At 37.0% G+C, this 576716-nt stretch overlaps 22 protein-coding genes and 2 non-coding genes across 39 annotated transcripts; 11 read left to right on the top strand and 13 right to left on the bottom strand.

Annotated features, from left to right (window-relative positions):
- Window positions 1–171645: 171645 nt before the first annotated feature.
- On the top strand, window positions 171646–254853 carry tnmd (tenomodulin). Its single transcript, XM_023328196.1, has 7 exons — window positions 171646–171791; window positions 180213–180347; window positions 222837–222977; window positions 232185–232292; window positions 243278–243431; window positions 247332–247426; window positions 254280–254853. The coding sequence occupies exons 1-7, from the start codon at window positions 171744–171746 to the stop codon at window positions 254487–254489; spliced, it is 891 nt and encodes a 296-aa protein (XP_023183964.1). The 5' UTR covers window positions 171646–171743; the 3' UTR covers window positions 254490–254853.
- Window positions 254854–263597: 8744 nt separating this feature from the next.
- On the bottom strand, window positions 263598–327370 carry elf4 (E74 like ETS transcription factor 4). Of its 2 annotated transcripts, none has more exons than XM_023328730.1 (9): window positions 326771–327370; window positions 283050–283383; window positions 274358–274532; window positions 273358–273462; window positions 271582–271743; window positions 271378–271461; window positions 268959–269151; window positions 268401–268742; window positions 263598–266167 (listed from the first exon to the last, which is right to left on the bottom strand). In XM_023328730.1, exons 2-9 carry the CDS (start codon window positions 283116–283118, stop codon window positions 265357–265359), a joined length of 1941 nt encoding a protein of 646 aa, XP_023184498.1. In that variant the 5' UTR covers window positions 283119–283383; window positions 326771–327370; the 3' UTR covers window positions 263598–265356. The 2 variants fall into 2 exon arrangements, with proteins under 2 accessions (XP_023184498.1, XP_014324428.2); XM_014468942.2 differs by lacking the exon at window positions 326771–327370 and adding an exon at window positions 309786–310065.
- A 213-nt stretch (window positions 327371–327583) lies between these two features.
- trnae-uuc lies at window positions 327584–327655 on the bottom strand. The gene has a single exon. It is a non-coding gene; the product is annotated as a tRNA-Glu (tRNA).
- A 984-nt stretch (window positions 327656–328639) lies between these two features.
- On the top strand, window positions 328640–335994 carry ube2a (ubiquitin conjugating enzyme E2 A). The gene is made up of 6 exons (XM_005799539.3): window positions 328640–328824; window positions 331964–332044; window positions 333424–333449; window positions 333651–333740; window positions 333843–333931; window positions 334994–335994. Exons 1-6 carry the CDS (start codon window positions 328781–328783, stop codon window positions 335120–335122), a joined length of 459 nt encoding a protein of 152 aa, XP_005799596.1. The 5' UTR covers window positions 328640–328780; the 3' UTR covers window positions 335123–335994.
- A 4609-nt stretch (window positions 335995–340603) lies between these two features.
- Window positions 340604–344564, bottom strand: nkrf (NFKB repressing factor). Of its 2 annotated transcripts, none has more exons than XM_014468926.2 (3): window positions 344491–344564; window positions 343785–343918; window positions 340604–343016 (listed from the first exon to the last, which is right to left on the bottom strand). In XM_014468926.2, exons 1-3 carry the CDS (start codon window positions 344526–344528, stop codon window positions 340822–340824), a joined length of 2367 nt encoding a protein of 788 aa, XP_014324412.1. In that variant the 5' UTR covers window positions 344529–344564; the 3' UTR covers window positions 340604–340821. The 2 variants fall into 2 exon arrangements, with proteins under 2 accessions (XP_014324412.1, XP_005799595.1); XM_005799538.2 differs by having other exon boundaries at window positions 344221–344562.
- Window positions 344565–345346: 782 nt separating this feature from the next.
- Window positions 345347–369462, bottom strand: sept6 (septin 6). 5 transcript variants are annotated; one of them, XM_023328606.1, is made up of 11 exons: window positions 369360–369462; window positions 366638–366752; window positions 363726–363921; window positions 361467–361653; window positions 359191–359352; window positions 357688–357784; window positions 355440–355608; window positions 355231–355363; window positions 354954–355144; window positions 353410–353457; window positions 349363–350235 (listed from the first exon to the last, which is right to left on the bottom strand). In XM_023328606.1, exons 1-10 carry the CDS (start codon window positions 369387–369389, stop codon window positions 353454–353456), a joined length of 1284 nt encoding a protein of 427 aa, XP_023184374.1. In that variant the 5' UTR covers window positions 369390–369462; the 3' UTR covers window positions 349363–350235; window positions 353410–353453. The 5 variants fall into 5 exon arrangements, with proteins under 5 accessions (XP_005799593.1, XP_023184373.1, XP_023184372.1 ...); XM_005799536.2 differs by lacking the exons at window positions 349363–350235; window positions 353410–353457 and adding an exon at window positions 345347–346429; XM_023328605.1 differs by lacking the exons at window positions 349363–350235; window positions 353410–353457; window positions 369360–369462 and adding exons at window positions 347244–347778; window positions 366847–366908.
- Window positions 369463–370760: 1298 nt separating this feature from the next.
- Window positions 370761–374294, top strand: LOC102217509 (securin-like). Its single transcript, XM_005799535.3, has 6 exons — window positions 370761–370900; window positions 372227–372319; window positions 372393–372529; window positions 372600–372681; window positions 372859–373014; window positions 374164–374294. The coding sequence occupies exons 2-6, from the start codon at window positions 372232–372234 to the stop codon at window positions 374238–374240; spliced, it is 540 nt and encodes a 179-aa protein (XP_005799592.1). The 5' UTR covers window positions 370761–370900; window positions 372227–372231; the 3' UTR covers window positions 374241–374294.
- Window positions 374295–374357: 63 nt separating this feature from the next.
- On the top strand, window positions 374358–376549 carry sowahd (sosondowah ankyrin repeat domain family member D). 2 transcript variants are annotated; one of them, XM_023329036.1, is made up of 3 exons: window positions 374358–374600; window positions 374737–375074; window positions 375578–376549. In XM_023329036.1, exons 2-3 carry the CDS (start codon window positions 374830–374832, stop codon window positions 376239–376241), a joined length of 909 nt encoding a protein of 302 aa, XP_023184804.1. In that variant the 5' UTR covers window positions 374358–374600; window positions 374737–374829; the 3' UTR covers window positions 376242–376549. The 2 variants fall into 2 exon arrangements, with proteins under 2 accessions (XP_023184804.1, XP_005799637.1); XM_005799580.2 differs by having other exon boundaries at window positions 375575–376549.
- Window positions 376550–378360: 1811 nt separating this feature from the next.
- Window positions 378361–381241, bottom strand: rpl39 (ribosomal protein L39). Its single transcript, XM_005799534.2, has 3 exons — window positions 381151–381241; window positions 380773–380876; window positions 378361–378537 (listed from the first exon to the last, which is right to left on the bottom strand). Exons 1-3 carry the CDS (start codon window positions 381151–381153, stop codon window positions 378489–378491), a joined length of 156 nt encoding a protein of 51 aa, XP_005799591.1. The 5' UTR covers window positions 381154–381241; the 3' UTR covers window positions 378361–378488.
- Window positions 378643–378779, bottom strand: LOC111607186. The gene has a single exon (XR_002752329.1). It is a non-coding gene; the product is annotated as a small nucleolar RNA SNORA69 (small nucleolar RNA).
- A 696-nt stretch (window positions 381242–381937) lies between the features above and the next one.
- On the bottom strand, window positions 381938–390217 carry upf3b (UPF3B, regulator of nonsense mediated mRNA decay). The gene is made up of 10 exons (XM_005799579.2): window positions 390000–390217; window positions 389679–389785; window positions 389489–389595; window positions 389307–389405; window positions 387588–387698; window positions 387458–387501; window positions 385783–385974; window positions 385545–385702; window positions 384538–384832; window positions 381938–384131 (listed from the first exon to the last, which is right to left on the bottom strand). The coding sequence occupies exons 1-10, from the start codon at window positions 390108–390110 to the stop codon at window positions 383994–383996; spliced, it is 1362 nt and encodes a 453-aa protein (XP_005799636.1). The 5' UTR covers window positions 390111–390217; the 3' UTR covers window positions 381938–383993.
- Window positions 390218–390684: 467 nt separating this feature from the next.
- On the top strand, window positions 390685–391991 carry ndufa1 (NADH:ubiquinone oxidoreductase subunit A1). Its single transcript, XM_005799533.3, has 3 exons — window positions 390685–390948; window positions 391036–391125; window positions 391876–391991. Exons 1-3 carry the CDS (start codon window positions 390847–390849, stop codon window positions 391894–391896), a joined length of 213 nt encoding a protein of 70 aa, XP_005799590.1. The 5' UTR covers window positions 390685–390846; the 3' UTR covers window positions 391897–391991.
- A 290-nt stretch (window positions 391992–392281) lies between these two features.
- On the bottom strand, window positions 392282–396752 carry nkap (NFKB activating protein). Its single transcript, XM_005799532.3, has 8 exons — window positions 396177–396752; window positions 395022–395102; window positions 394871–394935; window positions 394320–394415; window positions 394196–394238; window positions 393925–394116; window positions 393654–393803; window positions 392282–392734 (listed from the first exon to the last, which is right to left on the bottom strand). The coding sequence occupies exons 1-8, from the start codon at window positions 396596–396598 to the stop codon at window positions 392560–392562; spliced, it is 1224 nt and encodes a 407-aa protein (XP_005799589.1). The 5' UTR covers window positions 396599–396752; the 3' UTR covers window positions 392282–392559.
- A 959-nt stretch (window positions 396753–397711) lies between these two features.
- On the top strand, window positions 397712–403805 carry zbtb33 (zinc finger and BTB domain containing 33). 2 transcript variants are annotated; one of them, XM_005799578.3, is made up of 2 exons: window positions 397712–397775; window positions 400171–403805. In XM_005799578.3, exon 2 carries the CDS (start codon window positions 400173–400175, stop codon window positions 401922–401924), a length of 1752 nt encoding a protein of 583 aa, XP_005799635.1. In that variant the 5' UTR covers window positions 397712–397775; window positions 400171–400172; the 3' UTR covers window positions 401925–403805. The 2 variants fall into 2 exon arrangements, with proteins under 2 accessions (XP_005799635.1, XP_023184795.1); XM_023329027.1 differs by having other exon boundaries at window positions 397758–397845.
- A 900-nt stretch (window positions 403806–404705) lies between these two features.
- On the bottom strand, window positions 404706–424147 carry tmem255a (transmembrane protein 255A). Of its 2 annotated transcripts, XM_005799530.2 has the most exons (10): window positions 423529–424147; window positions 419027–419169; window positions 417722–417784; window positions 414796–414885; window positions 412464–412529; window positions 412249–412334; window positions 411723–411791; window positions 411242–411404; window positions 408572–408715; window positions 404706–407721 (listed from the first exon to the last, which is right to left on the bottom strand). In XM_005799530.2, exons 1-10 carry the CDS (start codon window positions 423587–423589, stop codon window positions 407578–407580), a joined length of 1029 nt encoding a protein of 342 aa, XP_005799587.1. In that variant the 5' UTR covers window positions 423590–424147; the 3' UTR covers window positions 404706–407577. The 2 variants fall into 2 exon arrangements, with proteins under 2 accessions (XP_005799587.1, XP_005799588.1); XM_005799531.2 differs by lacking the exon at window positions 411723–411791 and having other exon boundaries at window positions 423529–424143.
- A 1813-nt stretch (window positions 424148–425960) lies between these two features.
- Window positions 425961–436731, top strand: atp1b4 (ATPase Na+/K+ transporting family member beta 4). Its single transcript, XM_005799529.2, has 9 exons — window positions 425961–426153; window positions 426299–426355; window positions 426842–427058; window positions 431215–431343; window positions 431427–431531; window positions 433189–433388; window positions 434578–434634; window positions 435790–435882; window positions 435959–436731. Exons 2-9 carry the CDS (start codon window positions 426302–426304, stop codon window positions 436118–436120), a joined length of 1017 nt encoding a protein of 338 aa, XP_005799586.1. The 5' UTR covers window positions 425961–426153; window positions 426299–426301; the 3' UTR covers window positions 436121–436731.
- A 2310-nt stretch (window positions 436732–439041) lies between these two features.
- On the bottom strand, window positions 439042–458670 carry lamp2 (lysosomal associated membrane protein 2). 3 transcript variants are annotated; one of them, XM_005799527.2, is made up of 9 exons: window positions 458511–458670; window positions 454578–454690; window positions 451737–451947; window positions 450532–450696; window positions 450219–450451; window positions 449153–449269; window positions 448200–448254; window positions 447951–448118; window positions 439042–442451 (listed from the first exon to the last, which is right to left on the bottom strand). In XM_005799527.2, exons 1-9 carry the CDS (start codon window positions 458554–458556, stop codon window positions 442309–442311), a joined length of 1251 nt encoding a protein of 416 aa, XP_005799584.1. In that variant the 5' UTR covers window positions 458557–458670; the 3' UTR covers window positions 439042–442308. The 3 variants fall into 3 exon arrangements, with proteins under 3 accessions (XP_005799584.1, XP_005799583.1, XP_005799585.1); XM_005799526.3 differs by having other exon boundaries at window positions 439042–440415; XM_005799528.3 differs by lacking the exon at window positions 439042–442451 and adding an exon at window positions 446534–446764.
- A 3392-nt stretch (window positions 458671–462062) lies between these two features.
- On the bottom strand, window positions 462063–481072 carry cul4b (cullin 4B). The gene is made up of 20 exons (XM_005799525.2): window positions 480140–481072; window positions 477340–477455; window positions 477159–477262; window positions 476370–476439; window positions 473764–473837; window positions 473526–473688; window positions 471656–471745; window positions 470308–470390; window positions 470157–470224; window positions 468945–469063; window positions 467679–467871; window positions 467486–467590; window positions 466701–466811; window positions 466529–466614; window positions 465265–465372; window positions 465048–465161; window positions 464107–464212; window positions 463848–464020; window positions 463621–463773; window positions 462063–462924 (listed from the first exon to the last, which is right to left on the bottom strand). Exons 1-20 carry the CDS (start codon window positions 480609–480611, stop codon window positions 462829–462831), a joined length of 2604 nt encoding a protein of 867 aa, XP_005799582.1. The 5' UTR covers window positions 480612–481072; the 3' UTR covers window positions 462063–462828.
- A 1011-nt stretch (window positions 481073–482083) lies between these two features.
- mcts1 (MCTS1, re-initiation and release factor) lies at window positions 482084–485357 on the top strand. Its single transcript, XM_005799524.3, has 6 exons — window positions 482084–482280; window positions 483841–483993; window positions 484084–484181; window positions 484726–484859; window positions 484991–485058; window positions 485146–485357. Exons 1-6 carry the CDS (start codon window positions 482270–482272, stop codon window positions 485225–485227), a joined length of 546 nt encoding a protein of 181 aa, XP_005799581.1. The 5' UTR covers window positions 482084–482269; the 3' UTR covers window positions 485228–485357.
- Window positions 485358–486758: 1401 nt separating this feature from the next.
- Window positions 486759–491185, bottom strand: c1galt1c1 (C1GALT1 specific chaperone 1). The gene is made up of 2 exons (XM_005799523.2): window positions 491088–491185; window positions 486759–488068 (listed from the first exon to the last, which is right to left on the bottom strand). Exon 2 carries the CDS (start codon window positions 488052–488054, stop codon window positions 487095–487097), a length of 960 nt encoding a protein of 319 aa, XP_005799580.1. The 5' UTR covers window positions 488055–488068; window positions 491088–491185; the 3' UTR covers window positions 486759–487094.
- Window positions 491186–497638: 6453 nt separating this feature from the next.
- Window positions 497639–504505, bottom strand: clic2 (chloride intracellular channel 2). The gene is made up of 6 exons (XM_005799520.3): window positions 504212–504505; window positions 502128–502237; window positions 500263–500388; window positions 500047–500147; window positions 499309–499490; window positions 497639–498125 (listed from the first exon to the last, which is right to left on the bottom strand). Exons 1-6 carry the CDS (start codon window positions 504263–504265, stop codon window positions 497967–497969), a joined length of 732 nt encoding a protein of 243 aa, XP_005799577.1. The 5' UTR covers window positions 504266–504505; the 3' UTR covers window positions 497639–497966.
- A 5823-nt stretch (window positions 504506–510328) lies between these two features.
- LOC102235892 (protein eva-1 homolog C-like) lies at window positions 510329–518679 on the top strand. Of its 2 annotated transcripts, XM_023328313.1 has the most exons (8): window positions 510329–510482; window positions 512612–512820; window positions 514388–514511; window positions 515116–515268; window positions 515359–515502; window positions 516109–516180; window positions 516268–516348; window positions 518028–518679. In XM_023328313.1, the coding sequence occupies exons 1-8, from the start codon at window positions 510386–510388 to the stop codon at window positions 518411–518413; spliced, it is 1266 nt and encodes a 421-aa protein (XP_023184081.1). In that variant the 5' UTR covers window positions 510329–510385; the 3' UTR covers window positions 518414–518679. The 2 variants fall into 2 exon arrangements, with proteins under 2 accessions (XP_023184081.1, XP_005799576.1); XM_005799519.3 differs by lacking the exon at window positions 516268–516348.
- A 566-nt stretch (window positions 518680–519245) lies between these two features.
- ocrl (OCRL, inositol polyphosphate-5-phosphatase) lies at window positions 519246–544811 on the top strand. 4 transcript variants are annotated; one of them, XM_023328709.1, is made up of 24 exons: window positions 519246–519676; window positions 520082–520161; window positions 523566–523657; window positions 524867–524905; window positions 525170–525283; window positions 527942–528127; window positions 528537–528762; window positions 528856–529023; window positions 529724–529825; window positions 529933–530047; window positions 530938–531054; window positions 531166–531347; window positions 532437–532548; window positions 532845–532954; window positions 533833–533968; window positions 535073–535183; window positions 535326–535491; window positions 536398–536627; window positions 539206–539229; window positions 540432–540551; window positions 541646–541730; window positions 543003–543130; window positions 543212–543323; window positions 544195–544811. In XM_023328709.1, the coding sequence occupies exons 1-24, from the start codon at window positions 519635–519637 to the stop codon at window positions 544317–544319; spliced, it is 2922 nt and encodes a 973-aa protein (XP_023184477.1). In that variant the 5' UTR covers window positions 519246–519634; the 3' UTR covers window positions 544320–544811. The 4 variants fall into 4 exon arrangements, with proteins under 4 accessions (XP_023184477.1, XP_023184476.1, XP_023184479.1 ...); XM_023328708.1 differs by having other exon boundaries at window positions 528853–529023; XM_023328711.1 differs by lacking the exon at window positions 520082–520161 and having other exon boundaries at window positions 519246–519628; window positions 528853–529023.
- A 3267-nt stretch (window positions 544812–548078) lies between these two features.
- Window positions 548079–574240, top strand: LOC102228932 (low molecular weight neuronal intermediate filament-like). The gene is made up of 10 exons (XM_023328272.1): window positions 548079–548871; window positions 549830–549974; window positions 550798–550956; window positions 551061–551180; window positions 554254–554349; window positions 558883–559011; window positions 562462–562584; window positions 569027–569137; window positions 569223–569347; window positions 573096–574240. Exons 1-10 carry the CDS (start codon window positions 548777–548779, stop codon window positions 573136–573138), a joined length of 1146 nt encoding a protein of 381 aa, XP_023184040.1. The 5' UTR covers window positions 548079–548776; the 3' UTR covers window positions 573139–574240.
- The last annotated feature ends 2476 nt before the right edge of the window (window positions 574241–576716 follow it).

Genomic DNA, 576716 nt, shown 5'->3' with positions numbered 1-576716 from the left:
ATGAAATGTTATAATTAAATAAAGAACTACATTACATAGACTGTCATTTCAGCCATGCTAACTCTCTTGATGTTGGTTTGAAATTATATGCCTCTACATTTCATTGTCATAGTTAAGAAAAGAAAATATCCTCAATGCTTTTCTTCCTACATTAAAGCTATTTTTAAAAATTGGTATCGGCTAACATCGGTATCAGCAGGTCTGAGGTTTTACAAAACAGCCAACAGATTCTGATGGATGTGTCTCTCACCAAAATACAAACTTATTTGAGCATTCTGGTCTCAGTTTGTGTTTGTTAATCAGGAAACAGTTATTATGACTTGTTAAATCTGATTAATTAACCTGCAGCTGCAGCCGTTACAACCGCATTGTAACAGCTGTAATATTCACGATACGCTGAATGTTTTGAAAAAGAAACCTTGAGAACATTTCCCTAAAGACTTATTGATGCATTGCTTTGTGGAACAATTGGCCTCTTAATACAACAGAAACACGGAACCGCTCTCATCTTTCTTTTGTATTTATTTTAAATCAAGTACTTCACTAGAGCAGCGTTGCTGTGAGGGGAAGAAATACAGCCCTGTTGTTCTGTATCAGAACAGGTAATAAATGTGTCATGATAATTATGTGCAGGTTGGACTGTGAACAATTAACATTATGTTCAATGCCAACACTCTAATTGCAAGTAGGTTTCCAATGGTGAAGCTAAATGGAGCGTAGGAGGATGGAGGTCAGGGCCGTGACTTTCATTCAGAGAAAGCAGAGAATGTTTCCAAACCCAGACCTTCAATAAATGGGTTTTCTTTTTATATTAGACATTTCAGTCATTTCCTAACCTCAATCAAGAGTTTTACAATCCTACCCTTGCAGACTAATTGCTTAGGATAAATATTTTTAAAAGCTCTTTCTTTTTCCCATCTTAATACCGACATCTTAATTACAAACAAAACATTATAAATTATGAAAATGCGAGAGATTTTTCATCTTTTCTGCGCGACAAAGGATAAAAAAAATACTATGAAAACAAATTAACAAAACGTCCATAAGTCTAACACATGGAGTATTCAATTTAAAATGCATTAATGTTTGAAAGAACAGGACATTTTATAGAGCCTAATTTCAACTTTTTCAAAGCACATTAGAGAAAATCATGGATCCGCAGAGGAAAAATATCATGTGCTCATAACATTTATCTGTGAAATAAAACAGGAAATAGTAGCTGTCTTAGCTGATGCAATAAAACCCGAGTGTCCTCTTATTTGCTATTCAGCACATTTTGTAACTTTAATGCAAATCCTGTTTCAAAGCAGCTCTATTATTACAGCGAAGATGCATAGATACGCTGCAGGAGCTGAGGAGCATCAGCATCGCTCCATCACCTTCAGCCCATGTTCTGTTGTAGTCAGATGAGGAACCCGATGACAGTCGGCTCCGCAGGTTAAGAATAAGGGTTAGGTTTCCGAAACGTTGGGCTCTTTAAAGCTTAGAGGTATATGTCTGCCCAAGCATGCCAAATTGGCTGTGAGTTCAAAGAGAATCGGTAAGAGCAGAGAGTTAAGGTAAAACCCGGTTATCTCTCTGCAGCTCTAAAGCCTGTGTAATGATGGCTCCATCAGCCTCCCTTTGGAAAGCGGCGGACCACAGCCCCCAGGATCCGCACGGCTCATTTTCAGCATCACAACTCATGCTTTCCTTAAGACATCACATCGGCTCTCATTTAACTCTTTAGCCTTGAACACGCAAAGTGGAAAAATTTAAGGAGAGTAAGAAACTGAAGGAAAAATATTCATTCTCATCTTATCGTTATAAAACCTCTTTGCAGCTTTTAAATTAATGTCAGAAACTTTGACCATCCCTGAAGGACAAATCTATGAAACAGGAGTCTGAGTTGATCTTTTATCTTTTCATATTTTGTCACTTTATAACCAAAGTCTAGTCTATTTTATCCAAATGATTTGACACACCAACACAAGGCAGCATCCCATTTGAAAACTGGACCATTCTGTGTAATATACTTTCATCTAAACCACTCCATTGTTCCTCCAGCTGTGTGTTTGGAGTCATTTTAAGTCTTTTTAACCTTTTACAGTCTTTCTTCAAAGAGTGTCTGTGTTTAATTCCCTCTGTCATACCTAAAGCTCTGACTAGCTTCTTGGTTAACTGCTGAAGCAAAGCTTCCCTGCAGCATAATACTACCGCCATCATGTTTTACCTCAGGAAGAGTCTCTTCACAGTCATATGTGGTGAACATAATGGGTGACATTGGATGACTTTGAGAAACGTTAGATGGGATTCTTATGAAATTCTTCATCTTTAATGGTAAAATCCACAAAAAACAGTTGTTGCATCAACACATTACCCTACCAGTTCTCATCCAGAGCTACCTATGACCTCCCGGCTGCTTTGTCCCTGACCTATCTGCTGTTTGTTGGTGATCATGATACTTTTTGTTCACTAGTAAACCTCTGAAGTGTTCTCAGTTCAGCTGGACTTATACTGAAGCAAACAGCTCGCATCTTTTACTGGGTGATGACTGAAGTAGGTTGGCTGCATTTTTTATTTTTATGTGTTGGTCTAGCATGTAAAGAACCTAAAACCCATTAAAAATATTAGGTTTTCCATTAATAAAATGTGTGAAAGTTCAAGGATTACAGTCAATATTTTTTACAAGGCATTGAGTTTGTAATAAATAAGAGAAAATTGACTAAACGTCTGATCTGGTGCATCTTCTTACAAGTTAGAAAATGTGCTATTTGCTGTAGGTCACAATTCAGGATCTAAAATTCTCTGAAAAACATAAATGATGGGGGTATTTTTTATCTACCTGCCAGCTTCATCAAAGCTTTGTAGCATGCAGGCTCCGTCTTGATGCCCCAATCAGCCAACACGAGGCACTGTGGTGAAAACAGGGATGAGAGCCCTTGTTGCTTTCCACCTCCAGTGCTTGTTTGAACACATGAGTAGGTCACAGTCTCCACCTGCAGTCAGCCTCAACCTTAATGACAGGAAAGCAAAACGGGCGACCCGGCAGTCAAATAAAAATTAGAGTATTTTATTTATAGTGTGTGAATTTTTCTTTTTTAAAAATAAAAACAAAACACTGTCCATCTTTGTTATGGCTTATCTGTCCTTGTCTTTACTTTTGTATTTACTGTCCATCATTTGGGCTGACAAGGTAAAAAAATTCAGTCATTTGACCTGTTTATTTAATACAGTAATAATAATAACATATTGAATTGGAATTAATCTTCATTCAGTTTAATTTATATTCAGTCTGTTATCAAGCAGATTAATACATGTAACTTTGTCTTTGCAGTGACAGAAAACACTAACTGTGAACCCAGTAACTACATGTAACTACATGTAACTACATGTTCAGTTCAAGCTAATTTATCTGTGAAGTAGTGCAGCTAGTTGGGTTCATAGACAGCAGGAGTTACAGAAGTTGAAAACAGTTAGCTTATAAATTGACCCAAACCTTCTCCTTCCTGACGTGTTTGTTGATTTGATCAAATTGCAGACTTTGTCTGAATCTGCATCATATTATTTATTTCACTATGTCATAAACTTCATTTCCCCCGACCAGAGCAGACCTTGCCAGGCGGCCAGGAACCTCTATATGTTTTGCCCTTTTTTTGTACCTCATGCGAGGCTATGAAGGTTACTAATGGTTAGATGCATGCCTTCTCCATAATGTAATATTTAATTGCATTTTACTAATCTTACTTATGAAGTATATGAACACGAATGGCCTTGCCTTATAAAAACTGCTATGATTGACGGCGCTGTCGCCTTTCTTTAAAGATTCACAGTAAAATGCATCCTTTGTGTTTGAGCAGTCTAATACTGACAAATACTCTGAAACTTACTTGTGATGATAAAAAAGGACTGAAGAGACTTTTAAGTTGGCAACACCTTTTCATAATAGTGTGGGTGGCCTTAAAGTGGACTGGACAACAAAACTCCCACAATCACCTTAGAAACTCTGCAAGAGTCATGTCAGGGCCAACACTTCGCAGAACAAAACCCTCACTGTACCTCCTTTCTATTGCCTTTTCTCCTTTCTGAAGAAAACTGCAAGACTGACAAGTGTGATCCATTAATTGTTAAGACATTTTCCCTTTGGACAAATCTCAAATAAATCTCGTCCACTCCTGTTTCAGACTCAACCGATCAGTTGGTGACCTCCACTCAGGTCAGTGGTCCATCTTCTGAAAAGTTGCAGACGTTCTGATTTCAGACATTACTTGACTTGGACCAGTAATTAAAACTAAATTCAGATATTATTTCATTTACTTTAATTGGAGGGGACAAGGCTGTAGACTGCAGAGGCACCATGCCTGCAGCCACTGTAATAAGCTGCGTCTTCATCCAAAGCCAACTGCTAAATGTTACTTGCAACAAATTAAAACCGAGCCTAATTGAAACAGTTTCTGGCTATTGTTAGCCGTGTCCTTTTATACCACCACTTCCAAACTCATCAAAACAAAAACTGTAATTTGTGGACCTGCTTTTAGGGAAAACTGTTTCAGTTCAGGTTACAAATGTGATTTGATTCTGTCTGACAGTCAAACAAATGTCACAGGAAAGCTCTTTAATGGGTACTAACCACAATTAATTGGATGTTTGTGTTAAAGAGTGGGAAAAAAGACCTTTTGGTAGCACAGGAGGATGTGTGTTTTTGTGCCCATGTTCCATTTTTAGCAAAGAAATGCTGGAAACCATTACTAACTTTATTTGCAAAATGCTTGTGGGTCTGAGTTTAATTGGAAACCAATTAAAATCACAGCATGAAAACTCTTATAATAGTCAAGAGCTTGTCTACAAGAATTCAAGTTTATAGAAAATGCCTCATTTCACTAACACTTCCCATTTAGTCTACGCTGAGGTTTTAATAGGGGCCGTGTGACATGAAAGGCGGCGGAGGACACAGCAACTTGGTAATGTGCAGCTCAGACCATCGCAAACTGCAAAACCAAGGATGCCCCGATTCATCCGATGACCTTGCCAGGCGGCCAGGCATTTATGAGTAGCAGGATCCTAGCTGTGATATGTCAACCCTACAAGAAAAAGTACTTGTGTGCTCACTTCCACCGTGACCGCAGCTTTTTTGGTTCAGCAAACAACAGCTCTTTCAAAGGTTGCACTCATTTAAGGGCTCCCAATTGGGCGCTGACCTGCCAGCCTGGCAAAGTGTGCGCTCATTTCATTCGAAGCCCTTGACTTCTTTTTTTCTATTACAGGGGAAAATGGCCAACAACAAAAACTGGAACGCTACATGGTAAAAAGCAAACACTCCCTGATTCAATTGCCACAGCGGAAAGATTTTAATTATATTCACTTGGACTGATCTGAGTGAATAAATAATTTAATCACTTTTTCATGTAATGGAGCCAACATGGATGGGTTGATATTTTCAACGTTAATCCTAGAATATGACTCAAATGTCAATATTTTTGGTTGTAACTGTTGAACAGATTGGAAATAATATAATCCTATCCAAATTTGGAGATTATAAGAAAACAAATTCACATCTGACAGATAAAGAAATTTTGGTTGTTATAAAAAAAAAAAAAAAGTATTTTTAACTTCAGCTGAAGCAAACTTTCTGGTTGTTGAATGCACTGGAGGCGGCATTAGGGTCTTTTAAGATTAGTTTTGTCTCCTGAATAAAAAAGTCTTAATGTTTTAAGTCCTTTTGACAGCATCATCGTGTCCCAACCTGCCGTCTCACTGCTCCCTGTTCTGCTGGGACACTAATGTGTTACAAAGGTCTAAACATGAGGAACTTCATGTTTTGTTTTTGATGCACTTCCATTTTAAATTATGTCTGTGTATTGGGATTAAGGGTGTGGAAGTTATTTTTTGGCTATATTTAGATATGAACGTCACCTTATGTAAAGAAACGTGGCTGCAGTGAGTGGAGGATCTGCAATCAGTCCAGTATGATGGTACAAGAACTTTCTCCTTCGCCATGTTTAGCAATAAGCTACTCATTTTTTATTTAACACACTCCTTAAGATGCTATAAATTCCAAATACTACGGAAACAAAATTATGTTTCCATGCAGTCAGAGAATAGCTCAACAGGGCGAGTTAAACCCTGATGCAGCAGAGGCAGGACGAACAGAAACAGGATTCTAGTCCCCTGGAGTTTTTATCCTTTCATTTATAGATGCATTCCTTCCCACAAATAATGACAGCAGAACTAAATGACACAGTGATGAGGGAATTCAGGTTTGTGGGAGACGGGACGTCGCCTATTTATAGTAATATTTCCAAGACCGTATCTCTACGGTACTGAACCGGGTAACTTCAAGTGGTGGACACACATAAGCACTTACTACGCAGCTAAAGTTTTGGCGTTGTGGTTTAACGCTTGGCTTAGAATGTTTTACACACTTTGCTTCTCATAAATTAATTTTTTTCCAGATAAATTTTAAAGCACTTTAATTTGGCCTAGATTTCTCTTTGTTTCGGTTCTGGTTCTGGAAGGAATCTGTGGACCAGCAGCTTAATTAAAACCGTTTTATGCATAACTGCAGTGGACAGCAACATACAAGCCATTTTCTTGTGTTTCTTGTGGATTTTTATATTACAAATACACACAGACCACTGATGTGGACACTAGTGGATCATGCAATACACTGCAGTGGTCATCCACTGAAAGTGCAAGACAATTTTTGTTAAATCCAATATGGCTGACAGAGAAAGAAGCATGCCAACCCACCCTGTCCCTCCTTCTGCTGTAGAGGACTTTTGAAGGTAAAAAAATATCGTGACTTGAAGTAACCCCTAAAAACCAGTAATACTGATGAAAATACCAGGGTATTTTCCAAATAATAACTTTATATTTGGAGAAAAAAACAACTGATCACCTAGAAAGAAATCCTAGAACATTTTTTAAAACAATTTTTCCCCCACCTTTTTATGCCTTAAGAAAATCAAAAACACTTTGGAAAAAAATCCTGACATAAAATATCATAATTCATGCAAGAAAGCGTTAAGGACTTATTGACTAAGCTGACTTGGGTTCATCTGAGCATTTAGTTAAAGTAAAACTGATTTTTCTTTCAGATTTTTGCCAGCTGGTTTTGTCATTTTACTTTGCAGGTTTACTCCGTCCTGTTGTTGCCATCTGTTCCCATCCGCTTGGCTTTTCTTGTGTTGGTTTTTGTGTAAACTCTACAATACGTGGCGGCAGCACTAATTAGAATTTACTTATTAGGTTTCGGTGTTGGGAAGGAAAGTCGGAATGGTTTTCCACTGGCTTAACGTATCAAAGTGAAACTCTACTTTATGAAAAAAACGATTGTTTATACAGAAAACTAGAGCTGTTTGCATATCTACAATCATGTTTATATTTCTTTGATTATTTCTCTTTACATCAGCGGTCCTCGTGACAAAGCAACAGTGACTCTATTTTAAAATTGTGCTCGATTACAGCGTCCAATAATTGAATCATCTCTCCGTCCTGCTGTTATAAAACTCAATTCTCACGTCCTAAATGTGAAGATAATACAACAGTTCTTTTTAGAATGCATGTGGTGTTTAATGTATTAAAATGAATATTTAAAAATATTACACCTCCAGGCAGCATGAAGCATTGTAGATGATTGTATGTGTTGGTGTTTGATGGCAAAGGCCAGAAAATTACATTTCTATAAATTGTGAAATGGCCTGAGGGCGACGTTTTTCAGGATACCCTGTAGTTCGCTTCCAGCCTGGTACTAAACATTTTCTGGGTTAATGTAAAACATATGTGTCCTTTGCTTCGAGCTTTGGCTCCAGTCACCTCGCGGCTCTCGCCCATGTCTCCAGAAGTGGCCACTCTTTGCTAAACTTTTAACTTATGAAGGTTTTATGTGGCACACCATTACCATGAGAGAGCAGGAAACAGCTTTACTGCTGCATATACAATAGCCTGGGTGGGGTGAATCCAGGGTGTTGCAGTGAGTTTGTAGGTTGAGATGGCTGCCATCCGCGTTTCTGAGGCAACATGTGAAAATGAGGCCTGGTGCCAGATTGAGGAGAGCGGATGTTTGGCTTTGAAGCGGAGCAGCATAGCTGTCAGAATCAGTCATGGATGGGATGTTCCTATCCACAGCCTATTAGAGAGCTGTTTATCAATGCAGCTGCCAATCAGAGCAGCTCTTGGTTTGCCTGTTTTTATCTGGACTCTATAACTCCTACATATAGTGCAAGTCCTGTTCATTATGTGTGGCTTGTACTGCCAGATCCCGCTTCTAATGCAATGCTGGAGAAGCAGTGGGGAGGCTGTGAATGCTATACAACTGCAATGCTCTTGTCTGAGCAGATGGCTGCAAGTGTAAGTGTTAGGAGAAGCGAGTATGACAAAACATTAAGTTCCAGCGGAGAACAGAAATGTTCGTCTTGCTGAAAGTGTACTAACTTGTATTTTTTATTTCCCATTTGGTTTGCAGACCGGCTCAGCCGCTCCCTAAAAGACAATCCAATCATATTTTTTACCCTTAAAGGAAGAGATATTCTTAAAATAAGAGCAAAAGTGTGGGGGACATTTTTTTCATAAAGGTTTCGAAGCTCTAATATCGACATCAGAAGAATAATAAATGCTTTTCTCCTGAATATAACGCTGAATTTATGCTTGTTAAATATGTCACCATTTATTCAGAATACAGGGGAAATTACATGAAATGAGTCCTGTCAAACAAACAGGCCACAGATTATACCTAAAAAATATTCTATAATGTGTATTATATGCATCACATCTAAGCGATCTAATTTTCATTTCCTGTTTACTTTGGCTCGTAGAAAAACCTGCATACAAGAGGATCTTTATTTTAAGCATAAAGTCTATCAGATGTATGGATTTCATATTGATATTAGGCTTTTGATTTATTTTTTCATGGGGGAATTACATTACATCAGCTTTGATGGCCATTAAATAAAACAAAACAATTATTATGATACTTCTTATGTCAAAAATCAAACATAAAGGCTCAAATATATGCATTAATCACGTTGTGAAGCCGACAACAAAGTCCAATTCTGGGCTGGTTTTGACGGCTCTTCCTGGCAAAATTGATCATTTGTAATTGTTTGGCTGGTTTTCTAGCTTTTAAACAATCAGCAACCAAAATAGTTTGTCTAAAATTCAAAGCTGAGCAGGTCAAATGACTTCTGGAGAAATATCTCATGGTCAGACAAGACAAGACGAGTAGTACGTCTGAGAAACTCGAGGTAAAACTTTGCAGGTGTGCAAACAGAGTAAACCTAAATATTGACTTTTTTCCAAAATAAAAGACATAGAAAAAATATTTAACATGAGAAAGAGATTTACAGAGACAAAACACAACCAAACCCATTCAACATAATCAAACCAAACCATACGCAAGAAAAAGTCATACATATAAATAACTTGGTGCAGATAAAAAACACAAGTTCATCCTCATTCAATATAGTTAAGCAATCAAAATGCTCTGAAAAGATTTTACTCTTACCGGCATATTTCCCTTTTAAAGTATACACTGAAATGGACACACATTGATTTAAATATTAAATGTACGTATGTATACGAGCTGATATATTTAATTAACTGGAAGATATTACATATTTATATGTACAATCCTAAAAGATACAATTGACCCCTTCTGTATTCCTGCTGTTTCTGATTTTTTTTTCTCCCACTTAAATATTTTACATCTTTAAAAGCGAAACATCAAAGACAACCAGATTAAATACTAAATTAAGTTTTTAAAAGATGATTTTATTCATCAAAGGAGAAAGTTAACCAAACCAACCTGCTCCTTTGTAGAAAATGTAAAACATAACTGGTATATAAATAATTCTGGGATGAAAAACGTTTTGAGCTGTAAAACGGTGTTGTAGAAAACTTAAGAAAATAAAATATATTGTGACTAAAAAACTGTCATAAAGACCCAATTAACATTATTTGTATTCCCATTTAAGTAAATAATTCATTTTCAGTTCAGTTTATTTTGCAGTAATTTATGAAACCACCACCAGTCACTTTACAAAAATAAACAAGCCAATATAAAATTAGTTTTCTAAATCTAAGTCTCTGCTTCACTTACTGAGCTGCAGCCTCTTCAAATTTAACATTTCATAAACATGTTGAAAAATAAATATTTGTTTTGATTGGTGCAGTTTCAGAATCAGCTTACAATAAGAATAATGAATTATGTTTAATAATGCATACACACATATCTATTACCCAATGATTGAATTACAAATAAGAATAATGTATCGCAAAGCCAAACGCCAGTTAGCCTACAAACTACTACTGACGGGGAAATGGGAATTTTCTTTGACTTCGAATTAAAAGCTCAAAATATTATTTGATCAAAAGCAATAACTTAACAAGATTTTTGCAATATTTCAGAATCCTAAAGAAAGAGATTTTGCGGTCTAATTCTGACTTCTAAAGCCTACCTTCATGTAAGATTAGGAAGTAAAAAGTGGGATGAAACGAGCTTTGATCCGCCTGCTTTTGGTAGGAGAGTTACCAGAACAGAACGGGAGCCGTCTGCGTTTCATGAATCCAGTATGTTTCTGGTTAGGAAGTGCTGGTCTCTACAGGCGCTGGGCCTTTGGATGTTTTGTTCCCAGTTTTAAATCACTTAACAAGTCAGAGCATTTATACAAATTGTGTAGCATTCAGCTACTGCTGCGATGATTCAGTGTAAACATTAGATACTTAATCTTCTGCAGGACTATGGCAAATTTCTGCCTGTTCTGATGTTGGAAACTAAATTTTCAAAAATATTAATTAAAATTAAAACTGGTGGTATGGCACATTTCGGATTATTTCTTCTTGGTAAACATCCCTAAATGTAATTTTCAAGAAGTCTATTGATCCTGAAATATAGAAAGAAAAGCAGTGGGGATAGTAGCATCAGGAGAAAATGAAAATACCAGTTATAGTAGACCCCCGAGTCCAATCAGAAGTTTTGACAGGACTTGCTGCTCCACAAAATGTATTTAATTTCCTCAGGTTGAGGCCGGTGTAACACATCTTTCTTCAAAGCACCAACACTCACTCACACGCCGATACGAAGCTGTGTGACAGCAGTGTAGGTTCGGTCTGCGGCTCCAGCTGCAAAGCGGTGCCTCTGGGGAGGAGTAATCATGAGGGACTAATTAACCAATCAGAATCAGACTTGAGATACAATGGAAGCTACTGTATGTAATGTTATTGTCACATACTAAAGGGGCAGTGTTATGGATATTCCAGGCACATATTGCCATTTTATAATACAATCAGCTGTTATAAAAATCAAACATGACTTAAATTTTACTTTTCAATTTAACACCTTGAAATCGGGCCTCTGTCTCTTTAAGAAACTTCCACCTCAACGACATCATCACTGCATCCATCCTCTATCAAGTATTTAACAACATTTTTTAATAAATTTTTTTTACCAGCTTTTCACTGAGAAGTTGTTCACATGATGATCTCAGCAGATTCTCAGTTCAACTTGTTGTTTGCTAATTGCTGCTGGCTAGTCTAAAGGAGCTGAGTGAAAAATACAGGTTAACATTCCAGGTTTGACACGTTAGGAATCAATAGCAACATTACAAGTAATCAAGGATTATTTGAAAACTTTTGGAACATCTACATTGTCAAAATGAGATTGTTAGCTTAAATGAAACTACTTTTCATTTCCATTTATGGGTATCTTAACAGGCGTTGCCTGGCATTCAGATAAACAGCTTGTACCAACACCCGTGGGAACAACAAGTGGTTTAACTTAACCTATCGTTGTTGGTGAGCTGGAGAAAAGTAAAAGTATCACATCTGAGGAAAGTTGCTCTTCATTCTTTACGATTTTTACAGCGGCCACACATTGAGACGCTTCGATGGAAGCCTGTATTTGCAGCAAATAGGTAGGATTCTTTGTGCAAGTGCGTGACTGGAAAAATAAATCACAGCGTAGAACTTGCATGGTGGTTAGAGGGCTCAGACACACCTGTAGCTTTAGCTTCCAGTCTTTTGTGGAAGAGATTAGCAGAGCTTTATAATTCAGTTTCATTACTGTTTGAAATAAGAAGCGGCTTTTCCGGGGCCACCTCTCAGCTCCAGTATTTTTGTGTCATTACATTAATTCCCTGCAGTTACAACTTAGCTCCCCTTTTCCTCTATAATGGGTAGTTTGCTCAACAAAGTCTTTGAAAGTTAATTATATAAACTTCTCGCTTGTGTGTGAGAAACATAGCATCCATGTTTGGGCAGACAATGCAATACGTAAAGTAAAGAGCTAAGGTCCCACATGGTAATTCCCTCAGGAGTTACGTTAGCTTGCATCAGTTCGAAGGTGATTATCGAAGGTGGTCAAAGAACAAAAACAATGGATTTAAAGACATGAGCAGTCTTAGATGACTAGACGAGGAAGGAAGAAGAAGAAAGGCCACGCTGGAATGAGAAAAGAAGCCACGTGAATGTAAAAGCTAAGCTGAGAAAACACAGAGAACCTTTACAAATTCTAATATTTTAACAACTTAAATCAAAAGTCATTATTCTAAAGCATGTGAGTAACCTCCACTGTATATCTCTCAAAGAACAGAGCACAAAATGAAGGAGGGCGTGAAAGTTACACTGCCCACATTCACCAAATGGCAGAAATTACACCATGAACAGAGTGTGCAAGCAAACAGCCATGTTTCCCAAGTCCTATGAAAATCTGCCATGTTTTACAGTGAAACATACATTCAGGGTTGATGGCACAGGCCCGGTTCCGCTTCCTGTTAGCAGCTTTTACACAGCTGTACTCAGATACATTAGTTCACCTCTACATTTTGTCCAGTAATTTAGTTTGGAAAGTGAAACCCATTATGTTATATAGATTCATTACACCTAGAGTGATATAACTTAAGGCTTTATTTCTGTAAGTGTCTGTAATTATTGCCTCAAGCAATAATAAAGGCGACTAAGTTGTTTCTCAGAAATAACTTCTTTCTTCTTCTTTTCTCCTAAGAAAGTCAGAATATCACGAGGCAAATGAAAAAGTTATTTTCTTTTAAAACAGAAATGTTTTAAAAGAAATGTTTTTTCTTTAAAAAAAAAAAAACATTAAACATCTCTATGGCCAAGATTTTGCCTCCAGAAAGGTGGGGAAGACGGTCATTCTCATCATCCACAAGAAAGCTGAAAAACGATAAGCATTTCATATCAGTCTATAGATAATTATTGATTAGTTTTGTTGTTTTAAATTCCTGTTTTATCCAGTTTTCACTCAATGTCACTGTTTTTTATTTTTAAGCAGTTATGAGACAAATTGACAGAACCTTAAACTGCTGCTGTGGCAGTTACTCAAAAGGGTGTTGCTAGGTAACCAAAGAGTGAGTGAGTTGCTAGGCAACCAAAGAGTGAGTGGGTGAGTTGTTTCCACCAACCTTGCTTAGCTAGGTTGGTTGAGCAGCTAAAACTTTTGTTCTGCCTACATCTCCCAGAATGCTGTGCGGTTCAGGATCAGTTCAGTGAATATCCTGCATATTGAAAATTCTATCAGATATTGATCACGTTTGTCACAATATATATTATTGATTTATTGTCCAGCCCTATCAGTGAGCCACAAAAGGAGGCTCTGCCATGTATTAACTGCATAATACTGTACATATTTTTCAGGAAGCTAACATTTCTGTGTTAAAATATTTTTTTATTAATTTTTAACGATAGTCTAGTTATGAAGAAAACCAATTCATTAGCTGATCATCAAAATTAACAAAAATAAATTGTCCTATCACTCTGTGAAGAACCTATAAACTGCAGGGAGACGTTTATTAGTTTGAGTTCAGCTGTGTTCATTAAGCAAGGCACTAAACCACAAGTTGCCTATTGAACTAAATAAACTTTTGATGATATTTTAATTTATTGAGGTGCACTCTATAAACGTGACTGTAATAACTGGAGAAGAGGAGGTGATCTCTTTTGAAAGCTGGATATTTTTTATTCAAACTAGACAAATATTAGAAGCCACAGAAAGCTGTTTTAATGCTTTGCCCTTAAGGGAGGCTCAGTGTTTCATTTCCACGTTGCGCCAAAGGGAAGATTTTCACCTTGTAAAGGTGAAGGTTGGGGTCCTCTTTCAGCTGACAGGTATAATCCCACTCCTACAAAATGGTTGTGTCCACACACTAATCACAGCAGCAACTATAATTGACTGATCCGACTTGGGCTCAGGCTAATTTATGTGCACAACCCCAAGAAAGCTTAAAGACAATCCTGGGGCGTCATCTTCGTGATAGATATCTCCCCCAATGTCCTTGTTCCTCCCGGCCTCCTACGTCTGCATTTCTAAATTTGACAGCTTTTTCTTTAAATTGAAGCTCCTTTTTTCATAAAGCTGCTGTATCTGCACTGCAGATCGCAGGGTCAAACAAATGGTTTTGGTTTTGTGGGTAAAATTCAGCTTTAGGCTTCTGCATTTTGAGTCTGCATCTTCAGATATGTAAAGATGTGTCTTTTACAGACCAAATATTTCATTATTATTGAATTTTTGAAGAAAAAAATACATCTTTAATGAAATTATAACAGATAAGAATTATTTATAACTAGTATGTGTTTGATTCTCTACCTCTGCTGCATTTTTTTCTCATGTAAAATTACCTTGATCCATAAGGAAATTTCAGTGAATTGCTGCCATGTTTTATTTGGCAGACGTGCAAAAAACCAACTCAACCAAACATCAAAATTCATTTTGAAAAGTAATAGCTAGACGTTTGCATGGGGGTATTTGCTTAGTGCAAAATATTTTTGTAAAATTGCAAAACAAAACACACAGTATTCAAAAAATAAAAAGTGCATTGTCAGTCAGAAACCAAAAGAGGAATTCAGTCGACCAACAGCTACGACCGTTTATGAATCAAAAAATACACTTTCATTTCCTTCCAGTAAAGTTGAACAGAAATGAACTTACTTTGAGTCACCATGTTCACTTCAGTTATTGCAGCCAGAAACTAATGATCATCTCAGACCTGAACATTCAGAGACACATAAAGACAATTACAAAGTCGACCTTCTATCACCTGAATACCAAAATACATTAACGACCTCCCAGGTCTTCCATGAAGACGCAACGCTGAGTTTTTATGCTCCTCTAATCTGGAACAAACTTCCAGAAAACTGCAAAACAGCCAAAACAGTGAGCTCCTTTAAATCAAGGCTAATAAAAACCCTGACTTTGAATTGCCTTAGATGGAAAAACAGCCGGGACATTGATTGATATATTTAATGTGTGTTTAATTATGATTATTCTTGATGGTTCTGATGAGGGCATTTGACAAAATACAATGTTTAATGTGTTATACAACTAACTTAATTTTTAGATGTTTTTCTGACCTAAAAACATCTTAAAGTTAAGTTGCAGACATAAAGCTGCAACTTAAAAACACAAAACTTAAACGTATGCACTCCATTTGACTTTCTGTTTTGCTGTTTGGGCTCTCACTCTTTCTCTCTCTTTAGCTAGTTATAGATAAATTTAATACTTTTACTGATTGCTGCTAGGAAGTTATGCCTTTTGGCATTTGGATATGAATCACTGTACAGTGACCCCCTGCCTGTTCATTGTTCTGAGATTTTTTCATATCTGAAGTATTTGAAACAAAATGCGGCTTGAGAAGATGAAGCACCTAGACACAATGACTGATTTTGCAAAGCAGGCAATCCAGGAGGGCTTTTCTTTTTTACATGGTGCTGATTAGTTGAACCCCTGAGAGCAGAGATAACTATTAAAACTATTAAATAAGCAGCTATAAGTGTTTTCAGCGGGTTGTTGTGGTACCTAATCCCTGCAGATGTCAGGCACTTACAGTATATACTGTATGTTCTTTGATTATTCATTTTCCAGTGGTATTAGTGGACTTGAATTCCAGTCCACCACCTCTACTGCCCATTTTAAACAGAATATTAATTCAGTAAGTGTCCAACTATGGGCTATTGTATAGAACAGTGATTATTACGATAGATAATTCAAAACAAATCGTGCTGACTCTAGACAGGTTATGGTAATAGACAAGAAGCTATAAAAAGAAAATTTAAAAGTCTGAACTATTCTTTTCCTTTGGACTCCAGCTCACAACTGCATTAGATGAATTAAGCTGGAATATTCTATATTACTTTCTATTGTCAGCATGTTTGATAAAAAGCCACAGCGCTGGCCCATCTGTTAATGCTTTCTGGCTGCTTCAACTTGTCGCAGCACCAAGGCTTGTATCCTTTTTTATTTATTTAAAACAACAACAACACAGTAATTCATTAAAGCAGGTAGACCTACACACCGTAGTCTCTTTTTTTTAAAAAACAATACTCAAACTGTAGCATGCAGTGCTTTTTCCAAGCATGAAATTGAAATATTTGAAGCTATAGGAAAAAACAGAAAAGCTTATTTAAGTTGCAATAAAATGTCAAAGAAGCTCAGCAATTCCAGGAGCCACAGGAATTTATTACCATTCCCTCAACCTTTAATTTCTGATCTGAAAAATATTTACAATCACACACGGTCCAGTCCACTCACTGAAGATGCATCTACAGAAATACTTTATAACAACAGCTTTGTTTGTTTGAGTTTTTATTTTTTTGGTGTTTGAAGCAGCTTTTAGTTTTTATGCTCCAGCGCTCTGGAATACGTTCACTGCTCATTGTAAGACTGGCCCTACCTTTAGTTTATTTAAAACAAGGTTACAAACCGTTTTATTTGAAGTTGCCTATTCTTAACATTTTAATTCTATTCATTCACTATATATATATATTTTTTTTAATATTTACTTTGTGTATTTTTAATCTGCTTGATTTTATTTATTTTATTTTTGGATGGTAATTATTATTACTATCTTCTTGTTGTATGTTTTTAACTTTTTTTGTACAAGCACTTTGAATTGTCTTTGTCTGAAAGGTGCTATATAAATAAAGTTGCCTTGATTTCCTTGTTTTTGTCAGTGTGTGTTCATTTTCAAAGGTTTTATCTGAAATACACATTATTTCTGGCTATTTTTCCTAATATCTAAAAAAAATGTCCCTTCATTTTGTTTTTCCACCCTAAACAATCTGCACATAATCACATTTCAGCTTTAACCTTACCAGGTGATCGTGGCCAAATTGCCATCTGTGGGAGCTGCGAACAAGATGGACTTCAAGCTGTGAGGTCAGTAGGAGTTGGCTTGGGAATGAAGTCTGAATATGTTGGAAGTTATGTATTCATATGGTCAACCTCGTTTCTGGAAGGTCATAATTAAATAAAACCCAGAAACTGGGACTCTGGGTGTGTTTGGATATTCACATCTGCCTTGATTTACTTGTGAAGAAGTAGTTTTGTAGTTTTCTGAAACAGAGCCATGTTTTCTTGTAATTTATTTAAAAAAATGTCCCAAGGAAATACGTATTAGTTGATTATAATCATCTAATTTACTTGCTAAGTTCTGCTCCTTTAGAAATTGTAACACACAGGAAGGAAAGACAAATTTTCCTTGTCTCGTAGTCATTACTACCACAGGGATTATATTTATGTTACTTTACAACAGTTCAGAAATGAACATATTCCAAGATGGCAACCAAAAATTAATTTGTTTCTGACTCAACTTTCCTTCAGTTTCTTCCAGTTACTAATAACTCAGGCTTTAGTGATGGTTTTAAGAAAGAAAAAATAAAAACAGAAAAAGAAACAATTTCACCAGCTACAGCTCTGAAAAGATTCAAACTCCGAGAAGAACAAAGACCTGCCAGAAAAATTGTTGTTCGGAGAATCAAATGAATTATGAAAGAGAAGAAAAACAATTTAGTCTTACATATCCAGCTGCCTTCCTAATAAATCACTGCCACCCAAAAAGAACTAATTTGTGTTGTTGTGTTGTGAGCTTGATTGATGAGCTCGCTCTGCGTTGCAGTAAAGGAGACACAGTTCAACAATGCTCCACAATATCTTTAAAAGTCTCAGAGAGAGAAAAAAATCTTTAATCTCCTCCAGTCGTATCCATTATAGATATTGATAACAATATTTTTTCAGAAGAAACAGTCAAAATATACGTTTTTTTTTTTTACTATTGTGAGGTTTGTTGTGGGTTTGATGGTAAAACATAAAAAAAAAACAACTTCCAAGTTAACATTTGGTACAGTAGCTGCATTTTGTTATTATGAATCTTAACTTGTAAACTTAACTGTGCTCAAAGAAAACGAAACAAGATGTTTTTAGTTCTAAAATTAATTTGAAATTAGTGGAGCTTGAGAGTTTTTACATACCTTTAATATTCAAAATGCTACACTTAAACGCTTAAATTACCAATCCAGTTTTAGTATTCACTCTGAAATGTGCAAAACCCCCGAAAACCACACGATGGATAAAGATGTTGGGGAAAAACAACCTCGGACTCCAGCTAGTCTCATTACATCACATTATGTTTTGATATCAGGCTGCTGTAAACGAATATTTTAGTAATCAAGTATTCTGTGAATTATTCTTACAATTAATTGGATAGAAAAAATTGGATTTGAGACCGGGATGACATGAAATTTATTTTCGGATTCATCCGTAAAACTATGCTTTCGTTAAGCATCAACTGCAGGTAGTGTTCAGTCCAATCGCTCACCTGTATAAATACACCTGCTGCGCTCTTCACCGCCACCAGGCAGCAGCTCCGGGAAGAGAAAAGCTGCCGAACTCCAGGCATGTGGCAGTCAATTTAAGGTTAATAAAAACCTGGACATTATCATGAATCAATTAAATTCTCCCAGAACCAACTGGAAAATTGGATATTATGCTGCTAGCACTTAGCAACAACTCATAGGCGGAAGTGAGAGCGTTGCGCAACATGAATACTAACCCGGTAAACCAGGGGTCTCAAACTCCAGACCTCGAGGGCCGCAGTCCTGCAACTTTTAGATGTGCCTCTGCTGCAAAACACCTGAACAGAATAATTAGGTCATTAAGGCTCTGGAAAACTGATCTACACAAGGAGGAGGTAATTAAGCCATTTCATTCCAGTGTTTTGTACCAGTGGCACATCTAAAAACTGCAGGACTGCGGCCCTCGAGGCCTGGAGTTTGAGACCCCTGCGCTAAATAATAACACATAATTTAACGAAGCTTTGAGGCAGATAATTTCCCTCGAGGAATTTTAATAATCAAGGAATCGTTACAGCCCAAATGGTATGTTCATGTGAAGCACATTTTTTCATTGAGCTGAACAGACAGAAAAACATGAACTCTGTGCTGTCCTGGCAACAGAACATAAACATGTGAATTTTAATGTTCTGGATGCAGCAACCACATGCGAGCAAGTCGGAGAGACAAAAACAAGATTAGTAGCTCAGTGCTGTTGTTGGGCAGGGGCTGATTTGACACCACAGACATCAAATTGATATTAATATCTATGAGACGCCTTTACCTTTTGAATTATCGCTGTAGCGGTCAAATGCCTTCCAGGAGTCGGGCGAGCTGAAACATGAATGTTTAACAAGACTGCTGCATCGTTCTTCTCGATGCAAGCCTCAAGCTCATGAGCTGAATTATTAACCGCTGCGAGCCCCTCCAAAGTCCTGCTGAAATTACATTTATAGGCCTTCTCTTGGCAAAGAGTTAAGAAACAGGAGAATTTAACATAAAGAAATGCACACTGACACGCTTAACCATCAGACCTGAGCTGCAGATTTCCAGGGAACACAAAACTGAATGGCACAAGATTGAAAGGGTCTTGCTCTCTATTTGATATACATAATTTATTTGGGTTGATTAAAGCGATAAATAAGGCCAGGCAAAATAGAATCAGACAATAAAAATAATATATCTGCACTTGAAGTGTTTACACCCAGTGCAACAAGGAGAGGAAGACAGATTTTTCAATTTAAATAAAAACTGACAGGCAAACGGCTCCAGAGTCAGGTAATGTAAAATGACACCTCAGTCACTTGTTGAATAGATAAAATTAATCTGAGTTTAACTTTGTAAAGACTACAGCAATATTGGGCAATAGCTGTGAAAGGCGGTGGCTCGTCTGTTTTACTTTAGTGTCAGTAACATTGGATACGTTTTAAAATATTAGGAAACATTATTCTTTCCCTCAGGCATACAAGTTTATCAGTAAGGTGGCAAACACTATCACTAAAAATGTCACAAAATATGATACAAATGGATTTTCAATATATTTCATATTTAATAGTATCGGACTCTGATTATTTCACCTAGCAACAAGTGATTGAACTGTTCACTCAAACTGCTTCACTCCACACAGCGATGAACCATGACATGTGAAAAGCAGCCTTTTGTACGCAACATATACGCGTATATGAATCTTTGTGGGGAGTGAGCCGCACACTGCATGATTCTCTAAATTTGGTTCAAGGCAACAGCTGTCAAGGGGGTAAGATCACAACTGTCAGAGGCTGTGAAAAGGAAGTGGAAAGGGAGAGCGGAGCACACACCAACCTGCAGATGCTGCTCACATTATTCAGTATGGAGGAGCCCCTCAGCATGTTTATACTCATTCAGTGAGACAGCTGTGGGCATCTCCAGCCTGCCTATGCATGTGTTTCTCTGAGGCTCTCGGAGCCAGCCCCATTCATCATCCTCCAACAGCCCTGCTCTAATTGGGCCGCATCCCCACCTGCTGTCACTCACCGCCTCCTCCACATTGCGCCGGAAGAGATACAGATGTACCTGGTCCGACACAGCCCTGTCGCAGCACACCTGTCCCTGCATTCGAATCTCATATGTGGGCAGCTGAACCCGGCAGCTTCGCCGCGCAGACTCGAGGTGCGGCTCTTTGCTTCTCGCCCGCTACACACCTGCCTTCGCCTTTCTCCCTCAGCGGTGCGGAAGCCCGGTAATGATGTGGCCTATCATTTAAAGTGGAGACAGGGTAACAACCCTTCAGGGCTGGAGCCACCATCAGGGGTAACTCTGACCTACAGTTTGGCAAGGACATTAAATATTTCTCCTTCATTGGGTGGAATGTATTTTAAAGTTTGGCAAGAACAAGTTTCATAATAGCTCCTGTCTTGTTTGAGTGGATCCTGCCTTTTCAGATAAGAAATGCAGATACCCTCTTGCTACCAAGAACAGCCAGAGGACATCTAATGAGCCTTTGAGATTTCCTTGCTAAACCTACCATAAAATGTCCCAGTGCATGGAGACCCAGCTTCAATTTGTTTAAAAAGAAATTCCCCAGTTTCAGATTCAGCCATAATAGACAAGACCGCGACAAAAAGTCTCGTTTGCTCAATTTGATTTTATTAATAAATAAATAAAGGATTACCACTTGTTTGCAACGGTAGATTGGTCTGAGATTTGAAACGGCTTGAATTTGTCTACTTGGGCTAACCAAGAGAGAGATTTGCATTTGTTCAGGGTGTTTCTTTCTTTATTCTGCGTTCTTTGCACTTAAACCCCCTGTCAAACATTTCAGACTTCTTTGTCCTTCCCCATTAGTTACTGACAAAAGCAAAGAGGTTTAGTTTTATGTAAGAGCAACACAGATTGTCAGCGACACCAATTGCTTGGCCATCCTCATGCATCATTTAAAGATATATGTCCCATGCCACGTCTCTCCACGTGTCCTTTGGGTTTATGCCCCACGGTCGCTGGTGTCCGACTATCCTGGAAAATAAAATTACAACACTTTTCACACCAAACGCTGGTGTTACAAAGAATGTTGAAGCTGCGCTTTTAAAGAACAGTATTAGGGCAAATAAATGGAAAAGAGAAAAAAGTAATAATTCTTTATATCCTAATTATGGATGCCATAAATCTTCAGAGCATCAAGCTTCACGCAGTCATTTAGTTTTCTGTTTGACCAGACTTTTTTTTTTGTCTCTTTTCAGAATATTGCAGTTATTTGAATTTATCTGTTAGTTATACTTTGCATTCATTTATAAAACAAATCATTATTTTACTCCAGTGCAAAATAAACTATATATTTAGAAAGATTTTTAAAAAGTAATTAACTGTAAATGCCGAAGTTAAAATAGCTTTTTGTCTTTGATCAACCTCAGCTGGTCGTCTTGGACAAATTCAGTTCAAGGTTCTCCATCAAATCCATTATAGTAGAGCCAGCAGAGGTCAACCTGACTCACACGGTCCTGTAATCAACTGTACAACTTTTGGATCAAAATATTCCAGAACCTATCTGGCGTTTTGGATAAAGACAACAACCCGGTTCTGAAATGGCTCTACTTAGAGTCCCAGGGGAGAGTAAACCAGTAAAAAAGTTTTTCCTTATCAACTCTTCTTGACTGGAAAAGAATCTTGTTTATGTGGAAATCAGCACATTCACCCAAAGCTGGCTAAAGACCTGACCCTATTCCTTAAAGTGGACCCATTATGCAAAATCCACATTTTGCACTTTTTTTTTTTACTTGGGTTTCCAAATAGTGCTTCAAAAACAAACAAAAAAGAACAACCTGCCGTTTTATGGCAACCTCTCGATTGTTAAGTCACAATCAAAGGGCACTGTGCCGTTACCTAGCAACCCGAACTGAGCCCAGCATGTTTGGTCAGCAGGGTTTACCGCTGTACAATGGCTGCTGGAAAAGATATCCAGAATAGTTGTATAATTGCACTTACTGTAGCCATTTGCCAGCAGCAACTTGTTTAGATTTAAAGTGACAAGAGGCCCTAAAACAGCTCATTCTGAAAGAAGCTCAAAATACAGGAGAACAAACTAAAATATCATCATCTAAAAATTACTTTGTGCAAAAATGTAATAAACATGTTTTGTAACTTCCTCACTCATTCAAGGAAGCATAATAGGTCAGCTTTAGGCAAGAGAAGAAAAAAATGCATCAAAAGATTAAATAATTTCGCAAAACATGAACGTAGTACTGCCTTATTTTGAGAAACTTAACTTCCTGTCTCAGAACTGAAAAATCAGAAAAATTAATCCTATGCCTACATAGTGGGCCATTAGTAAATTCTTGAAGCTGTAACTTCTGACTGTGATAATATGTTTTAAAAAATTCATTTTCTGTTTTAATATTTCCATATATGCACTTTTCTGTGCTTAATTGTATGTTATCCACTTATTTTCTTTATAGAGGTCTTGAGCTGGGAACGTTCAGCTCATTCAGAGTGATAGTTTATGCGCTTTTCATTTAGATTTTAATTTTTTTTTCCTTTGGTAGCAAGGAGGGGACAGATGGGAAAGAAAACAAGAAAAGTTATGTTTCTGTTTTTTTTTTCTGTAATCAATGTTCTATTCTTGGTGGATGAAGAAAAGCATAAAAACAAAACAGCTAGTGTAGCAGCAAAACAGCAAATGAGACAGGAACAAACTGCTTCATAGATTTTTGAGTCTTTAATTTCAAAGTGGAAAGACTAACGAGGTACAACAGGGATTTGACAGTCGTACCCTGACAGCTGAATATGTGCAAAGATAAAGAATGTTTTAGAGTCACCATCAATTATCAATCTTCTCCAAATAAAAAGTCCCTCACAGCCACACACCGTCTGTCTCTCTGCAGCAGTCAGTATGTGAGAGGACTAGTTTACCAGGGTTGCCGATCCACTGTAAAGTAAAAAGGACATGAACTTAATTTAAAATCTACCCAAGAATTAATTACTCTGACATTAAAGCTAAAATTAGGAGCTATGTTAGCTGGTCTCACTCGGGCCTAATGAGGACTCTTCCAGCTACTCACTGATGAGGCAATGTCCACTGGGCTCTGCAGCTATAAGGAAAAGACAGAATGAAAATAATAATGGATCAAAATCTGATTTTGGAAACAACAGGTCCTTGAGGCCGGTATTCAAGCCCCCATTAGAAACTTCAGGATGTAGAAAAGACTATCAGCTCTGCAGCAACTAAAGCAAAGCTAAAGGTTCCAGTGATTGAAGTATTCAGAGTATTGCACTGAGAGCAGATTATAGCCATCCCATGAAAGGGCATCGGCTGTTAAAGAAGTACTCTGACTAGAGGAATCTCAGGAAAACTGAACCAAAGGGGAGGAGGTTGAAAGAATGAAATTATCTTGAAAAGAGTCATAGGGGACAAATTAACCTTCTGTTGAGAACCACATAGAAACTTCTCCCCACTTCTAAAATTTAATTAAATGTTTTAAAAAAAGTGCCCACTCTCTTCAACTTCATAATTTCTACAATATCGGGGACTAATATATCGGTGCCCGACCTCATAAACCACCCAGTTCTTTATCTGCCATAGGATACCTCTATGAAGGTCATGGAGCAAATGCCCAGCCGCCATTAATCAGTCCTTGGCAAGCTGTCAGCGGCGCATGGTTTGAAGCTAATAGACATCAATCAGACACTCAAGCTTTCCAGCTAAGATTGCTGTGACTTATCCCAGACTAGAAATGGTTCTCTGGTCCTCCTATCTTGATGCAGCTTACATCATAAAGCTTACTTTGCCCGGGGAGGATTCAGCAGAGGAGACGAGTCAATGTAAAAGCCTGGTGCAGACAGGAACACCAAGGTCTGCTTTCTATTTTTAGCTGCAGAAGTTTCGCAGGTTAAGCACCAACTAAACTGCTTGAGGACACGGGGACACAGTCTGAGACATTACGGTTTTATCCAGTAGTTGTGAGCCATTAAGATGGTTGCTCTGGTTTGAGAACAGAGACAATAGGATATATGACATGACAGGCTTAGGAGAGTCAAATGCAGAGAGTGGTTCAGAAGATGCTGATGAGGTACGGGGATAAAACTGTGACAACACGTTATGACAACATGACATCTTCAATCACATTTCCATCGTGAACAAAATGCATTTTTTTGTATCTTGTATATTGAGTTCAGAATTGTACTTGTAAGAAAACCAAAATAAGACCACAGCTTTTGTACAATGTCACTGTCCTATAACAATCCAAACACAGTCATTTGTTTGACTGCCTTCACCCTTTGATTACGCCGTGCATTTGCCATGTCATCATTCCAATAAGCTCCTACAGTGTCACGTTTACTTTTCTCCAAGATCTTATAGAGATGATGGATAAAAAGCAGCTGCCCAACGTCTTCTCAATTTAATCCACATGAATCCTGGCATTGTCATCTTCGACTGTACCCGTGTCATGAGAGAAGAAATTCGGCGATGGAATAACCTGATCATTTAGGACATTCATATAGTCAGCTGAGCTCATTCTTTAGGATCATATGTTTTAAATACAGACTTCACCAACTAGGATAGTGGGTGTGATGGGTGCATCACTTCATCTCCCTTCCTACTCATCCTGATGCGGCCATCAATCTGGAAAACCGTAAATCTGGACTCATGACTTTCTGCCATTGCTCTAAAGTCCTATCTTTATGCTTCTTTGCAAACTGAAGTCCTTTTTCACATTGTATGTGTGGAAATGCCCTCATTCTTAAACATGGCAACGTATTCTGCTGTGTTTTTTATTTCTGATTTTATTTTACAAAACCAAAAGCTCACCTAAAGCCATCTCCGGTCTTGATTATTCAAGATTTTATCAGACTACATTTCTGTTCCAAACTTTTCTTCCAGTTTTTACTAATGCAATGGACATTTCTTAACCCAAATTTTTTGCAGTTTTCCTTTGCATGATACATGCCTGCAGCTTGACCCTTCTGAGAAAGATTTACATTTTTAAATAACTATTTGATGTGTCTTTAAGAAATTATAGCCTACTTACTGCAGCAATTACAGAATCTTGTTGAAAGGTGAAACACAATCATTCATGCAGTAATTATCCACTGGAAGACTCTTACTTGTCTGTTTTGGTAAATCCAGGTGGCGAGTCTCTCTCTCTTTTTCTTTTTTGCTTGGTGCTTAACTTTAGAGAAAATACCACCACCCACAGAGACGCAGAGGGAAGCAGGTCAGGTGCGAGGCAAACCTTAATTTGAGGCAGAATTGGTGTTAAAGTTACTGCAAACAGCAACTTGCAGTTACTGGTTAAAATCAATTTAACTAGATTTGATTCATTGATTCATAAGGCAATTTAAAAGCGATCATTAGACTTTAAAAGAACTACAGTTGTACAAGGCCCAAATACCTTTCAAGCATTAAATTGCACAAAGACTTTTAATGTGACCATATGGTTCTGCCACACCCTGTCTTCTAACTTTCCAGACAGTGAAGTTTGAAATGTCAATTTTTATGTTTTAGGCTACATAAACATAAAAACTCGACTGCTTCCTGGAGACAACATTACAGATTAAGTGATCTAACCATAATGAGGCGTCAGCTGCACAGACAAAACACAGGATGTTGACTTTGATGTTAAAAACATAGAGCAGTCGTTTCAAGTTGCTTTGATGCAGAGTGCTCTGTCGGTAGTGAGTGTTTGCTGAGTCATGTAGTAAACTGAGAGTCTCCGCATCTGTGAGATGCACCACATTTGCTATCCTCGCTTTCCCCGTGTGTAAACTGTCAGCTTGTGTGGCATATGTTAACTGAGCGTAAATGTCAGTAAAGACTGCGAGGATTCTTAACAGATTAATGAGGTCACTGTAGAGACACATTGTTAGAGAAGCAAAGTTTTCTGATTTTAGCAATCACATAAATCAGCCAGTGATGAACAGCAGCAGGTATGACTGGATGGCAGGAAACACACACACAAACGATAATCATGTTTGTGTCACGCTGCTTGTGTTTTCATGTCTCACGTCAAAAATCGTCCATACACCTCAGAATATTTCATATTTTGTCTTGGTCCAAGCATAAACTTCAACATATTTTGGTGGTGAGTTCATGTAAGTAGGCGGGACTTTGTGAGTTCAGACGTTTAGGCACTACAGGAGATTCAAAGGCTCTCCTGTAGATCCTCTCAAACATGCTGGGAAGAATTAAAGCAACACTCCAGAAATGCTTTTGATGAAGGAATTACATGTAAAGTAAATACAAAAGTGGATTTTACATAACACATCCGTTTGGTTTAGATTCGTCCTCTAAAGACTTGAGTCTTGCCTCAAACTCGACATTCATTAAAAATCTTTAACTTAATCGTAAGCAACTTGAGTAAATGATTAGTGTTTCTGTTGTCTTTGGGAAATAACCTGTTGCCACGGTAACGTTACACACAATTTATGAACTCTTTGTAATGTTTCTCCACAGAATCGACAGCAAAAGAAGTGAAGGTTGACTTGTTTTTAATGCGACAGTCAGGCAGGCGTTCACAGTGAGTAAGACCACAGCGCCTGTTAAAGTTGAGCATTTTGTTTATTAGTTTTGGATATTTTTGCAGACTTTGACTGATTAATGGTTCACAACAGCCTGTTTATAGTGGCTGAAGCATCGTAGGGACGACCTGATGGATGGTTTTCACGCTGAGCTTCTTCAAGGCTTTCAAACAAAATAAAAATCTTACCTCCAACCTCTTAATCCCAAGCTGTTAAACTAGCAACACATGCGGTTTTTCAAAGTAAAAGCACTCCATATTTGATTCATTAAGAATGTCAAACTTTTATCTTATTTCTACTGGTGTTTTAAAAACATAAATGCATATTTACATTTCTTGCTGAGAAAGATTATACCTCAATTTTTTATTTTTTAGGGCCTCAACTGATATAAATAGTTGATGTTTTAAATACTCTTAGAGATAATGATTTTAGATTAATATGTGGGAGTTCTGCGTTTCCTGCAGAGATTTTCACAAGCTGGTTTTCCAAATTAAGAGTCGAGTTTCAAGCCTTCCACCACAAAAATAAACATTTTCTCATTAAATCTCCAACACCTGTACACAGTTTGCCCTGAGGCAAAATTCACTCGTGAACATTTGATAGTTATCCGTTTATCTTAATAATTACCAACAGTTATCATTTAATCATTTAGTACATAATTTATGAGCCAAAAATCTGCCAACGGATGTTTTATGTCGTCAGGATTGTTCAGGCATAATATTTACCATGTTAGGAACATCAAAAGGCATAAAAGTTCAGGTCAAAGTTTTTTACATTTGTGCAATGAGAGCGACTTTATAGCGACTTAGATGAGAAATAAAGCTTGAAATATTTTATTCTAGTGATATTAATCTATAAGCTGTTAAAGTTTTACTTTCTAAAATGTTTTTTTAAAAAAGTGAAGTTTTTCCTCTCTTTGGATTTTAGGTTAACCTGTTTGAGGTTTTCCCCAGAAAACTTGCCCCACCCCGTGGTTTTGTGCCAGGGCGGTGATTCATCCAGCGGCCGGTCGTGTTTTTGAGTTAATAAATGTTTCAAATTTGAAAATATTACTTGACTATGCATTATTGAAAGATTGGAAGCTTAACACCTGAACACCAACTATAAAGTCTTAAAAAAGCCTGGTGACCCGCCAGGCTTATGATACACTGGGAGAAATCCTGCTGTTTGTCAGTTTCTTGGAGGGACTTGATTTCATCTCACAGACGTGACTTGATATTTGAAAAACTCTGATATAAACACAGATTTAAAATGTTCTATGGGAGCTGCAGGAATTAAGTTTTGAAAGCGCAACATTTACCCATTTGAACTATTTCTCTTTCCTTTTCAAATGTGTTTTCTCTAACGTTCAGTTTGGCTTTTTCAAACCCCACAAACGGGCAGCATCATTTAAACCAAGCCGGTCCCATTATAGCAGTTCTCATCACTTGGAAATCTGTAATCCAATAATAGCAGGTTTGGCTCTTTGATTTTTTTTGCATCTTTGACTTTTTGTCTGAACCCCAAAGCGCTCCTAATTATACGGTGCCACACACATGCTTGCTGTGTGCACTGGGAGAAAGAATTACAGTGAATATAACACATCATGAAACTAATTCATGTTTTTATCTCCCAAGTTGGTTTATTATTATTGCTGGTTGCTGCATCCATATTGGAAAATATTGCAAGATACAGTAGCAGAACCTCAAGTAAGCTTTGCATTAATTGCGATGTACTTTGCCATTATTCGGCTTTGCAGAGGGTGGCATTTAATTACGTATATAAATATCAAGTCATAAAGTGAGCAGACTGCATGTTTAGCTCCTTAGATGCCACACCGAACCAAGTATTCATGTTTTTAGATGGATCAAATGCTGCAAGGGTATTTTCTTTGGCTCATTTACATTAATTAGCATTTAATTAAAGCTTTCAGTCAATCTGCTGGTAAGTGTCAGAAAGAAGCAGAAGAAACACATTTTTAAACTGCAGATACAGTTTATACATCTCGAGTTTCAACACAGAATACCAACATATTAGCCTGACGTATGAATTTACATGCAGAAAAGAGAAAGTCCAAAAACTACAAGCGAGACGGTGTGGAGATAATCCCAAGATGATGCATTCCCATCATCTGCTTTCTCCCCACCCTGAGCACACAAACAGAAGCTAACAGGAAAGAAAAACAGCTGTGCTAGTCCACCCCCTGCCTACATCACATTCAGAAAGATAGAGCAAATATTGCAAATTTAAATAATCAAAATGAAAACTGCATTACATGACAACAAAACATATGAGAAAGTAATCCAAAATACCAACACCACACATGGTGCAGATTTATTGGCAGCTGTTTGATATCATGGAGGAATGAAGAGGGTGTAAACATTATTGTGGGGAACTGAATCAGGTCTGATCAAACCACATGCTGCTACCTTCAAGCTTCCTGTTAATTTCTCCCAAATGAAATCCTTTTTCAGGTTTTTCTTGTTGAGGTATTTCTTATTATTCTCTAATTTATTCATGAGTGATCTTTACAATGAGCTTATCTAATCAATTCCCCTCTCCTTTCAGATCTCTTAGCTTTAGAAATACATATTTCCCCATGTCAGTGGAGACTTATTATTCCATGCAGAAGTGAACAGAGGTCACTCATCACTGGAAATTGGACCCTAGAAGAAACTCTTGTGTTTTAAGAGCGGCTCACTCTGGAGGCTAGTGTTGCATGTGCGAAGATATGCTAATGAGGACATGCTTTGATTGGGCCACCCACGTCAGTGACTCCGGCTGACAAAGGTGCACAAGACTGCATCCGCCAGCCTCATTAAAGCCCTGTCCAATTATAGAATAGTAATTGATCGTCTGCTTTGTGTGTTTCTGCCCTCTCTCCTTGTCTCCAAAGTATGCTTGAGGTCAATTTGAAATGCATCAAAGCTATAACATGGTTAAATCCCCTTGGACAGTTGCTGGCCTTCCTTGGCTTTTAGCTCGTGTAACCACCTGCGTGCAAAGTGTTGTCCCCTTTTTTCTGCTTTATCCGTCCCCTCCCTCACATCACCAGCTGGAATCGTGACTCAACGCCACTTCTGAGGGAAAACTTTTATGCTGCTTCTAAAAATCCCTTAACTCTATAAATACACACCAACATTTTACTGTCTACTTAAAAATAATGTCTAAACATGATGTCTAACCTTTTAAACTTTTACCTTGAACTGCCATTCAGCTTGTTAGCATGAGCCCAAGATATGCTTATAAGATTTAACTTTCAAATGTCTGCCTGGATATTTTTGCTTATTTTAATTGTACGCAGTTCCTTAAATGTCCTGTGAGTAAATATATTTGCCAATTTATCCAAAACAATTGGAACTTTCAATATCTAGCAAGTTATTTTCGCAATTTACCACCTATTGAAAGAGTTCCCCTCAGATTAATTTCACTCCCTGCTACAGTGGGGATGAAATTACCGTAATAACACAATATTGGCTGGAAAGAGCAACGTCTTCCTTTTCAGAAACCATTGGAATTTTTCAGATAGCGCAACATGTGGCGAAATTACGGTACTGCAAATTTGTCTGGATCATCGCCGCTACGTTCGGTCTGGAAGGGTTAATGGCATTTTCTTTTATTCAAAATGGCAATGAACTGATCTTACGTTTCTCTGTACTCAAGACCAAGACTAAAGATGCTTGATATTAGATCAATCCACATTTTCTCACATTGTTTCCATCAGTACATTTTCCTCTCTCCTCTCTCCTGAGCTTTAGCTTCAATGATCCTCATTTATATCAGGGTTGGACACAAGTCTCAGTAAGTCCATCTATGTCATGAGATACTGCATGTGCTTTCTGCAAAAGTTATTGTTGAAGATTAAAATGTGTCTCAAATCTGATAAATTAGAGGTTAAAATAAAATAAATGTAAGCACGGAAATGTTTTCCATTTGGACCTAAAATAAAGAATCCCATCCTGAAAGGTTTATTACTAAACAGAAAAATAGTTGTTTGCAAAAATCAAAAATAATTTTAATTAATATCAAAGGGTTTTTGCTGTATAAAACATAATGTGTCACTTTCAATGACTACTGCAGTCTCAAAATCATCCAACCTCTTCATGACGAGCATTTCGTAGGCCTGCTTAGTAAAGAAACCTGATTCATAAGCAAACAGCTTCTGCAGTCCTGAAGAGTCTCAGTCTGATAATAGGCAAAGGTTTCCAGTTTGTTGACAATGTTGGGCTTTAGTGCCGCAAACCTTCACTGTTGGCTTTCCATTTTCAGTTCATTCTTTGTGCTTTTGGTTCTGTACTTTAGTATTTTGTATGCTTTAACATTCTTTGTTTCCCTACTGTTGTATTTTATTAATTACATTTAACTTTCACAAGTTTTAGGTATTTGGTTTGCATTCTGCTTCTGTTATGTTTGGTTTGTGATAGTTTTACGTGTTTCCTGATCTACTCTGTACCTTCCCTCATTATCTCAGCCATATTAGATATTGCTAAAGCTTGTAACACATTTTAAAAAATCTAGTGATTAAAGGTGCAGAAAAAACTGACAGTTTTGTTTCAGGTGTGTTAGAGAAAGGATCTAATAGTTGCATCCAGCGGTTGCTCTTGAGGATTGAACATGGACATTTCTGCTTTAGAGCTTCAGTAGACAGAGATGTACCTGTACTGTGCAGAGCTGCCTTCCCATCTGCAAACAGAAACTCGGTTATTACAGATTATCTCTGTATAGTTTGCATACTGCTCTCCAGAAGTAAATGTGAATATATACAAGAGATCTGTAGTTTAAAAAAAAGCTAAAGAGTGAATTAACGTAATATAGTGGTTCTCTGATTGTATATTTGTGAAAGTGACATGAAGTCGGTCAAACATGCTGAAATCCTGCTTTGAACAAATATTTCCCACCTCCACCACTCTGCCATTTCAAACTGGGAGAAATGATTTGTTGTTTTCTCTTAGATGAGATGAGACAAGGTGGCATGGGATCCTGAACTCTCCGGCACAAACAGACAGGAATAAACAACGAAGCGGGCTTGTCATAGCCCCAGACAACCATCAGGATGTCGAAGCAGTGCTGGCACAAACACAGCAGCACCTTCAGATCTCCATATTTAGCTACGTGTGGTGTGTGACGGCACGGGAGGCAGCAGCCTTAACAGAATCGCAGAGCCTCGGCTCTCACACTGACAGGGGGACTTAAGTTCACCTGATTCTTGAGTCAATCAGCAGCAGAAGTCTAATTTACCTCTCAATTAGATTTCTCCTGCTGTATTTCCTCAGTCCTTCAAGATCTGTTATGCCAACCAAGATGACTCTGCTGCCGTCCCATTATGAATAGAGACATTGCCTTCTGTGGTCTCATTATTAAATAAGTAAGAGGATGGAGGAGGCAGACGGGTGTTTTTAAGCCCTGGTGGAGCAGACGCCATGGCCATTAGAGCCAGAGCATTAACAAAGGCAAGAAACAACACAGACCATGCAGAAGGGGGGTTGACTGGCAGAGGAGAGGAAATCAGCTGCATGGACCAAAGAGGAGGCAGAGTCATTATTGAAATATCGTCACCTTGTTATTACAGCCATTTCATGGAGCCATGGATGTGAAAATAGCTCAAAGACATGAGAATGAATCGTGAAGTCACTTTATTCTGTTTGTTGCTTACCTGGCTTTTTATTGTGTTTGAGATTGTTATTGTACTGAACAAGAGAGAGGGGAACAGGTTCTGAAAGTGTCTTGGTAAATACATTTCAAATGCTGCTACTGAAATTAAATTAAGCCCATATATTGGTAACAACTCAAATAATCCACATAACTCAAAATAAATTGGTCCATAAATTACACAGGGAATAATATTATACAAACATACATTAATTTAATAAAAACCTGAACTAAAAATACCTATTTGGACATGAAAAACTCCAGGACATCTAGTTGCATTCACAACTCAGAGGTGATTTTAACTAATTCTTCCAAAAACTATTTTCAAATCTTCTCTTCTGTGATCATCAGTTCTTCTACATTTCCAATTGGACTCACACAAACGTTGCAGGACACGGGCACTGCAGGACTTGAATTTAAGACATGTTTAGATGTTTGTATCACTCTAGAAGTGTCACTTCGTTCGAAAAGAATCCGACCTGTGTTGTTCAGACTGTCATGAAAAGATCAAATACAGGTCACAGTAGTTCAGAAAATATATCAGAATTGGGTCACTTCATGCTGCAGTGTGAACGCAGTCCAAGTTTCAATAAGAAATACAAAGCAATGACCAGAAACAGGGAGGAACACAGAAAGAGTAGACAGAGTCCAGGGAAGTTGGAAACACGAGAAAAACAGAAGGAACTAATGAGAAGAGAATGAAGGAGAGGTGGGTAAATACTGGGACCAGGACTGATTACTAACAGGGTACAGGTGTGAAGGTAGAGGAGCAGGCAGACAGAGAGAGACAAAGTGTAACAGTGGCTAAACTTTGGAGTAGCAGTGGAGATGAAGTCGTCATAAATCTAACCGTTACAAAGAATAATTAAACATAACAGCAGATCTGACCTAGATAAATAAACTATGAGAGACTAATCAAAAGTACAACTGGAAACTAAGGCTATTATGAATAAGCAAAAAAGCAGGAAGGCAAAAAAAGAAAACACCCTGAGGATATTGATACATTGTCTCGCTGTCAAAAATCCACCTTATTCTTCAGATTCTTCTGAAAAATGTCCCAGTGCATTTCTTCATTCTCATATGTGAAGTCTGCCAGTTCCAGTTGCAGAAAGACAGCCCCAGTAGGATTTCCCACCTCCTAACTTGACTGGTGGTGGATTGTTTTTGGAGTGATTTGAAACAACATAGAGTTTGCAATGATACCCACAGAGTTCAGTTTTGAACCTGTCACACAAGTATTCAGTATTTTACTGGCTTATTTTGTGGAAATGCTGTATTTTTTCCTTCACCGGTAGAGTCTTGTGCAGTGAGTGTGAATTGTAATTGTATGCATTTCTTATTTTAGCAGAAAAACTGTACTTGCTAATAAGCTAGCTTAATCTCCATGCCATCGCTCAGTTAAACAACCATTTTTATTTTTTTAACTCCTGTCAGAAATCTTCGAAGAAGCACCTGGTTGTGGATGCTTTATAGGTGAAATTAAGTTCCCAGATGGGTTATCAGGAACATTTACAAGCTTGGATAAACATCTGGAGCCATTCTCATGAGTATGTTTTACAGATTTTTAGAGATCTCTGCACCTTTTATGTGCGAGATGCCCTTCTGAAAGGACACGTTTTAATAGACAGGATTTAAACTGTTCGTATTAATTTGCGATGCAAAGCACTTTGAATTGCCATGTTGCTGAAATATGCTATACAAAAAAAACTTCAAATTTCAAGTTTATTTAGCATAAAGTTGAAATTTGAAGTTTTTTGTGAAAACAGAAAACATCAAAAACGCATCACATGGTCAACAATTGTGAAAACCAATAACAGACATAAATTTTTCTCAAGTGCCGTTGTTAAAATTATCAATGTACATCTAATATGTTGGTCAATGTTAAATTTGTTGTGGTTCAACATCTTTATGTGTTCACCGTCTTTCACTTTGCTACAATGTACTGACTATGTTTTGATTTTCTTTTCTTTTGCATATGGGGCTACTTGGTTTGCTGCCACCATAATGCACTTTATGTCAAAAGCCTCATTAAAAATATTTATAGCGAGAAAAATGGTAATGTGTTTGGTACTTATTTCCTTCATTGTATCTGCTGAATCTGCTGCGGTGAAACAAAAGGAGTGATATACGGGAGATAGAGAGGATCTTTGAGCTTGATGGCAACCCATGCAATCCTCAGTGGCGGCCCCGAATGCATTGAATGCTACATGAGTTGTCCCTTTATTGTACTCATTCATTACAGTGATGAAGGCTCTTTGTAATTATCAGTTCTGTTTAAGCACATCTCAGAGCTTTGTGTGGCACACTAATGGATGCCACCGGTGAAGCCAGTCATTCAGATTTGTGTCAACGAGTCATTAAGCTGCCTTTGAGGGAAGTCAGCAATCTGATCCATCATGACAATAATGAGATGAACTCATCAATTTCAGTCTCCTAAGCACTGTGCATTGGGCATGGGTGGCAGCCACAGCCTATTCTTTTGTGTCTCTCTACTTATTTTTTACCCTCTTTTCAACTTATTCACCTCCTCTCTGCCACCTTTCTTAAACTCTGATTTTATCATCTGAGCCAGTTCGTGACTCTGGACCTCTTTATTCTTGGATCTTTTCGGCCCTCTCATTAGCACAGCAGAGATGGAGACAGGCTTGTGAGTCACAGTGGAAAGGAAGGGGCGTTGGGTAAGGAAGAAAATAAATGTGCACATAACTGACAAATATTGTCTGTCATGTTGTCTTGAGGCAATTTTTGATTTTTATTGAACAAATATGCAACTTGTAACTGCTCTGTGTTTGCTCTGCATGAATGCAGGAACACTGCGAAGGCATGACACTAAAGTAAATAGTGAGGTTTGACAAACCTAATTTGTTTTTCTGTGTCCCGGGAGATTTTCTTCATTTAAAATGCAATAAACTGACTTAAATTGCTTTGTTTTGATATGAATTTTCTGTACGGTTAAATAGTTCCTTATTCTTCATTTTAAAGACTACCTTAATGTGCATTTGTTCATTTAGCCTTTGAGAATATTATATCTACCTATGACCTCAAGCAGCTGCGGCAGTTTCCATTTCCTCAATCTGCAGTTCATCATGAAGCCGGCTGATCATAGCCGGCACTTAATGATTCATGAACAGAGAGACTAATGGAGTACTTTACACATTGTAATCGAATAAGGCCATTATGGGGAAACTAGCTGCTTACTGGGGACTTTGATCAACGAGACACTCACTACATGATCATGAGACGCATCAGATGTACTGACATCCGTCTCAAGGTTTCACATTTGCATCACTTTAATAAGCAGAAGAGCGTGCTCCTCAATGTGCCATGCCAGCAGGGAACGGCGGCGGTGAGGACGCATCGGCTGAGACTTTCAGCTCAAAAACAGCCATGTTTGATTCGCCAGAATACATCTTAGGAAACCATAACTATTGCAGCCGTTTGCCTTCACTTATATTACAGCAACATTTCTTAACCTGCATAAGCTGATCACACACAACTTTATATTTCTTACGGCCAGTAAGTAAGTAAGTAAGTGTGTCTATAATGATTAAAAGAGGAATAAGTCAAGTTTTCTCAAGTTTAATCGCCAACTCGCAGAACGGACTGCTTTTGTTGTATTATTTCTTGACTTCGCTACAAAAAAAAGGAAATTAAAAAGCAGCAGCAGCAGCATTTAGTTTTTATGCCCCTCAGCTCTGGAACAAAGTTCCTCATAATTTCAGACGTGCAAAACCATCAGAATACGTTTATTTTTTTTCATATATTTAGCTTTTAATATTTATGTTGCATTTTAAGTTTTTCTATGTGATGTCTGAATGTCATTTTCTTCTTTTTAATGTATTATTTTTAATTTAGGGCTTAATCAATTTAATAGATTTTAAAGTAAAAATTTTTAATAATTATTATTGTTTCTTTTATGCAAAAGTCTGAAGTCGGCATCTTTGTATTCGCATGTTTCTGATACAACTCTAAAATTTATTCACGAGCAAAATCTGCAAATAGCAACGACGACCTGCAGGTGATTTCTTGGCCCACCAGGAGTTATAAGTTTTGCTTCAGAAACAACCTGATGAGACTCTGGAAAAGATTGTTGTTGTGTTCAAGTTGTGATTTCCCATCAGCAAAGCAATTCAAGCCTAAAATACCATCTCAATTTCAAACATGTTGTAGGCGTCCAACTCTCATGTCCGCATTCACGGTTCATAGTCTGGAGTATTTTTTAAAAGAAGTTGCATAAATGATCAAGAGTTGAATAACCCAACAGATTAAAAACAATCTTTGTTGTTGAGTTCATACGTCTATTTAATAATTCAGCAGCAGAAAATGGTTTTGTTTTCAACAAAAATGCAGTTAATTACAGATCCTGCAATTAACTCAATGATTTTTTTAAATTCCCACCACTTCTTTAATTCTTTGTTTTCATTATGAAACACTTTAACATACCCAGTGAGTGAATGGAGCTGGATACATAAACCTGCCTGGCCTTATTTGGTGACTTTAAATTCTACCTGGGTGTAAAGGCGTGTGTGTGTGTTTCTCTTTGTTTTGAGTGTCTCAGTCGCTATATGATAAACCGGCTCTCTAACCAAGGTGTGCCCTGCCTCTCAAGCTCTGACTGCTCAGACAGGTTTCCAGGCCCCATAACTCAGAACAAGGAGAAAAAAGCAGATATGGAAAATAGCTGTGTGAATAAATAAAAAAAAATAAAAGAAATTAAAGTGCTTTGAACTGAAATGATGGGAAATAATCCTACGTGTTTCTTGTCAAAGATAAGATCACAACAACTGTTGTTTTGTCACTTTGTCTGTATGCAAATATTTTGCTACAACCAGCAAGTAAAAACATTTCAAGAACAGCTGAAACAGGCACAGAAATATCAAATAGGTCTTCGACTAAAGAGAGAGTTTAATGCAAAATGTAATTTAAATGCTGGGATTTTCTTTGGACTTATTTACATTTTAATGCACTATATTATTTTATGGCATATTTTATTGCTTATCCATGCGATATCTAAAAAAAAAGTCATTAGCATTCGTAAATCTGTATGAAGAGTCAAAGGAAAAACTAAACTGGACAAAGCGTGATAAAATGCTTTCTTCATTTGCTACAATTGCTGTAGCCACTATAATCAAAACTTTGATTAAAAATAATTTCTAAGTTGTTGATTATGCATTAGTCTGTTTCACATATGATCTTTGTTTAGAAGAAAACAGCAATTCCTCTCCAATATGTGAAGAGCGAGTGAAAAGCGAACATATGGAGCTACCATAAATTTTAGATTTTTATGAAATTGTTGTTTGTGAAATGGTCACAAACAACAAACTGAACACAAAACGTCCAGTAAAGATATCTGAGCCTCCGTTGTGATTGAAGAAACTTTCACTACGTAATATTTTGGGTGCCAGTCTTTCAACGTCTTATTAATTAATGTTCCTGTTAAATTATCAGCAGCTCACAGTGGTTGCATGCTTGCTTAAACTTGTTTGGTCTGGCAACATAACCAACATAAAACAAGGAAGTAAATTCAATTTTCTTAAAAATGACATCACTAGGTGTGAATTTTAGTCTCAGGATTCTTTAAGAAAGCAGGTTCTAGACTAGTGCTGCGATTCATTGTCCAGAAAAGAATGAGTGTCTGTCCAGGTAATTTAAGCAGGTGAGCTGATGAGGTAATGACTCTCAGGTGTGAGGCAGCAGCCAACACAGACAACAGCCCAGCCCTGTTACAGGCTGATGGTTTGGAAAGACAATAGAACACGGGGGCCCAAAGTGGGTCCTGGAGGGCCGGCATCCTGCATGTTTTAGTTCTCTCCCTGGTGGTAGTAAGAACCTTTTCAGCATGTCAGAGTTCTTCTTAGGCCATCTAACGAGCCATCATTGGATCCAGGTGCGTTAAACCAGGGAGAGAACTAAAACATGCAGGATGCCGGCCCTAAAGGACCGACTTTGGGCAGTACTGTGATAGAAGAACATGCACGCTGCAAAAACACGAAAACCTTACAAATAACTTAGTAAACATAACTTCTGCAAGATAAATGAGCTTTTAGGTCAACAATTCCTTAATATTGATTGAAAGAAAAGTATAGCTCCACTGGCAGATTATTTCACTTATAACATGGCAAATTGTAATATACCTGTGGAACTAGTTCTTTTTAATGATTAACAAATCCTTTATCTTGCTGTAAAATTACTTGCAAGCTAGTTTTGTGTTATTTCAAGCATACTTGGTAAGGTTTTATGTTTTTACAGTGCAATTATTTTTCTATGTGCTGATTTCTTATTCCAAACTCATCAAGTGTTTATAATCAAACTCATTACTTTTCCAGGCTGCCTGGGAATCCTGCCTCAAAAATGTATTCAAGAATGATCTATTAAAGATTTTGCATTCTTGATGCCACCAGACAGGCATGTTTTTAAACTGTGAGAGGAAATGCCTGTAAACACAGCAAGCTTCACACACAATCCACAGCAAATATTATCATACCAGCCTCTTATATTTATCTTTCAAAGACACTCACCGGCTCTTACCTTAATATTCACGTCTGCACACACTCCGCCGCACCGTTCTTCAGACACTCAGCCCTCTCCCCCTCTCTCCTCTGTCTCCTGCTTAGCTTTGCGCCCACATCTTGGGTGCCAGCAGTCGTTGGGAGAGAAGAAGTGTTGACAATTGTCTTCTCCTGCCTTGTCACCAAACAACATTGTCACACTTCACTGCCAGATTAATTCTCAGACTTTCCTGTCAAGAAATGACATTTAATTTTCACACCTCTTCTCTCTGCTATTCTCCTTTTCATGAATTTTATTTTCAAGCGCACCCCTGGTGCATTGCCGTCTGGCAGTATCGATATCCGTGACAGTATGAAAGTCTTTAATTCAACTCCGGCACTCACACTATCTTTGTCTTTCTTCCAGTAACAATGTATTATGACAAAGGGAAGTTGTCACTTCAACATTTGATTTACTACAGCACATCCTGTATACTGTAAACATGTACACATGTGTATTGTTTGCTTCCAGTACTATACTCAGAGAGCTAGTTATACAGCAATCCATTTGTTTAATTATGCAGTTTTAGAGCAAAATGAGCAACTCGCATAAAAATATTTTGTTTGCCATTGACATTTTTCTCATTTTATCGTGTTGCATAAACAAACGTCAATGTATTTTGTTTGGATTTGATGCGGTAGACCAACACAAAGTACAGCAGAAATATAAAGAGGAAGGAAAATGAAATATGGTCTCTAAATGTCTTACAAATACATATCTGAAAAGTGTGGTGGGAATTTGTGTGGCTGCTAAGCTACAACTATGGTTCACCACACAGGAGTTTGTTCAGGCTTGTTAGCATGGTCACCAATGGCCTGTAATAGAAAGTTGTTATCACATTGAGCAGCGTGTACACAAGGATGATTGATAGCGTTAAGAATTAACTCCTGGCTCTGATTGGTTGACTGGGAGAAGGCGGAGCAGCTTGATTTTTTCTCATTTGTCTGATGTTATACTGTGATGACGTTGTGACAGTTTTAACAAATAAGTAAAAAAAATAACATATTTTTTTATAAAAATTACGTACTGCAGCTTTAATGGAGGACATTGTAACTAAAGTTACAATATGTGAAAATCTTCTATTGGTATTGGTACTCTTGCGAATCCCTAAATCTACTTATTCAAAGCCTTTCTTTTAAATCTTGGTTTACTTTATTTAATATTCAATTCTTTCTCAGTAACATGTTAGTAAGATTAATTTACAGTTTGTGTATCCCTCTTCAGTTTTAGAGTTGTCCTGTGAAGGATCGAACATTTTTATCTCGGCTCTTCAAATCAAAACGTTGCTCCACTTCTTAGTTTTCATAAGATTAGAGAGCATGACCCAGTCTGCTGTTTTATCCCCACATTACAAGCAGAGCAAGAGCTTAACTTCCTAAGAGTTTCTTTTTCAGCTGGAAGTGAAAGTCTCGCAGGTCAGAGTGACTTCGGTTTGTGTCCACGTCAACAGAGACTAAGAAGAAGCGTTTGCATCTCCTTCCACTCCATTTCCCCTGCAGAAGGTCCATCCTGCCACGACAGGCCGTTTTCATGCTTTTAAGTAGGTGGCTGGAGGAAGGCGAGCCAAATGGCCAAAACAGCCACTGGTTCATTATCAAGAGGCCTAGAATTTGAGATTATAGGTGATTACACTCATCCATCCCCTTTTCTGAAAAAAAGGAGAAATCTGTTTAATCCCCCTCTCTGGTGCAGCTTCGCAAGGCTCCCAGGGACGGCTGGCATCCATCACAGGCCTAAAAAAACCCCACATAACATATGGAACCAGGAGGAGCGCTGGCCCCAGCTTGCAGGGATGAAGGCCAGTTGGCCAGTGAACAAGAAGAGCAGGGTCTGATCGGGCAGAGGGAAACGCTACTTGGCCACAGATCACAGCGGTCAGTGGGGACACGGTTGGCCTGTAGGCTTGCATGGGGAGCTCTCATGGAAAATGGGAGGCGGGGGCATGGAGTTGAGTGTTGACCTTAGACTCGGAGCTGCAGACATCGCTCAGCGACCTTCTCCTTCCAACTACATCCCTGCTGTCACTCTCGGCTCTGGCTGACAGCTCTCAGAGCTCGCATTTCCCAACAACTTCTGTCACATTCACTCTGCTGACTCGTTTAGAATAAGACTCTCAAAAAATAATATCCGGTGTTTTTAAGCAAACATCGTTTCCCACTGATTTTATTTTAGCAAGGCTTATTAACACTAGAAATAAACTCATATTGCAGTTTTATGATCACACTGCATCTTGTTTGAAAGCCCTGCATGTGTGGATTTATGGAGCGGGAGCCTGGTGTGCACCCTCCATTTAAAGTTTGAATTGATATACCGTATTGATCACCTACAGAGTTTTGTTCTCATTAAATGCTGCTTCTTTGGACAACTTCACATTGAGGCTCCCTCTTCAGTGGCTGCATTTCAACAGGATATTGAGCCATTCACAAGTCATTTTGTGAGCTGTGAAACATGCATAACAAGGTTTTGCTTTCTCCCCTTTTTCCTGTTTACCATTCGTTTCTTTTGTCTGAATTTATGGAGGTTTTGGGGGAGTGGAAATAGGGAGCAGGCTCCGTTTTTATTTGTTTGGCTGTAAAAAACAAAGGAACAAATATGGATGAAGACACTGAGGATTCTTTAGTTGCTGCCCCTGTATAACCAGTTGATGTTCATGGACGCTCCCAATGTAATTTGACTGAGTTGGAGTTATTTTGCAAACCGGATTGAGCAAAATCCGGTTTGCAAAATATTTGTGGGAGTTAGGGTCCACAGATACTTGAGACACCCCCTCTAAATATGCTTGTACCTGTCCAAAATTACCTTACTACACATTAATATGCACATGAGTAACTTTCTTAGCACCACCACAGAAGCTGATATCTACAGGTTTCCTTATGTCTGCTCTTGGGGGTACAGACAATCAGTGCCAAGGAAAAATAATTGTTCTCCTGAATTGGCTGCTTTGCTAATACCAGCCAATGTTTTAAGTAACATCAGGCCTAGATATTTTAGCTTTCCAAGCTGCATTTTCTTTTAAATATTTTAGCTGTGCTCCAAGAAAGAAACTGTGAATAGGTGGATTTTCCACAAATAAAGTCATGATCCTTAGAAAACTATGAATACTGAACTGTAAATAGGGTTGAAGCTGTAATTACAGCAGAATGTGGTTCTACAGAAAGTTTAGCCTGGATAATGCATACCAGGCTAAAGTTTCTGTAGAACCACATTCTGCTGTAATTACAGCAAATAAAATTATAAAAATTCTTGATACTGGATAAACTACTTTGTGTTGCTCTTTTACAGAAAATTCCAATAAAACATGCTAAATAGTTTTTGCAATGTGGCAATATTTGAAAATTAAAGGTATATGAATGATTTAGATTTTTTCTGACATCTTGAAACCATTGAACATTATTTAAAATAAAGTCAATGCCAAACAAAACATTTAAAATCCGGCTTGGTGAATGCAAAAGCGCTCAGTCTCGAGTCAAATAATGTGACAAAAAATATTTTAAAGCCCTGGAAAAAGGCGCAGAGTTCTTGTTCGTAAATAAAATGGGAAACACGGACATCTTGTGTTAGCAAACAGAAAACCTGAAACTCATTGTTTTCAACATGAGATTGTCTGTAAATCCATGAAGCACCACCTACTGCTCTTCAGACAGAACTTGACAATAGTTTCTGCTCTCACCCTCCATGGATGGGAGGAGAAACATGTCAGGAGAGATCAATGCAACCAGATAGATTCCTGCAGCAGCTTTCTTTGCTCTGTCTTTGAGTAGATATAAAATAGTAAACAGACAGCAGTTTTCTTTGTTGAATTTCAGAGCTTTCAGCTATTTAGGTGTTATTTCTGGTATGCAAACAGCAACTACTGTTTTCACATGATATAAATGAACATGTCGACTTCTTAAACTTGCATCTCTACAGGATTCAGAGTGGAGATCCTTTCTGTTGTGTTCTGTCATGTCCTGACGTTAATAATTTCAACCCGGTCTCGGTATGAAAGAAGAAATAAGATTGATGATAGTGTTTTCATGCTTTACAGTGGGTGGTCAGCTGTCTGTGTCATGCTTATGTCTCACATACTGAGATACATTTAATATCCCGACCAAGACATGTCCTGCAGTCTGGGGAGCTTAATGAAGACAAAGATTAATACGCCATTTGTCTCTGATTAATTGACTTGTTATTCTGACATGACAGCAAATGATCAAGAAACAGAGGTGACCGACAAAAGTTTCTTTCTGAGCTACCAACCCACTTTTCGGTGACAGTTAAAAAGTCTGCTGCAAGAAAAACCAAACATCTGACCAACACCAGAGATATTCATGGTTATCTTATACTTTGACATGAAATCAGACCAAACTTTTCCTGTTTTACATTAGTCAGAATTGAGAAGATGATTACCTAAATAATTTTTACTAAATGTCAGATTGTTTGCAAACAAACACGCAGAACTCCTGTCATGTGAGTTGAAATAAACAGAAAATATGAAATGCAGAAGAATATGAACTGGAAGATGACTGAAACAATATACTGGGTAAATATTTAGCATCACCCCTCCCGACCCCACTAGGGACGAGGGTGTACAGAAAATGGATGGATATTTAGCATCCTCCCTTCGTAAAACTTCACTTCCACCTCAGGTGAGTCCAAGATGCATTTCTACCTGTTGTAAACGGTACGTACCTCTTACCTACATCTTCAGGCTCTGATTCCTGCTGTGAAAATGCAGGAATCAGAAAACCTCTCTTGTCTCTGAACAGTTTGCTGCAGTAAAAACAGCATTCTTTGTGAAAAAGGGACTCAGGTGTCAGATGATTAGGGGTGGAGTCCTGTAATGGAGGATTGTGGAGTTCTCTCATTATTCGACTCGTGATTCTGTTCATCTGTTTGACTCTTTTAGATCATGCAAGTAAACGGAAGCATTTCTATGTCTTTTAAACAGAAAGTGCCTTCTTAGAATAACACTGAAATCCAGGAAGAACTTCTTCATGAATTTTATTCTGACATAAAAGATGCTACACCTCAGAATATGTAAACAAAAATGACAGGTAGACGTGCAACAGTGGAGCATGGGTCCAACACATAAGTGGTCTTTTATTTTTCCCTCTTTTTAAAATGGTTAACATGAGCCATTCTTGTAATTCAGGGGTTCAAATGTTGGTTAAAATGGATTAGAAATGAGAAGATGGGGAGCACCCAGAAAGATGTGGCCATTTCTGCCTCAGTCAGTATTCAACAACAGTTTGTCTCCCATTGTGTCAGATTGCTGTTGTAGACTGCCAATTATGGTGCTGTATTTTAGAGGTAATATCATGCCAAACTTTAGATTTTAGGTTTTCTATTGCATCGTGAAGTTAACTCATACATAAAAAATATTTACACAATTATTTCTAAAAGCCTTTGATCAGTGCCCTACCTTTGATGCATTCTGTTGTCTTCATCCAATTTTGACTTTGCTCTGATCCCGCGCAGCAGAAAGCTGTGGAGCAGAACAAAGAGAACTGATGTTTTGCTACCAAACTATAAAGGACAATTAGGCTTTGTCCGCCCACAAAATACAAGACAGCATCTGCCATTTCCTTAAATGCTGAAAATGGAGGCATATTTACACAACCGACAGCGCAAAACATCTGTAAGAAATATTATCTACGGGGATCTGTAGAATAAATTTAAAACAAACATCCTTAGATAGATGAACCTATATGAAAATGGATACACCTACCCATCTTTAGCATAGCTGTCTGCAGATAATGAACACCCTTGTTAATATTTCATACATTGTTTTATAATTTCTGCTTTATCCCTTTTCCAACATATTGATATGTAAACAAACATGTATGCGCCAGTATAGTTACAGCTGTATTTAAGCATAGATGTGTTTCTGTTTTTGGAACTTTGCATTGGCACAATAGGAGGATGTTTCATTTGTCAAAACGCAAAAGCGATGTGTTCAGTTCAAAAATATTATAACTAGTTTGATTTTCTCTATATGTCTGGTTGCAGAAAGTCGGAGCTTAGAAGCAGCACCATTTTGTGACCTCTTGTCACCTCTTGTGACATGAGCAATGTTGTTAACTCTTGTACCAGGAGGGTGAGGGCTAGGATGAGGTAGATTAGCAGTGTTTGTTGACAACTGTTGGTGTAATTTAAGTTGTTACTTTAAAATATTGTCTCTGCTAGAAACTGACCTGTTATGTTGCGTTCACACCAAACGGGTCACACGCGTCAAAAACACGTCCGACTCTTCAAGTTTGACTTTGAATGCAGACACTTGACCTTTTGCTCTACATCTGGCGTTCCGCGCATCTGGTTTACATTCAAAGTCTATGTGGAGGTGCATCGAGGACGCGTCAGCTCTAGCCGTTGTTTTCTGTTGGACGTTTTTGATGCATCAAAACGGTTCAAATCACGCCGCGCTAGACACTCCAAATGCACCGCAATAGCCCACTATGCGCCTCCACATAGTCTTTGAATGCAAATCAGACGCGCCTGATGCTGATTTGGTGTGAACGCACCACTAGCCTGTCATTAGGCAGTGATACAGCAACAGTCTTCAGTCAGAGGCCTCTTCTGATTTGTTGGGAGACTGACAGCTACTGGAGATGCCTCTGCTCACAGCATCACCATCAATAATGACTCTTTGAAGATACTTGGTGATTTCCCTTTGGGATTAATAAGGTATTTTGACTTTGAATTAAATAGTATCATCAGTAGAGTCTTCAGTCTGTGCAAAACGACCACAAACACCAAAACCACATTAATCAACATTTAACTTACAACTAAATGTTTCTGCATATCCAGACAGACAGAAGCATTCAGAATAAGTCTTAATGTTTGCCGATATAAATTAGGCTGACAGAGTTACAGAATCAAGAAAAAAGCCTTTATATATGACAATAGTAACATGTAGTAATATGTACATGTGACAAATGATCTTGTTTTCAACAACAAAAACATGAACTGACTCATATTCCCAAATGTTGTTTTTCATTTAGGGAATAGAAGATTGCCATTCAGTCAAAGCCCACCCTGCTTAAAATCCGTCACATCAAGAAAATCTGTTAAAACAGTGCAATTCATTTTAACTCTTCCCTGGATAACAGTGATATAATCCACAGCCCTATTCACTGGATGATTAAAAGCATCCAAAAGCAGTGGTAACAATTCCCCACAGTAAGGATAATCCCTTGCTCATTTCAAGCTTATGTGCTCAGACGGGGACTTTAAACACAGGCATATGGTGACGGCTTTATATTATACTCAGTGTTTCCAGCAGCGGAGGGTCTGATCAATAATACTCTTAAGGTGTACATTTTGTATACATATACAAATGAAGCCAGTATAGAGTGCATTAAATCCAGCATTTCAGGCTAAAGAAAGACAACCATTCCTCCATATTCCTTCCAGATATTCTCCACTTTGTGTAGTTGAGTCCAGCTGAAGGTAGGGCCTGATTCAGAGCGGGAAATAAGCTCTGCTCTTCATAACTGGGCCATTTAGTCCCTTGTGACCCAGCCTCTCTGCCTTTGGCAAACACATCATTTTATTGTGACCCCAGACGACAGCCAAACAGCCCGCCTATAAGCCACTGGTAATGAAAAGCAGTAATTCCAGCCTAGTGAACACAAATGGAGAATGCCAATTCATATTCATTTGCTGACCCTCTTCCTTGAACTTTGTGTCAACCCTTTCATCCATTCATTGCAGTCAGATCACCCCGGGTATATAGCATCCTCGTTTTCCACGACCGTTTTCCAGGAGCCTCTCGAGGTTTGAGATGAGTCACAATAAACAGGTTGAAATCCACAGCAGATTTAATTTCTACTTTAAATTATTTAATTCACATAAATACAATCAACACTCAAATCTGTTAGAAATCTACAAAAATCCTTGGTGAAGAATATATCTTTTGCCCAACCCTGGAAATGATTCATACGTTTAACGAAGCAGGATACTCAAAGGATTAGAAAGTAAAATATATTTCTCTAGCATAAAGCATTTTAATAAATACAAGTACATCTCAGTAAGTTTGAATATACATTCTCATGAGGCTTGTTTTTAAGATTCAAAGTACCTTTCAAAAATAACCTTTAGGCTGAAATTCATCTTTTCATTAAGCACACATATCTGTATCAAAATGTTTTTTATTAGTCTTATGTAATATTGTAATCTTAAATGTTTCTATTTTTCTGCTTACAGAAAATGAAATCATAATTAGCACAAACAAAGGCATGGAAATACTCAGTATTTGTAATTAACCTATGTAATGTTTTTCACTTAATAAATTGATTAACTGAAGTAAAATTTTAATATTCTTACATATTGAGATACACCTTTGTTAATCACACAAATGACAAAATAAAATTACAACCACTAACTCTACAATCTATTACAAAATGATGAACTTTATAAATAAGAAATAAAAAATATCCAAACTGATTGAAAGTCTCTCGCTAGACTTTAAAGAAATGGCTTGTGGCCTATTTTTGATATATAATATTTAACAAAGATTCATGGGGAAAACTTTGTAAGAAACCTAAAAAAAAAAAAACAAATAAAATAAATAAATCTAAAATGTGAAAAAACTTGGAGACATAAGTACTAAGCTGAGGTCCAGATCTCATCCTGTCGACTTTCAGTGACCCGGACTTGCTCTCTTGACCTGCGGCTGTTAGCTTAGCTGACATGGGAATCTCAGCACAACAGCTGAGTGAACGGCCTGAGGGTAGCCCTGTGGCACGGGGTTGTTGATCTGCCCAGCCGTTGGATGTTGAAGTGTTTAGGTGGTTGCACAATATGTCAAATCCAAATCACCGTCAGACGGTTCAGATCTGATACAGATCTTAGCGACTGAGCTGCTGAAGCTCGGCAAGACGTTTGGGGATGAAACAATGGAAAAGAGAGAGTAAATAGTGAACACAATGTTTACCAAAGTGTTGGAGAAAGAAAACTTTTAAAAGGTTAAACAAGAATTAGACAAAACTCCTGCAAAATATTTATCACAATTGATATAAACGGATGAGGCTCTTTTTTCATTTTGATTAAACTTGCTTCTTCCTAGTTCTGTGTTTTGCTTGGATTGAAGGTATTCCCTGGGTCAACACACCTAAACTAAATGATGGTTCATTAGCTTAGCATCCCTCTGCAGATCTCTGACATGTTTTTGAGGTAGTTGGACCAGTTGAATCAGCTGTGTTGGAGAAGAGACGTTGGACACACATTGATAGTTTGGTCAGTTAAGTGGCATCTTTCTTCTCCTGAGCTCCAGTTGGCCAACTTTCAAGGATTTTGAAACAGCTCATTTTCCAGACACCAAAAAACATTACCTTATTGCCAAAAAATGCCTGGGTGGATTGCGCTTGGGCTCTTTTTATAAGTAGTTGAGACCCAAATGAAGTATAAAAACTATGCAAAATGTGAAGTTTGCATGAAACATCCCCTTTAAAGTGAAAGAGTTGAATGCTACTCAACAAGTAGGTGTTTCATTAGAAACATGGCGTGGTTGTGATAAGGTAAATAATTGAAATTGAACAGAGGAAGATAAGATAAAAACTTTAAAGTCCACCAATATGAAAATGTTTGTTAGGAGAAACAGGAGAAATGGCTGGTAGAATATACTGAGAACGTGGAAAACAAGGAAGAAGAAATGAGGAATCTGCACAAACCAGAGACACAACACAATATAAGGAAGGATCAATATTCAATCCAAGACAACACAGAAGCAGCAGGAAAACAAGTAAATAGAAAAAACAATCTTCAGGAACTATGTTATACAGAGAGCCGTATCTACAGCCAGCCACTAAGAGGTGAAAATTAATATATACAAAAAAACAAAAGTTAAGAACAAGGAATCTTCAAACTAAGAAACAAAAAGAAAAAATTACTTTTTTGAGCTGGACATGTTTAATCACTAATTAATTAACTTATTATGGACTACTGTCATAAATTTCCTAAACCGTAAAGTAAAATCATTTATATAAGGTATATTTTGAAACATCTAGTAGCATGCTGAATGACTGAAGGCAGGGAATTTTATTTTTTTATTTCTTTTCCGTTTGATTCAGACACTTATTTAGAGCACTACCCTAAACCTGGGAGATCAATCACAGCAACTATAAAAAAAAAAAATAAAATTAATTAAATAGTGATGTCATGGCACAAAGTAGGTGGCTCTGTGTTTATGGGTAACAGGGTTTTATTTTACAATATTATAGATGTGAAGTTTGCCAAAATGTATTAATTCCTTGAATTTATTTTCTTTAGTGAAGAAGTTGTTTCTTCAGACATTTATTGGTGTTTTAAGTTCTTTGACGTTGCTCTTGGCAGTTGGTGGTTACCATAGTAACCGGTAACTGACAACTCCTCCCCCTTTTTCTGTTGCCGTCTGTAACTGTGGTTTGTATTAGAATCAGCTCTGTGTTTTCTTTTAACATATATTTATTTAAGTATATTTTAATATTTAAGTATTTTAACGTATAATTTAGACACATTTAATAATATACAGTGTTTCATGAGTAATTTTATATGTTTTGTTTTTAACTGTTATTATTAATGTTGTCCATTTTAGTTATGTTTAATTTCCCAAATATTAACTGCTGCTAACTGCTATCAACTGCTCATTGGGAGCTATTTCTTTGTCGTTTGCTTGGGGTTATTTATTATATTTTTATTTAATGTATAGGGGGAAAAGAAGCTGAACTGAAGTTAACCACCATCTTTATTCACTTTTTTGTTAGAATAAATACAGTGAATCTGAATGTGTCTGTCATGAAGTCAACCAAATGGACCTGAGATGAACGTAGAAGGGTTACATAATATGTAGCAATCAAAGCAGCATTAACCACAGATCCACATAAAGACATTGATCATTTAAATATCTGTGGATGCCATCAGAGATTGTTTGGCTAAAATAAATGGTCCGTGAAAGATGCTGTGAAGGTAAGTAATTAAAACTTATTTGTGTTTAAAAGTCAGAATTAAGGTGTTTAATTTGCTTTTCTTTGAAAGCAAAGTATAATCATGCAAGGCTGCATTTTTAATTTCATATGATTCCTCAGCCGTTTTTAAATGAATTAAAAAAAACACACAGCATGTGATAATTTGCAGCAGCTTGATTAATTGCTCTGCTTCTCAAACAACTAATACCATGTTGTAGCCCAAAGGTGGAGATTCAGGGATCATGCATTTAAAGGTTTCATGCATCGACGGGAGATCTTGCATGTAATGAAGTGTGTGTTCCCAGCTGGGTGCGTTTGTGCAGGCGACACATGCCAGCAGGGCTTTACAGCTCGTGTCTGGGTGATTCCAGCAGCTGTTTCGACAAGCCTGAGGACAGAGTGTGTCAAGTAGGATGCCTTCTGCTGTCACGAGCTCCTAAAGGTGTTTATTAAAAAATGTTAATGCCCTTACCATAACACACACATCAAGACTTGGCCCTTGTGACAAGGATCTGGCAGTGCCCAACTGTTTCCACTCGTGCGATGGTCTGGAAGTGTGCGCCAGTTTATCACACCCACACGGCAGGAGGTGTTAGCGGGCAGCACACTTCAGTCAAGTCCCCAAGGCCGCAGGGATTCACTTTAGACGCCTCGGTCTCTCAAGTGTTGGAGGATATTGATTTGGCATCCTAAATTAAAGCAAGGACAAATCAAAATATTCACTTTGTGAAGAGTGGACACAAACATGCTGACCACAAATATGAAATCTCTCTTTTCACTGTCCCAGACTTTTTTTCCCCTAGATTCAATCATGTAATGTTTAATTTATTTCAAGTTTTTCTGCTTTAATTCATGCTGACTGTGGGAGGAAAATAAAGAATCAGTTAATGATATTTTAGCCGTCTGAACCCACAGACCTACACTGATTCAGCCGTGTCTCCTGGATGGCTGACTTAAAGGGGATTTAAGTAATTTATGACTTTTATTGATCTCGATCAGCGGCTCAGGAGTTGCATCAGTAGTGCACGTCTTTCTTCCAGACCACAACGTTAGTAGGATGGGGGTGAAAAAAAATGAAGCTCACATTTTCATTATAGAAAGATAGCTCACCTGGAGAAATGTCAAGCAGGAGGTAATACATCACATACAGTAATAATCAATAATTTTTAGCATAGGAAATTTGTCAAAGAGGACAGGGGGATGCCTTGTTGCTCCGATAAGACTCTTCTTTTATTTTTTATAAATGCTTGTTCAGGAAATTAAATCAAAGGAAGTCACTGAAAGTAATGTGTTTCACAACACGAAGTCACTGCTGCGTTTTGTCTGGAAAGGTCACAAAATCCTTGCACTTGCTATTTTTGTTTAAATCAGTCAGAGGAGAAAGATGACTGCTTAGGAAGAGGTTTTAAAAAGTCTGAAGGTAGATATTGCATAAAAATGCACAATTTCAATCAAGAAAATACTTTTTTAGATAATCCTAACCCCAAAGACAATCATTTTGGACACTTTCATACTTCTCTCTGTAGATCAAAAGCAATATTATTTGTTCCTGCTCCTGTTCTGTGTCTCGACTCTTTGTCTGGTGTCTTGGTACGGAAAGCTTGCATTGGTCTAATAGTAACATTGTTTAATCTCATGCTACTCTATGCAGACACTCTGTCTGCAGTGATACTAATCTCCCTGATATTCTCATTATTTCAAGTCTGACCCTAGATTCTGATAAATGCAGCTAATAATTATGTCACTCATGTGTAGAACATTGAACATTCAGAACTTACTTAAATACTGTTCATCCCAATATTTACAGAGTATACAAATGGAGGCGCACACCTGCTTCACAGATGTGACAGAACTTGACGTTTTGCACATTGTGCTTCATTTCCCAACTATCTATAATATGCCTCGTGGCTTTTTTTGACAAAAATAAAAACAATGTGACATCAGTTTTATAGCAACCAATATCATCTCCAAATGAAGATTTACTGAATCCCATTACTTTAAAACACACAAGTATTTGGAATCATCGTGCTTTTGGCATTTTGTTTCCTACCAGTTTGAAGAAAAGTGATGAATTTTGAGCCCCCGCCAGTAGCTCCTGGGGGCTACGCTCATGGGAAAGCTACGTTTAATTGTTTCTTGGCTTAAAGTGTTGCTTTGTGTTTTTACTTGTGAAACTTATTTACCCCAATTAGAGAATGAAATTGGAAAGTATTAATGTTCTAACATGAAACAAAAGCCAGCAAAGATTTCTTAAGCAATCTAAAGCATCCACTACAAAATATATACGCATTCATACATAAAATGATAAATGTGCAAAAGTATAGCAACCCAAGGAATGAAATTTATTTATGTGATTATTTGTATAAAATTGGAAATAAATACATTTATTATTTTAATATAGTCCCATTATGATGAGTCAAATAAGCCTTAACATCTCATTGCTTGACTTTTATAAAACTTCAGACCAAGCATCTTAATTATAGCAGTGTCTGGGATTGGTAATCATTCAGGTCAAATAAATGCAAAATGTGTATTGTTATACATATTATGTATAACAAAGATTCATGTGTTAAGCAAACGTTGCTTTTGTTATAGATGATTGATTTAAAGTTGACTTTCTGTACAGGGTAACCAATCAGGTCACCAAGCAACACAGACACTTTATTTAATCAAAAACACTAGGAAAAGAAAACATGGAATATTGAAATATTTAAATACTGAAATATTGAATAATTTCTTTACATTTATTTTGTGTGTGTTAATAATTAAAACACTAAGTAAAGTAATAGGTTGTTTACCTATTTATTTAAGAGATACATTCTAATCTTACAAAATGAGCACATTTACATTTTTATTTACATGTATTTTGACTTAGTCTACCTTTCATGAAATGGGTAATCTACACAAATAACACTTGAAATATTTTAAGTCTCATTTAATTCCTCTATTTTTATTTACATCTTTGCATATAAATTCAGACTTAGCCAAGAGCAAAGTCGTATCCTCTAAATTTAAGGTCTGGTATACAGGGATCCGGTCCCTAAGGCATCCAAATCGGCTCATTTTAGGGTAAAAAGTCTGGTTAAATCTATTACCAGCATACTAAATTAAACTATCTCTGTAAAATGAGTACTGCTGCTGGTATGATTTCATTATGAAGGGCCTACAAAGCCCCATGGTGACAATACGTCAGGGATATAATTTTCTTACATTTCATCACTAAGGAAAATCTTTGCTTTTAATGAATATAAATTGGTGTTACGAATGTGACATTTCCCCACAGTCCATATGTTTATTGTGATAGTGTGAACATAAAAAAGAGAGATGTAGCTGCTTTTCAACTCCCAATGAAAGGAGCGTATCATGCACCCTAATGACAAGGTGCTTTCTGAGTTAATACAACTCTATTGAGGGAAAGAACAAAAGAGCAACACCCACACAAAACATCGGCAGCAGACAAAACTCTGCACCGCTCACCACAAACTCAAGGCCATTACCTGCTTTAAAAGTATAATTGCTGCGACATGTGTACATAGAAAGTATTACTGCTGATGAGGAGAGCATAGGTTTCAGTGTAGTCATTCTCATTATGAGAGCCTGATGAGCTTGATACTGTGTGACATGCTCACAAAGGAGCAGACGCTAAGCCACAGGTAACATGGGCAGTTCATTCAGCGCCGCCTGAGTATCAGCGCTCAGCCGAGAGCTACATTCATCAGGCTGGCGTTAATTAATGCCAACGTGATTGAATGCAGAAGGGACACATGGGAGAGATAATGCACACCTACAGGTAGCACAAAGACTCACTCAAAGATATGATGATTAATTCCTTCTTGTCTTTCTCTGAAAATTAAAACATGATGCTCCGTCCGTTTAATACGAGGTTCTCGAATACAAAACGAAGTTCATTTGATCGTGTGAAATTATGGAACAGGTTCAAATTAAATGCAATTCAAAAGGAAATAATAACACAAGATAGAGAAATATGGGTGAGAGAAAGCACCAATATGTAAACTCAAGTAAATGCATATGAGCATGTGTGGGTATAGGAGGATATAAATTAAGAGACCACTTAAAATGATCAGCTTCTTTCATTTTACTTTGCAAAGATACAGTATAATCTGAGGAAAATGAACATTGTTCTTTTACTCTATGAACTACTGAGAACGTGTCTCCAAAATTCCAATCAGAAATTTTGTATTTATTTGCAGAAAATAAGAAATGGCCAAGTAAAAAGATGCAGTGCTTTCAGAGCTCAAACAATGCAAAGAAAACAAGTTGAAATTAATTTAAAAACAACAACACTAATGTTTTAAAGTTTTAAGAGTTCAGAAATCAATATTTGGTGGAATAACCAGGTTTACAATGGGGTTCAGTGCAATGGGCTCTTAAGTTTTTCCAGAGCTGAATTTAGCAATATGTGTGTTTAAAAAAAAACAACTGATAAAATGGGAAATGAATTAAACTATGTCAAAATTTATCCATTTGATTTAATAATGAGGGTCCGTCTGAAAACAGAATTTTTTTACTTATTCCAACTCCTTTTCAAACATGTTAAGATTATTGTGGCACAAAAATATGTACCTCTTGCATTCCTTGTTTATGTCTGTTGTTTTGTACTTATTTTTTATACTGTTCTTTTTTTTTGACGATCAGTCTGTGTTACAGGTGAACTTGAGAAACACAAATATGCACGTTCCTTTGGGTTCTTCGATTGGAACAGATTGGCGACGAAGGGGGCTGTTTGAAAGTGGGTCTCAGAAACACCTGCTTTGAGTTTAGGGTTAAATGGGATTGCTCCCTTTGAATCATTTTGATGACCCACCACAGCTGAGTCTGCAGGTTGTCCTGCTTGCTTTAAAGAGTATTATGTGCCTGAGATTGAGCAGGACTGGGGGGCTTAGCAGGCACGCACACACACTGAAGCCTTGAAACGAGCTGGATGGAGGGCAGGCGGCTCACAGGGGAAAAATAACCGCTTTGACCAAATTAAGTTCTTGAAGGGTGGATGTTAGTGGAAAACAACCGTGACATTGTTATTTAAAGGATAAAAACAGATGGAAGCCAGTAAGTATGATAACTTTCATTTGAAATAATAAAACCTCATTGGTTGTCTGACTTTTGAAATAACTAAGCTAGCAGTTTAACTCTTTACCAGATTGCAGACCGGTATCTTTGTTCATGATTTGCAGCTACAAATGAAGCTGTAAACGTCCTTAAAACTATCATCATTAGCTGCGTTTCATTATAAATGTGCGCTAAACTTTGTTGATATCCCACTGTTAAAAAAAACAAAACACAATCTTGCAACTGTGATGTTTCCCTTATTTAAGAAAACACGATTAACTTTGCATTACTTTTTGCTAACTGTATTTAAAACTTGATGAAACTGGATTGGTGTTGATGTGTTTGGGGGGTTTCCCATTTCAAATCGACACCCATGTTTTCCCTTATATGCCGACTACTAGTAGATAATCAATAAGAAATTGACATATTTTTGTTTTAGACTGTAAAGGGCCAGACTATTTGGTCAATTACCAAGCCAAAGATTCATTTGCTCTTTGCATTGTAGCTCAGCTGGTTTAGGAGAAATCTGATCAGGAACCTTAAAATTATGGTTTCAGGAAAAATCCATGTCACTGTAAACTGAGTGGACAGATGGATGGAGAATCCATCCATGGTTTATAATCTTATAGGACAAATCCCAAGCACAAGTGTGTTTACTCAGCGCGCCCCCACAGTCAGCAGGGGATATTTTGCATGTCAGACTTAAACTACCACATCATGAGTGTGTGGTCTGTTGCCTGAATGCAAATTATATAAATGTTTCCAGTTCACTACAAAATGGTGACCATAAACATGTAAAAACATCAATATGGAGTGTTAAAAAAGGATAAAGGTATTTCCAACAGCCTTGACAGGATGGAATGAAGATGCCAATAAACTCAAATGTCCAGAATATTATGAAAATACAGGAAAAAAACAACAAAATTTTGATTCTATAAAAGTGAATTTCATAATGAACATCTAATTTTATGAATCCTAATAAGTTCATTCGTGATGCTCTAAAGTTCAGTTTAAATTAAAATTAGTATATCTTACAAATACTTACATTTGTAATGTATTGAACATTTTCAGGTACATTTTTCAAAGATTTTTGATTAATTTGGGCTGCATTGATATTTAATTACATGTTATTGCCACTCTTGTTTATGTTGCACCTTTTTTGTTTACTCATTCCTTAGATTTAGCCATCAATCAGCAACTAGAAACTAACGAAACTTTGCAAGATTTATAAAGGCAGGAATGATTTATAAAACCCAGTTTGGATTTAGACTGTGCATCACATCAAATTGGAGTTTGTTGTGCTAAAACTTTAACAGTAGGTGTTTTCACGTAGAAGATTTAGTTTATTTTTCCTTAGATACATCCTTGGGGATAATGCTGCAGGCATCAGAATCAATCATGCGGTCCATGAACACCACATGCCATCCATCAAGGTATTTTTTTTTTTTTAAGAACAGAGTCTACTGCTGACAAATCCCAGCCACTTTTTATTGATATACTCTTTTAAACCTTTAAATTCTTCAGTCTTGTCAACCACTTTGTATCCTCCACAAGCCAAAAAGTTTAGACGTGAGCAGCCCTCAGAAATGCAGATGGAGGCCCTATCGCCACCTCCAGATTTAGATGTTTAGCACCACATGAACTCCAGCTGTCGTCAAAGCCTTCACTGGCGACTTGTGGCCTTTCCATTATTGCTCTATTAAAAGCAGTGTGTGCGTGTCAATGGGGCTCATGCTGCTCTGTAGCAAATGGGCTTTATGTATTCTGGCAGAGAGATTAACCGCATCAAATACAGTGTTTTTCTAATTTCCGCCACCCTATGATACCAAGATTTCAGCGTGTGTCAAAAGTGATCCTATTTAGGATCAGTGTAAGATTGGTTTGTATGTAAGTGAGTGTGAGGTAACGATGCAGTCAGAATGTAAGACAACACAGTGGACCCCAGCCTATTTAAGGTTGTATTATATGCAACCTTAAATTTTTTCATGGAGCAAATCTAAAATATTCAAAATAAGAAAATGCACCTTGGCTGGACATTCCCATTGTGTTTAGACTTAAATTAATGTATCACCTTCAGACATCTAAAAATTGCTCCCAAAAGTGAACCAGACTTGTTGAGGTCTACATTTCATACTCACTTTTTTGAGAACTTTGTGCTGTTTTTGTGCACATCTCATCCTGACATTATTTGACGGCGCTCTATCCGGGAGAGAAAACAAGATGTGGCATCTGTTCTTCAGGGACAAACCTTGATACTCCATGTGGAAAACAGCCAACAACAATATCAGGCAGCACCGGCACAGTTCGGTTGTTTAGTACATAGTCTTTGCAGTTTTTTAGAAGTGTCTAAAATTGCAAACCCAACATTGGCCCTTCATAACTGACTCCATTAACAGAGGACAAATCAATATGCATTTCCTGTTTTACTTCAAAATAAAGGTCCTAAGCGTTTAGACCGAGTGCCAAGGTAATCATAATAATAGCTCAGACTTCACTGGTCAAGGTCACCGAATTATGCTTTTGATAATTAATAATGCAAAATCTTGAGTTTATTACATAAGTTTTCTAAATGTGCCACATATTTGCTTTAAAATCTTCATTTTCTATTTTCTTTAACTTTCCCCAAAGCCTCCTTGCATTTGTCTTTTCCTTCTCATTTTCAGCTGTGACCTACCTGTTGTACTGTCTAATAAATTCGCCTATAAGCTTTCATGTGAGGATTCAAAACCCAGAGACTGACAAATCTCTCGTCACAAAGGCAAACAGACGTGCAGAACATTTTCTCTCCTGTCTCGTGTCCCCTGGTGAGGCCGTCAGCCTATTTTTGCTTTAGCCTGCTGCTACCTGAGGAGCAACAGAAAGGTGGTAATGGAGGGCTGACTGAGGCCTGTCACTTCATGCACTTTCACCCCCAGGGACTCTGAGTGGGAAAGTAATGGCCGGGCCTGCCAGATGTAGCAGTCACTTTTAATCAAGTGCATCGCTGTCACTCCGCCTGTATTGATCCCTGCAAAGTCCCCAGGTGGCTGGCAATTGGGCTGGTTTCTACTCCACAACAACCTCCCTCTCGCCTTTCAAACAACTCCCCATGTGGTGGCATCTTGGCCGAGTTAATCATAATCCAGCTTTTTTGTGGAAAAAAACACTAACCACAGCAAACAAGCTCAGACAGGGCCACTGCCCTCGCCACTTACTGTGGGAGTCGCACACACGCTGCCTCTCATAAGCTGCTGTGATTTAACCTGGGATAAATATAGAAATCTGTCTCTGGGTCATTGTTTAAATAACACACCCAGGTCATGTTTTTGTATTTTCTTGTATTACCACTCTTATTTAATATCTATATACTCCCACTAGCTCAGGTTATATAATGTATATAATGTCTATGATAGGAAATAAGATTAGCTACCATAACTACGCAGATGATACTCGGCTCTACATTACGATATCCAAAGGTTCGGATCAGATCTGAACTTTCAGAGCCATATAAAGACGGTTACAAAGTCGGCCTTTTACCACCTGAAGAAAATTTCCAGGATTAGAGGACTAATGCCTCAGCAAGACCTAGAGAAACTCATCCATGCATTTATCTTTATTCGCATCGATTACTGCGACAGTGTCTTAACAGGTCTGCCTAAAAAAAATGTATCCTCCAGCTGCAGCTGATCCAGAAAGCTGCTGCCGGCGTTCTGACTAAAACCAGGAAGATAGAGCACATCAGCCCAGTAATAATGTCCCTCCACTGGCTCCTGTAGATCAGAGAAAAGACTTTAAGATACCGCTGTTAGTTTATAAATCACTGAACGGTTTAGCGCCACAATACATTAAAGATCTGCTGTTGTTGTATCAACCTTCCAGACCTCTCAGCTCTTCTGGTTCTGGTTCTGCTCTGCATCCCCAGAACCAGAACCAAACATAGAGTAGCAGTATTCAGCTTCTATGCACCACAAATCTGGAACAAACATCCAGAAAACTGCAAAACAGCCAAAACACTGAGTTCCTTTAAATCTAACCTAAAGACCCGTACGTTTAGTTTCTTTAGAAAGACAATAAATGACACATTAATAAAGATTATGATGTGTAATGATGGAACTTGACCAAATATAATGTTTCAATTGTTGACTGTGTGTTCTATGACTTTGTATTTTTGTGTATTTATGATGTAAGCTCTTTGGAACTGTGTTGTTGTTGAAAAGTGTTAAACAATAAACTTGACTTGACTCAATAATGCAAAAACAGTGGAGGCTAAAGCCCAGATTGCTGCGCCATATCATGCATAAAAGGGGCAGTGATATGTAAAGTCGACTTTTTTGAGCTGTACTTCAAGTTATTCCCTCATAAAAAAAAACCTGGAGTGTTGCCTTGATTCTTTCATATTTAAGAAATGCTTTAGTCTCTATGGCAAAACTCCAGGGTGAACGTGGCCCCGCCTTCGAGACGCAGCTCCTCCCCCGTGAACTCCCCACTCAGCTCCTTCAGACTAGCCAGCAGTAATCAGCGAACACCTCATGGAACTACTCAGTGCAACACTGGTAAAAACATTGTTTAAAGATTAATAGAGATTATAACTTCCTGAAGGCAGAGATTAAGAAAGAGCAGGAGTTTTAAAGGAGCTGGAGGTGTTAAATCAGGAAGTAACATTTCTTTTAAGCCATATTTGATATTTACAACATTTTGTATAACAACTTAAGTTAACACTTACTTGATTATGCTATAAAATGGCACTGTGTGGCTAGAAAACACATGATAGCGCTCCTTTAAAACAAACGCTGTGCACCAACAGTGCAGAAAATTTACTGAATTAGACTCAAAACTAAATGTTATTTAGATGTGATATTTTCTCTAAAACCCACAAAGGTTAAGTAGCCCCTGCATGGCCATATCTGCCATGTATTTACTGCACTTGACAGGAATTTGTGGCATTACGAGTGGATAGCAGTCAGGATTTGGCACCTGGCTCCCTCTTTTTTTTTTTGCACAGGTCTGTTGCAAGGCTGTGGCTTTATTGTTCATTTGCAGAGGCCACAGGGGCTGACTATTACTGGGTCATAACTCGACAGGATGATGAGGGATGAATTCTAATGTGGATCCGTCACCGATAGGGACAGGAGCTGGGTGGCAGGAATGAGAGATGGAGGATTCATAGGGGAGATGGGAATAAAGTGTGTCAGGAACAGGCACAGACAGATCTCAAATGTACACAAACACATATGTATGCTGCTGCATATTCTCTTGTTTTTACCAACAATGTTGGAAGTATACAGCCAAAGTGTTTTTTGCTTTGTTTTTTTCAGTTTATGTGCAGCTTTATTGTATATTTGTAGTTATATGGTTGAAGTCATTTTTTTTTCCAGATCATTCGAAATGTAACAAAAGTAAACCGGGTCTCACAGGCTGCAAAATGAAGGTCAGTATACTTCGATGAGCAACACTTTGTTGTTTTTCACTTGTCAGAAAAAAAAAGGCTGCAGTTTGTAAGAAAAGGAACACAGCTGGGTGGAAAAAGAGAAATGGCAGAAGAGGTTCGGAATAATCAGTTCCACCATTCAGACACATGGCTACCTCCATGTGGTAAACCTCGCTGACAGATGCTTAGAGTAAGAGTAAAAGGAAAGGTATTAGGCAATGACATGTGAAATAGAGGGCAGACTGTCGAGCCCCCCTGCATTGCAGATGTACTCCACTGCGCCATAGTGGACAGACAACACTGAGCAAAGCAGTGTGAGGACACACTGTTTCAGAGTATTTGGCAAAGCAGCAATTCTCCCAGACCTTTCACACTTTGAGGGATTGCATCTTAAAAGGCCAAATATCTTCAAATTTTGGAGTCAGAAAGTCTAGAAATTGAAGCTAAAATACAAAGAAATCCCTCTTTGCCTTTTAATTTTGTTTTCAAAGCACCTAAATGAGATTGACATTATGAGTCACACTCTGAAGACAAGATGTGAACATGCAAATACGGATGATGACATAATGTAACAGCATATGCCTGGAGTCCCACCACTGTAAATGGAGAACAGATTGTTTTCTCGGATAAAAAAAGCTCCTTTATTAAAGGAAATATGTCGAATGGACAAGTGGCCACCATTAGTGACGTAAAAACTGATGTAGAGCCCTTTTGCTGCAAATCATCTCTGCAGTAAACAGTGTGTTTAGTGTTTCATCCACAAAAACAGTTTCTCACTTTAGGCTCATGATTATAAAGCTATTTGTCATAATCCTGCATTGTTTAGTTTTCTTCTGTATTTGCTTTCTTGATTATTCTCTTGCTTATTCATGCTCAGCGTAGATCTCGCTTATTAGTTCATTCTGTTGTTTTCAGCTTAGTTTATCTTTGTTTTTCCTTAAACTAGTGTTTCACCTTGGTTAATTGTGCATGTTCTCCTCAGCTTCCTCTCATGTTCACAAGTTTTCTTCACTTTGCACCTTGTTCCCAATCAACCGCCTGTTACTTGTCTAGTAATCAAGCGCCTCCATATTTAAGCTTCTCGCTTTCTATTACTCTCAGCTGGATGTTCCTGTCTCTCTGCCATCGCCTCCTTCTTAACTGCCTGCAAGTTTTTGAATTTATTTTCATTAAAGTCTGTTATTCATATCTCTGCCTCCAACTTGGGTTTCACTACAGTGCAGCATTATGTCTCTGTTGGGATTTTAGATTTAACGAAAAGAGAAATCTAAGGCTGAAAAATACGCAGGGAGTCAGCAGTCAGACCACTGACTTTGTTGTCTCTTGGTGCAACAAATCCACTTTTCTCTTTGGAGTCTGTGAAATAATTGACCACCCTCTTCAAACCTTATTGAAACAGAATTCAGCTTCTATGCACCTCAAATCTGTAACACATTTCCATAAAACTGCAAAACAGCTGAAACACTGAGTTCCTTCAAATCAAGGCTATAAAACCCACATGGTTAGAGTTGCCTTTGATAAGTAGAAAAGGGAACATTGAATAATATATTTGATGATTCTGACGATTTGACAAAATGTAATATTTATTTGTTGTTTCACAATTGATGACTGTGTGATGTTTTTATGATGTAAAGCATTTTGAATTGTCTTTTTTCTGAAATGTGCCATACAAATTGCCTTGACCTTTTCCTGAATGTTTATCTGTAGCTGCGTTTCCATTGACAATATAATTGCCCAAATTGGAATTACAAAAATAAATGTGCTTAATGGAAATGCAAAAATTTCGAAAAAGCTTATATTTTTTGATCATTTTTATTTTTGATTTTTTTTTGCGATAGGATGAGGTGGTTATTCAGCTTTATCAAAATTAACACATTTCACAAAACTGCAGTGGAAACAGTTTCTTTGTATCACACGAGTCACGTGAGCAACAACCGGATGTTACTACTGCAGGAAAAGACGAAGAAAACAACAGGAAGTGGTAAGAGGATGATGTTTTTTTAAAGACATATTGCGTGAACAAACTTATTTTCGTTTCATATTTTAATTGCTTTTTTTATAGAATTGCAATATTTCATTTTTTAGACATTAAGAAAAGAGAGACAAAGTTTTGTGCCCATTTGTAATCCAAATACAGGTAATGATAGATAGGTAAGTCTATGACCAGAGTCTGCATATGAGATTTTAACTTCTCTTTTACTGGCCATATACTGAATGTAGCATTAGCTTATATTTACCTTCTGGCAACAAACCTATGAGAAAAATGTATGTCAGCCTTAAACAGTTTGAGTGGCACAACAGGCAGAAACATCTTTTACAGATAATTTTTTTGATAAAACATGGAGGGATTAACATGGAGAACTCTGAGTTTTAGACAATTTAACATCAATTTGCATCAAAATAACAATGTTGGTCAGATCCGTATCAAAACCAAAGATTGCTTTAAGTTTGAGTTCCTTTTTTTAGGTTTTCAGGCTACTGCTTTCAAACTGCATTTCTCCTCCTGTCTAAAAGCCATATAACGTCTTTATTACTTCTTGTTGGAGCAGGAGACTATCTTTACTGCTTTCCTCCGGGTCATTGTAGTATACATAAATGTCCAATTTGGATGTTCCAAACTTCACTTTTCAGTAACTTCTGGCAGCATTATCGACTGACATGTTGTCTTTGTTTTTTCTTCCTTTTTTACATGTGTACATACTTCTTGTTTTCAGACATGAAAATGAATCTAGCTCTTGTGAGTTACAAGCTTGAACACAGCTAAAAAAAAAAAGGAAAAGTTGTAAAAAATTAAGATATATGCCCCTTAAAGTTTGCAACGCTTACATGAATTTCAGAAGAGAAAACACAGTGGAATATACTGAAGTTTATAAATCTGACAATTAGTGAGTGTAAGAAATACCTCATGCAGAATATATTTATATTTTATGTGGTAAAGGGGCTCTGGTTATTTTATTTCTGTAGAAATATAGGTTGGTCCAACAGAGAGTTATAACTACTTGGGCAGAATAATTTCAAGTTGTAGATTTTTTTTTATTCAGTGTAGATTAAACTTTAATGGTCCCTGAGGGAAAAATGCATTGTTTCAGTTTTCAGCTGAGGAGAAAAGGATATGGCTAATAATAATAATGCAACCAAGAGAACTGGGAATAATTCAACAAGTCGCCACCAGCTGAATGTGCAGAATGTAATTGTGGGAATGAATAAAAATCCTAGATGTTCTGCGGTGACAGATTTAAGCTTGCAGTAGATTTTCAGCTCACATCACTATTTATTCCCATTGCAGGAGAACTCCAGACACAAGCTCTCCAAGAAAAAGGAGAAGAAAAGGAAAGCAATGCATGCATATGCAAATACAGGTTGCCATCATCACAATGAGATATGGAGATGCAAAGAAACTTCATCATTCAAGTCTGTACCATAGACCCCTATATAGAGAGCGAATCTTTTTTTCTGCCTTTATCAGATCATCTCGTTCTCTGAAGCACATCACCAGAAACTTGCATATTCTGTTCAGCTCTGTCATATTGCCAGCAGGCAGAACACAGCAGAAGGTGGGGGTGGGGGGGTACCAGGTTCTGTTTTTGGGATTTGCAACTAAAGCATCAACCCCTTGCCTTCTCACAGCACAATGTTCAGAATGCCTTGCAATCCCCCACATGGTGGGACAAAGGCTTTGTGCTGCAGCTCACATTGAGTCAGCAGGAAGAAACAACAAAAAGACAAGGCTCCTCCAGCGCCTTCTGTCTTTTCTGCGGGAAACAGACCAATGGCTCTATTAAAGCAGCAGCAGGAGCGGCACCATACACCCTGGGTAAAATGGCTGTCAGATTTGTCACTTTCAAATGACATACCTATTAGAAGCTAATAAAGCCCCTGAGCTAAGTTGAGCCAGCCGGCACAAATCAAGGCTACAATTCAGCAGAAGGATGGGATGTTGAGGAGAAACAGATATTTCTTTGTTTTTGTGTAAGCTTTTGTTTGCTTGTTCGGCTCCTGTCAAGTTAGACAATGCAGTTCCTCCCTCAGAGCCTAATCGATGCTGCAATTGTCAAAGACTGGCCATGGTTGCATAAGGCGAAAACATGACTCTTAGCATGATTTTGTCATCTGCTGGACAAAGTCTTTGACAGCTGATCCCGATTCCTGAATCACACAGCTTTGTCTTATACAGTAAATTCTCCTTATCCACTCAATGCCAATGATCCAGCCTAATCTCAAAGCTGTTGATTATCAGCTAAATCTCCTCCTCCCAGCAGCGTCTCTGTGTGAGGCATACAGTAAGACCTAAATGTTTGTCAACAAGTGGCAGGTACAGTATGTCCACACGTCTTGGATTTAAAGTTTTAGGCCTCTGTAATTACTCTTCAAAGACAACTGCTTTTAATTCGAAGGTAATTATGTTTGCTTTTTGATTTTCACTCCCGACGATTTGTTTGAAAGTTGAAATGAATGCACACACAAGCAGACACGAAGCTATTGTAATTCAGGGAGCATCTACTGGAGATTACATCGTCGTGTTATTAAGACAGCCCCCCTCCAGGGTACTATTATTGTACAGATGCACAGTAAAATACTCATCCTCCCACCCACCCACGCACAACACACAGTCAGGATATCTTAATTGGCTTTGCACTCACAACAGAGTTGTATTTTTACAGCACACTCTATTGAAGACCAAAACTAAACTCCTAAACCTTCTCTGTTGTGACGTGGCTTTCAATATATAATGGCAGATTTTATCACCGCAATAAAAGCAGATTGGTCACACTACGGTGTCTTTCTAAAAGCAAATAAAATTTCTGTAGTGTTGAAATTGTAATGGGACTATATAAATTTTATCAATCAATACATTGATTAGCAATTATACGGTGGCGACAGACCCGAGCATAAAACCTGCTAAAGAATGAGGACATGGCTAAACTGACCATGACTACAGCGGACATCTGAAGCTTAACTGGCTTTCACACACGATTATTTCCTTGTTTCATGCATCATTTCGATTGTCTCCACGTATCTTTTGTAGAGCAGATTTCAAGTGAACTTTTGAAATGCAGCTTCATAAAATGTTTGCAGTGGATACTTTTCAGCCAAGTGGTTTTAATATGAATAAGCTGCAGAAGGATTTCTGGTTTCATCAGCAGCTTGTGACGGGCCGATTTCTGTAGAAAAGCAGAAATCTTCTCTACACGCAAAATATATTTTAAGGAGGAATAGACACAGAAAAGTTGTGCATATCCATTCATCCATCCATTCATCCATTTTCTATGCAGGGTTGTGAAATCTGAGTGGGACTATGTCCAGTGGTCAGCAGGCAAGAGATAGGCTACAGCCTGGAAAGTTAGGCTGTCCAAAATTAAAACTTTATCAAATTAATCTGTATTCTTCATTTTGGATGATTGTAGTAGTAGTACTTGGTGGAAAATCATGCATGTATGGGTGAAATCCACAAGGACAGGAATTTAAACCAAAGGTTGTCTTGCTGCAAGGCAGTACTGCTAATATCAATGCCATCATGCATCCGGATAAGTAATGTACAATTGCAGTCTAAAGTTTTGACACCAAATGTTTTTGTTGAACATTACTTATTTGGTGGTGTTAGATTTTTATTTAAGTAAAAGAAGTTAAATGAAGTTATTGAAACATTTAATAAGTTTCAAATACTTTTTTTCATAAATACACCAAGTTTATGCAGTGCATCACTGGGTTATAAGTTTCTACTGCAGGCAATCCTTTCTTAGACGTCTAACATCCTGGTCTTCCTTCCTTGGCCACATTGATGCTTCCTTTCAAAAACTGAACATCTTTCCTCAGAGCTCTTCATCATCTTACAGCTGATGGGGACGCTGCAACAATATCTTTTAGTGGGAAGCCATTATCCTACACATCAATGACAATTTCTTTCTGGTTTAGTCTTTTTAGTGAAGTACAGAGGTGGAAGTGTGATGATGTTGGGCTACATGCCTGAGAAAGGAGTTGACATTTATGAGCAGCAAAATAAACGCCTCTAATTTCCACTGGCTCTGTCCCCTGAGTAATTGATAAAATTATTGAATTGAATCTAACTGATGATCTGGAGGCAGAGATAAAACACTGCAAATAAGTTTTTTTATTAGGTTAATTTTGATCTACTTTAACTTCACAAATATCTGCTCACTCTTAATTGCTGTGTAGACTCAAAGCAAATTTCCACCATAAAAACTGAAGGAATAAGTAGAAATCTGTGGCCATAACTTTACAATAGTAAAACAAAAAAGTGCCAGATAAATGTAAACATTTTAACAGCTAGTTGTAGCTTAGCATTCCTTCTATTAGTGAGCAATGGCTTACACATAAGGCTTTCTTTCAAATCCTTGGCCACATTGACGCTTCCTTAGTAGTTGTTTCTGTGTGCACCAAACATTTTTAAGTTTCCCAGAGTCTGGTGTTGGCTTCATGTTACTGTTTGTATCTCTGCAGTGGTTTTGGGAGGAGATTCTTCCCATTTCATTTGAAACTGGGTTGTTAGTTTTCAGTGCTGGCCCCTCAGTAAAGCTGTGGAGACAGCAGACACAAACCTGCTGTGTTGTTTTAACCTGCCTGCAGAGTTTCTCTGTGAGCCTGTAGCATCAGGTCAGTACTGGTGTGCTGACCGACTCTTCATCAGAAGTTATCTGCAGAGTTGCAAAAATCCAAGTGAATTTCATCCACAAATAGATAATAACATTTCCTAAAAACACTATCAATCCTCTTCTTAATGTATTGATTCATAGCTGACCTGTTTTTTTTCTAGAGTGGATTTCTTCATCTTACTATTGCACCATTATTCATAAAAACACATTTTCTGCAGAAACAATATAAAATGTTAAGAAATAGTCAGAAATATCACATTTATTGTGCCTTTGAAGCCACATATTTTGTACCATAGAATCAAACAGTAGTAAATATTTGAAGAATGGGAGGAAACTTATGTATGGTTTTCAGAAATGTGCAAATTTATATCCATCCCACTGATTTAACATAGAACCACCTTTTGAGGAATAACAACTGTGATTTTTTTTTTTCAGTTCTGCTCCAACAGCTTTGCACACCAAGAGACTGAAAGCTGTGCTCATTAGTGTTCAGGTCATTCTCAGTAGATTTAGGGTTGGGTGATGTTGGCTCTATGATGCTTTGACCTGATTATTGTAGTTCTGTTTGTATCCAGCAGTAAATTATATCTATCAGGCACTTGTCCTACCTGAGCCACTGGTTTTAACCCAATAAGGATAAAACAAGATCCATAGAAAATAGATAATGAATCCCAAGTTAGTACAGCTTCCACTTATACATTAATGCAATTTACTTTGACATTTTGGTATGGTTTAAATGCAGACTTGGGTACTGACTTGTCACATTTACGTGGGTAACTTTTTTGAAAAAAAAATTTACTTTTAGGAGTATTTTTACTACGTTGTAATTTTTACGTTTACTTGAGTAATTTTGTTTTGACGTATTTCTACTCTTACTTGAGTAAAATTTCTGAATTTTCTACCTACTGAACAAAAAACAAACAAGTTTAAACCAAAAATTCCCCAGACAGAGACACACACTTGCAGTTTTTGTTAAAGTTTCATACGTTTTTTATTGAAAGAAACTGATATGGAAAGATTTTATTTTGCCTGATTTTATTTTTTATTATTTATATCAATTATTGTAATTTTAATCCTTAAAATACCAAAATGTCCATTTAACTTTAGAATTTGGTCCCTCTGATATTGCAATTTTTAATACTAAATGAATAATAATTTGATCAGTTACTGGGTACTTGAGTAAATATTTATACCAAATACTTTTTTACTCTTACTTGAGTAATTTCTTGGATGACAACGTTTTACTTTTACATGAGCAAAAATAAGCTGAAGTAGTGCTACTTTCACTCAAGTATTTTTGGTTACTCTGTGTTTTTAAATGGGACTTTCAACATAATTTGCTGTCAGTAATTACTCTTACGAAATGTAAGTTTCTGACCAGTTTTTCTGTTCCTGCTGAATGGAAACGTGCCCACAGCATGATCCTGCCACCACCACAACCATCATGTGTTTTCTGCTTTCCTCTTTATTGTCACCAACAAAAATGACTGTCTCTGGCTGCAGCATGAAAGAATGACGTAAGCTTCAATTGGTTTTTATGCAGTTGGGAGACAAAGTGAGGTAGATTTAAAAAGTTAAATGTTTTAAGAGTTTTTCTTACAATACGGTAAAGTGCCACCGCCACAAAATCCTCTCAGCATGGGCCAAATCAGCTGTGATGACACACAGACACAGTTCAATAAGCAGCACTGCATTGATTCGGGAAGCCCTTTTTAACAAATGACTAACAAATAGAAGATGGAGGAGTATGGAGTGGTTATTGAATTGAATGGTTTTTAACAGGCTTCTAGTACAGCAGGGTTAAAAAAAATCTTTTGGGAATGATTATAATGACTAAGAGCTACCAAGCTCAACTCTGGACAGCAGAGGAGAATAGATGGCTTTGTGGAGCCACACTTGAGTTTTAATCAACCTGTTGATTATTGTCATGCACACAAGTGAGATTTTCACAATTAAAGTTGTAAATATTGTGCGAAGTTTTCAAGTTGGTTTTTAAAAAACAAGGAAACATGTTGGTAAATCCATGTTGTTTTTCCCATAATTGATGATTCAAGCCAATGAGAAGTTTGCAGTGGTGAGATAATCTCAGACTGATTCACAAAAACATTTACCAATAAAAATAGTATCCATTAGGTGCTACATGCAGTGGAAAAATAAACCGTACAGAGCTGGTTGATCTGTACTGAACATGTTGAACAACTTGGACAAGAATAATTAGTGCAAAAGTCAAGAAGTAAAACCCAGTGTAACCCAGTGTTTAAAAACACAAGAAAAAAATAATAGATGTTGATTCAATGTCTTATTCTACCAAAATAGCTAAAAGGTAATTACGTAAATCTTCAAAAAATGTGAAATATGCTTTTAGTGTTAGCTTCTATTGACAGATTAGGCAGCCAATGGCTGGCGCGGTCTGGTTTCGTGTCGGCCAATGGGGTTGATCGTCCCGCCCCTTTTTAACAGCTGGCGGTTGTTTCGTTCGGAGCGCGGCAGACAGGCTTGAAAGCTAACAGCTGACGGTTGCTTCGCTCAGAACGCTTGAGAACAGCTGACGGTTGTTTCGCTGCGAACGCTTGAGAGCTAACAGCTGACGGTCGTTTCCGTAAAGAGGTAGAAAGAAATTGACGAATCTGGAAATTGGTAAGGAAAACAATATTAATATAAATTCACTAAATATATAATTCAAAATACTACATTCGATCTCGGAGGGTTTCCCCCGTGAACAGCTGAAGCCCGAAAAATAGCCGTTGACAGCTCGGAGCATCGGTGAGTCATTGCACGCGCTCGGCAGTTGGTTAAGTAAATTTGGTGAAAATTGGCTAAAATACCTATTAAATTATAAAATTTAATATAAAATAAAATTGATTGTAAGATTTTGTATTGTTATTGTTGTGTATGTTGTATTTGTTTTATGTAATTGCATTTATTTTAAGATTGAATGTATATTATATTCTTTTTTTTACCACATATAAGCTAATCTATTTAGCTTTACTAATATGTTGGAAAAATTGTGTTCTGTTAACTTGTTGTTATACAACATGAAAGAAAAAAATAAGAAGAACTTGAGAAATGATTAAATAGCATCTTATGTGCTAAAATGTTTTACTTTGGCCTTGTTATAGGTCAGGTTTTTTTTTTTGGAGTTTGTACAGTACACTTTTGGCTTGGAGGGCCAAAGATTCCAAGACCCTCTTCACCTGAAACTTGATGGCGAGCCCCAGCCCAGAGGACCAGGCGCACGGGTAGATAGTGACCCGACTGGTCACCAGCTGAGAGACTTTGAGACTGAAGAATTAATTCATTGGAGACTGAAGTATTCAATTTATTTTTTTTTTTTTTTTTAAAAGCGCGCAGTATTTGTTTGTCTGTTTTAAATGTGGATCCACAATTGTTTATTATATTAAATATTTGCTCTTTTCTTGTAGACACTGTGTGTTCTGTTGTTGCTCACACCTGGGTTCCCTAGAATTTAATATCTTCTGATTAGGCCCAACTTCCTATATATATATATATAGTATAAATTAATTAACCTGTTTTTGTGAGTTGCAGGTTACACCAGCATCAGCATTACTTGGTTGCTATTTTAAACTTGTTAGTACATTAAAGTAAGAATATACAATTTTGTACTAAAATATCTCTTAATTAAATATATTGCAACACATAGCAATTTTTCAAGAAATTGAAACATAAAAGCTAAACCTCTAACTAAATACCAGATGAACAAGTTTATTTTTCAAATCATAGTAACCCAGTGGTTAAAAATATTTGTTGATCTTTGTTATATTTTCTTATATCTAATGACTTATTTATGTAAAGGTGCTTACAATAGATTGAAAACTTTGCTTACATTTGAATTCAGCTGCTATATATTTTGCTACATATGTTGGTGCAACATTGCACTAGATTAGCTTGTTAGCAAAAAGTGGCTTAGTGTCAAGTTTGTTTTTTAAATTTAAAAAATAATTTTGTTTTCACTCTGTTTTTGCTGTCAGATTCTCAATTAGGTGGATATTGAATAGCACATACATTTAGTTATTTGATATTTATTATTGTAAATCCAGCATAATTTTGACCACCAGGTGGAAAAGTCCTTTCAACAACAGGAATTAGTGGTATACATCTCCTGATATGACAATAGTCTACAGGAGCTTTAGCTCTCGAGTAAGAGTATTACTACTTCAACATAATTTTACTCGAGTAAAATCCAAGAAATTACTCTAGTAAGAGTAGAAAAGTATTAGGTAAAAAGTCTACTCAAGTACTGAGTAACTGATCAAATTACAAGTGATTTAATATTTTCCAAAAATTACATGATCAGACAAAGCGAAACATAGCTATGTGGAAAATTTGGTATTTTAAGAACAAAAATTACAAACAAAATCATACAAAAGTTGCTTTTTTTCCAAATCGGCTTCTTTCGATAAAAATATTATAAAACTTTAACAAAAACTGCAGGTTTGTGTCTGGTGAACTTTTGGTTAACCCTCTATGGCATGGCGTTGCCCTCAGGCAACAAACCACATAGCTGTACCTCACATTGCTCCTTTATTTTATTTTTTGGGGGGCATGATTTTTGACATATTTTTGTCCAAAAAATAGTTCTTTTATGAATATAGTTTTTGTTTGATTTGTATTTCATTTCTCATAATCAGTGTAGACAATCTTGGTGTTCTAGACCAATGTTACCCTGAGGCAACAAACCCAAATCTGGTTCCAGGAGGTGTCAGAGTCCGATTTTATGATTGACATGTAATTAGGGACCACCAAGCTCCCAAAGAATGCAGGAAAATATTTCTTCCCCACAAAAATAAAAAGTCATGCCATAGAGGGTTAAAACATGTTTGTTTTTCATTCAGTGGTGAGAAAATTCTGAAATTCTCCTCAAGTAAGAGTAGCGACATTATATAATAAAATAACTCAAAAGTAAAAAGTACAGTTTAGTAAAAATACTCCTAAAATACTCCTAAAAGTAATTTTTTTCAAAAAAAAGTTACTCAAGTCAATGTCATTGAGTAAATGTAACTATCCAACTCTGGGGTTAAGTCACAAAATACAAAAACTAAGATGATTCAAATTCAGTTCAATGTTTTAAAATTCCAAAACAGAGAAAGACTCTACCAGCAGAAAAAATTAAAGTTTGGAACAATAGTTATTAAAAAGTGAACAATATTAAACAGTTCTTGCAAAACTCAAGTCATTTGTGTCTAAAAAGCCAAAGAAATCTGGCAGGGCAGTTGATTTATGCTCCAGAATCAGATAGATATGTAGAAAAGTGATGCAGAGATTATACTCGTTAATTTGGTTTGATTAATTATCTCTGGCCATTTGCTGCAGAAACATGTCTTCCCCTATTTTCTCCATACTCAGTGTTTAACAAGGGCCATCAGTGAAAACTAACAAAAAAGGAATGATGGAATATGTTTCTCTGAAACACCCCATTGCGATAAAGCAATGAAAAATAAGGCAGATAAAAAATGTCTTTATTGTTTGCTATTTTTGTTCCCTGCTACATTTCTGTATGACAAACAGAAATTTTGCTGTTATTTATGTCGACCTTTACTAGAGGGGCTATATCTGATACATTCAACCATTTCCAAAGCCCACTGGCAAGACACCAAACACATAATGTTTGTGAATTGCTGCTTTAAAAGTGTATATTGTTCAGATCATGATGCCGTGTTCAGTTTTTGATGCCAGATTCAATCACTAGAGTGCTCCATTATCATCCGTCACTGCTTCCTCCAGACTTCAGGCACAACCCATCATCCTGCGACTCCTTGCCAAAAACAATGGAATTTATCCAGATTTCTGCCGGGTCCAAGACCGCATGGATAACAATGACCCTACTTACTGATTTAACAAATGTTTGCCTCTTCTGGCCAACAAATGGTCTGACACATAACCCCATTCAGCAAAGTGCATCATCTTTCTTATGCTCCCCTCTTATAGATTAGGCTAACAGGACAACATATTAACATGTAAGAGTTTGAGGTTGTAGTACAGAAATGTTATTATGTTTGGATGGACCAAAGCTTGTGGTTTTAAATTCACATCATGCTGGAGCAATGAATATGAGAGTGGTATTGATTTTATAATCTGACCCTTGGAAAGAGATCAAAACAATTCCTCAAACTATGGAAATATTTGTTTAAACGAGGAGGAATAAAGATGAGGAGAAAAAGGCTTTAAAGGAAAAAGATTCTCTCTAGGGTTTGATAACTTTGACTTTGTATGGGTTACATTTCTAAAAGCTTTTCCTCCATGTTACTTTCTTTCTTATCTATCCAGTGCACCTGTAACTGAGACTTTAAGCAGCAGCTGAAGTTTTTGCATGCTCAGCCACCCACAACTTTTCACACAAGTGTGTCTGGATGCACTAAATCGACCCAACATCTGTCTGATGTCTTAGTGAAGAGGCCGACTTTTCCCTTGTCCATCATGCATCAACCTCTCAAGAGGACCTCTAGCCACCTGCGACATCTCCTTTCAACCAGACAGACAGACTCAGCCCCGCCCTTCCCACCACATGAATAATGCATCCTCAGCCAGTCAGCAGTGAGCTAATGAGTCAATTTCTTAGAGAGCCAGGAGAGACCGATACCCATGTGCTATGATGGTTATAACAAACCGTCACATCGCTCAGGTCGTACTCGGCAGCAGATGGCCAAAGGCGGGAGGTGATGCATTATGGGTCATACCGCTCAACCCTCCAGAGCAGTCTCACAGTGACAGGAGGAGGGTAGAGCCCACAGTTTGGCACGTTTGGTCAGATGAAGGTGTGTCCATCACAGTTCAAGGATGAACAACACTTTAAATTATGCTATGGTACGATTAGAGGCATATTAGTTTTATTCCACTGGTCAGTGGTGTCCAAACGTTTTGCACCAAGGTCCAAAATAGTCCATGTGGGGGGTCAAAATGAGCAGTTTCTCTCTAATCAAAAACACAAAACTAATGTTATTGTGAATTATTTGTCCACAACAATAAATTTAACAAACAATATTTTTGATGAAACCAACATTAGTATAACATTTGCCTTCATGTTTAAGGTTATTTACCTTTTTAGCACAGTTCTTTTAGATTTTGTTGGTCTATAAAATATCTTAGTTCATTTCCAGCAACAAAAAGGAAAATTTTCTTTTGAAAACTTTGCAGCGTTCAGGTAAGTATAATGAATGCGTGTGTTTCTGAGTAAAAAGTCGCTGGATGTTTGTGGCATAACTTTATATATATTTAGAGGTGCACCGATCGCAGTTTGTTGGGGATCGCTGAACTTTAAAAAACATGATCTGTCGATTCCAATTTTGGCCGATGCCAATTTTTTTGTCTGAAATGTAGCAAGAAAGTTGCTGAGTTGGCAGCAAATTTGGCCCACTGAAATACTCTTTTCACTTGTTTAGCTAAGATCTGCCACAAAGAACAGAAGAGACATTGGGGTCCAACCTCATACTAACAAAGATATACCTAACAAACTGACCTGTGTATATAATATGGCAATAAATGACTTGCTAGTTAGCAAAGACACTTTACTAATCAGATTTAAATGATTAATTACGCATGGCGGAGTATATAATCACTTGAATGCCCTATTTTAGTGAACCACAGCTTTTGTTTGATTAGTCCCTGTTTTCTCAGAGTTATTCAAATCATGACCATGCCTGAAGCACATTGCTTGACCTTTTTAATTTCTTAATGGTTATATAAGACTTCGTTTCCACAGCCAGGATTTGAAGAGCAACGGAGTTCAGCTTTGATTTCATGTGATATGCTTGCCAAAAAATCCAAGTGCATGTCTCAACCAAACACACAATAATCCCAGAGGATTTAAAGTGTGACCGAGGCAGTTTAAGATGACTCCTAAAGCTGGAAAGCTCTTGTGACAATTACACTCTCTCCCAGTCCACTCAGCTGCTCTAACAGTCACTTGGAGGGAGAGAGAACTTCTTCCAGTGTCAGAGTGAAACACTGTGTAAAGACCAAGATTTCATTAATAATCCTTTCAAAGTGAAATGTCTGCCGCTGCAGTTTCGGTGTGATCGCACTGACAATCACTGCAGTCTGTGAGGCCGAGCTAAAACAAGGAGCTTGAGCCAGAGTACATGATGCAAAAAACCATAAAACAGGCAATTACAATTTTTATTTCATAGAACACTCTATGAAATAAAGATTCATAGAACAATACATTCCCTTCGGTTCTTGACTGCATTTTAACAGAAGGTTGTGCTTTTTGGAAGTGAATCAGATGCTTTATAACTCGGATGACATCTTGATAATGTATGATAGCTGCATCCGCATTACAGTCTGAAAAATCACTCGCAGATAGCACCAATATGGCTTTAACACAAACCGCACGCACAATAAGTCTAATTGCAAAACCACATCAACAATTAGTGGAGAATCCCCTCCTAAACACAGGCTCTGCGCCACACTGTCTGGCTCCTGCTGACAGATCTTTATTAGCTTTAGGTGCCAGGAAGATGTGCATATTGATTACCACCTGCTTCATCTATCTCCCTCCAAACATTCATGATCTGCTAATTCATATTTCAAAAGCATCCATTTAGATGAGCCCTTGCAAACTGTTAATAATTAATGATATTTTTTAGTCGTATATTTTATGATATTGCTACCAAAATATCATCCGCTGTCTGGCCTTCATCAACATTGAATAAAAAAAGAAGACAAAACAGAAAAGCAGTTTGTGTTCACCACGCTTTTCAGCTATAATCTGAAAAATGTGGGACAAATATTTAAATACTCCCAGGGTTGTTTTATTATGCTCACATAATGCAGAAGGTAAATAGGCACAAGGATAAACAGCTACTGAAAACAAGTGGATTGATGGATGATTATGTGAATACATGGAAAGATTTACATTTGCTTAGGATTTCATTATGCATGCATCAGTCATTCAAAACTCACACAATCAACCTGGCCTTTATGTGCCTATTTACTTTCATTTTTATAAATGAGCGTTTGATGCTTCACCATGCTTCACCCTGAGCCTCATCAATGGCAGCTAACATGATGTGATTCATAGCTCCTCTGTACATCTTTATCACAGAGATGCTTAATTACGTAGAAGTTCCCACTCACAGGACAAGTCATCACAGGAGATTTGTCAATTGTCTCACAAACAGACAGTATCACTAATTAAGTTTAATTTAATTACTTGGCTGCCTGTAATAAAAATAATCTACAAGTAGACGGTCTTTAGGTGGCACTGACAAGCGTGCATGGCATTTGATATCATACTGTATGTTCATTTTAGGCTTACTGAGACAAAAAAACAAAATTTAAATAATACGTACCACATTCCCCACATTTCCAGTCAAAATTTGCCCGCATGGCCCCAATGGACTGAAAAGAAGACAAGAACACATTCTCGAGGATCAATGAACTTTAAATTCTAATGAACATTTAAACACTGGAGCTGGAAGACATTTGAAATATCAAGAATAAATAAATAAAACAACAGAAACAACAAATAAAATGAATTATGAAGTCTGTGTAAACAAAATTATCTTTCAAAAAAAGGGATAGTTGAGACCAAAACACCAGACTGAAGACTTATCATTCAGTTTTTCATAAAAAGAGAAAACAATAAATCAAGCAAATGAAAATTATTGAGTTTCTTTTAATTTATCATGTGATTAACTGATTTATTGTTTATTGTGACAGGACTATGGTCAGGCTAAATGACACCCAGTGGATGGAAAAGGTGGGGCCCAAATCATCCCTAGATGTGTTGATTTTCCTAATACACATTTGAGACCCAGCTAAAAGTGACACTGGGTACCCAACTGGTTTGGATACCCAATAAAATGGGTTGTATTTAGTCAACCTTAAGTATGAGCCATAGCAAGCCTTGACCCACTTCCTATCCATCCACCCTGATGGAAAGTGCATGAGGTCCTCCATGGACACGGAGGAGCCGTCACGACCTGGGACGTAATCCTACAGAAAAGTACGCACACCTGACAAAACGTAGCATTCAGTCAACTCTGAGAGGGCCGGAACTGACGGTAAAATGATTTATTAAAGTCATCCTTGTGCTTCATTAACCACCGTAAGAGCTAAACAAACCAAAAAAAAATAAATTACAATCGTCTTCATCGTTCATGAAGCATAGCTCGTTACATTTATACAATTCCTTTCATTAATCATTAATTAAACAATCACAGAATTAAAATACTTAAACTTAAATCGCCATTACCTTGTTCCCTTACTGACTGAAGCTAAATTTAAGTTGCGTTTTTCTGCCTTGCTGTTAACCTTTTCCTTCGTTGCGGTTAAGCTGTTACCATGGATACCTTGTATGGAACGCTGCCAAAATAAAAGCACAGAACTTTAACGGCAGTTGCAATAAACAAAAAAATCTACATTCATTTGGCCTTTACGTACTTTTTGGTTTCAGCACAAACTGGCGCGGTTCGTCTTCGTGCACACGCGGTGTTTCTGCCTCTGCTGTCACATCCATCCTAGCTTGTGGGTTTTAGTGTCAAACATTTCCCCGGTTCTGATAGTCAAACAACGCTATTTCCGGATTAAAGCGCGCCGGGAGGAAGTCACGTGTTGACGTCATCAAGACGTTGTATTCATTTTTTTAAGTTAAACTGAGAAACAGCTATTGAGAATGTGATCATTTTGAATTATTTTCTGCTTAGATGTTTATCAAACACATTTATCTTTAAAATAAATCCTTAACGTGTAGACTTTCTGACCTTTGAACTTGTTATGTCTGTCTCTTCAAAAAAAAAAAAATTATTTATCAAATACAAAATTCAAAGACTTTAGAAACTCAAATTAATTCTTCTCTATGGAGCCTCAAAAGGGTCAAAATATTTGTGTATCTAAGAAAAAAATTCTAACTGAATGTCAAATTTAGATCTCGAATTCCAAAAAATATCAATGTGAATTTTTTACTTGAAGTGAAAATAAATGAAATTTCAACCAGGTAAAAATAATGACTGACATTTTTTAGGTTAAAAAGAATTTTGAATATATTTTAGCACTGAAAAAGTAAGCACAAATATGCAACATTAAAATTTCTGGGACATTTTTAAGTCAAATCCTGGTGACACATAACCTTTGACCTTATATTTCTAGATGTAGTCTGGTTTCCAAATAATGTGCCGTTTCATGATCTATCTAAAAAATACACTTAGCAGCACAGTCGTATGTTGAAACCAAGTTCAAAGTTAGTCTATAAATTGTTAATCAGTTCACATTTGCAAACCCTTTAATTGTCCCTAATCCTTTCTGCATACTACAAAAGGCAGTCCTACTGCATTATGCTTCAGACCATTCTGCTGCTATAAAGAGTTCATTTATTTTTAGCCTTTTTCACATCTTCACCATGGTGCTAATAAGTGTGTGAAGGTGCCTGTGTAATAATTGATGCCTGGGTCTCTCTCTGAACTACAGCAGTCTGCATCAAACTGTCATGGTGTTTTGACATTTTACTTTTATTCAGATTTTGACCAGGCTTAGGCAACAAGAATGCAATATTTGAGAAATACTAACATCCAAGAGACTGGCTGTTATTTGTGTAACTTAGATGGTTTTTTTCCCCTCCTTTTTGAGTTACAAATACAGCTACGTATTAGTTAGGTTTGGTCAGTAAAAGTCCTCCGAACTTCTGGTTTCCTTTCTTCCCCCTGATTGTTTTTATATCGGTGTAAAATCACGAGGAGCAAGTTATTCAAATCATTGGTCTCAATTAAATGTTCTGTTCTCACATAAAATATTTCAAAACGATATAAATTGCTAAAAAATAAATGGTATTCAAGTGATACATACTAATTGTCAAACAAATCTGTTCAACTTCTTCCATTTGAGTTTTTCCAAATGATTCTGCCAGCGCGTTTACAACAAGCAGCAGATTTCTCTCTCTATTTTTTCCAGATTTAATGACTTTTGGAAACTATTTTTTAACTAAATTTGAGCTCAGACTCCCAAAATCCCTGCAAATGTTTCTTTGATTTGACCACATGCTGTGGGAACAGGCTGAATTATTCATAGACACATATACTGGAACAAAAAACTACTGGAGTTATTTTTATCAGTTCATCAGTCTCCATCGATATTTCCAGACCTTAAAGGAAAACCATTATTGCTGAAAATGTTTCCTAAATGTGAAGAAGATTTCATCTGAAGTGACTTCCCTCATTTGCCAACGAAGGAGCAAAATCTGATTTTTAGTTTACGGCTAGAAGAGGGGGAAAAATTATAAATAATGACAGCATAAAATTTGCAGGGGAAGAGTTACAACATGTCTACAAATATGATGCGATCAACACCATGGATGTTGTTTTTTTGTCGAATTTTTTTGTTTTAATGATGTACTAACCGTTTGGCATCATTACCCATTTCTGGCCATAGACACAAACAGAGACAAACAAAAATGAAACTGGAGCTGACCAACAAATTCAGCTAAACTGGCTCAAAACGAAGCTACTGTAATGTCAAAGGATGCTTGTTGTTTTTGGATGCAAGACAGACGGTTGTCGCTGATGTTGTTACTTTTGTTTTTATTTAACCTACTTTGTAAAAATGTAAAACTATTAAACTGACGTTTTTCTTCTTTTGTTTCAAATCAACAGGCTGTGCTTCACTGTTAAAGCAATTTAAGTATATCATTTTACCTCCAAATTGCAGTTTAAACTCATGCCCAGAGCAACAATTTAATAAACTCTTTATTTTGGGAAAAGAGGTCAACCTTATTTTCCAACCACCAACAGAATTAGCTTTCACCACTTTCGTCTGTGTCCTTTTGATCGGGTTGTCAGCTGCCACAGCCGTCATGCTAAGACCTAAAGGTGGTGTTGATGATGAAGACCAGTGCAAAATAAGGAAATGGAGAGAGTCAAGTACTTCAAAGCTGCTTTTCTCACATATTTTATTTACTCTATTGTCAGAAAAAAAATGATATATATAAAAAATCACCCTCCTTGTTGCATTTCAGTTTATGCAGTTTGACACTGCAAGAGTAATATCCAGGTAATTATTACATTTCCCCATCACATTTCTGTATTATTGTACATTAATATTTAAGAGGATTCTGTTTTTGAAGTTAATCAGGATTTTCTGGCTGGTGGAATAAATATTTTTCTAATTAGGAAAACAGAAGGAAAAACTAAAATAGGCTAAATAAATTTGCTTGTAGAAGTGGAAAATTTGTAAACATAAACTTGTTAGCTGCCCCCATACAGAGCACTGTTCAATTAGAAATTACAGTCTGAAAAGTTAAAAATTTCACAAAAAAGCATAGAAAAAAACTCACAATTTGTCTGACTGGTAATGTGAGGATATTTTATGTTTAAATACAATGAGTGCACACAGACAGACGGCATGCTGGAAATAAAACCAAACTGCACTGGTTGAAAGATTACATAATTGTTCCTCACAATTTATACAATAAATATCCCCTCAACAGAAGTTTAACTTTTTCAGTTTGTTGTTTTGTTTTTGTAAAAAAAAAGAAAAAGAAAATAAAAAAGAAAACTCTCTTATTCACTGCATGATTGTCATTGAAAGTAAGCATTTAGCATTTTCTCTTTCCTGAACATCCAATCTGGCTACTGTGCAAATAAAATCCGTCAATAGGTGCAGTTACTGACGTAAAAACATAATATCTCATTAAATATATTAAAACACTTTCTTTTTAAACAAGTAGCTGTAGGATTTTAAAGTGGAAATCAAAGAGAAATTTGTAGTTGTTAGCTTGTATTGCTAATAGCGGTTAGCCTGGTTAGCTTGTATTCAAGTTAACAAGGCAGACTGGTTTTTAGATTGAAATAGTATTTAATGTAAACCTGTAGTATTTAGGAAAAACATACAACTGATACCATCCTTGGTTATTATGATGGAAACATAAATTGTGATAATCCAATATTTTCCAGAATCCTCTCCTCCTTTTACTCACCATACCTGATCTCTGTGCTTTGCTATCTTGGTCACTGTGATTTATATCAGTTGGGTGCAAACATGACAGTGAAAGTTGGTTCAAGGGTTCAAATGTGTTTTTGGGAAACCAGATTTTGTTTTATTTTTTTATCTAAAAGTTGCAGGATGGTAGATCTCCAGGACTGGACCAGGTAAGGGCTAGACAGTAAACGGAGCAGTAAGTCAGTAGTTTTACCGTTTGGTTCAGCTCATTCTTCACCAGACTGGAGCAGCTTCCTCTTTCTGGCAGTTTGTCAGTCTTTCACTCCATCATATCATCTCTTATAAACAAAACATACAGATACTTGAACATCTCCACAGAAAGCAGGTCTTGACCTCCGACCTGGAGGTCACAATTCACCTTTTCCCGATAGAGATCAGCTTCCTCAAACATCCCAGGTATTTGTGAAGCCTTTGCTTTACTTCCAGAATTATAGATCCTTCCAATTTTCATACTAATAACTGAACATTTTTTCAGCTCTTCTTTTTAGGTGCAAAACTTCTTTTGGCCTTGTATTTTTTTTTTCAAAATTCAGTATTTTATAATGCCTCTCTCACCTTTTTAAGTTCTACAACCTTTTGTTCAGTACCTGGTCTGCTTCGGTCCAAGGCTGTTGATGAAAAGATGCACACTGCCCACATTTCACTTTGCTTATATTTTATTAATCCCTGAAAATAATCAAAAGTGACACAGGCTAGTTTTCAAACTCTCATCCACACCTGCGAATCAAATCTGCTTCATACTTCCTGACACCTGCAGGAGTGACTGTTGTTAACAAGGTCAGGAGAAAAGAGGCATCTGTTTCTGCAAAAATAATTAAAAGTTGTTGACAGTAATACATATATATTCATGTCGACATGTCAAAATTTCCAAATGCCTATATCATATCTAGCCATCATTTGGAAGAGGAAGATCGAGCGGAGCCCAGGTAAGCAGTAAATCAGGTATTTTATTTCAAGCCTCCACACGCACTGGTGCAGACATGCAACACAGAGGATCCAACGAAAAACCAGAGACACATGTGAACTTAAACAGGGAAACGATCAAGAAAACAAAAACCGCTGCATCAATTAACGCCCAGGCGGAGGGAATTAAAGAGAAAACTCAGCACTAAAACCCAGATCATGACAGCCTGCCTTGCTGAAAATGCTTCATGCTCCTGTGTGAGTCACAGCAGAGGTTGTAGAAATGCCCTCAGCCTTTCCTGGCCTCGCTTTGCACCTTTTTTCTGTCTGGGGTTCATCGCCGCCATTACTGTGAAGGGCCTCGATTTGAACAGGGCATGATCCATGATCCAAAAAGACACGGTTTCAAACTGACAACTATTTGTGGAGCCAGGTCACAGTGGGTGAAGCTTCTTGTGTCTCATCCTCCTTACATTGTTGGTAAGGTCATACGCTGCCAACTCACTGGCCTGATTGGCATGGAAGGCAGACGGTCTACTGGGGGGAGAATGAGGACTTCCTGCACATGCACACTTGGCACAGAAACAAGGTGTGGAGCTTACCCACTTTCTTTCCTGAGGTTTTAGCGAGAAGAAAGACCGTTTTGGCAGACGGCCTCTTTGACTCAGGCTTTCCCTCGGGTTCAGAAGGGAGCAGACAAAGGGCTCCTTGCATTCAAAACTTGGCTTCAGTACAAATCCTTCTGAGAAACTCATAAGGCTTCTGCTCTGAGTCTCCTCCAGAAAACTGAAAAGAAGCCGGCGAGACCCTTCCGTTTGGTTTCACTGTCTGAAATATGGGCACTGATGGTGGCCACGTGCCCCTTGGAGGTGGGGGCGAGTCGCCTGGGATCCAGGAGGCGGTGCGGAAACTGCAGTGTGATTATAAAGCACAGAGGTCCAGCTACTGAGCGGGCAAAGCAGCAAAACATTGGGAGATGCACAGAAGGCTGACAAATTTGTTTGTGAGCGTTTTCTCTTACTTGCAGAGGTACAACAGATGTGTTGAAAACCACACCTGGCTGGCAGACAAATGTCATTTTGTGTAAACATCTGAAATTACTGTGAACTCTGACCTTCTATTGCGTAGATAGGAACTCCTTAAACTAGCAGGCCAGCTAGAAACTAGAAATAAACTATTTTAAAATATATTTTCAGTTGAGAAACTGGTCAGTTTATATTTGTAAACAGATTCAAACTAATTTGGAAAATTTAAAAAGTGAGTAAATTGGTGGAGATGAAGTGTATAAAGAGCCAAATGTGCTATTAACCCAAAAATTATATTTTAATTGTTAAATAAACATTATTATTGGTACAAAATAAAAAGTGTGATTATTTAAATAAAACTGGAAGTAATTAATTTCAAAATAAATGCATCATTTTTCCTTTAAACGTAAATAATTTTGTAAATTATTTAATAATAACAGCAGTTTAAATTATTAAACAATTTAATATATTTATTTTAATATAAGCACAATGTAAGTGTTTGCATCGCCATCTGATGTTCACTGGTAAGGCTACCGTAAAATTTACCCAATAAAAAAATTGACACATTTATACTTATTTTACATTTTAACATAATGTATAATAAGTATAAACTTTAACTACTGGTTTCATTAAACCTTTACTACACCAGGCAAAATGTTAATAACAATATCTTATTTACACTGTCTGCCTGAAAGTCCTAAAACACTTAAAGGACGGGTATCGTCTAAAATTGATTCTTCTGAGTTTATATCATTTATTTATTTAATACAAATAGGTTTTAAAAAACAAGAGAACAAGCAATCAGCAGGACAGAGAAAAACAAGTGGGCACTTAGCCAAGAACAAAATCATTTGTTTTCCACTTTTCTGTTTTAAAAAGTTGTAGGAAGAGGTGAACACTTACTAAATATTACCCCTTATCTCAATTTAATGAAACACATTACCTACTGACTCAATAATTATCAGGAAATTGTAAATAAAACCATGTTATAACATCCTGTTATAATGTTATACCTTCCCCTGAACCTTTGCCACTTTGCTCCTCCAGACTAGCGGCAGCAGTAATTACCAAACACCTGGTGGAGTTACGAGTCTGCTGAGATCCTCATTCAAACTGCTTCTCAGTCCCATGTATCTGAAATAATGGTTGTAGACGGCATAATGGAGAAGCAATGCTGTGATGAAGGCGGCATATCAGAGTACAAGCTTCTTAAAGAGACAGAGGCTAATTTTAAGGCATTAAGCTTGTATTAAGTTATGCTTGATATTTATGACTGAAGGTAACATAATTACTTGATTGTGTTATAAAATGTCCCTATGTGCCTGGAATATATATAATACTGCCACTTTAATGGACAGAAATATGGCTTCACTAGGATTCAAAACATTTTACCTGAGTTTCCAGGTTGCAGTTTGGACTCTTCAGTCCAGTAGAGAGAAGCTTCACTCCTGAATCCTGCAGGTTGTTGTTACTCAGGTCCAGTTCTCTGAGACTGGAGGACTGGGAGCTGAGAACTGAGGACAGAGCTTCACAGCTTCTCTCTGAGAGGTTACAGCCACTCAGTCTGAGGAGAGAGTGAAAAAACTCTGTTACTAGGCAATTCTTCAAAATTGTTTTCCGAACAACAAATATTTTGTTTACAAATATTTTTGTTTAGTAATCTATCAATTATTCTTATGATTAATCGAGTAATTGGATAAAAAAATTATAAAATAAATTAATGCTGCAAGCGGCGTCGTGCAGCCCTCGCAGCTCAGCACCGCTCCGGCCTATTGGCCACCGCGGGGTGCCGGCACTGCCACCCGCCAGCCACTGTAGACCCTCTGGCACAGTTCCCGCACCCGTCCACCAGGCTATATGCACCTACGCATTCGGCAGTGCTCTCCGACGACGCACAAAAAATCTGGCAAATTGGGTGATGATAAATAGCTGTTGCTATAAAAATTGAGCCCAGTGTTGCTGCGGCGCTAAAGCAGCGAAGGAAAAAGGGCTAACGTACGGCTAATCCAATTAATTTTAAAGTTTAACAATAAAGCTGCACATGTGTTTGGGGTTTCTTCAAATCTTTGGGGGCAATTTGCAGTGACCAACTGACCTGACCGACATGTTTTAGGAGATGTGGGGGGAACCGGAGCACCCGGAGAAAACCCACGCAAACACGGGGAGAACATGCAAACTCCACACAGATGGTGTCTGTGAAGACGCAGCACTAACCGCTGCACCACCGTGCTGCCCACGTTTTTTCCAATTGGGTTGGGAAGGGATCTATTTTCTAGTTTGTCAATGGGGGGAAAAACTTTTTAAATTTGGTCTTGACGGAGCGTGGCATGGCGCCCCGTTCACAGAGGCTACAACCTCCATGCGTTTGATTCCAGTCCTCGGTTCGTCTCCTGCACGTCTTTCTCCTTCTCTAAATATCAAAATCAAGAACTTTAGACATGATCTTGATTGTCTTTACTCGTTTGTTTCTTTTTTGGCTTCTTCCATTGCAGAGTGTTTCGTACCTTCTTCCAAAATGAAATTTTAGACTTTTTCTTTTTACCATCTGGATTGTCCAAATCCTGCAGGATGGTTTCTCCAGCGACCTCGGTCTCTTCTGAGGATTCTGGATCCGTGGAAGAATCTGATAGAGGTTCTCCTGCGAGATCCTCCTCTGAAGAAACCTCTTGATTTAAGACTTTAACTCGGTTCTGTGAGTTTTCTTCCTTCTCTTGGGAAACTGTGATGGGTTGTTGTTGGAAACCTTCTTCCTCGGCTCTCAGAGTGTCGGCCAGCAGCAGATCGTCTCTTGCTCTTTGTAAATCATTTTTCACACAAATGAGCTCCTCCTGGTGTTTTTCTGCCTGCTGTTTAAATGCAGTTACTTCGGTTTCAAACCGACTGTTTAGCTCCATGTACAAAAAGTTAACATTCTCCAGCTCAGCCTTGGCACTCCTTTCCTTGTCTTGCAGGATTTTCTTCTCCGTTGTTGTGATTTCTTGGAGGATGGCATATTCAGCTCTCAGCTTCTCTAGAAGCTTCTTGTCCTCCTCTGTTTGCTCCAGGTGAGCTTTTCTCTCCTGCTCTACCTGATGCTGGTATGTCTTGATTTCTCCTGACATTTTGTGGAGGAGCTCCTCCTTCTCAGCTCTCATATGGTCTAGAAGCTTCTTGTCCTCCTCTGTTTGCTCCAGGTGAGCTTTTCTCTCCTGCTCTACCTGCTGCTTGTATGTCTCAACCTCCTGCTGTAAATCCATAATGTCTCTTTCAAACGTACGTTTTATCTCCTCGTGCGAAATGTGAACCTGATCCAGTTCGTTCAGCATCTGCTTCTCTCTCTTTCTCAGAATTATAATCTCTCTACCCATTTTTCGAAAGAGCTCCTCCTTCTCAGCTCTCAGCTTGTTCACTAGCTCCAGACTCTCTTTCTGTCTTTCTATGTTTGCATCTTTCTCACGTTTCACCTCCTGTCTTACCAGAGAAATATCTGCTTCATACTTACATCGCAGCTCCTTGTAGGAGGTCTGGAGTTGGTCCAGTTCTTCTTGGACAGCCTCAGTTTTCTTTCTCTCAGCCTGTATTCCAGCTACAAATGCTTCCTGGCTGAGGAGGTGGGCCACCTTTAAATCCTCAAACTCTTGCTGCAAAGTCTTCTCCTTCATGTTTTTCACATCGTTGTGAACCTTGGAAGCAGTGACATCAGAGTTAAGGTCTCCTGGATCACTGGACATCTCTTCCCTCTCTTCTCTTTCTAGTCTCTCTAGTTCTCTCTCTGCCTCTTTGAGCTCATTAATAAATCTCTCTCTGAGGGCTTCCTGCTGTTTTAGCCGGAGTTCCATCTCTTCCACCTCCGCCTCCAGGTCGGCCATGTTTTCGTTGTCTTCTATCCTGGCGCTCTCCATTTCCAGACTGGAGTCCAGTCTGTGGGTTTCCTCATCTAAGATATCCAGATGTGCAGGAGCGAAGCTGCCTAGGGGGTCTTGCTGGACTCCCGTTCTCGCCTGGGGTCCCATCATTTTGTTGCAGTATTGCTGAAATAAGTGAAACATTTCTCCTCAATACAATCACTAAAGTTGTCGATTGGTAAACTATCTGAAAGAGCTTTGCGCACGTCTGAACTGGTCAGTGATATTGCAAGCAATGAAAAATATGCAGAATTGTGTCACATACAATTCTGAGTTGATGACATCACAGACTGCATCGCCAGTGACATCACAGAATCTTCCTTTGCTGGCGGTGTGACATCATTCCACCACCAAATATCTCACTATTTATTCTTGTTTACATTCAAAATAGTCCATGATTCACTGGTTTTTATCCAAACTCATTTCTGTTTTGGGCCAGATCAAAAACCTGAATGTTCATAAAGGGCCTGTTGTGCCAGAACATATTGATGAAAACCAATTAAATTGTTAAAATATCAATAAATAGGTGTTTCAGCATCAATAAGTGTTTCTTAAAATAACATAATATTGAACATCTTTTCACACTAATCACTTCATCCAGGATTGTTTTTGTGCTTTTCTGCAATCAACATCACAGATTTTGTGGCGCTAATTTAGAAATATCTGTAAGGAATTTTTTACAATATTTGCGCTAACATATGATGTTAAATGTGATCTTTTATTAATCGGTCATGGACTATAACTTGACATCAGGTCAGGCTGAGACAGCAGGTACTTGATCCAAAATGTTTATGGTCAATTTTGAGAAAACATGTTGATAAACTCAGAAAACATGTTGATAAACTCAGAAAACATGAGGGGATCTGTTGATTTTTGTGTGAATTTTGCGGTTATTTGTAAAAACTGGAGGGGCCCAATGCTATGATTTGGAGTCTAGAGGGCCACATAAAAAGCTATGGCGGGCCAGATTTGGCCCTCGGACCTTGAGTTTGACACACGTGCCATATATGATAATCTATAGAACTTTTTTCAATATCTATACATTTTGATGTTAATTTTACTTGTTTAGTCAAACATTTATTTTCTTTTGTATTGTGGGAAAAGAGAGTGGGAAAGAAAATTTATAATAAATCGATGTAAACAACATGAAAAAGTAAAAGATAAAAACTAAAACTATTGATTTATAAATCTTGTTGGTATTACCAGGATTTTCGACCTCTCCCCTGACGTCCCGAAAGAGGGTCAAAAGACCCTGAGTCCAAACTGACGACTCTGATGGCTCAAATTAGCATCCCTTCTTCAATTGTAAATGTGGTCGTTGACCGTCAGGCCAGAAGGTAGGGATGTGAATAGTCCATGTTGGGGGTGGGTATCTATGATACCTACAACTAGTCAGTTTAGTTTTGAAGCATACATGAAGTGTTTTTGGAGAGATGTGACCTTTTGCAGCTGATGTTGTGCTGCATTATCCAGGTCATTTTGCCAAATGTACATAGAGTTTGCAAAACATACAATCTGTTTCAAAAAATATGCAAAGGTTTTTCTAAAAGAAATTAGTAATGTTTTTCTTTTAAATAAAGCTAAGTGGGTTTAAAATGACAGTTTAGAAATAAACTAACCAAATTGATTGTGTTGATCCACCTCAAAAAAATCATGCAAAAAGTGTAAGCAAAAGAGATCTTGGAGACTTTGCACATGCAAATTTACATGCAGCCTTTTGTGCTGTGGAGGATAAATAGGTGACTGCTTCACCTATTTAGTTCACAAGAACTAATGGCATTTATTTCAGTCATAATCTTGCGGGGGGTGACCAAGGTTCCATCACTATGTGACAGCTGGTCAGCAAACCTGGCAAACATGATTGACATGGCAGCACTGAATGCACATGTGCTTTATCAGGCATGCATTGGGGTGCAGGAGAGACGGGTGGACTTCCTGGTTGAGCTTGCAAAAGAGTTCGGTAACTCTCATGTGAGTGAGAAGAAGGCGCACAAGGAGAAACTGCTTCGGCAACAACCTTCCACACCCAGCTCAGGCAAAAGGGCGAAGTGTCAGGTCAACCATCGATGCAGGATGCGTGTCCTGAGGCCGAAACATCATCAGTGACCCCTCACACCCCCACCATGGACTGTTCTCCCTGCTGCCCTCTGGAAAGAGGTTCTGCAGCATCCGGTGCAGGTCCACCTGGTTCCGAAACAGCTTTTTCCAACTTGCCATCAGACTGCTGAACTCTTAACTGGACTGCACTCAAAAACTGGTCTCCACTTTATACCTTGCACATGTACAGAGCTAAATAACTTATATTTTACTGTCAGTCCTGCACTTTATATTTTATATTTAGATTTATATTCATATTTTATACTGTATTTTATTTTATTCTGGAGTAACCTCACAACATTGGAACCTCAAACACTGTCCTGAGCCGTATGCAACGAAATTTCGTTCTGTATACACCCTGTGCATTGAAAATGACAACAAAGTCTAAGTCTAAGTCTAAGTCTAAGGAACAATTGTGCAACTGTGAGATGCGTTGAGGCCATTACCCTGGTAATTACCAGGGTAATTACCAGGGTAATGGCCTTATTTACAGAACAAAAGCGCCTGCTAGCTAAAATCCTTCAGGTCAGTCGACCCGTCTCTGGACTCCAAAGGTAGAAATGTTAAATGACCTTTCTCTGGTATTGCGTGTGTTAAGAGAAGAAATAGAAGTAGAAGACATTTATATACATACAATGAGCAAATTGTTCATACAAAACAATGCCATGACCTCTAAAACACTTTTTAATCTGTGTGTAAAAGCAGAAAATAAAACCAGTGTTGAGATGTAATATGCTAAAAGTTTGAATCATTTGCAGCAGGAAAACAGAAAGACATGAGGCCAGAATTACTTTTTATAGGGACTTTTAATGTATTAACATGGGAGGATCAAATATTGTATCTTGAGGGATTCTTGTCGTTGTAACGGATTTAAATAAGGAGGCAATAGACCTGTTAGCGTTTTATAAACAAACAAGGGGCAGTGGATGTCACAATGAGACGGCAGAGAAGACCAATTAACCTGAAAGTACAACAGACAATGACGCACTTTATATGAGAATTGGTAATAAATCAACTGGCGGAATAATTTACTTATTATTTCTATACTTTTATTTAAATAAATACTCATTCTCCTCACAATATTTCATTTGCACATTATTCAGTTCTTTAATAACTGTTCCCAGATAAATGGTCTGTATTTGTGTGAAAGAAACATCATCTCCACTGCATGTTTTTCTGTTTTCAGAGGAAAATAAAGATTTGCTGGGGTGACGGTAGGCTGCTGTCGGACTGCTATCAGGTGATTCAAAGTAAAGTCTAATCATCTTCTCACCGTTTATGTAATAAGACAGAATGCGGACAAATTAGAGTTTATGTCTGAGTCGCAATGCTGTGAAGTGTAAATTTTCTACCAACAGAAAAGGAAATCAGCAAATATTTTGTGGTTCTTAGGCTACTGCCATTACAGGATGGAAGTGAAAAGCAATTACGCGTTTGGAAATCAACTCTGATGATGCTTCGGTCTGAGCCTGCAATCATTTTCTGGATGCTCTGAGGAATATTTCAAGAAAAAGTAACATAAATTAACTTTTGAAATTTAGGCTCATTTTGCTGTTGTAATAAGACGTAACAAACTGACAGGTTTACATTGTCCTACAAAATAAGAATACAGCTGCAGCTTCTGTTTAAAAACATGTTCACAGTGTTTACAAAGGTACAAATTGATTTAATCATCTGCTGGGAATGTTGGTTTCATTCTCATGTTATCTGAGTCATCTGTTTTTGGAAAGGACTTTCTGTTTTTTTCTTATGTGCAATTAAATAATCAATTTTAACCAAATTATTGTGTGTGCACTCCACTCGTAGGCTAATAACTATTTGCATAAATAGGGATACCACAACTTGAAATCAGTAGTCGTATCTCATTAGTTTTATTTCAGCTTGTCATGCAGGACAATCTGAATTATTTACTGTAAAGTGATATAAATCACAAAACTGGTATTATTTTAACACATATGGAAAATGGAGATAACTCATTTATAAATAACTGTTGGACTCATGGTGAAGATTTGTGTCGAGGCCCAGATTAAATTAATGCTACATTTAAAAAACATAGTCCAACGTTGAAAAGCACATATCATTTTTGCAACTTTTCCATTTTTAAATTTTGCTCAAGCTGGAAGCTTGTAACAGCTGTATGCATTTCTACAACAAAAATGTAACAATATGTAGGCCTACAGAAAAAAAGGAGCTAAAATAAATGCTAAAATCAGGATAAAACACAGTAAACATCCATAAAGTGAATATTTGTGTCTTACTTTAAGTAAAGAGAAAGATGTCAGAAGAAATGCAACCAGAAAAAGTTACTTGTAGAGGTAAAACAAAAAAACCGGCTACATATGGAGGTATTTAAAAGTCTGTCTTTAATCTGTCTTCAATCCGCCATAGAAAAAATAATGACAATTGTCATTTTTTATTTGAAACACAAGAATGTTGATGACATTCAGATAAACTTTTACTGCTCCAGTTCTGACCAGCATTGTTCCTCTGATGCCCACGGCGGTCAACGCTAATATTTCTCCAACAATAGAATAGATTTCAACTTTATTGTTATGTCACAAGTACAAAGAAACAAAATGCTGTTTGCATCCATCCAGAGAATAAAAATATATATTACAAATATACATTTAAGTTTTCAAAATATACTAAAACTGCAAGCATATAGATTATGAGTGTACAACCGGAGTAGATTATCTATACAGTATATACAGTAATGACTAATAGCTAAAAGTGCAGGTAAATAAATAGAATATCAGGTAATGTCACCACAATATTTCATATTAGAAAGTCTCAGTTTTCACTTCTCAGTGTTTAACGGAGGTCATGTAGATCTAAAAACGTTTATCCAAGGACTTCACCTGTTGAATCATCAAAGTTCACCTGCTGCATCAAAGATTAAAACTATTTACTGGTTGGCAGGAAACCCACTCTCCTCATTTGGCCCAGACACTGAGAACAAAAACAACAACAAAGTTGGAGCTAATTATCTGTAAAATAATAATAAAAGTTTGTTTTACTTGATGAACTTTATGACCTGTAGTGTCCTTGGTTCTCAAGCTTATTGTCCAAGTGGTTTAATAAACTATCTTCTTCTCGTCCCCATCATTATTTTGTTCATTCCCTTAAATCTGAGGCTTTATTTTGGAAAAGTCTTCCAATCAACATGATGTTTTTCTAGCATAGTCCTGTTAAATTAATATTTTGTTTTATAAAAAAGCTTGTTCTGTTAAATGCTCTTTTATTCAGAAAAATGCTTTTTAAAACTACTAATCCACTTTTAAAACCAAGGTTTCTATCTTTATGATGCACACTTTCATTTAAAAACCGCATTTTGTGTTTATTTGTGTTGCCTTTGATTAATATTTAACTTTGTTTGATGTTCTGAAACACTGAAGCATGACAAACATGCAAGAAAAAGGAAATTGTGAAATCTCAGTACTTTATTTTATACATTTATTTCCCCAGTAAAGAAGTTCACTTAAATTAAAGGCAAGATTTTTCTAAATTTTCAAAGTGTGGTACTGCAATAACAGTGATTTATTTTAAGGCCATCAGCATTTTTACCAGGAAAGCCAATTAGATTTTAGACAAGGAGGAAAGTTATGAAATCTAGGAGCCTTTGTTGGATCTGCTTTAGTGACTCAAAACCTATTTAGCTGATTTTTAATGTGTTTTAACAAAAGTATTCCCACATGACCTCACTTTTTGCGCCCAAATTATTCTTTTTTATGATGTTTCACCCCCAGTACTAAAACCTTTTGACTGGGTTTTATTTTTTACTCGCCTAACTTCATCTTTAAAGTAGTTTTTTTTTTTTTTCCATGCATGTGAAAGCTGTGTGACGTGTTGAGGCAAAACCCTTTATAAAAAGCAGCAGACGTGACATGTTCTCGGAGCAGAGAGAAAGATTTCTCGACTCGGCTGTAAGCGTTCGCCACATTATAACGCTATAATATATGTAAAGCCGTGTCTTTATGAGGGCAGTATTAATGGGTGGGGTCGGTGTTACTGCCTTAAACAAGGGATTAGCCTGTCGCTGATGAGTGGGGACTCTGTGATGGGATTATTTACGTTGCTCTGGTAGCAGGGTGCAGGTGTCATTAGAAATACAAATCCCTTAATAAATTTCTGAAATGGGGGCAGTTTTTGAAGTCGGGGTGGATTGCAGAGAGCACCGCCTGGAACAATGTTCATGTCATCTGGCATCCCGCTAAATATGCATCACTAATCTGGCCGTGTTATTAAGTTAAGGAGTAAAAAGTTTTGCTTCACTTTGTCACCAGAATGTCTCACCATCAGCTGAAGGAGTGAAGTGACAATGCAGCAATCAGAGGAAATAATAGCTTAGACTTCAGACGGTGGGGCACCTGAGTCATAAACACTTAGATACTGTAATCCGATCAAAGGACCTTCAATTCTTTCTCTAATTCCCCTGTTCAGCCAGGCGGTGGCTTAGCATCAGCTTCCCTTGCAGACGCATAGCATTAAACTTCCTTTAATCTCACACAGACTGTTGGTGACGGACACATTACTGAGAGCACTCGTCTTTACCCAAGATTAAGCATCGTAGCCCTGACTAATTATATGTTGTATACCCTGTAATAAAATATAATTAGGCAACTTTTGATGAGAGAAGATATTAATTGGTTGCATCATCAGCCCAACAATTCATCTGCTGTTGTAGCTTCAAGCAAAAGGCAGCTCTTGTTTCATTACTGTGATAAATGGACCTTCAGATTCCCCTCTAGTCAAACGTGCTGCTATAAATATTAAAATAAACATTGCAAACACACTGACCTGAAGGGACTTTTTGTGGTTTTTATATCCAACATTGAACATTTTAGAGAACATGTTTTTGATCTGATCAAATTGAAAAACAATATGCCATCTAAAAAAAACTGCAAAAGGTTTATTTGTTTCAATAATTTAATAAAAAAGCCAGGTTTTTATTTTTTTTACTATTATGGCTCGCAGCCTTTGAAAATTCTATACTTACATGTTCTGATATGTTTTGGAAAAAAATCTGCACCTAGGTGAATATTTTGCAAATAATTTGGAGTTACGTTTTACAGAAAAATCTCCGAATTCTGCATTGCAAATAGACGAGGTTTATTGTTCAATCAAGATTTAAAAAAAAACAGAGTGACACCACATTATATAATTTTTGTATTATTAAATACGTATTTTCTTGCAACAGAGTTTCGTGAATTATTGCATAATTTAATAATTAACATATCTCAGGACTTTTTCTTGCACATGTGCACCATATGGACGCAGAGTAACTTCTTCATATTTCACTTTGCAGAAATAATTTTGCTATTCCAGGACGCTACATAAATAATATCATGACTACCTTTTCATTTCTTACACAACAACCTTTCTGGATTACGTAAAAAAAAACCTCTAAACTCATTATACAAATACAATTTAAAGAACTTAAAGTTTTCACACAAGAACGGGTCATCACCTACTCCACAAAACACTTTATCTCTGTTTTATCTAACAGGAAGTTAGATAAAACATGATTGGTTCTCCAGTCGTTTAAAGCTCTTTAAAAATCCTTAAATTAACAGACTTCCAACCTCAACCATCGCTGCTTGAAGGGAACAGATGTTGCTACGATGCCAATTAAACCAGGGCAAATTAACAAAACCAAGCTGCCTCATCAGCCACGATGCCATTTCTCTTTATCAATTTGTGAACACAAGGAAGTCACACTTGCTGCAGTTTTCTTCCAAAGCAGTCTCTGAAAACACAGTAAATCACAAATATAACTTTAATTTCAGCTTACTGTATTGAAAAGTTGAAAGTTTTCACATTTTTGCCATGTTGCAACCACAAACTTTAACGCTATTGGTCATTTATGTGATAGACAAAGTATTGTGTAGTTTTGAGTTTATTTCACTCTACAGAAAATAGTGACACTAATTTTCATAGTTTTTCAGAAAGTTTAGGAACTCCAGAGAAAAGTTTGTTTGTTATAGGAATAAGTTTTCTAGGTGTAAATACAGTCTCTAGCTCTCCAAATAGTTCCCATATTTCCACTCGTTCAGTCAGAAAGTTATTAAATAAAAAATTATAATATCCTGTAATGTATAAAGGTTGCACTTTAAGCTGCTAAAATGTAGCTTTGTGTGTTTATCATTAAGACATCAGGAAATCAAAAACCGGATTGTAATCGATCTTTTGTCAGATTGCAAGAGGAAATCTTCTTCCTCATGGAGTCCAAACTGGTAAATTTGCCTCTTGGATAAAAACTTTTTTGTTTTGTGATGACATTAAATGCTTTAGAAAATATCACCTTGTTGAACTTTACAAAAATAAATAGCTGTGGCATACTGGAAATAAAAGAAGACAAAGAGTATCCTCTAAAACATGCCAGAGTGCAGCTCAGCGCTCGCTCTGTTCAAGGTTTTGCTGAAATTCTTCCCTGCTCTCTGTGCACACCGGGGTTCATAGCACAGACAGACACTGAGTGGGAAAATAAACCCACTTCACAGGTGTGAATTGTACCCCATGCATTGCAGGAAATAGAAGGTGGGATATCTGGGTGTTTGGCAGGTAATTTAGCACTTTGTACACAGTGTCAAACTTAACTGTGAGAGAGCTCAGATGTCAGAGTTGAGAGTGTGCTTTTCCTCCCCTGCAGTTTGTGTTTTAACTTCAGTTTTGCAGCTTTGGGACAAACCCGGTTGATTTAGGCGACGCTCTCACTAATCAGAGCAACTAAAATAACTGATTGAAGCCTAAATGAACAGACTGTGCTGATTCAACCTAATGATCATTCAGAAACTCAGATTTATGATTCAGAGAACAAATGTATTTTCTGCTTCTGGTGGTACATATTATCCAAATTATCCATAAAGGCCTGTATTAATCAAACGTCCATTGAGCACAAATGCAAATGGGGAGTTTAATTAGGCTCTACTGTGATAAGTGGGACAACCTGATAATTAATTAAAAAGCGACAGAAGCTCTTTTATGACCAAGGGAAAAAAGGGTGGTGCAAGTTAACATGAATTTTTGGGTTCTTGATTGGTGCATCTTGTCTTCTGGTTAGGCATGATTAGTTTCACCTGGCTCACATTATACAAATCATTCGCTACAGAAAAAAAAAAATCATTGAAAAGTCAAGAAAAAGATGTTTCCTGGATTGTGTGGTTGCAAAAGTAAAGTAATTTAAAAGAATGCAGCTAAAAATTAGCTTCAGATCATTCACAGCATGATCTTTCTTTTTTCTAAATGAGCCCAGAGATCAATTCTGACAGAACTTTCCATGCAGTTACACATATTTACATCATCTGAAACCAACAAGTCACATTTCTCCCTAATGGATTTTTGATAAGATTTAAATCACCGCTTTCAGACACAGACAGAATCATTTTCACATTTCTGTAGTCATTCAAGCAGAAGAATATAAAGTAGTTTTATATTCAGACGTTCGTAGGGATCGGTTGGTATTTATGTGAATACACTCAGACATAAAAATAGAAATGTGCAGAAATGAGAAATGTGTTGTTCTTTCGTCAAATGCTCCATGTGTACATTAAGCAGCAGCGGCAAACAAGCTGTAAAATTACAACTTTTTAAGTAGCGGAGGAAACCTGTAGCATTTCACTGATCAGGTGCTGATCAACCGTTGTCTGCAGGAACTAAACACATAAACCAATTGAAGTTATTCTTTAATAACATTTTCTTCTAATAAGACGAAGCTGACAGCAGCTTCTTCTGGTTCTGGTTTTTATTTTTTGCAGCTGCATGGTTAATTTCAATGATTGAAACACAGGGAAATACTGAATATGCATATGAAGAACATTCCTTTCAAAATCACAAATGAAAGAGAACCGGCTGGTTTGTTAACCTGTGAACGACGTAGCAGAAGGAGAAACCCACTGCTGTTGTCTCAATGAAGATATTTGTTAAATACACGACTCAATCTCTGGAAAGCCTCGATTCCAAAGAGCTCTTCTGATGTCTCAGGCAGTGAATAAAAGCAGACAAGATGAACTAAGCAAACAGAATAAGAAATTCTGCTGGCTTCAACAATAAATACACAAAAACTCAAGTAACGCTCAAGTATTAGGAGTTCAAAAGTTCGACAAACACTTTGGAAGACAACTTTTTCAATACCAAAATCTCACCACCTGTCAGCCTGAAAGATGTTAATAAAAAAAAGGGTTTTCATTTCTGAAGGCTGCACACTGCTTATGTTCACAACAGAAACGGTTGATTCTGACAGCAGACCAGAGTCAAGGTGAAAAACTGCTTATAAATACGTACCCCTAAAATCCTGCAGTTTTCTTCTCTTCTTTATTTATTCTAAGATAAAATCTAAAAAACAAAGAAAAGGCATAAGAGCAGTATGCAATAAAACAAAATGTTTTAAAGATTTATAGGCATATTAACTGAAATGGGTTGCACTACCATGTAAACTACCAAGATTTGATTTAAAAGTCTGTTTCACACATTTTTATGACGAAACCAGAAATTAAATGTATCAGATATGTCAACACTGAAATCATGGCACAAATCTAATCTTTTTATGAATGTACACTGCCTTTCACTTTGTGGTTCAATAATTGAAAACTATCAGTTCATTATACAAATTGTCTTCTGTTGGCAGGAAGTTCGACTCAACTATTCTATTTTTGAATTAATGCACAGTAATTAGACCTTTTTGAATTAATGCACAGTAATTAGACCTTTCTGATATCCTAATTTCTTACTTTTCCCATCATTCTGCTGTAAAAGTAATGCTGTGTTCAGCTTCCTTCCAGATGAACTGGTGACTGATTTGTAGTTGGTCTGTGTAATCAGCTGTTTTATTTTTATTTTAAACCCACTACGTTTAGCTTAGCTCGCTAAATTAATATTTATTGTGCAATATGCTAAGCACAGGTTGTATTTTGTATTAGCTTTGCCTTTTGTCTCTGCTGGTATGTCTCACTTTTGTCATGCCTGTAAGTCATAAATGGCATTAGTGTTCAGCAGAATTTAAATTTGCAATTACTCAGCATGTGGTAGTAAAAAGAAAAGACCAGAAGGAAGGCAGGTAGAGTCATTTTCATAAATTTGTCTTTTTCCTCTTTTGCTTCTCACCCTGGATATTGTATCTGTGCAGGCTTGTTGCCATGGAAACCCAAAGTTTTACTCCAACTACCTTTCACCACTTTGTGAGAAATATAAACGTCTGTTTGCGATCTAATTATTTTAGAACAAAGATGTTCAGGGTAACTTTAAGATTTGACACTGAAGTAGTGCCTGGTTGGTTTAGAAGAAAAAAAAAGGGTAACAGCTAATAAAAATATTGTTTTGCATCATTTAATTAGAACGTGAAAATAAAGAGTTTTACTCTTTGATCCACTTCCTTTTGTTGTACTGCTTCTGGTTTGACTAGGAATTCAATAACAGTAGCAACAAATACTTAAATGTGAGTAACAAGCATAAAAGTTACTCCTGGAAAATTACAAGATTTCTTATGAGGTTAATTTGTCTTCATCATATGTCCAAAATAAAGAGAAGGAAAGAAACTGCAGCACAAATTGGGTTTTAATACTGATTGTTCCTACTTTATTTAGTGAAGAAGTTGTTTCTGTTACTCTGCTCTTGGCAGTTGGTGGTTACCATAACAACCGGTAACTGACAGCTCCTCCCCCTTTTGGTAACTGTGGTCTGTATTAGAATCACCTCTTCGTTTTCTTTACAAATATTACAATTTAACATACATTTTAGACACATCTAATAACATACAGTATTTCATGAGTAAATTTGCTTTTTTTTGTGTATTTTCTTAACTGTAGTTATTAATGTTTTAATTTTACAAACAATAACTGTTACTGACTGCTGCTAGCTGCTATTAACTGTTGCTAACTGCTATAACTTTGTAGTTTGTTTAGGGTTATTTAGCTTATTTTATTTAATGTACAAAAGCTGCTGGGCTGATGTTAATCACTGTCTTGATTTCCTCTTTTGTTAGAATAAATACAGTGAACCTGAAAGTGTCTGTCATGAAATCAACTATTGGACCTGAAACATAGAAGGGTTACTACTCATCTATGCTTAAAACTATCTGTTAAAGAAACTGTTTATACTTCTAGGGTAAAAACTTATATAAAAAGATAATAGATGCCAAAATACAATAAATAACAGTGCCAGAAGTGTGACTAGTAGCAATACATTTTCATTAAAATTTTTTTTCAAATTTTGTCACATTTCATTCCAAACTTCAGGTTATTCCACATGCCTGTCGTTTGATGAAACATAGCACAACGATAGCTGGGTTTTCACAATTTAACAAACAAAATGTAGCATTGCAAAACAATAATGAAGAACTCAGATCACCTCTAGTTTTTTTCAACGTAAAGCTGGAGTAACTTTTATAAACGTGTCATATCTTTGAGAGCCTGGGTTCACCTAAATGTTTATAGTGCAACCGTTTACCTGCCCTGTTAAATGTTAGCTAGTGATCTGCCATTAGCAGACTTTGCTTAAAGGTTTGCATCATATTGGTATATATCCAGAAAATGATCTGGATTTACAGTTTGGTGCTAGACTTGGTTTTATCTCCTCTCTCAAACTCTGGTTTTGCTTAGACATGATCTTACAGAGTCTTGCACATTTTTAACTATTTTGATAGTGTCACCACCTCATTACAATGCTGGCTGTGCTACATCTCATCTGTTACATCTACTAAATATTTATCAAATTTAAATGGACATACAAGAAGTGTACTGAAAATACACCCCCTCTTAGGATTATAGCACAAAACTGAAACAAAGTACTGCTCAATCTGGAACTGTGGGGGAGGAAGGAGTGACCCTAATTTGACATTTAGCTGCGAAGAAAATTTGTTCCAGTCCTTTATGGACACCAAGAAGAAACTAAGCCCAGGGCAGAACAGTTAAATTTGCACAGATATCCAAAGAAGTTATGAAAATACTGCAGCACCTACTACTTACTTTATAAAAATCGCAGGAAATCTCTGTATGTTGCCGATGTGGACATGATAACAAGCAGAAATTTAATGCAGCTTCACCTCGGAGTGCTGTGGAAGGGAAGCTTTGTAACTCATGCATGGCAGGTGTGTGCTAAAGTCCAAATACTTTCACTGGAAACTGATGGCTCAGCGAGTGACAGCCAAGTTTCTGATCAAAGCGCAGTAGCTGACATCTCAACATATGCTGGATGAATTATTAAAAATACAAGTGACCCCTTGTGAAGAAATAAATTGCTGCTCCTCCTGCATCCGCATATGCAATATGTCAGTTCTGCAGGCGAAGTAGAGGTTATTTTTTATTAGGTTAATTCAGAATGGCAACCTGTCACTCCAAACGGATGTGCCAGGGAAGACTCTACATCTGCAGACACGCTCGCCATTTCTGGAGCATCAACATCTGTGCTAAACTCTACTCAGTGGATTCATTTCATGTTGTAAACTTTATACCAACTGACCAAAACATATAAACATGGGGATTATATATGACAAAATCTCTAAGAATTGGTCAAATTCATCTCCTGCGTGATAAAGAACTGAAAGTTTGACATCTAAGATATTTGGAGAACAGACACTTTTCCAACACTTTTGGTAGAAAATAGTTACATTTGCTCAATTATATTTACTTCAGTAACTTTTTTACTGAAAAAAACTTTAGGAGTATTTTTATTATGCTGTACTTGTTACTTTTACTGAAATAATTCTATTATGAATTATTGTTAATTTAATAATAATAATAATTACTATTATTATATACTAATAAAAATATAATTATAATAATTATAATATTCTATTATTATTGTTATAGCATTATTACTATATACTATAAGACTATTTTATTATATTGCCATTGTTATTAGCATTTTTATTATTACTACTAATAATATTTTTACTATTAATTTATAATTTTATTATTAATTTTATTATTTACTCTTTCTTTAGAATTTTTTCTGAATTTTCTTCCCACTGAACCAAAACAAACACATTTTGTCTTGAAAGAAACTGATTTGGAAAAAAAAATTCTTTTGCCTGATTTTGTTATTTTTTGTTGCTTATATGAATTATTGTCATTTTGGTCCTTAAAATACCAAAATTTCCACTCAACTTTACATTTTGGTCCATCTGATGATGTAATTTTTAAACATTAAATGATTGATAATTCAGACATTTTACCAAATACTGTTTTATTCTTACTTGAATAAAGTTGAAGTAGTGCTACTCTTACTTGAGTAAAATGTTTTGGGGTGTTTTACCCATTTGTAGGTAAAACGAACAGGATCTAGATCTGTTCTTCTAAGTGTAATAAGAGTGAAACATTTCTCTGACTGACTGTAAAACAGATAAAATACAGCAGAAATGTTCTTGTACTATTCAGATAGCCGCATGCAGCTGCAGTGAGCCCTCGGCTGTTTGTTTCTGCAAACCAGATGTGAAAAAGTATCCCAACTATTTTCAAACCAAATCTGGCTATAAAATCTTCAAACAGACCTATGAATTCAGCACATTGGCAAAACATAAAAAAAGAAGTTTTTACTGCGACTTGAAGTGGGAATTTGCTCCCCAAATTTACAACAATCTAATGCACAAAGTGAACAAGATATGATTTCATAGGGATTTCTCTTCAAAAGATCAAATGTGCCCAACATTTATTGTTTCCCAGATTTTTACTTGTGAACAAACATCAGGTATTCATATTGGAGCAAAAGCAGATTTTTACATGTGTGTGTGAGAGGAAGAGCAAATGCTGTCAAACCTTTGACTATTCCTCCTTTTGTAATAACTTCCACACTGAAGAGTGTTATTCTTCACCTGTTACGGAATACTTATAGAAAAAAGCCTCTATTTCCAGATTGACTAGTCATGTTTTAGTCATATAGGCTGACGATTGGGACAATCACCAGGTCATTTTTTTTGCATTTGTGATAATTTTCCAGGAGGAAACACAACAAATAAACTCTGTTCAGAAACTTTATGACGATTAAGAAGAGTCTCTTGTGTCCTTATTTAATTCATAGTTTTACCAATTAGGATTTGGAAAAAGATTGAGCTTTGGTTTGAAATATGAGCTTCACCCACTGAGAAATACGTCATTTACACGTTGTTTTCGTGCTAAAGTTAAAAACCGCCACAACCGCCCCTCTCTTATCAATGCGTAACACTGAGGGCTACAGAAAGAAAAGAAGAAACAGGCGCATGAGTGAGACACCATCTGAGAGAGAGCTCCATATGGCAACGAGAGAACGATCCGACCGAAAGGAGTTGGTTGCAGATGTAAAAACACATAACTATCATCTAAATCTGCTTTGCACTCAACGTTTAAACCATCCAATGCAGCGATTTTTGTGTCTTGAATCTTGGTCACAGTATTTCATCTTTTTGAGTGAGATAGCGGCTCGTTTGAGTGAAAAGGTTCTGAGAGCCAGCACCGGCACAGAGTCAAAAAGAAAGCAAACACACAGAGTTTGGCTGGAGATAATGAAGAGTTGAATATTCTTCAGGAACATTTTCCCCCTTTAAAGTGAACCGTCTCAGCAGTCCACCCAAGACTTCAGCTGAAATGTTCAAAGGAAATAATTGCCCTCCGATATCAACAATCATATTGTGTCACTTTTAAAGAACTACACAAGTAAAACAAAGACTAATGGAACTGTGAGTCAGGCGCTGACTTTACAGACAAGCACTGAAAAGAGGCTCATAATTGGACCCACACAGACTTTTCTTCTGCTGACTTTAGAGACAAAGGCAGGATTTAGATTTGGTATTATCAACCTCCAGAAAATATTTAATCATTGGTTGACAGTTATGCAGGTAAATGGATCTATGGATGGCAGTAGGTGTAGCAGACCCCCCAAACGAAGGATTGTAGCTTTACTGACGAAAAGCCAGGTTTATTGGAAATAAACCCAGAGTTTCACCTTAAGAGCTGTATGTACAAACACAAAAACCGTCAGTGCAAGCTATAAAACACGCTCTTATGACCGTAACGTTTGAACCAAAAAATAACGTTCACTACTAAAATATCAACTCTTATTCCAAAACGATACTCTAGTATTCATAAAACAAATTCACAATTTCAATCGATCAACATTACAAATATCCTTATTTACCTTGTGCCTCTGTCAAGGGGCCACTAATAACAAGACACATTTTAACACTTTGTTGCTTTCTGTCGTTGAGCTGCCGATCGATAACATACTGTATATACAGCGGAAGTTGTCTTATCAAAATAAAAGCATCAAATCAAAATCCGGAAGTCAACCATATGTTACACAAATAAACCAAAGTAAAGGCAATAAGCGCTAGAGAGATGATGCAACAAATAAGGAGCCTAAAATGGGGTTATTTACAGTTGGTCTGTCACAATAACAACTTTTGCTGGGCGATAAATTATTATTGCAATAAACAATAATATTGTTGCTTTGAGACCATTTTCAATAAATATAATGCGTAATAATGCAAGAACACATTTTTAAAGATAAAGAAACTTTAAAAATTCCAATGAATATTTAATACTGGAGCTACAAGACATTTTAAAAATCCAAACATGAGCTTGATTTACAGCGATAAGACCCGCCTCCTGGCTCTGATTGGTTGTTTTTCACCAGGAGGGGTGTATTTTTGTCGACGACAATAATAGCACTGGAAGGAGCTTGATTTTATATTTTTTATTTATTTATTTTTTACCCCTCCAGGGGGTCTTTTGTGGGCTCTAGTGTCCCTTATATGAAAGTAGGCTGACAGGAAAGGGGGAAAGAGAGGAGTGAAGACATGCAGCAAATATCGTCGGGTCCGGGAGTCGAACCCTCGACGGACTCAAGGCCTCCAAATGTGGGCCGCGCTATCCCCTATGCCACCACGGCACACCCGATTTTATATTTTTTTATTTCTGTCAGACGACACGGTGACAGTTTTAACAAATATGTAAAAAATATATTTTTCATAAAAGTGATATACACCTCCCTTCTACTGGTACATATTGTTGTGATTTATTCTTAACTCCTCTCATCTCATCATCATCATCATTTTGGTCATAATGGTATTCAAGGTAAGATACTGACTTCTTATACGGATCCCACATAACCCCATTGGTAAAATGTTGCTTGTACCCTTTAAAAAATATCAGATTTTGTACTTTAATGCATTATGACACAACTAAGAAATCCTAAAAATAGACCCCACAGATTGGATTTCTTATTGAAAACTAAACCTTAAAATCCTAACCTTGACCTCATCTCTTACTGGCCCTCTGTTGTTTGTGTCAAAAAGCTCAGGTCCCAGTAAAAATGACAACTCCGTCCCGGAGAATCTTACAAACGAATCAAAGCAAGCAGCGAGTTCGGGAGACGCAGGCCCACCTACCCGCTGTCACTGAGGTGAAACTGCTAAAAGATGCCTGACAATACCTGAGAGGGAGCTGCCAGAAGCACACCTGTCTCAGTGGAGTCAGACAGAGTGCTCTCAGACAGCCTCAGACTGTGGCTTTGCCACGAAACGGGTGTAAGTGGGTGCAATTTGTAGCCTTGACTGCCATTAGTCTGGAATGCATCTGAAGCCTCCATCACAAACGTTCCAGCTCAACTCACCAAATCAGCCGCACAGGTTGTGAAACCAGTGTGAGAATCGTTCACCTCTGCAGCTTCTCTGGTGAATCTCTGTGGGAGGGAAGGCACCTCAACAAATAGACGAGCTATAAATTGTGAGGAGAAAAGGCCTGACAGATGAACAGATGGGTTCAGTATATTACTCTTTCTGCCCGTCCACCCTCTGCTGACGAAGAAGGAAGAGGAGCAAGAGAAGAAGAAGTTAGGGGAAATTATCCGTGTCAATGCATTGGACCGAACCGCTCCTTCACCTGAGCGTACAAATGAGATTCACCGGCGTGAGCGTCGTCACAGCAATTAAAAAGCTTTGAGGAAGGATCTCCGTTTGCCTCTGATCTACTCTGAGCGCACACACAAGGCTGTCATAATTTATATCAGAAGCCCTAATAAACCAAAAGCCTGAAAACAAATATTCATCTTTTTCCGTGGCACAAAATGCAAATATTGTTTGTGATTAAATGCTTTTCAACACTCTTTCTTGGAGCACATTTTAGCAGATGTTCGGAAACTATTAAAAAAACTGAAGCAAATACAGACAAGACTCTTTAAACAAAAGCTTTGTTTAAGTTTATAAAGTTTATGTTTTATTGTATTCTACCTTCCTGGGTGCAGCAAGATCGCACCAACACATTCACGTAATTTCTAAAATGGTTCTATTTCTCCTTTAAAGGTGACCAATTAACCCTCCTTAATAGTTCATGTTTGTTACATTTAAAAAAAAAAATCCCAGATATTGAGGTTCTGATCAGTTCTACCTATTCTGAGCTCCTTTCAGACTGAGCTCTTTTAGGATCTCTGTCACTTTAAATCCAAATAAGTATTTTTATTGTGAAGTTTTGTAGCTGTTAGCCAAGTAACATTTCTGGATTTTCTCCCCACTGAATGAAAAACAAACCAAAAATTCACCAGACACACACACACACACACACACACACACACACACACACACACACACACACACACACACACACACACACACACACACACACACACACACACACACCTGCAGTTCTTGTTAAAGGTTCAAAAGTTTTTTATTGAAATAAACTGATTTGGATTTGCCTGGTTTTGATATTTTTGCTTCTTATATAAATTACTGTCATTTTCATCATTAAAACACCAAAGTTTCCACTTAAATGTATCTTTTGGTCCATCTTATGATGTACATTTTAAGTGTTAAATAATTGATAATTTGATCAGTTACTCGGTATTTTTTACCAAACACTTTTTTACTTTGGCGTGAGTAAAAAATATGTTAAAGTAGTTCTATACTTAGTTAAGTTAAATTTTTTTATGCTTCTCTCACCTCTGTTCCCAAGTAAGGAAGGGAAAATCTGAAAGTTATAAATCCATATTTGATTAGTTTTAAGTTAAGAATCCGTCACATTCTCCTGCATCTGACCAATATTTAGGAATATCTTGCATCATCTTCAAAACATGTGATAATCTGAGTAAATTCATAATGTGTAGCTTGTGTGAATCGCCTACTGAGTCTGGAGCTCATAGAGGAGTTAATTGCTTTGCTCAAGGGCACCTCAGCATTAACCACTTGGTCATGCTCCCCTTTAAGATGCTGTTGTGCTCATGGAGCATTTTCTTCATGCTAGAGGCTACAACAGAAATCTCTCTGCAATTATTGGGTCATGAAGATGTGTCTGACTGAATTTTAAAAATATGTTTCATTTCTTTATTTTGTCAGATAATTTAAGAAGGAAATCAGGCAGTAAACGCAATCTGCTTGTCAGGAAGAAGAGTTGATGGCTTTAGATGGTGGGGATTTTAAAAGTGTTTTATTTTATAACAAGGTGGTGAAAGAGTGGATTCACTTTCCAGCAGGTGAAACATATTTACTTGTTTTTGAGTGTCGTTGGTCATATTTTTAAACACAGATAAATAAAACTGAGAAACCAGAAATGAATACATGTTTCATTATGTCCTGAAACTTTTTACATGCATAGAATCACATTTTAAACTCTTCAGTATTTATATTATTTCCACATAATCTTCTTTTTTTATTATGTTATCTTTTCCTCCTTCAGCAAAACTTTATTTCTGTAACTCATTTTCAAGGTGCTAAACTTACTTTGAACTTTGAACTTTGAACAAGTGGCCAGACTTTAAGAACTGCAAGTTTATCTTCCTGATATCCTGTCTGATTTATTTGGATTTTTTCTTTATATCACACAAGAAATTGTTGGGTTTGAGGTAAAATGTACCAGTAGGTGTGCCTCCATTTTACCTAAATCTCATTACCTCTGCTTTCCCAGATTGTAATAAATGCTTAATAATCTTAGAGTAAAATACGCCTTTCATGCATGAATTATGATCCTTTATGACAAGATTTTTTTACAAAGTGTTTTTGATTTTCTTAAGCTGTAAAATGAGCATTGTTCTTTAATTCTATAAACTTCTGACAACATGTCTCTGAAATTCCAAGCAAAAAGTTTGTATTTATTTGTAGAAAATGGGAAATGGAGAAAGATGTAGCGCTTTCAGATCTCAAATAATGCAAAGAAAACAAGTTCAAATTCATTCAGAAACAACAATACTAATGTTTTAACTCAGGAAGAGTTCAGATTTGGTGGGATAACCAGGAGGTTTTCAATGGGGTTCAGTGCAGTGTGCTTTTAATTTTTTCCAGAGCTGTATATGCCGCCTTTTAAGATAGTAATGTAAAATAAATTTAAATCTGTTCACACTTTCGGCAGTAGCTATATGATGTATGTTTTTAGCAAAACTCCATCTTCTCTCAAGGATAAAAATGTGTCTTTCAGCAATGCATGTGGTTAAGGGACAATACAGCTGTTATCATTAATGTCAAGTGTAAACATAGAAAAGGAAATATATGATCATGTCCAGAACCGCCGTGTCTGTCGTAGCTCTGCAGCTGGTTAGGACTGATTTACGGCAGACTGATGAGATCAATCAGGAGTGGCAGAGCAAAATTCCTCTCAAAGCATGCTGGGTTTTTTCCACTCCATCAGCAAACATGTCATCTCTGCCCTGCACTTATCAGAGCATCTCAGCGCTGAATTAGAAGCTTGTTTGTAGAATTTAGCTTTCAATAGAGAGACGGAGGAGAAAACCTATAATTTATACACCGAGCTGTCACTCCCACTAAGAAAGGTGGACAGCGATAATAACGTCCCGTATTTGAAAGCCAGACAAAGACGATTCTGTGGGCTGGTGTAACAACTACATTTCATGTAGTCAGCAGAGAATATTTAATTTGATTAATCTATGTCATGAGTGTGATTATACCATAAGAATTTGTAGAGCATTGGCTATACGCTGGATGTTCAACACAAGCTTGGAATCACTTTTCCCTTATTACCATTGCAGATTGATATAATCACATCAGCTTCTTAATATTCAGTTTACTGCTGCATATAAACCCACGTCATGGGGTAATGTAATAAGACTCCTTGGGATTCACTTAGCCGAGACAATAACTCAATTTTGAAACTTAATATTGTCATGCACAACAGGGTCTCATAACAATCCCTTTTCTTTTTCAATATTAAGAGCGTACAGTTTCCAAAAGCATAATGAAGGCGTTATTAAATTTGTTGCTTTAATGGTTCAAATAAGCAGTGACTTGGATGATTTTCAGATTCAGACGTGGTAAATGTAATGGGTATTATTAAATCACATACTGTATTGCCATCATTTAATACAAAAATAATTTTGCCAAAGATCATTTATTGACATTTATTTCTGTCTTTATTAAGTTAAAATATATTAATTGTTCTAATTGCAGTGTATGTCAGTCAGCACTAATGGGTAATGGTCTCATGGGAGACAAAACTATGACTGTTTACTCTTTAGGGTGACATTTAACAAATGCCACGTCTCCAGCCTGCCTAGTCTCTACACAGTATGTAAATTAAATTTCTGTATCCATCTACACTTTCTCATTTATTTCTGCTGCCATCTTGAAATTTACCATATACTCAAACTGTAACAGCACTATTCTATAATCTGTTTAAATTGATTTATTTATCAATTGAAAGACTTCTCTGATTTATAGTTGTAGAGATGTGTTTACGAGGGAGCTCTAACTTAAATTTTAGATCTTAAATTTAGATATAATTAGAAAAAAAAGCATTTCCTGCAAAAATGCGATGTGAATGCTGTAAACTGAATATTTTTAGTGAAACTTGCATTAGAATTTGAAGTCAACTGCAGAAGACTTGCAGAAATGCAAATTTCTTACAATAAATAAAAAGGATGCAAAATGCAAATAAAAAAACTGTTGAAGAGGAGTGAAAATTTCCATTCCCACACAAAGAGTATTAGAACTTCATGTAGAACATGGCTTAAAAAGCTAAATTCTGAGGTCACAACAGTCTGCAAGCTAATTAGAGCTAAAAAGCTAAAGCTGACTGAAATACTAGCTTCAGTATTTCAGCTGAAATACTGAAGCTAGTAGTTCAGCTAAAGCTTGCTAAATACTAGCTTTAGTAAAGCTTGCTAAACACTAGCTTTAGCTGAAATACTAGATCCAGTATTTCAGCTAAAACTAGCAATTAGCTAGTTTTAGCTGAAATACTACCTTTAATATTTCAGCTCAAGCTAGTATTTATCTAGCTTTAGCTAGCGTCTATCTTAGTGCATGCTTACATACGGTAACATATGTCATGCAGTGTGAAAAAAACATGTAAAAGATAAAATTAGCTAAAAAGCTGAAAGAAGCTCAAGTAAAAATGATAGCATGTAGGCTAGTATTAGCATATTTACATACAGTAACATACTCCATGCAGTGTGAAAAAACCTAGAAATGTAATAAGCAGAAACATTAAAAACGTAACTGTCTGCAATCGTCTTTCAAAGCAAAACTTTCTGGTTATATGTTAAAGAATACAAACAGTAAGAAAAGTTATTTTTAGTACATCTAGTGCAGAGCAATGTAACTGAAATTAGCTAAAGCATATTACAGATTATACTAATGGTTGTGTGTCACTGCCATGTTTCATAACATTAAGTCGTTCCATCTAGTGCAGTCTTTCTCAAACCGTCAACTGCAGTCGTCCTACTGGTGGTCCTGAACGTAAACGACTGTCTATTTGCCGTGACTTCGGCTCAAAGTGCGACACATGCAGTTAGCTTACCAAACGACTATAGTCTAAAATGGTTATACAAGTGGCTTAAAATTAGGTCACTCAATAGAAAATCCAAGTAGGGTTGAGAATTATGTTAGGGTGGAAGGTTTGAATTACAATTGGCATTAGGGTTCACGGTTCTGATTCCTTTGTTTCCCATTTTAAATCACCTTTTTTATTGTTATTATTATTATTAAAGATCTACTCAAATAATGTTTCCTACATATGGGTTCGCACAAATTTGATTTGACAACATTCTAGCGCATGAATGCAAGAGTCAGTGTTAGCATATAATAAATGCTACTGTAGGACAAGCGGAGCAACAGGGGGCATGTTGCTACTCCAAACTTTGCTCCCCATTTTTAAATGTAATCAGAGAGCCTTGGATGCATAATACAAAAACATTATCTGGTAAACCATTCATGTTAATATAATTGTTTTGACTTGTTTTTTTATTTCATTTTATGTCTCTTATATTTCTTCAGTACAGTACAAGTTTAAAAATGTATCTACTTGTTTGTTAAATTGTTTTTATTGTTTGGAGACAACAACAGATCAGTCCCCATTAGACAAAACAAAAATCAGCAATAAACTTTGAGATTATCTTGTTCACTTTACATCTTTTTAAAGATGCTTTTATACATTCTTACTTCCTTCGTTTTAGAAAAACAGAGCCAGTTTTTGCCACATAAACAACCCAAAGACCCAGCTGATGTGCTGCACTTTTCTGCCCAAAAGTGTAATAAATTTTTATTTTCCTCCAACCCCCATCCAGCCGAATAATGCGTGGTTAAATGAAGTAATCATTTTTACTCGAGACATCACTCATGGGAAGATAGCAGGTGGGTATATCATTTCCCACCATATGGTCATGGCTGTCAAGAGCTGTCCAATCAGAAGGCAACAATTTGCTTCAGTGTTCAATGTTGTGATTAAATAGTTCCAAGGACGGCTCCGGCACACAGGAAGGCTTTCTGACCAGACTGATACTCATCTCCGGCTACAGATTGAAAGTGGCGCTGGCACATCTATGTGGCTCTGTCTTCTTTCCCATTTCCCCGCACAGGCTCAATGCGACACATACTGAATATACCATTTTATATATATATATATATATATATATATATATATATATATATATATATATATATATATATATATATTTGGGGGGTTTTCATATTATGAATATAGAAAATTTCAACTCGGCTCTCAACTCTGTTCAAAAACAGAACAGAAAGAAGAAAATCATAAACATAAATCCCAGGTGACACGTCACAGAAAGTTGGCTGTGACAGGTGATCTTTGATTTATTAAAAACGCTGTTTGATTTCCTCCTCTAATATAGAAATAATTTTTATCGGTATTGCATGTGTAATAGGGTTTTATTTTAACGATACTGTAGATGTGAAGCTTGTCAAAATTAGCTTATTAATTCTTTGAATTTACTTTGTTTAGTGAGGAAGTTGTTTCTTCAGACATTTATTGGTGCTTTAAGTTCTTTGACGCTGCTCCTGGCAGTTGGTGGTTACCATAGCAACCTGACAGCTCCTCCCCCTTTTTGTTGCCGTGGTTTGTACTAGAATCAGCTCTGCGTTTTCTTTACAAGTATTATATTTTAACATACATTTTAGACAAACTTAAAAATATACAGTGTTTCATGAGTAAATTTGCTATTTTAGTTATTTTAGTTATGTTTTTAAATGTTTTTCATTATTAATGTTGTCCATTTCAGCTATGTTTAATTTTACAAATGCTTAGTGCTGCTAACTGCTCATTGGGAGCTATTTCTAGTTTGTTTAGGGTTATTTATTGTATTTTATTTAATGTATAGGGACAGAAGCTGCTTGACTGATGTTAACCACCAACTTTATTTACTCTTTTGTTAGAATAAATAGAATGAACCTGAATGTGTCTGTACTGAAGTCAAACAAATGGACGAACATAGAAGGGTTATACATATGTAGTTTTGTTTTTATTGAACTTTACTACATTTGGAAGCTTTACATTTTAGGCAGTATAGTTTGTTTCCAATGAGTAGACACAATTTCATCAGTGGAAACACGAGACTTTTGAATGTTCAGGCATAAAAAATAGTCATTATTTTTAAAATGACAGATAAAAATCTTTTTTGACAACACTTATTATTCCTAAAAACTTTCTCCCAATTTGAAAACTGAACTTCTGTAATTCCTACGTTTTCAGCTTATTGTTTCACTAATATTTTGGTTGTTGATGTTGTTAATGACTGGAAATACACTAGCTAAGGACCTATTTCTAAATATTTTTTTACAGTGTTACTTTTATCTGCCAACTATTTGTATGTAGTTTTAAAAGCCGACTGACATCCTTAAAACTCCGCATAAAAGGCCTTGAGATGATCATGTAAGCTTATTAATATCTTCAGTGACACAGTAATAAACCTTGTTCTTGATCTATGAACTACTTTCACTGTTTATCTTCAGGAAGGACATTTTGACATTAGTGTTCAAATTTAAAAATATTGTTCAGAAATGCAGAATTGCTATTTCGCTCGTGAAAATGATGGATTTCTTACATTACTGCAACCCTACTTCTGATTGGTTAATCAATCAGAAATGGAGTAGTTATTCCTCTTCCAGACAAGAAGGGAGCTGAATATAGGATTATAGTCAGATTATTTTCTGACAGTATAATACAGGGGTGTCAAACTCCAGTCTTCAAGGGCCGCTGTCCTGCAGTTTTTATAAGTGCCACAGGTACAAAACACTGGAATGAAATGGCTTAATTACCTCCTCCTTGTGTAGATCAGTTCTCCAGAGCCTTGCTAATGACCTAATTATTCTGTTCAGGTGTGGTGCAGCAAAGGCACAACTAAAAGTTGCAGGACACCGGCCCTTGAGGACTGGAGTTTGAGACCTGTGGTATAATATGAGACAGATTTGTAAAAGAATTGAGCTCCTTTGCCTCCTCTCCAGGGTTTTTCCAGGTGTGGGTTTGGCCCCCCCTGGCCACCACTTGGAGACGCCACTGACAACAGAAAACAGCAAGTAACAGAAGAAGAAGGACACCCCGTCACAGAGTGACTGATACAGAGTGGATATGCATAAGTTTTCTCTGAGAGATTTTAATTATTCAAATATTCACTCATATCTTCTCCTCGTTTATACAAAAAAATACCACGTCTTCTTGAAAGATAACTCAAACTCAATGAGATTGGATGATGCGTGTCTTGCAACAGATTTTGGATTTACACTACTTCTGAAAAGTTTAGGGTCACTTTGAAATATCCCAATTTTTTTGATGAAAATTTCCATTTTCTTCAATTAAAATAACATTAAATTGTTTAAAATACAGTTCAGACATTGTTGGAGGTTTTGAAAAAAAGGACTCTTTAAATGACTTTATATTTCTTTTCTTCAAAGAAGACAGTTAATAAACTAGTTCATTTTCATCCCTGAACCCAAAGGGACAATGTTTTTTTTGTCTGCAGGTTGTTAAAAGTAATGATTCAGTGAATCTGAGTCGCTCTAGTGACTGAAATTAAAGAGAATCATTTTCCTCCTCCAACTTACATGCCTTGTCACATTTCCAATTTCCGTTTGACTGACCGTGTCCCTAATCCAGATATAAAGATAAACGACTGAGGCTTGCTGTTACACTTACTAGTTTCCTATTTCACATGTTTATTTTCAATGTACATAACATAAAGACATTCATGTGCAACAGTGCAGGTCTTCAGACATGTTTCTGTAACCAGTAATTGGAGTATAAATATATGTCTGAACCCAAATATCTGCCTACGGTCTTACATCATGGTCATGCTAATGCTGTTTTCAAGTTTACCGAGGCGCTAGGCTAAAGGCTAGCATGCAAAACATTTTACCCAAGTCATACAGTTTAAGAGGCAATGCTGCCAAATACTGACTGAATTAATCTGAGTCAAAATCTGGCATTTAATAATGGAAATACTGTTCCTCCTGCTTACTGAAAAAAACAAAATTATAGAATGATTTAATGTGAGACAGTTAGAAAAAAAGGTTAATCTAATTTTGTAATGTATGAAAATATCTGGTTTCAACTGTAAATGAAGAATACTCCAACATTTTTGTCAGATAGTAAATCATTAATTTGTATTCTCCTTTCGGTCTCTACTAAATTAAGAGGGAGGTTCAGCTTTTTTTCCACCAGTCAGTCTGAAGAATCAGAACATATAAGTTTAATTATCTTCTTTTTTTTTTACAATCCACTCACATGTTCAACTCTGGATCTGGAATCAAAAACCCAGAATTATCCACTTCAGGATGCATCAACTATTGAATTATGAGCACAATCCCAAAGTCGGTAAAACTTTCTGTCTGGACAGCAAAAGTCTACACAGTTACATCTTTACCAGGGTGTCCAAAGTGCGGCCCGGGGGCCATTTGTGGCCCTTTAATTAAATTTGTGTGGCTTCTGACTGCAATGCAATGGACATCCAATACTTTTTGGATGTAATTTTTTTTAGGATGATATTTTCTATGGCAAGTTTATATCTTCAATGAAAAATGTTAAGTACAGCACAAATATTTTTATTATTATTATGTTACTAGTCATGCTACAAACATCTTTGTCACACCCCTTCATTACATTTGGCTAAATTCAGCAAAGCTTGTAAAGGAAAATTCTTACTTTCGTCTCTGGGAATAAACTAAAAACATTTTATAGACTTAAAAATGGAAAATAACCAGTCAAAAAGTTAAATAACTCTAAACATTAAGGCAGACATAACGTACTACATGTTTTATTTATTGTTGTGCAGGTAAAAGAGAGAATTCACAATAATATTCTATATTATTTTGTGTTTTTAATTGGGAAGGGAAAAAATAATAATTTTGCCCCCTGAATACTTTCAGCTTGGGGATTTTGGCCTTCAGTGCAAAAGGTTTGGACACCACAGAACTGACCTGAACTGAACTAAATGATTAGAACAGGGGCCCCCAAAGTGGGCCCTCGAGGGCCAGCATCCTGCATGTTTAGTTCTCTCCCTGGTTTAACGCACCTGGATCAAATGATGGCTCGTTAGAAGGCCTAAGAAGAACTCTGACATGCTGGAAAGGTTGTTTGTGCCACCAGGGAGAGAACTAAAACATGCAGGATGCCGGCCCTCCAGGACCCACTTTGGGGACCCCTGGATTAAAACAATCAGCGAAAAGCCATTCAGAACACTAGCAATATTTCTCTCTATCGTTTTTAGCTGTGACAGTGATTTACAGCAAATAAAAACCAGCATTAATTTCAGAACACTATCCGACCCTAAAATTAAACAGACTTTCAGAACAACGTAAACATGTAGCACTTCTCAGCTCCCAGCTTTGATAGTGAGGCAGTTCATTGTTGAACTACGTGGGTCGTTTCTTTCTCCACCACTAATTTTAGCTCCCGGAGCTCAAACACAGAACAGGAGCAGCAAACAGCAGAGAGACAAACTCTGCAACTAGTTTTGACTACAGCGAGGCGGCGCTCAGCGTATAAAGTGCCATGTATTTCCCAGGGGGGTTAGTAGAGACCGAAACGCAGATTTAAAAGAGAGAATATCGGCCTCACATATGCCTGGCAGCTTGAAACATAAACTGTTTTCCTCACAAGTTCACTATGTCAAATTAAGTGGCGATTATACAACATTTCTAACTCGGCCCTGCTGGGAAGAAATGTTGTTGAGACAAACCACATGTTGTGGGTTTAATTTTAATTTAGGCCAATTTTAGCCAAAACATTAAAGAAATGAAATGACTTTTTATCAATGGGCAGAAAAGGGAGAAAAATATTTACTTTATATTAAAGATTATGCTAAATCCCCTTAGTTATAGAAAAATAAATGTTTGATATAAATGCGTGTTGAGTTGGGATGTAGCTTTGCAGCATGCAAACTACACAGAAAACAATATCTATGAACCATTAATACATTAAATGATGCAACATTGTTGGGCTGCTCCATCATAAAAACATTATCACTACAGTTATTTTGGTTAACACTAAAATCACGATTTTTTATAAAGCAGCTACACTTTAGGAAAATCAATTCATATACTGCATTTAAAGAGCACCGGACCTCATTTAACATGAAATTCCTGTGAAACATTCTGCTAAAATAACAAATTATCAATAACAAATTATCAATAACAAATTCCACAGAATATTATATAACATAATCACGTATTATATCTAAGTTGCAGAATTTATCAAAATACATTTAAAAAAATCACATACTTGTGAATTGTAAATAAAAATAAATTTGCTGATCATTATGGCTGATAATAAAGGTTAAAAATTTTAGATATTTTAATCACATTTTGGCAAACATATAATCAATAAATTCCAGCCACATTTCTTTCTTAACTGCTCATAGACTGAGCTGGGTCGTACACTTTTGATTGAGTAAAGCATTTTGGAGAAAAGAAGTACTTTTTGGAGTAGTTTTTCTACATCCTACTTTGTAGATGTATTAATACTCTTACTTTAGTGAAATTTCTGGATACTCTACATACTTCCACTACTTTCACTGAATGAAAAACAAGCTTGTTTCAGACAAAAATGCATCAGACTCAGAAACTTCCCCTGTAATTTATGTCGAAGTGAGACCTCTTGTTCGTACACAAGCTTTGCTGAACACGTTGAGCCATTTGCAGCTCAAAAGGACAGAAAAACAAAAAATGTTCACATATATTATATACGCTACAAACAGTAAGCATTAGTTTTACTACCGTAGTTTTATAGAAAGAAGATTTTTTAAAAGAATTTCAAGATATCACGTACTTTGATTAAATATTTCACCAACTGGAGAGAATATTTCGGTTTGTCCCAGTATAAAACCAGTGTAAAATGTAGAGTACTTAATTAATGAATGTTACTTTTACACTTCTCCAGAGCGGCACTATTTATTTTCTATAACGAGATTTATTTAAAGTCATTCACATCTTTCCTCGGTACGTGCTAATAAATTCTGACTATAATTGCTTGTTGTGTGCAAATATTTCCCTGTCTGTGCTGAAATGCACGTCACAGTAAATTGATATGTCTTGTTTCAGTGGCGTGAACGCAGCATTGTTGTGACTGTCAAGCATCACGTCATGGACAATGCCGGACAGCCAACATCGCTCCATCGTTTGCACATAAAGCAGCTTTTGTTGTCACCTTCTCCTCCGTCAGCTCGTTCCTTCTCCACCCACGGATAATAATCCTGTTCATGTATGCTTTCATGTCTTTACTTTTCTCCAGGTCCACACAGAAATGTCAGAGTCGTGATGCACACCTACAATGCTCTTGTCACTGTAGGAGGAGGCTGAGTTCACATTATTAAAACATCTCTGACTGAATGCGGAGCGTCATTAAGCTGAGCAAAGAATATTTCATTAACGTGAAATAAAATAAAGATATGCGCTTTAGACACAGGCTCATAATGAGAAATATATACAGGTGCAAATCAATAAGTTAGAATAATAAAATGTTTATGTAATCTCTAACTTGATTCAAAACCTAAAACTAATATTTTATGTTAACTCATTACACATACTGATTATTTTTGATGATTATGACTTACTTTATTGGAAATTTAGATTACTAGATTAAATATATATATTTATTTCTCACAAATATTTTATTATATATTTTTATGACCTACAGAATCAAAATAATATTGATATCTGTTAAGCTAAACATCATTCACAACCTCAAGAAGAGGAGCAGGCCACTGAAGAAGCTTCCTGTTGGTATAAAGGTTGAGGCAGCGGTCACTTAAACTTAACGTTTTTGACCAATTTTGAGAGAATTTGCAGTAAAATCTGATAAAAATGTGGAGATTTTTTGATTTTGTGCAAATTTTGCAGATTTGTGAAAAACTGGAGGAATTTATTGATGTAATTTGGAGCATAAAAAGCCAGATTTGGCCCCCAGGCCTTGAGTTTGACACCTGTGCAATAGAGAATGACTACAAATATTGTAAAGCACATAATCGCTCTTGCTAGTGATTCTATTACACACCTCTTTTTCCTTCCACTAAATTTTGTAATATTACATTTGGATACAGCACTTCGTGAAAAGCTGGTCTTATTAACAAGAGTGTTAAAGGTTCCCTTATGCCAGTGAACCTTTTACATCCCATTTTTTCCTTCCACTAAACCTCCCGTCAATTTCGATACAGTTTCTGAAAAGTCATCAGCTGCTTAGCTGAACAATTATCAAGTCAGCAGTCGCCCCTATGATTGTTATTGATTGTTGATACAGTATTTATTATTAGCTTCAACATCTATAAGCAATAGTCATCAAAACAACCAAAAACTAATGCTTAAAAATATTTCCCAAGTGTAATGAATGTGTGTAATATACAAGCACCACTCTTTAAATTGAATTATTCCAATAAACCACATTTTTGATTAAATTAAAATTCATTCAGTCGTATATTTATAAATTGTAGTTTTATGCTCAAACTTTAAAAACAAACTCTGAATACGCTGTTTATTTGCCTTGTGAGAAATTGTCCTTGTAATTAAAGAAAAATATTAAATCAGACAAACTTTACACCTTCTCCTCCCAGCAGCTGCTGTCTTTATGTCGACGTATAAAAGCTGTAAGGTCAGTGCAATGAGATGCGCAGTCATTACCACATAGTTAGTGGCAGCTTTAGGAGCGCATAAAACACCGCAGAATAAAATAAAAACACGGGTCGTGTTATCTATCTCTGAAATCCAGAGATGGGCTCAAAGATTTAGCGGAAACTCAACCCACAATATCTGCTTTTGTCTCCCCAAAAATCCATCTGCCGGATTTCTAAATGAGAGAAACATTTATAAGATTAATGATTAAAGCTGTCATCAGTGTGAATTTAACCTCGGAAAAGATCTTGCTTAATGTTTCAGACCAGATAAGTAGCATTAGCCACAGACAGCTTTAGAGTTCAGCCTCATGCATGTAATGGGAATTCAGTGTCAAGATGATAGCGGCAGAGTGGGGATGTGGGGATACTGTATATCTTATCTGTGAACCTCTGGTGTTTAATGGGCTGCCTATAGGATTATCGCCAGCCTCAGCAGATGTTCGTTTCCAAAACATATGTCAAGGCTTAAACCTTGTGTAAACACTAGCAGTGGACAGAGTTTATCAGTTTTGGAGCAGGCTTCATATTTACAGCCGCGAACCAGTAAAGCTGAATGTGTCAGCCACACAGGCTGCAGACTGGATCACGCTGATGTGGCCTCAAACTCTTATTTTAATATTTTAAACCCAGCCTGGCTGAAAATGAGGATTTCTCTAATTTAGAGTAAATCAGGAACACTTTTTTTTTTCCAGGGGGTTACATACATTTTTGAAGGCGTTTTAAGCCCAAGAGGTTTTTTTTGTATTATTTAGGTGAATGTGTGAGAACACTGCATTCCTGCTGGGGGAGAGCGACGACCATCTGGATGCACTTCAGTGAAAGGCTCCAAATTCCTCACACAGCTGCCTGCCGGATTTCAGAGATTGCCACCATGCTTCCCATTTTTCACCGGAAGATTCACCTCAGAAGCGTTAAAAGAGTCTTTGTGCTTTTTCTTCTCCTTCTTGGAAACCTGTTTACGGTTCCAGAAATACCCCCTCCTTTAAAAAGCACCGCCTGCTGCCCCAGAGAGGAGCAGTTAAAGTTCAGTCAACTTTTCCTGACTCGTCAGAAGAATTAGAAAGCCGTTTAAAGGGGCAGTATCATTTAAAACCAACTCTTTTTGAGAATTACATCACTTGATTCCCTCATCAAAAGTATACCTGGAGTGTTCCCTCCGTTCTTTCATGCATGTTTGTGAAAATATTTTATCTCCATGGCAACCATTCAGCTGTAAAAAACGCCGGGGTGGACCTATAGCTTCACTTTCAAGACAAAACTCCTCCTTAGTCGTTACAAGTTTCTGCCTCCCCTATTCGGCTCCTTCAGACTAACCAGCAGCAATTAGCAAACATCTGGTGGGATTTTGCATCTGCTGAGCTCGTTATACGAGAAATGCTGGTAAAAACTTTGTTAAAGTGTTAATAGAGGAGCCATGTTGTGATAACTTCCTGAAGCTGGAGTTTTTAAACCATTCCAGACGAAACATAGCGGCAACAATCCAGCCACATTTTCAGTACCGTAATTCCGCCACATGTTGCGCTATCTGAAAAATTCCAGCTTTTTCTGAAAGGGGAGACGTTGCGCTTTCCAGCCGATATTGGGTTATTACGGTAATTTCTCCCAGCAGTAATCTGAGGGGCACTCCTGCGAAAACTTGCTAGATATTGAAAGTCCCAGTTGTTACGGATAAATGGGCAAATATATATTTACTCACAGGACACTGAAAGAACTGCGAACAATTAAAATAAGCAAAAATATCCAGGCGCAGATTAGAAAATTAGGTCATAAAGGGTTAAAGAGACAGAGGCCCAATTTCAAGGCGTTCCATTACAAAGTCAAATCTCTTTTAAGTCATATTTGATCTATAGAGCATTTTTATAACAACTGGAGGTAGCACAGTTACATGATTTAGCTATAAAATGTCAATATGGAAAACACATTAACCTACTCCTTTAAAAAAACAAAACAACAAAAACTCCCAGGATGTTAAATATCAAACTAAATAAGGCGACACATAAACTATCATTTTTACTGACAGAGGAAACTTTTGTCCCAAAAAGGTTTTTATTACAAAAAAGCTGATTATAATGCATCAAGGCAGGATTTAACAGTTTTACAATGTGTCTCAGTCTTATTACTGCCTTGTGATAGTCGTTTCTCTGAACTTGGAAAGTTTCTCAAACAGCAGTCTCTTGAAACTTTTAGAATAATTAAATAGTTATGTTTCTATTTCATTCTGAGGAAGTAATAAAGTTTTAGAGTCCCATGTGCTTCAGACTGAGAGCCACTCCTCCAGATTATCCCGGGTCCGCTCTCGTTCTTTTTCTCAGCTTACCTCACAGGTTTTCTATAGGATTTAGATCAATGATGGCCCTGAAAATTTAATTTTGTGTCTGGAGAAACAGTTCACCGAATATACAGAATAAATCTGATGGCAAAGATCTTCAGATTTATATTTTAAAACCCCTGGTGTCACAATGAGAAGTACTATAGCAGGTGAATACTGAAGGGTAGTAATATCACTATTGGACAGAAACTGAGAATCTCCAAAAAATTAAATTCTTCTCAGGAAATGAAAATAATTGTCAGTCTTAAATATAAATTTTTAACTGGATGAATATCAGGGAAACCACAGACAGAGATGTGAAGAGTAAGAACCAGAGTAGATTAAAGTTTGACCCACATGAACCATTTATCACTAAAATGCTGAATTTTAGACTCATTGGACCCAACAACAGGGTTTACTTTTGGATCTCAGTAAACTTGATTAAACTCAACATGTTTGTAGAAGATTAGTTAGTGTCATGATTTATGGTGTGAGGTGATGAGTAGATGCAGTTGACCCAGTTTGATGAGAGAAAGAATGATGGGTTAATGATGAAAAAACACAATAATCAGAACGAGCAGAAGGCTAATAGATCAATAGCAACTGGTGCAGAAATACACTGACGACAGAATAGACCCAACAAAGAGCAAGAAACACAGGTGACATTAAATACACAGAGAGAATCAGGGAACGAGACACAGCTGGGAGCAATCAAGGGGTAAACAGGACAGAATGAGAGAAAGATGACACAAAAACATAAAAGTCTATAAAACGCAGAGAGAAAAAACAAACCTCAGTTATTTTCATTTAGAACACATTTCTTTATTACTTGAATGCCATGTTTGCTTGTATTTGCCATTTTGAAGAGTGGCTAAGAGAAAATAGCGACTTTTTAAAAAAAAATTCCAAATAATCCATAAAATGTAGGGATACTAATTAATTAATTACTGATCGAGTTCAGGCAATGCCAATTACCAAAATGTTTAAATTAGACAACTTAATTTTTTTTAAATTAAATAAATGTGTCAATATATGTGCTCAAAATAGAGGTAGGTTTTTGTAAAGTTGTCCATGTCAGATTATGCCGCTGCATCAAAAGAGAAGTTTGTTTTATACATTTTTTCCAGCAATGAAAACAAAGTGAGAATTCATATAAACAAATAACACTGAAATGGTAAACATTATTTACTCACACTGGACTCGTTTCACCGTAATAATGTCTTTAAAATTGAGTTTTAGCATTAGTCATTTTCATGTTTGACAACATTAATATGACTGAAAGGCAAAGTGGATAATTAATTATCTGCGGTATAAAGTTTCTGTACCCATTCCTCAAAAAATGCCAAAGGTCACAAACGGGTGGTTGGGGTCTCAAGATCCGATTAGCGCATGGACAAAACTTTATCAGATTTACTAGATCATCACTTGCTTGAGAGATTTAAGGTAGGACACAGAGGTTTGATAAATTGATAAGTGTCTGAGTCTGTCATAGAGCAAACAAAAAGAAACCCTCACACGGTCTGCCTCCGAGTGTGTACAAGCAGCTCACTAATGCATTTTCAATCAGTCTCTACAATGGGACTAATGAGCAGATGCAGAATCCCGGAGCAACTAATTCCAAGGCAAAGATGCTCTTTAAACTCAAACGGCAAAAACATTTCAATCTTTGAGCCGCGTTGCTCCAGACTTAACTGTCAGGTGGCATTGAAGTCATGTCTGGACACTTTTATTACAAAACCATTCACTCAGAACATATGAGTAACTTTAACTTGTTTCCACTGTTGTTAACATGCATCAGGAATCGTCTGTATGAAGCAAAGCGCAGAAAAAGAGTCTGGTTTTCACCGGAGGTAAATTTACATGAAGGCATTTTCCACATCTAAATATTCTGTAGATTTAATGCCTGAAGCACAAGTACAGCACTTCCCAGTTTTTAAAGCAATGAGAGTCTAATTGTGAACAAAATTTACTCTGATGAGGAACCCAAACACCAAGAGCCCTAAATAATGTGATTCCTTGGTGCAGAATGATAATTATTTTTCTTTTCCTAAAAATTTATGTATGCAGCAGCAGATCAATGCTAAAAGTGACCTATTATGATTCCTTGAACAGGTTAGGATAAGTCTACAGGTCTACAAAACACACTCATTACAATGTTTTACACAAAATCATTCTTATAATCAGATTAGATTTTAATTTGGTCATTTCTGCCTGAACTCTTTCTGGATGTTTTAGGGCCTCTTGTCACTTTAAATCCAAATAATCTCTTGCTGGCCAACTAAATGTTTACACTCGCACAAGAAATGGCTGCAAACAGATGTGCAATTATACAACCATATATCTTTGAAAAGCAGAAGTAGAGCCTCCTGCACAACCAACAGGAATGCAGCAAATGGTTTCTGGATAGTAAGTCAACAACAAAACATTTGTCTTTTTCAGCAGCCATTGTACAGCACATATAAAGTCACTACACTGGATCCCTGTTGCTCAGAGAATAGATTTTAAAATACTGCTGTTAATTTATAAATCACTGAACGGTTTAGCATCACAATACATTAAAGATCTGCTGTTTCAGACCTCTCAAGCGTTCTGGTTCATATAATTATGAACCATTATTCAATGTTCAGATGTGTAACAATGACAAAATGAAATGCTTCAATTGTTGACTGTGTTTCTATGACTTTTTATTTTTGTGTTTTTATGATGTAAAGCACTTTGAACCGCCTTTTTTATGAAATGTGCTATGCAAATAAACTCGACTTTAACTTGATGCAGTTGTAAAACCAGCCGACCAAATATGCTTGAGTTCCGGCTGGGTTGCTAGGTAACGGGCTGAACTTGGCCTGGGTTGCTAGGTGACGGGCAGTGCCTGGACATTTGAGATGTTACATTCCGGAGGTTTTTGAAACCATACTTCGTGGCTAATTTTTAATCTTTAAACATGTACTTGTGAAGCACACAGAACCCGTGTAGCATGAAAAACATAATGGTTCTGTTACCCTGCATATACTACATGACAGCTCAGGCAACAAAAATAACTTTTTTATTTTATGAAAGGCTAAAATAGGGCTGACTGCTCAGGGGGAAATGCCAAAACATTTTTGCTCTTGAATGCATTTCCATGTGGCGTTGGCAGAGAATATCAGGGGCAGCAGAGTTTCTAAGTTTCTAATCAAAAGTTGAGAACCACAAAATTAGACAACACATTGTCTCGTGAACGTGCTTCTTTGACGTTAATCTGTCCAAATATGAAAAATTAGGAAAGCCCTTTAGGGAGAGCAGCTGAGTTAGCATACACTGCAAAAAAAACACAAAATCTTACAAAGTTATTTTGCTCTAGGTTCTAGTGCAAATATCTGAATACACTTGAAATAACACAAAATAACTTAAAAGTAACTTTTCAAGATATAGAGGCTTACTTTAAGTATTTCATTCCTTAATATTGGTGAAAACGTACATGTTTCATTGCCAGATAAATTATAACATGAAAACTGTCTTTTTAAAAATGAAATAATCTGCCAATGGAACAAGTACTATTTCACCAATATTAAGGAATTATCTAATTAAAATAAGCCTCCATAGCATGGTAAAAAGTTACATGTAAGTTAGTTCTGTCTTGTTTCAAGTGTGCAAAGATATTTGAACTAGAAACTAGAGCAAAAATACCTGGTGAGATTTTGTGTTTCTGTAGTGTAGTGGTTTGTTTGTGTCAAAGTGTAAAATCTCACTGCAGACTGGTGATAATGTTGTGAACATCTGCAGGAATTATGTACTTGTAACACTCTGAGGAAATCTATTCACTTGATTTTAAGATACCTACAAAAATATTGTTCCAGCCTAAAAGACACCTTGGCCTTGTTTAGAATGTCAGTAAGTTTGAATAAACTTGTAAAATGTTCAGGGGAAAATACCAATGATGTAAATACAATTCACACAAAAGATTTTCTGAGATCAAGTGAGCTTCATACATGAACAGTGTTTCCTTGACAGCCTGACAAGGACCTATAAATTGTAGGCTGATGGTTTTAATGTCACAAATTGGTGGAAACGCTGCACATTTTATCATTAAAAGGGGCATTGCTTGTTCAGTTTTGAAGTCACAAGCGCATCCATTAGCCTTTGCAGCCATAAACCACTCCATTATTGAATACGTTCTCTTTTTTTGCAAGGTCAGAGCATGTTTGGCAGACAAACCGAGATGAAATTACCTTCTGATGAGCACACACTGTGCAGTTTATTTTATAACTTGCTTGCTCAACCAAGACTTTTTTTTATTTTTGTACTCATATTTTGAATCATGTTTGCAGAAGCATTACAGATTTGAAACAATCAAATGTTTGAAGGATTATAGTCTATCTTACTTTCACCTATTACCTAAAGCAATTTATGATAAAGCTTTATTATTGCACCAGCAGTTTAAAGAAGATGACCTTCTGGCTCAGGGCTGCATACATCAGCATAATTAGCTCCCTGCTGCAGCATACCAGTGGAATTGCTTCCTAAAATCACAACTCAAACTTACCATTATACTTTATTATGAAGATCAACATGGTTTTCCTTCAGCAGTGGAGTCTTTTGCGGTTAATATGGTTGGAAGTCATGGTGCTGGTTGCATTATGAGTCCTGCTCCAACCACTGAACAACCTATGATCAGTCAGACTGCAACATTCCTTTAGAAATTTATGGAAATTTGCTTTAAACCAGAAGCGTCCAAACTTTTTGTCAAAATCATGCAGTCAAAAGTACTTGTGGGCTAAGAAAATAAAAAACAATGGATTTTATTCATTGTGGATCCAAACTTTAAAAGGATTTTCCTCATTTGCTGTATTCAACAAAATGAATTTAGTTCTCAATTTCATTTCATTTCAATTAAACACATTTATTTTTGACTATAAGAGCAGGATTTGGATCACTTTGCTTTATAAATGCTTGCTATATTTAACAAAGTTTAATAAATTAAATTAAATATAAGCTGATTTGGGTTTGCTTTTTAGTAAAAGTCTCCGGATAAACTTGGTTCTGATTATTATAAAAGCTTGGTTATAAAAAGAGCAATACTTTGTGCTGTGCTTAGCATATTCCATTGTAAGAAAATTATGTCAGTAACAATGTTACCCTGATTACAAACAAAAGTCTGTTCATCTGCACCAGCCACCAAATTTGGATTTTTCTTGAACTGCATTAGGCGGCCGCACAAAATCAATCCAAGGGTCACAAATGGCCCTGGTGCCGCACTTTGGAAAACCCTGCTTTAAACCAATAGTTGTCAAAGCGACGGTCAGTATTACCTGCCCTGTTGCAGATGGTACATTTTTGTAACTGAACAACACTAAAATAATAAAATTGTATATATATATATACATATTTCAAATAGTGAAAAGGACAAAATGACCAGTAATCACATTCGAAACTAAAAGTGAGTCTATAAATAACTAAAATCTCTTAAAGCAATACAACAAAATGACACTAATTTTCGAAAATACAGCCAAGTCAAAATACATAAGCCCAGATAAAAAAAAATAACTCTAAGGTAACAATGTAATGTATAGCAGGTAAGTTATAGGTATTTGGCTTTATATGTACAGGATGAAAACAATATTCAGGAATAGTTGCCCCAATAGATCCTACCACAACATTTTAAATAAAAAACTTTTTATTGAGGAGACAAAGGCATCAATCAATTCCCTAAAGATTATAGCACATGAAGACTTTGGTGAGATACAGAAATACTAAAATTATATAAACTTTCCTATCTAAATGTGAATCTTAATACCTACCACTACAGTTTACACTAATGTATGCAGATGACTCACTTTTTCCTTTGGCACTTCTTGACGTCACAGCAGTTGTAACGCAGCTTTCAGCAGGTACACTTTTACTCATTGTTCCATTGGTGCTTCTCAAAACGAAACTGATTTTTCTTTTTGTATAGACTGTGACTAATTTAAAAAAAAAGATTCCCAAAGCTGTTGCCGCTCCCTCCTCCATCAGAATATGACAAATGTTTCTTTATAAATTGTGCCTGCAGGTGTATGATCCTCTAAATTTTAAACATTTACTCCTACAACATTCCCTTGCAAACGTATTTATACTTTTAAATTTCTTCACATTTTTCATGTCACAACCATAGACAGATCATCACAAAGCAGAGAAGGGAGAAGAAATTGGTTGAATGATTTTATACAAGTAAAAATCTGGAAAATAAAGTGTGCAATTTTTTTTCCGACCACCTGAGTTGGTACCTTGCAGACCATTTTTTTCTACAGCTGCTGTCTTTTGCTGTGTCTCTACTAGCTTTCCCTTTGGTTTTAGATGCTGTGCAGCTGGAAGGACTGTTGTTTTGAAGTGTAACCATGGTAACAAGGTATCTTTTTTTTTGAAACCGGGATCTTTTGATTAGCTCAAGAGTTCAAATAATACCTGAACTATGACCCCCAGATGCAGAGGAGTTGGAAACGAGTCTTTATGTTCCATCGATCAATCTCCATCATCGATCATTATGGGCAAGAATCCTCAACCCGACACCAGCGTCTCTCTGCCCTGGCATAAATTTAAAGAGAAGTGGCAAAAGCAAATGAGTTGGATTAGCAGTCCTGGCCAATTAATGATGGCATTATCCAGGGAAGGTTTCTGTGGAATATTGTCTCGGCTGTTAGCACCTTGTATTGCCTTGTTGCTGAAAATGTGCTATATAAATGAAATTACCTTACCTTATGACAGATATGAGACTTTCAGACAGCAACAACCTTCAGTCAGAGGTCTGCAGATTTATTCCTGCCACCAGCATCAACATCCACAACAACTAGAGATACGTGGACGATACGAGTTATGACAGCACTTTATTTGGTCACCTTCCTAATGTAATGGCCTAAGTCATATTTTTTTGTGGCAAAACAAAAGATGATTTAGACAAAATAATACACATAAATCACTTTTGGCAAAAAAAAAGGACTTGTGCCTTTATCTTGGGCAGGTGACAATTCAACTTTTGGATAAAAAAAAAATGTTTTTGAATAGGATTTAAATTGGAATCACTACAAATGACTCTTTATTATTCAACATCAAAATTGTTTGCAGATTATGCTGAAAAGTTAAAAGTTGGGAAAACATGGTGGTACTTTAGGTGGTAAGAGAAAAAAGTAAAAATTGTGCTGCAAATATCAGAAAAAAAGAAGCCAGAAAAATGATCTCATCTTCTTGTGATACTTGCCAAAATATATTTTATTTTACTTTTGACGCTTTTTTAGGCTTTATAATTTAAAAAATTGTTGTGGAGTCTTAAAATGAGCAGATACATATTAATAAACTCTTATTTTAAAAATCCATCTGTATTGGGTGAGGTTCAATAAAATACATTAACTGTTGTGGTTGTAATGTAAGAAAAATCTAAAAAATCTCAACATGTATAAAAAATGAGCAAGAGACAGAGGTCAAGGGTCGCGGTTAAACAGCATCATCGCTGCGATAGAGAATAAGGAAACAACAAAATGTGCAGCGGCCACATCAATTCTGTCGTTGTCAGTAAATTGGATGACAATCACTTTGACCTCTGCGATGGCGGCTGGGGCAGCATTGACACAATAAAAAATGAAATGAAATGTATCAATTTCCTGTTTCTCCCTCCGTGTGTTGGCGTGTCAAGAACCCTAAACAAAGTGTTGTTCGAGGAATCCTTCATCTTAAATGTTTTACTGCTGAGTTGGAACGCAGTAAGGAGACTTAGTAGATGTTTAATATGTTCTTCTCAGTTTGTTGAAAAATTATTTTAAGTGTTAAATTTTATGTGAACATGCAGCTTGTGCAAACTCGTGTTTCGGATCTTGAACAAGTTTGCTGTGAAACAGATTGATGCCTCACAAACTGTCATTATGTTCTTAATATCAAACTTAATCTAATTAGAGGAAAGAGAAAAATAGAAAATCCCATCCAATTTATTTGCAAAGTACAGAGCCCCCTTAAGGACATGGGAAAATTGTTTTTCTTTTGCATTCCCTTGGAAAACTTTTGAGTTCCCTCGCAATAATGTACTGATCAGTTCATGCGACGTAATTGAATACTGAAAGGTTTTCTTACAGTGGCTATCGTACCTTCTGCTTTTATATAAGGTTTTAAGCTTTTTCCATATATGTTGATATCTTGTTTGTGAGATATTTGAAGTTTTATATATTTTTCTTTAGGATAGAAATGCACCACAAACCTCTGTGCAAAATGCAAAAGCAAAACAGGCCAAACATGGGCTTTCCATCCCCTCTAAGATGTAAACAAACTTTATGTAAGAACGAAAGAAAGAAAAACTACATCCAAACTATTTGGACTATTTATTTCTGAGTTATTTTCATGGGGTAATAAAGTCATCTGACAGTTTTGATTGTGTCTTTTTTGTGTTGGTGGTCTGAATGTTTAATAAAGAGTCATTTTCATGTACATCTCCATCTCAACCTGACAAACGGTTTTAAACCTGCAGTGAATAAATCAATTTTCAATCAGTTTTTGCAGCAAACGTTAAGAATATATAAACATGTTTTCACTGAGGCCCTTTAAATGTGTGTATATTTGAAATTTGAAATTGACATTTGTGATGTATAACCCCTTCTATTGTCATATTCTATGAACATACAAGGGTCTAATGTGTTGACTTCATGACAGACACATTCAGGTTCATTTTATTCTAAGAAAAGAGAAAATCAAGTTGGTGGTTAACATCAGTCAAGCAGCTTCTGCCCTGGTACATTAAATAAAATATAATAAATGACCCTAAACAAACTACAAAGCAATAGCTCCCAATGTTAGCAGCAGTTAACATTTGTACAATTAAACATAGCTAAAATGGGCAACATTAATAATGATAACATTTAACAACATAGCAAATTTACTCATGAAACACTATATATTATTCAATTTGTCTAAAATGTATGTCAAAATATAGTACCTGTAAAGAAAACACAGAGCTGATCCTAATAGATACCACAATTACTGACGGCAACAGAAAAAGGGGGAGGAGTTGTCAGCTACTTGTTGCCATGGTAACCGCCAAGAGTATAGAACTTAAAACGCCAATAAATGTCTGAAGAAACAACTTCTTCACTAAACTAAATACTTGCTAAACTAAATTGCGAGGGAAAGAAAAAGAAAAGTTTTCCTCATGCCCCCTGGGGGGCGCCATAGCAAAAGCAAATTTAAAAACATACAGTTGACTAAACAACAGTTCACACAAAACAACAAACAACTCTCTCTCTTGAATGCCAGGGAAATGTTAATAGTCTTAAAAAAGGTTTTAAGGGAGACAGTGAATGAACCTGCCTAACATGTGGAGGCAACCACAAAAGTCTAATTACCTCTGAGCTTCATCTTCATCTTCATCTTCAGGAGCAGCTGGTCAGCTGACCTTAGAGACGGCGAAGGAGACGACAGGTGAAGCAAGAGAAACACCAACATTTTATAAATCCATTCTGTAGCTCGACGAAATGTGATCCAAAGTCACAACCTTGAACACTAGTAGCTTTTTATTTAAACAAACATTCACTGCAAATAACTTAAGATGTGACGAGATATATACTTTGACGTCAAAATAAGAAAAAGTAGCTTTTTCTATCACAAACTTTTTGTTTTTTTACATGTCTAAGTGTTTCGTTCCTTGTTTTAAAAAGCCTTGTAGCTGCAAATAATGAATGCGTGCAGAGCTCAGATGTGACAAAAAGAAAAGCTCTTAAAACTTCACATGTATGAAACGTTTCAGGGTTAATTTGTTTTTAAAGCTCAAATAAATGTTTTGCAGGAAGGAAAAAACAGAAAAATTACAAATTATCAAGATAAATGTTAGTTTACCTGCAGCAGTGATGTGAGAAAGCCTCTCAATTCGGGGGAGCAGTTGTTGACGTTCTGCTTTAGTATTAGCTTTTCCTATTCTTGGAGTTCTTGTGCGTCTTCGTATGATTTCACTGCAATTTCTTTTTCTTCCTTGAGCCGGAATAAAAAAACACATATGAAGTATATCTTCTGCAGGCTGCTGCTGTACGGTACCAGCTTCTGCTCAGAGCCAATCAGCAAGTATAGCTGGATGATTACTCATATCCACAGAAGTGTGGAATTGGACAAATTGGAGTGTCTTTTCACCCGGCTCAGAGCTTCTTAAAGTGTCAGGCTAAAATTGAACTACTTCAAGGCTAATTGTGTAACAACTCTGAGTGCCTGCACCCAAGAGTTATGCAGAAGATTGAATGTTACTATGGACAAAGACGTATAATGACAATCAGTTCTTGAGCCTTGAAAAAGTGACATAGAGCTGCTTTCGAATTTAAATCAAAGTGAGCTCTGTTAAAAAGGCAGCGGAGGACATCCGAATGGGTCGTTTTGATAATGCCAGCAGAAAATTGCATCTGCAAAAATGTATCTTCATCAATATGTGTTGTTTATGAACCCGGAATTTTATTTTCTAAATAATCGCTTGTACTTTTGCGTAAAAACAAATGCACAAAAAGATTTAAGAAACCTTAGCTTTGTTTATGTTTCTGCCAGCTTTCCACTTCAATAAAAACAACTCAGAACATGAAATATGAATTCCTGTCACATAAAGTCAATTAGATATAGATCTGGACTTAGACTGGGCCATTCTTACACATTCTTGGTGATGCATTCTCTCTACAGGTACTCTTAAAGGGCTGATATTATGTACTTTCTAGTACATAATACGTTTGTTTAAGAAACAGGAAGCTATTCATCATCACATCAGTTGGGAATAAACAACTTGTTGTCAGCTGAACAATAATCTGCCTTTTATTATCCTTTATTTACCAGTTTAGTAAATAAAATAAAATTCAGGTGCAACTTATTTATTTGTTTTAGGGTTTTTTTGCCATGCATTTTATAAACAGGTAATTGTTTTGCGGATGAAGGGTAAAAACACGATTTTTTTAATTGCAATCCATAGCTGCTGAGGTAAATCAATCCCATTACCCATATCGGGGGTGTCCAAATTAATTGGATTAATTTTGTGTAGCATCCATTACATTAGGCTAAACACAGCAAAGGTTGTAAAAGAAAATTCTTATTTTCATTGCTGGGAATAATCATGGATCAAGTTCAAACAATCAAGTGATTGTTTGTACACAGCGGTGGTTAATCAGCTAATTTAAACTATTGCTACTACTGATGATCTGTTAAGAGTTGGTGTGTGGCTCAACTTTTTTTTTTACTGAACTGAAACACACCGAATTCTGCAACACATCTACATGTTAAGGTTGTCAAAGTCAAGCTAGCATAACTGACCTTCTTTGCTATTTATTTTAAATAAAACATTTGACTGACCTATGAAATGTAATGCCCTTGAAACTCATTTTACAGCTGTTGTAGTGTTGTAAATGAATTACAAATCACTTATATATATATAAATATGACCTAAATTTAAGATTTAGTGCGTTTTGTTGACAAATTGACACTTAAAACCATTGTCAGAAAGGAATTTTTTTGCCCTGCAGCAGGGAGCTGGAGGTCACGTTTCAACATGTCTATAAAACAATATATGCACATTTTCTAACTGGATGTGCTACACCTGTATGATTAAGTTAATTTTTTAGTTTTCAACTATATATTAAATCATCATCTAAAAAAATTGCATTGTAGATATGTTTTGCCAAAGAGTCATTTTTTTCTTTATCAGCGTATATGCCTTTATGAATCCAGCTCCTTAAAATGGAGTCATATTCATTGACTGTCATTTCTATAGAGAGATATTATATTTGCCCTCTTTTCTTGGCCAATATATTATTAAAGCACGTCTCCCAGAAGACTACTCCAGCCACATGGTTTCTATGGTTACCACCATTATACCAATGCCTTTTATGAGTTTCGTGGACATCACCTTCTAATTACTTCCAGAGAACAAATCCTAGTTTCAAATAAATCCAGCTTTATTTTTAATCATTTTTCAGGAATTAAAGGTGAAAACTGTCCAACACGGGCAGCAGGTGTGTCAAAACCGCATCGCTCCAGACACGAATCAGGAGTGACGCAGCTGGAAATAAACTTCAATGGATAATAAGTGTTGAGGTCTTACTGAAGGGGGGGGAAAAACCGGCCTTGGGCTTTAAATAAAGACTCGTAGGAATGATGCAGTGGACATGGTGTATGTGCTGTGGGGAAACCTTTTGAATGAAGGGCACGGTCTGCTCCACTTCAATTTATAGAGCTTCCTTTTTCCTATAAAACTAAGCTGCACTTTGGGGAAAATATTTCCTTATCCCCGTCACCGCCAGCGCGACCCCCAAAACCCGAGAGGTGGTTGTGATTAATGTTACCTGCCCCTGCTCAATATTCAAGCTGCTTTTTTGCTTCTGGACATAATTGCTTTTACACAAAACATCATTCTTACAAACCCTAACAGATAATTGGGGTCCTGTATCTTTGGGTTACATTTGTTGTAGCACCAATAATACCTATATTTCTGTTCTAAAAGATTTCCTCAATAGGTTTGGTGGTTTTGCAGGGTTGTTGTTGACAGTGCAGTGCCGACAAACACTTCACATTTGAACTGTCACCTACAAAAACCTCTTTTCTCCAGACGCTTTCAAACACTTCCCACTTTACTATAAAGAAATGTGAAAAATCTACACAACTATGTTAAAATGCCGGGTATCTGTGAAGGAAAACAATTTGGCTACGATAAATAAGCTGGGAAAAAACAACCTAACTTCAGTTGAATGTATAAGCTGTAAAAACCTTGGCTATAAAATTATGCTAACCTTTAAACAAATACCTTGTTGAAGCAACTTTTGATTCAGTTCCAGCATTTAGTCTCTTTCTATAAACACCTGCCATCAACTATAGTTAATGTAATTAACCTAAAATGCAGTTCAGCTGTCCTTGTTGGATTTCTTTTCACTGCAAAAACACAAAATCTAAGTATTTTTAGTCTCGTTTACTGTGCAAATATTTTATTATACTTGTAGTAAGTCAAAACTAACTTACAAGTATCTCTTCAGCAGATACAGAAGCTTGTTTTAAGTAAATAATTCCTTAATATTTCTGGAAAATGCCTGTTCCAAAGGCAGATAAATTTACTTATAACAAAACAATTTCCCCATGTTATAAGTAAAATAATATTAAGGAATTATTTACTTAAAACAAGCTTCCATATCTTGCTGATACGTTACTTTTAAATTACCGGTATTTTTGTCTTAATTGAAGTTGACTGAGATATTTGAAACTAGACTAGAAACTAGACAAACAAATTGTGTGTTTTTGCAGTGTTGCATTTGTTAGCTAAAACCGTATTTTGCAGAGGCGTTAAATCAAAAATTGTTTCTGAATCAAATTATGACCCTAAAAAAATCAAGATTTGCATCTCTAGTTTTCTCTGTTGATTGTAATGATCTTTACATTAAGTATTGATTAATATTACTCTAAATGCTAAAAAATTGTTTGTTTGTTTTTTAAATCAACAGAAATCTGAGTCCTCAGTGGAAAGGTCCAGGATTTGTTAATGGAAAGTGAAAACGACAAGTTTATAACTTTAAAAAAACATTATTGTAACTTAATCATGTTGCAACAATAAGCAGAAAATTCAAAATGGGATTCTTGTTATCCTAAACACAGGATTTATTCACCATAACTCAAAAGTGTTGAGCTAACATCTAGACTTCTATCAGACATAAAACACGTAACACAAAACTACAGCCTGCCAAAGGAAATTTACATACGCACTCTTAGACTTTCTTGCATATGCTGACAACAGACATTTCCGACACCGCCTGTGTAATTGCAGATGTATGGCATTTTCCTATCATTTAGTATTTCCTTCACATGAAAAAAGAAAATTAAATGTCTCCAATCTCAGATGAGCCAGCTGTGTTGCAAACAATTTCCCTTATGAGTTGTGGGGCTCCATGCTCCTCTATTTAAATAACAGCAGAGGTCACAACTCTCCGTATTTTTATAGTGAGCAAAGACAGCCAATGTAATGGTTCACCTCCTCTGAGTATCAACCTGGCTGCCAAGACCGAACTCCAAAGTTCCCCAGGAATCTGCTGACTCTGGTGAACTTTATAATAACTATTCTGTCTGACTTCTGAGAGAGCTGGACGGTCCCACTGGAAGGAGTTTGACTGGATCTTGACGGTGCCTAGAAATTGCCTCGTGCACCCAAGGTCCGATCTGCTGTAATAACTCGTGTCATGACACTTGCACTTATCTGCCAGTCTCTACATCAGAGCATATTTTCAGTTACAATTAATGTAGCAGCAGTTTATCATATCGTTAAACACTATGTTAGCTATGAAGTAGAATGCCAGATATAGAAAGATAGATATGTTTATGTTTAGTTACATTTATTGAGATCCCCATTAACATCTGCAGCAGCTATTCTTCTTCCTTAGATTAAAAAAAACCATCACATTAACAAAAAATCATATTACAGATGATATATTTACATGTTTTTGAACTTCCATTTGGGTTTCTACTACTTCTAAAAACAGCACAAGCCCTTACAAAATCCACCCAGGAGGTTTTTGGTAGTAAGTTAAGTTAAAATGTATCAGAAACCTCCGAAAGGTAACAAATCAGCAGACACTGTCCCTCACCTAGCAACATCTGCGAAGCCCAGCCCGTTACCTAGCAATCCCAGCACCTAGCAACCCAGACGGGCTTCGGGCATGTTTTACCGAGAATGCGCTGGAAAAGACGAGCGTTTTGTTATTGACTTATCTTACAGAAACCATTTGCTGCTTTCTTGTTGGTTGTGCAGGAAACTCTACAAATGATTTTCAAAGATGTATGGTTTCTTAACTGCGCATCTGTTTTTTTACGTGCCAGTGTAACCGTTGACTAGGGGGCGTGGCCAGCCAGCAGCAGCTTATTTGGATTTTAAGTGACAGAGACCCCTAAACAGCTCATTCTGAACAGACCAGACTGAGCTCTAATTATCCAAGATTGATTTTGTGACAGAAATGTCATGAACACGTTTATATGTATCCTTGCCTGTTCATGGAAGCATAATATGCCACCTTTAAAATAACACATTCAATTTTTAATCACTTTTAAAGAAAGTCTCTAGTTTAAGTTAGGAAACTATTTCACATTCCCCATTCAACATAAATAGTATCTTCATTTAAAGTGCTCTCTACTTTGTCTTATGTACAATTTTCTCATATGTACAATAATATATGTAAATTCATAGGTAGATAGATAGATAGATAGATAGATAGATAGATAGATAGATAGATAGATAGATAGATAGATAGATAGATAGATAGATAGATAGATAGATAGATAGATAGATAGATAGATAGATAGATAGATAGATAGATAGATAGATAGATAGATAGATAGATAGATAGATAGATAGATAGATAGATAGATAGATAGATAGATAGATAGATAGATAGATAGATAGATAGATGAAGTGAGAACTAACTTATCAGTGGATAATAAATAATCTGTGATAGGTTCAACTTGCTACCTGGATGTTTAAGGAGCCCAGCCCATCTGCATGCACAAGTGGACACTTATAACTGGCATATAATTATGGACCAAGGATATGGCAACCTTGCTTGGGAGTGAGCACGCTGAAATGATGCGAGACTTGTGAAAGTCAAACAGCTACTTACGAGCTGAAGATGCATGCCAGCTGACATGAAAAATCTGGCTTGTTGGCCTGAGGGCAGCGGAGAATGTTGATAGGGAAAGCTGGAGGCCGGTGATTGCTCCCTGAAGCACACGGCACTCCGCATGACGAGCTTCCTCTGCATGACTCGGACATCAACAGTGACCTCTACACAATGGTCATACATTAGGACAGCCTCCCTGAAAATGAGAGGCAGAAGTGTGCAGGGAAAACGTGGGCGGAGGAAGAAGGAAGCTTAATGAGATCAGTCAGGAAAGTGGACATCTCTATGCCACATCCACCCCTGTACATCCAATGAATTTTCTGTAATTTGTTGGAGCTGTACCCACAAGAGGAAAAACTGAGCAAAGCGTAAAGGAGCTCATGATAGCACTTGGGTGAATATATTTTTTCCCCCTCTGCTCAATACTTGCTAAGATTTTCATCATTATTTTGTTGGCCTGGGCATTAACATTTGCCTTGGAGAAAAACATGCAGGCTCGTGTTAAAGTTATCAGCAGGGCCGTGAATTCAATTTCAAACCTCCAGCCTGTTGAAATGTCAAATGCTTAATGAAACTTATCTGTATTCACTTCATGGCACTTTTTTATGCTGGCTTGCTTCTATTTGCTTAATTTTCTGCAAAGCCTCGCCCAAATAACATATCATGTAACGATAATTTAGTTTATGTCTGTGGCATCACAGATAATGTCTGTTAATTTAAAAAGAAATGGGAACTGAAAGCCCTCACAGTCACTTGATCTCTGTGTGGTCGTTTCAACAATTTCAAAAACTGCTGCCTCCCATATTGGCCTTTATGAGGCACAGAGGAGAAGAGGTGAAACTAAGAGTCCAGAAAGTTTTCTGGATGTTTTCTCCTGAAAGAAACTGAACTTGTATTTTTATTTATTTGTGCATGTGTGTTTGTGTGATTGTTGTCATTTTTATCTAGCTTAAATAAGAAAAGTCTTTTAAAAAGGATGAAACTTTAACTAGATTCAGATGTATAGAGTTACATAAACTTTTATATCTCAAAAACAAATATTTGACATTTGTTACTTAAAGAGGCATTATTATATACTTTCCAGGCACATTTGTCTTAGATTAAAATGTCTTTGATCACCTCAAACTTTAAACATGATGAAAAAGCAAAAACAAAATACATAAGGCGACAGTTATTTCTTTTGCAGCACTGCAGACAAGCACACAATAAATGCGTTTTTAGTGCTCTGTCAAGTTCCTCTTGTTCATCGAGTCAAAGTTCGTTTTAGCTTGGCCTCGTAGTTGTGAAGCGGTTACTGACTGATTCTGAGGATGTTTTTCAGGTAGAAGTTTCAAAACATCGCCTGGGGCTCCCGCAGTTAAAGTTTGCCCTTTATTTCATCACTGCAGTGTGGTGTTACCGCACTGTCTGCCACTATCGAGAGCAAATCTAAACACAGGAGTAAGGCCATTTTGATGAAATAGTAATAAAAAACAGTGCATAAAAGGCTCAGGTAACAAGAGTAATATGACTAAGTCAACTCACAAATTCATCGTTCTCTGATCTGCTGATCGCGTCTGCTGGTGCAGACGTTTTGGCACACAGAGCAGCAGGTATTGCAGTAAATTCTTAATTTATTAGATGAAGTTTCTCCTCTTTTTATGATACTTCCAGCTTTTTCAGCCTCCCGAAAACATTATAACGTGAGTCACAGTTTTCAGCTCCAGTCTATGAACATAAATATGCGAAGAGCCATCCAAGATAAAATGGATTTCAAAATATGTGTGATTTAAATCATTGAGGTGAATTATCCCTCTCTGGCAAATTAAAATGTAGTTGTGAATGGCCTCATTTGATGAAAGGAAGAGAAAATTGCTGCATTAAAATAATTTAAAGCCCATCTTTGAATTAAGACTCTCAGAAAGTAAAAGTCCATTTGATTATACTGTGGCCTCAAAAACACTTTTCTGCAGAGGCAGGGTCATGATAATTAATCAGGACTGAATTAGTCTGTTTTGAAGCTTATCAGTGCTAATATGATGATAGGTCTTATATCTTTCTTCATGTAGCTTCAATTTATTGTAAGAATAATGACCCAGAGATTGATGTGTAAGGGTTTTGTTTTTCTCACAAAGTATTTTTGCAAATACAATGCCGTTTTTACGTTTTGTCACATTACGATCTCAAAATTTAGCTTATTCTTCTGGGATTTTGTGCAAAACAACATCTATTAATGTGCAATTGTGAAGCGATAAGAAAATGGTACATGTTTTTTTATTTTTTCAGAAATAAAAATCTGAAAAATATTGTCAGCCCCTCTCGGATAAACAGCTTTTTTCAAGACTTTCCACAGGTTTTCTACTGGCTGTAGAGCTGGACTCAGATCTGTTGCAGCCTCACTTTAGGTCCATTCATCTCCTTACTGACTCTCAGCATCTTCCCTGTTCCTAGTAAAGCCAGGATACCCACAGCATGATGCTGACACCGCCATGTTTCACTGTGGGGATGGTGTGTTCATGGTCAATCAATTTGCTTTGGTCTCATTTGATCAAAGCATGTTTGTGAGGCAATTCATTGTTTTTAAAGTTATTTTCTGCACCATCCTGCACAAATTTTGTTATCCAGTCATGTAACTGAAATTTTGTAGATGTTCATCAACAGAAATGTTCGAACTTTTTGGCCTCGAAGACCAAAGTTTAAAAGTAAAAATAACTGAGCAACAACAAGTTGATTTTTGAATTAAAGCTGACTTTATTATGTTTTTTATTATTATTTAAATGCTCAAAGATTAACTAATCATATAATCATCCAATATTTTAATAGCAGAAGCAAATTTGTCTTCTACTCAATTTTGAAGAAAATTGATCTGTAATTCAAGATTAAAAAGTATATATACTACTCACTTTTAGTTTATTGAGCAGAAAGCAAGTTGTGAATTTTGGGGCTTTATTTTTATTAGGTATTGCAACAAGGAAAGAATGTGGGTCAGTTTTCCTTCCACAATGTTTGCAACAACTTATTAATTGTCTGTGATAGCTGGTAAAATGTGTACATTACTGAAGTGCTGTCAGAGACCACACAGGATCATTCTCAGGGGCACAAATGGCCCCTGAGCCACAGTTTGGATTCCCCTTCTTCAGATACTGTCAATATTGACTGTAGAACCACACCAGCAATAAAGTTGCCATGTGAATGTGCATATTTCCACAGTTAGCTCATTCTTGACAAATCTGAGCCTGGATTTTATGCATTTGCACTCTTTGTACATACTGTAGGTCCCAGATCACTATATAAATAACCCTATCATCGAAATAGTAAAATATAAAATATTTTCACTGGCATTGCCTGATGTTTAAAAGTAACACAAAGACTAAAACCACAAAAAGTTAAATATGCTATTAAAGTGAAACAGCAATGAAATAACACATGGGATTTATGGTTTCAGTTATGTTTAAAAATTTATATCAATGAAGCTTTTTAAAAGTCATTTCTACGAAAAATCTGTTTTTATCAACTCGTTCAGTTAAGCATGGGAAGAGGAACTGTTTCAACAGAAGTCCTCATAAATTGCAAGATAGCCCAGAGAGTTTTCCATTAAAATCAGTGCTCTGCTTTTAAAATGAAGTCATGTTTGAGATAAAAACTAATAATTATAGAGCCTGATGAATAAAATAAAGATTTTAAAACCACCTTTAGAGTTTTTACCCATATATCCAGGGTGACACTTAAGGGAAATAAACATTTAGTTTCTGCGTAACAGATGTACACACAAAAAAAACATAGCTTTTGGTAAAAGAACACGCTCTTTCAACGTCTTACATACTGCTGCCTGGAAACTGTCAGTATTGTTCCCGTCTTGATTGGTGGAAAGATCAACGTTTACTCCGCCGAGACAGTCAGCTGTAGTTGTCATGCCAGGCCACTAGATGGCGCTGCGATTTTAGCATATCGTCGAATCTGACTCTTAGCTTCTACCGCTCTAGCTTCCTAGCTTCCACCTCCTTGTAAACAGTAACCCGTCTCTGCCTCACATGAACTAAGTGCTCATGTAACACATATATTTCTTATCAGAAATTGTGTTAAGTTGAACAGATTAAGTAGCACAACACATACAGCACAATGTTATTCGCCATTGAATACCTGTCAAGTTTTGGATTTGTGAATACGGGGAACGTCGCCGTCCGTTGGGACTGTCAGAGGAGGGAAGGGTGGCGGGAGGGGTAAAACTGACGTCACAGCGGGAGATATTTAAGGGAAAATAATAATATGGGATACAGAGGGGTAGAAATCGGCCAAAGCGAGAGACTTGACAGGTATGAATCATTGTTGGGTTTTTTTATATGCCCACAGATGCACAGAATAAACTCTTGTTAGACCTGCGTTCTGCGCATGTGCGTTACAGAAAAGTTTTACTCTGAGACCTGATTTCAAAATGTGCCTGTGAGACTCTGGTCACTCGTGTAAACCAGCAGTTATGGTTCAACTGAAAAGCAGCCAAGGTTTTATACCAACATAAGTTAAAAATTTTAATCCCGACATTTTTATCTGCTACAATTTTTTAGGCACAAATTGACTTTGCAATACTATTTATACTCAGCGTTTGGGAAGACTTGGTGCCGTGTTTATCCCAGTGGCTATGTGGGGGCTGAAAAAGCATGACAACAGCAAGTCTCTAAATCCGCTTTTTATTTAATGGCCACTCCAGCAGTGATACAATCCCTCACAGACCCCATTGTTAAAATTTCTCAGAAATAAATGTGTAAGGAGAAATAAACAAGTATGTCATAGGGGAAAATACAGAGAGGGGGTGAATAACTCAACTGATTTCCATTTCCATGGGTTCAAATACTGTTTTCATGTCATATTCTGAGAGTCTCTCAAAGTAAGCGGAAATTATAAATTCATCAGCAAATGACAGTAAGCAGAAAATGTAGGTGAGAGCAGGGTCAAAACAGGGTCTTACACATGATTATTCCACATTATTCCTCCTCTGGGGTAAGCATCTTTTGTTTGCTTTTTCTGCCTTTGCTTTTTCTACTCACTAAAATGTGAATTTGTTTAAGTAAAATAATTTACCATAATTAGAATAACAGATCCACATTACCAAAAAAATTGTGCATTTTACTTATAATGCTGCAATAAAAGATATAAACCTCCATAAAGCATAACCTTTCATGAGGTGATGTTTTCCCATCTTGAACATGTGTGGGTGAAAAGAGTCAAACCGATTTGAATGTATGTAAGTTGCTCCTGAAGAAAAAAGCAGGTTGTTATTTAAAATGATACAGGAAGTGGTTTTACTGTTTCCTTTGCCACTTCCTGAAGGAAAGGAAACATGGCTTCAACCTTTATGACAGGAATAGCCATTGCTTTGTTCCTTGATGAATTTCATCACACATTACTGAAATTATCTATTGAAGTTTCTTTAATTCACTGTGATTGCACTTTTTTTTTTTAGATTAACAAGTCGTTGTGTTCCCCGCCTTTCACCCATACCCCCAAAACTCTTCCATGACCCCACAAGGATAAATGGGTTATTGATAATGAGTGTATAGATGGAAGTCATTGTATTTTTGTTGTTGTTTCTGTGCAGCAAGTGCAACAGAATGTGTGATCAAATGTTTGTGGCAGGGCTCAAATGTCCCTAGATACGGTTAAAGGGATCTATTATGCAAAATTTACATTTTACACTCCCAGTTGGGTCTCAACTGCTTCCATGTACTAAAGAGTGGCAAAAAGTTCATGTTTTTTGGTGTCTGGAAAATGAGAAGTTTCAAAATTCTCCACATTCCAAACTTACAATGCACCGGGGCTGGGCTCAGCTAGCAACATCAGCCTAGCCAAGCCCTGTTACCCAAGTGGAGCTCCTCCTGCAGCTGTATAATGGCTGCTGGAAACATCAATTGTTTCACTGCATTATTGTTGGTTGTGCAGGAGGGTCTACTAACAGTTTTCAAAGACTGCGATTGTAAAGTTGCACATCTGTTTGCAGCCATTTTCATGTTTTGAGTTGGCGGGCGTGGCTAGCAGCAGCTTATTTGGATTTAAAGAGACAAGGCGCTCTAAAACAGCTCATTCTGAAATGACTTCAACGTAGGCAGAACCGAGCAGACTGAAATCTCATTATCTAAGAATGACTCTGCAAAAATAGACCCAACCTGTTCAAGGAAGCATAATGGGTCACCTTTAAAATTTGACATTTACTGTACATACACAGCATAAACAGATAGTTATCTGTATTTACTGGTGTAACTGAAGCAGGATTTTCAGATCTGAATACAAATTCAGGGCTTTGCGGTGCCCAATCCAAAACCATAACTTTGTTGATCTTTGGTCACTTTGCAACTATTTTAGTGTTGTGCTTGGGGTCATTGTCCCTTTGGAAGATCCATTTGTGCCCTGGACCTTATGAGCTGGACTGAGTGTGTCTGCCCTTGTGCTCCTCCGCTGTGCTGATGTGAACCCAGAGCGGCGAGTATTTAAGGCCGTCTCTTTCCTCCTTCCAAGTCGCTCCGTTTATCTTTATTTTCAAATCCCAACACTCACATATGCATGCCTATAACACATCCAACCATTTGCATTACGCCACTGATTCCAACACTTAGACTCCATTGTAGTTTTTTCTTACTTTTATACTTTATCTTTCATAAATGTTCCTTTTGTGCAACTTTACCTGTCCTGTTTTTGCTTCGGCACTGAGCCAGTCATAATAGACATAATGTCCTTACCTTGTGACTCCATCTGTTTTGTGAAGTGCACCAGTCCCCTTCTGCACCAAAACTCCCACACAGGAGCAACATGTGTGGGTGTTTCCACAGTTGGGATGGTTTTCTCAGGGTTGTAAGCTTCTCCTTTATTCATTCAAATGATCATCATTGCCATATATTTATCAGTCAACAGCCTCCAAAAATTTAGCTTTTTGTCCTTGAGTTTATTTGCAAACTTTAACCTGTCTTTAATTTTGTTTTTGGAGTAATGGGTTCTTTATTATTTAGGGACCTATCAACCAGGAGTCATTTTAGTGTTGAATTTTTTGTTGTCTGTCATTTTGACTGTCTATCCTAGCCAATCTAAAACAGTAAATGTTTAGTCTGAATATAATGTAGGACTATGTAGAAAAAGGTTTTATTTTTTACAGTGTTTAACAGAGATCTTCAACTCCAGTCCTTAAGGGCTGTTTCTTTGGTCCAACACACCTGGATCAACCAAGCTCTCCAGAGACTTGCTAATGACCTCATTATTTAACTCAGGTGTGTTGAAGCGGAGACACAAATAAAAGTTGTAAGTCAGGAGTCATTTCTGCCTGGACTTGGGTGACATATAGTGTCCATTTTTCCAATTTATCCATAAAGATGTCTTCTTTTAGTCTAAGAATGAAGGTAACATTTTCCCCCTTAACAATATTCAGCTATTGTTGTATCAATGGAGCAGATATCTGACACCAGTTCCTTGTTATGGCTTTTTTGTAAGCAATTAACAGAATCTTAATCAAATACACGTCTTTTTCCAATAGGTATTTTTCATATTTTCAAGATACATTGTCTTAAAATCCTTTGGTCTTTGGTACCCACACATTCTGTCAATTGTATCATTCACATTCCTCCAAAAAAAGTCAACTTTTTGACACTCCCAGAATATAGGTGAAACCCTTCTATGTTTGTCTCAGGTCCATTTGGTTGACTTCAGGACAGACACATTCAGGTTCACTGTATTTATTCTAACAAAAGAGGAAATCAAGATGGTGGTTAACACCAGTCCAGCAGCTTCTTCCTCTATACATTAAATAAAATACAATAAATGACCCTAAACAACAACAAGTTCCCCTCTCTGCTGCCGCTATCCCCAAAGGGTTATGGTACTAGCGACCCCCCCAAGTTTCCTTTTCAGTAATTAAAAAATCCAGGGTGGCACCCAGTACCTCAGCGTTCCCGATTCATACATGTGAATAAAAACACACCCAACTCTCTGGAATACGTTTGGTTTTGGTGTTTCTTCCTCCTGGGTTTCATCTATTCGTGGCTCATCCTTGGTTTTTTCCACCCTGGATTTTATTCTGTCCATCTTGATTTTAAGAGCCACGATTTCCTTATTCAGTTCCTCGTTCTCCCTTTCAAGCCACAGCAGTTTTTCGGACTTTTCATTTAAAGATTCTTCCACCTCTTTTTTCATCGTGGCCTGCGTCTGTTCTAGTAATAAATTTAATCGCCGCATGTTACAGTAATAACATCGCATTTTTTTAATTGTTGTACTCGCTTCCTCCAATTCCAAATTAATTTTAGCAATTTGCTTTTTATAGTACTCATTTGAATTTATGAGTATGTTATTTTCTACCTGCCAATTTGTTGGGTCGTCATCTGTGCTGTTCAGTCGCTCCAGTTTCCTCTTCAGACTCTCCACTGTTTTCTGAAGCTGCTCATTTTCCCTGTTCAGCTTCACCTTGTTCTTCTGGAGAATCTCTAATTTGTTAAACAGGAAATCTTTCTCCGCCATCGTTTCTTTCTGGTTCAAACCTTAAACTGCAAATGTATTTCTCTGTGGAATCTGGGAATACAAAGACTGGGAATACACAGACAGGATGTGTGACATCACAGTTTGACATCAAAGCCACAAGAAGTCTGTTGAGTGTGGTTACCAGGTGCCCAAAATGTCCAACAAAACACAACAAGGGTGGGCCGAGGGGCGGAGGAGGGGGAGCCAGAGTCCAAACAACGAAAAACAACCCACCCAGGGTGGGCAGAAACGAAGAACGGGCCAAGAGTCCAAAAAACAACAAGAAACCAGTCCAACCAGGGTGGGCGGAGACGCAGGAGGCGGAACCCATGGGGAAGGTCCGGCAGGCGTCCGCGGCCCCGATGGCGAAACCCACGAAGAGGGTTCGGCTGACGTCCTAGGCGCAGGAGGCGGGACCCACGGGGAAGGTCGGGTGGGCGTCAGCGGCGCCGAAAGCGAACCCCACGTGGGAGGTGTGACGGACTTCGACGGAGCGGGGGCCGGATTCTTAGAGGCGACGGTGGAGCTCCGGGGACACCGAGAGGCGGCGACGAGGGGTCTCTGGGGAACTTGGGAGGAACACTAGGAGGCGACGAGGGACCACTGGGAGACACGACGGGAGCTCTACGGGGCGACAAGGGAGCATTGAGACCACCAGGGGGCGACGAGGGAACACTAGGGGACTTTTCCACCTAAACTCGAAGCAAGTCAGTCACTGCTCTCCTTATGCATTGCTATGGGCAGGCCCCAACGAGCAGTTGGCTGCAGTTAATAGTAGTTAGCAGTTAGCAGCAGGTAACATTTGTAAAATTGTCTAAAATGAGCAACATTAATAATAATTAAACATACAAAACATAGAAAAATTACTCATGAAACACTGTATACTATTACATTTGTCTAAAATGTATATTAAAATATAGTACTTGTAAAGAAAACACAGAGCTGACTCTAATACAAACCACAGTTATCGACGGCAACAGAAAAAGGGGGAGGAGCTGTCAGTTACTTGTTGCTATGGTAACCACCAACTGCCAAGAGCAGCGTAACAGAACTTAAAACACCAATAAATGTCTGAAGAAACAACTTCTTCACTAAACAAAATAAATTCAAAGGATAAATAAACAAATTTGGGCAAACCTCACATCTATAATATTGTTAAAATAAAACCCTGTCACATATGTGTATGATTTCCTTATATTTCCACACCTTCTCCAGAATGGGAGGTGATACCCAGTTTGCCTGCTCTTTATTTTTGGTATGTTGAAAAATCCAGTGAGACTTTTCCACCTAAACTCTCTTTCTTTCCTGCTTCTAGAGAAAAAAAGGAAGTATAATTTTTGACCCCTACCTGCGGCAGGTCATTGGCTAAAACCCTCCGCGCTGTGCTGGGAAGGATCAGAGCATCAACGCCCAGAGAAGGCCTGCAGGTCATTTGGCTCTCATCAGGCTGCTTGTATGCTTTTTGCTTTCTCTTACGTGAGTTATGTTTTCTCTCTTTTCTCCCTACTTACTTTTTAGGAGTGTCTTTTTACAGCTCCTTTCAGCTAACTGGAGGGTTCCTCAAAGTGTTGCGATGGTGGTGATTTTGGTAATTTTCTTGTTTTTATGAGTACCCATTTCAGTGTTGTGGCTTGCGACAATCTGAGTGGGATCCGGCTCGAACATTTAGTGTACTCAAAAGCTTGAATTGTCAAATTTATCTGGGAGGAAACGTACATCCAGTTCTTCTATTTTCCATCCATTAAAGTGCAGAACAGCAACTCCTAAATACGGTAGCTCTGTTTCAGAATGGTAGATATCACAGTTTTTAAATCTATCATCTACCTAAACACGCTTTCACACAAATATCAGTATCCTGAAAGCTTTTGTAGGACCTGTTGTGGAGAATGCAAATATATACAAATTTGTTTGAAATTTCATGTAGAGATTAAGTCTGCGTACTGGAATAGTGGGAAGCTTTTACAGGGACCCACAGAAATCAGTACATAAATATGAAGTGAAAGGAAAATACTGTACATGGTTTTGTAGAGATGCAGAAACTTTAAATGTGAAGCATTTTCACTGATTTTCAGTTGGACTTATGTCTCGAATTCGACTGCATCTTTCAAACACATTTTCTTTGCCGTCTCTGCTTTCCCACAGCATTATGCTGCCCTCACAGTGTTTCACACAGCAGCGATGAGAGGCGAGGTTCTTAACTGGTGAGGCACTGGTTTCTCTGGAGTTGGATTTGCTGACCCAGAATCCAAAATAGAAGCTTACATTTCAATTTAGACCTTAGTTGAAACATTTAGTCCTTTTTAAAGCTTTTAATTCTACACTGTTCAACAACATGAAACATGAAAAACTAAATCGTATCTAATATTAGGTCAAATTTTATTTTTTAGAGTTTAAAAGTTTGCTTTGGCTGGTCTCTCTTTTTATTATTATTAAAATTCTACCTTAATTTGTAAATAAAGTCCATGCACCCATCCATAAATATCTCTGCCAGTCCTTGTTTGTTTTAACCCTCTATGGCATGGCGTTGCCCTCAGGCAACAAACCACATATCTGTACCTCACATTGCTCCTTTATTTTATTTTTTGGGGGGCATGATTTTTGACATATTTTTGTCCAAAAAAGTTTTTTTATGAATATAGTTTTTGTTTGATTTGTATTTCATTTCTCATAATCAGTGTAGAAAATCTTGGTGTTCTAGACCAATGTTACCCTGAGGCAACAAACCCAAATCTGGTTCCAGGAGGTGTCAGAGTCCGATTTTATGATTGACATGTAATTAGGGACCACCAAGCTCCCAAAGAATGCAGGAAAATATTTTTCCCCAAAAAAATAAAAAGTCATGCCATAGAGGGTTAATATTTTAAAGTTTTGGCTGCTTCAGTGGAGGAGGAGAGCCATGTTGATTTGGTTCTACTTTGACTGTATTTTTTTATTTTTCTGATTGTTTTCAGTAGCTGAACAAATATTATTGACACACTTGTGCTCTGTAATTAGGGCACAAACTCAAGGCCCGTGGGCCAAATCCGGCCCGCCATAGCTAGATTAGTTTCTATATCTAGACTAAACACTAAGTGAGCTTAGATATTATGTTATCAATCAAATCAATGCAGTTTTTATCTGTTTACTACCAAATTATATCAATCAGTTCCTCCAGTTTCTTGAGAATTATCGTGGAAATTCTCAAAAAATCAACAAATCCTCGCACTTTTTTTGCGCTAATATTTGGGAATTTATTTCAGATTTTTCTTTAAAATGTCTTAAAAATTGTCAAAAACCTTCTGACTTGCACTAAGCAGCTGATTCAGCTATAACTGATGTCAGATTACAGCCCAGGAGCTGCATCAATATCACAAATATTTCCAAATTAGTACCAGAAACATGAAATAGTGGAGGGACCGAGAAGATGTTTAGTAATATCATTAAATTTTAAGAATTCATTGATATTTCAACAGTTTGTGAACAAGTTTTATCAACACATTCTGAGCATTCGTGATCTTGATTTGGCCCAAAACATAAATGAGTTTAACATCCCTGCTCTAGATTTTAATTAGCGGTAGATATTGAAAATAAATGTGTGCCACACTTTTCAAAATGTTTATGTGTAAAGAATTTTTAAATTCCAGTTTTTATTTTCTTCTTCCACTTAAAATTATGCTTCACTTACCGCTCTCTGAAAAGTTGAAGGGACATGGATACGTTAGTAAGGCGCTGTAGCTACAGATCTTTTCTTCCCCTTTCTTTCTATCTCAGTTGTATAATATTCTCCATTTGCTTGTTGCTGTCGGTGCCACAAGGTAATTTACATAGTTAGATGACGTAATGTTTTGCATCCTTGGCACTTTGCAGAGGCCACTCTATTATTTCTTGCTGAAAGAGTGCATTACTTTTGAAGCAAATGATTCTGAAAGAGAAAACAGCAAAATCTTGGAGTTGTACTGTTTTTTTATATGAGGCGTCACAGATCAGGGTCGAATTGAACAAACGCAGCTAATAAAATGAAAGAAATGCAATAAAGTAGGTATTTAATTTATTACACGAGCTCTTTGTGTCGATGCAAATCATCTCAATAATTTCTTCTTCACCTGCAAGCTGACATCTGTAGCTAACTCCGACTCCTGGTTTGTCTGCTTTGTGCCGTTTCTTCCGACGCAGAGGATAGATAAGAAGACGTTTAAGTTAAGTTATGCTCAACGTGTAGCTGTTTGTTCCTGTCATGTGTTTACCCTTGAATTCTGCAGAATCAAAAGACACATCTTCATTACACAGCCAACACTGTTAATCCGTCGCCGCCGCCGCTGTTTACCGTTCTGCCTTGTCGCTGCTTGCATCACTCCACCTCAAGAGACGCCTTTCAACATTCAACTTTGACTTCACTCGTTAAAGGCAGGCCGAGTTGAAGGGCTTGTCACTTTAGGATTTCACTTTGTTCTTCTGATCCTGTGTTTTTCTTATTTATTTATTTCTTAAGCTGTCATTTACCGTCTGCTTTGTTTTGAAGGCACACCAAAGACGGAGCGTTTAAAAGTATACCATGCGGTCTCTACTTCTTCTTCTTCAGAGTTTTATTACAGAATCAAACAGATAATTACCTCGAGCCGGTTGCCTGTTTTATTTTAATATGCAGTAATCTTCCCTGGTTGCCTGGTAATGTGTGTTTAACTGCACAAAACAGAGAACCTTTTGGAGATTCTGGAGGTTAATTCTCATAATAGTCCGGTTTTCAATAGGACCTCTACAGTCCCCCACAGCGAACGGTTGCTTAGGAACCGCTTCAGTCTTTCCATGGAGCCTCTATTCGCAACCCTGCAGGGTTTTATGTTCGGCTCACCTTTTCCAGCTGTAATGTTGGTTTCCAGAGGATTATTTGCATCCTTTAGTTAAAACTTGTTTACTTTAATGGGTCCTCTGACAGGAATTACGCTTTTATTCATCAAAAGCTTTGTTATAATCTGATTAAATTTCTTTTGCATTCACTCTCTTTGTTAAAGACAAGTGGCAGCAGCCCTTAGATGTAGGATAAATCACATGATTGCAGCTATTACTGCTCTGCACTGCAGAGGATAACGTTCTGATAAATGATGTGCATGTCTGCTGTCAAAGCCCAACAGGTGTGAAGGAGAAACCAGAGCAAACGATCATCGTTTAATCCTCAGAGCCCGAGAACTCACTTTCACACCTTGTGCCAGCTGTGTCGCTTCAGTTTCTGCTTCTCACATTATTTCAATCAATAAACTGTGTGAGAAATTTCTTTAAAAATACTTGCATTTTCAATCATGCAGACAAGCTTTGTACTATTTCATATATCTCTAAATCAGGAGTTTAAGTAAGAAAGGTAAAATACCGACACATTTAGGGATTTTAGGTGTAATCTAGAAACAACAGGATGAGGAGAGTCAACAAGAAATGTTATCATAACGAGATTTAAAACTGGTTTTGTTGTAACGAGAAAACTTTTCCTTTTAAAAATATGCTGCTCCTACATAGATATCCAAACATTGGCAAACCTTTACATAAATGTAAATTTATATCTAGCACAATAAAATTCACAAAGGTTGAACCTGTAAAAAAAAAAAAAAGTTAAATTACCAAATAAAAATTTGCCGTGAATACATCCACTGAACATTTCAGACATGACATTTAATCCACCCTGTAAAGCCGTTGAGAAACACACACTGCTTGTCAAACTAACAGTAATTAAAAGTTGAAAGAACGGAGACACTGAACTTCCACACGTTGGAAACTTTGATAAAGTAGCTTTCAAAGTCTCGTCCATTCAGGCTGCACAAAGCCTCAAGGTAGGACAGATTGATGGGTAACGTATTTCAATAAACACATGCTCTTTGGAAAGTTATGGTCTGGAAACTAAAGGCAGTCCTTCATTACTGTTGATAAAGTACCGCTCTTCTGATAGTAAATAGGTCATATAAATCATATTATTATTATTATTATTATTAAAGTCAGCAGGGTTTATTCCATATATTGCTTTAGTTTTCCACCACCTTAAGCATCTGTTAACATATAGTCCTTATGAAATTATCTGTTTTTAGCTGACATTGGTTTGTCAGCTTAAAAAAAGCGAGTCATTAACCTAATACATCGACTTATAATGCAACATTTTCAACTAAAATCATTTACGAAATCTAAAGAGAAATATATCTGTAATAATATTTTGTTAGCACCAGAAATCTATTAACTGTTCTAAATATCTGGGCTAGCTGGGGTTAGCAAATAAAACTTTTTTTAAAATAAAAATGTTTATAGCTGCTTAATTTATTACTTCAAACACACCAACATGCACATTAATGTGCACAGTTGGAAGCTGACATCGATACATTTTTCCGTACTTCCGTTCTTGGTGGTTCAGCCAATCGGCACTGAGGATAATGAATGGCGATCCTTGATTGGCTGCTTTGAAAATGCCAGCCAATAGCTTAAGTAGAATTGGCCCGCGGTATTTTAGCCTCGTAAGATTGATTTTCTTTTTAATATTTCTCTACAAAAGTAAGTTTACAGTGAGTAATAAAGAGTTACATTTGTCTTAAAACGAACTGCAAATAGTTGGACTACACTGTATTTAAATATAGGTCTCATATAAACAGTAGAGGTTAACTTCACCAGATTAAGTTACATGCTTCATAATATAAGCTTCTCTTTCACAAAAAATGTCGTACAGTCTCATTATCTCAAGCTCTCGTTCTTTAAGTGGCATTTAAAGTGGATAACTTGGATACTGCTTACTTCTCTGTCCCCACTGAATGCTCTATAATGAAACAAACTTTTCTTCAGGATTTATTTGAACTGTTGAACAATTAGTGCCCTCAGTAAATTCATTCCATTAATGAATTTCAGCTCCTATTTGTTTAAAAGGGGAAATGACTTTTGGATTTCTCAGAGGAAATTATTGTGTGCAGCCATTAAGCTAAATTACAAAAAGAAATCTCTTATCATAAGAGGAACACTTTAGGACAACAAACTGGCATTTAAATGATTACTGGCTGTTCCAGAGAATCAAATATTGACTCTCCTCTTTGATAACTATCATGTTGCTTGAATGCTTTGCATATGTCAGCCGTTTTAATCTGTTTTTGAACAACTTTCCTCCCACCTACTGTTCAAAGTGGAGTATCGTCTCATTTCACTATGACTTAAAGGAACAAAACCAGATTTAAAAGGGGTCCAGGTTATTACCTGATGTTCTTTATTAGACAGTAAATCATCACAGATATAATCCCAGACAAACATTGCATTGCAAAAGTATTCACAGCCCGTGAACTTTTTCAAATGTTTTTAAATTACAGCTGTAAACTTTGGGAAATTGGTCGTTTAGACGCCAAAACAAAGTAGAACGTAATGTTGAAGCAGGATGAAAATCATGCATGTTATTAAAATGTTTTTATTAATAAACATCTGAAAAGTGTGGCACATGTATGTATTTAATACAACCAAATCCAATTTACAAAAAAACCTTCAGAAATCATCTGTTCAGTACGATACACCTGTGTGACTTAATCTCAATATAAACACTGCTGGCCCTTTAAGAGCTCTCAGAAGTTTGTTAATGAACATTCATGAACAAATAGCATGAAAAAGGCAGAAGTAAAAGGTAGCATCTCATGTAATATTGCTAAATCGTTTAGTGTGAAGTGTAAAGAGTTTGGAGCAAACAGGTAAAACAACATTACCTGTTTCTAGCTTGCAACAAGACACTTACATCCAAAATGTTGTGTAAGCATACAATCCTCCAAGTTATTTTAGTTTGCTAAATGTGACCTGTTATATGCTTCAATGAATTGTTTAGGACAGCGTTTCCCAATTCCGGTCCTCAGGCCTCCCTGCCCTGCATGTTTTAGGTGTTTCCCTTCTGCTACACACCTGGATTGAATATATGGGTGATCAACAGGTTTCTGCAGCACTTGATGGTCATGCAATCATTTTAATCAGCTGCTCTGGAATAGAGGCACATCTAAAACATGCAGAGCAGGGAGGCCTGAGGACCGGAATTGGGAAACGCTGGTTTAGGATATGTCAGTTTTTCAAACTTTTTCAGGACACAGACCTCTTAGCCCATGTAACAAACTCTCACGGACCACCTAACATCTTAATGTACACAACCTGAAATTAAAGTATTAGTCTCTTAACTCGTCGTCTTTGTTCTTTCTAATGTGAAGGGTGGCGCTGTTTTGTAAATGTGGCTGTCCACAATAAAACCATGAACACGTTTTGATATTTACAGATTCTGAAAGTCGAGACGCTAAGCTTTCCAATCATTAGAAAACATGGAGATCAAAAAAAGTTATTTACTACAAGTGTTGTGTGAACTAATGATAACGTTTTAGGACCATTTGTAATTTAGAAGCATAATAAAAGAAAAATAGTCTTGAGTTGCTTTGGCAGAAAAAACATTCAGTAGATAGTCCAACATAAATAATTTTATTTTAGGTGTTAAGATGCAGTTAGTCAGCGCGGGGCGCAGCACTGCTCACACATCGTCACCGTCATATCGTGTTCTGCACAGCCACAGAACTAGATCTGTATCATAATAGTGTTCAAAAACAACAGTTCTGCAACTCACCCTGAAAAACTTTCCACCGGTATCTTCAGGTTTTCTTTTCTGATCTTAAGCCATTTATCCATTATCATTTTTAAACACAATCCTTTGGTAAGCTGGCTGAGCTTCACACTTTCAACTCAAGTAACGGCAAGTAAACAGTTGTTTACATGCAGTACAACCCCGGACCACCAGTAGACCACCAGTGGTCCGGGGACCACAGTTTGAGAAAGACTGGTCTATATGCAATAAAAAACATGTACCTTTTTGCGCAAAATCATTTTAATATAATAAGATTTTGGTCTGGTCAGTTCTTCCCTTGTGGGCTCCTTTCAGATTGAGCTGTTTTAGGGTGTCTTGTCTCTTTAAATCCAAATAAGCTGCCGCTGGCCACGCCCCCAACTCAACGTCTACAGTCACGCATGAAAATGGCTGCAAACAAAAGCAGGAGTAGAGCCTCCTACCTAAGCAACAAAATGTCAGCAAGTTGTTTCTGGATGGTAAGTCAATAACAAAACACTTGACTTTTCCAGTAGCCATTGTACAGCACAGACAGGGGTAAAACCAGCTGACCAAACATTCTGTAGCCCTACTTGTGTTGCTAGGTAACAGTCCAGTGCAGATCTATTGTGACGCAACAATCTGGAGGTTTTGGAAGCAGCTTATTTTCCAGACACCATAAAATATTAGCTGGGTTGTTTTTAGAAACAGTTAAGACCCAAATCGAAGTATTAAAACTTACAAATGTAATTTTTTCATAATAGGTCCCATTTAAAAATTGAAAGCCACTCATCGTTTTCCTCCCATGTCACATAAAACCCCAATGAGATACATAAAATTATATTAATACAACCCAACAGAATAAAAGAAAAGGGGTATCAATACTTTTGCAAAGCACTATAACCTTAAATAAATAAATATATATATATATGTTACACAGCAGGAAATGATGGGCCGAGTCACTCCTCGTGCAGCATATTTATTCAGTTTAAACTTTAAAAAAGAAAATACAGCGGTTACAGTAGCGCTCCCAACATCCGCTGCAACAAGCTGTCCTCTCGGCAATGGCGGACTCCTACAGCCTGCCAGAGCGTCACCCGCTGTTGCATGTGGTACTACAACAACTACACATGCTCTCTACTGACATCACTGACATCACTGTACATCTACATCCAACATACTTTCATTAACTCAACTGAACTCAAACAATACATAAGTTTAAAACACATGTTGCGGCCCTATTAAGCCGACCCACCGAGCCCACATAAGCGTGAGCCGTTAGCCTCGCTACTTTAGCCTGGTGCTAACTCCTGCTTTATATCTAGCTCAGTAATGCAGCTATACTGAAGCGCCTTTGTTGTGTCATTCCGTACCCATCGGAGGCTACTGGCGTTACGAGCTATACATTCTAATACTCAGCTTACCTGTAAAAAAGAAAATACAGCGGTTACAGTAGCGCTCCCCACATCCGCTGCAACAAGCTGTCCTCTCGGCAATGGCGGACTCCTACAGCCTGCCAGAGCGTCACCCGCTGTTGCATGTGGTACTGAGCGCCCTCCGATGGCGAAACCAGAACATAGTTAAATCTAATAAACATTAACTCTAATAAATTCTAACGCTAGGCTGTGAGTGATCATCACCAAAAACAAAATGTGGGGGGGGGCTAGTTTCATGACTCACTTTCCTAGTGCCACATATACAGTATATATACAGTATATATTTTATATATATACTGTATATATAATCAATGAATGCAATCCTAATGATCTCAAAACAATTTTTGGAGTTTATTTTAGTCTCTAAAGGTCCGTGGAGCTCAACCGTAAAACCTGCCGCCCATATCAGTGCCTGTGCCTCACCACCGTGGCGCAGCTCCAAGTGCTGCCCTGTTTCCATTAGTGATCCAGGGGCAGGTCGGCCCATCTGCCCCACCAAGTGTCACGCTGCTTTTATCTATCCATGAAACCTCTAAAAAAAACTCTGTCTTCAGGTATTTCACGGCTCATGCAGTGGTGAGTGGGTTTCGTCTTTTTTCACCCTGGCCGTGTTTCTGAGCACTTGACACCTTGCTCTTCCACACACCCCAAGGTTGTTTGCGGCTCTGAAATCCAGTGTCACTGGAGGATAATTGGTTCATTGTAGCTTCATGTTTTTGCAGTTTATTTGCACGTTCTTGCTGCTCAGTGGGTATTTTTGGCAACCTTTGTGACCATGTTTAATTGTCTGGTGTTCTCAGATAAATTAGTTGTAAATTATTCAGTTTGCACCTTTGTTAAGCTACACTTATTCTGCTGTTTTTTTACATTTTTAGCTGCACAGTTATCAGTCATTAACCTTTTAATGTTTGCTTGGTTTCATCTCTTGTTCATTTATTGCAGCCACAGTCTTTTATGAACAGTTTCATAAAAGACTGTTTCATGTTTTCAACTCAGTTTTTCTGGGTTTTCACAAATTTTGCTTTGTGGAAAATAACATTGATTCAGCTCAGGATAAATGAATATATGTTTTGTAAAATCCTTTGTCAATAAATATTACAATTCTGTGTCTTTACCAGTGATAGTTTCAACAAATACACTATTTTGCATGTAGAGTGTTTTTACAAACATTTGTGAAAAAGTGGCTCGCTCTCAGGAGCTCAGTGAACTCCAGCGTGGAACTGTGCAACAAATACAGTCATGAAGTTTCGTCGCTCTTACATATTCTACAGCCAGCTGTACGGTGAGAAACTGGAAGTGTTTGGGGACGACAGCAACGCTGCCACCAAGTGGTCGGTCACATAAACTGCTGGAGCGGGGTCAGCGGATGCTGAAGCGCAGAGTGCGAAGAGGTCGATAACTTTCTGCAGAGTCAATCACTGCAGACCTCCAAACCTCATGTGGCCTTCAGATTAGCTCAAGAACAATGCACAGAGACCTTCATGGAATGGGTTTCCATGGTGACCAGCTGCATCCAATCCATATGTCACCAAGTGCAAAGCATTAGATGCAGTGGTGTAAAGCAAGCTGACACTGGACTGTATAGCAGTGGAAGGCTTCAGCATACAAGACGTTTTGGACAACTCCATGCTCCAACCCTGTGGGAACAGTTTGGATCTGACCCCTTCCTCCTCCAACATGACTGTTCACCAGAGCACAAAGCAAGGTCCATAAAGACATGGATGACAGAGTCTGGACTGGCCTGCACAGAGTCCTGACCTCAACCCCATAGGACACCTTTGGGATGAATTAGAGTGGAGACTGAGAGCCAGGCCTTCTCATCCAACATCAGTGTGTGACCTCACAAATGTGTTTCTGGAAGAAAGGTCACAAATCCCCATAAACACTCCTAAACCTTGAACAGCCTTCCCAGAGGAGCTGGAGCTGTAACCTGTGGACCAACGTCATGTTGAACCATATGGATTAGGAATGTCACTTAAACTCATATGCGAGTCAAAGCAGGTGAGCGAATACCTTTGGCAATGTAGTGTATATTTTTATAAAAATTATGTACCGCAAAGATAACTTGAAAACAGACATTCATAAGTTTAGGCACCTTCAAATAGTTGCTATGGGAGGTTCAAGCATTTCTCAAACACACACTAAAGCATCAAAGCAAGACTCCAGGTATGGTTTTGGTGAGGGAATAACATTACGACATGATATAAACCTCAACATTTTTATTCCACATAACACCCCGACCCCTCCTTTAAGGTTTGCCTCGACTCTACGTATCATTGCTCTACAAAAATATCGTCTATGTTGCAGAGGAGTGTCCAGTAGTGGGATCTGGATCTGCAGCAGGCACTGGAGCATGCACTCTGCAAATCAAGACGGAAAAGGTTATGTGCTGCTGCTTCACTGTGAGGTTTTGCTTTCATAACCTCCACGCTGGCGAGAGGAGGAGCTGGAGTTTACGGTCTTTACAGAGTGGCCCTGCTACAGGAGATGAACTTAAAAACATCAGTTTGTTCCAGGCAAGGCTGTAGAGTTAAATAAGTATTTAATAAATGGTAAATCTTACAAGTACAGCTCAACACTACAGAGCTAAACACAACGGCTCCTTGTTGGGTGCTCAAAATTCCTTAAATAGGTTTGTTATTGCTTCTGAATTTCCAAAAGAAGAGGCAAACTAACGCCGTCCAATGCATTACCGGATCGTTAAATGTTAACCAGATTGCCCACTTGGCGCTCTGCATTTCATAAACACAGTAATATGCAACAACTTCTTAAGAGAGCCATGAAAGTTTAAATTTTATTGAGTCTGAAGGGATTCATTCTGTTTTTTCCTTCCTTAATGCAACCAGATGCTGCTGAATCAGAATAATTTGTAAGAAATCAAGGTTTGAGCTGAATAAATCATAATTTTATTATAATTTGATTATGGATAACACACCTGCTCTGAAAAAGGAGGAAAATATTAAGAAAATTTGGTTTATTTTTTTTCATCTCCAAGAGAAAAACAGGGTCAGAAATTTAAAGTCTTCTTAGAAAATCTATTTAGCAGACTTAATAAAAATAATAATAATGATAGTAGTAGTAGTAATAATAGTAATAATTATAATAATAATAATGCTTTCATTCATTTTCTTGCGCTGCGTCCCGGTCCCATTAATCAAAATTAGATGGTTTATTTCCAGACAAATTAGCTGTTTGTTGAGCTAAATGAAGATTGTAGATTAATGTGACTCTGCACCTGTTTCTCCTCATAGAATAACCAAATCAGTGTAGCTGTTGTTATAATTCATGCATATTCATCTTTTTCATGTTTTAAACTGCACAAAACATTTAATAAACATAATTATTGTTGTTTACCTGCCACCAGTGTGACTCAGTAAATTATCTGCAGATAAATTTTGATGTCAAAAATCTAAATTTGTCATACTCCTGGAACCGTTTCATGTTCTTTTTATTGGGCTTTCATGTGATAGAAAAACACACAGTAGTGTGTAGTGATGGATAGGCTCTTTTTTTACCCAGTTAAAAAAACAACTTCCTAAATCATGTTTCTAAGCTGTTCTGAAAGACACATAGGTGACAGTTTTTTAAAACTTTCTCCTCGGTTTGTGCGCAGTATTTGATTCAGGATCAAAAACTGTGTGCAGAAAACAAGTTTTAATAGAAATAATTAGTCTAAAACAACAAACACAAAATGCTTCCTCACGGCATTATTCTGCTTGTTAACTGTTGATTTTCACAACATTGAGCATTTTGTATGTTGGCTAAAAGGTTTGTTTGGTTTCATCTCAGCAGAGCATCGTCTTTCAGGTGTTTTCTGATTCCCTTACATCAGTGATACCCAAAACCTGCAGGGCCGGGTTTGGACGGGTCGGTGTGGTATCTTAAGAAAATAGAAAATAATTTAAAAAATATCCGCCTTCTGTGCAACAGGAAAACATCAGGGACCTTTAAAGAAAATTATTTAGAAGTATTTTGTAGATTAATTTGGAATAAATCAATGGAATATTTTCAATTTCATTTGGACCCCAATAATTTTGGATTTTAATGTAAATTGAAAACTTTTACCAAACATTTTTGAACGTGTCTAATTTGCATCAGTTTGTCCCATAAAATCTAGTTAAAACAATTACAAGTAACTCATGGTTTGTTAGTTGTAAGAATAGTTTTTTATTTTCAGTCTCTTTGAGATTTTTACACTGCAAAAACACAATTTCTTACCAAGTATTTTTGGCCTAGTTTCTAGTGCAGTTATTGAGTTACTGAGTTGCTACTCAGTGGTGGTTGTTGTGTGTCTTGTCTCTATGCTGCTGTAACTGCGAAATAATTTCCCTGCTGGGATGAATAAAGTAATTCTATTCTATTGTATCTTAGTACTCTTGAAATAAGACAAAATGGTAACACTTTATTTGAAGGGATGTGTATAAGACTGAAATAATACTGTCATTAATATAACACCAGTTATAAACATGAAGGAGTCTTCGTGAATGGTTATGACTGTCATGAAGAGTCATTCGGTAAATAATGACACTTTTGATTGGCTTTTAATGTAACCTTTAGTAAAACTTTGCATTAGCAGTGTCATTGTTTACAGAAAGACTCTTCGTGACAACAATCATAACCATTCATGAAGTTACACGTAACTTTCAGCAAGAAATAGGAGCTTGTTTTAAGTCAATCATTTCTTAAAATTGATTTGAAAAAGTTCTAGTTCCACTGGCAGAAAAATGTCTCATTTCTGATATGAACCAAAAATCATGAACAGATTTGATTTATATGATGGTACTCCTCAAAATGTAATGTTTCATTAATTGTTGACTGGATGGTGTTTTTATTACGTAAAGCACTTGCTGCTGAAATGTGCTGTACAAATTAACTTGATTGATTATTATAGGTGATGTTTCAACAGTACTAAAGAATATTTGACCTAAAACAAGCTCTTATATCTTGTTGAAAAGTTACTCGTATGTTATTTTCGTCTTATTTCAAGTGTACGGAGATATTTGCTCTGGAAACTTGACCAGAAATCCTTGGTTAGATTTTGCGTTTTTGTTCTGTTGTCTCTCTTCTGCCGGTCTGGAGTGAGAAACTGTACTGTGTCTAATAAGCCCATGAAATCAGAGCATAATAAGTGAAGCTCATCTTCTGGCCTATATAGAGGATTTTTTCTCTCTCTCTCTCTGCACAAAACAAAGCTTCTGAGCCCTGCAGCTAATCACTGCCCTTTACCTGTTGTCATTCATCTGGAGGAGTCAATTGGTCTGGTCCTGCAGGGTGCAGAGGTAATTACGATTTGGCTACAACTTGTGTTTGGCTCCATTGTCTGACTCTGCAGCGAGCATGCTGGGATATTGGGGACTTGATGCTCAAAGCTCATTCAGGAGCGTTCTACTTTGACTACACCACTCAATGTTCCCCCGGAGAGCTCTGCTACTCACTAAACAAAGCTCAGCCGAGATGAGTCAAGATCACCGCAGTGAAAAATACCTGCGCCTATTTTTATCTCTCACTCTCTGGGTTTTATTTGCTGAAATACCATTTTCAATGCATTCTAATACGGTGAATATTTTTTCTCTTTCACTGCCTCTGCTCCATTTGTGGGTGATTGACAAAGTTGCAAAGCAGGAAGAACAATTTCACAATAATGCCGTCTAGATCATTTTCCCAGATCTGCCTCTCACCAAACTCAAGATTTGTATTAATATTTAATCACATTATGAATTGCATGAGGAATACAATTATGTAGGTAAATACACCTGTCTCATCAAGCAAGAAATTGAGAAAATCCCCCAGCAAGTGGGTTTCATCTCAAAGTGAGATTTGGGAATTGAATAAATCAACCTGGAGAAGATTTTCAGCCCGGTAATCTCCGTTATTCTTCATCCACTTCCTTCAGCGTGTCAAATAAACTCTTTACAGGTTAGTCTATGGCGATCCATTAAGCTCCTGTTTTATAGTCCTCTTCTAGGAATCATTTAGGCACCAACATGAAATGAAACGTATGTCACATTTTCTAGGAACAAATAAAATATTAACAGTACTGCACAGTGTTTCAATATTGAGCCGTACCTCGCAAAAATATTCATATTGCTTTAACAGAAGGTTGTTAGTTTTGTAGTGTCTTTATTTTTGCTCTTATTTTATTGAAAGCTGCATTTTGGTAAGAATTGTGTTGACCATAAAGCACCTGTTTGTTGTAAAGTGTTTCATGCCATACCACTTGATTTCTAAAGCACATAAAATACAACACAGCAGCTCACCAAAGTGCTGTAGAAAAATAAAAAACAAAGAACAATAAGACAACTGTAGAAAAAGCAGAACTCAAAACAATCACAGAAAGAAAGAGTAGAAAAATAACAGAGATGCTAATTCCCCCTGGTTAAAAACCAAAGAGAAAAAACATGTTTCTAAACGAGTTTCAGAAATAAATTTTTTCCTGCCTGACCGTTCGTAAAGGCTCCTTCTCCTCTGGATTTATACGAGGTATTCGAGACTGCTAATAGCATCTGGTCAGACTTTATAACAGTGGCTAAAACTGCTTAAAAACAAACAGAATAAGTTTAAAATGGATCAAAAACTGGACAGGAAGCCAATGAAGGGACACCAAAACTAGATTTATGTGCTCTCGTTTAGCTGCATCATTTAAAAATCGAACAGCAGCATTTTGTACCAGCTATAGACGACTTAATGTGGACGTATTTTTGCACATTTCTATACTCGCGTTTGGGTTTCTACTGATTCCAAAACATCCCAAGCGCATAAAAAAGAAATAAGTATATTTTTTTTGTGTGTGTGTCTGGAAAAAGATACTTTTCAAAAATCTCTGAATTGCAACGCCACAAATCAGCAGGCACTACCCCTCACCTAGCAACCCCAGTCTGTTACCTAGCAACCCAAGCAGAGCTCCAGCACATTTGATTAGCTGGTTTTACTACTGTATGTGCTGTACAATGGCTGCTGGAAGAGACAAGTCTTTTGTTGTTGAATTACTACCCAGAATTCACTTACTGCATTTTTGTTGGTTGCGCAGGAGGTTCTACTTCTGCTTTTCAAAAGTGTAGCTTGTATAATTACACATCTGTTTGCAGCCATTTTCATGTGTGAGTGCAAATGTTGAGTTGGGGGGCGTTTGGATTTAAAGTGACAAGACGCCCTAAAACAGCTCAATCTGAAAGAAGATCAAAAAGGCAGAACTGACCAGACTAAAGTCTCATTATCTAAGAATGATTTTGTGCAATAAAAATGTAATGAAGATGTTTTGTATAGACCACAGACCCTAAACTATTCAAGGAAGCACAATAGGTCACCTTTAACCACAGCATTAAAACTTTGGACCATTTGCTCAGATTCACAAAATTTCCCACCAACATTTATGCCCCATTGTTAACTGATGTTCTCCCCCCTTAAAGAGCTCAAGCTTTATTTGCTTAATCTGTTTTTTTTTCTATTGCAGGAAATGTTTATGCAGATATTTCTGAAATGTAAAAATAAATCCACAGAAACCGTCAACTTTTCTACAAACCTCGACGCTTTTTTTCTGAATGATGAATTGCAGACCTTTTGATTTCTGCTGTCAACAAAATTCAGAAAGAATCACAGATTATAACAAGTATCATGAGATCCACTGTTAAACATTAAATCAGATCAAATTTGATCATTTGGTCTAACATTTAGTTTTCCCAACAACAGGAGTCTCAGGGAGGCTCATCTCCGCTTCAGGCCAACCCGTCATTAGCAATTGCAACGCTCAAAGCAACGCGCCGACTTTATGAGTTGGGAGAAAATACCTAGCGCTGAGTTTTGTCCACAGACTACTAATTGGAACTGCACAGCAAATATGTCATGAGTTAAATTACCAACAAATCATATTAAGACAGAAAGCAAGTTAGCATTAACCTCTGCAAACGTCTCCCTGTGCAAAGATCCTCAGCAGACTAGCATGCATGTTGACTTTTGTGTCCAAATCTACTGAGCCGTTGCCAATTAGGTTTTTATGAAAAATATTTTAAAACAGAGGCATAAAAACAAAATATGATTTAGTGTTTCAGTAGAGAGAAAACTCAATTTGGAACAAAAAGTTGCCCCAAAGCTCTGGCAAAACATTTTAAACTAAAAATCTTTTTCTTTGAATACAACTCAGATGTGAATAACAAGATATTAGATTTTTAAGAGCTTTTCAATAATCACTACAATTACTTCCTTAAGTGTGAAATGTCTTTATTGAAAGATTAAACTTTTTTATTATTATTAAATTTCACTTGTAGAAAATGTAAAAACAAAAATTTTGGACAAAATAAAAAAATTCCAGGGCAAATATTCAATGAGTTTGAAACCTGAGATTAATCCCGTCACGATAACAAATATTTCTGAAGGATAAATTCTCCCAGAAGTTATTGCGATAAACAATAATATTGTTGTTTTAAGACCATTTTCAAGTATTGTAATAGCAATAATGGCACAATAATGCAAGAACACATTCTCAAAGATCAACAGACTTTTAATTCTAATAAACAAACACTGGAACTGGGAGACGTTTGAAATATCCAAAAATAAATAAAGAAAACAGAAACAACAAATAAAATGAATTATGAAGTCTCTGTAAACCAAATTCTCTGTAAAAGGGATAGTTGAAACCAAAACATCATCCAGTTTTTGGTAAAAGGAGAAAGAAAAGAGAAAAATAATAAATCAAGCAAATGAAAACTATAGTTTCTTTTAATTATTATGTGATTAATTGATTTATTGTTTATTATGACAGGTCTACCTGAGATATGATTTAGTGGGTAATTTATGCAGTTGCAGAAAATACAGCTTCAGCACAAACATGATGTAAAACGTCATGCATCGCTGTAGCATCAGTAGATTATAATAACAACAACAAACAAAAAAAGAAGATGATTTTCTCCCACTTGGGATCTAAATGTAATTATCCAACAAAATGCATTTTCCACTGCATTGATGAACCACTGGCAGCTCTCCACTGGTTTAATTTTGATGAACTTATTAAATACCACACTGGAGGGTTGAAAAACGTATTTGGAAAAGAGCGTAATCTGAGTGTCGGTGAAATTTTATTGCTCCTGCTTTGCTGCGCCTTACTGAGAGTTTTTCACTCAGGAATCTGCAGCAGTATATCAGCACAATGTGTCAGACCTTTGCTACAGTCTGCTGAAGATCCAAGCCACTCCTGGGAAACACCAGCTTCCTGTGCAGAGGTACACTTACTTCCCACAGCCACTGAAGCATGAGGAGAATGCTGAAAGATGATGGATAGAGGTGCTAGGATTTCTTTTTCTTCTTTCCCCACTCCAGACCCAGTCAGGATCCCGTCCTGGCTGTTCGTCAGGAGCCCAGTGCGACCCGGCTCTCCTTTTCCATAAAACACAATCTAAAAAGCTGCAGAGAAGATGGAGGCTGACAATCAGATAAAAACAGGATTAAATGTCACATTTGACCTGTATAAATTCAGCTTCTAGGTGGAAAAGTGGGACTGAATCCACAGAAATGTCCTTTAGTTTACAAACAAAAACAAAGCACTTCTTTTTGGAGATTTTTTTTTTTTGCACATTTTTACCATTGATGGCCTCCCTTCGCATGAAAAGATGCTGTTAATGAATGTCATTGTGGATGTGGGAAATGTGTGGCTTATTCTCTCCCTCTCTGAGTGACAGAAGCTCAACAAGGTTTTAGAGGCTGGCTGGGAAATTTCTTTAAAAAAAAAAAAAAAAAGAAGCAAACAAGGATCATCTTTTTTACAGCTGGCCATGGAAAAACAGAGGGAAATATACCAGAGGCTGCGCCTGCCTGAAGTACCAGAAGTCATTTCGAGCAGAATTACTGTTATCTGCCGGAAAACAGTCTATTTATTTAAAAAAAAAAAAGGAAAAACAAAGCCCCAGATTCCAGCTTGGTCTGTTGGATTTGTAATGGGCCTCGCCGCTGTTGGTCACAGCGCTCTGTGTTTGCAAAAGTGACAAATACAAAAGAGAAAAATTCCTTTCGAAGCTATCGGGACCGAGGCATGACAAGGAGAGAGTAAATATTTTGTGATTCTTTCTGCTTTGCTAAGGCGGCTTCTATCAGGCCCTGCTCTAATCTGCGAGTATCTGCTATACACTCCAGACTAAATTGCTGTTTATTCTATTCTGTGGATGTGAAAGCCGGCGGCTGCCGCTGAATGCTATCGGGGGAGCGAGGGTCCCAGGATGCTTTCCACACTGGCTGCTGACACAACAACTATTCCTGAAAGACCCACCACTTGATTTGCCCGAGCAAAATGTCACGGTAATTGTGAAGATTTATATCAATGGGAAAGAGCTGACGAGGACCCGCGGCTATCAGATCTGACAGACCTAATATGTGCTCAAATGTTGCCTGCCACACTAAAGGCTTGCAGGTTGACCAATTTTACCTGGAATGCTCCACCTCAGCTGATATTGACCGAGCCGCCGGTTTTCACTCGGGCAAATCAAGCGTGAAGTGGAACCTTTAGGTTGTGAAATTGTGTTTTTAATAAGCTGGAATTACTTCACAGAGCTTTCATCAAACAGTTGAGCTTTTGCTTTGTGTGCCGTTTCAGATAACATTTACGTCAGCTGGCAGGTGGTTTGTACAAACAGGCAACCCTTACACAACCTGTTCTCTGATTCAGATCTTTCCTTCCCTCAGGATAAGCTCAGATAAAATTAATTGTTCATTGTGTACGTTTTAACAGAGGAACAGGTGGAGCGCTGACATGCGGTGAGAAAACGTTGACGCCGACGTGTCGATCAGCTGGCAAGTGGAAAATTTTAATGCAAGATTTAGCAGACAGTTTTTTGATATTAGTTTATTTTTCTCGCAGTTACATCACATTTAAAATGGAGATGTTTAAAAACGCTGTCATATATACGACAGCATGTAAGGCTACTGTAGTTAGAAAGAAGAAAAAAATTCGATTTTTGGGAAAAAAGTTAGAAATCTACTTTTGAAACTCTGAAATGTCCATGTTTTTTTCTAGAAAATGTTTTAAATTAATTTGAATTTTTTTTCTTTTTGGCAGATTATTGACTTTTGAAACTCAGAACTTTTCTTGTTTTTCCTAGAAACTTTCTGACATTAATCTAAAAACTTTAGTTTTTTTCAACTTTCTATAAACAGAAATTGTATTGTTTTTTTCAAGAAAATTTCTGCGTTTTCTTAGGAAATGTACTTTTTTTTCCTTCTATCTTTAATGGACCTAATATGCCATCCTACATATACATTACCATGTTTACATTTCCCCAAATTCTAGCAAATCTAAATATAAAATCCCAATCTAAATATTAATTCTAAATGCCAAATCTAAATTTTAAATCTATATCTAAATGCTAAACTACATAGAAATTATAGAAATTGAGGACAAATGGACAGAAATAGAAGTCAGTGTTGCCAATCTTCATAATTCAGTGGAAGAAAATTACATTTCTGCATAGAAAAGTCAACTATAAACCATCATTGAAAACTAAACACATAATCATGGTTTTCAAATTGTGGCTCAAGTACCACTGGTGGATCTAGAATTGTCTTTTATGGTACCTGTGAAGAAATTTCCATTGAATAACAGCTAAAGGCAAAGCTAATTAAGCAGAAATTAGCAGAAACTATGACCCTATCCACAAATTAATGAGGTCCTTAAACCAAATATAACAGATAAGAACGGTTTTCCATTTTTTTGTCTTCTAAAAAAAATACTGCAAATTAAAAGTTCAAGTCAAACTACAGTCTTAAGCGCTGTTCTCATAGCAGCAAAAGTATATTTAGTGACTTCATTTTTTTAGGATGATAATTCATCTTACCCCTAAGGCCAGAGCATGAAAACTTTTCAACATGATCAGTAAACATGATCAGTCCGAATCTGAAGTCAACTGAAAGTTATGACAGAAACAAAAACAAAAAAATGCTGCAGGTTAAAACTCCGTCTTGCTCGGCTGATCTGTCAGCTGTTATATGGGAATGGTTGATCCGGATGGATGAAGAATATTGTTCTGGATTATTAAAATCCAGGACTCAGAGAGTTTAAGCTGTCAGAGAATCCAATATAGATTCAACCAACTACTAAAAGATACGTTTTCTTCTGTTGTCGTTCATTATTTCAATTATTTTCAGAATTATAAACCGTTTTAAGAAATTTCTCGGTATATTTTAGGTTTTTCTGTAAAATAAATGAAATCGTTTTTGTCAAATATGCAGAGTACCAACTTGCATTTTTCCATTGGCATTGTAGTTCATCCACTCTAAATATTCTAATTCTTAACAACAATAAATGATTATGTGACAAAGTCTCATATTTCCACTTGCAGCTTGAGAGAAAATAACTCCAGGCCGGCAGATTGGTATCTGAGCGCTGCACAGGTCTGAGGTTGTTAAAGTTTGACTAGCTCCAGTTGCTGCATGTGTTATTCATCCCGCTCCAGTGCGAACCTTTAAAACCAGTTTACAGTTCATGCGCCTGATGTACGTGCAGCCGATGAGTTAAGACTTGCATGAGTGGTTTAATTTTATCACATCACACGGAGAACCGTCGCAGGCCGACTTGCAATATGGAATTTGGTGCACTCACCGAGAATGAGGATCGTATGCTACGTTTTTGAAATGAACCTTTTTTTTTTTATTATTACATTTTTACAGATACAAGTTTTTCTGGGAGTGGGGGGTTTACTGATGGATGAATAGATTTAGTATTTCTCTATTGTGCCATAAAAGCTTCACTGAAGCAGATTTATAATCCTATGTCCTTGAATTAATCCTTTCATTCTTAGTTTTTTTTTTTCTTATGTGCCCACGTGCAAATTCCTTTGTTGCTATATATTTGGCTCCTTTCAACTAGTATTTTTGTTTACTCAACTACAGAGGTTTAACTGAGAAAAAAAAGAAAAGCCAGAAGTTGCTTAAACTCTCAAAGATACTTCAGAAAAAACACAATGCAACAATTCACCTAAACCCATCAATAAAAAAAAAGACTGTAAAAATGTGTTGACCCTTGTTAAAATGCCAGCTTTTTCAATATAAAAAATATACCAGAACAAATTATCCTAAAACTGTTTCCACCTTTAATATGACATTTAACCTGGAAAATCGTTCACAAAGATGAAGCTTGTCAGTGGAAAAAATGTAAAAAGGGTGCGGTAACATGGTGTAGAGGATTCTGATGTTGGTTGCTGATTTTTTTCCTAATTAAACACAATAAGACTTCTGTCAGAAAGCACACTGGTCATCAGTAGTTTAAATAAGTATTATAAATAATATACTGATGAACCGTAGTTGAAACGAAGCGATGCATTCCGTCACAGAACACAGCAGTTTCTGAAAATACAGAAATAAGGACAATAAATAAAGCTTCGATTTACTATTGTGGTAAAATAAACACACGTTAATAAACATACATAAGTAATAATCCCCTTTATCTATCTGTTTTAACCTGAAAAATGTAGAATATCTGAAAGTAATCTAGCCAACAGCTACAGGCCAAAGGCTAAAGGATAAAGGCTAACGGTAAACGGTTAGCGGCTAACGGTAAATGGCTAAAGGTTAACTGCTAACGGTTAGCGGCTAACGGTAAACGGCTAAAGGTTAACTGCTAACGGTAAACGGCTAAAGGTTAACTGCTAACGGTTAGCGGCTAACGGTAAACGGCTAAAGGTTAACTGCTAACGGTTAGCGGCTAACGGTAAATGGCTAACGGTAAACGGCTAAAGGTTAACTGCTAACGGTTAGCGGCTAACGGTAAATGGCTAAAGGTTAACTGCTAACGGTTATCGGCTAACGGTAAACGGCTACAGGTTACATTTAATGCCAAATCGCGATCATACCAACTATAAAAACGGGCATTTTTCCAAGGCTACAAACATACACCAGAAGCAAAACAACACAGTCAGAACGGATTATTTTGTCCATTATTTTAATTGGATGATAATAGCCTACGTTGGCTGTTGCTGGGTAAACAGGTAAATGCCCCCTTTTGAATCAGTCTGCTCGGGCATTAGCTCAAAGCTAACCCTTCGACGAAGAAGATGGCGAAAAGAAAAAAAGATGAGGAGTATCGTACATTTCAGGACGAATGGACCGAAGAATTTGCCTTTGTGGAGAGAGCAGGTTCTGCGGTGTGTCTAATTTGCAATGACAAAATTGCGTCGATGAAACGGTCGAATGTAAAGCGGCACTTCGACACATGCCATGCTACCTTTGCGTCAAAATACCCGGCGGGAGACAGCAGAAAGAAAGCGTGCCAAGAGCTACTGAGCAGCACCATGTTTGGATCTACGTGTGCATGTGAGCGGTCATTCTCACATCTTAACAACATCAAGTCCAACCTACGGTCACGTTTAACGGATGAAAGCCTCAAGGCTTGCATGAAGCTTAACCTTACCAAGCACCAACCAGACTACAAAGCCTCAGCAAATCCATGCAGCACCAGAAGTCGCATTAATGGTGAGTATTATAACAACATTATTTAAAAGAATAAATTCGGAGGCTTATTATACTCACATTCAGTCTTAAAATATATTATATGGCTCTCACTGAAATAAATTTCCAAATGTTTTTGCTTTCATGGCTCTCTGAGTCAAAAAGGTTCCCGACCCCTGCATTAATGTCACATGACTACTAACACCAGTACTGGCATAGTCAGTGACTGCGGCAACAGATCTGGAGGAAAAGGTGAAGGAGGAAGAGAAACTGCATTAAACGACCTCAAAATAAGGCATAGATAAGAAAACATCCAACTGCTTGAAGAATTATTAACACCCGGATGCCTTAGAAATTGCTAAGGAAAATGATTATTTAATGCTAAAAATACACTTAATCTTACGACATGTGTAAAGGGATAGCCAACACTTTATTTGGAACAGTTTTCTGTGGAGCATGGGGGAAGCAGGGCCCTTTTCCTCCCCCGCGGACACAGAGCAATAAAATTTACAGTCCGAAAGGGGTCAGAGACTTCTTGGCACCAGAGATCTTCCGTATCAGGCAGAGATGACCACGGGTTAGTCCGCCCTTTGCTTAGATAAAAAACAGACACCTTTGCCATAATGAGGGGAGTTTTCCAAGTTCTCTGAGTGCTGAGGGAGTTTCTAATAGGTTAGCATGAGGAACGCCTTTTTTGCATATATTAAATAGGGAAACACCTTTTTCATTTAAAAAGTACAGGTCAGCAAGCAAACGGAGAGTTTTTTCATCTTTTCTCCACGTGGGCGCCTTTGTCTGTCTCTGTGTTCGTCTGTCTTCCCCTTGTGTGTCTTTATTTTGATGATAAAAATGCATATCTCTGTTCCTCTGCAGCTTTGTTGTTCATTGTTTTGTATGAGATTAAACTCTGTGATCTGTGACGTCAACACGCTTTGTTGTTGTTTCGTTTTAGCAGCACGCGGTCGCTGCAGGTCGCTCACGGAGAACGTCACTCACCGATCCCGGGCAAGATTAAAGAGGAAAAGAGCCAAACGTTTTGTCCAAAGCTAGCATTAAATGATCCTCTTTTTTAATAAAATGTATTCTTAATATCTTGACTTGGTTAATCTGTAACTTGGAAAGTTTTTCAAATGCGTCACACCAGGATATTTCTTGTCCACAGTCCTCTTTAGGTGATCCCGCAGATGCTCCATCTTGTTTTCTTCTTAAACTCTGACTAAGCCGTTCCATGCTGCCACAAAATGTCCAGACCAACAGGGGAAACTAATTCAGGTCTGTTTAAATCAGACCAAAAGTGGCAGGTGTGCATATATCCTTACATAGGCATCACTACAGGCACGGGGTAAGCAGGTTGCTGAAATTGTTTGCTTTGTTTGACACTGTGCACTGGGAAAGCAAAATACACCAACTGAAACCAAATCTACCAGACTATCAGCCTTCTCCATGTTTTATTGTTTATGTCTCCTTCAGCATCCCTCATGTTAATTAATCTCTTCCCTCAGTCTACCTATCTTCCCTGTTTCCATCCGACCCATTTCCTAGTGTTAAGCCTTTGTTGTTGTGGTCAGGCCTGAATTGCTTTTTGACCTTCCCTCTGCCTCTTTCCTCTCCAAATCTTTATGTTGGACTCTCCTTATTGGATCATTTTGGTGCAGGACCTCTCTCTCTTACACTAGTCACTTGTTTTGACCAAGATACAATACACAAGATAACCGTGAAGCTTTGAAACTTTTTCTCCATCGTGTCTGACACTTGATGTTCTTCAGTGCACCTCAAGCAGGTAAAGCCTTCTTCATTTAAGTCATTCTGAAACCGAAACTGTTCATCTGTCTCCTAGACTGAGAATCCTCTGGTTGCTTTGAGAAGATACTCCCTGTGATAATCAATAAAACTTGTTAAAGCTTTCCTCCTTGAATTGTCGTTTAAGGTCCAATTAGTTGTGGTACCAAGAAGTTACAGACAGCTGAAGTTTATTTGGGGTGAATAAGAAATTCAGTAATTGAAGACTGAATATTGAAAAAGGTGCTTCAAGTCACAATGTATTCTTTAAATGTTTACCTTTAACACATTCACTTATTTTTTAGTTTAGAGGTGGAATTAATAGAAAAAGTATTTATCATGGTCTCCTTTTTTTACATAACAGCGTCCAGGCTCTTTGTATACTTTGGAGAACCACTGTTATTATTTTCTGCCCAATCATTGTGTTTTCCAGGACATCAGGATGCTGGTTATCCACTGTAGTATTATTATTATCCAACTGTAGTTTGTAATTTATTCAACAGAGGGTTACTTTTTCAGCCTGAAACGTTTTTACCACCTTTAAAACGGGAGCAGGTCGGCAGGAAGGACATCTGCTTTGCCTTAATGGGTATCACGACTCCTACAGTTATTCCACTCCATCCCAAACTCTCCTCCCTTTTCAGCGCTCTCCCAAATTACAGCAGAGGAATGAAGCTAGGACTCTTTGCCGTGCATTGCGTTGGTATTTTCCTCAGCTAAGAGGATCGGAAAGTTTCCTCCTGTGGGCTTGCATCATGGAGGCTAGCAGTCAATCCAGCAGTCAGCAACTTCTGTGGAAAGATGTGAGTGCATTTTTCTCATTTTCCATTTGTTTGACTGCAGCTGATTAATCAGCTGCAAGGAGAACTTAAAAGGATATTTTATATGTATATTTTATTGAATCTTAGTTAATGAGCTTTTAAATATTAAAGCTCATTAAAGCAGTGGCAGGTGGCAGAAGAAGTTCTTTGAAAAAAAGGAGAAAATAGTGAAACTGGAGTGTAAGATTCAACTTAAATATTTCAGTAGTCTGGTTTTTGGTGACTTTATATCTTTCAGAATATCCCTTGAGTTTTTTACCCCAGAATTATACGTTGTCCTAGTAAATCCTGCAGGGTTTTTTACCTTCATCTCCACTCTTTTGTTGTTTAATCCCAACCATTTTAAGGTCTGTATGATGTTCTTGCTACTTGAAATGAAAGCTCAAAGGGGATTTTTTTTTCTCTTTCTTTATATGAACACAGCAACAGGTATCAGTACAATATTATTCCTACATATAGGTGAATAAAAAAGTTAATTGTTTCGTTGTGGCTTTAAGATAAGGTCACCAACACCACAAGTACAAATGCGAGAATATGAAGGGTTATAAATAAGAAGTCACCTGTGGCCTGTTTTAGCTACCACAGGAATTTAAATGTGGAAATGTGCATGGCCTGGTGGGGTGAACCACAGCCTCAGCTTGTTGGCTATGTAGGCGAGTGGGGTTTTTTCTGTTGTTTTCTTAAGAAAGTGCTCTTTCTTGGCTTGATAACAACAGGAGGGCTCTGGGCACTTTTCCTCCCAGAGCTCAGGAAGAATTGCCTGGCTGATTCTGAACTCCTAAACCTTTAAACACTAGTTGGCGGGCGCTGTGCACTCAGACTGCTCCATCCCTGTCTTTATTTCTGTCCGATCAACCGTCTGTCTTTCAATCCCACCTTTTTCCCTCTGAGCATTTGATATTCAAAGAGCAGCCAGCGAGAGCTTTGTCCTCCAGTTAAGTTTCCACTGCTTATGCAACCTGCCACATGAGAGTGAATTTCATCCACTGCTTTTTATTTATTTTTATATTTTTTGTTCTTCCTCTTTGCTCACTGAGAAATTCAGAGTATGGAATTTCTGGCTCCCACCGTAGATGTCTGTTTTTTATTATTCCCTCAGGATTAACTATACTTTGATGTGCCTCATATTTCTGGCTGCTGTCTTAAATACGTCCAGTGAGGAATTGTCCAGGTTGGTTTCATCAAATGGAAAAGCAGTAGTTCAACATTTTTAGGCTGCCCTCTATAATGTAATCTCTGTCCTTCACATATGGCAAATCGCCACTCCACCTCACATCTGAATTTTAAATTATGGATTACATAACCATTCATTTGGACATTTTCAGATTTTGTGACTTTGCAGCCAAAATCCTTGATATATTTTATTGTTCATGTTGAGACATTTTCATGTTTTGTACTTTTGTTTGAGTTTCTAAAAACAGCCCAAGCGCTGAAAAAAACAAAAAACACTTAGATGGTTTTTGGCAATTAGTTCACATATTGTGGTGTCTGGAAAATGAGCCGTTTCCAAAACCTTCAGAATGTAACGCCACAAATCAGCAGGCACTGCCCCTCCCCTAGCAACCGCAGCAAAGCGCTGCTGTTACCTAGAAACCCCAATGAAGCCCAGCCCGTTACCTAGCAACGCATACAGAGCTGTGGGACGTTTACTCAGCTGGTTTTACCATAGCATGCGCTGTATAATGGCTGCTGGAAAAAAGGTTGTGTTTTGTTTTTGATTTACTATCCAGAAACCTCTTGCTGCTTTCTTTTTGGTTGTGCAGGAGACTCTACTTCTGCTTTTCAAAGATGTATGTTTGTATCTTTGATAATTGTGCATCTGTTTGCACCAGTTTTTACATGGGAGTGTAAATGCTGAGTGCGGCCAGCAGTGGCTAATTTGGATTTAAAATGACAAGAGGTTCTGAAACAACTCATACTGAAAGGATACCTCTTCGTAAAGCACTGTGTTCACCTTCCAGCCAGTCCAGATTGGCCCAGTCAAAGCCCAGACTTAAATCCTCTTAAAAACATGAGGCAAACATTGATGTTGAGAGATACACAACACAATCTGATCTGAGCTTAAAATCTATAGCAATCTTTTTTTAAATTTTTTATTTTGTGGGCTGCTCTGTTGCTTCAAGCCCCAATAAAATGCGTTCGTGATGGTGAAGTGACAAACTGTGAGACGCTAAAGCAGCAAGAATTTTTAAGGCACTGCATTATATTAAAACATGAGTATGTAAATGTGCTGGCCAATCTACAACATGCTTAACAACTGTAACAAGTTCAGCCACAATAAAAAAAACCAAAGCTGCTTTATCATCACTTTAAAAGACACAAAGATAAGCAACAGCAATTTTGCTAATTGAACTCGGCCCCCCCTTTTTTTTTTGCGTATCTACTTTTCTGTTGTCCTCTGAGACCTTCAGATGTGGCCCACTGTGAATGAGAAGTTTTCATTTTCTCCCCGCTGGAGCTCCTCTGGAACAAAAGTCTGTCTTTATTAATTTGTGTCCTTAAGCTTGGGGAATAGTTGGCAGCGGGCAGAGTTTTAATCCGAAAGGAAGTTTAATAAATGTAACCTTTCTTTGACACGAGTAAATTTGTATTTTTTTTTCCTTTGGCTCAGTATCTGAGCCATTGCATTTCGTTTTATTTTGAGTGACCCACATGCAGAACCTACAAATGAAATGCAGAGGTGTCCGTTTAAAATAAGATTTTGCGACATGTTTTCACAGACTGAAGTCGGAATAATATTCTGGTTATTTTCAGGTCTCAGGTTTCAGCTGGAACAGTCTGGTGAGGGCAATGCTTCAACAAATGCACAAAAGGTTAATTCTTCCTGCTTTTGTCACAATAATAGGAAGTAAAAACAAAAAAGGGGGTTGAAGGTGCAGAAAGAGCCAGCTTTTCAATTCTGACACAAAACTGGGTTAAAGTGAAGGTCGGATTGACGCATAAAATGACAAATATAAGGAGCACATGCATGATAAAAAAAAAAAAAATTATGTGTTTAAAATCAAACGCAACCCTAAATAGAAACAATCAGATAAACTGGAGGCTGTATTTTTATCCCCCATCAAGCCAGGAATTTTTATCTCAATCACAAGAGCTCTGCACAGGAAGGTGATGCAAGATTACAGCCGGAGAAAAACTCCACTTCAAATTAGACAGACTGCAAAGTATGCTAAGGACAGTCTGTCCTGGAGGCATGTCCTTCAGCCAGACGAGACAAAACCAACCAGAGCTCTGTGGCCTTACAGGCATTCATGATGTTTAGAGAGTGAAGGTCTACAGACTACAACCCGACACACATCGACCAATCACTGAAATGTGATGCCTTCACTTCTGCTTGCGTCAAGGTGCTGATTTGCAGACATGCTGATTTTATTTACCATATTTCCCAACGCTTTGAACCATGCGGCTTTTAGCCCGGTGCGGCTTTTCTGTGGATTTTTCTTCAACCACCAGGGTGAAGAAAAATCACCAGAAAAAAAAATCCACAGAAAAAATCAGGGTGAATCATTGGCAGGAAGTGAATCATTGGAAGTCAAAATTGGAAATCAAAGAAGAAAGTGCTGCTTTTCATATGGAACAAGAACATGTTAGCAGCAGGCACGACGGAGAAATGTTTTCAAACTCACACGAAGAAGTTCATATGATGCAGCTTTTAAGTTGAAGACTATCGATCTGGCAGTGCAGATTGATAGCTGCTGCACGTAAACTCAGCGTGAATGAATCCATGGTCCGGCGTTGGAGATGCAGGACATTCCTCCGCTGCGTCCTTAATAGCAGATTTATTGTGAAAAACCGAGAGCAGTGGAGATACCAGAGGCTTATAGCCCAGTGCGGCTTATATATTGTCAAGAAAACTGGCATGGGGTGTGAGATCTTTCCGGGTGCATGCAGAAAAGGTGCATAGAGGCCTGAGAGAAAATAAGTAATCTTGTAGTTTGATTAAAAGCTAATTAAATTGAATATGAAGGAATAGTAAAATGAATACAAGTAATCACATAATAACCTTCTGAAATGTATTATCTGAAATGTGATCTGTAATGATTTCTGTAATGAATTAACTGTGGAAAGATTATGGTTGATGAATTATAATAAGTAAGAGATGTGATTGATTGTTAACTAAGGATCAAACTTGTGATAATGTGAAGTTGTAATCATTTGAAATTAATTCAAACAGGTTTAACAACAGATTTGATGTGTTTAATGAGCTATAATACATAATAGTGGGTTATAGAAAAAGAGAGGAATACAGTACAGTCCTGAAACAGGAAATGTCGCAAGCAGTTCTGAACAGATGGTCAGAGCGCACAGGATGGTTGGAGTGTTGAGTTTGACTGAAGCAACGGAGAAAGGGGAAGTACGGGACTTTCCACTGTGGTCAGCAGAAATAGGTTGGGCAATGTGGGGGCTTTTTCATGATACATAGCAGATGTGAAGCAAGTCACGTAGACCAAATTTCCCCATACACACACATGGGGGAGAGATGCATAAAAAGGGGCTGAAAAGAGGAACCAGCCGTTCCCAGTCCGACGGCGCAGAAGGAGAGACAACTTGCTGAAGCAGATTGAGCCACGGACCGCACTTCAGAACCACGGGAGAGCTCGGACTTCACACCGCCAAGAAAGGACTGGGTTCCATCGCCCCATCCCTGGTTCTTCATTCGATCGTCGGTCTCGTCTCAGCCCAGCAATTACAAACTCTGCAACAAGACTTGGAGGAAGGACAAAGCTCCCTCAGGGATGAGGAACTGGGTTTTGCAAAAGGATTCGGACCCGTTCTGCTTTGTTTCTTTTCTAAAGAGGGTTTTTTCCACACAAGGCAAAGACCTCAACCAAGGATGCTAGAAATTCCTGTTGCCAAAGATCCACCATCGTCTGGGTATGAGTTGAATCTGCTCATTGAAATTCCATCTCAGAACTTGCGACTTTAGTCAGGGAAAAGAGGACAGGGTAGTATGATTGTACATGTAAATTTTATTACACTGTTTTTGAATTATTTACGATTGATTATTGATTTGTATGTCGCATATCCCTGCTTAAGCTTGCTTAATAAATTTATACTATAAAATTCTAAAGAGGTTGGTGGACATTGGAATTAATAGAGTCATTTAATCTTCGTTCAGTTCTTTTAATTAAGGTAAAACTAATGTACATGATTCCAGTAAATAGGAGGCTTCATAATTTCCTTTGGTGAGAATAAATAATGACCCTGGGACTTACATCTAAGTCACTAAACATAATCTAGCCGGTTCCAAGTGCAAGTTATGATTTAGAAAGTGGGCTACCGTTAACAGAAGTGGTTATTGGAATTATGCAGCTGTGAGGGCTACTCAGCTGATTGTTTCTTAACTGTAAAGGGTCATAACTTCTGGATTGGAGGTAGTTAGAGCTAGACGAATCACTTTCGCCACCAGTTTAAATAGATTATCTCTTATAGAGTACTTTTAGGGTAATACCCAGGTCTCAGAGATTTTCCGGACCTGTTAGACAGAGAACTGGTCAGTAGGCAGCCCTGGGTAGTAGTGAGGAGTGGGCGGGGCTGACTATTGCAGGATAACCTTCATGGCGCCCAACGTGGGGCGCCATGAAGGTTATCCTGCAATAGTCAGCCCCGCCCACTCCTCACTACTACCCAGGGCTGCCTACTGACCAGTTCTCTGTCTAACAGGTCCGGAAAATCTCTGAGACCTGGGTATTACCCTAAAAGTACTCTATAAGAGATAATCTATTTAAACTGGTGGCGAAAGTGATTCGTCTAGCTCTAACTACCTCCAATCCAGAAGTTATGACCCTTTACAGTTAAGAAACAATCAGCTGAGTAGCCCTCACAGCTGCATAATTCCAATAACCACTTCTGTTAACGGTAGCCCACTTTCTAAATCATAACTTGCACTTGGAACCGGCTAGATTATGTTTAGTGACTTAGATGTAAGTCCCAGGGTCATTATTTATTCTCACCAAAGGAAATTATGAAGCCTCCTATTTACTGGAATCATGTACATTAGTTTTACCTTAATTAAAAGAACTGAACGAAGATTAAATGACTCTATTAATTCCAATGTCCACCAACCTCTTTAGAATTTTATAGTATAAATTTATTAAGCAAGCTTAAGCAGGGATATGCGACATACAAATCAATAATCAATCGTAAATAATTCAAAAACAGTGTAATAAAATTTACATGTACAATCATACTACCCTGTCCTCTTTTCCCTGACTAAAGTCGCAAGTTCTGAGATGGAATTTCAATGAGCAGATTCAACTCATACCCAGACGATGGTGGATCTTTGGCAACAGGAATTTCTAGCATCCTTGGTTGAGGTCTTTGCCTTGTGTGGAAAAAACCCTCTTTAGAAAAGAAACAAAGCAGAACGGGTCCGAATCCTTTTGCAAAACCCAGTTCCTCATCCCTGAGGGAGCTTTGTCCTTCCTCCAAGTCTTGTTGCAGAGTTTGTAATTGCTGGGCTGAGACGAGACCGACGATCGAATGAAGAACCAGGGATGGGGCGATGGAACCCAGTCCTTTCTTGGCGGTGTGAAGTCCGAGCTCTCCCGTGGTTCTGAAGTGCGGTCCGTGGCTCAATCTGCTTCAGCAAGTTGTCTCTCCTTCTGCGCCGTCGGACTGGGAACGGCTGGTTCCTCTTTTCAGCCCCTTTTTATGCATCTCTCCCCCATGTGTGTGTATGGGGAAATTTGGTCTACGTGACTTGCTTCACATCTGCTATGTATCATGAAAAAGCCCCCACATTGCCCAACCTATTTCTGCTGACCACAGTGGAAAGTCCCGTACTTCCCCTTTCTCCGTTGCTTCAGTCAAACTCAACACTCCAACCATCCTGTGCGCTCTGACCATCTGTTCAGAACTGCTTGCGACATTTCCTGTTTCAGGACTGTACTGTATTCCTCTCTTTTTCTATAACCCACTATTATGTATTATAGCTCATTAAACACATCAAATCTGTTGTTAAACCTGTTTGAATTAATTTCAAATGATTACAACTTCACATTATCACAAGTTTGATCCTTAGTTAACAATCAATCACATCTCTTACTTATTATAATTCATCAACCATAATCTTTCCACAGTTAATTCATTACAGAAATCATTACAGATCACATTTCAGATAATACATTTCAGAAGGTTATTATGTGATTACTTGTATTCATTTTACTATTCCTTCATATTCAATTTAATTAGCTTTTAATCAAACTACAAGATTACTTATTTTCTCTCAGGCCTCTATGCACCTTTTCTGCATGCACCCGGAAAGATCTCACACCCCATGCCAGTTTTCTTGACAATATGTACGTTTCCAGTTTATTTTAAAACTTTGTAGTTGCGGCTTATAGTGAGGAGCGCTCTGTAGTCCGGAAAATACGGTACCAACATGTCTTATTGCCTGGTCACACTGTCCAAATCATTGCTCTATAAATTCTGTAATTCAAGCGAATATATTGGTTATATACTTTACACTACACTAACATACGTTTTAGTTGGTCTACATTTCCATTAAAAATCTCTACAAAAATATTTGTTTAACGGTGATAAATTATGCTTCCTTCAACAGCTTAGGATAGATCAACAGGCTATACAAAACATTTTCATTTTACGTTTTTGTGCAATATCATTCTTTACTAATAAGATTTTAGTCTGATCAGTTTTGTCTGTTTCTGATGAAATGGTTTAGGGCCTCTGTCACTTTAAATCCAAATAAGATGCTGCTGGCCACGCCCCCAGCTCAACATTCACACTCACAAGTGAAAATGACTGAAAACAGACACGTAATTACATCTTTGAAAATCATAAGTAGTGCCTCCTACACAACCAACAACAATGCAGTAAGGGGTTTCTGGATGGTAAGTCAACAACAAAACACTGGTCTTTTTCAGCAGCCATTGTACAGCGCATACAGCAGTTAAACCAGCTGACTAAATGTTCTGGAGCTCTGCATGGGTTGCTAGGTAACAGACTGGGGTTGCTAGGTGAGGGGCAGTGCCTGCTGATTTGTGAAGTTACAATTCAGAAATTTTTGAAAATTATCTTTTTCCAGACAAAAAAAAACATACTTATTTCTTTTTTAAACCAGCTGACTAAATGTTCTGGAGCTCCACTTGGGTTGCTAGGTGACAGGCTGGGCTCGTCAGGGTTTGCTAGGTAACGGTACAGTGTCTGTTGAATGTGACTTAAAAATCGGTAGGTTTTTGAAACGGCTCGTTTGTTTTTAAGTGCTTGAGTTGTTTTTTTATGAGCAGTTGAGACCCAAATGGAAGTATAAAATAAAAATGTATTACATATGAGTTTTGAATAATAGTTCCCCTTTAAGTATATGAAAGTTTTGATTATTTTTAAAAGATTTTTGAAACATTGTGGTCGTATAAACAATTTACAAGCTGCTGCTGTTTGCAGGTGGAGGCAGAAAAACAGAGGAAGACCAGATTTCACAACTACCACTGGGTGGCTCTGGTGCTGGCTGTGGTGTTTCTGGTTCTGGCCGTCTGCATCTTCAGTCTGATGTATCTGTGGGGCCCCAGCTTGGGAAAGGTAAGACTGAGAAATATAACTGAGCCTTATTGCTACTGGATCTGAGGTAAATGTGGTCTTCATGATGGATGAAACAACCTGAGTTTCCACATCTGCAAATCATGCAGCTCTCATCAAAGACAACGAAATAAGTAAGAGAGGAAAGCGGACGGCCGCACAAGCAACCGGGGGCGGTCTCTGCATGTTGTGCTCCTGTAGACTAAAAGATGTGTGAGCTTCGGGTACCAGCTGTGTTTTCCTCCTCGTGTTTTGGCTGTCACATCTGTAATTTTTGTGAGTTCTTGGCTCAGACCACAAACCACTTTTAACTTCTTCAGAATGTTGGACTGATGCATTTATCTACTTTCTGCTTGGATTGTAAACATCTTTTCACAATGGAGGATCCTGGTAACTAAAAGCTGGCCCTAATTGCTGTTGAACAAAGTGGCCACAGAAGGACTGGAGCCTCTTGGCAATGTAATTGGGATAAACTCTTGTCCAGGCAATTCATCTTGTGAAATCCAATTCAATCGTGCTTGATGGAGAACATTTTTCGCTCTCCTCCTTTTCCCCCAGACTTTTCCCAAGAGGCCAAAAGAGCTAATTTATCCAAGTTGGAAGGAGGATACATCAATAATCTAACATCCAGGAATTGGATGCGGTGTAGGTTCTGAGCTGGGTTAGAAAGAGAAATGATTAAACTGATATGACGGCTCAAAACGAAACACAGACATTTTAGAGCTGAATTTATGTGGCTGCTTTGTGTGCACAGTAAATGTCAAGAGATGAGAAGAAGGGCGTGTGTTGTCCTTGACGTTGCTTGTTTTAATGCCAATATCATTGTTATGGCTAATAAACATTAAATCACAACAACCTCCGCCGCCTTATTCGTCTGTTAGGCAAAAGATTCAGCTGCAGAGAGCGCCGCCTCAGTTCAGGTTAGCAAAGGGTCACATGCACTTCCTGTAAGGATGGCGTTGTCTGCGTGCCCTCCTTTCAACACAGATATGAATCACCTTTGAGCCATCTCCTTTGTCCTTGTTAAATATTTCATGCCGGAGGCAGAGCAGTCATTATTTCCACTTTAATAAGCTGTGATCATTCTCACGTGGCTCAAAATGTGTTGATGGCAGAGGTTGCCCGGGCGATGAATATCAAACCTGCAGACCCTGGGTTTTGCTTTAATGGGGCCTTGAGGGGAAGGCTTATTGTCTGGTCTCTGCATCAGAGAGTAAGATGGATCCACTCAAAAAAATAATGAAAAACATCACCTGTTTGTCAGATGGAAACTTCATGAAACATGGGAAAACTGAGGTACAGTGCTATGAAACGATACTACAGATTTCTGTGGCTTTTTTTGGTCACACTTGAATTCAAAACAAATTTTAACATGAAAAATAACCTTGGTACATTAAAAATATATACTTTTTTATGTGATGATTTCAGTAAACAAGGAAAAAAGCTGTCCAAAATCACCTGCCCCTACATTAAAAAGCTTTATAATAACTGGTTGCGCCACGCTTGGTGAAAATGACACCAATTTATTTTGAGCACATTTGTAATGGAAACGCAGTTTTTGTTTTCTCCATTTGTTCAAAAACATTTGAGCCGCATGTCGTATCTACATCTTCTACTCTGTAAGTCAAATAAAATTAGCCAGTTTTAGATTTTGAATCTAAATGTGTGAGTTTGTGAAAGATAAACTCATATTAGTTTATTCATTTTATCAAACCTTAAAGAGTTGAATAAACTAGAGTTTTTAAGTTAGCACTTTAAAAAACTGAAAGAAGAAAAAGACAGGAGTGGGAACTATTTCCCAGAATGCTTAGCGGCATGTTTCATGTGTTACATTGATCTGACTCTTGTGTTTTATTAGGAAAAATGTTTATTTTGATGTCTTGGTCAGACTAAATGTTTTTGAGCATAATTAATTGTGATGTTTAATAAAATTCATTATCAGATCAGAAATGTTGTTCATACAATTTGAAACAAGAATTTAAATTATTCTAAAGTAAAATAAGTAGTTAGTTTTAATTTGATAATGTGAGTAAAAATAATAGAGAAATGTGGCTCTTTCACTGGGCGAGGTCAGTTTCTTCTTGTATATTGTGAATATGTTTAGACCAGTGGTTCCCACGGTGTGAGGGGCGCTCCCTATAGGGGGGCGCAGTGCCATTGCAGGGGGGCCGCGCGAAGCGGTGTGAATGAATGAAAGAAAAAAAACAGTTACACAAAAGTAAAGATGGTTTGTAGTTTGTTTTGTTGCAACCTGAAGTGTGAAATAAACCCCAGTGGAGTTTGAGAACAAAATGTGTGTACAGGTTTACGTCTGGTTGAACGATGTGTGTGGCCAGTTGATTTTCTTTTCTTTTCTTTTTGGGGGGGATTTTATTGTAATCCATAGGGGGGCCCAGGAAATCTTTGGGAACCACTGGTTTAGACAATTTGTCTTGTTGTTATATCAACTTCATGTACTTTAACAAGTTTCATTAACTGTCTGAGTTAAAACCAAAACAATTTTATTGTTGACTTAAGTTGCTTTTTCAAGGAAGCAGGTGAACTTTCATTTTCAAGTTAAACCACCTTCAAATGTTTTACAATGTATTGGATCTTACTGTGGTTCTCTGGAGTCCTAAAGCATTAGAAAGGTTTTGACACCCTTTCCAGACTAATTGGTTCTGATAACAATGTTTCTCATCTGTTCTTGAATGTACATTTGTACGTTGCGTAACATGTTGGTTTTTGACATATTGTTGCCTATAGGTCCAATAAATAATCAGGCAACATTTGGCTTGTCAAAGTGATTTTAAAAATATAGTTAATCAAATTTTACGCAGAGTTAGGGGATTTAGTTTTTCACCTGGTTGGTGTGGAAACCATCATCTAAACATTTCTATGGGTTAGCTTTGTCTGGCAAAACTTGTTAAATGGTCTAAAACATTTTGGCATGATAGAAAACAAACATTTTTCAGAGCATTTGATATGTTGAACGTAACACAGCCATCCTGAAGGTTAACAGATGTATTGCTACAGCTGATTGATGGTTCGCTTGCTCAGTTTTGGCAGCCTGCACCTATACAGCATTTATTGATTCAGCAGCTAATCCTGAGCTGCATCTTTACATGTAAGGAATTAGGCCAGTGTGTCATTCAAAGCTGCTTGGAGAAGGTGTGTGTTTTAAACCAGAGAGACGCTGATAACCTGAACTTAACATAAATAAAGAGCTTATATCTGCATTCTCAATCATGTGCAGAGATGTAGACATGCTGTTTGTTGCCATGGCTCCCAGAGGTAGTTTCTTTTTTCTACTTCATCTCTTTGCTGCTAGGAAACAAACTGAAATTAGGATGACTTTAGGTTTTCCCATTATAAAAATCATATATATATATATATATATATATATATATATATATATATATATATATATATATATATATATATATATATATATATATATATATATATATATATATATATAATATATATATATACAGTGCTGCTTGAAAGTTTGTGAACTAGTTGAGTAGTTTAGAGTTTTCTTATTTTTAACCATGATTTTCTTATTTTCTCATTACCAGTTTTTGTATATGAAATGTCAGGTTTATGTTCATCGATTCCATTTGCTTGTTTTGAGGGAAATGTATGAATTGCAAGCAGACTAAATGAAACATGGAATCAGAGCATCTGCAAAAGTAAATGAACCACAGCTGCACTGGTAAAGACAAGCAGGTAAAAGACTCGGGTGAAACACATGTGAGTGCTCAAGCAATCAACTAAGCAGACCAATCAAATGAGACATCCTTGGGAAAAGTTTTGAGGTGCACAGGTTAAATGGGAGAGGAAACCAACCAAACCACTGTTGTGTCAAGGCATAAAGACCAGATCAACAATGCCGAGAGGAAAGGAGACATCTGAGGACATCAGAAAGAAGGTGGTAACAGCCCATCAGTCTGGGGAAAGCTATAAGACCATCTCCAAAAGATTCCAGCTTCATCCATCCACTGTGAGACAAATCATTTACAAGTGGAGGGCACTAGGCATCACCGCAACTCTGCCCAGAAGTGGACGGCCGCCAAAACTTGCACAAAGAAGCACCAGAAAAATAATAATGCAGGTAAAGACCAGCCCACGCATCACCTCCAGAGAGTTGCAGACCTCTCTGTCAGCATCTGGGATAAATGTACATGCGTCTACAATCAGGCGAAATATCCATAGACATGGCATTCATGGGAGAGATGCTAGAAGGAAGCCTCTGCTCTCAAAAAAGAACTGGCCCATTTAAACTTTGCCAGAGAGCACTTGGACAAACCAGAGGCTTTCTGGAAGTCCATTCTCTGGACGGATGAGTGCAAAATTAAATTATTTGGCCACAATCACAGGTGCCATGTTTGGAGAAAAGTAAACACTGCATTTAAAGAAAAGAACGTCCTCCCAATAGTGAAGCATGGTGGTGGATATGTGAAAGTCTGGGCCTGCTTTTCTGCCTCCAGACCTGGACGACTCCATATAATACAAGGAACCATCAATTCCCAGGATTATCAACAAATTCTTGACCAGAATCTCCTGCCATCAGTCAGGGAGTTGATGCTGGGACGGAAATGGATTATGCAACAAGACAATGACCCAAAGCATTAAAGCAAAAGTACCAAACATTGGCTTAAGAGAAAGGAGATTCACACTCTGGATTGGCCCAGTCAAAGTCCGGATCTCAATCCCATAGAAATGCTGTGCCAAGATCTGAAACGGGCAGTACATGCCAGATGTCCCTCCAACCTCAATCAACTGGCAGAGTTCTGCAAGGAGGAGAGGACAAAAATCCCAAAGAGCAGATGTGAGACACTCGCTTGTGGTTATAGAAGACGTTTAGTTGAAGTAATGGCTGCAAAAGGAGGAGCCACAAGGTACTAACTGAAAGAGTTCACATACTTTTGCACTTGGCAGATTTTCAGTTTTTTGACAGATAAAATACTTTTGTTGAATAAATAATGAAAACATGTATCCTTTTTTCTTTGTTTCCCTTATTTGGAAGGTTTGCTATACAATTTGAGATTTGGATGTTCATTTCACATGATTATTATAATTTTTCTTTAGAAAATAATGACCATGTTCAGGTGGTTCACAAACTTTCAAGCAGCACTGTATATATATATATAGATAGATAGATAGATAGATAGATAGATAGATAGATAGATAGATAGATAGATAGATAGATAGATAGATAGATAGATAGATAGATAGATAGATAGATATACAGACATACTGTATATAATAGTGAATGCTCCAAGTAGCTGAACCTCCACTGAGGATTCCCTTAAAACATTGTGACACTCATCACAAAACGATAGCTGTGATCATATGAGATTAAACCAAGTCTGAAAGATGACTATATGGATGATTAAAAAGAACAAATGGGGCTTGAGTCTATACCATTTTTTAGCAAAATGAAGTAACTATTTTACCTTCAATGTATTTATTTATTTTCACTTTGGGATTAATAAAGTATTTTTGAATTTCAGTTGTTATGAAAATCCTATATCTATCTCAAAATTAACCTAAAAGAAAATTTACTTCACACTACAGTATAGCCATAGGTGATCTCTTGAAATTGGGTCTCTGTCTCTTTAAGAACCTATTTTTGGTAAATAGGTGGCGCGTGTATCAACGATTTCTCAAACATGCATGGACCTTTAAAAACAACACTCCAGGTAAAGTTAGAACAACGTTTATATAGCGTGTTGATATTGCTAATAATAGACCCGACAATCATGAATATTTCTGTGTCAATATGGATTATCGGTCGACGTCACGTTGCGCCAACAGCCGCTCTACTGCGCATGTCTTCTTCAGAACGCAGGCAAGAATACGTCATTCTAACTATTTACACTTAGGCTATGAAATAATTTCCAACTCACAGCGCAAAGCACCTCTATAAACGGCGCAAGTCCCGCACGAAGCTTTGCAGCATCTGCAGCAGTTATCAGAGGTTTTATTTTAGGACATATTTCTGTACCTCACAACGCCTCCCCTTTAATCCGCCGCATTTTTAATTTCTGAAGGCTTATAGTTTGTTTCATTTCCCCTCTAACTGAACAAACTGGGAGGAAATTATTTAATTTTATTTGTTCTTCACACGTTAAATCTGAATTCCCTTTAAAAAAAAAACGTGTTCAAATTTAATATAGTTAGTAATAGACAACATTTTCTCTCATCATTTATCGATTCACACATTTAATGATTATAGGTCATTAAGACGCATCTCAGTCACTGATTTTATTACCATAATTTATTTGATCACGCTGCGTTAAACGGTTGTAGCACGCTGACTGACAACATGCTAGCTACCGCTAAAACGGCTAGATTAATGCGGGTAACCATGGCAACCAGTGGCCTCTCCGGCTCTTTCTGCAGTCAAATTGTGCTGTGTTTACAAACAAATATAGCTGTCTGCCTTGCTGAGGAATGTTATTATTCAATAAAAACATATTCTGTATTCTGTATATTTGCTGTAGCAATAGAAAGTCTCACTTTAAAACAAACTAACCAAGGTTACATGCAGACTTGCATTCAGCTCGTATTTTGTGGTTTTAGTGCCCACATAAAAACTTTTCTCCTGTGTTGTTGTACAGTAATGGAGAGTTTAAGTCTCTCCAGGAAGACATGGTGCGTCCTGGACAGGTCACCAGTGCATCACGGAGAATCAATGACACCTGCAGCAAGCTTATCAAGAGGAAGCCATCAGATTTAACCTTTCTGGTGCAAGGCAACCCAGCAACTGTAATATCATCCCGTCTGAGCAATCTGCCAAGAAAAAGCATGTGCATTCCTTTAGGAACAGATCAAAACTGAGCTGAAAGAAGAGAAAATATGAAAAAAAAGTTTAAAAAAATAATAATTTAATTCCTGTACCAAAGTCTTAGTAAAGAATGTTGTTAAAAAAGGGCAATGCAGCAGCCAGGAGATGAAAACATCTATCTTATCTCGCAATAAAATCCTACACAAATGGACAGTTTTGTGAACGACGTCAGTACAAATGTTCTAAAATTTTGAATAAAAATTAAAGAACGTTAACCTCAGACACAGGTTTGGGAAAAACTTCAATGCTATTTATTCTGCCAATATTTGGATCCTTGGCTGTTGTTTTTAAACTGAGAACAAATTAAAAGCAAGTAATTTAGTAACAACAATGTAAAGGAAACTGGTTGCTCCAGATTGTATGTATTAAGGGGTATCAGAGTAAAGAGGTTTGAATGCAAATACACACCAAACCTTTCAAATTTGTAAATAAAAACAAGAAAACTATAAACATTTTTTTCTTGCACTTTACAGTTATGGGCTTATTTCTAAAACATGTGTCAAACTCGAGGCCCGTGGGCCAAATCCGGCCCGCCATAGCTTTTTATGTGGCCCTCTATATTCTAGACTAAACACTAAGTGAGCTTAGATATTATGTTATCAATCAAATCAATGCAGTTTTTATCTATTTACTGCCAAATTATATCAATCAGTTCCTCCAGTTTTTTGATAATTATTGCGGAAATTCACACAAAATTAACAAATCTTTGCACTTTTTGTTGTGCTAATATTTCAGAATTTATTGCAGATTTTTATCAAAAATTGTCAAAAACTCTTTTACTTGTTCTAAACATCTGCCTCAGCCTTAATTGATACCAAATTATAATCCATAATCTATACTGCAATTAATAAAGAGTTGCATTTACCATAAAAAACGTAACATAAGCGCAAATTAGTTCCGCAAACACGAAATCCTGGAGGGACTGAAAAGATGTTCAATAATTTTATTTAAGTTTAAGATTTCATTGTTATTTTTTTATCAGTTTGTGAACAGATTTTATCAATACATACCGGCCCTTTAAGAGCATTCTTGATCTTGATTTCAAAACAAAAATGAGTTTGACACCGCTGGTCTAAAATGTAAAATAAAGAAAAAAGTTTAATAACGTCAAATTTAAAGCGGTTTAAAGACGTTTTCAATGCGCTCGGTAAAATTAGATATTCTAACAATTTACAGTGTAATGTGTGCTCTGAGTTGGAAGTCAATGATGCAGATTTAAGCTGACAAATCGGAGAAGTTGCAGGTGCGGTGAAGACAAACAGAAGCTGTTTTGAATGGAGATTGTTTCACCAAAAACGGTAATCACAAAATTTATTCTACACTTCAGAAATTACTTCCCAACTCCAGAGATGCTCCTCGCTATCACATCTGCACTTTCTTTTTACGCTCATTTAATAGATTAATTTACACAAACTTGTTAAGCTACTGAATCACAGTGATGTACATGGACTACACACTACAACGTATATCAAATATTACACAGGGATTTGACCGTAGCGCAGCAATTAGACTGATCCCCATCTATTGCCGCGTACGCTCAGCTGCTTCCAGTTTGCCAAAGCGTCGTGACCTCCCCCACCCAGCTTTGTATAAATAACCACAGAAAGGTAATTTTCTCTGTGCATTGTCTTTCAATATGGCATGATAACCGCCTGGGAACTCCTTTTAATTACCTGCAAACATATGTTGTTGCAGAGGCCTGAGGATGATAGTTTGTCGTCATTTTCTCCCCCTGCATGGGCGTGTGTGAGAGAGATGGAGGAAAAGACGAGACAGGCGTCTTTTTTTTTTAAAAAGGCGAGGAAACAGTTCAGCGTCTAGATTAGATTCTCTGCATCGTCTTTTGGCTCACAGTAAAACTGTGTTTGCCGTGCGCTCATTATTGTTGTGGGCCTCGAGTCTCACTGGGGGATTCTTCCTGCTTGTAAATTAATCCTGTTTTATTACCAGTTCACATCAGCAAGTCTGTGAAAATGAAATCTGACGGCTGGAACCAACAGAGAATAGAGTAGAGTAGAATAGAATAGAATAGATATGCACTGTAAAAAGAAATTAGCTGATCCAACTTAACTGAATTGCTTCAATTGGTAACAAGTAGTTCAGTTGAGTTTATCCAACTTAATTTATTATTATTATTTAAACTGAATTCATTAAGTGTGTATAAAATGACACATTTACGTCAGTCTTACTCACATCATTTAGTTTGCTTCAAATAAAAAAGTGTATAGGATCTTTGAAAAACTGTAACATGTTAAAACATTTAAGGTAATTTAAATTCTAGATCATGATCAGCATCAGTAAACAACAGTTTTCCATTTCTGAATTATTTTTTTTATAAAAGTGGAACATTCATAAATTACGTGGGTTTTGAAACAAATTTGTTTGACATTATTTCTGGTAAAAGGAGATAAATGAATTTAAAAATACTTAAAAACCTTATGGCATTTTGAATACATACACACACACACACACACACGCACACCCACGCACACACACACACACACACACACACACACTACCAGGAAAAAAAAATGCTATTAAAACTGTCAACACAGTGGTGATAAATGCAGCTCCCAGGCCCCAAATTTTACGTTTTCTAAATATATTATCACATCACATTTCATACACTCGGCTCTATTTTTAATTCATGAACCACTTTCGGTGAGATTATCTCCGGGCCAGCAGTGGTGCGCAGAGTAATTGTGAACCTGTGGATCTTGTAAACCGGTTTTCCTGGGGAACCTTGAATAGATCGCAGGTGCTGTTGCTCCTCTGTATGGCAGAACTGCCTGAGAAATTCATGAATGTCAAACTGGAGGAAAGTGCTCCATTATTCAAGTTGAAATTGCATTACTCACCTTGATGCCTTCCCCTCTCCGGTCCCAAGGCAGCTGCAGAGTTGCATCTCCTGATGGCCTCTTAAAGGCCTCACTGTCAGCAGCGGCTGCTTTAATGAACATGGCTGCTCCCGCTGCTTTTCTGCCGGTCACAGGTGTGCGGCTTCCCAAGGCCGGCGCTGCCTCTGTTTATTTATTGCTGGGAGCGTGTGTACACCAGCAGCCCCCTCAGTGTCCAGATGTCAGCAGCAAAGGAAGACACAAGATTTGATCATGATGTGATTCTATCTTCCTGTCATGTCGTCATTTTGCTGTTTCTTTTTTTGGTTTGTTTTGGCTCTTCTGCGGGAGTAAAACGAAATAATCCAACCGGATTTTGTGGTGTCAGCTTCAAGTGAGGATATTAGGCCTTATCTAAACAGCTGGCCCTTGTGGGAGGCTCGCCGCTCAGTCTGTAATCTTTTCTGAATTTACTTGTCAGGCTCATTCATTCATTAGCAAGCCAATGTCCGCCGGTGTTTCTCCCTGGCTGTTAAATTAGGCCACAACAGGCTCCCTCCTAAGATGATGCATTACGCCTTCGACTCGGAGGTGGGAAGAATCGCAGTGTGTGAAAAACAGGAGAGAGTTGTTCTAGAATATCAGGGGTGTCAAACTCATTTTCGGTTTGGGCCAAATCAAGACCATGAAGGCTCTTAAAGGGCCGGTGGTGCCAGTATGTGTTGATAAAACAGGTTCATAAACTGTTAAAATATCAATGAATTCTTCAAATTAAATTATATTACTGAACATCTTGTTCGTTCCCTCCAGGATTTCATGTTTGTCGTACTAATTTGGAAATATTTGCGTTTATTTATGATGGTAAATGTGACTTTTTATTACTTGCTGTACAGATCATGGACTATAACCTGACATCAATAAAGGCTGAAGCAGCTGTTTAGTACAGTACAGTAAAGTAAGAAAGTTTTGGAGAAAAATCTGCAATAAACTCCCGATTAAGTATCAGCTCAAAAAGGTGCTGGGATTTGTTGATTTTGCGTGAATTTCCACAATAATTTTCAAAAAACTGGAGGGACTGATTGATGTAATTACCAGTAAACAGATAAAAACTGCATTGATTTGACTGATAACATAATATTCAGGGCTGTAACAATTCTCAAATAATTTGAGTACCTTGAAGGAAAATAACCTGAAACAAAGCTTCTTTAAATTATGTTTTATATAACTTATTTGTTTTATTTATCAGTGATAAATGTTTCATCACTGATAAAACATTTATCACTGTGTTGCAGCTGGGTGATTATTTATGTTGCGCAAGGCTCTCACTTCAGCCTAGAAGTTGAATAAACTTTAGACTAATAAAGTAAAAACCTAAGTATAGACATTTTTTTAGAAGTGACTTTGTGACCCAACCTCTTTATTGTTAAATTAAATATAATTTCAGATTTTTGTATAATTTTTGTCCAGGTTAACTTAAAACATGAGCTATTATTGTTACAGGTTAATTTTCTAAGCTACAGAAAAGTAATTGTAAGGATGCACAAATCTGAAAATTTCAACAGATGTTGATATCCGATAGTAATACTGCTGTTATGGTAGAATTTACCAATATTTTATTTGATAAAATTTTTATTACTCGATTAATCATCAGAATAATTGATGGAATATTTGATTAATGAAATAATTGTTTACAACAGCCCTAATAATATTTAAGCACACTTAGGCTGCGTTCACACTGCAGCCTGAAATGATCTAATTCATGTTTTTTGTCAAATCAGATTTTTTTTTGGGCCGTGGCCGTTCACACTTCCAGATATATGCGACCTGTACGTGTTCTCCGGTGTGAACTGCAAACGACCTGAAAGTCTGCCGCATGCACAGCAGAGGGCGCAATAACGTCAGCGTTCTCAGTGTTTTCCAACCGCCATAAATAGAAGAAGTGCTCAGTGTTCGCAGAAGTAAACATGGATGCCAACGGTGGCGCATAGCTTACACATTTGAAGTTGTTGTCCGACCGGAGCAGCACTTTAACAGCTTCATCCTCATTACAGTCCGTCATGGTTCTTGTTTTAATTCCCGCTTGCGAGTAGCAGGACTCAGAATAGTGACATTTGTCGAGTATCGGTGACGTTCAGGTCGGATGAATGCGACCTGGACGTTAGATCACATTTGAATCGGATACGTATCGGATACCCGAGTCAGCTGGGTCGCATTCGAAAAGAATCCAACCTGTGTTGTTCAGACTGTCATGAAAAGATCGGATACAGGTCGGATTACGGCAAAAAAAATCGGAATAGTGTTTAGTTGAGAATCTAGAGGGCCACATAAAAAGCTATGGTGGGCCGGATTTGGCCCGCGGGCCTTGAGTTTGAGCGAGGTGCCTGTGGTAGTGAGGCACATTTCCTTCAAAAAGTGCCGGGACACTTTGTAATTCAGCACAAACGTTATTTTTAGACCCTGAAATGATACAAATGTGGTGGAAATCCGCCTCCTAGTTGCCAGAGCTTCATCTTGCCAATCCACCAGCAGCTCATATGCGCCATGTTTTATGTATGGTGTGGTGAGTAAACAGACATAAACGCGCGCCTTTCCCTTTCCAGATTCTGTCTCCCTCCTCCCCATCTCACCAGTGTGACTGCCAAGAAGACTCTCTGCTCCGTTGTACAATTTACACTGTGATTGAGCTTTCACATCCACTTTTGTTCCCCCAGTAAGTCGGTGCTGCTCGCAGCCTAAACATGCATTCACAGCCACAAGCAGCCGACTAGAAATATTGTTTGTTTGTCCTTCATCCACATATTCAGGAGCAAAGATTAGGAGCTTTTATGCTATGTGAATTTTGATGTTATGTTACTGCATTCGGTGATCAATTATGATTTAATCTTTCAGTCATTCCCAAAACCTTTAACATGCTTTAGTGTTTTTGGTAAGGTAATTTTATTTATATATTTATATAGCACATTTTCAGCAACAAAGTGCTTTACATTAATTAGAACGAAATACAAACAAAACAACAAACCAATAGGTTTTACAAAAAAGGTAAAAATATGAAACTACATGTTGGTTCCCCATGTTTAGTAAGAATAAGTTTTCCATAACTTATAAACTGTTATTGGTTTCTGTGGATCTTAAGTTTGTTCTAGATTAGCAAAGTAAATGTTGGTACCAGTTGTTCTGGGTTCAGTTCTGGATTTGTGCAGTATAACGCTAAATGTTGGTTCTCCATGTTTGATTCTTGTTCTGGGCTGTTAAGTAAACTAACAGGAGCTTCTGTAGGTCTTAGTAAAAGTAAAAAGCTAAATGTTGGTCAAAAGTAGTAAGTATTTCCACAATTTATTAAAGTAATAAACTAAAAAGTATAAAGCTAAATTTGTTTCCATTTAAACCAGTGGTGTCCACACTTCTTTGCCAAAATCGTTACGTTGAAAGAACTTCGGGTCGCAAGTAGAATTTTACAACAAATATTTTGTGCTTTTTTTTTTAAGTTTATCTGCTCAGTAATAAACTCAAGTAAATTTTTAAGTGACTGTAAATCAACGATTGTGTCATAAACACGCCCAGCGTTTCTAACTTTTTGTTTTCTTTTTTGGGCTGAATGCTTTGCGTTTGAGTAAAAGCAGGTCGATGTTTGTGACTCCAAGACGATTCTGAACCGTCGTCTATAAATGGGAATCTTTTTTTTTTTTAAGGTATTATTTATCTGTAAAAATCTCGCTCTTAACAATGAAAACATGTCCATCTGCATCACCCACCTACGCTTGCATTGAGGACAAGGGGCCACATGAAGTCCCTCATAGGGCCACAAATGGCCCTCAGGCCACACTTTGGACACCCCTATTTAAACGTTTGTGTTGAATTTTTGTCACTTTAGTGAGGAGGACCCTTGTTACTAGTGAACTTAATTTCCCCGTTTCTAGAAACAATTCCCCATCACGCTAACAGACATCAACACTAAACTGCTCCTGAGTTGCTGAAATCAGTTTTTTTTTTTTTTACATTTTGATTCCTGTGAGTATTCTTGGACTGAATCAACCCAGTTCCTTGAATGAAAAGCAACCCACACATGGATTATATCTGGATCCTTCACTGCTGGAATGACACAGAACTTTTTGTGCTCACCTTTTCTTCCCCGACAATTTATTTTCCAGATGTGCCATGGAAACGGGAAAAGGATTCAGCAGAGAAAATAACTTTGCACCGGTCTCCTATTGTCCGCCCTAATGGTTCCTGCAGGATTTCAGTCCGTCTTTCATGTTGGTCCTGCAGAATCGGGTCTCTTTGTAGCATCTCGAGGTTTAGATTCACTCAGAACCGTCTGGGGCGAATGCTGAGTCAGCAACAACTCCTCAGAATCGAAGGAGAACAGAAACCTTTTCTTTCCAGATCAAGATAATTGAAGTAATCTTCTATGACAGTTTAAGACAGGGGTCAAACTCAAGGCCTGTGGGCCAAATCCGGCACGCCATAACTTTATATGTGGTCCTCTAAACACTTAACCTTCTTGATCAATAATGCCACGTTGTAACTTTAGAGGAAATTTAAAAATTTCTCTTTTAGTACTGAAAAATTAAAATGTGCTTTCATTTTTTATAATCTTCTGGAAAAAATCATTAAAAACTTCCTTGACCTACTTGCTAAACTGCACATATTGTAGCCATCATCACTATGATCTCTTGCATTTCAAGCACATCTGGCTTTAGGGTGAATTTTCTCTTTCTTTCATATTTTGCTTGTGTAAAAGTATTTACATTCTTACATATTTCTACAGTTTTGATATGTTTGTTACACTTATGAGCTTGGCGAATACAGAATATGAAAACAATCTAAACTAACAAATGACTAAACTAAAATTAGGTTCTTATTTGTTTACAACAACTGGCCATTAGTCTTTTACATCACTATAAAAGAAATGTTAGCCAGTTGCAGAATTATTTTTAATCTGTTACTCTGGATGAGCTGGAAAGAACGGAAAATTAGGATAGCTTTTTGCCTCTGATAAATGAAAAAAATGTATTTATCCAGGATTGAAACAGAATAAATCCACAACAAGCCAAATACATTTTCGCAGAACTGCACAGAAGTTTCCTGCTGTTAGCATGGGTGCATTTAATGTTGGAAAGTTAAAGCAAAAAAACCAAAATTGCATGTAAAGTACAAGTTGGGCATATCTTTGACAGTGAAGAAATGCAAAACTGGTGAAGCTCATTAAGCAAACATGTCAGTCAAATCCAGAAGATGAAGAAGCCAGTCCCTCTCTCAAGTTAACTGTCAGCACATTGTCAGTGTGCCCCGTCTTTTATGGCTAAACAACTCTGACAGTTTGGGTAAAGTTTAATATGAATTTTTTATATGAACTGCAGAACGCACTGAAAAAAAAAACTCCTTGAATTAAAGAAACAGCATTTCAATCTGCCTAATTTTCTCTGTTTCCACGATTGAAGTGATCCATGTTTGTTTCTTCCACTTAAAATGTAACATCAGTTTTGAGGCATTAATCCTCTGGTGTGTTTTTGATTTATTTATTTTTTTTATCCCGATTGGCTGGTTACTTATCCACTACAAGTATGACGGATGACAGCGACGGCTCGGCTGCTGCGTCTCATTTGGCCAGAAAACTCACCTCGCTCTGTCAGCTGACGGCGATAACGCTTGTCAGGCTTCATTTCCTGGTGGCAGCAGCGCTGACCCACTGACCTGCAGCAGCAGCCGTAACACGAACAGATGAAACCGAAGGTGACTAATAAATGCTAAACACCGTCTGAGCAGGAGGCCAGCTTTTACGAATGCACATTAGGAGGACCGCTGCAGCTGCAGAAATTTTCTAGGAAAACTTGGATAATTCTCAGTTTGAAAAGTGGAAAATTTGTAAGAAAAAACTGAGAAATTTTGAGATTAATTTCAGGAATTTTCTAGAAAAAATCTGGACATTTCTGAGTTTGAAAAGTTGAGAATTTTTGACTTTTGAAACTTGAAATTTTCAAACATTGGAAATTTTCAACTTTTCAAACAAATGTTTTCAATTCCAATTTTTTTAATAGAACATTTCTAAGATTAACATTTTCTACTTCTCAAACTCACAAATTTTTGTTGTTTTTTAAAGAAAATTTATTAGATTATTCTCAAAATTTCAGACTTTTTGCATACAGATTTTCTACTTCTCAATCTCAGAAATATTATTGATTTTTTTCTAGAAATGCTCTGAAATTAATCTCAAACTTTTAGGGTATTTACTTGCAGATTTTCTACTTTTCAAATTCAGAAATGTCCAAGTTTTTTTTCTATCACATTTCTGAGATTTTCTATCACATTTCTGAGATTTTCTATCACATTTCTGAGATTAATCTCAAAGGGTTTTTTTCTTGTAGATTTTCCACTTTTCAAACTCAGTAATTTACGATTTTTTCAATAAAATTTCTGAGGCTAATCTCTGCATTTCTTTGTTTTTTTAAATCAATTTTATTTCCGGAGAACATTTATTCCTCCTTCTATTCTCTAAAATGGCTGTAATGCGTTGTTGCATGTTTTGATCTTTCTCCGCTCTGCACTGCGAGTCCAGACGCGCTGCTGTCTCCACCAGGGGTCCGAGGCCCCTTAAAGAACAGAGTGTCCTCTGGTCTTTTGTCTCTTGCTGAGATAATATGGGGCTCATTAGCTGTGTGGCAGGAACAAATAATAGCCTGGGTGAAATGTTGCAGGGTTTAATTAACAACATTGCCGTTGTACACTAAATATTAATATCAAAATTTTCCCCGCTGTGAAGCAGATTCTCATGCCGTCGATCAACAGAAGAGTTCGAGCATCCAAACACACGGAGGTCAAATCGTCGACTCCTCTTAATTGGATTGCTCTGCAAAAATGTTAATGAGATTTTAAAAGAATTTGTTAGTTCAAAACATTTTGTGTGAAGCTCAGTGTTTGGAGTCCTTGGTTTCCGGATCCACCTGCAACCAGGATTCATTAATAACGGTCCGGTCTGCCGTTCAGCCCTGCAGGGACAGAGGAGGTGAATTCAAAGGTCACTGATCGGCTTTGCTAGAAGTTTGATGTTTTTTCACTTAAATTATGTCAATGTGGTCTTAAAAATAGTACTGTGGCATTATTAAAACCAGAATAAACGCTTAAAATTTGAAGTTTCATTACAGTTGTACATCGTTTTTCTTGTTTTTTGGACAAAAAAGGTGAACAACAACTAAAGTAAATGGCAGAAGATGGCAGAAATGACTTATTTTTTATTTTTACTTGAGTAATATTATTTTTAAGTACAGTTTTTGGTTACTTTACCCACCTCTGGTCACGTTACGCAATCAGACAAACAGAAAATCACATCCTTCACGGTAAAGTACAATGACTTCTTCTTCTATGTGCATAATAATGTAATATACCATATTTCTTGTCCTTTGTTTTCTTAAAACATTCATACTTTATGTGGAGGTAAACTTTTCAATGTGAGAAGAAAACAAAATGTGACATGTTTTTGCTGTATATAGCCTCTGATTCCTGGGAATTGAGTTGTTAGCATGTGATTACAGTCATGACACTCTCACCCAGCAACAGTCTTCAGTCAGAAGCTAATTCTGAATAGCTGCAAGACAGACTGCTACCAGAAATCCAGCAGCACCATCCACAACAACTCAGATGATCCTAGATAGCATGAGTTACAGTGACATTTAATTTTCCTTTTGGATAAAGTATTTTTCCGTTGAATTGAATCAAACTAAATGGAATTGAAATGTTGCAGCATTTCATACTTCATTGTGTTTAAAGAACAGTCGGGACATTTTGGAAGTTTTAACATGTTCTGTTTTTTCATTATGACCATTATTGTTCCAACTTTAAAAAAAGAGAACAATAAGATGCATCAGGCATGTTGCTTTCATTTCATCTTCAGAAAGCCGCATTGTTTCCCAGTCTGAGTTTTGTGTTTTCAAAGTTTCCCAAACTGACTCTTAATCAGCCTCAGCTGCTGACGTGAAATGTGAAACACGGATCTTCTAATCAAAGGACGGCGCCACGTCCGCCTCATTACACAAATACAATAAATCTGTTTGTGAATAATTACATGTCAGCTCTAATCTCTGCAAAAACAATCCAATCAGGATCAAAGTGAATGGTCTTCACTTTCCAATGCCTAACCGGATCTGGATGCAGAAGCTGGTTAATGGTACAAACATTGGCTATTGGTTGGCTCACACAAACTGGGATCCTATCAATAAGTTTTAAACTAGATTGTTTTTGTTTGTTTAAAAGTTTCAAAACTAGTTAGATTAATTTTTTAACACATGCTCGGAACAAAATGTTGTTGTTTTTTAGGATTGGTGGATATTAGACATAAGAATAAAGTATTTTCTTATGCGCTTATCTTAAAATACAAGCTACCAAATAAAGTGAAGGATTTTTGAGAGAACATAAGAAATCTTTACTAAATAAATATCCATAGCAAATTAAATTTTACTCTGGTTTTGCTGAAACTAAACAATATCCTAACAAAATTTTAGCATTTTGTTCAGAGAGCCTACACCAGTCTACAGTCAAGACAAAAAATGTTTGTATTTTATTGATTTTGTTAAGCAGTGCATTGTAAATGAATTTCTTCAATTAAATCAAGATAAAAACTTAACATAGTTGTAAAATAATGGCCTCCAGAATCTAGAACTTCCTCCTTTTGAAAATTGGTAGACTCTTTGGTCTTTTTTAAATATTCTTATTGAAAACGCATCCTTTAATGATGCCTTTTAGAAATTTCTCTTGATTTTATGCATTGTTGGATTTTGTGAAACACTTGGTGGGTTTATATTTTCAAAGGTGCTACGTAAATAAAGTTTTCCTTCCTACTCAAACCACTTGCAGATTTAGATTTAATGTAACCTATTGCTTTGCCAGCGGGTTTCTTCTGACTGGGAGTAACATTAAGGTTCTGGAGCGGTCCGGTCAGAGTCCCGACGTGAATCTGAATGACGATCTGTGGAGGAAGCTAAAAATGTATGTGTTGGAGAAAAAGCTTTCCAAATTCAGAGGACTGAGGCTCATCATTAAGATTAATAGTAAAAAAAAAACAAATAAACAATGGAAGCATGTTACATCCTGGATTACTTGGTTTCTGTGAAATAATGAATATTTGATATAAAATATATTTTAAAAAATTATTTCAATTTAAATAAAAAAACAATTATCTGATACTCCTTTTACATAGTTTTATGTTTGACAGATGCTTGTCTTATTTGCTGTCAGAAGTTGTTTCCATTACAAATGTGCACAAAACTTTGTCAATATTTTGCTGAAAAACACAATTTTGCATTTGTGGTGTTTCCATTAACTAATAAACACAATTAAAATCAAACATGAATAAGTTTGTTCTTTCGAGGAGTCATAAATAAATAAAAATGCCGCACCATAATCTTACAGCTACTTCCTGTCATCGTCTTCTTCGTGGTTTGCGCCGGTGGCAACGTCCGATTCTTGGTCAGGTCACTTGTGAGTCGTAAAAATTATTTCCATTACAGTTATAATTTCAATACTCCCAGAAAGTGCATAAATGTTTTTACTGAAAAACATGCTTTGTCCAAATTGCCATGTTCCCATTAAGCAAATTTATTTTCAAAATGTCAAATTGCAATTTTATGGTCAATGGAAATGCAGCAATAAACAAACAATTTGGTTGAACTGAAATAATTTATATCTACTTCTATTGTTGTTTTGGGGTTAATTAAACAGAACTGTATGAAGGTTTCTGATCAATTCAGCTGACATTGCAGGTTCACTGGCAGCTTGCAGCAACAAGTGTGGGAGGGGCAGAATCACTCTTTGCCTAGAGAAAACTCTTGTGCATGGCAAGTCATTAAAAGAAACGTAAACCATGGGAACACCTTGTTGAAAACCATTTAGGCTTTGGTATAAAACTATTCATTAGGTTCAAAGACAAATAAATCATATTGGCTGAGCCCTTCAAGCAAAACAAGCTTTTTACTCCCAACTGGTTTGAGAAAATATGCTAAATATTATTGATCTGCTCCTACAAAGAGCTTAATCTGCACATGTATTTTTGTTTCCAAATATATATAAATATATATTTTGCAGAAAACTGAACGAATTGATGATACTCCTCGGTATTTTAATTTTCTCTGTTTTTCATGTTGAGAGATGATGTTAAGCTGTAAAATTGCAGAAGCACACCATGGGGAGTGTAATGTGTTGTTGTCCTTCTGCGGGTCTTTAAAGCAGGTCTTCTCAGTGCTATCAGGAAGAAGGGCAGGCCAGCTCTGACATGCCAACGCATACAGGGACCATGGCAACAGACCCAGAGCTTCTCATCAGTACCCACAGTCCCAAAGCGACACCCCAGTGTCTCTGCCTGGAATTATCACTTCCTCTTTTATTGTGTCTTCAATGCAGAGCCATGGAGTAAACAATGTTTGAACAATTACAAGCCTGAAACCGGTTTAAAAACGGTTCTAAGGCATCTACCATGTTACTGGGCCTGTTTTATGCGCAGTGAGGTGTGTGGATTCTGGCTAAACCAGCCATGTTGTGATCCTAAAAGACCAGGAAAGTGGTGGCGACGACACCATCTTTGATCATCCTGAGCAAAACTGTCGTCGTTATTTGTGGCAGAAACTTTTATTGCTTTCCTTGCACTACGTTGATGGCCCAAATTAAATGCACAACCATTGAAAAGCGAGGCGACTGTCCATCAGCTTGTAAAATTGCCATTGACTTTCTGTGTGCCACCACGTTAATACTGAATAAACAGAAAGCATTTTTGTCCATCTGAATGGCAAGATATTCAACCTTCACTTTCTTAATAAAACGCTGCTTTCGACTTTTTCTTTAAGGGCTTAAGTGGCTTAAAACTTTCTGGGTGCTGTTAATGTTGTTCATCTGGCCAAATTACTGCCTGGCGTCTAAATGATCCAAATTGCCTTACAGGTCTCACAAGCTGTTTCTTAAATGCCACTTAGCTGCTGGATTCCAGAGTCTGCTCTTGTTGATTTATTAGGAGGTAGAATTGCTGAAAACCAGCAGAGCGACAAGGGGACACGTCCACTGTAGAGGTCAGTCCCCCGGTGACTGTCAGCCTCACGGATAAAAGGCACACAGCCGCTGTCCGCTATCTTTTGTTGGCTGCAGATTTTTTGAGATATGCATCTGAATACATCTCCGAGGCATACCTTTGATGAATATTTCATAAACCGGAACAGCGCTTTTATTGGAGGAGATTGGTCATATTCAAGTAACGTGTTCACTCTAAACAATAGGCTACAGGATTCATTCAAGGCTCCTGACAAGAAGGAGATTGTTCCTCAGTTCGGCACTGTGGTTACTTGGCAGGCAGAGGTATGAAGGGAGAACGCAACAGCGAGCAGTGATGGAGACTAAAAAAGAAACAGCACGGCTCGGTCGTAACCCAGGCCTCTGTGATGTTGAGTTTCAGTTCATTTTAAACTGTTTCTTTGTAGCTTCACTGCAAAAACACGAAATCCTACCAAGTATTTTTGGTCTAGTTTCTAGTGTAAATATTTCAGCACACAAAACAAACTCATAAGTAAATTTTCAACAAATATAGCAGCTGATTAATGTTGATGAAAAAGTACTAGTTCAACTGGCACATTATTTCACTGATGAGAGATTTTCCCTTTGTTAAAAAAAATTCAATTAATAAAAGTTCCTATTTCTTTCTGAAAAGCTACTTGTAAGTTAGTTTTGTCTCATGCCGAGTGTTTTAAGATATTTTCACTATATACTAGGAAAAAAAAATACTTGCTAAGATTTTGTCTATTTGCGGTGTTTGAACTATTTCAGTAAATGTTATAATACAAACGTTTTAACAAACTTTAGTACATTTAGTTGAAATTGAATGTGATAAACTGACACAGGCGAGTCCATCTCCAGTTCTAGACAGTGATGGGCAACATACGTTACAAGTAAAGTGTTACTGTAATCTGATTACTTTTGTCAGGTATGACAGCAAACAGATCAGTAGACTGCTGTTACGTCACTGTTACGCAGCGTGATTTTTGCCTGATTTTATTTGTGAAGTCTCGCGACAATCACCAATGAACGTGCGTCGTCATGGTAACAGACAGGAGCGTAGATCAACGGCAGACAAAATGGCGTCTTTGAGAGTGCAGTGGGACACTCCAGCGTTTTAATACTCCGTGATATAGACATTAGTTTCAGTCAGGCCAACAAACATTAGCGTTCCCAGTTCGCTCAGCGTGGAAAGAAAAACTTATAACCAGCGAAAAACTCAATTTCAAGTCTAAGCTAGCACCTAGCAAGCCGCAGAAACTACCGGAAACCCCAACAGACTTCACCGACACCGGGAAAACCTCCGGCAGCTCCTCTCCTGCTCAACAGGTGAAAATATATTTTTTAAAAACCTAATTATTGCTCCGCTGTGCACTTCATCAACTGCTAACATATGTAAATGTTACTATTTGGGAGTACAGTACATTCAGGAGAGACTGATTTAAATAGTTTTGTCAAATAGTTGCATTTTATATCCATTCGAATGAAGTGTAAACACAAAAATTATTTTATTTTATATGGTGGAATAGGAAGAAATACAGTTGAATAGAAGAGAGACTTGATTTTCTTAAAATGTATAGTGGTCTGCTGCGTTTCCTTACATTTTTGAAGCAATGCGGATGAAGTTAAAAGGGCAAAACAACATTTGTTGTTTCATTTGAAAATGCAGAAAGACTAGAATTAGGCTGAAAGGAATCAATTTATAGCGGATTCCAGTTGTGCGTTGTTTTTTAAAAGTAATAATTAAAGTATACAATTGTTGAAAATAAGTCATCACTAAATATCCTTCTTACTTTGTTTTGGAAGTAATCAGGAATTAGTAACTAATTTCTATTTCCAAGTAACTTGGTTTTGTAGAGTTTGTGACACATAATGCAGTCTGCTTGCACAGAAGTAACTGTAATCTGATTACAATATTTGGCAAAGCAGTCAATAGTAACTTTTGGGGGATCTCAGACTTTATTTAGGAGTATCGGAAGAATTGAGCATTTGAATAAAAATGCATAACACTTTTTTAGATTTTTATTTGTAAATATTTTTACTTCCACTTTACAACAGCTGCACTCCTTTTAGTTGCTCCATTTTATAAAGCTCTTGATCTCACATCGGCTTCAGAAATTTAGAAAAAGTGTAATAATTTGACTAAAGACCATCTTTAGAAACTTTGTAAAATTAGGAAGGCTGCAGCATCTCAGTACAAAAATCAAAACAAACGCAAGAAGGATCATACTTCTGGGATTGTTCCAAAAGAAAATACAAGCCTTTTGGGTTTGTTCACCTTGACTTTTATTGAGATCACAGAAACAAGCAACACAATGAGCAACAATATGTTCTTACCCCTGAGTTTGTTTCACAATAGTCTGTTGACCAATAGTGCTGAATAGTTCCCAAACTCCCCCTGCCCTCCTCCCATCTGAATGCAGCTCTATTATGGGCACAGTAGCACGCATCATGGTGATTTATAGCCACAGAGAGCTCAAGTTGTTTAAAATGACTGGTGTGATTAGTCATATATGCTTCAGAGCTGAAAAGGCGGTGCGCCGCGCTCCTGTAAATTAACAGCAGCTGCACACAGTAGTCGACCACGGTAAAGTGGTCAAACGTGGTAAGCGTCAGAGTCTCAAAGGGAGAAGGGCAGAAAGTGGGTCATTACACTCCTTACAGGTATCAGTGGGTTGATGCAGGCCCAGAGATAAGCTTTGTTCAAGATTCACAGCAATGAATTAAGTCCATGAATAAGAAATACAGCAAGAAAAGGATGAGACCCAGAGAAGACTGGCAGAACTCTGCTGAGTTTCTGCAGAAATATGCCCCAAATCTCCCACAATTCCTCCGGTATCCACAGGCTCCATTATTCCTGAACAAAACTACTGCCTGTTCTTCGGTCAGATTTTGTACGTTATAATTTTTTTTCTTTCTTACCTCTACTTTTAGTGTGAGTATAAGGTCTAAAGAAATGTTCCTCTTAATCTTTGAGTTGTTAATTCCACAGAGAGTCAAGAAATTGTTTGTTTGTGATTTTTGTCAGAGCTTGTTTGAAGGAACTCTTAAACACTTTGGAAAATATGTTTGTTTTTATTTAGGAATAAAATAAAAACCACCACTAACTACCCAACTACTGTAGATTTAATTTAAAGGAGTTTAATGACCACATTTCCTTGCTACGGACTATGCACAGAATATAAGAAATTATTTTAAACCTCCAGCTGTTAAAGATGGTATGAAGTATCCCTACTGCTGGTCTGAATTTAAGTATTGCTGGTATGAAACATCCATTAAACAGCAGTCATGCCACTAATGAAATAGTGATGGTGCAAAAAGGTTAATCACTAAAACTCGCCTCAAATAGGAATAAGCTGCTTTCACAATTCTTCTTATCTTGCTATAACATAAGTTAACACATTAAAAACACTTTGTCAGTCAAAAGTAATGACTGATGTCAAGTTTTCTGATATTACACCCCTGTTTTCTTTACATATTAATCGATTGTTTGACCTTTTAGAGATAGATGTTCAATAGTCCACAAACACTTTATGATTCGGATAACTATTAGTTGAGTTAACCTGAAAAAGCTGTAACTTCAAGCATCCTTCATGCCAAAGTGTTTGACTCTTCATTAGCACCGACAGAGTTTCTGCACAGTGTAGCATGACATGAAGACATTTTTCCTCGGTTGAGTGGCATTGCAATTCACAATCCATCTAATCCGACCCAAACATAACCATGGATACATTATCAAGGGGTCACACATAATTTTGACCAGTGTTGTATAGTAACGAAGTAAAAATACTTCACTACTTTACTTAAGTATATTTTGGAGTACTTCATACTTTCCTGGAGTATGAAAATTATTGATGACTTTCACTTTTACTTCACTATATTTCCGAACTTAATCGCGTACTTTTACTCCGATACATTTTCAATGTGTGGTTTAGTTACTCGTTACAAAAAAGCGAGAGAGAGAAACAAAGTGTTTTGATCCCACCTACTGATTAGCAAGTAGCAAGTAGCAAGCAGGCTACCGAACAAAGTCGGTAGCCTGCTTGCCTGGGCTTGTTCATCACCTCCAATAGGATACACCTGTTTCGCTTCTCCCATTAAACACAAAGCAAGTCTCGCAATCAGCAGCAGACTGCAACTACGTCGGACACGGCTCCAGGGGAACCACCAGCTGGTGATGAGAGCCCATGGCCTTATTTAAACACAATACACTCTTTTGTGGGTGTTAAAGATTCGTCGTACCGCATGCAGTTTATGTTATTCCTGCCCGAAGATGTGGAAATTCTATCTTACAAAATCTCCCCGTCCAACTTGAAGAAACACATCGAGGTAACTTTGTATGAAATGGTTATAATCCTCCTGTTTCAGTAACTATAGCTTGGTCACTAGACACTACTGTATTGTGAAACGTTGACCGTAAATGAACTTTGTTTGGCATTGTTTCAGTTCCACACGTGGTGTATTTAGCTGAGGCCTAATGTTGACTGTAGCAGGCTACCTGGACTCCTCTGTTCAAGGGGGACAGAAGCCATAGCGATAGCAATTTAGACTAAATTTAACGAATATAGGAAAGGCATGCAAGTTCAAAACCAGGTTTACAGATGCCAATAAGCTGCATTTCCCTCCCAATTCTTTTTTTCTTTTGCATAATGACCAGTTGTGTGCACCACCTACTGACTGTAGCATTGACTGATTCACTGATTTGTGAAGTAGAGTAATCGTAACAGATCTTTTTCTTCATGTTGGCCGCATTTTCTGTACTATTTATTTTTCTCATTTTCAGCACTGATCTTACTTGAAGGGAAAACTTAAGGCTTACAAAAACTTTGTATTTTCTGTCCTGGAGGGTTTACCAAGAAGCTGGTTCAGTTGTAAAGCAGGTTAAGTTAACCTTGTGCTATAGGTGAAGCACCTAATTTTCCTAACTAAATGATGCCTGCAGGTATATCTATTAGCAGGTTTAATTTTGCCTGCACTTGGTTGTGTACATTATTTTAAGTGTATTTGACAAGTTTACCAAAATATAAAAAATGTCATTCAAACTGCATTTGCTTTGTTTTACTTTTTACTTGTACTTTTCATTACATTACTTGAGTACATAAAATTTTAAAGTAATTTCCATACTTAAGTACAAGAAGTTTCAGATACTTTAAGACTTTAACTCAAGTAACATTTCAGTCAGTGACTTGGACTTTTACCAAAGTCATATTTTGGAGAGGTACCTATACTTTTACTTGACTCTGAGATTTCAGTACTTTATACAACACTGATTTTGACTGGACAAAGGCCATGAAAAAGAGTCAATGGAGTCTCGTCTGTTTATCAGTATGTTGGTGTTAAAACCAATCTGCAATCTTACATTTTCTTAAACCCCAATGTTTTTCACCATTTTGCCACTGACAGACAGCCAGGAGAAAAGGTAATTTGGTAAACTTGAATTGCATTTTCTTTTTCATTCATTTTTATTTAAAAAACTACTATACTTTTAGTGAAAAGAGTCTAAGCTAAAGCTACATCATTTGTGTTCTTAAAAAAACACTGCTCTGTAGTTACACTTTTTTATTAATGTAATTTGCTTGAAAACAGAAACAGTCTGCTAAAAATACTGCTGTATTATAAAAATCTCTATTTTAAGAGGAAACCATGAAATAAAAACTAAAACAAACCAGGGAAAAACTAGATTTAGCTAAATAAATTCCTGGATAGTTCAGCTGTAAAACGACTGAAGAGAACCAACAGTTAATGACAAAACTAAAATAGATGAAAGAAAACTCTGACTTCTGATTTTCAAGGAATAGCAAACATATATAACTTTGAGATTAAATGCTAGGTAGAGGTTTCAAAATTCATACGCCTCCCACTGAGTGACACATTTTCAGATCTGGACTGTCAAGCAAAGAGAAAGGCTGGTGTTGGTTTCTTCTGCTTCAAAAGAGATTATTTATCTCTGATGGTTAGATCCAGAGTTGTTTCTGTGAAAAATTAACCTTTACTCCTATAAATTAGCATTACTTTGTTTTTACTAGTTTGCAGTAATATAGCACTACCATGTTTTCCCAGGAACCTAAAACTGTCTCCAATGAAGACCCTTTCATGTTTCTTTTTGCATTGTTAGCAGCCGCCACAGTCTCTGCTGTGGGGTGAGTGATTTACTGTTTTAGAAGGTTATGCATGTTTCTTGGACTAAACTCCAGTTCTGCTTGAAATATCCGAGGGTGGCGACTAGCTTTGTGTTGGCAAATTGTCTGCTAAAACGAAACAAAACCAAAAACAATCCCTGTCAGGAAGCAGAACAAACCGAGAAGGGAGGTACATGCGAGGCACACTGCCAGTGGCTGCTTATTTTTAACGGTTAATGCGCTTCAGGAAGATGGCTCCATTAAACCTTTGCATCTTGACATGTTGTAGCTTCTTCTTTGAAAGGCTAGCGACCTTAGCATTTCACTCAAACGGCCTTTGGCATCAGAAGCTGCAAAACATTTTAACAACAAATTGATGCTTAAAGTAATTGCCTGTGGAATTCCCGAAGCACTTTAACCTTACGCCAACCTAGTTTTAGCTTCAATTTAATGCTACATACACCATATAAACAGAATGTGATTTCTGTATGTCATCCAATTTCAAACTGGGGTACATAACGACTTCAAAGCATTTACAGAGATCAAAATTGACTGTCATTAAAGAGTCGGAAATGTGAGTAGTTCAGAGAGTTTTCTGTTTAAACATCCCTGTGGTGTTTGTTGGTACTATTGATAGAACTTCCTGGGGATAAAAAAAGGCAAACAGCTTCTTAATTACTTACATCCAGCTATTTACCTCCACATACAACATAACCACACAGAGGCTTAGACTAATTACAATGCAGGAATGTTCCAGGGCCTTGCAAATGTTTATATTTGGAGCAGGACTCCAATTTTGAGTCCTTTCATTATACAATGCCTGAGACCATGTTTACTGCTCCCAGACAAAAGCACCAACTACAGGTTTCAGTTTTAAATTGGAGGATGACAGTTCTTCAGATTTTCTGAATGCTAAGGATATTATAATTTACTTTTATAAAAAGAGAGAACAAAAATGTTTTGTGACCTGGTTTCAGTAAAACTAAAGTTTCAAAAAGACACAGTTACTGAAAAAATATATAAGATAAACTGATGATTAATTTTTACCATATTTTAATGAACTAATGTTAAGGAAATTATAGATTTGTATCTTGGGTATGCAGCTACGATGGGATGGCATCATGCCAGTAAGAATCAAAATAGTAAAAAAATTTTGAAGGTAGTGTAATAAAAGAATAAGCAAAGCTATGTAATTTAAAAACAAAAGCAAACAAAACATGAAGAAGAAGAAGAAGAAACAGCAGTAAAACATATTTATACATTCAAATGATTGGTATGAACTTACATATGTAGCATCATCCAATAAATTACTGTTCCTATTAACTTGGTTTTAACAGTATTTCTTAGTATTTTCTATATTCATATCTAAAACTCTCTGAGGAATGTTTCCAACCGTTGGTTGAATCTAAATAATCTTAAAGTAGCTCTAAAGGTGAAAGAGTCTAATCTGCATTTAAAGAGGGAGGATTATGTAAAAATGGCTTTTTGAGCCAATAAGATGTTATAATGTTATTCCCTCATAAAAAAGACACTAAGTGTTGCAAATTCTTTCATCCATGTTGAGAAATCCTTGAATCTCCCGTGGCAACTGCCCCTCCCCCACTCAGCTCCTCCAGACTAGCGGCAGCACCAGTTAGCAAACACTTGGTGGAACTGGAATCATATGAACTACTTCTTAGTCCAAACATTGAAAATGGCGTAATGGAAAAACATTGTTGCAATGACGGAGTGCTGGAAAGAATGGGAAGTTCTTAAAGAGGCAGAGTCCCAATTTTGTTTAGGTGATGTTTGATTTATACAGTATTTTCATCACAAATGAAGGTAACACAGTTACTAGAGTGTGTTATGTACACAGTGAAGACAGTCTTTATTAAACTGCAACTAACACTCAGAGAATTGTGCTTTAAAATTAGTTTTCTTCTTAAAGAAAACAACGGGAAGACTAAATATAGGGGTTTCTTTTCAAGATTTGTAGATTTTCTGACTTTAAAATCTTTTACAATAGGAGAATGTTCTAATATATCAGGGACAAATTTAATTAGTACTACACAGAACATTATTTAATTAGAGGTAAAGTAAAAATTAAACTTAGCTTAAAGTATGTTGGCTTAATATGACTAAATATTCCAGCAGCGGCGTCGACATGTGACTACACTGTCAGGTCCCATTTGGGTTTCTGTATTGCCCTTTAAAACCAAAGCAACTAAAAACAAAAGTAACTCAATTTTGTTTAATAACTGGAAAGCTGGAAGGTGTTGAACAGCAGCTTAACTAACCGCAGTACCAAAAGATCAGAGGAGGTGCGTGTGCTGCTGTTGAACTAAAACTTTCAGACCAGCAAAGCTTTTAGATCAAGAAAATAGCCGGAGGCAGTTGTGAAGCAATTACAACTTATTATTTTCTACACTTAGCTTCCACTGGGCTATTATGTTTGAAAAAACATTTCTCTGTTCACTCCCATTGGAGCAGAGAAAACTTGTTGCAGTCTTTTGGTGCATTACGTACTTAAATGGCACGTATTGTGAAATGGGTTTCCTGTCTTAATGCTTTGGAGAATATACTGTGTGACTTGAAGTTAAAGTCAGCTCAGAGCATATTAGAAGCTAAAACTTTGCACTTAGCTTTAAGACCCTTAGCTTTAAAAATGTACATGGAGTTTTTGCAGAGTAGGTACATTTCAATCCCAGGTATAAAAAAGTTCAGGAAGCACTCAGTCTTTATCTCAGTGTCAGTTTAACTTCAAATTACTTATTGTTTCTCAGATGTTCTGTTTTTGTTTTGAAGAAATTAGCCTAGAACGCTGTCAGAACTTTATCAAAAGTTCTGTAGCCCAACGAGCGAATCAGTCTTATTGTCTTCTTCATTTGTATTTTTATTAAGTGCGCTCCATCACAATGACAATCAGTAAGCCTCATCAGAAGCCATTGTTCCCACTATTAGGTGCTAAAACTTAGACAAAATACAAAGGATTAGAGCGGCAGTTAAAGTATGTCTCAGACACTTTTTTAAGACCTCAGGACTTCATATTACCTTGAAAATGGTTGTCTATAATGTCTAGCTTAAATATGTGCGTAGGTGTAGGACATGGCGTTAGGAAGATGACAAACGGTGCGTGGTCATGCTGCGGGCCTTGTGTTGATCTGATGCTGGATCAGAAATAAAGAAAGATAATAAGAGGCTGGAAATTTCTCAGAAACAAAAACCTGCAGACTGAAATCTCCTGAGACAGGATGCTGAGGTTTCACCTGTGAAATTGGATCAAACATTAAAAACAACGGTGAATGATACCTTGAGTCCAGACCGTGCCTGTATTTAGTCTTACGGATTGTTATTTTTTTCTCTTGAAGTAATATTCACTGACAGTGGTAGAGAAACTGCAATTTCAGATCAATTCACTGGACAGAAATAAAAACTAGAGAGAAAATCATTGAAACGATGTTTATAAATTCACTTTCTCATCTCTCCTGCTGCACATAAATCTCACAAATCTACAACATGAATATTGTACCTCAATTTTTCTCTATTTTCTTTTGTCAGCTTTCATTAAGTGGAAAAGTTTTGATGTTTTACAGTCGTAGTGGAAATATCGTTGTACAGGGTTTCCCAGAGTGTGCCACAGAGATGAACATGTTTTAGTACAAAATGTGTGAATATAGCCCAGAATAAAGAGATGACTGTCCAAACCTGGTAGCAGAGTCTCATAACCACAGTCAGCCAAGAGCTGCGCTTATGTAAACTGAAAGGCCGCTCAGTAAGGAAGAAGTCATTACTCCAAAAGCAACAACAAATAAATAAAAACACAGACTGCAGTTTGGAAATGAAATCAAATACCTCACTCTTATTGAAGCAACCCATCGTTTGGCCATCATAATCAGTTCGGAGGGAAAACAAAAGCTTTCAAATGTTAGAATGCGATTATAACTGGGAAGTGCGAGGGTGGAAGCATCATGCTGTGGAGATATTTTACACTGGAGAGAGTGAAATAGATGGCATAACTGAAGCAACCTCTCAAGACATCAGGAATGATGTTAAAACTTAGGACAAATTAATCTTTAAATTTTTCATTAATTACAAATTGGCTTAGTGATAAAAAAAATTACACTTTTGGTCAAATTTAATTGTCCAAAAACTGTGTGTGTAAAGGCAAAACAAACTATAAAAACGACTGTTTTACCAGTTCTGTTCAGAGGAATTGGCCAATATTGTAGCAAACTATGAAAGAAGTTACACAGTTTAAAAAGTAACTCTACCAAATAATGAGGAAATTCAAACTTCTAATTTTTGTTCTCATTAGTCTGGGATTCAAAGAATAAAGACAACTTTGTTAATCCTAACTTGCCTCCGCTGATGACAACAGTTTAGTCTGATTTATTTTTCAGACGGTGAAAAATAAATGATTTTATTTTTACTCAGCCTATGTAAATACTCGGTTTCAGCTGGACATGTTGATGAGACTCTGAAACAGAAAGGAAAATATACAAAAGATTGAGTGATGATAAAATGCTGCTGTACAAGCTCATATTGCATTACTTTAGTTTGCAGCATGTAGCAGCATACTGTAATGTTCTGTCAGACTGACTTCAGTGAGATTAATGTCATGCTCTGCCAGTGGGCTCATTTTACCCTGTTCTGACTAAGTTGATGACGCATTAGTGACTGACCAGTATTTTCTAAATTGAATTTTCCCGAGCTGGCGTCCGTCCAGACGCCGCTGCTCGTGTTCAGCAGGCATCCCTAAAAACCAGCCTGCATGCGTACGGCAGCTGCAAAGCATTCCTACTTCATTTATCCAAATTCACCAGACCTTCAGACTTGACAGGCTTGGTAATCAGTGTCCACAAGCGAAATCCCTACGGCAGCAAGACAACAAACAATCAAATCTGTGCACCCTCCTTTCTCTGTTTCATATTTGATTTTAAAAAATCACCTAACTATGGAAAACACATGCATAAATATGCACAACACATGGTATCAAGAAGCATGTGTTCACGTGTGAGAAGGCCATCTGCACTGCTGTTTCTGGGTGGGGGCGCTCTGCCAGCTGTAATTATGTCCTTTGTGGATCCTCATTTTCAAGTAATATTTCCATTGGAGCCCGTCTCCACTTTTATCACAGCCAAATGTGTTCTGTTGCAGCAAATTCTCCTGCATTTGTTTTAATATTTGTAATATTTTTGTGTCCAGGGTAAACTCTGGTGTGTGTTTGTTACCCGTTCCTTGTCTGTATTGTAGGGGAGGATTAATTATTCTGGCAGTGACTGTAAAAAGGTTACGCTTCTGGAGTGAATGTTTTCAGTATGTGACAATGATGTTATATTTTTACCCTTGAGAAGAAAATTAATTCTTTAAAAAATAAAACTGATTTGTCACATTACAAACATGATTGTCAATAACTTTTATTGGGCTTTAATGTAATAAACTAACGGGCACTATTATATATTTTCCAGGCACATAGTGCCATTTTATTGCACAATCAAGTCACTATTGTTATAAGAAAGACTTTATATATCAAACATGACTTAAAAGAAATTTGACACCTTGAAATTGGTCTCTGTCTCTTTAAGAAGCTCCTACTCTTTCTGACGCTTTAGCATGATCATCAAACCAGTTTTCTTCTTGCACATTTTCCATTTAAGTGCACAACTAAAACTTGAAACTCGAGCTGCAGACTTTTAAAGCCTCCTCAATATAAAAAGCATGCTAAATATTTCTTCCCCTTCCTAATTGTGCTGGTCTGCCACATAAAATCCTAATTACATGAATGAAAGTTAATTGTTGTAATGTGAGAAAATGTAAAGTAGTTGGTAGTGTGTTTTGCTGCAAAAACACCAAATCCTATGAAGTATTTTTGTCCGATTTCTAGTAGTGCAAATATATTACTGCACTTGAAATAAGAAATAATAACTTAAATGTAACTATTCAGCAAAATACATCTCTGCAAAAGAAATTAAGAGCCCACTGCTATGAATCCCATTGAAAACCTCCTGGTTACAACAAATATTGATTTCTGAACTCTCCCTGCATGTTTTTAATTTTGACCATTTTTCATTTTCTACAAATAAATACTAAATTTTTGCTTGGAATCTCAGAGACACGCCAGTACTTCATAAAATAAAAAAACAATATTCATTTTACTCAGACATTACCTATAAAGAGTAAAATCAGAGAAACTGATCATTTTAAGTGGTCTCTTAACTTTTCCAGAGCTGTATAAGAATTTGTTTTAGGTAAATAGTTTCCTTATATTTATGAAAGTATTAGTGCCACAGGCAGATTGTTTCACTTATTGCAGGAAATTCTTCTCATGTGATTAACGAAACAACCTTTTCATCATTATTGAGGAGTTATTGAGTTAAACCAAGCTCCAATAACTTGACAAAAAGTTACCTGTAAGTTATTTTTGCCTTATTTCAAGTGTACAAAAAAATGCACTAGAAGCTACACCAAAAATACATTTGTTTTTGCAGTGTAATATAGTCGCTCTATAAGTATCTGTGTAACAAATGAGCTCTGCAGATTCAAAGCATTTTAGTTTCAGGTTTCTGACGTTACAACTATCTGCAGTTGCGTCGCTGGCTAAAGTGATCATCGGACTCTTCCCACTTCTTAAGTTTTGCTGTACAAAAAAAAAAAGAAAGACCCAGCAGAGTCACTTAAATCATTTATGAGACCTGTGATGCTCGAGCTGCAGCGTGTCTCGATTTTTTTCCTGCAACATGCTGCAACAATATCACTTCTTAGATGGAAACTCTGGACAGTCAGACACAGATAAAAGCAGTGAAAGGTGCAGTAAATAAATACTCACCTGGCTGACGTTACATAAACAACAGAACTGCAGCAAAGAGATGTCAAACTCAGAATGACTCAGTGCTCAGGCTGCACGGCTATCTGGAGTTTATTGAGAGTGGCATTCAGCAGTTTCCTCGAGAATCGTTTAAGAATGGCTGCTGCTTCAAACCTGGATAAGTGTTTCAGTTAAAGGCTCGAGTGGGAGAGTTACTGTCATTGATAACAAGGTGAAGCTCTTTTTTTAGCACAAAGGAGAAGTTTAATGTACCTTTTCTGATCTTCAAAAGAGCTTATTATCTCCCAACACAGAATACATGTAAACATGATAGAAGGAACATGCGTGTTTCATCTTTATTTGAAAGGTTAGCCTTATTAAAGAAACTGTTTGTGCTATTTGAAATAAAATGAGGTATTACAGCTCTAGAAGTAAACACACATTAAAAATTTGACCTCTTTTTTTTTATGTTAATGGGGTGTTGCTTTTTAATGAACTCCAAAATACTGAAACATGGAAAGTGTCATGGCTCCGCTGGTTTCTTGGGCTTTAATTGACTCATTAGGACTTTTAAGGGAGGTTAAAAAAACCTGACTGACATTTAGAGGTAATCATTTCTCTGATTCTTCAAACCTTGAGAGAAAATACTAAAGAAATGTTCAAATATCTTCCAGGTTGCACTTCATACCGAGTAAAACATCCTTAGTTCTTATAGGCTGTGACGCCTGTTGGCGTTTGAGCGAGAGAGAAAAAGTGCTGAACGTATAGTTTTGTCTGAATCAGAAATAAAATGTAAAAGCACATCTTAGACAAGGTTAAAGAGACCATTAATGGCGTAAGAGTTTCAAAGAAGATATTTGCCCTCTGACCTTATCTAAAAAAGAGAGAGTAATCTGAAACACTTCAAAGAAAGGCGTTCAGGAAAGTGACTTATGAGGAAAGAGTGAAAGAATATTTCTGCTGCATTAAAACTTTCTTTATAAATGCCTTTCAAAGTGTCAAAACATCAGATTTAGATGACATATCAGGTTAAATTAAGACTTTGATAATCTGTTTATTTTATTGAGTTCAAGCAGAAATCAAATACTGAGTTCGCTGTTTCTACATAAATATATATTATTGGTGCGACTCTCTGCCTACATCTCCCAGGATTCTGTGCGGTTCTGGATCAGAGTTCAATGAATAAGCTATATATTGCACATTGAATATTCTATCAGATGTGTTATCAGTTGATATAGATCATGTGTTTATCACAATATATGCTGTTTATTATCTGGCCCTATCAATATTCTATTTTAAACTAAACTATATTGTTTTCTGAATATTGACCTGATTTTAAAATTTTCTGTCAAGCAGACATTAGAGGGATTATTATCTAAAATCTATTTTTTTTAGCTTTATATCATGTTGTCAATAACAAAACTGGAGTGTTGCTTTGACTCTCGTGCATGCTTGAGAAATCCTTTAATCTCCATGGCAACCATTCAGCTGTGCGATACACCTGGTTGGACCTAGCTCCGCCTTCAAGGACACAGCTCGTCCTTTGAGCTGCAGGTTTCAAACTTCGGTCTCAGTGCAACACTGGTTAAAAAAAAAAAAAAAACTTTGTTAAAATGTTAACAGTGGAGTCTTCAGTAGTTTCAGAAAGAGCAGGAGTTTTTAAAGAGATAGAGGCTCAATTTTAAGCCATTAAATTTCAAAGTAAGATTTCTTTGATATAAATAGCATTATTTATAACAACTGAAGTTACTTTATTATGCTATAAAATGGCACTGTGTGGCAGGAAAACCATAATACTACCTTTAAGGTTCTGCATGTGCTGCTGATTTCAAACCAGCGAAGACTTGGGAAGCAGTAAAACCAAAAGGACACAACATTGGGTGGTTATACTGTCATAGCCGATGCCCACCTCGATCTATCACGGCGCTGCCGATGGCTCCCAGGAGGCCATGTGCAATGTGCAGCCCCCACGCCGTCTTTTCACCCCCTCATCCTCAACCTTCCAGCCCCTCGACAGCCTCCACGGCCATTACTGCCCCACCATGAGTGGCAGGCATCCGGTTCCGCCTGACTGGAGCCTTTTTCTTCCAACCCTCAAGGACAACTAAGAGGACATATTGTCATCAGCTCATCTCTCTCATTCCCACGACTGCCTCCTCCACACACACACACGCACACACACACACACACACACACATACACACGCACACACACACACACAGCCAGAGCCTACTGCGAGCCACTCACCTGTAACAACATCTACGTGACCTTTGCTTAATGTCCTCGGGTGCCACACCACAACCCATTCGCACAAACAGCCTCCAGGACCGGCTGCGCCTGCCGCTACTCATTCGCTCCCTTTCCCAGAGAGTCTTAGCTTCTAGGTGGGGGTTGTTAAGAACCACTTCAGATAGAAACCTTGAGCAGAGGAAATAAACAAGGCATTGTCTGTGAAGGCTTCTTGCTCCAGACCCTGAATGTTATTTTTTCTTTCTGGTGTAGATCTGAATTCTTTATCTTGTACTCTGAAAAAGTCGGAGGTGTCTTATGATGCAGGGGCTATCATAAACCCTTGAAGGAAGGTTTTTAAATGAATCATATGTAGTTTTATTAGAAATAATCCTTTTGCATCTATTGTTTCTTCCACTCTAGTGCAGTAACTTTGAAGTGTTCAAGTACATCTCTCAGTTTTGTCCATCCAAACACACCACTGTATTGTTGCCTTCCCGGTGTTTCTTATAAACCATCCCTGAGATTTGTTTTTGCACTTCAGCATGCTCTTAGAAGTTGCAAGGCTGGCGAGACGTTTGGGAGTCGACACTGAACTTGAGATGAGAGGCTGTTGCTTACAGCGGCAGTGAGAAACTTCACATGTAAAAAGGAAACTCGTTTGAATTCGCAAATGTCAAATTCCAGAAATCGCGGGCTGTGATTTTCGGTGAGCTACGAACATTTCAAAGAATGGTCAGATGTATCAAAGAAGACGGTTTATTCTAAAATATGACTTACAGCAAGTAAGGCTGAGAGGGAGGAGAAGATGCACTTTTGAGAATGAAATTTTTACTGGAAGCTTTTAATGATAGAAAAGAATATTTATGTAGAAGTAGGACTGCATCTCCACAGTAACTGCTTTTCAGGCATTTATTTCTTGCTTTAAGCTATAAACACAGAAAAGAAATGATTAATGACTAAGAATGGAGACATACACCATCATATGTGTCAGAATATCTTCATAGTGATTAAATATTTCATTATTGAAGTAAGCTTTTTTACATTTTTGGGGATTATACAACATTACTGAACATTAAATTTTTATCACAATGTTCTGCGATAATATTATGATAAGGATAAAGGTGACAATAATAATTATTTATTACATCTTTTTTAGATAACTATATGACTATGACTGTGTCACAGCAATTATTGCCCCAAATAATTATAAAAAAGGCTTTTGAAAAACATTCCTGATGGCTAATGACTATTATGCTTCTTTAAGAATCCAGTCACGTAAAAAGTGTGATTTTTTTCGCTAATTTGCCCATGAAAACTATATTTTCAGATTTATTGGTATTTATTGATGCTTTCATTGAACAAACTGCAAAAAAATTTTAAATTATCAACCTGGGGTGCTTTGAAACATCCTTAATTGTAATTAATCGTAACAATGATAAATCAAAAACTCCTATCATAATAAGAAATTTGTCACGATAATTGATAAACGATAAAAATGCCAACCTTGCTGCACATTGTGATCTTTAAATAAACCTCCTGATACATGCAAACCTTTCACTCTATCTTCCATTGAGGTTATTTATGCATCTAAGTTTATTCAACTCTACTGCAGGTTAGTATGTGTTACTGTTTCCAGTAAACAAATAAAACCGTAACTAATATCACCATGAGTTTTTTAAATTCAATGTAAAATGTTCTTTTTAATGACTCAAAGTTATGACAAGCATCTTTACTCCTTAGCGTAGCGCCCGTTTGCTGCCCTGACCTGCTGTTAAAGTGATTCATAGCCAGGCGGCAGCGTTTGGCAGCGTTCCTGAGGAATCTCTGCACACTCCTCATGGGCAAAGACATCCAGTTCATTAAAATAATTATTAGTTATTGGGTTTATCCTGCTGCCACAGACCTTTACAGTTACCACCAGAGCTTTAGTTAGGCAAACTCGATGGCCACTCCTGCTTCTCCCTCAAAGTCCTCTGTGACCAAATCTGCACAATAAGTGAACTTTACTTTAAAAATTGATGGGAACTAAAAAAAACAGAAAAAAATCAAATGCTGCAGCATATAAAAACAAAATGTTGTGATTTAAGTATAAATCTGAAATGACTTAAATTTTGATTAGTTGTACATAAACTAAATAGCAAAGACATTAGAAGTTAAAAGAAATCGCTGCTCCTTTTTACGTAGATCTGCTTTATAGATTCTACTTCAGGCTTCTGCTCATCAACAGGTTCTAGTTGATCTAAATCTGTGTGTTTTCCAGAGCATATCAGACGGCATTAGCTTCTGCTGCTGCCCAGGTGAGAAGACCTGTGAAATGTGGCCGATTCAGGAAAGTGGAGCAAAGCGCTAATTCGAGCGCGGAACAGCAGTAGCATCTGCATTAATTTATTTGGATCATCTGGTTTATTCATTTGTCACAATCACTGTCTCATTCACAGCTGACTAGCAGAAAGTAATATGCAATCATATTCAATCAGGTGTAGAATGAGATTCTGAGCATTTCTCTGCTGATTTGTTGATGCCAGACATGTTTGGTGCTGCACCACCTTCACCTCTCATTGTACGTACTACTGTTGATCCACTGGCCACTTATGTCTGTCAGTTCTGACTGTTCAGTACAATTATAATCACACAAACATGTTTTAGACTATCCCCTCTCCTCATCATAGAGGATGATGGCAGGTCTTGTCTTTTACCATTTTGTAAATTCACTTTTAAAGGGGATTGGTTGTCCTAAATTCACATCTTCACACTTTTATGCTTCCATTTGGGTTTCAACTGTTTCTGAAACAAGCTTAAAAAAAACACCCAGCCATTTCTTTGGCAAGACGTTCACATTTTTTTATGTCTGGAAAATGAGCCATTTCAAAAACCTCCAAATTGTTAAATCACAATCTACGTACTATGTGCCGTTACCTAGCAATCAGTGCAATCAGAATCACAGACTTTGTGGTGCTAATTTAGAAATAATTGTAAGGAATTTTTACGATATTTGAGATAATGTACGACGTTAGATGAGACTTTTAATTAATCTCCTTATCAATCACAGACTATAACTTGACATCAAGTAAGGCTGAGGCAGCAGTCACTTGAACTCAATGTTTTTGACCAATTTTGAGAAAAATTTGCAGTAAAATTGTGGGGATCTGTTGATTTTATGTGAATTTTGCCATCCATCCATCCATCCATTTTCTGTTCACCCTTGTCCCTAATGGGGTCGGGAGGGTTGCTGGTGCCTACCTCCAGCTACGTTCCAGGCGAGAGGCGGGGTACACCCTGGACAGGTCGCCAGTCTGTCGCAGGGCAACACAAAGACATACAGGACAAACAACCATTCACACACACACACACACACCTGTGAGAATTTTGCATATTTATGAAAAACTGGAGGGACTTTTTGATATAATTTGGAGTCTAGAGGGCCGCATAAAAAGCTACGGCAGGCCAGATTTGGCCCCTGGGCCTTGAGTTTGACACATTCTGTGGCATAAATCGCACTGAAGGTTCTTCTGTGTACTTGAGTATAAGTATTAAAAGAGGCCTTTCAAAGGCTATTCATTTCTATTTCCAGAATGCCAATTACTGTGCACAGCAGCAGCTTCAGCTATTGAACCAGTTTAAGTCAAACTGTTGTAATACATTATTATCTATTTCAGCCCGGTGTGGTGGGGAGATTCTCGCTGCTGGATTTTCATCAGACGAGATAGCCTGCTGAAAATGTAATTCACTGTTTTAGTATAAATCAATAAGCCTCCAAAATCTATTCCCTCTCTCCCACCTTTATGTTAATACAAAAGAAATTCCCAAATAGGACTTTAATGCACCACACTGCCAGGAGGTTTAATAGCCCCTATTTTAGCTATCACTACTCAATTGACACTTAAATTTCAAGCCCATCTTAATTCCCCTTCTCCTGATAATTTTAGGTTACTTTTCAGAGCTCTGCGACCCGTTTTAACAGAAATTTATTGGCTTATGGCGTTAGGAATCATATCCCATTACTTCTTTCTCCACCACAGAAAAGAGAGAAGTGATCGTTGTCTGTAATGTGGAACATCTACATGTCCTATAGCCGTGTACAAGCTAGCCAATACAAAACACGTTAAATACGGAACAAGAGGAGGAGTGAAGACTGAAAGCTAATTTTGCATTAGAGTGTTAGAGGACATTGAGATGGTTCTGATGGGGGATATAAATCCTGATGGACTCCTCATATGAGTGTGTTCATTAATCATGTGTCTCATTGGCCAGGCTCTGATTTGCCACTGAGACAGATGAAGATGAACCCGGCAATATATTTCTCATCATAACACAACCCTCACATAAATATTAATAGCATATTTTCAGCTGGTGGGTATGAATCATTTTTTCAGACAGGGAATTTTAAGAGCTATCCATGCGTGTCCAAGAACAGTACATAAGCGAGCGGTTGTGATAAACAACATTGCTTAAAGGCAACGCACTGGAGAGAAAACCTCAACTGTACCACCGATTTAAAACGTCTTTATTTTGATTTCTGGAGGCAAAGTTCTAGAAATGCATTTTCATATTTGACCTTTTAGTTTGCAAACGCAAATATTTTACTTCAACAAGCCAATGTTATCCATATAGTTTTACATTTTAAAAGTAATTTGAGCTATTCCACTGCATCAATATTAGTTTATGTGGATATTTTTTCCTGTCACCCTCCTGCTGCTGAATTTCAGAGAACATTGTGAGACTTTAAAAGAAATCACCAAGTTCTTATAGTTTAAAGGTGCTCACAATTATTTTTATTTTTTATCAAGTAGATCAGTCTTTCTCAAACTGTGGTACCCAAACCACTGGTGGTCCGCGGGCGGCCCCTAGTGGTCTGCCAGGTACTGCATGTACACAAACGTTTACTTGCTGAAATAGTGTTCAAAAACAAAGTTCTGCAACTCATCCTGAGAAACTCTCCACTGGTATCTTCAGATTTTCTTTTTAGTGACGGCGTCTTGGCCATTTATCCATTATCATTTATTTTAAACACAACCTTTTGGTAAGCTAACAGTAGCGTCGCACTCTGAGCTCAAAGTGGTGAACAGTGCTGCGCCCCGCGCTGACTAACTGCATTTTAACACCTAAAATAAAATTAATGTTGGGCTATCTACTGGCAGGCTGGAAAATATTTGTTTTTGCCTATGCGATGCAAGTCTGTGTTTCAATTATTGTGTTTCTAAGTACAAATGGCTCTAAAATGTTACTTCACACCACATGTATAGTTTGGTTTCCATGTATTTTCTATCTTTGGAAAAATTTGAATCCATACTTCCAGAATCTGTGAATAACTCAAAACACCCTAGTTGGCTTGTTCATGGTTTTATTGTGGCCTGTCACATTTATAAAACAGCGCCACCTTTCACATTAGGAGGAACAAAGACGATGAGTTAAGAGACTAATGCTTTAGTTTCAGGTTGTGTAGATTAGGATGTGGTGTTGTTACAGGGGCAGTTTCGGGTGAGGCAGTCTGTGAGGGTTTGTTAAATGGGGTCAGTGAAACAGTTTGTTAAACACTGAAGTAGACGGAGCTGGAAACCAGAGGAGGCGTTGCTTTGGACTTGCCTCAACCCATTCATCAGCAAAGTGATTAAAACAGCTTTGTTTCAACAACTAAATAGCTTCTCAAAAACGACTTAGCAACAGGGTAAATACTGTTTACCGAACGTGTCAAACTCGAGGCCCAGGGGCCAAATATGGTCCGCCATAGCTTTTTATGAGTCCCTTTAGACTCTAGACACCAAATTACATCAATCAGTTCCTCCAGTTTTAGCAAATATTCACTTAAAATAAACAGATCTGTGCTTTTTTTTCACTAATGCATACTTGGGAGACTATTGCAAATTTTTGCAAAAATGATCAAAGATTTTGATCAACCAAAGTTGAACCTGTAGTCGGCAGTATTTCTTATTTTTACAACACTGCTGTCTCAGTCTTACTTTGTATTAAGTTACAGTTTGTGATTGATGAGGCTAGTAAGAAAAAGTCACATTCAACATCATACATAAGCACAAATATTGCAAATAATTTCAAATTAGCTCCACACTTTTTCTTCACTTTGATTTGAGTAATCAAAGTGAAGAAATGTTCATTATTATTGAATTATAATAAGAACTTATTGTAAGGAGAGACTGCTATTTGTTTATATTTTAATAATTTAAGGGGTTTTATCAATATATTCTGGCACAACCGCCTCTTAAGAACATTTATATATCTTAATATTTGCTCAAAATGAAAATGAGTTTAGTCATTTTTTTACCAGCTTCTTTATTTAATATGAGCAAATGTTATATTTACAACATTCCAGCTGTTATCCTTTGCATTTCTGTAAGATGTGATGATGTCCATCTAACCCATGCTAGTTGCAATTTTTCTGTCCCCGTTTTTCTTCTTAACACTGTTTTTATCTTTTGGCATATAATATTATTTAATCCTCATTAAGATATTTTCTTCCATTTTTAGAGCAGCTGTCGGTAAGATCCAGACCTGTTTGAATTAAAAATCTGAGATGCTGTGTTGCTAAAGCCCAAAGCACTTTTGACAGACATTGTAGCTGCAACACTTAAAAACACTCTGAATTTCACCATCTCTTTAACGATCTGAGCCATTGTAAGAGTTTTCTGGTCGTTCATATCATTGCAGGTGTATGACCATGAGTACAAAGCTGTGGTGGATGGCGTAGAGACGAACAGCGTGATGGAGATTGACCCAGCTGACCTCACTGAGATCTTCAGAATGGGGAACGGCAGTAAGGAGGTTGTGGAGGTGCACGACTTTAAGAATGTAAGTAAAAAGGTTAAACAAGTCCATATGGAGCTGACCCTTCTTTGATGCAAAATCGACAACACAATCATATCTTCTCTTCAGAAGAGAAACGGTCATGCTGTTCACGCGGCGATCCGCTCAGAGCTGAAACACAGCTCTTCTCATTTCCCTCCAGTCATGTTTTTCTCTTAGATTTTGATCCTTTGAATGGAAAAAAAAAAGAGTTTGACAAACAACAGAAATAGAAAGAGGAAAAGAAAATTAAAGCTGCAGTATGTAACTTTTATATATATTTATATATATATATATATATATATATATATATATATATATATATATATATATATATATATATATATATATATATATATAAAATATTTTTTATGAATAAATATTAAATATATAAAAAATATTTTTTAGTAAAAACAAAATTATTTTTGCATATTTGTTGAAATTGTCTGTGAAAAAAGTGAAGCTACTCTGCCTTCCCCCAGTGCTCCCAGTGATGATTTGAACCAATCAGAGCCAGAAGGCGGGTCTTAGCATAGCTTCCCTGTGACGCGCCACTTTACTGTCTGCTAGCTGTAGCTAGCATAGCCTGTCATGACTGCTAATGCTAGTTAGCACGGCCACCACTGGTAAAGGTAAGGTAATTTTATTTATCTAGCACATTTTCAGCAACAAGGCAATTCAAAGTTTTACATCACCAAGAGAAAGACAAAAAGGTAAAAGTACAAAACTAAAATTTTGGTTCCCCGTGTTTAATAAGAATAAGTAGTCCATATAAACTGGTAGGTTTTCTCTGGATTCTTGTTCTGATACAACTATATGTTGGTTCTCCATGTTTGATTATTGTTCTGGGTTGTTAAGTAGATGGTACTTTTTAAGTTTGTTCTATATTTGTAAACTAATAGGAGTTTCTCTAGGTCTTGTGCCGATATTAAAAGTATCAAGCTAAATGTTGGTCTAAAGCACAAGTGTCAAACTCCAGTCCTCAAGGGCCGCTGTCCTGCAGGTTTTAGATGTGCCACAGGTAAAAAAAAACACTGGAATGAAATGGTTTAATGACCTCCTCCTTGTGTAGCTCAGTTCTCCAGAGTATTAATGACCTAATTATTCTGTTCAGGTCGTGCAGCAGAGACACATCTAGAAGTTGCAGGACAGCGGGCCTCGAGGACTGCAGTTTGACATCCCTGGTCTAAAGTGATGAGTAATCCACAATTTATCAAAGTAATGAACTAAACAGTTTTCTGTTTTAAATGTTGATCTAAAGTAATAAGTACTCCTGTTATTAACAGACAACTAAACAAACGGACATGGGGAACGGATCCTGCGCTGTTAATACATGACGTTGATTAACAGCGCTAAGACCCTCCTCCTGGCTCTGATTGGTTGATTTTGGTCAGGAACGGTTCATTTCTTCAGACGTAGTTCAGGAAGGTGATTAAGATTGATCTTTTCACAGATTATCTCCAAACAAACATGGTGACAGTTTTAACAAACATGTAAAAAACCTATTTTTTATGTATATGTTTTATAAATACTGTAGGTTTAATCAGCCTTTTAAAATAATGTTCACACACATCAGTAAATGATGCTAAAGCAGCAGCAGATGTTGAGATTTATGTGCATTCAGCAACCTAGAAAAAAAACAATCAGTCTTGCTAAAAAAAAACAAGAAGTGCTTTCTTCCCACTAATTCTATACAGCAACTTCTTTACAGTGCAAAAACAAACACCATTAAGTAGCCTTTCTTTATGTGTTCCTCACTTTCTGGAGCTGCTATTTTGTCTGCAGTAAAACTCATTAACTTACCTTTCATTCCCAAATCCTGCTCAAGTGTGCAGGATGTTACACATTCTGCATCTGGGAGAAAGGAGTGCGCAGCTTGACTGGGTAATGAATGCTCTTACTCTCACTCCATTATTTACTGTGAAATGTTGGGGTTGCAAGGCTGAAAGTTACAGGTTGCACTTCATCCCGAACAAAAAAACCCCACACTGAGCGGGTATTGTTTTTGTTACAATGGTCTTTGTGAGTGGAAAATGAATCAATGATGGAAACCAGCACAGCGAAGGATGGCATTAACCTCTGAAGTCTCATTCTTCCACACCAATAAGAGCAGTGAATATACGTCTGTGTGAATAAATCGGAAACATGCATAAACACATCTGCTCGCTGTTGTCCCGCTTCCTGTGGGTGAAGCACGTCCCTGAGGAGGTTTGTTTGATCCGGCGCTCCGCCATGAAAGAATAAAAGCAACAACTGACTGAACACAATGATTCAGGCCTCATTGGAAGAGAGGAACTAACAAAACTCACAATAGTTTGCAGGTAGTTTGCGCTTGAGCAATTGTGTTAGAATTGATTTTTTTTAGGATAAGAAAAGGTGAATATCCTCGGTTGTTATGAAGCACCTTCAAACATGAACTCAATCAAACCTGGGAGCTGTTGAGAAAAGTGGAAAATGAAACTATTATTCCCCTTGGGGTTGTAGAGCATTATATTTGCCCTAGCTGGGGATAGAAGACAACCTGAGAGAATGTATTGCTGCAATCAATATGAATTTTTTTAAATCTGTGAAATGGTTCGTCTGTCTGCATTTACCTTAACATTTTTTTATGAGACGTGTCAGAAATATACCAGGAGCACCTAATGTTAGGATAATGCTTTGAGACTGACATTTCTAACATCATGTTGTTGTTTTTTTATTGTGTGACTTAATTGCAGTAGGGAAGGTGGCCAAAGAGAAGGAAACAGTTTATAGGCCTGGAAATTCACAAATTACAACCAAGAAAAAACAGCATAAATAAGGAATGAAACGGGGTTAGGAACAGGAGCGCAGCAGCTGAAAGAATAGATCAGTCAACATTAATAATTATTGAATTATTACTTCCAAACTAGTAGCATAAACTTTCCTTTCTTGAGCTGTTGTGCCAATTTTCTTATTTCACTCCATCCTGTATCTTTTTATTATAAAAGGGGCAGTATTATGTAAAATCAACTTTTTTGAGTTTTACTTCATGCTATAATGTTATTTCCTCTTCAAAAACACACCTAGAGTGTTGCCTGGATTCTTTCATGCATGCTTGACGAATCCTTTAATCTCCATGGCAACCATTAAGCTGTGCAAAACGCCTGGGTGGACCTAGCTCCGCCCCCGAGCACGAAGCTCCTCCTCAGAGTTTCAGTTTCCAAGCTTCCGAGCTTCTGCCTCACAAAGCAGCTCTACTCAGCTCCTTCAGACTAGCCAGCATCAATTAGCAAACACCTCTGTGCACGTCTGCTGAGCTCATTATAGGAGCTACTTCTCAGTGCGAAGGGTTAATAGAGGAGCCATGTTGTGGTGACTTCCTGAAGGTGGAGTTTCAGAAAGACAGAGGCCCAATTTCAAGGCGTTAAAGGGTTAAATCAGGAAACAAAATTCCTTTTAAGTCATATTTGACATATATAGCATTTTTTGTAGCTGGAGATACTTGATTGTGCTATAAAATGGCACTATGTGCCTGGAAAACACATAATGCGGCCCTTTAAGTATTCAATGAAAACCTGAACATTGTTGTCAGCCAATGACAGTCCCCCAGATGCTCTGGACAGAACGGGAAAAGTGGACATGTCCAGGGAAACGAGGCCCATACATGTAGCATATATATTTGTTACCTCCATTAAGCTTCCTTTTCAACGCAGAATTACAGCAGAAGGTGAAAAACGTATAAAAAAGACACTTTAAGGTTATTGACAAAGCTCAAAATTGTTGTATTTGGTATCTTTTTTTGAGTAAGGAGACCTTCTGCCCTCAACCAAACTCCATTTTGTGTACTAATACTTTACATCACTCCAGACGTCTGCAGTAGCTTTATTTTCACTAAACATTACTCCTTTAAGCTTCACCTGTGATCCCAGTTGTGATCCCAGTTTGACCTTGTCATGTGGAAAACTCCTTTTATGCTAAAGCTGTAATGTTTTTTCCCCTCACATATTGACTTTAAATCAAAACATTTTTATTTGAGCACTGCTGCCTTAAATATCTGGAACTACTGAGTAGAGAACAAAATATTTCCTAAAGGATATAAAGTTAAAAATGTAGATTCATTAACAAATATCCTGGTAGCTGCAAAACTTTATACACCTTTAAACCTCCCAAAAAACTTTTAGATTGGATCTTGATTAGTTTGTTAGGCGTGTCAGTTATTTAGCCTTCGTTAGTTGACGACAACTTAAAGCTTTATTAATATCTGATTCCTCAAACCTCATCACAGCAATCAGCAGCTTAAAGCAGCACCCTGGCATTATGAAAATTAAAGTCATCTAAGCTTACAAAGCAGGAGAAGCCTGCAAGAGGACAGCAAAGTGTTTTCAGGGGTCATTTCCTCAGTTTGTAATGTAATTAAGCAGTGGAAGTCAGCATGAATAATGGTTTTAAAGTGGTAGACCACTAAATCAAAACATCTTGTAGGACTGGCAGAGAGGAAAATCAAACTCTGCTGGACTGCCAGAGACCTGCTGGATGATTTAAAAGATGTTTTGGTATTTCTGTTGTGAAATTTGACCTTGAATTAGAATGGCTTTCCTCTCTCCTTAAAGCAAAAACATAGGAGAGGTTTTCAAATTCAAACTCGCAACAAAGAGAAAATGTTTGTGACAGACAGTTAGCCTCAGTTTGCCCCGCTTGAAGAGGTGCATGTTGACGTGGTTACCATGTCCTTTTCTTCCTCCAGGCGTCAAGATCACAGGAAATATTTTGTTTGGTGTAAAAAAGCAAAACACCTAAGATTAATCATTAATCAAAAAAAGTAGGAAACAAAGGAATGAAGAAAGTGTTCCAAAAACACAACAAGTTCCCCAAAGTTGGAGTTTGATGTCACTAAAAATATTCTTTAAAAAGGTTTTACACTGTAAATAATCCCCAAATCAACCTTTTATGCTGATACACTTGATAGGTTATTTAGGGTTAAATTTTTATGTTTCTGGGCAAAACTTGACAAAAATGGCAAAATTTTGTACCTGCACAAGTATCAAGACAATTTCAGCAAAAAGTGGAACTCATAAGTTTTTTAAAATTTAAACAGATTTTCCAGTTCAGCTGCAGATAGTTTTACTGAACCCAAATAATCCCAAACAATAAGCCTCCCCTGCAACTCAGGGACAGTTACGTCTGTTTTCCGGTCATTCTGGGTCGGTGTGGTTCGGTACGTCATGTTGTTTCCATTGTAAAAGTTGCCTATACAACTGAACATAGCAACTGACAACAACAAGACCTTATGTTTTAGGATTCAACACCAAAAAGCTCAAACATTTCCCACACAAAGAACAGAACATTCAGTCCATTACAGTTTAATGTTTTTAGGCTTGATGTTTATTTTGCGATTATTAATAAGTGATCGCTGTGGTAGATTGGCTACCGCTGCTATTAGCTAAGCTACCACAGCGGTGGTTGACTAGTTAATTTAACAGCTGCTCTACTGATCTGTCAGATTGGTGTTTAGGTCTCTTTTTATTATTTTTTTTAACTGAACCGAATCAAATCGGATTCCACAGCACATCTACACGTTGCGATTGTCAAAGTCAAGCTAGCATAACTGAACTACTTCCCTCTCCCTCGCTATTTTTCTTCTTAATTCAAACTTTTTCCTGATCTTGTTATCTAGTTGTCATAGTTTTGACGAACTATGTCTCTTTTTCTTCTACATATCAGGCATATATTTAAGATTTATCACGTTATATTGATAACAGCCTAAACCAATGCTAGTCATTGTTAGCAAGCAGTTTTGTAGCCCACCAGCAGGGGGCGGGATCTTACGCGCGCTGGAAAGGGTCCATACCACAATGGTACAGTAGATTTAGGGCGGCCCTAATGGCGTCAAACAACACAGTCCATTGATTGGGCGACAGTAAAACATTGCTGCTTGAAACAAACACAAGACATACCAGTGTGTTAAGTTTATCATTGCACTGGTTTGTGGGAAATGTTCTTCTGAATACACCAGACTATTGTACCAAACTGCACCAAAGAGGTATTGAAGAATACCAATTAACGTGTAAAGCCTGGAAACAGATTGCTCTGATAGAAAAACACTCCATAGATAAGACCAGTTTTGAGAACCGACTGGCTGCTGAAAATGTTTTCATGCTGTTGCACTGACCACGCTGGCCTGAAATATTAATTACAGCAGGTCTGAAGCCATTGCTTTAAAACCTACGCAACAGCCGAAACACAGTCGGAGGATATTTTACTTTGTAAATACAATATTTGAAGATAATTATGTGAATTGGTAGAGCTACATTTGGACAAACGTACATGTGTGAAAGGAAAGCAGAGCTTCTTTCTTCAAAGGTTATACTACAGCAGCACATGTAAAACAAGAGTGAGCAGTGTTTTTCTTTCGTTTACCACCTGCCAGGTTTTGATCAGACATAACCCTCAGACATGAGTCCTGCCACCTCTCTGCAAAGATATGGGGATATTTGGCTCCTTTCATGCTCCAGAAGCTGTCAGTAATCAGTTTTGGCTTCCTACCTTCAAATGGCATCTAGCCTGAAGTATGAGGTAGCCAGCTGCAATAAATCAACACAGATGCTATGGGAAACAGCAGGTGAGCTCAGACATTCTTTATAAGAAAAATTATTGGTAATTGACTTAGTTTGTTTTCTTTTTGGGGGGGGGGGGGAGTTAAGCTTTCATTTATCTGTTACACACAGAAAATTAAAGCTCTTATTGTTTGCAAATGGTGCAGCAGAAGCTGCATCTAAAAGGTGGTTATGTAGGCTTTATGCATTTATCTTCTCTCAGATAGCCGTTAGCGGTGAGAATATATTGGTCAAAGGGGAATTTAAAAGAAATCCAACCTCTTTTCTTCTGCCATGTGCTCTGCTGCCTCCTCTTCTCACTGCAAATGAAACGGAACCATCAAAACTTGCCTCCAGCGTTCATCCATCTGAAATTTCTTTGGAGCATTTTAAATAAATAAATAAATTTATGACTGCCAGGAACTCTACTGATGATGATGATGATGATGATGATGATGATGATGATGATGATGATGATGATGATGATGATGGTGAGGAGGATAGCCTACAGAAACTCAACATCCTCCCTGGGTGTCCATGATTGAGTGCAACCCCCGAACAGTGGGAGAAGGTCCAGATGCAGCAACAAAAGAAAAGCCAACCTGGAAAATGTTTCATTATGTTTGATGCATCACTTTAGATGTAAAATATCACTGCAAACATAAAATCTTATCAGGTAATTTGGTCTAGTTTCTAGTTCAAATGTCTTAGTTCACTTGGAGTAAGACAAAATTAAATTATAAGTAACTTTCAACAAATAAATAATTCCTTAATATTAAAAAAGTGTGAGTTCCACTGGCAGATTGTTTCACTTATAACATGAGAAAAATGTTTTGTTGTAAGTGACATGGGATTCCCATGTCAAACAATATCATATTTTACAGACTAAAAGTTGCACTTTTTTCATATTAGTTTGGGTTTTCCTGTGACTTATAGTCAGGTGTCACTTAGGTGCGTATTATTTCTCTTTATGATGTATTTTTGACTGATGTGTTAAATGTTCATTTATACAGACTGACATGAACCAAGGTAGACCCAATAAAGTTTTGGGGGTTTTTTAAATAAAAGGTTTGGACGTGGCGTCTAAATTTTGTTTTGGAGATTGTAACTCCATTGTTTTCTGTTCTGGTTCTACAACAATGAGTCCTGCAGATTCTTCATAATGTGTGTGAGGGGCAAAAGAAACAAAATGGCTGCTTGTCCAGCCAAATGGCCAGAGGTCAAAGGAAACTGAACTTTGCATTTAGTTATATTGATATCCCAAGGAAAGAAAAAGCAATATATTACTAATCAATCAAAGTTTTCTCAACTTGGAAAAAGTAAAGTCTGAATGAAAAAAAAAAGATTTCTAGGAAACCCAACAATTGTCCTGCTGGATGTCTTTCCAGGAAACTCGCACAACTTTAGCTGCGACTGAGCCGGATATCTTGACAGGCAGCAGCATGTTATCAGAGACTTGGAGCATGCACATGCAAATATTTCAGCAGTGTCTATTAAAATAAAATCACTTTTCCATTCCTATTCCCTGTGTTAATGTGTCTCTCTTCATTTTCTGCTTGACCAGGCCCGGTAATCATTGTATCTCATCGCGACGTTGCCCTCTTTCCTTCTCACCAACACAGCCGACCCAAATTAAACAAAGACTCATCACAATAAAGCCCGGCATAAACATCATGCTCTCCTGCTCCAGACCATTATTGCCCATCCCTTTTCCTGCAGAGATAAAAATCACTTGCATTATATTGTGGCAGCCATCACTTTGTCCTGCGTCTCTTCTGTCTAGTTTCCAGAGTGACGTTGCTGCAAAAATTTACAAAAAAGTGAAATTATAACCACATGGTCAAGTTAACAGATTCATAAGAGACGCCATAACAGCGTTTTGTGTTATTGTAATTAAATTTAGATTGAAACACATTCATTATTGTGCTCTGGCTCATGCAAATTTCACTTCATACAATTTTAAAGCGACGGTCTCAGATGTAGATCTAGCCGTCTATTCTAATACAGGAAGCTGTGCAAAAAAAGAAGAAGAAGAGGAAAATTAAAATGAGCTCCAGAAAGTCTTTCAGCCTTATTCTGGCTGAATATCTTAGATTAACACAGAATAGCTGTGAGGGGAAAAATCAACAGATCTTCTCTGCCTTTTGAGGCCGTGTGTGTCAGACTGAATGGCGCTGCGGTCCGCGCACTGGAGCATCATCATTGGAGCTGAAGAGAGCATCTCCACACTCCACTGAGCAGATTAAGAGAGTGACAGGGACCTATGACTGGCTAATTCAATGGGAGCGCTCTCTGTAGAAAACACTTCATTCTCAACAATGTCACTTGGCTCTCCTGTGTGATACATCCCGCCATGGAGTATTTTGCTGCCCCGGTGGACCGTCCCCTGCCTTTTTTCTTTTGCTTCATCCAGCTTTGAAGCGAGCAGAGTGTTGTGAGTCCAAGCAGTCATCAATTTTATATAAGCAGAAGGAGTTCAAAACACACCTCTTCTCACTCATTAGGTTTCACTTTAACAACTTTGGCTATCAGTAAAAAGCAGTGTTTTAAAACATACGCCCCACTTCTTACGGCACAGCCACATCACAGACGGCACGATGAATGATACATATATCTGAATTTCTGAGTGCCTCTTCATTTCTCTTTCCTTTTCAAACAGGGGATCACTGGGATACGGTTTGCCGAACATCAGAGGTGCTACATCAGGACCCAAACGAAGAAACTACCCACAGTGGCCGAGGCGGAGGCTGACGACGGGGAAAGGATGGTACAGTACACCTTCATGCTCTTCCTATATGCCGTCCTGCAGGAGGCGGCCATGCATATTGTCAGATAACCGGCGCTCAAATCCTCAGTCTGTCCATCTCATCCTATCTCCCCTCCCCTCTCACTGAGGAATAAGCTGGGGTTTGTGGTGTCTGTGAAACTGCCAGACAGCTAACCACAAACCCTCTGCCTCTTTGTGGCTCACATCAAATGGTGCTTGCTGTCAATCTCGAGCCAACATTAATTTTTAATCATCTCCTCCAAAGACTCTACCCAAATAGCCTAAAGGGGGAAGGGTTGCTGCAGAGGTCTGAGCGAGAGGTAAACCATTAAAATTGTATTTTTAAGCAATGCCTTTCTTTGTAAAATTCACAAGACTCCCCTTCTCCAAGTTTAGGGTGATTCATTTTACTTATCAGGCTTCTTAAAGTCGAATGTGAACTTCAGAACAAGGAGTGGGAAAAAATTCAGTCAATCAAAATTCCCATTTTTCAGTGTCACAGTGAAATTCGGCGAGTGGGCCGCGCGTTGAAAGAGAAAATCCTTTCCTCAAACGTCTCAACTCCAGGCATGCTCTCATTTACATTTCAGATTTCAGCTAAGAAGAAGTGGCTGGAAAATATCTGACGCTCCCCACTCACCACTTTATCTTTTAAAAAAAAAGCCAATTGTCAGTCCAGCTTTAGTTTTTAAACTTTAATAACACAAGCTGTTACACCAAAAAGCAGTTTTTTTGCTCCTCTCATCTTCATATTGTCTGATCTACGTTTACAGATACTAATTGCCCAGGCAGCACCATATGTCGGTGCCATCTCTGTCTTCTTTTGTGTACTGGAAAGCCTAATTGGCTCAATTCAAAGCTCCAGAGTGAAGCATGAAAGGACAGCAAAGTGACTTGAGCTCATACCAGTATTGACGGACACGCTTATGTTTAATAAAAATAATGGTTCAAAGGGCTATTTAAGCCACGTTTTACTGTAATTTGCTCTCACTGGTGCAACCTTGCCTTTAGAAAGCAAAGAGCCAAGAGGGATTCCTGATTAGGTTGTCAAGGGTTGCCTTAACTTTTACAAATCTGAATTTTTTATTACAAATTTATCCATTATATTTCAGGAACACTCTAACTACAAACAACAGTAACACTTTATTTGAAGGGGCGTGCTTAAGACTGACATAACAACTGTTATAAACATGAAGGAGTCTTCTTTCATTGGTCACCAAAATAATAACATTTTTAAAGTAAAGTTGCATTAAAAGTTGAATTAAGTGCGTTAAAAGAGTCAACTTTGTATTATTCTACTCTATAAATAATGACGCTTTTGAAGCAAAGTTGCATTAAAATTTGTAATAAAAATGTCCACTTTACATTAAAAGTGTCATAATTTACCAAATGACACTTTATGACAACATTTATAAACATTTACAAAGACTCCTTCATGTTTATGACAGGTGTTATGTCATGGTTATGCACATCAATTCAAATAAAGTGTTATCCAAACTACCTTATTTTTAATTAAATATTTGTCATTTTTGCAGAAGAAGAGTTCAACACCAGTTACATTTTGAGGAATGTAACGTCAGAATTATAAAAACCTGATGCACAAAGCAGATTTGTATCAAATGACAATAATGGAGCTTAAATAAAAGCAGTGTCACATCTCCAGGTTGTTTTCGGTTTCTGAAGCATCTAATTGCAGTCCTGAACCTACTCCACCGATTCCACAAGAGACATTTGTGTCTCTTTCCAGCCACATGGTGTTTCCGGCGTTTATCGCGCGCCGTCTGCAAAATGCTTGTTAGTCTACCAGATGTGCTGCGGTGTCTTTGAGAAACTACTTGACACCACTCTGTGCTCACATGCACACCTGTTTGGGGATTTTTTGTGGGTTTTGACTGAAAGCCAAACAGAGAAATGCAATGAAGCTTGACATGACTACTTTCTGTCATCCTCTTTATGGTTTATGCTAATTGATAAGAAGTCATCAATACTTATCCCATTACTAATCCGACTTATCGATTCGACTCCTTATTGATTCTCATTGAGCTAGGAAATGAACATCTAAAATTCAAAATATGCACCATGTTGTTGCGCTCGATTCAAACAAAATTAAAACTTAGTTAAACAATAAGAATCCCTCTGCCATCTAACATTTTAACATGAAATCTGCACATCAACAGCTTTTGTGCTTCTAATACAGTGAACTCGTCAGAAAATATATTTAAATTTACTGAAAATGACTATAAATGTTAATGTGAGATGGAGATTATGCATGTAGGATGGCGCTAGCGTTAATACAACAACCAGGATGTGGAGGAGATTATCGGCAGGAGATACTGCGCTCAAAGCTCCGCCCCCTGAGTCACCGCCGTTGCTAAGCAACGGGTCAAACGCTACATTTATTCAACTGTTTACTCCTTTTATTACGTTTAGAGTAATAAACATGTTGCAAGTGGTCCCAGTTTCGTTTTTTTTGTGTGAAATATAAACGTATTTTAGAGCGCTACTGCCATCTTGGATATTTTCGAAAGCAAAATAGGGAGCGTGTTCAGTACGTCAACACGCAATTACGTCATCACGCAAATACGTCACTCGTTACGGGAACCTACAAGCAGAATCGTTAAACTCGCAGCTTAATGATTACAAGTAATTGAACTACTGAGATTCCCATCCCTAATGATAACATTAAGTTTTTAAGACCATTTCAAGAACCAATTTCAATATTTCACTATGTTGCCTCTTTCCAGCGATAAAATATTTTATTTAAAAAGCTATGGTAGTTTTATTTATATAGCACATTTTCAGCAACAAGGCAGTTCAAAGTTCTTTTCATGAATTAGAAGGAAATAAAACAAAACAACAAACCGAAAGAAAGACAAAAATGTAAAAGTATAAAACTACATATTGGTTCTCCATGTTTAATAAGAGTAAGTAGTTAGTAATTTATAAACTAATAGGGGTTTCTCTGGATTCTTCTTCTGATAAAATTTGAAAAAACAAGATTATTTTTTTTAAATTAGCGTGTTTCCAATAAGCTAATTTATTTTTGAAATGTGAAATTGTGAACTTATATGGTCAATGAAAATGCAGCTGCTGTTGCTAAAGCTAAAGTCACTTAATTAACGGGTGCAGGTCTCCTGAAATGTGGAATTAAGATGCTAACCTTAGCATTCTGCTGTGTTAAATTCATGCACATTTTTTTTTTTCTTTCACCAAAGAGTTTTTGCGGCGCTAGTGGCTCGTATTTTTTCGACAGTAGGCGGACAGGAAGGAGGGTAGACATGCGGCAAAGGTTGTCGGGACCGGGAGTCGAACCCCCGACGTCCACATCCAGGACTAAGGCCTCCAAACGTGGGGCGTGCTAACCCCCTGCGCCACCACAGCACGCCCCTAAATTCATGCACATATTTATAAGAATTTTATGTTTTTTACCTTTACCTCTTGCATCCCATTGTTCATATTTACTATTTACTGTATCAAAATTAGAAATCAGTTCCTTCAAAACACCAGAAAGTTTTGATTTACAGGCTACAATATCTTGTTACACCACTGAAACCAAGTCAATATTGGGGGTAGAACATGTTTAGGTAATAAATGGTGACCCAAATCTGTCCTCACACTCACTGCGCCCCCCTCTAATCTGTCCTCCATGAGCATCCACCCACATGTGACCCTGTAAGGATCAACACGACAAGTTCCTCCTCAAGTGCTGAAGCACACAGGGGTTAAACCTAAACAGTAATGGTTCCCAGCTTAACCCCACCACAGGCTTTCAAGAAAAAAGGGGGCTCAGAGGAACAGCAGCAGGCTTAGGAGCTGATGGGAAAAACAAAAGAGAAAACTGTAGGAAAAACTGCAAGTCGCTGATAAGGAAATACAGCCCATGTGGAGGGGGAACCAGGTGACAAATACGAATTGTTCGCCAGGTTTTTTCTCCGCTTTTCAATTTTCCTTCTCAATGAAATGTCTGAGGGAGTAATCCCTGAGCTTCATCCCGGTTCCCCCCAGTGTGAGTCAGAAATCAGCTGCTCCCTCCCTCACAGTCTTTAACATTGTCAGTAGATGATGTTTGGTCCATTAAACAGCTTCTTAATATGGATGGCCGGCGCTCACCCAGCGACCCCAAACCGCCCACTCAGACAACAGCTGCAAACAGAGAAAACGGTGTGCAAAGAAACAAAAACACTGCAGAGGATGTAAATACATCAAAGTCCTGCGGAGCGCTGTGTGAATGGTCTCAGAATATTCTACATAAAGTCGGTGAATGGACTGAAACGGTTGGGGGAAAATCTGACATTTCTGCTGCAAAATCACAGAAAATGTAAAGCTGAACAGTAAATTAAATCTAGATTTGGTTTTAATCTTCATTTGGTTGACACTCTTTAAAAATATAAGATTTATTTGCAACGATTGTGTTTTAATTTTGTTTTAAGAAATGTGTTCAAATTTGAAATACCATCAGTGTCAAGATTTTGTTGCTCTATCAGAAGGTCAAGTTACACCAACTCAAAAACATTTATATGTTCTGTATTTTACAATGTTGAGAAAAGAATAACTGAAAATTAGCTCATTAGCCTTAACTTTTTTAAAAGGGTTGAGGGAGTTATTAGTACTTAATTGATTAAAGTTTTTGAGAAATTTGAAATTTGCTGAAATAAAACATTTTTTGTTGTTTTTTTTTGTGCCAATTTTAGAATTGTCTTTTTTATTATTTTTAGCAAACTTAATTTTATTTGTTTATTTATTTTTTGTTTCATCATTTATCAGCCTGTGATGTTGTGAAGTACTTTGGTCATCTGAGGTTGTTGTAATTTATTTATTTATTTTTTTACATATTTGTTAAAATTGTCACCACTGTTGTGACTGTTATAATATAGATAATCTGTAAAAAGATCAATCTCCTCCACTTCCTCTCTGAGCTGCTATGACCGTTTAAAGAAATGTAGCAAAAACAAGCAATCAGAGCCAGAAGGCGGGTCTTACTGCTGTCAATCAATCTCATGTACTTGCTGTTAAATATGCTAATGAGGATGAAACAATTTACCGTTACAGGAAAACCGTTTAGCTGCCGTCATGCCATGGTAACTAGCCTAGCATTCACAAAAACCTATGCTAGCTGCAGCGTAACAAAGACCAAGGGGAAAATGAAGAGGGAGAATGGGCAACGCCACACAAGACTGTGATTGACAGCACTAAGGCCCTCCTCCTGGCTCTGATAGGTTGTGTCTAGTTGCACTGGGAGAAGGCATAGATTTTTTTCACAGATTATCTGTCACAGCATAGCGACGATTTTAACAAATATGTAAAAATATGTATTTTTTAAATAAAAATTACATACAGCACTTTTATAATAGTCATCAATAAAGTATTTACTAGTATTTCTATGGTAAATAACTTCACCATAGAAAGTATAAAAATCAACCTTTTCTGTCTGCAGGTACAGGATGTAGTTATTCCTCGAGTAATTTGTATTTAACTTTAACAATATCCAATGCAAAATGTAATCCTCTTTGCAATCTCTGAAAATATGAAGCAAAGGGTTTTAACTCTCTAAAGAAGAAAAGAGCACCTGTGGGTCTGCCCAGCCTAAAAAAACATTCCTGTCACCTCTGGGGTCTTCTGCTTGGAGGCAGCCAGGCAGTGTTTCTTCTTTAACCCACACTGGTTTTCCACGTCTCTTCTTCTCCACTGTCTGACTCCAGAAACACGAAACCCACCGGCTCCTGCTGAATTATTATGAAGTCTAGTAAATCTATGGAGATTAGCCGTTATTACTAATCACTTGGCTCCAGATTGAGATCATGATCTGCCATTTGGGGATCTCCGTACTCAAAGATCCTGTAGCTGTTGTTCCGCAAAACAATAACAGACAAGAGATTTCGTCAATGTGAATTACAAAGCCCTCATAAACACAGACTGGTACCTTATGCTCTGCTGCCAAGCATATGGCTTCTCTCTGCATCAGTCTCATTTAAACGAGGTTTGCTGCACGCGGTTAGAAAAAAAGTCTCACAAACTTATGGCTTTTTTCTCTAGATTACAGCCAGTAGATAAAATGCCTGATTTTCAAAAACCAGCGTAATTTGTCTCACACTGAACACGGTACTTTTAAAACTACTGCAATCTGTTTCTAAAGCTGCAGCTCAAAGAAACAGGCTAAAAAGGTAAAGTGGTTAGAAAAAGAGAGGCAGGCTTAAGGTGGGCTTCAACTGAGACCCAAAATAATTTTGCTCTTGGAATCCATTTTTCCAGACTTTTCTCTTTTTTAAAAATTCGTTTTTTTTGTTTTCCCACTTTGGAGTCCAAAAAAATGGCCAGACGCTAAACCGGTTACCACTAACACTAATCACAGAGACACTTACTTCACAAAATGAACTTGAAGTTGCAACCAAGCGACTACACTTTATAAAATATTAAAAGTCAAGGTTGCTTCGATTCATAATAACTGGAACATTGATCAATATATCTGATCTTAATAATTTTGATGATGGTATTTGACAAAATATAATATTTACTCCTGCCTTGTAATTGGTTACTATATTATGTTTTTAAGGTATAAGGCACTTTGAACTGCCGTTTTGTTGGAATGTGCTATTCAAAGTGGAAAGGTGTAAATATAATTTAGATTTATTTTAACCAACATTCATGTTCAGTCGCTTTGAAACTTTTTGGTCGGTATTAAAATCCAGTTTCTTGTTAATAAAACTGTCTTTAAAAACCTTGTTTTATATTCTGAATCCCATTTTTATGCTTGTGTAACATTAGTTGTGTTTTCATTGACCATAAAATCTCACAAATTGAAATTATGAAAATAAATTTTCTTAATAGAGACAGCAGAGTCTGAGCGCTAGCACCGTGGCTGAATTAAGAATATATTTTATCTAACAGTTAAATCCACCGCTGCCGTGATGCTTGATGCCTTATTGCAACACCAAGTTTATTTAGGTGTGATTTTAATTTTATTTCTTATTTAATGGAAACAACACAATTGTAAAATTGTGTTTCCAGCAGGATGTCAACAAAGATTTGCGAATGTTTGTAATGGAAACAAAGCCATTGTGAAGCATATTTTTCATCCTGATGTTAACAAATATGTATCAAATAACTTTGGAAAAGAGAAGTGCAATCGGACAAAAAAACCAAAAAAACAATGCAAATAGCTAATAAGCTGCTTCCCCCTGTTGGACATGTGTAGTATTACATTATTGCTATTTGCTTTGCACTGTAAAACATTTGAAGGTGGTTTAACTTGAAAATGAAAGTCCACCTGCTGCCTTGAAAACGCAATTTAAGTCAACAAGAAACTTGTTTTGGTTTTAACTCAGAAATTAAAGTTCACGAAGTTGACTTAACAAGAAACAAATTGTCTAAACATTGTTTTTAAGTTCATTAATCTTGAATTGTGAGTTTTAACTTAATGCTGCAGTTTAAACCATATAATTATTCCACAATATGCGAGAAAAAAAACGTCCATCTCCTGGTTAAAGAGCCACATTTCTCTTTTATTTTACTCACAATATCACATTAAAATAATTATTTAGAATCACTTAAATCCTTTTTTCAAAGTACATGAACAAAATTTCAAAATAAAATAAATTTTATTAAACATCACAATGAATTTTGCTCAAAAACATTTGGTGTGAACAGGACATTATCCTCAAGCATTGAAATAACCACAAGAGTCAGATCAATGAAATACACTTCCATCGCAGGATACAATAACATGCCGCTGAGCATTCTGGGAAATACTTCCCACTCCTGTCTTTTTCTTCTTTCAGTTTTTTAAGTGCTGACCTAAAAAATCTAGTTTATTCAACTCTGACAAATTTGTTAAAAGTTAACACAACTTACTACTGTAAGTTTATCTTTCACAAACTCAACTGGCTAACTTTATTCGACTTACAGAGTAGAAGACAGTAGACACAACTAAATGCGGCTCAAACGTTTTACAGTGTGAATCAGATGGTGAAAAAGAGCAATCAGATGCTTCACATGTATCACTTTCTTAGTAGAGTTTGTCAGGGAAATTCACTTACTAGCTAACCAGATAAAAAACCTCCGCTGTGTTGGGTTTGGCATGTGAAAGCTCTTGGGTACGGTGAGAAAATCTTTGTTGATCTCTGGCAAACAGCGGCGCTTAAACAATGTGTCATGTCGACAGGCTTTTCCCCCCTTGGGACACGGTGGCAGGAGAGGGTAAATTTGTTAACTACAGCACAACTGGTATATAATTAAGTTGTGCACTGTAGGCGAAAGCCATACATGCTCCAGGAGCAGGCTGCTGGAAAACAAATTACCATCATTTCCAAGGTCCAATACATGATAAAAAGTTGCTTGTGTCTTAATAATATATCATTTGTCAATGGAAAATGGAAAAGCCTTTCAGAAGTGTGTACAGATTGGCAGTGTGTAATCATGTTGTCTTTGTGCTTGTCAACTGGCATTTAGAAATCCATGCCCCATGCTAAAATACTGACTTTTACCACTTCCCCCCGGGTGCTCTCTCTCTCTCTCTCTCTCTCCTTCAAGTTATTGGAGTCGTTTCTCAACTGTGAAGTCAAAGTCTTGTTGTGAGCCCCGAGTCCTGACCTCCATTTACTTCCCGGTGAAGACTCACTTGGCTCCAGTGGTTAAGAGGTCCAATTAGAGAGTGCTGTTTGTGTTTGATTTTAATTTCTGCTGCACAGCACCGGAGCACCACCTCTGTTGTCGTACCACCATCCCCCTGCGGCACACGCCAGTCCTCCCAGTTATCATTACTGTTCTGGTTGGTGATTAAAAGTGAAGGAGAGTGTGTAAAAAAGGGTGAATACCTCCTGCACCCAATACGACCTTTGACATTGCAGAATTGGCTTAAAGGTGACTTATTATGCTTCCCTGAACAGGTTAGGATGGGTCAATGGCCTATACAAAACCTGCTCAAAATCATTCTTAGATCAGTTCTGCCTATTTTGAGCTCATTTAAAAATTAATTATTTTAGGGCCTCCTGTCTCTTTAAATCCAAATAAGATGGCCTCCAATTTGTTCACAAGCTAAGTCATGTCACTGAACGACGTAGCGTACCGTTGGCTCATTTAGGTTGCACTGAAGAAATACTTCTGGGTTATTTTTAAAATGTACCTCAATAAAGTGTAGCATATTTATTTATGTCAATTAAAATACGAGGCCAAAACAATGTTTTATGAATAATAATTGTCATAATTTAATCCATAAATTATAATTCTGTAGAAAATTGTATATTGGACTCATGGGACTGTAAGCTACCGTCAATACGCCCTCTGGTGGATTCATCATGGACAAAAAAAAATCTTTATTTTTATAATAATCACATCTTTTATTAACTAAAGGTGGTAGCTGATTGTAGACTATATAACGTGTTGATGTGAAACACTAATTTATTACGTTTGATTATTGTTCACCGGCACATACAGATTTTTTTTTTCAGTAGCAGTCCAGCAAAATATGTTTTAACCATTTTTATCTTTATTTGTTTTTAGTTTCCTGCAATCATTCACTATTTTTTACAATTAAAAAAAAATTGTGATGATTTTTGTTTTCGTATAAGAAATTCTTATACGAAAGAATTTCGCATAAGAATTTCTTTATTATTATTAAAAAATGATAATAATGTTTTAATAATAAAACATTATTAATGTTTTCGTATAAGAACATACGGAAACATTCTTTTCGTATGTTTCTTTGACATACGAAAAGAAACAAATACCCTCCCTCAAAGTATTTCTACTAGCAAATCTCAAATTAGCTAGTGGTACGAATCGTGCTTTGACAAGTCAAAAACGAAACACTTGAACTCAGAACTAGAACTCAGCGTGGGTTGCTAGGTAACGGGCTGGAATTCCCTGGGGTTGCTAGGTAACGGGTTGGGCAATGCCTGCTGATTTGTGAAGTTACATTCAGAAGGTTTTAGAAACAGGTGTCTTTCCAGACACTAAAAATAGTTTTTTTTAGTGTCTGGTGGGATTTTCTTTTTGTTGTTTTTTTTTAAAGTGCTTGTTCTGTTTTTAGAAGCAGTAGAAACCCAAATGGAAGTACAAAAACAAGCAAAATGTGAATCTTGTGAAATGCGCCTCCTTTAAACTGGGCTTTCTGGGGGCAGTTGCCATTACTGATAAACAAAAAGCAGCAAATGGGGTGAAATTGTAACTCAAGTGAGAATGACGGGGCTGAGATGAGGGAGGGGGGCAGGACCTGGTATAAATGATTCCCACTCCTGCTATTGCCCCAGGATTCTACATCATCAAGCTTAACTAATGTGCAATTAAGCTGCAGACTGGAAGAAAATCACCTTGTAAAAACATTTGTCAAGTGAACTGTTTCTCTGTTCTGGGCGGCTAATTAACAAGGGAACGGGAAGAGAAGGGTTTGTTTGCGTGTGTATTTACATATACATGAAGAAAATAAATATCTGCACTGTTAGGGGAGAGCATTAACAAATCCCCGTCATATGTCTCTATTAGACAACACTGACATGCAGTCCCTATCATTAAGCAATAATAGTTTACTTTACAGCTCATGAACTACAGTATCAACAAATTAAGCCGTCTAATGGCGTTGGGTGCAAAGTAAAGTATGGAGGGTGGAGGCAGAACGCACGACTTTATTGTGTCTGTCACATTACGCGACACTGCAACCACTCTCGGAATAATGAAGACCACTACTAAAGTCATTTAAAAGTCAAATCATCGGCGTCTGTGAATTTCAATGATGTATATTAGAAAGAAGCATGCCAGGGGCTTGAGAGGCGGGCGAGAGCCGAGGCAGGGCAGCGGGTGTCAGGAGTCAGGAGGTTGCTCTCCTCTCTGAAGACACAAAGGTGATAGATGGAGCTACAAGGCTGGAACAGCTCCAGGGAGAAGAGTGCAAATGCAGGACAGCGAGGTGTTTTTAGCAGGAGCCGACATGCTTTTTAATGTGTTTGTGTAACAAACGTGCAGCCCCGAGTGTTGTGTGCGATGTCGTCCGGCAGGTTGACGAGGCCGAGGCCGTGCAGGTGGAGGACTCCCGAGTGTGGGTTCCTGCCGAGGAGCCCGTCGTTAACCCGGACTTCCTGCTTGACTCCAAGATCTGGGAGATTTGCCAGCAGATGCCCATCCACTGGATCCATCCCTCCCCCATGACTGGTGAGAGCAGGGGGCATATCTGCCTCTAAATGCAGACTATTAAGACTGTAGCTGTAGGGCTTCCCCACAGGCCATGTGGAGGTCCGTGAAGGCGGCACGATTTACCAACTGCATGAGCAGCTTGTTCAAGCTGCTCTTTGTGTGTCAGGAGAGTTTAGAGACATAAGGGCTGCGGTGGAGGGAGAAATCAGAAGAAAAACACCACTGAATTTGAAATTTGGGTCAAATGGAGGCACATCTGTGCAGGAATTTTAAAGCAACACCTCAAACACACTGCTTCCCTGTTGAACGCCGGAAAAACGTAAAAACTAAGATTATGTGTTTATTTATCTGTTTACAGTAACAATGGCTACCTTTCCTGGGGTCCACATCATAAAAAATAAAACATTTATTACAAAAATAGTTACACACACTGAGCATAATATTAGAAACATAACATATGAATTCATAGATGCACAATTATAACACTTTATATTATGAAATAACTAAATTTTATTAGAACGATAACATGTTTTCACTGTTATAACACTAAATAATAAAAAATTTAAGCGGGGTTCTTTTAAAAGCTCCAGCATTTGTTACATTTATAACAGGTGAAGGAAAAGAGTTTCATGTTTTCATTCCTCTAAAAATAAGTTTTCTGTCCAGCAGTCCTGTTGTATGGTGAAAGAGTGAAACAACTTTTTATTAAAATGATGCCAAATTTGGCTAAATAAAAATAGATTATTAGAAAAAAATTGGTATCTTAGATACCACAATATTTCAAAAAACGTCATAAAAGGTAAATTTCTACCTTGTATTGAACCAACTTAATGCTTTGTGCATCCTGATCATATTTGTGTTTTTGGAGCAATTAGCTCTTTTGGTTAAATGTTTTTCTGAAGCACTGAACCAATAGTGCAAGTGTCCCAAGACAATTATGCTAATGATTTGAGGAATTGATTTGTTCTGTGATGAACAGAACCAAAACTGTGTCTGTCTCTTTATAAACAGATTTCAGAACGAAAAGATCTTGGCAAGATTCTTGTTGAAGCTGGTAAGAAAGTATCATTACAGACCATTAAACAAGTTCTGTACTGGACTGAAAAGCCACTCAGAGAGGAAGAAGTCAAAAGAAAACACTATAAACTGGGATAATTTATGCAGAAATGTCCTGCTGTGTTTGGTCACAATGATCATAGTGACATTTTGGAGGAATAAAGGGAGAAGCTAGCTAGCCAGAAAACACCAACAGATGGCATCAAGAGGAAATAACATTCTGTAGAAATCTTTTATCAACATCTGAAGATATGAGCCAGGAAGTTGAAGTTTTCTACATATTGTGACCTTGACCCAAAGCAAGCTGCCAAATTAGATCAAGTGGATGAAGGACAAGAAAATCATTGTTTTGGAGAGACCATCACAACAATATTTCTGTATATTTACTAAAAATATTTACCAAGAATAGAAAAAACAAATAAGTTTTGGCCAATTGTTTTTAGATAAATGTAAAGATGGCAGCTGTAGTAATCAAGATGAAGAAGACTGAATAGGATTTGATGTGCACTGAAACATTTTGTTTAAAATTAGCAAAGCCTGCAGCAGCTCCAATCTGATAATGTTAAAATCACAATTAAATCAAACAATGAGTAATTTCATTTAGTATGAGATCAATCCAACCTGGGAAATTCAAAAAATAGATCTATAATATTGACATAAAACTAAAAGCTGGAATTATAAGTTAACATTTAGGTTTTAGTGAAAGTTTGTTTGTTCAGCCAGTGAAGGGCTGGATTGCAGGTTCACCTCATGTGCATTTAAAAAAAACAATGTGAAAACATTAAACCAGATCTTTGTGGAGATGATGAAGAACTGGCAGAGTTTCAGCTCCTGGAGTTGATTTCATATCTAAGAAAATTTACATTCTCCTGTCAGCATAAAGCAGCAGATAGACACGGTTTCACTAGCAGCTCCACAAAACAGAGACTTTAACCGCTGTGAAGATTGCTGTTTTGATAAACACTCAAAAAAAGAAGATTTAAAAAACATGAATATTCACCTGATGATTAGACATTTGTTTTTGTGAGTCGTTCTAATTTACGACTGCAGGGAGTGTGAAGCAGCGTGTTTACCAACAAGTTTGGCACATTAACTTCAGAGTTGATGTGAATATTTATCTGACTCTTGAAAACATATTAAATATTTTACAAAGAAATTTTAATTTTCATTGTTTTTCAGCCCGAGACACTGCAGTCTCTTTAAAATGTTTTCACTTAGGCTTATTTAAATTTGGAGCATTAAACCTCAAACTTCAGTGTATTTTATTAGGATGTTATGTTACTGAACATCGTTACAACAGCATGATGCTGCCACCACCATGTTTGGCAGTGTGGCTTTCCAAAGAGATGCATTTATGGTGAGCTTTGATCAAGCAGCAGGAAAAGAACTACAGCCATTGGAAGAAAAACAATTCTGTCTTTAATATAAGCATAATTGATAAAAAAAAAGGTTTTTTATTTTTTTCAGTCGCTCTAATGCTCATCCATACTGAAGACATTGGGTTGCACTTGATTTTTGTTTTTAGAGAAAAGGCGTCTGAATACAAACACACCTTTAAATCTTTAAAACCTTCTAGTTTCACAATTCTGTTCTATCCTAATGAAACAATGAAGTTTTATGTTTTAATGTAACAAAATGCAAAGTTTGTTTTATTTTTAATAAAACTGCACTGCAGAAATGTTAAATCTTATCAAGTATCTTTGGTCCAGTTTCCACTGCAGCTATCTTTGTACACTTGAACTAACTTGCAAGTAAATTTTCGCCATCATACAGGAGCTTATTTTAAGTAAATAATTCCTTAATAATGATGAAAACGTTCTGGTTCCACTGGTAGATTATTTCACTTGTAACAAAACATTTTTCCTGAGCTGTAAGTTAAATTACACTGGCTCTACAGCCAAAAAGTTGTCTGGGGTTTTTCAACTGTTTCAGGGTCATTTTGATGAGTTGAATCCAAAAATCACATTGGTTTTGCTAAATCAGGTCAACTTTCTGAACTATGGAGCAACATGAGCATCAAAATGCACGACTTGTTCTCACATCTGGAGTGATTTCCTGAGAATCTGGGATCAATGAGAGATGAAGACGTAATGTTTAATTTACATGTATCAGTGTTTATTATTCAATTTACAGAAATCCAGGTTTGTAATATTTAACTAATACACTCGTTGGAAAACTTTTTTTTTTCTCCTAAAACCTTTTTCGGATGAGAAATATTAACGGAAATGAAATGATAATGTCACAAAAATGTAATCAATTCAGTCAGAAGATCTGATTTCTCTAAATCAAATTAGAATAAAAACCCGACCTGATTTTTCAAAATTATGTTATTTTTTGATTCAGCAGTGCCAAATAGTCCCAATTCAGTTGAGAAAACAAACATCCAAAAAATATTTTTGTAACCCAGTGTAATCTGCCAATGCAACTCGTATTTTTCATCAATGTTAAGGAATTACTTACTTTAACACAAGCTCTTGTATATAAGTTAGTTTTTTCTTATTTCTAGTCAGTTATTTGGACGATAAACTAGACCTAAAATACTTGGTAAGATTTTGTGTTTTTGCAGTGTAAAACCAGCGCACCCGGCCACTTCCAGTGTGTTTCCGTTTGGTTATGGTGAGACTGGGATTCCTTCCAACATGCTGTAAAACTTGATGTTTCACAAATTAGAATTTCATGTTAGTGCAACAAGAACAGCATTGTTTAACCGAACAAGGAAAAAAAAGAGCCCAGGTTGAATCTGAGCACATTTCACTTGTTAATTACAAAAAGCCACAGGGAGAACAGGGTGAAATTTTAATCTTCCTCATTTCCTTTTCAAACAGCAGAAACTCACGGTCCTTATCTCCTTCCCTCCTGCAGACGCCGAGGCTCAGGACGTGGACACGCCCGACGCAGAGGTCACAGGTCAGCGTTTCACCCGGGACGTCCTGGACCACGTTCCAGTGAACGATTACGTAAGTGGAGGCCCTGCTCTTCCTCTTCCTCTCCTCTTCCTCTCTGCCAGAGACCACACCACGAGATACAGTGAGCTACTTCAATCAGGCCGCTCTGCCTCGACTCTTTCTGCATATAAATTGCTCACTAATTGATGTTAAAACTGACTTTGTGCACCAGAGGGCATAGCAATTGCTCTATATATCTGTTTAAGCAAGGCTAGTTCATTGAAGACTCCCTTAATGTCTCCCATTAATTGAGAGGAATATCCAGCCTTTCAAAGGCAGCAACTTGTGCCTTGCAGCGCCCGTTGGTGCTTTTTCTCCCCCTCCTCAGTCAGCGGACATCTCTGCACAAAGCAGCGCTCCCAAGGTCACTCGCTGCTGCACAGATGAGTTGCACTTATTAATAACGCTTTAATTATCAAAGCACATAAACCGCATGCAGAGGCCAAGTGTTGGGGTTTTGCATCGTGCATCCAGACCTCTCAATACAGCGTGATTAATTATCGCCGGCTCTGAGGGAAAATCACGCCGCACCGTAAATTACAGCGCAGTGACAAAAGCAAACCGCAGTTCAGACTCTTTTTCTGCAAAGAAATTCAAGCACTTCTCAAGCATTTTCAAGGTAAGTTTTAAAACTCCCCAAACTTTGGAGATAAAAACAATACAAATGAGCTTAAAAAAAACAGTTTCAGTTAGGGAAAAAAACAACTCAAAACCACTTTTTTTCTCACTCTCTGTCGGCTAGGCTACACACAGACCCGTTGCCATAGCAACTGACAACAACGAAGCCTTAGGTGTCAGGATTCAACACAAAAAGACACTCAAACATTTCCCACACAAAGAACAGAACATTCAGTCCGTTACAGTTTTATGTTTTTAGGCTTGATGTTTATTTTGAGAGATTATTGATAATTGATCACTGTGGTAGATTAGCTGCAGCTAAGCTAACACTGCGGTAGTTTATTAGCTAATTTAAACTCCTGCTCTACAAAAGATCTGTCAGAGTTGGTGTGTAAGTTGCCATTTTTAAAATTTTTTAACTGAACCAAAACTCACCAGATTCCACAGCACATCTACTGTACATGTTGTCAAAATCAAGCTAGCATAACTGAACTCCTGCCCTCTCCCTCATGAATTTTTTAATTAAAGCTTTTTCTTGACATTATCTAGTTGTCGTATTGTTGACAATTAGTAGCAAAGCACTACATCATTTTTTTCTTTTATACATCAGGCGTACATTTAAGATTTAGAGGATTATATTGCTAGCTTAACAGCTAAAACCAATGGTAGCCATTGTTAGCTAGCAGCTTTTTAGCCCTCCAGCAGGAAGATGGGGGCGGGATCTTACGCGCATGAGGTCGCGCTGGAAGGGGTTCATACAGAAATCAAGGACTTTACAGACCTTGAAAACACCTAATTGAAATTCAAGTATTTTCAAGGACTTCAAGCACCCGTATGCACCCTGATTTAAGATGCAGGTGACACAAAGGTTACACAGCTTTATGTTCAGCGCTAGAGTTGCCACTTCAGGTAACTTCAAGGATAATGAGTCAGGCGCGCTCTCCTCTTCACAGCGATGAGAAACGGAGAAATGAGACGTCGTCCCGTAGCGTTGACATTTATCAGCCTCGTCCCAGAAACACCTCAGCTTCTGTCTTCTTCCTGACTGTCCGTGCAATTAAAACAAACCAGGGGATGAAAAACTCTGCGCTCCTTTTGAAATATTCTGCCGCTATCAGCCGAGCAACGCGCACCATTACAATCCATTCCAGTCCGCTGTTTGTGGGTCTGCTGATAACAAAGGCCTTTGTGGCCAAGCGGAGGGCAGGCAGCAGTCTGTAATTGGGAGTCTGAGCTCTCGCTCATGTCGGTGGGATGCCACATGTGTTAGCCGCATTTATTTTTATTTATTATTATTCTTCCTCCTGCGCTCATGTAGCTGTGCACACCCACACACACACACACACACACTGGTTCCTTTCTTCTGACACACATAAAAAAACATTTGCTCAGCTCATCTGCATTTCACAGACCTGGGATCCAGTGCCACTCCGGCCCACAGAGCGCGCTCACAAAGCAGGATAATCGGCTGAGTCCTTGTGGCTGAGCCCGACAGATATATGCTGCTGAACTTTGCCACGGCTGCCCTGTTGGAGCGCAGGTTGTCTCCAAGCTGGCCCTGAACATCTCAAACTAAATAACTGCCTCCCCTGACAAGCCTGTAGAGAGATGGCACCGCTGTGCTTGACCCAAATAGCAAAATAGAGCTTTTGATATGAAGTAACCGGATGTTTTAAAGGAGCCCTATTATGAAAAATTTACTTTTTCACATTTCTCTACTTCCATTTGGGTTTCTACTGCTTCTAAAAACAACCAAAGCACTTAAAAAAAAACACAGCCGTGTTTTTGGCAGTAAGTTAATGTTTTTAAGAGCAAAAATGAGCCGTTTCAAAAAAAACCAGAATGTTAAGTCAATGCGCTGTTGCCTAGCAACCCAGCATGTTTGGTCAGCTGGTTTTACTGCTACATGTGCTTTACAATGGCTGCTGGAAAAGGCATGTGTTTTAATGATAACTTACCGTTCAGAAACCACTTGCTGCATTCTGGTTGGTTGTGCAGCAGGCTCCACTACTGCTTTTCAAAGACATACATTAGGATGCATGTCTGCTTGCAGCCGTTTTTACGAGTGAGTCTAAACATTTTAATGGCGGTTGTGGCCAGCAGCAACTCATTTGGATTTAAAGTGACAGAGCCCTGAAACAGCTCATTCTGGGAGGAGATAAAAATATGCAGAACTAGAATCTCATTATCTGAGAAGGATTTTGTGCAAAAAATTTAATGAACATAATTTTTTGTAAGTCCAAGAAACCCATCCTAATCTGTTAAAGAAAGCATAAAAGGTCACCTTTAATATGTAAACACAGGTGCTGTGTATTTCTAGCGTTGCAGGTTTCCAAAGATATGCAACCATTTTTTGGTGTTACCTGGCTGGTGCACCTTCTTCAACATGTCTGCAGTGGCTGATAGCAAGATTTTATGGAGTAAAAAACAAATATTAACTGTCAGGGTTAATTACTAATGGCAGGCTTTTTTATTTACATTTTTTATTTACAATTTTTATTTACAAACTATGTTTGAAAACTGTGAATCTTTCCATTTCACATTTATGCTCTACTTTGTGTCTATCGAATAAAAACCTAACAAATAGATGTTTTTGTTGAAAATGTATCAAAATATGGAGACATAAGTACTTTCGTAAGGCACTGTAGGTTTCAGTGCAATGCATACCAGAGGTAAAAAGCTGCAGGAATGTAAAGGCAGCAGAGAACTCTTCACTCTGAACCTAAAGTTCCTTATCACTCTGAGTATGCAGAAAAACATGACTGTTGAATTACAGTACATCGGTTTTCACTGTCATCCCTTCTCACTGTAACGCACAGAGAGATGGAAATCTAAGGCCAGGTCTCACAGCAACACGTTTCAAATGTTGCTCCATCCATCGTACCTGAAGTAACAGAAATGGAGGGCTTATTGAATACAAAGCAGGGAACGAAGCGTTATCGTTGCTGTTTTGATCACAGAATGAATGTGATGAGATTTAATAACACATCCAGGGATGTGCTTCATGAAGAGCGGCGATCAGGGTGTGTGAAATAATACCAACAAGTGTGGAGATTAGAGGAGTCATGCTTTGATTCGTTACAGCTTATTGAATGACTGACACAGTTTTCTACACTGCCGACTCATTCACACCCAGTGTCTCATACATGGAGGCGTGTGTGTGGGGGGGCGTGTGTGGGTGTGTGTATGTGTGTGTGAGGACGGTGTGATGAAATCAGAGGCAGCGAGGGGGTAATGGCTTTTACTCTTCATTAATGCGGCTTGTTTGTGAGTGACTGTCTCAGATTTCCCAAGGTGAACTATTCTTATCACCTCAGCTTCCCACGAGAGACGGCAACTCAGAGCGAAGGCGATTAATATGTAGGCTGCGTTTTAAAAGGATAGCTCTGATTAATTCTCTTTAAGCTACAATGCTGCCCATTGGCTGTTTGTGTTGATAAATGTCATTTGAATAAAATATTTCCTTCATTTCTTCTGAGCCGGAGCGCCAGACTTGGTTACATCCCAGTTCGGGCTGCGAGCGGCAGATAAGATTATCGTCGGTCCATTGACAGCCTTCGTGTTGTTTCCATAACAGATTGTTGCCTGGAAGCTGATGACCTGAAACCCGACTGGAACAATAAATCATTAAAAGCCTACCTGAGCCTGTCATAGTCATAAATCAAACGCAGCTATGCTCGATGTTTATCTGTCGCACCGTTTCTGTGTGTTTTAAATATGTCTCGCGAGTGTGTAACGCTGCTCGCCTTATCAACGCTCCAATCAGACGCATCACAGACTTCCTCATTGCTCTGACTTTTAGCAGATTCACAGAACTACTCACACCGCCGTCAGCTTCTTCACTTCTTACAGTATCAATACGTATTATTGGGATTTTATGTAGCCATCAAAACGGAGTGAGGCAAAAGTTTTTACACTGTAAAAACACAAAATCTTAAAGTATTTTTGGTTTAATTTCTGGTGCAAATACATCAGTTCACTTGAAATAAGACAAAATTAACTTAAGGTAACTTTCAGCAAGAAATAGCAGCTTAATTATTTAATATTGAACAAAAAGTTCTAGTTAAAGCTGAAGTAATCTGCCAATGGAACAAAACATTTTTCCCATAATATAAAACATAATTTGGAAAACTTGTAATTTTTCCCATATTATGAGTTTTTAGGGATGCACCCATATAAAAATGGGCCAATGTTGATATCAGACTTTAATACTGCTGCTATGACTGATAACCGATATTTACCAATATTATAGAGCTCTGGAAAAAATTAAGAGGCCACCTAAAATGATCAGTTTCTCTGATTTATTTTTTATAGGTAATGTTTGAGTAAAATTCTTTTGTTAACATCAACCTGGTTTTATTTACTGGACCGATACAGATTTGTTAAAAAATGGCCGATACCGATGTTAGTGCCGATATTTTGTGCGTCACTATAGGTCTCCCCATATGTGAAAAAATGTATCTCCTCTGCCCTTCTGTTCCCAGTGTTCCCAGTACAAACTACAGAAATACACCACTCAGCCAGAAACAACCAATCAGAGGCAGGAGGTGGGTCTTAGCGCTGTCAATCACTCTCACTTGCTCATAAGCTTCAACTGGTACAATGTAGCCTGCCATGAATGCTAATGCCAGTTAAATAGTTTTCCTGTAACGATGGATTGTTTTTCCACCATTCGCACATTGAGCAGATTGATTGACAGCGCTAAGACCCGCCTCCTGGCTCTGATTGGTTGTTTTTGACCGGGAGCGGAGCATTTTTATCTGTTTCATAACATACCACATGTTTCAGCTTTAAAGATGATTTGACTGAGCCATTTGAATATTTTTTTCATATTAAACTTTTTTATTTCAACACAAACTGTCTGGTGTTTAGTAAAACGCCTCATGAAAACCAGAAACCAGGACACAGTGGTCTGATAATGAAGCTGTTTGCTAATATTTCTATTGCTGCTGGAGTGTTTTCACTTCACCACTTCACAATTATGCCCCACTTTGTGCTGGTCTGCCACTTAAAATCCCAATAAAAAGTATTGACCTTCAGGGTTGCAATGTGACAAAAACTGGGAAGTTTCAAGGGATGTAAAAACAATTGCAAGGCGCTGCAGCAAGCAAAGACATAAACAAAAACAAAGAGGGATTTACTGCTGTGTGACTTGCAGAGTGGAGTGAAGAAATCCCTTTATTTCTGAGGTGGTGGGGGACGGACGGGACCGTTTCCCTCAGGGTTAAGCATTTCCCACACATTTTCTGGATGTGTTTTGTTCTGCATGGTTGCGTGTAGCTGAGTCATTGCGTGTGTCCGGGTCGAGGCCAAATCTCTGGATCCGAGGAGATTAACCAGCGCCGGATTGTCTCTGAGGATTCATTTACTAAAAGAGATTGAAATGTGGTCAAATGAATACCGAGGGCATTTTGCTACCTCAACCCGCGTGTTGCCAGTTAAGTGGCACTTCTCCGAACCCCCATCCGGAGGTTCTTGATCAGAGGCATGGCACTCAGCCCAAAGAGTCAATGGGGGCATGAACCAAGCAGCACAATGGAAAAATCCAAGGGCCATTAATTCTACCCAATTTACCTTTCGTTTGGGTTTCATTTGGCCCCTCTATAAATTCAGAGGCAGCCAGCAAGAGCAAATGAAAGAATCCTTCTTAGGCGATCATTACTCTGCTAATTGCTTTAGGAATGTGCCATGCACTTAAAGTCAAGGTCATGGGGAGGGCAGCGAGAAGTGAGGATCTCTAATTTGAATGCTCTGCTGGAGGAGGGGCGGCCATTTTAGAGCAGTCTGCTCTCCATCCGAGGGAGTTAAGAGGTCAAAGATGAAAGAAATAGTGCAATTATGTTAGTAACTAGCAACTAAGAGTCCCTTTGACAGGAAACAGCGCTGGTTGGGAGGTTATGAAGGGTGGCTTCACTGTGGTACTGTCAGTCGCTTTGCCTCAGTTATAATAGAAAAGGTCAAGGGTATTATCATATTGAAGCTCCTGAAGCTTAATTCAAACCTGTGCACTCCTGATCGCTTCGTCTCAGCTGTTAGACGCGACACAACTCTGCATTTTCACACACACCAGCTCTGATCTTTTGACTCGTTTGCCTTTTGCGTACATTTTCCCGACCTAGAACCAAAAGCAACCTCATCAATTCCCATCAGTCACTCCTCCTCCTCTTCCTCTTCCTCCTGCCCTTGCCTCTGGAGGACCGGCATTTGTCATGTGTGTGTGATGGCGGACCCGCTGTGTCCTCTGCAGAGGGACGTCGGGATCGAGCTGGATAGCCGTCTGGACGACCGCGGCTACTGCTGCCAGTACTGCCGCCGCGGCTACCGCTTCTGCCGCCGCTACTTCGAGCCCCTGGGCGGCTTCAACCCGTGGCCGTACTACTACCAAGGAGGCCGGGTCATCTGCCAGGTCGTGATGCCGTGCGACTGGTGGATCGCGCGCATGCTGGGGAGGATCTGAAGCTGAATTTAAATGGTTTCTGGATCTGAAATAAATCTGAGAAATATTCCAGACCTCATTTGTCCAAAGAGAGCATTTCGTATTCATTGATTATATTCTCAAAGGCATCATTAACTGCCTCATGTTGTATACTAGCGAATGAAATCAATGCTCTTTCACTTTTACTTCATGTTCTACTAAATCTGTTTGCACATGTACAGTGCTTTAAAGGGGCAGTATTATGTGTTTTCTAGGCATAATACAGTAACAATGTTACTGTCAGTCGTTATAAAAATTATGTATAGATCAAATATCACTTAAAAAAAATGTTGCTTCCTGGTTTAATGCCTTCAAATTGGGCCTCTGTCTCTTTAAGAACCCTTTTACAATGTTTTTACCAGCATTGAACTGAGTAGTAGCTCCTATAATGACCTCAGCAGATGTGCAGTTCCACCAGATGTTTGCTAATTGCTGATGGCTAGTCTGAAGGAGCTGCTCTGTGAGCCAGAAGCTTGGAAACTGCAGCTCTGAGGAGAAGCTGCGCCTCAAAGGCGGGACTAGGTCCAACCAGGCGTTTTGCACAGCTGAATTGTTGCCATGGAGTTTAAAGGATTTCTAGATATATCTCCAAGTATGTTTTTGATGAGGGAATAACATTGTAACATGATGTGAACCTCAAAAAGAAAAGTTGATTTTACATGATGCTGCCCCTTTAAATACACATGCAAACTTTTCTGATTGGTGCTATAATAAAGATTTAACCAAACTATTATATCTACCACCACAGCATGTTATGTGTAGTAATGAAACACTTTCAGGTTGTGAAGCACATTTTCTGTATAATGTAAATGAGTAGTTTGTTTTTTTTAGCCATACTTTAACAGTTTCCTTATATTTAGTGGACAGGTGTTGTGTTGCAGTGAAAACTAAGGAAATCTTAACAATGCTTAAAGGTCTATTACTCTATTCTGAGTTTGTGCCAGTCGATTTATTTCCTGAGCTTTTACCTTCTTGTTTGTTATTGTTAGCTAAGTTTTAAGGATGCAGATTCATAATATAAACTACACACACTCAGAATTACAGTTGTTCACAATTTATTCATTTTAGTCATTGAAAGTTAAATCTGTTATTTAACATTTTTGTAATTCAGGTGCTTTTTTAAAAAAGAACTGTGGTAACTCTGTCAAAAGTGTTGGTTGGGTTTGTTTGCTTCGCTTGGACACTTTACATATTTTTAAATTTGACTCCAACTTTGTTCCAGAATTCAATTAAAAATCTTCCTTTTGAAAAAATGATTTTTTATGCCTCCATGTTCTCTTTTGTTGTTTTTACTGATGAATAAATGACTCTTAATAATAAAGTGGTTATTATTTATTCTGAATGTCTGAAAAGGTAGAACATTTATCAAGCAACATTTTGGGGGAAAGTTTAATAAAAACAAAATCTGTAAGAATTTATGCAAATCAATAATATGTAAAGCAAATTTTACAAATTTTGTGATGAATCTGTTTTGGATCGCAGCTTCTCACTTTCTAATATAAGGAGGAGGAAATTTCCTAACAGACCTAGCTAACTAGCGTTCTAGCTTACTGAGGCACCCATCCATCTAGCTAGCTACCGTAGCTACCTAGCTAGATGGCTAGTTTCTGCCAACCTAACTTCTTCACTAGCAGATAAGCTAGTGAAGAAGCTAGTTAGTTGGATGGATGCCTGAGTTTAGCTGACGTTATTAATGCTATGTTTGCATTAGCTGACTACACTTTAAAAACTGTTTCTAGTTATAGTGTTTGTTTTGTTGCTATTTTCTCAGTTTATCAATGTCCACTATGCTGTTACTATGCTAACATAGTTGTAGCCCAGCTGAAAGCCCAGTAGCCCATAGCTGCAACTGCAAATGTTAGCAGTTTAAAACAACACTAACTGAATCTCTTCATACAATGCTACATTAGCTTAGCTGACTTTGTTTCACTGGAGGGAATAGTTTGGTTTTGCCACTGTTTTCTATAATTTCAATAATTTTGCAATATCTCAACCACTGGTGAGAAAACAGCTGCTGATGTAAAAACTGTAGGCAGGTTTTTAGTAAATCTACACTAAAAACAATGCAGATAAGCTTTTGTTAAAGTGTGTCTATGTTTGAAAATCATCTAAGTTGTGGTTTTCTGCTCCATTCAGAAGCTGTGAAAGGCCACTCTCCATCCGAACATTGAACTCAACGCTGCTTTACTTCAGAGGCCTATTGACACATCGTTCACATATTTTCATTTTCAAAAAAACGATCAAAGATCAGCAGCGCAATCCAGAAATAAAACTGTAAAGCTTAAACAGTTTTGATTTTGATTTAATGCTCTCCACATATCTGAAAAGAATTCCTGTATTTTTTTATCCAATAACATGCATTCATTTTCATATATTGAATTTCTCCAGTCTGGTACATCTTAACGTTGCTTTTTGAACAAAAAAAAAAGAAATGATCACCTCTCAGAGTTTCTACTAAAGCATTTAGAAGCCAAACTTATGACAGTGATGTTTTATAAGGTTGCATGAGATTGCAGAGGTATTCCCAGTAAAGTTTTCGGCTTATATCTCTGTCTCTTTTTCCGCTTGCATAACACGCAGATAAAGGTTTTTTGCTAAACCAACGGCAGCCCTCCAAGGGCAAAACAAGAGAGTGTGAAAGAATCAACAGGAAGAGAAGCAAGCTCCAAAAACATGACGCACAACAACAAAAAAAGGTGAAGAAAAAACATTGAAAGACATTTTTGGTGTAAAAATTACACTTAGTTTTAAAAAAGATATCAGGGGAAAAGTTGCAAGATGTTTAAAACGGTAAAAGAAACAGATAACCAAACAATGATGACTTTATGTTGCAAAGTGACTTCGTTGTTTTTTTTTCTTTTTTGTTTTTGGCATCAAGCTAAACTTTGTTTGTGTAATAAAAGTCGCCGGAGTCTCTGCTGTGTTTTGTGTTGTACTTACTGATCTGTCCTCCTTTGTTTCCACTGCTGCTGCAGTCTGCAAAAAAAAACAAAAAACATATAAAATGCTTAAAATAGTGCTTGTGTTTCCTGCTTTGCTGAGACGGTTCTAATCTGTAACGATGCATGTCGCCGTGCTGAGCTTGAAAAACCCTCATCTGTAAATAACAGATAAGCAGGAGAGATATGCATTTGTAATTGATGTTCTGTCATCACAATAACAAGGTGCGCGAACGCCCGGGAGAATCAAAGCTACAACAGGGAAAGAGTGGAAATGAAAAGTCGAGTTGTGACGATTTGCTGTTTGAAGTCTTCTCTATTCTGTTTTCCAATTAAAATTTCATTGTCTGAATAATCTCACTGGTTGTATTGTGTGAAATGTTATAATTTCCTTGAAAGACTCTTGATACCCAGGGGTGTTTGTGTGAGAATTGATAGTCTGGGTTTGAATCCATAGAAGAGTCAAATCCGCCTCTCCTCTCCATTAATCCCTTTCCTCATTAGCTTGGTGAGATAAAACAGATATATATGCGCTTATTGTTTCTTTTTTTTACAACTTCTGTGCATCTGATGACTAATAATTCATCTTTTTATGAGGATATAAAAGCATCTCTCTCGCCTACGATGTAAATATGCCTGTTGACTCACGTGGGTTTGATATGATAATAATGTCAATGAAATCAAAAATAATTGTCAGTGACGTTGCTTTTGGTGGAGGAAAAAGTTATCTCAAGCACCATGTAAATGTATGCAAATGATTTGTGAACATGTTCATAGTTCAGACGGTAACCAGATTGTTATTTTTAAATCAATAATGTCAATAGCCCAGAGCATCGTGTCAAGTAAAAAAAAAGCTGCTATGTGTTAACAAATTCAGTAATTGCAAACATATTTCAAAACGCTGACAAGTGAACTGCAAAGCCCCTGAGGCGTTTCTGAAAAGTTCATAAAATCAGAGTTAAGATAATACATTCCTCACTATTTTCACCATTTATCACATCAAATACCAGAGATGCTTTACTCACAGATGGGGGAAAGTGCAACAAAATGTTATTTTTAATAGGTTTCTGTAGGCAGTGACGGTTTCTCAAACTCTTTTTGTGAAGATGAGAGTAAATCGCTGTGGAGGCTGAGGGAGCGGATCCGATTGGGACGGTTCCCCCAACCGGAGAGGCTGGTACAGAAACCACAGCCGACCATGAAGGCCAAACTTTACAGACGTCTGACTGTTAAAAAGATTCAGCTACTGATGGAAGCAGAAGGAGAAAAATCCTTTATCGTCCATCAGTGGAGAAACTGTGACGGCGTATTAGGGCCATCGTAGAGCGAAAAAAAAAAAGTCCAGGAGTAAATTTACGCCAAAAAACAAGGAAATTTTAGATATCAGAAGTTTTCTACAAAAATCTGGAAAATCCTGAGTTTGAAAGCTTGAAAATGTGCTTGAAAAAATCCGATATTTTCAGCTTAATCTCAGACACAACAAAGTTTCTGAGCTCCAAAAGTCCAAAAGTTAAAAAACTCAGAACTTTTTAGATTCATCTCAGAAGCTTGGAAATTTCAGAGTTTGAAAAAGCAAATATTTTTTTGAAAATAATTCAGAAATTTTGAGATTGATTTCAGCTCCAAAAGTCAAAATTTGCAAGAAAAAATGTTGAGGTTAATTTCAGACATTTTCTAGAAAAAATCCTCGTGTTTGAAAAGTAAAAAAATTGATAGAAAAACTCAAGACATTTTGAGATTGATCTCAGAAATGTCCAAATCCCTTCCAGAAAATTTCTGAGTCTGGAAAGTTTAAAACTTTTTACTTTTGTAACTCAGAAATTTCCAAGTTAGAAAAAAAGATAATTTCTGCCAAAAATTTTGAACTTTTTAGAATAATCTCAGAAATTTTCTACAAAAAAACAAGAACATTTCTGATCTGCAAAAGTAAAAAGAATTGCAAGAAAATAAATTGAACTTAGTCTCAGAAATTTTGCAACATTTCTGAGTTTCAAAAGTCAAAATATTTTGATTGCTTAGTTTTTTCAAGCAAATTTTTGACTTTTGGAGCTCAGAAATGTTTTTTTTTTTCTAGAATCAATCTTACAATTTCTGAGTTTTGAAGAGGAAGCATACTCCTTTACAATCTATAATTGCCATATTGCGCCGTTGCACACATCTGTGTGTCTCAGAACTGTGATTTTTGGTACATTCACTCTGTTTGGATGATTTTTTGTGAAATTCACACACATCTAAATTACACTGCCTCAATTCAACCAACTTTTAGCTGCCCTGATCCAAACGTTTTTGTTTTCTTCTCATTTTTCTGAAGTGAAGCCCTCCAAGGAAAAAGCTGATGGAGAAACGTTTGCGTATAGCAGATTTTACCCCTAGAGCTGCTCGATAATTCAGGCAGACATTGGGAATCTGACCCAGTTTCTGTAAAAGCAGCAGCAACTTGATAAATAATTCTCCAATGGCTCATTAAGCATCATCCACTGTAAATAAATTTTAAAAAAGCCAACAAGATACAAAATCTGAGGTGGCTGAACTGACATGCAACAAGCTTTTCCACATAACAAGAACAAACACTTTAAGTTCATTTCTTATATAAAAAAAATCTGTCTGAAATTCAAACATCTTGTTTTCACTAAAGCTTTTTTATATCTCAAAACGGAAGTTCATTTGCATTCTCACGCCGTACAAAGTGCCTGAACAGTGTCAGCATCAGACATGAGGCGCGCTCTGTGACAGCGACCTCCTCCCTCACAGATGAAAACTAAAGAATGTGTCGTTTCTAATAAAGTCCTGCTCTGTTTTCCTCATGCATTTCATATAGGAACACCCCCTGCAGCACTTGTTTATCACTGTTTTGATGAGGGAGGGGGAAAGAGTGACTGCTCAGCAGGATAAACACAAATACCAAGCATTTACCAGGTTATCACAGTTCAAAGGATTCCTCCCCTCCCTCTTCTCTGTACCTGGCCAGAGGATTGGACATTTTCACTGAAGCTGTCCAGTGAATTAATGCGTTTTGTTATTTATCAGAAATGCAGGAAAGACTTCACTTCCAGCTGCTTATTTTCATTTCAAATAATCCCTCGTTTGTTTGGCTGTGCGAGTTGCTGGTGAAAACCCGAATGTATGAGGAGTATCTGTATTTAGATTAGTGACCTGAAGGAACGGCTCTCTCCAATCCAACACGTGTATCACTACTGCCATCTTGTGGACAGGAAGTCAAACTACTCTAATATATATAAAAAAAGAAGAATGTATTTCTCTATTTTTATTGCTCTGTCTTCCTATTTTTACTGCCTTTAAATTAAAAATGTCCTCGTTTCTCTGAGACAAGCCTAAATTCCTCTGAATAACCTAAACCGAGTTAACTCAGAGAGCCTTTCTCTGCAGTGAGTCTGGTGACCTGATGGTTAAATAAGCTCTCCGTGTGCCGTTCCTGCTTCAGGCTGGAGGCACAATAATGTCAGTCGTCATCCTTCAACCGCTCCCACTGTGAGAGGCAGCATGGCACAGCAGTAAACACTCGCGCTGTGTCAGTGGCTGCAGGCGACACAGAAATAGTCCTCCTCTTCCAGGACCCGGCTCTCCTGCTCCATCTTCAGGGTCTCTGACTCACAGACACAGCGGCTGCTGGTCGCCTTCATTGTTGCAGTAATCCTCCAGAACAAAAGGGGGAAATGAGACGATGAGCAAAATCAATGCCTCGTCTGCGGAAATACTTAGGAAGACGTTTGCTGGACTAAAGAGGGTTTTATTGAAACTGACTAAACTCAAAACGCTCTATAATCATATGTGATGGTGAGCAGTTTACACTAGAAACCAAAGATAATGCTTCGATTGTTGACTGTGAGTACTATAACTTTGTATGTTTTGTGTTTTTACAATGTAAAGGACTTTGTTGCTGAAATGTGCCAAGTTTCCATTAACAATAAAATTGCGCAAATTGAAATTATGTAAATCAATTAAGTAAATCTGCAGTAGTATTTTTTTTTTTTTTTACATATTTGTTAATTGTAACCACATCATGACAATGTGGCTGAGTTCACTGCAGGCTTTGCTGCTCAACTCCGATTTTTTTGTGAAATCTGAATTTTTTGAAGCGGTAGTTCACATTTCCAAATATATGGAAATATACCTGATGTCCAGTGTGAACCGCAAATGAATAAAAGTGTCCCGCATGCGCAGTAGAGGGCGCAGTAACGTCACACGTAGCAATCGTGCTCAGTGTTTTGCCAACAGCCATAAAAAAAGAAGAAGAAAAAGAAGCGCTCACTGTTTGCGGAAGTAAACATGGATGCTAATGGTGAAGCATAGCTTACGATTTTAACGTTGTTATCCAACCGCAGCACATTTACAACTTAATCCTCAGCTAAATCCGCCATGGTTATTTTTTCGCTCCGCGCTCGCGCGTATCAGGACGCAGAATAGTGACGTTTGTCGAATATCAATGACGTTCAGGTTGCATGAAAGCGACCGGGCCTTCAGATTCAGGTCACATTCAAACAAATCAGAGGTGCCGGATTTAGGAGCTCTGGATTCAACACTTTTGAAAGACTTTTTATAAACAGCTGTGATGGAGTCAGCAGCACATTGTCCGAAAAACAAAAAAACAAACATTATCCTCCCAAAATTCTTGTCTTCTTCGTCGTCGTTTTCGCCAGTTGATCACGTGACTCATGTGACGTTAAGAAAATGTTTCCATTGCAGTTTTGGTAAATATATCTGCTTCGTTATAGCCAAAAACATGAGTTGTTTTTTTTTATTGAATTGTTTCCATTAAGTGAATTTACTTTTGTAATTTCAATTTTCGCAATTAATGGAAATGGCCTCTGTGCCTACTGTAAGCAATTAATCAAGTTAAACGTAAAGAAATTTGGAAAAACGTGTTTCAAATGTGTGTGCTTTATTCGTGTTATTTTTCTATTCTTACACTAAACCTCTTAAAGCGAAATCAGCCACAATGGACCCAGGCAGGTCAGAACCTGGGACGGGAAAGCCAGTACAGCCATGGACACTTTCACACACATAAACACATTAACATGCTGCAAAAGAATCTGTGTAACCTTTTCTTTCACCAAACAGAGACTTAACACACACACACACACACACACACACTCCCTCTCATTTCACTATGCAAGCTGTGCTGACAGACGCGGCTGTCTTCAGCTGCAGGCATGTCACATGCTAATGTATTCAACCACCCACAGCAACTGGAGAAGCAGCAGTGCTCTTAAGTACAGTCCAATCAGTCTCCGGACTGCTAATGGCACCAATCCAGTTTCCTACAGCAGCTTTTACTTTCTCTTTTAAATGCCATGCGATCAAATGTCCCCCGAAGCTGCAGCGGCCCGACAGTACTGAGTTTTCACGGCAGAAACGGTTTCATTATGTCGACAGCGGAAACCGATGGACTTGCTAACCGCTATTTGTTGTTTCCTTGGTTAAAGCTGCAGTTTTATAAACAAAGTTTTTGTTGTTGAACATATTTTTGAAAATGTCACCATTTTGAGACAGTTTTGTTATGAGACATATCATTTGTGAAAACTGAGCTACTACTGCTGTCTTAGGAAACGCGCAGCTCCCGTTCAAAACCAGCCAATCAGAGCCAGGAAGCAGGTCTAATCACCGTCATACTCACCCTAAATGAGCGAATGGAGGACAAACAACTTACCCATACAAGAAAACCGTTAATCTGCCGTTATCGGTGGTCATGCTAACTAGCTTTAGCATTCACAACATGCTATGCCAGCTGCAGCACCACATGAGATTTTGATTGATCGTTAAGAACTGGCCCCTGCCCCTGATTGGGTGTTTCTAGTTAGCGCTGAGAGGAGCTACATTTTTTTCATAGATTGTCATACATGTGACAATAGCTGCATTTCTATTGCAAATATTTTGCTTTTTAAAAAAAACTATTGATGAGACCGAAAAGCCAAAACATGATAATTACGAGTTTTTTTATTCAGAAGACATTTTCATTAAGCAAATTTATTTTCAATATGTCATATTGCGCAATTTTGCGTTTGCTGGAAATGCAGCTAGTAAAATATAATTTTTATTAAAGTTTCGTCCTGTTTTAATGACATTTTATCTCAGGCTCCAATCATTAAAAAAATTACTTCTCTTGCAGAAAATAAAACAGCAGCAAATAATGTAGAGAGGAGATTTTCTTTTTAATTAGCATATTGACTTTTTCTTAAAAATCTAGTCTAAGTTCAGCATAAAAGGAGGCCATTGACAACCCAAGACAACAGAAGCAACAAAACAAAATGCAGTGGACATACCTCAACAATTCACAGACAACAGTGCTTTAGGAAAAATAAAAAGATCAGAATACATATGAAGATAATCCTAACAGAAAGTCAGATTTTAATGCAAATATAACCCAGTGTATTTATTGATTGTCAAAACATTTTTGTGCCAGCGTGTTTTACATTCAGAATGCCTGCAGGATGTGGACCTCTTTGGCTCTGGTGAGTTTGTAAAGCAGACTGTGGAGGTCAGGTAGTCCGAGTTTCCCTCGCTCAGCGGCTCGGCTCGGCCCGGAAAGAACAGCCGATTGGGCCGCGATGCGACTCGGGATCAATATGGCTTCATCCCCAACAGGGAGTTCTTAACCAAACGGGACAGAAAAACAAGAAGAAGGCACAAACTTCCTCTGACCAGAGAAACAAGTCGGGTTTTTTTGTTCCTAACAAATGTAGAAACTTTAGATTCTAAGCAGAAAATCAGTATTGACTGATACACTTGATACTCTGTGTAATATAAAATCCAATAGTTCTGAAAGCACAGCCTCGACTGTTGGAAAAAGGAGAGAGGTATATCCGCTGAAAAGAGGGAACAAAAAGCTCATTCAGTAAATGTTTAACAGAGATATTCACAGCAGCAGAATAATGATGCTGCGCTGAGCTTTTAAGACCAGAAATTAAAAAAAGAAAAACTAAACAAAGCTGATTATATGGAGAGCTATACAAAAAGGGAAAAAAGCCATATAAGCTTCCTGTATCTTCTTTTTCATCTTCCCTCAGGTTTACACGTAAAAATAAAACGAATGTGCCTTTTCTTTACAGAATTTAGGAATTAATAAAATAAATAAATTTGTTGTGGCCTTAAAATTGAATCTCAATTGCATATTATACGTCTACATACAGTATATATATATATTTATAAATTCATATATATATTGTTTTACATAAACAGGACTTAAACCTAGGAGCATCAGAGGGAGAAATGGAAATAAATCACTTTTATTCTGCTTTTCTTGCTGTGCCCTCCGGTCTGCAACTCCACACAGAAAAATGCCCTTTTACATGTTAACAGTTTTTTTATGCAGGGCTGACAGAGAGTAGATGCACACCTACTCTGTCTGTTTCAAAATAAATGAATATTAACTTCCTTGTTTTTAAAATAAACAGTAATTCTTTCTGCAAACATCTCATAAGGCACTCTTTACTTAAGCTGCGTCAGGCGTCCCTTCTTGTTGCACCGTTTGGCTTTCAGTCCTGGTTTTTGGTTTGTTGTCCTCTGATAGCGTCAGTCCGATGAGATGCAAAGGTTAAGAAATAAAAACAAAAACTTGACTGGCACGTTTTTCATCGTAGACATTGATCCCACGTTTGGATTTGTGGAATTTTTTTATCTACATGGAATAATCCTTATTGTAAAAGCTAACTTCTTAAAAAGAAATGCTAATCACTCCCTAGATCTTTTGAAATTAGGCACATGGTCACATAACATGAGAGTAAACAATAAATCCTGAGGCTGAACTGACCGACTTTTAAGAGCAACATGCTGCAAGTTCCCTCACTTCTGATGTTCGAATCAGACCGTTGTGGTAGGAAAAGGAAAATATCGAGTCTGTGGTCAAAATAAATGTGATTTTTTTGTGTGTGTTTTGAAAGAGTCCCGTGGCCCTAAGCCTCTGCAGGCTCACTTTTTATCTGGATAAAGTTTGCAGGCAGCTGGACGGAGAGCGGCAGCTCCTGCAGGGTTTTGACGCCCGGCTCCGGCTGCAGAGACATTTCCCCGCGAACCTCCAGCTCCTCCACCGGGGTCAAGCCCTCGCCGGGGCTGCTGCTCTGGGAGTAACGTCCGTTTATTAAAGGTTCGCTCGCCGGCGCCTGGGCTTGGCTTTGACTGGTATCGATGATCACAGTCCTGTACTGCAGCTCCGCCTCGCCGGCCTCCATCTCCTCCTTGTCGAACGTGTGCGCCGCCAGCGACAGGTCGCCGTTCACCATCGACTGGAAGTAGCTGGAGTCCAGCATCTCCTCTTTGACCTGCAGCGCCGACAGATCGCTGGACTTCAGCACCGTTGCGATGACGGTGCCCGGCTGCTGTGCCACCATGGCGTGCCCGCCGCTGGTGTTGATGGTGACGAGGCGGGGCAGGCCGTTGAGGCCCGAGCCGGCGGAGCTGATGACTCCTGCAGGGGAGGAGCAGGTTGAGACCGAGGAGGAGGAAATGGCGGAGGAGCCCAGACTGGTGACCAGGAGCTGCTGCGGGAGGCCGTCATGCAGGCCGGCGCCGCCGCCAGCTAGGGACGCCGTCTGGATGGTGAGCACGTCTTTGCCCCCCGCGGCGGCGGAGGGAACGGTGTGGAGGATGACCCGAGGAGGCGAGGAGTGGCTGGAGTCGCCGTTAGCCAGAACGGTGAGGGGAACCGACTGGAGGGAGCCGGAGGAGGTCAGAACCATCGGTAACGATACGGGGCTGCTGATGGTCCTAAGGAGACAAAATGATTAAAACTCAATATTTATCTGGGTTTTTCCCTCTACAGCCTGGAAAAATATCAGGACAACCTTTAAAAACCTGATAGCAAAGGATGAATCTGCAGCCAAAAAAACACCTGACTAATCAAAACAGTGAAAGGTTTATCTGTTCATTACCTTTTAGATTATTCAATCAACAATCAGATAGTAAAAGGAACTTAATTACAGATTTCCTTTTTACAGAATTTGAACCAGGTGAAGCTAAAACTGAAGCTATGCTACTGAAATAGTTCTGGCCAGAACATATTTACAAAGGTTTTTTTTATTTTAAATGCAAATGTCTGTTTTTTGTACAATTTTGACTTTATTACTAAGTTTGTTATTTTAAGTCTGTATTCTCCAATTACTAAATTACACTGAAAAAACACAAAATCTTAAGTATTATTCTTCTAGTCTCTAATGCAAATATCTTAATACATTTGAAATAAGACAAAACAAACTCTAAAGTAAGTTTTCAGTGTCTTATAGGAGCTTGTTTTATGTAAATAATCGCTTTATTTTGATAATAAAGTACTATTTCACTGGCAGATTATTTCAGGTAAAACATTTGCTAGCGTAGCTGTGGAACTAGTACTGATTTCGTTTTACAGTCATAAACAAATAAAGATAACTTTTGAAATCCTGTGTTTTTCCAACATATTTTCACTGAAAAAACCCATGAAATTTTTAACACGAAGCAAACTGAAGTATCGCAGAAAGAACAGAAACAAAGACCAGAGGTTTAGGAATAATAAAATAAGTCTAAAATGTAAATAGACGCCAGACGAGAGGACATGTTTGGTATAAACCAAGTAAAACAATCCAGAACTGAAAAACATAACTGCTATTCAAAACATACCAGGCTGAGAATTAAGAGAGAGAGGCCTAGTCAAAGCCCAAACCCCTTAGACAGCACACAGCTGAAAGTGAGGAATAGAGTAAAACTTTCCTCATTCTGATGTCAGAAACCGGACGTTCCTATAACCAGTCAGTATTTCCTCCAGCTGTCATTTAAATTTAAGACATTTAAAATAAATTTTCACCTACTTATTCTGAGCCTTTTACCCACTTTTAAAATTAAAATATAAAGCCTGATGAATAACCAAGATGAACATTCGGCCTACATCTTTGGAAACATGGATATATATATTTATTTTTATTAAACCCTACTGAGAAATACAGCCAGTATATCACAGAGAAGTCCTGTCCTCATCATTATTGTAACAAACAACACAGATATCTCCACTGTATAAATTATTATTCTGTCCACAGTTCCTAACTGCTGAGCTTTTCCAGCCTGGAAAATATCACAGGAAAGACAAAGCATTCATAATGCAGGCAGTGGAGTCCAAACAAACTCTAACACAAAACAAACTGAACGTTAAAACTACAGACGCCACCGCTTATGAGAAAAAGCAAAGTCGCTCGAAACAGAAATGACAAAACTACGATTAACTGCAAAGGAGAGCAGTTAAAAAATTAAAACAAGTTAACTGAGCAGGAGTTTTTATTTGGAATAAATTTTAATTGGTTCGTCCAAAGTTCACTTTGGTCTATACAATTTTATAAATCTTTAAACCATTGTCACGTATGCATTTGTGTAATATTACCAAAAAACAAATTACAATTATCTACAGGATGATTATTTCACTTACAACAGTTTTAAAATTAATATTAAGGAATTATTAACCTAACACAAGCTGATTTATCTGGCTGAAAAGTTACTTGTAAATTATTTTTGTCTTATTTTAAGTCCACTAAGATATTTGCACTATAAACTAGACCAAAATACTTGGTAAAATCTTGTGTTTTTGCAGTGTAACTTCATACTTTTGCTCTATGTTTTCTTTTTGGCTGGAAACACAACGATAACAAGTTTCTCTGGACGATAAATTACCCCAGAAATTATCGCGATAAATGATAATATTGTTGTTTTAAGACCAACAATACTGGTTCTAAATATTGCTACATTTTTAAATAATGAAACAATAGTTACATTATAACTATACAATGTAACTATATGTAGTTATATAACTATGTAATGTATATAATGTAACTATAAATGTAACATTATAGAATTATATAATTTAACTATTGTTACATTATATTATGATATATTATTATATATCATGGTTCATCCTGTGATTAACTGATTTATTGATTATTGACACTGGCCTGTGTGTACAGTCAGTGAGCGGCTCTCCTACCTGATGGCGTGCGCTGCGTCCTGAACGCCGTGCGCCTGGTTCTCCTGTAAAACATGGAGCAGCTGCTCCGCCTGTCCTCCGTCAGCCTCCCGGTACAGACATTCATCTCTGGGCTCTTTCTTCATCGGCTTCAGCGACACATGCTGCGCCCTGCCGTGGCCTTTGGACCCTCCGCGGACCACGCCCCGCCCGTTGGAAGCCCGCTGGCTCTCGTAGCCAGCGTTGGCGTCAGACCCCGCCTCTTCGTCGTCGATCACCACCAGGTCAGAGGGCATCTCTTTGAACTGGTAGACCAGCCGCTGCCCCTCCACTTTGGCGAGGATGCCTCTCTGATAGTAGTACCTGGGGGAGGAAGTAGGCGAGAGTCCGTTCAACCAATTATTGACATTATCGCGATTAAAGTTTAACGACTCTCATAAAAATTTAAGCTGCCGTTCCAGAGTGTTAATAAGAACATATCAGTGGAAATGGTGTCTTCAAGGTTAAATGCTGGATGAGAGTTTGTGTGCATGATAATGTCACATTGGCAGACGTGGCTCATTGGTATTCTGCTCTCACCTGAGAGCCCTCCCCATGGTCTCATAGTTCATGTCGGGCTTGTTCTTGTGCTTGCCCCAAAGCTTTGAAACAGCCTTGGAGTCCACCAGCTTAAAGATGCCTTTTTCACGCTGCGTCCACTTGATGTATTTGGGACAGGTGTTTTTATCCTGCAGCAAAGCCAGGAGGAATTCCCACAGGTAGATGGTGTTGCCTGCAAATTAAAGAGGCTAATTTGAGTCCATGGTTACAACATGCAGGCACAGATTCAAGCTTTCAACCAGTACTAGTGTTTATTTTGTCTTTTATTTAGATCAGGGCCGTATCAAAGACCTGAATGTTCTTAAAGGGCCGGTTGTTCCTGAATGTCTTGATAAACTGTTAAAATATCAATAAATAACTGTTTTCAATAGGTGATTCTTAAAATTAAATAATATTGAACATCTTTCCACGCTGATCAGACCCTCCAGGATTTTGTGATTGTTTTTGTGGTTTTTTGCAATCATAATCACAGACTTGTGGTGCTAATTTAGAAATAATCGTAAGCAATTTTTACGATATTTGAGATAATGTACGACGTTAGATGAGACTTTCAATTAATCTCCTTATCAATCACAGACTATAACTTGACATCAAGTAAGGCTGAGGCAGCAGTCACTTGGACTCAATGTTTTTGACCAATTTTGAGAAAAATTTGCAGTAAAATTGTGGGGATCTGTTGATTTTGTGTGAATTTTGCATATTTATGAAAAACTAGAGGGACTTTTTGATGTAATTCGGAGTCTAGAGGGCCACATAAAAAGCTACGGCGGGCCAGATTTGGCCCCCGGGCCTTGAGTTTGATACATGTGATTTAGACAATTAATCAAATAAAAACATTCTGCAGATTTTTTTGCTTTTTTGTGATCAAATTAGTTTTTTATCTTTTAAAAAATATTTGCATATTACAAAAAAGAGCATGGAATATAAATTCATTAGCCTGTTTACATGTTTATATAACTCCATAAGAAAAAACAAACAAAACAAGAGAAAAAAACTGATTCATTAAAGCTTTTTGTTACATATATATTGCAAACATATTAAAATATGCAAATAAATAAATACTTCAATTCATTTTTTAAATGGGAAAATAAATATTTTATTGCACAAATACAATAACAGCATTTCTTCAGTGCATGCTTGATTTCTATTATTTGAAACGACGAACCTAAAGCTAAAAAAATACTTTCTGCTTGACTTATCAATGCAGTGAAGGGTTTATCTGTTCATTATTTCTTCAATTACAAGATTAGAAAAATGGGTTTAATTGAAGATTTTTTTCTTCTTTTATACAGAATTTGAACCAGGTGAAGCTAAACTGAAGCTATGCCGCTGAAATAGTTCTGTGTAGAATTATTTACAAAAGTTTTTTATTTTAAATGCAAAATGTCTGTTTTTTGGTTTATTTCGATTTTATTACTTCTGAGTTTGTTATTTTGAGTCTGTATTCTCCAGTAAACAATTAATAAATTACTAAATTACCCTGCAAAAACATAAAATATTAACTATTTTCGTTCTAGTTTCCAGTGCAAATATCTTCTTAGTACAGTTGAAATGAGGCAAAACTAACACAAAAGTAACTTTTCAGCAAGAAATAGGAATTTGTTCTCAGTACATAATTCTTTAATATTGACAAAAGGACTATTTCACTGGCAGATTATTTCACTTATAAAAGGACATTTACTAATGTACCTGTCATAAAAAATAAGGATACCCTTTGAAATCCTGTGTTTTCCAATATTAAAGTCACTTATAAATTAGTTTAGATTTTTTAAAGTGTAATAAGATTTCTGAACTAGAAACTAAACCAAAAATACTCGATTAATTGCTCCAGCCCTAATTTATCTAGATGTTCAGTTTGTATATAGAAGCCACAGAGTTGCAGGAGAAAATATTTTCTTTCCTTCCAGTTATTGTTGTGACAGGGATTTGTCCGCCTGAGAAGGAAATTAATTATACCAAGCTCGGATGTAGATTCCTCTAATTTGCCAGACTTCAGCGGCCGGCAGCGTTTAAAAACAGCAACACTCCCAGAAGTCACCTGAATCCCCGACCAGGTGACAGAGTGATGCATTCGTGGGCGTCTGAACCAGACGTCCCAAACCCCTTCCCCCTATTGTGTCGTTGTGAACGGCCCAAACAAAGCGGCATCGCCCCTACATCTATCAGTAAAGCATCAGCGTGCCCTCCAGCATGCAATCACTCCTGTTTCCCCGAGAAACACAACACCACCCGATCCCCTCATCCATTAACTCGCTCAGGTTCAACCCAGATGGACTGCAGGGGCCGAGGGCAGCTGGTCGCCCGCTCCACTGGAGGAATCGGAGCAATCACAAGAGGAGGAGAGACCTTGATTTTTATTGGCTCATTACAGAAAAGTGGACTAGTTGGTGAGGCTTACCTTTGCCCTCTTTGCTCTTCTTCCTGAGTGGCAAGTTAGGGGTTGTGATTGGAGAGCAGGGACGCACTACCCGGGGCTTTCGCACTGATTCAATGTGAGAAGCAGCATGTTAGAAGGTCAAAGGACACAACAAAATCATGTAATCACCTTCTACTCTAAACTGTTGCAACAAATTATTACTTAACTAGAAAAATAAAGTCTTACCTTTGGTTTTTTTCTGAGGTTTTAAGGGAATCTTTTGAGAAATCTCATCCATGGATGACGTGTCTTCATCCAGAGACATGTCCAGGGCAACGTTGTCCATTTGGTCCGGCCTGAGTGGCGCGTACGTCATCTCTGACTCCAGCAGATGGTTGTAGGTGTGAACTGCACAAACAGCAACAACATACAAAAATTACACCTTGTTTTGCATAAAGCAGAGAAATAAATAAAAGCTGCTATCGTCTATTTTAGTAATCAAGTAATCTACTGATGACTGAGTAATTAATCGTCTTCTGTAGTAGCTACTTAAGATAGTAAAAGAAATCTAGTGTGAGCTGTGGTGGCGCAGGGGTTCAGAACAACCCACATATGGAGGCCTTGTCCTCGACACGGCCGTCACAGGTTCGATTCCCAGCCTGGCGACCTTTGCTGCATGTTTTCTCCTTCTCTCATTACCCACTTTCCTGTCAATTAACTATCAAATAAAAGCCACTAGAGCCAAAAAAAAACTTTTTAAAAAAAGTAAAAGAAAACTATGCTAGTAAATAAACAATTAAGTTCCTTTTTTTTATTTACTGAACATTACTTTCAGTCTGATGTTTGAAATATGAAAAAGATTTTTTCATAAAACAGATATTTCTAATTATCCTTTATTATTTTTTTTCCACATCATTACTCTTCTTGATTAGCAAGCAACAAAACAGAGCTGGAAGAGCTAAAACAGGGGAAAGTTATACTACGAAGAGCTGTAACGATTCCTCAAATGATTCGATTGTTAAAATTCCTCAGAAAAATATTTGCCTCAAGCTTCGTTAAATTATGTTTTGTTATTTAGCGAGCCGTGTTCTGGCCAGGTGATTGATTATGTTGCGCAACACTCTCACTTTCACCTCTAAGTTGTTGCTAATGCTAGCAACATAGCGCACTGTGGCAGTCCAGCTGTCATTTATGTTTTTATGTACGACATAGGAGCCAAATCCCATCGCTGGCATGAACACAAAAACTATAAACGGCTGAGCAAAGAGTTCATCTATTAAAGAGACTGAAGATGAATACATGAACTAAAAGCTGGTTTCTGGAGCTTACAGATTTATTATTAAATTGAATATAATTTCAGATTTTTGTATAGTTTTTGTCCAGGTTAACTTAAAAAAGGAGCTATTATTGTTACAAATTAAGTAATTGTAGGGATGCGCAAATATGAAAAATTGGGCTGATGTTGATATCTGATATAAACACTGCTGCTATGGTAGAATTTAGCAATATTTTACTTTATCACATTTTTTTATTTGATTACTCAATTAATCATAAGAATAATCAATGCAATACTCATTAAATAATCGTTTACAGCAGCCGTAAAAGACAGCAAAGTCTGGTTTGGAAGTATTTTAAACTGAAACCATTTTAAAATAATTGTGTGATTTACTTCAGGCTTGGGCCTCTACAGTTAATTTGTCAGGTTGGACTTTTTTTAGGACCGATCTAAACTGAAACGCCCATTTTGTTTTGCATCATTTACACAACGCATTGAGGTGTCTCTTTCTTGGCGGCACATCTTCCTCCATAGCTGCTAATAGCACTTAGCATTTGTCAGCAGCTCATTGGCGAAAGTGAGAGCGTTGTGCAACACAAATAATTATCCAGCCAAATTAAATGGCGCTAAATAGTAATACATAATCTAATGAAGCTTCGAGGTAGATAACTTCCATTTTAAGGCTTGAGATACTCGAATCATTCGATGAATCGTTACAGCCCTAAAATAAACATAAATAAACTCACTCATTCGCTTCTCATCCAAAATATTATTTGGAGACTCCATGTTCAGCAGAGCTGCTGCAGCTTCGTTCGTCTCCATGCTGTCTTCGGCACGGGAAACTCTCGTTTCTGTCCATCAAAAGACAAAAATGCATCAAAATAGTTGGCAACATAACTGGAAGTTACATGTGAAATAATTAAGTTTGTCACAATAAATTTTTTCTGGACAATAAATTGTCCCAGTAATTATTGCGATAAATTAGAATATTGTTGTTTTGAGACCTTTTTCAAGTAATAATGGCAAAATAATGCAAGTCCTCCCCCTCAATAAACAATAAACTTACATTTTTGTATACAACACTGAAAATGGAAGATCTTTTAAATTTCCAAAATAAAACATGACAACCAAAAACAATAAATAAGATGGATTACAGAGTCTCTGAAAACAAAATTACAATTTAAAATATATTAGTCATCAGAACAGAAATGATTGAGTTCATCTTAATTTAATTAATCGCTTACTGTAAGAGGCTTAGAAATAATTGTGTTAGATTAGTTCCAGTAATAGTGTTGGACACAGAAAATCTAGACACTTTTACACAGAGCTGGGAAAAGGTTCAACCTGTCACAGATTTTCTCTAGTTTTTTTCAAACTTAAGTGTTTCATCAATGATAATCAAATGTAGTTTAATATCACTTAAAAATAACCCAATTAAATACAAACATCTTCAAATGAGGATTTAATGTATTAAGTGAAATAAGGTACCAAAACCAAAACAACCTTACAAAATTCTGAATAAAATGTGATTAATCACAGAAGATGGGTTCAGTTTTCCAAATCATACCCAGGTCTAATGTTAGACATGTAGATTTAAGAGATCACTCAAGTAGAACCTGACTTACAACATGATGTAGGAAAACAACAAAATAAAAAGCTGCAAATTATGAAATTAGACAATAGCTGAGAAACATCGTTGACCTCTATCAGTGTATGTGAAATGTTTCCAAAGTGTCGTGTCTTCACCTGAGAGGTCCACTCCTTCTGAAAGGATGGATGGTCCCTCCACCACGTTGAGAGTCGTGTCCACCATGATGCCGTTAGTCACCTCGTCCGACTCGAGGCCCGAGTAGACCTGCAGCAGGTCGGTGGTGGGTACCTGCTCCACGATCACGGCTGGGAATACTGACGGGTCGTCCAACTGCGCAGAGAAAACACACGTGTACATACGATGAGACATGAGGTATTATAACACATAATACCTGCTGGGGCTCTTGGACATATATGTGAATTAAAAGATTCAAAACATACAGTAATTCCTTCACTATGCATTATTATTATTATCGGTTTAATGTTCTGATTAGGGAGGCAAGTTATTAATTGATTACTTCATAGAGCTAACTTTTTCATAAATTTAATTTTTAAAAATTCAACATTATTTTGTATCATTTGTATTAAATACTGACTGAATAATGAAAAAATTTTGGTTTTCGCACATTATTAAATTTAGACATATTTATAAAATATAACAAAACAGGAACCTCTAAGGATGCTGAATAGAAAATTTTAAAAATAATAAATAAAATATTGGAAACATTAATTCATGAGGTTGCTCTTAAAAGAATATTAAAACGTTGCTCCATGACAGTCGTAAAAATCAACCGGGTTTATTGAAGTCATATTTTCTGGGTTTTCTCACCTAGCACATAATTTTTAGCAATTAGCAAGTATTTTTTTTAAAAAGAAGTTGCTCTGTAATGTAGCTAACCTATATGAGCGCTTTTAAAGTGAAAATCAAAGATTGTCGAGTGTTTATATTTCAAAACAGAACCGCATAAAGTGTATTTTCACCCCACAACGGACTCTGTTTTGACCGTTTATCTTCCCCGTTCTGCTGTAGCTCCGCCATCTTTGCTTTAGTACCAACGGCTCCGCTGGCGTCCCCTGCTGGATGGAGGCCAAACTACACCATTAAAAAAAGGTCTAAACTTAATCGATTTGAGCTCATTTTAATCCAATAAACCGTGAATCGAGAATTAATCTTTAACTAATTGTTTGGATCCCTAGTTCTAAACCAATTTGGCCTCTTTTATTGCTTTGTAAGACGTTGTGGATTCATACTCAGCCTGAGCTAATGTGGAGGCACGCAGCATGGAAGAGAGATCATTTCTGTTGTGTTGCAGCGGCCCGCTGGGGCGTTGTGAAGAAGACGGGAACCAGCTGTCTGAGAACCTAATCTTATGCCCAGAAATTATATAAACCCAAATGAATGTTAATGAATCAGATATGAATTGCAGACGAGCACCTTCTTCATCACGCTCTGGGAATTCTAACCTCGCCGTCTCATTTTGGGCTTAGCGAGGCCTGATGAGTGGGGCAGCGGAGGGACCGGGGGAATTGGTGGAGGGTGGGCCGAACCGTAGAGCTACATCTGAGGAGACAAGCACTGTCTGAGAGCTCCTCCAGCGGGGATCGTGTCAAGAATGGACGGCCACTGGGCGGCTGGTTGGTGAGGGCAAAGCAACTCCATTCTTTAATTAAGAGAGTCATGTTCTGCTCTAAATGTGAAAGACGCGCTTTGGAGAGCATGAAAAGATAATATTATAAACTGAATTATTATTATTATTACTAATAGTAGTGCTTGCAAGTAGGCCTGCTGCAATAAATTTTACTGGACGATAAATTGTCCCTAAAATTATTGCAATAAACGATAATATTGTTGTTTTAACACCATTCTCTAGTAATATATTGATAATCTCTTCTCGAATGCTAATAAACTCAACACTGGAGCTGGAAGATATTTTAAATGTCCAAAAAAACAACATTAAGCAGAAGTAAAACCCACACAAAACAGAAACAATAAATAAAATGGATTGTTTAGTCTCTGTAAACAAAATTATTACCTTTGAAAAAATATTAATCATCAAAATGACATTATTGAGGTCATTTTAATTTATCATAGCATTAATTGTTTGTTTGTTTTTGTTTACTGGGCCAGGCACACTTAAGAGAACAATAAATTTTTCATTTGAGTACTTACATTTATTTAGGTATTTATTTGATTATTTACTTATTACATATTTAAAACTCTTTTAAACTTAGTGTTTTTAATAAATACTGTTATGTGTCTATTTAATCTTTACTTATTGACAACATAAGCAAATATTTTATAATGTATTTTTTCATTTAAGTTTTAGTTTTAAACCATCATACTCACAATGGAAGTGATTTTACTTTTTCATTTAACTACTCCTTTCTCTTTAAAGTCATACGTATAACTATTTAGTTATGTATTTGACTATTTACTTATTTATAACATATTATTTAAAACTTTATTTTATGATGAGCTGCTAATGGTTTTAACAAGTACCCTATTATTATTATTTTCATTATTTTTTGCTTATTGACAACTTAATGTAGCGTAATTTCAATTCTTGGTTTAAGTTTAAAATATAAACGATCTTAGTCAGAATTTGTGTTTTATTTCCATTTGTTTTCTTAGTTTACTATTTAATCTTTTAGGCTTTTTGTTCGTTTGTTTTGGTTTAATTGTTTCTGTCTAATGTTCCTGGGGATATAATTGTTTTAATATAATGTATTTTGTAGATATAAAGGAAAAACTAATCTGAAGAATGAGCCAAAAACGCCCAGCAGATGGCAGCAGAGTACACTTTAAATCTCAGCTGAAGTCGTTCCCTTTCTCAGTTTGAATGCCAACTTCTTTGTTTTTATTCAGTGTCCAAAAGATTGTGAAACAAAGTATTAAAAATAAAATAATCCAACCCACATGGCTAAGGACAAAATGAAACTTATTTTTAAGAGGTCATTGGACCAAAATCTCTCACATTAAACACAGAGAACAGTGAAGTGGCATCTGCTATTCTAGCTTACATAGATGTGATTTTTCTTTTTTCCATCTTCAGCCACTCAGTGAAGATCAATAAAAAGCAACATTCCTGCAGTGATGGGTCGGTTTAAGAGAGACACACAGAAAAAAAGGTGCTGTAGGAGCTGTGGGAATAAAGGCGTCTCTGTCTTTTTACACAAGTGTTCATTGTTGGCTGGGACCTCGGGGGCAGACCAGGTGTCCAGGCCTTGAGCTGAGGGAGGGGGCGGGAATGGTGGCGTCCCACTGCATGCCTGTACACTCATTTCTGCTACTGGTTAACCAGGAAGCTAACAGACCGGCTCATTGTTAGCGGTTTGAAATGTTTATGCTCTTTAAGCAGGTATTTCACCAAGGATTTTTAGTACTTACTGTAAAAAATAATGACGTCAACCATAACTTTGAGGATTAAAAGCAAGCATGTTTTTGCTCTGACTGCAGTTTCAATCAAAAATGTTTTCCATTAATGGGAATCTTTGCCACCATCATAGCCAGACGTTGAGGCCGCCACATTGTCTTGGGCTGACTTAACTCGTGTTTTCTGTCCTTGAGCGAGATAAAGATGTGTTTTGCCTACTGGTCCAGAGACAGCAGCTCATCTACCACCTCCTCCCATCAAATCCCACAACATTCTGCTGACCCAGCGCCAAAGACATGTAGAGCTGCTGTCTCTGCAGGTTGTTTTGGTCCTAAATGTTTTCCTTTCCTGTTGCATCTCTGGCCTCACCACTTTGAAAAGACATGAAGAAAGCACAAAGGTTTCAGCTAAAATGGTTTGTGCTGAACATAATTCACATTTTAACTACTCCTTCCTCTTTAATGGCCTGAATACTGTTTCTAGTAGAGGGAACAGGAGTGATAAATATCAGGCTGATTTGCATTTCTGAGTTCCCCATTTTGCCTTTGAAAGCAGCAGCATCTGAGCAGGCTGTTTCCCTCCCCACGCCCCTCTCTCTTCTGCTTTACCTGCCCCGACACAATGGATTTCAACTGCCTGAAGCTTTCAATATCCTCATTGTGAAATTTGGAGCAGTTCTGGAGCCGCCCTTTCTCAAAAGTCAAATGTCTCCAGTAAGAACATTTTGTAAACTCTCCAGTTGGTCCTGGAGGCTAAAGCTAGCAGTTAAGAGATCAAGATCATATAGGGCATATCTTAAAAAAAAACTTTTTCTACTTAAAGCTTTTTTTCTCAAAAAGTAAATTTTTGCATTGTAAAACCTCAGTTTCTCAGAAACATCTTCTTCTATTTGTGAATAAAACAAGAACAGAAAAAAAGAAAAATGATTGTGAGTAGAACCCAAAATATAGATAAAATTAAATTCTTGGTAACCCATTTTCACGTCTCATGTGTTGTATGTATTAGGACACCTTTAAACATCAACCGGCATTTTATTACCAACGCTGGACATATATGTCGGATTCAGTCGCTACATCCTTTGTCATATAACTACATTAAAACATAATACAAAAATTAAAAGCTTAATTTCACATTTTGTTTTTAGGTTCTTTAAACAATTTCTGTAGAAGAAGTTATAGAATTAAAAATAATCAAATAAGTAATAAAATAGCAAGATTTCAAGCTCCATTTTTACTAGCTTGTGTTTAGCGGTGTTGTGGTTGCTAGGCGACAGGACATACTGTGAGGTAATGGTGGGATTAAATCTGAAGACTTGACCTCCCAATGTCACAGCTGCTCACTTTGTTCTTCATGGACCGAGTATTGGAAACACCCAGCGACTGTTTTTCACATTTTCATTGAGAATAGCTCGATGTTAGCTTGTCTTTCAGAATGAAGCTAACAGCTACTGTAGCTCTGCAGAAGCTAGGAGCTAAGCAGAATTTTGTCATTTTAAAACTTACAAATCTCAAAAGCATTATAGTAGTTTATGCTAACATTTCCATGTGAACTTCTAAATCATCATCACGCTTCCTTTCATGAGCTTTGAGAAGCTAATGATTCTTTACACAGGAAAAGTAGCTGGGAAATATAGCAATCATATTAAATGCTAACATTTTAGCATTTCAAACTTTTTCAAAAATCATTAAGTTTAAACTTAGGCAGGCATATTGGATTTGGTCAGACATGTTCTGGTTCTTTCTAAACCAGCTCCAATGGTTAAGTTACCATCAGTTTTGGATCAGAATAATATGAGCTCATTTTCTCTGATTAAAAGGCTTTTTTATATTATTATTATTTTAACCCACCAGTCCAGGTGCTCTTAGAAACAACTCTCTGTTTTAAAACATCTGTTTGCAGAGATATCAACATACATACTATGATTTGTGTAGGCAAACTGTCTCCTTGCACTATAATCCTCCACAAATCTCAGAATAAACCAGCAGGGGGATCAAACATTTCCAGCTAAGGACTACCAAGGCTTCCAACTTCAGGCAAAACCAAACCGGCTTTGGCGATAACTGATTAAGAAAAGCCTGATAAGACTTTCCCACTGTGTAAAATCAGTAGTTTGTGCAGCAAAAACACTTTAAATGAAGTTCAGACTCATTAGTAACAGTGAAAAAGCTCTTTAGCTCAGAGTTACAGATGTTTTATCAGTCACTTTGCTAAAGTGTCCAAAATGCTGCCAGATAGACAATTTCAACACAATGAAAACTTATTTAAATCTTCTGAAACCAACCATTGTTCCCAGCAAGATGGAATGTAATAGTTTCTTTCTTGCTTCAAGATTAGAGTCTAGAACGAGTTAATTTAAAGATTTTAGATCCAAGTGAATCACAAAAGTAAGTTACCTCAGCAATTCTCTTCCCTAAGAAGGTATTTAGTTTTATTTATCAAACAAGTTAAGAAAGAAAATAATACTTAAACTGATATTTTATAGCATAGTAATCAGAAAACCACTGAAATTACTTTCTTGAACTAAATATTCAAAGTGTTTGAATATTTACTTTCTATGAGAAATGGAGCTTGTAATTATATAACAGACAAACAAAGGAAGCACAACAGGAGAGTATTTTCAGTTGTTGGAGGGAATACTTTAAATTGCTGACAGGACTGCGAACTGGATCACATGTTTGGTAAATTTGCCTAAGCCAAAAAACAAAACTAAAATAGAAAACAACAAACAAATGCTGCTGTGGTGCTTTTAAAGACGAGAGGGGAAAACTATTTTAAAAAATCACCAATGGATTAATTTAGGACTTATGATGGAAAATAAGGGCATATTTAAAACTTTTAAAGGTTTGATTATTAATCATAACTTATGAAAAGCCTGCAGAAACCCCTACTAAAGCACACACCTTCATATTAACATAATAACTTTAATCAACGTTACCAGATGCAAAACTAACACTTTGACTTTACTTCAGTGACAAATATGGAGATAGTTTAATATTTAGTGTACTAAATCTTGCTACATCCCTACTTAACAGAAAATCTCTTTGAAAATCAAGGAAAATAAGATCAAAACTGAATAGCTGAAGATGACAAAAGCTGAAATTCATCACATGCTGAGTCTGGAGAGGCTACTCATTGACTTCCACATCCAATATAGCAGAGCTAATCATTGCAGAAGCTGTGATTTCACTCAGCTATAATAAGTTTATTGTGGTTTTAAAACCGCCATCCAAAGCCAAAGCCCACCTGACAGAGTGGATTTCAGTGCTTTACCATGACTTGCTAAAAAAGAGCTGAGGCGCTTGCACAATAGGCTGAGTGGGTGCCACCAACAACAAAACTGTCGCAGTGGAACAATGTGAGACCTTTTAGGTGAATTACTGCGTCCCTTCCAAGCAGCGACACAACTGGTCTGTCAGGTTGGGCCTGAAGCGGTGCTATTCAGGGATCCAGTAACAACTTGTCTCAGGTACTGGCGCACATAAACACTCGTTTCTCTAACAAACAAGCCTGCTCCACAGGATCCAGCGTCTGCTGAGGGGAGGAGATAACCGATGCAGCTCACCGCTCCAATGACAAGACACACAGGCGCTAATATGTGTGTCAGGTAAATGCAACGGCAACCTTTGTGCTGCAACCATGTTCAGGTTGAAGCCCCACCCCGGCTGCCTCCCACGCACAACGCAACCCAACTCCGCCGCAGGTTTCTCTGTCTCTGCTCCCAGCAGCAGCCTCCGTCTGCCTCCAGAGAAAGGCTGTTATAGTGAACTAACGCTAACGAGATAACGAAAACGACAAAAACGGTTATTAATGGGGAAAAACAGGAACTAACTGGAGCGAGACCATGTGTTTGTAAAACTAACTAAAACACACTGAAATTATAGATATTATATCCTTCGCTTTTGTGTTTATGAATCTATTTACTAGCCTTTCGAACTGATGGAAACAAGCAGTTTACATCAGTTATCTGCAAAGTATGGTGCTAATTATGCTAGTCTGCAAGATGGCGACAGGAAAAGCTGAGAGAAAACGCCAGACTCAGCTGATTGTAAAACAATAACTGAAAACATTTTCTGAAAATTGAATCATCTGCTGAGAATTCATTACCCGATCAATGTAACGTGATCACAATAAAAGACTTTGAGCTTTTTGAACTCTGCACCCAAAAATTAAGAGCAGAATTTTAATCTCTGTGGTTGTGTAATCTTTGGTAGTAGTTTTGGTATGAAAGAACTAAAATTACTACTGCAACTAAATAATTGATCCCCTTTTAAATTATTTACAAATTTTAAAAAATTAAAAATGGAAATGGCCAGTCACAGACAAATTTAAAGCAAGCAGTGTTAAGGCTATTGTAAACACAAAGTAAATTTGATGAGTAAATTCCTGCCTAATTACTTACAAATTTACAAGAAAAACCTGTTTTCTCTCTTTCTGTCAGAAACTTTTCACTCTTCTTCTTTGGTCTCAACGAGTCTTTTCTTTTTTTTACAGAGACTTTATTTTATTTGATGTTTCTGTCGTTTTATTTATTTTCAATATTTAAAATGTCTTCCAGTTCCAGTGTTAAATGTTCATCAGAACTTAAAGTTTACTCATCTTTGAGAATATGTTCTTGTATTATTAACATCCTATTACATGGAAATGGTCACAAAATAACAACATTATCGTTCATCGCAATCAGTTCTGGGACAATTTATCCTCCAGCAGAATTTGTTATAATGACAGTCCTCATTGCAATCAGAAACTTTTCTTTATTTTATAGGATTTTTGTCTGACAAGGAAAAGTGGAATAAAGTTATAATTAAAACTCTGTATGTTATTATTTAGCCCTCTTTACTCTAATAACTCAAACTAGAATCAGGTGCAACGAACTGCCTTCAAAAGACACACCTGATTAGAAAATAGAGTCCACCTGTCTGTAATTTAATCTCAGTATTAATCCAGCTGTTTGTCAGAGGTCAGAGAATCAGTCAGCGAGCTGCATGATGCTGAAATGATTATGAAACAGCATCATAACTTATTTTTTCTTAATTTTTATTGCTTCTAGAAGGAATAAAGAATGGATTGAGTTTTAAAAAAAGGGAACGGTTGTGAAAAAGATTCACCTTCATTCACATATCCAGGTGTTAAAAATCTCGACCCAAATCCAAGTCAAAATCTGTGAAATGAAAGTTGATACACTATTGACTATTTTACAAAAATGAGCAAAACCTCTGTATTTTTATTTGCTGGAACTTTAAAGTGTTGAGGCAAATTTTCCATTGGTAAAAAATTTAAATAACTAAAACTTGCAATTTTCTTTTACTGCACGACTGGCTAACTTTCTGTTGGTCTGTCACCCAGAATCTCAGTGAAATACATCGAAGTTGTGGAAAAAAGCAAAGTGTTTGGGGTGAAACAGATGAATGGTCAAGTTTTTACTCCAAACAAATCTTCCAGAAAACGTAAAGTGCCGAGTCATTCATGGAAAATACCTGATTCATCTCATCTATCCCGTTGGAAAATTCAAACACCAGTTCGCTGGGCTGTACTGCAGTCGTCATGGCAGAGGAGTTCAGAGGGCGGGGACCAGGCTAAAATGTCCCCACTGTAATGTTCACTCCTCCTCCTCCTCCTCCTACTGCTCCTCCTCTTTCTTCTTCTTCTTCTTCTGCTGCTGCTCCACCTCAGTAAATAGCCTCTGTGTCTTCCTGTTTTCTGATGCGGCGCGGCTCGAGCTGAATGTGAGAGAGAGTCGAGGTTTCACTGGAGAGCCTCGTCCCTCTCTGACACAGAGGCCAGACCCCGCTGCGCCTGGCGCATCTACACCTGCAGACAAAAAAAACAAAACACGGGAGGGCAAAGGTCAGCAAACATGGCAGATCAGTCGAATATCACCAAGAAACAAGAGGCTGGTACAAGCTTAGCATTAAGAAGGCCTCACTGGGGGTCAGGAAGAACAAACTTATCTGGGTTATGTCTATTTTTTATCTGTGACGCTACAAAGTCATATCCTTCACAAGAAAAAAAAAATCAAATCACTCTGATTCCTGTATTCCTGTGTGATAAAATGCTTAAAATATGCAGATAGAGTGAAAGATCTTCACCAAAAAGCTTCTGGAGCAAATTATTTCTATAATTTGCAGATAATGTTGCACTAAAACTGTCAAGAACGACTGTAAATACACTTCAAAAACACAATGTCTAAGCAAGTAAATTTGGTTTAGTTTATTGTGCAAATATCTCAGGTCATTAGAAATAAGACCAAACTAACTTTTTAGAAAGATGTAGTAGCTAACATGGGAAAACGTCTTGCTATAAGTGAAATAATCTGCCAATCAAACTAGTAATTTTTCATCAATATTAAGGAATTATTAACTTAAAACAAGCTCCTATATCTTCCTTAAAAGTTACTTGTAAGTTAGTTTTGTCTTAATTCAAGTGTACTAAGATATTTGCACTATTAAGTACACCAAGTGTTACTTGTGTTTTTGCAGTGTAGTAAACTGAGATAAAGTGAGATGTTTGCTGCATCAAAAAACATTTTGGAGCTTTTCAGCTCGATGTGCCACTGTACAGATCAAATAATTATACTTTAAAATACAAAATAATGAAACAGAAAATTCATAAAAACAAGGCAAATCACACTGGATGTACCAGATTTCTTGAGGAGTTACAGTTATACTTCTTCTGATGGATGACGCTCGAAATTCTGACTTTTTTCCAGACAGTGAATGCACCACATTAAGCACCATTGGACTACAACACTCTTAGAAAAACTTAAATCTACATTTTTCTTTACAACCTGTGTGTGACATATTAACACACATATGGTCAATATGTGTGTTAATATATTGACCTGTATGTAGGTCAATATATTGAGCAATAGAGCGCAAGACTTTCAGCAAGTAACAGGAAGGATGAACAGCTGCTCTGGTTTAGCGGTTTGAGCTTTAAACCTCTGTTAAATCTCAGAATAAATGTAAAGATCTGCCTAAAAACAACTTTTTTAGTAATGCTAGTGATGCTACTTGTGTTAATTGCTAATATAGGATGCTATAGAAATCTCAAAGGTGACTTCTGCTTCTCTGAACAGGTTAGGATGGGTTTATGGACTAAAATTACATTTTTGCACAAAACCATTCTTAGATAATGATATTTTAGTCTGGTCAGTTCTGCCTGTTTTGGGGTGTCTTGTCACTTTAAATCCTAATAAGCTGCTGCTGGCCACGCCCCCCCAGCTCAACGTTTACATTCGCACATGAAAATAACTGGAAACAGGTGAACAATTATACAACCCTACATATTTAAAAAGCCGAAGTGGAGCCTCCCGCACAACCAACAGAAATACAGCAAGTTGTTCATGGATGCCCGTTGCTAGGTAACGGGCTGGGCTTGGCTGGGGTTGCTAGGTAACGGGGCACCAAAAGACACTAAGTTATTGCCAAAAAACGGGTAGGTGGTTTTTTGTTTAAAGCTGTAGCTGTGCTTTTAGAAGCAGTTGAGACCCGAATGTAAGTACAAAAACATACAAAATGTGAACTTTCCATAATATGTCCCTTTTTAAAATGGAAACTCTGTAAATCTTTTACACAAACTCAGAGCAGGAAGGCTTGAAAATAGATTTTTTTTTTTTAAATTATGTCCTTTTTCATTTTACAACAAAAAAGCCCTCGTTTGATGATGATCCCAACTTTCTCTTTCCTCTCATATATTTCAAACTCAGCAACAACAGACTTGAGAGCTTCGATTTAATCACAGTTGACTTTCATTTCATGACCGTGTGACCCTGCCGGCAAGGCGCTCTGGATCGTAAGGCTCAGGTTCTGATATTCTGATCACATGAGAGGGGCGAGGCGGTCCGGGTGAAGCCTCACATGCCGATTAAAGATCGGTGCCCCTCTGTGCCGACCCTCATGGGAACGGCTCTGATGTCAGACTGGGAGGGAAACTGGGAGCACAGCTGCCAAACATCACCCTCAGGTAAGAGCAGCGATGCCTCAACATATTTTTACTCAAGTAAAAGTAAAAATTAGCCATCAAAGAAATGATTCAGGAGTGAAAACGTATTTGGAAAAAAATCTACTTAAGTACTGAGTAAGTGATCAAAACATAAATCATTTAATATTTAAAAATTACTTCATCAGATGGACTAAAATGTAAAGATAAGTGGAAATGTTAGTATTTTAATAAAAATAATGTGATTTTATATTTTTGTTACAAAATCAGGCAAAAGAAACCACATGAGTTTCTTTGAATATAAAACTTTAACACAAACTGCAGGTGTGTGTCTTTATCTGGTGAATTTCTGATTAAACATGTTTGTTTTTCATACAGCAGGTAAAGAATCCAGAAACTTTACTCAGTGAGAGTAGAGATGCTGCATAAATAATAAAATTACTCTCAAGTCAAAGTAAAAAATACAGAGTAAAAAAAAATATTCCTAAAAGTAATTTTTTTTCCAAAGAGTTACTGAAGTAAATGTAACTACTTACCACCCAACTCTGTTTTTTGTGTTGTTTTTTTGCAGTATGTGTATAAAACTTAAATTATATTTTGTATATATATTATTTCTCTTTTTCTTTCTTGTTTCTTTTTTGTGTTTTTTAAATATTCTTTTTTTAAATTTCGAAGGAAATAGGGTTCAGTGAAACATCATCATGAAGGGGGGATAGTTGTAGGCAATATGGACTTTATCACAATATTTTGTGATAACAAAAGTGACAGTAAATACTGTATGCAGAAATTGTACTCAAGTAAGAGTAGAGATACTTCATAATAAAATGACTCAAGTAAAAGTAAAAAGTACAGTTAGACCTGGAACGATGAGATAAAATTGTACTGGATGGTAAATTGTCCAAGAAATTATTGCAATAAACAATAATATTTTTAAGTAATATACTGATGATAAGTCAAAGACTAATACCTAAAACAATTTTAAAAATGAAAATAAAACCTACATGTAATGGAAATGATAAATAAATAGACAAAATTACCCTTCAAAAAATATTTGTCATCGGAATAAAAATTATTGCACTTATTTTAATTTCTCATGCATTTAACTGATTGCTTATTGTAACAGGCTAAATGCCATTATTACACATGACAAAATTAATTCTATGGTTTTTTTATTATAGTTGGTAGACAAATAAAAACTCTTCCTGCTGTTGGATACTGCGTATGTATCCAACAGCAGTTTAATAAGATATTAAACTTCTTAACTTGTTTACTGTAAATTCAGTGGGGTTTTTTTTACTGATCTTGCTTTCAAACAGTTAAAATAATATGGCAAACTTTCAAAAATCCAAATTGTTATTTTTTGGTTTGCTACTCCTGCAAGGTTAAAATCAATAGCAATGATTAAAGCGTATTATGTAGGCTAACTACAAGTGATGCTAAAGATAGCTGGTGAGCTACATACATGTCAGCAACAAGGAGCCTTAAATGAAAATATGCCCAGGGCCTCAAAAAGGCTTCGGCCGGCCCTGGCCCAAGAATTGGGTTTAAAATCCTACTAAAAGTTAATTCTGTCCCAAAAAAAGGTTTATTAAGTAGTTAGTACCCAGCTCTAACTGTGTGTAGCTGTGATGAGGTGTGTCCCAGCAACCCGACAGCCACAGCCAGGTTTGGGAGCAGATGACAGCAGGCGTTGGAGAACAAACGGCTAAGCAGCCCCCACCCCGTCGTTGCCCTGCAGCCAAAGCGGAGGCGGAGACGTCAGAGAGCCGTGTTCGGTCGCCCCCCCCCCCCCCCCCCCCCCCCCCCGTTCCCTCCCAGCCAGTCAGTATCCCTGCTTCTCTGCAGGGTGGAGCTTATTTGCTTTGAAATGCCTGTGTAAAAGTCAACACTGCATACCAAACGCATTATCACAGGAGCACTTTTGATGCAGAAGAAAACACATTTTTGTATGTTTTTAGTTTCACTGAACACTGAGAGCGAACAGAGATGTGTGGTTACTGTGTGCAGAAAGGAGAACAGAGACATGGAAACTGAATCTGAGGGTTCGTGTTTCACTCTGCCAGGCGGAGCGTGCCCACAGCCGCCAGAGCTGCAGGTTTCTGCAGCTGCACATGTGGAGCTCAGAGTCCCAGACTGCCAACACAAGATGAAACACTGCAGCTGTAAATAATGTCAAAAACAAAAGGAAAAACGAAGGAAAAATAAAATAAAATAAAGTGGGTGGACATGTGTCCGCCTTGCTAAATTAGACACATTTGCACCAGATGCCTTGCATAGCGACACATTAACTCCTTATCAGATGACAAGAACACAGCAGGACTTTTATCAAATCACAAAATCAGTTTTTCCTCTCCTCTGATTATCTTCATGCATCTACAGCTGAATTTATCAGAGAGGGCTTCATTGATCTGCACGGCCCAGTTGGCAGAGAGCGGACACAAGAGAGGCGGCCATTCGCCAGCCTGCACATCATCCCCGAGCGCATGACAACAGCTGCCTTGTCCCGGCACAGGGGCCGGGTTGTAACTGGACCGGCTACGTCATGAGGAGGAGCGGAGCGGCAGAACAGAGGAGGGAGGGATCCTACAGAGATGTTAGTCAATGCATAATAGTCTGCAGAGCAAATAGACTGGCTCTGGGTGGGGCCCTGTTTTGACAGACTTGAGTATTGAGTATGTTAGTGTGGTTAACAAGGAGGGGTGTCGCGGTGGAGCCTGCAGAGTCCTGTGACGAAACACGACCAGACAAAAGCTTGTGTATATTTTCTTCTATTAATTTATCTGCTTAGCTTGAGCTCAGCTTTGGTTCAAGAAACAGAAATAAATAAGATTCTGCTTCTTTTTGTGCTAAATGAAGAAGCGTGAGCTGTGATGCTCCCTGTGAAGTCGGTGACTGTTTTGCCAAAAGCAGCTGCAGGCTGCAGCTGTGGGGCTGAAACAAGACAGCTTCATTGTGAGGTTAAAAAAAATGCAAATCTGAGCTGCTGATGACTTGAAAAAAAGTGAATCTTCAAAACTTTATCCAAAAAAATGTAAATAATTTTCAGGCTCTTATTGGCCAACACAGATATTCGGCTTTCTGGACTTCAATGTTGAGCCAAAGCCATTTTTTTCTCTCTTAGCATCAAACAGAAACAAAAAAAAATAATTATTGCACGTTCCTAAATAGCAGAGATGTCTATATCTGTATCGGTTCTGATATATTCATCAGGTATTGGTGACAATGTGTCTGATCTATTCAGTCTAATTCTATGCTTTGTGCTCTGAGCGACATCATGTTTTATTATTTATTTTATGTTATATTTAAAATGTCTAATTGAACTTTCTGAGCCATTTGTTGTTTATCTTTATATGCTTATTTCACATTGGCTGAAATACTCCTAAATGTACTGACTGAACAAATTAAAATAGTTTTTACACATTTGACCAAACATGTGAAGCTATTTAAATGTATTTAAATGTGCTGCACTAGTGCAGAGTTGGCAAATAAATGTATAATTCAGTATAATTGTGTTTAACGAAAAAGAAACATGTTAAGTCAGTTTAGAAATGTTTTTCTGTATCGGATCGGTATCGGACGATGCTAAACATCCGATATCGGTATCGGAAGTGAAAAAAGTCAAAGCTAGGTAGCCTTCAGTTCAAATTGAAAGGCACACAGGATTATCACTAATCTTCATCTGCTTCTGAGTGAACTCAAAAAAGTGTATCAAGATGCATTATGTTGGTTTGTACATTTAGAAGCCAAGAAAGACGGACATCTGAGCCTTAATGCACTTAATAAATAGAAAATAAAACTGAGTTTTCAGTATTTGAGCAAATCACAGCCCTGGGAAAAAGGAAAAGAGGTGACTCACTGACATTTTTTCTGATAAATGAGATTGCTATTAAACAAAAAATTATAATAATAATAATAATAATACAATTTAAATATATGATTTTGTCTGACTTACAAACCAAACCAACAGTTATGATCACATTATTGGCTAACAAGGTCAACAATAGTGTGAAACTGGTTCATCTTGGCTACAATAATCAGCATCATGGTTTTAAAAAGTTACACTACAGTAATGTAGCGCTGCCCCCTCCTCCACCTGTTGCTGTGTGCTGCAGGTGTCCATAGCAACACACAAATCTAACAACTTTTACTGAGGATCGCTCAGCATTTCTGGAGGTTTGGGACCTCAACAACCTGCTGAAATCTGCAAATACTTGAGATCACCTATAAAAATACTGATAACTCTCTATTTTAATAGTTAAAACGTCAAATAAACCTTAATATGAATTAATGTGCCATCTTAGCACTACCACAAAAGCAAATATCCAGTCTATTTTCATGTAGACAACACTGAAAGTCCTTGAAGCCAGTTAGTTTACCAGACTATCGTTCTGAAACTTGAGTCAGTTTGGCACCAAAACTGGCACTAGCCCTCCAGTTCACACCTTCCTTAATGCAGCTTTGCTACGCAAGCTTTACTTTATCTGGAGTGGAACAACAAATCAGAAACATAATCTAGGCCAGAACTACATTTACTGAATGTTTGCTCTATATTTTACCTAACGTTTGTGTATCAGAAACAAAGTAACCGTAAATAAAGGTCATAAATAACAGTTTTAACTGTAATAATTAAAATGTTATATTATTAGGAATTACTGTCTGATTTTTTGGTAATTTTTCAGCAAATACCTTGAAATCATAGCACTGAGAATCTCACATGGCAATATTCTTAATATAAATGGTTGAAAACTTTTCCACAAGATGTAGCAGCTTGTTTTAAAGGAATAATTCCTTAATGTTAAATTTAAACACATGCCGGTTTTACTGGCAGATTATTTTACTTATAACACTGACAATATATTTTGTTATAAGTGAAATAATCTGCCAGCAGAACTAGTAATTTTTATCATTATTCAAGAATTATTTACTTAAACAAGCTCTTATATCTTGCAGAAAAAGGTTTTTAATAGTTCAAATACCAAATATATAACAAATCTAACAAATTATATCTTATGTCAAGAGTACTGAGATATTTGCAGCAGAAACTTGACAAAAATTGCTAAGATTTGTTGTTTTTGCAGTTTATGATAGGCACACATATTAGATTTGCTGTTTTAATACAGTATATTCACATAATGCTAATATTTTAGCAGCTTATATGTTATTTTCCCACAGTTTTCTGTCCATCTAGTGCCGTCCAGTATTTGTCCAGCCATCCTGGGGTGAAGCAGACTGAGGAAAAGGAGGAAGCCAACGCTGAGCTGCTTCACCGCTGCAACATGGTGACTGCCAATCGCAATAACAGCCAATTAGACGAAGGATTCATGAACAAATGGTGAATTCCCAGAAGGCCCAACTTCCCCACTTTGGTCTCCTCAGCTGAGCTCATTGTTGACCATGAAAGGAGGTAATTTAAGCCAATTGAATGTCTGTGTAATGACTCACCCTGCATGTGAGGAGAGCAAACACTGAGAGATGCAAGAAAAAAGGGACTAGTCGATGTTTATTTGTAAGCCATCCTCAGCTCAGGTTACAAAAAAAAATAAAATAAATAAAGTTTACTCAGGTGGAGTATTTCTGTCAGCTTCAATATTCCTGGCAGAAACGTACAGAAAACTGAAAAACAGCTGAAACACTGAGTTTCTTTAAATCTAGACTAAAAACTCACCAGTTTAGAGTTGCTTTTGAATCATAATAAAAGAAACATTTATCAACATATGTTATGTGTTTCAATAGCACTTGATAAAAAGTAACATTTATTACTGGTTTTTCAACTGGTGACTGTATGATGTTTTTATGACTTTATTTTTGTCTGCCTTGTTGCTGAAATGTAAAAATAAATTTGATTGATTGATTGATTGATTGATTGATTGATTGATTGATTGATTGATTGATTGATTGATTGATTGATTGATTGATATTAAACTGATTCAGTAGGTACACTGCAAAAACACCAAATCTTACCAAGTATTTTAGGTCTAGTTTCTATCGCAAATATCTTAGTACATTTGAAATAAGATAAAGCTTGTAGACTAACTTACTGTTTTAAGTCAATAATTCCTTAATATTATTAGTGAAAGAGTTCTAGTTCCACTGGCGCTGTTGCCTAGCAACGCCAGCCTAGCCCAGCCCGTCGCCTAGCAACCCAGTTCAACTGCCAAATGATTCCCTCAAAACATGGGAGGAAATTGTCTTGTTATAAGTGACAGTCAACCAATGGAACCAGCACTTTTTCATCAATATTAAGTAATAATTGACGTAAAACAAATTCCTATATCTTGCTGAAAAGTTACTTGTAAGTTAATACACTTGAAATAAGACAAAGCTAAGATATTTGCACTAGAAACTAGACCAAAATACCTGGTAAGATTTGGTGTTTTAGCAGTTATATATTGCTGTTGTACATAAAAAGGAGATTTTGAAGAATTGAATCTGTGTTATGAGTACTTTTATTGTCAAAATTAAATAAGAATAATAATCTCGTTGATTCAGCTTTCAATAATTAATATTAAGAATATACTGGTGTGAGATTGTAAGGTTTTACAATATTTGCTCAAAAATTAGGTCTTGAAATGTGCTATGTTATTTTACACTAGAAACTAGACCAAAATTCCCAGGTAAGATTTTATGTTTTTGCAGTGTAGACATTAAACTCATCATCAAACAGAAGCTTTTATCCATGTATATGTGAGCTATATTTAGAACAGAAGCGCTGTAAAAACGTTCTGCAATATGCTAAAGCTTAGTGAGCGATGCGTCCACAGGCCTGACCTCACTGTGTTTGTCAGCATGCTGTTGTTGCAGGATCCTCTGGGTTCCCGTAAAGGAAATGACTCAGTGAGACGAGTCTCGAGCTCATTCCTGGAGCCCTGCGATAGCCCACATGCGTATCAGGGGATCCTGATCCTCATTTCTGGACAGAAGTTTCCTTTTGTTTTAAAAAGGTAAATAAACTTGCCCATAAACGTGTAACAATAGAGCTTTCTGTGCCAAGAAAGAAAAAAAAAAAGTCGCCCAAACACCAGGATTTTGGAAAACCATCACTCAAAAAAGAAGAAAAAAGTTTTAACAGCTAGATTTTTGCTCCACATTTTGTGCCAGAACTATATAAACATAGTTGCCAACTCAATTAGGGAGTTGCATAAATGCCAGTCAAAAAAAAAGACCTATGTGGTTTCCCTGTTTGCTGCAGCTCTGTCAACAGCTCACAAAAACTGTTTTGTACACAGTATTTTTTTTGTATGTTCTACATTTTTCTTCCCGCCTGGTATTGCACAGTACGTTATGTCTCAGCACGTTTAAACTCAAAGCCTTTCAGCTGAATAAGAGGAACGCTTTCGCTGCAACCATGAGTGCAGCAATTAAAATTTCAGAAATGAGAAGAGACAGACACCAGCTTACAGCCAGCATTAGAAACTGCAGCTGAGTAATTCTTCAAGCAACACCAGCTTCAGTTGTACTGAAACTTCGGACTTGACTTGGGACGCATTCACACCAGTCCTGTTTAATCTGCTTTAATAAAACTGTTTGTTTGTCTAGACAGTTTGGTTCGTTTTGGTTTGAAGTGGAAATGCTAATCGAGCTCTGATACAGACCAAGAAAGTCGAACTCTGATCCGCCTAAAAATAATAAGTCTTGGTTTGGTTGAAGTGAACTCTGGTGCAGCTTGAATGCATGTGAATGCCAAGCAGACTGGAGGCCGCTCCAAAAGCAGGAAGCGGACTACAATGCAGGGCATTGTGGGTAAGTACAACCAAAACAAACATGCGATGCTAACGTTAGCGGGAGAAATGACTCCTGGTCTTTTAGCAAAGACACAAAAGAAATTCTACAACTGCTAAAATCTGATGCCACTCCATTTTTGTTTTCAGAAGTTGTACTCAGTGTCTTCTTGAGAGGTTTTTGTGTCTTTTCCTTCAGTAGCTCTTGGTGCAGCGCCCCAAGAGGTGGGGAGGGGAATAGTTTTCTAAAGGGTTTAGTTCCTTTGGCACACTGTAGTAGGAAAATGAACCACAGCAGCAGAAAACGCAACAAATGTTGCAATTTTTGTCCCAAATGGATCAGAGTCTACCAGACTTTCAGGTGTGAAAACATCTTTAAACTTCGACTTAGTCGTTTCATCAGGGATGAATTCAAATGAACTGTTGCCTGCTGAACTCATCACAGGAACTACAACGCTCCTAAAAGCGGCTATAAACAGCATAAATGGTGAAGCACTGTTGTGACGCGCTGAAGGGGGCCTGTTAGAAACAGTAGGAGCTTCTTAAAGAGACAGAGACCAATTTCAAGGCATCAGAAACAACTATGATGTGAAGTCAAATTTCTTTTAAGTTATTTTTGCTGTGTGCAGCATTTTCACAACAACTGCAGGTGACATGCTTACTTGATTGTGCAATAAATCATATAATACCCATCCTTTAAGTTGAATGCAAACCATGGGGAGATAATTTCAGCCATTAGAGACTAAAGCAGGATTTGATATTTGACTTTGACCTGAAAGAAGTGACTGGTTGTGAACATTTGTGACATGCCAGATCCAAACGAAGCCTAAGCGAAAACGTCACCTCGAGCAGAGAGGCTTTAAAGACGAGAAAGGAATTTAATCTCTCCTCCTGAGAGCGTTGTACTTTTCCACTCCTCCTCGCTTGTTTATACTGCCTGATGAACTATTTTGGTACAAAAATGAAGCTTTTATGGGATGTAAGACATCAGACATAGCAGAACTTAGTTATGTCTCCAGAGACGACAGTTTAGAAATGCCTTCAATGACCACATTCCACTTCTCCTTTGGTTGCATTTTTTGTTAGTTTCAGTCTGACATTACATTACAAATCCTTCTCCAGGTTCACGTATAACTTGATCAGACTTTCCTTTTTACTCGGTTTAGGAGAAAAGGCCATGAAAAGCAGTGACAACGCTTAAAACCAAGCAGAAGACTCATAAACTGACCTGTGAATCTTGCCTTCACAGGAACAGCATCACTGAACTGTGGGTTTCTGCTGCTTCCTGTCTGTTAAACCACAGTCAGAACAAAATTTCTTTCTCTGTGTAACAACGGAAAGTTCTCAACTCCCCCTCCTTCCTTCTCAAACAACAAACCACGACTCTGATAGGTTCACGCCTACCAGACATATAGCATTTCCTACATGAATCATATAGCTGCTAGATTTATCTGCAGTGGTGATGTAGAACATGCAAATGGTGGCGCTTTCTTAAAAATAAATCAAAGGTTTTTTCGCTAAAAGTCACTATATTTGGGTGTAAAATAGCAAAACTTTGATCTAACTAGCAAGAAATGTTGGATTTTAACCTTTTGACAGCGATGTATTCAAAAAGATCTGAACGTTTTTAATTAAAAGACGACATCTGCCCACATTGATGACACTCTAGGTAGAAACTAACAGCGCAGCTAAACCCAAAACCATTTGTACACGCTCACATCCCTAACTTGGCTCTGAGTCAGTTTCATGTGAATTCTGAGAACGAACTACCAAGTTCCTGTCATCAAGGCTTTCTCGTATGTCAAAATGCGACATAGGTAAACCAACACAAAACACAGTGTGTGTGCAACTGCTGAAACACTTCCACGTCCTTCAAAAACTCTATAAATAAAACTTAAGTTGTGGTTTTGAAATGTGTAAAAACCCAACCAATCCTTCAGTTAAAACCCAACAAATGTCATCGAATTTAGCCGTCGCTATGTCCATGCTGTGAAAAACATCAGAGTCAAAACTACCCCCACCAACCTATTTCTGTAATGTGGCAACAGGCCACATGTCACTGATAGGAAGAACCGCGAAATGTTGTGAAAACAGGACAGGAAATTGCAGAAAAGACTCAGAAAAGACAACTGTGGTGTTAAAACATCACATCGTGATGCGCTGCTGCTGCAGCTGCTGTTTCTGATGTCCGCAAATCTCCTGCACTTTATCACAAGATCTGGATGTTTTATTTAAGGATTGGAGTGAGGATTATCTGCATGAGTTAGACCTCTCTGTTTTCTGATTAACACTTAAGGAAACATCAGCAGAGGTGATGGTACATCCTCAAAGCTTAAGTAATCTGCTATGAGTGATGCAACATTAAATACAAAAAAAAACAAGCCACTGCAGGTTAGTTACGCAACATGGCTTGTTCACCATCGTCTATTTGATTGGCTAAAAACAACTTTTGGTTATCACAGGCTTCATTGTGGAAAAAAGGGCAAAATATAGTATCAATAATGTGCAATATTACAGTTACAACTTAAGTTGTCTATAAAAGCAGGTACGAAATGTTCCTTTCGCCGGATTCATCTTGATACAAAGTCAGTAAGAAACACCCTGTAGCTGGTACCACATTGTGCCTGAAAATGTTGGGTACAACAAACTGCAAAGATACAAAATGGCAAAAGGAGGAAAATAAATTTCAAACACAATTCCCACAAAAAATAACCGTATTGCTCGGGTTAGGTGCTGCTTATTTTTGACATTTTGTACCTAAAAGGTCCATTAAGTTAGCCATCAGTTTGTACCCACCAGAGGATCTTCTGTACCAATTTTAATTGTAATTTAGAAGAAATTATTTTCTCTATTTGGCTTCTCCTCTTTGGTAAAGATAAGCAGTTAATGCGGGTACAATTGGTTTAATCATATTTTAGAATAATCAAAATTGAAAACACTTTAATGAAGTAAAACAAACAGATCTGCCATTATTAGGATACTTGGGTATAAAGTCGTCTTTTTTATCAAAACAGACGTTAAATCAACATAAGGGACAAAATAGTAATATATAAAAGCACAAAGATATTACTCCTGACCCACATTTTGTTCTTCCACTTTTTCCCTCTCGTCTCCATAAACATTAGTATATTAGTCTATAACACATTTCAGATGTCAGTGAAAGTTGATTCAGTTGGCCAAATGTGCCACTGGTTTGTAGAGTTTGCATCAATAATGCCTACATATTATGTCCACTAATCTTTGGTGCCACTATTTCATACCTTGATTTAAAAAGCATCGATATTTTTCAACCATTTTGTTTCAATTTACTTAAATCGTACATTTCCGTCACTTCTTATGCTTTGGTATTTCCACGAATTGGATGTAAATAATCCTTAAAAATTATCAAAACTTATTTGTAACAAACTTCAGGTGTGTGATATCAAACAAAAACTTTACATTACACTCCATTCCCAAATATTTTTGCTCTCATCCCACATCTGAACCTCTTGACTCTTGGAAATATGAACGATTCTAACTCTACATCAAACCAAGATTACTTTGCTATGACCTTTTGCTGGTTAAAATGATTACCGGAAATCGACGTGCCTTTACAGAAGACGTAGATACAAAATATCTCCAAGCCAATCAGTAGAAAAAAGAAAATAAAAGGCTTAGTTTTGTATCAGAAAATCAAAAACAACCAGAATTTAAAAGGTATTACTCCAAACATAACAGCATTGCTTCAGTTCAAATACAGTCTTTCTGATTGCATTGTTCATCTCAAAAAGTAGCATGTTTGATAGCATCTACATTGCTAGTCACTCCATTTTCACAAGTGAATAAAAAACATGCATGTCAGTACAAGAGTGTTGGTTGCTCATTACTGCCCAGCTTACACTCTTTTCCTCTGCTGTAGTTTGGCTGCCGAGTGGCAACTACCTGAGGCTTAAAGAGACGGGAAATTCTCATTTTCCCTTAGAAAACTTGACCAAATATCTAATTAAAGATAAAAACAGACTAAAGCATGATTTTTTTTCAGCCTCAAGCACATTAGATGAGATTGGTGACAACTGGAGCTCAAAGTGTTTACATTCATACCAATACCAACATGTTACAGCACAGGGCCGCGGCCCGGTGCTGGGAAGAGAGGACACAATACCCAGAAAATACCTGCAGCCTGCTCCAAACCTGAACATACAAGATGAAAAAGACGACATCCCTCTTTTACTTCAAAATATGAACATCAACTACAACACAACAGCTTGCTGTCTTCGACGGACAGAAATCAATTTGTAGTTTGTCTACAGTTTGAACTTTGTCAGGACAAATTTCAATAATTGAACGATTCACAATGAACGATAATTTGTTTACAGTACACTTTGAGGTATGTGCTCAGATAGAGCGCAGGAGGCCCAGTGCTCCAAGTCGGATTCGAGGCTGGATAGGGGACCCGGCTGCGCATACCAAACAGGTCTGGACACACGCAGGCGCATGCGTCCTCCCACCGTCAGGTATGCAGAAATATCTAACACACCTTGGGATGGAGCAGAGAGCGAGCAGGCAGGGAAACAATAATGATTTCTGCTTTATGTGTCAAGCTTCTCCGACAATAGCAGCCTGGAATCTGGAAACGACTGTTTGCTGTTCTTCCCCTCAGGCATGAAGGAGGTATATTGGGCTGCAACAATGTTTCTATGTCTGGAAGTCGGACCACATTTGGGTTGCAAGTTGTAAAAACTTGAGAAATTTGCCAAGTAATGAGCAACATACTGTACATGTATGTTGGCAACACAAGGCAACAACAATGTATCTCAGAATTCAAACAAGAGTAAAGTAGTGCAGAAATATAGGTTGCATTTATTTCTGCAACCTATACCGGGAGACATATTTTTAAATGAAATGTTGGTGAGAAACCCTTTGCCTTTCCAAGTGGAAGTTATAGTTTTAGGTTTTCTACTTCATAGTTGTGTTAAATGTTTTCTAAATCTGCCAATTAACACATAAACTAACAAAACAACTAGCTAAATAAACTAAAATGGTCACTTATTTCTTTTGCAAATATTACACAAAGTATTATATACATGTTACCAAGGGAAAAAATATTCAGCTTACATTTTACTTTGAGATTACATGTCACGTCAAAACTAAACTAACATGGATTACCTTTTCTCCAAATGTGTATCCTTATATGAAAAATGTTCTGAACATAAAAGTAACCCAGTACAAAATTGTCTTGTCATATAAATTCTTAATATGAGAGAAAATTAGATTTAAAGAGGCTTTTTTTACTGGCAAATACCACACATGCTAAAATGAAGCTAACAAAGTATTAGCAGGAATGATAGTATTAAACTAGAAAACTACAAAACTGGCAGTTATCTATTGTATATCAATACAATTGATATTGTATGGAAATACAATATCAAAATATAGACTATGCTGTACAAGAAAACAAAAGCGGAATTTTGTTTTTTAAGTAGGCTTAAAAAAACAAGCTAGCTAGCATGAGCAAACAGAAAGGGCAAGAAGAAAGTAAATAAGAACTTAAACGTCTTTAAGGAAGCTGAAAATTACTTGCTCACAATTTCCTTCAAAGCAAGTAAAATGTTATTTATTTGATGTATTTAGTAACATTCATGCTAATGGTAGTAAGAGGGATACAGACACTGTTTGAGACATTAGAAATTGAAACTGCTGTAGATATTTACAAATATTATATAATGTTTAAGCAGAGACTTGTTAGCAAAACAAATAGTACACAATGTTTTTAAAAATTTGTCGTTTCAATATCACTAATATATTCTGTCTTTTAATAAATGTGCCAGAGTGAATGAAAATATCTCGTTACATGTACTATAAAGTAAAACTACCCCTCTCCCACCTGTTGCTGCACACTGATTGTTGGACGAAGGCTCTTTTTTTGGCTTTTTGGATATATTTTCGGTCCTTTAAGACATTGACAGTTGCATGTCTGCATTTATGTATCATCTAATAACAATGGACATAAAACTGTAAAAAAATTTTCATCTATATAGCCATATAATGTTATAATTTTTTGTTTTACTTGTGTAAATACTGTAAAATGCATTTTTACTGAAGGTTATCAGACACTCAGTGTCTCACTCTGGCCAGGACTAGTTGAAAAGTTAAACACAGCAGTTTACACCTTCTGCAGAGCTGTTCTTAAAACTTCTGCAGCTCATGTTTCGGTTTAAGAAATTATAATAACTTAATCAGTGCTCCCCGTCTGATCACTGGTGAAGCCTTACAGATGGGCCCACTCGCTCTGAGACAGCCCAGCTCCCCTCCAAGAATTAAGTCTGATCTGATTTCACACCATTGGATACTGGGTCAGGTGTCACTCTCCAACGTTTCTATCTAATCTTGACGCCAGTAAATGTGGCCCGTTCCAGGATCTGAGCACAGAGGTGCGGAGTCACTGCATTTGAGATACCAGCTGCATATTTTAAACACAAGCAGAGGAAAAACTCGCACAGCAATGTGACTCAAACTAATGACCGTGAGGGCTGCATTCTTCATGTATTACGATCTTACTTCTAATTCAAGCACTCGAGCCCGATTTAAAGCTGCAGTAGGTAGCTTTTATGAAACTGTATTTTTTACATATTTGTTAAAACTGTCACTGTATCATAACAGTTTGGAATCAGACAGATAATCTGTGAAAAAAATTATCCTCTGCCTTCTCCCAGTGCTAACTAGAAACAACCAATCAGAGCCCAGAGTCGGGTCTTAGTGCTCTCAGTCACAATCTGGACTGGTGCTGCTGCTAGCATAGCCTGTTGTGAATGCTAGGCTAGTTAGCATGGCCAAAAATTACGGTGGATAAACAGTTTTCCTGTACTGTTAATTTAAAAACAATTCAAACCCGCGATAAAATGTCACACAATAACGTAACTTTAATAAAAAATATTTTTTTGCATATTTGTTGAAACTATCACTACATCGAGACAGTTTGGTATGAGACAGATGATCTGAGAAAACAAGCTCCTCTGCCTTCTCCCAGCGGTAACTAGAATCAACCAATCAGAGCCAGGAGGCGGGTCTTAGCGCTGTCAATCACAATCTCATGTGACGCTGCAGCTAGCATAACATATTGTGAATGCCAGGCTAGTCAGCATGGCCACCAATGATGGGAGATAAACGCTTACAACTTACGTTGTAAGTTGTTTCTCCACCATTAGCACATTTAGCAGCAAGTACATAAGGTTGATTGATAGAGCAAAGACCCTCCTCCGGGCTCTGATTGGTTGGTTTTGGTCGGGAGCAGTGCATTTCTTCACACGGCAAGAGAAGCTCAGAGAAGAAGTGGAGGAGATCAATCTTTTCACAGATTATCTGTTTCGTAACAAACTTTCATAACATTCTTTGTAAATGTTACATATTGCAGTTCTAAATGTTTTCTACAACTTGGTCTGTATGCCAACAGATTTAATCCCGCACACATCAAACAATGGTTTATATTACTTATATGGAGAAGTGTTTGGGACGTGAGCAGGAAGCAGAAGGACAGTCTGCCTGGGTAGGTCAATATTTGAGAGAGCTTTATGAAATATACTTGTTTACGATCGTCAGCCGATGAGGAAGGTGCAGCCTGGGTGCAGGAGATGAAGACAATAAACTACCTGTTTAGACACAGAAGTGGTGAGCGGGGTTCATATAACAACATATTTACACTGCGGTATTGTTCCACCATATTAAGGATGTACAATAATTACACGAGAAGCAGAGGCACAAGATAAGAACATGAGTTCAACCAAACATGATGGTTTTCAGGAAGATGGACATAAGTAAGGAATCAGTTTATCCTCTGGTGCTACTTTGAATAAAGAGGCCCGACAGTCGGTCTCCAGAGGGGCCGAGGTTGTGTTATCCTGATGAGAGTCACAATGCAAAAACGCAAAGGTAAACAAGGAGTGGCTGTTGCTTGGGAACACAGAGAGGGAGAGGGCTGTAAAGCAGGACCTGCAGTACGGGAAAGAGAGAGCAGGTGGGCCTCAAACTGCTTCTACCAGTACAGAAAATACCAGTTACCAACTGGAGTCACAAAAACTAATTAGTAAAAATTTCTGGTAAGTGTGGGTCAATTGGCGGTGTCAAGGTGTACTGCTAAAGTTTTCTATTCTACACATTAAAGTCCTTTCAATGAGGTACCAGAGAAATGATTGCTGCTTTCTCCCCTTTTGTTGCTGCCGTTTTCCTTCAAACAGGGCTGGACGATATGGATGAAAAACTTATCACAATGTAAGTGTTTCATATCTCTTAGTCTCAGTAATTATTGATTTGTTGTTTTTGTCTTAAATATCTAAAATCCTATCAAACTGGCGGTGTGATCTTTTCTGTTTTATCAATGCAATGTTGTATTTTTATTTTTAAGCAGTTAGAGGAAAACCTTAAACTGCTGCTGCAGGAGTTTTTTAATAGGGTGTTGCTAGGTAACCACAGAGTGAGTGAGTTAGTTAATTCCACCAACTTTGATTAGCTAGATGTGAGACGTAGAGTAGATAAAGTCTTTCCTCTAAAGCCTACATCTCCCAGAATGCTGTGCGGTTCTGAATCAGAGTTCAGTCAATATTGTATAGATTCAATATTCCATCAGATGTGTTATTTATTTCTATTGATTATGTGTCTATTGCAATATAAAATGTTATTGGTTTATTGTCCAGCTTTACTTTCAAATAAAAAAAGACAAGTTCGTCAGTTTGGGATATTGTTGGTCATGAAAAGCATCGACAGTCAGCGTTTGGAAAGAAAAGATAATGCTGCTTAAAAGCCACACATCTTTTTTGTGCTTTTTATAGCGTCGTTTCACGCTATAAAAAGCACACCATTCTAAATGCTTCTACCAAATTTGGTAAAAAATTTTATTTAGCCTATGTGTGAAAGCCAACATAGCAACAACAACTATAAAAATTGTGTATTATTTTAAAAACTTCACAAAAATAAGTAAATTGTTAATAACTTTATTTCTACTGCCCCATGATAAGTCAGAAGCTAAAGAAAAAAATGCTATTCTACTTTACAACATCACAACTTATCCCTTCTCAGAAAAATGTAAAAGAAAACATTATCAGTTCTGCAGAATGTAACTGGAAATAAAATGCAGGACAGTTTGCAGCATGTACAATTTATATGTCGCATTGTTTTTATGTGCATTTTCCTGAAAAAATGACTGCTGCGTGCAAAAGGGACTTACTTAAAATGCAGCGTGAAAGCACCGACACCAAGGCTGTGCATGAAAGTTTATAGGCAAATACTCATGCAGGAGTTATTTAAAGCTGGGGTGTTCATGCATTCACATCAAAAAGAAGAACTGTCCTCTTTAAATATTACTGCAGAGAAACTTCAAACTAAATAAAACATTTACAAGTCACCCACATCGTTATAGTTTTAGAGGCAAGTCTTATTAGAAAATGTGCAGTTAAAGTTGAGCGTAAAGATAAACATTTAATTGATGAATACACAGTTTGGAGCCATGAGCATGGCAGGTTTTCCATATGAGAATCTGCTGCTGATGCTTGCAGACAGACATCACTGCAGCTGGATGTCTGGGGCAAGAATGTCTGGAAAACATGTGGGAAATCAATTTCCCTCTGTGCTTAGATCAAAACAGATCGTTCTGTACCACACATTGTTTAAATCAGCACAAGATAAAACCTATTTCAGTCCTAATAAGTCAGTTTTATGTTCACACACATCTCGCACATGGGAGTGGATTTCTGCATGAAGTCACCTCCTGCAGGGTGGAACCACATAATTGGAAAGAACAACACTGCACCATGGATGTGTTTTCAGGCCACTTCAGAAAAGCAAGCATAAAGGCATAAATACATCATATTTCTACAACCAATGCAGTAGCAAATGACTCGCTTGAAGACAGAGTTGAACAGAGATCTGTAATGGAAATTTTTATGATGCTCTGCATGTTGCTTTTATCTAGGATGAAATAAACCTGCGTCTCAAAGCTGCCTTCACCCACGCAAACAAATCATAGTAGATAAACATATACGACCTTCGTGTTGATGACATGAGGTATAAAATTAAAAAGGTATGGAAAACTGTCTGATTTCTGGTTTTTACTGTCTGGTTTGCACCTCAACTAAGAAGAAAACTTTTTATTTTCCAGCCTAGGATCCTTCACCTGGCTGAAACATTATTCTGAGTAAATGCCTTTGATTAAGACTACGATTATACAATACCTAATTTAAAGTTTCACATAACTGTACCTAAATGCCTTCGATTACTATCAGGGCTAGGATTGCAGCCATGTTGAAAGACTTTGCTCTCACAGAAGCATTACATAATCACAACACGTCATAAAAAGGTGTGTCACAATGCCCCATATATCTCATTTATGGGCATTTTGACCCTCTTTTAATCTAAAATCACAAAACCTTGCTCTGAGTTTCAGCCTGACCGATGTACTCAGCCTATAAGATGAAAATACCCAACAAGTTCAGCAAACAAGTTTAATTTTTAGTTCTTGATGGCTTTATATTAATATATTAATCTTTATCTAAACATCTTCACTATAGCAAAAGTGAAAATCTGAGAGATAAAGAAAGAAGTTAATGATCTGTACTAGAATAAGGTCAGTACACTCTACAAGTAAAGAAAGGAGTCTGCTTTTATTACTCTACAAATAGAGATGTGGCCCATCCAATCTAGTATAAATATCACGCTTGATAATCAGGTAATTCCTGGAGTGGATAGATCTATACATAGATCTGTAATCTTTAAATTACAGTTCTCTGTTTAATACAGAGAGCGGCAGATATTTTAGTGTTAGAAATGAGGAAATATGAAACGTTGATGTGTTTTGGGAAAATTGTTTTAGGGAGAACTGCAAGTTCTCACAATAACAACTCCAAGAGTTCAACAGAGAAGGAAAAAAAAGCAACAGCTGGGACACAGAAACTTGTTTATTTTATTTTATTTTTTACTTTTAACATCCATCTGTCAAGAATCACACCTGATTTGGAAATGCCAGCAGCCTGTTGGAAGTTTCTCACGTTTTACAACCTAAGAGATCAACATAGAGGCTATGTTGATACCAGCTAGCAATGCTAACAGCACTAGCTATGCTAATCGCTAAACGTTTTTAAAACTGGTTATAATCATCATACATTTTCTCTCTGTTTTTGACAAAAGGATTTTATAGGATTTTAGTCAAATTAGGTTGATGTTTTTGTCAGACCTTTTATCAATAACACAGTTATTTTTTGTGAATACTAAACAATTGCTTGAGTCAGACGGGAGCTAGCTAAAAGGTTGTTAGCTTGCTCTCTGTTGTGGAGTCTATTGTGCTCCACACATTTTAGCACAAATTTTATTGATTTAACAGCTTTACAGCATAACCTTAAAATAGACACAAAACCATTGTTATGGTATTAACTTTGTGTCACCCTATCAAAGGTATAAATTCCACAACAAATAAATTTCCTAATAAAAATTTTAGGAATTTAAAAATAACTGTATTGACCTCTGTAACTCAATTAAGAATATAGAAAATCTGTAACAACAGGATAAATCTCAGCCTTCAATCCCTATTCAGTTCCGATTTATTAAAGATTGAGGAAAAAATATAGACTATTAAATAACAGCCATTAAAATTCTGAAGGGAAAAATTTAAGAGGTGAATCGTGGATTAAAATCTAAATACTCTGCATATCTCAGGCCTGTCTTCATAAAAACATTCTTCAGATTTGATGATCACAGTATTACTGAGAAAAGGCCAGCCAGTCCCAGCATGTTCCAAGTATGAGAGAGTTGCAACACGGAGACACCATTGCTCAATCAATTTAATTTTATTTATCAAGGGAGAGCTTGTCCCAGTACCTGCTGCTCAAATGCACAACTAGATACAAAATGTGCCTTGCTCAGAGGCACAGTAGCAGCTAAAGCAGAAGAGAAAGTTAAACATTAACTTTCCCCACCCAGATTTCATTTTTTTTTTTTTTTACAGAAATTAAACTTCCCATTACAAGTTCTCCGACCGTTGGGCCAAAATCCATTTCAGGCAGAGATTATAACTTCTAAAGAGAAATGCAAAACAGCGTTACACTTTCTCATGTTAATATTTTCCATCTACGTTGACCAAAAATAAGGTACTCTAGGGAAATAAAACAGAGTTTCACTATGAGTCGGATGGTTTCCTGGAGTCACCTCAATTACGCGGCAGATGTCCTGGAACTACAGGTCACCTGACAGCAAGTAAGAGATTTCAAAACTTGTAAAACTGGCCATAAACAACCTATTATGGCTGTACAGACTTCACTAGAGTGGAAAAGATTTATTGCGGTAGTTTTATTTAGCTGATCAGCCTAAGACAAATATAACCAAAGGCATGAAAACTTCTCGCCTCCAACTCAATATTCTAAATGAATGGATGTTAGAATGACACTTGACACCAACCGACTATTTAAACAGAACCGTGAAACAGCCCTACATGGCAACAGATATTGGGTTGGGTGGAGGCTAATAACATCAGACGATTCTTAACGTTGTGGGAAAATACTCTGACAGATTGTTTCTACTCCTTTTAACAAGTTCTCAGTAAAAGTTACCAGATTTTCTAAGAATCTGTAGACTACACAGGATAAAAGCAGAGCTGCCCCTCCCCTACCTGTTGCTGCACACCTACTCGTTTTCAATAAAGATAAATTCACAGTTCAAGATGTAAGCTTAAAAAGAGCATTGTCATCTACCATTATTTTGAAGTGAAACTTGAAATAAAATAGCCTAATGTTCTCTGAAATACAGTTTCTACAGATTTAATACAAAGATTAGGAGCCCCTCCCCCACACGTTGCTGCACACAGCCAGTCAACTGAATGAACAAAGGCAGCACTTTTAGATGACTAGCTATTAATATATCACCTAGTTCCTCTATAAATAAAAAAAAAACATTCTGCGCAATAAATATATGTAGTAACGCAGCAATGTAAAAAAAATATTAATAATTAAATATTCATGTATGCGTTGTTTTACAGGTAATTCTCCCTTTTCTGTATTAAATAAAAGTATATTTTATGTGAATTCAATGGTGGTATTCACATGAATTGTAGATTATTTACCGAGGAAAATCAAGAAATTTCCGGAGAGCTTGAGCTCCTCCAAACCAGCAACCTAAAATTTCCTCATGACATTATTTCTAAAGTCGCAGGACTAGGCTTCTCAGATTTATTTCATGCCTTAGAGGGATTATGAGGGATGATGAGTTCCTGTGAAAATCTAAGTGGTTACCTGCAGTAGATAATTATCTTCATTTAGTGTAAATCCAGACTAATTAATGCCAGAACCTAATAGCTTGTCCAAGCAGGTGAACTTCTATGGTCTTAAAACACCTGTAAACCTTCACACAGTCGTCGTTGTAGGATTGGGGCATTTATTTATATTTTTACAGGGAAGCCAGTGATTATTTACACAGGAAACAGAGGTTAGAGTCGTTGTGCCACTAATGGTCTTCCTGTTTTTATCTCTGATAAAAAAAGGAAGGTAGTGGAAAAGTCAATAATGTAGCATTCACTTAAATCATTCATTTTTACGTTACCTTCCTTCATTATGAGACAGTTACTCTAAAACAGTCAGACCAGGCTAAGCATTGTTTCTTTATTCTAAATTATTTTTTATACACCAGTAACAGTAATAGCAAAGACAGGATAAGCTAGGTTTGCATAGAATGAAACATTAGTAATCTTCAGCAGACAATTATTTATTGTTGATGTTTTACTTCCAAACTTTTCTGTCAACTTTGAAACATTTTTAATAAAAAAAAAAGAAGAAGAAAAACATGGTGGGGAAGTGGACTAGCGTAGCGCCCCTACCACCAGGCTTAGCTAGATTTTTGGAGGAAACTCTGAAATACTACAGATTTCAGAAGTACTTTTATGAGTAAAACATATTTTTTTTAATGTAATTTGGTACTACACAGATAAAAACTAATTTGATTTGACTGATAAAATCATATTTTAGCACACAACTGTTATCTTGATGTTCTATTTAAGTGGGCCTCTGGAGTCTTGAGGGCCACATAAATAGCTTTGGCGGGCCAGATCTGGCCCACGGGCCTCCAGTTTGACACGCCCCTTTTTAGAGCACATTCAGTAAGTGTTTCACAGAGGATGCTCATCGGTGCTGCCCAACCCAATACCTCAATTTCCATGTATAAAAAGTTGGTTTCCATATAAATAAAGTCTAAATGGAAAAATTACGATGTGCTGAGATGTTCTGAAAATAGCATTTATAATGTAGAAGTAGAAGCTTTGTGACTCCAACCAACATTTATTTATACTAAATGAAAACACCAAGCGCATTATCTACTACAGGTAAGATACTGCCTGCTTATAAGCTTCTAACCGAACCCGAGTTTTAAAACACATGCAATCAAGGCTTGTTTACACGTTTCTTACAGGCTGGATGTATAGTTTGCATGCATTTATCACAGCTGATGTTTGTCCTACCTGAACACAAACACTGTTTATTCTTTTCAGAGTTTCTGCCTGGAACATGAAACACAATAATCCCTCCATTTTTACATATCTCAAAACACTGAAACTGTAGTAACGCAGCAAAACCCGCCTCCTCTCGTCCTCATCGCGGGCCTCCTCTTGCAACGTCCCGGTCCTCTTGCCCAAGCCCTAATGATCTAATTACAGGCTAAACTTGTTGACTTTGTATAGAAAGAAGAGCCAACTGCCATCCTGTCCCCTACCCCACTTCTTCCTGCTCCTTATCAGCCCCCAAATGAGATTCACACAGTGTCACAAAACAGCAGCTCCTCTGAGGTGATACTGTGAGACACGAAGGCCTCATTTACAATACAAATCAGGGTGGGAAAAGAGGAGAAATTTAGGACAAATGCAAACTCAGACCAGGTCAACAACAGAGTCATTCACACACAAATGCTAAAGGGTATGAGAATAAATATGCAGAGTAAACACTTTTTCTCTTTCCCAGTTGAAAAAGACCTGAACTGCAGATAAAGAAATGCAGCTCTGGAAAAAATAAAGAGACCACTGCACTGAAAACCTCCTGGTTATTCCACCAAATACTGATTTCTGAACTCTTAAAACATTAGTATTGCTGTTTCTAAATGAACATTAACTTGTTTTCTTTTTTGTTATTTTGACCATTTCTCATTTTCTGCAAAGAAATAAAAACTTTTTGCTTGTAATTTCAGAGACATGTTTGTCAATAGTTCATAGAATAAAAGAACAATGTTTATTTAACTCGAACATATACATATAAAAAGTAAAATCAGAGAAACTGATCATTTTAAGTGGTCTCCTATATTTTCCCAGTGCTGTATTTCAGCTAACTTTTTCATGAAAATGATAATGAATAATAATAAAATAATTTCCATAATTCAGTGTTTTTTCAATATGTTCAACCAAAGTTGAGCAGCTTCATCTCCAACTGAATTGGGTGTGAATGCATCTCAGGCTGCAAGCGCGTTTGTGCAGTACTCCAGCATGCACACTGTGTTTTCTTGTGGTCCCCAAAGTGCAGACTGGGTTTCTGGTAAAACAGGAAGCAAGCTTTTATCTTTGCTGCTCGGAGCAACTTTTAGAAACAGCTTCTCAAAAACGTTAAGGAGAATCATTTGGTTCAAAGGAGGGCAAATGTAAAAAAAAAACACAGATTAAGAGGAGGTCATCTTTACATGCACAAAAGAGGAGGCATACGACTAACGTTTAAACTTTCCAGTGAGCACAAAAAGACATCCGTCCACGTTACAAGAAAAGTGACATTCTGTTCTGGTGAACTTAAGATTTGATGCATGAAGCAGTGCATGACTGACTTTACACAGAAAGAATCGCTGGAGGCGAAAACCGCCGCAAAAAAGCCGCTTTTTTGATGTTCACCTAGAGGACAGCAGAAGCCCGCGACAGATTAAAATCAATTTGGTCAGTAATTACTGATTAACACACCATGAAAAATAGATGTGGGTTTGGTCCAGGGGCTTGCAAAACTCTGTTCCCGCCCTTGGTTCAACACCCCTTATAAGGCAACAATTTGTAAAAGAAATGCAAGAGACAAGCATATCAGTTAAAGATCGCTGCGAGAGTTTCTAAAAACAATGTGCAAAAACCAAAGAAAAATCAAGTTTGAAACCCTTTTTATAAGATAAAGTTCAACAACACAGTTTCTATAAAGCAACTTAGGTTTAATATAAACCACAATGATCATAAAACAGTAAAATTTATGTAACTTTTTCCATGATTAAGATGTGAAACAGAAGTAAGCGTGGAAACAAATGAGAGGTTCTTCAGTTGAACTGGAATAACTTGTTAAAGTTCCTGAGAGACCTTTGACAGGACAAGGTGTGTAACTGAAAAATGTCATAAAGTCAGGTTTCAAATTAACTTCTTTTCTGTTTTTAATGGGACTGATACCAAATATACACCCAATTTAAACCCAAATATGACAATCAAATGTTACATTTATAAAAATGTTGATCAATTTCTGAAGATTGGCTTCAAACAGCACGACCAAAACGGCTTCAATTATCGGATTAAGCGAGAAGTTTACATGAGAGTTGTTCATAACTGACCTCAAAGACACTGGATTCGGATGACAGGATCCATTATAGCGATCGAACAAGAGTCGATCGCACCGACCATTGGAAAAAAAAGAGACAACAAGAAGGTGAAACTGGGAATAATCCAAGACGTATTCAGATGAGGGGGAAAGGTGCCTAAAGCCCTGAAGTGGCCAGACCCACGCCTCTTCCTCACACTGACAAAACAAAAAAAAATTACACAGGAGGGGGAAAAAACACGACAATGCAATGGCTGCTGTTTGAAACAGGAAAAAAAGCAGAAGTGTAGTGAAGCAACTTGTCCTCTCCCTATGAGTCACGCAGCGCGGTCGCCATTGGTAGAGACGGCCCGAGGCGCAGGGCCTTCACCTGGCCAATCAGCGAGGAGCATGCAAATGGTTTCAGGTGAGTTGTGCTTGATGGATGACGGCTGAGGGGGGAGGGAAGACCAGAAACAACCAACATGGAGGCCACACCTAGAACGGGCTGAAAGACGATCGACAGGTTCCTCCAGCAGAGGCAGAGGAGTGCTGGAGGTGTAAGTAAACAATCGGACAGGTATGCCTTCACTTTAGACTTTGACCAAACAATAAGGGCCAAGCAGGTGATTAAAATCAGCATGAGAGAGATACATGCTCTCTCCCTTTAAAATATGAAAAAGCCATTCTGAGGATTTAAATTAATCAGTTTGGTGATGTAGTTTTATTATGCGCCCATTTTCCAAAATATATTTTCTATGATCACTGGGGCAGCTTACTATCAAGGTTATTAAAGTTAACCAAGACTAACGAAATAAGAAAAACTGAAAATATTTTTATCAAAGCTGCTGTTTATAAAAGTATATTTTTGTACATAGTTTTACAGTTTGGTATGAGACAGACAATCTGTGAAAAAATTGATCTTCCAGTGCAAGAAACAACCAACCAGAGCGAGGAGGTGGGTCTTAGCGCTGTCAATCACAATCTAATGAGGCGCTGCTCGTCTCCTCTTTCCCTCACCCCACTTCCTTTCTGTTACATTGCAGCTAGCATAGCATGGCTAGTTAGCATGACCACAGATGATCGCAGATAAACAAATTTCCTATAACAGTAATTTGTTTCTCCCCTATCAGCACATTTAACAGCGAGTACATGAGGATGATTGACAGCGCTAAGACCCTCCTCGAGGCTCTGATCGGTTGTTTTTGATCAGTAGCGTTGTGTTTCTTCAGACAGCAGCAGTAGCTCAATGAGTAGTTGAAGGAGTTTGATCTTTTCACACATTATCTGTCTCATGTTATAATGTTAGGAAATTGTGACAGTTTTAACAAATATGTAAAAAAAATTAATTCTCTATAAGAGTTGCTTACTGCAACTTTAACTGCAGGGTTTCCCCAGTGTATTATAAGCCTGGCGGCCCTCTATGCTTTACTAGCTCCCCCGCCAGGCTAAGCGTGCGTCCGTCCGTCCGTCCGTCCGTCCATCCATCTTCTTCCGCTTATCTGGGGTCGGGTCGCGGGGGTAGCAGCTTCAGAAGGGAGGCCCAGACTTCCCTCTCCCCAGCCACTTCTTCCAGCTCTTCCGGGGGAATCCCGAGGCGTTCCCAGGCCAGCAGAGAGACATCGTCCCTCCAGCGTGTCCTGGGTCTTCCCCGGGGCCTCCTCCCGGTGGGACGTGCCCAGAACACCTCACCAGGGAGGCGTCCAGGAGGCATCCTGAGCAGATACCCGAGCCACCTCAACTGGCTCCTCTCGATGTGAAGGAGCAGCGGCTCTACTCTGAGTCCCTCCCGGATGACTGAGCTTCTCACCCTATCTCTAAGGGAGAGCCCAGCCACCCTACGGAGAAAACCCATTTCGGCCGCTTGTATCCGCGATCTCGTTCTTTCGGTCACGACCCAAAGCTCATGACCATAGATGAGGGTGGGAACGTAGATCGACCGGTAAATCGAGAGCTTCGCTTTTTGGCTCAGCTCTCTCTTCACCACGACGGACCGGTACAGCGCCCGCTTGACGGCAGACGCTGCGCCAATCCGCCTGTCGATCTCCCGCTCCTTTCTTCCCCCATTCGTGTACAAGATCCCGAGATACTTGAACTCCTCCACTTGGGGCAGGACACCCCCCCTGACCCGGAAACATTAAAGTGTCCCAGAATGCTGTTTTTTATTCCTCCAGACATGTAGGTGGCGCTAAACATGGATTATGAGTGATACACAAAAATATTCCAGAGAAGGTTAGGGGCAAAACAAAACAAAAAAACTAGATTGGAGAACAAAAAAGATCATGTTTCATGTCATATACACCAAATTCTCTCTTTACTGCCTGAATATTTCAGCTGAAACTGAGACTCAGACATCAGGCAACATTTGGACAATTTGTTTTTGTGAATTTCTGCTGATCATGTAACCTCAGCTAAACCGGGCCACTCGGTGTGGTGATCTGCTGATGTAGCCCATCTGCTTCATGGCTTCAAGTTGTGTATTCAGAGATGGTTTTCCAGATAAGTCGCGAGCAAATACTCGTTATTTGAGCTCCTCGTCTGAACCAACTGCCTGTTCTCCACCAAGGCTTTATTCCCACACATTTACTGGACTTTTCATCTTCTGTAAGCCAGAGAGATGATTGTGAATAAATAAAAATCCCAGTAGATCAGTGGTTTCTGACCAGTCTGACTGGAAACAACAACAATCATCTCACTTTTTAAAGCCACTTAAATCCTTTTTCTTCCTCATTCTTTTGTTTGATTCAAACATCTTTAAGCTTAAATACTTGAGTTGACGCCATGTGATTGGCTGATTGATTGGTATTAACCTGCAGCTGAACCTCATAAAGTAGCAAGTGATTTTATATCAACTGAAAACTGTTATATTTTTTATATTTTACATATTTTCCTGATAGTTTAAAGCATTTTGCTTTCATGCAATAACAACAAACAAACCGTGAAAATATATAAAGAACTGAAACATTTGACAGAGGAGGAGCAAACTGTCTCTCTTCCTCACGTTTACCAAAGAAACGTTGCATATTTGATCTATAAAACATTCAGAGCCCATCACAGATGTGATCAGAAAGAAAAAAAAATAGCTTATATAATATTGTGTTAACGTTAACATAGCAGAAGATAATGAAAATAATCTTTCATCAGAAGTGAACTTAAGCAAACAAGAAGGGGTGGTGTTGTGGTCAATGTGTTGAGCGCTCTCTGCGTCTTCACACAGCAAGAACAAACTATTTTTGACAGAGCCAGAAGTGAAGTATTTATATAACAGCATTGAACCGAATTTGGTAAAGTGGAGAAAGAACAGATGGCTCGACTTTTAAAGAGAAACTAACATATAAAACGCCTCAGCTTTTTACAAAGTTAGAAATATATTAAAGCCCAATTCCTTTTTTAAATAAGTAAATAAATATTTTATTGCCTTAATTTAGTGAATGTTTGATCATTTTGTAGCAAAAAATATATTTCTAACAACAACATGTGAAAGGATCAGACCTTTCTGCTCAACTTGACATCAATGCAGCTAATCTCTTGATTGTTTTTTTTGGATCAATCGATTAATAATTATATAATAAAGGCGATCGGTAGGAGATTTTATTTTACTTGTTATATAATTTCAACCATGTGAAGCTAAAAGCCACTTGAGGAGTTAGACGTAGAACATATGTACAGAATTTGTTATTTTTAATCATAAAAGCAAAATGCTTATTTTATTTGTCCAGTTTTGGCTTGATTGTAGCTCTGATCCGAGTGTGTTGTTCTTTCAGTAAATAGCATAATCATATTTAATAAATACAGACAAATCTGTGAAGCAAAATGTCATGTCCTGATGTTTTTAAAAAGCCGTTTAGATATTTACGGACACATCAGTTTCAGGCAGTTTGAAAAGTATGGAGTGGTTACTTTTCATTTTACATTACGATTACATTTTCCAAGGGTTTATTGATCCATATGGATGTCCATTCATTCATTCATTTATTCATCCATCCATTTCCATGTTTAAACCCCAAACACTGTTTTATATAAAATGTCCTCAGAACCAATTGGGGAACTTTGTTTTCATACAGCAATAATTATTATTGTAATAACTGTCGTAAGTAACTCATTTGCTACATTAATGAATGTTTTGGTATGTTTATGGTATGTTATTTCGATCTACCAGCCACACCAGAATCAGGTGAAAAATGAGAAAAAAGCCAATATTTTAAACTTTCTCAGTAAAAAACACAAAATCTTTAAAATGTTGGTCTACGTTTTAGTTTAAATATTTTGTACACTTGAAATAAGACAAAACTAAATTTCAAGTAACTTTTAGGGAAGATATAGGAGCTTGTTTTAAGTCAATAATTCCCTATTACTGATTAAAGAAGTTTTAGTTCCACTGGCAGATTATTTCATTATTATAATCACTCATGTTATGAGTGAAATAATCTGCCAGTGGAACTAAAACTTATTTTTTTAATCAATATTATAGAATCGTTGATTTAAAACAAGCTCTTATATCTTGCCAAAAAGACACTTGAAAATTTGTTTTGTCTTATTTCAAGTGTACAAAGGTGTTTGCAGTAGAAACTAGAATAAAAGTACTTGATATAATTTTGTGTTTTCAGTGTGGGCAGTGAAAAAAAGAATATTAATAATGCCACATTCATTCATTCATTCGGTTTGTTTCGAACATTTTTTTAAAGTTGTATGTGGAAATATTTGTGTTGGATTAATAAAGAGACACGCAAAGGGAAAAAGATCCTTATAGATATCAAGAATATTTTTGGAAACTATGCAAAAGCAGCAGAACATTATTAATATTTAATAGCCTCAGGGTCAGTAGTTTGGACACTCACTAAACCAAATCTGGAGTAAACTCACACATTTTGTGAAATCCATAAGAATTAAGTGTTACTTTAAAAAAAAAAAAACAGAAAAATTTGTCTTTATCTGCCACCGACTTACAACCCTTCCAAGTTATCCTTTGTAATTCCCCCATTAGCACAACAAATTCATCTCTGCTGAATGTTGAAAGGCAATAAAAGTGAAGATGTTCAAATTGCTTTTGCCTGGAGACATGTCAGTGGGATAAAATGAAACTCAACCTCTGTGTGAAATCACAAAAAGCCCTGTATCACACGCTGCATTTTTGTTCCACTTTGTTCTCTCTACCACAGCGTACCAACCAGAGCAGACAAAGAGCGAGCCTTGATGTGCAATCAGTGCCAAGACGTGAATGTGCAGACTACCTGAGAGGACACACCTTTCCTTTGGTGCAAAAGAATGAAAATCAGCTCACATGTTACTCTTGCTGTGAATAGCAGAGGCCATCAGCAAACAGAAAACAAAACAGGGAAAAACTGCATAATTTTATCAACAAAATTAGAGCCATCTTTGGGTGCCAAATTCAGATGGAAAGATTATTAAAATTAGTTTTCAATAAAGCATTGGGTGTAGTAGTTTATTCTTCAATGTCTTTTCTTCCAAATCAATCACAAACTTCAACATAAGTTATTGGAATTTTAAGTGACAGTTCAACGTAAAGTAATGCATGAATTAAGAGGAAGCAAGGCTGGATTTAAGAGAACAAGGGCCCCAGGGCTGGAGTCAGTTTTGGTGCCCAAAACAACATAAAAGAAAAAAAAAGAAAATAGTTTTACTCATGTAGATTACAGTATATTAACAGGAAGACCTAAACATCAGTAGGTTTAAAACGTCCCATGTGAGATGGTTGGTCACATTAGTATAATTATTAAATGCTAATAAAGTACACTGGAGCTTGTGGATGTAATGTGATAAAATCTGAAAAAGTTTAAGGGATATGAACACTTTTGTAATGCATTTTAGATCAGTAATCTATGAATGTTATTTAGTTGGGGGTTTTTTTCTGAAATGTTTCAGAAGCTGCATTAGGACTGGGCGATGAATCGTTTTAAATAGATTAATCAAATTTTTGGTTGTTGAAGATTAAATGATTGATGTAACGTGCTTCTTTAAGACACCAGCCACATAAACGAGTGCGATTTGCATCACTAAATAGTCATTTATTAGTATGTGATTGATGCTTTCATTGAACAAGAAGTGGAGAAAACTGTTTTGGGGAGTTACAAACATCAATTAGAATTTATCATAGCAACAATAATCATGATAAATGATAAACTATACAATAAATGCCTGCTAAAGATTACTGTTATTTATTCTTAAAAGTATCCCGGAAATAAGTCAGAAATTCACTGCTTCCTCTTCCTGAGACTTAGCTCTGTTTCAGACAAACTTCTGAGCTTCAAGCAGAAACATAAATTTCTTCACCATGGCAGCAGTGAGACATTTCACTTCACCTCGTTGATGGGGTAAAAATTATTGAGCGAGAAAACACTTCAATTCCAGATTATTGTAGAAGACTGGAGGTCAAACAGCTGAGCAGCATGCCAGCCGGTTGGGGTCACACTTTTTGTCACAACAATCTAGTTGGTTCAGCAATCCGGCAGCTGGTAGTGTGATATGGTTTATCATTCTCGGACAGTGACTGTGCTTAGTTTAGTCTTGAGCTGAGATGATTCAGTGTGCTGATGGAGCAGGACTGCAGATAGAGAGACCCAACAAGGAGCTGTGTGTGTGGGAACCGCTGGAAAAAAAGACAATATTCAGCAGAGTGTGAATCATTCATTAGCACCTCTGAGCAGAGAGCGATGCAAAGATCACATGCCTGCGGCAACGTTCGGCTTACCTAGCCATGCTCACAGTAGTATGTGATATGAATAATGCACAAACATGCAAATCAATTCTAGAAGATATAGAAACATTTTCACATGTTAAAGCAAACTTTTTGTAATTTAGTGGGATTTCATGACAGAGCTGCAACATTAGACAGTGGAAGGAAAGGGTATATGGTTTTTAAAATATTTTTATTGAACAAAACGCAAAATATTACCAAGTATTTTAGTTTAATTCTTGTGCATATATGTTAGTACACTTGAAATAAGACAAAATAATTTGCAAGTTACTTTTCAGAAAGAGATAAAAGTAAGTAATCTTTAATATTGATTTTTTTTTAAAAAGTATTAGTTTCACTGGCAGATTATTTCAAGAATTTTTTCCCATGTTAAAAGTGACGCCCTTGCTAGTTCCACTGGCCGTGTTACCTAGCAACACCAGCCAAGCCCAGCCCGTCACCTAGCAACCCGGGTGCTATTTCCACTGGGAGATTATTTCACTACAAACAAGGGGAAATTATCTTGTTATAAGTGAACAATCTGTCACTGAAAATAGTATTTTTTCATCAATATTGATAAATTATTGACATAAAACAAGCTCCTTTATCTTTACGAAAAGGTACTTGTAAGTTAGTTTTGTTTTATTTCAAGTTTGCTCAGATATTTGCACTAGAAACTAGGTCAAAAATACTTGGAGGCATTTTATATTTTTGCAGTGACTTATTGTTTTTAAATCTGAAAAGTGTGTTATGGATTTGTGTTCAGAAATCCTCTTTCACTGCGATTACAGCAGAATGTTTTCTTGGTATGTATCCACAAAGTTTTAACGTCCAAACACGGACAATTTCCAATTTTTCTAAATTAGCTCAAGTTCAATTGAATTGTGAACATACATTTTCAAGTGTCACTAAAGATTCTCCATCTTACTTGTTTAGAACTTTGACTAGGCCATTCTAAAACATATGCTTTGGTCTAAACCATTCCATTTTAGCTCTGGCTGTGTGCTTAGGGTTCTATTTGTAGATTTTGGAAGAGGTTTAATAGGGACAAAATACTGAAAAATTCAAAATATTTATAGAAATATTCTAAAGAACCACCACAAAATCAATGCATGTGATTGCAAAAAATTTACTGAAAAAAAAATATCACAAAAATAATCACAAAAAAAGATAGCAGAACAGCTGGCATTTCCAGCCCACTTCAACAATTAACCACACTACTTTGTGATGGCCTCTCATAAAATCCCAATAAAATACCTGAAGGTTTGTGGTTGTAGCGAGACAAAATGTAGAAGTTTAAGTGGTATGAATACATAAAATATAAGGGGAATTTCAACAGTTTTCATTGTACACTCCAGTTTGTTGTATCAATAAACCTGAAGGCCTGTAAATATGTTTAAAAATCCACCATGCTGTAGTTTTTATAAGCAGAGATAAGATAGTATTGGGTTTACTGCTGCTCATTCCACATTCACACACATGCAGACAACATCACATTAATAATTAAAGACAAGGAGCAGGCCAAGAATCCACAACGTGAACGTCTCACCTCTGAGGGCCATTTGAGCTGCCGTCAGTCAGACGAATCGCCGTGTTACGTCATTCACCACATCGAGCTGCTTCTCATGCAGGTATAATAAACAAAGACTATTTCCAACAGGCTGTGTTTTTTTGTTGATTACGCAAAAAAAAACACAGACCACTGCAATGCTGTAGTTTCGGCTCATTATTCCTCAAACGCTGTGACATCTGTAGAGTAATATACCAATATAATGTTAAATGCAACTCAAAGTATTTGACTTTTTATAACCCAGCTTTTATAAGTTTAACCACGTTTATCCAAAAACCTTTACTGAAAATCTGACTTTGCTGCACCGAAATGAGTTGTTATTTAATTTAATTAAACTCAACTAAATATAGCAAGAGATTTAAAAGCAAGTAAGGCTGGACAATATGGCTGAAAAACTTGAAAAAGTTATTGATAATTGTCAATATTTTTGTTTTAATTATCTGAAATACTGCCTAACTGGTGGGGTGACCTTTTCTGCTGTATCCACAGTTTTCCATCCAAGCCATTATTTTTCATTATTCTTAGGCAGATATTACACACAGTGACGGAACGTTCAACTGCTGCTGCGCAAGTTACCTAGCAACAGTTTTGCCTCATTACCTAGCAACAGCTTTGTGGCTAGGTAACCAAAGACTGAGTGAGTTAGTCGATTCCACCAACCTTGTTTAGCAGCTAAAGCCTTTTCCTCTGCCTACATCTCCCAGAATGCTGTACAGCTAAAATATTCAACATTGAGAATATAAACTATCAGGTGTGTTATCTATTGATATTGATCACGTCTATGTCTATCGCAATATAGTGTTATTGATTTACTGTCCAGTCATAAAAGAAAGTGATCCAAATGTGAAAACTTGATCCATATTTTCCAATACAGCAAACATGCAAAATTGCAAAATCATGTTTTAATTGTTGGGTTTCCATCTGTGTCCTACACAAAAAAAGACTTTATTTGCCTGATTTTAGCTTTTTATTTTATTTTCTTGGCCTCCAAGTTCTTCTGACTCAAGAATTTTGGCCCAAATGACAACAAGTTTCAACACCCCTGCTTTAGAGTATATGCCATTATCATTAGCCTTGATTATAATATCCTGCACTGCAAAAACACAAAATCTTATCAAGTCTTTTTGGTCTAGTTTACGGTGCTAATATCTTATTAAGCTTGAAATGAAACAAAACTAAGTTATAAGTAACTTTTGAGCAAGATATAGGAGCTTGTTTTGAGTCAATAAATCCTTAATATTGGTGAAAAAACATTGCTCCATTGGCAGATTAGTTCACTTTTCCAATGGAACAAGTACTTTTTCCATTAATAATAAGGAATTGATTACCTTAAACAGGCTCCTGTGTCTTGCTGAAAAGTTATTTGTAAGTTAGTTTTGTCTTATTTCAAGTGTACTAAAATATTTGCACTAAAATCTAGACCGAAATTATATGGTAAGATTGTGTTTTTACACGACAGTGTAGCTTCTGTGCACTTAAATAATTAACCAAGCCTGAGAACATCTCGCCCTAAAAAGAGGGGGGGGAAGCATTTCACCAGATACAAAATAAATAAATCAGCTAAAGCTCATTATCCATTCTAAAAGCTGTCTTTGCTTGAAGTTTGTTACATTATTTGGGAGTGCAAAGCAGACAGATCGTGTGGCATCTTCAGACAAAGCTCAGTGTAAATCCGCACTGAGCTGACTCAGGAGAAGCCTTCATGATCCACTCACAACTGCCTCATTACCTCCAAGCAGACACGAAGAATAACAGGCTGAAATGCCATTATGTGCTGAAGCTGCAGACAAAGACGGCTTCTATTTTCGCGAGGAACTATTTTGTGCCTTGAAACGGCAGCGAGCTAGAACATTACAAACTCAGCCACTCCTTAATGGGATTACATGAACATCAGAGATACAGCTCAATACGCTGGCGGACCTGCTAGGACCACAGCGAGGACCATAAATATATTGCAGTAATGCGGTTAGCTGGTCTCATGATGTCAGCATGCTGAGAGGGCCAACAGCATCCTCCCTGCACACAATGTCCCACACTGAGGCACAGCTCAGTGTGTTCACGACAAACAATCCAAGTTCTCAGCAGCAATATGTATTGCGACAGACACGTGATCAGTATCAATAACTAGTACATCTGATAAAATATTCAAAATACAATATACAGAATATTCACTGAACTCCAATCCAGAACCGCACAACATTCTGGGAGATGTAGGCAGAGGAAAAGGCTTCAGTTCCTAAACAAGGTTGGTGGAATCAACTAACTCACTCCCTCTTGGGTTACCTAGCAACTCACTCATTCTTTGGTTACCTAGCAACAACATGTTGAGTAACTTGCACAGCAGTATTTAACCATTTTGCCACAGTGCCTCATAACTGCTTAAAAATAAACAATGGTGTGGAGTGGAAACTGTGGATAAACCAGTAGAGGTCATGTCACCAGTTTCGCAATATTTCACATATTTAAAACAAAAAAAACAAACAATAATTATCGATAGACAATTACAGACATCGACTGGTATGAACTGCTTATATTGTGATAACTTGTTCAGCCATATCATCCAGTTGTACATCCAGTAGAGGATTAACAATGAGAAGTCATCTTGTTTTGAAAATGTTCACTGCAAAAGCACAAAAAACATTTCTAGTGCAAATATTTTAGTACACTTCAAATAAGACTAAACAGGCATACAAGTAGCTATTCAGCAAGATAGGAGTTTGCTTGGCCAATATTGATGAAAAAGTACTAGTTCTACTGGGAGATTACTTCACTTGTAGGAAAAATGTCTTATTAGAAGTAAAATAATCTGCAAGTGGAACTAATACTTTTTCATCAATGCTTATGAATAATTCACTCAAAACAAGCTCCTATAACTTGCTAAAGAGTTACTTGTAAGTTAGTTTTGTCTTATCTCAACTGTATTAAGATATTTGCACTAGGTCAAAATACTTGGTAAGATTTTGTGTTTTTAAATGTTTTTGTTAATCCTTCATAAAATCACAACCTTGAACAAGTGAAACGAGTGACGCAGCACGTCATAGTAATTATGTGTTTCTCAGACACATATTGCCATTTTAGAGCGCAATCAAGTAACTGTTACCTTCAGTTGTTTAAAAAATGCTATATATATATTAAATATGACGACATAGATTTTACTTTGTGATTTAACATCTTAAAATTGGGCCTCTGCCTCTTTAAAACCTCCTGCTCTTTCTGAACTCAGCCTCCAGAAAGTCACGCCTACAAAGCAGAAAACAGGTACAACCTGGTGACCAATCAGAATAGAGGTCATCCTTAAAGAGACAGGACCCATTTTTAAGAGGATGAAAACGGTTCAATAAAAAAGATCAAATATCATTGTCTCCCTTTAGTGAGATGTTGCTTTGTGCTATTAGATTATTAGAACCACTTTATCTAATTTCACCATGAAGGAAAGTCACTCTGACCTCACAAAACAAACTTTACTATCACCAGTCGATTCCTACAATACCAGTCAAGTTTTCCACATTTTTTCCAGCTAAAAATAGCCTTGAGTGCTTTCACAGGATTACATCATAACAAGGTACGGATTCGTGGAGCAAAGGAGGCTCGATGACTCGTCACATGCTAGTGAGACAGGAAGAAGTTACAGGTGGAATTTCCCCTTCTCTCTCTCTCTTTCTCGCTCCTGTCCCTCTGACGTCATATTCGGTCAGAGACAGCGCGCTGCTGCCGCTGCAATCAAACATTTCCGACAAGGTGATCGTCAGATGTGAAATAAAGAAGAAGAAAAAAGCTTGGGTTCGTTTAACAGCAGCTTACGATTAGGGAACTTTGCAAACGTTTCCCCCTCCCTTCTGCTAACAGAAATAAGCCCAGAAAAGGGTAATTTCTTTACACGTAAAAAGCGGAAGTTCAATAGTTTTATTTCTCTTTTCACAAGCCGGTTCCTGCCTTTCAGCAAGTGGTTTGAGGCTTCAGCCATCTCATGACTGACTGTTTAGTCACAGCATATGAACATTGCCATCTTGTGGTTATTCTTAAGATGCCAAATGACACGTATTTCCACATTTATGACAGGGAAAATACAGATTCAAATATATGGCATGGAATAGCATCAATAAGTTATAAACTTATAAACAATTCAATTCCTTTTTAAAATACAATAAACATTCTACTGCCTAAAATGCAATAATAAAGCACTTGATCATTTGCAGCTAAAATGATCAACATGTGAAAAGCTCAGTTGATCAGTGGATTTCTTTTTTTATCAATAACTGGATAGCAAAAGGTGTTTAATAAGAGATTTTTACAGAATTTGAACCAGGTTAAACTAAAACTGCCATTTGAGTTCAACATATTTATAGACAAAAATGTTCTTTTAAATCTTTAATGTAAAATGTAAATTTTTTGTAAATGTTTGACTTAATTAGTGCTCTGAGAAGACTCTGTTTGCTTCAGTTAACGATTAATCGATTACTACATTATTTTATGAATATTTCAATAATCCATTCATCACGAGTCATCTAATTAATCGTATCAACACTATAAGTTTCACATTTACAATTAATTAACCAAAGTAAATAAAATCACATATAAAGTGGGAGATAAACTGATGGAGTCTAGCAATTAGATTCATTTCTAAGTTTTAGGGTGATGATTCAATTCAGAAACCGTTTACACAAATAAAACATTTATTTAAAACAGTACGTGTTTCCAAGAAGTGATTCGCACCACTGTACCGCCATCTTGGTAGGAAGGAGTACAAAGCACAGATAAACTATAGCTTCGAGACCAACAAAAAGAAAGTAGAGTACTGAAAAACTATAATCGAGTAATGTTTGTAATGTACTTATATTGTTTGTAAATTAGATAGAGCTAGTTCTAAGCTTGTGGCTGGTTTATGGTCGTCATAGCAACTCTAGTTAGTTACGGATTCCTACCAAGATGGCTGTCATCTACAAAGTTCCCGGAAGTGTGACGTCACATGAGAGCTATGTATTCTATAAGGCTCCAATCTGTGTCAAATTACATCAGTTTATATTTAAGCAAAAACAGGTTCATGCATAAAACTCTGTAACTTAAATTACCCGAATTACTGTAGGTTAGCATAGCTGTCTGACTTTTACTTTAAAAAATATCAAAGAATTATTCAAAATATAATTTTACAAAATAAATTAAGCATTTTAAATTGATTTGGAATTCACAGGATGAGGTCTGTTACAATAACAAATTTTACTGGGCGATAAATTCTCCCGGAAGTTATTGCGATAAACGATAGTATTATTATTATGAGACCATTTTCAAGTAATATAACAGAATGGCATAATAATGCAAGTACAGTCTCCCAAATATCAATAACCTTTCAATTCTACTGAACATTTAACACTGGAACTGGAAGACATTTTAAATATTCAAAATACATGAAGCAACAGAAATAAATAAAATGAATTATGAAGTCTGGGTAAACTGAATTTTCCTTGAGAAAAAAAAGGGGCTAGATGAGACCAAAACACCATACCGAAGACTTTTGTCATCCAGTTTTTAGTAAAAAGAGAGAAAAGAAAAAATAAATAAATAGTCATGCAAATGGAAATGACTGAGTTTGTTTTAATTTAGCATGTGATTAATTGATTTATTGCAAAAGGCCTGCCAAGGACTAGGAATTGTGATTCTCTATAGAATCGATTTTTCTCTGCACCTCTATTTCAAACATTACCACACAGCAACTTGCAAAAGAAACAGCTGTAGTCTTTCCCATCTCTTACAAGGCTTCCCTGAAAGCATTTGTGGAACTGGAGTGCTGCTTTCTACATGGGATAAAAGCCCAGTTCTGCTTTTTGTGGAGTTGAATCAATATCAAGGCCCATTAAGGCGGGCGGGTACATCTTCAGCAAGAAGAGGTGTCTGATGTCTGAGGAACCCTTCGCCATGAAAAAGAGGAGAATGGCAGCTCTTCGCTGCTGCTGTCCTTGGTCATCAGAACGAGCCTGAGCAGCTCAGACTGCTGCCAAAGACAAAACGGTGCCAGGATGAGGAGGATACCAGGAACTGTTCTGGCCTCCACACACACACTCCACTGATCCGAGGCTGTTTTCCTGCAAACCGAGAGCTATCAAAGCAGAAAGGAATGGGGCGAAGGAGGGGCTGGTGTGTGGGCAGCAATGTGGCAAGACGTTCCTAAAGCAAGGGCAAACGATTGAAACAAACAGGATGACTTCATGGTGGAGTATATTTGGAAAGCCTTGATAATTGTTTTCAGGGGACTGAAGTTTCCAATTATCCACCGGGTTCTGTCAGTGTTCCCACCATGGGAAGACTTCAGAAGGACTTGACGGAAGGGAGGGGTCGGTGGAGGGGCGGCGGGTCGGACGGCTGGTCCTCTCTCTAGTGGGACGGTAAAACTAACATTTCGTAACTCTCCTCCCTTCCCTCTGCGTCACGACTGCCTGCTCTGAAGTGAGCAACCCTGGCCAGCCAATGAAACACTGTTTGTCTGTCCCAGGATACAAGCATCTCAGCCCAAAAATGTAAACATCTGGCAAACATTTTGACTCCCCACAGATCAGGGTGGATGAACAGTATGAGAAAAGCATTGCAGACATGCATTCGTAGAAAACACATAGCATTTACTCATAGATTTGATCTGATCACGTCTCTGAGTTTTAGTCAATATGTTCAGCCTGGAATGGTCTAAAGGAAAGAGTGACACACTCTGCATCACCAGCGGCCCCTCGCAGCTTTTTATTTCTTGTTTTTAAGCTAAATAAAGCTGGACGGTCAACTTTATACTTTATATAGTAATGGAAACTTTAACTTTTCCATATTTTTTCATGTTACAACCAGAAACATAAATGTGATTTTGTCCTAACTGAAGGCGACTCAAATCTCTTGCAAACTGTAAAAGGTTTTACACCATTTCACTCAACAAAACCCAGGTGCCCTGTATTTCCTGAAGACAAAAACATTCCCATAGCATGACTCAGCCTCTACTATGTTTTATGACGAGGGATGGTGAGCTTAGGGAGATGCACAGTCCTAATTATTCCATCAATCTGATTTTTAGAGAACTCTCTGACTTCTCTGATTAATGCCAATTGGGTCTAAATTTTGCCCACTTATTTTCAACAAAATCAACAAATTTTATTTATAGGAATTAGAGTAAATGTGGTTGAATACAGAGCACTTTATAACTTAAAATATTTAGAAATTAGAACACAATTACACACTACTGGGTCTCAGCTAGATTGCGATTGTAATTGCTAAGGCAGGGCAAGTTTATTTGAGCAACAATGTAAAACAAAGTGCTTAACATGATTAAAATATAAAAACAAACATTATGTTGTAGTGCTATAATACAGGAAAGTAATGAAAATTTAGAACAAAGACTAAAACTAATCATGACTCAGTTGGGAAGGCAACTGAACAAATTGGTTTTAGTCTTGATTTAAATTAACTCAGGATTTCGGCTGTTTTGCAGTTTTCTGGAAGTTTGTTTCAGATGAGAGAAACATAAAAACTCAATGCTGCTTCTACATGTTTGATTCTGGTTCTGGGGGTCAAGTGTTCACCAGAACCAGAAGACCTGAGTGGTTTGAAAGGTTGATACAACAACAACAGATCTCTCAAGATCTTGTTGGGACATTAGTAGGAGTGCACCAATAATTGGCCCCAACTTCCTTAATTTTGGGATATCGGTGATCGGCCAACACTTAAATTTGTGTCAATCTTATCCACAGATCGTATCTACTAAGGTCTAAAAATCAACCACTCTGTCCTTTGACTTTGCAAAAGGTCATGTTTGCAGTTTACAATAGTAACTGTTTCCAAATCAGTGACTTTCTTGCTATATTTAGCAACATTTCAGACAAAAAAGTCAGTACTAGCCAAAGTCAAAATCGGCAGGTTAGGCTTATTAAAGATCGGTAATTGGCGATAGGCCAGAAAACTGCAATCGATGCATGCCTAGACATTAGTTTTTCATTCCCCGAAATGTTCTTCAGGTGATAGAAGACTGACTTTGTATTTATATTTATGTGTCTCTGAATGTTCAGTTCTGAATCCATCACTACGAGGTTTCGGGTCTGATTACTAGTTTCTAGGTAACAGCAGAAGGTGTGTGCTGACTCTTAATCATTTCTCTTTAGGCCCAGAAATTCAGTTTTTGTTTAGTTGAATAAAGTTAAGGCACATAACTTTGTTTTAATGCTCCAACACTTCCAGAAACTCCTTGACTTTACACCCAACATCCCACAAAATGCTAAACATTGTACCAAAAATTATGAAAAGTTGAAGGGGAGTGAAGACTCTTGCAAGGCGGTGCCTCTGACCAGGTCAACACAACTGTATACTGCTCATAACAAAACACTCCCTTCAAATAATGAGCAACTGAGAGACAAAACAACAGCCGTATTCTTCTGTGACTTGTGACTGCTATAAGAAGTGCAGAGACTTTTCAGCGTGGTCTCAGTGTGGTCACATGCCAGCTGACTGACACAAAGGGGAGTCACTGTAATCTATGGAGTAGTGTGGGGAAAGACCTTCAGGGTGGCGTACTCCAGCTGGTTATTAATAACATCTTTAGATTTCACTTACATTAATTTAACAACACAGAGTTTTGTACTTGTAGCATTCACAAGTAAGTCTTGATAGCAACCTTTAGACTTCACATTTTATTCCCCGCTAGATAATAAAAAAATATACTAATCCAGGTCAACTTCCCAGCAAACAGTCACACCAACATGGAAGATTGTATTTAAATCTTGTTTGTACTTACCTTGGAAGAAGATGTCATCACTGAAGTACAATCCGGGCTTTCTACAGGTACTTCACATCATAAAACGTCCAAATACATAATGACTCCTTTTAGTACGACTCGGCAGGCTGTAACGGTGCAAAAGGCTACATCATCGCTCTGGCAGCCGTCAGATTTTACCCTCCCGTTGCTGCTTTCGTGTGCTTCCTGACACAAGGTCGCGGTTTTCTCCGACAGAGGCTGCTGATGCGTGGGGAATTCCTAGCAGTCACATTTTCCTGGGAAATAATTGGCCCTACAACAAAGTTTGGCAAAAGCCCTGCAAGTTCGCCTGTCGGCACCGAGAGGGCAGGACAGGTTCAGCGTTGAAATTAAGTTACTTTTTTTTATTTTACATCATATCCCGCTTCCTTAAAAATACGGAGCAAAAAGGAGGGATTTTATGTCATTAACGGGAGATTAACATCAAACAGGCTGGACAATAAAGGCGTTTTATGAAACGTTACTCACTCGCAGGTGTTCATTTGAAAACTGGTAGGCTCGAACGCGTAATTTTGCGGACGAAAGTGTCGTTTGCTTTCCTCGCCTGTACTCCGCTGACTGATAAGAACTGACACAGAGAGAAACAACTGGTAATGTACATCTTCCGGGAATGAATGTCCAATGTGGGATGAGGGTAATACACGATAATTCCTGAACGGGCGGGGTCTGTGGGGATTTTTTTTTTCCTCGGAAAATATTAACGGGTGATGTTTGAACATCATCCCACTGCTGATATGCTACGTCAGGGATAAGATTTTAAAAACAATAGTTATTTAAGAATGAAAAGGATTGTTCCCATACCGGGAGTCGAACCCGGGCCGCCTGGGTGAAAACCAGGAATCCTAACCGCTAGACCATATGGGACTTACACACTCAGACAACAGCTAGGGTTTTTGAAAGATTACATATGTACTTTTGAACTATTAAGGTTTGCTGCAAATAACAGACATTAACTTTACAAAAGAGAATGAGCAAACTTTACCACGTTTTAAAAGTATTTTTAAAACATGAATAAAAGTCTTGCACCTAACCCTAAAATATTTTGTAACAAAGTCAGAATAGTTCAAATAAATTCAGCTTAATTATTCAGATTGATTTAAACATTCAGTGTGTTTCCTATATAGTTTTAGAAATAAAGTAAGGTATGTTTATGTGCCTTATAACCACATTGTATTTCATTCTGGTTGTCCTTTTCTATTTTGAATTGCAGATATTGTTCATTTTGTCTCATCACTAATATTAATAGTTGACAAAACATTCTTCAGTGCATTTTAAAACCATTAAGATTAGTTAAACGTAAACTTTATAACTTTTATTACAAAAATTACTTTGTATGCCACTCACAACATGGCGAATGCGCTGACGTAGTGGGCAACTACGATACATGGATACACAGGTCCTAGCACCATCTTGTGGTCTTTCGCCGGTACTACAAACAGAAATTAGAAACACTTTTCTGCTAAGACAGTTGATTAGACTGAGCACAAATTGTTTACGTTGACAAAGACAAAATATTAACTGATGCAAATGAGGACCAGATATACTGTGAAGCGATAGTGGGTCGCTGAATGCTTTTTGCTTCCCCAACAAAACGAAACATGGTAGCAAATATATGACGTAATTCATTTGGAGCAATCCAACTGAAAAGATAGGGTTCGTCGACTGATTTAAAAATGCTCTAGTCAAAACAATAAGGAGTTTAGCCTAGCGTCAGAAAAATCACTATAATTCTACATATTGCAATTTATTCATACTACGCGGTTGTGATTTTGTTGCCTTATACTATTAAAATGTAATCAAAAGCAACCTCCCCTCCGTGGTGTAAATGGTATCGTCACAAACGAGAGGCAGCCAAGTATTTGTCAAACTAGTAGCAAACGTTGGCTGCCCAGCTATCAGTTGAGGAAATATATCACCTTACGGAAGATCTCGCAATCTTTTGAACGCTGTTGTTTGTTTGTGGAGGCCTTAGTTTTTCATATTAGCACGATGTCAACTCCAGCGCGACGACGTTTAATGAGAGACTTTAAACGGTAAGTTATGGGGGGAACAGAAGTAGCTAACATTAGCATCCTGAAGCTTTTTTTTTTTTTTAGTATTAGCTCAAGTGACAAATACAACGTCAAACCACAAAATAGTCTATAGTAAAACAGATCTGGAAATGTCAACTAAATGTATCTTATAGTTAGTGTTACTTGTTTGTAATTACAGTTTAGTTTAATAGGAAACTGTTGGTAACGTTTAACCAACAGGTCCGCTTCTACCGGCGTAAGCAACCCAGATTGTGGTTGTAACGTCTACGTTGTGTAATTCAGGACCAGTGATTGCTTTTGATGGTGTACGAGCCACAAATATAGCCCTTTTTTTTTAAAGTGTATATGTTTCCCGGAGACTTGAACAGATGCGCGGATGTAGTTGAAGTCAGTGGCCATATGGTCCTTCAGCTACAGGAAAGGTTGCTTCTGCCCTAACCCGGGCCTTGATAGATCATCGCTTACGGTTGGGGATCAGCAACCATCTGCCATGTAGAGACTGAACACCTGCACTCACTAAGCACAGCTATCTGCGGCACATAGTTAATCTACGTATGTTCCAGTTAGAATCCACTAACGACCACAGATTTAATGATCTGATCCAGTTTGGCTCCACAGTAGAAATCTCTTGCATTGTTCTTTTACAGGCTTAACTAAGGAATGGAGTCTGTTGACCTTGAAGAATACTAAGTGAATGGTATTTTCAGGTCAAAAGGCATTTCTTAAAACTAATACTTTGGGGTAATGTATGTCCCCAACTTTACATTGTAACCTGCAAAAGGTTGAGGCTCCAAATCACAAAAGAATGCATAAGTTCCAATTGGATATTGTGTTTTTCATTAATGTTATCCCTAGGCCTGTCGCGATAAACGATAAATCGATTAATCGTACGATAAATTAAAACTATCGATGTCATTTCAATTATCGGCATTATCGTCTCTTCCGACCTTTTTCTCTTTCTGTTGATGACACCGAATGAAAAAAGGCTCAACTCCGGTGCTCTCCACTGATCCTCCCTTCCTCATTTCCTTAGTGTAAAGCCCAGCGCACACTACACGATCTTAGAGCTGTCAGCCGATTGTCGGCCCATTTTCAAAACCTGACAGAGACCAAACATTAGTCGACAGAAATCCTAGGTATAACGGTTCGATCGGGTTCGGTCCTGCCGTGTGGTTTCCAACAATGGGCACAAAATAATGGCTACAAGTTCAGTGAACTAATTTTAAAGTCAGGCATTAATCAATGCTGTACTACAATCTACCTGCAATGCATGTGGCTAGTGTCAGCGTAAAGTCCTGAATGAATGAAAATCATTAGAACCTATTTACGTCACGTTAACGAACAGCTGAAAAGTTACGGGGTTTATCAAGTGCGGTAGCAATTTCGCTCCAATTCCTCCCCTTGTCATTTCTATATTCTTTGCATGTTGAATAAACATTAATGTTGTTTCCACGTCGGCTGGACTTCGGGTTGCGCCGTGTCAGCTGTTTGGGATTCCCCGACGTAATTTCCCCTCAGAAAACAGTGAGGAGAATCCGCGCTTTCTGATTGGCTGCCTGTCACATTCAACAGGCTGCGTTAAGCTCCCAGTCTGGGAAAACCCCTGATTTAGATCGGAGCGGCAACGACGATCTACCGTAACACACCACACAATCTTAGGAAGACCAACGTTTTAAGATTGTTGTTAGTGTGAATTATTGCATCAGGTAGTCGATGTGCCCATCTTCTCTATTTAAATCTAATTATTACTGAAGGGCAACATAATATACAGACTTCATAATCTTTTGGTTGAATGCAGTATTTATTTACACGTTGGCTTTATGTTGTTTAGTTTTTATCAAGTACATTTTTTGTTAATGGAGACTGAGAATCCATTTTGTTTTTGGTTGTTTTGTTTATTTAGTTTATCAGCTCCAGTGTTAAATATTCTTTTGAAAATAAAGTGTATCTATCTTTGGCAGGAAATCACATGCATTATTACGTCATTTCCATTAAATCAGTGTAAAAAGGTCTTCAAACAATATTATCGTTTATCGCAATAATTTTTTGAGACAATTAATCGCTCAGCAAAATTTGCTATCGTGACAGGCCTAGTTATCCCTATTCAATAAAAAATACTTTATTTATCCCAATAGAAAATTAAAAGTAGCAACTCTTATTGTTCAACTATCTTCAAAGGATTCCCAGTAGCAGTCAGTCTTTTATTCTGACGAGAAGAGAATTTCTGGACACTAGACGCTGGATTTCCATTACAAATGTGTGCAAAACGTTGTCAATATTTCGCAATTACGGTGTTTCCGTTAAATACAAAACGCAATTAAAATCGCACGTGAATACGTTTGTTCACAGGATAAGTTATTATAAAACATGCCGCGCCATCATCCAACGACTTTCTGTTGTCTTCAGGGTTTGCTAGTGGCAACATCTGTTGTTAATCATGTTACTCATATAGTACGAAAAAAGTGCTTCCATAGCAGATTGTGAAATAAACCAACTTGAATACAGCCAAGAAAAAAAAAACACATCATCCCATCACCGAAACTTTTTATGAAAAAAGTTTTTTTTGACACTGGTGTGTTTCCAGTAAGCAAATTTTCAAAATGTCAAATTATGTGTTCAGTGGAAATGCAGCTAATGACCATATTCTACAGTAACGTGTCCTGTAGGCAAGCACTGCTAACCCATCTCATTTGCTTTTGCCACTTCTTTTTAAGTCTGCCTAGCTGTATCATTAAAGAGAGATATTGAAGTCGGTGATATGATCTTTGCCTATTATGATTGATAGAAGAGATGGTTAAAATATTATTATTCAGAGGTCACAGTAAGTTATTAGTCCTTTTTATTCAGCTAAAAGTCTATTTTCTCTCCTATTAGTGCTGCACAGCACATCACATTTATATCCATCTCAACAAAAGCACACAGTATTATCTCAAAACATGTTCTGAGTGCAATTAGTTTTGACCAGTAGCGTCACACGAAAGTTTTACAAGGTTATTTTAGGATAAACGCTCCTTAATATTTTATACCCATTATAAGCGCCATTAGAAATTCCATTATTCATACCAAGGAAACGTAATGCAGCAGTGATTGATTCTATTTCTCTATGAACATATTCTGATGTTGTTGTGTTTGTATTCAGGCTGCAGGAGGATCCCCCAGCTGGAGTCAGCGGAGCCCCATCAGAAAATAATATCATGGTTTGGAATGCAGTCATTTTTGGGTAAGTGAATCAGATAAAATCTAGGTTATCAGCAGTAGAGATGCACCAATCGATCAGCCAATTTTCCCTTGAATGATCCTAATCGGTATTCATCAGACCAAATAGAAAAATTATGTTTTTTTCCTGTCGGAATACGCGACAATAATATTATTGTTTTGTGCCCGTTTTCAAGGAATGTAATGGAAATGGCATATTAATGATGCCATTTCCATGATTTAAATTCTGATGAGCATTTAACACTGAAACTACAAGACATTTTTAATATCCAAAGTAAATAAAACAATAGAAAAAAATAAGGTGAATTATTAAGTCTCTGAAAACTAAATTATCCTTCAAAAAAGGAATGGTTGAGACCAAAGGACCAGATTGAAGACTTTTATCATTCAGTTTTTGATAGAAAGAGGAAAATGATAAAAAATGCAAATGGAAATTATTGAGCTTGTTTTAAATTATCATGCGATGAATTAATTTATTGCTCATTGCAATAGGCCTAGCAATTGCCACAAAAATTGTATGCAAAATGCAACATCATTTATTTTATTTAAAACAAATGGCTTTATACTATTACAGTGATAATCACATGTATTTACGCTTTTGGGTTTAAATGAAGAGACCTGAGGAAAAACGTTAGAATAAACGTCCACTAACAAGCTTATAAATCCAATTGTTCAGGCTTTTTGCTTGTGGTTTGCCAACTTTAGTACATTTATTAAGAGTGATTGGTTGCACTGTTTTAGTGACCGCACCATGGCTATCCACTGAAAATATTTCCTAATAGCTAGCTGAAAATCGGTATCAGCTGTAAAGAAAGAAAAAAAAAACAATTGGTGCATCACTAATAATGATAATAAGTAGTAATTGTTTGGGGCTGCCATCAATATGAAAGTATAAAATTAAAATCCTGATGTTTATAATTGGTGTTAAGACTTGATAATAGCAAATAATGCTAAGAACAAGTGACTGCTAAAAAACAGAAGCAGCGTGTGGAAAAACCGCTGCATTGATTCCAGATGATTTTTGGTTGTGAGTCTTTCTAAAGGTATTTTTGCTCGTCTGGAGCAATAAGAAGGAAAGAAAGCTCCAGCTAAAATGTCAGAGAAGCATTTGTTGCTAATTTTCAATTGCAGATGTTAATTAAGGTGATTTCCAAACCAGCTGAAGTCACAAATGGAAACATTCAGGACTTTCGCCAATCTCTATTAACCATGCCATTGAACTTTGTTTCTTTCACCCTGCAGTTACGTTTTGATGCAACACTCTTTTATATAACAGTTATATGGTATAATGTCAGTGGAAAACAAACTTTTACTGCTGATGACTGGAGTTGGCCGGACATTTGGAAAATGATATATAACATATCTGATTTCTTATTTTTGTAGGCCAGAGGGAACGCCTTTTGAAGATGGTATGTATTTTCCACTTATTTATCTTCTTAAAACATTGAAAAAAATACTCAGTTTGCTCAAAAATAAGTCTTTTTAAATTATTGTAAATATTGCACACAGAAATAAAGTTGGTATCCGTTTGGAGAATTTTAATAAAACACAAAATAAATTAATTTTAAATCCTTAATTTCAGCTTATAATTTCCAATTTTTTGCTTTCAGGAACCTTCAAACTTACCATTGAATTCACAGAAGAATATCCTAATAAACCTCCAACAGTGAGATTTGTCTCCAAAATGTTCCATCCTAATGGTATGTCAACATATTGTATTTTCTTAAATCTTAGATAAACTGAAAGCTGAAAGTAAAAAGTGCTTTTTTTGTTGTGTTTATTTATTTTTTATTTTTTTGCAGTGTATGCAGACGGTAGCATATGCTTAGATATACTTCAGAATCGCTGGAGTCCAACCTATGATGTTTCTTCAATCTTAACTTCAATACAGGTAATACAACTTTACAGAACCATACAGCTGAGTATAAAACCTTTAAATCTGAACCGGAAGTGGTCTGAGCCACTGAGCAGCCATCTTGGTAGGAAAAGCATAGGTGAACCATGGCTTCAAGACCAAGAAATAGAAACTATATTGACACTCTTGACCAACGTGCAAGAGAATGTATATCAACAAAATCTTTGCTGTTTTGAACGATTGCAACAATCTCTGCACATTCTGAGTTTATTGTTGTCATAGCAACTTATGGCAGTTGTCAAAGTTACCAGAGGTGTGACATCACATGAGATCTATGCATACATATTTATATGAATACATTACTTATGGGAACTTGTAGCTGATGGCATTCTTGATATCTGTAACTAACTGTCGTGAGTTGCTATGACAACAATAAACAAGCCACAAGCTTAAAACTAGCTTTCACCTTGTTCCTATCTAACTTATAATGAATATAAGTACATTACAACTATTACTGGATAGGTTTTTGAGTACTCTCTCCACCTCTGTGTAATACTAAGAAATATCAGTGATATTTAGTACTTACTGCCAAGCTAGCAAAATGAGCAGAGCTAATGTAGCTTTTATCTGCAAGCTGAGACGAACATGTAGCTTACATGTTTGTTACTACAGACTTGCTCTGCCAATAACTTTGTTATTCATGCGAAGAGTTTGTACATCCTTTACAAATCCGTTTAAACATTGATTGTATGTGTCTATGGATTTCAGGCTGGAAAGTTCCTCCATGACGGTCACAATCTTCGTGTTCACTAAATGGTGAACTATTTCTTAGTATGATATCGGAGGCAGCTTGTCCACATCGTCTGACATATTTTCATTCTCTGTCTCATTCGGGTTCAACAGCAGCCATTTTGTTTATGTCTTTCTTTTGCTCATTGGTCAAGAGTGTCAAAATGGTTTCTTTTTGTTGGTCTCGAAGCCATGGTTCACTTGGCTACCAAGATGGTGGTTCAGTGACACGGATCACTTCCGGTACAGACTTGTGGAAGCTATGTATTGACTTGAACACTAAACAGCTGATGTTCTGTGTGTATTTAGTCTTTACTGGACGAGCCAAACCCGAACAGTCCAGCCAACAGCCAAGCAGCCCAGCTTTACCAGGAAAACAAGCGGGAGTATGAGAAGAGGGTTTCTGCTATTGTTGAACAGAGTTGGCGTGACTGTTGACACCTAATCAACGGGCACATGAAGTGTGCACCGCAGAATCGAGAAGACATCAGAAACACAGATACGACGACGCACCTTTTAAGATCCTCCAGTATACTTTGTCCCCTTACTGTTGCTAAGTTTGTATGCTGTAGTGCTGTGGCATTCACTGCTGCTGAATGCTGTTGTTTGACAGGAGCAGAGTTAAAAGTTAATGTACCTTGTTATCTCTGGGTTACTTCCTATACACCCGTTTTCTTTTTCAACACGCAATAGCCCGTCTTTGAATTGTCAAACCTCTGCTTGGTAATTCATACATCAGGTATGTAGGGCTGTGTGGTTTGGTTTGTAAATACTGCCAGTTTATATTCACAGAAAATAAAGCTGTTAATTTTCAATGGGCCAACAACATGAAAACCCCTCACCTCCCTTTCTTTTTTTGTCTGCACATTGAAAGCCTTGGAGGGATAAAAAAAAAAAAACTACCAACATGATTATCAGTCCCTCTTATTACTCAACAGATGCCTTTTGGGGTCAGTTTTTAAATTTTCCTGTACAGCCATGCCTTTTTTTTATTCTAAAATCTTACCTCCTGCTCCTCTGAAAAGCAGGATTTTAGCATCCTTACTGTTTTTACAGTTTCACAAGGTTCAACCCATTTCACCTGCATATGTAGGTTTATCTTACCACATTCTGGAGGGTGCATTACTTTTTTTTATGGTTAAGAGCTATAAAAAAAAGGCTCTTACATTTCTATGCTATTTTACAATCCTATAACTATCGAATCTGATTACACTTTGGCAAACATTGGTGTCTTTTCAGATTATACAGCACTGGTAACCCATGTAACAAACTGTACATTCTCTTGTAAATAAAATAAATATGCAACTCTTCGCGATGACTTTTTACATCACAGTACATAAATATCAGAGTATCTGCAGGTTTCAACAAGTTAAAAAAAATTATGCTTCTTATCTGCGATATTGTAAGCATCGCAAAATACCCCGTAGCGCCAAGCTAAGGTTTTGTTTTGTTTTTGGCACAAAATGCAAGTAGGATCTTACGGTTTTGAAACTGACGTAGTACTCGGGTTATACTAAGAAAGAAAAAGTACGGGAATAAAGTCGTCTGACACGTCATATTACTAGAATAAAGTCGAAATAAGAGTAAAGTAATATATTCTTTCTGCAAATGTAATTATGTTTTCTTAGCGTGGCTTTAACACTCCGTCGTATGAAGCAGAAGTGAGCAAGTGGCGAAAACGAGCGATACATTTGCACTTACTCATGGTCGACGCAGAAACGCTAACTAGCTAGCTCGTTAGCATCTGGTTAACGGTAGAATCCATAGAATAAACCACAAACCGCCTCGAGACAGAACGCAATAAAGATTGTTTTCGGGCGGTCAAACATTTGCCTGACAGAAAAGTCCACAAGATTAAAAAATATATAACTTTTATATATGAGATTAAGTAGTCCTAACACAACAAAATTTAAGGCTTGTGATTAAAGTCAAATTATTATTTTTTTTTTTATTTTAAGGCCTTATTTTTAGATACATTTAAGAGTTTTTAAGGATGCGCAGCGTGGACAACCAGAGCAAGTGAATATCAAACTACAATACTCAAATGCTCGTTTTAAATAGCTAAACTAGAACACTCTTGTTACAGCTACTGAGAACCACAAATTCAGATTTTAAAATTATTCTTAATGCTGAAATTTTATCTTTTCAACGTCTTAAGATTACTTAAAAGACTTCACAAGCAGCAACAGCCTCAGGAAATAAATATTTCTGTCTTTAAAATGCTTTAAAATTGATGTAATTTCCTTTCAAACCTGGGTTTTTATTTTCTGTAAGCCATAATTAACTAAATGAACAAAAGTAAACATCACTGTGTGATAAATTTGAGTTTAACTTTTTGCAATTGAACAAAATTTTTTCATTGACTTTTTAATTTACATAGATGCACATACATATCTGAATTAAATTCATTTCATTTATTTATTACTTACAGCTGTGAAAACAAGCAGACAGGTTAGGTGTACTCATACAAACAACCATCTAACAATTAAGACCACAGATTCTACATGAACGTTGTTTTTGGGATCACTGATGCAGCTGGCAGAATGATCTCCTGTAACTGAATTGAACGCAAAAACTAAAAAAATGAAAACATTCCTGGATACAGGTGCATTACCACAGTAAGGCTGGTATGAATTTAGCTACAGTTAAGATTTTAATGCCACTTTAATCCAGGTCTTACATGAGTGAACAGTCTACAGTGTTTCTAAACAAAGAAAAGCTGTGTACTCTGCCGGGTTCATTAAACAGTCAAACAGAAACGTTCACGAAGCCAATTTTTAAAAACTGAATATAACTGAACGAGTTATTTTCAGCAATAAAAAACTGAAAAGATTAGGTCTGGAGACGGAAACTACTCACCCTCCAGTCAGCTAACGGTGTAGGAATGTCAAAAAAACATTTCGTTTTTTTAGATTTGCTGAAACATGTTTGCAAATTTTCCCACGCAAATATAAAATGGCAGGTAGATTTTCACTTCAAAAACACCAAATATTACCAAGTATTTTTGGTCTAGTTTCCACATTTGAAATAAGACAAAATAGCTTGCATGAAACTTTTCAGTTCTTAAAAACATAGCTTGTTTTAAGTAAATAATTCTTTATTATTGATGACAAAGTAATAGTTCCACTAGCAGATTATTTCACTTATTACATTTTTCCTCTGTTATAAGTGAAATAATCTGCCAGTGGACTTCATAGTTTTTTAAAAATCAATATTAAGGAATTATTTAATTAAAATATGCTCCTATAAACTGCCGAAAAGCTACTTCTATGGTTGGGTTATATGAATTAAAAATAAAATCAGATTTTTTTTAATATTAAATCTGATTTCAATAAATTTTTTCTTGTTTTCTAAAAACAGAAATTACAAATGACAGAAAATATTTTCAAAAGTGTTTTTTATTATTGTCTTCTGTGAGTTGTACAACAGAGTATTAGGGCCCAGCTTACAAGAATGTTTAATTCTGAGAATATAGTTATAATATTAACAGAATAGACACAATTTTACCAGAAAACGTCATAGAATGAGGAGGAAAAAAAGTTGTTTTAATTAGAAAAAAAAATCTTGAAGATCTGTTGTGACCAGCTGTGATTCATCTTAGTTTCAAAGTCCTGCTGCTGGTAGTAATTTGATGCTGATATGTCAAAAGGTTAAGTGCTTACTTATCTGTAAAACCATCACCAAATTGTATTTTTTATTTGAGTTCTCATAAAATTATGATTTCACTCTCCAAATATTATGACTTTATTACCGTAATTAAAATAAATCATAGACTGGCCCTAATATTCAGTCGTAAAACATACTTGTCAAACAAAATGGCCGCCGCAGACATCACTCTGAACTATGGAAACATAAGTAGTAAATTGATGAAAAATAAATTAAAAGTCCCAGATTTTCCAAAAATGAAATCTTGGTTTTATCTTATTTCAAATATCTTAAAATATCTAGAAACTAGACAGAAACATTTGGTGATATTTTGTGTTTTTGCGGTTGGACCCGAATCAGACTGGGCATCAGCGTTGGTCCTGGCTGGTCCAATTACATCTGGTTTCCCTCAAATTGCGTCTCCCTTCTCAGGACTGCACTCACACTTTCATAAACATTCATCTTGAGCTTTTATTTATTTATTCTAATCTTTTTTTCCCCAAAAAGATGGAAAGAAAATATTACTTTAATGATTTTAAGAACAAGAATCAGGTGAAGAAGTTTGAATTAGTGCTGAGAGATGTGAGTTAAAATAAAATATCAATTTTAAAAAAAAAAATCAAAATTAGAATTTTTTTTTCCAAAAAATGAAAAATACAAATGATAGAAAATATCTTTTTTTAAAAATTACTTATTTCAGTCAATTCCTTCTGTAAGTTGATCTGAATTCAAAGTAAATAAAACAAACTAGTCAAACAAGATGGCCGCCCTGGGCGTGCTGACATCACTCTGAACCATGGAAACCCAATGGTGAAAATTACACCTTCAAAACCAGAAAATTCAATTATCGATAAAATTGATTTATCGCCCAGCCCTAGTTTTAATTTAATTACATATTCAGGCTGAATATATATACATACATGTTTAAATAGTTGGTCAATTGTCCCTGAGTAAGTTGCAGAGAAATCACACTTCCTGTAGCATTCAAACTTTCTGCATGATCCTTCTTTATTATGAATATTTCCTGACATTGACCTAGAATGACCTTGAAATTGACCTTTTAGGCATAGTTCATGAGTTCGCAGTAAGGCTGACATCTTTCTAGACTAGAGCCCTGCTTTCCCTTAGCATGATGTTGCCACCAACAGTTGGTGGCGTTCTTTTGTCTCAAAGAGTCAACTTCAAATCTACACTGCAAAAACACAAAATTTTACCAAGCATTTTTGGTCAAGTTTCTATTACAAATATCTTAGTACAATAGAAATAAGACAAAACTAACTTAGAAGCCACTTTTCAGCAGGATGTACAAGTATGATTTGAGTAAACAATTCATTGTTGTTGATGAAAAGGTTCCTTGTTCCTCTGGTAGATTATTTCACTTATGGGAAAAATGTCTTGTTATAAGTGAAACAATTTGCCAGTGGAAATAGTTGTTCTTTCTTTTAAATCAAAATTAAGGAATTATTTACTTAAAACGAGCTCATATCTTGCTGAAAAGTTACTTGTACGTTAGTTTTGTCTTATTTCACACATACTAGAAACTAGACCAAAAATGCTTGGTAAGATTTTGTGTTTTTGCAGTGTAGCTCAAATCTTTGTCTTTACTGAGCAGAAAACTTAATAAAAAATTTAAGGTGTTTCTACCGTATTTGGTGGTTTTCACGGTTTCTGAATCTCCTAACCAATTACATTTCATCAGAGGTGGAAAGTTTTTAAGTGCCAATGTTGGGATTGGGATGAAGAGATTTTGAAAATATGTGGATTATGCTTAAAAAAAAAATCATGTCAGTGGCAGAAAGTATCTAATTTTAATCAACTATACTAATTCTACCAAGAGCGATCAATTATCTTGGTAAAACTAAGCAAAAACTTCAATTTAAATTTGGAAAGCGATGTGTTTTTGTAAATTAACCAGAAGCTAAAGAGTTGTTTGTATAAATTTGAGCCAAAATGTATAATTCTTAATCCACAATAAATTCAAACTTTGTTCAACCAAGTCTTGTCTTCAAAAGTTCTTTTTTTTTGTTATTTTATCCTGAAACATTATCAATATAACACCAAAATTAATGGTTATTGTAACATTTGATGCAAACTGTGTATAGTGCTACATGTGAAGCAGCTAAATCAGGGATGTCAAACTCCAGGCCTCGAGGGCCGCAGTCCTGCAACTTCTAGATGTGCCTCTGCTGCACCACACCTGAATAGAATAATTAGGTCATTAGCAAGGCTCTGGAGAACTGATCTACACACGGAGGAGGAAATTAAGCCATTTCATTCCAACGTTTTGAACCTGTGACACATCTAAAAACTGCAGGACAGTGGCCCTTGAGGACTGGAGTTTGATATCTGTGAGCTAAATGATCCCTAGTATCAGGTATAAATGGTGAAATATAAAGCCAGGACGCATGCTGCTGCCATGTCCGAACCGGGCCTTGCTGTGTTATGCTTTGAAGTCCAACTCGGTGGATATTTCCAATTTATTTTCATGCACTTTAATGAGACGCCTGAGGCTTGACGAGCTCGTATCGGCCCACCTGTCCTTCCTGTAAAAGCTGACCAATCAGCTGGTCTTTGTGTACTTTCCGACTGACGACCAGAAACCGGTCCCATCCCTGTCCGTAGGACTTGCTGCGCAGGCCGTATTTTTGGGAAATCTGGTGAATCTGCTTGCGCTCGTCGTCGGTGAGTTCGTTGGAGAAGCGGAGGTCGTCCGTTCTGTCCGAGCTGGCGTAGTTGCGGATGACGTCCTCAATGTCCCGCTTGCTGAGCAGGTTTCCCGCTTTAACCATTTCCATGCCCAGACCCTCCCTGGAGAACTGCTCCTTGACTCTGATTGGCTCGGCGATGCCATCGCCGTCCCGGCCGAGGCCGCCGCCTTTCCAGCCCATCTTACGCAGCAGCTGGTTTCCGATGTTGTCCTCCTTGATCTCCTGCTTCAGCGCATCCTCGCCTGAGCGAGCGAGGATCTGAGAGCGGGAAATGGCGCCGTTGTGTCCCTCCTTCCTCAAGTTGGACTTGACGACCGCCTGAGTCTGTCGTAAGGTGGACAACGCCTCATTCGCCGCAATGTGCTTCACTAACTTCTTCGGCCCGACTCCCGCTGCGACGTACTGCCCTTCCAGGTACACTTCGCACTTCCAGTGATGATCGGGCAAAACCGAGAATCTGTAATCTGCGGTCACTTTGTTAAACTGAGCCGTGTCGTTGATAATGCAGATGGCGTTATCGTTATTCTCCAAGATCACAAGCTCGCTCAGTTGCTTCTTTTTGACTCCAAAAGAATCGACTTCCGACTGTGGCAGGAAGAAGTTGCCAGAATCCTGCGGATTATTTCTGAAGGACTGTTTCTGCCAGGGCTGCCGTTGTGCTTGGTTGAGGCGAAGCTTCCTCACGGCCTCCTCGGCGGCGGCATGTTTGGAGCTCTTCTTCGTCCCAGTCGCCTGCGCTATCAGCTCGTCCTGCAGGAAGATGCTGCACTGCCACAGGTTGCTGGGCAGCTGGACAAACTTGTAGTCAATCTTCATGCGGTTGAAGGCGTTGGAGTTGTTCAGAATGCAGATGGCGTCGTACGCGTTGTCCATCACCACAAACTCGGTCCAGTGCTTGTTTCGGTCGGGCTCATGTTGGCCCTTGGAGCCCGGCATCGGCTTGTCCTCTGGGTTTCGGAGCGCCGGCAGGAACGCAGGCGTCGGGCTGTGTGTCTGGCACACAACCATGTCACTGACCACCAGGTGTCGGTATCGACGCTGCACAATGCGGACCTCCACCGGCTTCAGGAAGAGCTTCACAGCTTGCTCGGATGCGCGGTCTCTTGCGCCGTTTTTGCTGCCGGAATATCCGGTTGCCAGATACACGCCCTGACATCTCAGTTCGCAGGCGTAACCGTCCGTCGGCACTTTCCTGTTCTTTGGCAGGTCTGCCTGTGGGATATCCTTCAGGTTGACATAAATGTACTCCGGGTTGGTCTTGCAGGCCTGGATGCTGCGGCTCAACATGAAGTTGTAGTTCGGTGAGTCGCTTCCTGTCATCAACACAGGGTTCCTAAAGGCAACGGATAACGCGTTGGCAACACTGGTGATCAGCCTCTGCTTCTCATCTAGCGTGGAGTGAGATATCAGAAGAGGCTTCGCGTACTCTGCTGCTTTGGGACTGGCCGCGCTTGGGCCGCTGTAGACTCTGCTGAAAGGCCGGTCCTGATGGCCGTAACCCAAACCCTGACGACCCGCATCCCAGCTGCTGGTTCTGCTGCCGCCGCCGTAGCCATTAAACCTCTGCGGCTTCGAGTACGAGTTTAAGCTGTGAGAGGAGGCGTGCGCTACGTACTTGGCAGTGTAGTCCTGCTGTGTTTTTGCCATGTAGTTCGAAGACGACACGCGGCCTCCATAACCCAGTCCACTAGTGCTACCGTCTCTGTCCATGTGGGAACCCCAAAAGTCACTGGAGTGCGACGGCACTCGGTCGAAAGCGGGCCTGAGGGAGGAGAAGCCCTGCGCCCAGCCGCTAGCGGTAGAGTGGTGGGACTCCCACAGTCTGGCGCCGTGCGACTCACTCTTCCTGCGCTCCTTATCGTTCTCCTTCTCATCGGTGCCGGTTCCTCCGCTGCTCCCACCGCTAACAAAGTGCACAGGCTCAAACCGAGGTTGGGGTCCAAACTTTGTCAAAGGCATTTTCCTCATGGGTTCGTCTCCTGCAAAATAAATGTAGATAAAATAGGTATTTTTTGGGATGTAGGAGGAAATCTCAGTTTTAGCCCAAAATTATTCATTCCCCTATAATACTGAGATTTCTCATTTTTTTTATTCAACCAGAGCATTTGTTTCTGATAGAAAATAAGAGGAGCATTTATTTTTGTCTGTTTAATTTATATTTACTTTAAAAAGTGCATGTCAAAAATAATATATATCCTTCACAATGTTTATTAGCATTAGAGCAACAAAACCCTTGTAATAATTATAACCCTATCACAATAAATTGTCCAAGTAATTATTGTCTAAACATATATTTTAGACCAATTTAATTATATATTGTGGAAGTCGCAATATTGTGGAAGCATTTAGTATGTAATTTTGTCATGTTTTGTACATGTTTTCAACTGATATCATAAATAATGTTATGCAGTTTAGTTGTTTAATTTTACAACTATTAACTGCCATCAGGGAGCCATTGCTGTGCAGTATGTTTAGGGTTATTTATTGTATTTTATTTAATGTATAAGTGCAGAAACTGCACAAATACAGTAAACCTGAGTGTGTGCTGTGAAGTAAACCTGCTGGACTTGAGACGAACATAGAAGGCTTACTCATAGAGTGGTCTATATAGCTTTAAAACACAATAAACATCCCTAAAACAAATAAATGAATTTTAAAATTCCTATGTTTTTAGACAAACAAAGCTAAGGTTAAGCAAAAATAATGAGAAAAATTAAAATAATGTCAACACAACTCTGATAACTCACTGCCATCTGATGAAATGGGTCTCTTTTTAGCTTCAGAACCACCAGGACTTGGGTCAAAGGAGGGCATTTCGCCAGTGTGAGTCCCCTCTGCCATCACCAGGACTGTCCGAATCAGAACCGGGTCATACCTGTTACTGGAGCCAAACACCTAAATGTCAACGAGTCTGAACACCACGAATGAATGACAGTCCACACTGTTTTAGCATCCTGAAGCTGAAGCTGCAGGCAGTTTAAAACATCGCTCTCATATACGGTTTTATAGTATGTAGCTTTCAAATTAAAATGCGGAAAAACAGCCGAACTTTTATGTCAACATTGTGGTTTTACAAAGTGACGCAGTTCATGAATATTTCAGAAGTTGCCACGTTCAGCTAACTAAATAACAATGCAACCTAAATAACAACACGTTCCTGAACAGTTAGTGAAGTACAATTACCTCAAGGTGTGAGCTTTGGTCCTGTAACACCTCTGCCATTTAACCAAGCAGAATCAAATGTTCAATATTTGTGATAAAAACCGGTTAGTATCCTGTGCTAGCCTCACCCAGCTAGCTTCGCTGATAGCATTAGCTACCTAGCTCACTCTGCTCCGCTTTGTAAGCGAAACTCTGAGTATTTCTAACATCAACAAATCCATTTTGGTCTCTACTGGAACCAGTGAACACGTGTTTTCAACTGCGAGCTTTAAACAGCGGGGAACCTTTCACCTGTCGGCTGCGCGTTTATTCAAGCAGGAAGCGACCATTTTCTAGCCGCATCCTCAGGAAAATCATGGCGCCTGTCTGAACATTGGCCCGTCAGGCTTTCCGTACTTCAACCTGACGTCTGTAAATCTTTTTAATAATAATATAAACATACTCTAAATCCCGTAAAGCAAATTGTACTTCTGATTCGTGAATCTAAATAATTTTCTCGCAGAATATCAGTTTTGCCTAACCTCATGATTCAGGTTATTTACTTATACAAATGTAATCAACTAAGTGTGTTTACTTTTTGTGTCAGAAGTTTCACATAAATTTACTTAAGTAAGAATATTTAAATATATATATTTTTACTTAAGTAAAAATCAAAAGTAGCCGCCCAGAAAATTACTTAAAAGTCGTGTGAACATTTTTGAATTTTAAAAACTAAAATGAAAAATAATTCATATAACAGAATTATAAAATAACAAAATCAGAAAAAAGAAACATTTATTCAATTTAATTTAATTTAAAAATATGAAACTTGAACAAAAACTGATTGTTAGAACTAGTTTGTGCTTCATTTAGTCAAGTTATTCACAGTGGGTAGAGAAATTTTACTGAAGTAAGAGCAGAGATACTTAATAATAAAAATGCTAAAGTAAAAATAAAAAGTACAACATAATAAAGATACTCCCAAAAGTAACTTTTTCCACAGTTGCCAAAACTGTGCTTTTTCAAAATTTATATATATTATAGTGTTTTTTTGCAAGTTCAAATACGATTTCTTCAAAGTATTTAAAAAGAAAAAGGTTTATTTAATAGAAACATCCGATAAAACCCAACAAAAACCCGGCAAATAAAAGACAACAGCATTTCTATGTTGGATTCATTTTTTTTTTATTCAAAATGTACATCAATGGAATCAAACTAAAGCAGAATACTGAATCATTTGTAGTGTAATAGAGGTTTTTACAACAAGAGGTGAAGGCAGATACTAGAAAAAAAAACAAAATATGTATGGCAACTGCTGAGACCAAAATGTCACTTTTAAACTCCAAAGAACCACATCCAAACATTATAGGTAATAAACAACAAATCTCCACTTCAATACACAAAATATATCCTTATAAATTATATAAATGCACGAGTATTTTTAATACTCTTCATCTGGGTATCTGTTCAACTCATTTGGCAAAGTGGGAGCTGAAATCATGGGACAGAGCAAATATACAATGATTAAACGCACCGTCATTTTCTTTTTAAGAAAAACATCAATGAAGGGAACAGACTGCAGAGCTCAGATATTCAGGGAGTAAAAACCAGAAAAATCACAGCAGTTATGAAACTTAAATAAAAGACGCATGCAAAATATAGAGTAGGCCAGTTAATGTTAAAGCACGACGTGTAGTAAAAGCCCCTCGCATGTGACCTCCATGGTATTTAACGAAGATACCTGAACATGGGAACCGCAGTAAATGCTTTGGCGTTTTTATGACCTGTTTATTTTCAAGTGGATTTTTTTGTTGTCTTTGAAAAAAAAAAAAGAAAACAATTTCTACTCATTTATTCATGATTTCGTCCTTTGATTTAATGCGTTTTACATTTTGAATGAGTGCATAGTGCAGGTCATGTTGAATTTAAATTAAAAGATCATGATTTTACCCGTGAGTCCTGAAAATGTGTGAACCCCCCTCCTGAAATCTTCTGCTAACCATAAGAGTTTCTCTATGTACATTAAGACATAACAGCAGATTTTAATCTGTCCCTGATTTTAGAGCGTCACTAGGTGGTCAGAAATACCATGCGAGTCCACATAAGGCCGTATCAAACAAAAGGAAGATGCGATGCGGAGAATAGAAAGGCTGACACAACGAGAAATGAAAAGCAGGAAGAGGTAAATAGTGCTTAGTTCTTGCTGAAGCTGCAATCCCCTCTTCAGGTGGCCAAGACAGATTAAAAGAAGCTAAAGAGACAAAGAGAAAACAAAGCCGGCGGTTAGAGCAGAGGGCAAAACATCTGCAGAAATAAGAGTCAAAGTGAGCCTGAGCAAGAGAAAGTTTAATATAACTTAAATCTGAACACATTTTTTGTACCTGCGCTACAAAAACACAAAATATTACCAAGTATTTCTGTCTAGTTTTCAGTGTAAATATCTCAGTACATTTGAAATAAGACAAAATTAGCTTGTAAGTAACTTTTCAGCAAGAAATAGGAGCTTGTTTTGAGTAAATAATTCTTTAAAATTGATTAAAAAGTTCTAGTTCCACTGGTAGATTATTTCACTTATAACAAGAAACATTTCCCATATCATAACTGAAAAAATACTTTTTCATCCATATTGAAAAATTATTTAAATTCCTCCAGCTTGCTGGAAAGTTAGTTATGTTTCTCTTATTTCAAGTACTAAGATATTTTCACAGGAAATTAGATAGAAGTACTTGGTAATATTTTGTGTTTTTGCAGTGTGAATTGTGGTTTGCTGAAGAAAAAACATCTGAATTGTGAGAAAAATGTCAAAACTGAGACTTTAAAAAATCTGAATTCTGTGACTGAAGTAAAAAACAAAAAAGTTAGAAACTTTTTTGGGGAAGAAATTCTGTTCACTTGGAAAAAAAGCCAAAATTGGGATTTATCTGAGAATTCTGGTTAATTGCAGAATAAAATAAGACAATATTCAAAACTGAGATAAAAAAAATACAAAATCTGAATTCTGTGATTGAGGTAAAAAAAAAAAAAAGTTTTAATTTTGGGGAAAAACAGAATTCTGAGAAATAATAACTAATATTCTACCACAAAATATATTTTTTACTGGTAATAAATAGAATAGTAGAAAACCTGCTTTCTGTATCTATTCAATTTTTTTATACTTATACTAAAATGTGTTTAATGATGTCAATGATTAAAGCAAAACCAACAAAAACCTGAAAAGGACTCAATACTTTCCCCAGGGCTGTAAAAGCTGCACACATATACATAAAAAAGTTCTGCTGATTCTGATTTTAACGGTACAGATTTAAAATATCCAACTATAAAATGAGAACTGAACACTATAGTTCCATAACTAAAGTGGGAAAGACTTTAGTCACAGCAACGTCAAACAGCAGAAGAATTAAAAAGCTGATTTTTCAGGCCAAAGCAGCGGTGAAGCGACACACATCAACCCATATTTAAAGCTAACGACTGGAAACCCTGAAGCAGATGGGGTCCGCAAAAGCCTCGGGTGACACCTGAGGCTCACAGCGCCCCCCAGAGGCCCGTCCCTTAGCAAAGCTGGGGGGCAGAAGGAGCTACTCAGTGCAGAGCCACGGATTGCTGCAATGGAAAGTGAAACCACACACACCAATGAGCTGAAAGATCGGATGAATGCAACGCCTCTTTATCCATTATTTCACCATGCTTTTGGGTCATATCTATGGAAGTCCATTACTGCCAAAACTAAAGCTTTTGCATGACACAATAAGTCATTATCAGAAAGCAGTTATGACATAACTAAATCATTTTTGCACCAATATTTTCAGATAAAGAAGCCATAATTTGGAGTTTACTATGTTATTATGATATAACGATATAATTAACCAAACAGACATTAATATAAGATAGCATCTAAGGATACAAAATACGTTTGCATTAACATCAGTATCGGCTGATGTTAGTCAATTTTACCGAATCTGTATCGGTCCAATAAGTAAAACTGGACCGATATCAACTACCGATGTTTATTTCCATCTTGTTGTCATTTGTGTTTCCAGTACAAATGAACGCAAAACTTTGTCAATATTCTGCTAATGTTGAAAAAAAATATACATTTTTGTAATTGTGGTGTTTTGACTTTATATCTTTGTGTTTTCATGATGTAAATCACTTTGAACTGCCTTGCTGCTAAAGTGTGCTAAACAAATAAACTTCAGTGACTAGACTGATAAATATGAAACGCAGCTAAAATCACAAGTGAATAAGTTTGTTCACGCAGTATGCCATTTAAAAAAAATGCAGCACCATCTTCCTTCTAGCACTTCCTGTTGTCTTCTTTGCGATTTGTGCTACTGGCAACAAACTGGTTGTTGATCATGTGATGCGGAGAAAAAAAAGTATTTCCATTGCAGTTTTGAGAGATGAACCAATTTTTGTTCAGCTGAAAAACTACCTCATCCTAGCAAAGCATTTTAGCAAAAAACAAGTCTTTTTAAAACTGCCGCATTTCCATTAAGCAAATTTATTTTAAAAATGCTAAACTGTGTAATTATATGGTAAATGGAAACACAGCTGTTTCCAATGGTGTGTTAATGTTGTGTAGGAAAATGTATAATACACATTATGTCAGTAAATAACGGTTATCGATCATAATAAAAATATTAATATTGGGCATTGATATTGGTTCAAATGATCAGATCAGTGCATCCCAAACTAGTTATGAAAGTGTCTGAACTTTACAGTATTTCAAAATATATGACGTGAGGTACCGTCTCAAAGTATTTATAACAATACAATATGAATTTATTGTTTTTTTACTTCAGTGGGGAAATTTTATATTTTGGTAAAATAAACTATTAAGTTATGATATTGTATAGTAATGACTTTTTCTGCATGTCAGTGGTAGCAATGGGCTTCCGTACATTAAATCCACCACAGCCAGAGAGGCAAAATAACTAATAAGTTAAAGAAACAGACGAGTCAAAATCAAACCAATGTCCTCCAGAGCATCATGGAGGACATTGGTTTGATTTTGAACAAATCTGTAGGCCTGATACTCTGATTAAAACACTTAAAAAAATTAAAACCTCCTAATTTAAACACTAGATCACCAGAAATCTTCAACTGCAGTTTGATTTTCATTTAAAAATCTGTCACAAAATGTTTGTCAAACACAAGGATCATGGCCAAAGCTGCATCATTTGGTGAAAAATTGGCCTTTATTTTCTTTAGAAAATGTTATTTTATGTGTAGCACTAATACAAACATTTGCCCCTGCAGTTCAGCGGACATCATGATTATTTGACTTTAGATGTGCCTACATACAAAAAGTACAAAAGAAAAGAAAGTTACAATTGCACTGATGACACTGAAATATACTTCGAAACACATCACATCACATTTGAGTGTAAAACAAAGTGCAAATATGAAAGCTAATACAAGTATGCAAATTAAAACATGACAATGAATGAGGTATGCGAGAAGTGGCAAAAGATATCAGGCTCGCATCCAATCATGCATCAGGCTAAAGTCAACAGAACAAAAAAATTGGCAATAATTGGAGAAAAATTAAAGATTTAATGGGATTTTTTTCACATTATTTTTCTTCTGTTATTGGCAAAAGTTACAAAACAGCTAAATTTCTTAAAAATCTTCAACCGGATGCATGTTTTCTTTAGCCTTAACACATTTCTGCCCATCACACCAGTAGTCATGTATGTTAATATTTTAACATCATGCAAAGAATCGCTGAATATGAAACAAATATGGAATGTAAATCCACATAAAAAAAGAAGAGGGGAGGACTTTAGCTGAATGATCACTTGCAAAAAAAAAAACAACCAACAAGCATCATTCAGATAAAAACAAAACCAAAAACAGTGATGTCAAATTGATAGCAATGCCCAGCGTCTTCCACAAAAGCAGCAGAGAGGAGAGGGGACATGTGGAGGAAGGTGGAGTTATGGGATTTGGGTGCAGGCGGAGGTGAGGGAGGGGAACTGGAAAACATGATGGGGATGGAAGCTCATTCACAGCAGGATTGCCACAAGGGAGGATTTTTTCTACAGGAGTCCTTAGCTGGAAACGAGAGAGAAGGGCTGTTAACGCTTTTTGTACAGACAGTTATACAAATCAGCACATTAACATTAGACAGCACTCAGGAGAAAACATGCTTCTAGAGGTGACCCGTCAGGCTCAGGTTAGGATTGGGCTGTGAGCGAAACAGAACACGTTTCATTTTTTATTCCTGGATAATGAGGTTTCAGCTTATGATCTGCCTCCTTTCAGATTGAGCTGCAGCCTGAAGTGACACAAATCAGATTTTTTTTTTTTTGCCAAACATATACGACTTGTACATGATCTCCAGTGCAAACTGCAAACAACCTGAAAGTGTCCTGCATGCGCAGTAGAGGGCATTTAAAGAGCGTCACACACAGAGAGCGTGCTCAGTGTTTAGTAAAGAAGTAGTGCTCAGTGTTTAGTAAAGAAGAAGAAGAAGTGCTCAGTGTTTAGTAAAGAAGTAGAAGAAGTGCTCAGTGTTTAGTAAAGAAGAAGAAGTGCTCAGTGTTTAGTAAAGAAGTAGAAGAAGTGCTCAGTGTTTAGTAAAGAAGAAGAAGTGCTCAGTGTTTAGTAAAGAAGAAGAAGAAGTGCTCAGTGTTTAGTAAAGAAGTAGAAGAAGAAGTAGTGCTCAGTGTTTAGTAAAGAAGAAGAAGAAGTGCTCAGTGTTTAGTAAAGAAGTAGAAGAAGTGCTCAGTGTTTAGTAAAGAAGAAGAAGTGCTCAGTGTTTAGTAAAGAAGAAGAAGAAGTGCTCAGTGTTTAGTAAAGAAGTAGAAGAAGAAGTAGTGCTCAGTGTTTAGTAAAGAAGAAGAAGAAGTGCTCAGTGTTTAGTAAAGAAGAAGAAGAAGTGCTCAGTGTTTAGTAAAGAAGTAGAAGAAGTAGTGCTCAGTGTTTAGTGAAGAAGAAGTGCTCAGTGTTTAGTAAAGAAGTAGAAGAAGAAGAAGTGCTCAGTGTTTAGTAAAGAAGTAGTGCTCAGTGTTTAGTAAAGAAGTAGAAGAAGAAGTAGTGCTCAGTGTTTAGTAAAGAAGTAGAAGAAGAAGTAGTGCTCAGTGTTTAGTGAAGAAGTAGAAGAAGAAGTAGTGCTCAGTGTTTAGTAAAGAAGTAGTGCTCAGTGTTTAGTGAAGAAGTAGAAGAAGAAGTAGTGCTCAGTGTTTAGTAAAGAAGTAGTGCTCAGTGTTTAGTAAAGAAGAAGAAGAAGAAGTAGTGCTCAGTGTTTAGTAAAGAAGAAGAAGAAGTGCTCAGTGTTTAGTAAAGAAGAAGAAGAAGAAGTAGTGCTCAGTGTTTAGTAAAGAAGAAGAAGAAGTGCTCAGTGTTTAGTAAAGAAGAAGAAGAAGAAGTAGTGCTCAGTGTTTGCGGAAGTAAACGTGGATGCTAACGGTGGAGCATAGATTACGATTTTAAAGTTGTTGCCTAAATAGAGCCAGCACATTAACAACTTAATCCTCATCATAGTTCACCATGGTTGTGTTTTTTTCTTTTTGCTTGCGCGCATCAGGAAGCAGAATAGCAACGTTTGTTAAGTATCAATGACATTCAAGTCGGATGAATGCGACCTGACCATTCAGAATCAGGTCACATTTAAAAAGATCGGATACGTATCGGCTTTAGAACCACATATCCAAGAGGCCCGGGTCGCATTAAAAAAATCTCACCTGTGTTATTAAGTCTGTCACAAAAAAAAAATAAAATCAGACACAGGTTGCATTAAGACAACAAAAAAAAGATTGGGATTCAGTCACTTCACGCTGCAGTGTGAACGTAGCCTTGGGGTCTCTGTCACTTTAAATCTAAAAAAGCTGCCGCTGGCCACGCCCCCCTAACTCAAATAGCCGCAAACAGATGCGCAATTACACAACCGTACATCTTTGAAAAGCAGAAGTGGGGCCCCCTGCACAACCAACAGGGGTTTTGTTGTTGGTAAGTCAACAACAAAACATTTATCTTCTCCAGCAGCCATTGTACAGCTTTGTACAGCACATATAGAAGTAAAACCAACTGACCAAGCATGAGAATCTGAATTCGGGTTGCTAGGTGACGAGAGGAACTTTGCTGAGGTTGCTAGGTAACAAATCAGCAGTGCCTGCTGATTTGTTGTTATATTCTGGAGGTTTTTAAACGGCTTGTTGTCCAGACACCAAAAAACATTAACTTATTGCAAAAAAAAAACAACAACTGAGTGGGGTTGTTTTTAGAAGCAATTGAGACCCGAATGGAAGCATAAAAATGTGCAAAATGTCAATTTTACATAACAGAGCCCCTTTAAGGTTTGAGGGTTTTGTTGTCTCTCTTGTCTGACAGCATTTAGTTTTTAGAAGTTTACACCCAACTAAGCAACAGATGTTTCTAACTAATTTATTTTTCCTCAGTGGATCACCAACAAATCCATAAATTCCTCTCTGTGTGTTTAGCTTTTGAATCCTGCCAAGGCCAAGAGGCCGAGTCACCAAATATCTGCAAGATCAACAGATCTCCACAGACAGAGAGGTGGGCTGAGGTTCCTCGCTGTTCTGACCCGTTTGGTCTCAGTTTGGCCCTGAATGGTTCTTTGTGCGACGGCCGGGTCGGGCCCGACTTTAGAGACCCGCATAAAAAGAAACCTTTGTAGTCTGAGGGAGGCAGATGGGAGCGGCGGGTGTTTGGGGATCTAATAAACTGGTTCATTTAAACATTTCAGTCAGCAGAACCAAAATCAATCTAATCTATCAAAATGGAAAGATGTAAGTTTAACTAAAACAGTAAATATTTGTAACTCAGCCACAACGACTTGTAACACTTGAAAGATTCTCACATATTATTGAAGAAACCTTGAATTTTTATGGTTGAATAATATTTTGGAATATAAGATACGATGTCTTCACAACCACAAACTGATGTGTCTTAGTTGGGATTTTATGCGACTCACCAACAAAACGTGTCACATAATGACAGGCTCATATATTTCAGGTTTTTATAATAAATAAAAACATGTTAAATATTCATTCTTCTTAATTATACATTACATTAATTATACATTACTTTGTATTGGTCTGTTATACAAGATCCCAATAGAAGCCATTATAATTTAGGTGTAAATACTTCTGCAAGGAAGTCTACTTCATTATTTTTAGCATGTTGAACACATTTAAATCGATCAGCTCATGCACATTTTGAATTTAAATTTTTATTTTGATTTGACTTGATAAGGGGGGGTCTTACCAGAAAAAGGTGCCTCATGCAGCATGCAGCGAGTGTGGGAGGAGTTAACTGGAAAACATTACGGATGCAGTAAAGGTGACACATGCGCTCACAAAACACACAATCTGCACAACAAGCAGCGACAACTAACTGCGTCCTGCGACTTCAGCTGGAGGTCAAACAGCTGCAATCGTTATTTCGTTAGAGCATCAAGTGGACAAACTCAACTGGATTTATTTTAAAAGAAAAAAAGAAATCGGCTGTGATGGAAATAAAAAATAAATGGAGAAATGAAGTTATAAGAACTTTCAGTGCAAGTGTTTCCTTCCTTTTCTAAACAGGCACATTGGCGGCCACACAGTGAGCCGATTATCATCAGCATCGATGGGTCCTTAAAGCGAACAGAACGATCTGATGGCAGATCAAACACACGAAGAAAACCTTCAAATAAATTAATTTTACTGCAGTAAAATGATTTCACACTGAAATATTTAGAAAAATTAAACCCTTACCTTGAATATTTAAAAATCTTGTTAAATTTTTTTTATTGTTTTTATAAAAATCATTGATTTAAACGATCATTGGTATTAATAGTTTGTCAATAAGTTTTGTCCAGAAACATTGGGTTGATTTGGGCGCAAGTTCTGGAGCGGTGAAAGACCCAACATGCAGAAATCAACAGAATTTTTATTTAAATGATCCTAATATTTTACAGTGTTGTGATCTTTAACTGGCCCGCAGCATCACAGATCCGCTCAATAATTACCAGCAGGCGTGAGGCTATTATACACACTGTGTTTTTACAGTCACGATTATTTTAGCAATCAATTGTTTTATCAATTTTTCTGACAATTGGATAAACATTTTAGCACATTTTGAAGATTTTTCATTTAACCACTAAATCCTTTAATATGAAATATTATAAATACATTAAAAGATGCAAATTAAACAATTCTATTCCTGTTTAAAATAGTAGGAATAATATTTTATTGCCTAAAATGAAAAAGAAAAGCTTGATAATTTGTATCAAAAGATGCATCTTTTGCTGAAAAAAATATTAAATATTATTTTTCTGCTAATAGTGACCATATTAGCAGAAAAGGCAAATATTTTGACTACTTTTTGGAATGACTAAGTTTTCTAACAATGTTTTTATTAGAGGAGGTTTTATTTCTTAACATAAAATAAACTCAAATTAAAGATTTGATTTTTCAAACTTTTTTCAAGTGAAATTATGATACTGCAATAAAAGATTTCTTTATTTTAAGACTTTTTGCATGTTTTTCTTTTTTACTAAAGATGCCAGTAAATCTGTCTGCATCTGTACCAGAAAGATTAGACTGAAAACATGTGGATGCACACACTGCTTCTATGCTCGATTTTATGAATAAAGCCTCTAACAAATACACAAACAAAGGATAAGTTAGATAATAACCTTAATAAATTAAAGGTGCAGCATGGCAAAAAACTTGTAAAAACGTGAGAAAACTTTGCCAGATAAACATAAATAAGCCTTGAGGAACAGGTTAGACGTCTAGTGTGTGGGTAAAGAATCAGATACTCACTTTTTCCTCTCTTTGTCCCTTTTGAGCGTGGTGGAGCCCCCTGCCTGCTGAGCTTGGTTCTGCAAGAGCTCTGCCGCAGTCTTTTTCTGTTTGAACGTGTTGACTTCATCGTCCAGGGACTTCTTCTTATCCTCCAGCTTCTTTTTCTCGTCCTGATGGAGCTTCTTCAAGCGGTCAAACTTCTCGTGCAGCTGCGTGTCGATAAGCAGAAACAGGAAGTTGGTGTGGATCAGCAAAAGGAGCAGAAACAAAGCGAGGCATTTGAGTTGATTTTTACCTCCTTCTCTGCCTCCTTGAGCTCAGCCTCCTTCTCTTTAACTCTCTGGACAAACATCTGCCTCATCTCTTCTTCCTTTTTCTGCAGCTCGCCCATGAACTCGTTTCGCTTCGCCTCGTACGTCTCCTGCAGACTGGTCAGAGGGAAAAACTGTTACACTGGGAGAAAGCAGAGAAATGAACCGACAGACTTAGAGGTAAGTCTGCTACCTGAAGGGCTTGCTGTCGGGATCCGTGTCCTTGAAGCCCATTTCCTCCAGCTTGCAGCGGCGGTACAGCTCGTAGTGGCGCGTGTGGGTCTGTTCTCGCAGATCCTCCATGTTCACTCTGATGAGCATTTCTCTCAGTTTCACAAAATCACAGTGGTTTTCGTTTTCCACTGAGAGGAACAAATAAAACAGAAAACGCGTCAGACTGCATCTAAATCAATACAAATCAATAAGAATAAGAAATAAATCAATTAACTACAAGATAAAACGAGATCAATAATTTCTATTTTTATGATTTATCGTTTTTCTCTTTCTACCAAAAACTGGGTGACAAAAGTTTTCAGTTTGATGCTTTGGTCTCAACTAATCCTTTTGTGAAGGCCGACTTTATTTACAGGGACTTCATAATTAATTGCATTTGTTGTTTTGTTTATTTGTTTTAGATATTTAAGATGTCTTCCAGTTGCAGCATGAAATGTTCATCAGAATTTAAAGTTTATTAATCTCTGAGAATGAGTTCTTGCATTACTGCTTATTAACTTCTGGGACAAAACGTCATGGTGACAGGCCTCGGCTAATCGTGGAAAAGGGAACAGACACACAGGTTGAACTTGGACTGTCCAAACAGAACAAAACTCTACTAAACAGTTCCAGTCCAAAGCAGAGATGTGACCGGGTCATGCGGTTCTCTGTTTATTTGATTGCAGAGCGGTGCAGCTCCAGCACCCATGTGACAGCATGTGAGCAGGAACGCAGCCAGTCTGAAGCAAACTGATCTGATGTTTGATCAAGATTTGTTCCCTCTGAGACAAACCTGCAGCAGCTTTGGCTTCAACTCTGCCTAAAATCCACTAGACATCCAAGTTTAGAGTTTGTGTCACATCAAGTGAGTCGGAGGTAAAGATGAACATCGCCCAGTCAACCGAAATCATGACAGATGCAAAAAACAAGCTAGCTAGCTAGCAAGGGTATATTAGCAGCTAGTTAGCGCCTCGAGTCACAGAACACATTTAAGATGACAGAACACATCTGACTCAAACTTTTGCTTGACTGTAAAGTCTGAAAACTACAAGATTAAATAATCCTGCCACGACAAAATTAAGACCTTGGATTACCGTGTTTAACTTGCTTACTTTTTTAAAATTAATGAACGATTTGCGTAATTTTACGGTTAACGGAAACACAGCCAATGACGTAAACATACGAATGTTCAGACTGCAGTGGCTTTCGAAAGTATCAGGTAATCTGATTTAGGACCTCATATGAAAGAGACGCAAATCTGATTTATTTTTGGGTGAAAACAATGGAATTGCAGTGTTCAGACTGCCAAGAAAAAGTCAGATATGGACAAGAAAACAACGGATGTGGGTCGCATTTACCCGCTATGTGAACTTAGCTTAAGTTCCCAAAGGTCACCTGGAAAATGTACAATCACCTGATGCTGAACTAGGAAAGTCTTGCTTTAATTAAGATACTTCTGAAAGTTAGTTCTTGTCATTCAGGGTTCAGCTGAGTTTTTAATGTCAATTTTCTTCTTTTGTCCATTTTCGGACATTAAATTTCCAAAGTTCTCAGTCACTTTAAGGCAAACCTTTTTAACAATAACTACAATAGTTTGGCGTAGACAAATAATTTTACTGAAGTCAATCTTCAAATATAAAAACTGCAATGAAAACAGATTATATAGGTTGGATGGAAAACCAAACCATAGATGGGTGCAGACAACTTCAGCAGAATTGGAAAAGTAATAACATCTGGAAATCCGAATATTTTTTCATGTTATATTTAAATTTCCTGAAGTTATCCAGATGTGTCAAATACTCCAGACTTTTTTCAGAATGTACAGAAACTCTTATCCTTAACGACTTGTCTCCAAAAACGTCAAATGCTGCAATAACAACTTAATTTTTCATAAATATATTTATGAAAACTGGCTGTAGAATATGAGTCGATGTATGCCTTTAACATTGCTCCGTTAACCCTGTGAGCTGAGAGTCCTGATGTGGCATTTTGAAAACATTGCAAACCCTTTATCATAGATCGGTCAAGAAATCAATCTAAAATCAATATAAAGCCATTAGTGGCACACAAAATGTAAGCGCAAAGAGGTGCTGCATTGATGGAGAGGAAACTGGAGGTAATGAGGTCACACAGCGAGTTCAACTGTGAGTGCAGAGGTGAAACGGGAAGTGGCTTCAGTAGCTCTGCAGACGCCGTCACTTCCTGTGCTGGAGGTGAGACAGGCTTACCCTGCACCGTCCCCCAGGGATACTGCCGGGCCTTCACCATCTTGTTCCCAATCTTCACCTCCTCCGTGCTCCCCACCACGGCAAACGGCAGATGGCTCTGAAGCAAAGACAGCGCTGTTAGCGTACCGCTACACCTGCAGACGGAGGTGGCTAAGCTAGCCTCAATGGTTCAGCAGCAAAGCAAACACTGTAGGAATGTTGAGTCCAGATCGGGGTTAATGAACAGCTAGCAGAGCTGCTCCCACGCAACTGACTTCCTGCAGCGTGAATCGACTGATTGTGCTGCTTTCCAAACATTTCTCCCTACATGTGACAACCTCCAGTCCAGACCATGTGAGCAGAAAACAAAAAACAATGCCTGTCCTCACTCACAAGATGTTTTAATACTTTTTCGAATTATATTTGTTTGTTCAGAAAGACAAATATAATTTCAACCAGATAGGGATGGAAGAAGAAAGTCCAAGAGTCAATACTGCCTTCTGGGACTTTTTTACGACTTATTTTAGTTGAGAACAAAAATAAAAATGATCGTCAAAACTGAACGTCAAACAATAAAAACAAAAAAGGGCAGAATCACAAAAAACAAGATTATTTTATTTGTCATGTTTCTTGAACAAAAATGGAGAGATAAATAGATAAATAAATAATGCCCAACTCTGAGTGTGTAAATCTAAGTTTTCTCTGGACTTATTTGTAGTTTAATATACAGCTCTGGAAAAAATGAAGAGCCCACTGCATTGAACCCCACTGAAAACCTCCTGGTTATTGCACCAAATATTGATTTCTGAATTAAAACATTAGTATTGTTGTTTCTAAATGAATGTGAACTTGTTTTCTTTGCATTATTTGAGGTCTGAAAACACTGCATCTTTTTAGTTATTTTGACCCTTTCTCATTTTCTGCAAATAAAAACTACATTTTTGCTTGGAATCTCTGAGGCACGTTGTCAGTAGTTCATAGAATAAAATAATGTTCATTTTACTCAAACATTTTATTTGTCACGTTTCTTGAACAAAAATAGAGAGATAGATAGATAAATAAATATAAATAATAAATATAAAAATCTTTAAAGAGTAAAATCAGATAAACTGGTCATTTTATCTGGTCTCTGAATTTTTTCCAGAGCTGTATTTTCATGCGCATTTTTGATAATGTTTTCTTTTTTTATTTTATATTTCAATTATTTACAATATCACACAAAAAATTTTTTTTATACATTTTACAACATTTCTGGTAATATTTGTATTTAATTAACACTTTGAATTAAGTAAATAGTCAACTAAAAAGTAATTTCTCGATAAAGTATTATATTCTATTTGGTTCAGATCTTATAACATTTTTCTTCTTCATATTGGAGGAAAAAGAAGTATTCTCCTTAACTTAAATCTGATATTTTCACTCATCAGTAGAGGGCGATTGTTATTTTAATCATTTCCAGAGGCTTTTTAATCAATAATTTATAAGTTCAACATGTATGAAGTGAGGCAGAAATGTGGGCCTTACGTTCATGGTGGAGTTGATTTCGGCCACGGACTCGTCGTCAGTGGGGAACTGGTAGATCTGGACGCCGTTGCTGACCAGTTCGCTGGTGATTTTGATCTTGAACTTGGCCAGTTCGCTCTTGGCGATGGCGTCCGATTTGGCAACGATGGGGATGATGTTGACCTGCAGGTGAAGAAGAAGAGATGTTTCAGTTGGCTAAATTTAGACCGTTTTAAGGCGCTCATCAAACGGGCTTCTGCTCTGATTCTGGAGTCTAAATTTAGATAAAGGCTCAAAAATAAAAAAACACATTAAAAATCAGCTGATCTTAGCTGCAGCTCTGAATGAATAACAACCCAGTTTACAAAATGTTTAGAAATCATCATCTCTGTGGGAAACAAGTGAAAATTGTTATTGATTATTCTGTCAATTAATCAGGCAAAACAATTGGCACATTCTTCTGATTTTTCATTGAGGTCTTTTTTTGTACAATATTCAAAATATAATATAGAAATTGCAAAAGAACAAATTACTTTTTTTAGTAAGAAAACAAACATATTATTACCTAAAAAGCATTCCTTTAGTACAGACTGGATCAATAGTAGCAAAGAAATGAATTTGCAGCTAAAAAAAACCCAAACTTCTAACAGGAACCAGGGCTGATTTACTTCCACTCTTCAGTGTGGAAGTTGATATAGAAGACTCAAAGTCAACCATGTTCAGTACCAATGAGATGATTAGAAAGAAACCAGCGAAAGCACAAAGTTTAAAAGACTATGTTTCCTACACAGGCTGATCCTGCCGGTCGCTACAGTGAAGAGAGACTATTGGACATTTCCAACCTGAATATTGGATAAGGAAAAAAAAGATTTATCAAATTAGCAAAAAAGTGAAATGACTCTGCGTCAACTTCAGCTCACAGAAGCCCTAGATGTATTACAGCAGCTTCAAATGTTCTTTTTTATCATCTTGACCTTTAACCTGCGTCCGTCATTCTGGATTTAAAATCACTGGCAGCGTTCTGGAAATCTCAGAGTTAAGATAAGGTTTGTTACAGTTTGTAACAATAACAATACAATTTAAAATGCTGAAGCCAGTTTGTTAAAAAGTCAACTCCAAACATTTTACTCTAGTTCTGAAATATTAAGAAAACCCTGAAGGGCTCACACAATTAATCAATAATTGAAATAATTGCCAAACAATTTAGTAGTCGATTAATTGCTTACTGGACAATACAGACGCAAAAAAAGAACATTTGCTGAAACCCTAACTGTACTAAAAATATAAACATTTTGCATTTAAGATAAAAAAAAACCTCAATGTGTAAATATGTTCTACCCAGAACTCCTGAAGTTACAGGTTTAGCTTCACCAGGTTCAAATTCTGTAAAAAAAAAAATAAAGGAAAAATCTCCTATTAAGCCCCTTTTGCTATCCATTTATTCAACAGTTAATTCAAAAATACACTGTAATGTTGTTAAATCAAACATAAAGGCTTGAGCTTTTCTCATTTTTTAAGCTGCAGATTCATCCTTCTCTAAGAAAGAGCTCAACTAGGGTACTAAAGGCAATAAAATTTTTATTTTCTTATTTAAAATGTAACTCACTTGTTTAACTGCATCTCTTAATGTATTTTTAACATTGTATAAAATAAACTTTAGTGGTTAAATGAAAATGCAGCAGAATGTGGCAATTTTTTAAATTTGATTAATCGTCAGAATAATCAATGACTAAAATAATCATTAGCTGTAGCTTCACTTAATTTCTAGTTTGGACGCCTCCTTTGTTCCTAATATAAATAATTAATAATAGGTCGGAGGGAGACAGCTAGAAAAATACTTTTCCTACTTAAAAATAAATCTGAATCTGATGAAAAGGCATCAAAAAGTTGGTGCGGTTCTATAAAATCAGGAAACGGACTTTAATATATAGCATATGTATGCGAGCTTCACAACCAAATAAAGAGAAAAACATTAAGTTTTAATCTTTAATCTTTGCTAGTTGTCCAAACAGATCCTGCAGGACGGCAGGAGACGATCAGGCAGGATCTGTTTTCTGTTGCAAAACGAGAATCTTCCTCCCACGCAACATTTTTCTGCCTTTTGAACGACGTGAGCCGCTTGTAACTAAGAGCGATGAGCGCTCTGGGTCATGGGAACAAAAACAGGTTGTTCCATCATGCAACACCCCCAGGATGAATATCTCAGAGGAGGAGGAAGAGGAAACGCTGCTCTGGGTCACACAAATACCAGACATGCTCTATGCTAAAGTGATTTATGTGTTGCTATCAGAGCTCACCTTGCTGTCGAGTTTCTTCATCGTCACCAGGTCCAGGGATTTCAGCGAGTGTCCCGTCGGAGCGATAAAGTACAAGCAAGCGTGGATGCGGGTGTCATGGTAGCTGTGCAGCGTGCGCTTGATCTTCAGCTCCTCCTGGAGGTACGCTTCGAACTGGGCATCGATGAACTCCACAATGGATTTGTAGCTGGACAATGAGAAGGATGGGGAAGCCGTTCAGCATTTCCTCCTTTTGTAAAGAAAGCTGGTTATCAGCAGGAGGCCCGCTCCGTTTAACCCAGCAGGTCCGAGTCATTCCAACAAACAACAAGTCCAACTTTAACTATAAACAGCTTTGACAGAAGATTCACCGTTTAACTGTCGCCCCAAAAACACTTTCATTGAAAATGCTTAAAGTGCTTGAACACATTAGTTTCTAAGCTTTTCCAGTGCCACACTGGAGATAAAGCAATAAAAATGAACTAAAAAAGACCGTTTAAATTCACTATTATATTATATAATTTATTACTGTATTAGTAAGTATTAATAAAGTATTAGATATTAAAGTATTAATGTTGCCAAACTGACCCTGCTTTAAAGCCTTGAAGGGTGTTTATGTGAAATAATAATAATAATAATAATAATAATAATAATAATAATAATAATAATAATAATAATAATAATAATAATAATAAACATAATTTCTTTCAACCACATAAATTATTTTTGTATTTTTTTAATGTGAATTATATTTGGTATTACTGCTATTTTGAGCATCGCTTTAAAGATGCAGCTTGAACAAAAATACCTTGTAATATTTTGTGAAGATTATCTGATAATATTCTACAGAAAATATATGTTTTGAAATGTCTCTCAAATACATTTTATGACTGTTCTGAAAACAAAACAAAACATATAAACCCCCCATTTTATTAACATTAAACTAAGGAAACTAACAACCTTAGTTTCAGTTACACAGATCAATCGTTGGCTTTAGGAAACAATAAATATTCAAAAATAAAATAAAAAATGTTTCCATTAAGAAAATAGAAATAATTTAGCACAAGAAAAGTTAGCCTGATTCAACTTCAGTGAGAAAAATGTGTCTGTGTCTTTACAGGTGCATAAAAATATGGTTTTAACTGTAAATAATGTTTTTAGGCTTTAATCAAACATTATATTAAACTTTATAATAAAACTGCAGTTTGAATATCAAGCATTTAACGACTCCTGTATCTTGCTGAAAAGCTGCCTTTAATTGAGTTCAGTTTTATTTCAAATGTACCAAGATATTTTCACTATAAACTAGATCAAAAATATTTTGCAGTGTAATATTTGTGTTAATGTTATAAAACAATGGTATTTTCTCATAGTGACCCAGTTATTACTGGTCATTTCCAGTAACTCTCCAAGAGTCATTCAGTATATTTCAACCAAATGAAGTTTATAAAGTTTTCAATCTACTAGAATTAAAATAAACTTCCTAAGATTGACAGAAAAATGTCATTTCTAATCCCGTCTTTACATGAACATGTTGCATGAAAACATGCAGATGAGGGAACATTAACCTGCTACGCCGTGGTCGTACTAAAGAAATCTCGCCTGGCCTGCAGCAGGTCAAAGGTCACATGACTCCAACTGGGTTTGTTGTTGTTTAAAGCGCTGCAGTCCGTTTCTTCTTGAACACAGCAAAGATGGAATGAAACTACAGATTTAGCATCACATGATATCTTCCCTCCCTGCAGGTGAAATGTTAGCCGCTATTAGCCGTGAATGTTTGGAAATAAAATATTCCAGGCGAACAAAACGGAGCCCTGGGATGTGATACGTTTGTGAGGCCAACCTGGAAACCACCTAAATCTAATTTTTCTTTGTAAAACCTATTGAAACCACCAAACCTGAAAGCTTAGAGCTCTCTCAGGGGTTCCCCCAGAGTATTATAAGCCTGGCGGGCCACCAGGCTTTACTTGTGCCCCCACCAGGCTTAGCATAGCATATTTATTGAAGTTTTTTTTTTTATGTTTGCATTTTTTAAGACTTTATAGTTGGTGTTTAGATATTAATCTTCCAACCTTCCAATAATACATAATTATCAAGTGATATTTTAAAATTTCCTGTCAACTTTAAACATTTTTTAACTCGAAAACATGACGAGCCGCTGACTGAATCACTGCTGAGCGCCCCAACCACCGGGCTTAGAAAGTTTTTTTGGGGGAAACTTTGTCTTTGGTTGTACTTTCTGTCAGGAATAACCAAAGACCGCACGGTGAGACTCGTTACCTGTCCTCCTTGTTGATCTGGTCTCCGAAGCCCACCGTGTTGACGACGGTCAGCTTGAGGCGCACGTTGCTCTCCTGCAGCTCGTAGGTGTTGGACTTCAGCGTGACGCCCGGCTGGTTGTGCTGGGTGGGCTCGCCCTCAAACTTGGTGTTGAACAGAGTGTCCATCAGAGTGGACTTACCGAGACCCGTCTCACCTGGAAAACAGAAACATGATGTTACATTATGGGAGTCCAAAGTGTGGCGCGGGGGCCCTTTGTGGACCCAGGACTGATTTTGTGTGGCCTTTTGATTGCAATTTAAGAGTAATACAAATTTAGCCTAAAAGATTGACATTTTTTATTTTTAATTGGAGCAGAAAGATTACAGATCAATTTGAATCTTCTTAAAATATAAAGTATTAATCTTTAAATAACCACTTTTCATTTTTTAGCAGATGCATCTATCTGCTAAAAAGACATAAATCTTTCTTTTATTTGCTATGTTTTTTCATTTAACGTAACAAATTTGCAAAACCCTTCTTACGTTTTGTCTCTACTATCTCTTTCCAACACTTAAAAAAAATCTGGATATTTCATTTCTTTAATTAGAACCATTACATTATCAAATTGGGGAAAAAAAGAGTAATTCACAATATTAAAACAACATCTTTTTGACTTGGAAGACAATTCTGCGCCACGTAATAAAAAGTTTGAACACGCCTGCTTTAAATCAAAGAAATTAAAACATTTAAATGTACAAAATCATCATCACACTGCCCTTATTCACTTTAAAAACATAAATGTCTAAATCAAAGACAGGTGGCTTTTTAATCAGCTTTATTTTAAGCTCCTTAGACGACTTGATTGAATCCAAAACAGAAATGAGAATAAATCAGGTGTGCAGATTTAAAGGCACCCTGAAGGAGTTTTTACACTCATTTTAATGCTTACAGGAGTCATGCATTCTGCCTGTTTTCTGGTACAGACCATCAGATGACTCAGATGTGGAGCTTCCTCACTTAGAAAATCTATTTTTATTCTTCCCAACCTGACCTACAGTCTGTGCTAACTCGTTTCTATAGGAAATATCACCAAATATCACTCGATATCACATGATTCCTATCAAAATTCAACAGACAGACAAATCAATCCAAGTCTACACAGTGACATTTTTAAACATATAATATTGATAATAATGCATCATGTTTGAGGTGCATGAAAGACAACAGATAAAAGCTCTTGCGAAAAAAAAAATTAACTATGTTAATGTTTGATATTTTAAACTTTGTCTACAGAAATAAGAAAAACTTCTGTTCTGCTTATTTTTCAAGAATATTCTGCCCTGCAAAATTATTCAGGCACCTTGAACCTTCCCACATTTTGTCAAATTACCAAGCTTTGTTGAATTTTGTTTTTATTAGGATTGAGACAGCCTCGGGACAGCGGTCAAAATTCACGTTAAATCACAATGACTGTGAATGTAGAGTCAGCTATATTGTTGTGGTTTCAAAACATATTCATGTATAAGTACATCCCAGTCAAAGTGCAGACCTAAATTCAACTGAAGATCTGTGGCAAAACTTGGAATTTGCTGTTCACAGACACCAACTGAGCGAAACCTGAGCTACAAAGAAGAATTGGTGAATATTTAATTCTCTGAGAAGCCAGAGACCAAACCCGAAAACTTGCAGTGATCCAACCAGATGTTAATTCAAGCAAATATATACAAATATTTTAAAAGCAAAATCTTGTTTTCTTTTCACTCTACATGTATACAACACTTTATGTTGATCTAGCCCATAAAATCACTTGAAAACCTTTGCAAGTCAATTTTTATAACTGAATTTCTGCAGAGAAAAGCTTTTGGTTTTCTCTCCCAACATTGTAAAGCAAAAATTAAAACAAAACTAGTCTGAATGAGTTTTTCACGCTGACAAAATCTAAATCTCAATCTGCAACAAGCTTCACTTTTAGAATAAAACAAAAGGATACCTGGCAGAAATGTTGTGAGAATTTGTATGCCAACTTTCAAATGGCAAATTTACAAAAAACAAACAAAAAAGAGTTTGGATGTATTTTTCAACCCCTCCACCTACATGGGATATTTAGTAAAGAAAAAAGACCAATGGAAAGCATTGTAGGTTTGGAAGCAGGTCAAAGTCATAAAATGTCTTAATGTTTATTATTTCACATATTATTATGATCAGCAGGAAACATGGCAAGAGACTGAGAGATGGGATTTACTTTTAGGAAGCAAATCCATTCAGGGTACAAAACGACACAATGGAAGAAAGACATTTTTTAAAATAAAACAAATTATTTTTAAAGAAAATGCATTTTAATAATATAATCTTTCAGTCTAAAAAATTTGAATAAATAGTTTGGGGATGCAAAATAAAGAGTCACCATTGCAGGAAATAAGGACATTTCATCTGGACTGTATGTGCTAGTGAGAGGAAAATGCTTTGAAGGCGTGTTGATGTGGTTGACTGTGGCTAGAAGAAAGCCATATTGTTTACACTCTGTCATCCCAATGTGTCAAACAAAACATAGGGAACAACATAATTAGTTAAACCAGTAACCACCACAAAGCATAGCCTCCAATAAGCTTATTAAAAACTAATAACTGATAATTATCTAAAAGAAATGTAATGCATCTACATCAAGATGAAACCAGATATTTACATACACTAAATATGTTTTTCCTCACTGTTTGAAGTTAACTGAGACCAAACTTTTTGTGTTTTAACTTAGTTAGAGCGACCAAAATTATTTCTACTTGCTAAATTGTTTTTGTACCTTTGTCACTATGGTAACTAAAACAGAGCCTATCAGAAAGCTTAGACAGTAAAGTGTGATTTCTCATGTGAAACTAATATCTGGTGTTATTAAAGTTGGTAAACAACAACATGCAGAAGTTTGTTGCGCTCACCAACACAGAGGATGTTGAAGCAGAAACCACGGTTGACAGACTTGTTGACCAGCTGGTCAGGCATGCTGTCGAAGCCAACATGGCCAGCCAGAGGTACAGCGCGGACTCCTTCGCCCTAAAAGCAGAAGAAATCAGGTTAGTGTCTACACTTCCAAAAACTCCCACTTGTCTCTGCTCATCGCTGCATTAGCAGCTAAAACTCGCATTACCTCGTCCTCCATCTTATCCGACTGATAGAGAACCAAACTGAATTCAGGTGCAGTCTAACTCACTTCCTGTTTTCGGAGCTGCAGCGCTCTTCCGTCAAAATCGAGACAGTTCGAAACCACAAAGTACATATATGGAAGGTAATGGCTCCTCTTTTAGACAACAAAAAGAGGAGAAAATACCGGCTAATAAAGACAGAATGTATTTTATCAAGATTTTTGATGATAGTAAAACATGGTAGTGCACGGTTCTGAAGTGAATGAAAAAGTTGCCCAGTTGTATTCTGTCCTTTACTAAGGTACTGAAAAATAAAATCCATTTTGACCAACTGTCTTTCAAACAAATGTAATTACTAAGCAGAGTATTAATGTGTTAATTTGAGTGTCATTATAAATACAGCTGTTTATGGCGGTCTTAGAGCAGGGGAGTCCAAAATTTATGGGTCAAAATTGTCGAGTCAAAAGTATTAACAGGCCGGGAAACCCCCCCCTCAAAATTCAAGTAAATAAAATAGCCAGATTTTTTATTTTATATAGATTTTTTAAATGCATTATATTATATTCACTGCAGATCTAAAACTTAAAAGGGATTTTGCACATTTGCTGTACTGAAAGAAAGGCATCTAGTTTTCAATTTGTTTTAGGCTTGATTAAACAAATTTATTTTCAGTAATAAGAACAGGATTTGACTCACTGTTTTTCATAACGCTTGTTATATTTAGCTAAGTTTAATAAAAGACAAAAGCTGATTTGGATGTATCAAAGTTGCCTTTTCAGGAAAAGGATCTGAATAAGTGTGATTCTGCCTTTTGTAAAAGCTTGGCTGTTAAAAAAAAAAAACACTTAACATTTTCTATTGCAGGAAAATTATGTTCGTAGTAATTTTACCCTGATTACAATTAGAACGTCTCCATCTGCATCAACCACCTGTGCTGCACAAAACCACGCCAAGGGCCACTAATAACCCCCACGCCTCACTTTGGACACCCCTGTCTTAGAGGTTAAAACATGGTAGTGGCAGCATGAGAGTTTGTTCCTTTTTTTGTCTTAAATCCAGTGTAAAATATGTGGTAAGGCTTCAATTGTTCAAATATTCTCTCTATGGACAACAGGAAAAAATATTCAGAGTCTAGATTTGCCATAACCTAAAAGTCATGCAGCTGAGATTGCATTAACTCAGAGGGTCTGAACACACACATGCCACACCTTTCAAATTTAGATTTGTAACACCGTGTATCCTTTTCCTTCAGCTTCATCATTTTGTTTTACTCTGGGCTCAACTATCACATAAAATCCCAATATTCATTTTTGTGGTTGCAACATGACAAAATGTACAAGACATGATAAAAAATAATGTTCAAAATGCAACTTTTTAAACTGTATGTGGTTGTCAGTGAGTATCCGATTGTTCCGATTCGTTTTTCTGCCGGCTATGTTTATGTTATGAGCTGTTGGGAAGCAAAGAATTTGCAAAAGATGCCAAAAAAGCTAAATCTCTCCAGCGGCTAAACCTCAGACAAACCGGCTATTATGTGGCTTAACATAACACAGTGCTGTTGTCCAATTTGGCAAAGGCTTTGAAAGAAAACACACTCTCAGGGTAAATTTAAAATAACTGTCCAATCTGATGGTACTGAACAGTTGCGGATTGTTTGGATGACTGGAGCTGGGTTTAAACAGCTGGGAGACTGTTTGGGAAAGTGATAGTAACGAGACAAATAGCCTCTGTATTTCTGCAGCATTCCTGAAATCATCATCCTTGCTTTTCATGACACTCACAGCCAAGTAGCACACAGCCGGTTTCATTCATTTGGGCCACAAAGGGAAATCAAACTGCACAGCCTCTGCTATTCTAAGCACTCCCTCTGGGTTAAGTGGCTTCCTTTTCCACGAAAAAAGAAAAAAAGTGAACATTTTGAAAATGCAAGCTTTTTATACTATACGCACCACGCTTTATTTTCTTTTTTTTTAAATGCTAGTTAAAGACGCCGCCGTGTGAAAGTTAACGGGACTTGAACATAACGGAAATGAGAACCGACGCTGTGCTTAAATGGGGGCGTTGAGAATGAATGGCCTACCTACGGCTCTGTGTGGGGTTTTAACGGTGCAGAGTCGACTACGTTACATTTTTCGACAGTATTTTACAAGTCGACATTTTGTTTCGAAATAATTATGCTAAAGATAGCCTCGCGTGAAATCAAAATGGGTCAAACAGAAACATTTCAACAGATGGACGTCGGGTCTTTACCGAAAGTTGCTTATCCAAATCGTTTCTAGTGCACAATCTAATTTTTAAAAGCTGTATAATTATAAGTAAAACCGCCTTTAGCTTGCTACTATAGATTTTTTGATGGAATGGAGCACGAAAACGGATGTTAGCAGGATAACCCTTCCACTGATTCTCCTAATTCTCCCCCTCTCTAACAAAAAGCTACATCAATATATAGTTTTTTTTGCGACTTGGGTGTGTAACACAACCATAAGGAGAGTATATCTGTGTAAAACGGGCAACTTACAGCTTGCCTTGCTATCTCAGTGGACGCCATGGTGAGTGGTGTTAGCTGGAGAACAAACCCTCCGCCGCTCTGAGGTTAGCAAAGGAAGCTGCACCGTTTACGTTATACTCAAAGCGGGCCTGCTCGGAACGTACCATTTATTTCAGCCGTTTTACGCTCAGCGTAAAATAAAAGTACAAAGAATAATATCATTATTTATATATTTTTTAAATGTTCTGAATTTATTTTTTGGATAAATATTTTCTAGAAGACGGAGTTAAAGAGCTAAAGCCACTGAATCCGCCCCTCACCGTCGATGCCCCCCACGCAAGACGCCATCATGGTGGCGGCTGGTGGTAAAGAAGGGCCGTGAACGTTCAAACGGAAAGTCTGATGTAGAAACAATGCAACAATATTCCTTTCATTTTGGGAGGATCTTCGTAATTAGATGTTGAGTAATAATATAAATATACGAGCTTTGATATACAACAATATTAAATTTGCTCATAACGTTGTGGATACAAAATTGGAATTCATGATTAACAACCTGATCCTTATTGCCAAATATTACAAGTGCAATTTAAACAAATGTAATTTTTTAAAAATTGCTCCTAGACGTATATATTTTCCAAACAGTGACGTTTTTCCTCAGCTCTTCGAAAAAGAGCTGAGGAAAGAATGGTAAATGGCAAAGAATGGCAAAGAATGGTGCTTTTCTCTATAATAGTATATCCCATTCAATTTTTGACATGTCTATTATTTTATACATATGTATCTTATGTATAAAATATAACACATATCTTATACATATCTATTATTGTTCTATGTTTACTCATATTTTTAAATTTATTTATTCATTCATTCATTTAAATTTTTATTCTGTACTATGCTGGGACAAACAAAATGTTCGCCCCTTAGGGGACCAATAATGTATTATCTTATTATCTTACTTGCTAAGATGGTAAATATGCTTTATGTTTTTTTCTAATGTCATTATTCACTTATTGTGTTATACGGCTTTTGCACTACCTTCCCCTCTCTCTTTTCTCATTTTTATGACTGCTGTTAGTCACTCAAAATATTTGCATTAGAATTCTGTATTATTGTAAGATATGTCTATTTGCAATAAAGTTAATTGAAAAAAAAACGTTTCAAACGGAAATTAGCAATAGCAAGTAGCCCTATTTCGAGAAAGCTGCTAAAATATGATTCTATATGATTCCACAGAACATGAAGCAGCGTTCATAGATGCATATATCGTACTCCTGTTCAGCGTAACTGGGACGGACACTAGTTGCCACAAATCACAAACAACTAGAAGTCAAATCTCTGGCCATTCAGTTTTAGCTAGGCGAGCTAACTGATCATTGAAACCATAGAAACGCCTTTTTAGTCACGTGCCTGAGATTGCCCAATAGGAAGGACGCATCGTATTTAAAGTGAAGCGGTGGCTGTTGGAAGCTACACTACAGTTTTGTACCACAACAAGCTGGCAACGAGGAGAGGATTAACGACAAAGAAGGAAACACAAACAGCGTCTCTTGGAACTCGGCGTCAAGAAGGTGGGTGATAACGTTTCGTTGTTCTTATTACTTTCTGCATAGTGTTCTTTTGAATTGCTTCAAGCTTGTAACCTGTCCATTTAGTTATAAGTAACGTGAGCTAACAGAAGCTAACGGCCATCTTGGTGTTGGTCAGCGGTTAAATCAACGGACACTTTAACTGAAATATTTAAACTGAAACTACTCTAAGTGTGATCGATGTAAACGTGCATTTGGGTAAACAATGCGGCGCTTCTCAACTCTTGCACTTTCAGCAGGTAATTCTATATTCATGTGTATCATGGTAACTTATAACTCATTTACTTTATCAGAAAACTTTAAGTACAATAATAACTACTCTTAAAAAACACTGAAGCTGTATTCAAGCATACTAATGGAAAATTCAGTGGGAGGAAAAACTGCACTGCCAAAAGTACCAATACTTGGTGGAAGGATCTAGGTAACACTTTTGGACTGGCCAGAAACTTTATGTATCATCATAGCTACTATTCTGCGACTTTTGGAAACATCCCTTTTTCTACACACCTAATGACTGGCTGTTTACCAGGCTATTGCAGAGCTGAGTGACTGCTGATGAAGGAATTTTGATTCAGGTGTGTTGAAGAAGGGATGACTCTACAAGTAAAAGGTTAATTTGTTGTTTAAGGTAATTTATTTTTTTAAGTCTGAGTTCTGAATGTTTTAAAGTGTCAAAGATTTGCAGTCAAGTAGCTTGGTTTAAGAGAATTGTCCTATTATCTGGACTTAAAAAATACATTAAATGGGTGTTTCAATTTGTAACTGGTAAGAATAAGTTTCCACCAAATGGTAGAACTATTATCATATTAAACTTCATGGCTTCAAGTGCTGGACTATGTTTAGTTGCTTGTGAACCATAATCAATGAAACTTCAATCAACTTTTTTTTTTTTAAAGGCACTCATCAAAAAATGATGACTGGTGTCTATAATTTTGTTAAAGTAATTTGAACTGCCTTGCTGCTGAAATGTGCTATACAAATAAACTTGACTATATGGACTAATGCTTCAATTTTGTTTTGTAGAATTAAACTGATTAAATGTTTGGCCCCAGGATGTTTTCATTGCCGTCAAAATTGTTTTTAAGAGCCCTATTGCATTTTTTTTATTTTTTTCTAAATAAACGTTACTATTTGGGGGCTGCTGCCTTTTTCTGTGACTTTGAGCTCAGCTTTATACCTTGCTGCATCAATTGGGAGCTGTTCTTGCAGGCGGAGTGTGTTGGCTGACAGTCCTTGACCTTTTTAATATTAAAAATAATCTAAGGTGTCTGTAGTTTTCTGCAGAAACTAATGCATAACTGTTTCCAGATACAATGGCGAGCATAATCTTTGCAGAGCAGGAAAATGCACAACTTCATGGATCTTCACAGAATTTGCGCCGGCGACTTAAATCTGTTCCAGGTATTCAACTTTTTTTTTTTTTTTTTTCTCTCAACCCTTGCAAGAATACATTAACTTTTGTTTCCACAACCAGAGAAACTAAAGTCTCCTATGATGGCCAAAACGATGGCCACACCGCTCTCATCTGGCCGCAAGGCTTTTGGTGTGGTGGGCAACAGGATTTCAACACCAGCCGTCGAAACGCAGGAGAAGAAACTCGTAAAACCACAGGTTGGAGGTCTAACTTCAGTTTTTCTTCTCTTTAATTCAGTGATCAAAAGCTTGTTTTTGTTCCCACTAGGAAACAAAAGCGACTCTGACGCCTCAGACCAAAGTGGAGGAATATCCAGAAGTTGAGCAGTTTATCCCTTATGACCCATTAGGTGAACCAATCAATATCTCGACTTAATGCTGCCAAATAATTAGGAATTGCTTTTTTAACTTTACACTTGAGTTTGTTTTTTTTAAGGCTTGCAGGCAAATGCTCCTTCATCCTAGAGTTGTCATGGTTTTATCTGAAGCACTTGACCACAATGTTTTCTTGAATTGCTTTATTTCAGACTTTCAGAGGTACAGTGTACCTGATGATCTGATTCCTCTTAGCTGCATGGCTCTGTCTGGGTTGGCTTGCTTTCCGCACAGATGTCCTGATCTGGATGAGGAAAAGATGAAAGAGCTCCCATTCCTTTCCCCTGTGGAAATGCCCGAGTGTCCAGGTATGAACTCGGTGGTGGTAGATTTCTGAAGTGTTTCACTATTGACACATTTCAAATCAAATTGTCTGACTCAGATTTACATTTCAGATGCCTTAGAGACATTGACTGTCTGAAAACTCCTCAGTAATTAAAACTCTTTACTCTTCCTAGTACAGATGGTTTAATCTTACATTACCGTTTCCAGTTTGATATTGAAATCTCTTAAGCCAGTTTTGTCACAGCACCTTAAAACGGGATATTGCAAACAAAATTTACAAATTGTGAAACAATATAACATTTCACATAAAAAATGTGAATCTTATGAAAACATTTTCAGTAAAACTGTTTTGAAATGGCTAATGGTGTTTTCCAAACATCTGTCTTTAGCTCCCATTTTTATTTTTCATTAATGCGACTGAATTTAAAATGCATTTATACAGCATCCTCCAATAAAGCTGGGTTTTTTAAAGCCTTTATTGAAGACTTATTGTAGTAACACAGGTGGTCATTGGTACAGTAGGTGGTGTAAATATAGAAAGTCACTTGATGCAAGTACTTGACAATCAGGCTAGATGAAAGGTCTTTTTTCTTGCTTTTTCAGGAAATGTTTTTTCCTTTCACAGATGGTGGGGGGGGGGGGGGGGGGGGGGAAACTCGCATCATCTTATGTTTAAAAACATGGTGGCTTATATTACATGCATGATTAATCCTGTCTGGACTCTACATGTTCTGCATTGGGCTTTCTAATAACCTGCAGGTCACTGGACTAATCATTACAGCTTGTGACTCTGAGTTTTTTCAAATCAGGAGGAAAATGCACTGTGGCAAAAACTCTGGCTAATTTACCAACGTATTTAAAACATTTTAAATGATGCCACAATTATGCAGAATGTCCATCTGTATAACAGTTTTAAAGCTCTTAGTCATAATCAGTATTTATGATGCCGGGGTTAACTCAAATGTTACTGCAGTGAAAATCTTTTTATAAAACGCATTTCTGTTCAGACAGTGATTTGGTAAGGTAACTTGGGCTCAGATGTAAAATTTTGGACTCTATTTTAAAAGTAGGGTGGTATTATTTTAATGCATGCTTGCGTTTAAATTAATTGTAGCCGTTTGCGTCTGGAGCACATGTAGGCGTATCATTAACCCGACTGTCTCTGTTTTCAGCCGACTACACGGAGCTGACAGAGTTCCTTCAAACTATTGACGAGCTTACTGAACTTCCTTCAGAACCTGAGTTTTGATGCATTTATTAATGCTCTGTATTTTTGTCTCTAATAAAGTTGTTTTACCACGTTCTCATTGGCTGCAGTTTCTTTTTTTTTTGGTAAGGCTGGGAAAGTATCAGGGGAATAAACTGAGTGTTACTTCCTGCTTTAAAGTCCACCCGTGGTCACATGTGAGGGATTCTTGCTGTTGGGTTTTGTCAGAGATTAGAATGAACTTTGTCTCTGTTCCTCTTTACAAAGGAAAGCAGGATCTCCGGTTTTGTCTCGTTATGAACTTTATCAACTAAAAGTATGCCTCTTTTCATCTGGTTGGGTTATAATTAAAATGGAGAAGGTGTGCTTTTATGGACAATCTTGCGTTTGGTGGCAGGACAGGTGAGTTAATACTGGTGTGTTTGACACTAAATGGCTGCTAGAAAGGGGAAGTGTTATGACTTTTGAAAACAAAACTTCCTTATGGGTATATTCTGCCCACTTTATTTTAAATGCATTTTCCCCCCTCTCGACACAGGAAATGAGGGAAATTATTGGCGTTTATTATCCGAGACATCTTCAGGGTGTAGTCTAAAGGAAGTAGCCTGGGAGCTGCAGTCAGGCAGGCGGTATGTATTGCAGCGGCTCGGAACCAGCTGCCCCCGAACAGACTCCCGGACAGGGCTCCATTGTGGAGCGGCTGTCTCGGTATGGCATGCAGGTCATGCCCGGAGCCTCCCCGCGTAGGTCGAGGCTGCAGAGGCAGCAAGAAGTCACCGACGGCTGCGCTCCGGAGAGAGAGTCCGTCCCGCTGGTTCTGCGCAGAAAGTACCTGAAGGAGCTTCTCCTGAGCCGGGCTTCCAGCAGCGGAGTGGGGTACTAACATTTACTAAGCTTTTGAGAAATATGTGCTGCGCTGTACTTGAGTAATTTTATTGTGTATCGCTACTCTTGAGTAAAATTTCTGGATTCTGTCAACTGAACATGTTTTAGCCAAAAATTCACAAGACACAAACCTGCAGATTGTTGGTTTCAAACGTTTATACAAAAATGTCCACTTTACGTTTTGGTTCGTCTATGTAATTTTTAAATTAAATGCATACGAAATTATCAAATACTTGTTTTAGTCGTGACTTATTGAAGGGCTACTTTTAACGTGAGTAAAAATATGTTGTAGTGCTACGCTAAATACAATTTTTGGATACTCTGCCCACTGAGTTAACTTCACTGGGGAAAAACATGATTTTTTTTCAATTATTGAAAGAAACTGATTTAGAAAATTTTTTTGCCTGATATGAATTGTCATTTTCGCCTTTAAAATACCGAAACTTGGTAGCGGTGATACTGTTACTCTAATTTGTGGGTCGTCTGTGCAGCAGCGGGTTGCTGCAGAGCCTCTCCCCGGACCAGGAGGACTCGGACTGGGCTCTGTATCCCATGGAGCACGCCTGGATGCTCCTGGCGGTAGAGGGGAACTACGAAACCATCCTGGACTTCATCTCCGAGGACCCGCAGCTGCTGACCCGGCGGGACTTCATCAGCGGATACTCGGTGCTGCATTGGCTGGCCAAGCGGGGACAGGACGAGATCCTGCTGAAGCTGCTGCGGTTCGCGGAGCGTGCGGGCTTTGCGGTGAATGTGAACCTGCGGGGCAGCGGCGGGCTGACCCCGCTGCACGTCGCCAGCATGCAGGGCCAGTTCGCGGTCGTCAAGCTGCTGGTCGGGGCTTTCGGCGCCAACGTGGACGCGATGGACTACAACGGGAAGCGGCCGTGGCAGTACCTGCGGAAGGACGCCCCGGTGGAGATGAAGGAGCTGCTGGGCACCTGGGACGAGGAGCACAGCTGCGGCTGTGCGCAAAACTTCAACAAGAACGTCAACAACAACTGCGCTGGCGCAGTGAGCGTGGCCGCATGCGATGAGGCGGATGGCGAAGAAACTGAAGAAGTGAGTTACTTTGACAGAGCCAAGAGAGGCAGCTGGAGGTTCGAGTCTCTAAGGAAGCTGAAATCCTCCTTTTCATTTGTTAGAAGCAAAACTTGAGATTATGCCGTACTTTAAAGGGCCAGTGTTCTGTAAAATCAACCTATTTTAAGGTTTACATGTTATAATGTTACACATCAAAAACCTACCTGGAGTGTTTTGAGAAACCATTTAATCTCCATGGCAACCACTCAGCTGTGGAAAACACCTGTGTGGACCTAGCCCCGCCTTCGAGACGCAGCTCCACCTCAGTTTTCAAGTTTCTTTCTCCCAGAGCAGGCCTCTATCAGTCTGCTCCTTCAGACTAGCCAGCAGCAATTAGCAAACACCTGGTAGAACTAAGCATCTGCTGAGCTCCTTATATGAGCTACTTCTCAAAGCAACAGTAAAGGTGTTGTTAAAGGGGCAGTATGATGTCAAATCAATTATTCTGAGCTTTATTTCATCTTCCCTCATCAAAAACATAACTGGAGTGTTGCTTTGATCCTTTAATCTCCACGGCAAACATTTAGCTGCACAACACGCCTGGTTGGACTTAGCTCCACCTTTGAGGACGTAGCTCCTCTTCAGAGCTGCAGGTTTCAAGCTTCCACCTCACAGAGTAACCCTCCCCACCCACCACTGCCTCACTCAGCTCCTTCAGACTAGCCAGCAGCAATTGGCAAACACCTGATAGAACTAATTTAATGAGCTACTTCTCATTTTCTTAAAGAGACAGAGGCCTAATTTTAAGACGTTACATTACGAAGTCATTTGACTTGTACATGATTTTTTTTAAAAACGGAAGGCCATTATCAGATAATGGCACCATGTGCCTGGAAAATACGTATTGCCCCTTTAAAATATGTAAACATGCATGTTTTGGTAATTACATCTCTTCAAACATGTTATTACCTATTGTCGAAGTTTTTTTGTTTTTCCTCTAAATGATCTTTAGCTAGTAGAAAAACCAAATCAAATTTAAAATTTCTGCTGATCCATTGTGTTTATGAGCAAAAATCAAATGTATATTTTTATTTACTGCTGTCGGATTAGAAAGTCCAATTACCAAATCATGCGCAATGTGCAGTCAATTAAAATTTACATTATGGATCTGCTTTTACAGTAAGTTAAAGGTGCTGTTAGTTTGCTTCTAATTGTCCTTAAAATGTGACGAAAACTTGCATGTTGTAACAATTTCACAATTTCCTTGCTGCTTTCTCAAACACTTGAAATAAAAGTGTGACAGACTTGCTCAATGACATTTCTTGGTCATGCCATTTAAAATCAGCAGGTTTTATCAAAACAAAAACAGGAAATGCTTGTAAACATCCAACTGGATCTACTGGGTTTCTGTCGTTTCTCCACACTGGGCACTAACTTTTTATCTGCTGCTAAATTAAGCAAATTGAATAACTGCTGTTGTGTCAAATTTTAAATAAATGCAAACTTTAAATTAATAGTAACTTGTTTTTTTGTGGGTCTTAGTGTCAGTGTTTTATATTTTAAATAAACGCCTCAAAGCATCTAATGCTATTAACAAGTTTGCAGAAATCACAGCAAAATAAAAATCTTACCAAGTATTTTTGGTTGAGTTTTTAGTGCAAATATCTTGGTACACTTGAAATAAGTCTTAGCAACTTACAAATAGGAGCTTGTTTTAAAGAATGAAAATAAAAGTACTAGCTTAACTTGCAGATTATTTCACTAATAAATGTTTTTAAGCAAAATAATCTGCCAATGAAACTTGAACTCTTATCAATAAGAAATTAGACTTCAACTCAGACCTAACCTTGCTAAAAAGTTGCTTCTAAGTTAGTTTTTCTCTTCAAGAAAACTGTTATTTGTGCTAGAAATAACTCCACTAACATTTACCAAGTCGCTGCCATGTTGGGTAAAAACAGTTTCACCTTCTTCAAGTTATATTCCAAATATTTAATGAAAGATTGAGTCAAATGGGAATGTATTTTAAGAACATTGTGACTTCCAAAGCTGCCTCGTGCAGTTACCAACAAAATAAGTTTTTAAATTAGAATCTTTATCATCACAATACTGCCACAAAATACCAGTTTTTAGTCCACATCACCCACCTTTAAATGCAACTGTTCAATAATTTCTTCTACTTTTACTCCTGTCAATAGAAATCATTTTCCCCACAAACTAACTTCTGATGCAGTTGAGACAAAAAAACAAAAAAATCTGCATTTCAAATCTGACTTTTTATTGCCAAACACGAAGAAAGCCAGAGTATCTGTACAAAACGAACTCTGCTCCAGATGACGCAGCTCCCTCCAAACATCTGGGGGTCGGGACAAACGGCCTCCATGTTTACAGGCCGAGCTTCGTCCTCCTCCAGTGTCTCCTCTTGGAGTTGTACCTAAAAACAAGACAGAGGAAAAGTTCAGTTGAATGTTTACAGGTTCTTAGCGCTACTTCAACTCCCCATAACATCATTATGCTATGAAAACATTATTAAAACATTAATTATTTGTCCTGCAGCTGCAGTTTCCTCATCACCAGAGCAGTGAGGAAGAAGAGCGCAACAGGAGGAAGATGCTCTCAGCAGGGTTAATGACAGCACTCTACTGATGATGAGTGCTGCATTTGCAGACCTGCTTTAAATTATAGACTCCACATTTTCCTTCTATCCATTAGTCTGTCAGATATCACTAAAACTTTAATATAAATAAATCAGGAAAACAGAAATGGAGACCAAAATTAAGACTAATGGTCAGCAACTGAGCAACATCGACTTTTTAAAAAAACTATTATAAAATAATTTCAGGTAAATACGAATCAAATAAGGACAACATGCATTCAGTGTTGTCAGATTGAGCGAGTTTCTACACAATTGGGCTGATTTTGAACATTTAGCTAAAAAGGAAAAAAAAGGTTTTTGGGCGTATTAAATTTTATGCTGCTTTTAATACGTTTTAAAGTGTTCAGAATAATTTTCTTAAATAGTGTGTGGCAGAAAAGCACAAAACTTTTAATAAAATGCTGCATTTTTTAACTTTTCTCAATAATTATGTCTGTTCAATCAGAATCTGTTGAATGTGACTATCAATGATCATAATGGTCATTGGTTAATCAACGGTCACTATGTGGTATTGTTGTAAAACAAATTACTATTATAAGGTCGGAGCCATGAAAACACAAGTCTAGTTGTGTTCAGAGAGTCGAGTCCCAATTGGATCTGGCTCTGGTCAGAATCTAATCTGATGCTCACAACATGAATGTTGTCAGAGGTTGAGATTTGGGCTGGGTTTTTTTTGTTTTGGGGATTTTTTGGTCTGGAAGCTGTCAGAACTGGAAACCCTGCACACAATAATCACCAGAAAGCGAGCCGAATGATAACTGGACAGCAGAAAGTCTTACTAGATGCTCCACGTTTGAGCGATGCTAACCGACCAGACGCCGCTGATGTGAGTCGTTTGACGGAAAACAGTTCAGTTCTTCACATAGATTGCTGAACTTAGGTGTAAATGAATTTGACAAACTCTTTATGCAGGAAAAAAAATCTCACTGTTTGAGTCACTTTTAGAAAAAATAAAAATAATGTCATTTCTGTTCAATGTCTGTACAAATCTGCAACCAAAACCTAACTTTGTGGCTTTGGAGGAATATGAAAAAACATAAAAAAAAACTGAATTATGCATCCAAACTCTTCAGTAAATGAATTGTATTTGTACTTTCACGTTGCCTTTGGTAAATAGAAATTTATTTTTGTCCTTCCAAATGTGATTGAGATATTGTACACACACACACACAAGTCAGTATTTTGTGAAGTTGTGATACTATATCAACATAGTCAACATGTAAATTTGAATGAAGTCAATCTTCATGTTACACTACCAAACAAACTAATACATATTCATTTTTACAGTTAAAATTATCTTGGTGCTGCCATTTAAGCTTCCTTATCTCTGCTTTTACAGGAACAGAAAATCAGCCAAGAAAAATAACCGCAGCTCCTGGATTGGCTGCTTTTTAAATGCTAGCCAATAGCATGCCACACAACAATGCATGTAGATTCAGCTTCAATTTCTTTTGAATATTTCTAATAAGCTCTATGAAAAATACTAGAAATACGCAAATGTTTGCCAAATAATTTAGTCATGTTCCACAGAAAACTCTTAAGTACACTGAACCAGAAATATGCAGGAGTCCACTGCATTTGGATTGTTTATTTTTGTAAAATGCCTTTAGTTTACATATTTTGTGAGCCGTATTCTAATAACAAAAATTGAATAAATTTATGTAAAGAGTACACTACTTAATCCAACATTGACATATATACATTGGAAAGTTCTCATTCCATGGGTTCCTGTGATCACAGTTAATCATTTATGTCCACATTGCTGTAGTGAGCAGCTTGTACACAGGCACAATAATATTTAACATTATTAAAGCTGTTGGTGTAGATTATTTTCAGGTTGGTACACCATTAAAAACTCAAGTTTACGCTGCTTTAAGCAGAGTATTTTACTTTCAGACACTAGATCTAGTCGCATTAAGCAATGCTGTGTAGATTAAATAACAATCCTTTTTGCTCTTCAAGAGTGAAGTTTTATGTTTATAAAGCTGCAGCATCAGAAACATGAGAACTCACCTGATCTTGTTGCCAGTTTTCATTCTGATCCACTGAGGAATCGGCCGGTTCTGTTTCTGCTTCTTGGCCAGAAAGCGCTTGATCCTAAAAGTCTTGTGGGACGACTGGAAAATGTAACAGAACCCAGTCAGTAACAGGTTTGTACCTAAAGTTTGTACTTCACGTCCTTATGATGAATACGTTTCATGTGACCCAGGGAAAGTTCGTTGCTAGCATACCTAGCACCGTATTTAGTAGTTAATTTAACCATGTTATCTGCGTATTTTTCTGCAACATACGGACACTTTCTTTACCAATACAATATATATTATTCAATTCGAGTAACAGTTATGGATTAAAAGCTTTGTCAAGGTGGATGTTTAATGATTTTATATTTACCATTTTCTCCACAATCCTTTTCCCACTATGGCGGTGGTCGAAGAGAAAGAAGGACGTGACGTCAGCAACTTTAAGCAGTGAGCCTCCTGGAAGCAGCGACACAAAGCGGCCACTGGCAGAAATGCAGGCAGTTTTTATGGCAATTCATAACTTTCGCCACAAATGACAAAAAAATGACTGTTTTCAAAATGAAAAGGCAATTCATAAATGTTAAATAAATGTTGACTATTGCATTTTTTACACTAATAGTCATAGAAATATTTTTCGGTTTTGTTTTTTTTCCTTTTTATGTAAAAGTTTCATGATTTTCTTTTATTTTAAAAACCTAAAACAAGACCAGAATTTTCTTTCATTAAAAGAAATGGAAAACAAAAATTGTATGGTAGGCTATTTTGTTTTGGGTGCACCCTGGAGAGAGTCACCTATCCTCCAGGTGTACCATTTTATTTTCAAAACAAATAGCACGACAGATTGGTCCATTAAATATGTTTTTGTTTTTTTTTGCGTTTTCACATAAGATAGGTTTCTTGATCAAACTTAATACTTGAATGTTTATCAAAATCTTTTCATTCAGTTTTAGCTGCTCAAATGCAAATACCAAATAGTTTATTTAAAGAGTACAGATATTCTTAATCACTTGATATTAAAAATGTATATGTTGTTCAGTAATCAAGACATTAAACAGTTTTATCCTTAAATTATTCCCTAGTATATTTTTTTAAATATTTGTGCTTAGAAAATCAAAAGTTGAGATGGAAAATGGTGCAAAGTAAAAACAGAAACAAACTTCAGCAAGTATTTTTATTTCTAGGCAGAGATTGTGTAATTTTATTAGTATTACCAGCAAATATTTGTTCCGATGTTTTACTCAGTTCACAAAAATGAATGTTTAAGTTGATTCTGAGTTAGAAAAGTGGGGGAAGGTCACATGTTGATCCCTCTGACTAAGAAGTCTTCATGCAAGCATAGATGTAACATGGCAGTATGGTCAGAAATGGCTTTCTCCTCCATCAGTTGCATAAAAATCCCAAAGCAAAATAGTAGGTTATATTATTTAGTACAAACCATAAACCAAGTGTGTCCAAAATGTTCACACATCCATGTTGTAACACAGGCCAGAATAAACCTTTTCAAAACTTTTTTCATCCTTAATGTGACATATATCTTGTACAATTCGAAAGAAAAACCTGAGGATAAACTAAAACTATGTTGAAAAGATTCTTCATCTGACAACAATTACAGTACATCTGATTAACCTGAAAAATGTTCAGCCTCCCAAAACCTTCAGGAAAAATGACACGATCTAAAAGTGTCTATTGGCAACTCAGTACATCATCAAAAGGAACACCATACCTACGGTGAAACATGGTGGTGGCTGCATCAGGATGTGGGATTAGAGTTTTGCTAAAGCAGATTAAATTATAAACAGACCCAAACTGCAGTTAATTCTGGCACAAAACCTTCAAATATCAGCTCGACAGCTGAAAAGAGTTTTTTTTTTTACCGTTACAGTCAAGACATCCGTCCAAATGAACAAAAAATGCTTCAGGGTGTGAAAAGTTAAGCTTTGGAACGGCCTAAATAAAGGCCAGAATTAAAACTGGCCTCTTTATGGTCATTCGAAGGTGAAGTACGCAAATATTGCCAAGTCAAGATGTGGAAGGAGGACAAACTCTATAAAAAAAAATAAAAGGAAGGCTGAAAATAAATCGGATGTTTCAACAGCTGCAGTGTGCAACTTTTATAAAAAATAATTTTTATATATATATTTGTTAAAACTGTCAGCATGTTGTGACAGTTTGTCATGAGACAGATAATCTGTGAAAAGATTGATTTCCTTCACCTCCTCTCTGAACCACTACTGCCATCTGAAGAAATGCAACAGTCCTGACAAAATTCAACCAATCAGAGCCAGGAGGAGGGTCTTGGCGCTGTCAGTCAACCTCGGGTACACGCTACTAAATATGATAATGGCAGAGAAACGACTTACCGTTACAAGAAAACTGTTTATCCGCCATTACAGGTGGCCATGCTAACTAGCCTTAGCATTCATGACCGATTGACAGCGCTAAGACCCGCCTCTTGGCTCTGATTGGTTGTTTCTAGTTAGTACTGGGAGAAGGCAAAAGAGCTCAAATTTCATAGATGAACTTTAGCACACCAAACCGTCACGACATTGTGACAGTTTCAACAAACGTCTAAAAAAAAGTTTATAAATGTTACATACTGCAGCTTTAATGATTATTGGAGCTTTTTTATGTTGCATAAACTAGATTACTATGACTGCTGTTGCATTATACAGGAAATATGTCACGTTAAAGTTAAAAATATAATAATATTTGTCATAACAACCTGTAATTTCTCTCTGGGTGTGTGGACTTCTGGGAACCACTGTAGTTTCTGCACATCAGTGGATTTTCTGTCTCTGAGTAGAGTGGGGTACAGCGTGTGAAAGATCTAAAGCATAGCCCTGACAGAAGAGATTATTTTTGCACATTCTGATCTAAATGAACGAGCTAACAGATGTTTGCGGTGAAACCTTTTCCCTCAGGAACATTAACGACGTAAGGTCACTGTGAGATCTCATGGTCCCAGGGAAGCTTCGGCGTTACCCTCTGTGCCCTGCAGCTGCACTCTTACAAACCACTGCCTCTCGTAACGAAAAAAAAAACCAAACAGGGTCTCAACGAGGCTCTGAGAGGCTCAAATCCCCGCCTCCACTGGGACTGGAGCCGCTGCAGCCCCCCTCGCCGTGTTAGCGCTGCGTGTTAGCGCTGCGGGGTCACGCTGAGCCTCGCAGGCCTTTTCACCAAACTTAAAAAGCTCCAGAACCAGAAACCCGCTCAATCCTCCCCTCTGTCGGCCCCCTTCTTGTTGTCGGAGTTGGGTTTCCTGTCGGTGGAGCCGGAGTCGGCGCCGCCTCTGGTGGTGCGGTTGCGGCTCCGGGCCCCCGGCTGGTACAGCTGAATGGCAGGCCGGTCCTGACACAGAGAAACAGAAATGCTTCAACACAGGGAAAACACAAACTGCTACCGGGTTCCAAGCCGTTTTTCACAACATTTGTCGGGTTTTTAGAAAATATTCGGAGGAAAATAGTTTCAAAATGTTTGTCATTGTGTTGCAATAATCAATTAAATCGCACGATAAGTTAAAATTAATGCTATAATTTCCATTCTGATGAATACTATTTGTTTACAAAGACTTCCTAATCCATTTCATTTGTTGTTTTGTTTATTTTGGATATTTAAAATGTCTTCCAGTTCCAGTGTTAAATGGACATTAGAATTTAAAGTTTATTGATCTCTGATCATTTGTTCTTGCATTATGTTACTTGAAAATGGTCTCAAAACAACAAAACATGGCGCTCTGACACCCAGCAGCTCCTACCTTATTACGAACTCTCTCTCTTTTACTGCTCTCCTCCTTCTTGTTTTCTCTGGCTGGTTTCTCCATCTTATCGGCGTCTGCAGAGTTCTCGCTCCTCCTCTTCTCCATCGCCTTCTCCTTTCTGCTCTCCTCCTCTCGTTTTCTGGACGTGTTCTCTCCGTCCTGCTGCTCCCGCCGTCTCCGCCGCTCCTCGTCCTGCCGTCGGATGCGCTCCTTCTCCCTCAGCCGTCGTTCCCTCTCCTTCTCACGGTCCAAGTCGCGCTCCCTGAACTCCTTCCGCCCGTCTTCGTTCCCTCTGCCAAGTAAAAAAAACAACCACTTCCTGTTTTAGTTGCTGCAGTTTGAACTAGCGATGTTTGATAACACCAATTTCCTTTCCCATCCAATACTGAATAAAACTGAAGCTGAACTTAGCGATAGCGATACCGATCCGATGCTTTGTGCACAAACAAGTGTTGCAATTCAAATCTTGGCTTCATAAAAATAACTCGATGTACTCTAACATTTTGATTTTAAGTTCAGAAGTACATTGAGGTAGCAGCTTCACTTACTATGGCTGGGTTATTTTAACAACAGCAGAAAATCATACAAAATGTTTGAAAATGGTGTTACAAACTAAAAATAAAAATAAAATTAGTAAAGTAATAATCCTAAAGAAATAAACTCTTGTTTAATTTTTAGGAATTATTACAAAATGAAAGCTGAAAAATCTCCAAGCGTGACTTCTTTTATGATCTGCCACTGGGCATTGCCAGGCGGAAGGAAAAGTAGTTCCCTTCCGCCCTGTTTCATTTAGGCAACATCTCAGTAATTTAGTTACATTCTAACATATCTTGTTCAGATACAGCATTTCAAATGACTGAAGTATTGAAAGTATTAATACTTGGATTTGGGAATTGATCTTAAAGCTTAAAGGCTTGGAAACAGAAGCATCAATATTTCAGTATCAATCCGCACATTACTAGTTTGAACTCAGCAAATTCAGAGAAACGAGTGAAGACACTGACTTTCTTTCTCGCTCCTCCTTATTTTCAAAGTTCGGCCTCCTCCTGTGGTCGGCGCCGCCTGACGCTCTGTCCTCTCTGTGCGGTTTCTCTGGTCTCTTGAATTTCTCTTTGGGTTTCTCAGAATCGCCGTCATCGCTTTTGTCTGGCTTCTTCAGGAGCTGAAATTAAAATAAATTAAATAAAACACCCTGGAAATGACGCAGATTTAGAAACGGCTCTGACGTTCTGCAACACAAACCTTAATTTTTGGTTCTTCTTTAGTCTGGTCCTTGTCTTTGTTCTCCAAAGGCTTCTCCAGTCTCTTCATCTTCTCCGCCTCTTTTCTCTTCCTCCGCTCCTCCTCCCTCCATTTGCGGCGCTCTTCATCACGCAGACGCTTCCGCTCAAGCTCTCTCCTCCTCCTCTCCTCCTTCTTCTCCTCCCTCAGTCTCTGAACAGCAAGACATTAAGACAGATATTGACAAACCTAAACAAAATAGCTCCTTCTAGCACACATGGACCATTTTTATTTATTTCTTATCGACCACAACGGCTCATTGGTTGATTTTTTTGAGTTGATTCAATGAAATCTCTGTAAAAATGTCTCTAGCTAAATTTCTTTGACAAACACTTTCACTTAAAGATTTGATTTTGTTCCAACTTTTTATTCATTCGGTCAGTCATCTGATAATGTGTTAATGATAGCTTTGGGTTTTCATTAGAGTTTAGTTTTATTTCGTTGTGACTTTTTGTTTGTCTAATTAATTAGTTTTTGGAGCGTGTTTGCTAGTTTTTATGAGTTAGTGTCAGTTAAATATCGTTTAGTTTCAGTTTAGTTTTTTTTAGTTGTAGTTGGTTCATTTTTAGGTGCAGAACTCACAAATCTCAAAGTATTGTATTCTGATTATGTTACATCGATTGGGTAATAAATACTCAACAGAAAATTATTGTTTTTCAATTATTGTTGAACAACTTTTGCTGTCGCCATTTTGCAGACTAGCGAGTCATAAACACAAAAATGAAGGATATTTTATCAATAATTTCAGGATGTTTTAATAAGTTTTAAAAACATATAATATAGTCGCAGTTAGTTATAGTTTTCCCCATTAAGTACCTTTATTTATTTAAGCTAACAAAAATGTTTTCTGAATTTTAGTTTTGGTTATACTTCGAAACAGAGCAACAATTTAAACGACGACTGAAAAGATGCAGGCAGAAGATCAAGGTCTTTCCCACACATCAAATTAAATTAAATTAAATTAAATTAAATTATTATTAAATAAAATATCACTTCTTATATACAAAGCACTAAACAGACACATAAAAGAAAAAACAATCCAAAACAGATATAACACAATTTTAAGTTATTTACCATGTTAACCATTTAATATTTTCTTTCTCGTAATTTTTTTTTAAACTACACTTTTCATAATTTAACTCCAACAACAGTCAAGGATTTTCTTTATTTGTCTCTTTCTATACTGTTTTGTAAATTTACAAACTTGTCACAAATCATATTTGGATTCACATAATGTAAAAAAAAATCTTCACACCCCAACTGACAGTAAACTTAAGTTTGCTCCAAACATTAATTAGATTATTTTGTAATAAACAAAATTATTAGCTTTCATGACAGCAGATTTAATAAACAGTGGATTTGTTCATCCGGATCAAAGTCTATTTGTATTAAATTTGTTTAAAATAATTACCCTCTTTCTTGTCGGCTGCTGCTTTTTATTTTAACTTTTTGGAGCAACAACATTTCATATAAATAATAAGGATAGTCTGGATTTATGTTTCATATTTATTAAAGATTAGTTTTTTTCTGCTTAATAAATACATGAATCATTTGAAACTATATTTAGCTCATCTTTGTTATTAAAATGTATTTGATGATCTGTAACATATTTCTCAGATGACTGTGTTAAGTTTACCTGTTTATTCTTCAGGAAGTCCAGAAGAGGAGTTGTTCTTTTGGCTAGAAAGAGAAAAATACTCCTAAATTATTTTATTCAGCTTTCTGCAGCTGCCATATTTACAGTGAAGCAGCAAATGTAAACAAACCTTCAAGCTCCTTCGATCTTGCCTCGATCTCCTCGAGCAGAGTCTCCGGTGTGGATGTCAGCTTCTCTCCATCTCCATTGTAATATTCAAGAAACCTTTTATAATCAGGATCTAAAAGAAAATTTAAATAATAAAAATAAGAACAACCACAATAAAAAAAAATAATAAAAAAAAACAGGAGGTAAGAAAAGAAAATAACCCTTGAAAGCTAAATGTACAAAAATTAGTGCATCATCAGTTTTTCTATAATGACCATTATTTGCTAACTGTTTGGGAGTTCTGCCAGCAAAATCTGTTTTCTGTCCAACCGTCACAAACATAAATTATTTGAGACTTTAACTGTGTTTTTGAAGGTTTTCGGCAACAAGGTAGCCTCTGTGTTGGTCTGGTGTGAAACGAAGGATGCTTATGAGACTGACCGCTACATGCCTGCTGTAAAGTAAGGTAGAGGATTTGTCATGCTGTGGGATTCTTAAAATCTGACTCTTCAAAATAACAAGAGATTTGACAGAAAACTAATTTTTGGTGATTCTTTGGAGAGGTAAAAACAGAACCTTTTAGACTAATTTCACACATTTGCAAGAAACAAATTGGGATAATTTCAGATGATGAATTTACAGAATGTTTATTTTTCTACAATCTTCCATGATTAAAGGGATACATTTACAATATTAAAATAAAAGGTATTCTATGACATTGCAGAGTCAGACATTTCTAAGAAAAAAAACTCTTAAATTTATTAGAAAAAATCTCAGAAATTACAAAAGTAAATGTCAAAAATCTCATAAAATTGAGGTGGTAAAGGTAGGGGATGACTATGTGGATATAAGCGGTACATCCGAGCTCTTATCCTGTACCAGAAAGACCGTAATTTCTTTCTAGCAAATCTACAACTTTTCAAAACCAGAGATGTAGAAATCACATGTCTACAAGTTTTTTCCTTGTAGTTATGTGAAATTAATCTAAAAAATGTTAGAGTTTTTTGGCATAATTGTACTCTGGACCGCTTTTTTCCCCTTTCTTTTATCCACAGTGGCCCTAATACTCCATCACAGAATTAATCTTATATTTTTATAAATATGTTTAAAATTGTGTACCAACTAAAACACTAAATATAACATCACATAGTCTGGACAGTGGAATTGGTTGTTTTTAACTTTCTATCTTAATTGCAAAAAACATTTAAGACTGTAGTTATAATATATACATGATTATAGCTAAAAGGTTGTACCTGCTGAGCATTAATCTAATTAAAAACAACATATATTGTACTGTCATTCCTGCACTTTATATTTTATATTTAGATTTATATTCATATTTTATACTGTACTTTATTTTATTCTGGAGTAACCTCACAACATTGGAAGCTCAAAACACTGTCCTGAGCCGTATGCAACGAAATTTCGTTCTGTATACACCCTGTGCATGCAAAATGACAATAAAGTCAGTCTAAGTCTAAGTCTAAGAAAATGTCAAAACTATTCAAACTTTACTGCAGTTGGATTAATTGAAAGGTAATTTGCTTTTTGTCTGTTTTTCTGTAACATTTTAATTTTTACATGTGAAGTCCAGGGTTAATTTATAGAGGAAAGAATCTGATTATAATAAATTGTGGTGCTTCTAAGCCTGATCTGCTACAGATGTTTTAAAGAAACCCTGGGTAAATTAAATTTGTTTATTGGTTTACAGATCAGATTAGAAAAGTGTAAAAAATTTCACCTTCAGCAATTGTTCCACATTTTGAGTCCTTCTTCTTATTTCTTTTCTTGGCGGTTTTCTGGAAAGGTGCGAACTCCACAATGGCAGGATACTCCTGTCCTATTAAAAAACACACATAGACAAAAATGATGCATAGCCTCCACTCTTTGGTAAACTTTCTCAACTATTTTCCCCAGTCTTACCTCTGCTATCTATGAACACATATCCATCAAATCGATCCCTGAAGAGAACGATGTCCTCTTGATTTTTGAAACTGATGTAAGCCCTTGCGAAGAGATGTGGGAAAAGGCTGAGAAAAGAAAGCATGTTTAGTAAAATAAGCAAGTTATTATATATTTTTATGACCAGAGGAGGTTTGACAGAAGGAAGTACCTGGTGTCGTTGGAGAAAAACTCCATGTAGTCCACTTCTGGAAGAGGTTGCAGCTGCTCCTCCAGCTCCTCTTTACTCAGACTTGGAGGTAATCTTCTGATCACAATCTAGAACATTTTAGTATGAATGCAATTGATCATAAACTTCATAATTACACATAAACTGCTATAAAGTAGAACTTATTATCCTATTTAAAATGTTCACATTTTATATAGATATAAAAAATACAACATGATAAACATCATAGTGTTATTTTTTTAAAACTATTCAAGCGCTAAACCGACTGCTTGTAGCAACAATAGCTCTGTTAGCAACTTCTACCTTTGTCATGGCCTCTTTCTTCTCCTTACACTTCTCCGTCTTCTCTCCATCTTCACATTTTATTTCCACTCTTTTGTCTTTCGGTCGAGTGTTTTCTTTGTCTTCCTTCATAGTTGAAAGGTTACGGTGTTTATTTTCGTCTCAGCCAACAGACTTGTTTACTTTTTCACAAGTTAGCCAGCCTGTAGCAACCGACCTGACCAACTTCCTCTCTAACGGCTAAACTAGCGATTCAAAGTCACCGCCACCAGGGGGAGCTAAAGAGAAAACACTTTATTTCACGAATTTTCTTTCTCCCATTTGTTTAGTATTATTTTAACTCCGATTTTTCTTTTAAGTTTAATTTGGTAAAAAAAAAAAAAAACACACAAATTTGAGCAGTTTCAGCTTTAATGTAGTCTCTAAATAAAAGCCCAACAAGAGTAAATGACTGTGTGAAGTATTTTTATTTTTATAAGAACGAGAATTTGATGTAAACGTGTGTCTCATATACCAAAACAAAAATATATCAACCAAATTCAACTTATGAATGAACCCAAATTATTTAGAAATTTATTGTCATGTTTTGTCTGTGTGGGATGTATATTGAGCGTCCCACACTCCATTCCAGTAGGTGGCGGTAACGCACATTTAAACGTTGCTTGTCATAAAAAAAAAGAAGATTTTGATGCTTTAATTTTGAGAAGTTCATACCGGAAATCATTCCTTCTGGTTACGGAAGTCGGAGCAGAGCGGTCGACATTTTGTTAGCAGCGTTAGCATAATAGACAGATTTCCTTGATATTTGTGGAGGACAACGTTGTCCTCACTGCTTCTTCTTTGTTTCTGGTTGCTGAAGTAACGGAAGATGTGGTATGAAATCCTCCCCGCCTTCGGCCTCATGACAGTCTGCATGATCCTTCCGGGCATTGTGACCACACACATCCATAAGTTCACCAACGGAGGAAAGGTGAAGGGTGACTCTGACCGATGCTGCTGTCTGGCCGCTAATATCTGCCGTAATTTGTGTGACTGCAACTGTTTTATCCCCGGGCAGGAGAAAAGGATCGCTCGGAATCCGTGGCAGTGGTATCTGATGGAGAGGGACAAGAGAGTGTCGGGGACGGATCAGTACTTTAACTCGAAGGTGAATCTGTTTTAAATCAAAAACAGCAGTAAAACGAAGAAATTTGTTTATTTACGTGCTTTTATTTTCTGGTAGATATTTGGAAAAAGTCAAATCAGCTACACAAAGACTTAGCAGCTAACATTTGGAACCAGATATTTGCATACACTATTTAAAATGACAATGCTTATCAGACAATGTAATTGAATACGTTGTGCTGAAACTCTAGGTGTATTTAAGACTTTTTAGGACCTAAAATTGGGGTGAGTTTCAGTAAAAAATTGCGAACCTGGACAGTTTTATTGCTATTAGACATTTACTACGTGTTAATTTACCTCCAGTTCTGCATCAACGCTTATGAGTCAAATATAACCAAAGGTATGCCACAAGTAGTGAAATAATTATCCTTACAGTTAGTGAAAGAAGTTTCTTTAATTTGTGAAAATGGGGAAAAATCCTCAAGTGTTGCTTGAGTGTTGCTGTTCTTTATTGGGTAAATCGACTCTGAGCTCTAGCTTTCAGATTTTACAAACTAAAATTATTTATTTTCTGCTTTTTTTGTACAAATCTTTACATTATCTGGCAAATTCTACAACATTTCATCTACGGTTGGAGAGAATTGACTGAAATGTTTTCACCTAAAAGCTTTGGCTCAGGGAGATCCAAGATTATGTGTAGATTTTATGTGATTGAAGTCAAACCTGTAGTTTTCCTATAAATATTACTAAAACTGGAGCTCAATGACATTTTTTCTGTCTTTTTCCTTTGCAGGGACTCGAGAACATCAAGTAATTGAGGATTATGAGGAGCAGAAATGTCCATGTTGTAAATTAAATATATAAATGTCTTTTAAAAATCAGTTGTGATTAAACTGTTCCTCACTAGAAGTGTTTTGTTTTTTTTTAAACGAGTTTTACATAGATGCTATTTTAATGATTAGCATTTTAAATACATTTTTTAAAGGCATCTACTGGACGCCTACATAACTACAAAATACTTATAAAGTATTGTCATATCTGATCATTTCTACTGATTAGTAGAAGCACAGTTGCTCTTTTATGTATATCTTTTGTTGATATTAAGTTTACAAAAAAAGGTTGAAGGTGAACATGTGGTTTTCAGTTATCTGTTAGATTATAAACAAGCTGAAACATTTACATGAACCTTTCAGAAGCTCTACAGTAAGATTTTAAATTTATTTTCAGGAGTTTTTATCAGTACAACTTCAAGAACAGAACAGTGGAGATAAAAGGTTTTTATTTCTCTGCTCATGTGGATTAGTAGAAATAAACAAAAAAATTACAATTAGACTTCACTTTCAGACATTTGTTTACAGTTAAAATTCATCCTCACGGAAGGACGACTGAATTTAGGAGCACTCTCAGAAATAAAATATTACACTTTAAGCCACCAGACAAAGTAAATCCTTCCAGATGAAGGGAAACTAAGCAACAGTCACTTCTCCTCCTTGCCTTTGGTTTTTCTGTACACCATTTCTCTGAAACTCGACAGGATCTTGCTCTCGCGTTTCCTCCTCTCCTCCTGGTTGAAGGAGGCCAGAGCTCGCTTTTCATCCGCGCTGTAGATCTGGTTCTCCTTCCTCAGACGCACAGCCTCCATACGACGATGTCTGGAGGAGGAAAAAAGATAAGATGTCAGCGTTACAGAAGGTACAAATATGGAAAAATGCAAAAGAATGGTTATATGGGCAAACATGGCATATGTGAGTTAAGTGGCTGATTAGGGCCCCCAGGAGCACCACTCTAGCCTGACGTTATTTATTTACATAAATATGTGTGTGTATGTAGCAGGAGCTGAACACAAAAGTATGCCACACTTTTCAGTTTTTCTTTTTTGCAAAATACATTAATTTTGCTCCCACTCCACATTTTGTTTATCACATAAAATTCCAATAAGATATATTTATTAGTAATATATAGTCAATAGTGTAACATGACAGTTATGAACAGTGTAATGTTTGCAAGAAAAACATTACACAGATGAATATTTCTGACGTGTCAAAATACCTCATATATTATTTCTAAGTAGAAAAAATTTCCTATTCATACCAGCTGCAACTAAATTATTTGATTATTCTATCAATTATTCTGATGGTTAATCTGAAAATAATTGTCACATTCTTCAGATTTTTATTTAACCACTTAATCTTATTTTATACAACATTAGAAGTACATAAAAATGCAAAGAAATATATCACTTATTTAAAATAAAAAAATATCCCTATTACCTAAAATGCATTAACATTCCTTTAGTGAATTATTGATCATTTGATCAAAACTACTTTTGAAGCTAAAACTTTGGAGGTCTGGGTTGAACATTTTTGCACAAAAAAGGGTTTTCTTAAATATATATTTATATTTTTGAACAGTTTTGGCTTAATTGCTGCTCTTAGTGTGCTGTTCTTTCAGCAAATTGCCTCTTTTTAGAGTCTGTATTTTCCAGTATTGGTGTTAGTTGATAATTATTCAATAATCAATTCATCATAATTAATTGCCTCAGCTCTAATTTACTTCAAAACTTTTGCTCACCTGCTGCCGCTCATGACGTAACCAGACTTTTCAAAGTTTGCGATCTCGTCGCTGGTCAGACCGATTTCTCCTCTTCTAGGGATCCGTTTGCCCGCCTTCACGTACTCCGCCATGGCAGCACCTTCACCAGGCAGCAGGGCGTGGCCGAAACTGGAGGAAGACAAAAAACAACGGGAGTTTCACAAACACAAAACTCACAAAGAAATAAACTGCATGATTGGGTTCCAGAAAACATCTGAAGGAAAATGAGAAAGCTAAAGAAGAGACTCACTCCAGCGGTTTGTCATCCTGCGACAGATGAGTGAGCGGCGCCTCCGGACCAACGATGTTCTCATCAACGCCGGTTTTCTCCACCCACATCAGCCCGCCAGTTTCCTCTTCCTCTTCCTCCGACTCTTCGCTGCTGGAGTCACTGGACTCTTTCCGGCTCTTCTTCGCCTTCTTCTTCTTGGACTTCTTCGACCTGCAGCAAAATCGAGATGTTTCATCGATCACAACAAAAACGTACCAGAGCGTTACTAATGTGGCAAATGAGAACTTACTTCTTACTTTTCTTCTTCTTTCTCTTCTTTTTTACTTCTTCTTCTGTAGAAAACAAAAACATTTCAGCTTATAAAAGTGATAAGACGTTCAGATTTGTTGGGTAAAGAAATTTAAATGTTTCACCTTCTGAATCTGATTCCAACTCGCTGTCCTCAGAGTGTTTCTTGGTCTTTCTCTTCTTTGACTTCTTCTTCTTCTTTTTTTTCTTCTTCTTTTCCTCTGTTAAGTAGAGACAAAATAACTTAGAGTTAAATACAGGTGCCCAAGATTTGCAGGTAAGTTGTGTTCCAACATACAATCTGCATGTACTGGATGGTTTATCCTTTTGTTGCTTTTACAAATCAGTCACAAGAAACAAAATCTGGCTTTTTTGACAGAAATATTTCTGTCAAATATTTTTTTTAATTTTGGTCAAATGACCAAAATTTTAGTGTCAAATGACTCTGATTTCTACAAAATAATAAAAACGTTTAGCATGAAATAAGTGATTGTATAAATATTCATCCCTATTGAAAGTGTCTGACCTCATTCTTTTGAAATGACAAAAAAGGCAGATTTTGTTGCTCATCACTGATTTGTAAAAGCAACAAAAAGTGTAAAGCATCCAAGGGGGCAAATACTTTTTATAGGAATTGTATCAGAAATCATCTCATTTCCAGTCAAACAGTTCCTACCCTCTGAACTGGATTCTGAGCTGCTGTTTTTCTCATCTTCTTCAACTGGTGTGAATTCATCAGAGCTGATGGAGAGAAAAGCCATAATTAACACAAACGTTCCTCCAAAGCAGAAACATAAAGAACATTGATGATGGTTTTCTTCACTCACTCTGGCTCTTTCACTCTTGGAGAATATCCCCAGACTTCAGGACAACCGAGCTCACCGATCCGCTCCCGCTCCTGTAGACGCCTGGAACGCATCAACACATTTACATAAATACACATAAATTATGTTTTCTGAAGGCCTTGGAGTTTTGTTAGAGAGAACAAAAATAATCATGAAAACACAGCAGACAGATTAGAGAGTTCTCAATAAGTAAAAAAAAGGGTTTGTTTATAAATCAAATTCCCAAGTTCAAACATCGCGCAATAATACTCCTGAAGATACACTGCAAAAACACAAAATCTTACCAATTATTTTTAATCTATAGCACAAACACTTGGAAAAAGACAAAACCAACTTACAAATAACTTTTTAGAAAGATATATGAGCTTGTTTAGGTCTATGACTCCTTCATATTTCTGAGAAAGTACTAGTTCTTCTTGCAGATTATTTTACTTATAACAGCAGAAAAATGTCTTTTTATAAGTGAAATAATCTACCTGTGAAGTCAGCACTTTATAAAATCAATATTAAGAATTTATTGACTTAAAACAAGCCCCTATATCTTGATAAAAAGTTACTTGTAAGTTTGTTCCGTCTTAATTCAAGTGTACTGAGACGTTTGCACTAGAAACCAGACCAAAAAAACTTGGTAGGATTTTTGTGTTTTTGCTGTGTATGACCCAAAAATAGAAAAATTAAGGGACAATTTTAAGCCTTTCAACACACAGCTGTAAAGGCAAGGAGAGCATTATTTACCCACAACAACCTAGAAGACGATGGTAACATCTAAAGGTATCTCTCAGAAATATTGTGAAGAAGTTCATTTGAGGAACTGAAACGCATATTACATAGATTCACTACAAACTGAGTGAAATATTTCAAGCCTTTATTTGTTGTAATTGTCATGATTATGCAGACATATATGGAGAAAGCAGGACCACGGTAAAACATGGTGGTGGCAGAGTCATGCTATGGGGGTTCAGTTCATTAGCAGAAATAATGCAGCAGGTCAAATGTAAAGAAGATGAACTATCAGAGGCCAAGCTCCCGTTGATGTGTGGCGGAAGCAGGAATCAAACTTACAACCTTCCACTTGTCAAGCAACCACAGATCACCAAGGAAACAGCTTTTCGTGAACAAGAACTGGATTTTTTCTACCTGGCAATGAACGCCTCCTGCCTCTGCCTCTGGACGTCGTCCCTCTGCTGCTGGTAGTAATAGTCATCTTTGAAGCCGCCGTGTTTTCCATCGCGCTGCTCGGACCAGTGGCCGTGGTTGTTGTTGGTGCTGTTGTTGTGGCGATCCCGAGACCGGGATCGGGACCGGGACCTGGAGCGGCTCCGACCGGGACTCCCGATGCGGAATCTTCGGATGTTTCTCGCCTCTTTGAAACGACGTTCCCGCTCCTCTCGCTCCCTCTCCTTGTTGCGGGGCTTCGGGAGTTTGGGCCCAAAGCTGTCCGGAGACAGGCTACGCTCTCGGCTACGGTTTCGGCTGCGGGATCGGGTACGGGGTCTCCGGGCCCGAGGACTCGGGGAGTCCCTGCCGCCGTCGGAGCTGGACCGGTCAGACAGAGGCATCCCGTCTGACCTCCGAGGACTTACAGCTTAATAAAGTTATAAAATAAAATGAGAATAGCGAGTAAAACAGGAGGTATGGCTTTCTATTTTAGTGCGCAATCAATAACAGGAAGAGATAAGTGATCCAACGCTTAAAAGGTTCCCTCTGCCTCCCGAATCCACCGAACAATAGTTCCTACTGTCCTGTAAATGGCCCATGTCATTTTCCCCAATGAATGAATGAATGAATGAATGAATGAATGAATGAATGAATAAATAAATAAATAAATAAATAAATAAATAAATAAATAAATAAATAAATAAATAAATAAAATTATCACCTCTTACCAAAACATTTTTTAGGAAAAAAAACAAAACACTTTTGGCATAGAAAACTTGGGCCATTATTTTATTGAGATAACGCTAAGACTCTTATTTCATTATGAATATCTATGAATATTTAAAATAATAAATATTTTAAGTATTTTCTCGCTTTTGTTGATGTGCTCAGCCCATGTTTATTCTGAACAAAGAAATATAAAAACATTCACTCTTTCCTTTAGTCAATTTTATCAAACCTATTTAATTGATGTAATACTCTTAGAAATGTCAGAAAGGTCTTGCAACTAAATACTTTAAAGCATTTTAGAGCAGTCTGCTGAGCTTGATTGCTTTCTGATTTTTAAAATATTGTTAATGAATGAAATATAATTTTTACACCCTTATATTCACAATAGCACCATCATCTGAATAAATCCATTCAAAAGTAAATATAATCAAGTTCGTCCTTTGGCATTATTAAAAACACTGTGTATTTTAATATTGTCCATATTCCTAACTTTCAGAAAACGTCTGATGCTTTTGACTTGTTTATTTATTGTATTTTCTTTCTTTCTTTAAAAGAAAATCTAAACAGTGGTATCCAATGAATCCCAACATTTCGAGTAGAAATTAGTGGAGGGTCACAATAATTTCAGTTGTTTTAATCAAAAATCATAAAATAAGTGTGTGGTTTCAAAACATGTATTCTCATCTGCTTAACTATAAACTATTATATTCTCATAAACTGAACTTCTTTTTTTTTTTTACTGGAATAGAAATCTCAAGTTTAGGTACCTTTATTTTGAAGGCTCCCGGTGCTTCCTGTGGTGTAGCTGACTGCAGGAAATTTCCGGTCTGTTGTCAGTCGGCAGCGAAGGTAATTATTTACACTCCAACTTTTTTGACAACTTTCAGGTTTAGATTTGGGTCGGGCATCGGGGGTGCAGGTAAATATTTAATTACCATTTTTGTGTATAAAAATAGAGACACTAGGTGATTTCTACACCCGTTTTGTGTAATTAAAAACCCGCATGCTAACAGGATGCTAAGCAGCAGGCCGCGCTTCCTCTTCATTAAAGAGAAGTCATCGTTACCTTTGTTAGCATGCTAAAAGCAGCGGCTGAACATCTAGTTACGGATGTATTACAGACCAATAATACAACACTTAGAAAACCGACATAGGCTGTTGTTAATAAAGGCAGTTTCTATGATCTTATAGGAATTAAAATTTAGCAATTGCCGTATTATTGATAAAACTGTACTATCACTAAGCAACCATTAGCGTGGACAACCTCATTGTTTTAGTTCTCTAAAAGCTCTTAAACACAATTATATGTTCGCCTTCTCTTCACTTCAGCCTGTGAAACGATTTCCTTGTGTCCTTCCTTTTAAAATAATTATTTGTAGTGACCTTACAGCTGTCGGTCATTTAAATGTCTACTCCTATCTCTTGAACTTAACGCTGTTTCATTGATGTCAGTTGGATTTTGCGTAATAGCGAGGAGGAAGGCAAACAATGTTTGCTTGTCTAATATTTTTCTATTACAAAGAAAGATCTGAAAAGAATAATGTGCATTTGTGTTCAATCCACTTTTATCCGACATTCCTAAATAAAATCCAGTGCAGCCAAATTGCCTTCAGATGTCAGTAAATTAGTAGTTATTCCACCTGTTTTTAATTTATTCTGTAGGAATACAGCTGTTCAGTAAAGGTCTCATTAATGGACAAACAGCACAATAAAAATGAAAGCATGGTTCTGTTACAGAATCATATCTGAAACTAGAACATCTGTTCAATCCATCATTAGAAGATTGAAATAGCATTTATGGAAGAGAGCTATTGTTGAATGAAATCAACAGGAGCTCCTGTTGCTACAAACCAAGTTGTGCGATTGGATCAAAGCTGAACTTTTTGCCCTCCTTGTAAAATGCGGACATTGCATATCTTTCTAAACAGAACATTCCCTGGATGTGACATGGTGGTAGCAGATAGACATGTTACAATAACAACAATACATTCTTCCAGAAGCTATTGTGATAAACAGTAACGTTGTTTTGAGACCCTTTTCAAGTGATATATTGATAGTGGGATAATAAAGCAAGTTTTCCCTCTCAAAGATTGATAAACATAATTTCTTTAAAGAACAGGCCACACTACAACTATCAAAAATAAAACATGGCATCCAAAAACAAAAGAAAACAGAAATAAACACAACTGAAACCATTAATAAACTGGTTTTTGATGTTTATTCAAACAAATTTGCCATTCAAAAATAATTAATCAGAATGGAAATTATTAAGCTCATTTTAGTTTTTCATTTGCTTAATTGTTTAATTGCAACAGGTTTACCATTAAGCAGTACTTTGTTGCTTTGTTCTATCTCATTAAATCCCAATAAAATGTTACATTTAAGTTTATGGTTGAACGTGAGAAGAACTGACATTTTTCTCTATATTGAACTCTGGATATAATTTCATATCTGTTGCATGGGGAGTTATTCTTATTCTGTGAAGATATAAGGCGCCAAGGAAAATAAACAGATTAGAAGTTGCTGTAACTAGCTGCATTTTCATTAGAAGTGTGCACAAAACTTTGTCAATATTCTGCTAATGCTCATTAAAAAACATAATTTCACAGTTATGGTGTTTCCATTAAATAAGAAATTAAAATAAAATCACGCAGCAATAAGCTTGTTCAAGGGTTAAGTCTTTAAAAGTCATGGCAGCGACAGTTACATGAGAGAAGTTGGCGTCTTATTCAGGCATAGGAGCAACAAGCCGCTGATATTTGGGAGCCGCTACGTTTGCGATGTTTTGGGTAAATTGTAATGAATGATTTTACAGAAAAGTTATAGATTCAACATTTTAGAATGACAACTTTCTATGAACTGTTCAATGCTGCGAGGACTGGATCCAGCTGCTCATTGTCCAAAAAAACAAAAGCAAACCATCTTCCTCCTACTACTTCCTGTCGTCTTCTCTGTCGTTTTCGCCAGTAGTAACACCTAGCTATTGATGATGTGACTGTTGTGCAAAAAAAGTGTTTCTGTTGCAGATTTGAACATTTTTTTCCATTCCATTACAGCTGAAAAACCATCTCAATCTTGACAAAACTTTGTTTTTTAGCAAAAATTGTGAGTTTCGATTAAGCACATGCATTTTTCATAATTTCAATTTGCGCATCTCTATGGTTAATGTAAAGACAGCTGGTGACCACACAGACTGGATTCTGATTTTATTCTGGTTTTGTTTCTTCCTCCTCTCTTTCTGCAGCCATGCCAAGCCTAAAGCTGATATCTGCGACCGACACGCAGTATTCAGCAGCTGTCCTCAAGTCTCTGAACGAGCAGCGGAGCAATGGCTTGTTTTGTGACATCACCATCATCATACAGGACAAGAAATTCAGAGCGCACAAAACAATCCTGTCGGCCTCCAGCACGTACTTTCACCAGCTTTTTGCCGTCGCCGGACAAGTCATCGAGCTCAACTTCATCCGGCCAGAAATCTTTGAGCACATCCTCAACTACATCTACAGCTCCAGGATCGTCCGCGTCCGCTCCGACATGCTGGAGGAACTCATCCGCGCCGGAAAGATCCTGGGAGTGAAGTTTATTGCGAACTTGCATTCGCCGCTGTCACAAGTGAAAGGTCTGCCGGGTTTGTCCCAGGAGACAGGAAGCAAGAGCGATGCCTCTCCAGAGACTATGCCCGTCATCACGGAGTCCTTCTCCATTTCCGCAGAGGAATTCAACCAGACAAAGAAACCCGCGGGAAGCGAGGAGGAGGGCGATGATGTGGTGTTCGTCTCCTGCACCGATGCTCAAACCAGAGCGGCGAGTCTCAAGGCCAACCCTTCTGACATCATCGATTTGGAAAAAGTGGAATCGGAAAACGTTGAACCCAAACAAAGCGAAGATTCGAATCATGTTGGGGCGGATGCACGGAAAGCAGCCGACACGCCAAAAACTAACGGCACAAAGTGTCAGGTGAACAGTCCGAACCACAGCTCCAGTAACTCCCCGGCGACGCACGCCCAACCAGGCAGCCTCACACCGGAGCCGACCAGTGAGAGCACCGACATGTTGGGTGTCCACAAGAAGCAAGTCGCCATTTCATCCCAGGAGGGCGATCCCAAAATACGGCTTCTGGATGTTTCCGGAGTCTCTGCTAGCAGCGCCAAGGGAACTATAGAGGCGAAACAGACGGTGACACTCAACACCGGCACGGAAATCGATTCGCTTTCATCCGGGTGTAAAGTTTACGCCAACATCGGAGAGGACACATACGACATCGTCCAAATGAAAGAAGACCCAGGAGAAGGAGGATCAAAATCCAACAAAGGGAAAAGAGCTTTAATGGCGACGCCCAAAAAGGCCTTCGACCAGACGCCGCTGTCGCCGACACTCAGTCCCAACAGGAAGAAGAACAAAATGGAGCTGGACGATCACTATGAGCTCATCATGGATGGGAAGACTTTCTACGTTTGCGCCGTGTGCAAACGCCCGTATGTGTGCATCACGAGTCTGCGGCGTCACTTCAACACCCACTCGTGGGAGAAGAAGTACCCGTGTCGCTTCTGCAACAAGGTGTTTGCCCTGGCGGAGTACAGAACTAAACACGAAGTGTGCCACACGGGCGAGAGGCGGTACCAGTGCCTGCTGTGCAACGACATGTTCCAGAACTACCAGATTCTGTCCCACCACTGCAAGCAAGTCCACAATCAAGACCCGAGCGGCAGGAAGCAGAAAGACGACGGCGACAACAACCTGTACCGCCTGCTGCCGTGCAGGTCGAAGAAGAAGTCGTACGTGACCGACCTGCCGGGAACGCCGTTCATATCGGAGGACGGCAGCATGCAGGAGATGAGCCCCACCGAAATGGAGGCCATGCACAATTCGGCGCAGAGCGGGATGTACTGGGACGACCTGTTCGCCGAGCCGGGCGCTCGCTTGCAGCCGGACTCCGAGTCGCCGTCGATGAGCTCCCCGACGCAGGGACCCATGGAGTTCGAGTACATCACACCGTAGAGCCGCTGGGAAGCAATCAGTCCGCCGGATATCCTGTGCCTTCTCGGTTACGCTAACTCTGTGTTCGTCCTCCAATTCAGATCATGTTTTGTGATTAAATCTAATCCTACCCCAAATTAAAGCTACAGTATGCAAGTTTTATTTTTTTTAAAAAATCTGTTAATTTACATGTTTGTTAAAGCTTTTGCCGTCTGAAAAAATGAATCTAAAACAACCAATCAGAACCAGGAGGTTGGTACAGAAAAGGATTAGGGCCGCTGGGAAAATTAATTTAAAAAAATTCTGGATTTATTTTCTCAAAATTTTGACTTTGATCTTTGACTTTGATCTAAATTTTATTAGAATTCTGACTTTTTTTTTTCAGTGGCCCTAATTCTCTTCTGTAGGAACGTCTTAGCGTTGTCAATCAACTAGTCTATTTGCTGCTAAATGTGCTAATGGCGGAGAAACAACTCATCATTACAGGAAAACTGTTTCTCCACCATCGTTGGTGGCCATGCTAACTAGCCTTAGCATTCATGATGGGCTCTACTGTTGGGAAGAAGCTTTAGTGTACCAGAGAAGGTGATTGACAGCGCTAAGCCCCTCCTCCTGGCTCTGATTGGTTGTTTCTGACTGAACAGTGTGTTTCTGTAGTTTCTGGGAGAAGACAGATTATCTGTGTCATGACAGAGTGACAGTATATTATCAAATATTTAAAAACATTTTTTATATCTAGAAGTTGCATACTGTAGCTTTAAGGGTTTTAGGAAAGTCTAAGTGTTCTTAATTTATTTTCTCTTGTTTCTAAAGATTCAAAGAAGTCGAGGTAAAACCGCTTGAACTTTCAGCTTTTGTTGTAAATGTGAAACTTTGCCCAATCGTTTCTCAGTATTGTTGGAAAATTATGATAAAAGATGATGTATCTTTTAGAAAACGATTCAACATTTTTCACACCCAACTGTAAAGGTCAGCGCACGCACAAACACACACACACACACACACACACACACACACACACACACACACACACACACACACACACACACACACACACACACACACACACACATGTTCTCATGCGTCTCCTTCCAGGTAAATTAATCTGGTGTTAAACTTTGTTGTAACATAGAAACTCTGAATCTGTTAAATCATTGATTTCACGTTGATTTAATCATCCAACAGAATAATGTGCCGTTCAATTTACTGACTCTACTAAAAGTTAAAGATGGGACTTTTAAAAATCTTTATTAATCACATAGCATGTTTCATGTTGAAATGTGAGATGAATGTATTTGTAACATTTAGGCCATGATGTCTAAAACGGTTCAACACTGACTGACCACAGTTTCAATAACCGTTTCATTTCTTTATCCATCCAGGCGTCTTTTCTGTTTTCTACCCCAAATATACGTATTTTACCGTGTTTTTTTTGTTCTTAAAGAAAATGTGTTAAATACTAACTATAAAATGCAATAAGATTGTTCAAATATTAAATCAACTCAAAGCTTCACCTGTTAATGAAAGGACCTTCTGATGATGATTTTAGGATTTTTTGTTTTGTAAAATATATTTTTTCATGATGTCATTGTTGCCACATCTGGGTCTTGTGGCAGGAACATTTGTACAGTTTCATTGGGTCACTTACTTACATAGTGTAAGATGGATTTGTTTTGTATTATTTTAAATGCAAAAGTAGGGATTTTAACTGAGATTTATTAGTATTTAGCACTTAAATTTCCAGGTGTTTTTTTCTTTTTTGTTTGTTTTTTTTACATCATGTCAGAAATTAGAACTGTCTTCTTGCAGGTATAGGTAGAGCTAAAGCTTGAAGCCGATCTGTCTTGTTTTCAGATTAAATGCTACAGATTGTTTTTCAATAAATGGATTAACTATTGTTTATGACGTGATGTTTCATTGTGTAATATGCTTTTTAAAAAACAGTTAAACAGTTATTTGCAGCAGTATGGCATTAAATAGAAACCAAAAGGCCTTTAGGTAATAAAATTTTTGTTATTTTTTATGAAGAATTGTGGAAACAAAACTATTTATAGGTTTTCTGATGCAGATTTTTGTATTTTTAACAATGCAGACAAAGAGTTGCATAAAATGCTGGGAAAAAATCTAAATTAATCAGATATTTTGCAGTCGGAAGTATTATCTGCTTCACTTTACGTAGATAATATAATCAGGCTTCCTCTGGGAAATCCTTGAATTTATTTTAGGTGCTTTCAAGGTTTGGAAAGTCCTTGATATTCAAACTGCACAGTTTTGATTTAAGTACAATCTACCGTTAAAGTTTAAGCTTGGAAAGCGTTATTTACAGTTGAGATCAGATATTTAAAGACGATAAAAGGACATTTTAATCCTCACCGTCTGAAGTTAAAAGAGAGAAACTTCTCTTTTTTAAGGTCAGTATAAATCATCTACAGTATTTCTATTTGCTAAGTGCCAGAAAACATAGCGAGGAAATATGTGAAAATGTTTCTGCTGTGGGATATTAAAACATAATAGTAATAAATAATGTATAACAGTGAATTGAAACTGTATCCTTTGGTTTGTGTCGTTTTTATCTCCAAAGCTGAAACATTCGTTTAATTTAACTTTACTGTGGAAAACCCCAGTTTAATCCACCACCCATTCATCAACAGTTTCTATTCAATCCAAGTAAATCCATAAAACAAGCAGATTAACCAAACCAAAGATCAAACCAAACTTTTTTTATTTGGAATATCAGCAGAGAACTTTCTGGACAGTCACACCGTCAGCTTTGGTGAAGCAAAAAAAAAAAACAACAACAGGTGAATCACAAATGATTTATTGGTAGAAAGAAACGTTCATCTGTTGCAGACTGAAGTACAAACCAGAGAAGCTGATGTGCGTTTACACTTCAGTTTCTCTTTAAACCAGATCAGTGAATCCAGCACTGATTGGAGAAGATGATGTGATACTGAAATGGGAATGATGTTGCACCAAACTCTGGAAAACCAGCAGGACTCTGTGACTAATGAGAGCATAACAAAGCAAATGCATCTCAATAGATCAGAATGTGTTCGAAATGTGAAATACGGGCGATTTATTTAAAGCGTGTTTTGTTTATTTAGATGATAATGCAGTGGAATCCAATATTTTCACCAAGAGGGAAAAAGTTGGAGTCACTTTTTTTAAAATAAAATTTTTTAAAATAAACTTTTGACATTCTTTTTATTATTGTTTTAGCTCCTCAATAATAAACTAAACAATTTCAATTTCATTAAAATGAGCATAATGGACAGATTTTTGTAGAAAATGGAAAATAGTTGAAAAAGGTCCAGAACTTCTAAATTGTTTGGATTGATTGTTTTTTTTTAGTATCAGAAGTAAAATTTGTTTTTGGGGAAAAGTTGGTGAATGTTTTCGGTTCTAATTACTCCAAAATTAAGATTAAATGAAAAAAAATAAAAACAATAAATGCAAATCTATTTTTTGTACATTATATTTTTTAAGATGTTATGTAGCTGTAAAAATGTTTAACAAGGTCCATCTGCATCAACCATTTAAGCAGATTTGCTCCATTTGGGCCGCCAAAAATCCTTCAGAGGGCCGCAAATGGCCCCCGAGCCGCACTTTGTAAAATGGCTTACATCTAATGGAAAACATTTAAATTAGAACGTAATTTAAAATAATTAAAAACCAGAAATGTAAGCCTATTTAAATATATTCTCATGTACTGTGTAGTTTCTCTATGTGGTTCTGATCAGGCCCGTTTGATCCAATCCAGTATCACAGTGTTACTATGGTCATTAATATAGGTATCAGTCATTTTGGCAGTGTGGGTAAATACTACATCCTACTGGCAGATGAAATATGCACCTCCAGTTATTCCTGTTGCTTCTTCAAGAACGCCGCTTTTTCTTCCACTAAACTTTCCATTAATATGTTTGGGAAGTTTATCAATAATCTTGTGTTGCTTAAAGGTGATCCGTTGTGCATCCTTGAACAGGGCAGGATCGGTCTATGTGTAATACAAAACATGTTCATTACGTTGTTTGCACAAACTCATTCTTAAGATATTGAAATTTTAATCTGCTCAGTTTTGTCTGTTTCATAATGAGCTGTTTTATGGCGTCTTGTCACTTTAAATCTAAATAAGCTGCTTCTGGCCACGCCCCCAACTCAACATTTACACTCATGCATGAAAATGGCTGCAAACAAATCCGCAATTGTACAACCGTGCGTCTTTGAAAAGCAGAAGTGGAGTCTCCTGCACAACCAATGAGAATGCAGCAAGTGGTTTCCGGAAGATAAGTCAATTACAAAACCCTTGTCTTTTCCAGCAGTCATTGTACAGCGGTAAAACCAGCTGACCAGACGTGCTGGAGCTCGGCTTGGGTTGCTAGGTAACCAAAGAACAATTACATGGGTTTTCTTAAGTGCTGGTGTTGTGTTTAGCAGCAGTTGAGACCCAAATAGAAGCACATAAATGTGCAACATGTGAATTTTCCATAAGTGTCAGTGACATAAGTCAGCATTAAGCAATGTTTTTGTGCTAAAATAAAAAATTCTTTTCAAATGTTATTTTAGAGATAAAGTTTTGCATTTTCACCAGATGTAAGCCATTTTCATCAGTCTTGTCTTCAGGGTGATGAATCGAGAAATTATAATATACATACACATACACACTCATAATAATGTATGAGTTAAAGTCAATTTATAAAATAAATGAACTTATGGAGATTTTTGAATGTATTGAGATGCATTTGTATGCATTTAAACACAATGTGTTCAGGTTATTTCAAATTTACACCAACCAGGTCTGGGAGCAACTGGATGGACGGAATCAGAAGAGTATATTTCTGAAGGTTTTACTACATTTCATAACACGTGACAGCGTTGAATTTTTAGTTCCCGTTTCTCACAGACTTTCAGCAGGAATTCAAACAGAACAAAAGTTTATTCCTCCTGAACATATTTAATCATATCTGCTTCACAGCTTTTGGTAGAAATAGAATAAATGGAGTTAAATGCGTCTCCTCAGCAGCTGCTGTAGTAGATTCAATACTTTATTTCCTGAATAGCGTTGCTCTGTTCATCACACAGAAGAGAACAGAAATAAATATGATCTGCTTTAGGCCTAGCTGTGCTGCTAACTACAACATGCTGCTGTACAAATATAAGCATGTAACACCTTCATTAAATATTTCCTTCTAGTTACAGTCAGAGACGTTTAGAAACTAATTCAGAAACGATTTGTTGGGTTCTCAACCTGATTCCTATCTGGACTTCGAAGCTTCCAGCGATAAATTTCTTCTGCTCCAGTTGAGGCAGAAAGGCTTGTTATTTTTTAGTCTCCATTATTGACACGTGAAGAACATATGAGCTGGAGGAGAGTTTCTGTACAGGAGGAGAGTCTTTAAATGGCGCAGTGTTCAGAGTCCGTATGCATTAAGGCAGATAGATGTGTAAACAAACCTGCCGGGGAGCAGGCTGCGTCTCTCTCAGATATGGACGCACAGAAACGGCCAGAGAGAGTCCTAGCGCTAGTCCTGCTAGCCGGTGCTGTGGTCGTCCTTCCTTCGCCTTTTTTTTCCTTCAACACATCGTTCAGAGTTTGTGAAGAAAAGCCAGCAGAATCCGAGCGGGAGTCTCCCGACACCTGACGGGTCCTCAGGTGTTTCCATCGCTTGGAGCCGGCCTACGGGCTGTACGGCGGCGGTTTCTCGTCCGGGTGTTCATGAGGCGGGGAGTAGCGAGGAGGGACCATGGTGGGCCAGAGGTGGCTGGCTCCGGACTGGGAGTCATCTGAGAGGCCTGAGGAGTCCGGGAACAGGAAGGGGCCCTGCAACCAAACAGATTAACACTCAGCACAGGCTGGCTACCATTTACTCAGTTACATTTACTTAAGTAACTTTTTCTTTTAGAAATAAACTTGTAGGAGTATTTTTACTTTTACTTGAGTAATATTATTATGAAGTATTTCTACTCCTACTTGAGTAAAATTTCTGGATTTTCTACCCACCGAATGAAGAACCAAAACCTTTAACCAAATTCAATATCTAGAAAATTCTTTAGAGTTTTTCTAGATATTGGTGGCAGTTGGCAGGAAAGATTTCCTGTAGCAGTCTGTGTTACAGCCTCTAATTAAAGACACCCCCAAAATAAAGGAAAAATAGGTACACATACAAAAACAAACAAACATGCAGGAGTAAAACCAGTCGACCAAACCTGGTAGAACTCAGCTTGGGTTGCTAGGTAACGGGCTGGAGCTCTGCTTGGGTTGCTAGGAAACGGCTTATGAGGTGAGGGGCTGTTCCTGCTGATTTGTGACGTTACATACCGAAGGTTTTTGAAGTGGTTCAGTTTCCAGACACCAAAAAACAAATTTATTGAACAAAAAAATGGCTGGTTGTTTTTAGAAGCAGTTAAGACCCACATGGAAGCACAAAAACGTACAAATCTGCTTAATATGTCCCCTTTTAAGAAAACACATTCACCAGTGAGCCACAATGTTGAAACGTTTTCATTATAAATGAAAAAGACAAAAATAATGACTGCTGGAAATAATCTATAGCAAACCTTAGCCTTATTTTAGCATGAAATTTATCAGTCTTAATATAGCTACTGATATAATTGATGTAATCTGAATGTATGATGTTGACAGACGTATGCCCGCCATGTTTTCAGTGTACCTGCAGGTCGTAGGCGGTGTAAGGTGGCAGGCAGGGGGCAGTGTTGTGGTACAGGTTCAGGGAAGTGGTGGGAGGAGGGGCAGGAGGGGCAGGAGCAGCGATGGCCTCCGGTTCAGACGCAGTCTCTGAAGCAGGAGCAGGCATCTAAAACAAAAAATAACACAAACTGGTGTTTATTTACAGTGATCTCCTTCATTATAGTAACACTGCCAGAAACAAGAAAAAAAATAAAATAAATCCAGCTCTTAAAATTCAGACAAATTACTATTACTGCCACTTCTAACCATATCTGTACAGGAAAATTACACTGAACATTTTTGTGCTGCCTTTTGTAAGTTAAGCTGGACCAGCAAGGTTGAAAACCGCACTAGAACGCCCCCTGGTGGATATTTTGTTTTGTTTTGATGACGCTAAAAAAGAATATAAATCCAAGATGGTGGAACGCGTCACCGAACAGCTCACGATTTAAGCTGATTATCATCCTAATACGTCGTGTTTCAGACAAGATTTGTTCGTAAGTGTTGGTTAATTGTAAAAGCAATAATTGTCTCTTTGTTTTATGTAGCTGTGGTGTAAATAATTGTACGCTGGAGTCAGTTAGGAAAAGTTTTTATTTTTAGCTAGCAGCTAGAATAGCTAATTTGCAATGTTCGTTGGCTAATACTCAGTTTTGTATGTTTCAGTTTACGATGGCCAAAGTGATGGCAGTGGTCAGAGGCCACTCTTCAATAAACAAGTAGAAAAGAAACAAGTTTGGTTATTGGAGCGTCGTTGACTGGCTGTCTAGCTGCTGAAAACTGGAAATCTCAGGGCGAGGACAGCACAATTTTTATTAATTCATGACAAGACAAGCGATTACACCACTTCAGACAGATATGTTGATATTAATAAGTGAGAAAAATCACAGGAACACAGCTACTTGCCTAAACTTGTCCATATCTACAATGACAGCACTAATAATTCATTTAAAACAACTGGAAGAGTGAAAGAAAGACAGTTCTATCATGCAGAGAGAGCAGGATGCTACGAAATATAAAAAATTTGCAGCAAAAAGTGGCATAAACATTTATAATTATTAGATGCTAGTTATAAAGTGGTTTTTGAGACATGTCAGGAAAAAATATTTCCTGACATAAATTACAAATTTATAAAATGTTCTACGTGCTTCCCAATGCAAATGGAAAATAAAGAAAAAGTACATCTGATGATCACATCTATGTATGGCAAAGAATAAAAAGTAACTTTGGTGGAAGGACAGAGTTTAAATATTTAGTATTTTATCATAAGTTACAGTGTGGCCACAATATATGATAAGTGCTAACACTTTCTGTGACCATAGGTATGGCTAAGTATAGTGTGAAACTGAAACAGCGCCTCCTACTGTGAATATGGTGCAACACCAGCGATGTTGGGACTTACAGGCTAGTGTCTGTAGTTTGTGTGCTATGAGAAGAGAGCGAAGGCAGAATTATTTATTATTCTAGCTACAAGTTATTAATATTTATTTTTATAGAGGAGGAAAAACAGCTTTTATGGTAAAGAAACCCAAAAACCAAACTGCATCATAATTTACTGTCCAACATGTGGCTCTACCTTCAGAGAGGTGAAAAATACTCACATTCTCTACTGAAGTAGAGACAATATACTTTTTTGTTTTGCTCACAACATGCACTGTGTTAGTAAAGAGATTCAAAAATAAATACAGATACGGTCTAATTTTTCTTCAAATCAAACCTTTATTTCACAAAACATTTGCATTCGTCACTAATCGTTCTTTGAGCCAACATGGAAGGATTTTTTAAAAATATGGCTGCAGATGGAGATTGAATCTCTGAATGAGTTAATCTGTTGTTTATAGAGGAGGGTAGAGTACCCAAAAGTTGTACTCAAGAGTAGAACTACTTCAGTATATTTTTACTCAAGTAAAAGTAAAAAGTATTTGGTAAAAAAAAAAAAAGTCTACTCAAGTACTGAGCAACTGATCAAATTATCAATCATTTAAAAATTACGTCAGACGGACCAAAATATAAAGTTATGTGGAAGTTTTGGTAGTTTAAGGACAATAATTACAATAATTTATAAAAGTAACAAAATCAGGCAAAAGAACATTTTGCTTTCAATAAAAAAAATGGATGAAACTTTAACAAAGGCTGCAGGTGTGCGTCTGTGAATTTTTATTTAAAACATGTTTGTTTTTCATTCAGTAGGTAGAAAAATCCAGAAATTTTACTCAAGTAAAAGTAGAAATACTTCAAAATAAAATTACTCAAGAAAAGTATAAAGCGTAAAAATACTCAAAGTACTTTTTTTTAAAAAGTTACTCAAGAAAATGTAACTGAGTAAATGTAACTAGCTGCAGCCCAACTCCATGTTTTTCTCACGCTCCAGTGCGTTCTTCTTCTTCTTTGGTGAATTGCCTTCACTATAACACTTTTATGTGAGCAGCGGACTTTTTTTCTGTTTTGATATGACTCCACGTCATTATATTTTTAATCATGGAAATAACGAGTCAAATGTGAAAATGTAAGGAGTAGAAATTACAGATATTTCTCTTAAAATGTAGGAAATAAAAGTCAAAAATCATCAGAAAGATAAATACTTGAGTAAAGACCAGATATCAGAAAAACCTACACAAGTTATTTTTCTTTTTGACTTTATATCTTTGCCTACCATGTCCTTGAAGCCTCCCAGCACAGCTGCAGTAATGATGCCCAGAAAAAGCGCCACGATGTTCAGGATGGTCGCAGACCACAGCAGGTAGTAAAGGTGCACAACGTCCTGGCAGCTTTTCACATCTGTGTATTCATGGTAGCCTCCCATCACTTCTGCTCGGCTGGGCCAATGAGTGGGACAGAGAGGGAGACAGCCTACGGTCAGGTCACAAAGGTCACTGAGAGGGTCAGTGATTGGTTCAGTTATCAGGTTTTGATTTATGGTTGCAATCGTGGAAAAGGGTTTCACTGAGGCTTTGAAAAGTTGAGCAAAACTGAAATGGATGGATAAATGTAAGATCAGCCACAAACAGAACATGCAGAGATGAACAACACTTTTCTATGATGGTGTTTATTATTTACAACAACTACATCTACATGGAAAGAAAAATGCTGAGCTGATCTACAACGGGCAGTATCGGTCTGGAAAAGGGACCTACTTCCAAATCATGGATGACTTCCTAAACTTTTTCAAAACATCTTTATTCTGAAGTCCCATAAGAGGTTCTCTGAAACAAAAGTCAAAAAGAAAAGAAACATTCTTGTTCTGATACAATCAAAGCTGCAATGCAAACAAATCTCCCGCTGAAAATTAGAGATGCACCGATTTGACTTTACTGGATTTGGACAGATTCAGTTCTTTTTAAGCGCTTAAACATATAAGAAAGAATAAAAACATAATGGAGGATTTTGGACAGAGGGAGTAGTTTTGAATCCAACAGAAAATGAAGGACGATCAAGAAGATCCCATTGTTGTGAGCGAATGTCTAACCTTTCCCAACTTTCTTCAAACTCAGAAAATTGTGGGAGTTCTTGATGTCTGACAACCACTGAGGCGATCTTTAAATAAAACATCAGGCCACTTAATTGGTGCATCTCTACTGAAAATCGAAACAATGAAAGTAGCACTTCAAACCACGTAGCCACAGTTTTGTCTTTGTTCATTTTAACCAAAGTTTTACTCACCTCCCACAGTTGTAGAGGTCACAGCAGTAACAGGTGTTGCTCTTCACATGCAGCTTACACGACGACCGAGGCGTGTGGCACGGCACCTGAGGGTCACAAGCTGTTTTCAGCACCTTTACTCTGCATCGCTACGGGACACGACAGCCTCACCCACACACAATTCAACGAGCATTTAGTGCATGAAAAGAGAGTGAGATATAATAAAGGAGTCTTACGTCACGCTCAGATGCAGAATCACTGGAGAGATACCCACAGCGCCCTGCATGCAGAGGCCTGAGGTCCTGCAGGAGGACAAATCACTTTTTCAAACAATAAATTAGAATAAAGAGACAAAAATATCTTTAATAAATATCAAATATCAATGGCTACAAAGCTAGCCACAGTATGATAAAGAAACTTCAGCTACTGTTGGGTAATTTATTTCACATCAGGTTTCAGCAATTCAGATAAAATTAAGTAATTTAAGCACCGAAGCCGACTATGTTATTCTAACGGGAATATTATTAAAAACCAGAAATAAAACATGGAGAAGCAGCATTCAGTTTTTATGCTCCTCTAATCTGGAACAAACTTCCAGAAAACTGCAAGAGACGACAGTGGCTGTATGGTAGAATAGTCGTCTTGCGATCAGAAGGTTGTAGGTTCGATTCCAGCTTCCACATGTCTCTGGGCAAGGCACTTAACCCCAAATTGCCAACCGATCTGAGTATCGGTGTATAAATGTGTGTTTGTGAGTGCGAATGGGTGAATGTGACTCTAGTGTAAAGCGCTTTGAGTGGTCATAATAACTGGAAAAGTGCTATATAAGTTCAGTCCATTTCCGAAACACAGACTTCCTTTAAATGAAGGCTGTTTAAAGCTGCCTTTGGGACACTTATCAATAAATGTGATACATTTTAATGATGGGATTTGACTAAAAGCAATGTTTACTGGTGTTTCATAATTTGCTACCATATAATGTTTTTATAGTGTAACACTATACACTATACAGGCTATACAAATAAACTTGACTTAAATCAAATTATAAACAAGACAAACTTGTTTATTCATGTTGTATCTTCTGGCTTGTTTGTCTCTGGGAAAAGATATCTTTAGGCCTGCATGTTCGGCCTTGTTTGGTTTTTTAAAGAGTGAAAAACGATCAGGCTCAGAGCTGGACTTCTATTTTTATTTATGAGGCTGTAAAACTACAAGTGCCGTAGAAACAAAAACATATGGTTTTTACATCTCTTTGTGACACCAAAATAACAAAAAAGTATGCATGACTGGTGTTTGTTAATCTAATTATACACAAACTACAAACTACAACCGGGATGGTAGTTATTGAACTTGTTCACATTAAAAAAAATTGGGTTCATGGCTAAGAGGATTTCAAACTTCAAAAGACTAAAGATGAACCGACAAAATACCCATAAAACCTGCTAAATGTTTTTTCCAGTAAATATAAGAAACATTTCATCGATAGAGTCACTAAAGGCTTTTTCATTATTTATTTTGAAGGGTATGAATCGTTTTCAACATGCCAATTCAGTTAAAATGTGCCGTTTTGTCATCTTTAGTTATGTACTTGTGTCGTTTTGGCTTACATGAGTTATAATTAATGTGAATAAAATGTAATAATTTAGGGCTCTACCTGAAGTCGACCTCTTGATATGCTCCAGTTCTGAATAGTGTGCGTATTGCTACCAATGCTTTGATATTCACAGTTTCTGCTGTGTTCGGTCATATTTAAGAATAAATTACAAATCTAGGAATAAAATTAAATGCCAGATTAACGGTCAGATTATTACTGGCTAAAATAATCAGAAAGTAGGCGGAGCCATCAGCTTCACTGTCAGTTTCAAGCAACCTGCGACCTGAGGTGAGTAAACAGTAAGATTATATATTATTACTGTGATGTTTTAAGTTACATCTACATTGATTCAGTTAACGGTGACCAAACAAATGGTTCACATGATAGCAAATGGTGTTTGCTATCATGTTTAATTATTTTTCTGTGACATTCATTTGCCACATGAATGAAAAGACACCAAAAAGTGTGATTAGTGACATATGTAAGTGTTTACAAGGACTTCAGAGTAGAATTGCTTTTGTAGCGTTTCAAACATGTCTGACTGGTAGGAGTCGTCAGTGCAGGATTTAATAATACCCTTTCCAGTATAAATGTGATCTGGTTTAAAATCTAAAGATGAATGCGATGACAGTCAGTGGATCGTTTTAAGGCTCCTGGTTTATCTTTTATAACAGGTTCCCTGTGAAGTCGAGTGTAAACTTTCAAGAATCTTCCATTTTACTGGCAAATAAAGATCCACTAATGGGGATGCTCCTTTTCACTCAGCTGTGTCATTATTTCAGCACAATTGTATTAAATATGCATTAGTGGTCACTTTGCATCATGACGGCTAATTTTACCCAAAGCTAAATATTTTTTTCTGCCACCCATTTACTGCAGACAGAACCTACCAAGCCTTTGTAAGGCTAGCTAACTCTAGTAGCTTTAGCTAGCATGTTATTTGTTTTAAAATAAAATAAATTGGCTATACTTACAATGTGCCTCGCTGCAAAAACTCCATCAACAATAGCGCAGCAAAAGGCGGCAACTGCTCCAAAACTGATGAAGACAATAGATGCAACTAACTGTGGAAGGAAACAGAGACGCGTCAGCTTCAGGATAACTAAATGTACATTTGTTTATCACCACTTGAGCACTTAAGGGTTTTAAATAAGACTCCAGAGTCAATGGGAATCCTCCCAAGAGGCGCCACTGATTAGGGATAAACTATATATTGCCAATATCTTGTCATTGAACTTTTGATTTGATCTTTTTGCAGGTTTAACACATTTATTAATATAAACACATTTGTAGGCGTTAAATGTTTGGACGATTATTCCCTCTGCACCTGGAAAGATTTTTGCTCTTTTGGTATTGCTTTTTTACAATTACAAACAGCTGATCAGCGTCTCAAATAATATTAAACCCCAGAGGAGTTGAAAAGGAGGCTTCATGGATGCAAAGAGAAAAGGAGGGAGTTCAACGTCTCTCTGACAGAGATTTGAAAAGAAGCAGCAAAAGCAAACAAAGAGGATTAGCAGTGCTTGACCACAACTGATGGGACTGTCATACAGAAATCAAATTCAGTCAGAGGCTTCTTCAGATTTGTTGGGAAACTGACTGCTACTGGAGATCCTTCCTGCCCAACGCATTACCATCCACAGCGACGTTTTGAAAGTACTTGGATGGCCTGAGTTACGACAACATTTAATTTCCCTTTAGGATAAATAAAATATTTTTGAACTAAACGGAATCTATAATTCAAGAAGTGCTATTGTTGTTGGGTAATATACTAGAAAGTGTTGCATAAATGCATCTACATATTAATGTAATATTTAGCCAGCTGGACAGAATCTCTTGGACACAGATGGCAAAAGGTCACACAGTGTAGCAGTACAGATGAAGACAGAAAAGATGAAAACATCACAACGGACATTGACATCACAAGATGCTCTAATCCAATCCTACCACTGGTTGATGCAAATCATTACGCAGTTTCAAACGAAAACGTTTCAGTCTTTCAGCGACACAAAAACAGCAAGCATTGAGTTACTCTCACTCCTGTTCACATAAATTCTGCACTGAAAGAGGAAAGAAACCCAAATGACACCACTTACTGAGGAAAAAGGGAGAAACACGAATCAAACAAAATTAATGAATTTCAGTCATACTTTAGGAATTAGATTTGATTTTTTCCCCCTGCCATGTTCCCAGCCTGCTGGCACTCTGATCCGCATGTTTCAGATGTTTTCCCGATGCAACACACGACAGCCGAGGGAGTAAATTATGTCAGCAGCTTGTCATCGACTCCTGTTTACTCACCAAGCAACAGCAATCAGGTTTATTGAAGCACATAAACAGAGAATAAATAAATATGCTAAAGTTTCCTCAAATAATTTACTATTTCTGTATGTCTACAAAACAATATCCTGGATTTTCAAGGGACGAATGGAACTGAAGGAGGCAGAAGGAAAACTTTTTTATTAATATTTTTGGTTTTTATAAAGCATAAACCTTTATAAAACAAGGAGAATGTTATGCAATGAACTTCACTGCAAAAACACAAAATTTTACCAAATGTTATTGGTCCAGTTTATAGTGCAAATATCTTAATACACTTCAAATAAAGCAAAACTAATTTACAATTGACTTTTCAGAAAGATAGTTTTAAGTAAATTCCTTAATATTGATGAAAAAGTGCCAGCCCCACTAGATATTTATACTTATACCGATACTTTTTCCTATAAGTGAGATTATATTTTTTCATCAATATTAAGATATTATTGACTTGCTGAAAAGTTACTTATTACTATATAATTGAGTTTTGTTTTATGTCAAGAATAATAAGATATTTGCAATAGAAACTAGAGCAAAAATACTTGGTAAGATTTTGAAATTTCGTTTTCACAGTAAAACTATAAACTATCAAAATAAACCTCTTCAATCAGTGGCTAAAAGAAACTGGCCTTTTTGTCACTGTTATGAATCAAAAAAGTAGCACATAGTTAATATATACTAATATATGTAGAGCATACATTAAAAATGTTTCAGTTACGTGTTTAAAGGAACTGTACCTTCAATTGTGTGAGTGATGTTTTAGTAGAAAACTGTTTCTTGAGATGGGATTTGTGATCAAATTTAAAGCTTTTGTTTGCTACTGCAATAAATTTGACTTTAGAAAAACAAACTTTGTGCACAAACAAGAAGTCTTACTTCAGGTGTGTCTATATCTGATCATTTACTCAGTGGAAAGAGCATCCAGAAATTTTACTCAAGTAAGAGTGGAAATACCTCATAAAAATATTACTCAAATAAAAGTAAAACAATCAGTGCAGTAAAACTACTCCTAAAAGTAAACTGAAGTAAATATCTCTCCAACAATCACGTTCAGCCCTCTGAATCCTGACCAGATGGTGCAAACCTCCAAACTGAATGTGTATCTATTTCTCATGTCTAGGAAAAGATTTAAATCGTCTAGATGTACAGCCTGTTATCACTTTTTATGTAACCTGCAATAACATTTCACAGCAGAGGAATGCAATGTGCTGCGGCTCAGTTTGCTGCATCACTGGACCGGACCTCCTGCTGCGCTATAGGTAACGGCTGCCACAGCATAAAGCCGTCCATCAGCTCTGACGGGCCGAACCTGGCACCTTCCACCTGTTCTGCTCATCTGCAGTTTCCTCCCACCCTCATTTTGGCTGCAGACATCTGTCCTCCTCCATTTACAGCCCGATTCTATTTCTGGCTGCGTTCGCCCTCAACTCACCACTCATAGTCCAGTTTATTTGCAACAGTACGCAACGCAAATCTCCTCAGCCCAGTTCCACGTGTTTTATCCATTCCAGGCTCAACTGGAATGGATAAAAAGGACCAGTAGACACAAAACACAGTGGAAATAAAGGATGTAAATCCTCTTACCATCTGCCTCTTGTTCTCTATCAAATGAGCACCGATGATTCCCAGAAAAGAGCCAAAGCCGAGCTGGAAAGAAAGAAAATATCCTGTTACAGGAGATCGTTCATACGGCATTGAATTAGAGCCACATTAGATAGAAAAAAACAAAAATGAGATCCAAATTTCCGCCGAAAAATGGCTGAAATTTTACGATTAATCTCAGAAATTTTCAAGGACAAATCTCAAATTTCGGTTATTGAAAAGTCAAAAATTTTCTAGAAATAAATTCAGAAACTTTAAGATTAGCCTCTGAAAATTTCACAAAAACCCCCCAGAAATGTCTGAGTTCCAAAAGCCAAAAATCTCAAAATTTCCAAGTTTTTTTATTTTATTTTTTATTTTTAGAAAATCTCACTTTTCAAACACAAAATTAAAAAAAGAAAAATTTAATTTGAAATTAATTCTGAGATTAATTTCAAAATTTCTGGGGGTTTTCTAGAAAATATTTGCCTTTTCAAACAGAAATTTACGCATTTTTTTCACAAAAAAAAAAATCTGAGATTAATCTCAAAATTTCTGAGTTTTTTTTAACTAATGTTTGACCATTCAGAATTTTTTGTGGAAAATTTACTCTTCCAGCTGTGACAGTCATGAAACTATCATACAGAAATAATCTTCAGTCAGAGGCTTCTTCAGATTGGTTGTGAAACTGACTGCTACTGGAGATCCTTCCTGCCCAAACCATCAACAACCTGGATGATGCGAGTTACAGCAACACCTTTAATTTTTAATAAGTAAAGTATTTTTGAATTGAATGAACTTCATATTGCAACACAGCAACAGTCTTCAGTGAGAGGCCTCTTCCGATTGGATGCAAGATTGACTGCTACTGGATTTCCTTCTTGATCACAGCATCACAATCCACAACAAACCTATGAAGATGCTTAGATGATATGAATTATGACAGCCTTTAATATAATTTCTCTTTGAGATACATAAAGTGTTACTTGTATTGAATATCAATCAAATTTGACTTTATAGTTTCAAAATAAATGTCACTAAAACAGTTTGATTCAGATGATCTAAACATTAAATTCACAGAACTCGATCTGAGTCTTTTAAATGCCAAAATCAAATTTACTGACTGGAAGACTCAGACTTCATCCACCATCTAACGATTGCAATACTGAATAATGAATGCAAAACACTCCCTTTGGGGAGCTGTGTTAATGAAGTTTGGACTCCAGGAATTGAAAGGATTTTCTGGAAACAGCTTAGTCTCGTTTGCCATGTTGTGTCTGACGCTTACAGGCAGGAATTTGAACTCACAATGACTCCTGGGTAGTAGCCTCCCACAGTGATGTTTTGTGTCCGGGTGGTCGCCGCCAGGCCGAAAACGAGGATGAGAACAGACACAATTAGCAGCATCACCGTCACCGTTATGGATTTCCTCTTTCTTCTCTTAAAGGAGCCTACAGGTGCAACAAAAACAAAATCTAATTGTCATGATTTGTGGAAGAGGTGGTGAGGCAGAACGCAGCGGACCCAGGTAGAAAAGAATGATGGAAAATAAGCACAGAACAATCCAAAAATCCAGGCAGCACAGCTGAGCGGAAAGGCTAAGGCTCAACACTGGTAGCGACTGGTAACAATGGACAAACACAGTGGCACAAAAGGTGGCTATGCAGTGTATGCAACGCATAGGGGCGCTGCTCTAGAGGGGGGACGCAAAAACGATGTGGGGAATTTTTTTTACACACAGAAAAACTCAAATCGACACAGAAAAAAACCCAATCCTGACACAAATATTACCAACCAATCGCCATGCATTTGTTGTGTCACATGCTGGTCAAAAGGTTAAAATTTAGTCTTTGTCTTACAAACCTTGCAGAAAATCACACAAGCCTCTTGGCTGTGGTTTCTTTCCCTGCATTTGAAGGTCTGTATTTTTGCATTTTCAGATGATGCATTAAAAACAGCTGCGTGAGATCTTCCAAGATTTGGATTATGTTTTATCCATCTGAACCAACCAGGTTTTTCCTCAAAGCCTCACATGTTTTTTCTCCTGACCTTCTCCTAATAATAAATGAATCATTCTCCTCTGGAGTGTTCCCACAGACTGTGGAAATCAAAACCACTTCATAAAAAGAATAACCTGGACGTATCAATTTTCAGTAATATGCCACTTCTGGCTAAGATATTAAAGGTGATCTATTATGCTTCCTTCATATATAGATCTATGGGCTATACAAAACATATTTTGTAAATTTTTTGCACAAAATCATTCTTAGATAAGGAGATTTTAGTCTGATCAGTTCTGCCTATTTGAGCTTCTTTCAGAATGAGCTCAACATTTACAATCGCACATGAAAATAACTGCAAACAGATGCTCAATTACACAACCGTACTTCTTTGAAAAGCAGAAGTGGAGGCCCCTGCACAACTAGCAAGAAAGCAGCAAGTGGTTTTTGGATGGTAAGTCAACAACAAACTGTCTTGTTGTCTTTTCCATCAGCCATTGTGCAGCATGTACAGCGGTAAAACCAGCTGACCAAATGTTGCTACAGGCGGAACTCTGCTGGGGTTGCTAGGTAACAGACTGAGCTTTGCTGGAGTTGCTAATTTGTGACGTTACATTCTGGAGGTTTTTGAAACGGCTCATTTTCCAGACAGGTGCAAAATGTGAATGTGGCATTATATGTTCCCTTTAAAAACCAGATTTCTAACCCTGAGCAACTTCTCTGATGGTTTTTGTCAATCAGGCTTTTGTGAACATCACAGTACTGAAACTGCTCTTGTAAATGTCTTTAATGACCTCTAGCTGAACACTGATCGTAGTAAAATTTCAATGTTAGTTTTACTTGATCTGAAGACAGCGTTCGACGCAGCTCATCATGACATTTTATTATCCCAATTAAAAAAATTGAGTTGGTACTTGGTGTCTGTCTGATAGAACCTTTTCGTGTCCATAATAAATCTAAGCTGAATAAAATTATTTATTCCTGAAGGTTCCAACCTAAGTCTTCTCCTTTTCAACATTTCCAAGCATTCAAATTATATGCAACGATAAGAAAGAGTATCACAATTATGTTGATGACACACAGTTGTACATTAGGTTTTGCCAGGAGATTATAGTCAAGTGCAAATAGACTGAATGCATTGAACAGATTAATAGTTGGACGTGTCCATTTTTTCCCAGCTAAATATAATAAAACAGAATTTTTATTCCACTTTCAGTCTGTTGGTTTACAATGCCAGGAATCTGAGGTTAGTCATGGATCCTGCTCTGAATTTCAACAAGTACAAAACATGGTCATAAATACAACATATTACCACCTAAAAATGCTGCCAGAATTAGACGCCTGATGTCTCTACAGGATTCAGGAAAATTAGTTGATGCCTTTGTTTTTAGCAGACTCAATTGTTGCAACGCTGTTTTCACTGTGAATCTATTAGAAAAATCAATGAGACAACTTCAACTAATGCTGATATTAGAGTCCTTACAAAAGCAAAAAAGATCAGAATATCAGTCCAGTTTTGAGGTCTTTAAACTGGCTGCCCATCGCCCAAAGAATGGAGTTTAAAATCTCACTGATGGTTCACAAAGCACTTACAGACTATGTCTCTGATCTTCTTAAATGCTTTGAGCCATTAAGTCTGAAAGGATAATCTGAATCAAACCTATTAACCATTCCAAGAGTTAAAATATGCTGATGCAGCCATCAGGTTTTATACAACAAAAACCTGGAATAAGTTTCCCGTTAGCTGAGGAATGTTCCCACCTGAGCTCTTTAAAACAAAGTTTAAAACATTTTTATTTGCTGTTGCCCACTTTTAAACTTAGTTTTTTATTTTTTTTAAATCTGTTTAATTTAAATAAGTTTAATGTGTTTTACCTTGATGTATGTTATTAACCTCTATTTATAAGCACTTTGAGTTGCTTTTGACCAAATGTTGCTGTCTAAATGAAGTTGCCTTTAGCGTAACTCTGCTTTAAACTTCTCAACAACTTTGACTCTGTCTGCTCTGTTCCTTGTTTTTCATGACAATGTTTGATTAAATCTCTTCACAGAATATATTCTGAGATTAAATTACACAAAAGGTGGACTCTATTTAATATTTTCGTGATTTATAAACTCAGTCAGTTACCCTGGATCTTATTTAGTGGCATCAGAGTACAAATGCATCGCACGCTTTTTAAAAGATTTTCAGAAGAACCATAAGTTATTTTCCTTCACTATTACACACTACTCTGAGTCGATGTAATATATAAAATCCCAATAAAATACATTAAAGTTTATGGTTGTAGCATAAGAAAATGAGGAAAATTTTGAAAAATATAAATATTGTAAAATAAAAGAACTTGTGACTAAAAATCAGTTGGGAAGTTTTTAGTAAGATGTTAAAACGATTTAATATCGGCTCTGTAATGTTGACAGCTAACAGCTAATTCTGTCTCAAAGACAGGCAATGAAATGTAATGAAGCTCCAGAGTCAAACCGGGTTCTGCAGAGAAAACATGAAGGTTTTCTGATGATACGATTGCTATCTAAAGTGGATTAAGTGTTTTTTTCGTGATCCTAACACATTCACAGATGAACAGACTTATCAGTTCAATCTGATACACAAACAGCATTTAATGAATTCAATACTCCCAGATGCTCTACATGTGGAATCACTTATTCTACAAAATCACAACATTTTCATTTCAGCTCAGTAAAATCAAAGATGTTACTGAGCTGGAGAATCTAGAATCAGAGTTAATCTCAGCTGGTTCATTCATCCATCCATTTGTCCATCCATCCATGCATCCATCCATCCATCCATCCATCCATCCATCCATCCATCCATCCATCCAATCATCCATCCATCCAATCATCCATCCATCCTTACATCCAACCATCCATCCATCCTTACATCCATCCATCCACCCATCCAATCATCCATTCATCCAATCATCCATCCATCCATCCATCCTTGCATCTATCCATCCATCAATTTGTTTGTCCATCCATCCATCATCCCTCCATACCTCCATCCATCCATACATACATACATCTATCCATCCATCCTAACATCTATCCAATCATCTATCTATCCATCTTGGTCAAACAACGACATAGTGACTTAAAAACCTTTTTTTTGTGTTTTACAAATAAAAAAGTGGGTGACTGGACTCAACTGCATGAACCATAAGGCTGATATCTAGAGATCGATAGAAAAACATGCTTTGGTTTAGTAAACAAAGGGATTCAGTGTCACCAGTGACAACTGAAGGACACATAAGTTTGCAGAGCTGGGGTTACATTTCAATAACAATTCAACTGTAATACAACTATACATACTGTGGTCTGCACTATTGCTGTTTACAATGTTATCAGTACGTGTTCTGTATCAAAATGCTCAGTTGTGGCTGTTTTGTATGACTATATTAGACTCAGACAATAGTCAATATAAGAAATACAAACAATTTAGTATTTTTATGTAGCCTAAAAAGCATTGTTTGTTTGACTCTACTTAGAATAAAGTTGCCAAGCATCCTGGTGAAATCCGTGCAGCATCAGCAGCCATAAGAGCCAGGCTGCTGTGGTTACTCAGCGCCGCCGCACCTGCAGTGACGCGCTGCGGCCCGGCCATGAAGGAAAATACCCGCCTGGTGGTGCAACGACTGTTTTAGACTATTTTTCATGGATATTAATGTTTACGGAGCTGTTACTGTAACCAAAACTATTGTTTTCTAAGTGGTTAAATGGGGTATGAGAGATGCACTGTACTGTTATTGAACAATAAAAAGCTGGTGCAGACACAGCAGTGACCTTGCGCACACCTACCCATGCTTGTTTCGGAGAGCGTCAGTCCGCTGGACTGGAGGCTGTGAGAACGGGGCGGCATCTTGGTTCGGCGATGACTTCTTCTAATAAAATATGAAGATTAACAATCACTACCCAACGAGGGGTAGAAATCTAAACGACAGCGGGTCACGATCGTGATCCAACGCCGAGCTTGCGTTCACTTGCTGTGGCATTCTCTGACAGACAGGACCGCTCTCCGTCTGCCCCGAGCCTGTCTCCTTTACATTCCCGCGGCTGCTGCGGTGTCTCTCGGTGTCCCTCCTCACGACGTGTCGGTGTCGGACAGCAGGTCGGTGGTGCTGCGGCTGGCTGTGTGTGCGCATGTCACACAAACACTAAAAACAACGTACAGCACCCTACAGCCTTCACTTGTACTTGTAACGCTAACATTACCGCACGTACGTACGTACGTACGTGCGTGCCTGACCGTTACAATGCCCCGATATCCGTTAAATTCGGCTTCCAACGTCATCCGCCATTTTTTCCAGAGCGTTATTATTGGAAAATTACACAATCTTGGTTTACACGTCGGAGAAAAAAGTAGAGGGTGAAACAACTCCCCTCAAATAAAAAGATAAAATGCGGCAATTCTTATCTGTTTTTATACCAAACAGTTTTTAAAGTTTTAACTCGAAAACGGCGATTTGTGACGGACTAGCTTACAGTTTTTTTAAGAGTTTAGCTTTAAAAATGACGTCAACACTTGGCAGCCGTGATCATCCTTTTTTTCGTTTTGTTTTTTTAAACAGCTCTCTGGGTTTGTTAACCTTTGTTTTGATATAGTTTGACTTTTTCTTCCTATAAACACTAACCTCTAAAAAAAATTATCATTTGTCTCCACAATAACACTTTGCTATCTGCAACTGATCTACATGTCAAATCTCTATTTGATATCCACTGGTTTTCTGTTGTGTTTCTGGTTCTAATTTCGCTGTTTGACAGTATCAAATACAAATATCAAATAAATGTTATAAGGATGACCCCAGTCCCAGCTGAACCTCTTACAGTTAAAAAGATAACTACTTTAATATTTTAAGGCCAGTGTCCACAGGATACTACATTTGTATTTCAGCATTTATTCACACAAATACTTTTGCAGTGACTTTTTAAACTGTGAAATATTAAACAATATCGAGTGCCAGTCATACTGTTTAGTAGTGGAAAATTTGGTTGGTTGTCACTTTTTATTTGATTCTCAAAATAGATTCTGTTTTAACGTGCAACGCAAAATAAAAAGATCTTACACCAAAGTATAAGTATTTTTAAAAGACGGGGAGTTTTGTGACAGTGAAAATAGTTTGGGCTTAGCTTATCCTCGTCTAAACTCATCCAAAATTTAGGTATATGTTTCATTTTATTTTATATGTTGTTCATATAAAATAATTTCATTTTGTCCTGAAACATTGAGTAGGACAACACGTTTCAGTATATAAATGAAACAGCGCCATCTGCAGTCACATATTGGGATCTTTGCAGAATAACGTCCCTGTCTCCAGTAAACTTGGAAAATTATAATAATAAAGGCAATTTTTTTCGAATCTGTGGTAGTGCTGCTAAAAATATATATTGGATTGTATTTTTTTTATTTAATATTTGACATTTTAAAACAAAAATAAAAGACGTTTGTTTATGTTTTTGTTGTGTTTTTTAATAGTTCATCTGATATTAATTTCAATATGGCATTCAAAGTGCACGTGTTGCTTTGTTAAAGAGTATTTGGGGCCTAATGTTGGGCTTACAACACAAAAACAAACAAGAAAAAAATTAAAATGCTGCACGCATTGTGTAAAAACCGTTAAATTCACCATAAAGATACATGAACATGAACACGTGCGCACGTTTATGCCGCGCAAATCTCAAACAAGGGATTTTTCCATGACGCAATTACTCTTTTCATGGAAAGGGGGTACAGAAAAAAGAACCTCAGAAGTTCCCGTGTCCCACTCTTACAGGGGGGTAGCAGAACTTTACGTGGCCAGAGTGCAGATTGAATCGGGATTGAGAACTACATGAACTTTTGATAGTAATTTACACTGTTTTCAATAACTTCCATGCACTTAATGCAGGAAATGCGTGCATTCGCGCATTTGTAAATCATTATTTTACGTTTCATTGTGAATTTTTAATATGAACTACATTAGATTGACTAAAATCAATAAAGACATAGATGAAATTAGTTGCATGGATGCTTTTGCGCGCAAACATTGCGTAGCCAGCCAGTGAATGCCGGTATCTTCCCTTGGAATGAGCTGTAAATATTGTATTCAGGTTTTATTGGACTCCTTGTCCAGATTTCAGACAATGGCGGTTGGGGTGCGTGTCCAGAATGCAGCGCTGTAATTCAGGGCCTCTGCCAAATCCACTCTGGGACCCAAAAAAAGCTCTCTGCATCCCACCCCCGGGCTTTCTCTGTCTAGCGTTCATTCACAACGATGCGCGCCTAGCTGGAGGAGGCTCTCCGTGCCCGGACCCCCTCTGCAAGCCCCAAACTTTCTAATGAAACCCCCACACGCTTTTTGACGAATATTATTGCTCTGTAGCGGGACAAGAAGGCTTTCCGACTATTTAATCAACTTTTTTTTTATATTGAGCAGAAAACTCCAGGTAGGTTCTTTCTTTGTTAAATATTGTGGCTAAGTGTACAGCATGGAAGGGTGATTTTGAGAGATTTGTTTTTGCAAAATTAAGTTAAAAAAAAAGAAAAAAATAAGGAATTGTGAGTAAATAAATGCTGTTTTTGTTTATAAAGAACATGGATCCCAGCACCACAGAAGGGGGAGCTGAGGAGAAGCTCATTAAAAGTCCTGTAAGTACAAAACAGAAACCAACGTCTCAGATTGAAATTTGGTTATAATCCAATTGATGAATCAACGTTGATTCTTTTGCATGACACTCTGAAGTGTCCTGTGGCTTTTCTGTGGTATCTGTGTGTCCTGGCCTGTGGACGCTGTGAGTCAGTGAGTAACATCTGGATGTAAGGTTGACCCTCCAGCTTGGCCGCGTGCAGCTGCTGCTCCAAGCAGGAGGGTCCCGCTCAGCGGAGGTCAGCTCTCCCAACGAGTGCCACAAGGTCACCAGAGAGTTTATAATTTGCAGAAACAGGGGACAGGACCATCAGTGTGATGTCCATTAACATGCAGAGCACTGTCTTGCAGTTTACATTATCGGTCATACTTGGATCAGGAGGCATGCCAGTTTTTTCTTGCTGCAAAAGAAAATAGGTCGACTGCAGCACCGGGCAGTTTGGAACATGTGCGGTGAGGAATTTTTCTCTTCTTCATCTTTCCACCAGCCGCCCAAGGTGATACTCAAACATGGCGTGGAGCTGGAGGAAGAGCAGGAGGAGCTGGCCGAGCACCAGCCCCTGGAGCAGGAGGACCTGAACTTCGAAAGGTGGAAGCGCAGGCCGATTCCCAAACGGACGCTCCACCAGAAGATAGCCGACCTCAAGAAGTACCTGTGGAATGCAGAGACCAACGAATTCATGGGTCGCTCCGGCAAGAGCTGGAGTGAGTTGACGAGCTGTAGAAGGTTCTGTGTGCTGTTGCAAAAGTTTTTTTTCTGTTTTTACATGTCTTAGAGATGAGAAACTCCACACAAACTCAGGAGGATGCATGGGGTTTGAATGTTGTCACAAGGCTAAGTTGAGGGTGGGAAATGTTCCTGCAGTCCACAGCCTGTGTGTCCTCATGCTCGATGTTTACATAGGTGCATGGATGATTCAGAGAGTCCCGACAAAAACAGACTGCCTGGGGACACGTCCTCAGCAGGGGGACACGGTTCTTGGCCTCGCATTGGCCAGGAATCAAATTCCTCTAAATCTTACCATGCTCTCCGCTGTCTTGTTCCCAAAGCCTTGGCGACCTCGCTGCTGAACTGAACATTCACAAGGCCCTTGGCTGCAGTGAAACACGTAGACGTGCTTCAGCGTTGAGCTTCTTTAGACATGCACCGATCTGGCTTTTTTCCGGTTTACCTCCATTCCCATTACAATTTTTTTTTGTTTTAGAGACTTAAAAGTTAACGAAGCTGTTACAGGTGCCTTGATTGAGTAAAACTTGAACATAAAATGAAATAATTACAAGAATATTTGCTTTAGTGCAAATGTTCCTAATCTTTATCTGGTTTATTTTAAGCTAGGAAAACCACAATCAAACGGCAACTTACTGCTTGTTGCATTCATGGATGGAAGATAACAGGAGTTCTTAGTTTCCATAAGATGTTTTCATATTTGACCTCCCAAATACATCAGGAATAATTACGGAAAAATAATCTGATTCTGATAATTGGGAAAGAAATTGTTGCAGGTTTTTTGTTAGAGATAAGAGTTTTGGTATCACTTTACAATAAGACTCTCTTAATAGATGGCTAATAAATAGTTTATAAACACTTTATAAGTCATTAATAACTGTTTATTATGCATTAATTAAGAGTACAAATGAGACTGGAAGCTAAAAACATTATACTCACAAATGCTTATTGTGCTTACAATGTAGTCTGAAATGTTTAGTGTAACAACTCTAGATTAAAATACATATGAGAACAGATTTGGCTCACTAGTTTGCAAGGAACCAGTAGATTTAGTCTCCATTTCAGCCTTAATTAATGTATAATGATCAGTTATTAATAATTTATAAAGTGTTTAGAGATGAATTAATAACATGTGTATGAACTATTTATTATCCATCCATAATGAGAGTCTTATTGTAAAGTTTTAAATCCAGCAGAAAATGGTTTGTTTGGAAAATCAACTCTATGAATTAAAGCGTACGTCCATTAACTTTTTCTGATTTCCTTTATTACGTGTTGGCAGAAGACAGAGGGAGCTTTCCGTTTTGATGCGTTTACTAAGAAGAAGAAAAAAATTATTTTGTATTTGACTTACACTTGTACTTGATTGTGTGAGCTGATCAAAGGAAATTGTCCAATTAGAATTTAAATTTTAATTATTTTTTTGAATCAGCAGAAAATTAGGAAATGAAGAATTAGGGTTGTACTGATTGACTGGCTCATGTGAAACCAATAATCAGCTACTGTCCTTTTTTTACAGAAACTGCACTCGCTGTTAACGAAGCTGTTACAGGTGCCTTGATTGAGTAAAACTTGAACATAAAATGAAATAATTACAAGAATATTTGTAATTAATTAGACAAAAAAGTATTTCTTTTGGCATTTAAAAGAAAAACATTTTTGCCACTTATATACCAAAGCATTTGCCTTTCATCAGATTTTAAAGATAAAAATGTAAAACTTATATCAAATTAAATACTGTTGGATGTTTATACTGTATTTTTTTTACCAATTTAGAAAATATCAATTTCCGTTTCGTTGCGATCATTAAGATTATTGGCATATTGAGACGTTTGACACAGACTGGATGAGTTTGTTGAGTCATTTATGATGTAGGGCTGAAACGATTAATCGGTTTAATCGTGAATAATCGATTATTGAAATAATTGTCACCTGACTTAGGAATCAAATAACCGTTAAATTTAGAGTATAGAGGCTCTAAAAAAGACCTTTTGCTGAAAGAACAACATACTGAGTCAAAACTGTACAAAAAATAAATACAGTTTGCATTCAAGAAAAAAAACTGAATCTATAAATCCGATCCACCCAGAACTCCTAAAGTGGCAGTTTTAGCTTCACCTGGTTCAAATTCTGTAAAAAAAATAATCAACTATTAAGCGCTATTACTCCCAAAAATAATCATCAATTGATGTCAAGTCTAGGAGAAATGTTATTTTTACTTATTGACGTTACTACAAATGATCGAGCATTCACTCAACAAATGCTGTGTTATTCCATTTTACACAATAAAATGTTCATTTCCATATCTAAAAAGGGAATTAAATTTAGTTTATATGCATTTTTGTGTATTTCTAATATAGTATAAAAAGTCTAAAATGAAAAATCTGAAGAATATGCCAACTTCTTATCCGATTAGTCGTCAAAATAATCGCTAACTAAAACGGTCGATAGTTGCAGCCCTAATATGACGAAGCAGGCGCTTGTTGCCACGTGTTGCAGTAGACAAATGCATTTCAAGAAAGTCTCAGTTTCACGGATAAAGTGAACCGCTTCACCTTCAGGCAGGGATAAGAGCTGAATGAAGCTGCACAACCAGTGCGTGCACACTTGTGGAGAAGTGGGGCCCATGTGTCCTCTGAAGAAAAGGGCCCTGAGTTGAAGTCTGCTCTGCGTGTCCTGTGAGGCAAGTGTGCATGAGGGGACACAATGCCAGAGTGGGGTGATTGGGGCTCCTTGGAGCTGGCTGGGCCTCTATGGCTGCAAAAAAAAAAAAAACCTTCACTACGATGGCAACCGGAGGTTCACTGTGTTCCTGAGTGAAAGAACAGGCTGGGAGATTTCTCACTGAGCTCAAACAGAAAGGCCTTTGTGGCCGCTGGTAGTCCCCTCTAAAATTGCATGCACAGCAAAAGCCATTAAGTTTAGGACACATTAAGTTAGATTAGTTAAAAAGTAGCACAACAATCACTGTGAAGAAAAAAGTCTAATCAAATTTTCTTAGTCCAGTTTCTAGTGCAAATATCTTACCGCACTTTACATAAGACAAAGCTACCTAATAAGTAACTTTTTAGCAGGATAAATGAGATTATTTTAAGTAAACAATTCCTTAATATTGATGAAAAATTTCAAGATTATTTCACTTTTAACAACACATATTTCCCATGTTATAAGTGAAACAATTTGCAAGTGCAATTAGTACTTCATCAAAATTAAATCACAAGTAACTTTTCAGCAACATACAGGAGCTTATTTAAGTTAATAATTCCTTAAAATTGATGTAAAAATACTAGTTCTATTAGCAGATTATTTCACTTATAACACATGAAAAAATGGGTTGTTTTAAGTAAAATAATCTGCCAGTGGAACTAGTACATTTTCATCAACATTAAGGAATTATCGACTCTAAACAACAGTTTTGTCTTATTTCAAGTGTACTTGAACCAGAAACTAAACTAAAAACACTTGGTAAGATTTTGTGTTTTTCTAGCAAATGCAAGACCTGAGGATTTCTTTGTTATGGAGTTATTATACGCTGCAAAAACACAAACCCATACCAGATATTTTTTTGTCGTTTCTAGTACAAATATTTTAGTACAGTTAAAATAAAACAAACATAACTTAGAAGTAACTTTTCAGCTTGAAATGGGAGCTTGTTTAAGGCCAATAATTCCTTAATATTGATGAAAAAGGGCCAGTTGGACCAACACATTTTATAAGTCATAATAGTTTTGTTCCACTAGCAGATTATTTCATCTATAGCAAGTAGTTTCTCATCAACATTAAGGAATTATTGACATGAAACAAGCTCCTGTTTCTTGCTGAAAAGTTACTTCTAAGTTATGTTTGTTGTATTTTAACTGTATTAAGATATTTGTACTAGAAACGACCAAAAGTGCTTGGTAATGTTTTGTGTTTTTGCAGTGTATGGGCTCCAAAGGTTATTTGCAGCTCCAGACATGAAGGGGGAACATTTCCCCCCTTCATGTCTTCATAAACAAATTAGAGACAGCACTAATCAAAGACAGGAAGTGGACTCCAGGCAACACAAACACACACAATAAGGTTCATTATTTCCCTTCACTCAGATCAGACATAACCTCTTGTGTAATAACATTTTCCCGCCGCGCTGTCTAGGTCTCATCCTCCTGTTCTACGCTGCACTTTACGCATTTCTGGCGGCCATGTTTGGTGGCTGTATGTTTTGCCTCATGTGGTCCATCAGTCCCTATCATCCCACCTTCAATGACAGAGTGATGCCACCAGGTAAGAGAGCCCCCAGACCCTGATGTGCCGTTGCGTTTCATTCTGCTCTGTGCAGTTGACTGTCTCTGGGTCTCCACTGGCAGGTCTGACGATGGCCCCACACCTAGAAGGCCACGACATCGCTTTCAATGCATCGGACCGCAAATCCTGGAAGAAGTACGCCCGGTCCATTGATGAATATCTAAGACGTGAGTCCGTCTGGGCGCGATGACATTAAACTTTGAGGTTGCTGAGTTTGTTGAAAATTAAAGAAACTTCAGAGTTTCTTCTTAATCCTCATCTTCTTCTACTTTTGTCTCATTTTTTAACATTTGTTTCCTGCAGAGCATGCTGGGAAGGGAAGCCTCTTTGTGGGCAGAGAGTAGCCATTCAGTAGAGTTTTTTTTTTCAAACCAAGCTTTTGTCAGGCTTCTTTTGCCAGAGGCCTGAGCTTGGCAGAGTTTTGCTGTTGCAAAGGTTTATTTATGCCTCACTCCCTCCTCTTTCCCTCCTTCACTCTCTCATTTTTCCACTTGGCTTTCCTCTTTTTTATTTTTATTTTTCCAAAAATGTTTATTGGTAAGTTGGGAACAAGTTCATACTGTCTTTTTCGCTTTTCGATTAGTTGAAGGTCTAATTGTGAGAAAATGTTGCTTAAACTCAATCAAAAAACAGAAAAATCTGGTTTACTCTACTAAAATTTGCATTTGTGTTTATGAAATTTAGCTTTACAGCTGCATTATGTAACTTTGATTAAAAAAAGGTTTTTTTCACATATTTGTTCAAATAATCACCATGTTGTGACAGTTTGTTGTGAGACAGAGAAGCCGTGAAAAGATCAATCATTGAAGGAATGTAGCGCTCCCGACCAAAAACAACCAATCAGAGCCAGGAGGCGGGTCTTAGCACTTCCAATCAACCTAATGTTATCACTGCTAAATGGGCTAATAGCGGAAAAACAACTTGCCGTTATAGAAAGACTGTTTATCCGCCGTTATCGGTGGCCATGCTAACTAGCCGGAGCATTCACAACAGGCTAGGTGCCGCGTAGCATAGCATGGCTCTTATTGGTTGTTTATTACTTAGAGGAGCTATATTATATCATAGATTATCTGTCTCATACTCTACTGTTACAACCACATCACTGTTTCAACAAACATGTAAAAAAAATGTTTGTTAAAGTTATTGCAGCTTTCATAATTAATAAATTGATATAAAAACACCTTTAGATTCATTTTGACACTTTGTTGAAACCCAAACAGGACAAGTTCCCAATACAACTGAAAGCTTGCTGATATTTATGAGTCAGCATTTTGCCAAAATACCTAAAAATTAGGATCTATCCAGAACAAATTATTGATAGACTCTGGGCAAAAGTCATTTATATTGTTATATTTATATTTATATAACAATAACAATATATATCGCAATATTGACGTGAGTTAGAGTGTATTTATATGAAGCTAAATTAGGGCCAGAAAGTTTGCGCAAAAGAAAATAAATAATAATTGAAAAATTATTTTGAAACTGAAAAAAGTTTTCAAACTGAAAACAACTGAGAATGAATATTTGAAAATGAAAGAAAAATCTGATTCAACTCTATTTTTTTAGCTTAAGATTTTCTTTCAATTTCAAACATTTTTTTTCCAGTTTCAAAATAAATTTTCAGGTTGTTTTTTTTTTCTTCTTTTGAACAACTTCTATGGCCCAAAAATGGTGGCCCCAATTTAGCTCCATACATTTACAGCATCGTTGGAGTTGATTGTTGAACTTCTTTATGTAGATTTTATCAGGGCAGATTCTGTGTATGAGTTTAAAGGACGCTTCTTTTACCTCCCTGGGTTTGCCTCTGCTCTCCGCTTCTAGCGTACAATGACGCTGTTCAGGACAGGAAGAATATTCGGTGCGCACACGACTCGTACTTCATGCAGGACGACCTGGAGGACAGTGCGGAGCGGAAAGCGTGTCAGTTCAAGAGGTCCTGGTTGGGGGAGTGTTCAGGGCTGCGGGACCCCAACTATGGCTATTCTCAGGGAAGGCCATGCATCCTGCTCCGCATGAACCGGGTAAGGAGAGTGGCAGTCACTGCAAGAGGCGAATATGAAGGATCAGGAGCTAACAGAGTGGGACTGAGGGTGTAATCGCTGAATAGTGACTCCTAGTGGCCAATTGTAGAACAACACGGGAGCCGTTTGGGGAAAAAACTTGATCGCCATTGAGACTAAGTATATTAGGACTGGGAAATAAATAAATAACAATATATATCGCAATAGAAACTTGATAAATATTAAAAGAAAAACGTCCTCTAGAAAATTAAATCGTTTTACTGAACCGCACAGCATTCTGGGAGATGTAGGCAGCAGAGGAAAGGCTTTAGCTAGATTGGTGGGATCACGGCAATATTTTTATTCCTATTCCCGCCTTTCCGACAGTCTTAAGGACTCCTCGATTGTCGGGAAGACTCTTAAGATAAACTTAAGCAATATTCCCGCCGCGTGTGGTGAGCTAAGAGTGATCTGGTCCGCTTGGAAGCGCGTCGGAACCGCTCCGATCTAAAATCGGGGCTATGCAACTCACTCGCTCCCCGGTTACCTAGCTACTCGCTCGCTCTTTGGTTACTTAGCAACAGTGTGTTGACCTCATAACTGCTTAAAAATAAACTGACAGAGTGGAGTGAAGGGAGAAAATAAGAACAGTTGGAGAGGAAATTCAGATTAAAACAGGAACAGCAGTTTTGCGGCATTTAACATATCTAAAACAAAAACTAATCACTAATTATCAATATCGACTGATATGAAATCCTTACATTACGATACATTTTTCAGCCATATTGTCCAGCCCCAATATATTTAGCTTACAAGTTAAATATTTAGCTTGGAGTTAAATATTTTTGTTTGTGAGCTAAATTGTTAGCTTGCTGATTTAGTTTGGGACCGGCACAAACAAATTAACACCATATTTACACCTTGTTGTTAAACAAATTAACAACAAGGTGTAAATATGAAATTATTTTCTCCTTTAACAGGCTAAATAATACAAACTCTTGAGTTAATTTTTTCACTATTTTACTTTGCAAACAGTATAGTGTGTGTATTGCAGTTTTTATATGCAACATACACACTTATACCAGCCGTCGCTGTGTATATGGAAAACTTGTGTGAGTTTTGCTTACGGTTCATTTTTAAAGTAAAAACTGGAAATATTGGTTTTTTTGTGTGTTTGTGCTAAAATGTACTTTATGTTATTGTTTCATAGATTCTTGGTTACCTACCTGGACAGGGTAAACCAATAGATGTCACTTGTGGTGTTAAGGTATGAAAAACATCAGATCATTTAATTATGCTGTATTAAATTCAGTGCCTTTCTAAACTATCATACCCCTTGAACATTTTCACATTTTGCCTCACCAAAACCCATTAATGTATTTTATTGAGATTTTAGTCACATAGCTGGAGTGGAAGAAATAACAGTTTTAAAGGTGTGATATTATATAAATTTGACTTTATGAGCTTTACATCTTGTTATAGTCATTCCCTCACCAGAAACACACCTGGAGTGTTGCTTTGATTCTTTTATGCATGTTTGAGAAATCCTTTAATCTCCATGGCAACAATTCTGGGGCCAGAAAACGAGTGGTGTAACCAAGCACTGCCGTTTCCACAAATTTTCTTAGAGCTCTAGTGTCCAGCCGACCTTCTGCCTCACAGCGCAGCCCTCCTCCCCCGCTCTGCTCCTTCAGACTAGCTTGTAGCAATTAGCAAACACCTAGGTAGGAGCTTCTTCTCAGACCGGCTTTGAAAGGCTTAATTAATGGAGAAATGTTATTGTTATGACATGCTGAAGTGTTGGAAATAGCAGGAGCTTCTTAAAGAGACACACACCCAATTTCAAGGTGTTAAATTGCAAAGTAAAATTTCTTTTAAGTCATGTTTGATAAATACAGCAACTCAAGGTAACATAGTTACTTAATTGTGCTATATACACGTTGCAACGTGACGTCATGCGCACCAGCTCCCTGATGGAGGGCAAAAAGCTGCTAGCCGACGATCACTACCATTGGTTTTAGCTGTTAAGTTATCATAAATTGCTAAATCTTAAATGTACGCATGATATTTAAAAGAAAAGGGGACACGGTGCTATGCTACTATTTGTCAACACTACAAGTAGATAACAATGTCAGAAAAAAGTTTTAATTTAAAAAAATGGCAAGGGAAATGGAAGTAGGTAAATTATGCTAGCTTGACTATGACAACCTTAACATGTAGATGTGCTGCGGAATTCTGGTGCTATACATAATATCTCTCCATTAAAATAATAATAAAATCATGTATTCATTTCCTTCCATTTCACTATTATAGCCTACTTTCTGTTGGTCTATCACATAAACTAATTAAAAAGATGACAAAATGTAGAAATATTCCAGGGCTATGAGAACAAGTTACGAAAATAATTTGTTTTCTCTCCTAGAAAGGACCTCAAGAGGCCATAGGAGATATTCAGTTTTTCCCTAAAAACATTTTTGACCTGAAGTACTACCCTTACTACGGGAAGCTCAGACATGTAAGTGCTGATTGACGAACCGGGAGTTCGGTCGAACCCGATCAATCTGAGTCGTTTTGTGTTCGTTTCGCCGCAGGTGAACTACTCCTCGCCGGTGGTGGCTGTTCGTTTCGCAGGAGTGCAGCAGGACGCCCACATCCACGTGCAATGCAAACTGAACGGGAAGGGAATCATTAACGATTCGCCCACCGACCGCTACCTGGGCAGCGTGACCTTCACCCTGGAGGTCGGAGCGTGAGGGAAAGACATTGCGACGCTCCTGTGATGGAGGCAGGAGAACATGTATAAGAGAAAAAATATTTTAAAACTTTTTTTTTCTTGAATTATTTCCTCATCTTTCTCTTAAATACCCATGTCTTCTGCTGTGAAACAAATAAGGAACTAGATTTATACATTTTTATTTTGCATCTGTTGTTTCTTGAACCTTAAGCAGGGTGTTGGCACCCACAACAGACAGTGCTGTGCACCGGACAGCTGCATAGTGGGAATTACAATTCAGCTCCTCGTATTTTATAATGATTAGCAAAATTAATCAAAACTAAATTAAACTCTGCCCAATTAGTTAGCGTTTCTGGCTATGCAAATCCAATTCTCACTTAAAGCATTACTAGGAAATTAGAAAATGTCGGCAGGTTAGTTAATGGTTTTTCTTGCACATTTTTTTGTAATGGTGATAAGGTACTAATTTGTTTTGAATTATATTGTTCAATTAAGTTGTAAGAATTCAAAGAACTATCATGTAAGCGCTGAAAAGAAGACTTGTGTTGTACTTATACAGAAAAATGACATAATAAATGCAAATACACGATTACTATATTTTTGGTTGAATAGAGCAGTATTTTAAATTTATGATGTGTGTATGCTTTTTTTTCTTTTTTTTTTTGCAAAAGTAAAGTAATATACCAGACTGATCAATAAAGAAATATATTATGATAAATAATAATTCTACTATGAATCCAATTTGATTTTAACTTTCCCCTGTAAGTGAAATCATGACCTGAAAATCCTTGTATTTACTCATGTATGGAGCTAAATTGGGGCCATAAAGATTGCTCAAATGAAAAAAAAAAACTGAAAAAAAGCTTTGAAACAAAAATAATGTTTTAAAACTAGAAAAAATGATGTGAATTTGAATAAAAATGTTCAAAATACTTTTCATATTCATGTTTTTTCGTTCAGTTTCGGACTTTCTTTTCCTTTTGAACAAACTTTATGGCCCCAATTTAGCTCCTTACTCAGGCTATCTTTGATAGATCTGACATATTTAAGTGAAATATGTATTGTTTACACTTTTTTACACAACTCTACATGTTGGATGTTAGTTAGCTCCATGTTATTATGAATAACAATATTCAAGAGATCAACCTAAAGCTTCAGACAAAAACAAGATAACTCATCAGTCAGACTGAAATTGTGACTGGAATGAGTCAGGCTTCTGTGTACAACACAGATTATTAAAGAACCAAACTGAACAAAGTCCAAAACACAGTGTGAGCCTCCACATGACTTCAGGCTTGAGTTTCCAACCTTTGAGTTCAATTCAGTCACAAGACTCCTCGATTCCCAATAAATACACAGAAGAACAAAGATAAGAAACAAGAAATGAACTTTATTATTGAATTTGTTCCCCACTCGTGTTAAAACAAGCCCAACGTGTCACATTCCTCCATCAGAAGCTCATGGTGAGGTGCTCAACAAAAAGGCACGGAAACTGTAGAGGTGTGGGGACGAAAAACGCTCAAAAAACGGAGAACTGGCGGCGCTGGGTCTGTGCTTGTTTTGGTACAAAGATGTTCCCATCAGAAACCAATAATGAAGAACAAAAAACAGTCGATTTGTCTTCTAAAATATTACATATCAAATCAAAATACAGGTTAAATGTGTTTAAAATTTGTTTTTCTCTTTGTCGTTGTACTGTAGCAATCAACACCTCTAAAATGTGTATTTTCACTACAAACCAAACACAAGAACAAATAATAAACAACTATATAAAACTTTAAATCAGTTTGAAAGAGAACTAAATCACATCATTGGCAGCTGTAAAGATTCGTACCTGGACCATTTATGGGCAAAGACGTAACGGGAGGAAGTCTGCTCTTTTTCCCCTGCTGCTGTTGTGCTCAGAGCAGGTACACTGCAAAAACGCAAAATATCACCACGTGTTTTTACTTAGTTTCTAGTGAAAATATATTAGTACACTTGAAATAAGACAAAATAACTTCTTAGCAGGATATAGAAGTGTTTTTTAGTCAGTAGTTTCTTAATATTGTTAAAAAGTACTAGAACCATTGGCAAATTATCTTATTTTTTTCATGTTTTAAGTGAATTAATCTGCCAATAGAAGTAGTATTTTTTTTAAATTAATTTTACTGAATTATTGACTTAAAACTAGCTCATATTTATTGCTGAAAAGTTACTTGTAAGTCAGTTTTGTCTTATTTCAGGTCTATAATATTTACACTAGAAACTGGACCAAAAATATTTGGTAATACTTTGTGTTTTTGCAGTGTACAAGAATACAAAAGCATTTGTGCACCAATTCTTTCCCCTATTTAATGACTTCTGATGGTTTATAAGGTTAAATTTAAGATTCTCAGGTTAGATCATGTGGTTTTAACAGCACCACTGAAAAACCACCAAAATGTTACCATGTTTTTTGTCTAATTTCTAAAGTAAGTTAGTCCTGTCTCATTTCAAGTGTACTAAAATATTTGGACTAGAAACTAGACCAAAAATAAATAAATAAAAAAAGAATTCTTGGTAAGATTTTGTGTTTTTGCAGTGCATCAATAACTGTTTTTAAATCTCTCAATCTTACATATTTGCTCCTTGGCCTTTAAGAAAGTGAGTCACTTTAGTAACATCTATTTCCCTTTTTTATTTTTGTGCCGGTATTAATTTAATTTCTTCTATTGTAATGTTTTACTTTTCTTGCTGTGTAACATTTTTGGTCAAGTTTGTTGACTTTATGGCACTTTATAAATACATTTCACTTGATGTAAGTACAGTAAGTTTATTTGGTCTTCAAAACTGATTTCTGAATACCCAACATGCACAGATGAGTTTGAGGAGAATAATCTCTCTTTAATGTTAAACTGTTCCTGCGGTCAGATGTCACGTTTAATCCCAGATTTAAAAGTAAACAACACTGTAATCAAATTAATTTCCAACATACTTTATGTGAGCATTTCAACAAAATTCAAGAGTGACAAAAACTACAAATAAAAGAGAAATAAAACTGATCCCGATGCTGGTAAAGTGTCTGTTACATTATTTTTCCCTTTCATCCGGTGAGAATATGTGCAACAAGTTTAGCTGTTCATTCGTGATACATGGAGGCGAAAACAAATCTGTGGAAAACCGACGTCTGAGAAATAAGTTGGCTTTACATTCATCAAAACTCAATGTCTGTCATTCTATACAAGAGATTAATTTACACATATACTATAATATAGCACAGAAAATGAGGGCAAAAAGCCTCTCTGGGTTAGGAAGGGAAGAGAGTGCACTGTAAAAACTAAATCTTAAATATTTTTGGTATAGTTATAGTTCAAATATTTTAGTACTTTTGAAATAAGACAAAACTAACTTACAAGTAACTTTTCAGGAAGACATATGAGTTGGTTTTAGGTAAATAATTCCTTAAAACTGATAAAAAGTACAAGTTCCACTGGTAGATTATTTCTCCTAAAACATCAGAATAAATTTTTGTTATAAGTGAAATAATCTGCCAATGAAACTAGTTCTTTTAAAATCAATATTAAGGAATTATTGACTTAAAACAAGCTCCTATTTCTTGCTGAAAACTATGTTCGTATTACTAACTTGTACATATTACACATTAGTAATACTATATTACATAGTAAGGCATTTTTCCAATGTCAAAAGTACAAAATTCTGCTAGTGGAATTTGAACTTTTTAATCTCTATTTAAATATTATTGATTTAAAACTTGCTGAAAATTACTCATAGTTAGTTATATTGTATTTCAAGTGTACTAAGATACTTTCACAAAAAAAAAAAAAAACTAAAAAACGACAAAATTACTTAAGATTTTGTGTTTTTGCAGTGCGGAAGGCTAATTCACAGCCATGTATCTATCTTTTTTTAAACATGCAGTTTATATTAAAACAATTTATCATAGATCATAAACGTTTTAGTGCTTGATTCAGTCACTTTTGTCAGAACAAAAAAATAAAAATAAACAAAAAACAAACAAAACCAGCTGAAACTGGACGTGGGAAATAAGCTAAAAGGTTATTGCAAGGAGACGCTGCCTCGGAGGAAAACTGAGAAAAATCCAGGAAGCTTTTTGTATTTTCTTTTTTAATTTAAGAGCAGAAAGGGTGGGAACAAACAGGGAGAAGAAGCAGAAGCAGCAGAGCTGGACTCAAACAGACTGGTAACCAGTGCGGCTCTTCCGCCGACCAATCAGGTAAGAGATAAGCACAAGGACGATTAGGAAGCTGAGGGCCACGCCGACGGCGATGGGCACCAAAAAGCTCAAATCAGAGTCCAGGAAGCATTCCTCAGCTGACAGACAGAGAGACACAGACAGACAGGAAGTTAGCGCCTCAGCAGGAAGTTAGAGGGCGATTTGGGTCGGAAATAAACGATTAGAAACAAAGCCAGAAGCAGGAGAACAGAAACAACCTATGAAAAGATGGAAGCGATGCAGAGCGGATTAGAGAGAAAAACACAAAACGACAGATTATTTCTGCTGAGTTCAGTTTTAGAAAATTAAGTCACTGAAGTTTGTCAGATTAAATTAAACATTATGCCAAAAGCTGAGTGTAAAAACTGGAAACAGCTCGATCCGAACACAATTAACATGGATGTTTGCTTCTTCTTTTTTTCCCCGAACTGAATTCTCTCTTGTGAAAGTAGTCTAATAAAAAAAACGAATTATATTTTAATTAAAGAAAAATGATCACAAAATTTATTGATTAAATAAAAAAAATAAAAAAAACAATTAACTAGCTTAAAAATAAAGAACCTTCTGAACCGGAAGTGATCCGCGCTACTGAACCGCCATCTTGCTGCTAGGCAGGAGAAGTGCAAAGACGAACTATTTCGAGACCAACAAAAAGAAAGTAAAGTACTTAAAAATTGTAATCAAGTAATGTTTTTAATGTACTTGTACTGTTTTTAGGTTAGAAAAGAACGAGGCGAAAGCTCTTTCTAAGCTTGTGGCTTGTTTCGTTGTTGTCATAGCAACTCCATAGCAACTGCCATGACCGTTAGATACGGATACCTACCATTCTGATTAATGTTTTTTTGTTTGTTTTAAAGGGTAATAGTTTTGTTTAGAGAGACTTAAAACTTTGTTGTTTATGGTTTCGGTTGTGTGTGGTTTTTATTTGTTTTTGATTGTTGTGTTTTATTTTTAATAATTAAATATCTTCCAGTTCCAGGGTTAAATGTTCTGCACAAAATGCAAGTATATTGGTCTTTCAAAGAGCCAACTTGCATTTCCATGCCATCATCGGTATATTTATTGAAAATGGTCTCAAAGCAATATTACAGTTTATCGGAATAAATTCTGGAACAAATTAGCATCCAGCAAAATTAGTTTTTGAACTACTATTTTTACATTCTTTTGCAAGCACCTCTTCTGTGCAATGACTTTTACTCAAACGCTCCCCAAATGTGCTTTTAAATTATTATACTTGGCTAAAAATACAAATATTTCCGAACAGAAAGTGACCTAAATCTGAATTTTGTTTGCTCAGAATTGATTAAATTCTGTTCCATTTGTTTCCCCAATCAAATTCAATTCAAAAATACTTTTTGAATCAGAAAGGGAAATTAAATTGAATACCTAAAGAATATAAAAATGTCTTTTAGTAAGGGTAACCAATAAGCCTTTTTAAGTTTTGAATGTATAAGTTAAACAACCCTTTCCAACAAAAACAATCTGAATATTTGTTAAAGTATTGCATGCTTTGATAATATATTGTTCCATCATGTTGATTTGGACATTTAAAGTTCGAGTTGCTTTAAGTGGGTAAAAATCAACTGGAAGAAGTTTTACTTGTATCCAAACTCACTAATAAAAAAGAAAAAAAAATTAACTTGCCCCTTAAGAAAAAATATATATATTTGGAAGCGTCCTGATGGCAGATTTTAGATTTCAGCTTCCCACCCATTAAACAGACTAAGACTTGCAGCAGCTGCCATTTTGCAACCAACTAATTAATTATAGTTAAGTGTACTTTCTGGGAATCACATCCAATTTCTGTTTGGTAGTTTTGAGTACATCAAGCGTGTTTCCAGTCTTTATACAAAGCTAAAAGACAATCAGAAGACCCATAAGTTAACAGAACAAAACACACAGATTACGCTCTTCTCATCACCAATTAGTGAAAAAGCAGCGATTTAAATAAGGCGGCGGCCACCCCCTGCAGCTCTAAACGAGGAGTAAGATCAGAAAGACTGGTAGCCCGACGCCATGCTTCTCTTCCTCCCGATGAAATAAGCCAGCAGAACAATAAGTATGAGAACAAGCAGGGCAACGCCGACAGCTATGGGAACAAGGTAGCTCTCCTCATCAGTCAGGCATTCCTCAGCTAGACGGGAATGAAGAGAGCACACACGTGAATGTCTCACCCACTTAAAAAATAAAACACCTGAAAGGAAGCAGTTAGTCATAAAAAAGCATAAACAACAGGGAATCCCTTCTGTACATTTTCAAACATTTTTATTTCCATTGAAAATACTAAAAATGCTTCATTGACACAAATTGAATTTGATGCAGCTAATAGCAAAATGACACGTCAACAGAGATGGTCCTGCAGCAGATTCCCTTTTATTTTAAATATATGACAGAGTCTGTGAATAATTGAGTTTATTTTGCGGATTCAGAATTATAAACAAGTCCAGTTAAAAGCTTTATTGGTGCTGCAGGAACATCTGTATATTTAAGGCAGTTTTTTTTTTTTTTTACACAAAGGCACAAATCACAAGCAAAAAACAGGCAAAAAAAATAATCTAAGCTCATTTTTGATTAAAAAGCAATTATTCATACACATGTACAATAAACCTGTGAGAGCAAATTTTATCAGCGCAAACAATACACAGCACAAAGCAAAAACACAAAACCATAACAAGTGTTTTTTCTCTAGTTTCTAGTGCAAAAATCTCAGTGCACTGGAAATAAAAACAAAATAGCTTAAAAGCAACATATAGGAGGTTGGTTTGAGGCAATAATTCATTAATATCTTTTAAAAAGGTGCTGACAGATTATTTCACTTAAAACAAGTGAAATCTGCTGGATGAACTACTATTTTCACATCAATATTAAGGAATTATTGACTTAAAACAATCTCCTCTTTGTTGCTAAAAAGTTACTTGTAAGTTAGTTTTGTCTTCTTTCAAATGTACTAAAATATTTGTACTATAAACTATAGACAAAAACACTTGGTAAGAGTTTGTGTTTTGATTTTTTGCAGTGTAGAAACTGATGCACAGCTACAATTGTCGCTATGGAAACACTTCCTGCCTGCTGCCGTGCCTGAAGCTGCTCAAAACCTCAATTAACCCCGACAACCAATGACTTCCTGCAGGAGAGAACTTTGTGTTTTTGAATGGAAGATTTTAGAGATTCTATGAACAAACATGGCAGCAGATTAAAATATGCTGGAAATCTAATGAAACCTACATTAGACTCACAAGTTAATGTGACATAAGTTAAACAAAACTAGAGATGCACCGACTGGAGATTGTAACTGGATAATTGTTTTGTACTCTGATCTGTGATTAACTTAATTAATTTGGACTTGAAGGATGTTCATTGATGCATTCTTTTGAGTTTTAAAAAAAATATAAAATAATTGAAATCAGATGTAATCTTCTTATTCCATAATTGTATGTTTAAGTTAATATAAATACTTTAATTAAATAACCAGCTGCACTTTTTTTCCTCTGTTATAATGTGAAAAAAAATTCCTAAATTAGCTGGTCCAATATTAAAGAAAATTGGTCTATATCATACAGGAAAATTAACAATCGGTGCATCTGAGGATTTGAAATATTATACATTATAATAATATGCATAATATTATAGTCAGAAAAAATTGAATTAATTGATCAGACATCAAAGGAAAGGTTCTAAATAGCAAAAACACAAAATATTACTAAGTATTTTTGGTCTAGTTTCCACTGCATTTAAAATAAGACAAAACTAACTTACAAGTAACTTTTCAAAAAAAAAAAAAAAAAGAAAAAGATCTTGCTCCAGGTCTATTATTTCTTAATATTGATGAAAACGTCCAACTTTCACTGGCAGATAATTTCATTTATAACATTTTTTCCATGTTACAAGTGAAATAATCTGCCAGTAGAACAAGTACTCATTTAAATTAATATTAAGGCTCATAAATGTTGCTAAGCTAGTTTCTCTTAATCCTAGCGTTTTAAGATATTTGCACTGGAAACTACACAAAAATACTTGGTCAGATTTTGAGTTTTCTACAAACTCACTACTTTTCAGCAGGATTTAGGAGCTTGTCTTAAGTCAATAATTTCTTAATATTAATTAGAAAGTTCTGTTTTCAGTGGCAGAATAATTTATTCTTAATATGGAAAAAACATTTTGTTCTAAGTGAGATGATCTTCCAGTGAAACTTGTACTTTTTAAATCAATATTGAGAAATTATTGCTGTTATTTCTTTCTGAAAAGTTACTAATAAGTTAACTAGACCATCACTAGACCAAAATTACTTTATTTCATATTTTGAGTTTTTGCAGTGTAACCAGTGCATCTCTAATTTAAACTGAAACCATTTTGTGAAATAAACTCCAGCTCGCTTTATTATTTCCAGCTTTTATCTCTGCAGCAGTGAAACGGCTCATGGCCTTTCAACTCTCATAAAAAAACAAAAGCACAAATGATATCACTTCCTGTTATTTTCTCTACATTTTTTATTCTTTGTCACAAATATTCAAAGACGATGTGAAAAGTTTTCAGGACTGTAAGCGTCCTCTCATCCAGCTGATTGTAACACAGGTGAGAAAATTAGACGACAAGCAACATAAAACCCTCTTAGTGCATTTCTGTGCAAACATCCTGATTCCAGAATGATTCGCAGCGAAAGTGACAAATATTTGATTTCCCTTTTCTGACTAATGCCACCATGTGTTTGTTGATTAAATTACAAAAGTACCGGCGATTCTTTCGTTCTAGTTTGCTCTGATTGGAGTGTGTGCAAAAATAAAAATAAAAAGACTCACACAGGTTAAATTAACAATGGCGTCATAAAATCCTTTCTTTACCACTTTAAATCTGAATGAGACGCGTAAATTATCTGCTTGATGCTGATGAATAATATCTGAAGTTAGTCATAATCTGGCTTTACAGTCATACGATGGAGTATTGGGAGACATTTCAGATAAAAGAATGAAAAATACTGGCCATGGAGGAGTAGATTTAAGCCAAAAAAAATAAATTTTGAGATTAATTTCACATATTAATGAGGAAAAGAAACGTGGATATTCTCTGTTTTTATGATTTAGGGCATAAAGTTATAATAGAAGTCAAATCTGTTCGGGAAAAAACCCTCTGTATTAACAAACATGACCAAAGTCAAAGGTTTAGGAGAATCGTATCTGAATATTTTCCAAAAAGTTTAAGAGTCAGAGCTGCACTGCAAAAACACAAAATATTACCAAGTATTTTTAGTTTAATTTCTATTGCAAATATCTTAGTTCAGTTGAAAGAAGACAAAAATAACTTATCAGTAACTTTTTTTAGCAAGACATAGCAGCTTATATTAGGTCAATAATTCCTTATTGACAGATTATTTCACTTAAAACATTTTGAAGTGAAATAATCTGCCAGTGGAACTAGTAGATTTTTAAAATTAATATTAATTAATTATTTAAATAAAATTAAGCTTCTATCTCTTACTTAAAAGTTACTTCTAAGTTAGTTTTGTCTTATTTAAAGTGAACTAAGATATTTGCACTAGAATGTAGACTAAAAATACTTTTTGTGTTTTTGCAGTTTGGACCCAACATTCAGACACATTCCTCATGAATGTATCTGACAAACAATTCACTCCTCTGTGGTCAATTATCACTTCCTTTTTAATCTATAATGACCCCGATATTTCCTTATGCATTCAAAACATGAACAGAGCCTCAAAGTCTGAAATAAATCCCAAGACTTCTCCTGATCTACAGGGAACAAGACGGGTCCAAAACCCACTTCATTCATCCGTGTTAGTGAAATTCTGGAAATAAACACAGAAAGGAGCTCTAATATTTTGATTTGATAATTATTGGGGTGAAAAGTGAAACGATAAACAAGAACAAAACAAACAAAACGAGGGAGGGAGGGAATGTGTGCTGAGCAAAGTGCAGGATCATGAAAGCTGAAGATCTTGTGCAAAAAACTAGACGAACTGACCAGAGGTTATAAATCTTCAGGCATTTCTGCACAAGGAAACGAGCTTTGCTGTTCGCCTGAACTCGAGCATCAACAAGAAGCAAAACGGGAAGGACAAAAACAGGATGAAAACAAACCGAACCAGGGGAAAAACAAGTTTGGTCCTTGAGGAAAACATCAAATTCATCTTTGGGCTGATTCAATTTAATCAAGTTTTTTTTTTCTTCTTCTTCATTTTATTACCAGTAGGTACTAAAATGATTATTTTTTAAATCTTAAATAGATTTAGCCAAATCAATTCCAAGGACCAGGCTTGAGAATCCCGTGACATGTGAGGAGCGAACACACGCTGGATTTAAAGGGTCTGATATCCAACATGGGTCTTTCTTCGACCAATCACGTAAGCGATCACTACAATGAGAATCAAGCCAGCCAGAGCAGCACCAACAATGATTGGGATTAAGATGCTGGGGTCATCCAATGAACATTCATGGGCTGCAGATAAAAAGGAGAGTCAGTCAGCTTGTGGAAAAGTTCAGTTTCTTATTTTCCTTAATTCAAAACAGAGGCAAGAATGAAGCAGAAAGACAAATTATTCACAATCATGGGACAAAACCGAGCTGCAAAACTCTTCACGCCGCTTTAACTTCTACATGTTCAACAAGAAATAGCTTCACTGCATATTAATGGGATTTTATGTCACAATTTACACCGATTCTCCTAAAAAACGACTTTCACGCTGCAATCTGAATGAGCCGATTCTGATCTTTTCACATCTGATAAAATCTGGTCTGTGTCACTTCCATCCGTGTCGTGTTCAAAGTCTGCAGCCTGAACGGCCATGTCGCTATTTTGAGGTGAAAAATGGCTGAAACTAGCAGTGCGGACGCTTCGAATGGAGTTTTAAATGGAAAACGATGATGACTTTGTGACGAGTCAAAGTTCAAAACCAAATCTAATTCAGAGTTTGTGGAAAGACAGCAGACCAAAGCTGAAAGAGACACTGTGCCAAAATTTTGTGTCTGTAACTGCAGTGAAAGTTGTTTCTACAGAAGAGATTGGGGGAGCGACAATTAATTGCAATTAATCAGTTAATCGCATAATATATTAAAACAAGATCAATAGTTTCCATTTTTATGACTTATATTTTTCTACCAAAAACTGGATGATAAAAGTTTTCAGTCTGCTGCTAATTTTGTTTACAGAGACTTCATAATTCATTTAATTTGTTTCTGTTGTTTTATTTATTTTGGATATTTAAAATGTCTTCCAGCTCAGGAGTTAAACTTTCATTAGAAGTTAAAGTTTATTGATCTCTGAGAAAGTTTTCTTCTTACTACTGTACTACTAGAAAATGGTCTCAAAACAACAATTTTATCGTTGGAAAAATGTATCATCCAGCAAAAATCGTTACAAATGCATGCCACACTTTTCAGATGAACTGAATGCTAATTTCTGTTGGTATACGACATAAAATCCCAATAAAATACATTAAAATGTCAGGTTCTAACATAAAAAATGTGAAAAACAAGTCATGGTATAATAAAAATGCTGAATCTTTTGAGTTTTCAATGAAAGTCTTTGCAAAAAATGTGCAAATAATGAACTGCAGCTACCACATGGTAATAGAGAGCATTAATATTAACTCAGTCCATTGGATAAGAGATGAAAGATGACTGACCTGTGCTGTAGAGGCCGTTCTTCACGCCGAACGGCTGCACATGCAGGCTGAAGGTGTAGATGGAGAGCAGGTCGGTGATGGTGAAGTTCTGCTCCTTGTTGCACATGTAGGAGCTTCCCACCGCCGCCTCCCACAGACTCAGGTTGGCGCCACTCTGAGCAAAAATGCCTGCAGGGCGACACACAGGAAACTCAGCACCAAACCTGGAAAACTGCAGGTTGTCTCTGAGCGGATACGGATAATCAATACCGGAGCTGGTGTTGAGGGTGACGTTCACTGCATGGAGGCGGAATTTCTTTGTGTCCTGTTAAGATTGAGAACAATTTATTTAGATAAAATGTCTGATGCCGAGTGTGTAAATGTATCAAATGAGTAAAACCTCCTCTCTGTTTTATGGTTGAGAAGTTAAACTGATCATATATACTTCAAATTTCTTACTTCCTGTTTCGTTCTGAGGTTCTCATATTTTTATAGCAGAAACTAAAACCTGTTAACTTTTGCATATATTTGCTGATGAATAAAGAGATCAAACAGCATTTCTTCTCAGTGTGCAGTAAAAAACATCTAAACAGCAGCATAACTGAGTCTTCATGTGAAAAGTTTCAGAAATAAAGGAGAAAACAAGGATCTGACCTGCAAAAACACAAAATATGACCAAGTATTTTGGTAGATTTTATAGTACAAATATCTTAGTAAACTTGAAATAAGACAAAACTAACTTACAAGTTACTTTCCAGCCATTAATAGAAGCTTGTTTTAAGAAAACAATTCCTTATTTCATTGGCAGGTTATTTCACTTATTACAAGACATTTTTCCATGTTATAAGTGAGATAATCCGCCAGTGACACAATTACTTTTTCCATCAATATTAAGGAATTATTTACTCAAAACCAACTCATATTTATTGCTGTAATTTACTTGTAAGTTAGTAAACTTGAAATAAGACAAAACTAAGATATTTGCACTATAAACTGGACCAAAAACCACCTGATAATATTTTGTGTTTTTGCAGAGCAGATTGTTGTTTTCTCCATTATTTCTGAAAATGTTTCACAGTATGCAGCTTATATATATATATATATATATATATATATATATATATATATATATATATATATATACACATACACACATTAAATATATATATACACAAGATAGAAATTAGCTTCAACAAACTAAACAATAAGTTTATAAAACTTACATTGTAGAATGAGAGAGAAACGTTGATGCCGTTGGACATCAGGATGAGCTCGCTGCTGTCGACTCCACAGCTTCCAGAAACTTCAGTTGGAGGGTCAAAGTTCACCTCCTGATACTTCTGAACACACACAAAATAAAAACCATTGTGCTATTAAAGATAAACTATTCCCAAACTACTGCTAAAGGTTTACAGAGCCAATAAAAGCTGCAGCTAGAACAATTTGGAACGATTTTATTTTGTAATTTTATTTGCCAAAAATGTTGTTGATCATGAATGATTTATAAAGGTAATAAAACGGATACATCACTTGAAGGGGTGAAGACTTTTTAAAGGCACTGTATGTGTTCATTATTAATAAATTATTTTAGTAATCGATTATTCTCATTATTAATCACATAAAAGTGTAAAAATTCTGCTGATTTTTCATTTAACCACTTTGGCCTCTTAGTTTTACAATATTAGAAAAACATTAAAAGATGCAAAGAAACGATTTGATTCATTTTTTAAATAAAAAAAAAATAAACATTTTATTCCCTAAAATGCAATAAAATAGCATTTAAACCAGGTGAAGCTAAAAGCCACTTGAGGAGTTTTTGGGAAAACAGATTTTCAGACAGACGTTTTTTTTTTATCTTAAATGCTGAATATTTATGCAGTTTTGGCTTAAAAGCTTTTCTGAATATGTTGTTTTATCAGCAAATGTTCTTTTTCAGTTCATATAATCCAGTTAATGATTACAAGATTAGTTGTTAACTATTTAAATAAATTGATTCACCTCAATTAATTGTGTTTTAACCAAAATAAATAAATAAACATATCATATACAGGCTTTCAGTTTTTGTTAAAGTTTTATATTGAAACAAATTGATTTTGAAAAAAAACCCCACCAAAATCTCCACTTAATTTACATTTTGGTCCGTCTGATGATGTAATTTTTAATATTAATTGATTGATGATTTGATCAGTTACTCAATACTCGAGTAAACGTTTTACCAGATACTTTGTTGGACGAATACTTTTTACTTTTACTTGAGTACATTTATGTTACTCTTGCTGCTGAACGCACCTTGTTCTGAGTGAAGCCGATCCTCAGGCCGAAGTTGGCCAGCAGGCAGGCCGTGCTGTTGACGTCGTGCTTGAAGGAGTAATTCCCCACTGTGGGAGTGGGCAGAGTGGGAGTGGGGGTGGTGGGAGGAACTGCCGTGGTGGCGTTGGTGGCCGGCACCACGGTGGTGGCGTTGGTCACGTGAGTGGGAGTGGGAGTTGGAGTTACGGGTTTGTCCGCAGAGCAGGTCGTTACTGGAAAACGGAGAGAACGGATCAGAACTTGATATGTGAAGGTCTGAGCCCGGAGGAGGGCGAGAGGCGGCGGTTCTTACGGTTCTCGCTCTTGGTGCCGTTGAGGATGAAGGCCTGTATGAGCACGTCCGACAGAGTCATGTTGGCAAGGGGCGAAGCGATGAGCGTGTCTTCACTTTTGCACGAGTAGCACGTGTTCACGCCAACGTCTGTAATGTCAGGCTTTGTCGTCACGGTAACAGTTTCTACAAGCAAGGAAAAAAGTTCACTCGTCTGAGTTTATTTTGTTCAAAAAAATAAACAAAATAAATGGGGCAACATTTTTCTATTGTGTTAAATAGCAAAAGTACAGAAGAGCATTAGGGCTACTAAAAAATGTATTCTGACTTTTGCTCTCAGAGGATTGAAATAAAAATTCTGCATAAAAAAAGTCCAAAGTTTGAGAAAAAAAAAGTCTGAATTCTGGAATTAAAGTCAGAATTCTAAGAAAAATAAGTCAGAATTTAGAGAAAATGTAAAAATTTTGAAAAAGAAAGTCCAAATCCTGAGATTAGAGTCAGAATTCTAAGAAAAATAAGTCAGAATTTAGAGAAAAAGTATGAATTTTGAGACCAAAAAAGCATCAGAATCCCGTGAAAAAAGTCAAAAGTTTTGAGACAAAACAGTCTGAATTTTGAGAAAGTCAAAAATTCTGAGATTAAAGTCAAAATTTTGAGATGAATGTCAAAATTCTAAGAAAAAAGTAAGAAGTTTGAGAAAGCCCAAGTTTTGAGAAAAAATGTCTGAATTTTGAGAAAGCCAAAATTCTGAAATTCAAGTCAGAAATTAAATCTTGAATTCTGAAAGATTTTGTGCTACAACATACATTTTCTGTAAGGGTTTTTCCATGCATGTTTTATATAGGAACAGGTCAAACATGGATTTTCTCTTCCAAGACAGAAACTTCTTGTAAGAAAGAAAAAAAAAAAACACATCTAAGCCATTTGGGCTACGAGTTATTTTCACATGACAATAAAGTCGTCTGTTATTAATCTGAAAGGTAAATAACGAGACGTTTTCATGGATATTTCCATCTCTACTTTACATAAATATGAAATAATAAATCAATTTTCAATCAGTTTCTGCACCGAACTGAGGCTGTGTGCAATTTTAAATCAACATTTCTTCTCGCTGTGACTGCATACAAAATACACCAGGCTGTATTTGCTAATTTATTGCGAAGTAACGCAAAAGAAAACAATTTCCCCCATGCTCCATAGGGGGCGCCATGTAAAGCAGAAGTTACCATTGGATGAAGAATCTGGGAAGACCTTTGAGTCGTTGAGGTTGTAAACGAAGGTTATGTTTTCTGCCTGGTAGCTTTTGTCTTTGAGGGAGAAGTTCACGCTCCAGGAGTGTCCGTCCGGAAAGCTGAGCTTCAGAATCGAGCTCGTGTTGTCGCATTTGCTGTCGTCTGACGATGCAGAGGAGGGAAGCTCAAATGAAACCGTTTTGTTCTGAAAGAGAGCAGAGAATCATTACAGAAACATCAAACAATCGGATTCTTAGATCTAGAGTTAATTTAACATCAAAAATGCAATAAAAACTTAATTTTCAGTAAAGATGGTATAATTTTATTTAATCGAAACAAATAGCTGCTTTTTTTCCCTTTTACCTGAACAAAACCATCAGAAATTTAACTTTTGCAAAGCTCTCGTCTTTAAATAATAACCTTGTGCTTTTGTTGGCTCATTTTGGCTCTTCTGTAAATAAATACAGCAAAATGTTTCGTCAGACTGACCTAATTATTCCCTCTTGACCCATTTTTCCTGCTGGTTGATAAACTTTCTTCGAACTTCTTTGAACTATGATCTCAACCGTCTTTCCGACCTCACGTCTTTTATTGACAAATTTCATTCTCCTGCAGGATGCTGAACAATGCTGTGGTGTTTTAATTGAGTTTTTAAACAATGCAGCAGTGAAAGTTTATTAAAGAAAGAAAACCTTTCATTTTTCACAATAAACATTTTATTTTTACGATATTCCATAAAGATTAATAATATTATAACCGATTTTGATTCCTTACTATTAGAACCTTTTAAAAAGTAACATTTTAATTTATATCTTAAAGAATCTGTCTTTGGTAACAGAGCCAATTTAATCATATTTAAAGCTTGAAGTCATAAGACACTCAAGTATATTTGTAGAGCTAAAATGATTAATCGCAATTAATCGATTATTAAAACAAAGGTCACCTAATACAGTAATCGATTAATTATTAACTAGCCCTGGAAAACAGCTCACTCAGAGCAGTAATTAAATCAAAACTGTATTAAATATTTTTAAAAATTTAATTTAAGAGAAAAATATCTTTGTTAGTAAATATATTTTTCTTAAAATAATTTACAATTTAGTAATTGATTAATTGTGACTGGAAACTCAAAAATAAGTCAATTTGCTGAAAATCCCCCCAACATATTCAGAGCAGTATTTAAGTCAAACTGTTCAAAATATTTAAAATATTGGATTTAAGATAAAAGAATCAATCTGTAAATATGTTTTCAACAAAACTTCTCAAGTGGCAAAGTTTTACCTTCAGCCGGTTTAAATAGTTCACTACAGGATTTCTGTTTTACTGCATGTTAGGAAATAAATTTCTTATTTTAAAAAAGGAACTGGATTCTTTTAATATATGTGTAAAAGTATAAATCTGTAGAAAGTAGCACATTTTTTTATTCGATTAATCGTCAGAATAAATTGTCAGAACAATCGATTAGTAATGTAATCATAAGTCGGACCGTAAAGGGAATTTATTCTGAACGGATGTAAAGTTTGGTTTTTCCTTCACATCATCAAAGTAGAAATACAAATTCAGAAACACGGATTTCTGTGGAAAAGTGGCTCAGATTTCTTCTCACCCCACATGTTTAAAAGTATTTTTGCCTCAGGAGTGGAAAACAATTGTAATTTTGTCTTTAGAGAAGAAAATAAAACAGTTAAGACACCAGAACAACGTTGTTCATACCACGGCGGTGACCGATAGCTTTAGGGAAGTCAGCAGCCAGGAAAATCCGCGTGATGGTTGTGAGAATGAAACTTACCAGGGAAAAAGAAAAGTCTGTTTTCCTTTTCAGAACAGATTTTCTGCTGGCCTCCAAGAGCCACATTATTAAATTAAATCAATAACTGCTTTTACAAAAAGAAGTTTCTATTGCATCGTTTTCCTGATAATTATTTGCATTTGACTTGTTTTCTTCTCTGTGTCTGAGCCAAATGACTGAAACATTACAGCAGTCATTCCTCAAAAGAAAAATGATTTTATCATTGATTCACGACATATCGCTGTTAATATCGATATGGGCGTTTTCAAATATCAGATATTGATATTATCCCAAACATTCACATCAGTGTATCTCTAGATTTTGTGTATAAAGAGTTGAGACTTTCAGCTACTTCCATTTACTACCTCTATGTTTTACACAAGAACAAACAAATGGCCATTTTTAGAATCTTAATGATTAATCGATATTAAATTAGCTGAAAATGATTTCAATAACCGATTAATCACCATTAATTCGATTAATCGCTTCAGCAATACAACCAAACACTATCTTTCTTACTTTTCTGTTAACTATCTTCAGCTGTAGGCCCAAACACAAAGAAATATTTTAGATTAAAATTGTTAACATAACATTTACTCCATCTGCTTATTGAATAAAAACACATTTATTCTTGTTTCAGTGTTTTTAATCCATTTAAAACTCCAGGAGTTCATCTTTTTCAGGGCCAGTCACGTAAAGAAAGCATTACATTTAACCCCTTAACTTCTGCTATTGAGATTTAAATGGTTCCTTAATTCAATGAATGAGTGATGTCTGATGTTTCGTTTAAAATCCGGAAGTGAAATGACTCAACGAAACAATGGAAGGATGTACATGAGGAAAACTGACTAAGCAAAATCCTGAACAGAAAGAATCTGCTGCTTGTCGTGACCTCAGTCGTTTCCCTTTTTCATGAGGCGCCTGCTTCCTCAACAGTGATGTGACAACCACGTGATTCAGGCGCCTGATAAGAGGAAAGCAGCAACGGCTTTACAAGGGGCTGTAAAACAGCAGACTACTGGTGTAGTCAAAGTACAGTGGCTCACCTTGTTGTCAGCAACTTCATAGGTGACCGAGAAGCTGAGGGTCAGATTGGCATAAAGACACAACTTGTCCTTATTCATGACTTTAACCTCAATGCCATGAGACAGATGGGACACTGAAAAGAAAACAATGTGTTATTTTGGTTAAAACAATAAAAATAAATTACATTATAGCACAAAGTTCTTTACACAAATAACAAAAAGGATGCAGCGCTTCCCAGAATTACTGCTTCAGTGCAGTGGGCTCTTCATTTTTTCCAGAGATGTATTACATATTTAGTTTGTTTTTACATTTTTCATAAGAAAATTTTTTACTTCTTTTAACTTCACAGTTGTTTCAAAAACGTTGCACAGCCCTGCTCCAGGTTGTATTCTTCGAAATCAGACCTTTTCACGTGTTTTTTTCCTCCCGTTTGTGATGCAGTTTAAATGAATCACTGGAGAAATGCTCATTTGTTCACAGAATGGTTGGATGATTCAGTCTCCACGAGCCAGCGGTCACCTCTTCCTCTATTACTCATTTTGTCACCAGATCCGAGGAGAAATCTTCAAAATCCTTCCGCTTCTGAATAATGAGGACCACAGCGCTTTGTGCTGCTTTTTTCTTAACATCAGATTTGTGCTTTAGCAGACGTCAGAGGTTTACAGACACTTTCTTTGACTTTAATGGTTCGTTTCTTCACTGCCAGCTGCAGAACTTCATGTAAATAAGTATTTTTCTTTCCAAATCACCTTCAATCAGTGGCGTTTTTAATCCAATCGTCTTAGAGATGATCAGCGGATTTCTAAAGTACTCAGTCAATTTTGAGCATCAAAGCAGAGAATATAATGCAACTAAATTTACTTTAAATGTCTGAAATCATTTTTTTACTCTGATTGTGCTTAGGAGTGACACAATAAATCAATTAATCGCATGATAAATTAAAATTAGCTCAATAACTTTTATTTGCATGAGTTGGCGTTTTTTCTCATTCTTTCAAAAACTGGATGATAAAAGTTTTCAGTTTAGTGCTTTGGTCTCAACTGGCTTCTTTTTCTGAAGGACAATTTAGTTTTCAGAGACTTTATAATTAATTTTATTTGTCGTTTTGGATATTTAAAATGTCTTCCAGTTCCAGTGTTAAATGTTTATTATAATTTAAATGTTTTCTTCCATTATTATGCTTGAAAATGGCGTCAGAACAACAATATTATCATTTATCACAATAACTTCTGGGATGATTTATCACCGAGTAAAATTTGTTAACATGACAGGATTAATTATGGGTTATTTTCAAACTCAAATTCATTTTAGACAAAGTCTGTAACATGGCAAAATGTGAAAAAAGTTAATACGTTCCAGCTTAAAGACTGTATTTAAACAAAGTGCTAGTTTTTATCGTCCCACTTCTCCTTTTGTGGGTGAAAGGAGCTAAAACTGTGCAGCAGGCAACACAGACACACAACTGTTGTCAGCAGAGTAGCAAACAGTGCTAATCAATGTTACAAAGTTGATTTCAGAGTCATCTAAAGTCTACAAAATGGCCCTTTGGACTAATAAAAAAACAACAAAGTCATGAGAATGAGACTTGAACTGGTTTAAAAACTTAATATGTGCAGTAGCTGCAGCAAAGTCCACTGATACTGTGCACTAAAAACCTGCATGTAGGTTACCAGAAAGGACAAGGTCCATTTAGATAACTGATAAAGTTTCACCAATACGCTCCGTCATCAACTCAACCGCTTGCAAGAATTTACAGGTAGCAGAAACATAAAAACACACAAAGCGTCAAACTTTCCCCTGTGTTTATAGCCCGCTTTCCTTTTCTTTTTAAATAGAGAGAAAAGATGTTTACTGTGCGGGTCAGTCAGGTGGAGACAAAATCAAAACAAAAGGTCATATGAGAGCAGATCTAGGACAATTCCAAGCACTCAATTTTATGACCAACATCACATATTAAGAGCAACAGATATGCATTTATAACATGTTATGTTTCCTGCCTTCAAACACTTAGATGTTTGAATAGTTTCTGCATCATCTATTAATCTCACCTCTGCAACAAGCATCAGTTTTACGGTTTTGGTTCTAAAAGTGTGAAACATGTGACTATAACCTCCTGACAAACAGCCTCAGGCTCTTTCAACAGTTGGCCAGCAATGCTATGCTCTCTAGATTAACTGTAAACCTTCAATCAGCAGCAATTTACTGAGAAATGAGCTTCAACCAGGTAGCTCTGACACTATCATCTGTACCTGGGACTCTCTCATATCCATATAAAAGAAGATTATAATACTATAACTCCCTATTGTTGAATTTTACTAAACAATCTTTGAGTAAAAGTAAACTGACTGCTTGCCAGTGTCGTGGAAAACCCAGATTTTACAAAGTTAGTTTCAAAATATGCAATAAACTATTATATTGCTGTTTTGATATAATAGTAATGACAAAATAATCCAAGAACATATTCTCAAATATCAATAAACTTTAAACTAGTGAACATTTAACACTGCAACTGGAAGACATTTTAAATATCCCAAATTAATAAATAAAAACAAATAAAAATCACACTTAAGTATATGTAAACAAAATTGTCCCTCAGAAAATAAAGCTATTGAAACCAAAGTACCAGAATGAAAACTTTAATTATCCAGTTTTTGGTCCAAACAATAAATGTTGCAAATATAAATTACTGAGCTTTTTTTTTTTAGTATGTGAATAAATCTTCCCAAATGCAGGAATAATTTACTTTTTTCTAGCTTTATGGAGAATAGACCAACAAAGCACTGTACCTCCCCCACATGGTGCTGCACACTTGTGGCTATCTGGCTGAAAACGGAAAAATTAATAAAAGAGCAAACTCCTCAAGAAGCAGCAATAAGTCATGCTACCTGACATTACTTTGCAAAAGAGCTGCAGAAATCTCACATCAGACAAGACTGAAACCAACTTGGCAGCAGAAGAATTACACCGCAACTAAATCTACTGACTCACAAAAGGGAAAAAGAAACTGCTGTAGGATTAACCAGAACATTTCAGCCCATATGAGCAAAAACGTTTATTGTCTTGAGTAAGCAAGACAATATCTAGCATTAAAAAACATTAAAGATGTTAATGGGTCCATTTTTAAAATAAACCGAGCAACATAAATAACTGACGTAGCCACTTCAATATATTTTTTTAAACTTGAAAATATATTTTCGCATCATTTTAAAGTTTTTTTTAAATTGTTTTGACATAAAACATACAAATTTCCATAAAAATAAGGGTTAACCTCTCAACAGAAACCTTTAGCTTAACGGTGCTAACTTGCTGCCAAAAGATGCTAACATTAACTCAGCTAGCTCGGTGAAGGTATTACGTTGCAAAATTTATCAGGCAAATATTTTAAACATATTTTCTGCTTCTTTAACCTCTTAATAGATACAAGACAAGAAGGTTCAAGAATCTACCTGTAACTGGAGCTTAAGCTGCCAGAACCAGCGTTACCTAATCGGTAAGCCAGCTAGCAGCTAAGCTAACTGACGTCTGTTGCTGCAAACATTAACTCCTGTATTAAAATCGTTTATTTATTTGGGGGCTTTAAGTTAATAAAAGCCTGGCTGAAATATGCACGGCGGCATTAAGATATAAATATATTTTAAAGCTACATGTTTTTGAGGAGTTTTACATTGACGTAGGTAACAATTAGCTCTGATGTGCTACCGCTGCCAAACATTAGGACTGCGGTTAAGTGAACCAGTTTCAATGTCTTACTCGCTTTTTACTACTGTTTTCACATTAGTATCATACAAAACAAAATCAAATACTCAGAATACAATTATCCAAATTTAACCGATGAAGGCCTGAAGTACACCAGAAGTTTAATCGCGTCACTTCTGAGAAACAGATCCAAACTTTTATTCATTTCTTCTTTTTTTTTTACCATTTCAGTAACAAATGAATCTGCGGATACGTACCAACTCCGAAAGACAAGAAGAAAACAAATGCAGCGTATCGAGACATGATCGCTGAGGGTTTGGGATGTTCAGCCACTGAAGAGAAAAAACAAAAGCAGAGAAAAGTGAGGAGACGTCCAGTCGATCAGGCTGTGCCAGGAAATACAAGTCATATGACTGTGTGTCAAACCTGAGGGAGGTACAGACAGGAAGTCCGGCTTTATTTCACACCGTAAATCATTATAAATACACTCCGAGCCGCTAAATCTCCAAGATAATGATTTAAAGACTTGTTTATCCACCCCTTTTTACGGAAGAGGATTAGGGCCACCGAAAAAAAAAAGAATTCTGACTTTAATCTCTGACTTTAATCTCAGAATTCAGACTTTAAAGTCAGAATTCTGAGATTAAAGACTTTAAAGTCAGAATTCTGAGATTAAAGTCAGAATTCCTTTTTTCGGTGGCCCTAATCCTCTTCCGTACCTTTTTATGTAAAACTAATTTAAGGGAATGAGCAAAAAGTGCTTTAAAAAAACAAAATAAAAAAATATTTTTGAAAAAAAATTAATAAAAGCTTTATTTTTGGACTGTTAGAACGAAACCTTTGGACTTTGCTTTGTTAAAATTGATTTTAACAAGTATAACTTGTATAAGAAAAAGTGTGAACTTTATTTTGAAAGTCTGGCTTTTAATATAAAAAAAATATATGTTTTTACATATTTGTTAAAACTGTCACCATTTGAAGCCACAGAAACATGTAGCTTCAAAACATATTTATATCTTAATGCCGCCGTGCATATTTCAGCCAGGCTTTTATTAACTTAAAGCCCCCAAATAAATAAACGATTTTAATACAGGAGTTAGTGGTTGCAGCAACAGACCTCAGCTAGCGTAGCTGCTAGCTGGTTTACCGATTAGGTAACGCTGGTTCTGGTATCTTAAGCTCCAGTTAGAGGTAGATTCTTGAACCTTCTTGTTAGAAGACAGATGATTTGTGAAAAGAACGATGTCCATCTAAACCCTGAGCTGCTACACTGCTCTGTCCAAAAACAACCAATCAGGAGGAGGGTCTTAGCGCTGTCAATCATCTCATGTACTGGCTGCTAATGGCTGAGAAACAACTTAGCATGGCCATCATGTTGCTCTACTGCCATCTTTTGGATTTTATTACTTATCATTCCTCAAATTCTCCTTACAAGACCAGTATTTTTCAAAAAACTAATTATCTTTCCTTTTCCTTCAGTACTGTTTAACTAAGCAGCCACATTTTCAAATTTCCTTTATGACATGCTTCTTCTTTTCTATTATAGCAGATCGCAAGCAACAATCATGCATACCGCCAACTACTGTATATGAGTGTGTAACAACTCACCCATTAAATTCTATTTTTAAATTTTGCATTGTCAAGATATGATGTGCTTCTTTTCCTTGATTTTTATTGGCTATGGCCAAAAAATATTAAATAGCATTACAGCCACCTACTGGTATGGAGTATTTACGACATGCTATGCTAACTGCAGCATAGTAGAGAGCTAGTGAAGGAGGGAGGATGAGCAGATTGTGATCGACAGCGGTAAGCTCTGCTCTGACTGGCTGTTTCTTGATAGCACTGAAAGAAGGCAAAGGAGCTTGATTTTTGACAGAGTATCGGACTCATACCATACAGTTTTAACAAATATATATAAAAAAGGTTTTTAATTATAAACTTACTTGCTGCAGGTTTAATATCTCTTATTTGTTCATGTTAATTTACCAATAAAGTCTGATCAAAAATGACACAAAATGTACTGTCCTGTAGGTTTCAGATGTGTCTTTGATCCAACATGGCCGACTTAAATGGCTAAATTAGCATGTCACAAAGTTTTCAAAAGGGCCTGGTATTGAAACAATCATTTAATTAATTTGTTTTGGCCTAGGGTGACATCTAAAGCAGGTTAAACACTGACCCTTGGGGCTTTTACTTTGGATGCTAATGGATTATGGAACAATGTAAGAAAATATCTGCTGAGTCATCTGTTGCCTTGACGATTCCCGCCTTTTTCAGAAGGAGGACTGCACACAAAATGTTACCACGGTTTTAGCTTAAAAAACTGTTTTGGATTGGGGTGTTTTTTAAATTTCAACACAAAAGTATTAATCACTAAATTGCAAGTTTAAAAACTAAACTGGGACTCCTTTTAAAGTCTGGATTTTGACTTTTGAGTATTGGAGATTCTTCAAAACCTCAAAATGGCTACCATACAACAAAACCTTTTTTTTTGTACTTTTGTAACATTGTAAGTAATTCAATTAGGAACATATACTGTACGTTACTACAGCATTTTTTTATTTTGCGTCTTAATGCTAACAAGATGGGGGAAAACATCAATTGTGTTGCTAATAGCATTTAGCCTGCAGCATTAGCCTGATGCTATTTTAATTTGCAGCTGGAACACAGGTGCAAAGATTGAAATTAATAAAATTTCCATGAAAAATTAAAAAACTCAAATTGTGTCAATGTTTAAAGTCTTAAATATAGTATTTCAACCATCTGCTAATCTGAAACTTTCTATTATCTGTTTAAATTTATGTTTTTACTTTGAAACCGATATCAGAAGGTACGAATTTCTCCTAGTTTTGCCAAAATACAGCAATCATTTGTAAATTCTTTCTAGTGTTTTGTATTAGCTTCATAAATTAAAGCTCGTTATCCTTGATTATGTTTTTCCTTTTATGTTTTTAAGTGTTTTCACTGACAGAGGAGCAGTAAGCCTGAAACATTACAAAAAAACCCTAAAATCCAACAGATTATCACAATTATAAAAATCCGACAGAAACAATTATTTATTGTGTGAAGCAGTAAATCTGAAAAAAACTCATACAAATGAGAATATGTCTAATCAAATCAGTTTTCTTTGTGTTTCACGGTAATCCCTAAACCTTTCCGTACACTGCAAAAACACAAAATCTTACCATGCATTTTTGGTCCAGTTTCTAGTGCAAATATCTTAATACACTTGAAATAAGAGAAAACTAACTTACACGTAACATCTCTGCAAGATATAGGAGTTTATTTTAAATCAGTAATTCTTTAAAATTGATTAAGTTCTAGTTAAACTGGCTCAGTTACCTAGCAACGCCAGCCAAGCCCAACCCGTCACCTAGCAAACCCAGTTTTAGTTCCACAGATTATTTCACTAAAAATATGGGGAAAATGTAATAAGTGAAATAATCATACAATGGAACTAGTGCTTTTTCATCAGTATTAAGGTATTTTTGACTTAAAATAAGCTCATATTTCTTGTAAGTTAATTTTGTCTTATTTTAAGTGTACTCAAATATTTTCACCAGAATCTAGACCAAAACTACTTGGTAAGATTTTGTGATTTTGCAGTGTAAATGTCTCCAAAGCCCCACATAGAAACTTGCAAAAAGGAGAACCGAATGTTTTCTGTGTAGCATGACAACGGATGGGGGTTTTTTTGTGCTTTTAATAAACCTAAAGGTTAACCAAAAAAACAAACTATCGAGCAGTAAACTGACAAACGGGTCACTTAAAATATCACATGTGGTGCATGTATAAAAATGTTTGAAGGAAATAAAAAGGCAACCAAGAATATTGTATGCATATACTTGCACAACTGGTTTAGCAGCGTAAACACACCTTTTAAACAGAAATAAATGCTCCTTTTTGGCACAAACTCCGCTTTTAAACAATGGGTGCTCGTTTGCTCACTGCCTTTATCACCTGGCTGCTAAAACTGCCAAACGTAACTTCAAACCCCACAATACGCAACATACTTCCAAAACATCTTTGAATGCTAAGCCCAACAGTCCAACATTTCACCACGAGTGAAGAAACAAGCATCAGTTTAATATTTTGGATTGTTTTTCTTTTCTTTCCAACATGTGGTACATTTAGAGCACTGATAGGCGTGTCAGCATTAGCTTGGAAGGATGGATGAATAAAAAGGAAAAAAAAAAAGATTTCATAACAAAGAGCATATTGTTTTAATCTATGGACAAAGGATCTAGGTCAGAAAATAAATATTTTTCCTCTCCATTAAAAAAGAGCAAACTGAACTGTGTGTCTTCTTTGTCCCAACTCTCTCAGAGGCACTGAGAAAATATGGAGGAGATTCTCTTCTTCTTTTTTTTCTTTTGTTTTTTAAACAGGCATGCAGTCCACAGGGTCACATGACCCCTGATGGAAACCCTGCGGAGCGGTAGCCATTCACTTGTCGGTCGTTGGGTTGAAGATGATAATGGTTTAACATCCACGGGAGCAAAAGATTGAAAGACCGATCACTCAGGACACCTGTTACTCTAAACTGGAACGGCTGCTTCTCTCTTCCTTTAACTAGGCCACATAGTTGTACTGGTTGGAGTTTTCCTTGTCGCGCTCCATATAGTCCCGGTCAATAAGAGACTCTATCCTCTTCTTTAGGTCAGCAGGCTGGGAGGGAAGAGAACAAGAGACAAGACGGTAGCAAACAACCAGAGGTCAGCAGTAACTAGTTACATTTACTTGAGTAACATCTTTTTAAAAAATTACTTTAGGAGTATTTTTACTACACTGTACTTTTTACTTGAGTAATTTTATTTTGAAGTATTTCTAGTCTTACTTGAGTAAAAATTCTGGATTTTCTATGCTAACAATAACCAAACAACAAATAAAAGACATGGATAAATGAGGTCATGTCCTTGTTGAAAGTGGAGGAAATTAGAAATGCAAAAACTGGAAACCTGAACAAATTCTACTCTAAATGAAAACCATTTATTGAGTTTGTTGCTTCAATGTACGTAGACCCTCCTGCGCACCCAGATTTCTTTCTTTCCTTTTTGGGTTTTTTTCCGGATGTGTACATATGTGTGTAAGTGTATATATCATGTGTACATGTGTGTTTTTTCACTATTAATTTTCTTTCTCTGTGTTTTACTACTGGAGGTGTTCTGCATGCGTTCTTTGTTCCTGAAAACATGCATCTTAAAGTCAATGGTGTAAACAGTTTGTTTATGCCCAACACTTTTGCACCCTGGAGTACATAAACACCTCTGTTCCATATGCAAAGGCATCAATAAAAATATGGATAAAAAGAAAAAACAAAAACAAATAAAAGTGATGTGAGATGAAAAACAAACAACTAGTTACCTTGACAGGAAATTTGAGCTGGTTGTAAACCTCAGACATCAAAAGATTATGGCTCAGAGTCTTCCTCATCTTCATTATCCGCACAATGGCCGCATCGATCTGGTACTGACGATCCTGAAACACCCGTTCTGTGGTGCTGGCTTGTTCCTCCACCTAAACACATTTTTTCATATGAAAACCTTTGACTTAATATAGATATACAATCTACATCAGGAAGCCGTTTATACCGTCTCTTTCATCTGAATCTGGTTTATTTTGATCCTGAAGAGTTTGTGTTTGAAGTCATCGTTGCAGGAAAACTTGTCTCCGTCCTCCACGTCTTTGCTTTTCGGGATTTTGGTGAGGACTCGTGCTTTTCCGCACGCTAGCGACTGCAACGTCCGACGCAGCTCACTGTCCTCTGTGAACCCAGAAACCAGGCGCTGTTCAGACAAGATGTCCGACATAAAAACAAGAAGCGAACCGAACGGCGACACGACAACAAACCTATTCCTGTAGCTACTTTGATTTCTTCGAGAGTGAACTCCTCTCCTTCGTTGAACATCAGCAGCACCAGCGTTTGGAAAAGAGACACCTGCAGCTCCTTCCTGCCCTTTAGCAGGAAAACATCCAGACAGCAGAGTTAATATATACGATTAGGGCCATAGAAAAATTAAAACAACAAGAATACAGCCATAAAATCATAAGTATTATGAGAATAAACTTCTACAAAAATAAAGTTATAGTAATACAAGAACAAATTTATATGAGAAAGTCATAATAGTACAAGAATAAAGTAATAATGTTGTGAGAAAATTAAAAAATTAAAATAATACAAGAATACAGCCATAATATGACAATAAAGTCTTAAAATGATGAGAATAAAGTAAGTGTAAGTAAATAAAGTATTTTTATAAGTATCTGATACAGAGAATAGAGTAAAATAAGAGATATTACAAGAATAAAGTAACAAAACAATTGAAAATAAAGCAATAATACTTCGAGAATAAAGTTATAATGCAACAAAAATAAGGTTATAAAATTTTGAGTTTATTTACATGTATGTAAATAAATATATTCATTAGTATGTAATAAAGAGAATTAAGTAAAGTAATATTACGAGAATAAAGTCATAAGATTACAAAAGTAAAGTTATAAAATTACGTGAACAAAGATGAAATAATTCGAGAATAAAGTCATAATATTCGGAAAATAAAGTTATAAAATTTGAGAATAAATGCAAGGAATTAAAGTGTCTTTATTAGTATAATAAAGAGAATAAAGTAGGTAATATTATGAGAATAAGAATAAAAGCAAATTACAACTTTACTCTCTTAATTTCATTTACCAAATTTTTTTAGCGTAACATTAATACTCCGTCACAAATATAACTGTTCCTCAGAGATCAAATAAAAAACGACATTCTAGGAAAAATCAGAGTTAATAACCTCTTTAAATTCTGCTTTTAAGACGCAGTGACCTAACGTCGACTGCCACTGCAGCTTCCTGCCGCTGTGTTTGCCCAGGTAAAACGTCTTGAAGATCTCCTGCAGGCGCACCATCTGGACAGAGATAACAGAGATCGTAACAAAGGATATTTATAGCTTAGGCGCTATAAAAACCGCCATGATGTTCCAGTCATGTGATTATTTGCTCGGCGCTAACCTCAGGAGGCAGGTGGACCTCCATGGGGACGTAGGTCGGCCAGTAACCCATGGTGAGGATGTTGACCGTCAGCTCAATGTTGCCGGGAATGTTTTGGCACTGCATGTACTAGAAAGCAGAAACACGACTTACTGAGCAGCACAAATTCACATTTCTGCCGTCCTGCGTCAGCTGACAACGGGGCAATTCAAAAGCACTTGAGCAAAAGCACTGTGAGTCGGGGCAAGTTTACAGCAACAGAGAGTTAGCTGTAGCCTGACGGAGGCAACACGAGGCGCAAAAACCCCCCAAAAAAACACAACTGGGGTTGAGGGTGAGAAGGCGAAGAAACAAGAATGCTGGAAATAGAGCAGCTGCTAATTTTATTTTGCACCACATCACAATAAGACTCCTCTAATACATTACTAAGAGTTGGGAAGTAACTAGTTACATTTACACAGTTTTGGAAAAAAAATACTTTTAGGAGTATTTTTACTTCTCTGTACTTTTTACTTCAGTGATTAAATTATAAACTCTTACTTAAAAATCAAACATATTTTAACCAAACTTTCACCAGACACACACCTGCAGCTTGTGTTAAAGTTTCATCCGTTTTTTGTAAAAAACAAAAAATAAAAAACTGATTTGGAAAACATTTAATTTGTCTGGTTTTGAGAATTTGGTGGAAAACATTCATAAGGTTTGAGATTGATCTCAAGAGATTTTCTGGAAAAAAAAACAAGAAAATTTCTGAGCTCTAAAAGTCATAAAATTTGTTAGAAAAATCTCAGATTTTGAGATTAATCTCAGACAAGTTCTGAGATCAATTTTTACAAATTTTAAAAAAATATTTTGGTCCATTTGATGATGTAATTTTTACATATTAAATGATTCATAATTTGATCAATTATTCAGACATTTACCAAATACTTTCTTTTCCTCTTGAGTAATTTCTTAAAGGACTTTTTACTTTTACTTGAGTAGAAATATGTAAAAGTAGTAACATTTTTGGGTACTCTACCCTCGTCTGATTTCTTATAAAAATGTATTAATAAAGTATGTAATAGGGGTTAAATTAAAAAAATCAGTTGTATTGTAATAGTTACAGAAGAGCTTTTGCAGTATCGTCCAAAATGTGTCACTTTTTCCATTGTAAAACTTTTGAAGCCTTTTCTCATTTATTTAGAGATAAATTTAAGGATTTAGATTTATTAAAGGGTGTTAAAAAGCCACATATAAACCTGCATACAAGCAAATTGAAGGTTTTAATGCAGAGCTACTTTACCTGTTTGAACTGCACCATAATGTCTTTAGAAAGCTCCATGTCTTTGAACATTCCCTCTAGTTTGCTGGTGAACGCCGCTCCACATTCTGAGGAAACAACAACAACGCAGTTAGAAGTCAACGTTTATTATTCAGTCAACGTTGAGATTTTATTTTTTAATGGATGAACTGACCATGTTTCAGCTTCGACAACATTGATTTTTCAGCATCCACTGAGGCACTTTTTCCAACCAGCAACCTCTTGGCCAGGTCCTTTTTGTAAAAAGCCTCAAATACGTCTTTTCCTAAAATGACAACAAATCATTACAGATCCTGATCGCCAATAAAAGTTCCCACAAGTCTGAACCGGAAGTGACCCGCGCCATCTTAGTAGGCAAGCTCAGTGCACAGCGGACAGAACAAAAAGAAACTATGTGGACGCTCTTAACCAATGTGAGAGAGAAAGATAAGTGAACAAAATGGCTGCAGGAAGAGAGAGAATAACATGAAGGATCCTTGCAGCCTGAAGTCCATAAATGCATAAAATCAGTATTTAAATTGATTTGTAAAGGACGTACAAAGTCTTTGTCTGAGTAACGAGGTTCTGGTGGCTAGCAGAGTGAGTCTGCAGTAACAAACACGTAGGCTACATGTCCGTCTTACCTAGCAGCTAAAAGCTACATTAGCTAAGCTAATTTTACTAGCCTGGCAGTAAGCACTACTGTAAATATCACTGATATTTATCTTAGTATCACACAGAGGTTTGTAGAGTACTCAAAAACTAATCGAGTAATAGTTGTGATGTACTTATATCGTTTATAAGTTAGATAAAAACGAGGAGAGCGCCAGTTCGAAGCTTGTGGCTCACTGGTTGTTGTCATAGCAACTGCCTGCCAAGATGGCTGTCAGCTACAAAGATCAGACGCATGATGTCACATGGGAACTAAAAAAATGAACTTAAAGTCTACCATTAATTTACCATATATAAATCTAAAGATAATCATGATCTTATCCAGCATCTTCTCCAGTTCTTCATCGGTCGCCTCTTTGTTTCCTGCCCTCAGCTTCGAATCGACGTGTTTGGCTGGAAAACAAACAAACAAACAGAAAACATGAACTCCTGCCGCGCCGCCGTGACGGCAGGGGGGGGGGGGGGAAGCTCAGCTACCGACCGATGAGCTCTGCAGGCTTGTTTGGCCGCTTGTTGATGAAGGTTTCGAAAGCCTCCTTCATGGCGTTGACGAACTTCTCGTTCTTCAAGAAACAAATGTCGATGATGTGATCCACCTTGTCCTTGAAGTCCAGCAGCTCCTGAACCATCGTTTTGTCTTTTTCAGGGTTGATTACGATTGTGCTTCCAAACGCCTGCATGTGGGGGAAATATCAAAGGACACAATTTAATAAGAAACTAATGTTAACGTTCAGTATCTTACTAGCGTTTTATCTAAGGCTGCAACTAATGATTAATTAATCGGATTTAAAAAATTGGCACTTTATAAAGATGGGTTTTTTAACCTCTTAAGCCTTTTTTATAAATAAATAATAATATATAAATATATTAAAAGATACAAATAAATAAAAAAATTCCTTTTATTAATTAAGAAAATAAACATTTAATTGACTAAAACGTAATAAGATAATAATAATAAAAACGTAATTCTTCTAGTGAATTTGACCCAGTTGAAGCTAAAACTGCTAACTGAGGAGTTTTGAGTAAACAAAGGTTTTTTATCTTAAATGCAAAAGATATTTTTGTTCTGTCTTAGCTTAATTACTTCTCTGAATATATTGTTTTTTCAGCTACTTGTTTTGAGTCTGTAAAATCAAGTTGACAATTAATTGGTTACATGGCTTACTTAAATAATTGATTAATCGTGATTAATCTGATTAATCGTTCAGCCCTAGTTTTATCCGGTCAGATATTAATATCTGTATTGGTCCCAATATTGAAAAAAAAAAAATTATAAACCAATACACAATCAATAAGAGCCGATCTATTCGGTCTAATTCTATGCTTTGTGCTATGAGCGACATCATGCTTTATCTATTTTTAATTATATTTACAATTCACATTTTCTGCACCATTTGAAAGACGTTTTGTAGCAGTTTTATTGTTTATGTTTAACCGTCAGCCTGATGTTTTTGTCAGTTTCTTTATTATTTACTTTACTTGGGCTGTTTTATTTCTAACTGCACTGACTGAAGAAATTAAAGTTGTTTTTACATGTTTGCTCCTGAAGCTATTGATGTGTTTAAATGTGCTCTACTGGTGCAGTTATCAAATAAATTTGTAATTTGGTATATTTATGTCTGTGTTTTAAGTCAGTTCTGTTTTTCTGTGTCGGATCGGTATCAGGCGATACCAAACCTCAGACATCGGTACTGGAAGTGGAAGAAGTGGATCGTTTCAGCCCTGGTTTTATTTAATCTGGTCGTACCTTGATGTATTCTATCCACTGCTGCAGCAGCACCTGGACGCCGCCTCGAACTCGACTGAAGAGCTGATACAGCAGAGACAGATCCTGAATCCTGTTCTCGTCCAGCAGGTGGGTCAGCCCTGCCAGTTTTCAACGACACACCGTCAGGTTCACGTTCCCTCAAGCAGGTCAAAAACTACAAACATTCACTGCTTTTTCCCTCTACAACAACCACAGTCATTATATTTTCATTTGATTTTAGGAAACAGAACAAAGAAAAGTAGTGCACAATTGTGCAGGAGAAGGTTTAACATTTTTTATAAATATAAATCTGTAAAGTGTGGCATGCTCCTCTGAATAAACAAACATAAACCACATTTCACCTCAGTTACTGATGCAAGTCTTTTGGGTTTCAGTTTTCCTCATTGAAAGACTTAAAATTTTGCAAACTAGAAGAACAAAAATAATCTTTTGGAGCTACAATTAATGATTGTTTTACTAACAGATTATTATGACAATTAATTGATTTAATCACTTAAGTATTTTTTTATATAAAAGATGCAAATAAATAATTATATTTTTAAGAAAAAAGAACAAACATTTATTGCCTAAAATGCGACAACATTCTGTCAGTGAACGCTTGGTCATTTGTAGCTAGAACAATATTTTTACTTCTTATATTTTATTATTTTTGATATAATAATACAAATTTCTAACATCAACTTGTGAAAAGTTCAGCCCTCCTGCTCAATATAACATCAACACAGTGTATGTGTGATCTATAGATTTTTTTATTAGATCAATGGATTCATAATTAGAAGGGTCTTTAGTTTTTATTTTTATTTTTTTTACAGAATTTAAACCAGGTGAAACTCAAAAGCTTTGTCACTTGAGGAATTCTGGGTAGAAAATATTTACCAAACTTTTTTAAATTTTATTTTAAATGTAAAATGTAATTATTTTTACTAAATTATATGCAGGTTAATCATCTATTAACTGGATCTGTATCCAACAGAAGCAGGTTAAATACAAATGCACCCCGCACTTTTTAGGTTCTCAGTCGTAAAACAATGTATGTTTTTCAATTATTTACTGCTTTGCGCTTGTATATTACATAAATTCAATAAAAATTCAATGTTTCTGCTTCTAATGTGGAAAACAATCATGATGGACATTTAATAATTGGAAAAACAATGTTTAATTTCTATGATAACGTGACTGGTTCTGAGGTACCTTTCTGCAGAATCGCAGTGAGATGTTCGCCCAGCAGCTGCTTCTCCACAGTAGCAATGAGCGGTTTTCTGAGAAATAAATTAACTTAGTTTAACAGCTGATTTTTATTTAGCCTCAAGCTGCAAACTAAATGTAGCAAACCAACACTCACTGTGTGCTCTGGTCCAGATATGTGATTACTCTGTCAGCTTCTTCCTCCAGGCGTTTGTTGACATGATGGAGATATTCTGGAACCTGAAAAATGTTTAAAATAAACTGGTAATCACATGAAGCTCTGACCCCAGATGCACTAAAATTTACTGAAACATTCAAATATTATTATGTCCTCATAAACATCCAGTTTTCTTTATATTATCAGGAAGTTAAAAGCCAGAATGACTGAAAACAAAAGTCAAATATAACTTAAAAGGAAAAAATGGTGATCAAGTAATATTACATCTAAGTAGTAGCTTGAGTTAAAAAACACATAACTAAACAAAAATAACAAATGACATCCGCTAAGTTGCCATGGAGTTTATGCATACACAGTATTAGATATTAGTTCAGTTTAGGAGTATGAAGAGATTTATATTTAATTGTTGGAAATATATATATATATATATATATATATATATATATATATATATATATATAATGCCCAAGTCTGTGCTAATTGATTACATTTTTTTCTGCGCTCATTTATTGATTAATATATTGCATGTGATTGCTTATTATTTATTTATTTATATCTAGTCATTTTGAACTATTCACTCTTAAGTATACATATATTTTACAAACTTTGTATTTATCACCTAAGATGGAGTAGCTTTCAACAAATACGCAATTTCCCCTGGGGGATCAATAAAGTTTATTCTATTCTATTATTCATACAGAATTCATCAAAGAAGCTATGTTGTCTTGACTTGTTGGATTTAAATAAATAACAATGAGAAGGAATGATTTCCTGCTAGACTTCACCTTCATTTTCAAACTGAAAGTAAAACTTACAGGAACCAAATGTGGATGTAAACAGATGGGAAACCACCTCTGTTTTCAACAGGACCAGTGTGACAACACACACTTTAAGATTGATGTTTGTTTCTTTTCTACAGTTTTTTACAGACTGAACACATTTTTATAGAAACAAAACATTTTTCTCATAAGTGAAATATTCTGGAACTTCTACTTTTTCCATCAATATTAAGGAATAACTGACTCGGAACAAACTTAAACTTAAAAATTTCTACTTATAAGTTCGTTTAGTTTTATTTCAAATGTACCAAGATATTTGCACTAGAAACTTGGCCAAAATACGTGGCAAAATTTTGTGGTTTGAAGTTTATTTACTGTACGAAATTGAAACTCTTTATGAGCAGCATCATTGGACAATCTGGTACAAATTCCCTGCATATTTACTAATCTGAAAAAATCTGCAGAAAACCCAGAAACATTCAGCACTTTTCTAAAAATACAATCAGGAAAGAGTGAGCGCCTCCAGAGTGTGAGGTCCCATAAATCACCTCTCGCTCCTGCATCAGCCTCTGTCCCTCTGCGGCGTAAAGTCGATTAGTTTCCTCCAAAAAGCGCTGCTCAAACGAGTCTTGATAAATCTGTTACAGACAGAGGAAACAGAGGATCCATTAAGGCCATTTGTCAACAAGAACGTCGACATTTCTCATCAGCGCTCTGATGAAAACCACAGAAGCAAAACAACGAGATCAGATGTTAAAATGATCCACGATTAGTTGAACATGGTGGCCTAAATATGCTGCAAGTTTCCTATGAACTGAGAAAAAAGCTGTCTGAGATACGCCAAAAACCATAATTACTACAAAAAACGTTGATCTTTTGTTATATTTTTACCCATAGAGTTCGCCATTTTTTCGAGCAACGCATGCTGGGTTGATGAGGCGCTTGGATCCGTTCTGTACTGGAATCTACAGAGTAACTAACTTTTCCCGACTTGTTGTTTCTCATATTGCGTTTGGTGCAAATTTAGACAATGTGACACTGTATCGCTGTTGGCTGTAACTAAAAAAAGTGGGACAGACCCAAACACAACTTCCGCAGGACCTACATTTGTTCCCTCAACATTTTTCTCCACAACACTTTGAGCCATTGTATGAGCAAAACTGATGAAGGCTCCAGCAGGTGATCGTTACCTTAACGGGCTAAGTAAATGCCGTGCTGAAAGTTTTTATCCACAAAGCGCCAAAACCCTTCTGCCGCCAGCTAGTGAGCGAAAAACATCAGACAGCGCTGGAAGCTCTTTCAAATGCTAACAGAGCTACACTGCCGCCGATCCAACTGTAGCTCTGCGTTACCAGACACACAACTACAGAACTACTTACTTGACTTTACTTTAAATCCAGACTCAAAACACAAACACACCTGTTTAGAGTTGATTTTGAAACATTATAAATAGGGATGCACCGATTGCAGTTTTCTGGCAAATCGCTGATTTCCAATCTTTTAATAAGCTAAACCTGCCGATTCCAATTTTAGTCGATACCAATTTCTTTGGTCTGAAATGTTGCTTAATATCGCAAAAACGTTGTTGAGTTGACAACAGTGGGGTGAATATTGTTAATTGTAAACGTGCAGACATAACTTAGTGGGCCGGTCTGTCAATCAAACCTCTCTCACCAGAGATTAACAGAGGACAGTGGGACCTTTGCAAAGCTAGATGAGATCAATGGATAAGATCAGCTTCCATTTGTAAAAATCGGCTGATCAACGATCTGTCAAAATGAAAGAAATCGGCACTGATAAATCGGCTGGCCGATAACTCGGTGCTCCCCTAATTATAAATGAAACATTGATAAACATTCTGATGTGTAATGATGTCATCAGACAAGCTGTAATGTTCACTATGTCTTCTTTGACTGCATTTTGGTGTTTTTATGGTGTAAAGCACTTTGAACTGCCTTGTTGCTTAAATGTGCCATACAAATAAACTTGATTAATTGATTGATTACCGGATCACACAGTCAGACCAGAGGTAGGCGTCATTCATCGTTTCATTTACGAAGCTGAAGGCAGCAGCAGCAAACACCAGCTCCTACGACCAACTCTGTCCTCTTCCTCCTCATTTTCATCCCCTCTTGTGATTTCTACCTTCCCATCAATCTAGACCCGCTCTGGTTCAAATCGAAAAGGCTGAATGACGTTACTCATCGCTGTTTTGGCTGGACTGAGCTAGCGCAATCGGACACAGCAGGTCATTTACCCAAAGTGCATTGCAGTGTGAACAACATGGCGACGTCCGTGTGACAATATTTTATTAAAATCAATAAAAACTAAACAGTCTATTGTTTTTACATCTAAATTAAACATTTCTTAAATAAAGTCTATTGTTACAACTAATCGTGGATCCCTTTAAAAGGTTACCTGGAGGTCAGAGAGCATGCTCAGTAGGCTCCTCAGCAGACTGCGGTCGATGGCTTCTCCGTTTCGTTCCCTCTCGATAAGCAGCAGAATCCCGTCGATGGTTTTACTCTGGACCTTCAGGTCGCTGATGATGTAGAACCTGAACAGCTCCAGGCCCATGTCCCTGCACAGCACACCAGTCCGGGTTCAGCACCCACAGAACCGCCTGGCAGCGGCTGAAACATCACGCATCACTCACCAGATCGATGGCAGCATAGAATTTTGTAAAACATAGGTGCGATCCAAAAACAGAAATATACTCCTAATCATGATCTGTGGAACAAAAACAAAACAAATTATGAATAAAAACTAATTCTCAATAAAACTACTAACTTTAAAGTCTGCTGCACCAAATCTTCAATTTCTTTTTAAAACATAGAGCTGGACAACATGGCTGGAAAACTTAGCACAATATAAGCTTTTCATATAAGTTGATAGATAGTTATTGATTTAATTTTTGTGTTAAATAGCTGAAATACTTCCAAACTGGTAGCGTGATCTTTCCTGCTTTATACACATTTTTCACTCCACACCGCTGTCTTATTTTTAAGCAGTGATGTGGCACAACCTTAACTGCTGCTGTGACAGTTACTCAGCAAGTTGTTGCTAGGTAACTAAAGAGTGAGTGAGTTGCTAGGTAACCAAAGAGTGAGTGAGTGAGTTGATTCCACCAGTTTAGGTGGTCATGAGAGGTTGAGCAGGTCAAGTCTTTCCTCTGCCTCCATTTCCCAGAATGCTGTCTGGTTTTGTTTTTATGTTTGCGGTGTTAAAAGAAAAGCATCTAGTTTTCAAATTTTTTTAGGCTCTGTTGAACAAATCTATTCTCAGTTATAAAAAAACATTATTTTTTATAAGCAATATAGTTAAACAATAAACACTCCATATAGCAAAGTTTAATTAATTTCAAATCAAAACTTGAAAACACATTTGAAATAGCTTTTTTTATCTGAAGTCTTCTGCTCTTTCTATTCAATTGATTTTATTATTTTACTGTTTTATCTTTTATTTGATGTTATGTATACTTGAGTGTCAAGAAAGGCACCTATAAATAAACTGTATTGTTATTAAGAAGAAGAATAAAATTACTAGTAATGATGATCGTTATTATTATTAACTATAATATGAGTCATAATTAGTATTAATCATAATATTTGTTATGAACAATATTATTATTGACTCTTACATCACAATATCTTACATTAAAATGTTTTATAATATATTAAATAACAATAATACAAATATATTATTAAATTAAAGCTGATTTAGGAGCAGCAAAGATGGCTGTACAGTAAAAGTCTCTGGTTAGACTTGGTTTTAAACAGATAAATACTTTGCATCATACTTAACATCTTCCATTGTAATAATTTTACCCCGATTAAAAATTTAAAAAGTTTAATAAATAAATTTGTATCATTCTTGATCTGCAGTCAGGGACCACAAAAATCTGTCCAAGAGCCACAAAATGCCCCCGGGCCGCACTTTGGACACCCCTGCTATAGATTGACCATAAGTCTTCAGACGGTAATTCATTAGTGTGCTTTGAAATGTTCAGGTAATTGATTAAATCCATTTACTGATTTGGTTAATTCTAATGAAAACTGACTGTACTCAGTTTTATTTGGGGGTATCAGAGTAAATATACAGTTTCAAGAGGCTGGGGTCCTTTTGCAAGTCACTTTACATCCAATTAGTCTTGTTGTACTTCAGATCTATCAACTCAGATAGAACATGTGATTAAGCAATCCTAAATAAGCAAACTATTTTGGAACAGAGCCGCCCTTCACCCTGAGGAGTTTGAGCTGAGAAGCTCACCAGCCAGACAGAAGAAGAAACTTCAGGTGAGAAGAGCTTTCACACTTTTCTGACCCAACATGTAAAATCCTGCGGAGGTCAAGCTGTCATTTTCTGGCAGTGTTTGTAAGGGAGGTTAAATTGGGAGCTCAGGTTTCAGCTGTGCAGAGGCGTAAACAAGCGCTCCTTCACAGCTTTTTGACTGGGTCAGCACGTCTCATCCCTGGCAGCTTCACACCAAAACACAAAACAGGCTCTGCTTTGACTGGCTGGCCGAGCGCCAGCAGAAACAGCTGTACAAGCTACCTTAAGGTTTTATTTGACCAGTTTTTAAACAGCAAATCACTCCAAATCCCTCAAAGTTAAACATTTAGAGCACTTTTTCCTGTAATTTTAGTATTATTTACAGCTGAAACCAATTTAAAATAAAATAATAAATTGCGAATGCATTACCACTGTAATATCAGGGTGAGCAAATGACTGCTTATAGTGCAGTAATTGTTTTTAACTTGCATTTTTCATGTTTATGCAATATTTAGCGAGACCAAGACAAGACCGAGACCAAATGCGGATCGAGTCCGAGACGAGACCGAGACCGGTCTCGAGTACTACAACACTGCATAGTATTGTGCAGTCCAAACAATTCAGGATATAATCTGAGGTTTACAAAATTGTCCAAGTGAATGAATATCAACTTCCTACTTTGAAAGAAGCAGCAAAAAGAAAATATCTTGTAGATTTATTTCCTTATTCTGGAATTGAGTGAATATACAATTTTGTAATCCTAACCGACCTAAAATTGGAGAAGTTTATTCTGATTTATCATCAAACAGACAAAACACTATTGCTTTCTACTTTGTGTAATTCATATATCCATTTTGCAGAAAAGTTTTAAACTATTGATGAATGATGGTGGATTTTTTTGTTATATAAATTTCTTCGTTTTAATTAATATTTATTTTTTGTTATTTACTCTAATAGTTACATCGAATGTGCAGAAGTGAAAGGACTCACCATTTGTCTGCAGTGATCTTGCCAGCACTTATCGATTTTCTTCAGGAAAAGGACGCTGTCCAGGGCATCCGTAAAACCCAGGTTAGGGCAACAAACGACTTTAATTCAAATTTAGACTTGAAATTATTGTGTCTGCAACATTTACACGGCAAAAATACAAAATCTTACCAATTAATTTTGGTCCAGTTTCTAGTGCAAATAACTTAGTACACTTATAATAAGAGAAAACTAACTTGCAAGATATAAGGGCTTGTTTTAAGTTAATAATTCCTTAATACTGATGAAAAGGTTCTAGCTTCATTGGAAGATTATTTCACAAAAACATGGGGAAAATATCTTGTTATAAGTGAAATAATCTTCTCTAGTAATCATAAATATTATTGACTTAAAACAAGTTCATATTTCTTTCTGAAAATGTCTTTGTAAGTTAGTTGTGTCTTATTTTAAGTTTCCTAAGATATTTTCACTAGAAACTAAACCAAAACCAATTGGTAAGACCATTTTATTTCTATTTTTAGTTTTCAAAAATATAAGAAAAATATAGATCATTTGCAAACAAAAGATGAATAAATGTTCTTCCAGCTGTTGATATTTGTGTAAAATTAGGTAAATAAAAAAATTCAACACAATTATCCCATGAAAAATTTGACTAAAACCTGCATTTGCTATTACATCTGTACTTAACCACATCAGATGTCCCTTTATCCATTTTAGAGGAACTTATTACGACAAAGAACAACAATAATGGGTCATTATTGTTTAAAATGACCCAGAAAGTGTAAAGGATATTCTCTGAACTGATCGATCTGTGCCTTGATGTGATCTTCACACACGGTCCTCAGCTGTTTGTACAGTTTGGCAGATATCTTATGGGAGCAGAGGTTTTCAACAGCCTGGGGAGACAGAGGAGGGAAAGTTTCATCGGCCGGCAGAGCAAACAGGCAGCCAGATTCCCGTTCAGAACCGATACCTGGTAGAGCTCCTCTAGATTGTACTTGATGGAAGTGCTGTTCTGAATGGCCTCCACAGCTTCTTTCAGCTTCTGCCAGGTCTCCTGTGTGTAGTTTTCTGGTAACTTGGGTTTTTCTGCAAGAAAAACACAACACTGAATGTAGACAAGATAGTGGAGCTAAGTTTATACGAAGCAACAGCTTGTCTTTTTCTAAAAATGCTGATTTTATGTGCGGTAGTCCTAAACAGAGTGACTTCAATAAAAAGATTTTACAAATTTGGCCCCCAGTACATGTTTTTAGTGAGTTTCTATTTTTAATTAGGACAAAAAAGCAGAAAGTAAAACCTTCTTAAAATAGAAGAAAATGGGTGCAATGAAAAGTATTTGTCTTTAAATAACCACTTTAAAAAAACACAGTGTCTTGTAAGGACCGGCGACTTTTACTCCAAAGCAAACTTTGCTCACTGTAAAACCACAAAATCTTAGAAAGTATTTTTGGTCCAATTTCTACCTAAAATATATTATTACACTTAAAATAAGACAAAACTAACTTTTCAACAAGATGTAGAGACTTGTTTTAATTAAGTAATTCCTGATGAAAAAGTACTTGTTCTATTGGCAGATTAAAGTCTGATCGGTGCAACTCTAATTAAGGCATATATTCCAGGTAGAGGTTCAACGACTGCAGTTTTCTGGCCGATCACCAATCTTTAAAAAGCCTGACCTGCCAATTCTGATTTTTGTCAATACCAATTTTTTTTCCCTGAAAGGTTGCTAAATGTCACAAGAACATTTAGCAATGTCGCCGAGTTGGTGACAGTGGGGTGACTATAGTTAACTGTGAATGTGGGGACACGACCTGATGGGCCGGTCTGTCAGTCAAACCTCTCTAAAGGCAGAGCAGAAGAGGACAGCGGTTGATTTTTAGATCTTTGATGAGGCAGGTATGATCAGGGGATAAGATCGACTTCACGTGTGAATATTAACTGATCACCAATCTCCCAAAATTGAGGAAATATGACGGCTGACAAATCGCTGCATCTCTAACATAAACGCTAGTAAAGAAATTTTTGTGTCGTCTTTAACATTTTCTATTTAAAAATATATAAACTTGCCATCGTAAAACAATTACAAAAATATGATGGAGGGCCAATTTTGTACCTCTCAAACACAAACTTATTCCAAAGGCCACAAATGGCCCCCCAGCCACACTTTGGAAACCTCTGGGCTTGGGAAAGGTTTGATTGGAGTACATGTTAGGCCCTAGTTTGTTGCTTCAACGGTTTAATCAACCAGTCGATAAATCCGATTTCCTTCATTTTGGGAGACAGGTGGTCGGCCAATACTTGCACTTGAAGCTGATCTTATACCGTGATCCTATCTAACTCAGTAAAGGTCTAAAAATCATAAATAAATAAATAAACTCTTTTTTAACTAGTTTTTACATTAGGGGTGCACCGATCGGCAATCAACAATCGGCCAGAAAACTGCAACTGATGCACAACTAGCTTATACAAAGTCATTGTCCTCTTTGCTCTGCTGTGAGACGTTTGACTGGCAGGGCCGGCCCAAAGCATATGAGAGTTTAGCTGCTCATTAGGGCCCTCTACACCACTCCAGCCTGATAATATATCTATTTAAAATAACATTGAAAAGTGATTTCTGTCATCTTTATAGTAATAGGTTAATCTCTTTCTGCTGTTGCCTCTGTTGGGAAATATTATTTCAAGCCGGGTGATTCTGGCCCTCTGTACAAACGTTTAGACACCACCGGTGCCAATTTCTGATATTTTCCCTTGATTCTGATTTTTATCAATTCCAGTTGTTTCTTTATTATTATTCATCTCTAATGGCAGGTGTCCACAAAGTTTGTGTCACATGGGCTAAAATCATCAAATTAAAAGGACTTGATTCTTTTACCAGCTCACCAAAAAACTCAAGAGTCACCCCACTGTTGCGGACACAGTGACTTTCTTTCTATATTTAGACCTGTGTTCACACTGCAGCCTGAAGTGACCCAAATCTGACTCTTTTTTTTCTACCTTAGTGTGACCTGTATCTGGTCTTTTCATGACAGTAAGAACACCACAAATCCGATTTTCTTCAAATGTGACACAGGTCACTTGGATATCTGACGATCTTTTCAAATGTGACCTGAATCTGAACGGCCACGTTCATTCGACCTGAAAGTCACTGATACTCGACAAACGTCACTATTCTACATCCTGATAAGCCGGAAGAAAAACAACAATAATGGCGGACAATAATGAGGATTAAGTTGTTAATGTGCTGGCTCTGGCCGGACAAGTTCAAAAATCGACAAGCTTTTTAAAATTGTCGTAAGCTATGCGATTATTTTACGATCGTATAGCTAATCGTATAGCTATGCCATTAGCATCAATGTTTACTTCCGCAAACACTGAGCACTATTTCCTTTTTACAGCGGTTGGAAAAACACCGAGCACGTTCTGTATGTGTGACGTTATTGCGCCCTCTACTGCGCATGTGGGCCACTTTTAGGTTGTTTCACACTGGAGGTCACCTACATGTTGCATATATTTGGAAATAAATGTGAACGAAAAACAATCAGATTTGACAAAAAAGAAAATAAATCAGAATTGGGTCACTTCAGGCTGCAGCTTAGCAAAAAAAAAAAAAAAAAAAAAGAAGCTTTCGGCCAAAAACGGAATCGGCTTTTTAAAGATCGGTAATCAGGGATCGTGCAATCGGTGCACCACTAAAGATCAGTATAAACAGGGACTTGTTATGTGTGTGTGACCGGTTTGCAATGGTTCTCTGCACCAGTTCCCCCAGGTACCTCTGAAGTTCTTGATGACTAGTTTCTTGGCAGCACCGGGTTTGCTGCTGGAGAAGGTGCCGGACCCTGCGGTTTTCGTCAGTCCGTTCGCGTGGTGTCCCCCCACGCCACCGGCCAGGAACACGGCTTTGCTTTTGTTATTGGAGCAAGAAGCAGCGGCGGCGGCGGCAGCCTCCTCAGCCATTTTCACATCTAGTCCAATGAAATCCACCGAATCCTCGAACCTCAACTTCTTCTGAATGTGCAGCGGAGGAGTGGGAGAGCAGGAGGAAGAGGAGGAGGAGGAATTGAGGGTCTTGGGAGGCGAGGAGGAGATGGTGTCACTCGTGTCGTCCCTCTCTGAGCCGTTTATTTTCCTCTTTTTCGGAGATGTGATGTTCCCACTGTCGCTTTTGACATCAGTAGCCGCGGGTCTAGCCTCCTGGGTTGGCGGTGGTGGGGGATTAGGGGAAGATAAACCTGTTGGAAACATGAAAAACGGGAATACTAATTCTTTACAGCCAGTCTTCTGATCCGAAACTTCCAGGCTTTGTCGAGGGAAGAGCTCAGTGTCCAATGGCCTTCGTCTGTCTTCGCAAGGGCAGCTTAGATTCACCCGGTTCGTTTATCCAGTTTAAAGCGGAAAATTTAATTAGAAACTACTCAACGCTTCTCTGATCTGGAGCCTCGTCTCTTTCTTGTTATTGCTGGCAGGAGAATAAAAATGGTTGGCTACTGCTTCCTCTTTTTTACCTCTCCGTCGTCTAACCGCGTCGTAAAGTCGTTCAGCGGCGGCGGTCGGGTCAAGCGGCCGTTAAAGGCAATAATTTATAAAACTTATTCAAGCGCAACACTAACAACTCCACATGATAGCGAAACAGACGTTAAAACACGCAGAAATAATTTCACTCGTAAAAAGCTAGTCCGTGACCCCACCGGAAGTACTTTGTACAAAAGTACTTTTTGCACAAGCGTGTTTTTTATATTAACCATGGTGCGCTGTTTGGTCCTGCCACCAGATGGCGCTAAAGTAACGCCATTTTCGTCATGTTTGATCAAAAATAGTTTGAAAGAAAGAATCCACATAACAGGGAATTTAATAATATTCAGAGTTGAGTTGTAGCTAGATACTCAATTACATTTACTGGTGAACCTTTTGGGGGGGAAAAAGACTTTGAAGAGTGTTTTTGCTCTACTGTACTTTTTACTTTTACTTGATTAACTTTATTGTGAAGTATTGCTACTCTTCAGGAAGGTTTCTGGATACTCGACTCACTGTGAGTAACTTCACTGAATGAAGAATAAGCTTCTTTTAACCAAACAAATCGCCAGACACACACAGTTTTTGCTTAAGTTTCATAAATTCTGTATTGAAAAAAAAAGATTTGGAAAAATGTTTTTACTCTTACTTTTAGTAATATCTTGGATGGCTACTTTTTACTTAGGCAGTACTATTTTTATATGAGTACATTTTTTGGGTAGTCTATCCACCTCTGATATAATATAGAAATATATGCAACGATATTTTTCCAGCAGTGTTTTGGGTTTGAAACCATCTGCAGTTATGTTCTGCAATGCAATTATTATTATTAATACTATTACTATTATTATTATTATACCAAGCAAATTATTCTCATGTGGGTACATGAACTATTGAATACTAAGCCCACATTTCCTTTAGATGTTATCCATAAAAATGTGTCTAAGATTTACGTTATACTTGATTTCAATGTTTTAATAATATCTAAAAATTATAATGTCGCAATGGGGAGAAAACAAAGTAAAATAAAAAAATCTATTTTCTAAATAGAAAGAAAACTACATGCATTAATACATTACATTAACACGGAGTCATTTCCGATATTATTACCTCTGGTTTACCTGTATTTTGAAACTGCAGCACAAACCCCCATAGAACAGACGTTCTATGTCACAAAACCCTCTGTCACCTAGGTAACGCGAGTTAACCTTCGTTAACTGTCGTAAAGTCACGCAAATCTCACACAGCTAAAAAGGAGCGTGGAAATCTGCTGCAGCAACAGCTAATACATAAACAATATTTACTGATTTTCCTGTCTGCTTGCCTGACTTGGTAAACTACGTTCGGACAAGCAGTGACATACTTGACCGCGGCACCGGAGACCAGAGAGGATGTTTAAAAAGTACGTGTCTGTGTTGTACCGTTAGCTAGCAGCACACTGAAGTTACCAATGCTAAGTTGTTAGCATTAGCGTGTTTGATATTGTAGAAAGATAATATTTAGTATTTAGAAACTGACCTGGAAAATGTCTAATTTTCTACTGGTAACGCTAGATCTTGAGGTAAGCAGGGGTAGCTTCAATTAGCATTAGTAGAGCCAGCATTAAGCCAATACAAGAGGAGCATAATTGAGTTATTTTCTGTCAGTAGCTTTCTGTTGGATGTTAGCTGCATAAAATCAGTCTGAGTCAAACGGAGCTTCTGAGTGGGATCAGTAGTTGTTTTCTTTTATATTTCAGGTAAAACAGCACAACAGAAACAAACTAATGAACATTCTCATGCAGCTCCCTACCAACATGAAATTAATTAACATATTATCAGATTCATATACTACTTACAAACTGACAGCCAGTTTATGGGATGCCCAGGAAGTTTATTTTAATACTTTCTGGTAGCTTGTTAAACATGAGTAGAATGATCAAAAATATAGAGGTACCAAAATCTAAAGGTGAGGTTCTACAAAGAATGTTGATTTTCTTGGACTTAAAATTCAAAATTGCAACATATTTGTGCAGAAGTCTAGAAGAAGATTGATCTTTTAGACATATTTGTACTTGAAAGTCAGAGGGAACATTGAGGAATGGAGAAGAACTGTTCTGGTATTGATAATTAGGAATAAGGATGATGTGTAAAGCTGTAACTAAAGATTTATAATGTTGAGCCGTACCATCAATACGGCTGTGAAAGAGTTATTAAAGAAAAAATGACAATGAAATAAGTATTGTTTCTACTTAAATTAGGGTTTTAAAGGATTGGAAAGTGCTTGATTTCTGCATATAGTCCTTGCACAGTTTTGTAATGAAGCTGTAATAAATTTTTAAGAGACAAAACTATTTACAGAAAGTAAAGTATATTCTGTTTAAGGATTTGATTTGAGTAGGAAGGTCATTTTATTGATCTGTGTAATTCAAATAAAGGAGGTCTTATATTTTAGATGTTAAAATTGTTGAAATTGTGGGATTTTTTTGTTAAATTTGTGTTTTGTTCTCAGACTAGTTTGGTGTATGGAGTGTGTATGAAAGAGATGTTTCAAAACATAAAGAAAATTGTTTAATTGGTCCCTTCTAGAATACTATCATAACATATTAGTAGCAAATTAGTAATAAAGGATGTCATATAACAGAGAATTTAAAGTGTGTTCTTTAGTTAATTTGTATTGTTTTTATCTATAAAGTTTGGCGCTGGAAAAGTTTGAAAATCTGCCTTTATAATGTTTGAAAAGTGTACTAATCCTGTTAAAATTTTAACTTTTATTGTTGGTGACTATTTTAAAATTCATAATGGTAATTGACAGAAGTAAGATTGTTGAAAAATGTGCTAGAACAGAAAAAAACATTAATCAGAAACATTATCAAATGATGATTTGTACTTATCAGTATTTATTTGATCAGTTTAAAATTATCACTAAAAATACATGGATAAGTATAACTCTTAAAGTTAAATATATGTTTGTTTGTTTTCAGATTTGATGAGAAGGAAAATGTGTCAAACTGCATCCAGCTGAAAACATCGGTGATCAAAGGCATCAGAAATCAGCTGCTGGAACAGTTCCCCGACATCGAGCCATGGCTCAATCAAATAATGCCAAAAAAGGACCCAGTTAAAATAGTGAGATGGTACGATCCCGTGTTTCCTGTCTTCGTTGTCTCATTAATGTTCTGTTCAGGTTGGTGCTCTGCACTGTTTATCTTCTGTGTGCATTTCAGCCATGAACACATTGAAATCCTGACAGTGAACGGAGAACTGCTTTTCTTCAGACAGAGGGAAGGACCTTTCTATCCAACCCTCAGGCTGCTCCATAAATGTAAGCTTCCCTCAACAACATGGCTTAAAAAAAAACAGTCATTTGATTTTCAAATTTGGAGATTAAAATGTTTTTTTTGTTTTTTTTTTATTGGCTTTGGATTACAAATTAATTTAGGAGGTAACATGTAAATTAAATTTATCTTGAGTTTATTCAGTAAGATCAGTATTTCTATAAAAAGGAAATCACATTGAGACAGAATGTTTTATTTTTATTTTAATCTCTTTGACGCCTCCTGTATTTCATGGGTAAAAATGCTGCAAAAAATACATTACAGTATTTTTTATAACATTATGACTTAAAAAATGTTAGCCTCACACTTAAATTTTGCTGAATTCAAGGTTTAAATAAACAAAAGCTGTAAAACACGCTAGTCAAACAAGATGGCTGCCCTGTGCATGCTAACATCAAGTCAAAGGAGTGAATTGTTGAAAAAAATCCAGATTTTCCAAAAATTGAATGTTTAATAATTTAATTAATTGATTTATCACCCAGCCCCACTGATACTAAAGTATTTAGTTGATTATATTTCCTTTTCTCTCAGATCCTTTTATTCTTCCACACCAGCAAGTGGACAAAGGGGCCATAAAGTTTGTGTTGAGTGGAGCGAATATCATGTGTCCCGGACTCACCTCACCTGGTGCCAAACTCTACCCTGCCGCTGCCGACACAGTAGTTGTATCCTTTTAATCCTGATGTGTTATTGTAGTTTTAAACGCCCTTTTCTGCTGTCCAACATCAATTTCAACTTTCTCTGCAGCTTTTAAAGAAACATTTCCAACATGTTTGTCTTTAACAAGTTGATTCAGGCGATCATGGCAGAGGGGAAGCAACATGCGCTCTGTGTTGGTGTAATGAAGATGTCGGCTGAAAACATGTAAGCCTCCCAAATGTTTTACTAAACAAATCGTTCACTGTTCACATCCTTATGACTCTAAGATCCTGATCTGTGTCTAACGAACAGAGAAAAAGTCAACAAGGGAATCGGAATCGAGAACGTTCACTATCTGAACGACGGTTTGTGGCACATGAAGACGTACAAATGATGACGCCACCCAAACCGAGCGACAGCAACTAAACTGTTTCCACCTTCACACTTCGCTTTGTAACCTGCTGGAGGCTGCAAATCTGCCATCATGATGCACAAATAAATAAAAGATCCTGGTTCAAACCAGTGCCAGTTTGTGCTTTTCTTTAATTATTTGGATTAGAAGTAGCATCAAGGATGTGATGTAGTTTTAGACATATTTATATTATAAGGAAGGGAGAGGCGAAGTGACACATAGAGTAACAGTTAAACCTGTTTATCTGCATGCTTTAGCTGGGAGCAACATAAATATTTAGAGAGATGAATAAAGTAGTTATAGTGTTAGTTAAAGACTGACGCTAGATGTCAGTTTAGTTTGTAAAAATGTATTAAAATCCAAACTATCAAGAAGAGCAGCTTTTATTGCATTTATGTAAAGTTATCTACTACTACTTGGGTAGCAGCACTACAGGTTAGTATGAGGACACAGGTTGCACAAAATTTCACAGGATTATTTACATAAATTATTTCAGGCATTTATAATTTGCATTAAGACCACATTAGTTGAATACTGAAATGTTGGATTTATTTTTTTATTACCCAGTAAGACATTTTTAGTAGAGATATAATGCGTAAATGTCCTAATAACATAAACATTTAAACTCCAGAGATGTGAGAATATGTTTAAAAAGAAAATTATCTTTGCTTGTTTCTTCTCACCATTTGCATTTTTGGGATTTTCTCTAGCTTTTGTTTGAAGTTGAACTATTTTAGTTTAAATTTAAATTCCATATTTATTTCTTTAAGTAATTTGTTATGGTTTCAACCAGCTTAAGCTGTTTTTTCTGTTTAGTTTGCCATGAAACTAAACAGAAAAAAACAATTTATCAGACAAATTGTAATTGCTAAATGCTTAGTTATTTTTTAGTAATATTTTTATAATCAAACTCATTCATTTTTGGGGATAGAAAATGATTTAGTAATGCACAAAATCATAAAGAGTTCCTTAAAGGATTGATTTCTATCACTTTTATTGTTCAAACAAAAATTAGGTGAATGTAAAATACATCAAGAAAAAAACCCCTAAAATATTTAATATCTGATTCTTCATAAACAGAAAACCAAGCAAAACATGTAAGCAGCTTGATTACAGCTGAACTGTCATACGATTAAAGCTGCAGTATGTAACTTTACTAAAATATGTTTCTTCTTATTAAAGCTGTCACCAGTTTATGAGACAGATGCAAAACTGAACCGTTTCCCGTCAAAAACAACCATCAGTCAGGAGGAGGGTCTTAGCGCTTATGCTCAACCCCGCTCACTTAATTTTTTGCTAAGCTAGGTTCACCACAACATAGCCTGTCACTAGTTCTAATGCTAGTTAGCATAGCCGCAGATTATAATAGATAAATGGTTTCCCTGGAAGGATGATTTGTTTTTCCACCATTAGAACATTTAGCAGCATAGATGTGGATGATTGACAGCGCTAAGACCCACCTCCTGGCTCTGATTGGTGTATTTCTGCTAGGAGAATCCAGATTTTTAAAAAATACTTTTAACAAATATGTAAAAGTACAAACGTTACATACTGCAGCTTTAAGGGTGCAACAATAAAACTTTAAATCTGATCATTAACAGGTAGAACTTCACACATATAGAATATTATTTTACAACAACAAAAAAGATGCTTAAAAGATTGAGAACAGAACTTCAGGGACCAAAATCCAAATTGAAATGATCCAGTCTCAGATCCACAGACATCCGGCACCGGCCGAGTCAAGTGCAAAAAGTTACAAATATATAGAACTCCCCCCAGGATCAAGTCTCTTAAACAAATATCAGGTTTGCCATCACAGAAGCAAAATCTTCAAAATGACCGAGCGAGGCTAGTCATTGTCTGAGCCTTCGGGAGGGAAAAATGTCAATAAGTCGTGGAAGTCGTGTCCGTAGGGACGGAGTCTGTAAACTCCGAACATCATGACCTGCATCTGGTTGGCGGACAGGCCGCTGAAGGTGATGGCCAGGTCAGAGCAGCAGCCCTCCACCACGTTGCTGGGGTTCTGCTTCATGCTTTCCGATATCAAGCTGTCCACCGTCTTGCTGTTGAACAGGCCCTTCCCGTGGACGTCCTCTCCGTTCTCCGCAAACACTCCGGTGAACTTCAGGCACACGGCGAGCTGCTTGTCGTCGCTCAGCTTCCACAGCTGCCGTCCTCTCTCCGGACACTTTTCCTCTTCCTGGAAGACATTCACCAGCCTCTTCAGGGCCTCGTAGCTGAGGACGATGCCGCTGTTCAACTCGACGTACTCCAGCTCCCCGGACTTCACCGCCTTCCCCAGGTAGAACGGCTGCTCCGGGTCTTTGGTGAGCACCAGGTACTTGAGGTTCTCGATGATGGCGAAGGTGTTGGGCTGAGCCACAAAGAACCAGCGGATGTCCCCGGCGTTCTCATAGGCGTGCTTCAGAGCTTTACGCAACCTGGCCCAGTCGTCCTTCTCGTTCAGATCTATGGCCTCCAGCGCCTTGGAGGCCTCTGAGGTGTAAAACTCAGCCTTGTCGCAGTGCTTGGTCCAGGTGTCCAGCGCCGTGGCCCAGTAGACGAGGCTTTTGGGCTGCACCATGACGACGCAGTAGACCTGGAGTTGGTCATTCAGCTCCTGCAGCCGGCTGTCAGAGAGTTGCTGGAGCTCGTCTTTGCTTGCAGCCTTGACGTGGTGATGATGGTGGTCGTTGCCGTCCGTCCTGGACTCGGTGACGGGGCTGAAGCTGCCCAGCAGTGACAGCACCAAGCAGAAGACGCCGCCCACCACCATCCCCTTCATGAACGAGCCTCCCTCCGACAACATGATGGCAGCAGCAGCTGGACAAGACAAAAACTGTTTTTATTCCTCATTTCAGGTGAATCAGATCAAGCTAATACTTAACATCTCCAGTCAAGGTGCAAAGAAAATTGTATTTTCTAGTGTTGAAACAAGGACTGTTGCAACAAATCAATCGCATGATAAATTAAAACAAACTCCTTTATTTCCATTTTCCTGATTTAACATTTCTCTCTTTCTACCAAAAACTGGATAAAAGTTTTCAGTTTTATGCTTTGGTCTCAACTAGCTCTTTTTTTGAAGGACAATTTTGTTTACAGAGACTTTATAATTATTATTTTTTTGTTTTTGTTGTTTTATATTTTTAAAATGTCTTTCAGTTAAAGTGTTAAATGTGTTATTGCATTTTTACTTGAAAATGGTCTCAAAACAATTTTGTGATTTATAGCAATAACCTCTGGGACATTTTATCATCCAGCAGAATTTGTAATTATAACAGGGCTAGCTGAAACGATAAATTGTGATGAATCAATTATTGAAATAATAGTCAACTGATTTAGTAATCGATTGTTAACAGGAGCATTTAAACTGAAAAAATTCAAATTTCCAAAAGAGCAACATACTCAGAACAGTAAGTAAGCCAAACTGTTACAAATAATACATACGTTTTGTATTTAAAAATTTTAAAAACTTCTATATCTGTAAATATTTCTACCCAGATGTCCTCAAGTGAAATAGTTTTAGCTTCACCTGTTTCAAATTTAAAATTAATCTCAAACTAAGCACATTTTCCTATCCAATTATAAATCAGTTAATCCAAAAATAATACAGATCAGCCCAATACTGTATAAATCTTAAGCATGTTGTTGTTAGAAGTATTTTAATAATAATAATCAAGTGACTTGGAAAAACTTTGTACCACCTTAGACCTTCTTAATAAAATACATTTTAAACTTGTACATGACTCTGTAAATAAAGCCAGAAGATAAAGAGCAGGATATGCAGGCACTATGCAATCAATTGCTAAACAAACTGAACTCTCCATAAATGAGAACGAAACTCTCTACTGTTATAAACCAGGCTGTGTGTCTTTAAGAAACTCATGTTTAAACAGACTGGCTTCAAAACCATTCATTGAAAGGTTTCTTTTTTGCCTCTCCTACAGTTTAAAGTCCTTTTACTGACATACGAGAGAAACCGTTGGAGGCACCCAAGTTTTCTGGTTGTATAGTCCTGCCCATCCCCCACATGTTGCTGTAGAAGGCTACTAAACTAAATTAAAAGTCTGTTACTAACAACACTATTTTAAAAATACAGCTGACTATCTATGAGCAGATATTATGAACCAGGTAATATCTGCTTACTGTACTGTCAGTGAAAAACAGAATAAGTTTTAAGCATTTTTTATTCAGACACTGGTTTATTTGTCATTTTAAAAAAAATCAAACCTAATATTTTAACAAGTTAATTCAACAAATTACATGTGTAACAGGGTTTTATTTTAACAATATCATAAATGTGAAGTTTATTTATTCTTTGAATGTATTTTGTATAATCAATAAGTTCTTTCTTCAGACATTTATTGGTGTTTTAAGTTATGCTGCTCTTGGCAGTTGGTGGTTACCATAGCAACCGGTAACTGATGGCTCCGCCCCCTTTTCCAGTTGCTGTTTGTAACTGTTTGGCACCAATAAAAGTATTAGGATCAGCTCTGTGTTTTCTTTACAAGTATTATACTTTAAAATATATTTTAGACAAATTTTATAATATACAGTTTTTTACGAGTAAATTTGCTACGTTTCTAAATATTATTGTTAATGTTGCCTATTTTAGCTACGTTTAATTTTACAAATACTAACTGCTATTAACTGCTTATTGGGAGCTATTTCTTTGTCGTTTGCTTAGGGTTATTCATTATATTTTATTTAATGTATAGGGGAAAAAGCAGCTGGACTGAAGTTAACAACCATCTTGATTTTCCACTTTTGTTAAAATAAATACAGTGAACCTGAATGTGTCTGTTGTGAAGTCCGCCAAATGGACCCAAGACAAACAGAAGGGTTTCACATATTACAAGCCAATGATTGCTTTGCAATAATTATTTAGGCTCCTCACAGAACGGGGTAAGAGTAAACACCATTACGTAATACATGATGACAACTAATGCCAAATTTAGTGAGCATTTGTATTTCTACTAACAGTAAATAAATGTTGCATGATAATCATTAAATAATTACACTAATAATTTATATTACATGTGTATTGATAATTTATTATCAATCTTTTTCAAAAGTATTCCTTTTCTTATTATTTATATATTTTGGTTTTAAATTCTTACATTTTTACTGAAGTTGAGACCCAATCTTATTCTGTCCAGTGACTATTAAAACTGACAAGCACCTTTAATGCTGTAAAAATTAAAGTATGTAAGATTTTTGTTACCATTTATTCATCAACACGAGTTTGAAAACAAATTCGCAAGCCACAAAGTTAAAAACTAAACTAAAGTCATGTCTTTATTTATTCAAAGTATTTGTGTGATCAATATAAAATATACTGACTGATGACCTAAGTTAACTTTGAATTACATTGCACTGATGTATGAAGCCTTACAAATTAATGTTTCTCGTCATGTTAGAGAAATAAACCAGAAAATCTGGTAATACTAAACATAAATAACTACAATTGCCGGGTTACTGATTGTCCCCGCACAAATACTGTAAAGTAGTAAAGTTCAAATGTTCAACTCAAAAAAGAAACTGAAGCAGTTTGTTCAAAAACGGACCATTTGTTTTTAATTTAGTCCACGCTTCATCTCTTTAACGTGTCTTAAATTCAGGAGTAAAAAATATTCTAAAACATTACATCATATTTTAGTTTTTTCATACTTAGATTAGCAGCTCTGATAAGCTAACAGGTAACTTTAAAACACCAACTGAAGTCGCTCTGCCAGGAAGCCCTATGCTAACGGCTAGCTACTTAGCTCCATATTCAGGCTTTCTCTGGGTTTTTATCGGCAACATAAATAAAACAAAAACGGAGGAATTATTTCTACCGTACCTCAGCGGATTATTCCTGCCCTGACAGCTGGTGCCTTCGCTGTGACTGCCTTTCTACTCGCACTTTTCCTGTTTGGTTGGTCACCGACGTCAGTCTGCGTCAGTCTAATCTTCTTCTTTTCCATTCATTTGTTTGAGCGGATGTATGCCGCCCCCTTCAGGATGTTTGAAACTGCTCGCCTTGGCTTATGGTACCTCTTTGCAGACGCGCTGATTCAGTGATAAATGATGTGGATATTTCATCAGAAACTTTAATAAATAACAAAATATGAGATTTACCCTTTATACTGTTACACAGAATGTATCATACTAACCAAAGATAATTTAATTTATATATATATATATATATATATATAATAAAAATTCCCTTCTCACCCACCGTGGGTGGTTCTTATCCTCTGAGCTCGGGTCTCTACCAAAGGCCTGGGAGCTTGAGGGTCCTGCGCAGTATCTTGGCTGTGCCAAGGACTGCACATTTCTGGACTGAGATGTCTGATGTTGTTCCTGGGATCTGTTGTAGCCATTGGTCCAGTTTGGGGGTGACTGCCCCGAGGGCCCCAATGACCACAGGCACCACTGTGGTCTTCACCTTCCAGGCCCTCTCCAGTTCCTCCCTGAGGCCCTGGTATTTCTCTAGTTTCTCGTGCTCCTTTTTCCTGATGTTGCAGTCGCTTGGTATTGCTACATCTACCACAACGGCTTTCCTCTGTTGTTTATCCACTACGACAATGTCTGGTTGATTCGCCATTACCATTTTGTCTGTCTGGATCTGGAAGTCCCACAGGATCTTAGCTCTGGCGTTCTCCGCCACCTTTGGGGGTGTTTCCCACTTTGATCTCGGGGTTTCCAGTCCATATTCTGCACAGATGTTTCTGTACACTATGCCTGCAACTTGGTTATGTCGTTCCATGTACGCTTTCCCTGCCATATATATATATATATAAAAAACATGAATATGTAAAAAACATTTCTCTCTCTCTCTCTCTCTCTCTATATATATATATATATATATATATATATAAAATAGACCCCAACTGTATATTTAGGATTTTTCTTTGTAATTGTACAAAAGTAGTGAATGTTTAAAAAACAGAGAATAAATATCAGATAAAATTGACACATATAAAGACAAACATCCATTTAAGAAACACATTAACCTTCACTGTATAAATGAACAGTCACTAATATTGCATTTTAGTTTTATCTATAGCTGATTCTGGACAGAGCTGATTTAGAAAGTTCATTCTGATTACCTCAAATTAAATGTCTGAAATGAGAGAAATCTTATTTAATGTGTCTGCTAGTTAGTCTATTTTGAGTTCACTTTTAGACTATGAAATTAAGCTTTTGCAATGCTCCTTTTTCTTTCTTATTGTTGTCTGGTTGGCAGAGGGATTCATCAAATGTTGTTTTTTTTAGACAAAAAAAGATGGAAACCATAAATCACCTGACGCCTGCACACTGATCTGAAGGACATTAGAGAGCTTTCAGTTTGACAAAGAGCCTCACAGGCCAAACTCTTGATGAGGACAAAGGAGTTCAAAACCTTTTTTCAGTTTTTGAAACAAATCCTTTCTCACTTTGTTGTTGTTTTATAGATCTAACTTCAGATTGTATAGAAGGTGAATACATTCTCAATTATTATTTTCCCCTACAAATAGGAAAAAGTACATTAAAAGCTCACCATGGAAATTTACAACGGATGTTTCACACTTTTGAATTTTGAGTAATGATAAGCATGAATCTTCATCTTTTGGATTTGGTATGTACCGTTTTAATTTGTGACAAATTAAACTCCTGTGATTCATTACAGGATGGATCCATGCAAAGCGTTTTAGTGGAAGCACATTACCTTTTATGTTTATTATTTCAATTCTAAGATGGTAAATCTCACTGAGACACAAGGTCTCATGTTCAAGAGCAATTTATTATTAAACAGTAAACTTTAACGTTTAGTTTATTTTAATTTGCAGAAATAAAATGCAAATATTAAGAAAAATGATAGCAGTGCAGGAAGAGAATAAAAATATAGAAAAATAAGCCCATAAATAAAATGTTTATTTATTTATAACATTTATTTTTAAATAAATGTTATCTATATGTAAACTTTATAAATAAAAAAAGCCCAATATATAAATCTTTTTATATTTAATTAAATTAAATTAAATTAAATTAAATTAAATTAAATTAAATTAAATTAAATTTAATTTAATTTAATTTAATTTAATTTAATTTAATTTAATTTAATTTAATTTAATTTAATTTAATTTAATTTAATTTAATTTAATTTAATTAAGAAGTCTTGGTCTATATTTTCCCCTCCACATATTTTTTAGGCAGATGTCCATAGCAAACCCTTCTTGACATTTCTAAATATTTTCTTTTCTTTTGTTGTTGTTGTGTCTTGTAACCTTCGTCTCTGAACACGGATCTCGTTTTCACTGCATTTCCTGATTGATATACTGCAGATGTGAGTAGAATTGTCTGGTCCTGTTCTAAACTAGTTACTTTGTGTCGTTTTGGATTATAAATCTGAGCAAACTAAATTTACATGTGGGGTTCCTCAAGGCTCCTTCATCGTACCACTTTCAACATCTACATGCTCCTTGCTCAGATTTTAGAGTGCTATGTTATCTCTCGCCACAAATATGCTGATGATAAACAACTATATTTATGTGTTATTATCAGAGCCCATCAGAGTCCCAGGCCATGACCCAGTCCTGTCCGACTGAGTGAAAAAATCTTTTTCATGATCATCGCTTACATTTCAGTGAAGTTATTTTCTTTTATTTTCTCATGCATGAAATAAACTTCAAAATGACTTGCAGATAAGTCCTCATAAAAGCACTTCTTTTTAACTAGAAGAAATGAGTCAGTTTTAGATTGTGGGGCTCTTTTTTAACCCATTTCCTTCCTTGTGTGTCAATGTTCTGCCATATCATGTGTTCCTGTCTTCAACACAATATTTCTTCTTCATTTTGAAAGCAACAACACTGTAAGTATTAATTTTGTGGCGGTTCAGCAGGTTTTTCTTGCTGCTCTTCTTTGCACTGCGACCGGTTTGGTTAAAGAGATTAAAGAATGAGTCAGTGTTAAAGGTCTCTGTGCTGTTTTAATTTGAAAGACATTATCTGTCGTGTTGACAGCTTAAGAATGAAGTTTGAAGGAAAGTAAACTGAATAAAGTTCTTCATTAAAGTATTCATACCACTTGAGGGAAAATCCAACAAGGGATATTTTTGTTTTAGTTTCTAGTGCAAATATCTTGGTACACTTGAAATAAGACAAAACTAACTTACTAAAAACTTTTCAATAAGAAATCAGAGCTTGCATTAAGTCAATAAATTCTTATTATTGATTAAAAAGTAGAAGCTACAGGCAGAGGAGGGTAGTATATCCAAAAATTGTACTTGAGTAAAAGTAACACTACTTCATTATATTTTTACTTAAGTAAAAGTGAAAATCAGCTGTCCAAGAAATGACTGAAGAAAGAGTAAAAAGGTATTTGGTAAAATGTCTTCTCAAGTACTGAACTGATCAAATTATAAATAATTTAGTATTTAAAAATTACAGAATCAGACAGACCAAAATGTAAAGTTAAGTGAAAATGTTGGTATTCTAAGAATAAGAATGACAATAATTCATGTAAACGTCATTATAAGATAATAAAATCAGACAAAATATTTTTCCAAATCAAATTATTTTCAATTGCAAATGTGTGTTTTGTTCTTCATTCAGTAGGTAGAGAATTTAGAAATTTTACACATGTAAAAGTAGCGAAACTTCATAAAAGTACAAAGTGCAACATAGTAAAAGTTCTCCTATCAGTGCATTTTTTCCCAAAAAGTTACTCAAGTAAATGTAACTAGTTACCATCCACCTCTGTCTATAAGTTAAATAAGACATTTTTCCTATGTTGGAAATTAAAATGTTTTGTTCTACCTGTGCAACAGCATAATTATGCATTTTAATCAGATGTCATCTTTTCTTGCTGATTTTATTTGTTTTGCTGCAAAATGTATAGCTGTAGGTTTATTATTACCACAGTATTGGATTATAACATATTCCATACGATTTCAGAAATGTCTCTCATTTGTTGCAGAATGACGTAGAAAAACCCAGCAGTGACACGTTTCCAGGCGTCCTGCGTCTTCCTCTGGCCGCAGACATGAGCAATGACCAGAAGCCCAAACACGAACCATCAGAGCTGCTCTGACTGCCGCCGGAGAGCAAACATTTGTTTGGTTTCTCTGTACAAGCACAGATAGGCCTCAGCTGAATTGACAGGGTGCCCTAAATTGTGTCGGTGACGCCCGATGCTTCGTGTCAGAACCATTAAAGAAGAAGACTGTGGTGTGATGATATTGTATTGATCAGGCTGTGATGGATGGCCGCCGAGGAAATATAAGTGAAGTTCCCGTTTGGGTTGAAAACAGTCCAGATCCGGCCACCTGAACGTAGAGACACCATGCTTTCTGCGGCTCTGTTTTACCTCTTAGCTCTGATTTGCTCTACAACATGGACGCAAGCTCTGCCTGTTTATCCAGAACCCAATGTGAAACCACAAGCAGGTAAGATTCAAGCTTTGTTCCTGATTTTAAAGTGGAAATCAGGAAAAATCTTATTATTGTGATTATTAAATAATTTTCTTATCAGAAAATTTACTTTCTAAAAAAGCCAAAAACACAAAATCTAACGAAGTATTTTCGGTCTACTTTATAGTGCAAATATCTATAGTACACTTGAATTAAAACAAAACCAACTTACAAGTAACTTTTCAGCAAGATATAAGAGCTTGTTTTAAGTACATAATTCCTTGATATTAATGAAAAAGTGCTAGTTTGCAGCTCGTTTCACTTATAGCACGAGAAAAAAAAAATCAAACAATATTCATGATTAGAAGCATAACATTACAAAATTAAAACTCGGATATTCTTTGAGAAGTTGCAAATCTGTTAGATCTGTTTACTGAGTTTATAAAGTCAGATATTTACAACACAAAGTGACCAAAGTGTAAGGCTTACTTGGTAAATACAAGAGAGGTGTATTTAGATGTTTTCCAAAAGAGTGAGAGTTATATCAACAACGCAAAAACAAAAAATATTGCAAAGTATTTTGGTCTAGTTTGTAGTACAAACATCTTAGTACGCTTGAAATAAAACAAAACAAACTCATAAGCAACATCAGAAAAAGCTTGTTTTAAGTAAATAATTCCTTAATATTGATTTAAAAAGTACTAGTTCCACTGGCAGACTAATTCATTTTAAACATTAAATTTTTCCATGTTATAAGTGAAATAATCTGCCACTTTAACTAGTACTTTTTCATCAATAATGAGAAATTATTTACATAAAATAAGCTCCTACATCTTGCTGAAAAGTTACTTTTAAGTTAGTTTTGTGTTAATTCATCTGAACCAGAAAATAGTCAATAACATCAATATAAACAAAAAAAGTTGTTTTATTTTAACAGACTTCCTTCATAAGTTGGTGTCAGAGGTGGAAGATGGAGTCAATGCTGCTGAGGAGGAACAGAGAGAGGCGAATAACCTTTACCCTCTAATGATGCACCAGAACGGAGGAAGAGACTCCTGGACCAAAGGTAGAATCAGGACAAAAATACCAACATTTACAGCAAAAAAAACATAAAAAAGATGAACTATGTGACATTAACGGTGTGATAACTTATTCCTTTAGGAGCAAAGGATTCACCAACACAGGGAAATTTTGCAAATATGGTAAGAGTGTCATAATTAGTGCATATTTATTACTATACATCAGGATAATTACAAAATTTCAGTAACAGTCTGAAGAAAAGCAGAAACCAAAATATCACTAATATTTTATTTAGAATAAACTGACCGATACAAAAATGGTTAAACTCGTATTTCTGAATCAATTTTTCTTTTTTTTTTTTTCCCAGGTGGAGGATCTTAAAGAAGTTGTCCTGAAGCTGGCTGCAGCAGACAAGCTGCGCTCTCAGGGCTTTGTCCGATCAGAGCAGAGTCTGCCAAAAACAAACAAAAGAGGTGAGAGAAAAGACGAGTTTTCCCTCTGATAAACACGCCACGCCTGCATTCCTTTCTGAATAGTTTGAAGTGACGTTTATCTCATTTTTTTTTACCCAAGCTATAAAATGGCAGCACTTTCAGATAGTTTTAAATCAACAAAATTCTTTATAGTTGAGGAGACTCCGCTGAAGCACTAAAACAGATTTTTTTTTTTTAAATAATATTTTTGTAGTTTATCCCTGCTTCCTGTGTTTAAATGGACTGTTTTCTGCTTGCAGCGTGTTTCTGGAAATACTGTGTGACCAACTAGAGCCCAGCAGGCCGATGCTTAGACCCTGGATTTGGAGAACGTTCCCACGCTTCATCATTTTTCTTTTATTTCCCATCGAATATGTTGTCTGTACCAGATCTGAAAAAAAGAGAATATATTTTTGAACCTGTAAAACTGTCTTTTTCTGTGACTGAAAATAAATTAGAATATCTGAAATGGCCTCTACACCCAGAGATCTGGTTTTATTTTCCTGAAGAACAACAGAAATATGATGATGAGGAACAAGTAAGTTTATTTAATGGTGTGTTTATTAGAGTTCATCAAACTAAAATTAACTAACTGTCATATACATGAATATACCCAGGCAGATGTTTTTGATTCTTAAAAAGCATTCAAAATATTTTTATGTACACTATAAACAATAACTCAACAGTAAATTGCACGCTGGCTCTTTTTCATCTGAGTAACTAAAGATATGATGCTTTCATATGATGCTGAAGGTCTTATTCATCAGATGAGTTCATATTTGTGACAACAGCGCCCTCCAGAGATCGCTTTTGGGGTTACATGTTGGAGAATAACGTGATGAAATGTGAGTTTTTATTTCCGCTTGGCGACGCCAAAGTAAGCCTTCTCGATCTCGATGTCGGCCGGACATGTTTGTTTGAATTCCTCCCGTCCGTAGGAGTTCTCCAGGTACCTCCAGACTCCTGTGAACTCGGCTGGGATCTCAAAATCGCAGTACTTCTTGGCAGCAACCTGAAACAGAAATCAGGAGTTAGCTTCTTCTTCTTCTTCTATTTTTTTTATAAGTGTAGCTGGGTGGTACATTTATAGTTCCTGGGTTACATAAGCATAAAGAAGGTGCTGTCAAATTTTTTGAACTTCAGATCCACAACATGCTAGCTAACGTTAAAACAGCGAGATGAATGCGGGTAACCATGGTAACTAGCGAGCGTCTAAAGGCGAGCAACGGCTCTTTCTGCAGTCAAGTTGCGTGCACATCCGCCGTGTTTACAAGCAAATAATCCCTGGCATAAGCACGATTTATAAAAGGTCAACAAACAAGAGAATATTTTCACCCATAATTGGGACAAAACAAAAAATAAAATTTTATTTTCTAAAATTTTTTATTCAATTAAATAAAAATAAAAAAAACTTTTATTAAATAAAAGATTCATAATTTTTTTCTTTAACAAAATAAATATCATATTTTTTTACTCAATTTGACTTGAAGATAACTGAAAAACTTTCAGTTGGCATTTTGAGGCCCTAAGTGGTGCTCAAAGTTGAGTAATTAGTAGGTACATTTACTCAATTACATTTACTTGACTAACTTTATGGAAAAAAAATATTTTAAGAGTATTTTTACTTGAGTAACTAAGTATCACTACTCTTATTTGAGTAACATTTCTGAATACTCTACCAACTGCTTGTAACTTCACTGAATGAAAACCAAGCTTGTTTTAACCAAAACAAAATCACCAAACAGACACACCTGTGTTTTTACTAAAGTTTAATACATTTTGTATTGGGAAATATGTTTTTTCCAATAGACAAAATTGGTAAAAGTTAGTAGCAGTAAATTCAGGGAATATTTCTGCCATGGTTGATTTTGGCATCAATATTAGGTTTACTGAAAATAACTAAATTTATTTTATTGTCCACCATCAACATTGAGCCAATAGAGGTTGTTTTCATTGTTTTTAAACATTTCTTTGATTAAACAACCTCTTGTTTTGCATAACCAAATTATATTCCAGCGACAGCTTTTGTTAGTTTGTTTTAGAACTTGCTGGTTGAAAACTTTAATATCTAAATATTCCTTGTTTGATCAACAGAAGGCCTTTGATTGGTTACCAGTCTACCCTAATACATGTGAAACCGTTTTTAACCCTTTATTTTTTTCCTGTCTTGAATAAAAACCTCACAAGTGTCTCACCCTGATGACATGCAGCTTGGGCAACAGGTTGCAGTCTGCTAAGGTGAGACGGTCACCGTCCAGAAACTTCCTCCTGGAGATGGCGATGGGTTCTGCAGAGTTGTGGTCGATTTCCTCAGGGAGCGGGCTGTTTAAGTATTCGTCCAAACGCCGAAACTCTCGCAGGAGAATCTTTTCCTGTGCTGAAAGATCAGAAGAAAACAAGAGATTTTGCACCGTCGTTATCCACTAGTCCTTAAATGAAACATAAAAAATCTGTGGATCTATTGCTTCAAAACAAATATCTACAAGAGTCCTACAAGAGTTCTGGTCTCCTGAGGCTATCGGTTCAATATCGGCTATCGATGACTAAATCAGCTAAGTCAAGACCTGTTCTCAAGAGTTATCATCCTGCAACTTTTAGATGTATCCCTAGTCCAACACAACAGCACCAAATGCTCAAAATCTGCCAAATAGGAACCACGACCAACAGAAACCTGTCTTTGGCACTGCGGCCTTGGATGTCTGAAGGCTCCTCACCTTTGATTTAAAGTGAGGAGCAGTGAAAAAGTGAACCACACCAGCTGAAAATGTAACAAATGTTTAAACTTTGGTTTTGATCGGACTGAGTCCACTGGACTATCAGGTGTGAAAACACCCTTAGAGATTGGTCAGTATTTGCCACGGAGAGAGGGTCCAGTTTGGGCTTTCTTATTTGGCCTTCGCATAGACAGGTTAATTAATCACAAACATACTTACGGGCATTGTTTGGGCTGTTCTTGATGAAAGCGGAGAACTTTGCAAAAATATCTGAACCCACGTCAAAGGACTCTTTGTTCACCGGGCTGAGATGGGGATACCTTTAACAGAGAAGTGAGATTAGAAGCCTTAATGTTTACTTTCATTTAAGAGAGAGCAACATACTCAAACTCCCACTTCACTCAGTATTTGGATAATGGTGTGAAGCAACAATACCTGGGAGGGGCAAGTGTTTGTTCAAGGAACTCCTCAATTTTGATGAAGTCTGTTTTAAGGGTGCCGTTGTAGAGGAGGAAAGGAGGGTTTGTCCCCGGGGCCAGGTCTTTGAGCTCAGCTGGCTTCCTGGAGAAGACACACATAGAAGAAACATTTTAATTCTGTTATCAAACACTTTAACACTGAGGCTAAATTGACTGTTGAGGCCCGAGTAGTTATGTCTGTCGACGAAGTAGGCATCTCAAGGAAGATGTGTCTTAAGAGCCAACCTAAATGGGTAACTAAGGAACAAGGCATTCCTCAAAGACCATGCCTGATTGGGCGAAATTAACGTCCGTCATTCAAATTTATATCCAACTTCTTTGGGATCGGACTTTTATTTACTTATTTTTTGTTGTAACCCAGTGTATCAGAAGACTTCAGGGTTAATTACACTTACTCACTTTGATAAGACAGCAGGCGGATTGTGTTAGCAAGTCCTACATTAGCGGCTTCGCTTAAGACTGGTTATCGCTAACTAACTAGACACTAACTAACCTATCTTCTCTGGCATCAGACTTTCATTTATTATGTTTACTTTCACGAGCTTGCGGCTGTAACGGGTCTCAGAAGACTTGGGGGGGTAAGTTACACTATAAGCGCTTCTAATGGCGACAAGCAGATTTTGTTCGCGGGTCCGGTTACATTTCTCTTCCCGCCTCTCTTAACAGAGAACGTCCGGTTACATTTCAAAATAAGAGCATCCACGTAAATCACGCGGTTTAACGGTTAGCCAGAGATGTTCATATGTAAGGAGGGCTAAATGTTGATACCTTGCATTAAAATACGTTGATACGTTACATTAAAACAAAATTGGTTTTGGTTACTGAAATAATATGAAACTGACAAAAGTAGTAAACAAGTAATAAATACATAATTTAAAAAAAATAATGTTATTAAGCTGGGGCTGCACAGTGGCACAGATGGTAGCACTGTTGCCTTGCCGTTTGATTCCCGGCCCGGGGTCTTTCTGCATGGAGTTTGCATGTTCTCCCTGTGCATGCATGGGTTCTCTCCGGGTACTCCGGCTTCCTCCCACAGTCCAAAAAAATATGACTGTCAGGTAAATTGGTCTCTCTAAATTCTCCCTAGGTGTGTGTGTGTGCATTGTTGTTTTTCCTGTCTGTCTCTGTGTTGCCGTGCGACAGACTGGCAACCTGTCCAGGGTGTACCCCACCTCTCGCCCGGAACGTTAGCTGGAGATAGGGACCTGCCGACCCCACTAAGGGACAGGGGTGTACAGAAGATGGATGGATGTTACCAAACTGGCTTTGAGACTAAGAAATCGTACTCAGCATCGTATTTTCTTGTTCAGCTCTTTAAAGCAGTCAGCGCAGATGACTTCTGTAGGTTTCTGAAAGATTTCTGCTGCTGAAACTTGCCAACTGTTTTTTCTTTAAAATTGCCACTTTCTTTGAGGGTGTCAGAATCAAACATGTCACTCTGGATTATTAATAATACTAGCAGGCTGTTGGGTTTACACAACTCTGGGAGTGGTCGTCTGCTTAAAAGTCCTGCCTGTGTGTGTAATGAATCGCTCATTTATCTACATCCTTACAAAGTTTCCTGGCCCTATTTGCTTGTTGGTTCTGACCCTGAGAAATACACACAATAAATTCCCAATTAAAGAAGGTGTTGGTTTGAAAGTGACAGAGATCTTTGTACTTTTAGACTTTTACAGGCTCACATTGGCAACCCAATGTGAGCAACACTTTGTGACAGCTGAGAAGTGGTTGGGATTATGACAAAACTATAGTGTGTTCTGTGTGAAAGTCCCCGTGACCAGATGCTCAGGAAATATTTTTTTTCAGCAGAGGGGTGCTTACTTCCTCATATCAACAGTGGTCACTGTAAACTTGACTCCTTTTAGCCACAGCACCATGAAGAGCCTCTGACAGAAAGGACAGTTCCCAATGTTTTCACCATCATGTCCAGCCTAGAACAAAAACACAATAAATTAGGTTAGATATGTTTCTTTTATCTACAAACTCAAGAGTAATTTTGTGTTTTATCCTGTCAGTTGTTCCTCTCTAATGTTTTCTGCTGATTTAACGGTTATTCAGGCAGCAAACAGCATTTGGGACATTTAAAGGCCATTTTCTCCTTGGAAGGGAAATGCAGACATTGTGTTACAGCGGAAAAACACATACACAGTCCAAATTCAGCCACTTGTGATCAAAGCCAGTAACAATTTGTGCCAAGATTCAGATAAGATTCAGTTTTATGTTTATCTATAAACTTTAATACAGAAAACATGAGTTAAGTGGTGTGTATTTTTGGTATGAGTGTGTGCACAGTATGGCCATAAACCTGAAGGTGCTTAAGTTGGTATTTAAACAAAAGCTTATGATTCAGTATTAAAATTAAGAGTTATTTCTGTGTTTTTTATGATCCATTCACACCAGTCGTGTTCTTTAAAGCCCTGTTCCTGCTTCCAAAACAGGAAGTGGACTGTAGCACAAGGCATTCTGGATAAATACAACCTAAACAAACACACAAGTTGAGTCCTAGCGGGCTCCTTTTTCACTTTTGCCAAAGACAAAAGTGAAATCCTACAAGTGCTAAAATATGACGCTGCTTCATTTTTATTAACATTTTGTGAAGAAAGAAGTGGTGCTCTTGTCTTCTGATGTTTTTGTGTCAATTCCTACAGTGGTTCTTGGTGCAGCGCCACAGCAGGCAAGGAGGGGAACAGCTTTTTCAATTAGTTTTGATCTTTTGACAGTGCAATGTGAAAGCGAACCACACCAGCTGAAAATGTAACAAATGTCGCAATTTTGGTCTTCAATAGAACCAAGTCTACTGGACTATCAGATGTGATAGTCCATTAAATCATTAAAATGTTCAAAATTTTGACTCATCCCATGCATTATCCTACACTAACCAGACATTCCTGCTATCATATAAATAGTTTTTAATGTTTCTGATAAGTTCAGTAATAAATCTATTTTTATTAGCAGACGGGGCTTCACCATGTTTGTAAGGTGGCAAAAAAGGGGGCTCTATACATTTAACAACTACCACGGCCCACATTTTTGGAAAACAAACAGGTATTAAACGTTAATGACTAAAATAGCTTACTGTTTTTGTAATTTATTTAACCTTGTGTGTGTCAGCTGATTATTTCTGAGTGACAGAACATTACAAAATGTTTCATGGATGTCCCTGCTGGTCTAAAGTGGGTGTGACGGGTGGTTCAGGCTTCAGGCCACGCAGTTTTCTCTCCACGCTCTTGTCTTCTTCTGGGTGTGCAGTGATAACGTGAGCTCAGTCTGTTGCCTTCATTAACTGATAACAGGCTCCTGTGACCCTCAGCGGAGGGATACAAACATCCTAACATCTACTTCACACGGTATTTGGAAACAGATCCAGTAATAAGGGGGTTCTGGTTCTGTTTGGGTACATCAAAGTTTTTTGTGCTGTTTCTCTCCGATGAATGAAAAACAAACAAGTTTTAACTAAAAGCCCCACCAGACAAAGACACACACCTAGAGTTTTTATTAAAGTTTCATAAGTTTGATATTGAAAGTATCTGACTCTCAATGTCAAACTGACCTGGAAAATGTTTATTTTCTGTTTGTTTATGTTATTTATATTAGTTATTTTCATTGAGCTTTAAAATGTCAACATTTCCCCATTACTTTATATTTTGTTCCATTGAAAGAGGTCATTTTTAGATATTAAATGATTGATAATTTGATCAGTTACTCAGGACTTGAGTAGACATTTTACCAAATACTTTTTAACTCTTATTTTAGTCATTTCTTGGACGGCTCCTTTTTACGTTTACTTGAATAGAAACATGTTGAATTAGTGCTACTCTTACTTGGGTAAAGTATTTGGGTACTGTAACCACCTCTTATGTTAGTAAATCCAGCAATTGGGAAGAAATAATAAAAAAAATACCAACCTTAATGAACAACTCGATGCTTGGCTCCTTTTCTGAACTTTGTCGAAGTGCCATGTTTATATAAATTAATAGGTTTCACCAAATTATTCGCTCCAGTCAAAGATTCTCCTTCAGTGAAAATGCTCACAAAAAATCCTCAAAAACAAACTGATATGAAGCTGGTAAGTGTGTCCTTGCAGAGGCTTATTTTTTGTGTATTTTTTTGTAGGAGAAGCGGTGTCACCCCTCACTTCTTGTGTTTGATTGCTCCTTGTATATCGCACTGAGCTTTCTTCACAAGACTGGAGGGAGGACCTGCAGAAAAATGGGCGGGGAACTGCTGAGCCTCACTCTCTTATATACTCAAACTATAAGAGGAGAAGCTTAAAATAGTTTCCTTTGCTTATTGTGATACACAGGAACTGATAAGGAGGAGTGACTCAAAGCGTATAAAAAACACAACTCATAACGTCCAGTCAGATATCAACACTCTTGTTGCTATGGAAGGACACAGTGTGAGCCGAGGACTCTGGGAAACACGACTAATAAACATAGATATCCCCCATCTGCTTTGGATACAGGAAAGTAAATAAAATCTGCACTTTCTCCTAGTTATTTAAACACATCACAGTTGAAGACATAACTCGATGAATTTTGAGGCAGCTGCTTATTCTTTTCGTAAGCCAGTATTGTGAATATTTTCATGATATTTGTGGTGAACATATTTCTGTTCTGGGATGTTCATTGTTTTTTCTGGGAAACAGTTTTGAAACTTGGCAGTTCAAATGCACAGCTGTCAAAACAACAACTGAGGTTTTTGCTTTCACAAAAAAAAATCACAAAGTCAGGATAAGCCAACAACTTTACACATAAAATAATGGGAGAGTGACTAGAAAAACTAGTCTGCACCAGTTTTTTGTTTTGTTTTAAAGGTTTTAGAGTGGAACTGAAACAGACTGTTTTGAAATAATAATTCAGTTATTGGTACTTTTCTAACAAAAATTTATATATCTTTTTTTTATTTAACAGTGAGTAAATTTTACTTAGATTTTCTGCTAAAAATGTTGCTAATTGAAGTCAGTTAATAATGTCATTACAGAATAATAAATCCACTTGTTCACTGTTATTGTTTGGGAATTTCTAGACAAGATTTTGTTGATGTTTGATAATTAAAAAGAGTTTAATACATTTTACAGCTGAAATATGTAACTTTTATTTATTTTTTTTAAATTAGACTGTCACTATGTTGTGACAGTTTGGTATAAGACAGATAACCTGTGGAAAAAAACAAACTCCTCTGCTTTATCAAAACGTTCAAAACAACCAACCAATCAGAGCCAGGAGGCGGGTCTGCTCATCCCGCTCTTCTTCCTCCGTTGCTCTCTGTTAGCCACAGCTAGCATAGCATGTCATGAATGCTAAGGCTAGTTAGCATGGCAACCGCTGACGGTAGATAAACGGTTTTTCTGTCACGGTAAGTAGTTTCTTCGCCGTTACACATTTAGCAGCGAGTAAATGAGGTTGATTGGTTAAGACCCTCCTGCTGGCTCTGATTGGCTGGTTTTGGTCGCGTTTCTTCACATGGCTATAGGAGGTCAGGGAGGAGTTGGAGGCGATCGATCTTTTCACAGATTATCTCTCACAAAAAACAATGTCACAACATGGTGACAGTTTTGGCAAGTATGTAAAAACATTTATTTTAATCAAAGTTGCATACTGCGCGGCTTTAAGAGTTGTTTTGCATACAGATGTTATAGTATAAGAGATGTACTTGAATGCACCATAAGCGATAGTAACTGATTGGAAACCTGGTTTTTTGGTTTCCAAAAGACTAATTTAAATTAAAGCATTTCGGCTAGGATATCTCATGAAGTGTGTTTTAACATTTACACAGCTGAATGTGTTTTTAATTATTATTTTTTTTTAAGTTTTAATTTATTTCGGGCAACTTGTTGCTGTTTCTTGTGACGAATTTTAGCTCACTCAAATTAACAGAAAGTTTCAGAACTTCAAATTATATCTGTACAATCTGGACTGCAATATTTGTTTTGTTATATTATATTTTAATTCAGACCATATATACCAAATTCAGAGTTTGCAACGATGTTACATTTAGAGTTGAAGAGGTAATTTGTTGTTTTCAAATGCTTCTCTATTGTTTGGTACCATAGAAATCCACTTTACTGTCATGCAGTTTACTTGAAAACATATTAAACACAAGTTTGAAAAACTCATTCAGAGAAAATGTAAATATATTTTTTGGAGGTTGTGACTGCAACAAAAAGGGAACTAGCAGGCCTAAGCAGGTGTTTGTAATATTTTAGTCCATTATTGTGTTTTACTGCATTAACAGTTTCTTTTCTAGTTCTCCTTTTCTTTTGTGTGTATTGAGTTGAAACCTGTTGGGGTTTCCCTTCATGATGTGAGCTTAAAAGTTCATGCTTCTTTCCAATAAATATACTGAAAATACCAGCAAAGTAAAGCATGTGGTTGTTTCTAAACACTGGAGTATGTGAGTTTGTGAAGACGTCTTAAAATGAAAAATGAAAGCTGTGGAGGGGTGTAGGGTCAGTTTTCAGGACTGCTGATTCTTGTAAAATGATCTCATTTACACAAAAGGGTGGAAGGGAAACTATATTGCAAAATCCCCTCTGGTACAGTGAATACTTCCCAGAAGAAACGTGTCTATCAGTAACAGAGAAAGATTGTGAAATCCATTTTAAGGAATTTAAAAAGCACGCCCGTGGATAACAGACTGGGAGTCATGTGTCTATTTAACATGCAGGCCAAAAAGAATTTGGAAAATTCATACTCTTGATAAACAAAATATCACATTAAAATAAATAAGACTGGAAACTCTGACCAAGGAGGAGATGACCTGATACTTTGCAACTATCTTGACCCCAGCTTTCTTTTCTTTTTTCTGCTTGTAAATCCAGGACACTTCATCCATACTCCCTCTGGGAGGCGAAAGAAATGGTGTTGTGCGGTACAATGGGAGTTTCCCTCCCACATTGTGTCTGTGGTTTAAATGTTTAAAATGTGCCCGTCTCCCTGAAAGCAATCAGATTTGATTAATTAACTGGTGGTTCTACTGCTTTTACAGTAAGACTACGGCTCATTAAAACCGGTGAGATAAACGATTTAAACGGCCGGTTGGGATTTAGTTTGTAATCTCTGCGCTGTGTTTAGACTAACTTCAGTTTGGTTGCTATGACAACAGCAGAAAAGTTTCGTTCTGTTAACATACTTTTTCTACTTTTCTATTTGCCATTTATCGCCATTGCAATGATTTTGACCCACACTCAAGTCAAAGTTTGGTCAACAAAGTAGAAAAGAACAGATAATCTCCAAAATTTTGATATTTTTTGCTTTTCTTTTAATAAAGCAACAGTCTGAAACCATGTTTTATGTTTTGGATCTTTAAGAATTTATATATTTTGTAAAAAGTTTGTTTATTATTGAGCAGGTATAAGTAAAACAAAAAGGAAAAATCACAATAAACTCATCCTTGCATTTTAAATTTAACAAATTTTGTGACTTGAGAGTAGTTTAAATTTGCAGTTTTGGCCACGGGGGCAAAAAGTTTGTTTATTATTGAGTAGATAGTAGTAAAAAAAAGGAAAAGTTTGGACACTACTTCAATAGATGTTTTTCAATATGATACTAGCTTGAAGAAACTTTCACACTTTGGGAAACACCCTGTTTTCTTACTTCCTCTTCTCCAGAAAAGCAATGTCACTGCAAAAAACACCAAATCTTATCAATTGTTTTTGCAAATATCTTGGAACAATTAAAATAAGGCAAAACTAACTTACATTTTTAGCAAGATTGTCTTAGGTCAATAATGTCTTAACATTAATGTAAAAAAGTCCTAGTTCCACTTATATTATTTCACTTATAACAAGACATTTTTCCCATATTATAAGTGAAATAATTAAGGAGTTATTGGCCTAGGGCAGGCTTCTACATCTTGTTAAGGAGTTACTTGTAAGTTAGTTTTGTGTTAATTCAAATGTACTTGAAATTAGACCAAAATACTTGGTAAGGTTTTGTGCTTTTGCAGTGATAGGAAAGCCAAGCTGTCATGGAGAGAGACACACAGCAGCTGGAAGTGCTGCTTCTTGGAAAAAGAGGGCCTTATCTCCATAAACAGGAACCTGACAGTGGAGAACGGAGTCCAAGAAAATGACACTTTATTTTGTCATTGCACACACACCAAGGTCAAGAGATGATACTCTGCTGTTCTGTTTTGTAAAAATCAATGTTTTAAGCCAGATTTTTGACTCAGAGCCCGTCATTTGGAGGAAATTGTCATTTTTTCATACATTTTAGTTATATTTCATGGTCTTGCTGTCTTGGAGTCAGGAACTCTGACTCTTCCAGAAAGATCCATAGAAAATGACAGTACTTATGTCCAACCCTACAAGTTAAATAGTAACCAATAACACCTCCTACCCTTTTATTCCAACACTGTTGTTTCTTTATATTGCTGCTAATCCTATGTAAACATCTTTCAAAGAAACTTTTATCACGGTCACTATTAATTACCTGTATTAAACCAACACAAGTGTGGAAATATACTGAATTTACTAAATAGATTCCTGCCTAGATGATTATTATAAAATGTAATAACCATGTAATGTAACTGGGATCAATAACATATTTTAAATTTGAAATCATTAGGAATATTATTAGCTATAGACTTAGTTTTTATGTTTTGTGGATTTGGAGATGTGGAAACTGAAATGCCATATAAATGAACTTGACTTGACTTATGCATCTCTGGGAATTCACGAGGTATGATGATGAAGTGGATGCGTATCCATGGTGACAAAGTGTTGTTTTTGCGACGGGTAGCAGCTGGTTTGTACCTCAAAAGCTCAAATATTATTTGACCTACAATCCAAAATCGCAGAGGAGTTGAAAAACAATTATCAATTATCAGTAATTGTTTTCAAACTCAGCCAATTAAACTCTCCCTCACTTCAATATTTCACTAAATCTGTATTGGTGACCCAAACTAAATTCTGCATAAAGGCCCTTTACAACCTTGGGCCGGCCCTGTACTAATATTATATAAATGTTTCAGATCAACTTTTACTTACCTCACCTTTTCTAGCTTCCTGGCTGGTTTGCTTATTATGATCCAAAATTAGTTCATTTGTAAGATTCTTTGTGCTTACTTGTGTTTTGTAATTGAATTGTTTTCTGCTTGATTTAATTTGATTTGATTTTTTTCATGGAGCAGACGTGTTTGTGTTCTGTTTCCCTGCGTTTTCATTCTGGGTTCAGCCGTCATTTCCTCTCAGATCACATTCTCAAAGCGATTTGTCAGCTCGGTTCACCTGGTTTCCATGTCACTGACCACATTCCTCTGACCGCTTCCACTTTCTTTTACTCCATACAGGATCCTGCTGCTGTCTCACTCCAGGTATTTGGTCCTGGTATTTGGACTTTGGATATTTTAGGTATATTTTTCCCCTAATTTATTTCTGTCTTAGAAGTGCAGCTATTCTTTGTTATTCTTCATATTTTTATGCAGAGAGGTCTTTCTGTGTGTAGCAACAGGATAATGTGTCTTATTGCTTCATAAGAAAGTGAAAAAGATCAGAATACGAAACACCACTTTTATTATTATCACAACAATAAATTGACAAGTTGTTTCTAAAATTCAAGTGAAAAAGTTCTGAGGTTTCCAAGTTTCAACATTTTCCTCCTAATGTAATGATGACCATTCTGGTCAAACAACACAAATTTAGTTCCATCAGACCACAGGGCATCTCAATATGAACACATTTGTGTTTCTGCAAACCATAATATAACTCTTTATGTTGCATTTGAAGCCCTGGCTTCTTCTTTTCTGAGCGGCTTTTCAGTCCTTTGTGGTAAAGGACTCGTTCCACCGTGTTTCACAAAGTCTCTTGATTTTTTTCTGTTTGATACGGTCATTATCGCAGCATAACATTTTCATTTCTGACAGTATAATTGCATATAATTTGCAGAAGTTTACAAAACCATGACATCGTCATCTGGGTTTTACCAAATTGTTTAAATTGTCCGGTTTAAACTGTTGTTCACACAGCGAACTGCAAGGAGGCTGTGTTTTGTATTTTTCTTTTTGCAGACACAAAGGCATCATTGACCCGTTTCCAAGCACAGCAAACCCCAGTGCTCCGTTACTGAACACTCACAATGATAGAGGCATGGAGTTTCTTCACATCTTTAGGTTTTCTTTCTCTTTTTCTTGCTCTCAAGACGCCCGTTGCACTTTCGGCACCTGATTTATCTCGTAAGTTCCTTACTTTCCTCCCTTTTTTTAATGTGTGGGTGAAAAAATGCTGATGCGTGATTTTCCACACGTTTGGGCTTCCACAACAGGAAGCGTCGGAAAGACATTTCCTAACAACATGTACATCCTTCTTTCTGAGCTGATGATTTAGCTGGAAGACTAAAATCAGGGTAAAGAGGCAGCAGGAAAAAATATGAGGGGAGAACCAGATATCTTTCTTTTTTTAAAAGTGAAAGTAATTGCTGTGTGGTGATTTTTGAGACAGTTTTGATTTTAAGCTTTGTGTATCTGACAGTAGCTGTTGAAAGTTTTTGTTTGGCAACAAGCTAATAATGGCTCTTTGTGAATAAGTGCCTGGTACGGCCAGAGCAACCAAGCAAAATGTTGCCTATGTAGGACATTACAGTGCTGTGCAAAAGTATTCAGACTTTCTATGCTTTTCCTCATTTTGCAACCATAACTCCATTGTATTTCATTGAGATTTTATGCAGAAGTAGTACCAAAATGTGGAAGGAAATGATGCAGATTTCAAGATTTTTTGGAAAATAAAACTACAGCATGCATTTGCACTCATCCCTCTTTATTCTGATATCCATAAGTAAGCATATCAGAATATTCATATTTATGGAGTCCAACTACTAAAGGGCTTGAAATGTGTTGTAAAGCATGAATAAATATTCCAGGATCTGGAAGTAAAGAGTTAATAGAGACATACACTTCAAGCTTGCCACTTGCAAAAGATGGTTGTACAAAGAAATAGTTGAAAACATGTTCTGCATTATTTTCTTCCACTTTACAAATATGTGCCATTTTGTTCCATCACATAAAATCCTGATAAAATGCATTAAAGGTGACTTATTATGCCTCCTCAAACAGATTAGGATAAGAATATAGCCACAAAATCATTCTTAAAAATGAGATTTTAGTCTGCTTATTTTGAGCTCCTTTCAGATTGAGATGTTCTAGGGCCTCGTCACTTTAAATCCAAATAATCTGCTGCTGGCCACGCCCCCAAACTCAACGTTTACACTCACACGTGAAAGTGGCTGCAATTTGATGCACAATTATACAACTGTACATGTTTAAAAAGCAGAAGTAGAGGCTCCTGTACAGCCAACAAGCAAGCAGCAAGGGGTTTCTGGATGGTAAGTCAACAAGAAAACGCCACTGTCTGCATATGAATTACTTTTCGTTGCAATTACACTCATATTGATGTACCTACATGACTTTTATGTATATATATAAATATATATTTATATTTTATAAACTTTATTTCTTATGGTTATATTTGTGTTGTTAATATTTAACACCTTAGATTGAGTAGCTTGTCAACAAATAACCAATTTTCCTTTGGGGATCAATACAGTCTATTCTAGTCTATTCTATTCTATTCTATTCTAAAACCAGATAACCAAATGAGCTGGAACTCAGTTTGGGTTGCTAAGTGACGGGCGGAACTCTGCTGGAGTTGCTAGGTGACAGCTCAATGCCCGTTGATTGTGACGTTACATTCTGGAGGCTTTTGTACCAAAAATATTAACATAAACCTCAGGGTGTTTTTTTAAGCACTTTGGCTGTTTCTAGAAGCAGTAGAAACCCAAACTGAAGTACAAAAACTTGCAAAATATGAATTTTGTGAAGTAGATTCCTTTCTCTAGATTCCCTAGTTTGTGTTTATACTAACAAATGTGAAAGTTATCCTCTAGAAATAGTCAAACTACATTCAGTCAGTCACTATTCCATTAAATATGAACCACAGTCCCTGAGTTTTGGCTCACCAGCAGAGGTGGATCCCACATGACGGCATCAGAGGAACTACGGTACATACATAAGAGACAGGGGGCCGCTACAGGAAATACAGATGGGAGGGAGGACTTCAGCGCGGTGTCTTTGTGTTTCTGCGAAACATGAATGTCTGTGTGGTCATAGTCCAAACATTGTCTTGGAGAGCTACACCCAGTGACGGAGACTTGGGGACACCACCCTGTCCACATGAAGCAGGGCTGAGTCACATGGACTGTAAATAGCCACATTTATGTCTTACAGACCACTAATTGGTTAACAAGACATTCCTGATGAATAAATTTGAAAGAGGGAGGAAGTGAAATAATCTCCTATTTGTGTTTCAGTGTATCTCCACAGTATTCTGAAGAACCACACGGCTCACGCTTGTGAGGGAGACCTGCTCGTCATCAAATGTCCCTCCAGGACATCCGTAGCCGTCCTATCGGCCTTCTATGGAAGACGAGTCCCTTATAAACACTTATGCCCTGCACCAAACACAAACATCACAGCAGAGGAGGAGGACACAGATTGTACTTCCTCCACCGCCTTAGAGGTAGATGAAACTGCAGTCATGTGATTTATTACAGGTAAAACTTTTCCAGTTTCACATCTAGGCTCTGTAATATCAGAACAGTTAAAGACAGACTTACAGTAAACCAGCACCCACCAGTTTTACCACCTCTTCAACAAATCTGTTCCCAACAGACGTTCATAAAAAAAAAACAATCTCAGTTTCATCATGGCCTCGGAGTGAGATACTTTCCATGCCACTGCCACCAAAACAATGTTAGCTTCTGACCGGGGACATTGGAAACCCACAGACAAAATATGTCATTGAATTTTAAAAAACCTTTCTCACTTTTAATTATTAGATTAATTTAGCATAAATGCTGCCTCATACCTACTGATTTTAGATGACAAAGATTTCTGTAGTGAAATTTTTATCAGGTTATATATTGTGCCTTTATTAATCTGATGTTGAATATATTACTAGGTAAAAGTTTCCACCATAATCCCCTCTTTTGATAAGAAAATGTCATATTTTTATAGTAATCCGGTGGCAGTCCAAGATTTTTGGGGCCCTTAGCAGATTTTCATTTGGGGCCCCCGATACCAACATTTTAACACCAGCTGCTTTATCATTCCTAAGCTACATTATGTATGTAACACACCTACTATCATTAGTGCTGTTTTCTAATTAGCTCACATCACGCCGATGTTGTTATGGCTGTTAATTTTAACTTTACAGGAGTAGCTAAAAACAAAAATGTTTGGATTTTGAAATACAGAGTGGTATTTAAGTCTGCTGTATTATTTTAACTATTTGAATGTAACATCAGCTGATAAACATCAATTTTTTGCAAGTTTGATATCTAATATTTCCCAAAGAGTGGCAACAACAAAAACAGATTCACCTATTACTATAAAAATGAAGAAAATGTTTTTCTTCTTCTTCTTCTATCTCTAGCTTCAATAAGTTATTTTAACTTATATTTTATAGGGCTGGACAATAAACCAATAACAATATACCGATAGATACTTGATCAATATAAATAAATATGATAGAATATTCAATACATAGAATACACACCAAACTCCAATTCAGAACCGCACAGCATTCTGGGAGATGAAGGCAGCTCAAACTCTCACAACCAGCTAAGAAAGGTTGGTGCAATCAACTAACTAATCACTCTTTGGTTACCTAGCAACTCACTCACTCTGTGGTTACTTAGCAACAGCCTGTTAAGCAACTTGCAGTTTCAAGTTTCAGCACTGTGCCTAGTAAATGCTTAAAAATAAACAATGATGAGGAGTAAAAAGTGGGGATAAAAGTTTTTCAGATATTTAAAACAAACAAATAAAATCACTAATTATTGATATTGATATTTATCAATATTGGCTGATGTGAAACTCTTATACAGTGTTTTCAGCCATATCTAATAATTCCATTTGTCAAAAGATTAACATTTATGATTTGAAAATGTATTGGATTCCATTTTTTCATTTTCCATTTTTTCCACATCTTCCCTCCAACCCTCTGAGGGCCCTCACTTTGAAAAACACAGATTTATTACATCATTGATTCATGTAGAATACCAGATGTTTTCCTGCTGTTGCAGAAGGTGCAGTCGGAGTGTCAGGACGAGCGGTCATGTCACATTCCCGTCCTCGCTCCTGTGTTTGGACCGGATCCCTGTCCACTCACCACCAAGTACCTCTTGGTGTCCTACAAGTGCAAACCAGGTACATCAAACTACTGTGTCTTAGATTGAATTAACTATACTAAACAATTTGTTTGTTTTTCAGCTCAATATGCTACATGGTAAATGTCACATTAATGCTGGAAAATCCCTGCAATGAATGTTGGACTCATATTTTTTACATCACACACATATGGGGATATTACCAGGGATAAAAGACTTTTACAATATCCAAGTTGACTTGGATATCCGCATTCGAAAAAAACAAAACAACCTGTGTTGTTCAGACTGTCATGAAAAGATCAGATATACAGTAAGTCGCATTAAGGCAAAAAAAAAAAATCGGATTTGGGTCACTTTGGGCTGCTGTGTGAACCACCCACCTTATCAGTACATCAGGCCGCTGAACGTCCTGACTCTAAAAAACATTTAATCCCAAAAGAGCATCCACAGGAAGTGGTGCAGTCAGCCTGAGGCCAACGCCCAGCAGCATTCAGGATCTGCTGCCAGCTTCCTGGAGCCAGACGCCACAGGACACCCACTGACTGTCCCACTCTCACTCAGTGGGACACCAATCATTTCACAGTCTGAAACATATCAGTCTGCAGATGCTTATCTGGTTTTGCTTCATAATTTGTTTTTTCCAGAACACCATCACACAAGACTTGTGTGTGAAAACGAGCGTCTGAGGCTGTTGTGTAAAAACGAGTCTGTCCTCGCCATCTACTCTGCTACGTTTGGACACCTGCTTCATGGAAGTCCCAACTGTCCTGAGGAGCCAGGATCAAAATCCGACATGGGTCTGACGCAAACATTTAGTGACAAACTGGGGAAAAACTGGAATATCTGTGAGGTGTGATTTATATTTGTCTGTGTTTTGTCTGTTTCAGAGTGTTTGTCAGCTGTGGCTCTGAGGAAGGTTTCCCGCAGGTGTCACGGCAGAGAAAACTGTTCAATCTTTGCAGATACTCAAACCTTCGGGGACCCTTGCTTCCCCGGCACCAGGAAACACCTGCGAGTCTCCTTCACTTGTGGTAAATAACAGAGTGGATGGTGTTATCCACAGCTGAGGCACACCGCAAAGCACAAAACATTACCAAGTATTCTTGGTTTTTAGTGCAAATATCTTTGTTAACTTGAAATAAAACAAAACTAACTTACAAGTAAATTTTCAGCAAGATGTAAGAGTTTGTTTGAAGTAAATAATTCATTAATATTGATAAAAGTACTATGATGATGATGTTGCAAAGAAGGATTCTTCATAAAATGAAGAAAAACATGGACAACCCTGACCATCCTCTTCATCAGATCTTGGGAAAACATAGTGTCTTCAGTCAGAGGCTTTTTCAGATTCTCTGTAACACAGACAGCTACAAGAGTAGCTGCCAATAGCCATCACTATTTACTTTTTCAAGAATCTGAATTATTTTAGAATTTTAACTGAATTGAATTGAATATTAAGGAATTATTGACTTAAAATAAACTCCTACATCTTGCTGGAAAGTTACTTCTAAGTTAGTTTTGTCTTGCTTCAAGTGTAATAAAATATTTCCACTAGAAGCTAGACCAAAAATACTTGATAATATTGTTGCAGTGCAGCATGGCATTCTCCTGATGTAAACATATAATTTCCTCTTTAGTGCCCAGATATCTTCTTGAAGATGTGGGTCGAGGGTCGACTGATCCCTTCATGATTTCAGACCTCACACACGGTGAGGCACTAATCGGATTTTCTCAGGTTTTGTTGTATGATCTGCCCGGCTGACTGGTCTCTGAGCCCAGACCCCTCTCACCTGCAGGTGGATGGTACACTGGCCCCACCTACAGGCCGCAAAATGTGCTCTTTACCAACTGTCTGGAGATCATTGAAAAACTATTGGGTATGTGCTCTGATACCCTGAGACACCATGGGGTCAAGTTTTTTTAATGGACCCTTCTGGTATATTTTTCCACAGTCAGATGTAGAACAAAAGCCAAACTTCAGGCATATAACATTTATTTTTGAAAAATGTGTTTCTTACTAACTTACAGAGAACGCAAGTTAGGTAGAAGTTAAGCCAGAGACATCAGCATTCTAAATAATTAGTTATGGCATTTGTGTCAGGGTTTCTTTGTGTTGCTTCCTAAAAATGCCCATATGACAGTTAGGTGGGCGCCCCCTTGTGTTGCATAAATGCGTCTGCTTGTTTAGAAAATTTGCAAGTTTTTGTGCACTTATGAAAGAGTGAAAAGGTGGAAAGATAGGCTCACCCATCGAGGAATATCAAATCTGACTTCGTTCAAATAAAAGCAGCTGTAATGAGTTTTCTGAATGATTCATTGCCCTCTCACATTGCCAGATTTTCCATCCATCCATCCATTTTCTATACCTGCTTATCGACACGCGTTGAATGCTGTTGTTTATGCCCGGAAATTTCGGGCATGCGCACAACGCTTGAGGTGTGCGCATGCGGTCCTTTTACTTGTTATCTGTAGCTGCGATGCCGCAGTAGAACAACCCCGTCAGCAAAATGAAACCTGGAGATGTAGGCATTATTAATTTAGTTTAGAGCGCCGCAGCAAAGGAAAACATAACCCAGAAAAACTGCTGAAGAGCAACTCAAAACGCCTCTTATTCTTCTTTTTTCTCCATATGGTCTACATTGCGTAGACACGTTGCCATAGCAACTGACTGACAACAGCGCCACTAATGTATCAGGATTTTCAACACCAAAAAACGCACAAACATTTCCCAGAAAAATAACAAAACATTCAGTCCGTTACAGTTTTGATATTTACAGGCTTGATGTTTACTTTGCGATTATTAAGTGATCGACTGAATGCAGCTGTGGTTGATTAGCTTATTTAAACACCTACTTTACTGATGATCTGTCAGAGATGATGTGTGGATTGTCTTTTTCCGCAGCACATCTGCATGTTAAGATTGTCAAAGTCAAGCTAGCATAACCGACCTACTTCCCTCTCCCTCACTGTTTTTTATTAAAACTTTTTCCTGGTCCCCTTTTCTCATTGTTGTAGTGTTGCATCCCTTTTTCTTCTATATATCACGCATACATTTAAGATTTAGTGTGTTATGTTGACAACTTGACAGCTAAAACTAGTGGTCTTTCATGTAAAATATCTATAAATGGGGTTCATGGTGAAAGTGTGAAAAAGCTAAAGGCCTATGAAGAATCTTGCTAAGAACTGTAAAGTATCACAATAAACAAAAATAAACACACCTGCCTGCACACAATTAATCATGCTAATGTTGAGGATTCCTGCAGTAAAGCTGATGGTGGGTGGGGTATGGTTGGTGTCAATTTAAATCTGTTGTTGGGAAAAATGTTTAACAACCAACCAGATTCTCTCTGCTTGTGTATTAATTTTATTTTAAAACCACTAAATGGATATCCAAGACTATCCATTTAGTCTTGGATAGTAACTGGATGAACATTATTGCATTTTAGAACTTGAGGTGAATTTATTCCTGCTGTATGTTGATATAACTACATCTTTGGTCTACATGAATATAGAGTGTGTTTGATTTGTGATTAATGATCCCTCTCCTCTCCTGCAGGTTTCCCAGAGAGAGTGGCTCTGTACTTTGTCTCTGGTATTTGTGCCGGTCTGGTGTTCCTGCTCTGTCTGTTCGGGCTTCGCTCCACACTGGTGAGAGACGTTAAAGATCTCGTTTCTGACCTGAACTATCAGCTGAAAGCCTCTCGCAGGCATCGCAAGGAGCTCATGGACGACCTCTTTGACGAAGATGTCTCAGACACTTCGTCCTTCCGCCACCTCACGCAGTCGTACCGCGCAACGGAGACATTCAGCCCGTCCACCTTGTCAGTGGAACTGGTTGAGCGAGAAGTGCAGCAGACCAGAGCTCATCCCAACGGAGACATCTGGCCACAGCTGGACTCTAGTCCTTACGCCATTCACAAGATTAAAACGTACAGCAACTGATTAAAATCTGACAGAAACAAAAAGGAACTTTCATTTGCTGAGTGTCATTAATGTAGCAAAGTTTAGTGGGATTGGTGCACTTAAAATTAAAACTGACCACATGTTCTTTTAATTAATAATATCCTCATAGGAAAATCTTCCACCACTTTAACTGTTTTTATTAAACTGGTTTGTCTGATGTATGGAAAATATGTAATGAACACAATGTAAAAATATTAAAACTAATAAAAACTTATTGGTACTCCATACAGTGATGTATTTCTGCATCCATGCACCCAGCCTGCATTTATTTATTCTAGTGGATCCTATATCCTGATTGGTATTTATAAATAAGAACAAACTGCACTACTAGATATTTTAAAGAAGCTTTAATATAATATCCTTCAAATTGGTTCAAGTCCAGTCTCCTCTATCCAAGAAGTTAATTATTTCTGGTGTAGAGCAGAGAATCACCATATTGATGGTTAATAAACCGTGACAGATACATGGGCCAAAATTATTAGTCAAAAATACTCACAGCCATAAAACAAATAAATAAAAATAAATTAAGGAAATAAATGAGTTTGATTTTTATTTATTTTTTGTGCTAAACAGATGTTTATTACAAAACCTAAAAACATAGTCAATAACTTTTACAAAAACATCTACGGCGCTGGGTAGCTATTTAGCCACCTAGCTAACTAGAGCAAACCAGTGGTTATCTAGCTGAATTTAGTTTTGTAAGATTTTTGAATAAAAGTGTTACTGGATACTCCGTGGCAGTAGGGGGCAGTATAGTATTTATTCCTGATCCACTTAATTCTGGAAGCTGGACTCCGTCCGTGTTGACGAAGGTGGGTGGAGGAGAGAGCCCACATAGCGATCTCTTTACTGGAGGAGCAGCAGCGTTTCTGCTCCCAACTGCCCGCTCACGCTATGTTGCCCGACCGGTTGGCCTCCTGACACCGAACGGGACGCGAGGACAGCGGGATAACATAACCGTATGTGACAGAGTTATGGACGCTAATCGAGATTTGTGGAGCTCTGCGGCTCGCTGAAACATTTGAGACTGCCCCCAGCTGCTGCCTAAGCAACGGCTAGCATTAGCCGCTGAAGACAAACAGCTGCCCGGAAGGAGGCCGCCGCGGCGCCGGGTTGGGATTTAACGTTCCTCGCCCCGACATTCCTGCCGATCCCACACAAAGCCAACCGCGAAGGGGTATTTATGTGTCCCGGGTAAGAATGGAGTCCACTTTGGGGATATCCAACGAGGAATGCTTGGCAATATCCTTTAAGTGATGTTTTCGTTTTATTTTTAGTTAGGGTTAGCCTAACCTTAGCTTTATGTATCTTGATAAGAACACAACCGACTTTTAATCCCCTGCTAACCATATGAAAATATAATGCTACTAACATTGACTAAACCTATTTATATGTCAGTAACTGTCATTATTTAATCTAATGCAGCTGCTTCCAAACTGCATCCCTCTGTCCTGTTTTCCTTCAGATTATTTTGACTCCTGTTTTCACTTTCTGTGGTTTCATTTTAACATCTATCTGCTGCCAGAATGAAACTAATCGATCAGTAAGCGCAGTGGGGTAATGATTGAGTTGAACAGGCCCTTTGTTGTGGTGTCCACGCTGCTCCCTCATCCTCCATCACATTGATTCCTTGATTGAGCTGCTCACACTGTGAAAGGTCAGGAGCTGAGGTCTGGCCAGAAGGAGCCCAGACTGCTGTCTCTAATTGAACGCAATGGAGAGTTTATGTAAGTATCAGATGTATAAAATCAGATTTTAGTGTTGCACAGCTGGTAAATCAATAGCAGATTGTGTTTGTGTTGTCAAGACATTTTTCTGTGCACTGATCATAATTTTCAGCTAATTTCTGAGCTTTGGCTTTGGCCTGCTGATGCTTATTTTTAACTGATTCTGTTGTCTCTTTAATAACTGTAATATGAGAAAACATAAAAACAACATTCAAAATATTTTTAAACAGCACATCTTTTGTTGAGTGAAGGAAGCCTCCTGCCACATTGTCGGGAATAAATAATTTTCAATTCACAAAGTTAAATACATTATACTGTATAGCTAATTGATTTTCTGCTCATAGCTAATGAAAAAAAGATCAGAATGCAACACTAGACCACTAAAAACATTTTTAAATACAAAAACATGGGCTAATAAATAACAAGTATGTTTCATAACTGCTTAAAAATTATTTTCAAAAGGTACTCATTCATACTCTTCTATTAAATGACTATGAAATGACTATTTTAGTGATTACGCAAACAGTAGTTTCTACGTGTTTTCTATTAGAAATGTTTCTGGAAAGCATCTAGCATTTAAAAACGGGATACATTTCAAAAGGACAAAGTTTACCAATGTTCCTATATTCTTTTCAGCCATCTTGACTTTAATTACTTGTCACTCAGTAAAAGCTTTCACACTGAAGAGTGTTGTTGAATATTAGCTCTTTGTTAAACATGGCACCATAATATTATTATTAAATATTGAGATTACTTCATATTTTCAGTTACTACCCTCTTTATCCATCATCACAAAGTTTCTGTCACTCTTTTTAAGCTTTATTGTCTTAGTGTAACCCTTCTTTGTTTGTCTCAAGTCCAGTAGGTTGACTTCACAACAGACACACTCAGGTTCACTGAATTTATTCTAACAAGATAGAAAATCACGTTGGTTTCTGTCCTTTTACATTAAATAAAATTCAACAAATAAACCTAAACAAATGACTGGGCAATGGCTCCCAATGAGCAGTTAACGGTTGTAAAATTAAACACAGCTAATTACGATAATAGTTAAAACAAAACAAGACAAAGTTACATATGAAACCTTTTATATTATTACATTTGTCTAAAAAAATATGTGTTAAAATATAATGTTTATAAAGGAAACAGAGGTGATCTCAATAAATACCACAGTTTCAGAAGGCAGCATAAAAAGGGGGAGGAGCTGTCAGTTATTGGTTGCTATGGTAACCACCAACGGTCAAGAGCAACGTAGCAAAAACGTATGTAGCAATAAACATCAGAACATCACAACTTTTTGACTAAACAAAAATAAAGTTCAGGAATAAATGAACAATTTTTGATAAACTTCACATCTACATTATTGTTGAAATAAAACAATGTTACTTTAGTACATATTGATTTTTGAGACGATGGTTGTTGTTCAGTATATTGTGCGGATCCGCGGGGCACAGAGTAATTTCTCAGTGCATTATTTACTGTAGGGTTTCAGTGTTTGGTGTTTTGCTTTTTTTTTGGATTGGCTGCCATGGAGCCTGAACGTATGTCATGTATGCAGAGTTGTGTATATAAGAAATGTCTCATCAGTCAACATCCAGCGCCCTGCTTTATAAACAAAGTATGGCTTTCAGCATGCAAACATGCAAGATAATCAAAGCACTGTAAGCAAGTGAACAATGTCACACTGACAGACAGGATGTGTTGTTGGAAAGCAAAGTTGATCCAGGTTTGATCAGAACTTCTTGGTTCCAGGATTTTTAGCTGAATGAGAAACTTTTTTGTTGCCACTGGATTGCAATTTAACAGGAAGTCATGCGGTAGATCATGTCTAGTGTCCGTTTGACAGCTCCAGGGTTTGCTTAGTGATAGTGGGAGCTGTGTGTCCAACCACCAGTATAGCTCCCAGTTAGTTCCACCATCATCCACCTCACCACAGATTATTCTGAATTCCTTCGCTTGGTCTTGGGCTGTAATGAGAGTCACACGGTCTCTAAGCCTCAGGCTGTTTAAACCATATTAACTCATCCAAGAAGCAGTTCTGATGGGCCAAATTAAACTATGACAGCTCAAATATAATATATACATTTTGTCATACCTTTATATAATAATAATAAGTTAATGATTATTTATTTTTTCACCATGAAAGTTGTCTGTTTATAGTAGAAAACTGTAAATGACTGCATACTTTTCTCTTCTTTGTACCAATCTGAGGGATTTAATTAAATTGTTTTCCTACAATACAGACAGTTTTGGTGGATTTTAAACTTCATTAATGGGGTTTTTATTGTGAAAACAATAGATAAAAATTCTCATCATGACAAGCAATGTATCATGATAAATAATAAACAATATAATAAATTCTTACTGCTAGCATATAAGCAAAAGGTTCAGAGGTATATCATAAATAAACAGAGGTTTCTCTTTTCTCTGTTCGTGTCATTTTTGGAAATATTCCTTCTTGCAAAAATCACCATAAATTGAAGGATTATTTTAAGATGACCTGGTTTTAAAACTAGAGCAATCAAGCTGTAAAGTAGGTTAATTAATTGGGATAAAAGGTTTCCAAACGTAATTATTTTATTCTCTAAGTGTTGCTCTATAAAGAGCAGACAGAGAGGTGATAATCATGTTAACTAAATTCTGTTAGCTTAGGTCATTGGCTGAAAATCCTAAAAACATAAAAAAAGAAGCACATTTCTCAAAAAAAAGTAATTGTTTAGCAGCAATGGGAGTACTCTAGCAGATTTTTCAGTGAATATATTGTGAAGTCATGGTATTTTACTCTGGGTTATGATATGACTGGATGCAACCCCTCTGCAGTAGATTTTTGGTTTGTAGTTTGTGATGTCTGAGGTTATCCCAGTTGATTCAGAGAACTCCCTGTGACGCATTTAGAAAGCCTGAATCATTTTTATTGTGAAGCGAAAGGGAAGTGTGGGTAGAGCGCTGATTCAATCCCAGTCAGTTATCGGTGAGTGTTTCCCTGCCAATATTAACATTCATCAAAGATCTGAATCCTTTTGTTTTAAAACTTTATAACTTATTACTTTTTAAACCCTGAATAATTCAGTTTTTCCCTCAGACTTGTCTTTATTAACTTTGAACGAAGAACAGAGCCAGCCTGCTTGTTATTTTTCCACCGTTGTTCGCTTATTCAGCTGATTTCACCTAACTGCAGTTTAGAGGATGAATTTGCATGAATGCATGCTCTCTTTTTAAATACTAAATTTGCATTTTGTTCCATTAATAACGATTAAAATCTTCCCAGCACACGCATCTTACTTGTGCTGAATGATTGAGGGTTAATTGCATTATGGGTTTTGTGATGGAAAAAGTAAATTACTGAATTCAGTAAAGCTGAATTCAGTAATTTCAACATCAGAATCTGTGCTGCTCTCATCTAGATTGGGCGTTTTGGCCACTCCTGATGCTGTCGTGTCTCGTCCAGTGGCCCAGTTATCCATACCTGTGAACCAGAAATTTGAAATTATACGAGGTATGTATCTTTTTTTCTTCTCAGCGTTGGACATTAAACATTTTTCTGCATATTCTGATCATTATTATTAAATATTCTGTAACTCTAAAATTGTTAAAGGATTCAGTAAAACGTGATGTTTAACGTATTAAACATTTTCACCCACAAGCTTTCTTATTGGGATTTGAGGTGTAGAAAAGTTGTGTGTGTGTATTTGTGAAGTGGAAAGGAAACAATACTTAGTTTCGCATACAGAAATGTGGTGTGCATTTTTATTCAGCCACAATTGAGCAAGTACTTTTACCGAGGCCTGTCACGATAACAAATTTTGCTGGACAATATATTTTTCCAGAAGTTATTGCGATGAAACTATAATGTTGTTTTGAGACCATTTTCATGAGATATAGTGATAATAATGACAAAGTAATGCAAGAAAATATTGTCAAAGATCAAGAAACTTTAAATTATAATTAACATTTAACACTGGAACTGGAAGACATTTTAAATATCCAAAATAAATAATAAACAAAATAGGAAATAAAATGAATTATGAAGTCACTGTAAACAAAATGATCCTTTAAAAAAAGGCTAGTTGAGACTAAAGCATCAAACTGAAGACCAATTTTGGTAAAGAGAGAAAGGGAAAACAATAAATCATGAAATCATTGAGATTGTTTTAATTTGTGATGCGATTAATTGACTTATTGATTATTGTGACAGGTTTTCTATGGTTATGAACTTTTCAAGTCTTGCCCAAGACTTTTGTGTTAGATTTAGGTCTGAACTTTGATTAGGTTCTCCTAGCACATGAATATTATTTTATCTAAATCATTCTATGAGACTCCATCTTGTTCGCAAATGTTCTCTGGCAGACCTCAACCCTTTAAATGCAACTAATTTAAATTGCTAATTAGGTTATTATGGAAGGTAATTGGTTGCACAGGATTTTAGAATAAAGGGGATGAATATAGATGCATGCCACACTTTTAAGGTTTTAATGTGAGAGAATGAAATAAAAACCATGTGTCATTTTTCTCTTGAACTTTTGGTTATAATGTGACAAGGTCACATCTCTGTAAAGTGAAAGTTAAACTTTCACTTTTTAATTTCCACTTCAAAGAGACATTTTAAAGTAAACTCAGACCGTTTCCCTCTGAATAACCTGCAGGTTCACTCCCACTGCCGACCTTTGAACTTTACCGTTTTCCTTTCTATCTTGTTTCCCTCCAGAAGCTGAAGAGGCTCTCCTGATTGACTTTTCTGACGATTGTGAGTACTTCTTGAGTTTAACTCCACACATCCAATCAGCTTGTTACAAGTTTCAGACTCATATTTGCAGAGTTTAGTTCTGCTCCCTTTCCCAGACGTATATTTTTAGAGAATGCTTGCAGCACAAAGCGGCTTTATTCAGCCGCAGAGTTGGGCCATAAGTTGCCAAAGCTCACTGAAGGAATGCTGATTTAGGTTGCTGTTGTGTTTCTAATGTGTTTGCAAAATCCAAACGTGTCTGACATGCAGGTGTTTTTTCCTCAGCGAGTATTACAGTACGAATCAGAGGAGAAAGGTCTCCAGAGCTGATGCTGGAGCTGCAGGACGATGAGCGGACTCAGACGTTCTTAACGCAGGTGAAAAGCGCTCAAGAGCAAGGTGAGGCTGCTTGAGTCAGAGAGGCGATTAATTATTGAGTCAGTCATCTAACATTTATTTACTAAGGGTGGATTTCGCCACGCTGCTCTGATCTCTGTTCTCTCCTCTTGTGCACACAAAGAAACACACCTCGAATTAAGACTTTAAATATGGACTTTTCCACTTCTGCTGCACTCAAACCAGAACTACACATCAGTATATACTAGACCTGTCGCAGTAAATCAATTAATGGCATAAAAAATAAATACAAGCTCAATGATTTCCATTTGCATGATTTACTGTTTTTCTCTTTCTACCAAAAACTGGTTGACAAAAGTTTTCAGTCTGGTGCTTTGGTCTAGACTAGCCTTTTTTTGTTGGATAATTTTGTTTACAGATACTTTATAATTCATTTTATTTATTATTTCTGTTGTTTTTGTTTATTTATTTTGGATATTTAAAATGTCTTCCAGTTTGAGTGTTAAATGTTCTTTATTGGTCTTTGAAAGAATCAACTTGAAAATTGTCTCAAAACAACAATATTATCATTTATTGCAATAATTTGTTGGATGATTTATCGTTTGACAATATTTGTTATTGTGACATGAACTTCAGTGGACAGAGTTATCACTACAAGGTGAATTATTCTGTCCTAACTTTGTGTTTATTTTCATGAGAAATAAAAAAATAACAGGAAGTCTAATGAGGAATCACTTATATGAAGTGTAATTTATGCTGGTGTTGAATGTTTTCATTAACTTTTACGAGGGAATATTTAAACTGATTTATTTTTATTTTAGATTATGTAGCCATAAAAATATTTGCATGTATTTTCTATTTCTATATCAATTTTCTATTGAAATATATATATATTTTATTTTTTTTCAGTGTTATGTCAATCAGTTTTATGTCTGATTTATGCTGGTAAATCCATCAATTCCATTTTAATTTAGTTTATTTTTTTTGCACCAATTCAGAATTATGCACGTCTCAAAGCACCTTACAAAAAAAACTGTCCAGTTATCCAGTTGAATTCATTCATCTACGTTCCAAATTGATCTTAATTACCATACAAGGCAGTTCAGTTCAGTTTATTGAAATGTTTTAAAACTCAGACATGCATCATTCACACATCCTGCACTGCCATTGCATTGAGTTGTTGACTTTGCAAAAATCCCTCATTCTGAGCAGGCATGCGGCAACAGTTTAGAGGAAAACTCGTCTTTAACAGGAAGTGAGTAGCTGCACTCTCTCCTGAATTAAAAGTTATGTGGCAATAACTCGCATAAGAGGTTAAATGAGTGTGAACACCACTTATATTGAGTTTATTGGAGTAATAAAATAATGTTCTCAGCGTTTGAAACAGTTTTGCAGGTCACACACAAGAAAATAATTTACGATTGGTTAAAAATGAGTGATTTAAGTAGTGGCTGCAGCAGCTGATGGAAATCATAACAAGGGAATTGTGAAAAAATCTTTGTGCTTGTTGTGTTCCAATCATGCACTGACAGATTACAATAATAGGAGACGGTATTGTTGTAAGTTAGGACAAAAAACACAAATTTTACGAGCAGCATGGTTGTCTAAATGCTGACCTAGCTGTTTCCTGACTTCTCCATCAGTAAGATTTTTAAATTCCTGTCCTGGTTGCTGCCTGTGACCAATTTCCTGGAGAGATAAAGATTTTCAAGGAGGGTTTTACATCAAGTTTCCTTCTTTAACCTGTTCATCCAGTTTGACCATTATATTTACTGTTTGCTTTACTGAAGAAAGCCACTATCCACAAGACCACAACAAACAACCCAAGCTACAAGCTATGGTTCAGACTCTTATAAAGTAAAAGAAAACTCACTTTATATATAGTTTGCCCTGTTTGGAACAACAACATTGCATGATCAGATTTATTAGTTTTTATTCATTTAACGTTATTCCTCTGATGAAATCACCCTGGATACAACATCATACATTTTAAACGTTTCTTGTCTTGGTTCCTCATTTTTTTCATGCTTCTGCTGCACCAAAACATTTAAGCCGTATGTGAGAACGCTGCATATTTCAGAAAAAAATGACAAGAATAAAACAAACAATAAAAGGTTTCTGATGACTAGGGCCGAGCTTTATGATTTTTTTCTTTTTTTTTTTGTTAAATCTGTTGTAGAAATTATGTGGGTTACTTGATGCATTCATTTAGGTCAGAGGTGTCTTAAATTTTTGCATTGTGCACTAAAATATTCCATCTCAAAGTGTTTGAGCGCTACAAGAATCATTCATTTTGAAAGATTTTTAAATAAAATTACCCTCCAAAAAGTTTTTTAACCTTCTGAACAAACTGAACTCACTTATATTTTAATTAAAATGTTCCAAATAGAATAATTGCAGTAGAAAATGTATCTGTAAATTGGTTGAAAAGGCTTATTAAAAGACAGCTGTACAGTTTCTTACATTTTTGGGTTTGTTTTTCATTTATTTGACGTTCAGAAAAAAATCTTTGAATTAAATTTTTTGGTATTTTCTTTCATTAAATGGTCATTTACAGACATCTGCTGAAACAGATGAAAGTTACTTTGGTATTTGCATTTCTTGAGGACGTCAGCTGTTTTTATATTTTAAATTAATGTTTTAAGAGATACATATTTGCTTATTTAAAATTTTTTCTGACTGTCTGTTTAATCTTTCCAGTTGCGTACAAGCTAAGTAAACCCAAAGCGATGGAGCCGCTCACTCCAGCGGCGCATCGAGGTCCGGTTCCGGTTCCACCACAGCGGGCCACAAAGACCGCCAACAGCAGCGGAGACCACCAGACCAGAACCTTCATAGCTCCGGTCTCCAACCTCAACAACGCAGCAGGAAATCATAATGCCACCGGTAAAAATCAGCTGGTTTAAAATGTTAAAGTTTGACATCTGAACTAAATCAAGGGAATTTTTTTTAGCCTGGTTTTAACCTTAATTAAAAAAAATATATATAAAAGAATATGATTGAATATTAAATTATTTAATATTATAATTACATTTAATATATAATATTTATTTACTATACTGAAGTTGCTTTATAAAGTTTTATGTGAATAAACTTTTACTTTCATGGTTTAAAGGGGCGGTATCATGTAAAACTGACTTTTTTTTAGCTTTAAGTTATGTTATAATGTTATTCCCTCATCAAACATACAATATTATATTTTAAATAATATTGTAATATTATTAAATATTTTAATATTTAATCTTAATTTTTCTTAATCCTGTTTTTAATCTTTCCTGAACATTTATTGGCTCAGAATATGGATTTGGAGAGGGCTTAAAGAACACCGTTAAAGTGGAGGAGAAGAAGAACCAGCAGAATCGGATCGTTGCGTCCAGAGAGCCGCCTCCTGTTCCCACTCTGCCTCCCCGAAAAGCCTCCTTCCCTCCGTCCAATCCTCTTCCTCCGCCTCCAATCCCAAAAGATTCGGCTGCAGCCTTTCAGGCCCGAGTCACCGCTCCTGTACCGAACACCAAACCAGAGTGAGTCCACCTGGAAAAAATGTGTAATTTATTTGAAATGTTTCTGTCTTTTAAGGATTTCAACTCTTTTTTTTATTTTTTATAATCCAGTAGTTTCAGGCCTACTGATTACACGGACAGGCCGACATCCTGGTGTGACAGTCCGTCTACCAACAGCATGAGGCAGGCCATGCTGTCCAGCGAGGCCGGGCAAAGAGAGTACCTCATTAAACACCGCCTGGGCAAAAAGGAGAAGGAGTATGTGGACGTCCAGCCCTTCAGGTGAGGAGGCCGCCTTCGAACAAATAGGAACGGATTCAGTCTCAAACCTTGTTCACACGCAGCCGAATCTTAATAAAAATGTATATTTTTATATAGATAAAAATATTTATGTATATTTATGTATAAAAATATTTATTTTTATGTATATTTGTGTGTAAAAATACACAAATATTTGGAAAAATAACATCATCTGGGTAGGTAAAAATAACATCAATGTTTGCAGATCCAGGTGATCCGACTTGTTGGGATGATGCTTGTGGTCTTTGTCGAGAAGAAACACAAGAAGCACAACTGATTGATCTAATCAGCTGCTGTGATTAGACCAACCACAGCAGCTGCTTTTGCTTGTTAATCTCAGCTGGAGGCTGACCTGACAAGGAGGAGGGCCTAATCCAAGAATAAATAAATAATACCATTAGCATAAATTTGTATCGATAACATTAATCATTTAGCAAATAAGTTAATCTAATACTTAATAGGCTCCAACATAATCTGTGAAAAGATGAATACTCTTGAATAAATGCACAGAGCTGACCAAAAACAACCAATCAGAGCCAGGAGGCGGGTCTTAGCGCTGCCAATCAACCTCTCATGTACACGCTGTTATATGTGCTAATTCTGTTTTAATTTAAAAAAGCAGGAGAAGTTAATTTTTGGATTTACCAAACAAACTTTTTTTTTTTTTTGTTTTTTTTCCCAGTTTCTTCATCGGAACCTGGAACGTGAACGGTCAGTCCCCAGACAGCAGCCTGGATCCCTGGCTCTGGTGCGACCCCGATCCTCCTGATATTTACGCCGTTGGGTCAGTAAGCAATAACGATTAAACTCTAGCCATCAAGCAACACAATTATAAACTCGATTAGGAAGTGCTAACAACTGGGATATTAATGACTTTATTTTTGATTGTAGTTTTCAAGAACTGGACCTGAGCACTGAGGCGTTTTTCTACTTGGAGTCGTCCAAAGAGCAGGTCTGGATCGAAGCCGTGGAGAGGAGCCTGAATAGAAAAGGCAACTACAAAAAGGTGAGTAAAGGGTTAATCATCAAAGATGAAGTGTTAATGCTATGAAAACCTTATTCTTATTTTTCTGTTCAGGAAGATAAAAAATTTATTTTGTACCAAAAATTCAGACAAGCAATATAATCTGTCATTGAATTAACACTTATTGACCTTAAAATGTGATTTAAATTTAAATGTACTCAATTACATTTACTTGAGTGACTTTTTTTGAAAAAATGTTCGAGTTTGTAGATCTAAAACGTAAAAAGGATTTTGCTTTTTTAAGAGAAAACTTTTATTTTTCAATTTCTTTTGGGCTGTGTTGAGCAAATTTATTGTCAGTTATAAGAATAACTGAGACCCAATGTCAAAACGCCTCGCTTTATTTAGCCGATCTCAATAAATTATAGTCAAATCAGACGCAGCGAAGTTGGCTTTTAAGTAAAAGTCTCTGGATAAATGTGGATCTACTTATTATAAAACTTTGGTTGTAAAAAGATGAATACTTTGTGTTCTACTTAATTTTTTCCGTTGCAAAAAAATCATGTCGGTAATAATTTTGCGCCAATTAAAAATAAAAACCTTAAAAAATAAATATTTCTCTTGAACTGGATTTGGGGCCACAAAAAAATCAGTCAAAGGGCCACCGATGGCCCCCGAACCACACTTTGGACACCCCTGCACTTTGGACACCTTTTATAGAAGTGAGGTTATTTTCCTGTGAACAATCTGTGCTGTAGATTTACATTAAGTGTGTGTTTCTTTAAAAAATGGTTGAGCTGACAGAAAATCCTTCAAAATTGAACCTAGAATTTTGAAATATGTAGGAACTTTGTAAGTAAACAAAAACGGAGTTAAAAATCTAAGCTTATTCTGAGAAATTTGTATAATAGTTTTTAAAATAATTTCTGCAGATCCGGGTGATCCGACTTGTTGGGATGATGCTTGTGGTCTTTGTCAAGAAGAAACACAAGAATCACATCAAGGAAGTGGCTGCAGAGCACGTTGGGACGGGAATTATGGGAAAAATGGTTAGTTTACACTGAATCTTCTGCCCTCTAATAAACAAAATATGTACTGAGTATTTGAAACTGCTGCAATTTCCTTCATCAGCCTGAAGGCCTTTTAATTCGATGTTTTAGGGGAACAAAGGAGGCGTCGCTGTCAGGTTTGTTTTCCACAACACCAGCTTCTGCATCGTTAACTGCCACCTGGCGGCTCATGTTGAAGACTTTGAACGCCGCAATCAGGACTACAGAGACATCTGTGCCCGAATGACCTTCCACCTCCTGGACTACCCGCCACTGAGCATCGTCAAACACGAGTGAGTCCCACCAACACGTCCTCGTTTTGTTTCAGTTCTGACTTTACAGAACGCGTGGGCACTTTGAAGTCAGACGCTTGATGTTTTGCTCCAGACGCGCGTCAGGCGGGTCAACGTCGCTCTAGGCAGTGTTGAGAGGAGACTCTTTAGCAACGTGTCCTTCAAACTCTTCCACCGTTTCTTTAACGTGATTCACCATTTTTGCTGGACTGATTTGGATAGCTCAAATGCGGGGAAATATTTTCAAATAATAAAAGTTATAACTTGCCCGACATTCCAACTTCCTCGCTGATCCTCATCACACCAAAGTCCTTTTTGTTCCTGTGTCTCTACTGTAGTCATAACTTCATTGGTCGTAGATTATAGTACGAGAACAAAAGGCGACAATTTATCCAAATTAGGTTTTTTTCTCCTGAGATTACGTCAGAAAATGCACGTCCTGGTTGACGCTTTGCGTCGAGCGACAAAAGATCAGATTGTTCAAGTCCAGTGTCAGATGAGTGAAACGCTTCAGATCGCCCACAACGCGCCTCCACATAGACTTTGAATGTAAACCAGACGCGCCTGACGCTCAAAACGCATTTGGTGTGAACGCACCATTATGCTCAGTCCTGCATATGCGGAGCTCCTTTTTTTCCTCTCGTCACTTTAAATCCAAATAAGCTGCTGCCGGACCACGCCCCCCAACTCAACGTTTACACTTGCTTGAAAAGAGCTGCAAACAGATGCGCAATTATTCAAATTTGAAAAGCAGAAGTGGAGTCTCCTGCACAGCCAATAAGAAAGCACAGAGTGGTTTCTGGATCTAAAGTCAACAACAAAACACATTTCTTTCCAGCAGCCATTGTACAGTGTATACAGCGGTAAAACCAAACGCCCTTGAGTTCAGTTTAGGTTGCTAGGTAACAGCGCTAAGGTTGCTAGGTAACTGCTCCATGCCCATTGAATGTTAATTAACATTCTGGAGGTTTTTGAAACATTTTCCACACACCAAAAATCATTAATTTACTGCCAAAAAAACCAAATGGCCAGGTCATATTTACCGTTGAGTTGACCATGCGTGTCTGAAAGCTGCTGGTTTTGTTCCAGTGTGGTGATCTGGCTTGGAGACCTGAACTACCGCCTCTTCCTGAACGATGCAGCAGAAGTCAAACATCTCATTGCTGAGAACAGGCTAAAGAAGCTGCAGGAGTATGACCAGGTAATAAACTGAGGCAGCATTAATACGAATAAAAAAACCCCCCAGCTCTACTTATATGTCTGTTAGGTTATGCAAGGCAAAGGTTTTATGCCTTTTTTGTTTGTGGATTGAGTTTCTAAACAGAATAAGCTCAATAGCACTTTGTAGCAAATATCTAACAGTTTTACAGAAGTTATAGGAAATGGGTTGATGTTAATGGGCAGAATTATCAGATTTTTGTAGGTTTTATTCCTTTGAGTTTGGTTAAGAAAGAAGATTTTGTTTCCCAAATTAAATAAAACTGTTTCCATGTGCAGCTGAACGTTCAGAGACAAACCAAAAGAGCCTTCACCGACTTCTTAGAGGGAGATATCAACTTCATTCCCACATACAAGTACGACACTAAAACGGATCGATGGGACTCCAGGTACGTCTTGTTTCATCAGATCTTCTTTTCTGCTTCCCAATTTCTGTTTTCAGAAATAAAACCAGCATTACAAATATATTTTTATTGCCTTTATTTGTGTCTGAGCACTTAATGTATGTTGTGTTCAGGTCAGTCTGGGCTGATCAAGTAACAAAAAAACTTTTTTTATTAGAAAATTATTCAAATTTAATTTTAAACTTTTAAATAAGATAAGGATGTTATTTTGTAAAATGCAATAAAATACTAAAATATTTCTAACATGTAAAACCTTTGATCCTTTTTACTTGACTTTAATCAATACAGTTTTAATTGGTTATTTTTTATTAACCAGTTAATAATTGAATAGTATAGGATGTTTATTAGGAGGAGATTTTTTAAATTAATTTTTACATAATTCGATTGAACCTACAGTTAAGGTTCTTTGGTTTGTCTTAAATGTTAAATGTCTTTATTTTTTAAAATATTTTTAGCTTAATTACTGCTGTGAGTAATTCAGCTAAAACTAATTAAGTTCTGAAATTAACCATTTTTGATTCTGTATTCTCCAGTTAACAATTAATCGATTACTACATTAGTCAGCAATTATTTCAACAATCAATTAATCATGATTAATCGTGTCTGCCCTAACTGTATGTGAAGAAATGGTAGGAATAAAAGCGACTATTAGTTGGATGTTTGTAAATTTGAATCCGATGGCAGATTAAACTTAAGTTTTTCACTTTCCTTCCTGATTTAATTTCTACAAATTTTCCTCACGGTTCACTTTCCACTGGCTGAAACGTTTTGCTGCCCTAATGCTGCGGCAGCAGTTCTTTTCTCGAGTACTTTCTGTATTTTCCACTCATGTTTTCCTCTCAAACTTTATCTGCTTCCTGCAGCGGGAAGTGCCGAATCCCTGCCTGGTGCGATAGGATTCTTTGGCGGGGCAGCAGCGTCACGCAACTCAAATACCGAAGCCACATGGAAATGAAAACGAGCGACCACAAGCCCGTCAGCTCGCTCTTCAAAATTGGGGTAAGACATGGAGGAGTGTCAAATATCAGGTTTAAAGGTCCAGATCAGGAAGTGATGAAAAAATAACTTCAAAACATTTGTTTGTAGCTTCCAAGCAGAAGAAAGAAATGCAGACATTTTTTCTTTCTTTGTGATCATAAACGTCTCTAATTTTTGACTGCAGAACATAAGGAGCTCTCTAACTTAGTTCTTTTATGCCACAAAAAACAAAATGTGTTGTTTTTTTCCCACACAAGACTTAAAAATAAAAGAGTAAACTGGATATGGCAACAAACTTTAAGATCAAAACAAGTTAGGTAAAACTTAAAGATATCAAAACAAATAGAATAGAAACAGTTTATTGTATCGCATTGTTTAGATGCGGTACATGTAAAGCTGCCTGACTTTAGAGCTTCATAAAATTTGTTTTAGTTTTTCAAAATTCTGTTTTACTTGTGCTTTTTTATTCTTTAAAGGAATCCTTTTTGTTTTTTTTTTACCCCTCCAGGGGGTCTTTTGTGGGCTCTAGTGTCCCTTATATGAAAGTAGGCTGACAGGAAACGGGGAAGACATGCGGCAAATATTGCCGGGTCCGGGAGTCGAACCCGCGAGGGCCTCTTCGAGGACACAAGGCCTCCAAACATGGGTCACGCTGTCCCCTTCGCCACCACAGCACGCCCAGGAATCCACATTTTTGATAACATAAACACATTTTAACCCCAATAAAGTCGTCATATAAAGTCAAACTTTTCTGTAGTTTTATAGAAAATAGTTTAAATGTTTTGAGATTTGAAGTACAAGTCTAGAAATCAAGCTGCCAGTTATTAGTAACTGTTTTTTGTTTTAGCTAATGTGGAAGTAAAAGAAAATTTTTTTGTGGAAAATAAAAACATTTCAGATATAAACTAAAATTTCAACCATATTGCAATGTGTGCAGTAAAGTTGGGAGTTTTTTAAAACTTTTTATTTAAAACTTTCTCTAAAACATGATAACGTGATTTATTTTAAAAGAATCATCTGTTTTGGCTTAGAAAGCTACACTAGGCACGCATCTCATGCTGCTGAGGATCTTTGCTAAAATGCTAGGCTAATTTAGATTAATGTTGATGTTTGTTTGTGCAACAGGTGAAAGTCGTGGATGAGCTTCGCCAGAAAAAAGTGTTTGAAGACATCGTTCGCGCCATGGACCGCATGGAGAACGACTGCCTTCCTTCTGTGTCTCTCAGCAGGATAGATGTAATAAAGCTCAACTTTTTTTATGATAAACTCACATATTTACAAATAAATGGGCAAATTTGTGGTAAAGATACCAACTGCAATCCTCTGTAAAGCTGGGATTAATGTGCTTTTTGCTGGATTTCTCTTCGTCGTGTTGCAGTTTACGTTTAAGGACGTCAAGTTCAGGCAGCTGCAGAAGGAGCGCTTCCTGATTAAAAACGACGGCCAGGTACCGTGTCACTTTGCCTTCATCCCCAAACCAAACGACCCAAACTATTGCAAACCGTGGCTGCGTGCCGAACCCAGCGACGGATTCTTGGAGCCAAGTAAGATTTATTTTTTCCTTTTCTTTTAATTGGTGTTTTTACAGGTGCTTGAAATCCTTGAAAATGTTTTTCAAGATAAGAAAAGTAGTGGATATTATAAAACTCTGGAGTTTTATAATAAAGTGAAACCAGATGTTTTCATACACCTAATAAAAAGACACATATAGATATTTATTTCTCTCTATTTGAAGTTAAATCAGACTAAACTTTTCTTGTTTTATGTAAGTTAGATTTACAAAAATTATTTCTATTTGCTAAATGCCAGAAAACATGGCAAGAACATTTTGTAGAGATTGAATTTTTAATTTTTTTTGTGTTTCAGCATTTAATGTGAGCAGGAAGGTTATTTACCTTAACATGATTTGTTGTGATTGATTCAATGTAATAAATATTTATTATTCCTCATTTCTAGTTGACTTATTGAGATGTGTGATTAAAATATAGCTTGCTTTATCTTTTATATGTTAAATTATTGAAATTGGGAATTTTTTTGTTAAATTTGTGCTTTGTTCTTGGATAAACCAGGTGTATAAAAACATTAAATTATGGTATATTTTAGTTTATTTTGTTCCTGTAGAAGGTACAATACCTTCTACAGCAGTTAATAACTAGACTTTATTAACAACAGTAATAAATTTATACAGTCATGAACTGAAACTATAATTTTTTTAGTTCATTTTTATTGTTTTTATCTGCAAAAAGTTGAAAACTTACCTTGAAAATGCTTGAATTTTACTGTGATAAAATTTCACAAACTCTTTACTGAGCCGCAGTTTATGCATTAAATGTTCTTTATATTGTCAGCATTAGTAGCAAAAGCAAAAACCACATTAATATAAGAGACAACTCCTCGTTTCCTAAGAGATAACTGTTTTCTTTTGGACTTCTTCTGTGTTCTCTGAGCAGGTGAGACCCTGGAAATCTATCTGGAGGTGTATGTAAGTAAAGACTCTGTTACGCTGCTAAACTCTGGACAAGACTCTATTTATGATATCCTGGTGCTCCATTTGGACCGCGGCAAAGACTACTTCATCACCATCTCTGGGAACTACCTGTCCAGCTGCTTTGGCACCTCACTGGAGACTCTGTGTCGCATCAGGAAGCCGGTCAGAGAGGTCGCCAACCTCATCGACCTGGTGAGGAAAAACATAACGGCTGTTAGTAGCCAACTGTGTTTCATTTATTTTGGGTTGGACCTCATTTATATAATCAGAATGTTGTGACCAGAACTTGACCTGCAAGAACAACAAATCTTAACAAGTAGTTTCTAGTGAAAATATCTCCGTTCATTTGAGATAAGACAAAACTAACTTACAAGTAACTTTTCAGCGAGATACAAAAGCTTGTTTTTAAAAAAATAATTATTTTAATATTGATGAAGAAGTGCTTGATCTAGTGACAGATTATTTCACATATAATTGAAAAAATGTGAAAAAATTTGCCATTAAAACAAGAACTTTTTATCAGTATTAAAGAATCATTAACTTAAACCAAGCGTCTATATCAGGGATGTCCAAACTGCGGCCTGAGGGCCATTTGTGGCCCTTGGATTAATTTTGTGTGGCCCCTTACTGCAATTCAAGAACGGCACAAATTTGGCCATCCAACACTTTTTGTAATTTTTTAGGATGATATTTTCCATGGCAAGTTTATATCTTCTTAAACAATTTAGATATTAAGTTCAACACAAATATTTTTCCTTGAGTTAACCTATTATTATTATTATTATTATTATTATTATTATTATTATTATTATTATGTTACTAGTTGTGCCACAAACATCTTTGTCACACCCATTCATTACATTTGGCTAAATACAGCAAAGCTTGTAAAGGAAAATTCTCACTATCATTGCTGGCAATAAACTAAAAACATTTTATAGACTAAAAATGGAAAATTCCAAAAAAGTCCATAAAGTTAAATAATTGTAAACATTAAGGGAAACATAAAATATTACATGTTTTATTTATTGTTGTGAATGTAAAGGAGAAATAATTCACAATAATATTTTTTATTTGTTTTAAATTGGGGGAGAAAAAAAAATTGACTTGAAGATTTTAGTCCTCGGTGTAAAAGTTTGGACACTTTTAAGTTTTGTCTACTTTTATGTGTACTAAGAAATTGTATGTCAAAAACACAAAATATTACTACGTCTTTTTGCTCTAACAGTGCAAATATGTTGAAATAAGACAAAAATAAATTACAAGAAAGAGAAATAATCTGCCAATGGAACTGGTACTGTTTCTGTTAAGTATTTATTGACTTAAAACAACAAAACACAAAAAAGAGGCACATCGACAAACCGATGTCAGACCGATCAGTAAAATCTACTTTGTAATTTGTGTGTAGGAAATTGTCTTAGGTTTTGTCTGTAAAGAATGATGAGAAGAATGAATGTGGAGCAGGCAGCGAAGCTCTCTTTTGAGCTAAAAGACGAGGGAGACCCACAGCCTGAGTCTGAAGCAGACAGCGAGGATTCTGATGACGACGTAGCGGTTCAGTCATTCGTTTTAGAAAGTGAGAGAGATGTAGATGGGTATCAGGAAGAAGATGAGGCAGGCACAGACATAGCTATGCGGAGATCCAAACTCAGAAGTAGGCGGCGCTGCGCAACTGCACAGTCTAGTTCTCAGTGGCCTGAAGCTGAGCCACTCCCCCGCTGTGATCCCTGGAAGACAGAGGAGGACGCTGACAGTGTAATAATTTTTATTATCCTGTGTAACCTCTGATCCTTCGTAAATAATTGTACAAATATAGATAAGAAACTTCCAGGACTTCAATTTATTTGGCAAAGTTATATATTTTTTAGAATCTTGTTTTGATGTTTTGTAAGTATTTGTACACAAATGACTGAATTACCTATGTACATTTTATTGATAATAGTCTTCTAAACATGAGTTGTTTGCTATATTTGTACATATTGATTTTGAAATTTATAGTATACTTTAGTATTCTAAACCATAAAAAACATTTCTTATTCATATTTGTGGGTTTCACTCTGAAAAAATAAACGTTTTTTTTACTCCAATTTAATCTTTTTGTGTGATTTTAGGCCCAAAATGCAATATCAGTATATCCAAATAAGTGTATATTGACAAAGGTAAGGTTGTCCTGAAAAAAATGATACCACATAAGGCAATATTAATGGTTTCTATTAAGAAATATAAAGGTAAAATCAAAATTTAGTCAAAAACGACCATTTATATTATGGACTCCAGAGGGTAAATTAAAGCGCACTAACATGTCTGCACTACTAGACCAAAGCTACTTGGTAATATTTTGTTTTTACAGAGTGTGAACGTGTGAGGGCTCATTTCTTCCCTCAGGCTAAATTCAGTCACCAGTCGGTTTATATTTAGGAACATAAAATGTCCCAACTTGTGTATTTCTGTTTGTGAACAAGGAAGTAGCAGAAACATTGTACAAGATCTCTTAAAAAAAAAAAAATCAAGGAAACTTTGACTTTGTTCATTTCTTGTCTCATCATCTCTTCCTGTATATTTTCCACCTTATCTGATCAAACTTTGGAATAAACTCCTGAATTTCCACTTTAACAGCCAGATTTCACCACTTGATTGATGATATTAAAACATTTATGCGAGAGCGTTTGATTTTTATTTATTTTTTTCCTGCTTTTACACATCTCCTTTGTGTGTTTTCTCTCCTGCTCTTGCTCGTTTCTTTGCTGTGGTTGCGGGCTGGCTTCTTGCTCAGGGAGAGGACAGCGGTACAGAGAAGGTAAATAATTAACAGAAACCAATAATCTGATACAAAGAGGTCCATCAGTCCAGATACGAGTCGATTATTCCCTTTACGCCACATTATCGACATCCTGCTGGCAGAGTTCAGTAGTAACTAGTTACTCAATTACATTTACCTCAGTAACTTTTTTAATAAATTACTTGTAGGAGTATTTTTACTTTTACTTTAGTAACTTTATTATGAAGTATCTCTACCCATTGAATGAAAAACAAACATGTTTTAACCAAAAATAGTTTTTTTGGTTTTTATTGAAAAACAATTTATTTTGCCCGATTTTGTTATTTTTTGTTTGTTATATGAATTATTATCACTTTGTCTGGTGAGCTGTTGTTACCGCTGTACAATGGCTGCTGGAAACGACGAGTGTTTTGTTGTTGACTTACCATCCACGAACCACTTGCTGCATTCTTTTTGGTTGTGCAGGCTGCTCCACTTCTGCTTTTCAAAGATGTTCAGTTGTATAATTGCGCATGTGTTTGCATCCATTTCCACGTGCGAGTTTAAAACGTTGAGTTTGTTGCCGTTGTTAGGATTTAAAGTGACAGGAACCCTAAAACGCCTCATTATGAAAGGAGATCAAAATAGTACGACATTAAAATCTCATTATCTAAGGATGCTTTTGTGCAAAAAATGTAATGAACACGTTTTGTTTAACTTATCCTAACCTGTTCAAGGACCCATAATAGGTCAGCTTTGAATATTATATCGTAAAACTAGATAAATATTAACTTCCTGTCAGCTTTGGAGTTCAGTGTTATCAAACATGAGCAACAGCTTTGTAATTTAGTTTTAGGTTTTATCTTTGTTATCCATTAAACTGTAGGAGAAACGGGGAAAACGTCTCCAGTGAATGTTCGACTCATGTTTAATCTCCTTTCAAAGCTTTGGAGCACACAAGATTAAAAGTGATTTGAAGACGCAATCTTAAAGTTTTAGTTGTTGCTGGTCTGTGCTTCATTAGTTTAATCGTTTTTATTATCCTCTCTGTTTCCCCCTGATTTATGAGCCGTACTGGTTATTTTTGGACCTGGGATCCATTTGCAGAAACAAAAATAACATTTGCCGCTTTGTGAAATGTCTCCCCTTCAAATTATCAAATTATCTGCTTTCTTGTTGAAATGTTTCTCTGAAAATAACATTTTTCTTGATAGAAATTGTCAATTTTTTTTGCTACTCAGGAAAAGTCGATGGTGAATTTGATGTTTGCGGATGGAGGAAGTTCTGACGACGTACCTCTGAAAATCCCCAAAGAGGTTTGGATCCTGGTCAACCACCTCTTCACCAAGTCCTGCGATCAGGTACGACGACACGTCCAGATTATTTAACCACAGTTTCTTATTCTGATTAAAACACATGACTTTATGAAATAACTTCCACAATAAAGAGAAAGCTGTGGTTTCTCTAAAGAAAAGGAAAGTTTGATGAAGTGTCATCAGATCAGTTTAAGTGAAATAAAATCCTTTTTATTTTATTTAAGTCACTTTTTCTGTTAGTTGTCTGATCACTGACATGAAGAAGTTTAAATTTTAAGATGAAGTTAGGCTTTGATTAATCGTATAAATGGAGTTTTGTTGTAATTTAGAGATTCTAGATTATGACAGATTATTGGGGACAGACAAGGATTTTATTATTTTATTTGAAATTCTGAGAATAGTCATATTTTCAGAATGAAAACCCAATATTGCCAGAAGGCCGGAAAATTACAAGAAAAAAGTTGCTTCAATGAGAGCAAAACTTGTAGATTTACAGACGTGATCAGCTTGTGCAGTTTGTTTTGTCCCATTTGCAAAAAAAATATGTAACTTTACAAGGCACTCAACATTTATTATGTTTATTTTTCATGTAGGAGATATAAAATGACTACATTTCACAAATATTACAACTTTATTCTTGTAATATTCTGACTTTTTTCTCTTTATGACAATTTGCAAAATTTTACAACTTTGTTTTTCTTATCATTACGACTTTAGTCTCAACTTTTTGTCACTTTATTCTCATATTATTATGACTTTATTCTCATTGTAATGAGACTTTTTGTCATCCAAATTTATTCTGGTCTTATTTTGACTCAATGTTTGACTTTATTCTCATAATATTCTGACTTCATTTTCATTTTATTCAGATTTTTTTCTCTTATTATTATGACATTAACTTTTTGTCAAACTACTTGTATTATTCCAACTTTCTCGTCTTGTGTTATTCTCATGACGTTTCATCATACTAATTTATTCTAATTTATGAGTTTATTTTATCTCAACTTATTGTCGTACGGCTTTTTTCTCGCCATATTCTGACTTTATTCCTGTAATTTCTAAGATTTTTTCTTCGCCAGGCTCGAATACTTGGTGCCATTAGATGATCTGGTGTTTGAGTCGTTATGTTTTGCTTGCAGGAGGATTTATTCCAGACTCCAGGCCTGCAGGAGGAGCTCCAGAGCATCATTGACTGCCTGGACACCAGCATCCCAGAGTCTCTACGTATCCTTGACATTATTTTATTAAAAATCAGGTTTATTTTTTTAAAGTTGCAATTATAAGATCGAATTATCCTTTCCAACCACATCATCTACAACATGCTCCAGATGTTAATGAAGGTTATCCTCACATTAGCTTATGAAATATGATACATTTTAGGTTGATTAAAGTTAAAAGGTCAGAGGATAAACCCAGTTTTCATGCAGTAACATTTAGTCATTGAGATGCAGGAGAATTGGTGGTTCGGCTTCAGAGATTTCAGCAAAACCCAGCAGAGCTTAGTGGAGCGTTTAAAGAGCAGCCAGGAACGCTAAAAAAAATCTTATTAAACTCAAAACCTGCAGTTTTGATGTTGGATTGGAAAGAAATATGGAAATATTTACACTTTAATCCAGTTTACATATATATATAATTTATCTGTAATTCAATATTAGATATAGACTTGCAACTAACGATTGTTTTAGTTATCAATTAATCTATCAGTTACTCTGACAATCAATTGATTGGATTAAAAATTCACATTCTACAAATTTGTTTATAATATAATATATAGACAAAAAAATTCTAATTAACAAATATTTCAATTAAGGAATAATTTTATTGTCTAAGATGTATTATTTTGGTGAACTTTTGATCGTTTGTAACAAAGAATGAATCTTCAGCTAAAAAGTATACTTTTAACATCAACATGTGAAACGTTCCTGTTGGTCTGATTTGTTTATTTTTTGGGTTAACCAATTAATAAATGGTTAGCAAAAGGAGTTTAATAGGAGATTAAACTCCTTTTTTTTTTTTTTTTTTTTTTTTTTTACTGAATTTGAACAGGTTGAAGATAAAAATGCCACTAACTAAGTAATCCCGTAAATACGTCTTGGGCAGAACATATTTACAGACCAAGCTTTTTATTTTTTCTAAAATGGAAAATATTTGTATTTTTTACACAGTTTTGGCTTAATTATTGCTCTGATTATGTTCTTTTTGCAAATTGACTTTTTTGAGTCTGTGTACTCCAGTTGACGATTATTCGACTACTAAATTAGTTGACTTCAGTTAACAATTAATCTCTATTAATCATTTCAATCTTATGTTAAACCTCGACTGAAATGCAGCCATTCTGATAAACTTTGACTTTTAGGTGCAATTTTGAAAAAATACTTAACTGTAAAAACTGTTTAAGTAGAAAATGAACCGATGTGTGCAGAAACGCATTTTGAACTCGGTTGTTCTTTGTGTAAACTCTACTGGACTCCAGTTTCTCCGTAACTTGTGGTCCAGCTGGTTGTAACCACTCGGTAGCCGAAGCTCTGCTGATCTTCCTGGAGGCCTTGCCGGAGCCGGTGGTTTGCTACGAACTCTACCAACGGTGCCTTGACAGCTCTCACGACAGCCGCCTCTGCAAGCAGGTAGACGGCCGCCAGATGGTTCTGTTTCTGAAACACAAAGCGAAGTGATGAATCTGCAGTAAACATCTCTGACGTTCACAGCTGGTCTCACAGCTTTCCCGGCCGCATCGAAACGTGTTTCGATACTTGATGTCTTTCCTGAAGGAACTGCTGAAGCACTCGAACAACAACAACCTAACAGCAAACCTCATCGGTAAGACACTGACAAACAAAAAGAACCGAAGAAAGAACAAATGAATTAATACGCAAAAATAAAAGTGAACGAACAAAAAGAACCGAAGAAAGAACAAACGAGTTAATACGCAAAAATAAAAATGGATAAATATTTATAAATTAACAAGTAAATAAATCAAAACAAGGAAATAAAGAACAAAAATATGCGAGACATGAGGGAGAATAAATCAGTTAACAAGAATCTTAAAGGAAATCAACAAATGAATAAAATTAAGACATTCAGTAGATTGATGCCACTTTTTGTTTGTCTGTAATGTTTGTTTTGTATGATTAATACATTTAAAAAAGGGAACTGAAAAAAATTTGTGAATGAAAATGTAAAAAAATTAAAAATGAACATAATGCATGAAAGTAAAAAAAACAAGAATAAATAGAAATCTACAAACTAACCAAAATTACCAAGAATAATTTGAAATTCGCAAATTAAATTAAGCTGAATGGAGAAAAAAATCTAACTAAAATTAACACCAAGAGTGAATGACTTAATTAAAAATAAAATAAACAATAACATTTTATTTTGTGAGAATCAAGTTCATTAAAAAATTATTGAGGTCAAATGAATAAAAGTGAATAAACAAAAGTGAATGAGTGGAAGTTGACAAAAATATAAGCAGTACGAAATAAGGAATTAATTTAAACAAAGGAAAAGGAGGTAGTGAGAGTAAAAATATTAATTCTAAATAAGAAAAATAATGAGATTTAACTGAACAAATAAGGACTCCTGGAATATATAATATAAATATTGAGATTGAATGAAAAATAATAATAATAATAGACATGACTTACTGTAACGATAATAAACATTAATATGGACGGTTTTGTGTTTTCAGCTACTCTCTTCGCCAGCCTCCTCATCCGACCGCCGCCCAACATGGCCAGCAGGCAGTCGGGTCATGACCGACAGAAAGCCATCAACTTCATCTTGGGGTTCCTCATGTCTGCAGACGACGACTAACCAACGGGTCGACGGCCCGACCCACCAACGGGTCGACGGCCCGACCCACCAACGGGTCGACGGCCCGACCCACCGGGTCACCGACCCGCTCTTTATTTCACCAAACCGCTCACCAACTCGGCCATCACAGGCTGCAGAGACGTCACTTTGACCTCAGCAGGCGTCGCGTTTTCCATGTGGGAAGAGTTTGAACTGGCTCACTTTTTAACGACTTAAAGGATGGAGACTGGCCCTCGCCGTCTGCCGACTCTTTACGGGAAGACACTCATGCCAAAAAACAGTGAGTGGACAAACTGTGCAAACACTATCCAGAGAGACCCACGCTAAACACAGGAGTGCTACTATGAGGAGTGGCGGTAAATAATACTGTTGATCATTTAGTCTGAAATGTACGGGAGAAGATTAGGGTCACCAAGAAAATTTAAAATTCTAATTAACTCAGAATTTTGACCTTTTTTTAATTTTTTTTAAGAATTCTGACTTTCTTTCTGAAATTTGTTCAGGATTCTTTTTATTTTTTTCCTCTCAGAATTCAGATTTTTTTAAAAATGGAATTCTGACTTTAACCTCTGAAATCTTTTTCTGAGAATTCTTTTTTGAATTCTTTCGTCTCTTTCTCAGAATTCTGACTTTAATCTTAGAATTCTGGCTTTCTCTGAGAATTCTGAAAATTCTTTTTTTTCCTCAGAATTCTAACTTTAAAGTCAGAATTCTTTTTTTCTACGAATTCTCAGAATTCTTTTGACTCTCTTTCTCAGAATTCTGACCTTAAACTCAAAATTATAACTCTGTCAGTTTATGTCAAAATCCACATAAATTAGGTAAATTATGTTGTTAGTATATGAAAATGATCACATAACTTTTTCTTCCTTGTTATATGTTTTGTAAACCTTCAATCTCGGAAATACTGTCCCAAAATTATTTGGTAGATTTTCGTTTTATAATTAGATTTGCCTAATTGTGCATTTAGGCAGTTCTGATTCTGAGAAAAAAGCACAATTTTTAGTTGTTTTTTTTTAATGGCCCTAATCTTTCTCTGTAGGAATAAGTATAGTATTTAGTTACTACAAATGTTTGTGCTTAAGCAAGGACAATCATTTGTTGCTGCATTTTAGGTTAGGAGACAATAGAATTTATTAGCTAACACATTGGTTGTATTTTAACTGTTATTTATATTTTATTTTCCTCCTGCATTTGCAACATTTGATTTTTTTCTTTTTACTGCAGTTTGTTTTACTTTTGTACCAGTGCTATAAAGAACAACCTAATTGAAGTTGGCCACAGACATTCTTCAAATTGGTGTCAAATGTTTGTGCAAAACATTTTGTGCTGCTATCATATTGAAGATATTAATACATGTCCAGAGGTCATCAAAGGTCAAACACCCAGTTTACATTTACAAAAACAAACTAAACATGGCGTCAATCAACTTTGCTACTTTAGTGCAGCAATTTTTTTGTGCCGTTAAATTTTTTTTTCTAGAGATCAGACATTAACAAAACCAAACAAGAATTATATCATTTTTTTGTATATTTGTGTCGCTAAACATTTTGTAGCACAGTTGATTCACACACATTTGCTTTTTTGTAAACTGAGGTTAACCTTTCGAAAAATGTATTGCTATCTTTTAAATTATAGCAGCACAAAGATTTTTTTCTGCACCAAGGCTTGACACCAATTTAATTTAATTTCAGCTTCACTCAGGTCGACGAACACCGTATTTTTGTCATGTTTTTCCCTCCGTACATTCAGTTCTGTCAGCCTTACACAACAAATTTATCACACTAAACCTCCTGGCCAAGTGTAGAGCCGCCCTCCGAGGGTTTTGACTTCTCGATGTAAATATGAACGTTTTGTGTTTCATGACTGTCCGGTGGTGAGATTCTGTGACGTTGTCTCTTGTCAGCCATTACAGTGGTACTGTTTATATCTGTGTTTGTTTACATGTCCTCCCACATGTCTCATACAGTCGCTGTATCGAGTGTTTGCTGAGTAAAAGCTCTTCTAAGTTCTGCAGTGTTTTCTGGGAGGAGGCGTACCAAGATTGAAGCGCTCATTTATCTAAGGTTTGTACTCCGGTCCCAGCTGTGCCACTGAGGAAACTATTTTTTCGCTTCCAACTCTTGCAATGTGGATGTAGAAATAAGGAACTTTTGCCCCCCTTCGTTTGTTGAACGTTTCCTCTTTAACGGTTTCTCTCGACAAACGTCAGCTTTAGTTTTCACAATCATGACACTCATTTCCTCCGATCGGCGTCTTGAGTAACTGATGCCCGGAAAACCCAATTACAAAAAAACAGTAAATATTAAGCTACAGAGACAATAAGAACACACTTTAGGGTGAAAACTATAAATCAAACGTTAATGTGAGTTTTGCCAAATGGTTGCTTTTGCTTGAGGAAACTGTTTACCTTTTCAGTAGAAAGCTGAACCGTCATCTTTAGCAAGAAAACGTGATTGAACATCTTTAAATTTTGGATGCAACTCTAACGTCATCTGATGTCTTTTTTTGTTTCATAAATTTAAGGTACATTTAACTGCGACTTTAATGTTTTTGGGTACTTTTTAATTTATTTAAGATGAATAAAACTACATGAAATGCCATTGTCATGTTTTCAACTTATTGTTGTTGTGACCCAGCCTGGTAAGAAAAACAAAGACAAAACAAAACACAACCAGCCACTTGTTCTACGCTTTGATTTTCATTTTGTTTTATTTAATTCACACAATAATAAATGTGAATTGTTTGTGTAACAACTACAAGAAATTTTGAATGAAAAACAGCAGAAAGTATCAAGTTTATTGACATCACACATTTCAGCTACAAGACCGTCCAGCGTACTTTAGATCACAAAAAAATAAAATAAAAAGTGATTTATAAACCTATATATTTGCTCCTATTCACATTAAGAGAAAATTAGCTTTTCCAGCTCTGAAGACCACTATGGAAATATTTCAAATTCAACGCCGTATCACTTCATAATGATTTTCAAATTTCTATTAGGTACATTAAGAAATTGTCAAGATTGTTCCATAAACTTTTATTGAAATGAAACTTTACATTTTGAAAATCTTAGGTCCTTTTAAGTTGTATTTGCTTTCTCTTTAAAAAAAATCAATTTTGAATATTTAAAATGTGTTTGAATCACATGATGGAAAACAAATTTATGCGTTTTGTAGATACATTTTAGAATATTATACTTATTGATTCATGAAGTTTCAGTAAGTTTATCTGTAAAAAAATTTTAAAATGATTTCTTGCTGGAGGCGCAGACTGTTAAAGTTTTACATTTGCGTGCGCTGTAAACAACAGTCCTCCACTCAGAACAGAAGTCCCGATCCGAACGAGACGGCGGTTAGTGTTGAAGTCCCGATCCGAACAGATGGCGGTTAGTGTTGAAGTCCCGATCCGAACGAGACGGCGGTTAGTGTTGAAGTCCCGATCCGAACAGATGGCGGTTAGTGTTGAAGTCCCGATCCGAACAGATGGCAGATGGCGGTTAGTGTCGAAGTCCCGATTCGAACGAGATGGCGGTTAGTATTGAAGTCCCGGTTAGTGTCGAAGTCCCGATCCGAACAGATGGCGGTTAGTGTCGAAGTCCCGATCCGAACAGATGGCGGTTAGTGTCGAAGTCCCGATCCGAACAGATGGCGGTTAGTGTCGAAGTCCCGATCCGAACGAGATGGCGGTTAGTGTTGAAGTCCCGATCCAAACAGATGGCGGTTAGTGTCGAAGTCCCGATCCGAACGAGATGGCGGTTAGTGTCGAAGTCCCGATCCGAACGAGATGGCGGTTAGTATTGAAGTCCCGGTTAGTGTCGAAGTCCCGATCCGAACAGATGGCGGTTAGTGTCGAAGTCCCGATCCGAACAGATGGCGGTTAGTGTCGAAGTCCCGATCCGAACGAGATGGCGGTTAGTATTGAAGTCCCGGTTAGTGTCGAAGTCCCGATCCGAACGAGATGGCGGTTAGTATTGAAGTCCCGGTTAGTGTTGAAGTCCCGATCCGAACAGATGGCGGTTAGTATTGAAGTCCCTGTTAGTGTTGAAGTCCCGATCGGAGCGAGACGGCGGTTAGTGTTAATTCAATATTTGGAACCACGCCGCCATTGCTAAAACTACAGGTAGACCACAAATCTAAAACGTTATTTTAATACCATGTCATGGCAAAAATAAAGCTTTGACCACAGTTTTATAAAGATTTTTAGGCAGTAAAAATCACAAACATACATGCAACATCTCCTGCAGGGTGCTGCATTGTTACTGGTGGAAGGCGGAATAAAACCCAATAACTGTCCAGTTTGATTTAGTAGTTTACTCCTCGGGTACGTGTGAAGTCCTCTCTGAATGACGTTCATGCTATAAGCAGTGAGCTTCACCTCGATGCCACATTCCCTGCGGTTATAAAGCCCGGTGTGGCGCGGCTGGCGCCATTTTTATCCCGACCCGATCCGGAGCCATGGCCATGCTCAGAGTGTCTTCATACCGCCGGCTGTTTGACGACGACAGGCGGAGTCCTAACGGAGGGCCGAGGCTGCACCAGGCCTCCGCCAGGTCAGGGTTCATCACATCTTTTATTATGTTACTACTGGAAAAAAGATATTCTGGCTGTTTTAACATTTATTTAAAAACGTGTTTGAATTCACATGTATAAATCTCTGCATAGCTAAATTTATTAATCTATTCATTATTAACAAAAAATGCAACTCTTAAAAAATGTTCTATCTATCTATCTATCTATCTATCTATCTATCTATCTATCTATCTATCTATCTATCTATCTATCTATCTATCTATCTATCTATCTATCTATCTATCTATCTATCTATCTATCTATCTATCTATCTATCTATCTATCTATCTATCTATCTATCTATCTATCTATCTATCTATCTATATATATATATTCTGGAAATAAATATACAGTGAAAATAAATTTTAAATAATTTTTAATTTTTTAGATCTAGTTTCTAGTGCAAATAGAAAAATAACTTACAAGTTACTTTTCTGCAACATATAGGACCTTGTTTTAAGTCAATAATTTCTTAGAAATATATTTTTTAAACATACTAGTTCGACTGGCATATTATTTTATAACATGGGAAAACGTGTTAAATGGAAGTAAAATGTAAATAATCTGCCAGTTGAGCAACTTCTTCTATATTAAAGAATTGGTGACTTAAAAGAAACTCCTATATTTTGCTAAAAAAATTAATTGTAAGTTGTCTTTATTTCAAGCACTAGAAATTGGATAAAAAAAATATATGGTAAGACTTTGTGTTTTTGCAGTGTTTACACGCAGTCCAACATTAAATGAGACAGTAAATATCTGAGTGTTTTGAAAACTGTATTAAGGAAGTATGTAATGTCAAGCTCAGAGTGTAAGTACTTAACAAAAGCCTTTTGATTTAATAGAAACACTCTGGTAGTCGAGGTTGTTACGTATAACAAATGTCAGATTTACATTTTTGCTTCTTCAGTCCAGTTTCTGTGTTGTTTGCTTTTCTTGCAGGTGTGCCTCTGCTGGCAAATGTGACTGTGATAAAGTAGACTTTGTTACAGCCACAGCTCTGAATAAAGCGGGTCTAGACCGGTTCATCCAGGAGCGGACCACCATGGCTGCCCTCAACGACCGGCTGGTCAAACTCATTGAGTTGGTGTGGAAAGACATTAAACTAGAGATGAACTAATCCAGTTTTTCACTTTAGATAGCGGTACCAATATCTGAGGTTTAGTATCTGTCGATACGATCTGATAGAGAAAAACAGTTGAATTGACTTAAAATGCTTGTTTTTTACATAGACAGAAATATACTGAATTACAAATTTATGTACCAACTCTGCACCAGTTCATCATCATTAGTGCGAACCAACCAAACAACATAATTTTTAACTATTAATATAATTATATTCCTCTACACAGTACAGCAAACTTAGATACACACATATCTTCACAAGTTGGTCAAAAATGTAAACTTAATTAATTTTATTTGTCGTTTCTCTTGTTTTGTTTATTTATTTTGGATATTTAAAATGTTTTCCACTTCCAGTGTCAAATGTTCGTTAGAATTTAAAGTTTATTGATCTTTGAGAAAATGTGCTCTTGCATTATTATGCCATCAGTATTATATTACTTGAAAATGGTCTGAAACCAACAATATTATCTTTTATCGCAATAACTTATCATTTATTACCTTGATCAAACATTTAAAAATAAACTGCTACAAATCTTCTTTCAAATGGTTCAGATAGTTCAATTAGGATTTGTAAATTTAATGTAAAATCACAGAGCATAGAATTAGACTGAATAGATCTGCCATTATTGATTGGAGACATTGTCACCAATACCCAATCTAGAACTTTTCTCAATATCAGAACCAATACAGATATTAAAATTGGATCGGTGCCTCTCTAATCGACTTAGAAACTTTTTTTGTTCTCTACTGTTCTGTCTCTTCACCTCTGGGTCCGCTGCCTTCAGGCCCACTGTTTGGAAGAGGAGAACGGCTCTCTTGAATGTCAGATTGCTGATCTGGAGGAAAATCTGAACGGTCAACCCGCCTCCACCGAAATCACCTCCACTGCAGCGAAACCGAAGTTCAGCTTGGAGGCAGTGGTGGAAAAACTGTGCAGGCAGAAGGTAGGCTGTGTCAGCTGCATGTTGGCGAGGTTTTCTCATCTTCTATTCCCTCCTGTCCACGTCAGTCAGAACCCATTTCGGTTCTGTCCGCCTTCTGCCTGCAGGATGAGATTATTTGTGACACAGAGGAGCTGAAGGAAGAGCTTGAATGTCTCCAGAAGGAGTTTGAAAAAGCTGCCTATCAGAGGATCGTCGTCCAGCAGGGACAACAAGATGCGGCTGAGGTAAAATTTGTTCTCCGTATTGTAAAATATCAGACTTTCTTTTGCTGAATTTCTAAAACAAAAGAAAAACATAAACATCCGATGTACCGTAGAGGTACCGTGAATGTGATTTAATTAAAGCTGCATTATGTAACTTTTATAAAAAATATACGTTTTTACATATTTGTTGAAGTCGTCATTATGTTGTGACAGTATGAGACAAATAATCTGTGAAATAAATCGAGCTCCTCTGCCTTCTCTCAGTGCTAAAAAGAAACAACCAATCAGAGCCAGGGGGTGGGTATTAGTGCTGTCAATCATGCTCATGTGTGTGCTGAAATCCTTTAAACTCCATGGCAACCATTCAGCCTTTGAGGCGTATCTCTGCTGCAGTTTCCATAGTTTATCTCACAGAGAAACCCGTAACTCCCCTGCGTTGCTCCTCCAGACTAGCTAGCAGCAACTAGCAAACCCCTGGGTGAACTGTGCATCCACTGAGCTCATTAAACGAGCTTCTTCTCAGAGTAGCGCTGGTAAAAACATTGTTAAAGAGTTAATAGAGGAGCCATGTTGTGATAACTTCCTGAAGACGGAGTTTCAGGAAGAGTAGGAGTTTCTTAAAGAGACAGAGGCCCAATTTCAAGGTATTAAATTATGAAATTAAATTTCTTTTAAGTTATATTTGATCTGTCCAACGTTTAACTAAAGGTAACGCTGATTGTGATACAAAATAATATGTGGCTGGAAAACATTCAGTTACTGTTTAAAAAACCCTAAATATTAAAAGTTTATTTCCTTATCAGGAGTGATGAACCTGAATTCTTCAAACAAAACAAAAGTCATAATAAAGTGGTTTGAGTTTCTGTAACGGATTCCTAATTTGTCAGAGCTTTATTGTGTTTTAATAATGAAGGGAAAAATGTCACTATAGTGTTATTTTAATATTACCTCTGGTGTAATATGGTAGCTTGCCCACTAGGTGGAGGTGTTGTCAAGCGTTTCAGCCGCTGTGAATAAGCAGCAGCAACCTGTAGTTGTTGTTCAGCAACCAAACCCTCAACAGGACTCCTCCTCTTCCTCACACCAGGCTGAAGTAATCGTCCCGCAGCTGGACCAGATGTGAGCGTGGCTTTGATTCCTCCCTTACAGATGTAACACATTTCTCGATGCTGCAGCGCCCTGATGCCGCCGCTGGCTCCGTTCTGCCGCTCTGAATTGGTTGCAGCTGCAGGGCGACAATATTCGGTGGGAAATTCTGGCAGGGAAGTAAATGAAGAGCAGAGATGTAGAGGAGAGGAGGGGAAAATTGGACAGATTAAACCACAACAAGCTCAACTTCCCTCCAAAGAAAAAAAACAACATGTCCGGTTTTATTATTTTGCACCTGTTTCATGTCATGACTCACAAATTCAGCCTAATTTTCTCTGTGGAAGCAAACTTTGTGAAAACGTCACAATTTCAGACTAAAAACTGGTAAAACCGACATAAAAACTGAACCAATAATTTAATTTAATGAACCCAAATATCACTCTGATCTGCAAAATGATGCCTATTATCAGAAGTTCACAAAAACTGCACTAAAGTCAGAGGAAAGAGAAGCCGGCCAAGAAGTTACCCACGAGTAAAAAGTATTTGGTAAAAAGTCTATTCAAGTACTGAGTAACTGATCAAATTATCAGTCATTTAATATTTAAGAATTACATCATCAGATGGACCAAACTGTAAAGTTAAGTGGAAATTTTGGTATTTTAAGGACAAAAATTACAGTAATTCATATAAGTAACAAATAACAAAATCATGCAAATCCAGAAGTTTTACTCAAGTAAGAGTAAAATTAAATTACATTACTTTTCTACAAAAAACAACAAAATCAAACCAATTTGCTTGATTTTATTCTGATTTTTCAAAATTGATAATTACGTTTTTTACGCTTTTTTGTCCTGCAAGTTAATCAATTAATTGGATTTAAAAAATGACACATTCTGCTGATTTTTCATTTAAACACTTATTTTGTACAATAATAGAAATACATGAGAAAATTCATGTATTTAAATTCCTTTTTTGAATGATAAACATTTTATTGCCTAAAATGCAGTAAAATAGCATCAACTTGGTGAACTCTTGATCATTTGTAGCAAAGAAATATTATGAAGCTAAAAAAAGACATTTTACTAAACATCAATGTATAGATTCATTGATTATTGCTTTCGATTATCTGATAAATAATTAGACGGCAAAAGGAGCTTAGTTGGAGATTTTAATTTTTTTACAGAATCTGAACCAGGTGACTAATTTTTATTTACAAAAATTTTTTTTTACCTAAAATGCAAAATATATTTAATCTTTATACAGTTTTCTCTTATTTGCTGTGATGGTTATTTTGTTTTTCTCAGTAATTGGCCTTTTTTGAGTCTGCATTTGATTAATTGATTATTAAATCAGTGGATGATTATTTCAAAATTGATTAATTGTTTCAGTGCTACTACAGAAGGAAATGCAGGCGAGCCAAGTGGCGCCCTGAGGGACGCCACTGCTCCAAAAACATCAGAGGATTTAAAAAGCAGCTCCTGACTGCAGGTTTTCCCTCTCGACGTTTGTATTTTCATCTGAGCAAACCTTAAAAGGGCATTTAGTGTCAGATAATTGGTAATATTTCTATAAATACTCTGTTCTGTTGCCCCACTTTGGGCGTCGCTGTCCAACCAGGTTGAGGAAAGTCGAAATGTTAAAAGTTCTGCCGAAATGCACCAGAGATTTGTGACTCGAGTTCAAGCAGAGGACAGTTTTACAGATTTACAAACACAAACCTTAATTATTCAGGTATTTTATTTCACCAAGCACAATTTTTTTTTTTTTTCCATTTTCCCAAAGAGGATTCTTGTGTGCAAATATAAAAGCCGCCACTCCGGCTGCATTAATCTAAAAAGGAAGTATGTGAGCCGAGACCCCCTAAATGCATCGGGAGCTTTTGTTTCTACTTTTCCTCTGCAAGTGAATTTAACCAAATTGAAGCAAAAATAGATTCTACAGCGAGTCTTTTTGTGTTTCAATGAAGAGTAAACTCAAACTTTCCTCCTTCTGATTGCCTCTGCAGGCGGTCGATGCTGTGACTGCAGAGTGTTTGGCTCTGAGGGACCAAGTGGCCGTCTATGAGGAACAGCTGGCAAACATGGAGACCCAACACAAGATGGTGAGACAAATCAATCAGATGAAGAAGAAAAATATTTGAAATGAAAAACTATTTTTGTGGTGACAATCTAAAACCTTCAGTTGATTTGCTGAATCAAATGCTACGTTCACACAGCAGGCTAATGCGACTTTAATCCGCTTTTTCTCTACAATCCTCATCTTGTCAACCCCCAAAAATCGGATCTTTGCCACTCCTATATATGGGAATAATTTGGATCTGATTGTTTCCAAAGCTCCAAGAGTCTGAACGGTTATGTCGCATTTTTATGGGGTAATTTTTCTGCCGTAATCCAAGAGCACATATTTTCATTTTGAAAGCAGAATTTCATGTCCTTTGTTCTCAAAACATTTAATACTTTTACTTTCATTTTCATTTTGAAAGCAGCACTTCGTGTCTGTCTTCTCCAAACTTGTAATGTTTACTCAAACCTTTCTCCTCGCGCTCTTGCGGAACGAAACATTCTCTGCTTGCTTTTGGAACAAAAATGCACCGTCGCCTAGCAACCTCTCAGCCAACAGAATGAAAATGTTGCATTGGGTGCGTTTGTTTCTTTTTAGTGGGTGTGCCTGTGTGGCTACTATGGATCGTAGCAACCTGACCACCCACTGGATATAGGGAGAAACATCGGCCTCAGCTTTCTGCTGCGTGTTACACCAAACATCCGCTAGCTGTGTGCTACTGATCGCTAACAGCTACTGATCTTAGGCAGGAGTTTGTTCAGATCTCTCTCTTTGTTCGCATTAGTTTTGTTGATTGAAGGTTTTTGCTTCTATTTTCTTTCATTTTGCCGTTTGCTGCTCGTTTGCACCTGTCGGCCACCGTACTGATTTTGTAGCGTTTGTCTTAGCTGCGCATGCTTCCCGTAAATGTATAAAAATTATAATTATGAAATTTATGAACGAGGTTTTTTTTTGGTCAGTGAAACGCATCACAATCCCATCACTCTTAGTTCTGATCCAAACAGACGTTACAAGAGTTAACATCAATCCTGCATAAAAAGCCACTGCTGTTAGTTTCTTATTAGATTCCTTTTATGATCTTGTCTGTCGGCTCTCATTGTGAATAAACTTTAAAATGGCGGCGTCCATTGCTGCTTCTGTAAACATTGTGCGTCGCTTTAGAGACGTAATCCGTTCACTCAGAAGTCTGGTTGTGGCTACATTTACACAACGAAATCTGAGTTGAATTGTGTAAATTATTCACATTTCGTCACCTTACAGCCACAAACGACATTATAATTTATTAATTTGATGTGTGATAAACCAACAAGAATCAGAATTAATTTTAATGTTGTTGTGGACAAATAAAGGACAACAAAATAAAAAAAAGTAATGTTTGAAGAACCAGAAGAACTGGGATTTAAAAATAACTAAATAGATAAATAACTAAATAAAGATCAGTTTTTGGATGGATTTGCTGTTTTAAGGGCAACTACAGCTTTTGGGTGGAAACTATTTTTAGTCTTTTTGTCCTTGGCTTTATTTTCGGTACTTAAAATTGAAAGTTTTCAACAAGTGACAAAATCACCTCATCAACATTTTTCCTGCAATTCTGACTACATAAAAGCAAAAATAAATGAGAAATATATAAACACTTGATCACTTTTCTATTAACACTAAATTGTTCTGCTTCAAATAATCTGACTGTGCACAACTTGGTAACATAAAAACATATTTAAGGAATATCATTACAATAGTTTGTCTTTAAGGTTGTTATTGGGTCAGTTCCTCTAAAAACTGTCAGTAGAGATAAATTAAAGGACAAAAATCAAGATAAAGCCTCGGTGGAAGTAAAACTTTCTTCTTCTTGTCTCGTTTCCTTTCATCATGAATCAACATCCTGCAGATTAAAGGAGAAAATGGGAGAATAACCAATGAGCCAGACGTAAATAACAGATCATTTCCTTCTGGGAAAATTGATCACTTTTAATTATTTAGGTTTCTTTTTCAAATTTCTGTTTTTCATAGCAATTATGGATTTTTTTCTGCAAAGCTAAAATGCTATAAGTTTGTACAAAAGAGTGTTTTTCCTTTCATTCATGTGCCTGAAGTTTGTCTGAAACACCTTAAACTAAAAATAAGTTAATCTTTTAGGAATAAGCTGCTGAAATATTATTTAAGCATTAATATATTAACTGTAGAAGCTTAAAAATATATGCTAACGTTCTAAATGAGAGTTTCATTATCTAATAAGAAAGTTAATGAGCTTCTTGATAAAAGGTATGTTTGGTTCTTTTTATCTCGCAACATAACGACTTGAAAAATCCCTGTTTAACCTTTCAGCAGAAGTTTTAAAAGTCCTTTCAAGATCCAGAAAAATTAGAGAGCAAAGCAGCATTTAATCAGAGCTGTACATCAGCTAACCTGGGAGATATTAGAACCGTTCTTCAGATCTCGGTCATTTTCAATATTACCTGTCACAAATTAATTAAAAAGTCTGCTTTCGGCCTTTTTCACTATAATAACCTGGAAATCTGAGGAATTCAGTTTTATTTGAAGGCAGTTTTTGTGGCTATTTTGAGACATTTTAGTTTTTATTTGAACTCGACGCCGAGAGAAACTTTAATGCATGTGGTGACAGTTGGTTTACAGCAAACATCTGCGCAGTCTTTATATTTACCAAACACACAATGCAGCTAAATTAACTATTTGCTTGTTCTTTTGCCAAACTAGTGAAGCGGTCCTTTAAAATAACTTTGTTTGCATCCATGCGTCGTCGCTGCGCCTCACAGCGATCCTCTGCCTCACCAGAAGATGACAGACGCAGCCCAGCCGAACCCGGAGCGACTCCATCTTTCCCTCTGCTGCTCGACCCTGAAACCCGCCCAGTCCCTCCGGACCACAACTCACAGTGTGGGAAATGTGGATAAACCTAAAATAAAAACAGAAATCAGTTTGCTTTATGGACGTCCAATTTCTCCTGACAAATCAGGAGTCATTATTTAGCTGCAGAAAAATGTTGCCTCTGAATAATGAAGGAGCAACTCCGTTCAACGATGAAGAAATCCATGCAGAGGTTGTTTCTGTGTTCAGCTTTAACAGCTTTACTCAGTTTATTTTACATGATTTCAGGTTCTTGTTCACTCCTCCACTTTGCTTTAATTATACAATTTTACTCATCTTTCCAGTATCTCACTGGTGGGCAATGCTAACTAAACAGTTAGCAGCGCTAACGGAATATTAGGGCAACGATAAAATAAAATTACAAGAATAAATTCAATATAACATGAGAACGAATTAATGTTGCAAGAATAAAATCGTACGAGAATAAAGTTGAAATATACAAGAATAGTTAAATTACTATGAGTATGAAGTAATATTACAACTTTATTCTGAAAATATTAGGGCTTTATTCTCATTATTATGACTTTATTTCTATATTAGTTAAAATTTATTCTTATACAACTTTATACTCGCAATACTACGACTTTATTCTTGTGATATGAATTTATTCTCGTTACTTTGTTTTTTCTTATTAAGTCTATGATACTCTGTCGTAGTTCCACTGAACTAATAATGCACAATACTAACATGTTTTTAGCAGCAGCTAATGCTAAAGCGCTAACTTCAATTCAAATTATATCTCCCCTTGAAAGATTACAAACCTTAAACACCAATTTAATTTTGATGTCATATTTACATGTTCTATAATAATTGTTTAAATTGGTTATATCTTATTTTATTTTGTTACTGTATGTTTCTTGTTTGAAATAAAGTTATTGGGTTAAAAAATAAAAAGAGAAGGAGAACGTGAGGATTGTGCTGCGTAAACAGTCTTCACCCCCTTCAAAATAAAAGCATGAATATAAACGGCTCACTACTTCAAGAACTCTTAAAGGTCGATAACCAAAACATCAATGCAGATGTCGAACTTTATAAAGTTTACAAAACAGGCAGGTAAGAATTTCTCTGTAAAAATTAGTTTAGAGGAAGCTTAGTGTGCTAATATTTCTCAAAGTTAGCAAAAAGCGCTAGATGAAAAATGTGACCGCTATTAGCGAATTAGCAAAAGTGTGCTAACCACATGATACTTATAGTTTCTGCAGTATAATAATCAAAAAGGCTTTTCAATGTCTCAATTTTTGTCCTTTAGTTGGCACTAAAGGAAACATCCATGCACAGATTATTTTATAGAAAACACAAATTTATTCTGACCTAAAAGTTACAATTAAAGCTCAACTTAAATATCTCAGTGTATAAACAAATAATGTACAAGTCATGCAAATTGAGGCACTAAATGGAAATAGTGAGAACATTTTCAGTTGTTTCCCAGGATTTTGCTGTGAACATTATTGCATTCATTTAAACTGAGGAGTTTAAGTCTTTAAGGAATTGAAAGTAAAGTTTGGCTCTGATTTGTTCAGCTTCACGATTTTGTAACTTTTTTAAATATGCCAAGGTCGCCAAACAGGCAAATGGAAAATCCAAAGAATGATAAACTGGATGGGCCTTAAATAACAGCGTGGCGCATGAATGGTTGCTGCTTCATGGAGGATCATCGGTGTGTTTCTCTGTGTGTTGGATGTCTATGCAGGAGGTGGAGAGCCAGCTGCAGCCAGATGAAAGGGCGCTGGCTGCAGCTGCGGTCAGGTTTGGCAGCCCTGACATCACCCCAGCCTTGGAAGTGAAGGAGTACCACCGCCAGCTGGCCGAGAGCCTCCAGGTACAGAAACACAAAATGTGCCACAAGGAAGTTTGATGTTTCTGGCTGTAGACTCAAGGATGTGTCCAGATAAACCTAATAAGAAACAAAACGTACCTTTATCCTGCAGATTTAAACCTTATTTTCAGAGTTTGGTAGTGGCTAGTTACATTTACCTGAGTAACTTTTTGGAAAAACTGAGTATCTTTAGTCTGCTGTAATTGTACATATATAATTTTATTTTGAAGTATCGATACTCTTACTTGATTAATATTTCTGGCTTCTCTACCCTCTAGCTGCATTTCCTTTACAAATGTACGCAAAGCTTACTGCGCCATCATCATCCTCCTGCTACTTCCGGTCTTTGTCTTTTCCACCAGTAAAAACATCTGGTTGGTTGTTATACTACCAAAATTCTTATTGAAAAATGTGAGTTTTTTCAAAATTGCCGTGTTTCCATTCATTAAGTTTGTTTACATACTTCCAGTTTGCCCAGTTCCATGGAAAATGGAAACGCAGGTACTTTTAATAACTTCACTGACTGAAGAACAAGCTTGTTTTAACCAAAAACTCAGACACAGACTTGTCGTTTTTGTTAGTTTCATTTTATATTGAAAGAAATTTAATTGGATAACTCTTTCTTTTGCCTGACTTTATCTTGTTGTTATGCTGTAATAATTATATTCCTTTAGTTCTCCAAATACCTTTATATTTTGTTTTATCCGGTGAGATAAATGTGAAATGGTTGATGTTTTGATCAGTAATTCAGTATTTGAGTAGCTTTTTTACCGAATCATGTTTTACTCTTACTAGAGTAATTTCTTAAATAGCTTCATATACTTGAGCAAAAATACATTGAAGCAGTGCTACGGTTTTTGAGTACTCTACCCTCCTCTTTACAGCGAATAAAGCTGTAAAACTAGCTGACCAAACGTGTTGGTTGGAGCTCAGCTGGGGTTGCTAGGCGATGGGCTGGGCTGGCTGGGGTTGCTAGGTAACGGCTTAGTGCCTGTTGATTCTCACTTAACTCCTCCTTTTCAAGAGACCTAAGATCATTAACTTATTGCCCAAAATGTCCGAGTGTTTTTAGAAGCAGCTAAGACCCAAATGGAAGTACAAAAACATGCAAAATGCAAATTTTACTCTTACTTGAGCCATTTCTTGGACAGCTACTTTTTATTTTTACTTTGTAAAAATAAACGTTCAAGTAGTGCTACTCTACCATGTTTTTTATTTTTTATTTAAAGAGCTGTGCATTTATGAATCCTTAATTGCACCTTTTGCTGTTTAAAACAATGTTTTGCTCTTTTTTGCAGAATTGATTCTTATTTAATTAAGGTCCTTCTGACAGCTGCTCCTCATCCTCTTTGCTGATCACCTCCTCTTCTTCCCCCCACTCGGGTCTCCACATAAATCTCAGCTTTCACAAATCATGCTGCGACACCCCGACTTGTTTTCTTTACCTCTTAGCACAACAGAGGAGAAGAACCTGAGAGTCGGGCTTGTAGTTCTGGACCCGGACAGAACGGCTTTCGTCCACCTTGGTAGTTGCAGTGCAACTCAAAGGTACAGCATCGAGGTCAGGCTGGAACTCCGGTGGGTCTGACCCCGACTGGGGTGAGGATGTCTGCTGGTTCAGAGGTCAGGGCTGCAATCAGACTGCAGGCCGCCTTCCCAGGCTCCCTCTCAGCTCTGCACTGGATGTTTTTAGAGGCATTAGAAAAGAATATCTGATCCATTTTTATTTGAATCATCTGTGTGTCTGACTACACCGGTACAAACCAGCCTCTTGTTCAACGTTTCGGTTCATTCAGAGGACCTAGGCTCTCGGCTGCAGATAAACGATTACTTCCTGGAGGCCTGGACTCGGTTGAAGTTTTAGGGTGTTTTCACACCTGATAGTCCTGATAGTCATAAATGCACAGCTCTTTATATAAAAATAATTTAGTCATAAAAACATGGTAGAGTAGCACTACTTGAACGTTTATTTTTACTCAAGTAAAAATAAAAAGTAGCTGTCCAAGAAATGACTCAAGTAAGAGTAAAATTTGCATTTTGCATGTTTTTGTACTTCCATTTGGGTCTTAGCTGCTTCGATTGGGGACAAAAATTGCAACATTTGTTACATTTTCAGCTGCTGTGGTTCACTTTCACACCGCACTGTGTCAAATAAACCAAATCTTTTGAAAAACATGTACCCTTCCTCACCTGTGGGGGCGCTGCACCAAGAACCACTGAAGAAAATGACAAGAAAACCTGTGAAGAAGACACTGAACCCAACTTTTTTCTCAAAAAAAAAAAACAAATTGTAAAGAATGGACTAGCATCAGATTGTAGACCTTAAAGGATTTCACTTTTGTATTTGGCAAAAAACCACAAACGATATATCCTGCTAGCGCTATGCTTTTGGTTTGGTTGTATTTACCCAGAATTCCCTGCGCTATTGTCCTCTTTCTGCTTTTAAAGTGATTTCCAGCCTGCTTTGCATTTACATATGCATTCAAAGCGGATCAGAGTTCACTTCAGCTGAACTGATACTGAGGTTTTTAAACGGACCAGAATTTGCTTTTTTGTTCCACATCAGAGTTCAACATGGACTGAACAGCTTCGTTCACTTCCCCCGCTGCTATTGCCAAAACTACAGGCAGGCTACAGTGGAAAAAATCAACGTCATCATTCAGAGTTTCCTCTGTTCACTGATTGGCCCGGTGGAGAAATCCACTTCAATGGGAGAAAGCCCAAATGGATTAAAAATCTTAGCAAATGAAAATGAAACTAGATATTGTTGATAGTTTTTGCCTGAAGCCAAAGCTATCAAGCTGTCTTTTATTTTTGAAGACGATGTAAATTGAGTAACAAGATCTAATCTTTTGTTGCATTTTTTGTTGTTTTGTGGTACACACTCCTTACCACTTGGCGGCGGTAATGCTTCCAATAATTGTTTGCCAACAGCCATTAAAACAAAGAAGAAATCCCAGATGGAGCAGTGAAGGGACATTACAACGGAGTTGGTATGTGTAGGAAAGCAGTTGCCAGACCAGTGTCTGTCTCAAAGTGACTGTCTTCTGGTTTTTCTGCCTAAATCCCGTCTATCTGCTCTCTCCCTCCCACTCGGCGTCTTCCTCTGCCAGCTGGATGGCGTCCTGTCTGCGCCTGGCCTCAATTATGAGACACGATTGTCTCGATGTTCAAATGATTGCTGTTGGATTTAAACGGGAGTGGTGATTGTTGGCCTCGTCCCACACACCTGTGCGCCCTCATGTTGCCTGTTTCGGCTGTTTCCCCTCCAATGTAATTACAAATCAGGTGCATGAAGAGAGAGCTTTGCTCATCCACCCCTCTGTAGGGGCTTTTTGCTCCATCTGTCAAAGTGCACTTACCTTACTCAACGAGACGCCGCTGTGATCTCTCTGATTTTCAACTTTGCAAACTTATATGACTGCTCTGTCTCCTAATCGTTTGTTTCTTCAGCTGGAGTTTGGGGCGCTCTCCTCTGGCAAAAGCGATGGAAAGAAACTGGAAGCGAGAGGAACTGGTGGGTCAATGGTCAAAGACCCAACAGAGATAACTGATGTGGACGAGATGAAGACTCTGGTGAGTGAGCTTCCTTCTCTTGTTAGCTCCATTAAAAGGGAAAGTCATCCAAATTACAAAAAGTGTAGCCATGTGAACAAAATTTAAAAGACTTTCTGGGTCAGATCAGGTCATTTTTACTTCTAAACAATCCCTGCAGACTACTGCAAGAACTCATGTGTTTCTTATGCAAGTATTAAATATAATTTTCCAGAGATCTTTGTTAAATAGGAGCTTCTCTTGTAATATCAAAGATGTCAGTCATTTTAAAATTTCAATAAAAAAAAAAGAGAAGGTTTTTCATAAATCGTCAATTTTCAGCTTGGGAATGAGTAGACAGTTGTACTTTTTGCTCTTCAAATCCAATTTTAAGTGCATTGTGTTTGTTGGAAGATAATAAATAGTAAATTATTTGCGGACTTAAGCAGCTTTCAAATTCAAAAGATTTGCATTTCCCGCATATAACAAACTGCTGAACTCTTTCTACATTGTGGCATCTTCTGACTAAACCCAAATTTCCGCAGGCAACTATTTGGACAGCTCAGTTGTAGCACAAGGGGCCCATTTGTAATTTCTTAATTCAGATTTCTAAAAATGTAATTTTACTAGCCATAATTAAGTTTAAGATATCTTGAATTGTAATTAGATTTGGTGACGTCATTTGAGGTATCTTGAAAGGTATTTTGAACCGTAAAAATGAATTGTTACTCTTACTAGTAGGAATGCAGATAGTCAATAAAATATTTCATGTTAAAACGAAGTGCCACAGTTAAAAAGTTAAAAAGATAACTTCACTTAAGTTATCTTAAGTGAAGATAAAAAGTTATCTTCACATAAAGGTGACCTATTATGCTTCAAGTTAGGATTGGTCAATGGGCTTCAAAAAATACATTCATGAAATGTTTTTGCACAAAGAGGAGATTTTAATCTGCCAACTTCTGCTATTTTGAGGTCCCTCCAGATTGAGCTGTTTTAGGGCATCTTGTCACTTTTAATCCGAATACACTGCTGCTGGCCACGCCCCGCCAATTTAATGTTTACACTTGCACATAAAAATTAAAACAGATACACAATTATAAACCGAACATCTTTGAAAAGCATTAGTATAGCCTCCTGCACAACCAACAATAAAGCAGCAAGTGGTTTCTGGAGGATAAGTCAATAACAAAAAATACTTGTCTTCTTCAGCAGCCATTGTACAACACATATAGCGGTGAAACCAGCTGGCCAAATGTGCTGGAGTTCAGCTCGGGTTGCTGGGCAACAGGCTGGGCTTTACTGGGGTTGCTGGGATGGTTTTGAAATGGCTGGTTTCCAGACACCAAAAATCATAAACCTATTGCCAAAAAACGGCTCGGTGGTTTTTTTAAGCACTTTGGCTGTTTTTAGAAGCAGTTGAAACCCAAATGGCAGTACAAAAACATGGTAATTTTATATTTTTCACAATAACTTCCCTTTTTTAGGTTCTGTGCACTGGCCATCTTGTTATAGATGAACAAAATAATTTCGGTTATTTTTCAAGGGTTTTGACATTTTTATCACCTCTAATTTGCTGATAAGACATGAATTGTCAAGGCAAGAGCCACCACAGGAAGAAACCTTAAAGTTAAACTCATAATTTGTCTCCTTTTGGTCCACATCCTCTAATTATACATTCGGACCTTCTTCGTCGACAAAGATCAGATAAAACTTAAATCCATAACTGGGTTCGTATCCCAGCCTGAAAACAAATGGTTTCTCACAGCAGGCGAGGAGCAGCTGAGTGACAGAGGAGCAGCAGTGTGGGAGATCCTGAGTGTTTACTCTGAGGACACTTTCAGCAGGAGATGTGAAAGCCCGTCTGCAGCCCAGACAGGATTTATCTCCCTTAGTGGCCTCGGTTATTAACCACAGGCTTACAGATTGGCTCCAGACTCATAAAAGTCTGAAAAGTTTATACACTCACTGCCTCAAGACATATGTTGCGATTTGAAAAGTGGAAATAAATCTTGATCAGCCATTTTTTACCCATCCCCATACAAAAAAGATGTGGAGCACGGAGGAGAATCCACGCTTTCTTTTTTTTTTTTTTTTTACCCTTCCAGGGGGTCTTTTGTGGGCTCTAGTGTCCCTTATATGACAGCAGGCTGACAGGAAACGGGGAAGGAGAGGGGGGAAGACATGCGGCAAATGTCTTCGAGTCCGGGAGTCGAACCCGCAACGGCCGCGTTGAGGACTCAAGGCCTCCAAACATGGGTCGCACTAACCACTACGCCACCACGGCACGCCCAGAATCCGCGCTTTCTGATTGGCTACCTGTCACATTCAACAGGCAGCGTTAAGCTCCCAGTCGGGAAAAACCTCTGATTTAGATCAGAGCGGCAACGACGATCTACCGTAACACACCACACACTACAGGATGATCAGTTATGAAATCGCAAGCGACAATCTTAGAACTCCCAACGTTCTAAGATTGTCATAAGGGGAAAAATAGGAGCAAAAAACCTTGTAGTGTGAACTATTGCATCAGGTAGTCGATGTGCCCATCTTCTCTATTTAAATCTAATTATTACTGAAGGGCAACATAATATACAGACTTCATAATCTGCACTCTTTTGGTTGAATGCAGTATTTATTTCCACTTTGGCTTTATGTTGTTTAGTTTTTATTCTAGTACATTTTTTGTTGATTGAGACTGAGAATCCATTTTATTTTAGGTTGTTTTGTTTATTTTGTTTATCAGGTCCAGTGTTAAATAATGTGTATCTATTTTTGGCAGGAAATTGCATGCATTATTACGTTATTTCCATTAAATCAGTGTAAAAAGGTCTTCAAGCAATATTATCGTTTATTGCAATAATTTTTGAGACAATTAATCGCTCAGCAAAATTTGTTATTGTGACAGACCTATTATCTATTGATATTGATAACATGTCTAAATATAAATATAGTTAATTATCTATTTTCCAGCAGTACTAACATTAAGTGTTTTTTTTTTTGACTTACCATTTGCTGAATTCTTGCTGGTTGTGCAGGAGGCTCCACTTTTGCTTTTAAAAGATGTGCAGGCATTTGCAGGGATTTTCATGTGTGGCCACCTGCAGATTATTTGGATTTAAAGAGACAAAAAGCCATAAAAGAAGCTCCAAATAGGCAGAATTGACCAGACTAAAATCTCATTATCTAAGAATGATTTGGTAATGAACTCGTTTTGTGTAGCCCATACATTTCCTAACCTGTTCAAGGAAGCATAATAGGTCATCTTTAACATCTATCAACGGTTTCACCACAGCTGACCACATCTGTAGCAAACCTGGTGGTTTGGTTCTCATTACCGAGGCTGCGGCTCCACTTCCAGCTCTTTAAATAAACACCAAGCCTCTGAAACCACAACACAGCTCCTCCAACATCATCCACTTCTCTCCAACACGAGCGCCGCTCAGGTCAGCGCCGCCTGACGGATGGACAGCTCAACTCGACCTGCTCTGCTTCCGCTCTCGCCTCTGATGGATGCTCAGGCTCTGGTTTCTCACTGAAACACAACATGACCAAACAAACACATTGCAGTGAAATCAGGCCCGACTCAGGACTGTATATAATAGAGCAGGCAGTGATGGCGTCCAAAGCCGCTGCTCGCATATACAGGCATGACTCCACTCCACTTATCATGCCAGGGGAAAGGAGGAGAGGACTCTCACTTGGCTCGGCCGGTTTGGCGAGTCATCAGGAGCCGGGCTTCCCTCTGCTCAGACAGTTTCTCTGAAATGTGAGCCTGATCCCCATCTGGTTGGGACAGATAATTGTTGAACTTCTATGATTGCTGCAATTACTCATGGCAGGGCAACACAGACACTGACACTGAGGGAGGGATGCTCCTATAAGCTAACCTTGCCTTTTTGTGTTTGTTGATTTTGTTCTTAGTAGCTCCAGCTCACTATTATTTGATCATTTTTAGGACAGAAATTAATCAAGTTACTGTGTACAGGAAGCTATGAAAGTGCTTATTCTGCATCCAACCAGCCAGACTTTCTAGTAACTTCCTAAAGTTATATAAATCTCAAGTTTTTTCTGTCCTCTCACGTTACACTGATGTCCAAAGTTTTTGCCAAAGTGATTATGTTGAAAGTTCTTGTTGGCCTCAGTGTTTAAATTAAAAGCAGCACAATAATTTCACAGAAACATTTGACCCATCCAGCAAAAAACTGAACTCGCAATATTTCAATCAAAAAAAGTAGTCTAATTTTTAGGTGGAAAAATATAATCAAATCATAGTTCCATTGACAGATTATTTCACTTATAACATGGGGAAAATGTCTTGTTCCAAATTAAATAATCCACCAATGGATCTAGCATTTTTTAATTAACATTAAGGAATCAGTGACTTACAACCAGCTCATATTTCTTGCTGAAAAGTTACTTGTAAGTTAGTTGTGTCTTATTCAAGTGTCCTAAGATATTTGCAGTAGAAACTAGACCAAACATACTTGGTAAGATTTTGTCTATTCTCAGCAACAAGTACACTGTATGTCTTAATCTCCCTGGGAAAGAATTAGCATAAGCCTGCTTTTCAGAAAAGGTTTCTTCAAGTTTGAGGTCCTATTTACTGTGAAATTAAAATGGTCAGTGAACCAAACCAATACCTGTTGCTGTGTTATAAAAAACAAACCCTGCCCTTAGAAAATGTAAAACTGGTGGGCCACGTGTAATAAACCCGAGAGCCACAAGTGGCCTGCGTACCGCATGTTGTTCACCCATTTTGTGGCTTATTGGGTGTAGCTAAATTACAGTATATTTTTTTAGGGAACAGATAAGCGTGAAAAATTATTAAATGCACAAAAACACAAAAGTAAGTGTATTATATGAGGAGCTTGACTTACAGCAGTTAATTTTCACACTTTGTGGCAGAAATCTGATTATCCTGAATAAGTTTGGTGAATCTTAAGTGACTTAGGGAAACAAAATATTTGTCTAAAATTACTTTTGGCCTGAAAAAGTGGTGAAAAAGCAACCCAAGTCCAAAGGATTCAAAATCCCTCAATAAATATAGATCAAAACCACTTTAAAGGAAAGTTACTTTCAATACTTCAGCTCTTTTGTACAATATTATGTTGCAAGTGTTAGTTTTAGGTAACCATCCATTGCAAGTCATTGATCTGGTTTTATAATTTACAAATTGATCTCTCCTCTTCCCTTTTCGCAGCAATTGTAGGCATGAAAGTCTTACAGTCATGATGACCATTGCAAATTATCCATTTAATGCTGAAGCATTTCACCCTAAAACCACAAATGTGAACCTTGTGGTAGGGCAGGATGAATTGTCGGGGGGATCACCAAAGTCAGTGGGAGTCGTCATCTGGAAACAATGAATGTCTGCATGAATTTTGATGGCAATCCATTAACCATACATCAAGATATTCCCATCTGGATCACATTCGTGGGGCATTGTACTGACATGGCTGTAAGCATTCTTAAACGGCTCTAATAAGACTAAATCAGAGCTGAACGACAAGAAAATTTGGGATTTGTGGTCATCAGGTGGTCAGAAATATGACTAAATACAGAAGACATCCAACAATCATTGCATTTACTGCGTTTAAATAATTACAGGCATCAATGTTTTATGCCAGATGTTGGTATGTTGTTGTTTATGGATAAATATTCACCCATATTCATGATCTCTATGTTAAGTAAAGTTAGGTTCCTGATAATATAAAGTTGATTCATCTTATATAGATCAACTTAATTAGCAAGAGGTCGGCCATCTTTCAATAACATGAAAGGCTAAATCTTTCATAATGCTGAATTTAAAAAAAAAATTACATTTTAACATTATGTTGTGTCAGCTGCATTAAATGCTAACTCAATAAACACAAAATTGTGTTTTTCTCACAATAATAAACCTGGACATATTTATTAGATGAAACAAAACAGAAATCTCTAGGTCACGGAATAGAAAAATAAGAGGAATAGAATACTACCGTGAACTTTGTAAATAGTTGCTATGGAGTTGCTATGACAACAAGCTTAGATGTAGCTCTTGTTCCTATTTTTGCCTTTCCTGTCGTCACATCCTCGCCTTCGACGTTGCTCCCTAATGAAACCCGCCTGAATGAGAACTTTTAAGGTGAAACTTGTTTATATTTCAAAACAGAAAGTTAAGTCCATTTTGAATCCCAACCCGAACTCTTGCGTGGGCCGTTTTTTTCCCTCTGTTCTGGCATGCCGCCATCTTTGATTAAATAAATAAAATCAAACCTCCGCTCAAGAATGACCGGCAGCGCCCTCTGCTGGATGGCGGCCAAACTACAACATAAAAAAAGTCTAAACGGACTTTATTGGGTAATCGATTGGAACTAGCTTTTATAAGCCATTAACAGACAATTTTAAGTTGATTTGTTGTTTAGGATTCCAGAAAAAAATCGGAATTATTAGCAGAAAGCGTCATAATGTAAATGAACGGCTGATTTTGGATGTCTTTCTGCAGATTTCAGAGCTGCAGAAGGAACTCGATGACCTTGAGAAGAGTAATGAGGAGCTGTTGGATGAAGTTGAGGTGAAAGGGGCTGCGTACATGGATGAGGTTGATGAGTTGGAGGTATGGCATTGGAACTCTTGATGCAGCTTTTCTAACTTCATCTCCTTGTTTTTTTTTTAAACACTCCAAATGATCTGTTGTTTAGTTTACTATAACAGAAATGAAGCAGCAGGAGGTTGACTTCAAATCCCAGATGAAAGAGCAGTGTGAGGAGTACAGGGAGCTGCTCAGTGAGAAGATGGCAAGAGACATGGAGATTGCAGCCTACAGGTAAGAAAAGATGTCAAAATAAAATTGATGCTTGAGGGTTGTAGTCTTTCAAGGGCAGACATAATTTGTTTTGAAGTTAGCGCTTTAGCATTAGCTTCCGCTAAATGCCATGTTGGTATAGCATAGCAGCGTTAGCGGTTCTACTGTTAGCACCTTAGGGTTAGCATAACTAACTTTTCAGTCATACACAGAATATTTTTACTGATTTCTTTTTTCAAATAAAGAGATAACTATGTATGTATTAGGGGGCCATGTCAGTTTTTGTGTTGTAGTTTAAAGCTAATTTAATCACACTTTAGCTGGCTAGTAGAAGGAAGGTACAGCTTTTTTCTGTGCTTGGTTGTGAAAACAATGTTAAACTTTTCAGCTTTTTCCTCCTTATAGGACCACATCTCAATCATAAATACAAAGCTCACCGTTGTAGTAATACTCATTGTGCCGTTGCCACAAGGGTTTACAGTAGAGACAGGGGAAGATTTATGGAAAGTTAAGATTGATTGTTAGTGTGACTGTCAGTCACAGGGAAGGCATGGTGGGTTTTTTTATTAAAAGAAAAACACAGCACAAGGAGATTTCTCTGTTAAGTTTGTCATCCTCTTGCATGTCCTCATTAAGTCTGGTTACAGTTATAACCCACAGACCCTGACATCTTTTGTGAAAGTGTTTCTCCATGGTAGGGGGTCAGATGGAAACAGATGGTGCTCAACAATGTTCCCCTTTAGGAAGTGTCTTCTGAAGGGCTTGAAGAACAGCGCATGGTGGTCCCGGCATGTTGATCTTAGATTTTAATCTGCTGGATGCTGAGTTTGATGTTTGTTCTGTAACAGAAAAAAATGAATATTCACAGTACCATGCAAAGATATTCTCATCCCGGGAACATTTACAGATATTAGCAGGTTAAAATCAGAAACTTCACCGTATTTTAGGGATTTTATGACTTGAACACAACAAATTCATCCAGACTCTGATCAACATTTTTATTTCCTTCTTCCCTGTGTCCAACTATGGGTTTTTTTTGTATTTATTAAAACATACTCATCTATTATTATGTATTTATATATTTGCACTGCCTTTTAGAGTTGCTACTTTTTAAATTTTGTTGTGCTTTCTTGCACAATGACAATAAAGGAATTTTGACTAATTGCGAGAAAGAGAACATAAAACATGAATTATTCACATTTTTGCCAAACAAAACACTCATAAAAATCTTAAAGTGAACCACAACTAGTTGAACATGCTTCCCTAAATTTTTTTGTGTTTTTCCTGTTAGCGTAAAAAATTTTGCTTGTGATATGTAAAAGCTCATAATTATTTCTAAAATTGTCTGTTACATGTTTTGCTTTTGGAGTTTAGAAAAGAAAAATTTCGCCAAATTTTTCATGTGCCGTTATACTCAATGTATCTGATGAAACAAACACACATGATGGACTATATTAGGCAGAGCTAACACCTTTAGCTGGAGCTAACATGAAATCAGAACAAGATAATGAATGGATGTTTAAAGTCATAATGAAGCATCTTTATATCTTCATAACACAACTATAATATATTTGGGTGAATATTCTGAGCCTGATGCTAACTGTGAACATCCTGGTTTAGAAACTGGAGCTCTTTGCATTAGCATTAGCATTTTAAAGCTGAAGCAGCACAAACACCAACTTTTTTGGTTGAATACCATTTTGGTCCTCATTTTCATTTCCTCTTGTCACAGTGTTTTATTCCACGTGTTCCTGTTGTCTTTTACAGTAAATTTGACTTCCTCTGAATTTCTTCTCAACTCTTCTTCTTTCCACAAAAGTTAAATTTATATATTGTGGAATTAACCGGTGAAATTTATAATAATAATGTGAACTAGAAATGTTAATTTATTCTAATGAAAGGATGTATTTCTGAATGCATTTTTACATTTTTTAATTTTGGATGTTTAATGCTGCCCAGCCTCTCGTTTGGAGCCGAACTGTAAGACCTTTACTCTCCTCTGTATGTCTGTATGAAATCATGTGGGGGGAGAAACGTAAAGGTTATTTCGTGGTCCATCTCACGTAGTTTAGCCTGGAAATCCGCAGTTTCTTTTTAAGATGTTCCTGCAGACAGGCTTGACATCCGTGTCCGCCCGGGTCACAGGAAACAGCTCCTGGAAGTGATGCAGCTTCCTGCATGTGACCTTGAGGCTTTCTTGTCATTTCCCTTGGTTCACTGAAGTTATTCAACCATCTGCCATCCTGCTATGTGAAGTGACGCACTTCTGCCATCCCATGTCGTTGCCACAGACATCCTCTTGCCCCCCTTGCTCCCTGTGCCACCGCCTCTGACCTACAGGGGGCCCTGCTGCGTTTTGAGCTGAGATTCAAGAGAGTTAAACGGGATCTATTATGCAAAATTCACATTTTGCATGTTTTTATACTTCCATTGTGTCTCAAATGCTTCTAAAAACAAACCAAGAATACAGCGATCATCTCTTATTTAAAAAAAACTGTAGGACAAATTAAGTTCACACATTTGCAAGTTTTTGTTCTTCCATTTGGGTCTGAAACCCCTGAAGTGCTCAAAGGACACCAAAGCCATTTGATGGTTTTGGTGTCTGGAAAACGAACCATTTCAAAAACCTCCCAGTTGTTAAGTTATATCTGATGGGCACTGCTCCGTTACCTAGCAAACCCTGCTAGCCCAGCCCGTTACCTAGCAACCCAATCTGAGCTATAAGCACGTTTGCTCCGTTGGTTTTACTGCTGTACAATGGCTGCTGGAAAAAACAAGAGTTTTGTTGTTGACTTACCGTCTATAAACCACTTGCTGTGCTCGTGTTGGTTGTTACAGGAGGCTCTACTTCTGCTTTTCAAAGATGTACGGTTGTATAATTGTGCATCTGTTTGCTGCCATCTTCACACGTGAGTGTAAATGTTGATTTGGGGCAGCAGCCTGTTTGGATTTAAAGTGACAGGAGGCCATAAAAGAAGCTCCAAAAAGGCAGAATTGACCAAAATCTCTATCTAAAAATTATTTTGTAATGAACATGTTCTGTGTTGCCCATAAATTCCCTAATCTGTTTAAGGAAGCATAATAAATCACCTTGAACATCCATCAACAGTTTCACCCAAATTAAGCAGAAATAACAACAGAAATATCATTATCAGAGAATATTTTTTTTTGCAAGAAATGTGATGAACATATTTTGTATCCTAACCTGTTCAAGGAAGGATAGTAGGTCACCTTTAGAAGACATCTTACCTTCTGCTCTGCTCTGCACCAGCCTTTTAGTGTCAGCACACCCCTCATTAAACTCATTTACTAATCCTCCACAGCTCCACTTCACTCTTTTAGACTCACACAGTAAACCCTCACCCAATGTTTTCTCTACTTTTCTTCATATACTGGATGTTTTGTTATCCTTAATTAGATCCATGTATAGGAAATAATTATTTTGGTTTGAATTGCCTCCACCACACACACTAACTAGCCCAGTTTGCCCTTACTGGGGGGCTTATGGCCCAAGAAAGTATTTCAGAGCAGCTCCTGCAGATGCTTGGTGCTTCAGTTTTCTGAAAATGTGAACACCGTTTGGCTGTAGGTCATTCTGCCGTTGCTCTGCTGCGTCACACACAGATCCTTCCTGATTTACGTCACGCTGAGAGCTGAGCTCCACATGGCAGGACTTTAATATAAAACATCTGGTTTTACTGGTTTAATCAGCTTTTGTATTAATGTTATTTACTTTATTTACGTGTTTTATTGTTTTTCTGCCTTTCAGGAGTCTGGTGGAGGAAGAGGAGGTGAGACTCTGCAGCCTGTGACTCGGCCCGATCCGATAGACCTCTGCTGGATCCTCCCCTGATGCACGGATTAGAAAACAGACCAGAAAACATGACAAACGGACCCAGAATGAGCACTTTGATGAAGCTTAAGCATAGCAGTTCTAGCCACTGACAGAGTGAAGGCCTCAGCCAGCTGATAACAGGTCGCATGCAGATGACCTGGAGACTAAAATGGATCGGTCTGAAACCTGTAGGAGGCTCGGGTCTGGCTCTACTATTCCTTTAAAGTGGGATTTTATCTCCTCCAGCTCTCTGATTCCCACACATTTTATTCCCTTTGTTTTTAAAGAGGCCCAATTTAAAGGTGTTAAATTACAAAGTAAAAATTTAAGTCATATTTGATTTTTATAACAACAGAAGGAAACATTGTTGCTCAATTATGCTTCAAAATGGCTAAAACAAAACAACATAATACTGCCCCTTTAACCTCAAAACTAAATTTTCCATTTTATTGCCTTATTAGGACTGAGAAGTCTGAATTCTTCAAACAAAACAAAAATCATAAAGTGGTGTGAGTTTCTGTAATGGATATTGTTTTGTTCTAATAATGAAAGAGTCACAAAGAAAAGAGTTTTGGTGTTACCTTTGTCGTAATGATGCAGTTTGCGCCTGGAGAACACATAATGCCGCCCCTTTAAATGCAGAAACACAGAGCCACCTCGTCTGTCACTCAAACTCTTTCTGATTGCCACCTCTTAACCTTTGACCCCCTTGCTGTAATCAGACACACAGACGGGCTCCTCCTCCGTCACTGAAAGCGTCCCACCTTGCTTTTGTTTTTACAGTCAGGTCTGCATGCTGCTTGTGAGAGTAAGCTGTGTTTGCTTAGCAAATGGCTCGTGAAGTTGTTTTTGTGAAACCTTCAGCAAACGAGCACCTGGATCTGAGTGATTCATTGTTTCCTCTTCCAGAACCAGTGTCCCAATTTGATGTCATTTCACGAAAAAGTGTTCAGCAAAGCATTCCTCACTAATCTTTTCCTTATTGTTAGCATCAAAGCTGTCTGTTATCAATCATCCTGCACAAGCATTAAAATGTACTTGGGATTTAGATTAAATAAAACTGAATGCTTGAAAAATCACAGCGGATTGTGACTTATTCCAGAAGAGCCCTCGGTTTCATGAGAACTGCTCGCTCAAATGAGCTTCAGCGCGCTGTAAAACATCTTTTCAGAGCAGCATGATTTATGTGGAGCGCTCCGGCTTTCATTGATCTTCATCCTCATCATGAGATTTTAACATTCCCAGCTGTTAAAGTTCTCAGAGGCTTGTTAGCTCTGGCATGAAGCTGAAAAATGCAGCTAATAACGGATCGGATTGGATTAGAGACGGTTGGAGGACCTCTGGCGACGAGAAACTCGGTGATAGCGGGGATCTGTTTCTGATGAAGAGGCCCCCAGGATCTGCTGAGATGCTTAAAGGTGACCTGTTATGCTTGCTCGATAAGGTTAGCATAGAATTATGGTCTATACAAAACATGTTTGCTACATATTTTACACAAAATCGTTCTTGGATGATGAGATTTCAGTCTGGTCAGTTCTGCTTATTTCAGAATGAGCTGTTTTATGGCATCTTATTCTCTAAATCCAAAATCTGCTGCTGGCCACGCCCCCAACTCTACGTTTACACTCTCACGTGAAAATGGCTGGAAACAGACGCACAATTATACAACCATACATCTTTGAAAAGCAGAAGTGAAGCCTCCTGCACAACCAACAAGAATGCAGCAAGTGGTTTCTGGATGGTAAGTCCACAACAAAACTTTTGTCTTTTTACAGCAGCCATTATAAAACAATAAAACCAGCTGGCCAAACATCCTGGAGCTCTGTTTGGGTTGCTAGGTAACGGGCTGAGCTCTACTTGGGTTGCTAGGTAACGACGCAGAGCCTGTGGAATATGACTTAACAATCAGGAGGTTTTTGAAACGGCTCATTTTCCAGACACCAAAAAGTAAATTTATTGCAAATAAACAGCTTTTGTGGTTTTATTAAGCAGTTGGGTTGTTTTTAGAAGCAACTGGAATTAAAAAAACTTAAACAATGTGAATTTTGCCTAATGGGCCAAAAGTTAAAATACTAGCTATAATAAGGTGGTATCTGTATTCTTACATCAAAAATAGGTGCTGTAAACTTTATCTATCATTTTGCTTTTTTTATCCAGTCAGTGTTATCTTTGTTTCAGATGTAAATAGGATATTTCCTGTTCAAAAATGTATCTAAACTCATCAAAACCAAATTAATTTTGAGCTTTTGATGATTTATTTTGGAAACATAAAGCAGCAAACAACCTTAAAAACACGAATCACACAAGTTCTAATTTATTGTGGATTTCCTCTAATCCACACTCAGTCCAAACTATGAACGCAGGCTCAGACATACCCACAGAGACCCACTAATGTTGGAGTAAATGTCCCTCACCAGCTTGCTTATGGTGCTCCTGTGTAAATATTGGCGTAGGCACAACTCCGAGTAGCCAAACGCAGACCTGACCCCAGGTCACTGAATAAGTTTATATTTCAGCTAGCTGCATTCAGTAGCTTGTTGATAGCTTCAGCTGCATGTTGAGGTGAACACCCAAGTGTCCGCCACTCCAGCCTCCCTGGTTAGGACAAAAAAAAGGTCCAATCTGATGATTAATGTGGGTCATACATTATTCTTGGGAAAAATTAATGCTAAGTTCCAACTGTCATGTTTGGTACTCATTCCAGGGTAATTGGGTTTTTCTTTATTCAGTTAAATTCAGGTTGTTTATATATGCAGAGGGGGACTGAGTTACCAAAAATTTAACTGATGTAAAAGCAGCAATACTTGAACATGTTTTTCAAGTAAAAGTAAAAATTACTCAAGTAAGAGTAAAAAAGTATTTGGTAAAACATCTACTCAAGTACTGAGTAACTGATCAAATTATAAATTTTTAATATTTTAAAGCTAACTGAAAATGTTGGTATTTTAATGACGAGAATGACAATAATTCATAGAACTAACAAAAAATAAAGTCAGGCAAAAGAAAATGTTTTAAAATAATTTTCTTTTAATAAAAAACTGATGAAACTTTAACAGAAACTGCAGGTGTGCGTCTGTCTGGTAAATTTTTGGTTAAAACATGTTTGTTTTTCATTCAGTGGGTAAAAAATCCCAAAATTTTACTCTAGTGAGAGTAGAAATACTTCATAACAAAATTACTGAAGTAAAAGTGAAAAGTACATTGTAGTAAAATTCTTTCAAAAAAGTTACTCAAGTAAATGTAACTAGTTACTGCAAAATTTTGATGTATGAATTTGTTACAAATATTCCCAATGCAATTTACTAAAGAAAAGAAAATTTCTGACTATTTCAGTAAAGACCTGAACAAACGGTTGTTAAATTATTTCCTCCTCTCAAAATCTAACAAACTACAATCCAATGAGCCTCAGACTCACTCAGCTGGTAAAGTATTAAATGTTGTAATGATATAAACATAGTTGTTTGGTTTTTTATTTCTGTGTACCAATTCACACAAACTCCCCTGCCTTGTTTCCTTTGGGTACCTGAGGATTAGTCCGTTAGTCGAGTCCGTTTC

Source organism: Xiphophorus maculatus, chromosome 23 (assembly GCF_002775205.1).
Source record: "Xiphophorus maculatus strain JP 163 A chromosome 23, X_maculatus-5.0-male, whole genome shotgun sequence".
Lineage (NCBI taxonomy): Eukaryota > Metazoa > Chordata > Actinopteri > Cyprinodontiformes > Poeciliidae > Xiphophorus > Xiphophorus maculatus.
This window is presented reverse-complemented; position numbering and strand designations above follow the sequence as displayed.

Coding starts and splice junctions, on each gene's coding strand:
- upf3b (XM_005799579.2), bottom strand. CDS start 390,110: ATGAAGGAAGACAAAGAAAACACTCGACCGAAAGACAAAAGAGTGGAA. Junction 389,406..389,488: donor TGTGTTCATAGATAGCAGAG/GTAAGACTGGGG, acceptor GTTTTTTAATAG/GACAGGAGTATCCTGCCATT. Junction 384,132..384,537: donor GAGAGAGAGTTCGTAATAAG/GTAGGAGCTGCT, acceptor TCTCTGTGTCAG/GACCGGCCTGCCATTCAGCT.
- ocrl (XM_023328708.1), top strand. CDS start 519,635: ATGGAGTCCACTTTGGGGATATCCAACGAGGAATGCTTGGCA. Junction 529,024..529,723: donor GTGGACGTCCAGCCCTTCAG/GTGAGGAGGCCG, acceptor TTTTTTTCCCAG/TTTCTTCATCGGAACCTGGA. Junction 536,628..539,205: donor TCGCCAACCTCATCGACCTG/GTGAGGAAAAAC, acceptor CTTCTTGCTCAG/GGAGAGGACAGCGGTACAGA.
- mcts1 (XM_005799524.3), top strand. Junction 483,994..484,083: donor CCAGTTAAAATAGTGAGATG/GTACGATCCCGT, acceptor TGTGCATTTCAG/CCATGAACACATTGAAATCC. Junction 485,059..485,145: donor AAGATGTCGGCTGAAAACAT/GTAAGCCTCCCA, acceptor TCTAACGAACAG/AGAAAAAGTCAACAAGGGAA.
- zbtb33 (XM_005799578.3), top strand. CDS start 400,173: ATGCCAAGCCTAAAGCTGATATCTGCGACCGACACGCAGTATTCAGCA.
- lamp2 (XM_005799527.2), bottom strand. CDS start 458,556: ATGTCTCGATACGCTGCATTTGTTTTCTTCTTGTCTTTCGGAGTTG. Junction 450,697..451,736: donor CCCAGATTCTTCATCCAATG/GTAACTTCTGCT, acceptor CCTTGCTTGTAG/AAACTGTTACCGTGACGACA. Junction 448,119..448,199: donor CACCCTCAACACCAGCTCCG/GTATTGATTATC, acceptor GTCGCCCTGCAG/GCATTTTTGCTCAGAGTGGC.
- clic2 (XM_005799520.3), bottom strand. CDS start 504,265: ATGGCACTTCGACAAAGTTCAGAAAAGGAGCCAAGCATCGAGTTGTTC. Junction 500,389..502,127: donor ACCACTGTTGATATGAGGAA/GTAAGCACCCCT, acceptor TGTCTTCTCCAG/GAAGCCAGCTGAGCTCAAAG. Junction 500,148..500,262: donor CAAACACTTGCCCCTCCCAG/GTATTGTTGCTT, acceptor TCTCTGTTAAAG/GTATCCCCATCTCAGCCCGG.
- nkap (XM_005799532.3), bottom strand. CDS start 396,598: ATGCCTCTGTCTGACCGGTCCAGCTCCGACGGCGGCAGGGACTCCCCG. Junction 394,117..394,195: donor AAGAAGAAGAAAAGTAAGAA/GTAAGTTCTCAT, acceptor ATTTTGCTGCAG/GTCGAAGAAGTCCAAGAAGA. Junction 392,735..393,653: donor TACGTCATGAGCGGCAGCAG/GTGAGCAAAAGT, acceptor TTCCTCCTCCAG/ACATCGTCGTATGGAGGCTG.
- ndufa1 (XM_005799533.3), top strand. CDS start 390,847: ATGTGGTATGAAATCCTCCCCGCCTTCGGCCTCATGACAGTCTGCATG. Junction 390,949..391,035: donor AGTTCACCAACGGAGGAAAG/GTGAAGGGTGAC, acceptor ATCCCCGGGCAG/GAGAAAAGGATCGCTCGGAA. Junction 391,126..391,875: donor ATCAGTACTTTAACTCGAAG/GTGAATCTGTTT, acceptor TTTCCTTTGCAG/GGACTCGAGAACATCAAGTA.
- nkrf (XM_014468926.2), bottom strand. CDS start 344,528: ATGGTCGCTTCCTGCTTGAATAAACGCGCAGCCGACAG. Junction 343,919..344,490: donor AATAAACGCGCAGCCGACAG/GTGAAAGGTTCC, acceptor GTTTGGCTCCAG/TAACAGGTATGACCCGGTTC. Junction 343,017..343,784: donor ACCCATTTCATCAGATGGCA/GTGAGTTATCAG, acceptor TTTATTTTGCAG/GAGACGAACCCATGAGGAAA.
- tnmd (XM_023328196.1), top strand. CDS start 171,744: ATGGAGGCTAGCAGTCAATCCAGCAGTCAGCAACTTCTGTGGAAAGAT. Junction 171,792..180,212: donor AGCAACTTCTGTGGAAAGAT/GTGAGTGCATTT, acceptor TGCTGTTTGCAG/GTGGAGGCAGAAAAACAGAG. Junction 222,978..232,184: donor AGGTGCACGACTTTAAGAAT/GTAAGTAAAAAG, acceptor CTTTTCAAACAG/GGGATCACTGGGATACGGTT.
- tmem255a (XM_005799530.2), bottom strand. CDS start 423,589: ATGCCGCCCCGTTCTCACAGCCTCCAGTCCAGCGGACTGACGCTCTCC. Junction 412,530..414,795: donor TTTTTGCAGCGAGGCACATT/GTAAGTATAGCC, acceptor GTCCTCCTGCAG/GACCTCAGGCCTCTGCATGC. Junction 411,405..411,722: donor AAGTCATCCATGATTTGGAA/GTAGGTCCCTTT, acceptor TCATTGGCCCAG/CCGAGCAGAAGTGATGGGAG.
- ube2a (XM_005799539.3), top strand. CDS start 328,781: ATGTCAACTCCAGCGCGACGACGTTTAATGAGAGACTTTAAACG. Junction 333,741..333,842: donor CAAAATGTTCCATCCTAATG/GTATGTCAACAT, acceptor ATTTTTTTGCAG/TGTATGCAGACGGTAGCATA. Junction 333,932..334,993: donor CAATCTTAACTTCAATACAG/GTAATACAACTT, acceptor GTGTGTATTTAG/TCTTTACTGGACGAGCCAAA.
- sept6 (XM_023328604.1), bottom strand. CDS start 369,389: ATGGCGTCCACTGAGATAGCAAGGCAAGCT. Junction 361,654..363,725: donor CAGATCAACAAGGAGGACAG/GTAACGAGTCTC, acceptor CTCATTGTCCAG/CTACAAATCCATTGTGGAGT. Junction 355,609..357,687: donor TCCCTGGGGGACGGTGCAGG/GTAAGCCTGTCT, acceptor TGTTCCTCTCAG/TGGAAAACGAAAACCACTGT.
- LOC102217509 (XM_005799535.3), top strand. CDS start 372,232: ATGGCGAGCATAATCTTTGCAGAGCAGGAAAATGCACAACTTCATGGA. Junction 372,320..372,392: donor GCGACTTAAATCTGTTCCAG/GTATTCAACTTT, acceptor TTCCACAACCAG/AGAAACTAAAGTCTCCTATG. Junction 372,530..372,599: donor AGAAACTCGTAAAACCACAG/GTTGGAGGTCTA, acceptor TGTTCCCACTAG/GAAACAAAAGCGACTCTGAC.
- cul4b (XM_005799525.2), bottom strand. CDS start 480,611: ATGTTTCCAACAGGTTTATCTTCCCCTAATCCCCCACCACCGCCAACC. Junction 469,064..470,156: donor CACTGCGATTCTGCAGAAAG/GTACCTCAGAAC, acceptor GAAAACTGGCAG/GGCTGACCCACCTGCTGGAC. Junction 464,021..464,106: donor CAAAGTAGCTACAGGAATAG/GTTTGTTGTCGT, acceptor CTGGGTTCACAG/AGGACAGTGAGCTGCGTCGG.
- atp1b4 (XM_005799529.2), top strand. CDS start 426,302: ATGGATCCCAGCACCACAGAAGGGGGAGCTGAGGAGAAGCTCATTAAA. Junction 431,532..433,188: donor CATTGATGAATATCTAAGAC/GTGAGTCCGTCT, acceptor CTCCGCTTCTAG/CGTACAATGACGCTGTTCAG. Junction 433,389..434,577: donor TCCTGCTCCGCATGAACCGG/GTAAGGAGAGTG, acceptor ATTGTTTCATAG/ATTCTTGGTTACCTACCTGG.
- sowahd (XM_005799580.2), top strand. CDS start 374,830: ATGTATTGCAGCGGCTCGGAACCAGCTGCCCCCGAACAGACTCCCGGA. Junction 375,075..375,574: donor GCTTCCAGCAGCGGAGTGGG/GTACTAACATTT, acceptor TCGTCTGTGCAG/CAGCGGGTTGCTGCAGAGCC.
- LOC102228932 (XM_023328272.1), top strand. CDS start 548,777: ATGGCCATGCTCAGAGTGTCTTCATACCGCCGGCTGTTTGACGACGAC. Junction 551,181..554,253: donor GACAACAAGATGCGGCTGAG/GTAAAATTTGTT, acceptor TTGCCTCTGCAG/GCGGTCGATGCTGTGACTGC. Junction 554,350..558,882: donor TGGAGACCCAACACAAGATG/GTGAGACAAATC, acceptor ATGTCTATGCAG/GAGGTGGAGAGCCAGCTGCA.
- rpl39 (XM_005799534.2), bottom strand. Junction 378,538..380,772: donor AAAACTGGCAACAAGATCAG/GTGAGTTCTCAT, acceptor TCTTGTTTTTAG/GTACAACTCCAAGAGGAGAC.
- elf4 (XM_023328730.1), bottom strand. CDS start 283,118: ATGACGACTGCAGTACAGCCCAGCGAACTGGTGTTTGAATTTTCCAAC. Junction 273,463..274,357: donor AGAAGGAGTGGACCTCTCAG/GTGAAGACACGA, acceptor TTTGATGGACAG/AAACGAGAGTTTCCCGTGCC. Junction 268,743..268,958: donor ACCATGGGGAGGGCTCTCAG/GTGAGAGCAGAA, acceptor TTCCTCCCCCAG/GTACTACTATCAGAGAGGCA.
- LOC102235892 (XM_023328313.1), top strand. CDS start 510,386: ATGATAGAGGCATGGAGTTTCTTCACATCTTTAGGTTTTCTTTCTCTT. Junction 515,503..516,108: donor GCGAGTCTCCTTCACTTGTG/GTAAATAACAGA, acceptor TTTCCTCTTTAG/TGCCCAGATATCTTCTTGAA. Junction 516,349..518,027: donor GATCATTGAAAAACTATTGG/GTATGTGCTCTG, acceptor CCTCTCCTGCAG/GTTTCCCAGAGAGAGTGGCT.
- c1galt1c1 (XM_005799523.2), bottom strand. CDS start 488,054: ATGTTGTCGGAGGGAGGCTCGTTCATGAAGGGGATGGTGGTGGGCGGC.